The sequence below is a fragment of the Nematostella vectensis genome, chromosome 11 (assembly GCF_932526225.1).
Source record: "Nematostella vectensis chromosome 11, jaNemVect1.1, whole genome shotgun sequence".
NCBI lineage: Eukaryota > Metazoa > Cnidaria > Anthozoa > Actiniaria > Edwardsiidae > Nematostella > Nematostella vectensis.
This window is the reverse complement of record NC_064044.1, coordinates 7414187-7901773: the sequence shown is the minus strand read 5'-3', so window position 1 is coordinate 7901773 and position 487587 is coordinate 7414187. Positions and strand designations below refer to the sequence as shown.

The window sequence follows — 487587 nt, the reverse complement described above, 5'->3', positions numbered from 1 at the left end:
AACTACTCACAAGCTATCAATGTATAACTATATACCACGAGAACTCACTTTAACGGATGTAAGGGTAAAGAATTGGATAAAACGCCACTTTAACTCTATTCTATAGGCTAAAAGAGTGATCAATGTAAACATGCATCAATTAGAAACAAACAAATGCAGTTATTGTGGGTATGGTTTAATGGATGGCTGTATGCTCAGCAGAAACGCTGTTATAATAGCTGTCTCTCTGGGAGAAAAGATTTTTTAGAACTTTTGTTTATTGGAAATAACAAGAAAGGCGAACAGCGTAACCGTCGAGACTTGTTGAATATTTTCCATATTTTGAATAAGAGTGTCGCATGATTTATCAGAAGACGATGGTGAGTTCATCAGGGTTAATCAATTAGCCTGTATTTCGATCTATAAAATCCAGTTTATTTGTTTTTATTTTTGTTGTATTCATTAAGCCTACATACTGCGTACAGTAGTATCGTCGCCATCACCACATCTCATATTATATTTTGTCAAATTGACTTGAATTGTTTGTTGGAACGCTATCAATAAGGAAGCACAAAGTCTGACTTGGGAAAAGCAACCATTCACATATTTTCTTAGGCGTCATTTACCGTCCCACATGGGGGAGACTCTTAAATAGAGGTACGCGAATAAATAAAAAATGCAACTGAATAAGACTCACGTCGTACAACGCAAATACGCGAAAATTTATTGGCGTGTCATAAAATGTTAAAAAAGCTTGTTCCCACTAACGTTGAGTACCGTGCGTTTTGATTACTTTTCTTGCTACTTTTCTTATTTTCTACTTTTTTCTGATTCTGTTTACAGCTCTTCTACACCTCAGATGTAATACTCTTGACGCAGTTGACTTGTTTAGTCCTCACCGCGCATGCGCATGCCTGCGAGACCTCCTCTCAAGGCATTGCACTAACAGGTCACGCGTACAAGATAATGCGAACACGTGATCTATTCGCGTGCTATTACAAATGTACGGCGGAAGACAAGTGCCAAAGCTTGAATTATTACGACGATTCTAAGCTTTGTGAGCTGAACAACAGAACTTCCGCTGGGAAAGAGATAAAACTGCGGGCACAGAGGTCGGCATTTCACATGGCGAGTCCTAATAGAGGTATTGCAAATTAACCGAAAGGGCGGCCAAAGTTTATTATTCTTTACTGGTGGAGATCCCGTAAAAACAAACAAGCTGAGCCAGAAAATTCGAACTATTTTATAATTTCCTTGTAATTTCAATTTGTAAGAGTCAGCTGAACCCATTTAAAGGACATCATCATAGCCCAATAATGTATAACGCTTTTTCCCTGTGTTATTCTGGCGCGTTGGCAGGATTTACTGATAAGGGAGGGGAAGGGGGTTATCATCTGAAAAGCAGGGTGAATATGGATAGCAGGCGCGATAGTTTCTTACCAAGGCAAATTCTTTGTGTTGTTCTCATTCTTGAAAGCAATAACTTGGGTAAAAAGTCTAAGAACTGTCGATTTTTCTAATAAGAAATACCGTTTTTGCGGTCTAGGGGTGGGTGGGGGAGGCGGCCGACCCTTGTCTCGTCTTGGTATCTAAGATTCTAAATCATTTTGAAAACTACTCCTTTACCATCTGAAATACTTCCTCTTTTCCATTTCTGCCCGTCTTTGCTAAACGCTTTTGTTTTTACCTCATTTTTTTAGTTTTACTTGGAAGCTCGGCAACTGCGCCAGCAGTCTCATGTGAAGAGATTTTGGAAGTTTTTGGGAAAATGGTCAGCGGCATATACTGGGTGGTCTCAAAAGACACAGGGAACCCACAACAGACTCGTTGTGCAAATGGGAGAGAGCTGTGTGAGTATAAATCTACATAAGCTAATACTTCTATATTAACCGTTGCTACATAAAATGTGCTTGAAAAGTTGAATTGATTATATTGTCTAAACGTCTTCCTGAGAAATGGATGAATTTATTCTCATCTAACTGCATTATCTTCGCAAAATTTGCGTAACAAATAATAACACCGAATTAAAAATTTAAAACAGCAACAACAGAAAAAAAAGAAAAAGGTAAAACAAAATGACTGAAATATGACGAAGCGCTTAATAAATTAGATTGTGTACTATAGCAGTAAAGGAATTGCATATTTCACAATCAGTTCAGAAACCACTTCACTGTTCACAGACTGAAAATTTGATTGGCTTAAAAATTTAGATAAAGACAAACCTGAGATTTGGCTGAGCCGACGTAGAAAATTATTTCCAAAGACGGTTGTAAAAAAAAATAAAAATAAAAAATAAACAAAAAAACTTGTTATTGAAACTCTTAGGAGCATTAAGTGATACGAAAATATTTTTGGACTTTGTATAGTCCCTCTAAGACCAGGTTCACTTTATGGCGGTACTTCGCTACTCAAATAAGATCATGCCTGTGCTAATTTCAGCCCCTTCTTCGGCCTGTAAGAACAATCCGTGTCACAACGGGGCTACATGTCACCAAGAAAACGATGAATCATACAAGTGCGCCTGCGCTAGCGGTTTTACCGGAAAACACTGTGAAAGAGTTTTGAGTAAGTATATCGCTAGACTTTGTCTTTTCACTGGAGGTGAGGTCTTCTTTTTATTCTAATTGCCGAACATCAATTTTGGATCTGAAAATCCGAGTAAAAATGTGATGAAAAATGGCAAGCACTCTTTTAATCCCGTTTAAAACAAATACTTATTTCAGGTGCAGAGTGCAGCAGTTACATTATGATGAAGGACGCAACGCGGAATATCAATTTCAAGAATTCTGAAGAAAAGTGCGACAGTCGGCTAAGATTAAACTGGTACCGGTTCAGCGGTAGCATGGGCACGCGCATGCCTAATAGGTGCATAGCAAAGAATTATTGTGACACAGATGCGCCAGGTTGGCTAGCTGGCGGACACCCGACAATCCAACAGGGAGTTGTTTGGCGCAAAGTGTGTTTTCATTGGTTAAACGATTGCTGTTTGTGGAGCATATACATACGGGTCCGTAACTGCGGACCCTACTTCGTGTATCAGCTTCGCCCAACGTCTAAATGTGATCTGCGCTATTGTACTGAATAAAACATCATTTCTAAAAATATTTCTTATATAGACCAGCCAGGAAAAAAAAAACTCACATACATGCAAAAAAAAAACACATAAAAACAAGCACAAATGAATATAAAGCATTTAAAAAGTTCATCAATCTTATTTTTGATTACAAAATTTGAGAAGTAAGCCATTAAAGATGAGAGGAACGCTCTGTCTCATACGACGCGCGCTACCGTAGCCCCCTTAACAGTACTTTCTGATACGACGCGCGCTACCGTGGCCACCTTGGCAGTTTTGTGAAGTAAGCCAATAAGGATGCGAGAAACGTGCTACCTGATACGACGCGCGCTATCGTGGCCACCTTGACATTTTTGTGAAGTAAACCAATAAGGATGCAAGAAACGTGCTATTTGATACGACGCGCGCCACCGTGGCCACCTTGACAGTCTTGTGAAGTAAGCCAATAAGGATGCGAGAAACGTGCTATCTGATACGACGCGCACTACCGTGGCCACCTTGACAGTTTTGTGAAGTAAGCCAATAAGGATGCGAGAAACGTGCTATCTGATACGAACTTCCATAGCCAACCAGCGGGGCAAAATGTGTTCTTTAGTATATGAAAAAATCCTTAGTTCAAAAGTTTGTATTAATCAAATGTGATCTCCTGTGATTCCAGTATACATTTCTGCTACTGGTGGCCATGGTAGCCCATGTAGCAATCTAAGCAATTTTAAGTCTCTCCAGTCCTTCAGGAATAGCATTAGTGTCAAGTGTCGCGTACTCTTGAATCAACCATGACAAAGATTCCAACCCGTCATCAAACTGCCCCACTTCCAGCCCGTCCACATGCGTGTAGTGGTGAACATGGGCCTTGCGCTTGTACAGCTTCATAAATCGATCCTTCAGTTCAACAAATGTGTTCTTTATGCAAGAGTTATTAGCCAGGGTAAGAAGGGAATAAGGTTGCCCTACCGGCGGGACTGAACACAGACCCGTTTTCCAACCTTCCTGATTCCAGTGGATAAACTTCAAGGATGGTTTTAGCCTCTCTATGTTTCTTCTTATATCTGACACTTCAACATTTCCTCTCAGTATGAGGGCACAAGCTAGGTAAAGGTTGTGCTTGGGGTCTGCCTTGATTAACTGATGATCCTTGGAGAAGGCATCTGTGAACATTTGGTCCAGGCGTCGTGGTGGCAGCTTGACATCAGTCAGCGCATACAATGGTGTTTGACTGGACACCAGGTAGTGGAGTTTTGGAAATGGTACCAAATTCATGGTGATTTCATTCAGATCAACATTCAGCGAGCCTTCGAATCTAGCTGAGCTGGTCATGTTAAGTATGAGATTCGCAACTATGTTGTTCATGGCGTCAAATGGTTTATCGGCTCCCTTAGTGATACCACCCTCACCAGAAGTGATGGCGCTGTTGGATTTCACATGTGAGTGAGATGAGTCTGTTGCCATGACTCGCTTACCTGGTCTTGAAGGGGGTAGCGAGCTGGACACTTTGTTGCAAATATCAACCAGAGCCTAGGAAAGTTGAAAGACAGTCAAATATTTGTTTTAGGTAAGAAAAGACAAAGTCAATAAAACTTACTTGGTTCTCAATGGGTAAAACACAGTCAGCATGTTCAGTTAGCTGGTGCATTGCTAAAACACTAAATCAGAGACCAGAGTGAATAAAAAGACCCCTACACATAACTGATAACATGTTTTTAAGATCACCTTGAGGGTAGTGAACCATATAAAGGAATGGGTAGCCGTAGAATATTACAGGATTGGAATTTGGGGAGGTGAAAAAAGAGAATACAGGGCTTCTAGAGCATGGCGTGAGCACACGAAAAATCTTTGTTAATCTCTAGGGCAATATAAAAGCAGAAAAATAATTGCAGCCGGCTCCCAAATATGGTATGCAATGCCTTAAAAAGGAATTGACCAAACAAACTAGAAAACAACAGTTTTCAAAACGAGAGAGTTTGAAATGCTTTGGAGGAAGGAGGAGGAGATTGCTTGGAATATTTGGAAATGTGAGACTAATAATGTCTAATTACAGTAGGGAGCAGGATTACAGAGAATGTAAAAATCACCGCACTTTTGTCCAATAAGTGACTATCGAAAGATAAAATGAGACCATTCCTGGTGACCCCGAGTGACCAGGAGACCAGAGGTGGGAGTACACATGAAATCCTACCTCTGGTCTCCCTGTCACTCAGGGTAGCTAGGATAAATGATTTTTGCCCAATACATGACAGACCTGTTATACGGTGAAGTGATGACATCATCATCAGCTGAGGGGTAGACTGCTGTTGTGAACCGGTACACATCAGGGTAGTCAACATGGAGAAGGTTAAGGACATAAGTACCGACACCGGAACCAGTTCCTGGAATGAATCATACAACATCTTTTTGCCATATTGTTCATTTAACATCCGTTCCTTTGGCTTCAGAAATTTAACCAAATTCACAATTTAAAAAATGAAACTAATTGGACAGAACTGTAGCAGGTCTCGAAATATAGATGGACATGATACAGAAGCATTAAGAACATATTGAGAGGTTTGGCCACACCACTACTGGTAATTTGCTTTTATTTCTAGGAAAATATTGGAGGGGGGGGGGGGATATGTCCCCAGTGTCCCACCCCCTGCTAGGGCTCTTTTGAATGCTAGGAAAACAGGTAAGTCTGGTTTGGAGAGAGTATTTTCGGGTTGAGCCTTAAGCATACCTCCATATTGTTCATTTAACATCCGTTCCTTTGGCTTCAGAAATTTAACCAAATTCACAATTTAAAAAATGAAACTAATTGGACAGAACTGTAGCAGGCCTCGAAATATAGATGGACATGATACAGAAGCATTAAGAACATATTGAGAGGTTTGGCCACACCACTACTGGTAATTTGCTTTTAATTCTAGGAAAATATTAGAGGGGGGGGGATATGTCCCCAGTGTCCCACCCCCTGCTAGGGCTATTTTGAATGCTAGGAAAACAGGTAAGTCTGGTTTGGAGAGAGTATTTTCGGGTTGAGCCTTAAGCATACCTCCATATTGTTCATTTAACATCCGTTCCTTTGGCTTCAGAAATTTAACCAAATTCACAATTTAAAAAATGAAACTAATTGGACAGAACTGTAGCAGGCCTCGAAATATAGATGGACATGATACAGAAGCATTAAGAACATATTGAGAGGTTTGGCCACACCACTACTGGTAATTTGCTTTTAATTCTAGGAAAATATTGGAGGGGGGGATATGTCCCCAGTGTCCCACCCCCTGCTAGGGCTATTTTGAATGCTAGGAAAACAGGTAAGTCTGGTTTGGAGAGAGTATTTTCGGGTTGAGCCTTAAGCATACCTCCACCCATAGAGTGAATAAGGAAGAAGCATTGGAGGCAGTCACACAGTTCAGCAGCATGACGTATAGTCTCAGATATCTGCTCCTTATACTGGTGACCATACAGCATGTGTCCTGTCGCCCTGTCAACAAAACATTGACACAAATGAAAAAGACAATGAATGGCACTGCATATAGTTTCAGATATCTGCTCCTTACACTGGAGACCATAAAACATGTGTCCTGTTGCCCTGTCAACAAAACATTGATGCAAATGAAAAAAAAAATGAATGGCATTGCATATCGCCTCTGATATCTGCTCCCTATACCGGTGACCAATACAGCATGTGTCCCATTAAACAAGATTGATGACCCATATGCAAATGAAAAAACACCGAAAGGCACTGACACAGTTACTGACCCATCTTGTAGCTAAAATATTTTATTGAGGCTAAAGGTAAGGCTGCGGGGCCGTAGCCAGGGTTTGGTGTGTGGAATATTTTTTCTAATTAACACATTGACCCCTCAACCGGCCTGTACCGGCTTTGGAAAGTACCCACAACCCAAAAAATTCATAAATGCAAAATAAACACAACAAGATAGAGATACTCAGGCATCAGTCTAAGTGATAAATTGTCTTCAAGATATGCATCCAACCAAGGTGTTGGCATCTACTCTTAAGCCAAATAATAGCACAGGTTCTTCGACAAATCTCAAATCGAACAAGGAGAGAAAAGCAGAATCACCCCTCTCAATAAAACGCTCAAAATACCACACAAGGGAGAGAGATCAGCAAACACAGCTCAAGACACAAATAGATACCTTTATTCTGATCCTCCAGGTACATTTCCTTGGCCTCAAAACACAATGTCCATTCCTTGAAGGATTGTACAACCACGAAAATGTATTTACGTATTGCAAAGCATTCTAGGAGATCCAGAGAAAATTCACGAGGGGAGGGCCAGTCAACACTCCTCTCCCCAAAGTCAGATGGTTTTTATAAGTCTTTTCACACCGAAGCCAAACAAATCAATTCCAGGTCATACAGACCCAGAATAGCAGTGTAAACAATTTTGGAATCAATTTGGTTTCAGAAAAGACAGCATTCAGGAGAGCTGTAGTGATTCATTAGAAAATTATTTTCTCATCCAGGCAAAGCCAAACAAGAAAAAATCATCACGAATCCACCTTTGCTTGCAAATATTCATAAGCAAAGCACTCAATTATGCCCCAAAAGACTTCATGATGTCCTGAGACACTCTCCTAATATGCTCATAGCTGTATTTTTGATGAAAAATACAAGCAACCATCAACTTGTGCTAGCTTCAGCACAACGACGAAGGATTAAAAGTGGGGACCGCAAAGCACCGTTGGAAAGCTTGGATACCACTGACTAGGTGCAGCTGTGTTTGACTTTGACGGGCTGTATAAAACTCAGAATAGGGCGGGAGGTATCTGTTTTCAGTCTGTTTTTTGTCAATTCAGCTCCAAAAAAGCCAGGAGTCAATGGGTTAAATGAATTGTTTCTCATAAGAAATGTTATCATAGCTTGCAGTGGTTGTCTTCCAATCCAATGGGGTGGTTTATCTAAACCCCTTAGCCCCCTTCCCCTTTCCCCAATATGCAAGAAGGCATTCTTTATTAAAGGCAGATAAGAGTAGTAATTCCCTGGTCATGTCCACCATTTTACAGTACATGCTGAAGAGCCAATTGTCAGTACTTTAAAAGTGCATTAATAGGGCGGTACAAATAATTCCACTGACTATTAATGTGGCAGGTACCTAGTTGTCATGGTTACTTAAACTTGTATCAACCTTATCTACTGTAGCATTCATAACTTTCAGACTGAATTATTTCGCAAAATATGCTGTTGATTACTCATTTCCATGATGAACTCTTTCTTTTTCCACCCATTGATATCTCTCACCAGTGGGAAAATCCAGACACAAACATAGATTGGATGTTTGCAGACAAAGTACTCCTCCCCTACAATAAGTGCCCCTATCATTCACTAAAATGTAGGAATCACCTAATGCAGAACTTTTAAAGACCTGTAAAAGTAAACTGCTAGTAAATATTGATTGCCCTCACCACACCAAAGGACAGGAGATCAAAATAAATGTTTACTGCACAGTAGAGTATACCAGTTGTTTCCACAGCCGGACACATCTGTTATCAATTGCTGGCAGTCAAATACATCATGGAGGGGGCCTTTGAGGATGTTGTTAACCACCCCTTCTTCCATGTCAATCAAGACGGCCTAGATAAGGACAAAAACATCTTGCATCATGTGAGGCACAACAGAGTCAGTCAAAAAACTATGAAATCTGGCTGCAAAACAGTTAGTTTTAAAATAAATAAAAAAACAGATTCTCAAACTGTTAAGTATTCTATCTCTGAAGTTAACAATAAAAGATGCATTCACATACCCTAGCTTTCAGGGACTTTATTTTTCCTTTTGAGTTCCCAACAGGGATGTCTTTTAGCCTGTCATATCTGAAAATGAATTGAAGATCCATAGGTTTAATAAAAGAAGTTATAGCATTTTATGACAAAACTTAGCTGACTAAATTTAAGCTAGAAAAATGAGTCAGATTGATAGAGCAGGAACCAGGAATCAACCCTAGAACCCAGACGGGAGAGGCACAAGCACTGTACAGAACAATGCTCTGCCAACTCTACCACCTAGCCTCCTCTTCCCTGTGTCACAGTACAGTACGTAGCTCACCTAGTGTCCACATTTCTAAAGAAGCTGCTGAGAGACTCATCAAAGACTCCTGTCTTGTTAGTGCTAGCATGTTCTCTTAATGCCAGGTCCCAGAATCTACAGCCAATCTGACAAGAGAGTAGCAGAATGCTGCATTTTCAATCTAAATGGAAATATTGTATATTTTCCAATGATGTGTACCCTTTCCAGGCAAATAAGCTTTATACATCATATAATCTGTGGTTGAATTTTGAGGGCAAACATAAATATTTCTTAGGCATCATAGCAGCCAATTTATTAGGAGTCAATTTCTGTTGCTGAAGTTTTGTATAGATATGGCCCCAAAGTCACGTACGTCTCGCCCCCCCCCCCCTTATCTTTTATTCTCTGTTACCTTTATAAATAAAGTAAATGAATAATTAATCAAGCTTACCTGGTTCCCACATTGTCCAACTGTGGAACGTAAAATAAGATTAACAAAAACAAACAAGTTTACTTTAGGAGCAAGGGTCTTGTAAAAGTTGATTCGAATTATAGTTCCGATATAATAGAGTCAGAAGCATTTCCAAACACTACTAGCATAGCACTATCTACGGTTTACCTTGCACGACTATCGACTGAGTCATCGCGTTGAAAAAGACGAATATATAATTTGAAAATGAAAATTTGGACCAAAACACAAGTCTGCCGCCATTTTGAAAATTTCGCGGGACGTCTAAGCGCACGCGCATCACATTCCATCCGGGTATTTCTGCAATGCATGCCGGGAGGGGCTTCCTCTTTTCCATCGTGACTAAAAGTAAAGTCACAAATTTCTTCTGAGGCGAGCTTTAGAAGGTAAAATACTCGCAATTAAAAGAACCATTACTATTTTACTTAACCGTGGAAGATAGCTTAATTATTATCATATCATTTGACGCGCTTCTTTGTTTGTTCTAGGCTTCTAACTAGCGAAAATGGTGTCCTCAAAGAAACAGGTAAGAGCCCGCCGCCATTTTTTATCGAGGCTAGCCTAGCACGTGGAACAAAGAATCGTCGCTGTTATTCGATGACCTAAGCAATTTACCATTACACATCAATTTGGTGTAAAAAGAGTGCCTATAAAAGGCTTGTTGCTGACCTTATAAAGAAAAGATACCATACTTAGAGCGTGCACTTCTCATGCTGTAATCAGTCAGCATTAAGTTATTTACTGTATTTCTAATAGACGTTTGGTCCAGTGTCCCAGTAAATCATTCAATACTGCCAAATCGTCTGCCAAAGATGCTGAATATTGGTTCATGTTGCTGATATACAATTCATCAATCATATCTCAATCTATGAGTAAAAGAAGTTAACAATTTGATTTGGTTGGTGTTATAATTTTAATAAAACAACAACTTCAGTCCTAAGCTGTGTACTATTGGTAGTTATAAGTCTTAGGATTACTTCCTGTGTTTTTTGCTCAACCATGTTGCAACTGTGCCCCCTGTAATTAAGCATACAGTACTACTTGCAAGGCAGTTGATTAGTGTCCAGAATATTGCTATTAAATCTTTGTAATACCTTGACATCAAAACCATGTTTAGCCTGGGCATATAGCATTAGCTGTTTTGCAATTCTACAAATTAGTGCCAAGAATTAGCCTTAACAAGTTCAATCATGCCGCTATTTTACTCGCAAAGCATCATTTCCATCGTTTAATTGAAGCGAGTAACTGAGATACTTCTAATCAAATATTGAGTTCAACTGTGGATGGGTAGTTTGAAGTTTTCTTATAAATAACCTGTTTTATTTTCTAGAGTAAATATTGAAAAAAGGAATGGCTGGTCAACGTTCTTTAAGTCAAATTGTTGATATCTAATCATCTCTGTTTATAAGGCATATCTTAAAGAACTCTTGTACTATATTCAATCCAATTCAAAATTTTATACAGGCACTTACCTGTTACCAATGATGCCACCTCTCCACTGCCTTATCAAAGGCAGTCCCATTGCAATTCTGTTGTTTTGACTTGAGGAGGCCAGAGAACAGTTTAGCAGTTGGAAATTATTTTGCAGAATATTAAAGAAGGCCATCACACCGCCATTTATGCTCCCACTCAATGGCGAGTCACAAAATCCATTTCCATCTGCTAATTCAAGATATTTTCAATCAAATATCCTCAATAACATATCAGACTTCATTCATAGATTGTTATTTTGAAGTTTCCTTGCGAATAAATCGCTGTTTTTTTTCAATGATAAACAATAACAAGAAGTGGGTGATTGATATTCTTTAATAATTGCAGTAAATTTAGTCATGACTTTACTTAACCTGTAAGAGTTGATGAATTTTAATCATTTGTCACTCTAAAGTGTTGGTTTTTTGTTTGTTTGTTGTTTTTTACAGAAAAAGGCCATGGAGAGCATCAACTCTCGACTTGCTCTGGTCATGAAGAGTGGAAAGTTCACGTTGGGTCTCAAGTCCACATTGAAGACCCTCCGACAAGGCAAAGCCAAGCTGGTCATCATTGCCAATAACACTCCTCAGCTACGGTAAATATTTCATTACAATTTTGTGGAGTTTACCAAATAGTAGGTATTTAGAAAGACGTAATACAAGCTATATAGAGAAGTCCCAAAGCACTACCTTTAGGATAAAAAAGCAATCAAAATTAATTACAGCAAGTGATATTATTTGCATACAGTAGTAAACTATGTCCATAGCAAGGTTGTCCCTAGTTGTCTGTCCATTGGCTACATATGTAGATATAAATGGTGTGAAGAACAAAGAAGCCAATATCATTATCAATGTTAATATTTTCTTGAGTACCGTACTGTATTGTACGTAGATAAGAAGTCCTCGGGAAGCCCCCAAAAGGGGATGAATGGAGAGCCCAATCCCTTGAGGCTGTGGGCCAGTCTGTACTTTTGTGTCTGCAGTCTGTAATAAGCTTTCATCAGGTTTTGGTACTTTTGCTCTCACCCCATTGTTGCTCTTTTTAGACTTTCTGCCAAAGAAGAGACGGTTTTTCTATTGATGTGCATGTGATGGCAATTTGAGTAATGTGCAAACTCACCCTCATAAATTCCAAGTGACAAAATGTATTTTGGCATCTGTCATTCAAAAGTTAAACTGTTTTCATTGGCCTACAATTTGATGGCTTCCAACCCAGCCATCTCAATGCGATAACCAATCAAAGAAACCATGCTCCCTTAAGATTCAAAATTTAATTTACTGAAGTGATTACGGTTTAAGCATTTTGGGAATTCTCGGCGAAAGTTTTCATATACTCAAGATTGCAGTTACTCTTATGCTCTTCCATGCTTTTTTGTGCTCTTATTTAAACTACAAAGTAGGTAACTTATATCCATATAAAAAATGAATAGATACTGTATCTCAACCCCAGGATTTTGTTTTCAGAAAAAGTGAGATCGAATACTACGCTATGCTGGCCAAGACCGGTGTCCACCATTACACTGGCAACAACATTGAGCTGGGAACCGCCTGTGGAAAGTACTTCCGTGTGTCCGTCCTCAGTATTACAGACCCCGGCGACAGTGACATCATTAGGTCTATGCCGTCAGAGCAACAACCAGCAGGTGGCCAATAGAGGAAGGAATAAAATCAATTTATGAAACATGAGTTGTCTTGTTTAATTCTTAACCCCAATACTAGAACCAAAACATGACCAGAATTGGTCATGAATCATTTTTCTTATGTAAAGAAGAAATTTAAAGTTTGAGAAAATTCTGTGTGAGTTTTCAATTTTGTTACTCTTCAGTAAAACCCAAAAGAACATCGAAGGAGTGTCTATGGAAAGGGGAGTGTCTGCGCCATGCGTAGCACCAAACGTAGAACATAGCTTCCCCTTTTTTTGGCCATAACATCAACAATCTCGATCTTTCTTTTTCTGCTGAAACTCCACAGAAACTCAGGCTACGTAAAACACAAAATATCATGAATGTATCACTAGGTACTCCCACGGGCTCGTTTTAACTCGGGAATGCATATTCCCGAGTTATTGCGGTGTGTTGGTGGAGGTGCATCGTCGGATCACTCGCAAACTTTCGGTTAACTTTTTTTAAATAGTGATGGTGTTACCCAGGGTTTCGGTGCTTGTCTGATTATAGCCGTTTAGGACTACACCCCTACATATGTAATTGGGAGAGTATCCCTCTGGCACAAATCCTCAACCACAGGGATCCCACCTCATAAGAAGTAAGTGCTCCTATGGAGGTTATACATTCCTCCCCTCAAAATCGTACTGGTACAGAAGTAGCTAGAAATCGACGCTTTTTGCCAGTAAAAATTTGAAAGAGCAATGTCAACTAAATAATCCGTTATGAAGGGATAAGATATGATTTCCTTTAAATTTCAAACATATTCAAGGGCCATATTTCTAGAGCCAGACCCCTCCAACTACGCCCAAGGAATAATGACGTCTGTTCTTGTTAGTCAGTCTATTAAAAAAAAAAATAGGTGTAGAGATGTTCCAGTAACAAATGATCCTATTCTTTTTATAGGGGTGACAAATCGGTCTTTATTTGCACTAATATGCTTTCTTTTTACATAATTACATAGACCAGTTTCAATAAACGTTCAGTGCCAAATGGCCATTGTCAAATGGCAGTTCTTCCATATCAAAAAATACCCCGAAACTTGTCAAATTTCTACTGACTGTAGGAACATGAGGTTAATCTCTGCGATTATACTACTTTTCATCTTTATTCTTACATATAGTTATACCCATAAGGAGTGAATGGTCTTAGACAGCCATTCGCCATTTTCACTGACAACGTTTAATGAAATCAATAACAACTCACATTTTGAATACATTATATGCTGATTAATCAATATTTACACTACTTACAGATTACCAAATAAGCAATACAATTGTACTATGGCGGCAACGATTCGGCACATGACGAAAACTCCCGCCAAACGCCTGCAAGGCTTAGAGCAGGTTAATGCAAAATTCTATCAGGCCTGTAACCAGGGTGAATGAAGCAGAATGCAAGAACCACCCCCCCCCCCCCCCCCAACCGCGCGCTCGGCTGTAAGGTCTGAGTACCAATGCGAGCTTCTTAAGAAAAAATGGTCCGCTCAACAGGTAAACGAACCCTCATCCCCGCTCTCTCCATGCTCGTTCTTTCGAGCCTTTCTTTTTTTATTCGCGCGCCATAGGTCTACCTGTATCCCAGAATGCTTCAGTGCGTGACAGATTAATACCAATCAAGTCCGTGTCAATCAAAACTGTTTTTCGCATCCCGATTGGCTAGCCTCACAGCTTTGCATTGTTGGCGTCGTAAGCCCGGCGCACACGTTGAGGAAAATTTCTAGCGTGCGCTTTGCTCGCTGCCTCGCGAGGCTAAAAACTCGCGGACGTCGATCGAACGAAATTACGTTTCACGAGCAATATTGGACACCACCCTCTCCCAGACTTTCTCGTTTTTAGCTAAACAAGTATATGTGTATATATTTTCGTTGACGTCAGTGTACGAGTTTTTGACAAGAAGACTCCGTATCACCGCGAGGGCTCCTCCCACGATCCACGCAGCGATCACGAGCTTTTTCGCCACGTCGCGCTTGGGAGCTCGAAACGGGTAGAATACCGCCTGTAGAGCTCTATGCTGATGACAACTAGATTCGTGATAGTTATAAATGGGAAACAAAACAGTGGGAAATGATACACGACACAGTGCCAATTTTCTTTGAAAATATCCGTGTAGACATACATCATAATCAGCTGTGTGTTTGTGACAGGGCACAGAAGGTCTATGATTGCCAGGCTCTTTATCAAGTACACTGTTAATGAGCGCTCAAAGGCCCTTTTTCTCTTTCGTCTTCTCCTCTCGAAAATAAGGACCACTGCATTGCTCATGGCGCCAAGGACTCCAAAGAGCACGAACACAAACACAATTGCAGCTTGGCAGCGGGCTGTTTCTGTAGGTAGGCTTTTGACTTGTTTTCCATGACTTTCTTTTGCTTTGTCGATATTCTTTCTGTCAATTTAAAGAAAACGTGAAATACCACCAGAAAAGCAACGATATTTAGACATTTTACTAATAAGAGATACGCTTTTTTCTTTATCTGAGTCGACTAGTTCAAAAAAAGTTGTCCAGAGCGAATGTTACACGGTGGGGGGAGGGGGGACTCCGAGAAAAAAGACGGGGGTCATCGTCGGCAAAATCGATTTTAACTCTGATAGGGCATTTTTCGCGTGTTCAACAGAAATTCTTAACCCTAGCAAATTGGGTGTGGTAGAAGGAACCTTTAAACTTAAGAGATGGCAGAATCGCAAAAAAAAAAAAAACGTTGAACACTCCCTTAGTTTCTCATTGTGTTGAATTCTTACTAGCTAAATGATCACTTTAGTAACATTTACAGCACAGTCTATTCAGTTTTGTTATTGGTTCTGTCCGCTCTTGGAATATTGAGATTGATATCACTTTAATGAAACCACCTTTTAACTTGTTTAAGTGCTGGTGTGAATTCGGTATTAGACGCGGTAGTGGTGGCTAATATATGAAGCTAGGCGCTTTAGTGTTTTTTACCCATTCAAACGTGCGGGCTTGTCGAGTAGTCCCAAAGCCGGTTGACGACAACCTTTTCGAACCTTTTGTTAAACGACTGTATGTGTCAAACTGGCAAACCGTGGGCGCAGATTTCGTAACCAAATTTGATTAATAAACGAACATAGTGGTTCTTTTAAAAGAAAATTTAAAATCTGGGTCAAATCATGTTATGCTATGAATGCATTGACTTTCTGTTGCCCAAGGACCTTGAGTCTTTGGGCAACACAAACAATCTGGAATGGGCAACGGAGTGTTGGCGTAGAGATTCACTATCACTGGAGGTTTTGACTAAGTAGCCCTTGTACTTCTCTCGAAGTGAAGAAGACTATAAGTTTGCTGGGATAGTTATTCTTTTATAGCAAAATTAGACAATAGTAAATAACGAATGGTTTAAGTAATATTGTGCCTCAGAATGTACAGGCTTTCTGTAGGAAGCTCTGAACGGAAACTTAAAAAAGGGGAAAAAAAACTAGGAAATTTTGTAATTGTTGTATGTACTGAATGCCCAAATGCATTCAGCTTTAGCTTTAGCATTCAGCTAGCTGGCTAAAGTGCCTAGAATACAATACAAATACAATAGTCATTAAGTGTAGAGGATATAACAAGGGTACTTATAACCATTACAAAGTTTTTTTACTAATGGCCCTCTCTTCCTATACTCACCTCCCCAAAAAATACATACACATATATCAGATATACCAATGGGAATCAAGTAATCATCCTTTTTAAAACATATTTGGACAATTGACTATAATTTTAAAACCGGCAAGGCACACGCACTTCCGAACTTGGGACCAACAATGATAACGAACCTATAAAAAGGTAAATGAAATTGCTGCAAATGAAAATGCGTCAACAAGATGAGTGGACGGGCTTATTTCTTGAGCTTGATTTCAGTGGCGAAACCGGGATTTTTAACAGGAGGGGAGCCAAAAGGCCCTTTCAAGTCTTCAATTTTCTCCTGTATTTTAGATAATGCCTCATACATTTACTGTATTTTGGCTGCTAGAAGGGAGGGCCCGGGCCCCATGGGCCACCCATCTGCTTTTTTATGTAAAGAGAGGGCACTTTAAGAAGTTAAAAAGGATATGAAAATTAATTGCTTGATTGTGCTTGTATAAGTAGATTTATTTGCCATGATACAATACTGGATTTGGGAAAAAGGTGAAGTTTGTCGGTACTTAAATTAATTTTTCAAAATGAAAATTTCTTTATAAAAAGCACTTCCGCAAGATAAAAGATTGACCAGCCCTTATCCTCGCCTCCGCCTATATCTAAATGTTCAGGGGTTGTGTTTCAAACAAAACCATCATGTCATATCAAGAAAAGTTAGCCAAAATTTGTCGTTTTTCCCAGACGCGGTCACTTCCATATAAGTTAACTAATATATTCCTTATTTGGAAAACCTGCATGATTCTTGTCATTTTTAAAGCTGCCGTACCGCAGGTGGTTCGCAAACTTTATTAATTGTATTCAGAAGAGAAAAACAGTGACTGTGACCATTTTTAGTGAATGGATAAAGTAATTCACAAGATGAACTTTTGATGGCTAAAACTAAAGTTTAATGTTGTGTTCATGAGATCAATGCTTCTTGGATGGTGCATAATGGGCTAAAACTAAATCATGATAAATCAGAACTTATTCTTTTTTCCTCCAAGTTTGGTCCTGCCCCAAGTCTCGAACATGTAAAGGTGGTTGATGAAATCATCAAACCTGCCTCTGCTGCATGGAATCTGGGAGTAATTCCTGATAAGTGTCTTTCTTTTGAAGATAATCTCAAAACGGTATGTAAATCTGCAAGATTCCACCTCAGAAATATTGGCAAAATTAGGAAGTACCTTGACAAGAATTCCACAGAAATACTTATACATGCCTTTATCAGTTCAAAACTAGACTATTGCAATTCCCTCCTTTACGGATTACCTGACTACCAAATTCATAAATTACAACTTATTCAAAACACAGCTGCTCGCATTATCAGCTTAACAAAAAAGACTGAGCATGTAACACCTATCCTGCAAGATCTCCACTGGTTACCAGTAAAGTACCGGATATTTTTTTAAAGTTTTACTGACCGTTTTTAAATCTCTCAATGAGCGCTATATAAATGCTGATATTATTATTATTATTTAATTATTATTATTATTATTATTATTATTATTATTATTATTATTATTATTATTATTATTATTATTATTATTATTATTATTTTTATTATTATTATTATTATTATTATTATTATTATTATTATTATTATTATTATTATTATTATTATTATTTGTTTTTACATGATGTGCGCTAGTGTGACAAATACGCAAATGCACTTAGTAAAATTAGCCATATGAAGAAAACTTTGTCGTTTTGGGGGAATGGTACTGAGGACTCTTAGTTTCTGTTCAGATACTTTCTCCATTGACCAAAGATGGTCACAGTCACTGTTTTTCTCTTCTGATTACAAGTCATAATGTTTACAAAGCGCCTGCGGTACGACAACCTTAAAAATGACAAAAATCGTGCAGTTTTTCAAAATAAGGAATATATTGGTTTCCTTATATAGAAATGACCGCGTTTGGCAAAAAACGACAATTTCTGGCTAAATTTTCTTGATATGATATCAGCGTCAAGGTATTTCTCAACTCTGCTGCGGGCTCGATTTGATAGACATGGCGAATTTCTATCTGTCCTTTTTTTCGCCGTGGATTTAAAAGCTTTTGTTTCTCAGCTACCAGATTGGTCATTACAGAAAAAAAATGTTTAGTCATTGGAATATATCGAACCCTTCAACTGTTCAATGAGAAATGACGGCAAAGTTGGGAGGGGGAGGGTACGTGCGCACACTGCGCGCCTTGTAGATGCGCCTAATTTACAACTTATCACGCACACCGGTATATCAAAGGTGTTCCAAGCATCCCTCGTCTATCTTGCATCTACGCCATACAAAACAATGTATGAATTTCAAGAAGGATATTCCCGATAACCCCATTGAACCTACGCCAGAGGACACGCGAGTGAGATTATGGTATGACGACAAAACGTGTATTAGGGTAAGATAAACGAAAGCGACGATATATCGTGGGATTATTGGATTAGAATACTGATCGACTGACGGATGAGAAAAAAATTTGAAACTATAAGAGGCCCGAACATTTGATATCTTAAGAACCCCCCCCCCCCTCCCACGCTCCCTCCCCCCCCCCCCCCCCCCCCCCCACATCACACACAAAATGAATTAAAAGCAAGCCAAGATCTCTCGAAACAATTAACAGCAATCAACATCAAAACAACAATAGAAAACAATCCTTGACTAAACGCACAGCGACATTTCCTTCAGAGAAAATGCCCAACTGACCGAAATACTCACCTTTTAACATTCTTTTGCTATGATTATTAATCATTATGTGCATTTAATTTCTCGATATCATAGGAAATATCACAAGAAAACGCGAACATATCGTGATTATATTTAATATGCCTCAGACTGAATTAGTTAGTAGTCTAAGTGGAATGTTTTGTTGTATTTGAAATGGCGTCCCGAAAAATAGTAACATTTTCAAGCCCCCTCTCTTCTCTCCTCGCCTCCCTTGTAAAGTATACCCGTGTGCATATCATACGCCTGGGCTTTGCGTCTATCTTTCCTGCTACTTCCGGCCATCAGAATCGCACCTACTTCCTCTCCGTCGTACACCCGCTAATCATCCCCACAGTTCTTTGAGGGAGGGGTACGATGGTACGATCATGATATATGCGTGTTTATATCAAATCGCCAAATATGGTATGAAGCGGAAGTTGATTCTCAGTCCTAAAGGAAAAGGTGGACCATTAGAAAACTATTACTAATTAGTTTTAATAAACGACGGCAAACCCAGCGAGAAGATTTACTGAAATCGTCAGATAGCAACAAATTCAACATCGAAAATGGTATGCAAGATTACCGTGCCTTGAATACGACCGGAAGTGGGGACATTTTGTGTAACGTTATCGCCTTGAGGGCGCCTTGACTTCGACTGCTCAACTTCCTACTTTCATTCAACATAGCGCCTGGTTAGATATTTAAGACATCTGCGGCATCGCGTGGGAGAAATCTTTATATATTTACCTCTGTTACATCTGACATTATGGCTGACGGTGAGATGGCAAAAGGACGAAGCCTCCGAGAAGGAATCGTACAAAAGAGAGGGAACGTTTTCAAGAAATGGCGATTTCGCTACCTCGTCCTAACCAGGGATACTTTATGCATTTTTAAAAAGGAAGAAGACGAGAAGCGAGGTAGAACCGAGGGAAGAATCTTCGTGATGGATATTGCAGATATCGATAAGTATAATTCTAAGAAGAAAGACTTCAGTTTCTATTTGGTCGCCGAAGGACGGACGTATTATTTTTGTTGCGCGTCAGAAATTGATCGCGAGCTATGGATGCGTGCCATCAAATCTGCACGTTCAGCGGAGTATAAAGAAGAAGAAAACGACCCTATACGACGTAAAAGTATGAAACTAACTGGGGGCCTGAAAAGAATAACTATTCAGAAAGAAAAGGGCAGAGGTTTGGGATGTACAATTAAGTGTATTGGAGGTGTAATATTTGTCAATCGGATCCTAGAAGACGGTGCCGTCTCATCGAGTGGAGTCCTCCGACCAGGTGAGTTCAAGTGGTCTTATGTTATTAATGTTTGCAGTTTGCCTCTATGTTGCGACTAGTTATACATGCTATTATTTGCAGAGTTATTCGTTATCATGGTGTTGTGTTTGGTTAGACTAGAATGTCGCTATTTTTAATCTAACTTTTCTCGCCGTAATTTAAATCTTGCGTCCCCGATGTCAAATAAAATGCAAATCCAGTTCCTCGGCTACGACTTTAATCGATCCCTTTCTTTACGATTAAACAATTTTAACTCCAAAACTATCACACTGGTTTTAAATATGACATGTGTAAAATAAAGTTGTTTATTTTTATCGCCGTATGTTGCGATCTTTTATTCTTATAAGATTACATATTCGAACTAATTCGCATACAGGAGAAGCCATTCAACTGTAATTCCTTTTGTGTTTACATTCATGTCAATTTCACATTGTGCATTTATAGTTCACTTTCTGTTTATCGCACGTAATCAAACTCCATGTAATGCATACTACCATTTATCTTTTCATGAGAAATGCAATGCCATTTTGACGACATGTTTTCGTAGCTATTCCTGCTTGATTTTATCGTACTTTGTTAGTTGATGAATTCAAACTCCTTGACTGGCTGACTATTCTACTGTGCAATAAATTAAAGTGGATGTTTAATGTTAGTATAGTTATCAACGAATTTTTACTTCATTTTGACGAGTTATCTTAATGACTTTGAACTTGGCAAAAAAGCTGACCCTTTAAGATATCTTTAAATGCAATCCACATAGTCTATCGTGATATACAGGTTTAATCTATGATTGAGTTATAGACAATGGGCCTGTATTTGCCTTTTTCAAAACCTGCCTTGTTCACTAACCTAACAAGGGCGGATACAGGGAGGGTGGTTTGGGTGTAACAACCCCCCTTTTGAGTAAAAAAAATCGAAAAGTCACTTTGTTTGAAGAAAATGAATGTCTGAGGGACGGGAGGTACTGTCCATTCTTCTTTGCCAGCTTGACTTTGCTGACGCGACAAATCCAATTCAGCGCGAAGAATTGTAAGATCTATATAGCGACCTATTAAGAATGACTAGGTCAGTTATAGGCCGTCTAGCCGGCCATTATCCACGCCCATGCCTTATCAATTACGACAAAAGCAGCGTATTTCCTTATTAAATCAATAGGCGTTAATTCAATTTGTGGAATACCACAACAACAAGTGTGGTGTATATTGCCCAAAGTGACAGCATGCAAGGATCTGTCTCTACCCACTTTTTACTGTCTACCGTCATATCCTGAAAATAGAATAGCTTACGAGTGAGAGTAAAAACAGACTATCAGCTTGGAAGTAAAAATAGAAATACCCAGGGCCAACAGTGTCTAAGGAAATTATTCAGAGGGGTACCCCCCTTAGCCCCCGTTTAACCCCCCCACCCCTTCCCACCCACCCTTTTCAACCCCCTCCCCATCATCTAACCCCAACCATATACCCAGGTACTAAAGATTTTTCACGCTGTATGTACTAGCTGTATTTTCGATCCTCTTTCTTGCATTTAGCTGCTAGTTATGTCTCAGTGACCCCTGTTTGATTAGCTCAGCCCCCCCCCCCCCCCCCCTCCCCAGCGTAGAAGCGTATAAGCCTTGTTCCACTTCGTCCAATATATCTTATAAATTTTCCAATCTTCTTAGGTGACCAGTTACTGGACATAAATGGAATCGATCTCGCGGGGCGCACGATTGAAGAAGTCAGCGAAATTATCAAATCATGCACGGATCGCGTCATATGTACTGTCAAACCCTCGACAGACTTCCGGTACGTGGATACCCATAAAACACCGGACACCGACTATGCCGAGCTCGATCTATCGTCGCTTAAGGCCAGAACTGGGAGCGATAGCTCCGCTGAGACCCACAATGAAGAGAGGCTTAATAGACATGGGCATAAAAGAGGAAGTACATCTTCATCAGACACAGGCGGCACCCCTACAAATGATGCCTCCCAAAATTCACCCCCTCGGTATGAGGAGCCTGGTTATGATGATATAGTCCCCATTGATGAAAAGAGACTATCCCTACCTCTCCCCCCACGTGAGCCTATTTCCCCCAAGCAACAAGAAGACGCACTTAATTATCTGGAGTTGAATTTTCACCCTGATAGACAACGTGAACGTTCACGTGTACACAGTGAAGGTCCACCTAGACCAACCAGTAAGAAACCAGTTTTAAAACTAGTTTCACAGGAAAAGCAACCTGCTATTGAAGGACAAAATCCAGGTACAACGAAAGAGATACAAAATGACGAAGAAGGAAAAGCAACCAAGAAATACGAGATTCCTGCATATGCCTACATTGAACTCGACTTCAACGATGAAATGGGGTCTGGTAAAAAGCCGGCGACTCTTCCTAAGCCTTCCTCGAATTTACGAGAAACACAAGAAGCACAAAGAACTGGGACACTTCCTAAGTAATTAAATGATTAGAATGTGTCACTCAAGTAGTCATGGTAACGTTAATAACAGGCAAAGAAACGTTAATTTTACATTTGATGGAAATGCTAGCTGTTATCCCTCGAGACTTTGCTGCTTTTTCTTTCTTACTCCACGGTTTGCTTGTCCTACTTTCATCTGACATGTGGGCTTGCTCCAGGCCAGCTCCAGGCGTTTTTATTAATCCGGGTCTCTGATAGAGCTCCCTGTGGTCGGTGAGGTCTTGGGCTTGTCCCAGACTCCATGTTGCTTCACGGTTCATCTCTTAGGACAGGGAACCCGATAATAACGCCTAGGTCTAGGCCGGGTTTTCTTGATATCTTTGAGGGATAAAACTCTTTCCCTGAGATATCAAATGATCGGAACGTTTTTTTCTGGCAGAACAAAAAATAATAGAAACTATAGTGGTTTCCAAAAATCCCGTGAAATACTCAAATGTGACTACCTTTTGCTTAGTGTTGGTTTCTTTGTTCTCTTGTGAATGTCTTTACCTTGTTTTCACAGATTTTTGAAAACCACTTAGATATTCCATGAACCGTATTTCCTAAACTGCATTATCTCGCTTGCCTTTTACCTAAAGATTGATATTTTAAACTGATTACGACTATTTATATAGAGTGAAACCAATTATATGTAATATGATAACAGAAATAAAATAAATTATCAATGATCTACAAAAAAAAGACGCCTTCTGAAAAATCGAATTTATTGTTATAATAACTCAGCGTAGGTCCTTCATATATCGGGCCCGTAACCCCCCCCCCCCCCCCCCCCCCCTCCCCACACACACACACACACACACAACGGCCGAAAGTCGTGCTATTTGTAGACTGTAAACTGCAAAGGCAAAACAAATCCCTTTTTGTTCTTTCGGGGATGGTCAGATTGTTATCAGAAAAAGTAGGTACACTTTTTCGGATCTCGCACCCCCCTAAGAAAAATTCTGGGTACGGGTCTGTATATGGCTCACTATAGTTATAGTTATAGTTACTGGGTTAGGGTATGGGTAAGTGTTAGGGTTACGGACACTATAGAGAATCATATATGAATTATCTACCTCTTGTAGGTGAACAGAAATCCCTCTGAGCCGCGAATGCTGGAACTGATGAAGGTATCCATGCTCGAGGATCCAGCGTACTTAGCGGGCGCTCCTACCTTTGGGAACGTCCGCAAAGTACGCTGGATCCTCGAGCATGGAAGGTATCCAGCCTAGTTCCTGGCGTTTTTGGGTTACGGGTTTCCTGTGGTTGATGATGTTGGGACCTTGCCGAAGCTCTCTTCTTTTGCTATTCCATGTGCCCTATCGCGCGCATTTGGTTTATACGGCGCGAAGTAAAGTAGGGACGTGGTGGTGGTTTTGCATTTTGGCGTTCTATTCTCCCACCCTCCCCTTACCTGCGTATTGCTATACCGCATGCGACTATCTGTCCTCTAATAGCCTGCGGACTCGCGTTTACGTACCCATAACTCATAATGGATCCGGAGGGCAGGAGGGTGGTTTGGGATTGAATTGTATTTGCAGCCCTCTTCCCTCACGTAGGGGCGGATCCAGGACTCAGAATGGGGGGTGGATAATGGCCAAATAGACGGATTATTCCTGATCCAGTGGTTCTTGATAGGTCACATAGATCTAACAATTTGTCGGGTCAGCAAAGTCAAGCGGCGAAAGCAAATGGACAGTACCTCCCGCCCCTAAGACATTTGTTTCCTTCAAATAAAGTGACTTTCAATTTTTTCTACTTAAAATTGGGGTGGATATCCACCCAATCCACCCCCCCCCCCCCACCTATATCCGCCCCTGTTCACGGTCAACCGTAGGAATTCTGAGCACTCGTCAAGGTCTAGGCTTGTAGCAATGTATTTCAATGTTATAAGTTCCTTATGTGTGTTCTTTGTGTCTATAGATCCAAATTGATGTTGCACCTGTCAAAAGCAAGCTTTAAAATCCTGTAATGCAGCTCTTTGCTAAAGTGTATGATACTCCAAATAAAATGGCTAATATACTAACTAACGCAATAGATTGTCGAGAAAAAGATAAAAAAATATTTGGGGGGTTTGGGTTGCCACTAGACACAGAAGCACGACCCTCCTTCTATAAGGAAACGATCAATAGGGTTGTGACTATATCGTCCCTCCCCCCCCTTAATATTTCGACTGTTACAACTTTGTAAAAGATTTAATATTCTCACGTTTGTAGTTTATTTTATTTCCCATGGTATTATGCTTTAGCATATAAAACTAGGAAACCTCCCAAGAACAAGCGATTTGATTGGTTGAGAAACTAACTCGGGATAAAATGCAATATACACCTCCTAGGAGGTGGATATTTTCCTCCGCCCCGAAATCAAGCAAAATGGCGGGTGTAACAGCCGTTTTGCAAGTGTTTCCGAAAAGGTAATTGCTCGTTTTATATACTAAAACAATTATACCATTTCCATTTCGGCAGATAGTGGCCTTCGGCTCTCGGTAGATATTTCGCCACTATCCAACTCATGGAAATGGTATAATTGTTAATTACGGCTGTGAAACTATTTATCTTTCTAAAAGAAAAGCGCGTCACAAGTAGCAGCGTAAACATTCTACGTAACCAGGTAACAGATCCTAGGGCTGGCGCTTTAAAGGGTACCAAGATGTTCGTCAATTTTTGATTTTTGAATATGACCCTATTTGTTTTAAAATTAAATTCACTTGAAAGGTTGTATGGTATAACTAGAGAGACTACAGGCTAGCTGTAAAAGGTCTGCGTGGGCGTGATTTAGACAAGATATAAATCAACATGCTTTAACGTTTTAGAATTAAAATTACATTTAAAATTATTGCTCGGAGGGAGTCTAATCTTGGTATCGCATATGATTTTTCGTGTCCACACCACAGGCTTCCCAGTCTGTTGATTTGTATTTTTATTTCATGCAGATCAGCGGTCTTTTAAGCGCATCGCAAGTTTCATATAGTGGATGCGATTTTTCGTGTCCACACCACAGGTTTCCGAGTCGGCTGATATGTATTTTGATTTCATGCTGATCCGATTTTTCGTGTCCACACCACAGGTCTCCCAGTCGGCTGATTTGTATTTTGATTTTATGCTGATCTGTGGGTTTTTTTTTTTTTTAGCGCATTTGCGAGTTTCGTATAGTCCATTTTTTGTGTCCACACCATAGGCTTCCCAGTCGGCTGATTTGTATATTGATTTCATATTGATTAGGGGTTTATAGCGCATGCGCCAGTTTCATATAGTGGATGCAATTTTTCGTGCCCACTCCACAGGCTTCCCAGTCAGCTGATTTGTATTTTTATTTCATGCTGGTCAGTGGTCTTTTTCGAGAACCACTGTACTGAAACATGTTCTTCCCGTCCCCCGAGTATTCACTTTTTATTAGAAACTTCTAGTAATTAAAGTATTTTTTTTCTGCGACGTCAGCGCAACGTCAGCGCGACTTCCCTGTTTCATATAATTGGAAGGTTATTTTGAATGCTAAAAAATCATCGTTTAGAAAATATATTTCAAAAAATGAAAACAATATATAAATGCAATACAGCAACTACACAGTGAACTGTGTTTTTAACCTTTAAATACAATAATTGCCACTAGCAAGCTAATCCGGCAATGAGGGTGTAACCTCGGTTAGTAAGCACTGTCACTGGGGGTGGTCACTGCCAGAGGGTTTATTGCGTCCCCAGTGGTTCTTTTACGTCCCTTTGGTTCAGGTTTAGTGTAGTACAGCTTGAAGAGACGGGACCTCCGGTTTAGTGTCCTTATCCGAGAAGACTGGAAACACGGGAGAATAACTTCAACTCACTTGTGACAAATTCGATTCAAGGCAGGAACCCGGAAAAATCCCCAGTTTGAGCCAGGATTCGAACCTGGGCCACAGCGGTGAGAGGCCGACGCGCTAACACACTAGGCCACCCGTGCTTCAGCATAATTATTCACTATTTTTTTATTACTGTGGGTTTTCTGTGGTAAACCGCGTGCCCCTGGGCAGATGAGAAAGGTAGGAAGTTCGATCATCATATCATACCAGTTTTCTAGCTAGTTCGATAGTCACGTAGAATTTTAGCCATTATTACTCAAGATGTGGCCCTGATCCCTCTCAAACCCGACCTCTACCAACCCCAGGCGTCCCATGTGAGTAACGTATTTGTTTAGTTCCTGATCTTATGCTAACACCATGACGCTAGTCCGTACGAAGCCGGCCAGACGATCTTATAGGCTGTTTGTGACAACAACCCGTTGCACATGACCTCGCCGTAAACACCCCGTCAAAAACGGCATTAAAACAGCGATATATTGAAACAAACTGATATCAAACGATACAGAACTACAATTTATATTCAGTACTTTTGACGGTTTTTACAACATTGAATAGCATTTTAAATTGTATCTTATACATCAATTTTTGCTAAGTCACATTAGCGGGAGTTTGTGTGCGAAGTTCTGCCACATTATTTTTATTCCACGCTTTAGTTCACTATTTCAAGCCGTTAGAAACATGGGCTTGCTGTCCCTTGGGTCCCCACTCTCATGGAACGAGACGAAGAAATACGCTGATCATGTAAGAAAGCATGGAATTATCCAGTTTCTCCACATCTACAACAAACTCAAGACTCGGCAAAACGACGTTCTGAAGTGGGGAGATGAGGTAAAGAGTAAATAGGTGAAAAGTTGTATCTTTTTCAAACCGTTTTCCAATCCCATTATCGTGATATCCAATGCTTAAAAGCTGGAAAGGAGTTCTCATTTGATATTTATATCTGATGGTTTCATGTAGATCGTAATTGCGATCCTTAATCTTATAGAGATATCATTTTGTAACATACAGTAAGTAGGACAGTGTTCCTAACAATCAACAATTATTTAAACATCCTCTTAGTATCGAAGATAAGAGCAAACATTCTTGAAATGTGTCATAATAAGAAGCTTTAAACTAAAAAACAATTAACTGCAAGATTCTTATAAAATGTTATGCATTCTTTTGATAAATGTTTTCACTATTTTCTGCATGGTTGATTATACATATGGTATTTTAAATGTGTAAGTGTGAGATGGCGATGCCAGGCTGGACCCTTTCTTAGGCTATGGCAGATTCTATGCCCAAAAAGTCTGCAAAATTCAAGCATATATATACTATACTATATTAGTATAAAGTTCACTATACTTAGTGTATACCATTCAACCAATAGCATCCTAAAAAATGCAGTGTCACTTTGCTAATTAGCATATTTTCCTAAACTTTAGGTAGCCTTCATAGCTGGCAGTTTTGTTGGCTTTCAGATGGTGTCTCTATTACAATAATATTCCATAACATAGTTTGTTTTGGCTGTTTAATGGGTGTATGTGTGCTGGGTCAAGGTTTAGGGTGTATTGAAGTGGCAGTCACACCAGTTTATGTCTGATAAAACAAAAAAAAAAGGATCTATTTGAATCTGCACTATCTAAAAGGCCATCCGCTCTAAATTAAAAGTCACATGCTCAAAGAAACTTTCAAAAGACACACTGCTTTTACAATTTTAAAATATTTGTCCTGTTTCTGTAAAAAATAATCAAAATTGTTACAAAATTGACCAGATGTAAACTGGTTATATTACCGCTTTCAGTACACCCTTTTTTCACAAATGCTATAAATAAAATATATAATAGCATATTATATGTTTTTAAGCATATTATATGTTTAAGATGAATGAACAGACCAAGTAGATGATGGCATGTAATTTTATTTTAATTTTATTCTATTATTTTATAGATTGAGTATACACTAGTGAAATTTGATCATGAGAACAAAAAGGCATATCTCCATCTCAAAGCAATTGAATACTTGGACATTCTACAAGTTGAAGAGAATACCAATCCTGGGTAAGATGACCCTTCAAGATGTCTTTTAGCACTTCTTTTTTCACATATTAAAGAAACTACATCAAAAATATCTGTAGGCCACAGCATAAGAAAAAAAAACAAAGATTGGGATTTAAATGGAGAACCAAAACAAAGTTACACAATATGCCAGTGTTTCAGACTTTTATTCAGTCCTTCTTCAGGGCAACTTATAATCATACAGAAACGAGCGAGTATCTGCCGATCAAGGAATTATCTCATACCTACTGTCAACTCTCCTGCATTAAGCGGGAATCTCAAGATTTTGGATCTCTTCTCCGGCTTCCCTGCGTTGAGCACCAAATCTCCCACTTTTAAGTGATTTTTAGCCCTTCCAAAAAATTATTCACCCTCGTGAAGTGGATTTGTTTGCGAGATCTTTCGACGGCAAACGCCTCTGAGGTAATACCCACCCTCCCCCCTAAAAATGAATATACCCCATCCCTCCCCCAAAAAATTCTCAAGCCTTGAGATTTTCGGAGGTTGACAGGTATGTTATGATAGGATCCAAAAAGCATAGCTGTTTGTTCAAATCAATTTTTTTCAAAGAAATAGAATTCACACACACACACACTTCTTTCAAAATAGTATACAACTATTTCAAAGTACATTGTCAGTACAAATGGCAAATGGAGATTGCAAAATGACAGTGTTTCCATCCAAAGCTACCATGGGACTCCTCATATTTCAATGAAAGCAGGGGGTAATTATACCTACAAGCAGTGATTTGTTTTACAACTACCATTTGCCATTCGCCATTTGCACTGACAACATTTATTGAAATAGGTGTATACTGAATGTTAGTTTGTACTTATCTTTTTATCTTTAATTTCCAGTAAAAACCCTACTGCCTGGAGGCCTGAATATGCAGGTTATATGATAGAAGGTAATGCCTACTCAGAAGGAGTTGTGTTTGAGGTATATTCATCCATGTTCTAAGTGCTTCACTTTTGAAATCCTATACTAAGAATGGCCCATTCTGAAACTGGAGTACCACAAATTTCTAGTGTAAGTCCACATACATTCAAGCAATCAAATTCAAGGCTGAGAATTACTTTTCATCCATCTCTCGGCCAGGAATCAAACCTGTTCTAGCAGAGGTGAGTGGCCCTATAGGCTGACACTGGGTTGCCTGTGATTCTCAAAATTCATTAATGAAAATAGCATATAAGACACCTGCTTTCTCCTAGCTTGTATTAACAAAAACCTATCTAATGTATGGCATGATCGAGATAACTCAATTTGGACTTGTGTACTCAAAGCCACATTGTCACCAGTTTACCAGTTCACATCCTCAATGAAACTTCCAATAAACACACTGCTTTCAATATTTTGAAATATTTTTCTTGTTTTCCAAAAATCATCGGAGATTGTTACGTAATCGACCGGAAGTAAACTGGTGACAATGCGGCTTTAACCGGACCAACGTTTCTTGCATCAACTTCCTAATGTACTTGTTTTTCATTTTCAATAGGAACTCCAGGCAAGCCATTTGGAGGCTGCATGAGACACTTTAACATGATTGAAGCAAACATGAAATTAAGGTAGGTACAGTACCATATATGAAAAAAACAGTTGCATGACAGTGGTGGTCATGGGGTTGATTTGCCATCCTTCATTTGCACAAGTTTCTATAGTACCCCATTTTTTTGTATAGCTGACACTTTTAAAGCATCTACAATCCACAACAAAATGAATTGGGACACTTCACACATGAACAACCTCCAACCCTCTTTTCCAGAATAATATTGGTTAGAGGGGATTTTTTCAGTCAGAAATGCAAACAGCCGCTAGGTGATTATTCGCCCTCCAACACTGATTGAGGGGGAAGGGAGTTTGTCCCATTAATTTTGTTGCAGATTGTGGATCCATGAGTTGTTTGGCCTTCTTCAAGATTGTCTTACAAATGGTGTATGTGTATGTTTTAGGAGAGAGGAAGTCAAGAGGATTATGGGTGACACAGATGAAGCTGTCATGTCGATTGTTGGATTCCCAAGGTCAGAGGTTATCAGTGTCTGTCTGTGTATCTGTCTGGCTTGTTTGTCTGTCTGTCCGTCCATCCGTCTGTCCGTCTGTCTGTCTCTTTTTTGTCTGTTTGTACCCCCTAGATTTAATTCTTACTGTCAATTGCTACAGTAAAAGTCATGCCAAGTAATCCCTAGGATAAGGACAACTGAAATTTTGTCTTTGAATTTTACCTAGTAGTTGCATTGACTTGGTAGAAATTGTGCCATTCTAAATTTCGGGTAGACTTATTTACAGCAGAAAAAACCTGAGAATGTACAGACACTAATGTTGACAAAGCGATTTTGGAGTACACCAGTTTTATTCGCTCGAGAGGGTACTTCTTTATTGTAATCTCAAACTATCTATCAGTACTGTTGGCACTCTGAAGGCATTTCCCAGTACCTGTAGTATCTCCATGCTTTTTTGTTCCCTAACAGGCTTGGTTGTCCAAACTTTACGTTCCCCAACCACACCCCAACCCCTGGCCACGGTGTCACGACTTCTCTCTTCTACCCTGACATGGTGGTTCATCAAGGACACCCAAGATTTGCGTAAGTCTCCTTGGTTATTTTTAGGCACCTTCCAGACGTGACAGAAAAAACCTTGCATACTGTAAGGTTTTTCTTAGGAAGCTGGGGAAGCCATGATTTCATACAATGGCTGTTGTTTTCTTTGCATTTCAGACTGTTGTTGGCTAACCTACCTTACAGTCAAAATTGATAAAATGAAATGAAATAAAAATAAATTTCCCCCTGACCACTTTTATACCACAAGCGTCAAATGTACACAAGATTTTGGCCCTTCTTATTACCTTAGAAAAAAGGAGGATTACTTTTGTTATTTTATTCCTTGAGGTTCACAGTAAATGCACACCAACAAGATTCTGGCTTCTTATTACAAGAATGAATAGTTTTGTTTAATTACCTCTTTTATTTTTACTAAATTTGTTTTGCCTATTTTTGTACTATGTAGTACACTGACAAGAAACATCCGTGAGAGACGAGGTTCCAAGGTGGCAATAAATGTACCAAGTGAGTGCCAGTTCCTAGAATATAACACAAGAAATATGACATACACTTGAAAATATTCTCTCTTAACTCATCTTTGTCTGTGAGATGAATTTGCCCAAAGACCATATGTTTCTATTGCTATCAGCCACATTGTACTGTATGTCTAATTCCCAGATGAGAAATTTATTTCTCCACAATTGACCAAAACATCGTATGTTTTAATTGTCATAAGCAACGTTATACCGTATGACTATGCACTTCCTAGATGAGAACTTATTTGATTTCTCCGCATTGGTACAAAAAATCAAGCTATAATGTTTTGTTTGCTGCTCTTTTTTTTATGGAATGAATTTGGCAAATACTAGTTTTCTTTATGCTCAGTTTTTAAAGACACCAACACTCCATCACCTTTCATTGAGAAGTTTCCAGAAGTTGATGGCGAAGGTGGCGCGGCGGCCAAGCCTGATCACATCTACCTGGACGCCATGGGCTTTGGTATGGGGTGTTCCTGTCTGCAGGTTGGTATTGTCATCATCATCATCATCATCATAATGTTGTCATCATCATGTTGTCATCATCATAATCATAATGTTGTCATCATCATCATCATAATGTTGTCATCATCATCACCTTTTTTGTCATCATCATCATCACCTTTTTTGTCATCATCATCATCATAATGTTGTCATCATCATCATCATAATGTTGTCATCATCATCATCATAATGTTGTCATCATCATCATCTTTGTCATCATCATCATCATGATGTTGTCATCATCATCATAATGTTGTCATCATTATCATCTTGGTCATCATCATCATAATGTTGTCACCATTATCATCTTTGTCATCATTATCATCTTCATCATCATCATAATGTTGTCATCATTATCATCTTTGTCATCATTATCATCTTCATCATCATCATCATAATGTTGTCATCATTATCATCTTTGTCATCATTATCATCTTCATCATCATTATCATCATTGTTATTGTCATCATCATTATCATCATTGTCATCATTAACATCTTTATCATAATTTAAGTCACCATTGTCATCATCATCATCAGTATAAACATCATAATTATCATCTTCATCGTCAATTAAATCATCATTGTCATCATCATTGTTTTCACAGATCATATACATACATCATTGTCATCTTCATTGACTTATTTTATCTTATGCTCTCCTAATTCAGCATTCAATCTGCAAGGAGGGTTATTAGCTTCCCAAATTTATGTATTTTTATATATTTTATTTATTTTCACACCAGAAATGCTACAAGTTGTTTGAAAATTGAAACATATTTTCCAAAGGGAAATATCTTTTTTAAAGGTTTTTATTTGAAACAGTTGACATGTGCAGCTAACATTTTGTGCATTTGTCTGAACAAGTAAATATTTCATTTACACTTTGTATTGCTACTCTTTGATAAACCACCCATCTTGTTTTTTTCAGATGACATTCCAAGCTTGTAGCATTGAGGAAGGCAGACACCTCTATGACCAACTGGCTGCTGTCACACCGATTGTGGTAAGAGATATCACCCTTCTGTATAACATAGGCATTGTAATCCCTTGGAAATAAATCATCAAAAAGTTCAAATGGTATGTTTATGCCATTTTGAATACAGGGTAGTTTTGCTAAAGTTTCAAGCTTCAATGAAATATGATTGTGTTGACATATTTTCCTCATTCCGCCACACCTATGCAGACCTCCTAAGTTATTCTACAGCTTGTCTGTAGTTTTTTTCTAGTCATACCATTGTAATTCCCTTGTTCATTTGTCAATGATTGAAATACCTTATCTTTAGATGGCACTGTCTGCTGGAACACCTGTGTTCCGAGGTTACCTAGGGGACCTGGACTGCCGCTGGAGTGTGATTGCAGGTTCAGTAGATGACAGAACACCAGAGGAAAGAGGGTTAAAAGTAAGAAATAATTTAAATGCTTATCCTCTTTAACACACAGCAATGTCTGATAAACCTTTTTTGCCTAAGCTTTTAGTATAACTTAGTTTAGTATAGCAGTTACTGTAAAGGAGAACCATTTCATGATCCCCAAGTCATGCAACTGTATGCATAGTCATGCAACTGTATGCATAGTCATGCAACTGTATGCATAGTCATGCAACTTTATGCATAGTCATGCAACTGTATGCATAGTCATGCAACTTTATGCATAGTCATGCAACTGTATGCATAGTCATGCAACTGTATGCATCCACCAACTGCTACTGTGTGTGCCCCCCCCCTCAAACACACGTCAAACTATTCTCTCCATGTATAATGTTACAGTAACTACTTTTTTATTGAATTGGCAGTTTAAGCAATATAATATATATACTCGGAGAAGAACAAGCGATTTTTGCGAGTGAGTTTACAGAGCTGTACTGGGGCATTAAACAACACATTTTAGTTAATTTCTAGTGTTTTTTAGCCCAGATAGCCATTAAGAAAGAACCGTTTGGTTCTGCTAACTCTACCTACATAAGCCTTATTGTCTATATAATATCAACTGTTTCTTTATAGCCTTTAAGTAAGAAGTGTTTCGATATCCCCAAAATGTGATATCATTCTACATACAGAGCACCCCTCTAAATATTATTTTTGTTTCCATAGCCGTTAAACGAGAACCGTTTTGTGATCCCCAAGTCTCGCTATGACTCCATCAGCTGCTACCTGTCTCCAGAAGGCGCCAAGTACAACGACATCGAGTTAGTGATGGACCAGGAGATCTATCAACAGTTAGTAGAGAATGGTAAGTCCTCATTGTAGAAAAAGGTTTATAGAAACGTGTATAGCTCATTCTGTACAAAAGAGGTTAGAGAAACGTGTATAGCCCACACTGTACAAAAGAGGTTATAGAAAGGTGTATATCCCAACATTGTACAAAGGAGGTCATAGAAAGGTGTATAGCCCATGCTGTACAAAATAGGTTATAGAAAGGCGTATGTACAATAGTAAGCTCACACTTTACAAAATAGGCTATATAAAGGCGTATGTACAACGGTAAGCTCACACTGTACAAAATAGGTTATAGAACGGTGTATGTACAGTGGTATGCCCATCTTACTTTAGGGGCATTTGCTCAATTACCTACTCTTTCAGGTATCGATGATGCGCTTGCAAGGCACTACGCGCATCTTTTCATCCGGGACCCAATGACGCTGTTCAAGGAACATGTGGACGAGGATGACGAACAGTACTCGGACCACTTCGAGAACATCCAATCAACGAACTGGCAAACTATGCGCTTTAAGCCGCCCCCGCCGAACTCGCCTATTGGCTGGCGCGTAGAGTTCAGACCCACGGAGGTAGAGTCTTTCTACTATGGTATTTTGAAGGGAGTTTTTACGGTTTTAGGCGTTTCATAGCTTGTGGAAATTAAACATTGGCAAAGACCATGCACTATGCGATGCGCCCACCACTTGCTTTTAACAGCTTTCATATTTAGTACAGACCTTCCAATAGTCCAGTTTCGAATTGCACTGTGCCCAGTGGACAATAGGCACTAAGGACGCATAAATACAGTGCTCTGTTTCAGGCAAATTGTTCGAAAATACCAGCGAGATCATGGAAAGTGCTCAAGTTTTTCCATTGCTGTTGCTCCAGGGGATTATGTCTGATTACAAGTCATAGTGATTCATACACGAAAACAACTATTGACTCTATAGTAAAGACATTTTTAATATAATTTCTGCAGAGGGCTGCGTTTGCCTATTACTGCAATTAATGCATTATGATATTGACTAAAGAAAGTATTCAAACTTAAAAATACGAATATCGCATAAACCTTTTATGAAATAGTTTTGAACTTTTCCGGATTTCTTTCTATAGGTTCAGCTGACGGACTTCGAGAACGCGGCCTTTGTCACCTTCATTGTGCTGCTGTCGAGGGTGATACTGTCGTTCGACCTTAATCTTCTCATGCCTATCTCAAAGGTACGTGTTTTAACATAACGTGGAGCATCTACCAAACGGCCACTACAAAGCTAAAAACTCACTATAAAATACGGTGACATTTGATACAAAAGATACCAAGAAAAAGAATGCTTTTAATAGGCTTTCAAGTTAATGGCTCTAACAGTATAATCAAACGTCTTTTGAGAGAATTTTACTGTCAAAATGGCATTGCAAAACATGACATTTTTGGGTAAGATAACGTTTTTCGTAAGTGCTGATTTTGAAAAGTTGCCAAAACCTTGATGAGCATTCCCCTTCCCAAGACTCCGGAGATCCCCCCCTCCCCAAACAAATCTATGGCGTGGCCCACACTGCCGCACAATCCACGTGGGGTTTCATGTCCAGTTAGTTTTAAAGATATGATGAGCGTTCCCCTTCCCAAGACTCCGGAGATCCCCCCTCCCCAAACAAATCTATGGCGTGACCCACACTGCTGCACAATCCAAGTGGGGTTTCATGTCCAGTTACTTTTAAAGATATGATGAGCATTCCACTTCCCAAGACTCCGGAGATCCCCCCTCCCCAAACAAATCTATAGCGTGGCCTACACTGCCGCACAATCCACGTGGGGTTTCATGTCCAGTTACTTTTAAAGATATGATGAGCATTCCCCTTCCCAAGACTCCGGAGATCCCCCCTCCCCAAACAAATCTATGGTGTGGCCCACACTGCCGCACAATCCACGTGGGGTTTCATGTCCAGTTACTTTTAAAGATATGATGAGCGTTCCCCTTCCCAAGACTCCGGAGATCCCCCCTCCCCAAACAAATCTATGGCGTGGCCTACACTGCCGCACAATCCACGTGGGGTTTCATGTCCAGTGTGTCTTATGTGATCCTCTGATATGTCCGGCTGTAGGTGGACGCTAACATGCAGACCGGACAGATGAGGGATGCCGTGCGTCAGGGAAAGTTTTACTTCAGAAAGACCCTCAAGAACTGTGAGTGAATCAATAATAATTTGTTTTTCTTCTCAAGAACTAGAATAATTGATGTATTTATATATAACTAGAATGAGTGATGTATTTATATATAACTTTGTTATTATTGCTTTTCTAAAATTTGGTTTTAAAATCAACTGGACCCTTCTGAGCTGTTTGTCGGCGTTGTTTATTATTCTTGAATGAATGACCTATTCTCGAACGTTATTGTGCTGTTATTGGTTCTAAAATGGGCTGGTTGTCTCATTTTTCTATTGGTGTTGTTGTTTATACTAGAATGACTTATCTGTACCCGGGAGACTTCCCTTTATATAAAGCCACTTATGCTCAATGTGAAATATTATTTTAACCCTAAAAAAATTAGGCGTTGTTAACAGCAGCAATTTCGATACCAAGCCATAGATGTTTGCGAACATGAGGAAACCAGCCTTAAAGGGGCAGTGTCATGGTAAGAGCTTTGCAATAGCTCTCTGGCCCAGACACAATGAATTTCAGTCAAATTCTAATATTGACGTATGAGCCTTTGGTGCATGTGGGAGACTTAAATTCAAGTGAAATAACCACAAACTGTCAATAAACATAGTTTTCAATATTATTTTGCATATTATTTTAACAAGGTATTGACAGATTAAAGTTCAACTGTTTGTATACAATTAATGGCCTACAATAAACACTGACTCCAGACATGCGCAGAAACATGACGCTGCCCGTTTAAGGATAGCACTTAGCATATGTTAAAACTTTAGCAAGATTCTTGACTTTCCCGAGGTTGTATACGCTGTCTTGGTCGCCGTTGTTTATTCTAGAATCATTGATCAGTGATGTCGTTCGCTAGGTATTCGAGAATCATTGATCAGTGCTTTTGTTTGCTAGGTATTCGAGAATCATTGATCAGTGCTGTTGTTTGCTAGGTATTCGAGAATCATTTATCAGTGCTGTCGTTCGCTAGGTATTCGAGAATCATTGATCAGTGCTGTTGTTTGCTAGGTATTCGAGAATCATTGATCAGTGATGTCGTTCGCTAGGTATTCGAGAATCATTGATCAGTGCTGTCGTTCGCTAGGTATTCGAGAATCATTGCTCAGTGCTGTTGTTTGCTAGGTATTCGAGAATCATTGATCAGTGCTGTCGTTCGCTAGGTATTCGAGAATCATTGATCAGTGCTGTTGTTTGCTGGGTATTCGAGAATCATTGTTCAGTGCTGTCGTTCGCTAGGTATTCGAGAATCATTGATCAGTGCTGTTGTTTGCTAGGTATTCGAGAATCATTGATCAGTGCTGTTGTTTGCTAGGTATTCGAGAATCATTGATCAGTGCTGTTGTTTGCTAGGTAAGCCTATTTGCGCCGGAAAACCATGCCGCCCAGGGGGGTTTAACGGAATGGAGTGCATCCCTTGTGATGAGCTCAACCAGATGTCTATTGACGCCATAATCAACGGCAAGGTGCGTGACACTGAGAGGTTGACACGATAGCTTAAGGGTACGGGCTTCGTCTCTCAAGCAAGAGGTTGACCCGATAGCTTAAGGGTACGGGCTTCGTCTCTCAAGCAAGAGGTTGACACGATAGCTTAAGGGTACGGGCTTCGTCTCTCAAGCAAGAGGTTGACACGATAGCTTAAGGGTACGGGCTTGGTCTCTCAAGCAAGAGGTTGACACGATAGCTTAAGGGTACGGGCTTCGTCTCTCAAGCAAGAGGTTGACACGATAGCTTAAGGGTACGGGCTTCGTCTCTCAAGCAAGAGGTTGACACGATAGCTTAAGGGTACGGGCTTCGTCTCTCAAGCAAGAGGTTGACACGATAGCTTAAGGGTACGGGCTTGGTCTCTCAAGCAAGAGGTTGACCCGATAGCTTAAGGGTACGGGCTTGGTCTCTCAAGCAAGAGGTTGACACGATAGCTTAAGGGTACGGGCTTCGTCTCTCAAGTAAGAGGTTGACACGATAGCTTAAGGGTACGGGCTTCGTCTCTCAAGCAAGAGGTTGACACGATAGCTTAAGGGTACGGGCTTCGTCTCTCAAGCAAGAGGTTGACACGATAGCTTAAGGGTACGGGCTTCGTCTCTCAAGCAAGAGGTTGACACGATAGCTTAAGGGTACGGGCTTGGTCTCTCGAGAAAGAGGTTGACACGATAGCTTAAGGGTACGGGCTTGGTCTCTCGAGAAGGAGGTTGACACGATAGCTTAAGGGTACGGGCTTCATCTCTCGAGAAAGAGGTTGACACGATAGCTTAAGGGTACGGGCTTGGTCTCTCGAGAAAGAGGTTGACACGATAGCTTAAGGGTACGGGCTTGGTCTCTCGAGAAGGAGGTTGACACGATAGCTTAAGGGTACGGGCTTCGTCTCTCAAGCAAGAGGTTGACACGATAGCTTAAGGGTACGGGCTTCGTCTCTCAAGCAAGAGGTTGACACGATAGCTTAAGGGTACGGGCTTGGTCTCTCGAGAAAGAGGTTGACACGATAGCTTAAGGGTACGGGCTTGGTCTCTCGAGAAGGAGGTTGACACGATAGCTTAAGGGTACGGGCTTCGTCTCTCAAGCAAGAGGTTGACACGATAGCTTAAGGGTACGGGCTTCGTCTCTCAAGCAAGAGGTTGACACGATAGCTTAAGGGTACGGGCTTGGTCTCTCGAGAAAGAGGTTGACACGATAGCTTAAGGGTACGGGCTTCGTCTCTCGAGAAAGAGGTTGACACGATAGCTTAAGGGTACGGGCTTCGTCTCTCAAGCAAGAGGTTGACACGATAGCTTAAGGGTACGGGCTTCGTCTCTCAAGCAAGAGGTTGACACGATAGCTTAAGGGTACGGGCTTCGTCTCTCAAGCAAGAGGTTGACACGATAGCTTAAGGGTACGGGCTTCGTCTCTCAAGCAAGAGGTTGACACGATAGCTTAAGGGTACGGGCTTCGTCTCTCAAGCAAGAGGTTGACACGATAGCTTAAGGGTACGGGCTTCGTCTCTCAAGCAAGAGGTTGACACGATAGCTTAAGGGTACGGGCTTCGTCTCTCAAGCAAGAGGTTGACACGATAGCTTAAGGGTACGGGCTTCGTCTCTCAAGCAAGAGGTTGACACGATAGCTTAAGGGTACGGGCTTGGTCTCTCGAGAAAGAGGTTGACACGATAGCTTAAGGGTACGGGCTTCGTCTCTCAAGCAAGAGGTTGACACGATAGCTTAAGGTTTCGGGCTTCGTCTCTCAAGCAAGAGGTTGACACGATAGCTTAAGGGTACGGGCTTCGTCTCTCAAGCAAGACGTAGACACGATAGCTTAAGGGTACGGGCTTCGTCTCTCAAGCAAGAGGTTGACACGATAGCTTAAGGGTACGGACTTTGTCTCTCAAGCAAGAGGTTGACACGATAGCTTAAGGTTACGGGCTTCGTCTCTCAAGCAAGAGGTTGACACGATAGCTTAAGGGTACGGGCTTCGTCTCTCAAGCAAGAGGTTGACACGATAGCTTAAGGGTACGGGCTTGGTCTCAAGCAAGAGGCTGACACGATAGCTTAAGGGTACGGGCTTCGTCTCTCAAGAAAGAGGTTGACACGATAGCTTAAGGGTACGGGCTTCGTCTCTCAAGCAAGAGGTTGACACGATAGCTTAAGGGTACGGGCTTCGTCTCTCAAGCAAGAGGATCAGGGTTCAAACCCTGCTCAGGTCAATTTTTTTCTGAGGTTTAAAAACCTGGGGACCACATTGGCAACAGGGAAGGGACTTTGTTTCTCTTGTCTTCTCGGATATGGACGAGCGAAGGCCGAGGCCGTTCATTGGTACCGATTACAAGCCGATACTCGCACCTCGTCTTTGCTCGCCACAGGCTCCCCAATGTTGTCAAAGAAAACATTTCCGAATACTACTATACTGAAAAGACATGTTTATTTGATAGCCATACATAGAATAGCTCTTATAGAACGTCGGTGGTTATTTGTTTATCTCATTTTGCAGAATGACGAGGGCGAATTTCCTGGTCTAATTCCACTAATCAACAAGTACCTAAGCGACGTTGATGTTGATATCGACACAAGATGTACAATTTCGCAGTACCTTAAACTCATCTCTCGCAGAGCATCAGGTAAGTACCCAGGTGTATGGGCTCCCTGTGTGAAATGCATCTTGCTCGTCTTTAGCAGGGCATCAGGTAAGGACCCAGATACATTGGCTTCCTGTGTACAATAAAGCAATACCCAAGCTCATCTCTCGCAGAGGTTCAGCAAAAGGACTCAGATACATTGGCTCCCTGTACTTTTGTACAATATCGCAATACCTCAGGTTCACGTCTCGCATTGGATCAGGTACCGTAAGAACCCAGATGTATGGGCTGTGTGAAATACATCTTGCTCGTCTTTATCAGAGCCTTAGGTAAGGAGCCAGATGCAAGGGCTTCCTGTGTTGAAACATCAGGCACGTCTTCCGCACAGCACAGGGCTGTGCAAAGATCTTTTAACTGTCAGAACAGTATCATCGAGGCGATAATTTACTACTGATGAGGAATCTTAAGTAGAAACTCAAATAGAAACGTCAGCAGAACCTTTCTTGTTGACTCCTTTGTATTCACCTATTTCAAATAAGGTTGCACTCGATAATCCATGTGTCGTGGGTAGAGTTTTAACGGCTGAATTCTTGTATCTGAAAGCTATGTGAATGTTCATAAGAACATAAACAAGAATTCTACAGCTTTTGAAACCTGGATTTGTATTCTATTTACGCTTATTTGTTTATTTACTTGATACCCATGAATCACTGCGGGTTACGATACACACATTCTCCCAGTGCAACCTTATTTGAAATATGTGTATCATTTATTAAATATCGGTAAAGGTACTTCTCGCACAGCCATGCACTTTGCACGAGCGCAAAAGAAATGCTTTGGATAGTAAACCATTTTAAACGATGTGTTGTCTATGCGAAGGCGAGCTGATGACCACCGCGCGCTGGATGAGAGAATTTATCCAATCGCACCCGGACTACAAGCACGACTCCGTAGTCTCCGAACGGATCAACTACGATCTTCTCAATACCTGCAACAAGATCGCCAACGGCGAGCTCAAATGCCCCGAGCTGATAGGCTCGCCCGTTTCTAAGACAACCGCTTCACTAAGCAAAAAGTGCATGAATATTCAAGAGGAGATGGAGAAAATGGAGGCTTCAAAGTTAAAGGAAATGGGCCTGTGATCTGACGGTCAGCAGACATACGCACTACGCATGCGCCAGAGGAGCCATTCCGAGAAGAGCAAGGGCCCGATGTTGTTCGCAAGTACGTTGTAAAAAGTCCCAATGACTCAATACTATTTCATAACAATTAGATTTTCTAGGTAAAATATGCCTATTTATACAAGTAATGCATGTTCTCCTGTTTAAACACTGTGAAGGATGACTGGTCAACAATCAAACGTAAGATGTTTGGCATGGTATACTACCCATGCGTTTAAATTCGTTTAAAGCTTTTTTATTTTTTGTACTTTAGGTAGACCTAAATTCTGTACGTAAATGTTCAGTCTTAATGTAACCTGATTTTCTTTTTTCGTTTCTTGATTGTTCTTTAGAGTAGACATGACAGGAATAGTTTTTTTTCGCAGAAGTATACTGCTTCATGATACCTTGTTAACACAGCTTTTAATGAGACGACGGGATGCCCTTGGCTGTATCATAACTTGTTTTATCGGAAGACACTGACATCGAGGAATTGTAAAATAATTGAACTGAATTTAAAGTCTGGCAGTACAAGTACGGTTACTGGTGTTTTTTTTTTTTAATTTATCGTTAATAGAATGATTGGGCAACTGTGTTCGAATATTGTGGGAAGATTTGGAGTGACAACATGTATCCGATATATCCCATGATACATTAAGATCTCGGCGACAGTTTACCACTCGTTTGTTAAGAAAAAAATCCACCGATAATAGAATGGTTGGGCAACTGTCCTTGTTGGCAGAGAAGATCTTGAGAAGATCCCTTTAAAAATCTTGTAGAAAAAAAGGACTAGACACATGATTCTTTATTCGCCCTGTAGAGAATGACGTAGAAGTAACTAAGGCAGATTTACAAGCACGTCCACAGGGTACCCGCGGTAGGGCTGGGAGGGGGTATATGATGGTCGGGTAAAGACTATGAGTAACCCAATATCTGAACTGTACACATTGTTATACATTTCTAGCCGTCCATTCTTCCGTGTTGTTGTATACCCCCTCCCGCGTCTTGAGAATACCCCGTTGACCTTGACGTCTATAATTGTCCCAACAGGGTCTGAACCTTATATAATTTTTATCATGCTATTATACTATTTATTATGAAAACCTGTATCGCCTGTTAATCGACTGAATGTAATCATATATAATTAATTAAGATATTCAATAAACGCATTCACATTTGGCGTATTTAGTGTTCGATTTTTTGTGCATGCTCATGTGATGTTTCCGTCAGACTATCCGTCTGTCTGTGTATCCTTCCGTGTCTTTCTCTCTGTTTCCGTCAGACTATCCGTCTGTCGTGTATCCTTCCGTGTCTTTCTGTCTGTGTCCGTCAGACTATCCGTCTGTCTGTGTATCCTTCCGTGTCTTTCTCTCTGTATCCGTCAGACTATCCGTCTGTCTGTGTATCCTTCCGTGTCTTTCTCTCTGTATCCGTCAGACTATCCGTCTGTCTGTGTATCCTTCCGTGTCTTTCTCTCTGTTTCCGTCAGACTATCCGTCTGTCTGTGTATCCTTCTGTGTCTTTCTGTCTGTGTCCGTCAGACTATCCGTCTGTCTGTGTATCCTTCCGTGTCTTTCTCTCTGTATCAGTCAGACTATCCGTCTGTCTGTGTATCCTTCCGTGTCTTTCTGTCTGTGTCCGCCAGACTATCCGTCTGTCCGTCTGTCTGTGTATCCTTCCGTGTCTTTCTGTCTGTGTCCGTCAGACTATCCGTCTGTCTGTGTATCCTTCCGTGTCTTTCTGTCTGTGTCCGTCAGACTATCCGTCTGTCTGTTTCCTCCCGTGTCTTTCTGTCTGTGTCCGTCTCCCTCTTTGTTTCTAACTCTGTCTGTTTACGTACGTCTCTTTGTATGGAGCTTTACAGCGCTCTTACCTACAAACAGTAGCTTATGATACCTGCTTTCTACCCACTAAACTTGGACATAACTGCTGTAATTCCTCATAGTTAATTTCTGATGAGACGCAACGTATTCGCATCTCGATGATATACAATCAGCGAATTATATGTTAATATTTTTTTTTAAATGGAAAAAGCTTTTCATGTGTTCACGTCGTATTTCTTGTATAACACCTTTGTACCCAGCCCCTCTTTGCAAGGAACCCCCCACCCCCTTCAATGCTGTATTCTGACACCATAAACCCTTGTCACCGACATTGAATAGTGGGAGGTTATTGCGTTTTCATTAAAAAAAAATGGCATATTGAGTATGTATTTGATTTAGAAATCATGTTATCAATAGCCTGGGGTACTCGGTGTTATCATCGCGGAAAATCCTCTCCGTTAGGTGATCGGGCGCCATCTTGTATTTTAAGTCGCGTGGTTCCTGGAGCGCAAACGCGGCTTAAAATACAAGATGGCGCCCGATCACCGAACCGAGAGGGTTTTCGCAATAATAATACCGAGTACCGACTGCAAGCATTCTATTTTATCAACCATTATATTTGCCTATTGTAGATACGTTTTAGTTGATGTGAAGTGACCTTCAGATAGTATCTAGACTGTTTGCCATGAATGGCTCTACTGTCCATGAATGAATTTACATAATGCTATACTCTATAAAAAGTACTTATTTTAGAGAATACATCAGTAACAGGGCCGTGGCAGGGCAACGCGCCCCAATAATTTCATATTTTTTTAAGAACACGACCAGTTGGGGCGTGATGGTACCCCTAACAGTATTCGTTATGTCTCTGTATTAGCCTGCAGCGACTCTGGTCACTATCTCCCTCGAGAGTATTTTTGAAGCCGTGTAAGTGTTTAAAAGCACAATGATAAAATGCTACAGTTTCCAAATGAAAAGGAAACCAGGGGCATTTCTAGGGGGGGCTAGGGCCCCCCTTATTTTCAGACATTTGGCTTCAAAATAACCAGAAATATAAGGAAATATACGGAAGAAGAATAAGTCCGGCTCCCCCTTTCTTGAAACTTTTGCTTCGCCCCGCCCCCCCCTTTTTTAAACTTCTGGATCCGCCTCTGTGAACGTGCTGTTACACTGAAATATGTCTAATCGTTATACTAACAGCCTGTCGGAACTAAATGAAGAACCTTCAAAGTATAATGATTGATCCATTTCGAGGGTTTGGTCAAATATATTTCATGTTCACCTTTTTGTGCCACCGCGTGCGTACTTCCTCATTCGAAGGATGACAAAATACTCGTTTTTCTTGTTTCGACCTCGGTTCATGTTCTTCTTTTACTTGTTCCCTTTGTCAGTAGCCTCTCGTTCACGTGATAAGCCTATGCCATGTTGGATGCAAGCTGAGTTATAGTCACACAGTGGCTTCGGTTGTGAGCTATAGCGTAGTCGATGTGCTAACTTGTGTGGAATAGCGCCCCGACCGGAAGCTACTTTGGTAGTTGTTATTCGTCTCCTTTCGCCATTTGATAAGTTTGCTTAGGACATTTTTGAACCCTTCTTTATAATTTCTACTCTGAAACGCGTACAGGAATGGATTGATGGAAGAATGGATTGGAATGAGGTACGCCATGACCTTGGTGAGTTGCCGGATGTTCGCCAGCTGCTTGGCGTTGTGTACAGCGCTCAGATTGAACCTGTAGAAAACGTCGCAAGAGAGTCGGTAAAAAAAAAATGCAGTATAGAGTTTCTTTGTATGGAAAAGGACAATCCGTTGAGCTTGGTTATACCAGTCGTTTCTATGTGCCACAACACCAATAAAGGAGAGAAAAGGGTAAGGGATTGTAGAATAGAGGGATTCGAGATGGAAAGAAAACGATAGAAAAGGGGCTAAGAGGAGAAGAGGGGAAAAGATTGACTAAGAAACAGAAGAAAAGAGAAGATGCGGGTTAAGGGAGCACTGGGGTATGTCTTGCTCTTAAAGCCGCATTGTCACCAGTTTACTTCCGGTCGATTTCGTAACAGTCTCCGATGATTTTTAACGGAAAACGCGAAAAATACTCAAAATATTGGAAGTTTATTTGAGGATGTGATTGATAATTTACAGCGGATGGCCTGTTTAATATCTCGGATTCTAATATATTCTTTTAACGGTTAAGGTTCCCGTCGGACCTCCGGAAGTAAACTGGTGACAATGCGGCTTTAACTGACCTGAGTATTGTCGTGACTCCGTACGGTACAAACGCCACGAAGAACGCCACCGTGACAGTAATGAGCAGCTTGACAAGTTTTCTCTTCGCCAGGATGTCCTCCCTTTGTAACCCAGGCGCATGGGTGTTGCAGATGGTATTGTTGAAATACAGCCCGTAGATTATCTGGAAATACGAAAACGCGATGACCAGGAAAGGAGCAATGGTCATGAAGACCACAATCACGGTCAGCGAGATGTACAACTCCTGCATTTTTTCTCCCGGTGAGCATTGCCCGGTTACCGGATCTTTATCCAAGTACACAAGCATGGGCAATGCCATCACCATGGAAACCAACCAGATCCCAGCGATGACGTAATGAACGTTGGATCTTGTCAATCTGCGTGACAGTCGCATGGGTTTCACCAGAGCGTTGTAGCGCTCCACGCTTAGTACCATAAGAGTGAGACCTGTAGCGAGTAGCGCTACGTTAGCAAGGGTGTTGGGTTGAATAAGCTTGCACCACAGGGATCCTGAAGGCGTTTTCTTGGATGTAATGGCGGCGGCTGCTACTCCTACATGGAGAAGCGTTAGCAGAAGAGTCACTATATCTGACGCCGCTACGTTGAGCAGGAGGAAATTTGTCGTGGTTCGCATGTGCGATATGCACACGACGACGGCCACGACCAGAGAATTCCCGACCAGCCCAACAAGAATGATTAGAGACAACATGATAAGTGTGAACTCGACATTAGGCGCTCCTCTTCCTACTCCATATAAATCTCGGGAAGGGAAGCTGCCGTTCCACGTTGTATTGTTTGACAACATGATAACTTGGGGTACACACCAACGGCAATTAATATATAAAGAGGCGTGGTTTTCTAGATCGTGCGTGTTGTCACGAACCAGGTTTTATGTGTAGTCGCAAAGGACACTTTCACCCAGGAGCACTTCTGCAAACTCTGTAATTTATTGTCTGCTCTCGTTTGCTAATACTTCTAAGAATGTGTCTATTTTCCGCTCTTCTATCTTAAAATCTTAATGCGTGGAATTGTGCTCTACTTTCGTAAGCCGTAAGGACTTTGACAGCCTACTTGAGCTCGCTATTTTCGCCAATGGCTGATAAATCCTCTTAGATCGAAGAATGTCCGCTTTCCTATCTTGGGTTTATCGCGATTAGTAACCGTGAGTCCCTTCAAGGCGACGATTGGAAAAGCTGATGCCCAGGTCTTTCTGTCACCCTTTTCTCCGACGTTGCAAATGTTCCCACAGTCTCCGTGAGCAGTTTTATTCTCCTCAACAACACCTAAACCCAGCACTTCATAGAAACGATACTTTCAACAACGATTACTATTTTTACCTTGCAGCAGTCACGATTCCGTGAAATGATTAGGTTGTTTTGTGCCGGATAAGGCACTTTGAATAAAAAAAAACGACTTTCGTATTCAAAATTCGCGGTTTTTAACTCGTCCATCCGTCGAATGATTTCCTTTATCTTTTCATACGCTTGAAGATGGTAAATGATTTCCCCTTCCGCGTAAAGTATAAAATAGGTATTTTGCGTGAGTCTTGGCTTATGTGGGCTTGAGGACCTCAGACTTCAATGCACACAAGGTCGGCTTATCCGATGGAAGACCGTGTGTAAAGTCCAGTCTTTTTAAAACCGTGTCTTGATTCACCTGCTTCACTAATCACAGACGTCAGCGAACAATCTTGAGTCTTCCTCCGTAAATCACTACGGAACAAAACAGCTTAAAAGTCATTAAACCAAGAAATATGCTTCATCAATAGAACGCCATAAACTCGTCAATTCCCAGACGCGCCCAAGTGAGCGTTTGTTGGCACTAAGTGTGTTTTTTTCGCGCGTTTTTGTTCGTAGATTGATGCAAACCGAGGCCCACTGAAAGAGCGTCAAAATTTAACTATCTTTTTCTTCTTTAAATGGCCTCAATTAAAACAAGCCCGAGGAAAGAGTTTGACAGCTCTTTCTCTATTTTGGTATAATGCCCTAGTAACGAATCCATAAAAGCTAATTATTCATAGTTAACTCAGCCTTTTTCTGAGAAACCTTATTACTTCACTTTCTGGTTTGTCGTTTGTTTAGGTGAATCCGATTCGATCTTCTGTTTTAAAAGCCCTAGCGTTGCGTTTTTGCTTTTTCTCGTTTTTCAGCACGGAAATTTTGTGTTGTTGATAATGTGTTGAATCAAAATAACAGACGGACTAATTTCTCTATTTCCTCATAAAGCATGTTTTGCCCTCTCTACCTATTTTAACTTTCTTGAGAAAATAATCAATTTTAATTATGAAGTCTTGTGCTTTTAGTCACGTCATCCATGCACAGTAGCCTATCTCGCAGATGAGAGCAAAGCATTGGCCAACTTTGCCATTTTTTTTCTAATTTGAGGAGAATGCGTATGGTTTCTCACAAGGCAAAGTTTTTCACAAGCTAAAAATTGAGCGGTCAGCGGCATTTTTATTAAAACATGAATATTTCGCGCGCAAATGTTCGCAGACATCTTTCTCGCCTTTTCGTGCGCTTTATTGCACGCCTTTTAGTTAAGAAATCTCAGTGTATGTTTTTTTCACAATAACTTTACACGAAAAAAGCGAAAAAAGTACACATTGTGCTATTTACTGCATAGAGAGCGCACACTTTTTTCACAGAGAGTCTTATCATATGATTTTTTTTACCTAAAGTGGCGTCACAAACTCCACAACAAAATATACTTATAAAATATACATTCTTTTAAAAAATAAATTGAGACGCATGTGAGCTGGAAACGGCACAATGAGACTATTCGTATTTTTGCTTTTATTCCTGATCACCAAGATTGCTCGAAAACTAGTCTTCTTTTATTTTATAATGGTTCTATTGATTATTTTTGTATCTCACGTCAAAAAAGAACAAAAACTAAGTTCCATCTTGAAAGGTAATCCCCTAAACCACTGAATTAATTGAGGTGGCTTTGGCGTTATTTTGGCTATGGAGATAACTCAAACATGTACTTTAGGAATAGAGTTTTTGATAACAGCTTTTAGTTTGTGTAAACTTCGTCGATATGTCGATCTTTTAGCTCTCTTTGGATATAAGCGTTGGAATGAAAGATAAATATTTGATTTGAAGGAAAAAACATCCGTGTTTTTAATTGGTGCTAACGGGGTGTGGTCACCAAAATATTGTTTTTTTTCTGTCTTTCTTTAATAGCAAGGTTTACATCTAAAAGAATAATCATTAAGAATATAGATTTTTTTTCCGCGTCGAATCGCTTATCGCTTATTTTTGCACACGCGCCATTTCATTATCTTTTTACTTTCCCGACTTTTTGACATTTGTATCTTATTTACAGTAGCAGACTATTTGTTGAGTTCACAAAATCGATTCGTGTTTTTATTTTTCATGTTTGCGAAGCCCGGATAACGCTATTATATACCTTTTGAAGTTTATTTTACAAAGACAAATTTATGAATTGAATTAAAATCGTAAGTGAATGCCAAAAAAAAAAAAAAAGAAAAAAACAACTTTATTCTGTTAACGTTTCTGTCTTTTTCTTTTCTGTGTATTTTACACAGGCTTTAGAGCAGTTAGTACAGCACCCGCTTATTTCTACACACCCAAATTTCCTAGATGCATGCATACTCTTTTAGGCACCATAACCTTTTGGATTTTTGTTTCGTTTAATCTTGTTCGGCTATTCCGTATTTGGACTTGAATGTTTACTGCTTTTTAAGAAAGCAGCGCCTTCAATTTTCATCTCACCAAGCAGGGTTTTGTCGCGAAAATGTTTTTGAAAAAGTACAATGAAAACCTTATGGAAAGGCTTGCGAAAAGCTCTCAATGCTGGGTTGATGTCGACGTTACCTTAAGCGTGAATACTCTTGAAAGCTCGTCTGGAAGTCGTCATCGACACTCTTGATCGAACCAAAGAAAAAGTCTTTTGAGCATATCGCCAATTTATATCCGATCTTGCCGTAATGCGCTAAGCGACCGAGTTCAGCTTAGCTCGAGTCCTTCCATGTTATAAGTCAGGTTGTTATCGAGTTTTATGCAACTTCCTGTGCGCCTGCGGCTATTGAAGGAGAGAAAATCCACTTCTCGTATGAAAATCCTACAATTCTGGTACTCCAAAAATTATAGCCTTGTACTCTTCCTCAACTAAAATATACTTTTTCGTGATTTGAAATAAGTGACGTTTTGCTTATCTCAATGTGCTCTAAGTATTTTTTACCCTACTGCAGGCAAACCCATTTGAACAGTCTAGACAGGGTTTAATACGATAAGACTTCGCACTGTAAAAATTGTACTATTTTAGAAGGCCAAAAAGAGTGACAGGCCCGTTTGCCTTAGGCGGTATGACTGTGGAGAGGTGGACTGGAACTAGGAAATATGAACGAGCTGTTTTTGGACTTTTCATGGAAAACTTTCATGAATTTCGTTCTGTTATTTTAATTCGACACGGTCTCTCGAAATTTGTATTACTAATAAAAAAATACGTACGATATCATGTATAATTAAATTTGGAATTTTGTTGTTGTTGGAGTTTTTTACCTGGACTACAATAATATTTTTGCAAAGGCGAGGAGCTTATTAACGAAACGCCAAAGTCAAAGGAAATACAATACAATCTTAATCAGTTTACGGGAAAACAAAAGTCGGAAGGATAAAAAGAAACACCCGCTCGGCATTCACGTGTACCGGTAAAAGAACTCTTAATAGTACATACGTGAGAAAAACATCAATTGGTGGTTGGAGGAAAAATATTGATTAATGTTTGTAAACGCTTTTCTTATGTTAAACCCGCGCTATGAGATTTTTAAAGAAATAAATAAAAACTTGAGAATTAGCGATGTACTCATTATTGGTTATACACTGTGATTTCTTTTTTTTAGAAAATTTAAAATTTAGAACTCATTTCTCGTTTGTTTTGCGTTTGAATGAAATTTTACTTTTCGTAAAACATAATCAATCTAAAAAAATCATATTGTCAAGTACCGTGTAAATTACAAATTCTGTAAGTGTTTAAATTTCCTAAGTGGAAGAAAAATCTCCGAGTGCCTTTCAACTTCATTGAGTATTTCTCACAAGAAATGAATAATTATTACAAGGGTAAAATACACAGCCACCATATGGGTCTGACGCATTTTGATGAAATGATATCTAACGCAAAATTTATCACACTTCTAAAACCATTTTATCACTTTAAAGCATTTATTTTCACATGTCTTCGTGCCCTTAGGAAAACCAATCTTGAAGTATTGCATTTTCTGTTTTTAATGCTGATAATAACTCGTCAAGACTAGAAAATATTAGATTAGAAAAGAAATTCCCCTCCCTTAAAGCCCAAGGAAATAATTTTTAATAATAACTCTAACCTCAGACCTCTATGCTTACTTCTACGTTTATAATTTTCAAAAACACATAATAATTCCTAACGTCTCTACATCCATATGTATCTATAAATACTTTTGTGCCTGCAATTACTGCTACAAAAATGAAAAGTATCATTTCTTATTTATCTTTTTTTCTGTTTTCTCCAAAAGTCGTTCCTGTTGTATTTTTTTGTGTGTGCGGAATTACTGGCATTTCCACGTCCTTCATTAAAAAACACTTCATAAATCATAAAAAACATTGCTTACGGCGTATGAATTATTGTCCACACTCAACATTTTCTTTGCAAATATATCTCAAAATTAGCTTTTTTGTTTTTAAAATGATGAGCCTTCAAAACATTGAATAATTTCGTGAGTTTATACCTTTGTATTCTTGATCTTTCTGATGTGCGTGATGCATCTAGTATTTTTTTTTTCTAACGGGGGAGACGTTTTATACGAAATTTGCGCCCACTACTTTTAAGGGGTCTGGGGCTGCGTGCTAATACGCATGCTCATTGTCAATGCGATCTCTACAAGGCACCTCATTCCAACATTTTGCCCAAATAAGAAAAATAACAAATATTCACGTTTCTAACGACATCCGCATGTCTTCTCGTTTTCAGATACCCATCGCAAAAATAAACCAAATACTAATGATTATTATCTTTTTCATTTGGAAGTGATACTTTGCCGCCAAGGAAAACAAAGAATTCAAAAAAAAATCGTAGACCAAAATACTTTTTGTTATTGCAGGCTGATAAGATACAATCTGATGAGGCGCAAAAGCATTAAATCTGTTGTCACGTACCAGTAGTTCAGTTGATTTCTTTCAGCGATAAAAACTGATGTCGGAGAGTCGGATCCATTGGTAGACGCTTAGCTACTTTTTCAACAAAAAGAAAGAGCGCCTTATTGGGCTAGGAGGGGGGGAGGTACCCCCCCTCCTCCCCCCCCCCAAAAAAAAAAACACGCGCCTGCAATGAAAGACAGAGAGAGAAGAAAGGAGAGAGAGAGAGTGATAAATAGATATAGAAAGGCACACACATAAACAGACATAGAGTGACATGTAGACACGTTTGAGAGACATAGAGAGACACAGAGAGAGACAGAGACACACAGTGAAACGCATTGAGAGACACAGAGAAACAAGGAAACACATAGAGACACATAGAGATACATAGGGAGTCACAGAGAGAGACAGAGACACAATGTGAAACGCATTGAGAGACACAGAGAGACACATGGATATACACATAGAGAGACACAGGGAGACAGAGAGAAACAGAGATAGACACAGGGACATAGATAGACAGAGACACATGGATAGACACAGAGACATAGATAGACACATAGCGAAGAAACAACACATAGATAGACACGTAGCAAGACAGAGAGAGACACACATAGGCACAGAGTGAAACGGATTGAGAGACACATAAAGAAACACATAGAGACACAGATAGTCACATAGATATTCACACAAATAGACACAGAGACACATGTATAGACACAGAGACATAGATAGGCACAGAGAAGAAACAACACAGATAGACACGTAGCAAGACAGAGAGAGACACATAGGGAGACAGAGAGAAACCCAGATAGACACATGGATAGACACACAGAGAGACATGGATAGACAGAGAGAAACAACACATAGATAGACACGAAGCAAGACAGAGAGAGACACATAGGGAGACAGAGAGAAACACAGATAGACACAGAGACACATGGATAGACACACAAAGAGACATGGATAGACAGAGAGAAACAACACATAGATAGACACGTAGCAAGACAGAGAGAGACACATAGCGAGACAGAGAGAAACACAGATAGACACAGAGACACATGGATAGACACACAGAGAGACATGGATAGACAGAGAGAAACAACACATAGACACGTAGCAAGACAAAGAGAGACACATAGGGAGACAGAGAGAAACACAGATAGAAACAGAGACACATGGATAGACACACAGAGAGACATGGATAGACAGAGAGAAACAACACATAGATAGACACGTAGCAAGACAGAGAGAGACACATAGGGAGACAAAGAGAAACACAGATAGACACAGAGACACATGCATAGACACACAGGGAGGGAGACACGTATTATAAGGGAATCACAGAGTGACTACTAAAGAGAGACACAGAGAATTTAGAATTGAGTAGATTTTGACAAGACTATTTCAAAGCGCATTAGCTGGTTTGTATAACTGATTGTTTGTATCTTTAGGTTTTATTACTTTTGCTATCTATATTCGATTTGAAGCAGAAATCGAAAAGGACAAAATTCAAATGTCATGAAAAACTCCACAGGGAAATAAAATACCAAAGACTCATTTACGTCTCTTGTTATAATTGGGCACGGAACTATTAAGTGGAATGGCTTGTAAAATATAACTAGAATTATCTAAAAGATCATTAAAACTTTTAAAGCAAAAAAACAAAACTGAAGAAATTTGTTATTGATATCAAATAATTCGCCTGTTAGCCCTTAAAAGTTCCTGCTACTGCTTCCTTACCTTACAAGTCCAACTCATGACTCGACTCTGCAATAATAGTAAGAATAAAACAGAATCCCCCGTGTGACCCAAACGAATTCCCCTGTGCGTTTCTTAAGCGTCCTAAAAAGTACTGGAGAAGTAGTGTTTTGCGTCAGTGATGTCTTAGACTGTATGGCTCTGTTTTCAAATACGCACTCAAAGCCCTTTAAACCCAAAGCTCAATCTTCTCTGTCAAGAGTTTAGCCCCAAGCTCATTAGTGTTGACTCTCAAAATACTGCGATATAAACCACGTAAGTGATCAACTCATATTCACCAATCTTTGCATGACCCCTAGTGTTGCCGACGGTCTCAGAATGTTACACGAATGTGGGTGCTTTTCAATTTAGCTTCTGTATTTGAAGTGTTAAAATGAAGACGTGTTTTATCCGTTATCTGTGGGCGTTATCTGAGCGATTAATGTTTCCTCTTTAAGAATTCAACCGATCTTGGAGGAGGCTTTTAAAAAGCTGGTAGTTACGATACCTTGACGAGACCTTTTTTTCGTATTATCCTACACTCCAAGGGCCATGGGAAAGGCACTAGGACAGCTTAACCTTTTTTATATTTTCTGTTCTTGGTAAATTCCATTATACCTCTCTAGTTATTCTAATGACATATTTGTTAACCCTTCAATTAGCTGCGATCAGTTATGAACGAAAGAAATTCTCCTTGCCACGACCATAATGACTTACTTCCTTTTGTAAAAGCGAGGAGAGTCTTGAGTAAGATCAGTTCATTTATTAGCGCGGTCACTTTGTAGGTGATAAGAGTTAAAACGTAGATATTTCGTGATGGATATATTGTTGATACAATATCAAAACCATCTGTTTTGATAAATAGTACCATCGTCGTGTTGAGGACCGCGGTACTGTCATGAAACCAATATAATAGGAAAATCTGTTGAAAAATCCACTCAATCGAGCATGTAGGCATGAGTCCCTGCCATGTGTTGACGTCCTGTCGTGTTATTTTTCGGATCCGTTTCGTGCGTTCTGTGCGCGAAATACCACGCGAATATGATGGTTATAACGGATAATCTCAACTAACCAAATTACATTACCGGAGGCGGGCGTAATGACCAAAGAAAAGAGAAACTCTGATGACAAGATTTTCGTGTGATTTTAAAAATATAACAAGGTCTTTTAATTTGCCTCCCAGCGGGATTTTAATAGCCTGCGTAGAAAGACTCCCAGAGGCCGCTAGCTCCGTTTATTTTTCTCCCGCCCACATACCCCTTGCCCCTCCCCCCGCCCCCTCCCGTATAGCGCCGCTACACAGACTAGGATGACAACAACGTGCAAGACGTGAATGACGGAGCATGCACAAATAGTTTATCTCGAGCTATATCCCCAGTGTGAAAGAAGTAAATGATGCGAGTTTATCAAAGATGGTATATCTCAGACCACGTGCTATAGGACAATCTGACTCCAAAGTGAAGTCTATTGTCTTGTTAGTGTTGAATAAAGCACGTATTCCTACGTTGACTGGATGTATTCGCCTTGGTTTCGCTTCTCCAGCGAGCTCTGTCTCTACGCGCTTTTGATCTTTCCTTACGACGCTTTATGTAACCGCCGCCGCGTGGTAAATGAGTAACACGACCCCCAGCGGCGCGTGGGGAAGGAAAAAAAAACGCGCCGCTGAGGGTCGTGTTACTCATTTACCAGGCGGCGGTTGCAAAGCGCTTCGTTACGTGCTTTATTCAACACTAACAAGACATTAGACTTCATTTCGGAGTCAGATTATCCTATAGCCCGTGCGCCAGCTAAGGGCATCAATCATGTGATTGATCATGTGATCTTTGTTTTCTCACAGTCTAGGATTTTTTAAGTTTAAAATGAAAAAGCATGTTACAAAATAAATGTAAAAGCCTGGGCAATTTGAAAACAGCTTGTATTTCTGACAAACTCGAAAAATATACAGGCGAACCTTTATTTAACGATCCAAGGGTGACCGTTTAATAGAGGTTAGTTTAATAAAAACCATAATAGTTACATCACTGATGATGTTAGAAATATCTTTTTCTTGGCGAAAAGATAACTTTTTTTAGGTTCAGTCGACTGGTACTACCTGGGTTTCCGGTTTTGTTTTTCTACTATCTACTTTACCAAATATACATGTTAATGTCTTTCTGGAAATCTGAAAATGACTTTTACTTAAGATTTAACTTTAAAGTGTCAGTGTTCTGCATCCATGGAATCCTGGAAATCTATATCACTAACCTTTTTTGTCGTTTTTTTTTTCCTGTTTTCTGTTTCGCTACAGACTTTACCTCGTTTAGTGAAAAGAGCGTAGACGCAGCAGACGAGTGAAAGACCTGGCTTTTGGGCGTCTCTCGAAAATATCCATTCTTCGAGTGATTTGTTTTTTGTGTGGACTTTTTCCTGGTGTTTTCTTTTTCTGTTTCGCTACAGATTTCCTCATTTATAATGAGAGCTCAGACGTGGCAAAAGAGTGAAGGACCAAACATACACTTGTCATTTCTGTGACTGCTAAAGTTGTTTACTTTGTTTTAATAAAACTAGTCTTGGCTATCAAACATGGAATCCCTGATAGGTTGGCATCAAAGAAGCGTGCAAGTTTTTGAGAGCTTTCCAAGACTCTAGTAAACATAGAGGTTTTAGTTTCTTTAGCTGATGTTATGATATATGACACAACTAACTAGAAAAGGAGGATAAAGCATTTAATTATATGTAGCTTTTCTTTTTCCTTAAAAAGATAACGGTGCTTTTTATGTTGGGTATCCTTAGTTTCTTGCCATTGCACATTTACCATTTCTAAGTGAACTTGGTCTTTGAAAGAGAAAACCATTGCATATATTATAACTATACATTTCTATTACAAAATGGCCCTTCGAGCCCTTTGATAGCCATAATATATATAAATATACCTAACCCTAAACCTAACCTATGAACTAGGAAACATGGGAAACATGGTCCTTCGAGCTTAATCTCTGGCCTTCATGTATAATATTCTGTTCCTTAGCATGGTCCTTTGAACCGGATAGCCATTGTATACACCTATTTCAATTAAGGTTGCACCCGCGAATCAGTATATCGTAACCCGCAGTGGTCCATGGGTAACGTAAAAATGGTGAATCCAGGTATCTGAACGATGTGTGCTCGTTTAGAGGTACATAAACACGAATGCTAAAGCTTTCTAAACCTGTGTTTGAATTTATTTACGCTTATTTTGTTATTTATTTGATACCCATGAAGCACTGCGGGCTACGACGCATAGATTCTCCGAGTTCAACACCTTATTTGAAATAGTGTATACTAACGTCAAACCTATATTAAAAATATTTTTGATTCTGTGGTCCTTTGTGGCAGATAGCTATTGAGCACTTACACTTACCTACTTGCAATACTTATGGTCCTTCGAGCCGGATCTCTGGCCTTATATAAAATATCCTGTTTCGTAGCATCGGGTCAGTCTCTCATTACTCAATAGACCACTTGACAGTAGTTTCCTTTTCAGCCGCTCCTGTCAGAGCCCGACAAGAGCGCCTGCAAAGGAGACTAACTTGACAGCGGCATCAAAAGAATATTTCATTTATATTGCTCAATTCCTAACCAGTTTAAAGGAAGACGGAACCAATCATGGGTCGTCTCTGCCTTCGTGCCTTGGCGATTGAAAAGATAGCTGGGTATAAACAAAGGGATTGTTCCCATCCTTGTCAGACCGTAAACAAAATTCGTGTTTTACGGCAGCAATGTAACAAAGAGAAAATTCAGCTCTTGTACTTCTCCTAATTTTCCACTGTTTTGATGACGACTAAGGTAGGAAGGAATGGCCGAGAAAAACTTTCTTTTCGCGTTTGGAATTAAATTCAAACTCATTAGTATGCCTAGACTTTTTCTAGAGAAAAAAATTTAATCTGAAGATTTTTTCTTTAAGTATGGAACACAATATATGAACACAGACGTCCACGATCTATGGAATTTGGAAACTTTTGTCTGCCTCACATACTAGTATTAGAGACACGTATTTAGGCTGCTATGCTACACCTCGCTACAACTATTGAGGGGGTCGGAGGTATGACCCCCACCCCTCTGGAATTTCCAACCCCCTGGAAAAAATATAAGTACGGTAACTGTTAAGAAAAAAGGGCATTTTACACCCCCTCCCCTCTGGAAATTCCTGGGCGTATGAATATTTGGATATTTTCTGGAACTACACAATCTCAAAGACATCTTAAGTTTCTCGCACTCTCCCTCATTACCGAATTCAGAAAGTTCCGTGTCCAGTCAGTTTCAGACAACCTTTTATACTCAACAAACACCGGATGTATTTCTTCAGATGAGACACAGCACCTTTTTTAGACGGCTTTAAGAGTGCTTGATATCTCACCATTATGAAGCTCCTGAATGTGCTGAGCAATTCCGTCCTTTGCTATCTCTTGTGTAAAGTAATCATATACTTGAAATCGAGTACTTACAAAAATCAGCCCTTGATACATCCGGGCTTTTGAGCTAATGACCTCAAAAATGACGTCAGTCATGGCCCATTTTCATCTCTTTATCTAAAGTATTGGGTGCTAGATGCATTGGGTTCGGTCATCCTTACATCACATTTTTTAACACACTCCCCACAATTTTCTGTTATTAGTACCTCTCTGTTATTTAAAAATAATGGATATCTTATGCATGCGGTTTCCCCTCGCTTCGCTCGTTAATCTGTTATATTTTTCTGACGCCATCTCTTCTCATCAAAATATACTGTAATCTTTGTAATCTTTGTTTATCGAGGGTAGCATATTTAACCGAATATACAGTTTTCTAACATATGGCCCTCGGTTAGTAAGCACTGTCACTGGGGGTGGTCACTGCCAGAGGGTTTATTGCGTCCCGAGTGGTTCTTTTATGTCCCTTCGGTTCAGGTTAGTGAAGTGCAGCTTGAAGAGACGGGACCTCCGGTTTAGTGTCCTTATCCGAGAAGACTGGAAACACGGGAGAATAACTTCAACTCACTTGTGACAAAATCGATTCAAGGCAGGAACGCGGAAAAATCCCCAGTTTGAGCCAGGATTCGAACCTGGGCCACAGCGGTGAGCTAACGACGCGCTAACACACTAGGCCACCCGTGCTTCCACAGGCCACCCGTCATTCTTGTCTGTGCCAGTATCACTCAGGCTTTATTTCCAGAAACTCCCGCTTTGACCATACGAGAATTTCCCTGATTTTCTATGCTCAGTAGATATTAGAAGCGCGCGATAGTAAACATAAAGAATCAAGTAGATGGTTTCTCGCACACTGGTGCTGTCGATTTAACAACGGCAGCGCGAGTTGCACTGTTAATATAAAAACTAATTACGATGAACTTTCTCTGATTAAAAGAAAAGCGAAAAGTGAAAATATAGAGAATCAAGAAAATGATTTCTCGCTCACTTATCGTTCAAGGTGACCACGGCGGTAGAGCGCGTCGCAGTGTTATATTTGTCTGTGGACACTGTTTCCCGTCTTATCTTGAGCGCACTTCAAACTGTTTTGCTAAGCCAGTGCATTTTAGCGTTACTCTGTCAAACCTCTTCAAAGTAGTGGCGCAGATAAGAGACCCTGAGTATCTTTTTGGCAAACGTCTCCTCCAAACTTATCTGATAATTGCTAGAGCCCCTTGTTGTATCAATACAGTTCGTCTCTAAGAGTACCCCCGAATATATACGTGTCACTGTTGTTACTGCCCCAGCCGTTTTATACTTTTTTTTTCTTTATATTTTTAATTGTTTTTCACGTTACTGCTTTTCCGAGTTCTGATACCGTTCTATGCCTGTATGCATGGCCACGTGTGTTGCCAAAAAGGCCAGGGGGGACTACCAGACGGGATGATTGTCGGCAAAATCAATTTTAACCCTAAGTGATAGCATTTTGGGTGTGGTAATACCAAATTTTTTACTTATTTCATTTATTTACTTCCTTCCTTCCTTCCTTACTTACTTACTTACTTACTTACTTACTTACTTACTTACTTACTTACTTACTTACTTACTTACTTATTATTATTATTATTTATTTATTCATTTATTCATTTATTTTTATCACGCTAGGACTGTGTTAGTCGAGAATGAACACGAAAACTTGCAGTTATAATTTCTTCATTTAGTTTCTTCATTTTTGCTGGCCGCCATCTTGAAAAATATTACCAGATCTTGCCCAAAACTGGTTTCCATATGATCGCACTCGCAGACGATCGTGTAAGGTTATATAAGAGCTCACCCTATCATCACGTGCGACCATATCATTGAAACAACTTGCGAACGGTTGCGTAGTAAAATATCTGCAATCGTGTGGGATCGAGCGCGATTAAATGAAAACCAGACCATTCAGGAAAACTACAGTCATTCATTAATACGCATGATATATGATATAACGTTGGTACATGGTATCCTGGCGGAAAACTCACGTAAGCTAATTGCGAAAGTACTTTTTGGAAAATTAGTGATAAAAGTGATAAATCTCAAATTGCGCTCTGCGTGTGGTTTGACGAAAGCTTCGCCGCGCGCTTCAGTGTCTTCATGTGACTGACGCCGCAAGATATTATCGGCCGCACATTGAGGGAACTTCTTGCATTACATGGTGTTTCCTGACATGATTCCACGTACTTGGATATAAAGGATTACAAGTCTGAGTGCAATGGAAAATGAGTGTGACGTTACAAATTGCACATTTGTAAAGGGATTTTAAGAAGGCCAATCACGCCGCCATTTTATGCTCCCGCGCAAATGGCGAGTCACACAAAGCATCGGCCATTTCCATCGGCTAATTTAAGCAAGTAACCAAGATATTTTCGGTAAAAATGTTTAGTAAATTGATCAAAACAAAACCATATCGAGATGGCTTCTTGGAAAGGGTAAAAGAAGTTTTCCAAATAAGAAAAAACAATAGCATCCGAAAATCGTAAATTAGAGTTTCATTAAAAGAAATCCTTCCATATCCTTCCCTTTGTCAATTCTCTCTCTCTCATTCTAACGGTGTTTTTTGTCTTTTTTTTCTCTGTTTTAAACTTTTTTTTTCTTCGTTTTAGTTTGAGAGGTATGTTGTAAAGGGAAAAAGTGTCATATTTCTTGTATAATGTTAAAATGTTGATAATAAAAATTCATAAATAAAAAATAAGGAATAAAATATTTTCAATCAAACATCATCAATAACTTATCAGACTTCATTCGTAGATTGTTATTTTTGCGAATAAACCACCACTGTATTTTCAATAATAAACATTAGGAGTGTTTGATCGACATTCTTTAAAAGAGTTTCGCCGCGTGCCTCTTGTACTTGCCGGACGAGATTACCGCGCAATTAAAAAATATCGTTAAACTGTATACCCTAACAGAGAACCAGCGTATTTCATTGAGTAATCAATAGAGCAAGGTAAATACAAGCTACAACTAAAATTGCCCATTTTTTAAGAGCTTCGCAGAGCTTTTCGTGGTTGTCGCCACGAGTATATAGTCAGCCGCCAATAGAAATTACTTTCACCGGTACTTGGCATATCTCAACAGAGAATTAACGAAGTTATTACTTAAGTACACTCTTTTTTTTTATAAGAACGTCTAATTTTCAGTTGAGGCTGGGCCGTTCTTATTTTTGGAGCATTTTAAGGCTCAATATGTTCTTAACGATGTTCTTAAATTTTTGTGTATATAAAGATATAATATTAGAAAGAGAATTACACATATGATCAATAGCTAATATGTAAGGTTGTTATTATAAGTACAATTTGATTCTGCATTTTAGAACGCGTCACGACTAAAAAAAGATTTTTTTCTGCTATCTGAGCCTTGGCATGTTCTTAGCATGTTCTTAAAATTTGGTGAAATCTCAGGCTGGACGTTCTTTTAAAAAAGGTTTTTACAAAAAAAATTGTATACAAATATATGTGTGGTAAACAAGTACGGCGCTCCAATTTATTTCTACACGAGATTTAAAAGATAAATTCATGAACAAGTTATTGTAGAAGTGCAATATTAGTGTGGAGCATATGCTTGACGCCTCAAGTTGCACTGAATGTTAGGGCCCCTGAATGGTCTTTGGCGAGCACTTGCGAGCACCCCGTTTTTTTATGCGAGACCGAGTATTTTTAGTTCAATCGTGCAACGAGCACGTCGAAAATACAATGCGAGCACGGCGGAGAAAAATTGCGCGAGCATGCGAGCCGAAAACTGCGAGCACATCGAAATTTCGGGGGACCATTCGGGGGCCCTAATATTAAGATAAAGAACTGCGCCGAGCGCTTATGCCAGGAACTACTCACTAGAAATAACTTCGAGCGTTACATGGTGTATTCTAGCAGAGAATTTGCGAATATGCTATTGCAAAAGACCCACTAATAAAAAAAATAACGTATGCTCATCTCAAATAGCCCATTTATCAAAGAGTTATGCCGCGCATTTTTACCGCCACGGGATCAGTTGCGCGTTAAAGAATATTTTCTATCGTTACATAGTATATCCTAAGTTCTTATGTATATTATTTTTAAGGTATTATTTTTATTCATGTAACCAAAACCGTGGCTACCCATAGAGAACCCGTGCGATATTTCAAATTTGGATTATTAGCAACATGAGAGAGCTACGCCGCTCGCTTTGAAATGTCTTCCCTCTTTTTCTTTGCATAATATATCCTGAAAGAGAACTCACGTAAATTGCGGGAAAAAAGTGATACGTCTCGAATAACATTTTGGGATGTAAGTGATAAGGCAAAAAAGGGCACGTTTGTTTGACACCGCCGCTCACCGAAAGGCGCTGTTTTAACCTTTATTTAGTATGACAAGAATGATCCTATAGAAAAGTATTGTAAATATTTGAAGCATTTAGTTTTTTTGTATGGCGTCTCACTGATCGTTTATCTTTTGATAAAGGGCCCGCAAAATTCAGATTTGGTCGCAAAAGCGGCATCAGTGCATGTACACTAGCGCAATATTTTTCACGCGCGCATGCTCCACTTTCAGTTTGTTTTATTTGTCTATCATCCGGTGACACTTTACTTGTGAACATTTCTTAGCTTTCGTACTTACTCGTACGTACTTACTCACTAAAAACCTTAATAAATGATCTTAACTTAATTGAAAGTGTAGTCAGATATGAACTGTTGTAACCATCAGGTTACTATGTAGTTTTTTCACCTTGCTATATCATCATCTATCTTATCATTATTGATACAGTTGAGCATTGTTTTTTTTAGAAAATTTGTTCAAATTACATTGGTAGTAATTTTGTTAAAGCATAAAGAAAAACAGAAGACGCCAAACGTACGACAAAAAATCCAATTGTTTCAAGACGCTGTTCTGGTGACGCACTTATTAATTTAGTGTTCAATTTTTTTTTTCATTTGCCTTCCCCATAATCGCTGCACACCAAATAGAAAGGTATCTAAGCTCAATTGTGAATTTAATCTGATGTAGATTTTTTTGCGAAGATTCAGAGTGATGTGATTGTAGTATGAAATTTAAAAGTAAGGTAAACTTATTTTGTGTCAAAGGACTTCGTGAAGTTTTTCGGAAAAAAACTAATAACTAATAATATATTACAACACATTTCCAGCTCCCTGATATTTCATCAAATATTAAATACAAGTCTATATTCATTAGTCGTAAACAACATGCTATCAGTTGGCGATTCGCCGAAAATCCGCTTTCAATCACACCGCTAGGTCGCATGTCGCCGTATGTATCTCTCTGCGCATGCCCAAATTTACTTTTTCCGCCTTTTTGACCCTCTCGTGTGATTTGCTTTGTAGAGCCTTATATAAAAACAGATAATATATTCTATTTATTTTTCGTGTGTTTACTTAGATTTTCGTTAAGTCTATTATAAGCGACGAGGATACTTTATAAAAACACATTTTTTATGTTATCTTCAAAGTTTGCGTCCGATATTATTCAGTTTATTTACTTTCTCTTTTCAGAAAATTGCTAAAGCGTTTTTTATCAGACCGAATGTCGCTGATGAAGCAAGCTCGAACCTATGGATGGTTCCATGTTCCTTTATGTTTCCTTTCGATATTGGACGACAAATAATGTGAGAATCGAGTGGCGTTACATCTAGACCTAAAAATAAAATTAAATTTATTTGGCATAGCTCATCACAAGACCAAGCTTCTCCAACTCTGGTAAATCGACGAATACTTTTTCAAACGTTTCAAACCCTTCGCAGGGATGATGACTAAAGCGACTTTTTATATACTTACATACTTTACGCGAGCAAGCCGTAGGTGAATATTTCAAGTATAGATGGCTTTGCTTTTAATATTTAGGGCAACGTTATTTTGTTTAATACTCTTTCGATATTGAATCCTTAATAGATTCTTGCATCATCATCATATCCCAATAAACATCGTTTCCTGTCGTATTCCAATGTTCCTTTTTTTCAGTATAGATTCAGCTTTATTTTTCAATAATTTGACTAAAATCCTAATCTCTGCACTTTAGCGTTTTGTCAAGAAAGTTCAGCTTGAATTTTTACACTAGTGCTATTTTACTTGTTCATATTTTCCCCATACTTGCTCCTTTTAAATCGTGAAACTATATTATAAATATTTTATCAGTATATTTTAAATTTATATAAAATATTTTATCCGTATATTTTTATATTTGTATTTTATCCTTTATTCATTTTCTTCTTTATTTGCTACCCTCTGCCTTTATACCAAAAGCTTTTTTTTTTAATCATGTGTTTTTCAGTCTTCTCTACTTCTTTTCATTATCTTTATTCCGTTTTCATTTTTGTCCAAAAGCAAAAAAAAAAAAACATTTAAATCTCTCCCAAGGAACGGAGGATAAAGTGTTTGTAGTTCTTTTTATATCAAAACAAACGATAAATTGTCTAAGGCTTAAATGGGTGTGTATTTTTCCTAAAAGCGCCTGATTAAACATAAAGGATGCAGATAAAAGGCATTGTTTTTGTCTTAGTATTTTAGAATTACTTTAATGTTATATGTAATCTCTCTGTGTCGATAATGATCTTTCACTTCTTATAAGACTCTTAATTTATATTTTGGTCACAATATTTTTTCCTTTTGCCTTATAGTCATAACAGTTAAAACTGTTTAGTTTTGATAATTATAATGAGCATGAATAAGTAAGCAGCTTTTCTACACTGCAAACAAATATGATATTTGAAATTTACGAAGAATTGAAATTATAAATCAATTTCGATTAAAAAAACGTATAAAAAAGCCTTTTTTTAGGTTTTGAAATCCCGCATTTGTTCAAGTTTGTGACTTTCCTGTCAAGTACGCTTTATGCTTAAAAAGATTCCTAATACTAAGAATTCAATTCATGTTCTGGTCAAGAAAAGAATAAATGGTAGAAATGGAGTTGAAAAACCATTGTTCCAGGAATAAAACTGTACAAATTATATAGATTTATTTTGTTTTGTTTTAGATACACATTTTAAGTGTTTAAAACAATTTTAGGGGTACTTAAAAATCGTTAAATGAAGTTTCAGCTACCTCTCACTAAAACTTCACTAAATAAACATCGAAAACAGCTTTTAAAGTGTTTATTTTCTCTCTCTTATGTCCCTGTTATGTCTTGTATCGGCAAAATCTCTTCTTTTATAGAGCTCAACTATAACTTTTTTTTCTGAAAAAAATTCCCATAAAGGTAAAATTTCATAATACGTACTTACCGAGGTAGCTAGTGCTTGTCCGATATTGGGCGTTATTTTTTTTCGACTCCAGTCTCAGCCAGTCTGTCACAGTACAGTAATCTCCGCTTTGTATTTATACGTCTGATGAATGCTTGGACAACGGACCACTGGGAAGTTTTAAAGCATTTTAGGTTGTCAACTACATGTCAGCTAATAGTTATTCCTCATCAGATCTTTGTCATCAAAGTAGCGAATCCCAGAAAAGCAAATAAATTAATTCTGAAAGAACATCCGCTCAAGATTTACTTTTCGGTGTATTTGTTAATTAGTCGGAGCTCGCAGAGTTTGATATTCATAAGACAAAAATGGCATGATCCTTTTTGTATGGGATAATCTTTTGTAAGATCCGCGGGAAAGACGAAAGTGGAAAATAGGATAAAATGGTATCTAAAATCAGTAATATTATATTCAAGGTTTTAGTTATCCTGACAATATAGAATTTAACCGAAAAGTGGGAAATGTGGAAAACAAATACAATTAAAACTACTACAACACGGATATGAATGTTTTTCTTGTAGTATAACTGGGAGTTTTGTGCTATAGTATCTCTCCCCCTCGAAAGATTAATTCTATTGAAAGAAGTTGATGGAGATTTAAACTCATTTTATAGTGAATGTAAAGCATGTACATGCATATTATTTACAAGGTAAGTGTCGAATGGCATTGTAATCTCTCAAAAAAATAATTTCGCTCCAACATTTTTTAAGGGGACAGATAAAAACTTTTGTTTTGAGTTTATGTTAGGGGCATCAATATTTCAATATTTTTATGCAAAATGTACAGAAAAGTCTGCCACACTTAATTGACACGTTTTTGGGTGCTCTTTTCGGTTCAATGGAACATCGGAAACAATTTAAACTAAAAGTGTTATTACCACCAGTTATCAGAAAGCAACAACATTATTCCTATCCTAGCAAGAAGATTTCAAATTATTAGGAACAATTATCAGGTCAAAGTCATTTTAAATAAAAATGTGCCCACGCAGATATGAAGGACTCGCCCCGTTTCGGTCTCCTCAAATCCAAGCAAGCAGTAAAGGAGACCGATGTTAGCAGGGAACGTTTCAGTGAGTTGGAGGGGAGAACTGGGGACTTGAGCGCAATTACCATTATGAAATACTTACTCATTTGGGTTTTAAACGCAAATATAGAAATCTATGGACATTAAAATATCTTACCGTCAAAGTAACGTGCGTCATCGAACAAATTTAAAGCTATATACATTATTTTCTAGCAATTAATCACAAGGTTAAGTGACTAAAACTGGACAAATCTGAGAGACCTGGAAATGAATGTGTATCTTGACGTCTATTCATAGCGAGACACTTAGGACTTTTCCATTGTGAGAGAACTTCCTAAAAGGTATTATTTGTGAGAGAGCTTCCTAAAAGGTATAATTTCTGAGAGAGCTTCCTAAAAGCTATTACTATAATTTTACCAAAAAATACTTCCTCAGCAAACGCTGCTCGTGCTGATAAACAATATTAAAACAACGTGACTAGGGAGAGAAAAGTGGAAAAAGAGCACTGGTTGTCACGAGCAACTACAGCTCTGGAGTAATCCATCAATATTTGCAATTATTCACAAAACACACGTGCATTTCACGTGACCATATCAAAGCTTCTTGGTATGTACACGTGTTACATGGAGAGAGCACACTGGATGCCGCGTGCGTGTACGCAATTTGTCACGTGCATTTCACGTGACCATATCAAAGCTTCTTGGTATGTACACTTGAGAGCACACACGTGCATGTACGCAATTTGTCACGTGCATTTCACGTGACCATATCAAAGCTTCTTGGTATGTACACTTGAGAGCACACTGGATGCCACGTGCATGTACGCAATTTCACACGTGCATTTCACGTGACTATATAAAAGCTTCTAGCAAACTGGACAGGCCCGTACCCAGGGGGGGGGGGGGGGTGCGAACGCACACACACACAACGGCCGAAGGTCCACTTTCGGTTCCCAATGGACGTGCTAAAAAATTCCTTTTTGTTCTTTCGTGGATGGTCAGATGTTTGTCAGAGAACTCCTTCCATCACTCCCCCCCCCCCCCCCCCCCCCCAGCCCCCCGAAAAAAATTGGTCCACTTTTTCGGATTTTGCACACCCCAATATCTGGGAACGGGCCTGCTGGACGCCACGTGCATGTACGCAATTTGTCACGTGCAATTATTCAGAACAAACGTTCATTTCACGTGACCATATCAAAGCTTCTAGCACAATGGATGCCACGTGCATGTACGGAATTTGTCACGTGCATGTCATGTGACCATCAAAGCTTCTTGCTATGCTATGTAAACTTGTTACACGGAGAGGAAACACTGGATACGATGCAATTTGTCACGTGATCATCATAGCCTCCTCTGGTATGTACCGATAATGCTGAATAACGAATGCGCATGCGCGTGTTCTGGCGAAAACAAACAAAATCTCAGTGTTGACTCGTTCGAGTAAAGGTACGAAAGGATGACTTCAGTCGTTGTTTTGACTAACTGTACAGCATTAAAACCATACTGTACAAAAGATGACAGATTTGTTTGATAATGATGGAGTCATAACGAAAAATTATAGCCTTAGGTTTGGTCTAGTTTTCTAAGCATTCACCAAAATGTGACAGTTTGCCGGTAAAACGCCGCCATTTCAAAACAAAAAGGCTGGTTTAACCGCGCGGTACTGGAAGTAGTCTTGCGTTTTTCAGCACTGGCGTATGTACCCACATAGCTACCCTGGGTATCAAAGGCTCCAGCTTCACTCCGACAACACGAGCTGTTGTCAGGTTTGTTGCCTATAGTTTGCATCCTGGGCTGAATTGGCATTTGACTGCAGTTTTGTCCCGAGGCCTCTCGCTACGCTCCTCGTAGTCAGTAGTCAGCGCATAGTAAACGAACGAAGCTGTAGTAGGCCTTGAAATATTAAGGGAAGCACAATACAGAAACATTAAGAAACCATTGGTTTCTTAAACCATTGATTTCTTTATTTTAGAATATTGGAGGGCTACGGCCCTGACACAATTCTTTCACGAAAAAAATAAGGCGGTCACACTTGAATACGGCCCTTGCGTACTTGTTCTCGTGTCTCATGTACACCTATCACGTTAAATAGCAAGCACACACCACGTATGCCTCGCGGTAGTTTTGAGTCCCGTACGGGGTTTTAAAAGACATCAATTTAGCACCTCTGCTATTGTTTATAATTTGAAATTTCGACGTTTTGTTTACTTCCACAACTGTGAAGTTACTTGTTTGAATGGATGCATTGCGGCGGGACTTGTTTTTTAGTGGAAGTGTAAAATATATGGCGGCGTGACGTGACGTGACGTGTCCAATTATGTACACACGACGCAGGGAAAGGTCAAGGCTTCTCGACACACCCCACAAATTTTTTTTAACACATCGAAGCTGCACACAGCAACCTTGCACATGCTCGAAAATTTAGCGGTCATTGCGGATGCTTCCTTAGGTCTCTACCGCAGAGAACATTCGTAACAGAAGAAAACAGCGCTTGGCCCTCGAGCGCAGATGATAAGACCTTCTTGACAAATCATCTTTAGTTTTGCATTGCATTTCCCTTGCTACCACGCTCCGCAATATCTCAGGAAACCATTAAAAGGAATCTTTTCCAAATAATAGACAAAATACGACCCGCAATTGCGAATTTTGATGGTATTCTCAAGATTGCAGCAGTCACCACTGAAGTAAAAACACGCTCTGCGAGTAACCGCTCCCTCTTCCATCGCAGGCTCAGCTCCATTGAGCCATCCCGGCATCACAGCACCACAAAGATTGTTACTCGCTGGACACGTGGTTGGCATTCTATTGCCAGCCTCGTGAGTAAACCGATACCACGTGACTGGAAGAAGCTCGTCAGATTGGTCCACTGTTGTGGGAATGGTCACGTGTCTTTCTTTATCCGAAAGTACTTGATAGTTTCTACATTCTGGGGCTTTTAATAAAAAAAAAAAGCATTTTTAATACTAATTTGCCTTACATGCCGTTTTGCCGTTTCTGTGTGTGTCACCTCCAGCTATTATCGATCAACCACTACATTATTATTTACAATTTAGAATCCATCGGCTTTTGCAAAAAATAAACTTCAAAATAGCCACCAACGATTGGGCCGATGGAAATCTGTCTGACCGTCTATCCGTCTTTCTGACAGTCTATCCTGTGTGTCTGACCGTCTATCCGTCTGTCTGACCTTCTATCCGTTCTTAATCTTGTTTGTGACTCTCTTACCTGCATCGTTTTCGCAGTTGGTTCCGTTAAAGAATCTCTGGCACGAGCAGCTGTAATTTTGGTTTGTCGCGGAGCACGTCCCATTGTTAAGGCAGGGATTTGACAGGCACGGGTCCCCAGCTAAAGGTATAAAAAGCCAGTATAAGATAACAAAGTACTAGTAATAGTCATCTTGAAAAATAAAGCCAAATAAGGAAAGGTAGAATCACTCTCACTCTTACTCTTACACGTGTGATTACCTCTTTTAAGAATGTCAATTAACCACTAATTTGTTATTGTTTGTATTTGTAAATGCAACGGTCTTTTTACAAGAACTTTAAAAAAGCCAAGATTGTGTCTGATACTTTAGAAACGAAATTTGATCAGAAGTATTTTACTTGCTTGAATTAGCTGACGGATATATTTGTTTGGATACATATTTTGCGGGAAATGTTAAAAAATACTGTGATCAGCCATCTTTATTTAATTAAGGGTTTTTACTTTTCAGTAGTCAGGCGTTAAATACACACCTTTGTCGCAGCGTAGTCCTTGGAAATTTATTGCGCATGTGCAATGATAACCACCGCTGAGCACTTTGCATGTCCCGCCGTTTTCGCAAAAGGGATCTGGGCACGAGCTGGGATCTGGAGACGAAAGAAAAAGAAGTTCTCTGTGTCCTCACTCTCAGATAAACCATTCATGAAGATTCTCAACTAAACGAGCAAATCGAGCTTTTGTTACGCGAATTGAATTCGAATTTGTGTCAAAAATGAGTTGAAGTTATTCTCTTGTGTTTCCAGTCTTCTCGGATAAGGAAACTAAACCAGAGGCCTCGTCACGTCAAGCTTCATTGCACTAACCTAAATCAAAGAAACGTAAAAAAACCACTGGGAGCACAATAGACCCTCCTGCAGTGAGTGACTCCCCCCCCCCTCCCCCCAGTGAGAGTGTTAAAAATGCTTACTAACAATACACTCAAGGGGGTACTTGTTTTGGAGCCTAGCTCTGTCTTGTACCTTCCACACCAGTCTAACTGGCGGAAATTTGATAGATAAATAAACGCCCCCACGTCATTGAAACGTCGTTTTAAATGACTGTGAGAAAGTGTATATAAAAACAGTTATTTCTAAATGTGGTTGTTTTATATGGCTTACTTTGCTTGATATGCTTTCGCACGTCTTTTTTTTCTCATTTATTTCTCTAGTGAAAACCCGGCTTTACGCAGTACTTACTTGTGTTCTGCATGTCACAGTAGACCTGGTTACTCAATACCCAGAATACACCACTGGCAGGGCTGATTGACCCATCCTTGACATCCTGGCACGAGAAGGCCTGGAAACTAGCACTAGATCCTACCGTCACTAAATACAAAGACAAAGACCACAGGTTTAGCTTCTTTTTTTAACTTTATCGAGTCAAACTTTACTACTACTACAAAAAAAATACCAATACAAACAAAGACACGCAAAACGGATAAGCAGGGAAGTTAACTCAAACGTATCACTCAAACGTATTACTCGATCAACTCGCGGGAAGTACCACAAGCAATCCCTCTCTTAAACAGATTTCTTGAATATTCGGTGCCTGGTCTATCTATGGCATCATATTTTCCAGCGCCTTTAGGTATAACTGGGCAAGACGTTTTTTACATGCTGATAAGGGCTATTCAGAGCGCGCTTTTTTTATTAGCGTTGTTATCTAGCCAATCGCAGTGGTCCCAATATTTGGGACCCGAACATGAAAATTTAACAGTATTTGTATATCAGGCCCTCTTTTTATCGCTTCCCGGTATATACTTTATAGGGAGCAATAAAAGGGCCACACTCGGGCTAAGTTGCAACGGGACACGGAGTCCCATGCGGGCACCGCCATTAGCATATGAAGAAAACCTTGTCGTTTTGAGGGACTGGTACCGAGGACTCTTAGTTTCTTTTCAGATACTTTCTCCATTGACTAAATATGGTCACAGTCAGTGTTTTTCTCTTCTGATTACAAGTCATAAAGTTTGCAAAGTACCTGCGGTACGGTAACCTTAAAAATTACAAGAATCATACAGTCTTTCCAAATAAGGAATATATTAGTTTCCTTTTATGGAAGTGACCGCGTTTGGCAAAAACGACATTTTTTGGCTGAATTTTCTTGATATGGATAAAATAACTAACTAAATTATACAAAATTAGGATATTAAGATCAGTAAAATAAAAAATATATACTTGAAGAAAAAAAGGCTTTCTGATTTCTGTCATAAGCCAGAGGCAGTTTAACTCATTTCCGATCCCGCGCTTCTCCGCAATTCACCTACGAGCACACAGAGCACCTGACCCTAAACCAGACCCATTAAGATCGCCAAGGACAAGACTGGACGCATACGCTTTTAAAATATTGAATTTATAATTATTATTTTTTGTATAAACCAGGGGCGTAGCCAGGGCGTGGCCTAGGGGGGCCCGGACCCCTCCCCCCCCTTTTAGCAGCCAAAAATACAGTAAATGTATAAGACATTATCTAAAATTCGGGAGAAAATGCCTTGAAAGTCCCTTTTGGGTCCCCTCCTGTTAAAAATCCTGGCTACGCCGCTGTAAGTTGACAACTGGCCTTTGTCTTCCTCCCCCACAACCCGCCTCACCCTCCATCACCACAACCCATCCAGGGTCTTAGCATATCAACCAATGGCTGTCGTTTTCCTAAATGGTCTAAAAGAGCCTGGGGCAACAGCGCGGGAGATCTGGGATATTCTAAAATGTTAGGGACTAGGCTCCATTTCCAAGATTGCTGCCAGCAAAATCGTAGTAAACACGAATTCCTGCAAGTTCACGTGGAAGTTCTCGACTTACAAAGTTCTAGAGCGATAAAAAAGCGAAAAAAATGATTGAAACGAGACTCCCAAATATGGTATGTAATGCCTAATAAGGAAATGACCGAGCGAGCTAGAAAAACGACAGTTTTTAAAACAAAATTGACTGATATGGGACGGACCATTAGAAACGTGAAGGGGGGGGGGGATGGGTACGGACCAAAAAATGATATACTCTATGAAAAGCTTAAAAAATGGATGCAGCCCAAACTGGACAAGAAAAAAGCATACAACGATGAAAAAATTATGCACATCTTGGAGACATGAAAAAAAAAACATGCACGACTGAAACCTCCCCACCCTTCCCCCCCCCCCCCACCCCCCTTCACTTTTCTGATGGTTTGTCCCTTACCTCTATTTGGATTTTCAAAGTAGACACCGTCGTCCTTGGCTCGTAGATAGCTGTCCCTCCCGGAGGCCGTACGGTTATTGATCTCGCAAAGTTTAGTAGAGACGTGATAGTTCAAACTCTGACAGAACGCGTGACCGAGGCAATGATAGTAGCAGTCTAGAGCAGTCTTCTGATTGGTCACATTAATCACATGACTTGTAAGGACCGATCCCTGTGTTGATGTAGCACAAGTAGCGGAGAGAAGACTCGGCCGGGTAACGAGCGTACTCGTGAAGAGCGTGATAGTCATTATGGAAATCATGACGTCACACTGAAAATATAACATTTGAAATTTGAATCACGAATAGAATTACAATATATCAAAATAATGACGCACCAGCGCTAAAGTTTCTGCGCCGCTCTATTTATACGTATACGTTATAATTCATATGCCCATCAAATCCCCGGATAATATTTCATTGCCTTCATAAACGAGCATTAATTGTCTACGACCATTTTCTAAATCGGCTGGTTGGCGTGGCAATAATAAGGCAATCCCCGTAAAGTAAAGCGCATGACATTAGAAAAGCAAGTTGTGTACGGGTTCTCCACCGTGTAAGAAATAAAATACTCAAGAGAGTAAAGTAAAGCGCATGGCATTAGAAAAGCAAGTTGTGTACGGGTTCTCTACACCGTGTAAGAAATAAAATACTCAAGAGAGTAAAGTAAAGCGCATGGCATTAGAAAAACAAGTTGTGTACGGGTTCTCTACACCGTGTAAGAAATAAAATACTCAAGAGAGTAAAGTAAAGCGCATGGCATTAGAAGAGCAAGTTGTGTACGGGTTCTCTACACCGTGTAAGAAATAAAATACTCAAGAGAGTAAAGTAAAGCGCATGGCATTAGAAAAGCAAGTTGTGTACGGGTTCTCTACACCGTGTAAGAAATAAAATACTCAAGAGATCTTTGAGAAAACGATTTTGGTATTTAAAAAAGGAGATGGGATTGAGGCTTCTAACCCTCCGAGGCCCCGTTAGCATATAGTGAATGGTTGCGTGGGTTTACACTTCTGACATTTGAATATTTTGTATCTGTTAATTTCTTCCGTATTTATTGAATATCTTTTATACAGACTGAGAAAGCTTGGGCATAAACTAGCCCACTCTGTGAATATTTTATTAGTAGCCGTCTTAGCAGATACAGAAATCGCGTTCAGTGTAAATAAATAAAGACAATCTCCGTTCAACTGTACTATTTACAAAGGGCATGATATTTTGTATGCGATGATAATGAAAACGATACACTTTTATCACAGTAATGGAAATGCGCACAATAAGAAGTGTCAATGAGGTTCTTAATCGCAATCAGTAGAGGGAGTAGATTTAACTGCGCTAATTTTGACCGCTATCGGTTCAAAAACTGACAAATTCAAATTCAGCTCGACTTTATCTCTGTTTGATAATTTTGAAAGTTTTAGAAGCGAATTGGAAATAACAATGCTGTTTTTTAGTAAGTCCTATTGTGGTTATCCCCCTGCGATTCATAGTTTCGCTAATCCAGTTATATTGGTTAATAAAGCCTACAATACACAAAAACTGGAAATCGACTATATTTCCAGTTTTTATGTATTGTATTCATTGTTCTGGTACGAGATCGCGACAGTTTGGGTTAATAAAGCCTCATACATAACCAACTTTGCGAGCAACAAACGGTGACTTACTTAAGTATATCTCTTATCGTATCGATTTGTCTTCGTCTGATGATTTCCTTGTATTTTCCCTTACTTTGTTACTTGGGCATCCGCCGTGTGTCCCATCTTAAGAAATCTTTTGCGATACGCTTTTTCCCGTTCTCGTGTTGATCTTCGTCGCTTTGCGCCTTTTCCTAGTGGATGCAATAAACACAATCTGACAAGACGAAAGGCCGAAGTTTACACAAGAAATTAGACTGACAAAACACCTGTCTTTTTGTTCAGCGGTTTACTTCAAGTGCCGCCACATCATTATGACAGTCCGAAAAGACAAGGAGAGAAGGCATATTATGGCACTGTGCAATTAAATACGTCTGCGGAGTTCTTAGAAAACGGACAACGAATCGCATCCTAGCGATGCTGTAAGTATTAAGCGTTACAGACAGGAAAGTGCCAGCCCATTTTTTGAAAAAGGCAAAAAATTGCTAGGCAAAACAAATGCTGAGACCTATCAATACTAATTTCTAAACAAACGAGTAAATAATAAATATAGTTACAACAAGGAAAAGAATACAGTCTATATCTCCGTATTTCTGACTATGATACCAGTTAATCGCGGAATGTTATATGCTTTGGTCACATCGCAGTTTTGTTTTTCTTTATAAAACGTAACCCGATAAATAGGGGCATGCCTTTGACTAAGAAATTAAGTCAAATGTCTTGTTACTGTTGAATAAGCACGTATTCCTACCTTAACTGGATGTATTTGCCTTGGTTTCGCTCCTACAGCGAGCTCTATCCCAACGCGCTTGCGACCTTTCAAACGACGCGCTGTGTAATCGCCGTCCCTATAGTCCGTAAGTAAACGAATCGTTGCTACGATATTTTTAAAACTCCACAATGCTTTATGTTTGCCGTATCCCTTATTTTGCTTGAATTTCCCGCGTAGTTAAAGTCGCGTTTTTTGCGATTTAAAAAAAGTCGCAAACTAAAGAATCGCGAAGTTTTAATCACGCGAAATTTAATGAATATTGGTCTTGTTTCATTAGTCGGTTACGCCATTAAAAAACGAATCCAATCGCGAAATTATATCCCCTGCAACCACATTTTTTACCGCGTTCGCGAAAGTAAAGTCTCGCGAAATGTGCCGAGAAATTTTCGCAAAATTTAAGATGTGCAAAAATAAAGAAGAATAAGTTAATGTCGACATTGCTATCGATAAAGCTTTACAATGTATAGTATTTAGCCCTGCTCGGCTCTTGCACAAAATATGCATGATTTTTTAAACCTCATTTTCAGCAATTTGCGTTTTTAAGAATTTGACTCTGTTATAAAGCCTTCAAATAATCGATAACATGTCTTGCGGGGCTAGAGCTTAAATTAAAAGTTTCATTTTATTTTCTTACTTTTACTACGGTTTTCAATGGTCTGAGAACTGTGAGCGGCTGGAAAGGGCTTTTGGTTTCGTCCTTTTGATTGGCAAGCACTTGATTGGCTTTCTAAGAAAACTTCGAGGCACCTAAAACCTCCGTCGAAAATTCGTAACTTGAATGGTGTAAGCTAGAAAAAACAATTTTCTTTTGCAAACAGTTTGAGATAAGTTTCTAAATACACAGGTAAGCCAATCATGGTAAGCTGATTGGGTTGCTTTTCGTGAAAACCTCGCAACCTAGGGTTATTATTGCAAAGATTGCGGCCATATGATGGACATCTGTAAATGCACTTTATATATGAGATTTTTTAAGGCAGTCTTTTAGTTTAGCTAAGCCGCTAAAATCAATTTTGAAGTAAAGCAATTATCCAAAACTGTCTTGCAAGATTTTAACATTTGAGTAAGATGTCATAAATTTGCCAAAACTAATCTTAAAACATAAAGTATTCTAATTTCGGATGGAATCCTGCAGTTTCTTGCCCATTTAATGGCTAATGAGCTTCGTGTGTAATACGCAAATAAAAACGTTTCCATCAGATTTTCTTAGAGCAATTGAGCGCTAAGGTCGGGTGTACATAGCCGTACTTCTCAAAACTTTTTGAAATCCTGAAGGCGGTCATGGGCAAAGTATATGGAATTATTTCGAGACTTCTTTGCTGTTTTTTGATCATAAGGATGATGCATCGAGTCAAGGGTACGTAAAAATAGTTTTAGTATTTACTAAGTATACGGAATCATTTCGAGACTTCTTTGCTGATTGTTGATCATAAGGTTAATGCATCGAGTCGTGAAAAGACCTTTAGTGTTTATAAGTTTGCAATAAATATTTGCCTTTCAAAAAAGAATAACTTGCATAGTGTCTCAAGGGTTGGGGAAAGACATTAATCCCTAAAAATGATCTTTTAAAATGGGAAATTTGTTGAAAATTATTTTGTCTGAAGTTCTAAATTGTTTTTATTATTTTATAGAAATGCTTATGTTATCCATAAAAATATAATTATACCCTTTCTTATAGTGACTATTCTCCGCGCTTTTTAATATAAATTCTGTATCTATTCTATTTGCCGCACACAATTTTCGAAAATATCGCATATCGCAAAGAAGACAAGGTTTTGAAGAGCATGCGCGTCATTCCGTTTTTTTTTTATTTTTTTTTAACGCAAAACCGCCGTTTACAAAGCAAAATCGAGCATCTCAAAGTGTTTTGAAATACCGCATCACCGCATGTTTTTTGCTCTTTTACCGCACTCTCGTACAAACAAAGGGCCAATACCGAAAAAGCAAACGTCCCACTATAATCATTTTGAGACTAAATAAAGCAGTAAAGTGATTGTAGGGTAAAACGGATATCTGGATATCTTGTCTTGATACGAGTGAAAAATTCGCATCCTAAACCACTCAGTTATTTTTGCCATATGTGATACATCTGTCAAGCAATTTTAACTATATTTCTTTTACTATGCAATTTTAAGGGGATCTAAGCCGCTAAATGTACTTTTTATCAGTTGCTCAAAATTGTGTTGCAAAGATTCTTGGGGCAAGGTATTCCAAATCTAAAGTATTTCAATTTTGGATAGAATCATGCAGTTTTGTTTAGCATGGTTAATATGGCTAATGTATTTCGTATGCAATGAGCAAATGGGAACCGTAAAACGTTTTCATTAGATATTTTGACGCAGTAATCCCCGGGGGGTTCTTTGGGGTAAAAGGGGATAGGGGTGACCGTCGGAGACCCCAAAAAAATACGGTACGAAAAAATCACAACCCCCAAAAATACCTCTTACAAAAAAATAACCCTAAAAATACCATTAAAAAATTCTTTTTTAAACATCCTTTTAATGCCATTCATCAAATACACATCTTTGAAGTTTGAAAATGTATTGTCAACCTTGCAGTTTCATGGAAAATTGTTTGTTTTACAGAAACTGAGGGAAAAATGACATAACAGTATATAACAAAACTGTACCTATTTATTCTATATAGTCTATACATGTATACATTATCATATAATCTAAAGCCTTTTGTAGACTTTTATACCAAAAAGTTGATTTAGAAGACCTAAAATCCTGGCTCGGATGCTGACTTGGCATTTACGCGAATGCATGGCTTGTGTGCATGCCAGAAAATAATATTATCACAGTTTTTAAATCGAAAACGTGGCGAATCTGTAGGGTCGCTACTTTAGAAAAAAGTACCTCGCGTTCGTATACCCTAAAAATACCAGGGTTTTTATCTCGAAAGGCTTTGGTTCGAAGACCCTAAAAAATACCAAACCTCTGATTTCAAACCCTAAAAAATACGATGGTCTCCCCTACCCCCAATTTATAGGGATTCCCCCCCCCCCCCCCCCCCCGGACAGTGATCGGTTCAAGCCCTTCTTCGCAGAACTTTTCGAAACTCTGAAAACTCGGCGCCATATCAAGGAAAGTTAGCCAAAAATTGATGTTTTTGTTAAACGATCCTACCAGGACACCATAATGACAGAATACATAGCATCAAATTCCAGTAACTTGTTTTTAATATTTACTTATCCTGAGACGAAGAATAGATAAAAAAAACGTTTTTAAATGATATCAGAAAAAATCTCGAAATTTGACCACGGGCAAAGATACAAGCGTTTGAAAACAGCTGTTCTTTTTCACAAGTTGACCCCATAAAACGAGCCCGCGCGCAGTGAGAATAGCGGGTGCTTGCATGAAGCTAAAATGTGCAAAAAATTTTTTTCTAAATTAACGCTTTTTAGGGAGTGTTAGCAATTAAAAATTATTCGAATAACCCTTCGTTGTGAAAGAAAAGGACTAGAAAAGGAAAAGAAAAAAGAAAATAAAGAAAACGAAAAACAAAAAAATTGTAAAACATGCGGGTAAGCCGCGGATCGGGGGTATTCGAATTCAGTCGCGCTACCCGTTGGGCCATTGAGGCAAACGGGAAATTTCAAGCAAATAAATAAGATATTTATCTGATACCTGTTGTAATCAAAGCATAGCGACGAAAATTTGTGAAAAGACGGAACTTGAAAAATTAGAGATCTTAGAATGATTCAATGAATTTACAATTTTGACACAGTATTTTAAAAGTTCTAAATAAGCTTTTTCTCAAATAACTATAAAAAATTATGTCGACAAATTTTTCCTCTAGCGATAAAAGTATTTGATTCGACAAGGACAAAATAGATTGCTCACTTTTGGAAGGGGGTCATTTTTTATAGCGTTTAGCATAGGAACTCTAAATTTCAAATTATATAGATTAATGTTTGCGGTTGACTACAGTTAAGAAAACTTAAGAGATTTAGAATTTTCAGGCTTCTTTCGATCATACGATAATTGATACCCCAACTTGAAGGAATTGATTCGAGGCCTTATAATGATTCAATCCAATTAAAACTGCGTCCCTAATTTTGTTAACTCAAAAACTGACAAAAACTAATGTTTAAAAAATTCTATCGACAATTGTTTTTTAGACTGCGATATTATTTACATTTAAAAGCCGGCAAAACACCACGAAAACCCGTCGTATGTCAATAAAACTTGGTATGGTTTGTTTTCAAGTCCTAAACTACTGATATATTGGTATAAACCCGGAAATTAAGAGTTTGATGCTACGGGCACTTTAAACTTCATTGGCCCTTTTTTGATGGCTTCTATTAGAAATTAAGCCATCTCACCGCAAAGGTTGACCAATCGGCGAGTACAACATAAATGTACGTGTTCCGTTAAAATTCATTGATAGGAAGCAGTTCTAGCATTTGGGGAAGTAATATTTTAATGAAAAAAGTTATTTAAGAGGGTCTTGTGACAGTGTGATACGACCCTAGTATTGTTTGATTAAAATTGAACTGCGAACTTTGAATTGCACCAGACCCGTAGCCTGGGGTTTTCGGAAGAATTACTCCCCCCCCCCCCCCCCCCCCCCCCTCTGCAAAGCTCTTGGTAACGGGCCTGTGCACTTTTTCGTTTTGCAGGTGGATGTAAAAAGCTGCGTTTAAATGACATCGTTCGCAGCATGTACCTCTGGTCTGATTTAGAGGCTACCTTCAAAGACATCACGGAGGATTCATGCAGTATCAAGTGCTACATGAGTGACACGTGTCAATCATACAATTATAATTACAAGACGGAAACCTGCTGGACAAGCAAGTCAAACCGGTTCCAGTACCCTAAGCGCTTGATGGAATGTAAAGATTGTGTCTATGTTGGGACAAAGGTACCATTTGTCATCCTAGAGAAAGAGTGTGAGAAAGTATACGATTCCATCTGTTTTCTATTTGAAGTATAAACCTTTCGGGATTACATAAATAATTCTGCCAATATTGAATTAAAACGAGGGGTGTGGCTGAATAGGGGCCTCCAGGAGAGAACCTAGAATTAAGGGTGGATATCAGTCAATCTTGTTTTTAAAACTGTCGTTTTCCTTGCTCGCTCGGTCCGCTTCAATCATCTTTTTTCGCTTTTTTATCGCTTAGAGACTTTCAAGTCTAGAATTTTCACGTAAACTTGCAGGAATTTGTGTTTACTACGTATTTGCTGGCAGTCATCTTGGAAATGGAGCCTAGTCCCTAACGTTTTAGAATATCACAGGTCTCCCGCGCGTTCGCCCCAGACTCTTTCAAACCATTTAGAAAAACGACAGCCATTGATTGATATGGATAGAGAGGGAAGAGGTCGGGGGCGGATCCAGGAGGACTAAGGGGGAGGGGGGGGGGGGGGCAAGAAAAGGGGCCCAGATTCATTGTTCTTCCGTTTATTTCCTTATATTTCTTTTTTTTTCTAAGCCAAATATCTGAGAATTAGGGGGGCAAGGCCCGCTCATTAGCCATGTGTAGATTGTGCAGTAAATTTGGGAAAAGCTGCTTGAAAATATAACCAAACGTTGCTCGAAAGTTGCTAAAACACCCAAAAGTTGCCACCAGAAATTAAAAAAAGTTGCTCGCTATCTAGAGTAGAATGCTCAAGACATTCATTTTCATTGTTTGTTTTCATTTCATTAATTTCATTAAATATTTTTTCCAATCATTCAAATATGTTCAATGAAAATGTTTCTGTACACTTCGCGTAGCATATGTTTAAGTATCTACCCCGATAGATATAGCCGCTGTCCAGATTTCGTGGGAACACGTAAAACTATTGAGGACTGTTCAGGACAATTTGGGAGCCGTTTTGCTTATCATCAATTTTATACCAATTTGTTGCTCAAAAGTTGCCCTAGGCTGCTGGTCCTTCGAAAAGTTGCTCAGAACGCTCATCCCACCCCTAGATCCGCCCCTGAAGAGGGTACGTACATCATTTATCTATTTCTGATACTTTATTTCTTATATACAAAACAAGGTGACATTATTTTTACTTTTTTAACTTATAATCATTCAAAAAATTCTAAAAAAGGGCCTAATTCGGATTCCAAATACAACAATCAAACTTAAAGTTGGCTTTTTCCTTCACTCAATTCGTTACCTGTAAATAATTAAATTTCTGGTACTTGAAACTTTTTGAAATCTATGACAGCTAGCTGAGAGGTGTAATTTCGCTCACAATAAGGTATTAGAACAATATTCTCTATATACGTCGCCACAGGGTGCCCAAACTTTCACACAGCCTTAGCCTTTATCAAACTCGCAAAGCATATGATATTTGAAAGCACATGTAATATGGAATTTAAAGGTTTTTACTCTTACTTACTTAAGTCAAAACTTTGTGGCCAATTAGTTTTCGGATCAATTATGAATCATTGTGTATCAATTTTTTTTTATAAAAATCAGAGAATTCTGTGTCTCCAAGAGTTGTATAAGGATTTATTATCCATTTTAGAAAAAATGTACAAGTGGAGCTTGTCCAAGCGGAATGAATTGTAAACATGACGCTGTTACCAACAGTTTCCTCTGCATTGCGGAAGGTAAGATATTTTAATTGAATGTTTTGATATTGATTTTAATATCTTGATACTGATTTGATTCAGTTCACGCACTGCACTCACGAAGAGCCTTGAAGTAGCCTTGAAGAACAAGGCTAAGTAGCCTTGAAGAACAAGGCTACTTTTATATATCATCAGGAGATTTGATATATACATAGTCGAGGGCTTTGTTTAGGAGTTCTTGGCTGATGGATGGGTAGAATTCCACTATGTCGAAACATATAAAGTTGAATGCTGTCTTGTTCTTTGTTGATGTGAACCAGTCGATTACGGCTTAAGTGCTTTTCCATTGGTAAAAGTTACGTTTTGTTGCGATATATATATATATATATATATATATATATATATATATATATATATATATATATATATATATATATATATATATATATATATATAATGATGGTTGAAGGCTTTCATAGAAAGTGCTCAATACTCGAAAGTAGAGCGGTGTATAGTGTTGGTTTGAGAAAAATACAAACTACATAGGTTTCCCTACAGGTCTGTTTCGTGGTTGCCCACTCATCAGGGGATTTGTAGCTATATATATATATATATATATATATATATATATATATATATATATATACGCTGGAATATATATAATATATATAATCGACTGGTTCACATCAACAAAGAACAAGACAGCATTCAACTTTATATGTTTCGACATGAGTGGAATTCTACCCATCCATCAGCCAAGAACTCCTAAACAAAGCCCTCGACTATGTATATATCAAATCTCCTGATGATATATATATATATATATATATATATATATATATATATATATAAAATGATGGTTGAAGGCTTTCATAGAAAGTGCTCAATACTCGAAAGTAGAGCGGTGTATAGTGTTGGTTTGAGAAAAATACAAACTACATAGATTTCCCTACAGGTCTGTTTCGTGGTTGCCCACTCATCAGGGGATTTAATGAGAATATTCCTACCATCGTATATATACTATTAACATTGAAATTTACATAATAATAGACTGATAGTTTTAGCTAAGGCGGCAAGAGGAACAATAGCGAGTTACATAAATATGCAGGGCGGAACGTGTGAAAAATTGATAGCGCGAAAATTTAACGGTGACGGGATTAACAGTTCTAATTGTTTCGTAGCAGGGTGAGGAATCTGTGGCCGATGTTGGTGCTGGTGTTCTTGCTGAAGGGCGGGTTGTACCATAGGATGTTGTTGCGTTTGCGGGTTTTACGGTTGGTTACGGTGTTGGGTTCGTAGCGTAGCTTGTAGTTGTATCCGCTATCGTCGAGTGCTTTCTGGTAAGGCGGCGCGGTCTGGTCATCGGCCACAGATTCCTCACCCTGATAGACAAGCACTTCCCGACACTATATATATATATATATATATATATATATATATATATATATATATATTCCAACTTTTTTGTTAAGCAACGAAATAATAAATTCATTTTTTTCAGATTTTGAGGGAACCGGCCCTTCTAAAACTGAAAATGCGCCAAGAACAATGTCTAAGCCCATTAATCCGACAGCAACTTTAAAGACACCAACCATTAAAGATCTGAAGCCAGCCACAAAAGCGATGGCAACAACACTGCAACCATCACCATTATCTTCTTCAGCTACGGAAACACCCAAGGAACACTCACCAGACAAAACGCCCTCTTCAGCTGTGACGGCCGTCACAATCCATCAATTGCCATCTCTATCACTATCTTCATCTTCCGTTACGGAAACACCAAACGAAATCCCTACTGTTATAACGCCACCTTTATTACAATCGTCATCGCCATCGCCATCACCATCACCATCACCATCCCCACCATCGCCGCCATTGCCATCGCCATCGGCGTCTCCACCGCCATCGCCATTGTCATCTTCAGTTACGGAAAGACCAAACGAAATCCATACAGCCATAACGCCCACTTTAGCAACGACGGCTGCTACAGTCCATCCATTGCCATCTCTATCACCATCACCACTGTCATCTTTATTTACGGAAGCACCAAAAGAAATCCCTACAGCAATAACGCCACCTTTATTACCATCGCCATCGCCATCGCCACCGCCATCGCCATCGCCATCGCCATCGCCATCGCCATCGCCATCGCCATCGCCATCGCCATCGCCATCGCCATCGCCATCGCCTTCGCCATCGCCATCGCCATCGCCATCGCCATCACCATCGCCATCGCCATCGCCATCGCCATCGCCATCGCCATCGCCATCGCTATCGCCTTCGCCATCGCCATCGCCATCGCCATCGCCATCAACAGGTTACAGGCTTCGTATTATTTTTGTGTGTGTGTTATTACCAACCAACCGCTTTCACTTTTTTGACTGTCCGTCTTTTAGTGCTCTTAGCTTCCTTTGAATGACTACTTACTGTATTATTTAACATTTTTTAAGGTAATGACTACTTACTGTATTATTAAACATTTAAAATGAAACAATATTTAATATGATAATATCAAAATAGGATCAAAAACAGTATATCCCCAAACGTTACATTTATCCGGATATAATTTTAGGTATGGTCAATTTCATTTCTAAAACATAATACAAAAAATGTATATAGTCATTAAGCAATAAATAAGATAAAAAATTTTAAATGTTCAAGACTGCATGTACCTACTTCGTATTCAATGCCCGAATGAATTCCTGTCAGAATCAATTGTCAAGGACCAGCTCATAGACAAGTTTAATATTCTAATGGATAGGACATTTAGGGGGTATCCTAACGGGAGAGGGGTGTTACTTTAGTTACCTTTTAACAGCTTGTTTGCACTTGCAATTATAGGGGTACATAGGAGTTTTTCCGGATAGACTCGACCATCCGCGCTATGTCGAAGTACATGCTGCTTTACTTTCGAATTTTATCTTATATTGCAATTGATTATAAAGTACATGAGGTTGTATAGTTTACAAGTAAAAAGGATAAGTAAAAGATCGGAAATTCCAAGAAGTACACACAATAACATCATAACAAATATCTCTTCTGTTTTTCAGTTCTACCGTGCGACGCCAGTCCATGTCAAAATAATGGCACCTGCATAAACTCTGAGGACGTAAGCTTTACATGCACCTGCCTCCTAGGCTACACTGGCAGCACTTGTAAGAAAATTGGTAAGGATTCGGCAAATTTAATATCTCCAAAAAAAACCTGCTTCCCTTACCACCCCCATTACCATCATCATTACCGTCACAATGACCATTATTTCCATCAGGATCACCTTTACCGTCACTACTTATCCACATCAGCATTATATGAGTATTATTATAAGGGGAGAAAAAATGTTTTCGGACGATACAGCGACCGGAAGCAGAGGGTTTTTATTTTAATTAATACTATCGCAACGCTAGCAGATTTTCCATGTAAGACTGCTTGGTTGATACGTCTACTTAGATCGGGTTTAAGAAAAGTTTTGAGAGAAGAAAAAATTGAAACTTCCGCTTGACCTTGGTAGTTCAGAAACGTGTGTGTGCGTGTGTGTTTTTTTCTTGTACACATCAAAGATACCTGGATGCCCACGTGCAAGGAGAAACGCACTTGCAAATAAACTTGTTTCGCTCATGCCTCTATGTCAGACATTTTTTTGGGGGAAAGTTAGAACATAGTGGCAAAATGAAAGGAACGAACTGGAAATTGTTTCGATTTTATATGGGCAATTCGAAAAAAACCAGTGCCATGAACTTAAATGTAGCCATTGCAGTTGCAAAGTATCATATATTTCGAAAATATCATACACTGCAGTGCATGTCTCAAAATAGTAGTGCAATTTTCCTGATTTTCTTTGAAAGATTAAGAAAAACGCACTCCTGTGAATGGCAGTAGTCATAATCCTTTACAATCAAGAAAAGGAGCTAACTAAGTTATCTGTTTTTAGTGATTGTCTAATAGTCAATTTTAATTTTTAATTTTCGTTTTAAGATCAAATCTAATAATATATTGCAGCTACAACACTATAAAGTGTTGTAAAGAGCGATAAAAATGGATAATAGAAAAATAAACAAATCAAAGGATTTGTGAGCACACAAAATGTAAATAAAAATGTCCTTTTTTTCTGCGTGATGACATACCAAGTACAGTAGCTAAGAAAGGAAGATAAAAAAATCGTGGAAACATTGGGGATCGAATAACCGAGTGGCCTTGCGGAAACAAATGACCAAACCACTGAACTACCGCGCATTTGCTGAATTGACAAGTAACTAAAATTTATTTTGATACTATTTGTACCGTATCGGTCGAAAAGTTTTTTGCTAGCATGTCAACTAATTTCACTCATTTCTTTCTGGACTCAAAAGTGATACCCACCACAATTAATCACGCTACATACTGTCAATTATCGACATAATGCTATGATCATCAGCATCAGTATCAAAACCCAACACGTATCGACATGACGGAAAAACATGACTTGACGTTTCCAATAAACTTTTCCATCAAATAAGGCGGAAAATTCTCCTAATTACTTGAGTGAGTGATATCAAACAAAACAACAAATCAGTCCGGAATGCAAGGAACTGATGGCCATTGTAAGAAATTGTATCTTCTTTCTCCATCTCTTCGAAGTGCGCATGTTCAGGTTTTTTCCGTCGTGTCACACATATCACCACTGTTGTCATCACAACAACAATCACAGTTTGATTTATTTTCTAGAGATTTCTTTGGGGGTAAGAGGGGTAATTTTTTCACCTACCCGTCAAATATCAAATAGTCTTAAATTAAAATTTGATCGTTTGAATTTGCTTTTTCCTCGTAGACATATCCTTCTGCAGGAACACCCCTGTCGGCCTCGAGAAAAACGATATCATTCCGGACAGCAGATTCACCGCATCATCTTATTACAGAGACCGCCGTCCTGAACACGGACGGCTGAACAATAGGAACCACTGGGCGGCAGCATCAGAATCGGGTTACAAGTACCTTCAAATCGATATGATTTTCTTGTACACTGTCTGTGCGGTAGCGACTCAGGGTACCACTAGTAGTGATTATAATAGTTGGACTACCAGATACAAGCTTTCATTCGCGGTTTTGAATGAAATGTTTAGCGTCTACCGGGAGGATGTTTTTGAGAAGGTAAGTGTATCATTTAATTATACTTCCTAATGTTATTAAATATTTCCTCTAGCCACTATTTCTATGTTGTTATTGCCAGCTATTATTGTAGTCTTGATGTGGAAGGTGTAATTTTAATTTATATTTATTATTTCCAATTGATTTAGCACATTCAAGCTATAAATTACTTATCGATTCATACCAATTTCAATTGATTACTTATCAATTTTTATTAATTAGTATTTTGATAATCAAATGTTCTTTAATTCTATCAATTTTTATTAATTTCTTATGAATTAGACTCAATTTCTGATATCAATTGATAATCATTTAGTAAGTTGGTATCAATTATTACCATTGCTGCTAATTATCAACGAGTGCCGCTTGCGCTCTAGTATATAATATACTTTGATAGAATAGTATTATCCGAGGCTGTGCAAGCCCAAGCACCGGGAGAGAGTTGAAAGCAGTATGGCAAGGCTGATCAAATAACTAAGAGAGAATTGATAAGACAGTGATATCTGAAATAAGAAGGAAGACCAATAATTTTTCTTCTCTCAGATGTTCGAAGGAAACAAGGACAAGCATACTGTGCAAAAGAACGACCTCAAAATCCCGACCAAAGCAAGGTTTATCGAGTTCATTCCGAAAGAATGGATTTATTGGCCGGTATTGAGGGTTGAGGTCTACGGGATCAGACTGAATTACTAATTGTTAGTGTATGTATTTAGAGTAGTGTCCCTTGTTGTTATGCTGAAACCGGTTAGCGGAGTTCGCCAGTTTACGTTTGCATGATTGCACATGTATCTACTATTCACTGATTAGAAGAAGTGTAGCTGAATCGAATTGGCAAAATGAAACAGTAAAACTATTTTAACACTGACAAGTTTTAAGTTGAAAACATAGTTTGTCTGTCACGCATCATCTACATTAAAACCTTGTTTCCGGTGAGCCGGCAATGCTCCGATTTCATCGGGTACATCCAGCTAGAGGAATTTCTTCTCATACACCTAAACTTTGGGATCTTTCCGAAGAAAAGGACTTTTGACTAGTTAAAGAGTTCAGAAATGGTGTTACTCTCGACCGTTTGATGATCCTTCCAATCCTGGCACAAGTTCAATAGTAGAAAAAAAAATGTTGAAACTGTTCACGGTGGCAAGAAGAGTGCAGCAGACAGATATTGCAACTTGATGTGTAACAACAGATGCGCATGGACTAAGATAGTTGAGAGAGAACAGGCAGCAAATAACGGCACTATAGAATACACATTCTAATAACAACCGTACTGTGAATAAAAACACGCAACTTGTTACATTAGCAATTTTTAACAAAATACAAGATATGAGTTCTCTTTCCAAGTTACTCAAAGTTCGAAATTGAGGAAGTGATACCAGCCCCCCCCCCCCCCCCCCCTTCCACTCCCGCTACTCTTTTTTCAGCCCCCTCCCCCGTCAAAAAAATGGTCTGCGGGCTCTGTGGATGGGGGTAGCGGATGTGCGGTAAAGAGATGACAAGTAGATTGGTACGAGACAAAAGGAAAGAGTAACATAACACAAGGAGTTTTAAAGGTGGGAGAATATAGTTTTTTTTTAAATAGAGCTCTTTGGAATGTTTAGCAACCACACGGGTAGTGCTTTCACAAGGTATATATTCAAAAAGTATGATGCTACCCTATGCTTTTCTCAAAATGCATTGGGTCTTGCTGCAGTAATAGTTCAGACTGAACCAGAGACATAGCTAATATGGGTGAATAGGACGCTCCACCTCTCCCATACCCCCTTCCACCCATCCCCACCCCCCCCCCCCCCCCCCCCCCTCTCACCACACACACACCTTCTCTTTCTCGGATGTCCGATAAGATCGATCGTCTGTTCGTATTGGAATCCAGATATAACGACAATCTCGGTTTAATCAATACATTTAGTAAAAATAAACAAAACGAAACAGTTTTCCTAGAGTAATGTTAACATTACTCTAGGAAAACTGTTTCGTTTTGTTTGTCGTCAACTTGATAAATCACAGATACAAAGAATTCTTTGTATCTGTGATTTATCAAGTTGACGACAGCATTCAAATAAGTAATAAGCTAACGTCGTACGGTTCTGGAAGCTGGTTTCGAGTTTTCAATCGCTATTGGTTCAACTGTGAAAGCCAATAAAGGACTGGGAACGAGATTTATTTGAGACTTGCTGTGAAATGCTAATATCTAGAGAATTGCGCGGACTGGATGTGTAGAATGTTCATGCTACAGTCAGCGCCGGAACACGGCAGGGAAATCAGCAAAGATTCGGCCAAACGTAGTGCGTCAAAGAGAACAAATATGCATTTTTGGTTAGTTTTCGCTATTTTCAAATGCCTTCTCAGTGGTGTTTTACAAGGTGAGTCTTATACGCTTCCTTATGATATTTTTATGTGAATTTATCCTGCTAATAAACTTATCCAGTTAAGTGTTTATTTATATGATATTATAATTGTCACTGCACAATTTTCACTGCACATTTGGTTGCTGCATTTGGTTTAGCGAATTAAACAGATTTGGGAGAAAATAAAGCCACTCCCATAACTACCAACTTCGCATTAAAAGCGGCAATCCGGTCGATTACGTAAGAATCTCCAATGATTTCTAAACAATTACGTAAGAATTTCCGATGATTTTTAACGCGAAAAAATTGCAAAAATAGTGTGCCTATCAGAAGTTTCTTCTAGGATCTGACTGATAATTTAGAGTGGATGGTCTGTTAAATAGCACGGATTCTAATAGATTACTTGTTCTATGGTCGGTTTGGATTCTTCGTCGGCCTTCCGGAAGTAAACTGGTGACAAAGCCGATTTAACTTCTAGCATGATTGAGCAAAAAAAAGACTGTTGACAAAGTCACCAGCGTTCGTCTAGCATGTGTTAGCAGTTTAGTCTACGCCAGTAAACGGTTTTTGAGAGATTTCTCTAAAACCTCATGGACGTTTATGGCGTAAATCCATCTGAACAATTCAATCTTACTCGACATGACGGAAAAACATGACGTGGCACTTCAAATAAGCCCATTTCACATCGAATAAGGTGGAGAATTCCTCTGAGCACTTAGTAACTTATAGCAAACAAAATATCAAGTGCGACCTTTTTTTAAATTGATGCGACTTTTTGTGAAGTGTCATTGAAATTTGAGCTTTTCGTCCCTGGGCTGATACAAAGGGCAATGATGATCAAGGAAAAATTATCTTAAAAAGCCAAAATCTGGATATATGCACTTCGGCCTCACGTTATTTGTGTTTTGAAAATCAGTCCGTAATACAAGGAACGTATAGCCACTGAAAAAAATTGTGTCTTCTCTCTCTATCTGGAATGCGCGTTTTCCAGGTTTTTCTGTCATGTCATCTTACTCAAATTACCCATACCCTATAGGCAAACCCGTTTCGGTAGAGAGAGTGTTTCGAATTGACTAAGGTTCAGAAAAAGAAAAACAAACAAGACAAAAACATAACAATAACAACATGGAAATGGAGATGCTTGTATCTAAAACATTGGTTCATAAGTCCATCTCGCGCATAAAGATAGCTAAAACTTGCTAACAAACCTTTGCCTTAAAGGGGAGTGGCTCCCATGGAAAGACTATGGATCAGTAAAAAGCAAAAAAAAAAACATGGAAATATATTGGTAGAGCTACAGAGTCTGCAAATTTCATTTTAGTTTTACTTTAAGTGCAAAAATTATTTTGTTGTCGACTTTCCTTTGACTTGATTGTTAAACCCAAGTTTACCCAAGATTACAGCATTATCGCCAGTTTACTTCATTTCGATCACGTAACAATCTCCGATGCTTATTAACGCAAAACGCGAAAAATATTTCTAAATCATAAAAGCAGTGTGTCTATTGGAAGTTTCTTTAAGGATGTTACTAATAATTTAGAGCGGAATAATTAAATAGCGTGGACTCTCATAGATTCTTTTGTCTCATGTCGGTTGAGGTTTCCGTCTGACCTCCGGAAGTGAAGAGGTGACAATGCCGCTTTAAATTGAACATGATCCAGATAATCAAGACCACTGTTTCGGGGATATTATTATTTTACTAACACAGTCGAGAAAACAAAATTGCATGGCCTAGAACTGATAAAGTGATCGGAAATTTGAAAAACAAAACTGATAGGACACATTTTTAAATTCTTATTACTACAAAGAGATCTTAAATACGTGATTATCATTTCCTAAACTTGAAAAGGTGAAGACGTTTTTATTGGTGAGTATAAAAAGATGAATTTTAGGTAGGGGGTGCAGACTCCGACAAGACAAGAGACAAAATAATATATTAGAATCCACGCTTTTTAACAGGCCATCCGCTCTAAATTATTACCAATCACATCTCCAAAGAAACTTTCAAAAGACACACCGGAACTAAACAGGTGAAAGTGTGCCGCTTTAAGCGAATGAAAAAAGTGATAAAACGCAGTTAGTTTTCAAAGTTATTATTATCAATTTCTATTTTCGGCGTTCGACGACTCGTTTTGATAATTGCGAAAGGCAAAAATAAGACAATAAGCATTATTCTATTTAGCGTTGATTTTGCATTCGTATTTAAGGAGTAGCTCAAGACAGTAGGTGATAAACTAATTTTATTTTATTTGTAATATCCTACAAATCAAAAAAACTTTACCGTGAAAGCTTTATTAAGCCCCTAGTCTTATTAAGCCCTCTCGATTAACCCCCCCTTTAGAGTCGATTTTTTCATAAGCCTTTTCTACCAATGTTCAACTTCTCTCTCACCAACGTTCAGTTTTCTCTCACCAACGTTCAGCTTTCTCTCACCAACTTTGAGACAAGTGCGCTTCTCCTGACTAAGGTGAAAATTATTATAATATCTTATATGTAATATAAATTAATATAAATTAATCAAACCATTTGTAATCAAGATCTTTATTCATGAGTGACCCTGCACCAAACTTTTGTTGTTTATTTTTCAATCATGCTACCTTATCATTTCTTGATCACGCTTATTAGTAGTTTTTCCCTGAATTTTATCGAACGTTCTGGAGCAAGAGATTAAGTACTAGAAACTCCAAGCTTCCTCTAGCTTAGCGATATGCCGCACTCTTAAGCAAATCTGATACAGTGTTAAACAAAACGACTCACAAAGTACTCAGTAAAGATACCGTAATATATAGATTTAGCATTGTCTAAAAGCAGAGCTCCAAACGACCAAATCTTTGCTTATTTTCTCTTAATAATTTAAGAAAGATTAAATATTATTTTTCTAATTCTGATTTTGACGGCGTCAGCGATTTCACAGATCACGCGACCAATTTTTTAAATCCCCTTCCCCCACCCTTGACATCTACATGACACATAACAAGTTTAGTTGTCATACGGTGCCTTCGGCGTCTGCGATTGCCTTTAGTGACGTCATCGATGATGTCACGTGACCATCTCATTGCACACCACTTGAAACATACATGACACCTTCCAAATTTGGTTGTCGTACTATGTTTCTCTTATGAAATAGACATTTTTATTTTGTTGACACCGGCATATTTTGCTTACATACAACAATACAATAATTTATTTTCCGTCGATGACGTGAGGAGTGGTCACCCAAACTCCCGAGCTCGGGGAGCTCATGGTTCAAACGCTCGACAAAACTACTGAAACACTTACAAAGGGAGGATTTACATACAGTTGCTGCATTACCAGCCATGTGGAATGATGTTGGGTAGGTTCTTGCGGAAGTCAGTGACGGAATTAGCAGTTTTAGCAGAGTGGGGTAGTTGGTTCCAGAAATGTGATATTAGGTAGTTAAAAGAGTTATGCATGTACAACGATTGATGGGATGGCTGCGTAAGATTATGAACAGAAGAGCGCAAATTGCACTGAGGAGACCGGGTTACAAAGAAGTTGGAGATATACGTAGCCTGTTTCATCCTATATGATTTAAAAAATAATAGAAGAGCCTGAACTTGCCGCCTATGCTCAAGAGTACGCATATTGGATATAGATAAGCAGTTTTCATAGGATGACGATTTATCTAGATTAAAAAGTGTCCTTAAATTAAAATAGTTAGACTTCTCTAGCCTGTCCTTCTGTGTCTTCGGAGCCTCGAGGAGCAGTTGGGAGCCATATTCCAGATGAGGGAGTACATTTGTCTTATATAGCGCAACCATGGTTTGAATTGGTACAAAACGCTTGATTCGGCGCAACGCAGCAACTTTAGCATTAACTTTTTTAAGAGCCGTAGTTATATGTTCCTTGTAGGTGAGGGGCGTCATTGATGACGTCACAATCACGTGACCATATTGGAGCACCCCCTTGACAGCAACATGACACCTACCGAGTTTGGTTGTCATACGATGTTTCCTTTAATGAAATATAAATATTTTTAATTTGATCACGCCAGCATATTTTTACTTTATAGTTACGTCATTGATGACGTTACAATCACGTGACAATATTGGTGTACCCCCCTTGACACCTTCATGACACATACCAAGATCGGTTGTCATATGGTCGTTCATGAGATATGGATATTTTAGTTTTGTCATCGATGCCGTCACATAACATGTGACCACAGTTTTGCACCTCCCTTGACACAAACATGACACCTGCCAATTTGGTTGTCATACGATGCTTTTTTGGGACGGACGGACGGACATCGCGTCACGAAAACTCGAGTCGATGGGTTTATTAATATTTGTCTTATATACCACTTTTTCCTAGGTATGGGGCTCCGCGAGTGGGAGCTCCACCGCTATTTGCTCGGAGTGAGCGAAGCGAACGGAGAGCAACTCTAATTAAGAAGAGAGGGAGTTTATTTCGAGTTTTTTGCATCGGGGATTGATTTTTGGGGTTTGTCGGACGTCATATTCCCGGTGATGACTCATTTCCGGCAATTGTTTTTTGCGCAGCGGTAATTAGTATCGCACATGCGCGAAATGTATATATTGGGGACGGATTTTGGGGTTTGATGGAATGTTGTTGTTGGAATGCAGCTAAGCACCTCTGGAATGCAGGACATTTCCGGTTATGACTCATTTCTATCTATTACGAACAATTTTCGAGTGATAAAACACCCTGGAAATCTGGAGGGTTCCCGTTCTCTCCTTCGATAGAAGTAGACTCAGATGACTTGAAGGCCTCAAATTCTGGCTTTTCACTTGAAACTTCCAGTTGTGTCGAATTGTTAATTACAATGTTATTGTATCTTGTATTATACTCAAATCTGTTCATTTTTATTGGGCTTTTGTTCGTGGCAGCACCCCTTAAGGCTTTTACATTTGAAGGGGAAAAACATATTGCCTTTACTGTTCCCATTAATCCGTGAAACACTAACTTATAGTTGGTGTGTACTAACTCTACAGAGCAAGAAAAAAAGCAAACAAGAGATCATTCGGAATTTTATTTTGTGTCAAAACCTACTGTACCACTAACTATTTCACGGATTGATGGGAACACCTCTATTATATCTCCAAATTTATCTCCGAGCATTCACTATCAACAAATATTTCTAGTATACAAACATATTCCTCTCTGAATTGAATTATAAAAATTATGCCTCGATTTTTAGTGATAAGGAACTTGATATCTGACGCGAGTCAGTAACAAAAACCCCTTCCCCTCCCCCATACAAACGGACTAACTATACAGCTAAAAGGCGCGGCAAGCAAACAATCTAACAAGCCAAATGATCGCTTACAAATATTGATCAGGGAAAAATATGTCGGATGCGTTTAATACGACTTTTGATATAAAGCACAGCGGCCTAGCTAGGATTTTTAACAAGAGGGGGGCCAAAAGGGACTTTCAAGCCATTTTGTCCTGTATTTTAGATAATGTCTCATACATTTACTGTAGTTTTGGCTGCTAGAAGGGGGGCCCGGGCCCCCTAGACCAACCCCCTGGCCACGTCCCTGAAGTGTAAGAGGAGTTATTTTGGTTGAACACAATGACAAAGTTGGCAGCAATCGAGCAAGTTTACTTCCGGTAGATTATGTAACATCCACCGAGAACCTGCAATAAGCTCTATGACTACAATTCGTAGCCTCAAAGTCGCTCTACTGAAAATCGTCAAAATTTAAATAAACTCAATATTACATGGTCTCTAGTTTTATTATTCACGATAAGTATTTTTTCGCTAACATATTAATTTTCCCATACATACGGTACCTTTGTATAAATTACTGACAGTAGCCTTGGGCTGCCTTTGGTTTTACGCGTTTACATTTATTTCGAAAAGACTTGAAATATGCGTCTTACATTATTACAAATCTAACCGATTCCTAATAATAATGCCAATTTACAGAATGATAGATATGTAAAATATTGTCTTTTTTGCTTTCTTTTTTCCATGAAGTTGACTCTTGTAAAATAGTAAAACTGACAGACCCTATAACCGGGAAGTATCTGAGAAATCACAACGAGTCCAGTTTCACTGGGATCTTAGAGACGACGTGCAACGTGAAATGCTTCATGAGTGACACATGTCAATCATTCAGCTATTTCCCTGCGACACAAGTTTGTGTGACAAGTACTTCAACTCATCTTCAACACCCCGAGGACTTAATTGATGAACCAGGCAGCGTCTACACTGAAATAATGGTGAGACTTGCAAATGCATAAATTTTCACTCAATTTATCTCTAAAAATGTATGCAATTAAGGAATGCAGAAAAAGGGATGGATTTCAATGTAAACTCCAAATCGCCCGTTAACTGATAATATTTATTTGTTTATTCGTTTTAACGAATGAAGTTTAAACGACTTGCCGGTTAATTGTAGAGGATCAGGTTTTGGTCTTCTTTGACACATTACCTACCTACATTACGTACTACATATCAGATTGAACAGATCTGCAACAGGCCTGAAAAGATTGGGGGCACGATACAGAAACACTAAGAAAATATGGGGACCACAGCCACGCCCCTACTGGCCATTTCGCTTTATTGAAAAATATTTTGGCGCTCAATTTTCAACAAATATAAACCCTTATAGGTGTGCGCGAGATAAAGCAAAAACCATTGAAATACGTAATTTTAAACATTTCGATCAACAAAAGTTTGTAAAGGACCTCCTTACTCAGTCGTGGGAACAGATTGTTTTGTGTCATGACACTAATAAGATGTGGGCACATTGGAAAGACCTGTTTCTAAACGTGTTAGACAGGCATGCCCCTGTACAATCTAAAAGAAAAAAAGCATTTAATGTCCCATGGCTGACCAGAGAGATCAAAGATTTAATTAATAACAGAGATAATTTAAAGCGCAAAGCAATGGTGAGTAAATTACGTAATGACTGGGATGATTTTAAGGCATCCCGAAATAAAGTAAACATTGCCTTGCGCCAAGCCAAATCCAACTATTATCGTAATAAGATTGCAAATCAAAAGAATAATCCCAAAGAGGCTTGGAAAACGATAAATAGTCTACTTGGTCGCACCAAAGAAAATACAACTGTAAATGAACTTAAATTTGACGACCAAAGCCTTTTTTCACAAGAACATATTGCCGAAGCATTTAATGATTATTTTTCTAATGTTGGTCCAAAATTGGCAAGTTCAATGGCAAACCCTAGTAAATCATTTGAGCATTTTATTAAGCCATGTAGTGCTCAAATGTCACGTTTTAAGTTAGTATCCAATACAAAAGTACTAAAGCTTTTGGGTTGCCTTTCTAATGCCAAAGCGACTGGTATTGACAAAATCTCTGGAAAAATACTCAAGTGTGCAGCCCATGCCATTTCTCCATCTCTCACTTACATTTTTAACAACTCTATAATTTCCAACTGTTTTCCAGATGAGTGGAAAATGGCTAGGGTTTTGCCCCTCTTTAAAAAAGGCTCTAAGACTATTCCCGACAACTATAGACCAATAAGTATATTACCAGTGATTAGCAAACTAATGGAAAAAATAATGTATGAACAGTTATACGATCATTTTACAGCAAACCAAATTTTATCCGAACAACAATTTGGCTTTCGAAGACTACACTCTACTGTTTCTGCTCTCCTTGATAGCACTAATAGCTGGTATATTAACATGGACAGACAAAAGTTTAATTTAGTTGTATTTTTGGATCTAAAAAAGGCATTTGATACCGTTAATCATGACATTTTGCTTCGAAAACTAGAATTGAATGGTATCACTGGAAATGCCCTTTTATTAATTCAATCTTATTTGTCCAACCGTAAACAGAAATGCCAGCTAAACAGTACAGTGTCCTCTGAAAGTAAAATCACATGTGGCATTCCTCAGGGTTCAATTCTTGGCCCACTTTTCTTTCTCTTATATATTAATGATCTACCAGAGTGTCTATTGCACACTACTCCTAGATTATTTGCTGACGATACAAACTTGACAGCGTCTGGTAGTACTGTAGGGGAAGTTGAGTTGGCCATGAATTCGGACCTTGAGCAAGTGAAAGAATGGCTCTTGGCTAATAAATTAAGTCTCAATGTAGCAAAAACAGAATTCTTATTAATAGGATCCCACCACAAGCTAAGAACCCTTCCTTGCAAACCTTCTATTTCTATTGATAACAAGGAACTAAAACAAGTTCAGCAAAGTAGGGTTCTTGGTGTGGAAATTGACGAACACCTAAATTGGGATCAGCACATTGATTCTCTTGCTAAAAAAGTCAGTTCTGGTATAGGAGCCATGAAACGAATTTCTGAATTTGCTAATCAAAATACATTAGTCTCTATTTATAATGCAATCATCCAACCACACCTTAACTACTGTAGCGAGGTGTGGGATACTCTTGGGCAATGTAACACAATCCGTCTTCAAAAATTGCAAAATAGGGCGGCAAGGGTGATCACAAACAGGTCAAATAACACCCCTGCCACAGAGGCTCTAGCTGAATTGGGCTGGCAAAATTTAGAGACCCAGCGAGCAAAGACAAAAGCCAAACAAATGTTTAAAGTTTTGCATGATATGGCTCCAAACTGTCTCACGGACCTTTTCAGCTTAAAGAAAAATATTATTGTAATACAAATTACAATCTCAGAGGCTCCTCCACCTCGCTACAGCTGCCACTCCCAAAAACTGAATTTATGAAAAAAAGTTTCAGCTATGATGGAGCTAAATTATGGAATTCCCTCCCAGAGGCTAGTCGAGATTGTACAAGTTTATCATCATTTGTCAGAGAATTAGAGGCTCACACTTTTATCTAAACAAATAATTAGTTTAGCGTATTTATAGTATTATATATCCACATAGATCAAGTTTTTTTTTTTCTTTCGTTATTTATTTAAATACTTTTACTTATAGTTATATTTCTAATTATTATAGATATATATATATTTTTTTTTTCCACACGCCCCTTGTGGAAATCAGCTGTTGTTGACGGGGCAAGCGTGTCTTAAATAAAGTCTATCTCTCTCTCTCTCTCTCAGCATTTTCACTTTTGTCTTCCGTGCTGTCATCTTTCTTAGAATGACTGCGTTGCTGGCTCATGTCCGAGTCAGAAGATGTGCAAAGCCGACTTTGCAAATGGCGGATTCACGTGCGTCTGTCCTATCGGAATATCATCCTGTGGTACGTAATGAATTTCCAACATAATCATGCAATACACGGAAACCTAGCCTGCTCAACAGGCGCTAGTTGCTTGAAAGACGGAAAAAAGCCTAGTTTAGTTAGACGAGCTGGGATAGACGAGTTTAGTTAGACGAGCTGGGATAGCCGAGTTTAGTTAGACGAGCTGGGATAGCCGAGTTTAGTTAGACGAGCTGGGATAGCCGAGCTTAGTTAGACGAGCTGGGATAGCCGAGTTTAGTTAGACGAGCTGGGATAGCCGAGTTTAGTTAGACGAGCTGGGATAGCCGAGTTTAGTTAGACGAGCTGGGATAGCCGAGCTTAGTTAGACGAGCTGGGATAGCCGAGTTTAGTTAGCCGAGCTGGGATAGCCGAGTTAAGTTAGACGAGCTGGGATAGCCGAGTTTAGTTAGCCGAGCTGGGGATAGCCGAGTTTAGTTAGACGAGCTGGGATAGCCGAGCTTAGTTAGACGAGCTGGGATAGCCGAGTTTAGTTAGCCGAGCTAGGATAGCCGAGCTTAGTTAGCCGAGCTGGGATAGCCGAGCTTAATTAGACGAGCTGGGATAGCCGAGTTTAGTTAGCCGAGCTAGGATAGCCGAGCTTAGTTAGCCGAGCTGGGATAGCCGAGTTTAGTTAGACGAGCTGGGATAGCCGAGTTTAGTTAGCCGAGCTGAGTTGCATGAAAAACGGAGAAGCCGATCTCCCTATTCTTAGACGAGTGCTACGTCAGATCGGCTTTTCCGAGAGCTTTTATGGGGCTTTTTGAGAGACTGATTGATTCGCCAGTAAAATTAAACAAATACTGCTCAACTATTGTATAGCTCAATATAAAACGGGTATAAGGAGTCATTGCTTAAAGAACCTTACCGGCATTCCTTACGCTAGAACAACTGACCAGTCCAATAAAAATCAAGTTCGTACAAGGAAAGTCACACACAGTATATCAAACTTAAAAACGTATGATCTTAAAGGTGGTTTTGGTAATTTGTCTAGAGCCGTGTGACTATAACCCCTGCAGTAATGGTGGTATTTGTAACAATACACAAGACGGCCGGAACTACACTTGCACCTGTTCCTCTGGATTCACAGGAAGAAGCTGTGAAAGGGGTATGTACTTGATGAAATACAGAATTTGTCTGCATTAAATTTGGTCTAACATACTGACCTCGTCCACTGGATTGTGCAAAGCTCTCCCAATGATGTCAACGGCGCTTGTTTATTTTCATCAGTAGTAATAGTTTGAATGTGAGATCGATCACAAATATCAAATTCTTAAATCTATCATTTTCAACAGTCGTTTCACTTGGCATGCAAAATCGATCACAAGTATTGGATAGTCAAATAACTGCAAGTTCTACAAAGAGCGCCGGCTGGATGGCCAAAGATGGTCGACTGTACAATCAGCACGATTTGGGGGTGACCTGGGGCTGCTGGCGGCCAATGACGTCACGAGCTGACGAATATCTCCAAGTCGACCTGCTGAATGCGAAAACCATCTTGAAAGTGGCAACACAGGGGCTGCCTTACCATAGTACTCAACCTGATGTCAACTTCTGGGTGACGCGCTATGGTCTTCACTACAGCTTAGACAATGTCACCTGGACTTCTTACCCACACGTAAGTCATATATTTACTCGTTTTAAGCTTCCATAAGTTCATATAGTCGTAACAGTCGTCTGCCAAAAAATCCTCACGACCCTTACGAAAAAATAGAAACACTCGAAGGGACGACCCTTAGAACCAGTTCTATCTCTGACGACCGTGAAACGACCCGTCGCTTCGGTTGTCGTAAGGGTCGTCCCATCGAGTGTTTCCATATAGTCGTAACTTACCAAAACTCTTCAATCATGCAGGGCTATTTTCAAAGCTCGGAAAACTGCAAAAAACTATTGACTTGTCAGAACCGTGACAAGCCCCGTAAGATTGAGGGGGGGGGGGGGGGGGGGGCACAATACAGAAACATTAAAAAAATATTGGGGGCACGGCCATGCTCCTTACTGGTCATTTCCTTATAATTTTTTGAAAATACTGGGGGGAGCACGTGCCGCCAGTGCCCCACCCCCTGCTACGGCCCTGCTTGTTTCATCTGCTTCGTTGTTTATATTGAAAAAATAGACAATAAAAAAGAAATCTCAAAGGAACAACCTATAAATAAAATCGAATGCTTTATCTAACGAATCCAATCGAACATACCGCAAAAGTTTTTTCAAAGCAGCCTATGGAGATATCTGACCCTCCATAGGAAAACCCACACTATGGATGCTTTCTTACACCTTGGAACTTTGCTAAGATGACAATAAAATGGCGGCTGGACGTAGCCTGTTTAGCAGATTTTCAAGTATTTTCATCTTTTTAGGAATTCACAGGCAACTCTGATAGGGACACTGTGGTGTTGCACGACCTTCCAGTCGTCATACAGGCAAGACTTGTACGGTTCGTGATTAAGGAATGGCATGGGGAGATCGCCTTGAGGGCTGACTTGTACGGTCTTCCTGCCCGTAAGAACTGTGCAGATGTTCCTTCGCGCCTTGGGAATATGAGCGGTGTATACGCAGTGGACCCAGACGGACAAAGCGCATTCCAGGTTCCATAGAGTCCATATTAAATAGGGGTTGGCAAGTTTAAAGCTAAAGATGGCTTAAGTGGCTTGCGTGCAATCACCCACATCTAACTCTATCTAAGGGGGGGGGAGGGACGTTGGGGTTTGCAGTATTGGCTTTTTTTGTACGCGATTTAGGTAAAAGAGCAAAAAACATGTGGTGATGCGGTATTTCAAAACACTGCAAGATGCGAGATTTTGCTTTTAAACGGCGGTATATTGGGCGGTATGCAATATTTCTGATTTTATTCTGCGGAATTGATACAAAAGAGTTGAAGTTTGGAATAGGCACCCTCTTCGGTTTGCGCCCTTACTTACATTGGGCACAAAGGCTATTGGCATAGTCGTCCTGGATTCAGAAAACCAACGTCTTTAATCAGACCACCAAATATCAGGAATATTGCTTAGATTAGTTGTAGTAATCTTAAGACCGCAATTTCTAGGTCTTTTGTGACCAGAAAACCCTCGGGGGTGGCTGGACCGTGTTTCAGAGACGCCAAGATGGCTCCGTGGACTTCTATCGAAACTGGACCGAGTATAAAAACGGGTTTGGTGATCTCCAGGGAGAGCATTGGCTAGGACTGGACCGAATCCACAGGCTGACCAATGCAATTCCTAACGAGATGAGAGTGGACATGGAGGCCGATGCTGGGGAGACGAGATACGCTTAGTACCATTCCTTCTCGATCGCAGGGGAGACCGACATGTACCGGATTGAGTTGGGAGGCTTCACTGGTAAGCTAAGGTTAGATTAGTTTACCTTTTATTTGAACATTTCTTTCACTCTTACTTTTCTTGTCGAATGACAGTCCCCCGAGTTAATGTTGCATTCACCAATCCCCATCCCCCACCCCCACCCCTTAAAAAAGTCCTCGATCCGCCATTGTCACCGCTAACCTTTTTATGTTGTCCTGAAATAAACTTTCAAGTACCATAATTCGTAGACGATTGAGTGTTATTGATATTCGATAAAGAATAAAAACAATTATTTGTTCTCCAGTTTAAAGACGCATTGTCGCCAGTTTACTTCCGGTCGATTACGAAAATCTCCGATGATTTTCATATCAAGAAAATTTAGCAAAAAATTGTCGTTTTTGCCAAACGACAATTCCATATAAGCAAACTTTATGACTTGTAATTTGAAGAGAAAAACAGTGACTGTGACCATCTTTAGTCAATGGAGAAAGCCTCTGGAAAGAAAGCCTCTGGAAAGAAAGCCTCTGGAAAGATTCCTAGGTACCAGACCCCCAAAATGACAACGTTTTCTTCATATGTAACGGACACAAAAAAATATATTTCAAAATTGTGAAAGCAGTGTGCCTTTTGAAAGTTTCTATGAGGGTGTGATTTAGAACGGATGGCCTGTTACTAATAGATTAAATTGTCTTTTAACGGTTGAGGTTTCCGGACCTCCGGAAGTAAACTGGTGACAATGGACAGGGGCGAAAAATGTCAACATTAAAATTATAAGGTTGTGTTAGCTTATATTTTGTTAATACTTTGTCTAGAGGTTCCTTGCATAATATAAAACAAAATAAGCTTTAGTATTTTTTGGTAGATGATCCGTTCTTGAGATGTGATTGAGCAAAGTTGCCATAAATCATGAAAAAAGTAGCAATTTCGACCAAATTGAGCAAATTCGGACAAATCAAGAGCCTTACAATTTGCAATATCTCAAGAACGGATTATTCACCAAAAAATACTCAAGCTTATTTTGTTTTATATTACACAAGAAACATCTATGTAAAAAATCAAGCGAATATAAGCTAACACGACCTTACAATTTGAACTTTGCCATCTTTTGCTCCTGTCGTGACTATGCGGCTTTAACCTGCTATGTTCTGGTTGATTGTTATCTAGCTAATCTCGAGTAGGTAACGTTTCTAAAAACGAACATTTTTGGTAAACCATTTATTTATACTTTGGTTAACAAACTCAACCATTTGGGTGTTTGATTTATGGTAAATATCTGCCAGCTTTTCAAATATTGTATGTATGAACAATTGCCCGTATGGGACCAATGTATGATAGTTTTAAAGCCTCCTCTGACTTTGTCTCTAAACCAAAGATTGGGACCACCTTTTGTTCGTAGTAGCAGATTACCATGTTGGAAAATGTATGATAGTTTCAAAGCCTCCTCTGAACAAGACGGTCTCTCTAAACCATTTGCTAAATGTAATGCTTACACCACCGTTCATGTAAACAAAAATATATTATTTTTCAAATAAGGCAAGTAAGACTATCCTTGTATGGGCATGAGGAAATGTTGTAACAAGTAATCTTGAATTTCAAAAGTTTACAACTTGAACAAGCTATAAATACGTCTAAAAGAGAGCAGGAAACCTACGATATTAGTAAAGGGGCCTCTTTTTCAAGATGGCTGTCAGAAGAATCATAGTAAAGACGAATATTGCTGCAAGTTTAAGTGAAAATTGTTATCCTTGCCGCATATAATAAATCAAAACATATAAAATATAATAATTTTCCTTGTTATTTACGAAATGTGGGAGAGTCTCTCATAGGTTGGCACAACAATTAACAATTCTCAGCTATGTACCCTTGTCTAGGGAAAAATTGTTATCCTTGGTGCAGATAAAGTAAATTAAAACATGAGGATAAAATAGGACTTTTCTTTTTATTCAGGAAATGTGAGAGACTCTCTGACAGGTTGGCACAACAATCAACAATTCTCGACAATGGACAAGGACAACGACGAAAAATACAGCGAGAACTGCGCAGCTAGATTTAGGGGCGCATGGTGGTACTCAAGCTGCCATGCCTCAAACCTGAACGGGGAATATTTAGATGGCGCCCACAGCTACTATGCCAGGGGAATGGTCTGGTCCGACTGGATGGGGCATAGATACTCTCTTAAACGCACTGAAATGAAGATGAGGGCAAAGGGATTCACACCATGACTTCATACACCGGGGGAGGGGCTAAGTTTGAATGTATGAGCCGTGGGGGGGGGGGGGGGGGGGGGGGGAGAGGTTAAACGTCGTACGAGCCGTAGGGGGAGGGGAAGTTTAAACGTCGTACGAGCCGTAGGGGTGGGGGGGGGGAGTGTAAACGTCTTACGAGCCGTAGGGGGGAGGGGAAGTTTAAACTTCATATAGGCCGTAGTGGTAGGGGAAGTTTGAACGTCGTACGAGCCGTAGGGGGGAGGGGAAGTTTAAACTTCATATAGGCCGTAGGGGGAGGGGAAGTTTAAACGTCGTACGAGCCGTAGGGGGGAGGGGAGGTGTAAACATCGTATGAGCCGCGGGGGAGGGGAAGTTTAAACGTCATATAGGCCGAAGGGGGAGGGGAAGTTTAAACATCGTACGAGTCGTAGGGGGGGAGGGAGGTGTAAACATCGTATGAGCCGTAAGGGGAAGGGGAAGTTTAAACATTAAACATCGTACTGATATTACATTAGTATGTTCTATATTTCGTGTGACATTATTTAAATTTACAGTAATAATTAAAGCAATTTAAAAATCTAAATTTTATTTTAAAGTATTAAAGTTGCTATAAGTTTGAATACGTAGTGACCTTTTTTTCTACTTATCGTACCTTGGTATAAATACATTGAAATAGAATTAGGTTGATTCCAACATATCCTCTCAAGAAGAATTTATCTGAGACACGATAATGATGCTGATGCTGATGATTATGCCATGGTAATGATAGTGTTGGTGATGGTTGTGGTGATGGCGCTGATGATGATGATGATGATAATGATGATGATCATGATGGTTAATTTTTTGTGATGGCTCTAGTTATGGTATTAATGATGATGGTGGTGGTAGTAGTGATTATAATGGTGGCGGCAATCATTACTATTGGTGATAATGGTGGTGATGAAAGAAGTGCCGAAGCAGGACTCGAAATATTAGGGGTGCATTAAGATATATATACAGGGGACAGACCCACTACCTTACTGGTCATTTCCTTATACATTTTTAAAATATTCATATCAAACATATTCCCCAAGGATAGTGTCCTTCGTTTGCATTGCCTTATATGGTCATTGATACCCATATTTAGAAGAGCTAAAGTTTTCCCGCTCCCTGATCTCCAGAAAATATGGTGAAAAATGCTGATTCCTGTCAATTTGAGACTCGTGGCAAGAATTTGTCCAAAAAAACCTGACAGATTGGTCAAATTTTTATCTCACTAATCTTGAAAAGCCCTTAGACCCAGGCCTCACAGAGATTGACCGAGAGGGTTTGAAGGTCACCCAAATATTGATATGGAGGGGACATGTGCCCTCAGTGCCCCCCACCCCCCACCCCCCCCTGGATGGTGATATTGGTAGCTGAGTGATAGTAATTTTGGTGATTGGAGTGATGATGATTAGGCGATGATAAGGGGTTGCCTGCGTAGCAAGCGTTTCTGTGGAGTTTCAACGAGTTTCAATCAAACTAAGAATTCCAAAGTTTGCAAATGCGACTTTCGACATCACATTGAGCGCATGTTGGGTTGTCATGTTTTGTATATAAAAGCTAATTTCGATGCGAACACACACATGCAGAGCTTAAAGCAATCTCAACATCACATTTTTCATGCACACGGCTCGGAAACCTACCGTAAATTTACATAGACAAGGAAAGAGCCAAACTGCAAGCTGCAAAAAAGTTCCAATCCAACTCAAACGTCACGATTCCACCTTGACGGTGCGAACGGTTAACAAGCGGGCATATGTTGTCTTTCTTTGAATTCTCCTCAAGTTGGAATATATCCTAGCTAAGACCAAGAGACAAAACTGATAACGAATTTCCTCTACACAATAGCTGTTTGTATAACGCATCCCTGTTCCAGTTAAACACTCTTTCAGTGGATCCTTGTGCGATGCTATTTTGAGAAATTGTGAGTGTGAATCTGCGAAATGTCACTCAGCGTTAGCCGCGCCTCGCTAATAGGGAGCCTCGAATTCCGCGATCAGAAAATGATCGCAGACCCTTCGCTGTCAAAAAGACAATGAGTGCTTGCAAGCGTTTCCTTCTTCCCCCTCTCCCTCTCCCTTCTCTTTTTTTTGCGCTCGCCCCATTCTTCGCGAAACGCTTGCTACGATGGGGGTGATGTTGATAACTGCGATAGTGATGACGGCGACGATAATTGTGGTGACGAATGTAGTGATGGTGATGGTTATGATAGTGTTTAAAATTATGGTGGTCATAAAGTTATGATAACAGTATCAGTAATGATGGTGTTTGGTCCGTACCAGGCTCCGCGCCCTTATCTAATTACACTGAACTGACGCATCCTCGCCGTGACTACAATTATGCTTGTTGCTAAATCTGCAGGAGAACAGGGTAGCCTCATTGCCAGAGCAATGAACATCATCAAGCCATATCGGCCCACTTCCTTGCCCATGATGAGCTCCTGTATGAACAGAGACTACGGATCCATATCCAAGCCATCTACACACGACACGCCCTTCGTTGATGGTCCAATTGTCGTCACACACCGTTCCCCACTGACCATTGTGGAACACCTCAACACGACCATACGATCCGTGGGACAGCTTAATTTGAACACCTGTGGGTTGGGGTGAGGGTTAGAAATAGGGTACGGAATCTAATGGAAAGCGGGCAATATATTTTGAAGTCTTTGCAAAGGTGGGTACATTTATAAGGATTTTTTTTCTTTTCTTACTTTGACTGGACAAGATTTTCTAATGACGCACTTGTTAATGCTGACAGTCTTTTCTGAATCCAAATTTATTCTATAATTGTTTACTTTGCTGTTCTGGCTCCATTCGGCCTGTTCAAAACCTGTCTAGATGAGATTTCTCATCTTTCAGTGCGTATCCCATAATAAGTTTTACAATTTAAATTCCAGTATCCTCCTGGATTTGACATTATGTTTCAGGCCATTGATGTAAAATGTATGTATATCTAATTTTGTTTTGTGGCATTTTGAGATGTATTTTCATTTGCCTGAGAACCAGAGCTATTATTTGCCCCTATCACATTGTTTGGGTGCATATGTTCAAGGCCATTATCCTTTAAATGCCTCAATATCTTTTATTTTATTGTGTTTATTTTTAATTAATGAGTGGTACGAAAGGAAAGACAACTTGCCTTTAAATTTTAACAGTCGATTGCATATACAGGGGCGTGGCCAGGGGGTGGCCCAGGGGGGGCGCCCCCCCCCCCCTTTCTAGCAGCCAAAAATACAGTAAATGTATGAGACATTATCTAAAACACAAGAGACAATGCCTTGAACAGGCCTTTTGGGCCCCTCCTGTTAAAAATACTGGCTACGCCGCTGATATAAGATTAATATGAAGTCGTGAAAATTTGAGCGTCTTTGTGCTTCTCATTTTCGAGATATTCTATATCAAAGTTGCGTTGCGAAGGAAAGTTTCGTGCCAATTCTTTATACTCAAGCTTGAAAACAATGGCCATCAAAGTAGTGGACCCATGCAGCTAGTTTGACGCATATTGACCAAATTCCCTATCCAAATTCACGATTCCCAGGAAATGATTGAAGTTTTATCACAAGAAGTTCTCCACATATTACTGCTGGGGAAGCAATTTCCCACGGACGTAGATTGTGGTCGAGTCCGCGGACTCCCAGCGGTCATACCTAACCTCACAGTCACAGTATCACTCGCCGCTCGCGCAAAACAATAGTGCGTTCGATCCTCTCGATCCTTCCCTGTTCTCTTAGAACTTTACTATGTCTGGGCAGTATAAATTAATTTTCAAGATGTTGAATATAAACAACAAATTTTGTTCCACATTATGCTAGCAGAAACTGCATTGGAACAAATCTGCGAGGCGATAAACTCTCCGGGTCATTGTCCTCTGTGACAGTTGCTATGCGGCGTCTCCAGAACGGCATATGATTGGTTTCGCGGGAAAAATTGAGCTTCATATATGATCATTTTAGCCTTATAAAATGTGTATTTTGAATGTTTTTCCGCTGTTTTCGATACAGCAGGCTCAGGTTTGACAAGATGTAAACACCACGAGCGTCTGAGTAAGTTCCCGTGAAATGTGGCGAAGCATTGCGCTTAATTGCCTGGATTCAACTCGGGACTAAGACACATAGACTCACAAAATACGCTCTATCTGTATCAGGATTTATCCGATCGAACTGAAACTTGGTAATCAAAAACTGCACACAATTTAGAAACTTTTCATTAGAGTGAGCCTTCGATTTATATTTCAACGCGGAATAATCTCGGGCGAAACTTTAATTTTGATTTTCCGCAACTAATTTCTCGCATTTCAATTTTTTTTCGCGCACTCTGATGAAAAGTTTTATTTTATCCTTAGGTATTTTATATTGAATTTATATTGGGTTACATTGAAACGCGTTTGCTCTAGAGCAAAAAAAAGGCACTTTCGGCTTAATTGACAGCCTGCGCTAATTAGCCGAATTCCTCGAGTTTCTTTTAGACTAAAATGACAATTTTGTCATAAAATTGGATAATTTATCTGTTTGTTGTGAAAGTTTCGATCCTTTTTATGAAAAAGCGGCCTCATAAATGTAATTTGTAATTTAGGGTTATTTGATACAGGCCAGCTAAAGATATGTTGCCCTAACAACGAGGGGCGTCTCATTGAGATATTTTTAAGCTCTTATTTTAGAGTTATAGGTTGGTAGGGACCTTTTGTTGCTATTGGTGCAAGGTTGAACTTTATCAGAGTGTAAGTGGATTATAAAAGTTCATTTGTACCTTTCACTATGACGGTAACGTTACCATTGACTTGTCCCGCTACGTTTGTGGCAGAACAGACATAAGTTCCGACGTCCGATGGCCGAACGTCCTTGATGGTTAACGCTCTGGAGTCGTACGACATACGAGAAGGATCCATAGAGTTTTCAATCTTTGTCCAAGTGATTACCGGGGCTGGGAACCCTGTGCTGATACAAGGCACGACGGCGGTGCTTTTTGCATCTATGGTCAGCGGGGTAGTCGGAAATGACATCAAGAGAGGTGCAACTAGAAGCAAGGGAAACATTCCCCATGAGTGACGTACAAGTTGTTGTTCAAGGTCAATTATAAAAACTTTGAAAAAGTCTGAGAAAGAATTGAAAGGATATTCTGCATTTCACAAGCTTTAATTTGATTCTCACAAGCGCGGGCTCATTTTTATAATCTATATTATGACCGTGTTATTATTCATAGCGACTTGATGTTGATTGGAGTTCTGATATAAAAGTGCACTATCAAACAATGTCGTCGTCGTTTTTAATGTGTCCTTGTCGATGTTATTTCTTATTTTGCGCAATCCATATGTCCTATAGCAAAATAAGTTTTTTTGATAAAATACTTGTAGTTATATATTTACCACCTTGATTGACCACCAAGAATGTCCGTATCACAGCCTGCCCAACAACATTTTTCACTATAGCCTGATATTCGCCGGAATCTCTGAACTCAGTACGCATGATCATCAATGAGCCATCTGATTGGTTTACTCGTGACTTTGAGTGACGTAACGCAGGGCCTGACCACGTGATGTTAGGAGTAGGAAAGCCAAACACACGAAGCTGAAGCTCTTTGGATGCAGGGCGATAGCCGAATTCTATGGCTTTTGGCTGTTGGTGAACTCGTGGCGCAACTGTGATGCGAAAAAAAAGAGTTTCGATGAATTGACAACGAAATTCGAATGCATCAATTTTGTTAACTAGTCGAAAAATTTTCAAATAATCTTCCCTTTCACCAGGTACCTTGTACTATGACGGTTACGGTTCCATTAACTCGTCCCTCTTCGTTTGTAGCAGAGCAGACATAAGTCCCCCTGTCTGAGTACCGAACATCCTGGATAATCAACGCTTGGGAGTCGTAAGACGTACGAGAAACATCCATTGAGTTACCAATCTTTGACCAAGATATTTCCGGAGTTGGGAACCCTGTGCTGGTACAGGGCACGACGGCGGTGCTATTCTCAACGATGGTCAGCGGGGTTTTAGGTAGTAAGGTCAGACGAGGTGCAACTAGGATTAAGTGAAGCACTGTAAGCATTAGCATTTATGGCCCCGCCTGCGATTCAGTCGATTATGCAAGTGCAAAAGATGTGAATAAACATTATCTCATCATCATCATCATCATCATCATCGTCATCATCATCATCATCATCATATCATCTTTATTATTATTATTATCACTATCACTATCACTATCACTATCACTATCACTATCACTATCACTATCACTATCACTATTACTAAAACACAAAAAAATAACCTACTGTTAACCAACACGGTCGCCCTTTTTGGTCCTTGCTCCTAAGACGTTTTTTGCTTCGCACACATAAGTCCCTTCCAGAGACTTTGTGATGTTAGAGATAATAAGGTCTCCATTGACAACGCGATGATTGACAGGCATGTAGCCACCATCTTGTCTATACCACGTGATGCTTGGGGCTGGTATCCCGGATGCATTGCAGTTTAATGAGACTTCATTTCCCTCTAACTCCGTTTGGTTTTCGGGTCGAACTACAATCGCTACCGGGACTGCGGACAGCAAGAAATTCTTGATAGAAGATAACATTTCTCACAGAAAATCGTGTTGTTATGACTATTCTTTAACAAATATATCTCATTTTTGCGTGCGTTTGTCCTCTTATAGATGCACAGATGACGTCACGGCGTGTCATGAACAAACGCGTACGCAACGAGACAAAGAGTTGTATACAACATAGAAAATGTTATCTTACGTTACAATCTAAATTTGGGGAGCGCCAAGTGCGTGTGTCCTCAAATAACACATGGACCCTTGACCAATCAGAGCACGCGAATTGTCGTCGTATGACGTATGTTCAAGACCTCGGTCACGGTATTTCACTATACGGGCTCTCTCATACTCATGTGCACCCTCGGTCCGTGACTTATCATACACTAGTGATCTCTAGTGACCTCAGATATCGTTACGTATGGTCCCTTGTGTACCTCGATCCGTGTCTTGTTGTATTCTATTCTAAAGCCTATGTTCGGTATCATAAACTCCCGTCACATGACATGCTGTTCTGTACATTTTTTGTCGTTTTACACGCGGTCCGTGTCGAGCCGTGTCGTGTATCGTGCGGTCCTTTTCGAGCCGTGTCGTGTATCGAGCGGTCCGTCTCGAGCCGTGGCGTGTATTGTGCGGTCCGTTTTGAGCCGTGTCGTGTATCGAGCGGTCCGTCTCGAGCCGTGTCGTGTATTGTCGGTACGTTTTAAGCCGTGTCGTGGGTCGTGTGGCCCATGTCGAGCCGTGTCATGTATCGAGCGGTCCGTGTCGAGCCTTGCCGTGTATTGTGCGGTCCGTATCGAGCCGTGTCGTGTATCGAGCGGTCCGTGTCGAGCCTTGTCGTGTATTGTGCGGTCCGTATCGAGCCGTGTCGTGTATAGAGCGGTCCGTGTCGAGCCGTGTCGTGTATTGTGCGGTCCGTATCGAGCCGTGTCGTGTATCGAGCGGTCCGTGTCGTGTCGTGTATCGCGCGGTCCTTGTCGAGCCGTGTCGCGTATTGTGCGGTTCGTATCGTGTATCGCGCGGTCCGTGTCGAGCCGTGTCGTGTATCCCGCGGTCCGCGTCGAGCCGTGTCGTGTATCACGCGGTCCGTGTCGGGCCGTGCCGTGTATTGTGCGGTCCGTGTCGAGCCGTATCGAACCGTGTCATGTATCGTTCGGTCCGTGCCGAGCCGTGTCGTGGGTCGTGTGGCCCTTGTCGAGCCGTGTCGTGTATCCCTACGAAACCCTTACTGTGCGTTCTATGTTTTTGCGACTTGCTTTGATTACCCTGCACTATCAGATCCACATGGTAGTCCCGAGCTCCCATCATATTACGTGCCCTACAGGTGTATGTCCCTGTATCCGATCTACGTGTCTCCTTTATAACCAGAGTGCTTTGCGTGATAGGATGAGGGACCTTGCTTGGGCATAGCATCTGAATCCTGCGGGGGACTGGGACAAAGGCCATTGGATAAGAACTGAGCATATTATTACTTTTTTTAGTGTTTTTGAGATTGCTACTGCTTGTGAAGAAGCCTCCTTAAAATTAATTTAATTAATTAATTATTTTATTTCGAGGCTTCCTCCACACTTTTATTTAACAATTAGTCAATTAGTCAATAGATAGTCAACGAGGCGCGTAGCGCCGACTCATAGAAAACGAGAACGAGTAGTCTAATTGTTTTAGTATAAATCCACTTACATACTACCTTCGAATAGCTGACGATTTTAATAATAATTCATGTGGTTTTTGTGAAAAACGCCGTTTTTTTTGCTACTCGCTATCTATTGCTCAATAGATAGTGAGTACGGAAGCCAATCAAATTGCAGGATTCGTGATAGTATGTGAGTAGATTTATACTAAATAAAGATTAACAAAATACATAAAAACAGACAAGAATAAGTGCAGTCGTCTACAGGAATAAGTTACGAGATTGCCAAGTTGTTCTGTCCTAGGGACGGGAGGTTCACTCCTAGTAGCATTAGAGCGTGGCCCATACCCGTGGTCAACCCTCGAGGGCCGAGCCAACCCTTGAGGGCCGAGCCAACCCTCGAGGGCCGAGCCAACCCTCGAGGGCCGAGCCAACCCTCGAGGGCCGAGCCAACCCTCGAGGGCCGGGCCAACCCTTGAGGGCCGAGCCAACCCTCGAGGGCCGAGCCAACCCTCGAGGGCCGAGCCAATGCTAGAACAGATTTCTGTACACTTTCTACAAGTTGGCAAAGATAATCTAGCAGTTTAGCCCAGACGGGAGACGCATAAGAAGGATACGCCTCACAAAACTACAATAAACTAAAACAATATCAGACTTAGGGGCGCCTGCCTTCTCTAGGATGCGTTACACCTTTTGACAATAAATTCAATATGGTGACTCCAGGAAAGATTCCTCGATAGGATCTTATAAGTTGTTTACTTGTTTTATAACTTGATTACTTACACGGCAAACAACAAGGGAGCTAGGTTTCGTACCTTGTGGAATGCCACATCTAGGATACACGGGTTCAGATAATGACCTTCCTATCTTTACCTGTTGGTTAGGAAGGCCCCTAATTCCATCTAATTGAGATCTCATTTACTCCAAGGTTGTGCAATTCTTGAATTAAAATAGTATGGTATACCAGATCAAATCTCTTCCGGGGAACTAAAAAGTCCTGGGTTTTACGCTTACTTTGAGACTCCATGACACTCTGTGAAATTTGATATCGCCTGCCAGTCAGTATGACGTCATTGCGAAACCACTTTATATTAGCTGACGGATTAGCTGTGGTATTGCACGTCATTTTTTTGGAGATGCCCTCACGTGATATGTACGTGGGTTGAGTTTCTAGGAAAAGTGGAGGGGCTGCAAAAGATTCACAGCAAAATGTTATAGAGACATAATAATAGGAGCCTTTTGAGGTCTATAACAGAGACACATGCAGGGGGTCCAAGGCCTTGTACTTGCACTCTTATTTTATATGGAGGCCGTGCTCCAATGTTATTATGAATTCCGTTTAAGTTGACTCTTATCCAATGTCATTCCGAATTTTGAGTAATCAATGGTAACATACACCTATTTCAATAAAGGTTGTCAGTGCAAATGGCAAATGGCGATTGGCAAATGGCAGTTCTATGACCGAAAGCAACCATGCGTCTCGAAGAATAAGGATAAATCAAAACAATTATCCATTAAAGGTTACCAATGCTTGGCTCTGACATGGCTGGACTTTTTTTAACACCTTTGATTTTACGAATAAATAGTACCCATAAGCCATTTACCATTTGCCATTCGCCATCTGCACTGACAACCTTTTGTGAATTAGGCGTATACAGATTTCTATCCCCTTTACCAAGCATGGTCCCAGAACATCCTTCGCCTTGCTGGCCACCAACTGCATGTGAGCCACCTGCAATAAATATAGTTTGTATTTGAGCACGTAATTCATGCGAGATGTAAGCGGTAAAAGAAGGATCTCTCACCGGGTTTGCCTTGCTCTCCTGGTGTCCCCGTGAACCCTCGCGGCCCGCGACTTCCCGGTGGACCTCGCGGCCCTGTATATTTAAAAATGCAGCACATCACGTTTCTTCGAGGATGCGCTGGCCTGAAGGATTAAAACACTTACTGCGGGCTCACAAAAAACGAGCTGGAAATCGAGCCTAGAAATGTCTACGCTAGAATCACATAGAGTCTGCGAGGAGGCTCTAGTTTACAAATAGTCCTCATTTTTGCGTGCGTCTGTCTTTTAATAGATGCACAGCGTGTCATGATTAAAAAAGCACACCACGAGACGCAGTCGTGACTGTTGTTCATGTGACGTCATGTTGTTCATGCTGTGACTTTTGTTGCATCTATTAGAGGACAGACGCTCAAAAAATTAGATCTATTTGTTTTATAGAAAATGTAACATGGTTTCTTGCGTTACATTCTTGTTTTTGAGAGCGCGCGCGAATGCTGACGCCAAGCGTGCATTTGTCCTCTAATAACATATGTACTCTCCGTGACTAATCAGAGCGCGCGATTTACGAGTGTCGTTGTATGATTGTTGATTCTGTGTACTGTTAGGTGTCAATTTTAAGGTCACGCTAAACTCAATTCTTGTTAAACTTATCTTCTGTGTTTACCTCGTAAATCTGTGCAGATTTTTTGGCTCTCGTTACCTACACACAAAAATATTGTGGATCAAGGACACTCAAGAATTAATAACACAGATAACTAATCAATCAATAAATCAGGGAATTTCGTGGTTTATTAAAAGAATATAGCCTAACAAACTCTGTTTCTACCGCCCTTGAAGGAGGTGTAGATTTGTTTGGAATTATCGGATTAACTTTAAAATTTCCTGATAAAATGCACACCCATGCCTTGTACCGAGGCTGCTTTATCTAAAGTTCAAAATCTCTTACCCTTTCCGGGAGGTGATTTGCTTTAAATCGTCTCATTTTACTACTTGCAAGGACGTTGCTACTACCCCGTGGGGCGCGAGACCCCGACGCGTAAGGTCGCATTTCAGCGAGAAAAGGGAATTTTGCTGTTTAGAATTTAGTCTAACAAACTCTGTTCCTACTGCCCTTGTGATAATAAACCAACATGAATACTCCAAAGAGTACCGTATCCAGACGTAAAAAGAGTACCGTATCTAGACGTAAAAATACTCATCAAGACTTGTCATACCTGTATATCAAACAGGCAACCCGAGAAGAGTACCGTGTATCTAGACCTTAACATACTCACCAGGATCGACTTGAGCAGCTCTAAACAGGACCTTGGATCAACCTCGCTTCCTTTGTACCATCCTCGTGACAAATTTCCATCTGATCCTTTGAAATGTTTCTCAGGAGAACTCTCGTTCACTGCAGTAATGTTATTTTGCATGTGATTTGCCTGAATTCCAGGACCAGTTTCAGGAAGAAAGCCCTCGTGTCCGACCTCTGTTGCGTTTTCCTTCCGAGCCTCAATAAAGCCCGCTTTGATTTTTGTTTTGGTGGTAGTTCTGCTAATCTCACTCGTTTCGTTCTCTTGGGGACTTCTTCTTAACATCGCGCTGAGACCCTGGACTACCCTTGGCGTTGACGTTGAGACAGACACCGTCATTTCTGAGGCTAAATCCCTGATAGTTTCGCACCGCTCGAGCTTTTCCCCGAGCTCCTTGAATCTGGATTCGTTCTTGACATAGTGATGTATCACAAGTGCGGCTAGTACGATGGAGAATACGATGTGGCATACGATTAAAATGTTCCACTTGGAGCGATTTGTCTTGCGCGGTTTGTCTGCGTCTCCCGCCATAGTTGGGATCTGTTTCGTTCCTTATAAAAGCATCCTGCATAATACGATAATAGAGGGTTTTGATAGGCTTACTCAGAGTTCTACTCTCGGAAATATTATTTTCATCGCGCGTGGGGTGCGCGACCTGATATGCCGTTGAGGTGACGCAACGATCTGAGACTGATAACTTGGTGACCCAACGGCATTTGGTTGTGGTTCCCAAGGTACCCGCTTGTCTTTATTTTTTTTCTGCCGACGACACCACTGACGAATAAGTTCACGCATCTTGTGGTAGATTTTACATTATCGTCATTAGAAACGAAAGTGCACGGCATAAAATCGCGGTTACCCCTTGTAGCTTTTTGAAAAGCGAATAAACTGCTATGGATATCAAGCGTTTTGAGAAGCCCAAAGAAATTTAATCGGGTGACAAAATGATCCGTCCCTCCGGTCACGAAGGAAGTTTCCTATTCAGTGATTTTTATCTGCTTAACCACTTGGGAAACCTTGGCGGCCAAAGCAAACCTGGAGAAGAGAGGCAGAGTCACGTAATATGGGGCCTGGGGCGAGGCTACACAGGTTGCGAAAGACTGCATAGAATTTCCCACTAGGGAAGATGGGGATAAGTTAGTAGTAAGTAAAACCACTTGTTGGCTTCCGTAATTCAGACAATAATGGAACTACATCGGGTGTGTTTATTATTATTATTTATTTTATTATTATTATTATTATTATTATTATTATTATTATTATTATTATTATTATTATTATTATTATTATTATTATTATTATTATTATTATTATTATTATTATTATTATTATTATTATTATTGTTATTGTTATTATTCCTGTCACTACGATGGTTTATGGCCGCATGACCAGCCTAATTTCCTGGCACTACGATGGTTTATGGCCGCATGACCAGCCTAATTTCCTGGCACTACGATGGTTTATGGTCGCATGACCAGCCTAATTTCCTGGCACTACGATGGTTTATGGCCGCATGACCAACGTAATTTCCTGTCACTACGATGGTTTATGGCCGCATGACCAGCCTAATTTCCTGGCACTACGATGGTTTATGGTCGCATGACCAGCCTAATTTCCTGGCACTACGATGGTTTATGGCCGCATGACCAACGTAATTTCCTGGCACTAGGGTAGCTCTGCGTGCGGGAATGAGCCCGCAATAAACTAGTACCAACCGGTGCAAGATCAGTGCACACTGTATTCACAGAAAACCGTCTGCTCCCCACACTACGACTCCGTGTTTCTCGCCTTGGCGTTCGTGTCGTGCTACCAGCTTGAGACTCGTTATGAGCGCGCATGAGAGCTGTTGTATCTATACTGATTCTCGTTTCACTAGAATTCAGCGTTCGTATCCCTAAACTAGAGTGACTCCACCGTTGACCAGACTTCGCGCATGCGTGCTAATTGCCTAGGCAACCAACAAAACACTCAGCACCTGCACGATACGATGTCTACGCATGCGCAAGACTAGTTCGTCGGCTGAGCATCTTTCCGTCATTACTTACTCGCCGGCTTTTCTGACAAGCGGTATCACCGTTTTGGCTGTTTCCATGGGTTCCGTTACCATGGCAAGCAGCCTTCTCCTCTCCAAGCCCCTCCAGCACGCCCCACTTGTTTATTCAAAAGTGTGATCATGTGACGCGGAACCTCTCCCTCGCGTAATGACGTGATATCTGTGACGTCTGTGGAGGAGCGAGGACGCCTTGTGATTGGTCGAACACACCCTTCTGACGCTGCTCGAGTCTTTCTTTCCTGCGGGCCCATACTCGATGACTTATTTCCCCTAGTAACATGTCCTTCATATCTGATCTCCCTCCTGCTAGGTCCCAAGAATACGCCGTGGTCATCGGAATCTCCCGCATCTCTTGTTTGTTGTCCAGGATTCCTGTTCTTGGTGCAGCTGCTGTCGCCGATATGCAAGTTAACTTCGCATTGGTTGTTTAGAAACGCGATGACATCACTTTGGTTGTTGTCCGATTTTTCCGCGACAGCTTCCCCATTTAGTCTTGATGCTCTGACGTTTTTGTTGCTAGGTAACAAAGTGACGTCACATCGATTGGTGTCAAATTTCGTCGAGTCTTCTTCGCTACAAAGACTGAATTCATCTCTATTAGATACTTCTTTTGTCGACATGGTTTTGTTTGGGTTTTTATTTAACATGTCACAAAGAAAACAAGATTAACCAGAAACATATTTATGATCTCCCGATAACTCAAAAAAGGTGTCGTCGACAGCAATATGTTGCCTGTTCTCGCCAGCATTGTTGCTCGTCAGCAATGTTGCCTGTTTTCGCCAGTAATGTTTCCTGTTTTCGCCAGCAATGTTGCCTGTTGTCGTCAGCAATGTTTCCTGTTTTCGCCAGAAATATATTGCCTGTTTTCGCCAGCTATGTTGCCTGCTTTAGACAACAGTGTTGCCTGTTTACACCAGCAATGTTACCTGTTTTCGCTTGCAATGTTGCCTGTATTTGCTACTGTTTACGCCAGAAATGTGACCTATTTTCGCCAGCAATGTTGACTGTTTTGACCATTATCGAGCGCTGTTTGCATAAGGCTAAAATTGTGATCAGCCACTTAACTATAGCGAAAAGATTGAATTATTTTAAAATTTTAATGTACTCAACACAGTTGTATAGGATTACCGCCGTTTCTTATTCGTTACTAAGCAACGAGAGAAAGACGCCTTTGTCTAACTGGTACCCACCATGGGAATAGAAAATGAAAGATGTCGGAGCGTGATTATAATATTGTTTCTATTTCAATTCTGTCTCTATTTCTTACAGCAAGAAAGTAAAACTTAGTAGTACATAAAAAGAATAATGCTTATCCGGTCAATTTAAATTTTAAACAATTGGTTCTGTAATTTGCAAGGCATAATGTTTAAACAATATTTTAAACATTTATAAACAATTCATTTCTAAAATAAGGGTATCAAATTAACAAACTTAAAGGTTTTAAGTGGACACAAAAAATGTACTTGGAATTTAAAAAGAGTGAACCTTAAAACTGGAATATTTTGTTTTTTTGGGAGGCACCATTAATTAAGAACTAGTAAAGCAAAACAAAGATGAATAATTAAGTATAACAGAGTCACTTCCACCATAAATAATCGGCTTATTGAAAATCTATTTTGATGGAAAATCAAATTGGTTGAAAACAAAAATAAGTTGAAGTCGTGTTGCGTTTCGGAATTTAGGATAAAGTAGACCATCAGTGGCTTCAGACGATCTTCAATGATTTCATTAAATAGAATTCCATAACCACCTTTTGCACGAGAGACTTGTAATGAATTAATGTTGTCTACAACGGCGATGCCCCCTTCACATTAGGATTCAAGAAAGTCCAACTTGGAATTTCAGAGCTGAAAATCCACGGACCGTTACGAGTTATTCTCAAGCCTCTGTTATGTGATTATAAGTGATTATAATCCAGTAGGTGGCGTCGCCATCGCCATCGCCATCGCCATCGCCATCGCCATCGCCATCGCCATCGCCATCGCCATCGCCATCGCCATCGCCATCGCCATCGCCATCGCCAACTCCATCACCATCTCCATCTCCATCGCCATCGCCATCACCATCGCAATCAACAGCGCCAGTGCCATCACTCACAGGTGATTCGTCTACAGACGGTAAATCTCTTTTAATCGCTTCCATTTGTGAAATCTTTACTTTTTCTTATAAAATGTGAACCTTGAAAAATTTTTGTATGGTCATTCGACGATATAAGCACAACGTTTTGCCTCTTCTGCCGATCAGAACCCCTATCCCACTCAAAGAGACCCCCACCCCGGCGCTGGAAAGCGCCCCTGCAGCGATGCCGGATGCCACGGACACAGCATGGGTAACGGCAAAGGCGCGCTTATACTTCTTCCGCACCTGTCGATGATGCGTTATCTCGTTGTATAGAACCGCCTGAGTGTCACATATTTTCTGAAGTCGGAAGCTTTGCACGTCGCAGCCGATGCTTGCCGGAGCGGTAGGCGTCATGTGCGTACCCTTCGGGGGGCAGACGCTGGGAAGCGAGGGGTATATGGCACTGCTGCTAACGTCGCTGTTTGCCATGCTTGCTATGTCGGACCTAGGTTAGCTCTAATACGAGGCGAACAGGCTTGCCCTTAAAGTCCACCCGTCTACCGTGGTCATCCATGATCCATATTTGGATACTCGAGACAAACTCAGAGGAAGATGCTGCGACACAAACGGGGATGTCGGGCCCATAGACGACTTTCTCGTGCGGCCTTCCGCGGGTTTCTAGGCAAGCGAGAACGTTTGAAGGCTCGTCTAAGGCGAGGCATTGCGTGCGGTCTACGATATCGCAGAAGATGTAGAGGGCCTCTATTTTCGGCAAAGTCACCTCAAGTGGCCCCAAGGGCAGTGCAAGGCCCCGCCCCCCCAACTGACGTCTTTAGCCTCTAGGCCAAATAGTGCGCAAAGCTCGGCATTCAGGAACGCAACGCCTTTGGACATGAGCGCGATCTTCCCGGTGAGGGGATCCAGCTTCGCGGTCAGAATCTTGCTTTCAGCGCGGTTGATCGTTCCCACAATAGACTCGGCCGTGTGGTGCACGGCTGGCAGAGTAGCGATGGGCGGGAGGGAGGCTATGGTCGTTATCTGATGCTCCCGCCCGAGATTATAACAGCTGTTAAACAGCGAGCACTGCCGGAGCGCCACGAAGCGTGGGCGCCTTATCGGCTGTTCGAAGAAAAGCGTCAGTTCGCCTTCGGTGAACACAGCATGTAGGACCACCATTGTGTTGAACATAGCCCGCCTTCGTGTTTAATAGGGCTAAGCATGGATTAGGAAGGCTGGCAGATGCTGAACGAGGAGGCGATTCCCCGAAGGGAGGAGGAGGAGACGAAGAAGGCGGCAGTTGCGGCGGGAGCCTCTATAGCCGAACATATCAAACACGCTATAGTCGAACAAGTCAAACGCGCAAAAATCGGTTTCCCTAGGTCTCCGACCCTCGCACAAAAGCTGCTCTACGCCGTGCCCGCGACCCCCGTGGAGAGCACGGCCTCAGACATCACCCCACTACTCACGCAGCTAGAGATACACATGGCTGAGGACAAATCATTCACGACTAGGGTCCGAGACATATTCAAAGAGACAGTAGTCACGCACAAGTCCGCCAAGGAGTCTCGCCGGTGGCTATCGGAGCCTTCCTATGGGTACTGGCCACAGCAACTCAACTTTGCGGTCTGATGCGCAACCGCTGGATGCGGGGTGTCCCTAACCGACCCCGCTTTCGCCACGCTCCCCTCTGTCATCAGGGGATTTCTAAGGTTTCACGTCTACTTTACTACACGGAGGATACTCTACGACCTCGGCGTCCCCCTGCCTGGCAACAGCCCGTTCCCGCAAAAAGGTAACCCCTACAAGAAGGCCGCTTTCGAGCGTCTATGTATAGAGTTCGGTTTGCCGCGTAAGCCGGACTTCCGATGGAAAGGTAGGCGGAACCACGGGCTAGGCGATGTGTTTGTGTTCTACCCGGGGGAGGGGTATCGCAACGTGCACTTGATCCGCGGCTACGACACGGCGGCGGACGAGTACCCAAGCCACCTCAATCTGTTTAGAGACGAAGGTGGGACGTACAATAGTGGGAAGCAGGTGGGTTACATACGCAACGACTACCACGGGGGCGTGCAATATAGCTGGTTTGCGCCTCCCAAAGGTGAGGGGCTGACAAAAGCAGGGCTAGGAAGACTCGATCGCTCGGTCGAGGCGTTCGTCTACACAGTGCTTGGCGTGCAGGTAAACGTCCGTTCCTCTATCGCGGTGGCCGGTGGGCCGGCCATGGAGGCGCAGGCGGAGGTCACGAAGCTGCTTGAAGACGCGATCATAGAAAACGACATCGCTCAAAGCGTGCAAAGGTACCAGTTAGCCGTGCAGGAGGCCAAGGTGAGACTGAATCTTGCGGTCGCACCAGGAGTGTGGCTGATGCCGAGCGATCTGGTGATAAACACGCAAAGCGTCGTGGGCTACAACAATAAGCTGCAGAAAGCCACAGACTCCATGACGCTCGGCGCAAACGCGATCAACACTGAGACAAAGCCAGTCGATGCTCATAACATGGCTGGTGGGCATCCTAGGGTGCAACACGTGACTGACCCTGGGATCGACCGCGTGCCGTCCCGACGGCGAAGCAAGGCTTCCGCCCCTGCAAAAGTGCACGCAGAGGGCGCGGCCTCTGTCCCCTCTTCACGTACGCACGCTGCGCATAGCATGACTGCCGCCGGGGCGGCAAGCGCACCCGGACCGGGCGAAAAAAGTGACCACACCGCCCTCAAGGCGGGGTTGTCGGCACTCGCGGTGGCCGCGGCGTATTACTTGTTCCGATGATTGCTTTGCATTCGACGGACCAAGAACGCGGCTACGGCTAGAATAAGCAGCCACGCATTTTCGCCAAGGAATTTCACCGCTTATCCTGCAGCCTTAAGCACGAAGTTCGTTACGCTGCCTACTAGCCCAGGGAGAAGCTCGCCTAGCTTTTTCCCGATAGCCTTAAGCCCGTTACCGACCCCTCTGGCCACGGAGGAGAGCGACTTGCCGAGCGACGTCACAATGGCCGCGATCGTCGTCGCTACGGCCAACCCGATAGCGGTGACGGTAAAGCCGTACTTTTTTAAGATGGCTTTGATGCGCTCTTTTAGAGGCTTTTGTTTCTCGAGCTCTCGGTTTTCGCGTTGTAGTTCGTCAATCTGGGACAGCCTCTCCTCGTTGCGCTCACGAGCCTCTTGGCGGCGACTCTCTGACGTGTTAGGGTCGTCGATGGTCTCCCTGTCTGTAGCTACCACCCCTTGTAGCTCTTGGACTCGTTCTGTGTTCTCCTGGGTGCGTCTATCTCTGCCACGGACCCCATCGCCAGCTTGAAGCCTTTCAGCTTTGCAACGTCCTGTCGAACGCCCCTGTCCTCATTGAACAGCTGTCTTGGTATAGACCAACCTCCTTTGTCGAGGTTGCGAACCTGTATTAGCGTCTTTCCCCTCCGGTCTGACTGGAACCGTATCATTCTAGTTAAGGTCTGGGTATTCCTCCCTGATGGACTGGCGACCGAGTCTTGCCGCTGCACCCTCTGTGATGAACGAGGTTTCAGCGGTCGTTTGCGTTGCGCTTCGCGTAGCCATGCTATGCGCAGCATACATACGCGACGACGTGCTCGTCATTGGGATCGACTCCCCATCGTCGGGGTCAAACGGGATAAGGGGCGTCGTCTCGTCGTCCCCCGCCCCGCGATCGGCGGACGCATCCGGCAAGGTATTGTCAATGTCAACGTCAACGTCACCCATGATGCGTGCGCATAACTCGTGCTATGCTATATTAGACATGTCTAACAGTCCGCATCATAGCCACGCGGCTTCGTACTTTATGTATACATACGTATACGATATATGATATACGTAATGTCAGTCAGCGATAAACTTGACCCCCAACGAACACCCAGAACTCCTCTGGGGTTGAAAGCCGAGAGAACTGTTCACCGGGTCACTCTCAACCCGTCGACGGCCTCCCCAGGCGAGACGCTATATGTGGCGGTCCCAAAGCAATCGGAAGGCGTCACGCTCGTGCCTGGCCCCTCGAGGGTCGGTCTCGATCTCTCAATCTCAGGCCGTGCACCCCGACATCAAGAGCGTTCGCGTTACAATCGACGGCATGCCAAACAAGGTCTTCAGCCAGGGGCTGCGCCCCACGGATTTCTGGAGGGAGGCGAAAAGGCGGTCCGTCCGCCCCTCCCCGGGGGGGCACAGCGGAGCACCTGCCGCCCCGGCGGTCGGCCCCGAGTCGTTCTATGGCGATAACAAGTTTGCTCTGTGAATCGACCTTTGAACGACGGACGACAGTGCTATCCATGGGGGTGGTCTACGAATGGTCAACACCCGCGACGGTGTGCACCTCGAGATAAAACGCACGGCGAGCGGCACGGGTACGGTAAACTGTCGAGTTTTTGTGGTGGCCGACGCCCAAATGAACCTTATGAACGGACAGCTAGAATCCATACAATACTGAGCACAGACGCCGAAACTTGTTTCTGCGCGAAGCGCAGCGGCAGCGCGGTATGGACCCGAAAAACATCCCATTGAACGCTCTCATCGTGGGCCCGACGTCATGCGGGAAGACCCAATTCATAGTGGACCGGCTGCGCGGCCTTTTCCGGGGCAAGTTTGACTACATCATACTCATATGCCCTACCTTTGTCTACAACAAAACATACGATGGCTTCGGCGAGGGCGACAATCGTCTGTTTGTCATCGCACCTGAGGCGGGTCAGATCGACATACTGCTGAGGTTTGTCTCCGCTCTCTTCGAAGGCAGTAATACCCTAATCATACTCGACGACTGTGCGGCCTCGAAAGACGTAAAGAGGCGCTCTGACCAGCTCGTCAACTTGGCGTTCAGCGCGCGCCACGTGGGTATTAGCGTGTGGGTGATCACGCAGCAGCTCACCAGCATCACGAAGCCGTTCCGCGAGAACATCGCGGCCTTGGTGGTCTTCTATACCCCGAGCAAGGCGGACATGAAAGCTATCCTGCATGACTACGGCGCGGAGCTCTCAGAAGAGAAGATGAAAGAGTACATGAAGGCCTTCAAGACGAAAAAGTTCTCGAAGTTAGAGTTTTGCTTGCGTCACCCTTATACCATCGCCCTAGTTGAACGGTAAGCGCAGTAAACCACCGCCCACGTACGCCCTAGGGCATAACGCATTGATCACACGTGTTGCACCTTTGCCACGACGCGGGGAGGGGTCGCATGATGAACGACGAATACTTTAAGAGTCGTGGGGGCGCCGCAGGCCTCCCGGCCGTCGAGTCGTTGGACTGCTCGACGCATCCTGCCGGAGAGGCAACCGGAGGTCAGCAAACTGAGGTAGCAGACGCGAGGGAAAAACTCGCGATTCTCGTAGCCTCGGGGAAGTCGAGAGAAATGGTAGGCAAGGCCCTGAAGAATGAGCGCCGAGGAGGTGAGGAAGTACGAGAGGCGATACGAGACCGCTCTAGCCAGCCGGACTACAGACGCCCTGGCAGACAGCTTTCTGAAGCTTACGACCAAGCTAGTAGGCTTGGCGCTGCCGATAGACAGTGTGGTCGATCTTCACAGTGACCTAGTGTCCGACTACATCATCAACAACGAGCTCCGCACATTGTGCGGAAGCCTGTCTCTACGCTGCGGTCGTTTGATGGCTTTAGCCGTCGGGGCGTTACACATAGCACGTCATGTGAACACCGCCGGGACGGCAAGCGCTGACACGCGGTGTCAACACGAGGTAGCAGCCGCGGACTCACCAGTGGTTTGCTCGCAAACGCACAGTGGCGAGTCTGCCATCCCAGAGCAGACGTTCATTTGAAAGCTTGCCACTTCTTCAGCAACCAAGTAGTTGACACCGCGTGTCAACACAAATGGAGGAACCTCAAGGAAGTACTAGTGCCCAGCCTGCCGGAACGGCAAACGGGTCAGCGGAACCTGACAAACAAGCTGCTCATGAACCTGCACGTACGCCTTCGGCGTTGGCGGAGAGAATCACGAGCCCCGAACCACCCGCGACCCGGCCTAAACACCCTGGACAAGTCGAAGCCGGAAGGCGCTTGGCAAAGTGGAACCGAATTAACAGAACGAAGAAAGAGACACTTCGTGTCGTGCAACACGTTGAGTCGCCGGTCGCTAGCGAGCCGCAGGGACGCGAGGGCTTGCGCGCCGAAGGCATACACACACCAGTCCCGGAAAGCAACTCTGCTTGGTCGGCTAGCTCGGTTATCGGGGTGGCTGGTCTTCTTGTGTCATTTATCGGCCTCTACACACGTAGGCGGGAGCTAGCTGCTGCGTTCACTCGTACACTAGCTGTTAACCAGCGAGCTACCGATCCACTTGCTACTGAAGGTGACGACGGCGTGACTCCGCCCGCAAGGCCGCTGCTGGCGGCCGCACAGCAGACCAAGGATCGACCGCTTGCAGTTTCGGCGGCAGCGCTTCGCGCTCCCGGACAATGCAAATCTCGGCTGTTATCCATGGAGTAAGCAGACAGTTAGACACGAGGGCCCCACCCATATCCGCACGTCCGTGCACCGCAATGTCGACGACGCAGCAGAGCAAGATTAAAAGACCATCACCGACGCCGCAGTCATAACCGGCCTCGTCGCCGGTATCGGCTGGGTTGGGCGCAAGGTCTTTCGCGAGGACTTCACCAAAGACCCCTCCGCGAACGCCATGAACTACGCAAAAATGACTGCCGTCGTTGCAGGTGCTGTCGCTTTGAAGAGTTACCTTGAGGACCAGAAGATACTGCCCATGTAGTAGTGTAATGTGGCACACTACTACATGTGTATGCCATGTATTAGACTCGTGTACGTTTCACTTGCGTACACACAGCACGTGAAGTGTGCGCACGTGAAACGTACACACACTACCCGATGTCCTCCATCGCGATTTTGGTTGGCGGCGCCGTCCTAAACGCGACTGCATTCGTTGGTGGCAACTACCCCGCAAAGTTTCTGTCGAACGATGAGAGCCCTGCCTTAGCTGAGAAGGAGAGGCACGACAAGGCCCTAGTGAAATACCAACAAGACTATGGACGCTACCAACAGCGGCGACAAAAAATCCTCGATTGGCAAGCTCAAAGTCGCGAGAGAGGGTCCCCCGCAAAGCAAAACTTCACCGACACTGACTACTCGCTCAAACTCTACAACCAGACCCGGCCAGAACAATCCCTGGAGTCGATGCGGGCCCCTGAGCTGTCCGACTACTACATCCCCAGCAAAACGTATAAGATGATTGCAGATGATTGCAGAACGGCCTCAGAAAGACCACCTCGGCACTGCCCGAGCAGACGGCAACCGCCAGTTGGAGACTGATACACCTGTTGCAATGTATCGCGATACATTATTGCCGACACGTAATGGCGGCGAAGCGCATGTCCGACGAAGAACTCGATGCGTTCCTTCGTCCTATATATTACGCCAGAGGTGGCTACCAGGGAGTGACCGCTCTGCATGCCAAACTTCCCAAGGGCTCAGCCTCCATAGATCGAGTGCGCAAGTGGTAAGCTCGCAGCCCGTCGGGGGCTACACACAGACACCCCCTCCTCCGACTACCTACGCCCACTTCTCGGAGCAGATACCAAACCGTATCCACCAGTCGGACCTGCTATTCTTGCCAACCGACCGCGGGTACAAGTATGCCCTGACTGTCGTTGACGTTGCTTCTCGATATAAAGCCGCCCGCCCACTGAGGACTAAGAGCGCGGCCGTCGTCTCCCGCGAACTCGCTGACATCTATGCAGAGCGTACTCTCACATGACCTAAAGTCCTCATGGTTGATGACAGCACGGAGTCCAAGGGTGCTATTACAAAGCTCCTAACAGACCAAGGGGTGAAGGTCCGACGGGCTGAGCCAGGGAACCACAGGAGCCAAGCTTTCGCCGAGTCTTTCCATCTCTGGATGGCACAGCGCCTGTTTCGTGCGCAGTAATCATAGGAGCTTGCATCCGGCGAGACGAACCGCGAGTGGGTTACTGCTTTGCCAATCGTCATCTCGGACATAAACGCAACGAAGATTTGCATGACTGGCTTTGCGCCTAAAGACGCCATAAAGCTGAGGCGCGTGCCTCTCAAAGACGAAAAGCCCCCTTAGAGGTCGGAACGGAGGTGTACATCGTTGTAAACGAGGAAGACCTTCAGGACAAGGGCCGACGGCGAGCGACGGACCCGTGGTGGACGAGCAAGGCATACCAAATACAAAAGAGGGTCATGGAGCCCGGACAGCCAGTGTTGTATTACACGGCGTACGCTAAGCACGGCTTCACGCGTTCGCAGTTGGGTAGCGTGACGCTAGCGCCGCGCTGGCGTGATCAGCGCTTGTGCCTTCTATTGCAGCTGAGGCACGTGAGTCTGACATTCCACTTGTAGTGACCCTGACTGTCGTCCAGCCGGTCGATACTGAAGCATTGGGGATGACTCTTGGTGTACCCCTGAAGCAGAAGCTGAGTGCCACAGAGCGTGCACTTCTTTTCCGCGTCAGCAATCATGCTGAGTACGTGGTCTACCGTCAGAACGTGGTGCGGTCCCGCGTACTTTGTGCGACCCTTTTGCTTGCCTGTCGTCTATAGCGTATCGCTTGATTCGCGCTTTAATGAGCTCTTCACTGGGCGTAGCCTGCAGTCCTGTGGGAACCAAGGCACCGGGAGTGTTATCGGGGGGGATCACGCGGACTATCTGGTCGGCGCGCCGCACGCGGAAGATGCCGGTGTATACAGCATTCGTGATCCAGCCCTCTAAGCTGTGGTCTATGATAAACAGACGCCTTGGGGTCTGGATAGTCTAGCCCTGCACCCGGTGGACTGTCACCCAGCCCGCGTATTTCCACTCGAGGGGGAACCCGTTAAGGACCGCGTCGAGAGGAACCTCGACTACCGTGCCTTTGTACGCGTCGACCTTCTCACCCCTTTTGCCTGGCACGGGCACCGGCCGCCCTTGCTTGCGATAACGATGCGCGACGCTAGGATCGGGGTCAAAGCGGATGGTTGCTGGCAATCGGGGGTAGTTTTTCTGTTATTCTCTACCAATTGCTGCTGAACAAGAGCCCCCATCTTGTTGGTCGAGCACACCCACACATCGCTTGGGTGGGCCTGCTCGATCGCCGCGTCGAACGCCACCCCAACCCACTCCTCCCGAAACACCTCAAGCTTGGGAATCTGGCTGACACCAAATCGGCCCTTTATGTCGTGGAGCCTAGAGGAGGGCGCGGCAGAGCCGCAGTCGCATGTACTGTACGCCTTTCCGCAGTCTTCACACAGGCAGCGGTAGTCGGACTCAAACCAGCGGATGTTCCCTTGTGCCCACTCCTTGAGCATATCGTGAGGCCCCTTTTTATCTCCCCAGGGCGGGACCTGTCCATAGTCGCCACAACACACTACTTGACACGGCCGCGTGGCGAGATACCCTAGGATGGCGCGTAGCACTTTAGTCTGTACCTTACAGCACTCGTCAATGATGATTACTTCTGCGAGACGGTCGAGTTTGTGCCCCAGCTCGGAAGGTCTCCACTCTTCTATCGGCTTCTCCGCTGGTATGCAGAGGTAGTGGTGGTAGGTTTGAGCCTTCACCGCGAGGCGCGGGTTGTTGCGATGATCGTGGGTGAGGTCGTTCTCGGGGGTGAGCACCACAACGTTGCGGCCGCGGAACATGCTCACCGCCCACTCAGTCTTCCCCGATCCTCCTTGGCCGGCTAGATACATCTTTGCAGAGGTCGCGGCCACTAGATCGCACGGCAGACTCGGCGCAGTGCTTGGCTGCCTAGCCAAGCTCCCCGACCTCTTCGGACCCCAAGCCGCTTCGGGTCGCCACTCTTACCCAGGCTTCTTGTGGCGCCACTCTCCATACTTCGGATTTCGCTCCACGAGTTTTACACCACTGGGCACCGCCCTTGCGTATATGGCATCTGTGCACACTCGGAGGACGTCTTCGCGAGGGATCCGCCTCAACATGCTTCGCAACGCTATGTTTGTGTACGCCAAGACGAAGGCCCTGATATGGTACCTTTGTGGGCGCCGGACACCGTCTTTGTATTGGATCAGATGAGCCCCGTCGGCATGCTCGAAGTTGAGTAAGTGGTCGTTGCCCGCAAGGAGGTTTGTCAGATACGCGGCTTCTTCACGGTCGCGGACTACGATCGAGGACTCGTCGCCGTGGCGAGCGCACTTGCCTACGAAACGGACAGCGAGATCTCGACCCTCAGGGTACTGCGAGTCTTCGCCGCCGGGGCGGCACGCGATGGAGTAGGGGAACTTGATGGAGTCCTTTTTTCCGACGCTATACAACACCTCCCTCGCCGTGGCCATGACAAGGTCACCCGAGTCTAACAGGTCCTTGAGCTCTGGCGTGGTGATCCAGCCCTCGTTTTGTTCCAAGTGCTGCCCTACCCTCCCGGAAGTGTAGGGGTGGCAGGCCTCAGAGAACTCCCACTCGGTCAGCTGAATGGCCCCGGTTAGTTGAAGAACCTCGCTCAATGGCCGTCCCACAACATCCGCGATACGAAACACGTTCGTAGGGAAGCCGCATTTAAGTACCAAATCAATGGCGTCCGAGGCGCCGCCGGAGAGACTATCCTCACATCCTAGGTACGCCGCACGCATGTCGATGTGCGCATGAGGCTGCGCCCCTAAGTTTTCCTCGCTATTCCACACTTTGGACTCAACCTGCGCCGCTCGCCAGACGTCCCTGTATTTAAGGGGCGTTGGCCTGATGTTCTCTCTTTGGGTCCACTTCTTGAAGCGATACCCTATTGCACCGCCCATCGAGTGCGTAGCTTCGGTGTACTCTTGGTAGGCTGGGTGATCATCAGGGAGCCATTGAGGATCACATCCTGTCTCGTCCGTAAACGCCCTGTCGATAGCCGCTCCGTCCTGTCCCGATCGGTACAGTTTGCCTTCGTGCGTGACTATAACACGCCCACACAGCCAGATCCTCGTGCTTCTGGGGACCGCCCTGTTTATAAAGCGAATGAGCACCTCTCGCACTTTTGCCTCGCGCGTTTTTGTGGCGGCACTGGTAGCGCGAGGCGCTGCCTCCCCCTGACATAACGAACGAAGCTCCCCCTCAGCCTCGAAGTCTAGGCCGTGGACGCTCGCGATCGCAGATGGTTCAGTCGGAAGCTCCGCCCAGGCGTGGTTATTGTGGCAAGGGATATTGATCCTCGTCTTAGTCTTGTACTTCCCCGAGTCCCACAGGACGTTACCCAGGGCGTCCACGGCTATTAGCTTTACCTCGAGCTTCTTTTCCATCTCAAAGAGGTCTTCTTTGGTGCATCCCGTAGTGGCCAGCTTCTTGTCAAATCGCTCGAGAATCTTGCCTCGTGTCTTGGTTAGACCAAGGGAGCGCGAGGTGCCGCGATTCCTCAAGAAGTCGGCAACATAGCTCACGACACAGTTAGCGAAGGCATCACTCCCCTCTTGCTCAAACATTGGCCCAAGCTCACCATTTTGCTCAGGTAGAGGGCGAAGCACGTATCTCACGTAGACGAGGTACTCTCGTCCTTTCTCCCAAATACCCGCATCGATGCCTTCCAGGGCACCGACTGCCATTTTGCCCCCTCTTATGACTAACGACCCACCGATCTTGTGCTCCGAGCGCCCTTCCTCCTCTGTGATTGGCGCCAATGGCTCTGCGGGGGCATTACCAACGACCGTAAAAAGTCTGTAGCGCCGGTCGGGGTCCACCATCTCAAGCACCGGTGACAACACCGCGTTTGCCCGCAGAGACTCCCGCTCGTGCGAGACCCACTACACCGAGCCATCGTCATTAATATCAGGCCCCCGCACAACCGGCTTTAGAGCAATAACACCTGCTCCACCAAGATCACGTATCTCCTGGTAAACACCGGCGCTTATGTCTCGGCCCCGAAGAGTGGCATCCACGCTTGGGAACCTAAGATGGGCGCCCCCGACGAAGAGAGAATAGTACTTCTCGGGGTCTAAGCTCTTTGGGCCCTTAAGCCGCCGTCCCGGCAGCAAAGGGTCGAACTCGCGCCGGACTTCCTCTGTCCACACTTTCGCTGGTACGAGCGGCTTAAGCAGCTTGTGTTTGACATCGTCGGGGATGTCCTCGTCCAGGATGTTCTGGACCAGCCCTGCCAGTACGGCGGGCGCCTCTTTGTCACGCATGCTATTAAGAACCTCCTCTATGTAAGCGTCCATGTTTGGGCACACCCTGTGCCACCCAGTCTCTGACTGCCCGTATCACAACCGGCGGGACGAGTGTTTGGGTGCGCCTTGTGCCACCAAGTCTCTAACTGCCCGTGTCACAGCCGGCGGGACGAGTGTTTGGGTATGCCTGTGCCGCCCAGTCTCTGATTGCCCATATCGCGGGCCGCGGTGTCAGACAGGATCAGCGTTTGGGTATGCCTTGTGCCACCCAATCTCTAACTGCCCGTAACACAGCCGGCGGGACGAGTGTTTGGGTATGCCTGTGCCACCCAATCTCTAATCGCCCATATCGCGGGCCGCGGTGTCGGACAGGACGAGCGTTTGGGTGTGCCTTGTGCCACCCAGTCTCTAACTGCCCGTGCTGCGGGCTGCGATGTCGGACAGGACGAGTGCGAACCATCCCCGAGCGCGCCTCTCGACTCCACGCATCCTCTGCCCTTCACGATTTGCTCCGCAGGGGCGGCACAACCGCGTCTCCGACTGAGTCCCTATGCCGCAGATCTTGCACGGCACGGGGAGGGGGCTGCCCTTACGGAGCCTTTGAAGGTGCACCTTGCAGTAGGTATCCATGCACCTCTGACCGCACGTGTTTGCGTGGCCGACTTTTAGCCACCCGCAATAATCTTTTCCGCACTTCATCCTTCGAACGCTCGGTATACCACAGGACAGACGGAGGTCTTATTGCAAGTCCTTGGGGGTTCGAACTGCATTATTGGAAAAACATAGTAACTTTAGTTACCTTTTAACAGCTTGTTTGCACTTGCAATTATAGGGGTACATAGGAGTTTTTCCGGATAGACTCGACCATCCGCGCTAAGTCGAAGTACATGCTGCTTTACTTTCGAATTTTATCTTATATTGCAATTGATTATGAAGTACATGAGGTTGTATAAAAAATCGTGGAAACATTGGGGATCGAATAACCGAGTGGCCAAACAGACCAAACCACTGAACTACCGCGCATTTGCTGAATTTACAAGTAACTAAAATTAATTTTGATACTATTTGTACCGTATCAGTCGAAAAGCTTTTTGCTAGCATGTCAACTAATTTCACTCATTTCTTTCTGGACTCAAAAGTGATACCCACCACAATTAATCACGCTACATACTGTCAATTATCGACATAATGTTATGATCATCAGCATCAGTATCAAAACCCAACACGTATCGACATGACGGAAAAACATGACTTGACGTTTCCAATAAACTTTTCCATCAAATAAGGCGGAAAATTCCCCTAATTACTTGAGTGAGTGATATCAAACAAAACAACAAATCAGTCCGGAATGCAAGAAACTGATGGCCATTGCTGCTAATTATCAACGAGTGCCGCTTGCGATCTAGTATATAATATACCTTGATAGAATAGTATTATCCGAGGCTGTGCAAGCCCAAGCACCGGGAGAGAGCTGAAAGCAGTATGGCAAGGCTGATCAAATAACTAAGAGAGAATTGATAAGACAGTGATATCTGAAATAAGAAGGAAGACCAATAATTTTTCTTCTCTCAGATGTTCGAAGGAAACTGGGACAAGCATACTGTGCAAAAGAACGACCTCAAAATACCGACCAAAGCAAGGTTTATCATGTTCATTCCAAAATATATCTCTGGTTGGCCAGTATTGAGGGTTGAGGTCTACGGGATCAGACTGAATTACTAATTGTTAGTGTATGTATTTAGAGTAGTGTCCCTGATGGTTATGCTAAAACCGGGTAGTGGAGCCGCCAGTTTACGTTTGCATGATTGCACATGTACGTACTATTCACTGATTAGAAGTAGTGTAGCTGAATTTAATTGGCAAAATGAAACAGTAAAACTATTTTAACACTGACAAGTAATCGAAGAATCGATTAATAGCTGCGACGGGGGCGATGAATCTTATTCATTTGGTAATTTATTATCAGCGGGAAAAGAAAAAACCTCTGAAAAAACTTCGTAATTTTTCATTTTTTGTATTTCTTTGGATTTGTGCGGTGAATATAAAACTTTAATATAGAATAAGAAACATGTCAAGCAACTCTTTACCATCTTACAAGTAAGAGCGCAAGATTTTGCAAATAATTGTACTATATTGCAAAAACTGTACACCTAAAAATGTATTGTAAAACGCACGCCTCGTACCTAGGCGTCTCTGGCGAAGGACGAAAAAGTCAGTCGGCAACAATCGTTAACCGCTTTAAGCAGATTAGGACCGAAAAAGGCGAGAGTACAAGGCCCCAAAATGGTCCCAACCGTTTGTGTGTATTCGTTAGGCAGTTCTTGTTGGCTCGCGCAAACATTTTTTGGAGCTCTCATATGTATTTGTCTACAGATCTAATTCTCTTTCCGGCCCTTTCCAGATATGCTTAAAAAATTTTTTGATTGCTTCCAACAAGTTGCCGGTGCTTGCGTAGCTGAGACAATTCGGTGGCTCTCTAATACTCGGCGCCTTCGGTATTTAATCTAGCTTTTTGGAAAGAAAAACTATACTGCAGTTAAAACAATTTAGTTTAGTTTTATAGTTCCTTATTCATTACAATTTAATTTTATAAGTTATATTAGATAGTAAAGCAGCCTTCTTCTCGTCCGGGATACGTCCGGGAAAACAGAAGGAAAAAAAACAAGAATACTTAGAAATTATATTTCATTATTGCTTATCTGTTTTATGTATAGAAGTTTTTTTTCCTGAAGTATCACACTGCATGGAACAAACAAAATTTGTAACGCTCTGGGTATTCTACAGGCCTACTACAGGCTATACGCTGCTAAATAGCGAGATACCCAGAGCGTTGATTCACTATGCATTTTGTAGATATTTAATATAATCCAAAATAAAAAAAACTACTCATTTTTGGTTATTCTTTAATGAAATCCTTTTGAAGTCATAGCCATTACCATACATGGGAAACTTCATAAGAACACCCACTCTGATCGCTATCTCTGAACAATGCCAGTATTTACTTCTATGACAATTATAAAATGGCTACCTTTATTTGCCCAAGCTCAAGCTACTCGAGCATTCTTACCTATGATCTTATCTTGATTATTGCAGTATGGCTAAGACCTAACATTACTGTAAAATCAGATCAGCTTCCAGCCGATTGTTTCAATAGCTGGATCAAGTCGACCCTATTCTTTCCTTTTTCCCCCGAGAAGCCAGAAGACGTTTATAGATGAATATACTCTGAGGCCCTGGACTTGATTATCTGTGCTATGCAGGATGGAGCAGCCTGGTTTCATCGGATACATCCAGCTAGAGGAACTTCTTCTCATACACCTAAAAGCGACGGTCCGCCAACATCGAGTACATCAAATATGAATACGCTGAGGATGTAGACGTAGGTGTACTCGTTCCCCAACTCAGCGTCTTCAAACTACTCGTCAATGATCGGCAGCTAAGTTATTTTGAGGATATCCTTAACGCGGTTAATAATAATAAGTGAAGTACTTATTATCTGCAGAATCCCTCTTGTCAATCTTGCTAAAAGCGCCACTGGCGAGACGATGTTCTCAATGGCAAGAAGAGTGAAGACCCGGCTGCGATCAAGTATGCAACAACAGAGATTCAACAACATCGCTCTCCTTTACAGCCACAAAGACCGAACAGACAGGTTACGGCTGCTCGATGTAGCAAACGAGTTTGTTGAGAGGAAAGAAAACCGAAAACAAAACTTTGGGATCTTTCCGAAGAAAAGGACTTTTGACTAGTTGAAGAGTTCAGAAATGGTGTCACTCTCGACCGTTTGATGATCCTTCCAATCCTGGCACAAGTTCAATAGTAGAAAAAAATGTTGAAACTGTTCACGGTGGCAAGAAGAGTGCAGCAGACAGATATTGCAACTTGATGTGTAACAACAGATGCGCATGGACTAAGATAGTTGAGAGAGAACAGGCAGCAAATAACGGCACTATAGAATACACATTCTAATAACAACCGTACTGTGAATAAAAACACGCAACTTGTTACATTAGCAATTGTTAACAAAATACAAGATATGAGTTCTCTTTTCAAGTTACTCAAAGTTCGAAATTGAGGAAGTGATACCAGCCCTCCCCCCCCCCCCTTTCCACTCCCGCTACTCTTTTTTCAGCCCCCTCCCCCCGTAAAAAAAAATGGTCTGCAGGCTCTGTGGATGGGGGTAGCGGATGTGCGGTAAAGAGATGGCAGGTAGATTGGTACGAGACAAAAGGAAAGAATAGCATAATACAAGGAGTTTTAAAGGTAGGAGAATATAGTTTTTTTTAAATAGAGCTCTTTGAAATGTTTAGCAACCACACGGGTAGTGCTTTCACAAGGTATATATTCAAAAATTATGATTCTACCCTATGCTTATCTCAAAATGCATTGGGTCTTGCTGCAGTAATAGTTCAGACTGAACCAGAGACAGAGCTAATATGGGTGAATAGGACGCTCCTCCTCTCCCATACGCCCTCCCCCCCCCCCCCCCCCCCCCCTCCCACCATACACACACCTTCTCTTTCTTGGATGTCCGATAAGATCGATCGTCTGTTCGCATTGGAATCCCGATATAACGACAATCTCGGTTTGGTGGATACATTTAGTAAAAATAAACAAAACGAAACAGTTTTCCTAGAGTAATGTTCTTTATATCTGTGATTTATCAAGTTGACGACAGCATTCAAATAAGTAATAAGCTAACGTCGTACGGTTCTGGAAGCTGGTTTCGAGTTTTCAATCGCTATTTGTTCAACTGTGATAGCCAATAAAGGACTGGGAACGAGATTTATTTGAGACTTGCTGTGAAATGCTAATATCTAGAGAATTGCGCGGACTGGATGTGTAGAATGTTCATGCTACAGTCAGCGCCGGAACACGGCAGGGAAATCAGCAAAGATTCGGCCAAACGTAGTGCGTCAAAGAGAACAAATATGCATTTTGGGTTAGTTTTCGCTATTTTCAAATGCCTTCTCAGTGGTGTTTTACAAGGTGAGTCTTATACGCTTCCTTATGATATTTTTATGTGAATTTATCCTGCTAATAAACATATCCAGTTAAGTGTTTATTTATATGATATTATAATTGTCACTGCACAATTTTCACTGCACATTTGGTTGCTGCATTTGGTTTAGCGAATTAAACAGATTTGGGAGAAAATAAAGCCACTCCCTTAACTACCAACTTCGCATCAAAAGCGGCAGTCACCAGTTTACTTCCGGTCGATTACGTAACAATCTCCGATGATTTTTTAACGCGAAAAAATTGCAAAAGTAGTGTGCCTATTAGAAGTTTCTTCGAGGATGTGACTGATAATTTAGAGTGGATGGTCTGTTAAATAGCACGGATTCTAATAGATTACTTGTTCTATGGTCGGTTTGGATTCTTCGTCGGCCTTCCGGAAGTAAACTGGTGACAAAGCCGATTTAACTTCTAGCATGATTGAGCAAAAAAGAGACTGTTGACAAAGTCACCAGCGTTCGTCTAGCATGTGTTAGCAGTTTAGTCTACGCCAGTAAACGGTTTTTGAGAGATTTCTCTAAAACCTCATGGACGTTTATGGCGTAAATCCATCTGAACAATTCAATCTTACTCGACATGACGGAAAAACATGACGTGGCACTTCAAATAAGCCCATTTCACATCGAATAAGGTGGAGAATTCCTCTGAGCACTTAGTAACTTATAGCAAACAAAATATCAAGTGCGACCTTTTTTTAAATTGATGCGACTTTTTGTGAAGTGTCATTGAAATTTGAGCTTTTCGTCCCTGGGCTGATACAAAGGGCAATGATGATCAAGGAAAAATTATCTTAAAAAGCCAAAATCTGGATATATGCACTTCGGCCTCACGTTATTTGTGTTTTGAAAATCAGTCCGTAATACAAGGAACGTATAGCCACTGAAAAAAATTGTGTCTTCTCTCTCTATCTGGAATTCGCGTTTTCCAGGTTTTTCTGTCATGTCATCTTACTCAAATTACCCATACCCTATAGGCAAACCCGTTTCGGTAGAGAGAGTGTTTCGAATTGACTAAGGTTCAGAAAAAGAAAAACAAACAAGACAAAAACATAACAATAACAACATGGAAATGGAGATGCTTGTATCTAAAACATTGGTTCATAAGTCCATCTCGCGCAGTTTAAGCTTACTAAAGATAGCTAAAACTTGCTAACAAACCTTTGCCTTAAAGGGGAGTGGCTCCCATGGAAAGACTATGGTTCAGTAAAAAGCAAAAAAAAAAAAACATGGAAATATATTGGTAGAGCTACAAAGTCTGCAAATTTCATTTTAGTTTTACTTTAAGTGCAAAAATTATTTTGTTGTCGACTTTCCTTTGACTTGATTGTTAAACCCAAGTTTACCCAAGATTACAGCATTATCGCCAGTTTACTTCATTTCGATCACGTAACAATCTCCGATGCTTATTAACGCAAAACGCGAAAAATATTTCTAAATCATAAAAGCAGTGTGTCTATTGGAAATTTCTTTAAGGATGTTACTAATAATTTAGAGCGGAATAATTAAATAGCGTGGACTCTCATAGATTCTTTTGTCTCATGTCGGTTGAGGTTTCAGTCTGACCTCCGGAAGTGAAGTGGTGAAAATGCCGCTTTAAATTGAACATGATCCAGATAATCAAGACCACTGTTTCGGGGATATTATTATTTTACTAACACAGTCGAGAAAACAAAATTGCATGGCCTAGAACTGATAAAGTGATCGGAAATTTGAAAAACAAAACTGATAGGACATATTTTAAAATTCTTATTACTACAAAGAGATCTTAAATACGTGATTATCATTTCCTAAACTTGAAAAGGTGAAGACGTTTTTATTGGTGAGTATAAAAAGATGAATTTTAGGTAGGGGGTGCAGACTCCGACAAGACAAGAGACAAAATAATATATTAGAATCCACGCTTTTTAACAGGCCATCCGCTATAAATTATTATCAATCACATCTCCAAAGAAACTTTCAAAAGACACACCGGAACTAAACAGGTGAAAGTGTGCCGCTTTAAGCGAATGAAAAAAGTGATAAAACGCAGTTAGTTTTCAAAGTTATTATTATCAATTTCTATTTTCGGCGTTCGACGACTCGTTTTGATAATTGCGAAAGGCCAGAATAAGACAATACGCATTATTCTATTTAGCGTTGATTTTGCATTCGTATTTAAGGAGTAGCTCAAGACAGTAGGTGATAAACTAATTTTATTTGATTTGTAATATCCTACAAATCAAAAAAACTTTACCGTGAAAGCTTTATTAAGCCCCCGGTGTTATTAAGCCCTCTCGATTAACCCCCCCTTTAGAGTCGATTTTTTCATAAGCCTTTTCTACCAATGTTCAACTTCTCTCTCACCATTGTTCAGTTTACTCTCACCAACGTTCAGTTTTCTCTCACCAACGTTCAGCTTTCTCTCACCAACTTTGAGACAAGTGCGCTACTCCTGACTAAGGTGAAAATATTATAATATCTTATATGTAATTTCCTAATATAAATTAATCAAACCATTATGTAATCAAGATCTTTATTCATGAGTGACCCTGCCCCAAACTTTTGTTGTTTATTTTTCAATCATGCTATCATTTCTTGATCACGCTTATTAGTAGTTTTTCCCTGAATTTTATCGAACGTTCTGGAGCAAGAGATTAAGTACTAGAAACTCCAAGCTTCCTCTAGCTTAGCGATATGCCGCACTCTTAAGCAAATCTGATACAGTGTTAAACAAAACGACTCACAAAGTACTCAGTAAAGATACCGTAATATATAGATTTAGCATTGTCTAAAAGCAGAGCTCCAAACGACCAAATCTTTGCTTATTTTCTCTTAATAATTTAAGAAAGATTAAATATTATTTTTCTAATTCTGATTTTGACGACGTCAGCGATTTCACAGATCACGCGACCAATTTCTTAAATCCCCTTCCCCCACCCTTGACCATCTACATGACACATAACAAGTTTAGTTGTCATACGGTGCCTTCGGCGTCTGCGATTGCCTTTAGTGACGTCATCGATGATGTCACGTGACCATCTCATTGCACACCACTTGAAACATACATGACACCTTCCAAGTTTGGTTGTCGTACTATGTTTCTCTTATGAAATAGATATTTTTATTTTGTTGACACCGGCATATTTTGCTTACATACAACAATACAATAATTTATTTACCGTCGATGACGTGAGGAGTCACCCAAACTCCCGAGCTCGGGGAGCTCATGGTTCAAACGCTCGACAAAACTACTGAAACACTTACAAAGGGAGGATTTACATACAGTTGCTGCATTACCAGCCATGTGGAATGATGTTGGGTAGGTTCTTGCGGAAGTCAGTGACGGAATTAGCAGTTTTAGCAGAGTGGGGTAGTTGGTTCCAAAAATGTGATATTAGGTAGTTAAAAGAGTTATGCATGTACAACGATTGATAGGATGGCTGCGTAAGATTATGAACAGAAGAGCGCAAATTGCACTGAGGAGACCGGGTTATAAAGAAGTTGGAGATATACGTAGCCTGTTTCATCCTATATGATTTAAAAAATAATAGAAGAGCCTGAACTTGCCGCCTATGCTCAAGAGTATGCATATTGGATATAGATAAGCAGTTTTCATATGCTGACGATCTACCTAGGTTAAAAAGTGTCCTTAAATTATAATAGTTAGACTTCTCTAGTCTGTCCTTCTGTGTCTTCGAAGCCCCGAGAAGCAGTGGGAACAATATTCCAGATGAGGGTGTACATATGTCTTATATAGCGCAACCATGGTTTGAATTGGTACAAGACGCTTGATTCGGCGCAACGCAGCAACTTTAGCATTAACTTTTTTAAGAGCCGTAGTTATATGTTCCTTGTAGGTGAGGGGCGTCATTGATGACGTCACAATCACGTGACCATATTGGAGCACCTTCCTTGACAGCAACATGACACCTACCGAGTTTGGTTGTCATACGATGTTTCCTTTAATGAAATATAAATATTTTTTTTTATTTTGATCACGCCAGCATATTTTTACTTTATAGTTTTGTCATTGATGACGTCACAATCACGTGACAATATTGGTGTACCCCCCTTGACACCTTCATGACACATACCAAGATCGGTTGTCATATGGTCGTTCATGAGATATGGATATTTTAGTTTTGTCATCGATGCCGTCACATAACATGTGACCACAGTTTTGCACCTCCCTTGACACATACATGACACCTGCCAATTTGGTTGTCATACGATGCTTTGTTGGGACGGACGGACGGACATCGCGTCACGAAAACTCGAGTCGATGGGTTTATCAATATTTGTCTTATATACCACTTTTTCTTAGGTATGGGGCTCCGCGAGTGGGAGCTCCACCGCTATTTGCTCGGAGTGAGCGAAGCGAACGGAGAGCAACTCTAATTAAGCAGAGAGGGAGTTTATTTCGAGTTTTTTGCATCGGGGATTGATTTTTGGGGTTTGTCGGACGTCATATTTCCGGTGATGACTCATTTCCGGCAATTGTTTTTTGCGCAGCGGTAATTAGTATCGCACATGCGCGAACTGTATATATTGGGGACGGATTTTGGGGTTTGATGGAATGTTGTTGTTGTAATGCAGCTAAGCACCTCTGGAATGCGGGACATTTCCGGTTATGACTCATTTCTACCTATTACGAACAATTCTCGAGTGATAAAACACCCTGGAAATCTGGAGGGTTCCCGTTCTCTCCTTCGATAGAAGTAGACTCAGATGACTTGAAGGCCTCAAATTCTGGCTTTTTACTTGAAACTACCAGTTGTGTCGAATTGTTAATTACAATGTTATTGTATCTTGTATTATACTCAAATCTGTTCATTTTTATTGGGCTTTTGTTCGTGGCAGCATCCCTTAATGCTTTTCCCTTTGAAGGGGAAAAACATATTGCCTTTACTGTTTCCATTAATCCGTGAAACACTAACTAATAGTTGGTGTGTACTAACTCTACAGAGCAAGAAAAAAAGCAAACAAGAGATCATTTGGAATTTTATTTTGTGTCAAAACCTACTGTACCACTAACTATTTCACGGATTGATGGGAACACCTCTATTATATCTCCAAATTTATCTCCGAGCATTCACTATCAACAAATATTCCTAGTATACAAACATATTCCTCTGAATTCAATTATAAAAATTATGCCTCGATTTTTAGTGATAAGGAACTTGATATCTGACGCGAGTCAGTAACAAAAACCCCCTCCTCTCCCCCATACAAACGGACTAACTATACAGCTAAAAGGCGCGGCAAGCAAACAATCTAGCAAGCCAAATGATCGCTTACAAATATTGATCAGGGAAAAATATGTCGGATGCGTTTGATACGACTTTTGATATAAAGCACAGCGGCCTAGCTAGGATTTTTAACAAGAGGGGGTCCAAAAGGGACTTTCAAGTCATTTTGTCCTGTATTTTAGATAATGTCTCATACATATACTGTATTTTTGGCTGCTAGAAGGGGGGCCCGGGCCCCCTAGGCCAACCCCCTGAAGCCCAACGTCCCTGAAGCGTAAGAGGAGTTATTTTGGTTGAACACAATGACAAAGTTGGCAGCAATCGAGCAAGTTTACTTCCGGTAGATTACGTAACATCCACCGAGAACCTGCAATAAGCTCTATGACTACAATTCGTAGCCTCAAAGTCGCTCTACTGAAAATCGTCAAAATTTAAATAAACTCAATATTACATGGTCTCTAGTTTTATTATTCACGATAAGTATTTTTTCGCTAACATATTAATTTTCCCATACATACGGTACCTTTGTATAAATTACTGACAGTAGCCTTGGGCTGCCTTTGGTTTTACGCGTTTACATTTATTTCGAAAAGACTGGAAATATGCGTCTTACATTATTACAAATCTAACCGATTCCTAATAATAATGCCAATTTACAGAATGATAGATATGTAAAATATTGTCTTTTTTGCTTTCTTTTTTCCATGAAGTTGACTCTTGTAAAATAGTAAAACTGACAGACCCTATAACCGGGAAGTATCTGAGAAATCACAACGAGTCCAGTTTCACTGGGATCTTAGAGACGACGTGCAACGTGAAATGCTTCATGAGTGACACATGTCAATCATTCAGCTATTTCCCTGCGACACAAGTTTGTGTGACAAGTACTTCAACTCATCTTCAACACCCCGAGGACTTAATTGATGAACCAGGCAGCGTCTACACTGAAATAATGGTGAGACTTGCAAATGCATAAATTTTCACTCAATTTATCTCTAAAAATGTATGTAATTAAGGAATGCAGAAAAAGGGATGGATTTCAATGTAAACTCCAAATCGCCCGTTAACTGATAATATTTATTTGTTTATTCGTTTTAACAAATGAAGTTTAAACGACTTGCCGGTTAATTGTAGAGGATCAGGTTTTGGTCTTCTTTGACACATTACCTACCTACATTACGTACTACATATCAGATTGAACAGATCTGCAACAGGCCTGAAAAGATTGGGGGCACGATACAGAAACACTAAGAAAATATGGGGACCACAGCCACGCCCCTACTGGCCATTTCGCTTTATTGAAAAATATTTTGGCGCTCAATTTTCAACAAATATAAGAGCATTTTCACTTTTGTCTTCCGTGCTGTCATCTTTCTTAGAATGACTGCGTTGCTGGCTCATGTCCGAGTCAGAAGATGTGCAAAGCCGACTTTGCAAATGGCGGATTCACGTGCGTCTGTCCTATCGGAATATCATCCTGTGGTACGTAATGAATTTCCAACATAATCATGCAATACACGGAAACCTAGCCTGCTCAACAGGCGCTAGTTGCTTGAAAGACGGAAAAAAGCCGAGTTTAGTTAGACGAGCTGGGATAGCCGAGTTTAGTTAGACGAGCTGGGATAGCCGAGTTTAGTTAGACGAGCTGGGATAGCCGAGTTTAGTTAGACGAGCTGGGATAGCCGAGCTTAGTTAGACGAGCTGGGATAGCCGAGTTTAGTTAGACGAGCTGGGATAGCCGAGTTTAGTTAGACGAGCTGGGATAGCCGAGTTTAGTTAGACGAGCTGGGATAGCCGAGCTTAGTTAGACGAGCTGGGATAGCCGAGTTTAGTTAGCCGAGCTGGGATAGCCGAGTTAAGTTAGACGAGCTGGGATAGCCGAGTTTAGTTAGCCGAGCTGGGGATAGCCGAGTTTAGTTAGACGAGCTGGGATAGCCGAGCTTAGTTAGACGAGCTGGGATAGCCGAGTTTAGTTAGCCGAGCTAGGATAGCCGAGCTTAGTTAGCCGAGCTGGGATAGCCGAGCTTAATTAGACGAGCTGGGATAGCCGAGTTTAGTTAGCCGAGCTAGGATAGCCGAGCTTAGTTAGCCGAGCTGGGATAGCCGAGTTTAGTTAGACGAGCTGGGATAGCCGAGTTTAGTTAGCCGAGCTGAGTTGCATGAAAAACGGAGAAGCCGATCTCCCTATTCTTAGACGAGTGCTACGTCAGATAGAACGGCTTTTCCGAGAGCTTTTATGGGGCTTTTTGAGAGACTGATTGATTCGCCAGTAAAATTAAACAAATACTGCTCAACTATTGTATAGCTCAATATAAAACGGGTATAAGGAGTCATTGCTTAAAGAACCTTACCGGCATTCCTTACGCTAGAACAACTGACCAGTCCAATAAAATGAAGTTCGTACAAGGAAAGTCACACACAGTATATCAAACTTAAAAACGTATGATCTTAAAGGTGGTTTTGGTAATTTGTCTAGAGCCGTGTGACTATAACCCCTGCAGTAATGGTGGTATTTGTAACAATACACAAGACGGCCGGAACTACACTTGCACCTGTTCCTCTGGATTCACAGGAAGAAGCTGTGAAAGGGGTATGTACTTGATGAAATACAGAATTTGTCTGCATTAAATTTGGTCTAACATAGATACCTCGTCCACTGGATTGTGCAAACTCTCACAATGATGTCAACGGCGCTTGTTTATTTTCATCATTAGTAATAGTTTGAATGTGAGATCGATCACAAATATCAAATTCTTAAATCTATCATTTTCAACAGTCGTTTCACTTGGCATGCAAAATCGATCACAAGTATTGGATAGTCAAATAACTGCAAGTTCTACAAAGAGCGCCGGCTGGATGGCCAACGATGGTCGACTGTACAATCAGCACGATGTGGGGGTGACCTGGGGCTGCTGGCGGCCAATGACGTCACGAGCTGACGAATATCTCCAAGTCGACCTGCTGAATGCGAAAACCATCTTGAAAGTGGCAACACAGGGGCTGCCTTACCATAGTACTCAACCTGATGTCAACTTCTGGGTGACGCGCTATGGTCTTCACTACAGCTTAGACAATGTCACCTGGACTTCTTACCCACACGTAAGTCATATATTTACTCGTTTTAAGCTTCCATAAGTTCATATAGTCGTAACAGTCGTCTGCCAAAAAATCCTCACGACCCTTACGAAAAAATAGAAAAAGGGACCACCCTTAGAACCAGTTCTATCTCTGACGACGGTGAAACGACCCGTCGCTTCGGTTGTCGTAAGGGTCGTCCCATCGAGTGTTACTTACCAAAACTCTTCAATCATGCAGGGCTATTTTCAAAGCTCGGAAAACTGCAAAAAACTATTGACTTGTCAGAACCGTGACAAGCCCCGTAAGATTGAGGGGGGGGGCACAATACAGAAACATTAAAAAAATATTGGGGGGCACGGCCATGCCCCTTACTGGTCATTTCCTTATAATGTTTTGAAAATATTTGGGGGAGCACGTGCCTCCAGTGCCCCACCCCCTGCTACGGCCCTGCTTGTTTCATCTGCTTCGTTGTTTATATTGAAAAAATAGACAATAAAAAAGAAATCTCAAAGGAACAACCTATAAATAAAATCAAATGCTTTATCTAACGAATCCAATCGAACATACCGCAAAAGTTTTTTCAAAGCAGCCTATGGAGATATCTGACCCTCCATAGGAAAACGCACACTATGGATGCTTTCTTACACCTTGGAACTTTGCTAAGATGACAATAAAGTGGCGGCTGGACGTAGCCTCTTTAGCAGATTTTCAAGTATTTTCATCTTTTTAGGAATTCACAGGCAACTCTGATAGGGACACTGTGGTGTTGCACGACCTTCCAGTCGTCATACAGGCAAGACTTGTACGGTTCGTGATTAAGGAATGGCATGGGGAGATCGCCTTGAGGGCTGACTTGTACGGTCTTCCTGCCCCTAAGAACTGTGCAGATGTTCCTTCGCGCCTTGGGAATATGAGCGGTGTATACGCAGTGGACCCAGACGGACAAGGCGCATTCCAGGTTCCATAGAGTCCATATTAAATAGGGGTTGGCAAGTTTAAAGCTTAAGATGGCTTAAGTGGCTTGCGTGCAATCACCCACATCTAACTCTATCTAAGGGGGGAGGGACGTTGGGGTTTGCGGTATTGGCTTTTTTTGTACGCGATTTAGGTAAAAGAGCAAAAAACATGTGGTGATGCGGTATTTCAAAACACTGCAAGATGCGAGATTTTGCTTTTAAACGGCGGTATATTGGGCGGTATGCAATATTTCTGATTTTATTCTGCGGAATTGTGGTATTTTCGAAAACTTTGTGCGGTATTTAGTTAATCAGACCCCCCCCCCAAACGTCTCCGCTATCTAACAATGAAAGACACGTACTGAGACCTAATTGTTTTCTTTGTTTAATTTTTTATTGTTCAATGATTAATTAGGTTTTCTAATTTGATAGTTTAAATAAAGACAACAAGTATACAAAAGACTTGAAGTTTGGAATAGGCACCCTCTTCGGTTTGCGCCCTTACTTACATTGGGCACAATGGCTATTGGCATAGTCGTCCTGGATTCAGAAAACAAACTTCTTTAATCAGACCACCAAATATCAGTAATATTGCTTAGATTAGTTGTAGTAATCTTAAGACCGCAATTTCTAGGTCTTTTGTGACCAGAAAACCCTCGGGGGTGGCTGGACCGTGTTTCAGAGACGCCAAGATGGCTCCGTGGACTTCTATCGAAACTGGACCGAGTACAAAAACGGGTTTGGTGATCTCCAGGGAGAGCATTGGCTAGGACTGGACCGAATCCACAGGCTGACCAATGCAATTCCTAACGAGATGAGAGTGGACATGGAGGCCGATGCTGGGGAGACGAGATACGCTTAGTACCATTCCTTCTCGATCGCAGGGGAGACCGACATGTACCGGATTAAGTTGGGAGGCTTCACTGGTAAGCTAAGGTTAGATTAGTTTACCTTTTATTTGAACATTTCTTTCACTCTTACTTTTCTTGTCGAATGACAGCCCCCCGAGTTAATGTTGCATTCACCAATCCCCATCCCCCACCCCCACCCCTTAAAAAAGTCCTCGATCCGCCATTGTCACCGCTAACCTTTTTACAGTTTTATGTTGTCCTGAAATACACTTTCAAGTACCATAATTCGTAGACGATTGAATTTTATTGATATTCGATAAAGAATAAAAACAATTATTTGTTCTCCAGTTTAAAGCCGCATTGTCGCCAGTTTACTTCCGGTCGATTACGAAAATCTCCGATGATTTTCATATCAAGAAAATTTAGCAAAAAATTGTCGTTTTTGCCAAACGACAATTCCATATAAGCAAACTTTATGACTTGTAATTTGAAGAGAAAAACAGTGACTGTGACCATCTTTAGTCAATAGAGAAAGCCTCTGGAAAGAAAGCCTCTGGAAAGATTCCTAGGTACCAGACCCCCAAAATGACAACGTTTTCTTCATATGTAACGGACACAAAAAAAATATTTCAAAATTGTGAAAGCAGTGTGCCTTTTGAAAGTTTCTATGAGGGTGTGATTTAGAACGGATGGCCTGTTACTAATAGATTATATTGTCTTTTAACGGTTGAGGTTTCCGGACCTCCGGAAGTAAACTGGTGACAATGGACAGGGGCGAAAAATGGCAACATTAAAATTATAAGGTTGTGTTAGCTTATATTTTGTTAATGCTTTGTCTAGAGGTTCCTTGCATAATATAAAACAAAATAAGCTTTAGTATTTTTTGGTAGATGATCCGTTCTTGAGATGTGATTGAGCAAAGTTGCCATAAATCATGAAAAAAGTAGCAATTTCGACCAAATTGAGCAAATTCGGACAAATCAAGAGGCTTACAATTTGCAATATCTCAAGAACGGATTATTCACCAAAAAATACTCAAGCTTATTTTGTTTTATATTACACAAGAAACATCTATGTAAAAAATCAAGCGAATATAAGCTAACACGACCTTACAATTTGAACTTTGCCATCTTTTGCTCCTGTCGTGACTATGCGGCTTTAACCTGCTATGTTCTGGTTGATTGTTATCTAGCTAATCTCGAGTAGGTAACGTTTCTAAAAACGAACATTTTTGGTAAACCATTTATTTATACTTTGGTTAACAAACTCAACCATTTGGGTGTTTGATTTATGGTTAATATCTGCCAGCTTTTCAAATATTGTATGTATGAACAATTGCCCGTATGGGACCAATGTATGATAGTTTTAAAGCCTCCTCTGACTTTGTCTCTAAACCAAAGATTGGGACCACCTTTTGTTCGTAGTAGCAGATTACCATGTTGGAAAATGTATGATAGTTTCAAAGCCTCTTCTGAACAAGACGGTCTCTCTAAACCATTTGCTAAATGTAATGCTTACACCACCGTTCATGTAAACAAAAATATATTATTTTTCAAATAAGGCAAGTAAGACTATCCTTGTATGGGCATGAGGAAATGTTGTAACAAGTAATCTTGAATTTCAAAAGTTTACAACTTGGACAAGCTATAAATACGTCTAAAAGAGAGCAGGAAACCTACGATATTAGTAAAGGGGCCTCTTTTTCAAGATGGCTGTCAGAAGAATCATAGTAAAGACGAATATTGCTGCAAGTTTAAGTGAAAATTGTTATCCTTGCCGCATATAATAAATCAAAACATATAAAATATAATAATTTTCCTTGTTATTTACGAAATGTGGGAGAGTCTCTCATGGGTTGGCACAACAATTAACAATTCTCAGCTATGTACCCTTGTCTAGAGAAAAATTGTTATCCTTGCTGCAGATAAAGTAAATTAAAACATGAGGATAAAATAGGACTTTTCTTTTTATTCAGGAAATGTGAGAGACTCTCTGACAGGTTGGCACAACAATCAACAATTCTCGACAATGGACAAGGACAACGACGAAAAATACGGCGAGAACTGCGCAGCTAGATATAGGGGCGCGTGGTGGTTCTCAAGCTGTCATGCCTCAAACCTGAACGGGGAATATTTAGATGGCGCCCACAGCTACTATGCCAGGGGAATGGTCTGGTCCGACTGGATGGGGCATAGATACTCTCTTAAACGCACTGAAATGAAGATGAGGCCAAAGGGATTCACACCATGACTTCATACACCGGGGGAGGGGCTAAGTTTGAATGTATGAGCCGTAGGGGGAGGGGGGAGGTTAAACGTCGTACGAGCCGTAGGGGGAGGGGAAGTTTAAACGTCGTACGAGCCGTAGGGGGGGGGGGAGTATAAACGTCGTACGAGCCGTAGGGGGGAGGGGAAGTTTAAATTTCATATAGGCCGTAGGGGTAGGGGAAGTTTAAACGTCGTACGAGCCGTAGGGGGGAGGGGAAGTTTAAACTTCATATAGGCCGTAGGGGGAGGGGAAGTTTAAACGTCGTACGAGCCGTAGGGGGGAGGGGAGGTGTAAACATCGTATGAGCCGCGGGGGAGGGGAAGTTTAAACGTCATATAGGCCGTAGGGGGAGGGGAAGTTTAAACATCGTACGAGTCGTAGGGGGGGAGGGGAGGTGTAAACATCGTATGAGCCGTAGGGGGGGGGAGGGGAATTTTAAACATCGTACTGATGCTACATTAGTATGTTCTATATTTCGTGTGACATTATTTAAATTTACAGTAATAATTAAAGCAATTTAAAAATCTAAATTTTATTTTAAAGTATTAAAGTTGCTATAAGTTTGAATACGTAGTGACCTTTTTTCTACTTATCGTACCTTGGTATAAATACATTGAAATAGAATTAGGTTGATTCCAACATATCCTCTCAAGAAGAATTTCTCTGAGAGACGCTAATGATGCTGATGCTGATGATTATGCCATGGTAATGATAGTGTTGGTGATGGTTGTGGTGATAGCGCTGATGATGATGATGATGATGATAATGATGATGATCATGATGGTTAATTTTTTTGTGATGGCTCTAATTATGGTATTAATGATGATGGTGGTGGTAGTAGTGATTATAATGGTGGCGGCAATCATTACTATTGGTGATAATGGTGGCGGCAATCATCACTATTGGTGATAATGGTGGCGGCAATCATTACTATTGGTGATAATGGTGGTGATGAAAGAAGTGCCGAAGCAGGCCTCGAAATATTAGGGGTGCATTAAGATATATATACAGGGGACAGACCCACTACCTTACTGGTCATTTCCTTATACATTTTTAAAATATTTGAGGGGACATGTGCCTTCAGTGCCCAACCCCCCCCCCCCCCCTTGGATGGTGATATTGGTAGCTGAGTGATAGTAATTTTGGTGATGGGGGTGGTGATGATTAGGCGATGATGGGGGTAGCCTGCGTAGCAAGCGTTTCTGTGGAGTTTCAATGAGTTTCAATCAAACTAAGAATTCCAAAGTTTGCAAATGCGACTTTCGACATCACATTGAGCGCAAGTTGGGTTGTCATGTTTTGTATATAAAAGCTAATTTCGATGCGAACACACACATGCAGAGCTTAAAGCAATCTCAACATCACATTTTTCATGCACACGGCTCGGAAACCTACCGTAAATTTACATAGACAAGGAAAGAGCCAAACTGCAAGCTGCAAAAAAGTTCCAAACCAACTCAAACGTCACGATTCCACCTTGACGGTGCGAACGGTTAACAAGCGAGCATATGTTGTCTTTCTTTGAATTCTCCTCAAGTTGGAATATATTCTAGCTAAGACCAAGAGACAAAACTGATAACGAATTTCCTCTACACAATAGCTGTTTGTATAACGCATCCCTGTTCCAGTTAAACACTCTTTCAGTGGATCCTTGTGCGATGCTATTTTGAGAAATTGTGAGTGTGAATCTGCGAAATGTCACTCAGCGTTAGCCGCGCCTCGCTAATAGGAAGCCTCGAATTCCGCGATCAGAAAATGATCGCAGACTCTTCGCTGTCAAAAAGACAATGAGTGCTTGCAAGCGTTTCCTTCTTCCCCCTCTCCCTCTCCCTTCTCTTTTTTTGCGCTCGCCCCATTCTTCGCGAAACGCTTGCTACGATGGGGGTGATGTTGATAACTGCGATAGTGATGACGGCGACGATAATTGTGGTGACGAATGTAGTGATGGTGATGGTTATGATAGTGTTTAAAATTATGGTGGTCATAAAGTTATGATAACAGTATCAGTAATGATGGTGTTTGGTCCGTACCAGGCTCCGCGCCCTTATCTAATTACACTGAACTGACGCATCCTCGCCGTGACTACAATTATGCTTGTTGCTAAATCTGCAGGAGAACAGGGTAGCCTCATTGCCAGAGCAATGAACATCATCAAGCCATATCGGCCCACTTCCTTGCCCATGATGAGCTCCTGTATGAACAGAGACTACGGACCGATACCCAAGCCATCTACATACGACACGCCCTTCTTTGATGGTCCAATTGTCGTCACACACCGTTCCCCACTGACCATTGTGGAACACCTCAACACGACCATACGATCCGTGGGACAGCTTAATTTGAACACCTGTGGGTTGGGGTGAGGGTTAGAAATAGGGTACGGAATCTAATGGAAAGCGGGCAATATATTTTGAAGTCTTTGCAAAGGTGGGTACATTTATAAGGATTTTTTTTCTTTTCTTACTTTGACTGGACAAGATTTTCTAATGACCCACTTGCTAATGCTGACAGTCTTTTCTGAATCCAAATTTATTCTATAATTGTTTACTTTGCTGTTCTGGCTCCATTCGGCCTGTTCAAAACCTGTCTAGATGGGATTTCTCATCTTTCAGTGCGTATCCCATAATAAGTTTTACAATTTAAATTCCAGTATCCTCCTGGATTTGACATTATGTTTCAGGCCATTGATGTAAAATGTATGTATATCTAATTTTGTTTTGTGGCATTTTGAGATGTATTTTCATTTGCCTGAGAACCAGAGCTATTATTTGCCCCTATCACATTGTTTGGGTGCATATGTTCAAGACCATTATCCTTTAAATGCCTCAATATCTTTTATTTTATTGTGTTTATTTTTAATTAATGAGTGGTACGAAAGGAAAGACAACTTGCCTTTAAATGTTAACAGTCGATTGCATATACAGGGGCGTGGCCAGGGGGTGGCCCAGGGGGGCCGCCCCCCCCCTTTCTAGCAGCCAAAAATACAGTAAATGTATGAGACATTATCTAAAACACAAGAGACAATGCCTTGAACAGGCCTTTTGGGCCCCTCCTGTTAAAAATACTGGCTACGCCGCTGATATAAGATTAATATGAAGTCGTGAAAATTTGAGCGTCTTTGTACTTCTCATTTTCGAGATATTCTATATCAAAGTTGCGTTGCGAAGGAAAGTTTCGTGCCAATTCTTTATACTCAAGCTTGAAAACAATGGCCATCAAAGTAGTGGACCCATGCAGCTAGTTTGACGCATATTGACCAAATTCCCTATCCAAATTCACGATTCCCAGGAAATGATTGAAGTTTTATCACAAGAAGTTCTCCACATATTACTGCTGGGGAAGCAATTTCCCACGGACGTAGATTGTGGTCGAGTCCGCGGACTCCCAGCGGTCATACCTAACCTCACAGTCGGAATTTTCCGATCACCATCTCCGGAAAGTGCGAGATTGTCGGAGAAATCCAAGATGGCGATCCGACTTTTGTTGGTGGTGACAGACCATATAAATATCTAGTCTTAGTCTACTCAATTTAGCTAGTGTTTATTAATTTATATGTCGTCAGGCAGATTAAAAAATTAAATGAGCAAGCACGGAAGAGTGAGTCAGCCAATTAGTTTCCTAATCTCGACTTAGGAACGCGCGGGTTCTTTGTTTTGTGTTTTATCTCTGATAATCATAACATACAAGAACGTAAACGTTTAAAGCAGGCGCGTATTCAGAATTAGCTGAGGGGGAAGTGGAGGGGTTGCGCAACCATAGGTATCATCAAGAGAGCATAAGATAAGAGAGGGACACTTTGGTATTACCCTCGCGCCATGTCGATTGTCATTCCTATCGAGTTAGCAAAACAACAACACGCAACCCGCGGGGGTGTAGGACAAAATAAAAGGAGCAAATCCTTACGCAAGATGGGGTGGTGGGGTGGAGTGGTGGGGTGGTGGTTACTAAAAATAGCCAGATTCGGAATCGACATGGCGCGCGGGTAATACCAAAGTGTCCCTCTCTTATCTTATACTCTCTTGGTATCATACAATACCTATCTGAAAAAATGCCAATTCATGATGTAACTTCTGTAGCCTCTTCTGTGATTTTTAATTGAACATTTTAAAGTACTTATGTATATCCATGTAAACCCTCAAAATTAATTGATATAGAAAAGCAGGTATCAAAGACATCTTGCATTGTGAATACAACTTCATATGCTAAGAGGTACCCATTAAAGTAAGTAAAATAAGTACCCAATTAAGCTTACGCTAATAACTTTAGTAAAATAGAACAAAGGAAAAAAAAAATAAAAGCACCCGCCAGCTGTCATGGTTCAAAGTTATATAAGATACATTATCAGAAAACTTAAATGAAAATGGTTGGGAAATTTCATTCAGCATACAACAAAGGCAGGAATTGTCTCTCTTACTCGTATGGGTACATAATAGAAAGACGTAACTCTTTCGTCATATGGCCGCCATTTTCTTTTATGATGCTCGATTACGAAGATGTTTATTCGGACGTTTCCGATTGAGGGGTTGGGTATGACCGCTGCAAGGCCGCGGACTCGACCACAATCTACGTCCGTGGGAAATTGCTTCCCTTACTGCTGTGTCACTCGCCGCTCGCGCAAAACAATAGTGCGTTCGATCCTCTCGATCCTTCCCTGTTCTCTTAGAACTTTACTATGTCTGGGCAGTATAAATTAATTTTCAAGATGTTGAATATAAACAACAAATTTTGTTCCACATTTTGCTAGCAGAAACTGCATTCGAACAAATCTGCGAGGCAATAAAGCTCTCCGGGTCATTGTCCTCTGTGACAGTTGCTATGCGGCGTCTCCAGAACGGCATATGATTGGTTTCGCGGGAAAAATTGAGCTTCATATATGATCATTTTAGCCTTATAAAATGTGTATTTTGAATGTTTTTCCGCTGTTTTCGATACAGCAGGCTCAGGTTTGACAAGATGTAAGCACCACGAGCGTCTGAGTAAGTCCCCGTGAAATGTGGCAAAGCATTGCGCTTAATTGCCTGGATTCAACTCGAGACTAAGACACATAGACTCACAAAATACGCTCTATCTGTATCAGGATTTATCCGATCGAACTGAAACTTGGCAATCAAAAACTGCACACAATTTAGAAACTTCTCATTAGAGTGCGCCCTCGATTTATATTTCAACGCGGAATAATCTTGGGCGAAACTTTAATTTTGATTTTCCGCAACTAATTTCTCGCATTTCAATTTTTTTTGGCGCACTCTGATGAAAAGTTTTATTTTATCCTTAGGTATTTTATATTGAATTTATATTGGGTTACATTGAAACGCGTTTGCTCTAGAGCAAAAAAAGGCATTTTCGGCTTAATTGACAGCCTGCGCTAATTAGCCGAATTCCTCGAATTTCTTTTAGACTAAAATGACAATTTTGTCATAAAATTGGATAATTTATCTGTTTGTTGTGAAAGTTTCGATCCTTTTTATGAAAAAGCGGCCTCATAAATGTAATTTGTAATTTAGGGTAATTTGATACAGGCCAGCTAAAGATATGTTGCCCTAACAACGTGGGGCGTCTCATTGAGATATTTTTAAGCTCTTATTTTAAAGTTATAGGTTGGTAGGGACCTTTTGTTGCTATTGGTGCAAGGTTGAACTTTATCAGAGTGTAAGTGGATTATAAAAGTTCATTTGTACCTTTCACTATGACGGTAACGTTACCATTGACTTGTCCCGCTACGTTTGTGGCAGAACAGACATAAGTTCCGACGTCCGATAGCCGAACGTCCTTGATGGTTAACGCTCTGGAGTCGTACGACATACGAGAAGGATCCATAGAGTTTTCAATCTTTGTCCAATTGATTACTGGGGCTGGGAACCCTGTGCTGATACAAGGCACGACGGCGGTGCTATTCTCAACGATGGTCAGCGGGGTAGTCGGAAATGACATCAAGAGAGGTGCAACTAGAAGCAAGGGAAACATTCCCCATGAGTGACGTACAAGTTGTTGTCCAAGGTCAATTATAAAAACTTTGAAAAAGTCTGAGAAAGAATTGAAAGGATATTCTGCATTTCACAAGCTTTAATTTGATTCTCACAAGCGCGGGCTCATTTTTATAATCTATATTATGACCGTGTTATTATTCATAGCGACTTGATGTCGATTGGAGTTCTGATATAAAAGTGCACTATCAAACAATGTCGTCGTCGTTTTTAATGTGTCCTTGTCGATGTTATTTCTTATTTTGCGCAATCCATATGTCCTATAGCAAAATAAGTTTTTTTGATAAAATACTTGTAGTTATATATTTACCCCCTTGATTGACCACCAAGAATGTCCGTATCACAGCCTGCCCAACAACATTTTTTACTATAGCCTGATATTCGCCGGAATCTCTGAACTCAGTACGCATGATCATCAATGAGCCATCTGATTGGTTTACTCGTGACTTTGAGTGACGTAACGCAGGGCCTGACCACGTGATGTTAGGAGGAGGAAAGCCAAACACACGAAGCTGAAGCTCTTTGGATGCAGGGCGATAGCCGAATTCTATGGCTTTTGGCTGTTGGTGAACTCGTGGCGCAACTGTGATGCGAAAAAAAAGAGTTTCGATGAATTGGCATGGGGTCTTGTCTACAAAAGTGTTGAGTCTTGTATACAAGAAATGAATTGACAACGAAATTCGAATGCATCAATTTTGTTAACTAGTCGAAAAATTTTCAAATAATCTTCCCTTTCACCAGGTACCTTGTACTATGACGGTTACGGTTCCATTAACTCGTCCCTCTTCGTTTGTAGCAGAGCAGACATAAGTCCCCCTGTCGGAGTACCGAACATCCTTTATAATCAACGCTTGGGAGTCGTAAGACATACGAGAAACATCCATTGAGTTACCAATCTTTGACCAAGATATTTCCGGAGTTGGGAACCCTGTGCTGGTACAGGGCACGACGGCGGTGCTATTCTCAACGATGGTCAGCGGGGTTTTATGTAGTGAGGTCAGACGAGGTGCAACTAGGATTAAGTGAAGCACTGTAAGCATTAGCATTTCTGGCCCCACCTGCGATTCAGTCGATTATGCAAGTGCAAAAGATGTGAATAAACATTATCTCATCATCATCATCATCATATCATCTTTATTATTATTATTATCACTATCACTATCACTATCACTATCACTATCACTATCACTATCACTATCACTATTACTAAAACACACAAAAATAACCTACTGTTAACCAACACGGTCGCCTCTTTGGTCCTTGCTCCTAAGACGTTTTTTGCTTCGCACACATAAGTCCCTTCCAGAGACTTTGTGATGTTAGAGATAATAAGGTCTCCATTGACAACGCGATGATTGACAGGCATGTAGCCACCATCTTGTCTATACCACGTGATGCTTGGGGCTGGTATCCCGGATGCATTGCAGTTTAATGAGACTTCATTTCCCTCTAACTCCGTTTGGTTTTCGGGTCGAACTACAATCGCTACCGGGACTGCGGACAGCAAGAAATTCTTGATAGAAGATAACATTTCTCACAGAAAATCGTGTTGTTATGACTATTCTTTAACAAATATATCTCATTTTTGCGTGCGTTTGTCCTCTTATAGATGCACAGATGACGTCACGGCGTGTCATGAACAAACACGTACGCAACGAGACAAAGAGTTGTATACAACATAGAAAATGTTATCTTACGTTACAATCTAAATTTGGGGAGCGCCAAGTGCGTGTGTCCTCAAATAACACATGGACCCTTGACCAATCAGAGCACGCGAATTGTCGTCGTATCACGTATGTTCAAGACCTCGGTCACGGTATTTCACGATACGGGATCTCTCATACCCATGTGCACCCTCGGTCCGTGACTTATCATACACTAGTGATCTCTAGTGACCTCAGATATCGTTACGTATGGTCCCTTGTGTACCTCGATCCGTGTCTTGTTGTATTCTATTCTAAAGCCTATGTTCGGTATCATAAACTCCCGTCACATGACATGCTGTTCTGTACATTTTTTGTCGTTTTACACGCGGTCCGTGTCGAGCCGTGTCGTGTATCGTGCGGTCCTTTTCGAGCCGTGTCGTGTATCGAGCGGTCCGTCTCGAGCCGTGTCGTGTATTGTGCGGTCCGTTACGAGCCGTGTCGTGTATCGAGCGGTCCGTCTCGAGCCGTGTCGTGTATTGTCGGTCCGTTTTAAGCCGTGTCGTGGGTCGTGTGGCCCATGTCGAGCCGTGTCGTGTATCGAGCGGTCCGTGTCGAGCCTTGTCGTGTATTGTGCGGTCCGTATCGAGCCGTGTCGTGTACCGAGCGGTCCGTGTCGAGCCTTGTCGTGTATTGTGCGGTCCGTATCGAGCCGTGTCGTGTATAGAGCGGTCCGTGTCGAGCCGTGTCGTGTATTGTGCGGTCCGTATCGAGCCGTGTCGTGTATCAAGCGGTCCGTGTCGTGTCGTGTATCGCGCGGTCCTTGTCGAGCCGTGTCGTGTATTGTGCTGTTCGTGTCGTGTATCGCGCGGTCCGTGTCGTGTATCCCGCGGTCCGTGTCGAGCCGTGTCGTGTATCGCGCGGTCCGTGTCGAGCCGTGCCGTGTATTGTGCGGTCCGTGTCGAGCCGTATCGAACCGTGTCATGTATCGTTCGGTCCGTGCCGAGCCGTGTCGTGGGTCGTGTGGCCCTTGTCGAGCCGTGTCGTGTATCCCTACGAAACCCTTACTGTGCGTTCTATGTTTTTGCGACTTGCTTTGATTACCCTGCACTATCAGATCCACATGGTAGTCCCGAGCTCCCATCATATTACGTGCCCTACAGGTGTATGTCCCTGTATCCGATCCACGTGTCTCCTTTATAACCAGAGTGCTTTGCGTGATAGGATGAGGGACCTTGCTTGGGCATAGCATCTGAATCCTGCGGGGGACTGGGACAAAGGCCATTGGATAAGAACTAAGCAAATTATTACTTTTTTTAGTGTTTTTGAGATTGCTACTGCTTGTGAAGAAGCCTCCTTAAAATTAATTTAATTAATTAATTATTTTATTTCGAGGCTTCCTCCACACTTTTATTTAACAATTAGTCAATAGATAGTCAACGAGGCGCGTAGCGCTGACTCATAGAAAACGAGAACGAGTAGTCTAATCGTTTTAGTATAAATCCACTTACATACTACCTTCGAATAACTGACGATTTTAATAATAATTCATGTGGTTTTTGTGAAAAACGCCGGTTTTTTCGCTACTCGCTATCTATCGCTCAATAGATAGTGAGTACGGGAGCCAATCAAATTGCAGGATTCGTGATAGTATGTGAGTAGATTTATACTAAATAAAGATCAACAAAATACATAAAAACAGACAAGAATAAGTGCAGTAGTCTACAGGAATAAGTTACGAGATTGCCAAGCTGTTCTGTCCTAGGGACGGGAGGTTCACTCCTAGTAGCATTAGAGCGTGGCCCATACCCGTGGTCAACCCTCGAGGGCCGAGCCAACCCTTGAGGGCCGAGCCAACCCTCGAGGGCCGGGCCAACCCTCGAGGGCCGGGCCAACCCTCGAGGGCCGAGCCAACCCTTAAGGGCCGAGCCAACCCTTGAGGGCCGAGCCAACCCTCGAGGGCCGAGCCAACCCTCGAGGGCCGAGCCAACCCTCGAGGGCCGAGCCAACCCTCGAGGGCCGAGCCAACCCTCGAGGGCCGAGCCAACCCTCGAGGGCCGAGCCAACCCTTGAGGGCCGAGCCAACCCTCGAGGGCCGAGCCAACAGGTGCGCAAGAAAACCTGACGACTTGATACTTGAGATATTACGGCACCCTGTAACGCGGAGACATCATATGACCTCGGGGCAGATAATATATGCTAGAACAGATTTCTGTACACTTTCTACAAGTTGGCAAAGATAATCTAGCAGTTTAGCCCAGACGGGAGACGCATAAGAAGGATACGCCTCACAAAACTAAAATAAACTAAAACAATATCAGACTTAGGGGCGCCTGCCTTCTCTAGGATGCGTTACACCTTTTGACAATAAATTCAATATGGTGACACCAGGAAAGATTCCTCGATAGGATCTTATAAGTTGTTTACTTATTTTATAACTTGATTACTTACACGGCAAACAACAAGGTAGCTAGTTTCGTACCTTGTGGAATGCCACATCTAGGATACACGGGTTCAGATAATGACCTTCCTATCTTTACCTGTTGGAAGGCCCCTAATTCCATCTAATTGAGATCTCATTTACTCCAAGGTTGTGCAATTCTTGAATTAAAATAGTATGGTATACCAGATCAAATCTCTTCCGGGGAACTAAAAAGTCCTGGGTTTTACGCTTACTTTGAGACTCCATGACACTCTGTGAAATTTGATATCGCCTGCCAGTCAGTATGACGTCATTTCGAAACCACATTATATTAGCTGACGGATTAGCTGTGGTATTGCACGTCATTTTTATGGAGATGCCCTCACGTGATATGTACGTGGGTTGAGTTTCTAGGAAAAGTGGAGGGGCTGCAAAAGATTCACAGCAAAATGTTATAGAGACATAATAATAGGAGCCTTTTGAGGTCTATAACAGAGACACATGCAGGGGGTCGAAGGCCTTGTACTTGCACTCTTATTTTATATGGAGGCCGTGCTCCAATGTTATTATGAATTCCGTTTAAGTTGACTCTTATCCAATATCATTCCGAATTTTTAGTAATCAATGGTAACATACACCTATTTCAATAAAGGTTGTCAGTGCAAATGACAAATGGCGATTGGCAAATGGCAGTTCTATGACCGAAAGCAACCATGCGTCTCGAAGAATAAGGATAAATCAAAACAATTATCCATTAAAGGTTACCAATGCTTGGCTCTGACATTGCTGGACTTTTTTTAACACCTTTGATTTTACGAATAAATAGTACCCATAAGCCATTTACCATTTGCCATTCGCCATCTGCACTGACAACCTTTTGTGAATTAGGCGTATACAGACTTCTATCCCCTTTACCAAGCATGGTCCCAGAACATCCTTCGCCTTGCTGGCCACCAACTGCATGTGAGCCACCTGCAATAAAGATAGTTTGTATTTTAGCACGTAATTCATGCGAGATGTAAGCGGTAAAAGAAGGATCTCTCACCGGGTTTGCCTTGCTCTCCTGGTGTCCCCGTGAACCCTCGCGGCCCGCGACTTCCCGGTGGACCTCGCGGCCCTGTATATTTAAAAATGCAGCACATCACGTTTCTTCGAGGATACGCTGGCCTGAAGGATTAAAACACTTACTGCGGGCTCACAAAAAACGAGCTGGAAATCGACCCTAGAAATGTCTACGCTAGAATCACATAGAGTCTGCGAGGAGAGTCCTCATTTTTGCGTGCGTCTGTCTTTTAATAGATGCACATCGTGTCATGAGCAAAAAAGCACACCACGAGACACAGTCGTGACTGTTGTTCATGTGACGTCATGTTGTTCATGCTGTGACTTTTGTTGCATCTATTAGAGGACAGACGCTCCAAAAATTAGATCTATTTGTTTTATAGAAAATATAACATGGTTTCTTGCGTTACATTCTTGTTTTTGAGAGCGCGCGCGAATGCTGACGCCAAGCGTGCATTTGTCCTCTAATAACACATGTACTCTCCGTGACTAATCAGAGCGCACGATTTACGAGTGTCGTTGTATGATTGTTGATTCTTTGTACTGTTTTGTCAATTTTAAGGTCACGCTAAACTCAATTCTTGTTAAACTTATCTTCTGTGTTTACCTCGTAAATCTGTGCAGATTTTTTGGCTCTCGTTCACCTACAAACAAAAATATTGTGGATCAAGGACACTCAAGAATTAATAACACAGATAACTAATTAATCAATAAATCAATCAATCAATCAGGGAATTTCGTGGTTTATTAAAAGAATATAGCCTAACAAACTCTGTTTCTACCGCCCTTGAAGGAGGTGTAGATTTGTTTGGAATTATCGGATTAACTTTAAAATTCCCTGTTAAAATGCACACCCATGCCTTGTACCGAGGCTGCTTTATCTAAAGTTCAAAATCTCTTACCCTTTCCGGGAGGTGATTTGCTTTAAATCGTCTCATTTTACTACTTGCAAGGACGTTGCTACTACCCCGTGGGGCGCGAGACCCCGACGCGTAAGGTCGCATTTCAGCGAGAAAAGGGAATTTTGCTGTTTAGAATTTAGTGTAACAAACTCTGTTCCTACTGCCCTTGTGATAATAAACCAACATGAATACTCCAAAGAGTACCGTATCTAGACGTAAAAATACTCATCAAGACTTGTCATACCTGTATATCAAACAGGCAACCCGAGAAGAGTACCGTATATCTAGACGTAAACATACTCACCAGGATCGACTTGAGCAGCTCTAAACAGGACCTTGGATCAACCTCACTTCCTTTGTACCAACCTCGTGACAAATTTCCATCTGATCCTTTGAAATGTTTCTCAGGAGAACTCTCGTTCACTGCAGTAATGTTATTTTGCATGTGATTTGCCTGAATTCCAGGACCAGTTTCAGGAAGAAAGCCCTCGTGTCCGACCTCTGTTGTGTTTTCCTCCTGAGCCTCAATAAAGCCCGCTTTGATTTTTGTTTTGATGGTAGTTCTGCTAATCTCACTCGTTTCGTTCTCTTGGGGACTTCTTCTTAACATCGCGCTGAGATCCTGGACTACCCTTGGCGTTGACGTTGAGACAGACACCGTCATTTCTGAGGCTAAATCCCTGATAGTTTCGCACCGCTCGAGCTTTTCCCCGAGCTCCTTGAATCTGGATTCGTTCTTGACATAGTTATGTATCACAAGTGCGGCTAGTACGATGGAGAATACGATGTGGCATACGATTAAAATGTTCCACTTGGAGCGATTTGTCTTGCGCGGTTTGTCTGCGTCTCCCGCCATAGTTGGGATCTGTTTCGTTCCTTATAAAAGCATATAGGCTTACTCAGAGTTCTACTCTCGAAAATATTATTTTCATCGCGTTGGGGTGCGCGACCTGATATGCCGTTGAGGTGACGCAACGATCTGAGACTGATAACTTGTTGACCCAACGGCATTTGGTTGTGGTTCCCAAGGTACCCGCTTGTCTTTATTTTTTTCTGCCGACGACACCACCGACGAATAAGTTCACGCATCTTGTGGTAGATTTTACATTATCGTCATTAGAAACGAAAGTGCACGGCATAAAATCGCGGTTACCCCTTGTAGCTCTTTGAAAAGGGAATGAACTGCTATGGATATCAAGCGTTTTGAGAAGCCCAAAGAAATTTAATCGGGTGACAAAATGATCCGTCCCTCCGGTCACGAAGGAAGTTTCTTATTCAGACCTCCCTTCCCCCTCCGTAATATTTGTATGTTGGGGTGGGGGGGGGGGGGGTCTGGATTGATTGTTTTACTACCCCTATATTAAATTCCGACATTTTACATTGCGCACTAGAACTTACAGTTCATTGATCGAGTGGACAACAAAGTTTTCAATAGTCCGTTAATAATTTTTTATTTGCTTAACCACTTGGGAAACCTTGGCGGCCAAAGCAAACCTGGAGAAGAGAGGCAGAGTCACGTAATATGGGGCCTGGGGCAAGGCTACACAGGTTGCGAAAGACTGCATAGAATTTCCCACTAGGGAAGATGGGGATAAGTAAGTAGTAAAACCACTTGTTGGCTTCCGTAATTCAGACAATAAAGGAACTACATCGGGTGTGTTTATTATTATTATTTATTTTATTATTTTTATTATCATCATCATCATCATCATCATCATCATCATCATCATCATCATCATTATTATTATTATTGTTATTGTTTTTGTTATTGTTATTGTTATTATTCCTGTCACTACGATGGTTTATGGCCGCATGACCAGCCTAATTTCCTGGCACTACGATGGTTTATGGTCGCATGACCAGCCTAATTTCCTGGCACTACGATGGTTTATGGTCGCATGACCAGCCTAATTTCCTGGCACTACGATGGTTTATGGCCGCATGACCAACGTAATTTCCTGGCACTAGGGTAGCTCTGCGTGCGGGAATGAGCCCGCAATAAACTAGTACCAACCGGTGCAAGATCAGTGCACACTGTATTCACAGAAAACCGTCTGCTCCCCACACTACGACTCCGTGTTTCTCGCCTTGGCGTTCGTGTCGTGCTACCAGCGTGAGACTCGTTATGAGCGCGCATGAGAGCTGTTGTATCTATACTGATTCTCGTTTCACTAGAATTTAGCGTTCGTATCCCTAAACTAGAGTGACTCCACCGTTGACCAGACTTCGCGCATGCGTGCTGGTTGCCTAGGCGACCAACAAAACAATCAGCACCTGCACGATACGATGTCTACGCATGCGCAAGACTAGTTCGTCGGCTGAGCATCTTTCCGTAATTACTTACTCCCCGGCTTTTCTGACAAGCGGTATCACCGTTTTGGCTGTTTCCATGGGTTCCGTTACCATGGCAAGCAGCCTTCTTCTCTTCAAGCCCCTCCAGCATGCGCCCCACTTGTTTATTCAAAAGTGTGATCATGTGACGCGGAACCTCTCCCTCGCGTAATGACGTCATATCTATGACGTCTGTGGAGGAGCGAGGACGCCTTGTGATTGGTCGAACACACCCTTCTGACGCTGCTCGAGTCTTTCTTTCCTGCGGGCCCATACTCGATGACTTATTTCTCCCTATGTCTCTGCTCCCTCAGTGTTGATGTCCGTAATAAATTCTCGTGAAATGTTTGCATCTCTTTTAAGTCCAAGTCCATCTTTTGCAGGCTTCCTCTCTCCTCCATCTCGTAGCCTCGCACTGCCTTCTTTAGCTTAGTACTCTCGCGGTGATTCTTTAGCATCACTTGGCAACTGAACAACGATCCGTTCGATGAGTTCTTCCTTGTCCTGTCACCTGTCATCTTCCCCTTCGCCTCCATATTAAACTCCATATTAAACTAAAAAAGAGAAGCAATCAAAGTATATAACATTCTATAACTACCTATTTTCGCTTGGTGTTTATACTTTTTCAAGTCGCTAAAAGGGTATGTGAGGAAATTAATTCCTGTCGCCCTCACCATATATGTAATCATCGCCTGACCAGGTTGGGTGGTAAATTTTGCAACGACAGGTTTGCTTATATGTTATTGCTATCCGGGCGATTAGGTGGAAACATTAGATATATATAAATAATCATTTAATATTTTTTAGTAAACCTCACTAGCATACTAGCTAGTCTTATATGTAGACGGTCTACCCACATGGCTATTAAACACGTACCTGACGACCAGGTCATTTTCCTTCTATTTAGTTACCATTTACTCTCAGTGTACGCTCGATCATTTGTTGACTTAGAAAGTGAACGATGTTATGCTGGAGCACATTAGTGTAATTGATGACAATACTGGTGGCCCCATTAGTGGATTAGTAAACAAAGCAACAATAAAATGTTTACGAATGTTTATGAAGAGGGGTGCAATCAAGAACAAAATTATCTGCCTTTTGAATGTACACGCAAAAGATGTCGTACTTAAGTTAATCCTGTTTTATTTTCGCTTAACCTAACTGGTTGCTTTACTGTAAAATCCGTTGTATCGCTACACGCCGCATTTTAAAACATCGATTTGTTTTTGCCTTTTGGGATTTTCTGTTTCGCCAGTCAAATTATTTTAAGCCAATCAGATTTTTGCCATCTCTCGCCTTGTACAGTTGCCTCGCTTTTTGTCGCGACACTGTCTGGTTTTCGTCCAAAGGATAGCCAGGGAAGTGCACACAGCGAGACTCTGATTGGCTCAGAAAGGGTTTTACTGACGGAATAGAAAACCAGAACAAATCGTGTTTTGAAAACGCGGGTCGCGATACAACGGATTCGACAGTAAACTCTTCTTTTTATTTATCTAAAAAAGTTGAAATCTGGGATAAATTGGTTGGTTATAAGAGTAGCTAACAAAATCAAGGCCATTTGTGAACTGCTAGCATCACAACGCGTCTTCCAAGATTTGTGCAGTCAGATACTGTCTAACCGTACGCCCAGCTGGCTGCAATCTTTCCATCAACTCACTAAGGGCCTTTGATCCTTCAACTTCCCCTCCCCCCCTGAAATGTTCTCGGATTTTTGGATTCTTCAACTACAAGAACCCTCACTGCATCAAATAAATGAGCAAATAATTGTTATATAAAGAAGTTTCAGTCTGAAAATATTTTTTAAATAGTCATTTTATATGGTCTTCTTTTTTTGTCGACATGGTTTTGTTTGGGTTTTTATTTAACATTTCACAAAGAAAACAAGAATAACCAGAAACATATTTATGATCTCCCGATAACTCAAAAAAGGTGTCGTCGACAGCAATATGTTGCCTGTTTTCGCCAGCATTGTTGCTCGCCAGCAATGTTGCCTGTTTTCGCCAGTAATGTTTCCTGTTTTCGCCAGCAATGTTGCCTGTTGTCGTCAGCAATGTTTCCTGTTTTCGTCAGAAATATATTGCCTGTTTTCGCCAGCTATGTTGCCTGCTTTTGACAACAATGTTGCCTGTTTACACCAGCAATGTTACCTGTTTTCGCTTGCAATGTTGCCTGTATTTGCTACTGTTTACGCCAGAAATGTGACCTATTTTCGCCAGCAATGTTGCCTGTATTCGCCATCAATGTTGCCTGTTTTGACCATTATCGAGCGCTGTTTGCATAAGGCTAAAATTGTGATCAGCCACTTAACTATAGCGAAAAGATTGAATTATTTAAAAAGTTTACTGTACTCAACACAGTTGTATAGGATTTCCCGCCGTTTCTTATTCGTTACTAAGCAACGCGAGAAAGACGCCTTTGTCTAACTGGTACCTGCCATGGGAATAGAAAATGAAAGATGTCGGAGCGTGATTATAATATTGTTTCTATTTCAATTCTGTCTCTATTTCTTACAGCAAGAAAGTAAAACTTAGTAGTACATAAAAAGAATAATGCTTATCCGGTCAATTGAAATTTTAAACAATTGGTTCTGTAATTTGCAAGGCATAATGTTTAAACAATATTTTAAACATTTATAAACAATTCATTTCTAAAATAAGGGTATCAAATTAACAAACTTAAAGGTTTTAAGTGGGCACAAAAAAATGTACTTGGAATCTAAAAAGAGTGAACCTTAAAACTGGAATATTTTGTTTTCTTAGGAGGCACCATTAATTAAGAACTAGTAAAGCAAAACAAAGATGAATAATTAAGTATAACAGAGTCACTTCCACCATAAATAATCTGCTTATTGATAATCTATTTAGATGGAAAATCAAATTGGTTGAAAACAAAAGTAAGTTGAAGTCGTGTTGCGTTTCGGAATTTAGGATAAAGTAGACCGTCAGTGGATTCAGACGATCTTCAATGATTTCATTTAATAGAATTCCATAACCACCTTTTGCACGAAAGACTTGTAAGGAATTAATTTACAGTGGTAGTTGTGTTGTAGCTGCGATAACTGTGGTATTTACCTTTGCGTGGTTAGACGAAGTGTGAGAGAAATCACACCACCTGTTTGAAGCGAGACAACCGTACACAGATGACAAGCTTTCCAACATCCGGCGACCTGAAACCTTCCCCACCATGAGCGAGCTGGGAGAGAAGATCTCCCTTTTTAGAAAAGAGTTCTTTTCGCATTTCTTCACGTTCCTTGGCTGGTTTGTTTTAGCGTGGATTGCATGGGCTTTCGGCGCGCTTCACCTTAGCTTTGCGTGGCTTGTACTGTTTTTGTTTATCGGTGCCTTTCTCCAATCTGGCCATCTCTTGAAATCGAACAAGCGTAAAATTCACCGAGTAATAAAACAAGAAAATGATGTCAAGAAAGTATGGCCTAATATGCCTTCGTGGATTTATTTCTCCGAGGAAGAGCATGCCTTATGGCTGAATAGAATCTTGGACCAAATGTGGCCTTACGTTGAAGACATGGTACAAGGTATATTGAAGCACAGCGTTGAGCCTGCAATTCAAAGCTACCTTCCAGCTCCCTTGCAAAGCTTGTGTTTCGAGAAAATGGCGTTGGGACAAACTCCTCTATACATAACAAACATCAAGACATATAAAGCTAAAAAGCGAGATAAAGAATTCATTATGGATTTGGATGTTGTCTACAACGGCGATGCTCACTTCACATTAGGAATCAAGAAAGTCCAACTTGGAATTTCAGACCTGAAAATCCACGGACCGTTACGAGTTATTCTCAAGCCTCTGTTATCTGATTATAATCCAGTAGGTGGCGTGACAGTATTTTTCCTAAACAGACCGAAAATCTCTTTCGATTTGACGAATTTATTAAGTGTTTTAGACATACCCGGGTTGAAAGGAACTTTGTTGGACATCGTCGAAGATGTCGTCGCGTCGTTTGTCGTGCTACCAAATCGAATAGCTGTCCCCTTGTCGGCAAGTGTCGACGCAGGCGACTTGCAATACCCGATTCCCGATGGTGTACTCCGAGTCGAAGTCATAGAAGCGAAGGATCTTATTGCCGCAGATATGGCGCTGTTAAGCAAACCCACATCCGATCCGTACTGTATCGTCGAAGTTGGCGCTCAAAAATACCGAACGAAAACCAAGAAGTCTAACTGTGATCCTGTATGGAAAGAGACGTTTGAAGCTTTCATAGACAATACCGAAGGCCAGGAGTTATTCTGCAAAGTTTACGACGAAGATATTGCAGGAAAGGACACAGAAATAGGTGAAGTTGATGTCCAAGTGGCGTCGGCCTTCGAGAACGGGAAGACAGATCTCTGGCTTCATTTGGAAGGAGTTGAAGAAGGACGAATCCATCTTGGCTTGAAATGGTTCTCTCTGAGTCCAAACCCTTCTGATTTAAGACAAGCAACTCCACGTAACCCCACAGTAGCGGCCCTATTCGTCAAGATAATCAACGCTATAGATCTCCCTAAAGATATGACGTCAATAGAGACCCCAACATGGTTGCTATGTAAGGTGAACGTTGGTAAAACGTCGAAGGATACATTCCAGGTCAGCAGTGCGGCTCCCACATGGAGCCAAGGCTTACGATTCCTTATAAGTGACCCGCGCACGCAAAATGTCAAGATCAGTATCTTGGAAGGTGGTGATAAGAAGGTCTTGGGCTACTGCAATTTCGATCTGAAAAGAATCGCTAATGTGCCAGGGATGTCACACGAGGGGGCATTTCCTCTACAAGGGCCAGGACTAGAGCGAACAGCGCTCAAGTGTCGCGTTGTCATGCGCGCCTTGAGAGCGCACGAACCAAAACCAGTAGAACCGGTAACACCGGCTACGAAAAACTCCGTGCTGGAAAGTCATCACGACCTAGGGGGGTCAAGCTCAACGTCAAATTTGACTGGGGGGGAGACGGACGGGGGAAGTGCAAGTTTTCCACGTGGTGCGTACTCTACTACATCTTTAACTAGTAGTACTGCCGGGTTCAGCTCTGAGTTGTCCGTAGGACCTTCGATAGGACCATCAACCGAAGAGTTATCGACAAGGGGAGAGGTCAAACTCACTCTAAAATACGACCATGGCAAAAATAGACTACTGATCAACATCATTCGCGCGGAAAGACTTAGATCTAGGTACCCAGAGAACAAAACAAACCCGTTTGTCAGGTTGTACCTGCTACCGGACCGAACAAAGAAAACCCGACGGCGGACAGGAGCCGTACGTGGGAGTCTGGCACCTAGTTTTAATGAAACAATAGAGTATTGTGTTGGGTTGGACCAACTGAAGGACAGAGATTTAGATATAGAGGTAAAGAATGCGAGACCAGGGCTGAGCATGCGTAGGGGGTGGAATTCGATTGGACGAACAACGATACAGTTGTCAGAGTTGAGTCTATCCGCGGGTATAACTATGACATGCGAGCTCAAAAAATAGATAAACTCTACAAGGGCACAAAACGGATAGCCCCTCCGCAAGCATCACAAAGAGCAGAAAAAGAAAAAAAAAGGATTGGGTTTCCTGTGGCAAAAAAACGCAAGTGACAAACCGGAAGCGCTACTTCTAGTCTCCCTCCTCCGCAATTTCGCCACAGGTAACCCATTCTTTCCGTCCATTTCTTAACGAGTTGCCCGCAGAGAAGGCTACAAAACGGATCTGTTCCGCAAAAAAAATGTTCCGCAGCCCGTTTTTTTTTGCTGGCTGGGAAGATGTTATATCCCTCGGTTGCTGGGGAAAAAAATCGTCCCGAATGGTTCTGCTCGCAAATTTGTGGAGTCGAACAAGTTGTGCTGGGAATATTTTTGGGGCGCTGGAGCGGATGCTTGGGAAAAAATCGTCCCGATCGGTTATACGGGCAATTATTCATGTGCTAAAATGCCTAACCACTGCTGGCTGGGGAAAAAAGGAATGGTCCCTTCTGAGAAAAAGGAACATATATTTGTTTCCCAGCAACTTTTAAAATGGATATTTTCGGCATCAGAACGTATTCAAACGACGAAATATGTCATTTTAACGTGTTTCGGGGAGGGGGCTCGTTGTATTCCCTTGCTTCTAGCAGGTAATTAAGTAAGAAAAATTTGCTTAATAGAACCTTTCCTTTCAAAAGGTTTCAAGAGTCGTACGTGAAACAGCCACCTTTAGCACGTCTCAATCACGCGAAAAAAAACTGGAAATTTTATCGAAGATAACTTGGTATGAATTTTCATAAAAGTTGCCGACTTTGCGCCATCTATACGAGCAAATATAAATTGTTAGGATTTTCTACACGGCAAACTATACTTTCGCTCGTGTAGATGGGCTTACGACTGTAAAACAGAGTGTGGTGACTTCGTCGTCATCATTTACATGTCGCTTGCAATTCATTCCTTCAGTTTCGTGGCTGCTGTTATTGATACACAAACGGAGTAAGTTCCAAAAAGTATTATTTTATTATAAATATTTTTGTTTAAATTGCCTTCAACAATTGCCCCAACTTTAAAAAAAATTATGGACATTTTTTAAATTCTTAAGCTTTAAAAGAAATAAAGTTATTACAATTACTAACGTCTATTGTTTTTGTTGTGACCGTCGATTCATTATTGATTTATTTTTATTGCGTAGCCGTTGGTATCCAAGTATCTTGCTAGTTTGGTTTTCTAGGCTAACGGGTCGTTTGTCATCAATGTTTTAGGTCTCTTCCCCCTTTATAATGAAATTTTTAATAATTTTTTTATAATTTTTCTTTTTAAGTGCATTCTAGTTCTAGACTCGTTCTTTGAGAAATTCTCGTGAACGAAGGAATTCTCGTAATTTCACGATTAGCAATCTTCAGAACCTTAAATGAACCATGATTCTACTGTTGCGTGACAGATTCAATGCATTTTAATGAGGTCACGGTGGAGTGTCACGCCATCGGTCAGCTCCAGTTCCCCCAAATCCACGGTCGTCTCACCGATCAGCCTATTTCTGAGACCACGATCACTCTTGACAGCGCACGCCAGCTGCCGATCACCCAGTAGATCTAGGCCAATAGCGTACTCGAACACTTCGTTAAACATCCCCGAGTACGCCCCTCTGACCGTCTTCGTGACTCGACGTGTCTTCTTCGACCTGTCTGGTAACAGGTATAACCGGACAAACGGGTTTGTCTTGTTCTCGGCATCGCCACTGCGCAGGTTTCGTGCGCTGATGACCTTGACAACTAGGGTATTTCTCACGTGATCGTATTTCAAGTTAAGCTCCAGCTCCCCTCGGCTTTTTAGGTCGAAGTCCTGGGTACGAAGCTCGAGCGTGCTGTCGTCATAGACGCTGCCCTGGTCTGACCCAGTCTCCGCGTGGTGCGTTTCATCCACAGGCTGAACGCCGTTGACGACTAATATTGGGACGGGAACATGTGTTTTTTCGATGGCTTGTACTGCTGTGTCTTCTTGCTTCTGGTGGAATGATCTTTTTGAGCTTTTACGACTGCAAGGAAAGACGGAGGGAAACAGGGTTACAATATAGTTTAGCTTATTGGTATTTTAGCGAAAATATACTTACGAAAAACTATCTTGTCCTTTTTCCAGACCAGCAAAACCATCTTAGTCAGTTTTCGCATTTTTTATACCATTTAATTACTCCAAAGTTACAACCAAAATTGTTTACTTCGAATACAACTTTTAAGAAAAAATATTGCAAAGTAAAATGGGCGAATTGCAAACAGAAAACAGAAGTTCTTCTTAGAAAATAAATGCTTTAGATCTCATCAATTTCTACATAATGCACGAAAATGTGGAAAAATCATTCGATCGTTTATTATCAGCAGTCAGTTTTAGAACGGCCATATATATTTTGCACTGAAATTCATTACCACTGAAAACATGTTTCAGGTGTAAAATGTGATACACTCTTTTTATAAGAACATCTAATTTTCAGTTAAGGCTGGGCCGTTCAAGGCTGAATATGTTCTTAACGATGCTCTTAAATTTTAGTGAATATAAGAATATAATACCCAATGAATTAATAGGAAGAGAATTACACTAATGATCAATAGCAATAATAAGGTTGTTACTATGAGCACAAATTGATTCTGCATTTTAGAACGCATCAGGAATCGAAAAGAATATTTTTCCCTGTTATCTGAGCCTCGGCATGTTCTTATCATGTTCTTAAAATTGGGTGAAATCTCAGACTGGACGTTCTTATAAAAAAGGTTCTAAAAAAAGAGTGTACCGTATTCGCCTTGTCAGGCTACAAAAGCTACTGCTGTCTTCAAAAAAGTAAAAACTATGCCAAAAATAAATTCAATAATTCACGCACAAAATGGGTAAAAAGGCGCAGAGAAAGAAAAGACGCTGCACAATAAGTTTTTGATTTAAGGAAGTAACCCTTACATCAACATTTTCTATTTTTTTTTTACGGTTTTCATGAATAAACTAAAATGGAAGCGTTTTCCAGCAATTACCCGTTTCTTATCCAATTCTCTTTCTTAAATGCAAACAGACAAATCGCGAAAATTGAGTGGGTTGAAAATCGCAATGGGGGCAAATTTTCACTAGGCAAGAAAACGGAGACGTCAGATACCTATAAACGTATGAGAAAATCGGGGGAGACACAAGCTGAGAAGGAACTGAACGGTTCCTTTTTTTCTTCTCCGCTTGTGTCTCTTTTGGACTGTTTTTCACAGGTGTAAGGGTTTATTTCTCCGTCTCCCTCCCCTAGTGAAAAGCCGGCATTAGATATTTGATATTTTTCGAGCGTTCGGGTAACACTCATGTGAGTGGTTGGACTATTTACGGTATTCTAATTCATCGATGCCAACAAAAGGAAGATTTTGCAAAAATGTATCTCTGAAATTAATCACATGAACGCTAGTTACCGAAAAGTGTTTAATAAACCCTTGTTTAATACACCATTATCAAAGTACAGGCTTTGCTTTACTTACACGTGCATGTGCAGTGACATGAATGAGTGAATAACTTACAAAAATATTGTACTGCTGACATGCAATTTTCAGTATTTGTTTTTCACAATAAAAACTACTTCGTGTCTATAAATATCCAATCCTTATCTTTAAATATCAAATTCCGCAAATTCTAACCAGAAAAAAGATTGCTTTAAGTATTAATGAATATACAAATATGGTGTATAGAAATATAAATTTCGAGTCCTTACAAAAAATTTTAAGGGTTTTGCATATTAAAATATAAATACCAAATTACACATTATTTGCGAGAAAATACTTACTCTCTATAAAAAGGTAACAGCTTCTCTGATTTTTAAAGAACATGTCACTTATATACGACAATTGTCTATTCATTAATATTGAAACTATTACCAAAATTGTACTGAAATGTGTGATTATTAAAATACCTTAATTGACTAAATAATCATTGACGAAAGAATTCACTGCGCATGCTCAACTAATTACCTCGCTTTCCTGTCGCGTGGACCGGCATCCTTTGCGTCAACATCCGGGACCTTCAGCATACGGAGAGTAAAACGACACGTCAGGGTGCTCTTCTCGCCCGAGTCCTCCAGCTTGAAGGTCTCGCGCACTGTCATATGCGGTTTCTGGATCAGCGACCTCAGGTTAAAGCGCACGCGCCCTAGAGAGCGGTTTCCCTTGGATTCAATCACCTTTACTTCCACCTCATCATTCGCTGGGTCGCGGACGAAAAACCGGAGTCCCTGGTTCCATTCCGATTTTTCGCCGTACACGATAAAGGTCTTGTTGGTCTGCTCGGCGATGCTGACTTCACAGAACACGCTTTTCAAGTGCGCTTTCTTGTGAGGCTGGGGCAAACTTTCAGCGCTGACCACCTTCACAAATAATGCCGCCACAGACGCGTGGGGCTCCTGTGGTGCCTTCAGATCGCTGGCCTGGTCACTCAGCGGGAACCATGACAAGTGGAGGTGCGCTCTGCCCGTCTTGGCCCCCTGGAGGGGTAGCCACACGTCGCGTTGTCCCTGTTCGACCGCGGACGCGATTTGGGTGGAGAGGAAGCCGAGTTTGGAGTCCTTCCCTGCCTTGTCTTCATCCCACAGAAACATATCAATGTCTTGTCCCTCGCTGTTATCGACGAATGCCTCAAAAGTCTCATTCCATGTTGGGTTCAGATCATTCTTCTTGACTTTGGTCCTGAACTTCTGCGCGCCGATTTCCAGGATAGCGTAAGGATCCGACTTTCCTTTTTTCACGACCCCGAAGTCCTTAGCGACGAGGTCCCGAGCCTCTACGACTTTCACCCGAAGCACTCCTTGGGGGATTGGATACTGGAGATCACTGGCGTCGACGCCTTCGGCTAACGGAATGGCGACGCGGTTCGGAAGCACGACGAAAGAAGCAATCGTGTCGTCGACGATTCGTCGTAGAGTGCTATTCAATCCCGGAAAATCCAGAACATTCAGGAGATTGGTTAGGTCGAATTTTGTCTTTGGTCGGTTTAGAAAGAAGACGGTGACCCCACCGATCGGATTATAGAGGGAGACAAGAGGCTTGAAAATGACTCGTAGAATACCATTCAGCTTAAATTTCGTCAGCCCGAGCTTGACATTTTTCACGGATAACTTCACCTGGGCATCGCCTTCATATTTGAGATCCAAATCCAAAATGAACTCGCCTTTTTTCTCGTCTCCGTCGTAAGAGACCACGTTCTGAATGATAGGCGGCTGGTTGCCAAGGGTGATCTTGTCAAAGTACAGAGTGTTCAGTGATTTGGGGAGGTTTTTCTGCATTTCTGGCTCGACAGTATTCTTGAGTATATCCACGGCCATGTCTCCAACGTAGGGCCACATTTGCAGAAGCATCTTGTTGATCCATTCGGCGTGTTCTTTGTCGGAGAAGTAAACCCACGAAGGCGGATTCTGGATCTTGTCGATGTACGAAGACATATGAGCCTGGACCATATTTTCCCGGTGTTTAGTTTTCTTCTCGATCTCAAATTGCCAACTTACGAATATCATTAGTATCATGACAATCCACGCAAAGCTAAAGTGCATATAGCCGACAAGCCATAGAGCCAGAGTTACCGCAAAATACCGTCCCAGCTCCATAACCTCGTCTCGACTCATGTTGCGAATGTTGATGGCAATTCGCTTGTAGAACGGCAGCGGTTGTACATCTTCGATTCCCTCAGACATTTTGGTCTTGTACAACAAAAGAGGTCGATTTGAATCTATCTAAATCACGATTAATAACCAGAAACTTCGAATGTTTCAATCTGTGTGGTTCGTTACTTGACCTCACTTGTCAAATCAATGCTAAGTAAAACAGCACATGGAATAAAGCTTTGAGAATGCTCTAAAATATGGAGTATACACGTCGATTTCTGGCTAAGGCTCGAAGTACCGAGATTAGACCACTTCTGCATAATTTACGCAGATAAATCGTGTCACGACAGAACTGCATGATTGATTCTTTTGTGTTGGGAATGATAAATATTATTCTACCCAATCAGTAGCTAGAATCTTGGGATACTAATATAGGACAGGGATGATTGTATGTAAAAATATAGTCATGGTTGAGAAGGGAAAGGTTGGGAATGTTATATTTATAATGTTTAGAAAGATACTTGACGTAGTCTAAACAGAAGAGTGATTTGTAAAGCGATTTGCCATTCGTGATCAGGTTATTTCGAGTTTAAAAAAAATTAGAATCAATAGGTTTCAAGAAGGCGGGCAAATATTCCTAAATATCGAAAGATATAAATTTAAGTTACCATCCGTGCAAATTCTAGGCAAAGTCTAATTGCCCTGATGCAAAAAGATTTGCCATAGTTTTCCCACATATACACATATATATTTATTTAAACTAAAAATGCATATAGAACATCACTGGAAGAGTGAACTAGTAAGATTTTGAAGAAATTGCGTGAAAATTGCCTTCCCTATAACATGGGGATACATTTTCAGAGATGCCAACCCCTAGACTTTGAAAAGCTGTTTTTTTTTTTTTTTTGGGGGGGGGGGGGGGGAGGGGGTACTGGGGGGGAGGGGGTACTGGGGGAAGGGGGGTACTGGGCGGGGATGGGGTACTGGGGGTGCACATTTACATCAAGGTGAGGTAATTGCTGCGTTTGTATCGCCTTAGTTAGTATGCGTGGACTAACATTGTCTAAAAATAAATAAAAAATCCAAGACAGTTTTAACAATTTTTTTTTCAAATTGTTTATTCACTCAAAAATTCTGGAGATTTTTTAGTAAAAGCGGGAGGACGGGAGAAGGGTCCAAAAAGCGGGAGACTCCAGCCGAAAGCTGGAGGGTTGGCATCTCTGGATTTTCATATATATCAATAAAGGTTGTCAGTGCAAATGGCAAATGGCGATTGGCAAATAACAGTTCTACGCCCGAAAATCGTCTCGAAGAATATGGATAAATTAAAGCGATTATCCATTAAAGGTTAACAATGCATGCTTGGCTTTGACATTGCAGGACTTTATTTAACACTTTTAATATTACGAATTATTAGTACCCATAAGCCATTTACCATTCGCTATTTGCACTGACAACCTTTTGTGAAATAGGTGTATATTATATCTTATTTGCGATTGTCTGTAGAGAACCAGTGAGAAAAAGGCGATTAACAAACTCTTCAAAAATATTATGAATCATGCCGTGTGATGTCTATCATATGCTATTTTTTTTTTGTCTTGGCAATCAAATTTCTATAATCAACAAAAGGCATTTTGATATGCCAGCTGCACTTGCCGTTCGCAGGTTAGGTTGCCTAGTTCTTACACGGAGCATAATTTAAATTAAAAATTTGAAAGTACCCCCCCCCCCCCCCCAAGGATGATTCATTCACAGAATAGGAATGACAGTAGAACACACACAAAAAATCACACAGTGTTTGACAAAAAGAAAAGACAGAAAGACGAAACTAGAAAAAAATGCACCAAAATCACACAAAAATATCAACAAATACAATTCTTTTTCAATAGCTAGAATAATATATTTATCAAAATACACTCGCAAGCTCACAAGGTGCACCAGCAATAACAATGATTTGAGATAAGTGGACTTATACCGGACATTTGCCGGACACGATCCATAATCATTCAAGGCAATTCATAGCAACGGCATTGTGCCCTATATAATAACCAATATAATAATCATATAATCAATAATCATGCTTTTGTTATTTACATGAAATAATACAGTTGAGATGGGGATAAAAGTTTCATAAATCCCTCGTTAACCGAGCTTTCCTCTGATAGTTTTAACTAATAAATATTATTATGGTGCGATGAGTGCTACATTGGCCACCAAGACAAAGTTTTAAGGAAGTTTACCAATTAAAGAATGTCGATCAACCACTCCTTTATTATTGTTTACAGCTGAAAATACATCCGTTTATTTGCAAGAAAACTGCGAAATAACAGCCCACGATTGAAGTTTTTAAAATCTTATTAACGATGTTTTATTTAAAGTATTTCAGTAACCTGCTTGAATTAGCCGATGGAAATGGATGCTTTGTGTGACTCCATATTGAGCGGGAGCATAAAATGGCGGCGTAATTGGACTTCTTTAATAGGTGATTTTCAACTACGAAGTTGCTCATGCTCTGTTTTTTCGTCACGCTGATTGGCTAGTGACGTTAATATCAACGATAGCACGTTTCTCACATCCTTATTGGGCTACTTCAAAATATGTCAAGGTGGCCACGGTAGCGCGCGTCGTACTGTAAAATACACTAGAGCGAAAACGCTTTTTCTTACTATTCCTTAGTAAGGAATGCGTGCACATGCTTCTTTTAATAAGAAATATACAGTTCTGATACTGATAGATTTGTGGTCACGAGTGCTCGTCGCAATAAGGACAATCACTTCCTCGAGACGTTTTTGCAGTCGATTGGCAGTGGGTTTCAAATAAACCACGGCGCAATTATAAGAAATTATAGTAAATGATTCTCGACTTCTTAGGTTACTTTCGGAGCAAGCTTCGTCTTCAGGTACTAGAGAACTATTGGCATTAAAGAACCATTGTCAGCCACACCTTTCTAATTGTTATCAGCCAAGAGGCAAATTATGAGAAAAACATCCCAAAACAACTAAAAAGCAAAACTTTATACTGCATTAACCAAATTCATTAACCAATGTCGCAACAGCCTCCCGAATTGAGCCGATGAAAATGGATGATTTTTCACTTTTCTGGGATGACAACAATGGTGGCTGACAGATGTTCTTTAAAGTCTAAAAAAACGAGACGACTAAAAGCATATTGGAGTAATTAACAGAAAAACGCAAGAACGTGTCGTTAAACAAAAACAAACAAAATAACCATCTTATACAAAAAAAAAAAGAAAAAGAAAACTAAAACGGGTGGGATGCCTGTGGTTTCACAACCCCTTTTTCGGCCGTGTATATAAATTACTATAAATTAATCTGTATACTGTACAATAAATAATGACATAACAAAATAAACTCTTTTTAAAACCTAATCTGCTAAGAATCGTGCCTTCAAAACAAAACTATATTTGTAGTGGAATCCCTGTGGCAATCAAGCATGCGTGGGGGGCTGGTTAATAACACAACAGGGTGACCGCTAACATGATCTGTCTAACCTCCAATAGAACGTTTACTTTCTGTTAGGTCAGTGCGGCGGCGAAAGGATGGTTAGGCCTTGATTTTCCAAATCTGAAATTTTACGGAAAACAAAAACAAAGCGATCTCAACTAAAATGAAGACAAGACGACAAGAGAAGACAGAAGAATATATAAATAGCAACAAGGCGCTAGACTACCTTGCACAACCTTTAGTATGAGCCCAACGATACCCGACATGACAACGAATAAAGCGACAGAAACAAAACGGTAATGTTGTTCAGCATAACATTCAACGAAGATTGAGTCGGAATCCGAGCAGATCCGACATGATGCCGAATAAAAGCGACAGCACCAGGACACGAGTAATGTTGTACGGCGCAACATTTACCGTACCTTGAGTCGGATTCCGAGCAGATCCGACTAAGCGCTAAAAAAAAGCGACAGCACCACGACACGAGTGATGCTGTACAGCGCAACATTTATCGTACCTTGAGTCGGAATCCGAGCAGATCCGACATGACGCCGGAGAAAAGCGACAGCACCACGACACGAGTGATGTTGTACAAGAGTGGGTTCATGGACAGACCGGATAACTTGAATGGACTTTCAATTTCCTGTCAGGGAAACACACAGCACGTTTTAAAACAGAATTTACAATAAGCCATACAAATAAGTGATATTAGAGCAGGGTATAACCATAAAAACCTCATTAGAATGATAGTCGAAAAGAGTCCCACTTTTCCTAGCTCCCACAGGATTGCGATCAAAACGTCTTCCAGAGTTGATTAGAGTTTTTTTTATTAATCCTCATTCATGCAATCAAACGGTGTCAACTCTCGTCAAGCGTCATGCTGAATTTGAACATGTTCAAAGTGAACGAGAAGGTCACAGTCAAACGGCCATGAGAATCTGAACACTCATCGGCTCTCATCAACTCTCGTCTTCGTTTGATCGGGGCGTAACGGTACAACAAGTCACCTTGAGTAGTTTAGCGGCAAGCTTGAGCACGTTATGCGCGATCATGAGCTCGTCTTTCTTGTGCGGGGATTTTTCCATCTGCAGGTACAGGTTGATCTATCGAGGAAAGGATAAATCAGTGAAGGTTGTCTTCATTACGTCTCAAGAGCTTCATTCTAAAAAAAGTATTATTCGTTACATAGACAATTAAAAACAGTCCCAGGGTCCCAGGACAAATCCCCGTGAGATTTACCCTGGAAAGGCTCGAGGTCCGTATGCTAATCGAAAGAGGGTTCCAGCGTTGCGTGAGAATGATAAATATGTAAAAAGTTCTTTAAGAAACGTTTCAAGAGAAATTTGCCAAAAAAAAATTGGTAGTCCCAGATCCTTGTGGAATCCCATGAAATGAGGAAACCAGTAAAGCCTGTTTTAAGAAAAGTTTCAAGAACGCCCTTGATCAGGCAAAAATTAAATTCGCGAAAAAAAGGTTAACAGTTCCAGAATAGATCCTTCTGGAATCCCACGGAATGAGTAAGCCGGTAAAGGTTGTTTTCTCAGAAAAGATTCAAGAGGGTTGTCCAACACTCTCTCACATTGGCCATTGGCCATTTCGAAATGGCCATTTGTCAAGCACTAGTGGCAATGGCCAAATGGTAATATAACACTGAAGCGTAGGACTGAAGGGGAGGGATGGTCCTATAGACCCATACTTAGCATATATAGGCTATTCAGAATTAGAAGAACCAAGGCTTCAGAAATAAGGCTAATACAATTGTGGATATGGTGAGGGTGGTCCACCATACATATAGCAGACAGTCAACACTGCAAGTACCATGGCCAAGGCATAGGGCTGTGGCAAATGGTGGATATGGTGGAAATAGTGGATATGGTGAAAAGTAAGGGGAAGGGGTGGTCCACCATACATAGCAGACAGTTTACACTGCAAGTATCATGGCCAAGGAATAGGGATATGTGGCAAATGGTGGATATGGTGGAAATAGTGGATATGGTGAAAAGTAAGGGGGAGGGGTGGTCCACCATACATAGCAGACAGTTTACACTGCAAGTACCAAGGCCAAGGCATAGGGCTACGTGGCAAATGGTGGATATGGTGGAAATAGTGGATATGGTGAAAAGTAAGGGGAAGGGGTGGTCCACCATACATAGCAGACAGTTTACACTGCAAGAATACCATGGCCAAGGCATAGGGATATGTGGCAAATGGTGGATATGGTGGAAATGGTGGATATGGTGAAAAGCAAGGGAGAGGGATGGTCCACCATACATAGCAGACAGTTTACACTGCAAGTACCATGGCCAAGGCATAGGGCTATGTGGTAAATGGCGGATATGGTGGAAAGTAAGGGAGAAATGTGGTCCCCCTTACTTTGCAGATACTCGGCACTCTAAGTACCTATGACAAATGGTGGATTATGGTGGATTTCGTTAGAAGTTCTCACCTTAGAATGTCAACCGAAGCTGGCTTTTCAATTAATATCCTGTTTATTTTCTAAAATATCAATATGGAATTTTATGATATCGCCTTCAAGACAAACTGTGTTATATCTTCCCACTCAAATGATCTATCTTATAAATAAAGCACCCCATACCCCACGTAGAGAGAGAGGACCAAGCACCTGTGACACAAAGAGTGTAAGCGCACAGAACCAAATATACCCCATATCCCACGTAGAGAAAGAGAACCAAGCACCTGTGACACAAAGAGTGTAAGCGTACAGAACCAAATATACCCCATATCCCACGTAAACAGAGAGAACCAAGCACCTGTGACACAAAGAATGTAAGCGTACAGTAGCAAATATACCCCATACCCCACATAGAGAGAACCAAGCACCTGTGACACAAAGAGTGTAAGCGTACAGTACCAAATATACCCCATATCCCACGTAAACAGAGAGAACCAAGCACCTGTGACACAAAGAGTGTAAGCGTACAGTACCAAATATAACTTAAGGGGAGGGATGGTCCTATAGACCCATACTTAGCATATATAGGAGCTATTCAGAATTACAAGTACCAAGGCTTTAGGAATAAGGCTAATACAATTGTGGATATGGTGAGGGTGGTCCACCATACATATAGCAGACAGTCAACACTGCAAGTACCATGGCCAAGGCATAGGGCTATGTGGCAAATGGTGGATATGGTGAAAAGTAAGGGGGAGGGGTGGTCCACCATACATAGCAGACAGTTTACACTGCAAGTACCATGGCCAAGGCATAGGGCTATGTGGCAAATGGTGGATATGGTGGAAATGGTGAAAAGCAAGGGGGAGGGGTGGTCCACCATACATAGCAGACAGTTTACACTGCAAGTATCATGGCCAAGGGATAGGGCTATGTGGCAAATGGTGGATTTGGTGGAAATGGTGGATATGGTGAAAAGCAAGGGGGAGGGGTGGTCCACCATACATAGCAGACAGTTTACACTGCAAGTATCATGGCCAAGGCATAGGGCTTTGTGGCAAATGGTGGATATGGTGAAAAGCAAGGGGGTGGGGTGGTCCACCATACATAGCAGACACATAGCACTGCAAGTACCATGGCCAAGGCATAGGGCTTTGTGGCAAATAGATGCCCAATGATACCAATCAAAATGCTTCGTTTTACTTACTTAAAAATTTTTTGTTTTGGCAAGTATGGCATCGCACACTGGTTCCGTCTTTCAGGCCTTCGGCCTACTCGACTGCTGCGCAGACTGCTTTTTATTTTCTTATTATTGAAATAATAATAATGCCACAATGTCATATTTGTAAGAAAATTGGACATTTCAAGGGATAGTTATTCTTTATATATAAACTTTTTATTTACCATGAGCATTTTACAGTATTGAGTTAATGCTCGTAGCTAATTATAATTTTAATTTACTACAGCATGCTCAATATTACCAATCAAAAGGCTTCATTTTGGCAAGTACGGCATCGCCCACTGGTTCCGTCTCATAGGCCTTCTTCCTACTAGACTGCTGCGCAGACTGCTTTTTATAGTCTCAAATGGAAATGATAATAATGACACAAGGTAACATTTATAAGAAAATTAAACATTTGACAGGGATAAGATATTTCCTTTATATTTACCATGAGGTTGTACAGTATTGAGTAAATGTTCTCAGCTAATAATTCTATCCAATGTCTCTAATAGACAATAACGACTGACTTTTTATGTTTAACCACACTGACCACTGCTACAGGTTTTTGGGCTTACATTAGTCATGGCCATGTCCTGATAACAATGGAGCTATAACTTTTATTGCATTTGCACTATTAGTCATAGTCCAATTTCTTGCTTGGAGTGCTAGACACAGTAATCTGTAGGTCTGTAGAATAATGATACATACTTATACTTATATTTTCTAAACTCAACTGGAATAGACACAGTCATTTTGGAGTCATCTGTTACAGCCAGCAATTGTCAATTAAATACGGCACACCAACTTATACCGATCAAAAGGCTTCGTTTTTGCAAGTATGGCATCGCCACTGGTTTCATCTTTCCAAAAGACTTGAATTTCTATCCCCCGAGGCAAGAGATGCTGTAGGTATTTTTAAGTATCCTAAGCCGCATCCCAGGAACTCCCAACACTCCATTACTTAAAACTAGCAAAAAATGGAAGAGGCCTATGCTAGCCAGGAAGAGAACATGCAAACAAGATGAAAATGTAGCTTAATTATGCTATTATTGCATATAAAAACTTTCCCCCTAGATCTATTGCCACTGTTTCAACGAGAACTTTATTTTACCTGGTGCTCTTCCGATGTCGTCAACTTCTGATTTTAGAAATTATCCAATTGTTTCAGTAAACTGTCAGGCGTAACTTTCTTCTGGTCGATTTTCTCAGCCTGGTCGTACGACGATTTGGGGACCCGGCGGTCTTTGCGGCCGCTCCCAAAGTTTCTTACCGCTGATTAATTATTCGCGGCCGAAGTCTTCAAACCTAGGATTCATCTCCTACGTATACATTCTGGCCTCTGCCACACATAATGTGTTTGGGCTAAGAAACTGCTATGTAGAAGTAGGTGGCCCTGGGGTAAATTAAAGCAACATTTAAAAATTTAAAATCAAAATTACTTTTTCACACGAAAAAAGCCTCTATAAGGATTTACGTATTTCTAGCTGGTGTATGCAAGTTTCAATGTAAATAAAAATACAAAAGCCCTTGCCGAAAACATTATTTTCGGTCTCCGTCATTTCGGCTATTTCCGCCTCTTTGTTCCCCTTGACCTATCAGTATTTTCCAGTTTACTGTTCCACGCACGAGCACCTATACAGGGACAGGGAAATGCTCGGCGTGTTTTGCCGGCCGAAGGAAGAATCTGAGTAACTGAGTAACCGTAGGAGCTGAGGTGGCCAGTTGTCTCCTGGAATATAGTTAGCAACATTAACGAACTTGTTTGACACTTTTTAATCCGAATAAGTCTAATAGAATTGACGGATTTCTCGCTGATAAGCTTATACACCATGAATGTGAAAAATACTAGAATACTTGCGAACAAAAATGTTTTTAAAAAGTATTTGAATACTTAGGACTGTGGTTTCCGGCATTTAGGTATTTTCCGTCGTTTTGTTGCCCGCGACGTATTAGTATTTCCTAGTTATTGTTCTAGGCACGTTTACGAGCAGTCACACCTATACCGGGAAATATTTATGATCCAAACTATCGTGTTACCATTATTGCCTTATTAGAAGGGCATTCTTTTTCTTTTTTTCTACCAAACTACGATTCCCATTAGTACATAAGGACGGTTTGAAAAAAAAAAATAAAAACTAAGCAGCGCATAAATATGTTATATGTTATGTCGTTTGAATCGGGAAACAGCATGGTTCAAAAAGACATTCTTAAAAAAACGAGGCAACACAACAATATCATTTTCACTTGTCATTTCAAAAATTTTCACATAGAAGGTTTGAACAAAATGACATTCTTAAAAACGAGGTAAAACATCAATATTATTTGTTGTTGTTTTGTTCGCACGTCGAAATAGCACGATTGAAATAGGTTGCTCCCGCCTTTTTGTTCGCCGTGGCTTTTTAGTATTACCTTTTAAACCTTTATACTGTTCCAGGAACTTTTACAAGCTATCGCACCTAGACAACTGACAAAGAAGTGACTGCTTGGGTTATCATTAACTTTACGATTTTCCTAGTGCATATAGACAGTGTATAGACGGTTTGAAGAAAAAGGCATTCTTAGAAAAACGAGGCAACACATGCATCAATAATATTTGTGGTTGTGAATTTCGCATCTCGAAACAGCACGGTTGAAAAGGGCATCCGTTAAAAAAACGAGGCACACAGCAATATCATAATCCTCTCGGAGACCTAGCGATGCTTCCAAAGGAATTTACCATTTTAGTAAGTTGCATGGCACTCAATGGGCTTAATTTATAAGATAGATCATTTGAGTGGGAAGATATAACACAGTTTGTCTTGAAGGCGATATCATAAAATTCCATATTGATATTTTAGAAAATAAACAGGATATTAATTGAAAAGCCAGCTTCGGTTGACATTCTAAGGTGAGAACTTCTAACGAAATCCACCATAATCCACCATTTGTCATAGGTACTTAGAGTGCCGAGTATCTGCAAAGTAAGGGGGACCACATTTCTCCCTTACTTTCCACCATATCGGCCATTTACCACATAGCCCTATGCCTTGGTCATGGTACTTGCAGTGCTAAGTTTTTGCTATGTATGGTGGACCACCCCTCCCCCTTACTTTTCACCATATCCACCATATCCGCCATTTGCCACATAGCCCTATGCCTTGACCGTGGTACTTGCAGTGTTGACTGTCTGCTATATGTATGGTGGACCACCCCTCCCTCTTACTTTTCATAACTGTTGCCATAGCTTTGTCCCTTAGCCCAGATACTTGCAGTGCTAAATGACTTTATGATCTCCGTGCTATCAGATACTTGCAGTGCTAGAAAAACTGTAATGTTATTGATTTATAGGACCATCCCTCCCCCTGAAAGCCACATCCTACTGCATTATATTACCATTTGGCCATTTGCCACTAGTGCTTGACAAATGGCCATTCCAAATGACAAATGGCCAATGTGAGACAGTGTTGGACAGTATTGGGATTCAAGAGCGCACTTGAAAAGGCAAGAGCAATTGTCATGAAAATGATGGACAGAAACGGCCCCAATAAAGATCTGGATCTGGAATCCAATGGAAAAGACCGTTTCACAAAATTTTCAAGCTTGAATAACTGAAAACATGGCAATCGTGAAGATTATTAACAGAAACAAATCTATTATAGTCCCTTTTGATATCCCCCGTGGTTAAGCATATGTTTATAGACCATATCAGGTTTAACCAAAGATCCTGTTATTGTTTATCATTGAAAATACAGCGTTTATTTGCAAGGGAACTTCAAAATAACAGTCTACGAATGAATTCTGGTATGTTATTAACGATATTTGATAGAAAATATATTGGTTACTCGTTTGAATTAGCCGATGGAAATGGATTCTCTGAGTCACTCTGCGTTGAGCGGGAGCATAAAATGGCGGCGTGGTTAGCCTTCTTTAACTAGCTTAGTATTGTGACTTACCTGTTCCGTGAGTACAACAGACGTGTTTCGATACTTCCGGTTGATTTTGGAGCCGAGTGTCATGAAGCGCAGCACGTAAACAGAGAGAACCAAGAACCTGTGGCACAAAGAATGTAAGCGTACAGAACCAAATTTACCCCATACCCCACGTAGAGAGAACCAAGCACCTGTGGCACAAAGAGTGTAAGCGTACAGAACCAAATATATCCCATACCCCACGTAAACAGAGAGAACCAAGCACATGTGGCACAAAGAGTGTAAGCGTACAGAACTAAATATACCCCATACCCCACGTAAACAGAGAGAACCAAGCACATGTGGCACAAAGAGTGTAAGCGTACAGAACCAAATATGCCCCATACCCCACGTAGAGAGAGAGGACCAAGCACCTGTGACACAAAGAGTGTAAGCGTGCAGTACCAAATATACCCCATACCCCACGTAGAGAGAACCAAGAACCTGTGACACAAAGAGTGTAAGCGTACAGAACCAAATATACCCCATACCCCACGTAGAGAGAACCAAGAACCTGTGACACAAAGAGTGCAAGCGTACAGAACCCAATATACCCCATACCCCACGTAGAGAGAGAGGACCAAGCACCTGTGACACAAAGAGTGTAAGCGTACAGAACCAAATATACCCCATATCCCACGTAAACAGAGAGAACCAAGCACCTGTGACACAAAGAATGTAAGCGTACAGTACCAAATATACCCCATACCCCACGTAGAGAGAACCAAGCACCTGTGACACAAAGAGTGTAAGCGTACAGTACCAAATATAACTCCATCCCCCACGTAAACAGAGGGAACCAAGCACATGTGGCACAAAGAGTGTAAGCGTACAGAACCAAATATACCCCATACCCCACGTAAACAGAGAGAACCAAGCACCTGTGACACAAAGAGTGTAAGCGTACAGTACCAAATATAACTCCATCCCCCACGTAAACAGAGAGAACCAAGCACCTGTGACACAAAGAGTGTAAGCGTACAGTACCAAATATACCCCATACCCCACGTAGAGAGAACCAAGAACCTGTGACACAAAGAGTGTAAGCGTACAGAACCAAATATACCCCATACCCCACGTAGAGAGAACCAAGAACCTGTGACACAAAGAGTGTAAGCGTACAGAACCAAATATACCCCATATCCCACGTAAACAGAGAGAACCAAGCACCTGTGACACAAAGAGTGTAAGCGTACAGTACCAAATATAACTCCATCCCCCACGTAAACAGAGGGAACCAAGCACATGTGGCACAAAGAGTGTAAGCGTACAGAACCAAATATACCCCATACCTCACGTAAACAGAGAGAACCAAGCACCTGTGACACAAAGAGTGTAAGCGTACAGTACCAAATATAACTCCATCACCCACGTAAACAGAGAGAACCAAGCACATGTGGCACAAAGAGTGTAAGCGTACAGAACCAAATATACCCCATACCCCACGTAGAGAGAACCAAGAACCTGTGACACAAAGAGTGTAAGCGTACAGAACCAAATATACCCCATACCCCACGTAAACAGAGAAAACCAATCACCTGTGACACAAAGAGTGTAAGCGTACAGAACCAAATATAGCTCCATCCCCCACGTAAACAGAGAGAACCAAGCACCTGTGACACAAAGAGTGTAAGCGTACAGAACCAAATATACCCCATACCCCACGTAAACAGAGAGAACCAAGCACCTGTGACACAAAGAGTGTAAGCGTACAGAACCAAATATACCCCATACCCCACGTAAACAGAGAGAACCAAGCACCTGTGACATAAAGAGTGTAAGCGTACAGTACCAAATATACCCCATACCCCACGTAAACAGAGAGAACCAAGCACATGTGGCACAAAGAGTGTAAGCGTACAGAACCAAATATACCCCATACCCCACGTGGACAGAAAGAACCAAGCACCTGTTACACAAAGAGTGTATGCGTACAGTACCAAATATACCCCATACCCCACGTAGAAAGAAAGAACCAAGCACATGTGGCACAAAGAGTGTAAGCGTACAGAACCAAATATACCCCATACCCCACGTAGAGAGAGAGAACCAAGCACCTGTGACACAGAGAGTGTAAGCGTACAGTACCAAATATAACTCCATCCCCATAACCAGCAAAAACTAGCAACCCAAAAGAGCCATAGGGAGCTGCACACATTCAGCGAGGTAATAACGACCGCAAAGAGCCATAGGTAACTGGCAAGCAAAGTAAGGTAATAACGACCCCAAAGAGCCATGGGTAACTGCGCAAGCTAAGTAAGGTATAAGCGACCCCAAAGAGCCATGGGTAGCTGCGCAATAGCAACCGCAAAGAGCCATGGGTAGCAACGCATGCTAAGTAAGGTATTAGCGGCCGCAAAAAGCCATGGGTGACTGCGCATGCTAAGTAAGGTATTAATGACATCAAAGAGCCACGGGTAACTGCATTTTCAAGGAGGTATTATTAAGCCCTTACCAGACTGAGACCTCCCAGTTGAAAAGCAGCGACAGGAATCGCTCTTTCTCGGACCCTTTGACAAGCTGCAATAGGTAAAACTTGTTTAACTGAGCAATTCAGCAGGGATGCATTAGTCACACAAGCAAATGATTTAAAGAAAAAGAACGGGCCAAGTATAGATCACTGTTGAATTACTTTGGATTGTGGAAGATACAGAATACGAATACAACGCATGAACATTATGACCCGTTTCTGAAATTCAGATAAGCTGTTAGGTTCAAGATTAGAAATGTTGAAATAAATTGAATTGAATTGAAAAAAAAAAAGGTACAGTGAAGCTCAAATACGCTATAAAAACACAGAAGTTCCTGAATTTCCAGTTACACAGATTTTGGATTACACGGGTTACCTGGACACACATGATGATGACAAGTGAAATCCCAAGAACAAAGGACGACGAGACAATCATGTCTACTGACCGCTGAGGCCCACGGCGCTTAAAAGAAAAAAAAATCCATTAATGAGCCATAACACATATACATACGATGTTCCAGATGTCTAAAAAGTCTCCGTCAGTCATATAGTTATCCTAGCAAAACACTGAATGCAAAAAAGCATCCATTTCCATCGTCGGCTGAGGAAGCTACTGGAATATTTTCGATAGTAAATGAAGTATTAAAATAATATGTTTTTAGATGTGTATTTTGAAATTCCTTGAAATAGTTTTTTGTCTAGCCATATTTCATGAAAACAATAACAAGGTGTGGGTAACAAAACCCCCAATATGTTGGTAATAGTGAGGTGGCTAGTATCCCCACAGTGTTACAGCCACCCAGGGTGTCCGTAATAGTGAGGGGGCTAGTTTCCCCAGTGTTACAGCCACCCAGGGTGTCCGTAATAGTGAGGGGGTTAGTATCCCCACAGTGTTACAGCCACCCAGGGTGTCCGTAATAGTGAGGTGGTTAGTATCCCCACAGTGTTACAGCCACCCAGGGTGTCCGTAATAGTGAGGTGGCTAGTATCCCCACAGTGTTACAGCCACCCAGGGTGTCCGTAATAGTGAGGGGGCTAGTATCCCCACAGTGTTACAGCCACCCAGGGTGTCCGTAATAGTGAGGTGGTTAGTATCCCCACAGTGTTACAGCCACCCAGGGTGTCCGTAATAGTGAGGGGGCTAGTATCCCCACAGTGTTACAGCCACCCAGGGTGTCCGTAATAGTGAGGTGGTTAGTATCCACACAGTGTTACAGCCACCCAGGGTGTCCGTAATAGTGAGGTGGCTAGTATCCCCACAGTGTTACAGCCACCCAGGGTGTCCGTAATAGTGAGGTGGTTAGTATCCCCACAGTGTTACAGCCACCCAGGGTGTCCGTAATAGTGAGGTGGTTAGTATCACCAGAGTGTTACAGCCACCCAGGGTGTCCGTAATAGTGAGGTGGCTAGTATTCCCACAGTGTTACAGCCACCCAGGGTGTCCATAATAGTGAGGGGGCTAGTATCCCCACAGTGTTACAGCCACCCAGGGTGTCCGTAATAGTGAGGTGGCTAGTATCCCCACAGTGTTACAGCCACCCAGGGTGTCTGTAATAGTGAGGTGGTTAGTATCACCAGAGTGTTACAGCCACCCAGGGTGTCCGTAATAGTGAGGTGGTTAGTATCACCACAGTGTTACAGCCACCCAGGGTGTCTGTAATAGTGAGGTGGTTAGTATCACCAGAGTGTTACAGCCACCCAGGGTGTCCGTAATAGTGAGGTGGCTAGTATCCCCACAGTGTTACAGCCACCCAGGGTGTCCGTAATAGAGAGGTGGTTAGTATCCCCACAGTGTTACAGCCACCCAGGGTGTCTGTAATAGTGAGGTGGTTAGTATCACCAGAGTGTTACAGCCACCCAGGGTGTCCGTAATAGTGAGGTGGCTAGTATCCCCACAGTGTTACAGCCACCCAGGGTGTCTGTAATAGTGAGGTGGTTAGTATCACCAGAGTGTTACAGCCACCCAGGGTGTCCGTAATAGTGAGGTGGTTAGTATCCCCATAGTGTTACAGCCACCCAGGGTGTCCGTAATAGTGAGGTGATTAGTGTCCCCACAGTGTTACAGCCACCCAGGGTGTCCATAATAGTGAGGTGGTTAGTATCACCAGAGTGTTACAGCCACCCAGGGTGTCCGTAATAGTGAGGTGGTTAGTATCCCCACAGTGTTACAGCCACCCAGGGTGTCCGTAATAGTGAGGTGGTTAGTATCCCCACAGTGTTACAGCCACCCAGGGTGTCCGTAATAGTGAGGTGGTTAGTATCCCCACAGTGTTACAGCCACCCAGGGTGTCCATAATAGAGAGGGGGCTAGTATCTCCACAGTGTTACAGCCACCCAGGGTGTCCGTAATAGTGAGGTGGTTAGTATCCCCACAGTGTTACAGCCACCCAGGGTGTCCGTAATAGTGAGGTGGCTAGTATCCCCACAGTGTTACAGCCACCCAGGGTGTCTGTAATAGTGAGGGGGCTAGTATCCCCACAGTGTTACAGCCACCCAGGGTGTCCGTAATAGTGAGGGGGCTAGTATCCCCACAGTGTTACAGCCACCCAGGGTGTCCGTAATAGTGAGGTGGTTAGTATCCCCACAGTGTTACAGCCACCCAGGGTGTCCGTAATAGTGAGGTGGTTAGTATCCCCACAGTGTTACAGCCACCCAGGGTGTCCGTAATAGTGAGGTGGTTAGTATCCCCACAGTGTTACAGCCACCCAGGGTGTCCATAATAGAGAGGGGGCTAGTATCTCCACAGTGTTACAGCCACCCAGGGTGTCCGTAATAGTGAGGTGGTTAGTATCCCCACAGTGTTACAGCCACCCAGGGTGTCCGTAATAGTGAGGTGGTTAGTATCACCAGAGTGTTACAGCCACCCAGGGTGTCCGTAATAGTGAGGGGGCTAGTATCCCCACAGTGTTACAGCCACCCAGGGTGTCCGTAATAGTGAGGTGGTTAGTATCCCCACAGTGTTACAGCCACCCAGGGTGTCCGTAATAGTGAGGGGGCTAGTATCCCCACAGTGTTACAGCCACCCAGGGTGTCCGTAATAGTGAGGTGGTTAGTATCCACACAGTGTTACAGCCACCCAGGGTGTCCGTAATAGTGAGGTGGCTAGTATCCCCACAGTGTTACAGCCACCCAGGGTGTCTGTAATAGTGAGGGGGCTAGTATCCCCACAGTGTTACAGCCACCCAGGGTGTCCGTAATAGTGAGGGGGCTAGTATCCCCACAGTGTTACAGCCACCCAGGGTGTCCGTAATAGTGAGGTGGTTAGTATCCCCACAGTGTTACAGCCACCCAGGGTGTCCATAATAGTGAGGGGGCTAGTATCCCCACAGTGTTACAGCCACCCAGGGTGTCCGTAATAGTGAGGGGGCTAGTATCCCCACAGTGTTACAGCCACCCAGGGTGTCCGTAATAGTGAGGTGGTTAGTATCCCCACAGTGTTACAGCCACCCAGGGTGTCCGTAATAGAGAGGTGGTTAGTATCCCCACAGTGTTACAGCCACCCAGGGTGTCCGTAATAGAGAGGTGGTTAGTATCCCCACAGTGTTACAGCCACCCAGGGTGTCCGTAATAGCATAGGGGGGTGGTCATCCCTGTAGTACCTTGAGAAGTGAGCGCAGCGAGAGCCAGGTCTTGATGTTACGGACTTTGTGGAGCCTAAAGTGGGGCAGGCCCGCCCTTCGCGCCTTACGTGACGAGGTCAACCAGCCAAACAGCTTGGCATATAGACACCGCTGTAGGGAGTGTTTAAGATCAAGTAAATATTGCGAGAAAACAGGTTTTCATATTTTACTTAAGCAATTTTTTTGTATGCATATACTTTATAGTAGGATGAAGATAAATTGTTCCAGGCAGCTTTCGAAGTTTTAGAACCGCCTAGCCTAACAACAACTTTAAAGAACAATTTTTCAATCCAGTTTTCTTTCCCCTAGGTGTAAGACGGTTATACCACAAACTGGTAACATCTAAAAGTTCAACGTTCAGAGAGAAGTTTCACAAGCCTGGATAATGGTGTTTTAGTTGTATAGCGTATCTTACCTCTCGATATGACCTTTCGGCCACACAAAGCAGAAAGAAGAAAGAAAAACTTAGGATGATACGCTCGAAGATACTGGCCGCTACGATGAAACGCGACCTTAAACACAGACAAAAAGAAACCATCAAATGGGTGTGTTGACAGAAGACGATGGTCTGAGATTCAGTCTAGGGACAAATCGATTCACGGTCATCTTGAGCTAAGTAGTATAGTCACAAAGGAACTGATAATCTGATGTTTTACAAAAGCTCTCATTTTCCTCTTTTGGAGTACAGGGGCCAGTTGCTAGAAAGTAGGTTAGCGCTAAATCAGGTAAAATACGGCTATTTTAACATTTGATTGGATCAAAAGGACATTTACCCAGTTGGTTAGCAATAACTTAATTTCTAGTAACCCAGCTCAGGTACCTAGCTTCGCACCAGCACCGTTGCTTTGTAAGCGACCATTTTCCAAAAAAAAACATTTGTCTGTCGGTTTTTGGCGCAATGGTAGCAAACAGGAGCAAATTTTGGTGTGGTGTTGTGTTTTCTCACATACCAAAAAGTGGAGAAAGCCTAAGGAGAAACCAAGGGCTTATTTCTTATTAGAGGAGGGAAGGGTAGAGGGGAGGGGGGTAGTAAAGAAGGATTTCTCTTTTTACTCACCAAGCTGAGTAACCGAACATGACACACAAAATCTCCCCCAACGAGTCGTCCAGCACGTCCTGAAACAGCAAATAATGGGAGAAAGAAATCACAAATTAGTCATAAGGTAGGTCTCGGCCATTCTTTACGTGCGACACGCACTAGCATAGCCACTAGACAGTCTCACAAAGTAAAATAGCAGCCAAACGGCCAAGATCGCTAATACCAAGAGCATCACAAGCATTGTATTGGTGACCATGGTGGCGCGCCTCATTAAATTTGTATTGTATTAGTGGCCGTGGTAGCGTGCGTCACAAGCTTTGTTTTGTATTGGTGGCCATGGTATCGCATGTTACAAAATTTGCATTGTATTTGTCACCCTGGCAAATACCTGGTGTCAGAAAGTGTTCATTCCCATCAGCAGATTTGGTAAAGTCAATGCCAGATTTAAGATAAATTTTGTAACAAGTATCAAATGTTGTAATAATAATATTATTTGTCTTCAAAAATGGGATTTAAACAACAACAACAACAAAAGAACCACAGGAAAAATTGCATTGTACACACCTTTGTGTTGTTGAGTCTGAAGAGCAGAGGCACTAGAGCAAGCACCACAGAAACAAAACAGCTGAAGTGGATATAGCCATTACTGCCCTTATGTGCCTCCTGAGAAAAGCAAGGTAAACAACACACAGCTTGGTGTTAGGGTGAGAGATGAGCTGGCTAAATGGCAAAACATGTAATATGTGTTTTATTGGTAAAATATTGTACATATAAAAACATAAACTAATAAAAAATAATACCACTTTGGCCGCTATGACAGCGCTGATCTCCATAAGGGTCATCTGAGCTTTCTTCAGTTGCTTCACCTCCCATACTGATACCATCACTACAAACAGCAAATCAACAATTCAGTACAGCTTCCACCAGTTATCAAACTGTGAACAAACAAAATATCTTAAATTGACCATTTGGCTTGTGTGGTTGGCTTGGATCATGACATAGGTAATTTGTTAAGCAAATCTAATGCTAATGCGAATTGCTTATGTCATTTTTATAATCACCAAAATTTCGAGCTTGGTTATCACTACCCTCTGATAAAATGGGCACCTTTTAGATTGTTAAGTTGGAGCACTTAAAATCAAGGTTCTGTTTAGAACAGCCCCATTGAATGAAATTCGGTACCATTTAGCCTTGCAGGTTTTTTTTTTTGGGGGGGGGGAGGGGGGTTCCCTTAAGCGCAGAAGTATTGTGTGAGTGCACTCTGTACCTCTCTCTGCGATGGGTGGGGGTGGAATACTGACATCGCTGTCACCACTCTAGAGAAATCAACAGTAGGCACACTGATTAGACCCAGTAGTAAAATTAATGATCTTATCTAAAACTATTTTGAGTAATTTAAACATTTAGATACTGTATGATAAAATAGCAAAATCACTCCCAAAATCAGCCAATGGAAATGGATGCTTTCATAGGTACTTTGCTAGGATGCCAATATGGCAGATGACTAAGACCCCCTGACAAAGACCCCTAAAACGGGTGGCTCTAATGGGTCAAGCAATTCACTGAAAAATATTTTGGGTTTTATTGTGAAAGCAGCATGTCTATTGGAAGTTTATTTGAGGTCTTGATTTATAATACAGTGCTGATTTTCTGTTTAATAGGGCCCAGTGACAGTGCTTAATAACTGAGGTTAGAATATTCGGTTAAATATGTTACCCTCGATAAACAAACAAGGGTTACAAAGACAAAGATTAAATATCAAAATCTGCCGGCCATCCAGAAGTAAACTCATGGTGACAATGCCAGTCTTAAAAGAAAAGTTTTTACCTTTTTTATCCCGTGCTATCCCAATAGGGATCCAGCCTTAGAATGATCAATGACTAGGGAAAAGTTTTACCTTCTCGTTCCATGCTATTGGGTCCAGGGAACCAACCTTAGGTTGATCAATGACTTCAGGAAAAAGTACTGCCTTGTTATTCCATGCAAATGGGTCCAGGGAGCCAACCTTAGGTTGATCAATGACTTTAGGGAAACGTATTACCTTCTTATCCCATGCAAATGGGTCCTCCTCGTTAGTACTCTCCATAACCATCTCACTAACGTCACTCTCAGAGGTGGAGTCTGTGGAGTCGCTACTCTCTGAATCCTCATCCTCTGAGCGGTAACCATCATGCTCCTGGTCTTGCTGTGTGGGGACTGAGCCGTTCATCTCCGCTGATCTGCTGTCATGTAAGGCATCCATATCTGTGAAGAGGATGGCATTATTAATCACCATCGTCATCATTGTCATCACCATCGTGATAACAATAATATCCATTTATCAATCATGATCCATCATCATCATTATCAATAATGCAATGTAAGGTGTTCACATCTGTAAAAGGATGGGCAATAATCACGAGGTTCCGCTCTAAAAGGGAAAGCTATTAAAGAAGGCTAATCAGGCCAACATTTTACATTCCCCCTACAGAGTCACTGAAAACAAGCAAATTCAAGCATTGTCAAATATTGTCACATGAGTATCAGACTTCAATTGTGGATGGTTATTCTGTAGTTCTCTTGCAAATAGACTTGTATTTATTATGTAAACAATGACAAAGGAATGGCTGATCAACTCCCTCTATCCAAGTACTGTAGAGCAAACAGTACTATACCTTGATCACTGAGACTTCAATTGTGGATGGTTATTTTGAAGTTCTCTTGCAAATAGACTTGTATTTATTAATGTAAACAATGAAAAAGGAATGGCTGATCAACTCCCTCTATCCAAGTACTGTAGAGCAAACAGTACTATACCTTGATCACTGAGGCTTCAATTGTGGATGGTTATTTTGAAGTTCTCTTGCAAATAGACTTGTATGACATAAACAATAACAAAGGACTGGCTGATCAACATTCTTTAACTAGTCTAAGAAGGCCATTTTCTAGTACCTTGGTCACTGAGGTTACTGTTGCCATTTCTCCTTCTCACTGTGGTGCAATTCACACCTAATGAAGCCACATTTTCAATCAAACCATTCTTTGCTTTGTCGCGCTCACAGCTCGATTGACGCTTTGTTCTGCTGCTACGTCGCCTGTCAATAATTATTAACAATACAGTAGGTTATTTAACAGTCAAGTTTGTCGCACATTGTGATAGCCAAAATAGCTGGACTCTGTGATTTGTTTGGCTATTCTGCATTGTTAATGTAATTGTCTTCTGGCTTAGTCATTTAATACTATTTATTTTTTTCTTCCTTCAACATAATATTGGTTTCATTATCGATTGCTCAAACTGTCTGACAGAAAACTGAACCCAGTTCTGCATTAACACAGGGCTGTGTGAACTGTGTGCAAAGGCAGTGTTAAAATTTTCAACTGGTAAAGTGTAATAAAATTGCTTTTCTAGTAACAATACTGAGTGCTCTATCAAACTCACTTTTTAATGTGTTTAGTTTTTCTTCTCCTTCGGATATTCTCGGAATGGTCTGTAGATACCAAGTGGAAGTGGAGCATGCCAAGCAATATCATCATCTGTAGAAAAGGAAAAGGAAAACTTAAGATTTTTGGTTGTGTACAGTACATGCCGGAATATGAATGAATAAATGTGGCAGCATCTGAGCAAAATATTGATAATGGTAAACTTACCAGTCCAGGTCCATATGCCTCTGTCCATGAGACAACCTGAGATCAAATAATGTACTTTAACAGGCAACAGGAGTATACAATAGAGTAGTTCTTTTGGGGAGCATATCCCCAATTTTTTCTTTCCTAGTGAATAGGGCAGAGACCCGTGTATCCCCCACATTGCATTTACTGAAAAGCCTGGAGCAGCACATTTTTTGAGTTGGGGGAAAACCTGAAATCTAAAAACGCCTTCACAGCATTGGGTCATGCTCATCAGGGAATATTCTGAGAATTCTCAGGCTGTTTACTTACCCTGATGTGTTCAAATTTATTCAAGGTGGCGTGCCGAGGTTGTTTTGGCTAAACAGCTAGTTCCCTATATTAGACTCATTTTCGGCTCGATTTTCGTGAATTTTTCAGATTTTATTAATACATCTATGCTTTGTCAGATCCCGCAAGATTCACACTTGTTTGAAATCAAATTATTATTTTTTTCATTCAAGGTAAATGGAAGCATTTTTTTGTATTAAAATAAAATATCGAAATCTGCGCGATGAGCTTGAAGCTCCAGCATGTGTGACACTAGCGTGGGCTTCGTTTGAAGCGCGTTCAAATAATCAACTTTTGATTATAATTTCTCATAAATGCAGGTTCGACATACAACTACATCAAGCAAGTACTTTCGGTAAGGCCTATTTTACCAATAGAGTCGGGTAATAGTTTGGGAGATGAGCGGGTTGCGCTAAAATGTTGAAAAGGAAAAATTCTTTAGTTTTCAAATTATCTTAACAAAAATACTCTCGAATTGACTATCTGAAATTTATTCTTGGGCAACACTGGTCCTCTTGCCCCTCTCACACAAGTTGCCTTAGGGTTTGGACTTAGCAGGGGGCGTAAATTCGGGGATGGATCTTTGTAGGCAAGAGTGCATTTATTTTTTCAAATATTGCGAGGACAATTTTGGCGTGAAATAAAGATTCATCAATCGCGAAGTTTGACAGGTCAGTTTTAAGCCAAAAATTTGTGTGCTTCAAGTTGGAGTATTGTAAGGTGTTACTGTAGATTTAGAATAAAATTCATCGCACAGATTTCGAGATTTTTATTTTAATATAAAAATATTGCTTCCTTTTAACTTGCATGACAAAAAATAATTTATTTCCAAGAAGAGTGAATCTAGCGGAAACTGATAAAGCATAGATGTATTAATAAAATCTGAAAAATTTACGAAAATGGCGCTGAAAATGAGTCTTCTGTAGGGAACATAGTATATAAGCTGTTTAGCCAAAACAACCTCGGCGCGCCACCTTAATTGCAACATTTCTCAATTTCCATAAATGTACTTAACTTAATGCATACTGTATAATCTTTATTATTTTTTTTTTTTAGGGAGGGGGGAGGGAGAGGCACAATTTACAATACAAAAATTAAGCAAGGTGGGGAATTCTCACATTTTTGATATGGAGGCAAGTGGTCCTGTCTATTGCTACTGCAATCCTGGTTAAACATCCAAGGCCTGGCTAAACATTCAAACATGTTTGTCAAACATTGCGTTTGACGCAAATGTTTGTACTTTTAGCCACCCACAAAACATGGCACTCAATTGGCTTCCACAACACATACAGATGTTTGAACGAGATCAAAACATTTCATCAAACATTTGCGTTAAACGCAAATGTTTTATCGTTTAGCCACTCATCACTCCAAACACTTCGCGCACTTCGTGATTTTATCCAATCACTGCTTGAAATTCCCATGGCGCAACTTTGATCTCTCGCGTAATCATAACAGAAAAAGTGTGCGCGCCCATGTTTTATGAAAATGTTTTTGTGTAGACTAAACATGCTGGCGTGAGCATTTGATTTCAATGTTTAGCCAGGCCTTAACTGCACTGCCTGTATCTGTACCTTCATACGACTCTCATAGTCGGTCAGATACACAATGAGGACAAGAATCTCACAAAAATACAGAAAGAGAAAAACGAAGAAGAGCTTTGTAGAGGTCTGCTGTTTCCACCTAAAAAGTGGTAAAGATAAAAGATAAATAAATACTTTGTATCAAAACCTTAAATCAAAGTGTATTTTTAAATTGAAGACACAGAAAGCGGACCATGCTTAACAACTTTGACCAATCAGATTCGGCTTGAACGCCATAAACATTTTGAAAAAAAGTTCAGCCAATGACAGATGACGAACATTGTTTATCACTCGTATTTTTACAAGTGATCGAGCCACTTTCCAACTGCGACTACATATACAAGATCAAATTACACACGTCTGGCGTTTCTTATTGGCTGAACTTTTTTTCAAAATGTTTACCGTGTTCAAGCCGAATATGATTGGTCAAAGTTGCTCAGCATGGCCCACTTTCTGTGTCCTCACTGTAAAATGTTTAAAAAAAATTGAATGTTTAATAAACTGTTGAAGCAATACAAGTGCCTGATGTATAGCACTAGCACTGGATATTTAACAGAGTAAATCTTACCATTGATGATAAAATGGATACAGGATGACCCGGATGATTCCTTTCCTGGCAACTGCGAGCCATGTGTGAACTGGTTTGGCTTTGTGGAATGTTGATCCTAAAGAAAAAGACCAATATTTATTAACCATTGAAATAGGCTACTAAAAGAAAGGAAACAGGAAACTCCAGAGCCAAAGCAGGTCACTTAAGATTGGAAGGGGGGGGGGGGAGGGAGGGCACAATACAGAAGAAATATTGAAAAAATATTGGGGACCCAGTCATGCCCCTTCTGGACTTTGTCTTATAATTTTTAAAAATATTGGGGGGGGGGGGCACATTCAATCACTGTCCTACCCCCTGCTACAATCCTGCATTCCTTCCATATCCAGTTTTCCAGCAGGTTATTTTATAAGGAACTGTATGGTAATTCTCAACTTGACCTCTCTATTTCTTCTCAAACATATTCAAATACACACAAATACTTACCCACAACAAGATCGACATCTATCAGCTCAGGTTTTAAACTTCCAGGTTTCTTTGTGATTTGTAGGGAGCTCTGTTATATTTAAGGAAAAGAGGATATTGAGTGATTCCAAACTTCTAGATCTATGTTCTAGGTACAATCGTTTGATGCTGTAAACTTTCTGGTAACACAGAGGCCATGCCAAGAGGGGAACCTACAACCTTTTCTGGTCTGGTTCTGGTCGTCTTACCGAAATGCGTTGACTAACATAAAAACATGCCTTTTTGTTATGCAAGGTAGTGCAGTATAACTAAAAAAATAGGCAGGAGCTGACTATTATCAAGGTGCAAACACGAGGGAAAAGGCTTTTGGTTTTGAGTTATAAGCTTCCTTGATGAGGCACAAGAGTTTTGTGAAGCTGTCATGGAGTTGACCAAAAAATGGTCATGTTCATTATGTGTGATTTTGTGAGACTGATAAACCAACCTGTTCTTGTTCTTGTTCCTCAAAGGTTCTTTCCCAAGAAGCTTTGTCATACCTTCCAAGCTGGCAAGACAAATCACATATCGCATATATTGCATTATTTCATAAATGAATTTGTAGTCACCAAACAGAATTCAAAATCCATTGTCTGGGAATAGCACTAAAGTCAATCACGGCACCTTCAACCAATAAATTTTCTTGCTTTGAGCAGTCGAATGGATCAAGCCAAGACAGTACATAAGAGCCATTAATAATGAAAACAGCTAATTTATGAGGATGATTTAAGGGGAATAAGGTAATGACACTAAGGTTTTAACATTTTTTTAGTGTTTTAAAAGTTCAAAATCGTCCAAATTTCCCTGGAGAGCTTTCCTCTGGCCCCACTGTAAACCCATCATCTCCAATCCAAAAAATGTGTCTCTGGATTTTGTTTTGAGCAACCCCCCCTGACTTTTAGGTACCCTGGAATGGGGGGGGTTTAGCATTGCTAGGTAATGTCAGACCTGTGTGCCTGCTAAGAAGTGGCCAGAGTGCATAAACATATAGTGTGAGTGAGAAGCATGGTATTGTTGAAAACTGTGACTGAATTCAATATTTTCCTTCTGATATATTTGTACACACTCCTAATTTATCAAATTCAATTTCTTTATGGATCAAAATCAAATCAGAAATTATACCGTAATATTCCTTCTCAAAACCGGCTGGCTGCCAGCTCAACAAAGCACCCCCTCTGGATGTTTGACTATCTCCATCAAGACGGAGTATATATATTTTTTTTTTGTTATTGGGAATCTTTGTCAACCATACTGCCATACAACTCGCCTCACAATAACCTTCTCCTTGAGAAGGCTGCATCCATCACAATGCTTATCCAATAAAATATGCTTCACATATATTTACAGTCGTTGTTTGGAAGTGGAATGATTTCTTTAAGAAATTATTTCCAATTTTTGCCATAATAACCAGATCTTATTCTCAAACCCTTGTGTGAAAGTGTTTTTCAAAAAGTCTGCTGATCATTGACATAAAAAAACATTTTTTTATCTTGGGGGCAAATGGAGTAACAGCTGTCCATGGTAAATAATGTCAAGATCAAACCGACTGATAAATTCAGAGATGAGTAAAAGCATACTTTAAATCTTTAAATGAATCTAGTGTCCTTTGCTTGGTACATGAAATACATGGGAGTGTCTTACAAAATATTTTGTTGGACACGTAGGGCAGTTGAGTTTTGGCCATTTTCAGATAGATTTCACATAGATAGGATCTTTATGCCCAAGAAAATGTGATGGAAATCTGATGTTGTCTCATAATCAATTTTGTGTAATAGGGCACATAACAAGGCTTTTTACGAATAGTTATAGAGGGAAGCACAACATGCTGTATAAAAAAAATCAAGGGATTTCTTATTTTCAAGGCCAGAGCTAAAAACAAGAAATAGAATGAGACAAAATATGCTTTAAATCTTTGCAGTCTGATTCACGAAGATGTTTCGGTGTGGAATTACTGAAGTGAGATAGCGTGAATTAGTTTTCTCAAGAGCCATTTTGACAGTAAGAGCCGTGCTAAATTGGTTATAAATTGAAGAACTCTACAAGCGCAAAAAGCAAAAAGGTCTATTTTTACGGATACTTTGAAACAGTAGAAGGAAGAGAAAAAACATATATAATATTGGAAAACCACAATAAACGGCTTCGCTACATGTCACACGTAAAAAGAGCTTACATAACAACAGGCAACAATGACAGAATTTGCCGGCAACTATGATTTTTTTTTATCAAGCGCAAAACAACCAACCGGATTTAAATTTGTCTAAATAAAACGACCTCAAAATTTACACTTGCTGTTTCAAGGTTACAAGAATAACAGATGAACTAGTAACAGAACTGTCTTAAACATTCAGCACCCGACCTCTGCTAATGTTTTAACCAAGGAAGACATGCAGAGATATGTAAACATTTGACTTTGTGGCTGAGTCGAGCGCTGAGCGCGGCAACTAGTGGAATGCAAATAAAAATCGAATACAAAATTACCAATCAATAAGTGTGCAATTTAAACGATTCTAGGCGTAGAAACGCGAACAAATTAACGAACAAACAGGGTGAATTTTTACCTTTCTATGAAACCAGGAAAGATTTCTATCCAAGTCCATACAAAAGACCTCGATGTCCTTTCACGCTGTCGCGAGGAAGCGCTGGCTTGTGTTGTGGCCGTTTTTTTACAAATCACACTTAAACTTTCAGCTAAATTCGACGCCTATACCATCCCAGGGCTCACGCACAACTCCTTCGGATCCTTCATTTAATCCTCAATAATTTTTGAGAAAGAATTAGTTATGATTTTGAAGAGAATTTGCTCCGTCGGGTTTAAAATGTGAACTAAGACGCGAGGTTATGACAAGTGAACGATACGCGGGCTCAAGTTGTGCCCAGTCTCCCGCAAAAGTAACAGTACAAGGGCAGGAAGAACAAAGTTCGTTAGGCTAAATCAAGCTCTCTTGGCTAAATTGATAACAAAAATAAGAAAATTCACCACTTTGCGAATGCAATGCTACTACCCTGTGGCACGATAACAGACTCCGACGCGGGGAGAAGGGAAACTTAAACCCCAGCCCTGTTTACAAGTACGTTTTTTCTCTTGCGACCTGTCTCGCAAAAAAAATGTTGCAGGTCGCACGCGTATTTTTTTTGCGTGTGACACCCCCATCGCAACTTATTTTGCATTTATCAAAGAAAGTATTTGTATATGAAAGGAGGGTTGACATTGTGTATGTGTGTGCGGAGTACCAGGCCACGATAGCGCGCGTCGTACCAGATAGCACATTGTATTCACGCATCCTTATTGGCATACTTCACAAAACCGTCAAGGTGGCCACGGTAGCGCGCGTCGTACCAGATAACACATTGTATTCTCGAATCTTGTTGGCTTACCTCACAAAACTGGCAAGGTGGCCACGGTAGCGCGCGTCGTACCAGATATCACATTGTATTCACGCATCCTTATTGGCATAGTTCACAAAACCGTCAAGGTGGCCACGGTAGCGCGCGTCGTACCAGATAACACATTGTATTCTCGCATCCTTATTTGCTTACTTCACAAAACCGTCAAAGTGGCCAGGTAGCGCGCGTCGTACCAGATAGCACATTGTATTCTCGCATCCTTATTGGCATACTTCACAAAACCGTCAAGGTGGCCACGGTAGCGCGCGTCGTACCAGATAGCACATTGTATTCTCGCATTTTGTTGACTTACCTCACAAAACTGGCAAGGTGCCCACGGTAGCGCGCGTCGTACCAGATAGCACATTGTATTCTCGCATCCTTATTGGCATACTTCGTAAAAACGTTAAGGTGGCAAGGTAGCACGCGTCGTACCAGATAGCACATTGTATTCTCGCATCCTTATTGGCATACTTCACAAAACCGTCAAGGTGGCCACGGTAGCGCGCGTCGTACCAGATAGCACATTGTATTCTCGCATTTTGTTGACTTACCTCACAAAACTGTCAAGGTGCCCACGATAGCGCGCGTCGTACCAGATAGCACATTGTATTCTCGCATCCTTATTTGCTTACTTCACAAAACCGTCAAGGTGGCCAGGTAGCGCGCGTCGTACCAGATTGTATTCTCGCATCCTTATTGACATACTTCGTAAAAACGTCAAGGTGGCCACGGTAGCGCGCGTCGTACCAGATAGCACATTGTATTCTCGCATCTTGTTGGCTTACCTAACAAAACTGTCAAGGTGCCCACGGTAACGCGCGTCACACAATATATTCATGACAAGCAACTTTCTTGTGACGGAAAATTTATGTTAAAACAAAAAAAAAGTGGACAAAAAAGTAGCATAAAACTTTAATTATGCAGTCACACTAAGAAAGTTTTCAAATACAGTGAAACATATGCCTCAGGATAAAGAAAATGTATCCAGGGGGTGGGGGGGTACAGGGGGTGCGCACCATTTTCGGTTCTAAATAGACGTGCTAGTTGTAGACAAAACTATAAAGCAAAAACTAGATCCCTTTGGTATGTTGCCAAATCCGACAAAATAAACGTCCGGTGGAGATGCTGCAAAGGCATAAAAAATCCCTCTTTGTTTTTTCGGGGTTGGTCAGATTCTTATCTGAGAAATGACCTCTCCCCCATGAAAAATTAGGTCCACTTTTTTCGGATTCCGCACCCCCCCCCCCCCCCCCCCCCCCCCCCACGAAAAATCCTGGGTACGGGCCTGGTATCGTAAAATCGAGGTATAGTTGCAGAGGTAATCGATTTTACGATATAAAGGAAAATCGATTGAAAATATTGTTGTAGCGAGGTCGGGTTAAGTATCAACTTTTACAAAATAATAATATTGTAACTGTACTCTGTAAAAGACTGTTCAGTTACTCTCTTTAATACTGTAATCTGTATTTAACAAGATCTGTCAAGTCAAAAAATAGATAAATTGTACTGTACGTGTCTCAGTGTCTGGGTATCTTGAGTTTTTCTTTTTATGTTGATAGACAGAATCAGTAATATCGTTGTATCGAGGTCAAAATTACATTCGGGAAAACAGATTTTTATCGTTGTATCCAATACCGTTAGATCGAGGTAATTTCTTATACATTTCACCGTATTTGCGCCGCGAGAAAGGAACGCCTTCTTAAAATCGAAGTTATCGTTAAATCCAGGTTTTACTATACACAGACAATTTACAAAAGCTGCTACCGCCTGGGTGTTTCGCTAGACGCTGGTCGCACCGTGGCGATCGGCATTCGTTTGTCTTTCCTCTGAATCTTATGCTGTATTCACACCAAAACCATGTTTAGTTAAACAAGGTTTTTCTTTGCCTAATAACTGCCAATTGTCTCATTGTGTTGAATTCTTACTATCTAAATGATCACTTAGTTACATGTACAGCACAGTCTGTTCAGTTTTGTTCTTGGTTCTGTCCACTTTTGGGAGATTTAGATTTAAACCAGTTCAATTCAACGACCTTTAAACTGGTTTAAGTGCTTGTGTGAATGCGCTATTAGGCAGCGCAATAGACTGTCATGGCACGATGAGCAACCTGGTCTCTCTTTGGTTTACAGACAGTCATAACTTTAGTTTACGCCCTTTTGCACGTTTGTATATAGTATAAAACAAACGAACGCAACAACAACGAACAGATAAAATATTGTACAGCGGCGCGTGACGAATCGAATGATACATACGAATATTTTAAATGAAAACTAGACTTCATATCAACATTAATTTCCTATGGACGATGACGTAAAAAGCTTAAAGCGTAAAAAGTGTCTATAATTTCTACATTCCTATATATTATATTGAATTTCGCTAAAACTGCCTTCTTTTAAACCCTCACACATTTCAAACTTGTGGTTTTACTGATCATCTCCGTTGCTATGATTTTTCACTTCTCGGTGTTGTCGCGGGAACTCAGTGCAATAGTAGGGGAGAGACGTGGAGACGAGGCTATCCGCTCTTGTCTCGCCCCATGCCCTATATCCCAGGTCTCATGGCGCTGTTAAGGACACAGTGCGCAGTGCAAGGGAGGAGAGACGTGGAAACGAGGCTATCCGCTCCTCGCCCCATGCCCTATATCCCAGGTCTCATTGTGCCGTCGAGGACACAGTGCGCAGTACAACAAAGGAGAGTAGTGGAAACGAGGGTGCGATCTTGTCTCGCCCCATGCCCTATGTCCAAGGTCTCATGGCGCTGTCGAGGGCACAGTGAGCGGGGCAAGAGGGGAGATACGTGGAAACGAGGGTACGATCTTGTCTCACTCCATGCCCTATGTCCAAGGTCTCATGGCGCTGTCGAGGGCACAGTGCGCGGGGCAAGAGGGGAGATACGTGGAAACGAGGGTGCGATCTTGTCTCACTCCATGCCCTATGTCCAAGGTCTCATGGCGCTGTCGAGGACACAGTGCGCGGGGCAAGAGGGGGGATACGTGTAAACGATGGTGCGATCTTGTCTCACTCCATGCCTTATGTCCAAGGTCTCATGGCGCTGTCGAGGACACAGTGCGCGGGGCAAGAGGGAAGATACGTGTAAACGTTCCAAATGGCATTTTCGTGAGCAAAGATACTAATGCACGCCATAATGTTTCTCGCATCACCATAAGGCGATGTTATGGTACAGTATTGATCTTAAAAACATAGTACAGACCATTGGTTTAATCATGTGCTCCTCTTCTTATGGATTCTTCCATTTTTGACATCCACCTAGAATAACAGAAAAGTTAGTTACTTACAGTAGTGCACTTTTTCGAGCGATAAACTCTATATCAGGTGATGTTCTAATTGGATGGTATTGGAATTGTATTAAATGTTGAGGCGAGTAGTGCCTTTCTTATCTTTTAACGTACAGTCTGCACTCGTCGTTGGAGTCTTTAAAGTGCAGCACGCTTAGGCGAGAGGTTTACGCTTATTCATTCTTTTCCTGCGGGCGCTTTTTCGGAGCAATTACGGTACGTGTCTTTAGAACAGGGCTCCACCGCACAATAGTAACATTCCGAGACTCCATCGGCATTGTTTAGCGTCCGTAATAACGAGGTGGCGGTAACAGCAAGAGTCTATATTAACGGGATTTACCATCGCAATTTCCTTGTATCAGTTTTGTCGGGGATTGAATTTCTGTTCGCAATAACAAGGTTTCCGAAACGGCGAGAGCCTTTATTAACAGGATTCACTTTCAGTCATTCCTTTGTAACTCAGTTTTGTAGGGGAATGTATTTCTATCCCTAATAACGAGCTATCCGTAAGGCGGGAGCTTACTATTGGAAGCTTACCTCTCTCTGTCGGCATCAGTCTCTGCAGCGAAGCAATAGCTCCTCATTCCCGCTTCCGGTGCGTTGGCATGGTAACAAAAGTGTTTTCCCTTGTTCTCACCCTTCTCTAGAGTAAACCCTAGAAGCTTAGCCACGCCCAGCGCGGTGTTGTTTGCCATGTCGGAGTAGTAGTAAAGATAACCATTCTTCAGCACGCAGTATCGGCGCTTCCAGGATTTCACTTTGTGACCTGTGATGTAATAAAAGGGTCTCTGACAGCCGCCATTTTGTCATCCTATCAAAATACCGAGTGTGTGAAAGCATCCGTTTCCATCGGCTGATTTGGAAAAGCTATTTATCGAAATACTTTAGTAATGTACAAAACTTTGTTTTTAGATGGTAATTTCGAGAATTTTTTTAATAACTTTACTTCCAATTTCGAATAAAGGCAATAACAACAATGTCTGAAAAGGGTCTACATTCATGCTGAATAGGAGCAGATGTGTAAGCAATGTGACTGAATAATACAATGGGCCAGCGTCCTTAGCGTTTGTTTATTTAGCTCTGTTTCTGATTCTAAAGACAGCGCTCATTAAAAAAAATTGACAGCACTCTTAAGAATGAAGACCAAAGGTATACCCTTAAAGGACTACATAACTGTTACCTTGCTTAGAGAGGTAACCATGGCAATCCGGATGTCTGATTGACAGGGCAGGAATGCTGACGTTGTGGACATTGCCCTCAAGAAGCTGAAATCCAGCCTGGGAATGTAAACAATTTCAGGATCATTGTCAGCGAGTAAGTCATTAAATATTTTCCCTCCTGCATAACATTTTCTTTAGAACGCGCGCGATTCACAATAAATTCTACCTCATGTGGCAAAGTCCTCTGCGCAGTGACGTCCTTAGTGTCAGTTATCCCTGGAGTCTTTGGATTACGAAACGACTAGCAATCACGCCCAACCTTTCTTTCTTTGACAAAAAGCGTAAACGAGGGGTTTGAGACTGACACTAAGGACGGCTGGGCATGAGACTACGTGCGACACGGCTTTTGATTAAGTTTAAAAGCTGAGGAACACTTATTTTTAGTAAGCACACAAACGTTCAACAAGTCAAATTTAGGGCCGAAAAACATCTGAAAGATACTCTCCACTTTGGAAACTTTCCTCAAATAGGTAATGTCCGCTTAATGGAGGCTTAGTTTACAGAGCCTGACTGGGAGGAGAATCGGGACTGTGGAAAATGTCAGTTACTAGGGGGTGTAAGTCTGCCGTAACCCGCGGTGCTTCATGGATACCAAATAAATAAGCAAAAGGCGTAAACTAAATTCCGGTTTTAGAAAGCTGTTTTCTTGTTTATGTGCCAGTAAACTTTAACATGGCTGTCAAAAGTCAGGATTCAGCATTATACGTTACCCATGAACCACTGTGGGTAACGACACATGGTTTATCGGGTCACCACAGGGCACCCAATCTCATAGTATTGAGCGTAGTCTCATTACACGGCGTTACCCTGTGTTCCGTCACGGCGCCACTTCCGATGCGAAAACTCGATAAAATGGTCGAAATATGCTTCAAATCTTGGAGTTTTAAAATAAATCATGCCTACCTTAATAATATGAGCTTGGGCGCCCTGTGATCGGGTACAACCTTATTTGAAATATGTGTACATGCTCACCCCTGGTTTTGATACAGTGGACGCCGCTTGCATGAGGGCAACCATCCATGCCTTCATGTCAGCCTCACTTGCAGCACTAAAATGGTAGCAGCGAGCGCCGCCCTTGTTCAGCTTGAAGCAATGCTTTTTGTTAGATTCTGGGGCTTTCGACACGGAGTAGTTTTGAAGAACTATCACCCCACACGGTGACGTGTCCTTGGAGTGTTTGTAATAATACAAATTGTTGTCTTCTTTCAGCACAAACCTAACGTTAAAAAAAGGTTACCTGTGCCTGTGTGATTGCGATAGAGGAAGTGTAGTTAGAGATGGGTAGAGCGTCCCCAGTGGTTCTTCACCGTATATATGTGTACACCAAATCGTAGGCAAAATTGAAAGAATACAGTAACCCAAGAAAATTGAAAGTCTTAGTCATTTCCTGTATTTGCTAAGGGGGGGGGGGGGGCGGGGGGGGGGGGGAGGGAAAGTTAGTCAACATTTTCTTTCATATGTCTCTTGTAAAATATCGGCTACTCTTGCTAGCTACGGTCCTGCTATAGCCCGATTCATGGGTCGCGCTCCTGCCGTGCCAAATCTTAATCTATTTGTATCGATACAAATACATTTGGTACGCCGATTCAGACGCCGCTTTACATGAGTCGCAATTTAATTCGGCACGAAGTTTGAATCGGTGTAGTGCTTCTGCCGTTTAGCAGAACTTAATTTAACTTAAATTGATTCAGAAGTAGAACTGTTCATTTGCCCAATCCAAACAATTAGATTCTGCACGACAGGAGCACGATGATTGGTTTGTAACAAAAACACTTTAGAGTGCCTTTGGTAGACCTTACCATCGCTTTCTCCAGTTCCTTGGGGTTAAACCGGTCCCTCCAAGCTTCAATAGATGGCCGCTGAGTATTGCCATAGCTGTTAAGGAAAGATGCCACATGGTTGAAAGATGGACAATTTAATCTGTAAGAGCAGGGGTGTGCGTTGGATGATGTAAGGAGGTACACGGCTATCATTGTATCACCACCTGTATATAGGCCACATACTGAGTCATCTAGTCAGGTAGACTTAGACACTAAAACGAAAGAGGGATGTTTTTATCACGCCCCATTTAAAGCATACCGAGTTTGACTACAAGAATAATGGAGGGTATTGGAAATTCTAAGGGGTGTGGGGACTTTCAGTGGCATGTCGTTAAGTATTAAATTTAAAGTAACTTTGACCCCCCCCCCCCTTTGACAAAGACTTGCCATACCACCCCTCTAGACTGGTATGCCAATGTTTATGGATTCTGGTGTATAGAGCGAAAGCTCACCTGTATTTCCATCAACAGGTGCAGACTGCTTGAACTCCCTTTCTGATACTGTAGATGAATCGGACCCAAAGCGATCCCGTTCAATATCCAGAAACTTGTTCTTAACAGCCTCATCGTTGTCCCCAAATGCGCTATCATCGTCTCCAAAATCTGACTTGGAGTCCGAGTCAACATCAGACATATCAGAGTGTCGATCATCAAGCACATCCAGCGAATCTAAACTTTTAGAATCTACTCCACTACTCTCATCAGTAACTAAGATGCCATTCTCATCAGAGGTTACGATCTCAATATCTGGCACTGGGGGAACAGCTTGTGACGTCTCACTAGGGCTTTCATCTTCTTTTGTGTTATCGCTTGTGGAGTCGTTTTCAGCCTTTTCTTTGATAAGTTCACCATTGGACTGTTCTTGGTCAACTACGACAGCTAGTCCACTTGTTCCTTGGTTCAAATTTTCTTTATTCTCAGACAAAGCATTCTCTAAAGTCATGGCCTCGTTTTGCCCTTTACTTCCAACCTGTTCAACAACATTTTCTCGTTCTTTCTCATCGATCTTATCTTCTTCAACCTGTTTATTTTCTGCATCACTAGTATCTAACCTGTCTTCCTTGTCATCATCTGCAAGCTGGTGTTGCTGTGGTTCTTCTGAGCCTCCTTTGTCATCATCAGATGATACATTCACCTTGATATTCTCTGATGAGCTTTCTGACAGGCTATACAGCTTTTCAATTGACCCTTCCCTTTCATCAAAACCACTTCCATTACAAGGAGAAGCATAGACTGATGCTCCTGATTCTTCTGATATTTCCTGCCCAGATTTGACCTCTCCATTTTCATCAATATGCTTATTCGCTAATGTTTTTTCAACACTACTTTCCTTTGGTGCAACACCATCTGGAAACTGATCAATGGAAACTGATGATTTCTTTTTAGGCTTAGTGTTGCTATTACCATTTACAGGCACAGTTTCTACAGCTTCAGCATTAAAAACTTCCCCGGCACCATCACCTTGTGATGCTTTGCTCTCAGTATCTGCTATTGCATCTTGACTGGCATTAGCATCAGAGGCAGTTGGTTCCCAATCATTTGTTTCACTGGTACCATCTTGTGGTGTATCAAAATTAAACACCTCTATTTCAGTACCACTTGAATTTTTTCTTAAAATGGAAGACAACTGCTCCTCAAGATCAGACAGGTCGGTTACAGCAGCTGAGAGTCTGCTCTGGCTTGGATGCCCTTCCATTTCTTTTGCTTCTTCTGTTTCACATTTACCAGTAAGATTGGCACGCTCAACACCGCTATCTAAAACCTCAATTTCACCTTCATTTGGTTCATCACAAGCACCACTAGCACTGGTTTTCTGACTTTCTTTGCAATTACTACTGACAATCTCCATAAGTGATTCAAACACTTCTTTGCCATCATCACCACTAGCCTCTGGGGCAATTGGCAATGACACTGGTAGCCCAGACTTACAATCTTTATCATTTTGGTCACTTACCACAGGAACCTCAGATTCTGTTTCTTGTTCCTGTTTCCTAGACTCAGAAACCACAGCAATCCCATTAGGCTCATTAGAATTTTCAACAGGGTCCCCATCCCTGGACACAGATATGGGGTCTTTAAGACTTGCTTCTTCTGTACTTCTCACCACAGGATTCTCACTCTCTTTGGCATCCTCCTTTGTAGCATTTGACATTGCAATGGGTTCTTTAGTTATTTCTTCTGCCATTCTAGATGGGTTTTAGATATAGGCCATCATTATAAAGAAAAGCTAAAAGTCAAAGGAAAACACAAATAATTTTGTATCAAGAAATATGAGGGTGCCGAGCTAGCCTGGTTTAGCGGGTGCATTTGAGGGGAGTGGGGTAGGGGTGGAGGGGGTTGGGTGGGTAAGGGTCTTGCTGGGTCTTGTAACCTCCTTCCTCACACCTTCTACTAGCATTATTTGTATGTGGATTTAATTGAAAAAATGGGATCTAATCATGGAAGAAAAATCATTATTTTAACATAACCATACTTTCTGAATTCGTCTTTTAAATTGGCCTTAGGGTGCAATATTTTACCCCATCCATGTGCCACACCCACCTTCTTATTAATTAAGGTTTGGGTATAAAATATACCATTTCATTCTTACTCAGAAAATCATCTAGTTAAGGGGTGCTAAAATCTGTTCAAGATCAATGATACTGAGTTCTAACCAACAGAATTGTTTTGAAATAGCAATCCTACAAGTACAGTGATCATTAGACAAATGCAGTGATTTGAATATTTTCAGCTGAATTGTATTAGCAGTTTATTAAACATCAACGTGCGAACAATATATATCTCATCAACGACAAATGTTGACTTCTAAATCAAAGAATATAAGATGTAATGCCTGAATACGTCTTTATTATTGTTTTGCCTATTTAAGATGAAAGAACGCGTTCGGAATGATTGAATAAAAAACTAGCTGATTCCAAAGACAATATCGCGAGCATGCCGTTTTGTGAATCTTTGATGCGATAAGTTATCGGCAGGATGTTGAAATTTTTTATTCTCTAACATTTAGACTATAGGGTTATGACTTGTTGGATATGAACTAGATGAACTGTTTATCGCGATAAATGAGCAAGTAATGTTTGTATTTGACCACCAAAGGGCATGCCTTGAGTGAAAATCAGAAATTATTTATATGTAACTCCTTCTTCAGGATTCTCACAAAACATTTCAAACCGAAAACGTTTACCAGTAGGCATTATAACAATTGAGTAAGTAATAATTGTCTCTTTACGGTTTACAAAAGGGCTTGAGTTTCGCAAGAGATCGCGGTTTTCACTTACCAATGTAGTTTACTCCCGAATGCGGTCCGCAGTTCTTGAATTAATTGATGTCCTCAATATTTCAAGTCAAAATAACCAATTCAGACAAGAAGCCCTTCTTCTCAGATATAGTGAGACTTTTCAACACATAAATCAACTCCAAGAATGAAGAAATATCGATCGTGAATTTGCAGAGTTAACTCAAAGACGGAACTCAACTTACTCTCCTGTTTCATGTTTACGGATATCTTTCCCGGCTGTCAATCACGTTCAATTGCCATGGGAATAGAAAAGAAAGGTGGCGCGAAGCTTCCGGAAACGGAAATACGTAAAACGAAGCAGCTAAAAAATGTTCCCGCACGAAAAATTTTGCACTAAACACACTCTAATCCGGTAGAATAAGATTCCGAGTTCTCTCTGTCTCGTTAGGAAATGGCCAAATTGTAACATTTTCAAGATAGGCTAGTTGATAAGGTGGTTTCAGTGCTAATGTTTGTGACACAGGGATTATCTTGCCATCAGCAGATACGGGGCGACTGCACGAGTGTGATGGGTTGCCCCTCTGCTTTATCTGACGGAAGATATGAGCAGTGTGTTGGGAGGGGAAGGGGAGGATGGGCGATTCCATGCAGATTCAGGCGAGGAAATTGGTAGAAAGAAGCCAAGTTGACACATGAAATTCATCCTACGTCAATTTTCTTGCGAATCACGAAAAGGAAGAAACAAAGAGAAGAAACATAGGTGAGAGCCGGGGGAAGCTGCTATATCATTCCCGTATAGGGCCGAAGTAAGCCACTCCCCAATAACCGCACCGCACTTTTAAAAATGACCACAATTTTCATTTAAAGCTACAGCAGTAAAAAGGCTTTTTTTTGGTAAAAAAAAGTAAAAAATTAAATAAAATAGATTTGTATTTTCACACAACACAAAGGATTTTGAACGCTCTAAAACTCGAAAAGGGTCGCTATAGCAACACGGCTCACTGACCAGCGGTCGCCATTTCTGTGGTAACAGGACGCCATCTTTGTTGTCACATTTTCCAACATGTCGACTTTCGGGAGGCCGAAGGGAACCCGCTCCGGTAAATGCATCTTCATTATCACCTCCGGTCGATCTTTTTATCGCTGTTTTACTAATTTCCGCTTATGACTTTTTCTCTAGCCTCGCCTGTGCGAAGCAGCACGGCAGGCAATTTGAGGCGCTCTGGCAGTTTTGGGAAATCTGGGCGATCGCTTGCCGCATCACTAGATGCAACGGCTGCTAGGTAAAGTAATTCAAATTAGTCATAATTTTATCATGTCTGAATAAAACTAGTTGCCTATCGTATGCGTAAAGGATTTCACAATTTCTAATCTATTGTTTAAAGGAAGCAGCCCTCTTGTGAGAAATTAATTCCAATGTATCTAGCGACGCCGGGTTGAAATTATTTAAGCTTATCATAAACTCATGACCTTCCAGAATCCTTTAAACACAACTGTTAAATCTAAGAACAATCTAATGAATCTAGAAAAAAAGATTTTATTGAACATTTCAACACTAAAATCGGAGCATTTTTCTTTATGTATCTAATGGGTTAAAGTTACTGTGAAATTTAGCTTCCTAGAGTTATGTTTACCTTGTTTTGTTTTGTCTATTTATTTAAAGGCTGTATGATGGAACAACAATTCTTTGTAAACACACTGTTACTTCTATCATTAATACAATAAATTTTAGTATGTGTCAGTCTATTCCCCCAAATATAGCTAAGGATGATTTTTATAAACTTTTTTAGGTTATTAAACTTTTTTTGCAAGTAGAAAAAAATGGAATTAGGAAGCTATTCCTCTAACATAATTCATTTTATTTGCGTTAATAAAATAGGTATGGGTCAAATCACAATTCTATGTATTGAAACAATTAGGAATTATTTTCATACCATATTATTCAGGATCTACTGTATTTTCTTTGTAGGAAGGCAGTCGGGTGATATGGAAAAGGAAAATGATATATAACTGTTTTGCACCTATTTTCTCCAGTGGAGGAAACAGATACGTAAAATGCTTACTTCATGTGTAAAAATTGGCGCAAAATGGAGAAGGAACAAACCAAGTGGTTGCTTGTGTCCTCTTCATGCTGATTTTCACACAAACGAAAGCACAAACCATATCCTTCCCTTGTGCGAATCCTCGGGGGGGGGGGGGGGTCTTCAAGGTAAAAGTGATAGGGGTGCTCGTCGGAAATTAAAAAAATACCCCCTAGAAAATACCTGCATGACCAAAAATTGCTACCCCAAACAATACCTCAGGAGCCTTAAAAATACAATTTCTTAGAGAAAAGCCTATTTTTTTATGGATACCCCTTAAAAAATACCTGATCCCCGATTTTGAGACCTAAAAATTACGACAAGCATCCCTATCAAGTCGACATGGAAAGAAACACCCCATCCCCCCAAGTGCAAATCATGTTTTAAACAAAGTCTATGATTCCCCTGCAGGAACCATACTCGCTCATCTACTGCCGACATGGGAAATATTGAGAATGAGTACATCAGGAACCTTCAGCAACAGGTGTACTTCCTAGAGCTTGAAGCTAATTATCTGTATCCTTTAACCATGTTATTTTCTTCTCTATATCTTTTTTTGTGGCATGCAAAGAATAAGATTGATTGACCCTCTGATCTTTATGCCGATTCTCAACCTAAAGATACAAACTGATTAATTATTTATAATATTTGATCCATGCTCTGTGAGCTGCTCTTGCTGATGATTTTCAACACCTAAATCATCTTCTGGCTTAGATACACATGACAAAGAGTCAAATCTTAGAAACCCCCTGGAAGTCCAAACTGCAGTAAATGGACAACCACTAGAAGGAAAGTTAGGCTTGGGCCACAGAAATAATATTAAGGAGACTGACTGTTTGTTTTTTAGAAGAATTTTTAATTGTTCTGTTCCTTGACCACCTTAAAGTCGTGACCAAGCTAAAAAAGCCACTGGTAAGTGCTATGATGTGAAAAAAATCATGTGAAATCATCCTCATTGATAAGAAATTATTATTATTGGTCGAAAAAAATCAATATTCGCATGACTTTTCTTGCAATCCTTCAAATGTTTGTTCATTATGTAAAGGAATTTTTGGATACTTATTTGGCTTACCTTGTTTATTAGTAATCCCCCCACGTGTGACAGAAGAAGCGGATCGCATGATGCGCAAGCTACGGGATCTTCAGGCTCAGCTTGAGGAGAGAGGAAGTGAACTAAGTCGTAGAGAGTCAAAGATCCTTATGTTGGAGGCTGAAAAGGACACAGCAATAAAGAGGATGCGTGATTCTGAAGGTAGGATAAATGTACTGTAACCAACCAAGGACATGTGTCCCCTAAGCAACAGTTGGTGGGCAAATTCGCCAGCTTGGGATGATGTAATCTCCTGGATAATGTGGGATGAAAACTTGTTTCAAAATTGGACGAAGTTGTATATTTGCAGAGGATTCATGCATTATGTAAGAGATTACAATTATTAAATTACTAAAAGCTGTATTATCAATTGTAATTGTTAATATTAGCAGTTCTATGTTTTAGCTCCATTTTACTTGTTAATTATATAGGCAGACAATTTTTTTCAGAGCAACTTTGCCATCCTGTAACTTTTCACTTGTGCGACATCATTGACCATGTTGCTATGTAGTTCAAGCGAGTAACTTAGGCTCTTGCAATTAGTTGTAGTAAATAAAGAATCAATCAAACTTAGTTGGGAATGGGAATCATAGACTGAATTGTAAATAGTAAAATATAACAAGGGTTGATCTACATTCTTTAAGATTTTAAAAATCTCTATCTAGACATCCTCGGGGACCCAGGGCAAAGCAGAGATCGGAAGCTGGAGACTCGCACGTACACCTCGTTTCCAGTCCCCGGGTCACCCTGGGTCCCAGAGGATGCTATCGTGACCCAATTATTTTTCTGATCCAGTGATTTTCTTTGTTAGAGGAGCACGCAGCAGAGAAGAGACAGCTTGTAAATGAGATTGTGTCACTGAAAAAGCTTAGAGATATGAGTGAGCGTGATAGCACTCGCAAAGTTCTTCAGGCTCAACAGTTCAAGGCAGAAGCAGAAAAAGGACTCACTTCACTACAGGATGCAGAACGAAGAATACAGAACTATAGGGCTGAGGTGAACATGATCTTTAATTGTTCTAGCTTGCTTGATTGTTTTGAGCATCCAGTTTACTTGACACCAGTTTACTTCCAGAGGGCTACTGGAAATGGACAAGAGACAAAAGAATCAGTTAGAATATACACTATTTAACAGGCCATTAGCTCTTAATTGTCATCCTCAAAAAAACTGCCAATAGACGCACTGCTTTTACAATTTTGAAAATTTTGAAAATTCGCGTTTTCAATAAAATATCTTCAGAGATTGTTGCGTAATTGACCGGAAGTAAATACTGTGATTTTTGCGGTGTTTAAGCATTATTTTTTTTTCAAGGACTACAGCCTCGTCAGGCCCCCTATCGCCACCAATCCCCCGCCATAAAAAGGAACAGAGGCTATTTTGATATTGTGATAATGCTTTTGTTATGCTGAAGTATGTGTTATATGAAGTTATGTTATTGGGAAATGATTAAAAGAGTTACTGTGATGCAGCAGTGATGTTGATTGTGACCACAGACAGAAATGGAAACTAAAATCCCCAATAATTTGCCTTCTGCCTCCTATACCAGCATATGATTTTTGTATTCCGATACCCAACTGCCTGGATTGTATCATTTGGGCTCTGGGTGTAGTGGGGGTGGTGATGATTATGATGGTGAATGGTGATGGTACTGGTAAATAAATGCGAATTTAACTTATTTCTCTAATATTCTAGAGAATTATTTCTTAAATAATTCAATTCTAACAAGAAAATAACTCATGACCTTTGCACTAAATAGCTTGACCGGAAGTCCGAAGACTTCAACTCCCTACGAATTGAACTCGAGGAGAAAAGAGCAGAGTGCCTTAGACTGAAAACCCAGCTACAAGAAATGGATGATCGCTATTTTGATTCCCAAGCCAAGACCAAAGAGCAGCTTAGTAGGGAGTTACGGGTAAGGACAAAACAAATGGGGACCTGTGCTAAGAGATCACTTGCTAAGAGATCACGTGACTTTTTAGGTGGCAAACTAGCGCGCTCAGGCTTTTAGCGCAAAATAATAGCAACAAAAAGCAACTTATTTAGCGCTTATGAAAAGAGCTAGAATTCTTTTTTAGAAAGGGTTAAGTTCATTTAAAGATTTTATTTTTTTTCATCGTTCTCTGGTGTGACAGGCGCAGTCATTTCTATTTCTAAATTTTTTGGTTTGAACCCAGAAATGTCACGTGATCCCTGGACCCCACCCTGCTCATATGACAAATGAGTTTGACTCCATTTGACCACTTTGTTGGTAGTTTAAAAGACGGTTATTTCTATGTGTGTATTTGTATAGAAAATAATTTTCTAGATTGATCTAGTGACCTTTTACCAGAGCTAATGATACCAATTGAACTTATTTAACCCGTGGTCAGTGGCTACTACTTTGGCCCCACCCTGCGTTTTTCTCTAGACGCCCCTGAACGCTATCCAACCTTATTTATGGGGCTGATCTTTGATTAAATCAATTGTCAATTGTTATTTTGTTTTAGGAAGAAATCCGTCAACTTCGATTACAATTGAAAGAAAAAGAGCTCAATTCAGAACGAGACCGTAGCCTCAGAAACAAGGTAAGACAAAGAAATCCGCGTGAATTACTGAGAAATTGGACAGAAAAGTAAAATATTCTTCAATAGCGACGTTTCTTGATCCGATGGAATGCAATGTCTGGAGAATATCCAAGGAAAAACGGACAAAACAGAAATCGAAGGATTCCAACTTTTCGAGAAAATCAAACCATCCTACAATAGAAACGGTGCAATTACTTTTTTTTTACAATTACTTCTAAGATATCAAAGAATATAAGGGAAGTTATGTTTTCCAAAATGACTGTTGGATTGACGACGTTTAGGGTGAGGATTACACAGGCATTATAACAAGAATGTCTAAGATCTGGCATTTCTTCAATGAGCTAAAAGCACATTTTGACGTGTCCACTGCTTATTACATTTTGTGACTAACTAACTCCATTTTGTGACTTTTTCTTTTAAGGTGCAAGATGACTGCACAGCTTTGATAAAAGAGAATGCGGCGCTTGCGGCACAAGTCGTGGAGCTACAGAAACACATAGATATGGTGAGCTTATCCCTTACACTCGATAAGGTTGTATCGGTTACAGGAGTCAATGGGTACAACAGGGGATTGTGCACTAGGAGCAAAACCACGTTCTGATACTTTTTTTATGACTGCTAGTCAAGCCGCACAAAGCTCGCTATTAACATCATACTAATTTCGGACTAACACCGCTCTTATGTCGTGGTCACGTGGTCAACGTCGTAATTGCACGTGCGTATCACGTGATACAGTGCGATGCGCGCTATAAAATTGGCCAATGTGAAAAAACATGCTATTTGAATGGCATGGACAGACAATTCTCAGTGTGTCCAGAGAAATGCTTAATGCCTAGTGCACACTAGCGCAACATAACGACATGGGCGCGCTTACTTTGTTTAGCATAATGACATGGACTAATGACATAGAAAAAAAAAAATGTTTTTTCTTTTATGTCGTTACGTCCATGTCGTTATGTCGAAGATAAGAGTGCGCGCACCCATGTCGTTATGTCGATATGTCGTAAGTGTGCTCTAGGCATAACAGCGCCAATCAGATTATAACCAAAACCTCCTGAAATTAATAAACTTACCCAACGAAGATGCTGAATGCAAGGACAACGCTCGTTTCATCGGAGTTCTTAAACTGCAGAAAAAAAAAACATGCCATTTCAAACTTGTGTCGATTTGTTCATTTTATTGAACTTGATCTAATCTGTTTTTGTTCTCCAGGACCGCGCTCATCGAGACGAGAAAGACGTGCGTAGGCACGCGAACATCCAGGAACTTATCTCCACAAAAGAGAATGAAAAACAGTTGAAAACAGAACTCGAAAAGACTCGTGAACTTCTACGACTTGAGCAGTCAGCGCTGAGAGACGCGTTAGATAAGGTAAGAATCCAACCAGGTAGCACTCTAGGAGTCACTAAACTTGTGCGTCTAACATGTACTCAGTTCTTATACGTTGAAAGGTGCATGAGATGCGCAAAGTGTTCTCGTAGGTTTCAGCGGAATGTTTGACCGCGCAAAAATGAGATGCTCGCTTTTCGCCGAGAACACATCGAAAATGTTTCTACGTAGGATAAATTACTTTGGGTAACTTTGTTCTTCCCAGAAGGCATAATACATCTTATGTATACATTCCCGAACCCTTTAGGGGGATGGAAGGGATGAAAAGAAGAGAAGAAAGGGGAGAGATTCGACCATTTTGTCTAATGAGCCTTTCTGTAATTGTCATAATCCCAAATCACAAATATTAAAAAAAAAAACATGATGATGACTGTCTGAATTTTAGCTTAGTGTGCATTTTTTTCTTCAGCTTTCCAGAGAGGAACAAGCCTCGTTAGAAGGTACGTTGCTTCTTAAATTTCATCGGAATGGAAAGATCAAGGATCTCGCCATATTTTTACTGTAGGAAACAGGTCTAAGGATTGACATTTGCATTCGCCGTTTGCGCTAACACCGTTTGTTTTTTGAAGGATTTTACAAACTATAACTGATAATTTTTTTTCGCAGCGAATCTCCGCCGTACACAGCTTCGAAATGAGCTGAGTGAAGTTGAACTCTTGCAAGACTCGACCGCCAACGAAAACGTTTCGCTAAATCGCGATAAGCTGCTGCTTTCAGACGAAGTGACTAGTTTACGAGCAAGGGTGAGCGACTGAAATAACGTACCATTTCAATTCACTTGTGTCTAGCAGACCACCAAAATGCCTGTAGTTTTTTTTCCAATCATCCAAGATTTGCGGGGAATTTGGCTTCTGAGCCAGTAGCCTGCAAGCCGGCTCTCCTTTGTGTTTTTGTTGTTCAGAATCCCTGTGGCGCTAAATTTCGAGATTGGGGGGGGGGGGGGGGGTGGGAGAAGAGAAGAAAGGAGATCTCCATTCTTCCTCTCCCCCTCCCCTTCTCTCCTATTTTTGCTGGCCACATTAATCCCGAAACCCCAGCAGGCTAAGTTAACCAGGTTCTACTAGTATTCTAACGTCCTTGTCCTATCTGTAGCTCGACGAGAAAGACGACGAACTCGACAGCATGCGTTTGAGACTGGAGGAAGCCGAGGCGCGCAATGCGCAATTGGAAGGCAAAGTCCGCATGCAAAGAAACCTCGAGTCCATCAAATGGGAAGAGTTCGAAAAGCTGGCCACCACCATGAAGGCTTTCTCGCGAAACATGAGCCCGGCAAAGGCTGACTTGGACTACAACTAGGGCAGGATTACATGCAGACTAAGCATGATAATATCCCGTGACATTTAAAACGTGATAAATTCATGACTTGGAGTACTAGGGCGGGATTGCGTGACAGACTTATATCAGACCGATTTCGCATGACAATTATAGTGTGGTAATTGTTTAGCGAAATTCTCGGGTGACATCCGTTGCACGACGAGGATTATTTCGTAATGTGTAACTGAAGGAGTTCGTGCTCGCCATGGTGACGTCATGGTTACCATAGTTTCGTGGCGAAATTGCGCAGTGAACGTGTCTATGTAAAACAGTTATTCGACACAGAAAGCTGATTCCTGTATAATGATTAGATTGCGTGACAGTAAGAATGTGTTATCATAGTTACGCTGATACGCTTCTTCTAAAAGCGATACAGGAACCAAATTTACTGTGTTGCAAAGAAATCTGATTCCTGTATCTTGATTAGATTGCGTGACAACAATTGTGAATTATCAGAATTACGCTGTATCTTGATTAGATTGCGTGACAACAATTGTGAATTATCAGAATTACGCTGTATCTTGATTAGATTGCGTGACCACAATTGTGACTTATCAGAATTACGCTGTATCTTGATTAGATTGCGTGACCACAATTGTGACTTATCAGAATTACGCTGTATCTTGATTAGATTGCGTGACCACAATTGTGAATTATCAGAATTAAGCTATTAGCTTTCTTCAAAAATCGATACAGGGACCAAGTTTACTGTATTGCATCATCGATTTATACTTTTACAAGAACTGTGTGGTAAACAGGCCAGACTTGCAAAGAGTGGCGGTGTATGTGTCAGTAGAGCAAAATATATGTCTATTTTATTCCAATTTGCAAACTAGTTTCTTATTTTAATGAAGCAACTTTAACAGTCTTCTACCTTAAATAAATACATCCTGATATATAATATATCGATTTTAATGTTCTGGATTATACAAACTACTTTTAATTAAAAAAATTCTTACGTGTACCTCATTTGTTATTGTTATATGTACTACTGTTGCCATAGTAATCATCACTGTTGCTATAGTGATCATTGTTGCTATAGTAATCATCACTGTTGCTATAGTGATCATTGTTGCTATTGTGACCGTCAAAGTTTCTAGCGTGGTTATTAATATTGCTATTGAAACTGTTATTTTTGGCTCTAACCCTGACTTCCTAGAAAATCACAAAGTATGATGTTCAAAATCATGGCTACGCCGCTGACTTCATTTACTCCTATTCTTTCTCGCGCGCCCTGGGTCCCCGAGGATGCCATTTGTCTGCATGAGCTAAAAGGTAACGTTAACACCCCGCGTTACACTACTTCCAAAAAGTTACATCTACATCAATTCCTAAGCGGTGTACTTCAACTTACAATATTCTAAAACTATTGTCAATAATTCCCGAAAATGCTTAACCACTCCTGGCTTCATTCAAATCACTGTACGTAATTACATTTAATCCTTTCAGCGCCTTGTGTAGAGGCGGCGTAATTTTACCATTTCGATGCTAGACAATGAAAACGCTTCGAGGATTCTTGGAAACTTCAGCAACAGCTTTGTTGCGTCGCACCATGTGATTGACATTATGCGGGGAATATCATAGCCTCGTCCTTAGGCGTATCTAGGCTGCGCGGCCATCTTTTTTATGACGTCACTCCAAGAAGGCCCGCCATTTTAATTGAGCTGACCGTGAGTAGCTTACAGTCTACGGAGCAGATGCTGTTAGGGACGAGGCTTCGGGTATCACATGATCTCATATCGTGATTTGCACGTGGTGTTCATGAAGACTCTTGCACTATGACCCCCATGTGGTCTACGCCACAGCTCACATCTTTTACAGCTCCATGTAGTTCGACCTGAAACAAAAATACAGCTCTAGAGACAACACTTGAACAATATACTATCATCAAGATTTGAAAATTAGGCCCCTGTGCATCCTCGACCCAGGGCGACGGGGAGACCGGAAGCGGAGTACGATCGAAGACAATAGAAAAAGGGGAGAAAGACGTCCGGTTTCCGAGTCGCCCTGGGTCCCCGAAAATGGCCCCTTGTGCAATGACAACAACTTATCCTACGCAGGCTACATAAATGGCTTATCATGATAGAATGTTCACTTTAGGCCGAATGACTTCCATTAACCCGCTTAGCGTATTACACTTCTTTCAAGGGTTAATGAAAACCAATTTTTTTATGGTCAGAACACCTATTTTCCTACGCAGGCATCCATGCATCTTCACACGCTTTGCCTTCTTCATTATGAAATCAACAAGAGGGTAGCGCAATAGCTCAGTTGTACGGGCCTTCTCTCATGAACAAGAGGACACGTGTTTGTACACGGCTAAGGGCAACATGGGACTTTGATCATATCTCGCGCTTCAAATACTAAACATATTTCTTATCAAGCGCGATACTTCCCATGTAGGCCCACTTGGCCCTTTGAGGCTAACTTAGGTAGACAGGCACTGTGATTATGCGTCTGTATGCCCAAGAAGAAAGGATGGAAGAAGTAGGAGCTTGTAGTGTTATCTAGTCAGTACCGCACCTGCTTTGGGCTCCACTGATCTTCGTCGCTTCCAAGTCCCAGTCTCCCAAATCCTCCACGGCCCCAAACAAACAGCTTTCCACTCTCTGTCAAGTAAGTGCATTCATGTCAGCTATCAATAAATACAAAAAGGTTACCAATGCTTGGCTCTGGCATTGCTGGACTTTATTTAACACCTTTCATTTTACGAAAAATTAGTACCAATTAGCCATTTACCATTCGCCATTTGCACTGACAACCTATTGTGAAATAAATGTATGCAATTACCGTGACTGAGAGAATAATGCACCAGTCAATTGACAGCCCGGCCCCCCGACCCCCGGGACATACCGGGGAAGTAACGCGGTCATGCAGGGGATTTAACACCCATTTAACACCTGTAGTCCACCGGGGGGCCGGGGATTTAACAAAAGCCCTCAACAGGCCGGGAAAGGGGGCGGGGAATTAACGCTGAACTGGAAAATGTTCCCCGGTTTTTTCCCGGCGTATTCAAATTATAATTCTTCAACAAAGATACTTGCTTGCAAATCTAAATCTCTGATAGTATTGACTGAAAAAATATAAGTAGTTTGATCTCTATCTATCGATGTCTGTTGATTTTTAAATTTGGGATAGCCTGTGCTGAAAATACTAGAGAGGGCCCGAAAGTGGGTGTAGTATGCATACGCTTTTTCACGCCGAAGTTTAGTTCACTGAACATGGCAGCTCAAAGAAAGGTATGGCTTTCTATGGTGGGACGTTATCGGAAAACACCGGGGCCATGTATCGCCACAGGCCCCGGTAGCCGGGAAAGTAACGCACATTTCACACCACATGAATGTTAATTTCCCCGCTATGTCTCGGGGGTCGGGGTGCCGTGGTTTCAATTGACTGGTGCATAAGTGCTGACCTCAAATAAGCGCCAAGTAAAAAAAAAAAAAGACTGACAGGATTCGTTTTATCTCTCTAGATGAAAAAGCACTTTTTTCGAGAGAATGAATTTTAAAATAACCGCCTGTCCTGAATAAGCACCTCCCAGGAATATAAAATAAAAATATTATGGTATGATATAATATTAACAACATTATTTTATTAGAAAGAATGATGAAATAACAGACCTGTTGTAAAGGCCGCATGGTCTAGACCACAGTATAACTCAGTAATCCTTTCACTGACATCATCCACAGCCTGGATTCTGATTGGCTCTTTAGAGAATGTGACGTCACTGCCGTGACCAAGCACACCATACCCCCAACTGTACATCGAGCCATCCTCTAAAACAACAAACAATCAGTTATACTTGAGAGCCCCTTTGAGAGAACCAAAGGCAAGAGATTCATATAGAAATGACATGGAACCCATCATTTTAGGGTAACCTTCAGGGGTAGTGGAGGAGGATCCTAGGATGATCACTAGGGGAAGATCGTGGGATCATTTCTCAAGGGGAACCAGCCCACAAAGCCACGAAAGGGATGGGGGATGGGGTAACAATATACAAAGTATACAGTATAGTGGGAGATAAATGTGTGGGTCTTAGCTCCCATGCAGTTCTTTTGTCATTTCAGTCTGTGTTGGAGGGGAGGAGGTCACTGTCCCCTGAATCTACTAACTCAACAATCACTGATAACAGATTAAGCTTTGATGTACCAAGTAGCATAACTGAAAATGATCCTGCTGCTGCCACTTTAGAGACTTTCCCAAGGCCCTCCAACAATGGTGCTCTCCGTGGGGTGGCAATCTGAGGAAAAGAGCCAACACTTAACTCTGGAGACTGACAAAATAATGACTGAACTGAGGAAGAACCAATTGCCATAAAGGACATAAGGAGAGAATGGGGGATGAATTTACTCACCTGTGGTTCACATGCAACTGACAGCCTGTCAGTAGAGACGCAGACTGCTCAATGCAGTTTGCAATTCATGAGTGTAGGTTAATGTGTAAGCACTGTTACTCAAGATGGTACTACAGGTCAGTGCCCTGCTAGTGGTTCTTTTCAGTCCCCACCCCCCACCCCCCTTTAAAGGGTAATGCAGTGTGTTAGGGGAGATATAGGAACTCAGGCAAAACATCCTTATCTCAGAAAACAAGGGATTCACAATCCCCAATGTAGAGAGCCAAGTTTTTATATCATATTTTAAGGAAAATCCCAAGCAGATCTGACCTGAGATTGAACCCCGGTCCACCAGCTTGACAAGGAATAGCTGTGTCTGTGAGCTACCATGGCCCTCTTGTATATTTATAAATACACAAGATATACCTGTTTCTCATCTGACATCAGTCCAATTTGAGCATACTCAGAATTCCCCCATGAGAAAACATCTCCATCCTCTGTGAATTTAAATCATATACCATTAAAAAATAATAAACTAAAGAGAATATTTTGACACATATACGAACTTAAATCGTTATGAGAAATAACATCATCAACCCCTTTCCCCCTGGCTGAGATTCCTAACAAAGACAAAATGGTCAGCTCAATGGATAAACCATCCCCCTCGAAGTTCTGGCAAGGTTTTTTTTACAAGATAGCAAGCTGAGGGGGATTATATTACCTTGTGTAGATTGTGCCACTGATGATAATTGATTATTTGAAAGACTGTATTATTTGTGATGCACATGTATAGCAGCTACCTGAGACAGCAAGACAGCAATCCACTGCAGAGGAAATATCCTTTATTTTGACTCCTGACAGCTCACCCTCTAGCTGTGATACCTTAACAGCATCATCAAAAAAGCCAAGACCTACAAAAAAGTAGTTCACTAAGTATATCGTTATTCATTTGGAACACACTGACCTAAATCAAAGTTGATTCATCCAGCTTTTCATGCAAAATCTAATCAGGAGTTAGAACAAACTTAGATGCCAAATAGAGGATTTACTTACACCCACTCAGCAGAGGAAAGTTATGGATTTGGGCATGGTACACTTAATTATTTTTTTCAGAATTGTAAAAAAATAACAATATGTAGCCTCTGCAGGGCTTCTGGAATTACGTGGAAAAAAACTCAAAATTACGCGGGATTCTTGGCTAAATTAAATTAAAATCAATCATTACGCGCTAAATTACGCGGAATATCAATAGGCGAGTTTTTTTTCATTCGCTCCTAGCCATTTGAAATATCGCACTCTTACGAAGAAGATCTCTTTTTTTCACGAGAAATAGAGGTAACAACCCTAAAAGAACACATCAGCTGTGCAATTAAATGTTTTGTCTTTCAAAATTTAGCCAAATTACGCGGGATTACGCGGAAATTTGTGGATTATGCGGATTACACGGAAAAAGCCAAATTACGTGCTTCCGCACAAGTGCGTAATTCCAGAAGCCCTGCCTCTGTGCAGCGGTTTATGTGACACACCCAAGAATGGCTTCAGAGGGCAGCTCAGGCATGTGATGCTTGAGTTTACAGGGAATATATTAGCACAATTTAATGATTATATGTATATAATAATTCTATTTTTAAAGCGTAAGGGAAGGGGGCACTGATTCCAAAATTTGAGGTCCAGGAGGGGCCCTGATTGGAGAGGGAGGATTTATTTAAAGGAGGGTGCTTATTGGAATCATTACGGTAACTAAAAAAGGTAGCCTGACCTGTCTGACCATCAGCACCCCATCCGCATGAGAAAACCTTGCCATCACAAGACAGCAGCAGGCTATGGTCCATGCCGCAAACTACTTTTACAATAGCACCAGTCGCATCTGGCAAAGGGAGGTGCTGAAAGGACTTGACTTTGTCTGTAACTCCACCAAAACCACACTGACCTTGACTGTTACCTCCTATTACAAACACTGAAAACAAGAAGCTAAAAAGCATTAAATGGTTTACTATCCACTGTAGTACCAAGAAAGCAGACTCCTTCCCCCTAAAAAAAAGCCAGCCTTTATCGCTCTCTAAAAATTCTTAGAAGAAATATGCCCATAGCAAAGATCCTGCATTATTGCCAAGTACTAGAAGTCATTGAAAAAGTACAAGGAAACTATCAAGAGTAAATAGAAGACACATTACTTGCACCTAAATTTTGTCTGTAAAAACTGTAACAAATTAATTACTGAGTTAAGTATTGCATGTGGACATCACTATGCACTCTAATATCCCTCTCTTTGCTATATATATTCTTGCATATTTTAAATACCTCCTTCACTGTCTGTTAGGACTAGTGCATGAGATCTGCCACAAGCAATCTGAGTTATTCTTGTCTTTTCGCAAAACACTGGCAAGTCAATTGATCGTGGTATGCTAGCAGCATCTAAAAACAATTGGCAGGTTATCAGACATAGAGCAAATGTCTCTCTTTAGACACTTAACATTTTACAACCATCAAATAAAACAAGTATAAAAAAATCAATAATAATTGCTTCATTGATAATAACCTTGACTCCAGGGCAACTCTCCACCAAATAACGAGAACACATTCAGACCACTGACCCATAGCTTACAATTAGAAGCCTCCGAAACAGCAGTAAAACCATGACCACAGCCGATGTTAGAAACCTGTAATGTCAGCAACAAAGGGGAAAAAATCTCCTTATATCTAATAAATGGGAATAAGCTGTTGGGTTTGGAATGTATCCAGAAAAAGCTGTATACTGACTATAGCATTTGTAAACACAACTGTTTATTACATGTGTCGACCATTTGCTTTACAACGAACGAACATCCTATAATATACTCCTTACACAGGTAGCCCGGTCATAGCACAGGTAGCCCGGACACTACACTGACATTCGATTCGTCAGATCCTAATGAAGATTGCTCTCTGGGTATCGGCTAATGGAAAGAAGACAGTGTACTCAGGCTGGTTCCCAGGATTTGCTGAGGGGGTTTCATAGGTATCATACGGAAAAAAAGGATAGTATCCTTAAAGGGAAAATGATCCGCTTTCTGGCGCATGGTACTGCACCTTTGTATGGACGGGAAAGTGTTGTGGAGTAGTGTTTACAGCATCTGTGCTTGTCCCTAATTGTCCACCATCTCCAGCACCCCACACGTATGCTGACAACTTAGAAGAGTTTTCAGCTAAAACAGAAGTAGGAAATGAAAGGTCTTTAATATTGGAATGCATATCATTAGCATTTTTTGCACCCATAAGACATAGTCAAGGGAAATATTTTTTCATGTATTTTGAATAATATATCTACCATACATTTACAGGGGCTCATAAGTAGGGGAAATCATCTTCCCCACATTCTGGTTTTATAACACACATTTACTTTACTCTCCCCCAAAAGTTTCCTATGATCAGGCTATTTTTAGACGCAGATGAGCCAATTAGATTTGACCTTTGTGTTGACATTTTGGCTGAGCTCAACTGCACGCGCAGTCTCAGACAAAAAGCTATGTTCCTCTCTTTGGTACTTTGACTTTGGTTGCTCTCTTCTTTAATATGAATCCAACCCTACCTACGACTTTGAATTCTAGCTTGCAATTTTTTTTTTTGGTAAACAAACAAAACCGACGAATGATGGATACAAAAATATTCTTCCTAACTGCAATTTGCGCGTGCAGCCTCACGTCACTCGCGCGCGCGACCAACGTCAACGTAGCTGATTGGCCTGTTCGTGCGTGCACGTCAGAAAATAGCCTGACCCTAGGAAACGCTATGACACTTATATAACAAAGATGATTGCCCCTACTTATGAGCCCCTGACATTTACCATATTTTTGGCTGCACCCTTATATCCCTGAATTTGCTTTTAATTTAGATAACAGGCATAGCTGTCAACCTCGTTTTAGGAAAGATCTTGAGAAAATGTATTGAATGTATCAGAAGTACCAAGATAGCTTATGCGAGAGAGTACAGTAAATGTGTGGATATTTTCCAGAAAATTAGAGTTGAGAAAAGGGGGGAATAGGTTCGCAGATCGGCGAATTCAGCCCCGAAAATGCTCACAGGGATTTTAAATGTTTTTTTTTAGCGGATTGGCAGATTTTGGAAATGCAGCAAATCACAGTTCTGTTGACAATTTGGGCGCGGATTTCAGATTTTGACTGCTTTGACGGTCTAATTTCGGATTTTTCTTAAAATGAATATCAACCAATGCTATCGTTTTTCTGTCAAACCATGCAGATCTAAAATTATCTGAAGATCCGCGGATTTGCCCCGAAAATGCACCGGATTGGCGGATTTACATACTTGTATTCACCCCCCTCCCCCCCACCCCCCAGAAAAGGTTCAAAATCTTGAGACTCCCGCCTAATGCGTGAGAGTGGTCAGCTATGTTAATCAGGGGAGAGTCGTTTGGATAAATTCAGAGGCAAATACAGGAGGGGTTGGAGGTCATGTCTATATAGATTTGAGTAAAATAACCAATAAAGACTAAACTGCTCGCCAATCCCAGATCCACTACTGAAGATAGAATAAATACCTCGAAGGTTATGCGCACTTTGCGAGTGAAGCCATCTAGCCAATAGCCCTCGGCCCCTAAAGACATTCGTCGGCCTAAATTTAGCCGCCATTTAAACGCAGCTTTAACAATTCTCTGTTATTTCACCATCCCGAAACTCTAACAGAACTTCAGAGATCCGAAATGACGAGGCGTTCTAAACTAGTGGGAGCGACACTGGGAACTACAGGATGTTATCGCAAAGGATATTGGGTATCTCGAGTTCACGTTTTTCGAAAGTTCGATCTAAGAGACTGAGAGAGGAGTTATTTATCAATATTTTGCTGGTATGTACCCGTCTATGCACCAAAACAAGCCATACAAACAGTATATAGAGTACAGGCAAGAAAAGATTTTGTTGTATAGCAATCGGTTGTTGTTTGAAATGCTTTTATGTACTGTGAATGCAAAATGTTCTTCCATCCAAGATTTGAATTTGTCTGCGTGTTCAAATTCAAATATTCGAAGCCAACTTTCTTATATTCTATTTTATTTATATTTTATTTGCAAGAAAAAGACTATGTAATAGTCCACATTAAATTTAACAGAGTATAGGTATTTCCCTACAGTATAATGAGATTTCATCTTGGGTATTTATTAAATGGAATTGAAATCTGTTGCGATTGTTTAGAGTAAATTTTTAACCTTTTATTTATTTGGTAGTGAAGGACGAATCCAAATAGGTTATCCAGCTGTTACAGATGTTGGTTTTTCAATGCTATCCGAAGTTCTAAAATATTTGTTAAGATTGGTCATGGCAGTGAATTAAGATACGTATATATTTTATTATATTAGATATTTTTATAGCTTCGTAGTGAATACACAAAACTTTAAAATAGCATTATAAAGTTAAATATACTTATAAAAGCAGAGTCACTGCAACAACAAGAGAAAAATAACTATGAACTCAAGTCATGCCTATCTAATTTCTAAAAAAAAAAATACTAATATTACTGTGATTTCGAGTAATCTGCAATTTCATGCTTCTGTCATTGAAAACCCTAAACCATTTTCATTAGCCTTTGATGTCTTTCAATCACATCATCTCACTGCGATGCATTGACCAATCAGAGGGTACTAAACTAAATTCTATCAGATCTTGGAAATTTAGGCAATTGTTCTTCGAATACCCAAAATTGCTGTCAAATAATGATGTAAAATCTCTTAAAATTTAAGAGCTTGGTAAATCAGTTCTCCATTGAATATTCCAAATGCAAGTCAAATGCAATAAAAGAAATATATTGAAATGCAATAAGGGAAAACCCTGGAATTCTGTGAATTACCCTCTCTTCGCCTTTGTTTTGGATAGTTTCAATTTCGAGAATCTGCTTTTGTCCTAGAAGTTACAATGGCTCGTGGTCACCAAAAGATCCAGTCCCAACAGAAGAATGCAGAAAAGAAAAAGAAAATGGAGAAAGCTCAAGGACATGATCAGAAAAAAGCTGCCTCCAAAGCATTAATCTACACTTGTACAGTCTGCAAGGTAAAGAGGAAAAGCATAGGAATTTTATTTGTTTTTCCTCACACAAATCGTAAAACTTTAATAATATCAAAATTTTTTAAATAATGCTTGTTTTTAAAGAATTTTTAAGCCATTGTAGAACCAAAACTGGTTTGTTTCACTCAAAATGCCCTAGGTGCTAAGAAATTAGTATATGCTCTGCATATGAACATAAGAAAAAATTTAGTCCAAACTTTAGGTCCCAAGTTGAAGAGAGTTTTTAATTTTTGAAATTTTCCTGCTGTAAGCCAACTTAAAACACAGAGGAGTAGTTGAAATTTCAAGATTGATTCTTCTCTGTCTGGCAATAATTGGTAATCAGGGTATAGCCTACAGAACATTTCCCCTGGCATTTCAGTCCTACAACAATTAGATGTTTTATAGTTGCGCCTATGATACTATCAGATAATTGTAATTTAAATAATCCAAATACTATACCATTTCATTTTGAGTAACAGATTGCTGTTTTATTATTTTTTTTTTCAATAGTCCCAAATGCCTGACCCCAAAACCTATAAACAGCACTTTGAAAGCAAACACCCAAAAGCTGAACTCCCCGCTGAGCTCCAGTCAGTATGATGTCATAGAAGCTACCTTAGTTACTGGTAGGTTTCACTATGGAAACTCCATATAACTTGACATTTCTTTCCCCCACAATGCTATAAAAAGTGTTATGCTTACTAATATATTTGTTTATGCTAGAGCTGCATGATCAACCAAATAATTTTATTTACAGAAAAAAATTACCATTTCAGATTAACAAAATATCCTCCATTTTCTCCATAATTCCTCTTTGGGACATAACACTGGACAAGTGAAGGGGGTAAAAAAATATTTTCACTCTCGGAAAAGAAAAAAGTCATTCTGTTTTGCAGGCAAGAAAAAAAAGGAATGATTAAAACAAGCTCCCTTTCCTCCAATAACCAAACATACATACCCCATTTTGTAATAATCTGTCCTTAGGTCATTGTGGACATTGTTTATCCATTTTCGATTGTCATATGACTTGTTGGTAATTTTAATGTTTTTTTTTTTCAGGATTGTTGTTGTGGAATTATTTCCTTGTACATAAATCACCATGGCTGACCATCATAGCAACAACACCTAGACAGTTTATTGTTATTTTGTTTTATTAAGATCAAGAAAAAAAGCATCAGTGTACATTTCTTTGTCTAATATGCAGTGATGCCTTTACAGTGAAACAATTCCAAGCTTTTTTTTTTAGCATTTTTGCAATTGTTTCTCATTTTTGTATATATTGACAAACATCTGAATTGTCCAATTAATTTAGTTCCTCTAGTCAATGTGCATGGTCATTTTTTTTTTGTGTTCAGAAGATAAAAAACTAGCTAATAAGGTTGCCTTTTACACCTAAATAATACCTCTAACATGCTGTCAAAATATATGAGTAGTCAATCAACCACTTATGGTTGTGCACAAAGAAATCTAAATTTATCAAGTTAACGTTTATCAACAAGCAATGTTTTATGGTATTTTTTTTCTGTAGCAGCCTTATTGAGTGGCTTTCCTCTTGCTAATGAAAAATGACATTATATTGACAGATGACGCAGAAAATAAGCAATTGTGAAATCCCCTATTCTAATCTTGGTTCAACTTCCAGCATGGTCTGGATTTTGGACCAAGACTGGCTACAAAAGATTCAATAAATGATTAAGTTTGAAAACAACTTCCTCGTTCTGTAATTATTCTTATTTCGTTCTGATATTTGCGTGAAATCGTATGCTCATAAGGCACATTTATTTTCATTCTGTTAGAAATTACTTTTCCTTATTGTGCAAACACTTTTAATGTGCGTGTTAAAAACATGATTGCATTGATCTTTCACTTTCGTGATATTTGGTGGCTCCTAAAAGAGCCTTTGTTTGTGCGTCTTATGTTCACTTGTGTTTTTTCTCGGACTTCTTGGGCAAAAGCACGGCCTGGATGTTTGGAAGCACACCACCCTGAGAGATGGTGACACCGTGGAGCAGCCTGTTCAACTCCTCGTCGTTCCTGACGGCCAACTGCAAATGACGAGGGATGATCCTGGTCTTTTTGTTGTCGCGGGCAGCGTTGCCGGCCAACTCGAGGATCTCAGCGCTCAGGTACTCGAGCACGGCGGCCATGTAGACCGGAGCGCCTGCACCAACACGCTTGGCGTAGTTGCCTTTGCGCAGAAAACGATGGACTCTGCCAACGGGAAACTGTAGGCCGGCTTTTGCAGAACGAGACTTGCCTTTAGCTCGCGATTTACCGCCCTTACCACGTCCTGACATTTTATCAATCTGATTTCAAACAATTGTGTTTCCAAAGTATAGAGTGATATGGGGGGAAAATTGAAAAAAAGCGCGATTTTATACACCGAGTCGGATTGAAATGCACCAATCAGAAAATATCGTGCACTTTTATGGGTTTTACATCCTGGTTCCCTTTACGAGAGATAAGAAATGAGCCAATAGACAATATTTTTTTTTAATCCAGAAACCATTTCGAATTTTTCCCGCTTTTTTCTTCTCCCGCCTTTTTCTCCGCTTACGACAGCCAATCAAAGCCCTGGGATTTCGATCCTCAAGCCATTCCACTGCTGACATATAGCTAACCAATAGAAATTCTGGAACTTCGATTCCAATGTGTTCTACTAGTTTTCGTTGAGGTAGGACTTGATTTAGGCCAATCATAACATGGGATTTTCGATCCGAAAGCCAGTAAAGTGAGAAAGTGTAATTTCGATCCGCCATACTCTCATATAAATAGTGGTCGGTAATAACTGCTCATCAGTTTGATTCCAAAACTACTTGCGTTTGATATTCTATGCGATAAAATGCCGCCAAAAGTCAAAGCAGCAAAGAAAGGAGGGAAGAAGCAGGCCGGAGACAAGAAAAAGAGGAATCGTAGACGCAAGGAGAGCTATGCTATCTACATCTATAAAGTCCTTCGTCAAGTCCACCCCGACACCGGTATCTCGAGCAAGGCCATGGGCATCATGAACTCGTTCGTGAACGACATCTTCGAGCGCATCGCTGGTGAGGCTTCCCGCCTAGCACACTACAACAAGAAGCACACCATCTCTTCCCGAGAAGTCCAAACGGCCGTTCGTTTGCTTCTCCCCGGGGAGCTGGCCAAACACGCCGTGAGCGAGGGAACCAAGGCCGTCACCAAGTACACCAGCAGCAAGTGAACGGCACAGTCCGTGCTGCACCAAACAACGGCTCTTTTAGGAGCCACCACTTCTTAGAAAGTGAATGATTGTGATTGCTCTCCGATATGTGTGGAAATAAATAAATGCTTACCAACCTCTGAAGCGTTATATGTGATATCCCGCCATTGCCTGCTCATCACTCTCTGGGAATCAAAAATTGTTTTACAAAGTCAAATTTTGCCGTTTTGCGTATAAACGATAAACGTGCGTAAGAACTCGAGGATCCATTTCATTATTTTTTTACCCTTCGTCAATTTCTTGAAAGGAAAATTAACCCATAGATACAGTGGTTTTCTTTTTCACCTTCTTACCTTTGGACTACCTGTGTCAGAGCCCGCGATTCGGGCTCGTAGCGACACATTTGAGCATGCGTAAAATCAATTAAGCCGCCATTTTGAAAATTGCTGTGTCATTCGCGAAAAGTGATTGTGCCGGTTTTCCTTTTCTCTGTACTTCTTTAACTAACATAAAGCAATGGATAGGATTTTACGGCTTGGCTCTGGTGGTATCCCGGGGGTTGGACAGGTAAGGGAGACTACCGGACGTAAAATATGAGAACAAAATGTAACCTTGACAATGTGCTTTTTATCATTTCATTTTGTTGCAACTTGTCTTAAATTGTTCCATGATAGATATTATGGTAGAAATGTTTTACTTACTAGACCTTTAAATTAAGAAAATCATCTTGGTGTTAAATTTAGTTTTAATGTCGTCGGATGAATGAGAAAATATAGGGCTGACAATTTTTGTCTCATTGTTTTTGTGTTTTGTTTTGTTTTTTTTTGTCATTATAGGCGCCGCCGAGTGATGCCCCCGTTGTGGACACAGCAGAACAAGTGTATATATCCTCCTTAGCTTTACTTAAGGTAATGCTTAATTTCTAACTTTTCTCATAGAAGCATCAATAGTAATGTAGAGCCTCACTGACTCAGATAACTCAATTCCTCTGCTAACTCATATAATTCAAATTCCCTAATAAGCTTAGATAACTCAAATTACCCCACTAACTCGAACTTAGAACACTCAAATTCCCCTGCTAATTCAAACTCATGTAACTCAAATTCCCTGCAAACTCAAATTTAGATACAGTTGAAGCTCTCAAAGACCACCTTGGGAACTGAAAATTGTGGTCATTAACGGAGCTGGTCTTTTACGAGAGCTTGCTCTCATAAGCGACCACTGGGCGCTGTAACGATATCCGGTTTATACAACTTCCGGTGACGTCACACACCACGTGCGTAGACACGCTTGTACGAGTTTCGTAGACTTGTAGTTGTTGTTCTTTGAGATAAAGACTAAAATCGTCTCATATGTCTCGGTGTTCTTCTTCGTTCTTCATCGTTCCTTCAGCTAAGAAACGATACATGGTGTCAGAAATAGAGGATTCACAGTCTCTGTAAAAGAATACAGTGAGAAGAGAACCCAAAATGCCAGACGAAAGCGGAGAGTCGACGAGTGTGCCTGGGTTTGTACAAACCAACCTCCAACTACCGCAAAAGTTAGAGACGAGAGGCAACTTAGCTAACAATTGGAAGACCTTTAAAAGGCTCTGGATAAACTACGAAATAGCCTCGCAACTGGATAAACAGAGAATGGAGCTGAGAACGGCTACTTTGATTTCATGCATTGGTCCCGAAGCACTTGAGATCTACGACGGTTTGCCCTTTGCAAACGAAGAGGACAAAACAAATATCAATCGCATTATGGAGCTCATGGAAGCGCACTGCGTTGGAGAAACGAATGAGATCTATGAAAGGTATTTGTTTAACCGAAGAAACCAGGAAAATGGTGAGTCAGTAGAAAGCTTTATCGCTGCACTTAGATCACTTGCTAAAACTTGTAATTACGGCGAATTGCAAGATGGAATGATTAGGGACAGAATCGTAGTCGGAATAGCCGACAACAGTATTAGGAAGAAATTGCTGACGGAAGCTAAACTCACCTTAGCAAAGTGTGTTGACATATGCCGTGCAAATGAAGCTACTGCTAAAAGGCTAAAGGAAATGTCCCAGCAATCCGGCGAAATAAGCGCTATTACCACAGGCCCCCCGCGCAGAAAAACAGGGTCAAAAGGGGGTAGAAGGCAGGAATCTAGAAAACCGCCACATACGGATAGCAGCAAATCAAATCCCCACCCCAAATGTAAATTCTGCCATAGATTACACCCTAGAGCTAAAGAAAAATGCCCTGCTTGGCAGAAAACATGTGATACATGTGGAGAACTTAATCACTTCTCAGTAGCATGTAAGGCTCTAAAAGCAAGCAAGAAGGGTAAGAAACCAATACACAATCTTGATTATGAAAGTTACAGTGACTATGGTGCATTATTTACTGTGGAGTCTGTGGGCACTCTGAACACAAATCCACTCAGCCCTAAGAAAATTTATGCACACATGCGCCTTCGTGATGAGCTAATCAAGTTCCAATTAGATTGTGGAGCCACAGTCAATATCTTGCCAGAAGATTTGTATAAGAAAGTTTTCAATGACCCAAAATTGAAACGCTTACAGAAAAGCAGCGCAACACTAGTCATGTTTAACAAGTCAGAGCTAAAACCGCTAGGGGTGGTCAACATAGAAACCCTCAACCCAAGGAATAATGATCTACTGCTGACGAAGTTTGCAATAGTCCCTAGAGGCTACACCCCACTGCTAGGTGCACAGTCCGTGCAGAATTTCAAGCTAATGACAGTGAACAGTGAGAACATTATGTCTTTGTCAGACTCAAGCCCAACCTTAGACCCAGTTAGTGAATTTCCAGATGTGTTTAAAGGGGAGGGTAAACTAGATCAAAAGCTACACCTAGAGCTCGATGCAACTGTCCCCCCTGTGATCCTCCCAGTCAGGAAGGTGCCCCTGGCAGTACGAGAACCACTCAAGAACGAAATTGATCGGTTAGTGGGGTTAGGAGTCCTTCAGTCGGTAGATGTTCCCACAGAATGGGTATCCTCAATGGTTGTTGTCAAGAAGCCTAACGGAAAGATAAGACTCTGCATAGATCCGAAGCCCCTTAACAAAGCGTTAAAGAGGAATAGATACCCTCTACCAGTGATTGATGACTTACTTCCGCAGCTTACTAATGCCAAGGTGTTCAGTGTTGTAGATGCGAAGAACGGATTCTGGCATATACAACTGGATGACAAGAGTAGTTTCCTGACTACATTTGGCACCCCATGGGGAAGGTACAGGTGGACGAGGATGCCGTTCGGTATCGCCCCAGCCCCCGAAGAGTTCCAGAGGAGATTGGTACAAGCACTAGAAGGCCTGGAGGGTGTCAAACCAATCTTCGATGACATCCTTATCTTCGGAAAAGGTGACTCCAAAGAAGAAGCCATCAGAGATCATGATGCTAAGTTGAGATCCCTCCTCGAGCGCTGTCGCCAAAAGGGTATCAAACTCAACAAGGAGAAGCTGCAGCTGCGTTGTGCTGAAGTCAAGTTCATGGGTCACGTGGTATCGACAGACGGGTTGAAGCCAGACCCCGACAAGTTACAGGGTATTGAAGAAATGCCTACACCAACAAACAAGCAAGATATCAAGAGGTTGCTTGGTATGGCAAATTACCTCCAGAAGTTTGCACCGAATCTCTCAGAAGCAGCTGCACCGATGCGCGAAGTGCTCAGAGAAGAGAACCAGTTCCACTGGGACGAGCAAGTACAAGGACAAAGCTTCAAGAATGTGAAGAAGATTGTTTCACAAGCACCAGTTCTGAAGTTCTTCGACCCACACGAAGAAGTCGAGCTGCAGTGTGATGCATCAGAGAAAGGGATGGGAGCCTGTCTAATGCAGAAGGGACAGCCCGTCGCATATGCGTCACGTTCTCTGACAGAAACCGAGAAGAACTATGCTCAGATTGAGAAAGAAATGCTGTCCATTGTATTTGGAGTAGAGCGCTTCGAGCATTATCTGTATGGACGGCCAATAAAAGTTGAAACGGATCACAAACCTCTTGAAAGCATTTTCAAGAAAAGCCTCATTAGTGCCCCCAAGCGCCTACAAAGAATGATGTTGCGACTACAGAAGTTTGACCTGCAAGTCAACTATAAGAGAGGAGCTGAAATGTACCTTGCAGACACCCTAAGCAGAGCCTTCCGAGGGCAGAAGAGGAGTGCTAGTCGAGATGATGTAGGAGATGTGATGCTACTAGGAGAGATGAGAGGTACGACTGAACGAGAAGTAGAAAGTATTGACATGATACAGTTTCTACCTGTCTCCGAAGCTACTCAAGCATCACTACGACAAGCTACAGAGCAGGACACAGCTATGAGAGAGCTGAAGTCTATAATCCGACAAGGCTGGCCAGAGGTGAAGGATGACGTTCCTGTGAGCATCAGAGATTACTACTCTTTTAGAGATGAGTTATCACTACAAAACGGCCTGGTCTTCAAAGGAGAGAGGTTAGTGATTCCAAACAGTTCCAGAGTAGAAATGTTGGCTAAGATACATGCCAGTCACATAGGGATCCAGGGATGTCTCCGTAGGGCTAGAGAAGTCCTATACTGGCCGGGAATGAATAAAGAAGTAGAAGAGTATGTTGCCAAATGTGAGATTTGCAACAGTCACTTATCAGAGCAAGGCAAAGAGCCAATCATATGCCATGAAATCCCCAACCGCCCATGGGAGAAAGTAGGCATAGACCTGTTTGAACTGAATGGGAAAGACTTTGTACTAACAGTTGATTACTATTCAGGCTTCTTTGAGGTTGACAGGTTGGAAGGCAAGACTGCGAAAGAAGTGATGAGGAAGATCAAACCACATGTGGCCAGACATGGTATTCCAGACCAGATTATGAGTGACAATGGCCCGCCATTCGACTCGCATGAGTTTAGACAGTTTACAAACAGCTATGGAATTGAACATGTGACCAGCTCCCCAGGCTATGCCCAATCCAATGGAAAAGTAGAGAATGCAATCAAGACGGCAAAGAATCTGATGAAAAAAGCCACAGAATCAAACAAAGACCCGTACTTGGCTCTACTGGATTGGCGGAATACACCAAGCGAAACAGTTGGTTATTCACCAGTTCAAAGATTGTTCAATAGGAGAACCAAGACACTCCTACCAACTTCCAGCAGACTCTTGAAACCATCAGTGCCCAGAGATGTACGCCAGAAGCTCACGCTACAGAAGGCTAGGCAAAGCTTGAATTACAACTGTGGAGCAAAGGAGTTAGAAGAGCTGAAACAAGGAGATGTTGTGCGTCTACAACCTACAAAGACAGTGGGAAGGGCCAAGCAATGGAAGCAAGCAAGAGTTGAAGGAAAAGTTGATATTCGATCATATCAGGTACGTACTGAAGACGGACGGGTTTACCGACGAAACAGACGACACCTGCGGAAAACCAGAGAGCAGATGCAGCCACCGCAGCAAGAAGACATAGAAATGCACTTCCATTTCCCAAGCAGACCTGCTAAACCGGTGATGCCTACGACACACAAACAGCAGCAGCAGGAGAAACAACCTTCAGAGAAAGCCCCGGAGAATGCTGCCCAGGATGTCCCCGATGTCCCAGCGGAGCAACGCACGCGTTCAGGAAGGGTTGTGAAACCGCCTGTACGTTTTCAATAGTTTTATTATCCAGGACAGTGACATTTTGTTAGTGTATTTTTTTTTAAATTTTGGAAGGGGAGATGTAACGATATCCGGTTTATACAACTTCCGGTGACGTCACACACCACGTGCGTAGACACGCTTGTACGAGTTTCGTAGACTTGTAGTTGTTGTTCTTTGAGATAAAGACTAAAATCGTCTCATATGTCTCGGTGTTCTTCTTCGTTCTTCATCGTTCCTTCAGCTAAGAAACGATACAGGCGCCAAAAACTTGAACAATAGGTGTTGGTCGCTTACAGGGGCTTAATTAAAATGCTGGAATCTAAAAGTTAACGTGATAATATTTTTGTTAATTGCTTGATTTTAAAACTAGGCATTTGACTTATTCTGAGAGTGAGTTGTTTTATTTAATAGCAATTAATTCTATGCAAAGTAGCTCGTTGTGCTCGTTTATATCGACGACTTTAGCTCTTTGACATGAGAATATCTTCTGCGTCTACGACTATCGCATGGCGTCTTTTGTTAGCCGATTTCTAAAGCGTGCATGGCAATTGTAACTGGAAAAAGGATAAATCGTGGAGCTGGCAATGGACTAGAGATTCCTTGCATTTATACATTTTCTTGAGACAAAGAAATGTCAATCCCATGGTTGAAATTGAAGTTAGAAAATTGTAATTATGAAATTCTTTAATGCTTGCCTACTGGAAAGGCAGCTTTTGTGAAACATTACCACTTTATATTTGATTTCAGGATGCATTGGATATGATGTTTATCAGGTGTTGACTGATGTTGTAAAGCCAAAAATCATTGTGGTCGCTTATGAGAGCTTAAAAATATAAGAAAATTTCAGTTGGTGGTTTGAGTTGTGGTCGTTAACGGAACTGGTCGCACCGATAAGTTGGTCACCTACGAGAGCTTAGAATTACAGAGTTTGTTTGATAATTCAATCGGTGATTCTGGATCGTGGTCGTAATCCGAGCTGGTCGCTTACGAGAGCGGTCGCTCAGAGAGCTTCGACTGTCATTCAAATGAACCCCCCTAACACTCAAACTTCAAATTCCCTGCTAACTCAGACTTAGATTCCCACATAACTAGAACTGAATCTGATTTCCCTTGGATTTGATCCTAAGTTTCGTTCACTTTTTCTTGGATAAATTGAACTAAAATCCTGGCTAGAGCCAGGGTCTCATAGAAAGACAGTCCTAAATCACTATGATGTAAGCAACACTGAATACAGTATTAAAAAAATACCTTGAAACCATTTGCTTGCATTTGAATTGTCTCATTCTCATATGAGTTTTTTATCTTTCATGTCTTTGCTGAATTTCTAGATGTTAAAACATGGTAAGTGATGGAACAGTATAAAGTTGTATACAAACAGTGCCAAATAAATATTAGCAACATATGCAACATTAAGCACTTAATAAACGTTTTTTTGTATGTTCTTGATGGTTGCAACTGTTGACACCATAAAATCACTTCCTATCTTTTCTTCATATTCTGTTTTCGCTGTTTTTTTTTTGTCTATGATAACAAAAAACAACAGATTTGGCTGTTCATGGAATCACAAAGTGTATATTCCAATTTGTTGATTGTTTTCCATTTTTATCCGTGATTACCAGGCCGTGCTGGTGTGCCCATGGAAGTTATGGGCCTGATGTTGGGAGAGTTTGTTGATGATTATACTGTGAGAGTCATTGATGTCTTTGCTATGCCACAGAGTGGAACTGTAAGTTAACTAGTTGCTAAATTGGCAAGAGTTGAATAATGATCAGGCAGTAGGAACAGACCTTGTAAGGCTATATTCTGATAATAATTCTTAAAATTCCCCTCTAATTTTGCACTGAAATTTTGTTGCATAGTCTCAGCACAATGAGCTCACCTCTACGGTTTAAATAAAGTTAGAGTTGTTTTTTTAAAAAAGAGATACCAACGCACTAACTCAACAACAATGCAAAGCTAATAGCTTTGCATTGTTGTTGAGTTAGTGCGTTGGTATCTCTTGTCTACTTTTTCGGCACCCGGTGCCCTTGTCTCTTTTTACTAGGTATGTCGTGACATGGAAGCCATGGAGACAGCCGTTAGACCTCTAACCAATAAGAGAGCGCCGGAAAGCACCGAGCGCCAAAAAAGTAGACAAGAGATACAAACGCACACACGCACTAAATCAACAACATTGCAAAGCTTTTAAAAAAAAAGCTCTAACTTTATTCAAACCGTAGGTGAGCTCCCTGTGGTCTGAGCGACTACCTCAAAGCGTGGGGGCCGTCCCCGACTCACTAGCCGAATGGTGCCAGACTAATGAAAATATTGGGGCATGCAGATAACTCAGAATCCATTGTTCTTAAGCCCTATGGTTGGTATGGTTCAATAAGTGACAGATGTGTCTTTAGGATGCATCTGTTTTTTATAAGCTGCTCAAGATAAAAAAGAAAATGAATTCTGTTAGAGTGTGAATGTAGCACAGGCTGCAGGACTTCCATGTGCTTGTTTCTGACAAGGTTACAGTACAAAGGGCTGAGTTTGTTATTATTATCTTTACATGGTCTGAAATCTGTTTGTTTTCCATAGGGTGTTAGTGTAGAAGCAGTGGATCCTGTCTTCCAAGCTAAAATGTTAGACATGCTTAAACAGACTGGAAGGTATGAAGGGAACACAGGTGGCTCAAATCCAATTATCACATTCCAAATCAGTGCCTTTTCATCATGTAATATGAAAAACAAAGGATTCTGGTACATGCAGTCATGGTATTGGGAAATGTGAAATGACTTTGGAACTTCATATTAACAAGGTTTTCAAAAAAAATAGACGCAGTCAATTAAGTTTTAATAAAAGATTAGTTATCCCCTTTTTGAGTCTGTGTTTCTTTATCCAGGCCAGAGATGGTGGTCGGCTGGTATCATTCTCACCCAGGGTTTGGATGCTGGCTTTCAGGAGTGGATATAAACACTCAACAGGTAAGCACCCCCTTCCCCCCTCCCCTACCACAACCAAAACTAATGACACAAAACACCCCCTCCTCCCCCCACCACAACCAAAACTAATCACCCAACCCTCCCACCCCCACCACAACCAAAGCTAATGACACAACCCTCCCACCCCTCCTATCCCCCCTACAACCAAAACTAATCACACAACCCTCCCACCCCTCCTATCCCCACCACAACCAAAACTAATGACAACCCTCCCACCCCTCCTATCCCCACCACAACCAAAACTAATGACACAACCCTCCCACCCCTCCTATCCCCACCACAACCAAAACTAATCACACAACCCTCCCACCCCTCCTATCCCCACCACAACCAAAACTAAATACACAACCCTCCCACCCCTCCTATCCCATACCACAACCAAAACTAATCACACAACCCCCCCCCCCCCTCCTCCCCTCACCACAACCAAAACTAATCCCACCCCTCCTATCCCCCACCACAACCATAACTAATCACACCCCCTCCCCCCCCCCCACCAGAACCATAACTAATCACGAAACAAACATTCAATTTAATCACCTTCTCTTCCTGGTGTATGTTATTGTGGACAAAGTCCTCTATGAAATAATACACTATTTATAAATCCTCATTCAAAGTGGTATTTTATCTAATACCATATGCTTTCTTTACAGAGTTTTGAGGCTCTTTCAGAAAGGGCCGTTGCAGTTGTAGTAGACCCAATACAGAGTGTAAAAGGAAAGGTGAGGAGTCTATTGTAACCCAATGCTTTATTTTTAACGGTGCGCAGCATTCTTGCATTCTTGATCATGTGTTCTGGAACTCTAGAATTGCTGTTGTTGAGCTAACAAATGTTTGTTTCATTTACTCTGTCTGAAGGTTGTAATTGATGCTTTCCGACTTATCAACCCTAATATGATGGTGTTAGGCCAAGAGCCCAGACAAACTACTTCAAACCTTGGACATCTACAAAAGCCATCGATACAGGTGCACATGTGAAGACTCATGTGGAAACATGCCCTTGAATTTTCCATTGTATCTTTCCCACTTGCAGAAGTGATGGATAGTTTGCGAAACAATAACAGAAAGCTTCCATTCCTTTGGTGCAACAAAAACACAAAAAATTGATTAAGTGAAGCTTGTATCCTAGTTTTCACCTGAGCCATGAAAAATGGCCATTTTGCTCCGGTTTTTTCAGGGAAACACAGCACTAGTGTTAAACTTGCTTTCCCTCAAGCTAAAAGCCTTTTTATGCTATCCACTTATTCCTAGGAAAATATCAAACCACCAAAGGATCCCTATTCCTGATGTTATTAGAGCCATTAATACTTTGTATGCAAGTGTTGACCTTTTTTTTTACTCTAGGCTATGATCCATGGTCTCAATAGACACTACTATTCGATCTCTATCAACTACAGGAAGAATGAACTGGAACAAAAGGTCTGCAATATCTCATTGTTATTTTATCTAGATCTTATTGGCCTTGGCATCATAAAAATTTGTCTTGTATGGCCCATGCAAAAAAGGTCCTTTCAAGGCCTTTTGTCTTGTATTTTAGATAATGTCTCATACATTTACTGTATTTTTGGCTGCTAGAAAGGGGGCCCGGGCCCCCTGGGCCACCCCCTGGCTAGGCCCCTCTGCAGACAGGTCATGATGATTAGCTATTGCCATCCAGTATAGTTTTTGCGTTTTTGATGCTGCCTAAATGCACAATGCACTCAAGCGTGTTTATTTATGCTGGGGTGGGAAGACTGGGAAGGTAATACCATGCACACACCTTTGATCTTGCCCCTGATCCCTTTTCCAAAATATTTTTTCTGGTTCCACCTGTTTGAGGTCTCGGTTTGTGTATTTTAGGCAAACTTATGGTCGAAGCTATTTTCTAAAGCACTATCAATCTATATTCCTTAGATGTTACTCAATTTACACAAGAAGACATGGATGGATGGTTTGACATTACATGACTATAGTGACCACTGCTCTGTGAATGAGAACAAAGTCAAGGTAAGATGACCTTAATGACCTCTTTTTATATTGTGAAAGGCATGAACCAGCCCTTATTGCCATATATTCATTCAAGCCTATCCCAAAGTATTTGTTTGAAACTGCGACTTTTTTGTTTCGAAAAGATCCACATCCACATGAATTGTTTGCATTTTGAAATGGCCTGTCCACACAATATGTAGACAAGATACGAAACCAATTCAAGCTCTACACTACATACGTATGCCCACCATTTCACTTGTTTACATCTCACACTCTACAGTACATACGTATGACCACCATTTCACTTGTTTACATCTCACACTCTACAGTACATACGTATGCCCACCATTTCACTTGTTTACATCTCACACTCTACAGTACATACGTATGCCCACCATTTCACTTGTTTACATCTCACACTCTACAGTACATACGTATGCCCACCATTTCACTTGTTTACATCTCACACTCTACAGTACATACGTATGACCACCATTTCACTTGTTTACATCTCACACTCTACGGTACATACGTATGCCCACCATTTCACTTGTTTACATCTCACACTCTACAGTACATACGTATGCCCACCATTTCACTTGTTTACATCTCACACTCTACAGTACATACGTATGCCCACCATTTCGCTTGTTTACATGTCACACTCTACAGTACATACGTATGCCCACCATTTCACTTGTTTACATCTCACACTCTACAGTACATACGTATGCCCACCATTTCACTTGTTTACATCTCACACTCTACGGTACATACGTATGCCCACCATTTCACTTGTTTACATCTCACACTCTACGGTACATACGTATGCCCACCATTTCACTTGTTTACATCTCACACTCTACAGTACATACGTACGCCCACCATTTCACTTGTTTACATCTCACACTCTACAGTACATACGTATGACCACCATTTCACTTGTTTACATCTCACACTCTACGGTACATACGTATGCCCACCATTTCACTTGTTTACATCTCACACTCTACGGTACATACGTATGCCCACCATTTCACTTGTTTACATCTCACACTCTACGGTACATACGTATGCCCACCATTTCACTTGTTTACATCTCACACTCTACGGTACATACGTATGACCACCATTTCACTTGTTTACATCTCACACTCTACGGTACATACGTATAACCACCATTTCACTTGTTTACATCTCACACTCTACGGTACATACGTATGACCACCATTTCACTTGTTTACATCTCACACTCTACAGTACATACGTATGCCCACCATTTCACTTGTTTACATCTCACTCTCTACAGTACATACGTATGCCCACCATTTCACTTGTTTACATCTCACACTCTACAGTACATAGGTATGCCCACCATTTCACTTGTTTACATCTCACACTCTACAGTACATACGTATGCCCACCATTTCGCTTGTTTACATGTCACACTCTACAGTACATACGTATGCCCACCATTTCACTTGTTTACATCTCACACTCTACAGTACATACGTATGCCCACCATTTCACTTGTTTACATCTCACACTCTACGGTACATACGTATGCCCACCATTTCACTTGTTTACATCTCACACTCTACGGTACATACGTATGCCCACCATTTCACTTGTTTACATCTCACACTCTACAGTACATACGTACGCCCACCATTTCACTTGTTTACATCTCACACTCTACAGTACATACGTATGACCACCATTTCACTTGTTTACATCTCACACTCTACGGTACATACGTATGCCCACCATTTCACTTGTTTACATCTCACACTCTACGGTACATACGTATGCCCACCATTTCACTTGTTTACATCTCACACTCTACGGTACATACGTATGCCCACCATTTCACTTGTTTACATCTCACACTCTACGGTACATACGTATGACCACCATTTCACTTGTTTACATCTCACACTCTACGGTACATACGTATGACCACCATTTCACTTGTTTACATCTCACACTCTACGGTACATACGTATGACCACCATTTCACTTGTTTACATCTCACACTCTACAGTACATACGTATGCCCACCATTTCACTTGTTTACATCTCACTCTCTACAGTACATACGTATGCCCACCATTTCACTTGTTTACATCTCACACTCTACACTACATACGTATGCCCACCATTTCACTTGTTTACATCTCACTCTCTACAGTAAGTGCATCATATCATTTTCGAAAAGTTTCTTTTGTTTTGTCTGTCACGGTACCAAAAGGGTATTGATTTTAAATTATTCTATTGCTCCATTTTCAATCATTGTTTTAGTGTGTAGTATGTGTGGACGATATTCATATCAATAACAAAAACATGTTTTCTAACTATAAAATGAGTAAAGGGTCTTAAATACACATTATTCCAAGCTTGTACAAACCGTTCCTTCTAAGACAACAAAATTAAACCTACAATTTTATTCCAGGAAATGCTAGACTTGGTTAAAAATTATAAAAAGGTAAGATTCGGTATTTGTATAACAAAAATGATTGCAAGTGTTTGCAATAATCTGTAATCTGAGTCCTATCTGTTCATGTCAAATGCCTGTCCTATCCCTTGAAGTGTAATTTGCGCAAGTGCTATCTCCTAGGGCAGGCATGGCACTCATATATTATTGTGTGCATCAAAATGTTATGATAATCCCAATGTAAAAAAAAACTAAAATAATATCTGATTTATGGCATAAATAAGGTCATCATCAGGGTTAAATTCTCTGTGACCACACATTTTTTGCTTTCTGAGGCTAAGTTCAAACGTCACATTATCCATGAGCCGTATTTAATACAAATGCATGCAAATGAACCAAGTTGATTGTTTCATCTTCATTTGCATGCTTTTGCATTGAATACGGCTCATGGATCTCATGGATAATATGACGTTTGAACTTAGCCTGATGGGTTAGAATTGCTGTTGACCACACCCTCTTTGATATCCCTTAGGATTTTTTTGATAAGCATGTGACTTTTTGTCACCACTGATGGTTTTGTTTTAAGGAGTTATACAAATCACAAAACGTTTTTTTTTTTTTGGAGAGTTTTTTTTTTTTGCAGTAGAAAGAGTGATGTTTCTTGTATTTGTTGCAGGCCCTTGAGGATGAAGAGACCATGACAGCAGAGCAGCTTGCCATCAAGAATGTGGGCAAGCAAGACCCCAAGCGGCATCTGGAGGAGAACGTTGACGTCCTCATGACATCTAATATTGTACAGTGTCTCTCTGCCATGCTGAATTCTGTCGTGTTTTAGCCTTAACTGGTCACCTGAAGACAGTATACTTAGGTCTGGATTATAGTTGATGCTATTTTTATTTGCTGTTCTTAAATCCGTTTCAACTGGTTGGTCTTCACTTTAGTTATTTCATATGGAATGTAACACTGGTTGTGACATCCATCCTTCTAATAATCTACACACACAAAGTGCACTAAAGGTGTAGTTTCATGTGATGTTTCTAAATGCAAGTGAGCCACTTAAACTTACTACTCCTTATTCACATTAAGGAATGGCACATGAAAAGTATAATATGTTGCTATTTCCAAGTGCTGTTCACAATGGAAATAAAAGATAAACTGGGATCATTTGCATTTATGAATGGCACATGAACTCCAACCAGGGCCTAATTTATTCTACAACAGTTATGTATTACTTGGTGCCTTTAGAAACAAGAGAATAAATATAATTATTTTATCTGGTGATAACAAGAAAAGGCTTGTTTTATCCTAGGATAAAGGCAATTTGATTGGTGACCTTTGCTTCTCTGTTTGGCGTCAGATATTATTGCATTATTGTGGTGAATAATGTCAATAAAATACACTTTGTAGATATCTTGCACCAAGTTTTTTTTTGCTGGGAGGGGGGGGGGGGGGGGGGGGGGGGCAACTGACCAAGACTCCAACAGTTAAACCCAATTTTTTTTCAAATTATGAGGAAATCACCAGTGTGCCCCCCACCAAAGTTTTCTTAGTGTCCCATGTATCATGCTCCTATTCAACCACAGTCTTTAGATGTCCAATTACAGTACTTTGAGGGGCAGAGGGTCTTCAGGGTAAAAGTGATAGGGATGCTCGTCAGGAAATTCGACAAATACCCTTAAAAAATACCTACACACCAAAAATTGCTACACTAAAAAAATACCTCAAAAGCATTAAAAAATACTATTTCTGAGGGAAAAGCCTATTTTTTCTCGAATACCCCCTAAAAATACCCAAGGCCCAATTTTGACCCCTAAAAAATACGACGAGCATCCCTATAGGTTCGACATGAGAGCCATGCTGTACATCCCTATATCAATGGGCCAGTACATGGTTAGTGTGACTTGTCACTGAAGCTGGTTACTAAAGGGTTAAATGTATCCCTATTTCATGCTTCTTCGATTCAGGTTAGTTTATCAAAACTTGAAAAATATTGTGATGTGTCTACCGATATGAAAAATATTAATTTATCGCATCCACATGACGGCCAGGATATAAGCCAGGGTTAAAGCCAAGTATACTAGGTGTTATTGATTGTATGTCTGATTATAATATAATGCAATTGAGTTTTTCTATTGGTGTGGGATAGGGGAAGCAAAAAAGTCATCACATAGCAATGCATTATTCAACTATTATCAGTTTATTTACAATGTCAATCACTAATTACTCCTAAGTATATACCTAAAGATCGTTGTGCTTTGGTGCATAATTTCATTTGCCACAATGTTTACTTGTCCTAGCTTGGCTAAGCCACGATCCTTGTTAACGCCTGAATTTGACTAAAGACTGCAAATCCAACAAATCAATAATTTTTAAAAAGGTAGCATAATTTACAGGTGTTACCCAAAGACTACTTTTTTTTAAATCATGACGAGTCTATAACAAATGATGGCTCCCATTCAAACCACAAGAACCTGTATTCTCACAGGCTTGCAACTTTTTTGTGATAAGTAGCTCCAGATTTAGCAGAATTCAGTTTGATTCCATTCTATAAAAAAGCTGCATCAAAAATCTAGCAAAGCAATGGCATATTATTCAGGGCTCCAGATGGCACCAGTGCCCCCCCCCTTTAATCCAGGGGACTGGTTGGGGCCAGTGTACCTCAATCCCCACCCACAAATCTGGGTGTTCAAATGGGCAAATATTTTTATGTCTTTCAAGCTGGAGAACATATTTCTGTACATCCATTCTTATAATGCACCATTTAGCCATATATATTTTGTAGTATTAAAATTCATTGTACCAGTTCAAACCACAGTGTTATCATAACAGTGGCTGCTGGCTGTAAACCATTTGGGGCTGAGGGACGTTTGAACCCATTGACGAGTACCCGGATGTAGCTTGCGGCGGGTACTGTTGACCTGATGGTGGAGGTAACCCTTGAGTGTAAGACGCATGCTGTGCTTGATGCTGTGGGTAGTACTGCTGTGGTGCAGACATGGGCTGCTGGGGTGCCTGTGGTAGGTGTTGCTGGGATGGGGGCTGGTAACCATTGGGCGTGGCACCTTGAGATGCTGCCATGTGATTGGGATAGGCAGGCTGGCCGGGTCCTAGACTGGAGTACCCAGCACTCTGAATGACAAAGGTAAATAATTTAAGTGCCATAAATACCCCCCAATGTACTTCACTGAAACAGTATCAGCTCACCATTGCAGCTTGTGAAGGTTCACTGTATGGTAGTTGGGATGCCTGTGGATATGCTGGAGGTGGTGGACCATAAATCTGCACAAGTGAGAAAAACAAATTTGCTTTGTTAAACAGTCAAATCAGCATTTTGCGTCAGCGTCATCAAGAAAAATTCTGCACTTGTTATGACTCCATAGAGAAAAGCACTGCAAAGAATGTTGACCTAAAATTGTGATCACAATAGCACTTTGATTCATGGACAACTACTTAATCTTTTTTGATGGCACAAGAGCTCACTTAAGTAACTCTTGAAATTTTTATACTTTAGGGCCTATTTGCAATGGGATTGTTAGTTTTGCAAACGTATCTATCAATACAAACTTTTTAAATGCCAACGTTTAAACCAAAAATTGTCAGACTTGCCAAACTTTAACGAAGCCAGTGTTTTACCTCAGGGGCCACTAAAATGTTGGTAGTGTGGACGCCTTTTGTTTCTTCACACCAATTGCTCAACAAAAGTCAACTTCATGTCATAACTCATAAAAGCGCACATTGCATCCATTTGCAATAGATAGGAGTGCTTTTTTGCTTCCATTTGCAATAGATAGGAGTGCTTTTTTGCTTCCATTTGCAATAGATAGGAGTGCTTTTTTGCTTCCATTTGCAATAGATAGGAGTGCTTTTTATTGAAATTATCAAAACTTTTGTTCTAGTATATACAGACCCTTATTGATCAGAATAAATTGCACACCTGTTGGTACTGCGGTGGAGCTACTGAAGTTGGCTGATAGCCATATGCCTGAGGCCTTGTGCTGTAGTTATATGTAGGTGTTGGTGGAATAGGGAGTGGCTCCTTCATTAATCTGGAAAAGGAGCAAGCATTAATGGAAATCAGGTGGGCTGGAGTTGTCTCAAAAGTGGGGAGGCGGAAATTGGGAGAAGGGGTGGTGGAGGGATGGTAGTTCCAGGAGGAGGGTTAGGGGTGGTGGAGGGATGGTAGTTCCAGGAAGAGGGTTAGGGGTGGTGGAGGGATGGTAGTTCCAGGAAGAGGGTTAGGGGTGGTGGAGGGATGGTAGTTCCAGGGAGAGGGTTAGGGGTGGTGGAGGGATGGTAGTTCCAGGGAGAGGGTTTGACATAGAGTTCTGCTTAAAATGAATGCAAACGATGTCTGTGTACAGTCTAATTTAGGCTGTAGATTATATTCAGTTGTAGAACATAGTCTCGATTTCTACAACGTAACCCTCTATACATTTCAAATCGCACGTTCAACCTTTGAAAAATAACCCGATATCCACTCAGAAAAGTGGGGGGTACTCCACACTGAATTTTTAAAGTGGGGGGGAAGTACCCCCATCTATTGTAATAATGATGATGATGATCATAATAGTGATGGATTGGGTTGATGATGCTTTTGCAGTATTTATAGAGACAGACTATTTTGCTTACTTTTGGTATAGGGCTAGAGCCTGTAAATACTGCTCATTCAGAGATGACAAATCTTGATGCTTCCTGCAACCAATAAGTGGTACATTACTACACACATGTTACTACAAACAGCTTTAAAATACATTAGTCATTTAAATACAGCAATGCTACTACTAGCCTCCCTTGCAGGAGTTTTTAGGCAGGCGTCGCTCGCTCCCCCTCCACAAACGCCTGCTTCACCAAGCAGGGTTTTGTGTTCCAAGCGATTGACCAATCAAGAGTAGCCTTCCAATTTCTGGAAGGCTGGTTTTTGTACCCTGACTTACTTACAAAATTGGATCTCTTCCAGGCCGAATCAATATTGCAGTTTGGAAGGAAGAAGTGCGATGTATTCTTCAACCTTCGCATAGACTATATAGCCAAGTAGTGAACGCTAAACGTGGAGGGGGAGGGAGCGACGCCTGCCTAAAACACCTGCGAGCGAGGCTATGCTACTACAGCTTAGGTAAGATAAACAGTGGCCCCGGGTTCCTCCACCCTCCATCTTCACAAAGCAGATGCAGCAGAGTTTACCACCCATGAATTTAAAGAACACTCTCATCTTACGCTTTGCTCTTTTCAATCTTTTTGTTGACAATTTCTTCCATACTGTGGCAAGCATCTGCAACACAAAGACATCACAAGATTGGCCATAAGACCCCCATAAAATGAAAGGGAATATAATATGTGAAACAACTATTGAACACTAACGTTCCCTTATACCTCACTTGAATTGTACACTACCCTTCCCTTCCCTTTACCCCTGCAACCCAGCCTTGTCCACCCTTTTAAGCCTTTCATGGACATTACCTACCCCCCCCCCCCCCCCCACACACACACACACACACACACACAAACACACACCATAGCCCCTGCACTACCTTCCCCTCCCCTTGGACCATTTTGCACCTTTTTTATTTAAACACCAGAATTCTTTGGACACTACAGCAGCCTTTTCAAAACCCGCCGGCTGCTGGCTTGACAAGCCACCTTCTCTGGAGATTTGACTGTCTCCATATAGACAAAAGATAACTATTTTTGTTTTGTTATTGCCAAGGAAATTGGAACCTTCAGCTTCCTAAACAGCCTCCCAACACAGAATGACCTGCTCCTAAAAATCTTTTTGAGAAGGCTGCTACAGTACTAATATTCTCACATGCTTCACTTATCATCCCTTACATCATCCCTTAGACCATCTTAACTTACATTCAAGATCAATTATTGCATCTTCCTGCTCATCGTCCCCTTCCACACTGGCTGCCTTTAACATTGACAGACACTCCTCAATCTTGTCCTGCAAGACAAGACAACTTTTAGATGATACATCATTTTATCTATAGGCCCACTTTGAGCTAAAGGGCACTTTTTTTGAATTGTGAATAAAAGGGAATAAAAAAAGGCAAGAACAACAATATTTTTACACATACTAACCTCATCAATTTTTGGCTTTACAACTTGCTCTTCTAAGATAAAAATAGAAATTAGTTGAGAACTACAAACATCAAGTGCAATTTCATACATTATTATTTTATGAGCCAGTTTTAAGCAACAACTGAAAGCAAAGACTTACTAGGGAGATTTTCTTGCCTAGCCGCTGCATCGGCCCACCGGACCTTCTTTTTCTTTTCTACCTTTTCTGCTCGAACAGCTGTAAACAAAATACAGTTGGTAGGCCTTCATATTAACCAATGACTGAAAAATTCCCTTTGCTGCATTCACACCATAAAAAAATGCTGTTTATAAAAGTACTGGAGTTACATTGCTATCTGGAGATCTTCAACATAATCAATGAACAGATAAACAGAAGAAAGGGCATAGTGAACATGGGGCAACGTCTAAAATTTATGTAGCCACATAAAAGGGCGTGGACTGTGTACAGTGGGATACTGCCATGGGTATGCTAGGGCAGGGGCGTGTCTAGGGGTGGGCCAAGCAGGCCACTCTGTGCCCCCCTATTTTATTTTCCGATATTTGGCTTAAAAATAACAAGAAATATAAAGAAATCGACAGCAGAACAATTAGTCAAGGCCCCCTTTCTTGAAACCCTTGCTTTGCTCCCCCCTCCCCCTTTGGGATCCTGATACTGGATCCACCTCTGTGTTAAGGGTGTAGGGTACTTACTGGGGGATTGAGGTTCTGAAAGATCAGAGGTGACAAAGTTTGATGGGAATAATCCTGTGCCATTTGGGGTCTCTCCCTTCCACCAACTAGCATCACTGAAGAAAGAAGATCATTATTAAGTAAATAAATGGGAAAATGACTTGTTTTACTTTCCCAACCCAGCCTCTTTTCCTTGGAACCACAGGAATCCCAATACCCTGAAATCCCTATTTCTGGAAAACCAACTGGAAAGCCTTTAATTCCACCAATTTTGCCACTGCAGAAATTGGTCTTTATTAGAATTTTAGAAAATCTGAAAATTCTCAGCAATTGTTTCATTGCTCAGATTTAAAAAAAAGGTTTAAAATAAAGACATGATTTGAAAGTACTGGAATCTCACCTGTCATCTAAGATAGATATTATATCTCCAGTTTTAAAGGTCAGTTCATTATCCTCAGCTGCCTCAAAATCATACAGAGCTCGAACCTTTTTTCTCTCCTGCATCTAAAAAGTTCATCATTAACAAGTAACCATTAGTTAGTAGTTGACTTGGTATAACTACAAGACTACTAATAAAACTAGATAGTCTGTGAAGGTGGTGTGAAATCAAGATAAACAATGTAAGGTTGAGCCACTATAAAAACAGAGTACAGTAGCTTCACTGATGTTACAAGCATTGATCCATAGAGCAGAAGAGAAGGCTGATGCTCTAAATGTCACTGAAACTACTCTGCTTTCTCAGTGATATAGCATACAACTTAAACCCTGATTTATTTCCCTGATCAGATTTTGATTTATGACCAAATTCTTGTTTCCTGACTGCCAGTACTTCAATCCTTTTCTCAACAGGTAATAACTTATAGTCAATCATACACCATGGCCGATCAATTCCCTTGCTGTGTGCAGTCAAATGGTTTATAAAATGACAGTGAAAACATGGAAGCCGTGGATGGGGTAGAAATATGCACTATTTCAAAACACTGAGGTAGCACAATAACTAATTTGCTATTAGTTAATGTTTTACAGTTTCTTTTTTTTTTTTTTTTTCATAGTTGACATTTAGTATGTCCAAATAAGTGTTTCAAGGATCTGAGGACTGGAGTCTTATTACATTTTTTTACCAGTTCTGTGTATGGAAGAGTGCTTACATAGCAGAGTCATTTATTTATTGTACTGGAAAAAGGTAACATCAAAAACACAAAGAAAACAAATATCAAACAAATTACCTTCACCCTTCTAATAGGTGTTGGCGATGGTACTTTTGCTGATGGGTACAAACTTGATACTTTAGGCTGCAACAGTTATAACAATGAGAGTGTTCAGAAGATGGTAATTTGTTTTGCAATAAGACGGATTCTTTTAGAATTCAGCAACTTGAAAGGTACCTTCCTCATATGGCTTTGGTTTATAATTAATAGTACTGTACGAATATGAGTAATCTGTTTTTAGACAGATTTTTTTTTTTTAGAATTTAAGCAATTTGAGTAAGAAGTTGTTTAAATGGGGGACGAGTAAAGCAAAAAAACCTCTGGAACAAAGGGAAATACTGCTGATTTTTTTATAAAAAAAAAAAAAAAATTAAAAGCCATACTGTAGGTGTTCTATTTTTTAGTAAGAGTATTTTCGGATTTGTATTAAAAATGGAAATTTTGGATTATGCTCCCCCTACAATTGAAGATACACTACCATATTGAACTCTACAAAGACATTTTGATTAAAATTTCACAAGAGAAAAAATAACTTGAGGTAAAAAATAAGGATAATAGGACTTGAGGATAAAAAAACAGTGAATAAACATTGGTACCCTGCTTTTTAAACTGCCCAGATTCCCATTTCCCTGAAAAAGATTACGAAACAAAATACCTACCTTTGACCCTTCAGAGTCTTGTAAAGACAACTGAATTGCTGAAAACAAGAAAAACATTGAATGAAACTCACCATAAATCAACAGAAATACACAATACACATACGCAAAACACATTGTTATTGTCATTGACACTTCACCAATCATATCAAGGCCAGGTTTTAAAGAGGATTTTTTTTTCAAAAGTTTATGATCTTGTTCAAGATAACAACAAAGCATTCCCATTTTCTTTATGAAAAAAAACAATACCTTCATAATCAATGAGAGGGTAGGTGATTTCTTTATTATAAAAGGATTTGTCAAATATCCTGCTTTCCTATAACTGTGTACCCTTTTCAGCAATACCTAGCTACACGCCTGTGTAGCCCATAAGGTTTCCATACCTCTAGCTAAATCCTCCTCTTCCTGGGATAGTGAGGATGCGGCCGAGGAACTTGCTGGTGAGGATTTCATACTACTACTGCTGCTACTACTAGTTTTGGAGGTTGTCTGTAACACAGGACCAAAACATCAACAATTGCATCATCCTGCCCATTTCAGTAGCAGGAGACATAACGACCATTATCAATATGAACTATCAGTGACGCTCTAAATAGAACACACAAAAATGGGTAACGCTATTTTGGTTGGATTACAGTTGGTTGCTATGTGGATATTTATCAGTGAGTATCCAGTTTTCTCTGTGTTATCTTTAAGGTCCTGTCTAACAAATATCCAAATAATCAAATTCATTATAATCAACACCAGTATCATCAACGTCACCAATCATCAACACCTGTTTATGGTCCTCACCAAGGTCATCATTATCATCATTCCTTACATAGTATCTTCACAACCACCACATTATAACAATTGCTGTCCTGACATAATCATTATCATCTTCATCATCATCATTATCATCACCAATCATCAACACCTGTTTAATGGTCTTCAATGTCAACCATCATCATCACCACCAATGTCATCATTTTTATCATTCCTTACATAGTATCTTCACAACCACATTATAATCATTGCTGTCCTTGTCATCACTGACATCATAATCATTATCATCTTCATCATCATCATAATCATCACCAATCATCAACACCTGTAAATTGTCTTCAATGTCAACCATAATCATTATCATCAGGGTCATCATTATTATCATCATTTCTTACATAGTATGTCCATAACCACCACACTATAATCATCGCTGTCTTCGTCATCACTGTCATCACCAGTCATCATTATCATAATCACCATTATCATCATAATTACATCTACCTGTACTACACCAAGGTCCACCCCCTCAGTCTTAAGTTGTTCACACATCACAGAAATCAAACTGAAAATACAAACAGGAAACAAACACTATTAAAAATAATTGATGTATGCATTCAAACTGAGGTAAGTATGAATAAGTCTTTGGTTGGGGTAAGAAACCTTGCCATCCAAAAAAGAGAAAGCTTATATTTAATATGGTTGATGGACTACACACTATTTCCAAATAACACACGGATTTTGGACGTTGTCAAGGTCACAAAACAACATATTTCACTATAAAAAGGTTAATTTTTTTATTACAAATGCTGCCTATTGTATACCTGTTTTTAGACACAAAATCAGACAAGACATGTGCATATACAAATACACTCTAAATCTGGAAAGCTCATAAACAATTCAAACTTTATTCAATTGCTTGCTTTGTCTTGTTTTTAGTATATTTAAGGTAGTTAGGAAAGCAATTCACTGGACAGAGGCGCATACACAAGGGGTGCGCAGAGTGCGAGAACACCCCCCTTGGCGGCCAAAAAGTGGGTTATCTCTTATTAAGGAATCTTTCAATACTATGGTTTTTCCAAGTGATATCTATGACTGCACACCCCCCTCAGCCAATCTTTGGAACACGCCTGCAAGTTAAATTGGTTGCTTGGTATAAAGCTCAAGAGATGCATATTAATAAGAAGAATTTGAAAGTCTGATTGACAATCTACCAAAAATCAGTTATGACTCGTAATGTAGGAACAAGGTGCATGTGTGTCTGAAATGGTATAGCGTCCAGAGTCTCAAAAGTCCAAAATGCATTACCTCAGCTGGGGATCCTCTTTGAACATGTTGACCCACTCCTTGATCAACTCCTTAAACTTGTCCATAACTTTAGGGTGGGTCTGCATAAACAAATGGGATGACAATAAACAATCACTCTCTACTTTGTATACAATTTCCACTCAACAATAAAAAAGACATTACTGTACAGAATAATTTTAGATATTTCTCTATAAGTGACTTCAAGAAATGCTCTCTTATTTTTATCTGTTTTTGAAAACTTCTTACAATACTGATATGCATTTTGTTATATGCTAGAAAAGTGTAAAGATGTGTGATTTAAAAGAAAACCAATAATAAAAACTCTCCGCCTGAACAACAAATAAAAATGAAAATTCAATTTACAGCTTTTACAACACCCTTTTTCCCAAATAACGACCTTAAATTATCAGTGCACCAAATAGGTTCTTACAGTATTTTCGGCATTTAGTGAATCTTGGTTTCTATTTTGAGAGATACAGGGGAACAGTCTTACCCTTGAGAGTAGAATACTCTTAGCTTCACTGACAAAGTCTCTCGAACAAATCTCAAGATGGAAGACTTTCCCACAGTTATTGACACAAGCAGACAACAGCTACAAAAAAAAAACAATGTTTTATTGGGACAAACTGTGGATGAACAGGAATCCCCTTGGCTTTGTAAAGACGGAGGGGAAGTAGATGTGAGAATTTGACATTGTTTCACTTTTTTTTTTCAGGAAATTCCCGACCTCTGGATTGAGAATGAGTTCTAATGACAGGGAAATTCCTTACCTATGGATAAAAAGAATCATGCGATATCTGATCAAAATCAAATTTGTTCAAATCAATGATCTTTATTTATATATATAAAAAACCCAATCCCTGGCCCATAAGAGATAGAAGCTCAATTCTGAATGATCTTCAATTTGAGATTTTTCTAAGAACCTGAGCTATTATTTGGCTAAAAAGTAGTTGCTATCATCTTGGTTGGATGCATGTCTTCAATACCATTAATCCCTTAGACCAATGCCTGAGTATCTTGATCTCATTGTGTTTATTTTTCATGTATATTTTTGGGTTTGTGGTACCAGGTGGAGACGAAAGGTGTTCAAATGCCCCACCCCCATGAGTAATTTGTTTTGCATTTTTATTTCTAATTGCTTTTTTTTTTTCGATTTCTAGTCACCATAAAGTTTTCAATGATGACCAAAGCTACTTGTGCTTATATTATCAGGCATCACCTGTATATTACTTACTGTCAGAGCCTGCATGGCAATGTGGGGGTTCCGGTGAATCACTCTCTTCATAATTGACCTCAAAGCATCTTTAGGCCTGAGAAAATAAAAAGATGTTAAACATTAAAAAAAGGAAGTAAAAGAGAATATAATTGTATGTAAGCTGGCTTTTCACTAGCAAAGAGAATTGAAATGGGAAAGGAAGTAGAGACGTCAAAGTTTGAGCATGCGTGAAACAAATGAGACAAAAGTGGACAAGGAAGTAAAGGAACTGTGTTTTTTTTCCTTTCTCGCTCCATTGCTTCCGTTGATTTTCATGTATGCTTTAAGCATGTTGTCTCACCTTTCTTCTCCCTTTCCTTCCCTAGTGAAAATAAGCCTTAAGGAATATAACAGTAAATAGTAAATGCAAGCTTTTTTTTCAAGCATGTCATCAGAGACAACAAGTGTCTCTAGTTGAATAAAGGTAACTAATATGTACATCAGTATGTAGTCTGTAGAATATTTTCTTAGTTTTACTTGGATATTTTATGCTGAAGGAGTAATTGCCTAATCAAAAATATATATAGAAATCATGTAATAACGAATTTTACTGTTGAAACTAAACAAAGCGACACAAAATTTATCAACGACATGGAAAAATTGCGTAGATGATCAACAACACATTTTAACACAATTTGCACTTATATTTTAGGAAAACACAGGAGAATTGTACTAATAGAATGTCAAGTACCTTGATATGAGACCTACCCGTTAGGAGATCGAGGAATTTTATCGCAAATTTCCATGATAATTTGCCAGTCTTCGGTGGTATTTAGTTCGCTTGTAGCTTTTTCTACCAAGAGAAAATAATATTTCACGTAGTTTAATCCCTACTTCTATAGTATAAATCATTGAATTAAGCTTATTTCTCACCAACTTCCTGGTCGTAAGGAGAGGAGCTTGAAAAAAGCGGCATGTTGGTGTATTTTTTGTGCTATATCTCGGCACAATTTGAGATTCTAGGTCGGTGTTTCTTCTTGTGATGAGCAATAATAATACCCATGATGTCACGCGCGCCCCCGCTCTAATGGTTACACCGCTGACCGGAATTACTTTACCACTTCCGGTTTGTTTTGTTTTTGACCGACCCACAACCTCGTTCCCAGGGCCCGCGTACCTTAATGCCAAGGTACGTCTGGGAACGAGATTGATTCCACAAGCAAAACGATTAGTAAAATCCTTTACATAAGCCTTGGCAAAAAGAAAAGGAAATAAAAAAATATATTTCAAATGGGCTGCTTTGGCTATTTTATATGACAACCCTTCACAGGCTGGGATATGAGCCTGTGAGTAGTAAACAAATTCGAAATAGCCAAGTACATTTTGCAAGGCATGGGGGACTGTTCACGTACCGCAAGGTAGTATCTAAGATTATCCAATGTTACTTAACTGGGTTTCACGGTAAACATAAGGAGAGAATGTCACAAAACAAAGACACATTTCAAGAAAGTAAAAGGGAATTTCAATGTTTATAAGAATTACCTAACAAACACTGCTATCCTACTGCCTTTGGCGAAGCCGCCCTGAAAGGAGGGTGGGGTAGGATAAGGTCACAGAGATCACAAGAAACCTGCAACACCACAGTAAACCCACAAGGAACATCAGAGTCTTCAACATGGGTTGAATGTATATACCAAGGACCGCTTAATTATTTTGTTTCTGTTGTGGTCTTCTTTGGTGAGTTGATATCCTGCTTGTTAATGGCTTGGTTTACCACATGCTCAGATGTAGTTTCCTTCACTTCCTATTCCCACAAAGGCAACCAGATATGTGGGAAAAGGTGAAGTTAAAGAACTCAAAGTACCTGATAAATCAGGCTTTGAATCACACTCTTCAATTTTTCTAAGATTTATTCAGGTATCCCTATATACAATTTATAAAAAAAAAAGATATATACATTACATAATTGAACAAAATATTTCTTGATTATTTTACACACATCTTTTTTACAATATTTAATACCACATCCCTGATAATAACATTTATAGATGCTTTTTTCCACATTTTGACTACACTTTTGTTTGTGCATGTGGAATTTTCATAGCCAACATATCATCCATGTGTGTTTCATTTTGTGATTTCTTGTTGTGGCACAAGATTTTATCCTGGTCAAACCAGGGTAACAAGGACCTCCTAACTGTTAGGGGATTGTCTCATGCCACTCCTTGGTCCAACACTGTTTCCTCTTCCTCAGGGGGGATTTACAGGTGCTGCTCCCAATTGTATTCATCTTTTTCTCATTCTCGGACCTATAAACAATTTAAAATGATAGACAATTACATACATGCACTGATATAAGAACATCAGCATTTTACAAACACTGCAATTCTGGACAACATGCCTTCGGCTGCAGACGTATGTTAATATAGCTATTTTAAATGTAAGGCTGTACATACATCGTAACCTGCAATGCTTTATGGGTATCAAATACATGTGCAACATTTAATTTTTCAATGCTAAAAGTTAAGCAAAAACTATAAAAGAATAACTTTCGGGAAGACGGTGACGCCAAAATTTCTTGATGTTTAGCAACGACGATGGAAAGGCTAAGCCAACCACTATCTCATAACAATAGACGAAAGCACGGTAATGGCATGTGATCACAGCGTGTTCCGGGTCATTTTGGTGTTGTTGTTTCCGAAGAAGAAAGAATACAATACGATTATAAAAAGAATATGTATGCATATATAAGAACTCTAAATACAATCAATAATATGATTAACTTCTATACCCTATCAAACATTTTACCTAAAAGTTTATTCTTCTGGAAAGTTGACTTCAACATACAACGGGGGCTGCGGAAGGTTTGAAGTTTTCGCCATTAAAACACCAAGATGGCCTCTAGGCAATAACCATTTATTCAAGTCCCAAACACTCCTGGGTCTTGGAGAAGTCGTTCTTGTTAGATATTCATGTTCATTGATTTTGTTTTCCTGTGTAGTTTCTGAGACCATGACACTTTCTAGATTTTCTTTGCGCATTCGTCTCGATATTAGCCGAGCATAATGTTGGCTGACTGTTGGGATAGAACCCATTCTATGCTTTTGAACTGCAAAAAATAATAATAAAATAACATCATTGTTGGAACCCTTTTATAATATTTTGAACAAGTTATAAAAAAGAGTCCTATGGTATAATAAAAACAACAACGGAAAGGATAACCTCTAGTACTCAAAATTGATAGGCGCGCAATCGCTCAAAAATAAACAACACAGAAAATAACAAAAATCTGTTAAAGCAAATGAAAGTCTAAGAGAAACAAGCATGTAATAAAATCTAGAATATACTTTCGAGTTATGGAAACATTTAAGATGATAAAAACAGCAAAAAAAAGCAACTTGTTATGTAATCCTCTAGGTTGCCTTCTTTGTTTTGTTGTACCAGTACAGGAGTACAAAGTAATTTGAACAACAGAAACACAGCCTGTTGAAATGTCTTATTTACCTTATATTAACGATGAAATGACCGTTCTTGCTAGTGACTTGTTATCAATAGGCAAGTGCACTTTTTACAAGCTGAAATTTAGTTAAAAATGCGGGATGGTAGAGTTTGTATTGTTTACTGCAGATAAATCGTGCTCGAATACACGATCCCTGGCTTACGGAAAAACAATGCGGTCATGTGACTTGTCAGTCCGTCTGACAACCTGCCGTGGAAAACGTGACGTGACACATCAGCTGACCAGTAGTAACCGTTCCGCGCGTGAATATGGTGGTTGGGTGGGGGGGGGGGGGGGGGGGGGGAAGGGGTATTCAAATCCGCCCATCCGCTCAATTTTTTCCGCCGATACGCACAAAGTCTTGCTTCAACCTGAATCCCCTACGCATAAAGGAAGTAAAATAATTTGAAAATCAAATTTGTGATTAGTTTTAGCCGGCTCTCGGGAGATCTCGCCACAGGAATCCGGAAACTCTGGAGAGCCGGCTAGCAGGCTATTTTTTACTAAGTAATAAAGACGGCAAAATCCGCTCAGTCACGATTATTAGAATCTGAAATCCGACGTTAAATCCTCAATAGATCCGTGATCCGGTACGTTTATGGATCCCACAATCCGTTCCATTTTTTTTTTCTTAAATAGCTATTTTTTTCTAAAATTTTCTTGATCCAATCCGAAAACCTATTTACCCCCCCCCCCCCCCCCCTTTTCAAGGCGATGCAATGGCACCAGAAACGAAACGGAAACATAGCAGGGCACAGATAGACGGCAAAGGCAGAAAGCACGCACTTGTGTAAGCAGGAGGGAAAGGCTGGTGTCTTTATTTCCAAAAACGCAAAGCTTTGCTGCATTTCCTTTTTTTAACTCAGCTGTTTCCATACATACAACAGTAACGACACAATCTTTGATCGCCAGCAATTATCCCCCTACCCCCCCCCCCCCTAAAAAATTAATGAATAAAGACGGGCAGACAAAAAGCAAACCCAGACTGTAGATTTGGGTTACCTGTGTTTTGGAGCCCGCGGCTCTCGGGCTCAGCGTTTCCTTGGCACTAAACAACAAGATGGCGCCTTCAACAGAAATGTCACCTACGTGAATATACGAGAATGGACGACGATTATTTGGAGGGTAGGTCAGCTTTTCGCTTATCCATAGCTAACTGATTCTTCTATATCCCTATTTTTGTTTTTGCTCCAGCTTTTAGCGATATAGGACCGCCCGTTCGACTGGAACCTTGCGGAAACTGTGGACGAACTTTTAATACAGATACTCTGGTTAGTATAGTTACATTTCCATTCGCTTAGATTTTTTTTCCGAAGTTTACTTTATAATTTGCACGTGCCATGATAACTTTCTTTTATTTGATCTTGTATTGGGCGAGAAGCTTTACCAAAGGTATGTATATGGCGCAGGTTATATGGCAGAGTTTCTTTATTGTTTTATTGCTACTGCAGCTGTTATATATTGTACTTATTTATTTCATAACTCTTAAATGGCTTTTTCCTACTTCTTAAAAGTAAGAATTGCCTTTTTCCTATAAATTATAAGCCAATAGAATTAAATATTAAAACTATTTATAACAAACAAAATACTAAAAAATACCCTTGAACTGCATAATGCTGTAGTTTGGCATAATTAAATCTTTGGCTGGAATTGAAAGTGTTTTCCCAGCCCTGCTAAGAGAACCTTTTTCCTTGTATTTTTAGTGTTTTATTTTTGGACAAGTGATTTGGGCTAATAATGTTGTTTTGGATAAACAAAAACAGATCATTTATTTCACATGATATAAAAAAAAAGATTATACTGTAGATTGATAATGTTACTATAAATATATCCATAAATTACAATGTGTTATTTGTCTTGAAATTCCAGGCTCGTCACCAAAAGATATGCACCAAATTGAAAAAACGTAAACAGTTTGACTCAAGTAAGAAAAGAACAGAGGGGATTGTGGATATTTCTTTATTGAAATCTAAACCCAGTAACACAGCTCTTGAGCTAAAACCTAAGAGGGTAAGTATGGGAATGAGATAATGTGTTATGTTTGCTTATTAATGTGTGATGTTTGCTGTTTATAAGATAATCTCTAATTATAATGATTTGAGCAAAATTTTGTAGACTTCTAATTTTCAGCCAAATCTCCTAGTCTAGGACCAAAAAACACCACACATTTGTGTATCCCCCCCCCCCCCCCCACTCCACTTTCATTAGAATGCATCAGGTAAAAAGGAATCCATCTCACAGGAGGAGCGTCAAGCCTTCTCTAGCCTTCCGAAATGGATTGCCTGGATCGATCTCTGAGAACGGAAAAAGTGCCATTGATAAATCTTCATAATTCTCTCTGTTTTACTACCCATCCAAAAACTAAATCCAAGTTTTTGTTTCGAACAATGTTTTTTCTTATTAGCTAGCATTTTATTTTCAAGGATACTCATTTTCTGATTAAAAAATCAGTGACATGAAATTTGAAGTCGTGCATGAGGTTTAGAAAGTGAGCAGAGGTCAAGCAATCACTATTGCAAGTCAAATTAGGCATTAATTTGGATCCAAGCAAGTACACAGTATCTTTATTAGAAGGGTAATTGAATATTCAATGCTGACAAGAATAATATCATTGGTAAGGCTTTTAGTCCAAGGTTTATTTATTGCATTTGTTTAAACAACTTGACGTATATGTATGTCATTTTCTCCGTTCGAGTATTGCTTTTTCTTTCTCTCCCTTGTCTTTCCTTTATCTCTCTCTTCCTTTAGATATTTTTGCTACTGGTGGTCTCTGCTAATATTTCTAGTCACAGTCACAGTCATCACCTTGGAATGATAACCGGCAAAGTTAGACATGTTTTGTTAGTAGAGAGAAGTGTTATTTATTTGTTCAGCAACGCAAAGCTCCGGAGCATTTAACTCTGGAATTTACAACGAAATAAACATCTAATACAAACCGTGACATTGCCTTAGAGTCTTCGATATGGCCTCCAGGGACCTCTCCAAGCGCTGAAAACATATAGAAGCTTATTTCATCAAGAAATAAGAGATTTCTCAGGGTGTTTGAGTGATAACAAACAGTAAGGATAAACTGGCGCGATTCTTTTGCAATATTTGTTACCCGATGTGTGACCGGGTGGTATTTTGCGTTATTTTAGATTTTGCTAAGATTTTATAGAAGCGATTTTTGGATTGCGATTATAATTGTTTTACGTATTTTACAGATTGTTTCTCAAACGTGATTCTAATTTGATCCGTACACGTTTAGGAATTTACTTTCAACGTGCTCAAATTAATCATATCCTGTTTTCTTATCGTGATAAAATGATGTTTGTTTGTCCTGTTAGTAAGCACAGAAAGGCAGGGGTGGATGTGACCCCATGAAAGAACAATCAAAGTACAGAAAGAACATTGATTTAATGAACATGTTTACAAATTCCTTTAGATTAGTATCAATAGCTTGATAGTGCTAATTGAATCAAGTAAGTGTCCTTTTACCATTTCCCAGGAAGATTAGTTTCTAAATTTGACAGGACAATGGACGCTGAATAATCTGAGCTGTAGTAAATGTTAGCGTCCCTAGAAGAATGCGCGTCCCCAAGCGAGTATAAAAAGCGGCTGTTTTTACAGTATCTGTTAGTTTTTTTAGTACCGTCGAGCAAAGGAGACGCATTGCTTGCGAGGCGTGATGCGGGAGCGAGAAATGCAGTTGCTCAGGGAGGACAGTCAGCAGAGATAAGCTACAAGCTTAGAGCGCTGTCCGTACGGGCCTGTCATGCCAGTTGTGTTCAGTTTGATTTACCGTTTGTAAGTACTTTGTTTTTAAAACTAGCCTTTGGTTTAGGTTACCTTTTCTCAGGATTTGACTATGTTTGTTATCACTTAAAATTTATTATTTAATTTGTTTATAAATCCTTATAAGTCCATGCCTTGCATCATGTATTTGTTCTCACATTGCTATCGCTCGATCGTTTTCGTTTCATTCCATTTATTTTTGCCTACTTTTTGGCTATTGTCAGAACCTGATAGTTTTGCCTTTGCATTTGTTTCTACATTTTTTGTAACCGCACGGTAAATGTCAAGTTCCGACGGTTACAGATACTCTCGTATAATGGACGTCTGTGATTGGCTTTTTTGAAAAATAGTACACAGGCTTCCCGTCTTGCAAGTTTGACGCTCGTCCTTTAAAACAAAGAGTTCATTGTCTATGAATACTGTCATTATTATAAAGTGGTACCCCCCATTCTAGAGAATACTACTCACAATATTATTAATTATAGAGGAAAAGTAAGAGTTGAGCTCTTATGTCAAGCATAATGTGTTTCTGTACTGTAGTTCCTAATGGAATACACCAAAAACTGGAATTCGACTCTGACAAATTTTTGTCTTTAATAAGACTTCTTCAGGGCAGACTGAAAAAAAATGAGCTTGTAGAAACCTTCCTCCATCAGTCCTCGGGAAAATTAATATGAATAAATACAAATAACCCAAATAGTTGTGTTCGTGAACCAGAAGAATGAATACAAAACACCAAAAACTGGAATTTGACTCTGCCAAATTTTCGTCTTTAATAAGACTTCTTCAGGGCAGACTAAATTCAGGTTTTTTTTTTTATTTATTCGAAGTTCCTAATAGTTTATATCACACTTTGTAATCCTGTTCTTTGAAAGTTCTTTCAAGGCTTTTATTTGTTGACATGCTCGCTTTAAGAATGGCAAAACAATTTCCCAAGAGATTTACAAGAAGAGCAAAGCATTCTTTGCCTGTTTGTTTACCTAACATTGAACCTTGATTAAGTTGTAACCCTCTTTTCAAAGGTCAATCACTAGGATTCTTAAAGTTTTACTGTCAACAGTATTTACTGTTAACTTGACCCCCTTTAGCTGTTGTCTCTTTTAAGTGTACATGGTCAACCTATTGACTCTAGTTTATTAAAATCTTTTTTTTGGCAACCACTTAAAAATGTAGCAAATTTGAAGTTTAATTTTGCTGTATTTTCCTTATAGCCAAATTCATTGTTGCATGACAGCAACAAATCCCAAAATCTTGTATGGTTTGGGAATAGCCCATAGTCAATCAACCATCTAAACCAATCCATCATGTATATCATGTTTTGGGTTTAAAAATCCTCTGTTTAGCAGCTACTGTATAAAAACTTGCATTTTAAGCTTGAAATGACTCAGACAAGTTTCAGTTTCATTACTTTATTTTCAGAGCAACTGGAAGCAAAAGCATGAAGAATTTTTGGCAACTGTGCGTTCGGCGAGACAAGTCACTACAGCTGTAAAGAGAGGGGAACCATTACCCCCACCCCCTCCACCCACAATAAACCCTGATTATGTCCAATGCCCACACTGCAGCCGAAGGTTTAATGAGCATGCGGCCGAAAGACACATCTCCTTCTGCAAGGAACAGAAGAGTCGCATTGGCAAATCTCCTGGATGTACAGCTGCAAGCAGGATGGCTGCTAGAACCCAGGTACTGTTGACTGTTTCGAAAGAATATTTGGGCGGGTCACGAGAAGATTTCCAATGTCCAGGGCCGTAACAAGCCTCGAAGTATTGGGGGAAGCAAAATACAGAAACATTAAGAAAATAATGGGGGGCACGGCCACGCTCCTACTGGTCATTTCTTATAATTTTTTTTTAAATATTGGGGGGGGGGCACATGCCCCCAATGCCCCACCCCCTGCTAGGGCCCTGATGTCTGTGAATTTTTGTCAACAATTTGTTATCAGGGAACTTATGGTCAATCCTCTCTAGCTTATAGAGTACTTGCCTATTCAATTTTTTCCCAGACATGGAACTGTGGATGAAACCAATTATTATTTTATTTTGCAATGATACATTTTTTTGCTGTTTAAAGCTAAAACTAGCCTCTGTTGGAAGCCATAAAACACAGTATGTCAGTTGTAAATCACAGTCTCAAAAAATGAACACAAAAAAAAGAGGAATCATGCTTCTTATTTAGTCTCTGAAATAACAGTGTTCTTACCTTGCAGAGTCAGTATCTTTAATACTACGATACAAAACTCTATGTTTTATGTAAAAGCATATATACTGTAAATAGTAACAAGTACAGCAGTTAATCAGGTATTTTACATGGTTATATTTTCCAGTATAAGCCTCCTCTTCCTGGAAAAAGGTTGTCATCTGGGTCATCACCTGCCTCTGCAAGCAAGACAAGGCAAATTTCTGGTAAACCACAACCAGGCACAGCTGAATACAAACCTTCCAACTATGATGATGATATGCCGTTACCAACCAGCGACAAAAAGAGTGAGTAGGAGACAGCAATTGGAGGGGGGGGGGGGGATTTGAAGGCAGACACAGATACTTTATTTTTTGTACTGTTATTGCCTAGTCAGGATTTGGAGGGAGGTCGGGGAGAGTTGGGCAGGCTGGAGCCAAACACAGGTGTTTTAAAGTTTTAGACACAGGTGTTTTAAAGACAAATTGCATCCCTTTGAAAACCACAAAAATAACCATCCCCCAATCCCCATAAGATTTAATTTGTATGCTTCATGCTTCTGTGAAAAGTGAGTAGCTTCACCTTCCATGCATCAGCCCATTCTTGGAGCAAAAGGAGTGAACAAAAGAGACTAAAAGTTAGATTGGGTTGTATTATAGACAAGTATGCATGTTCTGTGTGTAAGCAAAAAATGTCGAAAAGAGATCATAGGCAATTAGTGGGGCACACTAAGGCAAGCATAATTCTATTCAAAGGACATTTTATTTCTTTTTCTGTATGTGCAAGTCATTTAAGCTGATTTGAGCCCTAGCCCTTCTTTACACTGACTAGATAAGTATCCTCTTTTTTTACTGAGAAAAAAATGTTGTGGTTCCCCAGCAAATACCATGAGCCCAGCTGCCTTGCCCGGGCATTCACGTAAAGCAGCATCAGCAACTAAAGCATCTGAGCTGAGCAGGACTACAGGCAGCAGATCTAGACCAGCTGGGCATGCATCATCAGCAGGGGCGAGCCGAACAAGATACGCAACTGATGAGTCGAATGGCCTTGTTGGTGAGCAGAAAACTCTTGAGGGAAGCACGGGTGGCCTAGTGTATTAGCGCGTTTGCCTTTCATGGCTGTAGCCCAGGTTCGAATCCTGGCTCAAACTTGGGATTTTTTCTGGGTTCCTGCGTTGATTCGAATTTGTGTCACAAGTGAGTTGATTTTATTTTCCCGTGTTCCAGTCTTCTCGGATAAGGACACTAAACCGAGGTTCCGTCTTTTTAATCTTTTTAATCCTGAACTGAAGGGACATAAAAGAACCACTGGAGACCCAATAAACCCTCTGGCAGTGACCACCCCCAGTGACAGTTCTTATAATGCTTACTAACAATATACTCAATTTGGAGCCTAGCTCTGTTGTACCTCCCGCACCAGTATAACTAGTGGAAATTGAATGATTTAATAAATTAATAAAAATAATAATTATCCTGCTAGCTCTAACAACCATTACTAATTTTGATAATTTAGTGTGGGTATTTTATCAGAAATCCAGAAAGGTGCTAAACAGGCGCGTACCCAGGATTGGCTGGGGGGGGGGGGGGTGCTCAGTCATAGGTATAGGTATGGAAAAAACATCATGTAGTATTAGAAGATTCCTTAGTTAATAAGGAATACCCCTTTGTGTATTCATGTAGTATTAGAAGATTCCTTAGTAAGGAATACCCCTCTGTGTATTTATGTAGTATTAGAAGATTCCTTAGTAAGGAATACCCCTCTGTGTACGCTATGCACCTGCTGATAGTAGTCTTGTCGGCACATCATAAGGCAGTCCCCCGTGTGTCTGTTCTCAGCTCATCACTCTAGGCGAAACTTGAGCTGGCTCAAGTGCATACTAGCATGACCATTCCAGCTGCTCGGCTGCGAGGGCAGGCGCGTACCCAGGATTGGCCGAGGGGGGGTGCGCAGTTATAGGTACCATATGTGATAAGCATAGTATTTGAAGATTCCCTAAAAAGAAATGACCCATTGTACCCTGCGCACCCCCCTGTGTACGCGCCTGGAGGGAGACTACATACTCATAGGGAGGATAAGGCTTCTACAGATTTTTATCAATTGAACCGTATTTGCAGCTGCCATGTGATCATCACACTTTGTCACGTTTCTCTCTTGTGACTGTTCTCCTGAATGCTTTCTCTTCTTGTATCAACACTAAGCCACACCCTATATCTCACAGGTCAGTATTTGACCAAGCACAAGAGTAAGGAAAACTACCTGGATTCCCTGGACTCGGACGAGGAGCCGCCGCAGAGGACAAGGGATGTTAGACACAGTCGGCGGCCACGTGTGGACTCGGAAGAAGATCTTTCATCCCGGAATAGAGAAGTCAAGCATGGACGGCGCGCGGGCAGCGGCAAGTCACGTGACAGTCCTAATGATCTTATTGCCGACACTGCTGACCAGTTACCCTCAGGCTCAACTAGAAATGGACGGCGGTAAGTGGAATGAGTGAGGTTAAGGAATCTACCTACAGTTTCCAAACTTTTCCACGAGGGCAATTTTTTTACTAAGGGTTTCAAAAGTAAGTCCATTGCACAAGTAAGAATTGAATGGAAAATACATGAGCTGTGGTTGAGATACTACAGTGGTACATGTGTTAGGCTTCCACCATAGGTACTGAGACAAGTGGTCGCTTTATGGATGCTGGTCCCTTGATAAAGGTATCTACTATAGATACAGTGGTACCTCTATTAAGCTGCCAACCCAGGCACTGAGACAAGTGGTCGCTTTATGGAGGTTGGACTAATTTGATAGAGGTACCACTTAGAAGGTACCACTTTATAAGGACGAAATCATTAAGTGTCTGTATAGACTTTCTATTATGTGCTAGTCTCCTGTGCACCTATCTCAGTTTGGTTGCAAGTGCATTCTGTTTGTTGAACAATGGACGATTCTCACTCGTCGCTTTGTTTGCAGTCATATTGCTGTCAAAGATCCAAGTCCGACTCTTTTTGACGACTTCGGACTCAACGACAATGGTCAAGCTAAAAGCCCTTTCACTTCCCGGGCAACCGTCCATCGCCCGGGCTCTAAAGAACAGAGACCGACGGCGAACGAACAGAGACCGACGGCTAACGACTGCAGTACGAAGAAGCTGCCAAAGTTTTGCCACGAGTGCGGGACTAAATATCCGGTTGCGAACGCGAAGTTTTGTTGCGAATGCGGGATGAAACGGTTGCAGATTGGGTTCTGAAATAATGCTTTACCTGTAATTATGACTTAAAGCCGCATTGTCACCAGTTTACTGGTCGATTACCTAACAATATCCGATGATTTTAAACGGAAAACGCGAAAAATGTTTCAAAATATTGAAAGCAGTGTGTTTATTGGAAGTTTCTTTGAGGATGTGATTGATAATTTAGAGCGGATGGCCTGTTTAATATCTCGGATTTTAATAGATTCTTTTGTCTTTTAACGGTTGAGGTTTCCGTCGGACCTCCGGAAGTAAACTGGTGATAATGCGGCTTTAAGACAGTAAGGCTAAGTTCAAACGTCGTATTATCTATGAGCCGTATACAATACAAATGCGTGCAAATTAAGATGAAACAATCGACATTATTCATTTGCATGCATTTACATTGAATACGGCTGATGATAATACGACGTTTGAACATAGGCTTATAGAAACGTTGTATAAAATATTTAAATCTGATTCGTTGAATACCAGCAAATATTAGACAATAAAACTACTTCGTAAACATGGATTTTATACTTTCGTATACACATATGACTTAACCCTGAAAAGGGTAGCCAAAAAAACTGTAGCAAACAACACTGATGTATACAGACTACATAAAACATCCAAAAGCGTCCAGATTGAAAAATTTTAGCGGCGTAGCCAGGATTGTTAACAGGATGGGGCCCAAAAGGCCCTTTCAAACTTTTCAAGGCATTTTCTCCTGTATTTTAGTTAATGTCTCATAAGTTTACCATATTTTTGGCTGCTAAAAGGGGGGCCTGGGCCACCCCCCTGGCTACGCCCCTGTAAATATGATTGTTAAAAGAAAGAATAATGCGCATGAGCAAGTAAACGATTGCAAACGGTGTACGTAAACAATTGTGATTGACAAAGAATGATGCACGAAAACAATTGTGATTGACAAAGAACGATGCACGTAAACAATTGTAATTGACAGAACGATGCGCGTAAACAATTGTGATTGACAAAGAATGATGCACGTAAACAATTGTAATTGTCAAAAAACTATGCACGTAAAACAATTGTAATTGACAAAGAACAATTCACGCGAAAAATTGTAATTGACAAAGAACGATGCACGTGAACAATTGTAATTGACAAAGGACGATTCACGTAAACAATTGTAGTTGACAAAGAACGATGCACGTGAACAATTGTAATTGACAAAGAACGATGCACGTGAACAATTGTAATTGACAAAGAACGATGCACGTGAACAATTGTAATTGACAAAGAACGATGCACGTGAACAATTGTAATTGACAAAGAACGATGCACGTGAACAATTGTAATTGACAAAGAACGATGCACGTGAACAATTGTAATTGACAAAGGACGATTCACGTGAACAATTGTAATTGACAAAGAACGATGCACGTGAACAATTGTAATTGACAAGGAACGATGCACGTGAACAATTGTAATTGACAAAGAACGATGCACGTGAACAATTGTAATTGACAAGGAACGATGCGCGTGAACAATTGTAATTGACAAAGAACGATGCACGTGAACAATTGTAATTGACAAAGAACGATGCACGTGAACAATTGTAATTAACAAAGAACGGTGCGCGTGAGCAATTGTTATTGACAAAAAAAGGACACGCGTGAACAATTGTTGACAAAGAACGATGCACGTGAACAATTGTAATTGACAAAGAACGATGGGCGTGAACAATTGTAATTGACAAAGAACGATGCACGTGACCAGTTGTAATTGACAAAGAACGATGCGCGTGAACAATTGTGATTGACAAGGAACGATGCACGTGAACAGTTGTAATTGACAAAGAACGATGGGCGTGAACAATTGTAATTGACAAAGAACGATGCACGTGAACAGTTGTAATTGACAAAGAACGATGCACGTGAACAATTGTAATTGACAAAGAACGATGCACGTGAACAGTTGTAATTGACAAAGAACGATGCGCGTGAACAATTGTGATTGACAAGGAACGGTGCGCGTGCGAACAATTGTAATTGACAAAGAACGATGCACTCCACTGCAGAATTGTGTTGTTCCAAGAGTGTCTCTTGGTTGTTCTGTTTATTGAGAGTTTTACGATTTTATTTCATAGCAAAGTGAACGGCTTATTTCAATCCCATATGTTCACAGTAAAGTATGAGACACACAACGTAACGTGAACCACTATAATTTATTCATACACACAGTGAGCTTGGGTTACCTGTGGATCAACTGCTATCCCTTACGGGGTGTTGAAAGATTTTGTTCGATCTGCTATCTTTTAGGGTTAAAAATTTGTTACCTCTTAGGGGTAATAATTTCTGTTGACCACACCCAAATTGCTATCCCTTATGGTTAAAATTGATTTACCAACGATCTCCTCTAATTGGTTTTTATCAAAGCGCCTATCCGCGAGGGTCAGGCTTTGATTAGATAAAGTTAACGGAAACAACACTCTTCTCCCCTCTTGACCAAATGATAAATTTTTCTCCTCTATCATACTGTTCATAAGCCCGTTAAATAAAGTGTAATAGTCAAATTGGAGTAGTCCATCCAACGAGAAATACTTGGAATGTATTTATACTTATAAGTGCTAAATAAGCATAAAAACCTTGCCCAAAAAAAGCATGTTATTTTTTGGTTGTTATTTTGAGATTTCCCGTAATTTGTCGTCAATTGTTGTTTGGAAACAATATCAAAAGTATGGAAGGCTCTTGGTGGATTATTCATAGGGTTTGGAAAAACCACTGTTCATTTAAAACAGTACAAACTTAAGTCCTTCTATGTCCACAGGCTATCAATATTTGGCGGCACAGAAAAAGCAAGGGGAGAGCAAACATGCGGCCAGACAGCAGATGTTTAGGGCAAATTTGCTGAGACGGTATCTTTATATCACGTCGCTGTGTTTATTGTTTATGAATTCTAATTCCATTGAAGAGTATTGCAGGCCCTTATCTGTGTTTATTCATTCCCATATACAAAATTGGATATAGTATTGTTTTTTTCTTAACACTTGAGAGTGATTTTTGTACGTTTATACAAGTGAATCCCGATAATTGTGATTGTTATCAAATGCAATTCAAGGACTGTTTAATAATAATGTGGAAAGGTACCGACGCTTTGACGTCTCCGAAAATAAATGAAATTATGAAATAGAAATAACCTTCTAGCATCCATGCTGAAAATGAATACCCGTCAATATGGTTTCCTTGAGGCTGACAACTTGCTAGGGGAAATATACAAAATGTCAATAGCTACTGGGGAAACACCATCTCAATATTTAACAGCACAAATATAAGAAGCATAAGAGAGGATGGTAGAAATAATAACATTTCAGGACTTTTTTTGCGTGGGCGAAGTAAGAAAAGGGAATATGCCTTTAGCAACTAAGAAATGTCTTTAGTTGTAGCCTGCCTTCCCCTGGAATACCTCCGCCCCCTTATATTTTCCTGTGATACTTCGCCCTTTTCGAATCTACCTAGTTAATGCTCCCATGTTTTCATTTTTTTTTTTTTTGCAAAACTGTTTACAATTGTAAACAATTGTAATTAACATAGAACGATGTACGTAAACAATTGCAATTGTCAAAAAACTATGCACGTAAAACAATTGTAATTGACAAAGAAAGGTGCACGTGAACAATTGTAATTGACAAACAACGATGCACGCGAACAATTGTAATTGACAAAGGACGATGCACGCGAACAATTAGGGTGATTTAGATCCGCGACGCCGGCAAGAGGACGCCGCCTCGCGCACGTTCGATTGCGCGCGCACGCTAATTTTTGCCGGCGTCCCGTCCTGAAGAGGACGTGAAAAATCATGAAATACCGTCCTTAACAGGACGCGACGCCGGCAAGAAAAGCGTGCGCGCAATCGAACGTGCGCGAGGCGGTGTCTTCTCGCCGGCGTCGTGGATCTAAATCAACCTATTGTAATTGACAACGAACGATGCACGTGAACAATTGTAATTGACAAAGGACGATTCACGTGAACAATTGTGATTGACAAAGAATAATGCATGTAACAATTGTAATTGACAAAGAACGATGCACGTGAACAATTGTAATTGACAAAGAACGATGCACGTGAACAATTGTAATTGACAAAGGACGATTCACGTAAACAATTGTGATTGACAAAGAATGATGCATGTAACAATTGTAATTGACAAAGAACGATGCGCGTGAACAGTTGTAATTGACAAAGAACGATGCGCGTGAACAATTGTGACTGACAAAAAACGATGCGCGCGAACAATTGTAATTGACAGAACGATGCGCATGAACAATTGTAATTGACAAAGAACGGTGCATGTCAACAATTGTAATTGACAAAGAACGGTGCACGTGAACAATTGTGATTGACAAACAAAGATGCATGTGAACAATTGAAATTGACAAAGAACGATGCGCGTGAACAATTGTAATTGACAAAGGACGATGCGCGTGAACAATTGTAATTGACAAAAAACGACACGCGTGAACAATTGTAATTGACAAAGAACTATGTGCGTGAACAATTTTGATTGACAAAGAACGGTGCGCGTGCGATTAATTGTATTTGACAAGAACGATGCACTCACACTGCAGAATTACGTTGTTCCACGAGTGTCTCTTGGTTGTTCTGTTTATTGAGAGTTTTCGATTTTAATTTCATAGTAAAGTGAACAGCGTAGTTCAATCCCATATGTTCACAGTAAAGTATGAGACACACAACGTAACGTGAACCACTATAATTTATTCATACACACATTGAGCTTGGGTTACCTGTGGACCAACTGCTATCCCTTACGGGGTATTGAAAGATTTTTTTCGATCTGCTATCTCTTAGGGTTAAAAATTCCTTCGACCACACCCAATTTATTACCTCTTAGAGGTAATAATTTCTGTTACCACACCCAAATTGATATTCCTTAGGGTTAAAATTGATTTACCAGCGATCTCCTCTAATTGTTTTTATCAAAGCCCTTCTCCCCCGAGTGTCAGGCTTTGATTAGATAAAGTTAACGGAAACAACACTCTTCTCCCCTCTTGACCAAATGATAAATTTCTCCTCTCTTTCATACTGTTCATGAGCCCGTCAAATAAAGTGTAATTGTCAAATTGGAGTAGTCCTGCCAACGGGAAATACTTGGAATGTATTTATACTTATAAGTGCTAAATAAGCATAAAAACCTTGTCCAACGCTTCCAACGTTTTTTTTATATATATATTTTCGATCGAGTTTGTAAAAAAAGCATGTTATTTTTTGGTTATGTTATTTTCAGATTTCCCGTAATTTGTCGTCAATTATTGGTTGGAAACAATATCAAAAGTGTGGAAGGTTCTTAGGGTTTGGGAAAACCCCTGTTCATTTAAAACAGTACAAACTTAAGTCCTTCTATTACCACAGGCTATCAATATTTGGCGGCACAGAAAAAGCAAGGGGAGAGCAAACATGCGGCCAGACAGCAGGTGTTTAGGGCAAATTTGCTGAGACGGTATCTTTATATCACGTCGCTGTGTTTATTGTTTATGAAGTCTAATTCCATTGAAGAGTATTGCAGGCCCTTATCTGTGTTTATTCATTCCCATATACAAAATTGGATATAGTATTGTTTTTTTTCTTAACACTTGAGAGTGATTTTTGTACGTTTATACAAGTGAATCCCGATATTTGTGATTGTTATCAAATGCAATTCAAGGACTGTTTGATAATAATGTGGAAAGGTACAGACGCTTTGACGTCTCCGAAAATAAATGAAATTATGAAATAGAAATAACCTTCTAGCATCCATGCTGAAAATGAATACCCGACAATATGCTTTCCTTGAGGCTGACAACTTGCTAGGGGAAATATACAAAATGCCAATAGCTACTGGGGAAAAACCATCTCAATATTTAACAGCACAAATATAAGAAGCATAAGAGAGAACGGTAGAAATAATAACATTTCAGGACTTTTTTTGCGTGGGCGAAGTAAGAGAAGGGAATATGCCTTTAGCAACTAAGAAATGTCTTTAGTTGTAGCCTGCCTCCCCCTGGAATACCTCCGCCCCCTTATATTTTCCTGTGATACTTCGCCCTTTTCGAATCTACCTAGTTAATGCTCCCATGTTTTCTTTTTTTTTTTTGCAAAACCGTTTAAAATATATGTCTCTTAACTGAAATATTCACTACCGTTACTGTAAAGTGGCATTTTAAAAAAGCCTGAGTAAGCAGTACTTTGGCTTCCCAAGTAGGGTACTTCATGTAAGGACCACGGATTTGGTAAACCATGTTAACATTGTGTCCAAACCACTTTATCATCCTCATCCTTTGCTATAACTTTTCGGAGTGAACATTTGGATAGTTTCGTAGTCCCATCCGGTCTTATTCCAGTCTTCGTTTGTCTTGCCTTTGCTGTTTTACTTCTACCTCTCATGTCTATGCATTCCCTGGCTTACTAATGTCTGTAGGATATTTACACATCGCTAGCCTTCCCTGACTTGCTGAGGTGCATCAGATATGTACACACAGTGCCGTAGAGACCTTGACATATTAAGGATCTTAGGCAAGGATGACAAGGGTAAGGTAACATGACATGGTAAGGGTAATGAGATCGGAAACAATGCTTTCACGCGTCCTCAATCGACCGTGAAAGTTGGAGTTTTCACGTCATGGTTTGACAGAACGCATTTTCACGTGCTGCTATTGAACTCTGGATTCAAATTCCATTGTTTTTTGTCGTCGTCTACGTTTCCATCGTCGTTGCTTAAGGTCTCTATTGGAGGGGGGACAATACCGGAACATTAAGAAAATATTTGGGGACACAAACACGCCCCGACTAGTCATTTCCTTATAATTTTTTAAGAATATTGAAGGGCACATGCCTCCATTGTCCCATCCCCCTGCTACGGCCCTGCTTAAAGCCGCATTGTCACCAGCTTACTTCCGGTCGATTACGTAACAATCTCCGATGATTTTTAACGGAAAACGCGAAATATATTAAAAGCAGTGTGTCTATTGGAAGTTTCTTTGAGGATGTGATCGATAATTTAGAGCGGATGGCCAGTTAAATATATCGGATTCTAATAGATCCTTTTGTCTTTTAACGGTTGAGGTTTCCGTCGGACCTCCGGAAGTAAACTTGTGACAATGCGGCTTTAATGTGTGTTCGATGTACATATCTTTCATTTCACTTCTTTTTCTTGGTCGTTACTCGCTCCGTTGTCTCCGACTGAGAATTGACTTGGCATTGTTCGTAAATCCGCAGAATTGTCAAATTCCGATGTCTCTTTGATCCTGAACGCCTTCTTGAACAGTTTTCGACATGCTGCCCGATAATTAGAGCTCTGAAAGCAGTAAATCACTGGGTTGAAACTCGAGGAGCTGTAACAGAGAAACTTGAAGATTTCCCTGAGGCTTTGAACGTGGTTGTAACGTTTGTGATCGTTTGGATCGGCTGAAGCGACCACGATTCGGAATGTCGCGTATGGTAGAAAACACAGCACGAATGCTGATGTAACGATCAAAAGCATCTTGACGATTTTTCGTTTTTCGCGGAGATCTGACTCCTGGGTGTAGCCTGCCGGCCCTGCTGCGATGGTATTATTAAAGTACAAGCCTTTGATAATTCTCACATAACAAACCACAGTCACCATAAGCGGGACAAAGATACTGAAGACCATGATACACAAGCTGTATAAATCTTCTTGCTTCTTGTTTCCCCATTCGACCCTACAAGACTTCGCCAACTCGTTATAGCCTGTCACTACGAATAGCGGTACCATGAAAGCGATTGCGGATATCCAGATAGCGGCAATGGCGTACCAGACATTTTCCTGGTCAAGTCGGAACTTGTGGTGCATGGGGTTGAGAAGCACACGGTAGCGTTCAACTGATAACAGCGTGAGTGTGAAGATGGAAACCGTGAGTGTGATTACCGTGACGTTATAAGACGTGAAGAATTTACAGATGTAGTCGCCCGCAGTGCCTGTTGGGTGGTCAAAGTAGAAAACGAGCACCTGAAGAAAAAGAATCTCATTAAGACTGATTTAGACAGCATGAATTAGTCGTATGCAACTTGCCCGCGACACTTATACAACTCGAGTCGTGGAGTGTCAATCAGTTTATGACTCCGCTACGATGCTCGACTACCAAAGTCGTAGTGTGTAATTCATGGCTAAGGCATGTCGTAGACAGGTAGCATACGACTAAATCGTCCTAAATCAGCCCGAAAGACCCACGTGATCGAAATACCTTGCCATATAAGGAGTTTACCATATAAGGAAACACATTATTACCTTATACGGAATGCACCAGAGTAGCGTCAGCATATCTCCAATGGCGAGGTTCACCAGCAAGTAGTTAGTTGTACTGTGCATAGCACGTGTGACTCGGATCACGTGAATAACAACGGCGTTCCCCAAGGTTCCAAACAGGACCACTATGATATAGACAGGGAGCAAGGCGAGATCCACCTCTCTCGTGCTGTAGGACTGGGTAGGGGATGTAATGTTGCTCATTTCGTTTCCCTTTCCCCCGATATTGCGGCTGAAAAAGCAATTAACACATAACATTTAATAATTATAACACAAATTATCGTTTTTTTTTTTTTTTTTTTGTTCCCTTGTTCCCAAATTTAACAAAGTCGGTTAGAAAAAGTATTTTTAAAGAATAACTTTTCAGTGCACAAATGCATCCCCGCCAGTCCGAATAGTAACACCGTTAATGTAATAGTATCTTCCTTTTTTTTAATTTTCTTCCATTTCTTCTAATACAACTGTATGCTTGATATCTATATCTGAAGAGCGATAAATGGCAGACATGTTATAGCTTCACATCAATATGAAAATAGGAAAAGATAGCTGATATGTGCGGTAAGCGAAGATTATAATGTTTACAGTTTTCGATTAAGTTTCAAATTTTAATCCCTTTATCACTTTTTCTTTTTTGTTTTCAGTTTTCCCATTATCCTTTTTCGGATTCATCATTCAATTTATGTCTTTAAATTCGTCATCCTTTAAACAACGCACACCAACCGATAATAAACAAAGATAAAAGAAATAACGTAAAAATTTGATGGTACGAGTTGAATTGGAGCTGAAATTGAGCCAGCGCCTTTGGATTTCATGAACCGACATCACAACATCATTTCAATTGTTTTTGTTTTTTATTACGTTCAAAAAAAATTCCAAATATAACCATTTGAACCTAGTTCCTCTAGACTTTTAAATTGAGATCAACATCTTCACTCCAGTTCTCTCCATTTGAATCGAATAAGAAATCATAACTTCTATTCTATTTATCGATGGGGGTGATATTTTTGACATTCAGGTTGAAAACGGATTAAACATCCAGAGTGTTTTCCTACTTTTTGTCTACACAGAGGACGCCTTTGTACCAATAGAACTTAATGATGACACCAAAAAACGCGGTGCGTGTTTCTTTGGAAACCACTCGCAAATTAAAAAATCTTGTCAGCTGAATATGTTTAAATCAATAGAGGGAAAATGGAAATTAACTTGGGTAGGATTTGATGCGCAATAGTAAAATGATTGCGGGAGCCAAAAATGCGTTATTTACAATAAAAGTTGAGTGTCGCCCCACGCAGCACCGCGGATGTAATAAATCCCAGCTCTATATCTGTAGACTTGACTAGAGTGTTCTAGTATAGAAAATGATATATTATTAAGCATTTACTTACAGGGACCTGCGGAGAAGTCCGAGATTGCCAGTAAACTTATGCTTCGGTAGGATAGGGCGGCAGTTGATAAAGACTGGAGGCTGCAAACCGTGGAAAGGTGTCTATGAGTAGAGATTGGGCGGTTGCCATTGGTTGTTTCATCTGATTTACATAAACGTTATCCATAACCGAATATTTGTCCAAAGTTAGGGGGGAGGGGAAGGGGGATACAAAAATAAAAATGGGAGAATGCAAAAGTCGAAAAAACTTTTGTTGTGTTTCTCGCCGTTACAAACAATACAAGAAAGGGAAATGAAAGGATATTCGTCAAACTTGTAGTTTTGTCAACTGAGAAAAAAGTAAATATCACCAAGAAATTACCATCTGCTTTAAACCATGCCATCAATCGATTTGTATATGTCATTTTGTCTAAATATGTGGAAACTTTTACTAGCGTTATGATGAAACTATCTTTTATTAAAAGCAAGCGAACTGATGATTTTGTTAGGAAATTAGTCTATATTTGCGAATACAGCGACGCTCTAAGACGGTGATGAATAAACAAGGCACTCGATTCCAATAACTTGATAACAATTAAAATTTATATTGAAATTCGAATTTTCGATATTCAAAGATGCCTGCGCCAAAAAGTTTTCTTCTTCGATGATTCTGAGTAAAGGCACTGTTATTAAAACTTTTTTTGCGTTTAACTTTGGCTACATTTCTAATGCTTGCATTTTAAGGTAATTCCCTTGAATTGCACTGCGCACCCCTTCTGCGCATAGTGGCGCGCGCTGTTCGTTCGAATTTTCCGGTATTAAGTGCGCGCGCGCGCCACAGTTGTACAAGAAAACACAGCAAAAGGCGCGCGTTTTTTACTTAATTAAAAAATGGTTACCCCCATTTTTTAATTGCTAAAATAGTTAAATATATACGGAAGAATGATATACTGAAAGAAGAAAAAAAGTTGGGTTGTAGAAGTTTTGTTATTTCTCTTATTAAAAGCCGTAAAAATACTTCAAAATAGCGCTTTTTACCGTATGAATAGTGGCGAAAACAATGTCTTTTAGTGCGATCTCTTAAAATGTGATTTGTTTTGAACATTAGCTACTACGGGTTATTGTTTAGAAGATCGGATTTTGGCAGCTCGACAAACAGAACTTAATTTTCTAAAGACTATAGGCAATCTTTTTGAAAACTAAGAGTTGGGATTTTTCCTTGCGCGATCAGTAAAAACGCGTCATTTCTACGCCCCTCTGTTGTGAAAACGAGAACGGTACCCCCATTTTTTTATTACATTTTTTGAAAGCCCTTAACTTCAATATTGTTAATGCCAAGTTTTAAAAATTCTGGGTTGTAGAACTATTTCAAGGGAATTACCTTAAGTGCGCAGTTGCAGGGATATTTTTAACACCATATGTTCTTGGGTTAAATAACACTAGGAAAGTACCCTGATGCTAGCAGAGCTTTCTTCCTGTTTGTTTCTATCAGTTATCTTATCCGTGTGACGTCTCTGTTCTTTCGCGTACAGAGACACGACACAGAGAAGTCGGGAGCGTAGCCAGGGGGTGGTGGCCCAGGGATCCAGCCCTCCCCCTCCCCCGCAAATTTTGGCTCAAATACTTTATTTACCGAGTAGATATACACCGAAGAATATAGTTGGAATCCCCATAATTCAATTATTTTGCCGAATAAGCATGCATTTTGCACAAAATTCCACTAAAACTTCAGTAAAACTGCGTGCTAGCATCACCTACCATGGTATTCTCTTTGAAATACCGCTGACTTTTGTTCCAAAAGTTGCTCCTAGCCCATCCCAGAAGGGAAATTCTGTGTGCAATCATATTCAAATCAGGGATGCGTGATATATGAGCCCTAATTATTTTGACCTTTTGAACAGCATGTTACCAATAATTTTAGTGCAAAATTTTAAAAAATACAATATCCTTCCAAGTTTTTTTTTACGTTCTTCTTGTCCTTTTTGAGTAATTGAATGTATAACTCGGTCCACATTCGACTTTTTTCGCTCCAATACTTTAAACTTACATTTTGATGTTGCACGGAGCTTTACCTTATCCGGCCGCTTTCCGGCTAAGTGTTGACAGATGTGCAAAGCTATTTTAATAGCTATTAAAATAGCTATTAAAATAGCTATTATAATTATTAAAATAATTCACATCCACAGTTTTGACTCGCTTCTACCGAGAGAACTTTTTCATGGAAAGAAAAAAAAAATAGATGGTTCATGTTTGTGTGTTTCGGATAAAAGAATAAGCTATGCAAAGATGCCGACAGAATCTTATGTTTGTGCAAACTATTTAATGAGATGGATGTTTTGGTTAGAAACAAGTTCTTGCTTGTATTGAGTGAGTTCTTCCATAAAAAAGTTATTTTTTTTTCACTTTGTTTTGTTCGTCAAGGTCTCAAAACTTGTGTGACTTATCGAAACAAAATTTTCAAAATCCAAAATCACAGCTTCGTTATGTATAGTATAAAAATAAAAGAAAAACAGAGAAATAGAGAGAAAACATTTAAAGTCTACTGTATCTTAGATCTTATCAATCACTAGTCGTAAAATAATCCACAATTATCACAAATTTTCAAAATCAAAATCACAGCTTCGTTATGTATAGTATAAAAATAAAAGAAAAACAGAGAAATAGAGAGAAAACATTTAAAGTCTACTGTATCTTAGATCTTATTAATCACTAGTCGTAAAATAATCCACAATTATCACAAATTTTCAAAATCCAAAATCACAGCTTCGTTATGTATAGTATAAAAATAAAAGAAAAACAGAGAAATAGAGAGAAAACATTTAAAGTCTACTGTATCTTAGATCTTATTAATCACTAGTCGTAAAATAATCCACAATTATCACAAATTTTCAAAATCCAAAATCACAGCTTCGTTATGTATAGTATAAAAATAAAAGAAAAACAGAGAAATAGAGAGAAAACATTTAAAGTCTACTGTATCTTAGATCTTATTAATCACTAGTCGCAAAATAATCCACAATTAAATTAAGTGAAAAAACTAGAACTTTAGCGTATATCCCTTTACAATTGCAATACATACATGGTGTTGGGCAATAACGTTTTGCGCAAACTTAAAATGTTTTATGTGCTATATTTTCTTAGTAAATAACAGGAGAATTTACTTCTGAAAAGTATTTTTCACTAAAGGTACTCATTAAGCTTTTGTTTGAACAACATAAGTGACCGCTGCCTTTGGTTAGAACAAAAAAAAATTCAAAATCCTTCCGAACCTGATTTCAGAGAGTACGAAATTTTCTTGGCAGTATGCCAGGAAGGTTTTTTTTTAGACGGGTAAATGACTTAGAGAAAACGAGACCATGGCTCAAATTCATTAATAAATTCGTTGGGAAATTGAGAACAATTATACAATTCATGATACTGGGATTTTGTTATTTACTCGAAAGAGAAATCTAGTATAGAAGGAAAATGATGACAAAAATGTCTTTCAAAACAACCCTTACCAGATTTTAACATTAGTTACGGGTAAGTGATTTTTGTGGTAAAGTTACCTTGGTAGCTATAAATACGGATACATATACCTTGAGTCGTGTCTTCAACTTTCGGGTAGTGTTTTTCTTGAAATTGCATGCGCGAAGATATCGCGAAATTTAAAAAAGAAATACCAGGTGAAAAATAAGAAATCTGTTGTTCTTGCCCTTCGAGATTCAAGCACTGTTGTGATAAAACCTCCCACCGTTAGAAACAATATATTTTATTTACCATTACAAATTAAAATATACCAGACTTGTTCAAATAACAGTTCCTAACCATAGATGAATTCAAGGGCTTTACTAATTAAAGAAAGGCTTCAGGAAATTGCCTTTTACTCTGGTTACCATAATAAGAAATGACAAGAGGATGAAAGTCGTCCTCACAAACAGAAACACCGCGCCATGAATAACCAGAGTTTAAATGCTGCAGTTGTTAAGGGGATAACATAGTAGAAAACATCCATAAGCCGGATTTTCTAAAAGCAAACGCTACAAAGTACGTTGTGTATTCAGTTGGCACCCGTAAACAGCTTATATTACACACAATTTTACAAAATCCCATCAACGTCTAGTCATTATCTAAAAAATGTATCTGTCAGCCATTGTAACCTTCGTACAAATACGTGGGGAACCAATCATGCACCACTAAATAAAAATGAAGTGAAGTCATTTTGTTGTTTTTAAAAGTCTTATATGAAGATCAGAGTCATTAGCTCGTTTTTTTTTCCTCAAATTTGATTTTGGTAATTTCCCAATAAAACATAATTACAGTTGAAGCTCTCGTAAGCGACCACCTTGGGAACTGAAAATTGTGGTCGTTAACGGAGCTGGTCTCTTACGAGAGATTGCTCTCATAAGCGACCACTGGGCGTCAAAAACTTGAACAATAAGTGTTGGCCGCTTACGGGAGCTTAATTAAAATGCTGGAATCTAAAAGTTATCGTGATAATAACAACGCTGTAATATTTTGGTTTATTGCTTGATTTTAAAACAAGGTATTTGACTTATCATAAGAGTGAGTTGTTTTATTTAATAGCAATTAATTCTACGCAAAGTAGCTCGTTATGCTCGTTATTTATATCGACGACTTAAGTTTTTCATCATGAGAATATCTTATGCGTCTACGACGATCGCATGGCGTCTTTTGTTAGCCGATTTCTAAAGCGTGCAACAAACAAGTGGATGGCTATTGTAACTGGAAAAAGGATAAATCGTGGAGCTGGCAATGGACTAGAGATTCCTTGCATTTATAAATTTTCTGGAGACAAAGAAATGTCAATCCATGGTTGAGATTGAAGTTAAGAAAATTGTAATTATGAAATTCTTTACTGGTTGCCCACATGGTTGCCTACTACGCTTTATATGTGATTTCAGCATGCATTGGATATGATGTTTATCAGCTGATCAGGTGTTGACTGATGTTGTAAAGCCAAAAATAATTGTGGTCGCTTACGAGAGCTTAAAAATAAAAGAAAATCTCAGCTGGTGGTTTGAAATTGTGGTCGTCAACGGAGCTGGTCGCACCGATAAGTTGGTCGCTTACGAGAGCTTAGAATTACAGAGTTTGTTTGACAATTCAATCGGTGATTCGTGGTCGTTATCGGAGCTGGTCGCTTACGAGAGCGGTCGCTCAGAGAGCTTCGACTGTATGTAGAATGAGGCAGAGGTAGCTGATATCTACGAAACTTCACAAAGGGGGATTAAAATGATCAAAACCATTTTTATCCCAAAAACTGTGAGCTTGGGCTCCCTGCGGCGCTCGCGACCCCCCCCCCCCCCCCCCCTCCCCGGGTCGTTGTTGCTTGAAATGCACACAGATTTTTGCTGAGTTTATTTTTTTTTTTTTATATGCGCACAGCCACCTTACCCGAAAATTACACGCGCGCGTATAGTATGTGTCAATTCCCCTTGTCCGTCGCTATAATAGAAATTTCACAATAGGATATTTATTTTGCTGTCGAATCTAAATGTGACACTTGGCGAAACGCACGGAAATGAAGTAATTATTTATTTTGCAAATAAATACTTTTTTCACAAACTTGCAAATCGACACAAATAATTATTTCCTCCGTAGGATAATTAGAATTGATATAAATCCCTGACATACTTTCACGAATCTCGCAATTTAATTGGCTCCCGCTATTAAGCCATAGAAGTGAGTAGCGAAAAAGCCGGCCTTTTCGCGACAAAAGCGGTTATTTATTACTGAGAATTATTTAAATCGTCATTTATTTGAGGGTAGTATGTGAGTGGATTGATACTAAAAAAATTAGAAAAACGCGTCTCGTTGACTATCTAGAAAACTCTAAAAAAAACTCGGACTCGTAGTCTAATTGTTAAATAGTAATAAAAGCAATAAAAAAATCAAAATACTACAGCTAGTGAAACGCTGTGTACGTTATTTTATGACTTTTGTTCATTGGGCGTAAGAAATCCGATTTCTTCTGTGTTATCTGGTTTAGTATACCCTATGCTATGGTGTGAAAAACAGTTCACTCACTTCTCTTTCGTCCTCCGTTCAGCCGAAAAATATGGCGGTGGGAATGTTCTCTGATGTTGGCTTTTCTTACGGGTTTTAGAAAGTTTTCGATTTGAATTCTGCGAACTCAATAATTTTCAAAGCGCTTTCTGGTTTCCGGCATTCAAGCCAACAGAATTAATTTTTTTGTGCTTTTTCATATGCCACTGCATTGCTTACAGGGAACCATTAAAGTGATGGCCAATAAATTAAAACATATGACTGGAGCCTAAACGTGTACCCGTGGAAAAAAGTTGTATTATTTGTTGTGCTAAGAGAGGCAACATTGCATATGGATTTAAAGTGAAAATACAAGGATGTTTATATCTTTTATTTTGTAATCGTCAGAATAAATAAATCATTAATATAACTATTTTAGCCATTGGCTACTATAGTTTTAAACCATTCTGGCGGCATGGCTAAGATTTTAAATTTGAACAAATATTTTAGATAAATAATTTATTGAATAGCATGGTTAGCTAGCTTAATAAGCAAACATTTAATTATGAAAACGATCCCTAAAAGGATTTGATAACATTGTAGAATACATTGTATTCTGCATTTGGCTGCATATAGCTAGGCTATATTTACAGACGTTCCTAGGCCACACAGAAACAAGCTGGAAATTGATCCTAGCATACAGCAAAAAATAACAAAAATAATAATTATTTATAACATAAACTGTCAATGCGATCTAAAGAGGCAGAATTGCCAAATATTTTTTTACAAAATAATACACCAATACCAAATGTTTGTAGGAATTGTACAAAAATTGCACAGAAGAACTAGTCTCCTATTATGGTGTTCGCGTCTTTAAAACGAGGCAAGGATCGTCAATAGACCCTTTATTGAAAACAGAACCTCTATTTGAATAATAGCAAAATTATATGATAATTTAGGCTTTCATATATAGAACACAGCCACTCATATAAAGAAGCAGCCACTTAACAGCTTTAGACAACTAGGCATATTTTTCTGTATAACAGTTTAAATAAACATTTTATATACTATAAAATCTACTTTGGCAAAACATTCTATTTCTGGCAAAATAGATTTTTTTGTGCTTATCACTACATTTTAAGAGATTAATCAAGATTGCAATAAATCATAATTTTAAACTACCTATACAGATTTATTAATTCAACCTAAGTTTAGATTATGCAGGACTGTTATATTTCAAATATAAACTGCAATCGATTTAACACTTATACTCAGCCATCCACTCAAATTCTTTCGATGATCCAAGATGCAGAAATATGACACTGATTACTGAAAGAACATGCATTATTTGATGGCTGTTTCCAATAATGTCAAACTGCCCAGGGAACCACTTCTCTGGAACTCTAGCAATGTTAATCACCCCTCCGACACATGCAAATAAATCCATCAGAACACAGTAGGGCAAAGCTCCATCACTACCACAGCCATAGCCGAGGTAGCGAAGAAATAATCGCACACCTATGAAGAGATAACGCATAACTCCAAAAACAGTCAAGGGAACGAATCTCTCTTTAGGGGTCCTTGCACCAAGAATGAAGTACAAGGAAATAAAGGAAATTAAGATATAAGTGATTAATGCTGTCATCCTCCAGATTGGAAAGCAGAACAATGTTGCACGTATACCACACAAGGCACCAAAGGTATTAACTGCCCATATGCCACACATATCAAAGGTTAATAAGCCATTATATGCTGTGGACCCTTGTTTATGGCACATGAAGAGGTGGTAGATTGGACTTGAGAAGAATGGGGCAAAGCAGGCAAAGTAATGGAGGGAAAACCAGAAGGAGCTCTCTAGGCACGCTTGGCTTGCAGTTAGTGGGATTAGGATCATCATCAACACACAAGGGATACCTGTGGCAACAAAAAGCACAGGGTTACTATATATTAATAATCATTCGGTGCAAATTAACCAAAAGTCATTTACATTAGCCTTAGAACATTTTCAATCATTTAACTCTTTCCTGGTGTTTCTGTCGTTAAAGATTACAATAATTATTTTACAAATTTAAATTAACACATTTTTACATTTCAAAGTATAATAGCAGCCTGTAAATCCCCCTTTCAATTTTAGGTTAAGGTATGTTTACTAGGGTAAAAGTTATTGAAAAATAACTATATAAAAATGTTTTATTTGGAAAACCTGTTCTAGAGTAGTTAGTATTGCAAACTAATTATCCAATTGGTAAGTAGAGATTGGCAGATATACAAAAACAAAGAAGCTAGGCAGCAAAGGACCTGTATTGAATTAATTTAGTTTACAAAGAACAAACTTGGTAGAAACAGTATGAAGCATAAACCAATAAAACCAATTCTAATATTAGCCTTACGAATCTGGCTGGGGAATTTTTACTATGATAGTTTAGCTTCTCATATCTTTTCAGTCCATTTTTAGCATCATACATAAATATACAATGAGGTTAAAGAAAATTAAATGTCTTTTGAGAAATGAAATTACAATTAAAATATTACAAAATCAGTTTTGTTTAGACATGCTGATATAATGCTGTTGCCCCACTTTGAACAAAAATTAAGTTGTCTGATTCCCAGGTAAATTATAACAATATAACTTATAGGTGACGGAAAATTCTTTAAAAAAACCAATTCATAATTTATCATTTGCGGTGGAGGACTTATCAGGAATGGTTTATTCCCGCTAAAAATAACCCAAATCTTGCCTTCGATGTCATGAGCCTATGAAATGACAAAAAGAGCGAGTGAAAAAAAAATATGACACTCACGAAACGATGAAGAGCACTTTAATTTTTTTTTTTTTTTTTTTTTTTTTTTTTTTGCTAGCGGCATTCGACTTAAAAGGCCGACTACCTTTTACCACTCACCGTATGAAATTATCTTCCAAAGTCCAACCGGAACTAAATAATAAGCCGACATTTTCTCACGGCGAACTAAAACTTATAAGGTCTTACGCCGACTACCTACCGTGTGAGTATATATTCACCGACTCGTTGTGAACGTATAATAGACTATCAAGGCATTCTGAAACAGTATAGTCGCATCTGTAGCCGGTTAACACAAATTTGTTGAACTGCAGCCATGAAGGGCAACACTGCAAGGAGCATAATTTCGGCGGAAGATCGCATGTATTTTCCTTGGTCTCTTCGTCTTTTTCTAACGCATGTAACACTTTTAGCTCATTCTCATTATTGTTATCTGGAATTTCTACCGGAACAAGCCTTCTATAGACCATTTTCCCGTGCCCTTTGCCGTCGCGTCCGCTCTCTTTCTGTACAAGACCTAAATGTTCAGAAGCACCAGGCGTTCTTTGCTGATTTCTTGCCAAACCGCCAAGCCTCCAATGGTATAAATATTTCATCTCCGGCGATAGCCGCAATTGTGAATTGCATTTGCGGTCCGCTTATTAAAGTTTCAAGAGCATTTTTACAAGCGTTAGTTTGGCTCAATTAGAATGAAACAAACGTTGACCGAACAATCGAAGCACGAGTCCCGTGCCGCGAACTGCACGTGTTATTTCCGCTTCCGGTACATCCCCCAGGAGGGGACCCATGTAGGTCAAAGCAAAGGCGGGGGAAAAACTGTGCGTTATACGCTTAGTTTTTTTAAAGGCTGAGTCGTTCTTTAGTCTTTACCAATTTTTTTGCTTTTGTTTATATTGTGGGGAGGGAGGGGGGTCTAATTTTCTCGTTCCTTATATCTTCGGCGGGATCGCTGTGGGCAAGTTTCCTTCTTCTGTCGACTACGTTGCATGCCGGGTATAAACCAAAATGGCGGACCAAAACCAAGAAGGTCCCAAGGAAGAGCCAACTATTCCACCGTGGGCGAGTGGCGAGAGCTTAAGACACGTAGAGAAAGATGTCCTCATACCCAAACTAGTCCGAGAGAAGGCAAGAGAGAGATGCAAGGACCTTGTGGACGGTAAATTCAATATTCTCAAAAGTTATTGGTTTATTAATTACGCAATTCTTCGATGTCTCAGGGATTTTTCTCTCTCGAAAAGCTAGCTTATGAGCTGCTTTGCAATTCAGGATTATTGTTTTACGTGGTATTTTTAAGTGTATATTGAGGATAGTGTGCCGTATGTCAATCCCTCTGCCGATAATAATAAACCGATTGCTTCTCCAGATTTTTTGAGGTCCAGAGATTGACAGCCAATTATGTTATGATAAAAACAGGGGACAGTCGATGTTGGTGATTATGATGTTTATAGTGATGCAACTAGTAATATTGTTACTTTTGTTGGTATGTTTGGATAGTGATGGTAAGGGGTGATAAAATACTTTGTACTGATATTAGCTACTATTTCTCACCTATTTTTTGGCAGAGTTTGAGAAATGCTGCAAAGGAAGGAGTATTTCTATGGTCTGGCATTGCCGCAAGCAAAACACAGCAATGAAGGACTGCCTTACTAAAAAGTAAGCATTACAAGGGACCACATCACCCTACCAACAATGTAAAACCATATTCAATTCCCCCTCCCTATGAATAAACACTTCAGCCCTATAATAAAACAACTCAATAGGTTTATGATTTAGTTAACATCCTCCAAACTGCAGTCATAATTAGAAGCAATGCATTTATAATGCAGAACTGTTAAAGAGGGGTAATGCTTGTATGCCTAGTACTGTATAAGTTTGGAGCTATTTTGCAATTATTTCTCCTTCATAATAATTCGGTACCTTTGTTTCCATTGCCTACACTTTGCCCTTCCAGACAAGGCATAACAGGGGCGCGTGCCCGCTCCCTGATACATCTCTGCCAGAGAACAACATTTGGGAATTCATAGTGTATCACCATTTAATGTAATAACTGCTGATTAGCAGCTTGGTGTAAGGCTTAGTGTAATAAGAAGTTAATGTAATGTAACAACAAATTTTAAAACAAATTTTGATTGGGTTGGGAAAAAAAGATATCCAAACTGATGGTACAAAGTCCAGACTAAAACAAGAGGTCATTTGACATTACGTAATCAATGATTTCATCATTAAGCATTAGTATTTTATTAACAACAGTATAATGAGCTATTGGATAATCTAAAATGGTCATGATTGCAGTTCCTTATACTGTATTTGTAACCAAGTTATCAACACAATTTATGTTTTGCCAAGCATTAAAATGTTTAGTGCTCTATTTTCAGCTATCAAGACAAAGAGTTGTTTGAGGCGTGCCGGGTGGAGTATTTACAAAAACGGCGACAGTATCAATCTGATTATGCTGGGGGCGGAGAAAAAGCAGCTATGAAAAAGAAAGAATCAGTTCTGATGTCATAATGAAAAATAGCAATTTACTATGGAGAGCTTAGTTCTTAAGTTTTAACTCTTTAGGATGGTTAAAACTGATTCTTGGGTTATTAGAGAATCACATTTGTTAAGTTTCGCCTTAAGTTTTATGAGGCTTGTTATTGACTCTTACTGGATGTTAGTACATTATCAAAAAGTATCAAAGATACATGGATAGTTAAGAGAAAAAAAACATACATGGGCATAAACTGTGTGTTGAAACAAAAATAAAATGGGCCCTGTATAAAGTAAAAAATAAGATAAAATAAAAAAATACAGTACTTCAATCTGGCCTAAGATTCTCACATTTAAATGACAATGATTAAATAATTTAATATGTACCATGTCTATTCAAAAGGACTATGCAAACTGAATTTGTCTAGTAATAGACAAATTTCTCTGGGGGTTGACTATTATAGCGTGATACATATCAACCATACATTACTTCTCTCGAGTTCGCTGAACATAACGTGGGTGACTTACCCGGCGAGAAGTACCCAATACACTTTGCCTGGCCTTAAGCTTGGTCTAGGCCAGAGCAATTTTCCATTCCATATTACCATCACATTAATAATACTATACGGTTTTTCAAAAATATTTTCATAGCATTAATTCCATCCATCTTTGCACTCCAATCCTCTACTAAAAAATCTATTTCAAATCTAACTACTGTATGATAACCAAGCTTTTTCTGCATTGTGTGCATGCCTAAACATTGAAATGTTTTTTTTAAGTTAAGATTTTCAATTTGTTGATGGCAATGTTTAAGGTCCTTTTGGTGTTTATTTTGTAAATATTCATTTATTATAATTATTTTTTAGGTAAATATATGTTTAAATGTACACTATTATAAAGGGACAGAGCTATCTATTTTATACTTCCATTGGTGTTTAACAAATTTCCATGTTTGGTGGTACTGTATGTACTCTTTTACAGCATACAATATTCGTATGCTAATGATCAAAATATTTTGATGATGTTTTAAGGGATTTGTTTATGTTTTGAGTGATTTCTTAATGAAGGATTGTTGAATGACGAATCCTGTGGAATGTCCTCTGACTACTATGAGCTAACAACCAATCAGATAGCAAGATTATTTGCAATTGTTGTAGGTTTTTGTCTCTACACTTTTTTTTTTGCTATGCAAAATCATAGTTTGAGATGGGGTACTTGATAATCGAACAAAAGCTGATAAGTTGAATCCACCAAGGACTTGTCCACACAAAGTCTCAAGATTTTGCACCCCTTCTCCCAAGTTAAGCACTGGATATCCCTCTTTTAAGCGATCGCTTCCAAAAAATTATTCAATAGAAAATCAAAATTTTGCCTATTTTCTATGAAAATAATTAAAACAACAATAATTCCTTGTGTAGCACAATTTATAAGCTGATTTGTGCGTGGTAGCTTTCTATATGACAAATGCCTGCGAGGGTCTAACCAACCCTTCACCCCAAAAATTAATATCCTCCCACCCAAAAAATTATCAAGCCTTTAGATTTTCCAGTGTTGACAAAGGGCAGAGTGATAATAATCAGCAAAGTAGACTACATGTTTACAAGAGACATACAGTAAGAACAGTTGTTATCCTGCCTATTTACACCTTGAGAAAGCAGTCTCTAGCAGCCATTAAAAGCCCTGGTAAAGGCAGCCAAACATGATAGACTTTTAATGTGAGTCCATGTGTCTTTATGCGTCTCATTTTGGAGTTTGTGGATAATGCTGCCCCTACAAAACACATAAATTACAACAAATGAAAACTACTTTTAGTCTAAAGGGGCTCTAATCAAATCAAACATGATAAATTAATAAAATGTGACTATGACACAAGGAGGGATAGGTTACATTCAAAGTACTGTAAGGGTAAAATATACCACGTCTGCAGTGGAGGAACACTGTCTTCCAAGTCCATACCATATCAGAGTGAAAGGTGTTTGATGAAAGGCTAAGGTACAGATTATTTAGTCCCAGGAGGAAGTACATTAGGAGCTTTAACATTAGAGACCTTAAAGCCGCATTGTCACCAGTTCACTCCTGCAGGTCCGACAGAAACCTCAACCGTTAAAAGATGGTTACCTAACAATATCTGACGATTTTTAATGGAAACGTGAAAAATATTTCAAAACATTGGAAGCAGTGTGTCTATTGGAAGTTTCCTTGAGGGTGTGATTGGTAATTTAGATTCTTTTGTCTTTTAACAGTTGGGAATTCCGTCGGACCTCCGGAAGTAAACTGGTGACAATGCGGCTTTAAAGTTGTTACTGTACCTTGTTTGTTTGAGCAGTTAGTACACTGCGGGTAGAATCTCTGAGTTTTTCCTGGTTTTAATAACTTATTTGGTGGAATATGATCACCAACAAATGTCTGCCATCTCTTTCTTCCACAAGTATGGCATCCATACCTTTTACCTGAAAGATAAAAATTGCCATGTCATAAAGGGAACTAACTTTTTTCCACCAATTTTCCCAAGTTTTAATTTTCTTTTTTTACAATGATTTGGAGTAATCTTCAAGTTCTCAGTCATAAATTTAAAGAGACAAAATACATAACCACATAACCGTCAATCAAGAGCATTTAACTGGTTTCACTGGCCAGCAGATGGCTTCCAATCACACTAGCTCACAGCAGTGATTATTGCCCTGTTAGCTTTTGAACAACCATATTTGTCACTTAAAAACTGTTCCCTTTGTGCTATATATATATATATATATATATATATATATATATATATATATATATATATATATATATATATATATATATATATATATATATATATATATAAGAGACTAAAAATTGTAAACTTGCTGGCTTATTTACAAGGCTATGATGTCTTGCATCGCACTAAAATGCAGTACTATCTCTCACCAAGTTTGACAAGTTTTCTCTTGGTTGTATCTGAAGCGTGCAGTTTACTGACAGCTGGAAGAGACACTTTTGCAAAAGCTCCAGCATGTAACAAACTGCTAGGGAGAACAGAGCGAAATCGGCCGCCAAGAGTCTTGAAAACAAACAAACTCCCTACAACACACACTGCAATATCCATCGGACTGTAGCTATACCGAATGGTACGAAAATACGAATCAAACTGACTTTTATGAGACTCAAAGTATCTATCCTTCGCATCTTTGGATTTCTCAGTGTATGTTATGAATACTAAAGAAGATATAGCGCCTGAAACGGCAACGGAGATAGCTCCACAAGCCGGTGCGAGTATTCGTATATGACTAGTCAATCGAAGAGGGCGGAAAACAGTATTTTGAATAACACCCAGGCATAGCGGGAAACTCGCTGCGCTCAACACAGATGCCTCCACGATATCACTTGCTCGCACTCTTTTGGCCTTTTTGTTTCCCTTTGCCTTAAGTTTGGCCCATATTTGTTGAGAATGATTCTGAAAACGACGTAAAAACTTCTCTAGTTCGTCCGCCATTTTTATTTTAGCGTGGATACCGCTGCCTTTTTGCCGTAGGCTCTTATTCCAGGCATTCTGGGTAACAAAGGATACCCAATCGTATAACAACACCATCAATTTGGGTCAAGAAGCTATAAGCACAGGCGGACCAGGATTAGAATCAGTCCCTCGTGATCCTTCGGGAAAATAAAATATAATTTGAAGTTGTGTCTTGACTGTTTTCTCAATAAAGCTAGTTACATTACTATATTAGCCTCGTTTGTTAACAGAGCATAACGATGGAACACTTATTCTACAATAACGAGCATAGATTATAAGGTTTACATCGCATCACTAGCTTTCGTGGTTGATAGAATTAAAAATTTAGATTTGAAGAAATATTGGTCCCTTGTCTGTCCGTTTTATAGAGGTATCACTGTATAGCACGGTCCCTTGTCTGTCCGTTTTACACTGTATAGCATGGTCCCTTTTCTGTCCGTTTTATAGAGGTATCACTGTATAGCATGGTCCCTTGTCTGTCCGTTTTATAGAGGTATCACTGTATAGCATGGTCCCTTTTCTGTCCGTTTTATAGAGGTATCACTGTATAGCATGGTCCCTTTTCTGTCCGTTTTATAGAGGTATCACTGTATAGCATGGTCCCTTGTCTGTCCGTTTTATAGAGGTATCACTGTATAGCATGGTCCCTAGTGTATCCGTTTAAAGAGGTAACACTTAAGCATTATATCTAGTGTGTCCGTTTTGTAGAGGTATCACTGTAGCACGATGCTTGGGTGGTCGTTAATTAGAGTTGACTCTATAGCACGGTCCCCAGGATATCTGTTTTATAGGATAACACCATAGCATTGTCCCTAGAGTGTCCGTTTTATAGAGGTGGCACTGAATAGCAGTCCCTATAGCACAGTCCCCAGTCCGTTTTACAGAGGTTTTACGGAGCTATAGCCTGCCTAGTGTTGCGTTGCCGTTTTACAGAGGTGGCACTGTTATGCCGCAAAATTGTAATAGCTTTCAATGCAAAATGTAAAACGCACCAGACTAACAAAGAAATATTTTTCTACTATCTGAGCCTCGGGATGTTATGAGCACATCTTAAAATTCGGTGAAATCTCAGGCTGGACGTTCTTATAAAAAAGTCTTTATACAAACTATTTAAAAAACGTTGCACTCGAAGAATCTGTGTATCTTTATTGATCTGCTTTATGGTTATCAAGTAAAAGCAAATAAGCGTGAATAAAATACAAATCCAAGGCTTCAAAGCTGTTAAATTCTTGTTCATTTTCTTATGACCATTCACATGGCTTTCAGATACAATGATTCAGCACTACACTACCCATGAACCACTGCGTGTTACGACACAGATTCTCGAGTGCAATCGTTTTTGGAATATGTGTATAAAAAAGAATGTGTCGGTAGCCTAATACGACAAGGAGGGTGGCAGAGGCTTGGTAAGGGCGCGTCCTTCCTCACTCAGGAAATCGTGGTTAACTCCCAGAGCAAATATCAACAGGCAAAAGAGTGAAAAGTACAAACATTTATTTATCACAATCGCTTGATTATATATGTCAAAACCATTAACTTGGAATTTAATGGAAGTTTAAAGTTTAAAGTTTATAATAACAAGAATTGGTAGAAGTAGGGGTCTGTCATCTTCCATCGATAATACCTCGAGGGTTGTTCTCCCTTGTCAATCCCATATTGCAAAAGGTTGTCGTCACAATTTTGCCAGGGCACGTGCCCCCTCCCCCCCCCCCCCCGATATTTTAAAAATTATCTGTATTGTGCCCCCCTCACCCCCCCCCCCCCCCCCCCCACACACACACACACACACACACACACTCCCCAATCTTACGTGGCCTGCTACGGCTCTCTGTGTTATTGAATTTACACAGCGCCACTCGCGACAACCGTCGTGTAGAGGTTGTCGATAATATCTCGGAAGAACGTCGACATCTGCGGTCTTTTGATCTTCAAAGTCGGAGTCAAAAGGCCGTTATCTATTGAAAAGGCCTCTGAACACAAATGTATTCCGCGTACCTGAGAGAAAAAAAATAAACCTAATTAAAAAAAACGTTATCAATGCAAACGGCTAACTGCAAATGGAGAATGGCAGTTAAAAGACACTGAAACAATGGCTCTAAAAAGAATTAGACTTTAAAAGACTTCTTTTTAGGGGCATCAAGTAACGCCGAATCCCTCAACTGCTCAAACGTTAGAAATACCGCTTATTCTGAATAAATACACATCACAAAGCAATAAGAGTTTATTGTGACCTTTATTTTAAGATATAAGACAATATAGGACAATTACAGGAGGTGATCAATCGTGAAAATATTCGAGCTAGTTACTGGGATTTACTGGAGACTGACTGAGAGGTTGGTAAGCCTGTGTATCGACTCGACACAAACCCTCCGCAACGTATGGCTATGCACGACTATGAACTATGCACGACTATGAACTATGAACGACTATGAACGACTATGAATGACTATGCATAGACCTTAATACTACGGGTTTCAATATTCTGCGAAATCTCATCGACGATTTCCAAAAGCTAAATCGCCTTTTGGCTGTTATAATTGGCCAGCATTGAAGTGATCTTCAATAGCGCCACCTCGGTGCAAGGTGCTGACAAATAAAAAACGAACCAAATGCCATTAGTTAGAATGACAGCCAGAAAGCGGTTCTATCAGCGATTGAAAAAAATTCGCAGAATATTGGAAATTGCTGTAAGGTATTACCTTCTCTAACGAATTCAGTTGACTTTCTTCCCCGACCTTGACCATACTCTCAAATATCCTCTGGTGAACAGTCTGCAGAAGAACATAGCCTGACATGAAAAAAGGACCTACCATTCTTAGCCGCATTGTCACCAGTTTACTTCCTGAGGTCCGACGGAATCAACCGTTAAAAGACAAAATAATCTATTAGAAATCGATATATTTAACAGGCCATCCGCTCTAAATTATCAATCACTTCTCAAAGAAACTTCCAATAGACATACTGCTTTCAATATTTTGAAATATTTTTCGAGTTTTCCGTTATATTTCATCGGAGATTGTTATGTAATCTACCGGAAGTAAACTGGTGACAATGCTACAACCCTCGTCGATAAAATACAAAAAAAAAGGATAGGCATCTTTAGCATTTAAGTCGTACATATATTCACAAATTTTGATCTTAATCAATAGCTCACATCACACTTCTTAAAAAGAGCAAAATCTCCTTTAAACAATTTTAAAGTAAAAAAGAAACATCACCCCCTAACCCCACTAAAAAACCTGGCAACGGGACAGAAAAATGTATTGTATAACTGAATTGTATTATTTTATTGGTCTGTTTCCTAGCGCAATCAACCGTTTTGTCGTTACCTTATTTTGACAGAGCTTCTTCAGGTCTCCAGGGATCCCTTTCTTCTCGGCCCAGGCCTCGAGCACCTCCGCGTCTGGTACCACAACAGCTACCAAAAATGACTGAACCAGACATTGTTATAAACAATCAGTATTACCACGGCTACAAAAAAATGCTTATAGAAGTCATTTAAAGGCTGTGAGGGCTTTAAAAAAACTGCAAAAATGCTGACCCGTTTTACTCTATGCCCCAAAAAAATATAATAATTCTTTTTTCAGACTCTTGTCAATAATTTTTTTCCCATGTTTGTTTACCCGAATGCTATCTCCGTGGACATATATCTGTGCAACAAACGGGCTCCTCAGGTAAATATTTTCGATCTTCTGTGGCGCAATATACTCTCCCTAAAAGAGAAAAAACATTGTTGCTAATTAGACCGACCATTATACAGCATTAGCATGGGTAAACCAGACTTAGTGGGACACCCGTAAGAGACTAGATGTAGAGGTTTTATTATTGCTACCATATAACTTTTGTTACATAGGTTGTTCCAGCCAATAAATTTCTATTTCCTCTCCTTTCCTTATTATATTTCCTTAATTCCGGTGGATCTCTTGGCTCGTGCATCGATGAAGAACGCAGCCAGGTGAGATAAAGTAGTGTGAATTGCAGAATTCAGTGAATCATCGAATCTTATACACATAAACAGAGCGTGGTTTCGGAGGGTAGCCCCCCCCCCGCCCCCCCCAAACACCCCCCCAAGGGACGGACCATTAAACTTTTGAGAGGGGAGGGGCTGGATGATTTCATGTGAGCATGATTTTTTCTCTATTGGCTATTGTGCAGGACTTTCCCCCTCTATTGGTGGTGTGCATGATTTTCCCCTCTTGGCTATTGTGCAGGGCTTTCCCCCTCTATTGGTGGTGAGCATGATTCTCCCCTATTGGCTATTGTGCAGGACTTTCCCCCTCTATTGGTGATGTGCATGATTTTCCCCTATTGGCTATTGTGCAGGACTTTCCCCCTCTATTGGTGGTGTGCATGATTCTCCCCTATTGGCTATTGTGCAGGACTTCCCCCCTCTATTGGTGGTGTGCATGATTTTCCCCTATTGGCTATTGTGCAGGACTTTCCCCCTCTATTGGTGGTGTGCATGATTCTCCCCTCTTGGCTATTGTGCAGGACTTCCCCCCTCTATTGGTGGTGTGCATGATTCTCCCCTCTTGGCTATTGTGCAGGACTTTCCCCCTCTATTGGTGGTGTGCATGATTTTCCCCTCTTGGCTATTATGCAGGACTTTCCCCCTCTATTGGTGGTGTGCATGATTTTCCCCTATTGGCTATTGTGCAGGACTTTCCCCCTCTATTGGTGGTGTGCATGATTTTCCCCTATTGGCTATTGTGTAGGACTTTCCCCCTCTATTGGTGGTGTGCATGATTTTCCCCTCTTGGCTATTGTGCAGGACTTTCCCCCTCTATTGGTGGTGAGCATGATTCTCCCCTATTGGCTATTATGCAGGACTTTCCCCCTCTATTGGTGGTGTGCATGATTTTCCCCTCTTGGCTATTGTGCAGGACTTTCCCCCTCTATTGGTGGTGTGCATGATTTTCCCCTATTGGCTATTGTGCAGGACTTTCCCCCTCTATTGGTGGTGTGCATGATGTTTCACCTCTTGGCTATTGTGCAGGACTTTCCCCTTCTATTGGTGGTGTGCATGATTTTCCCCTCTTGGCTATTATGCAGGACTTTCCCCTTCTATTGGTGGTGTGCATGATTTTCCCCTATTGGCTATTGTGCAGGACTTTCCCCCTCTATTGGTGGTGTGCATGATTCTCCCCTATTGGCTATTATGCAGGACTTTCCCCTTCTATTGGTGGTGTGCATGATTCTCCCCTATTGGCTATTATGCAGGACTTTCCCCCTCTATTGGTGGTGTGCATGATGTTTCACCTCTTGGCTATTGTGCAGGACTTTCCCCTTCTATTTGTGGTGAGCATGATTCTCCCCTATTGGCTATTGTGTAGGACTTTCCCCCTCTATTGGTGGTGTGCATGATTCTCCCCTCTTGGCTATTGTGCAGGACTTTCCCCCTCTATTGGTAGTGAGCATGATTCTCCCCTATTGGCTATTGTGCAGGACTTTCCCCCTCTATTGGTGGTGAGCATGATTCTCCCCTCTTGGCTATTGTGCAGGACTTTCCCCCTCTATTGGTGGTGAGCATGATTCTCCCCTCTTGGCTATTGTGCAGGACTTTCCCCCTCTATTGGTGGTGAGCATGATTCTCCCCTCTTGGCTATTGTGCAGGACTTTCCCCCTCTATTGGTGGTGTGCATGATTTTCCCCTCTTGGCTATTGTGCAGGACTTTCCCCCTCTATTGGTGGTGAGCATGATTCTCCCCTCTTGGCTATTGTGCAGGACTTTCCCCCTCTATTGGTGGTGAGCATGATTCTCCCCTCTTGGCTATTGTGCAGGACTTTCCCCCTCTATTGGTGGTGAGCATGATTCTCCCCTCTTGGCTATTGTGCAGGACTTTCCCCCTCTATTGGTGGTGAGCATGATTCTCCCCTCTTGGCTATTGTGCAGGACTTTCCCCCTCTATTGGTGGTGTGCATGATTTTCCCCTCTTGGCTATTGTGCAGGACTTTCCCCCTCTATTGGTGGTGTGCATGATTCTCCCCTCTTGGCTATTGTGCAGGACTTTCCCCCTCTATTGGTGGTGTGCATGATTCTCCCCTATTGGCTATTGTGCAGGACTTTCCCTCTCTATTGGTGGTGTGCATGATTCTCCCCTCTTGGCTATTGTGCAGGACTTTCCCCCTCTATTGGTGGTGAGCATGATTCTCCCCTCTTGGCTATTGTGCAGGACTTTCCCCCTCTATTGGTGGTGAGCATGATTCTCCCCTCTTGGCTATTGTGCAGGACTTTCCCCCTCTATTGGTGGTGAGCATGATTCTCCCCTCTTGGCTATTGTGCAGGACTTTCCCCCTCTATTGGTGGTGAGCATGATTCTCCCCTCTTGGCTATTGTGCAGGACTTTCCCCCTCTATTGGTGGTGAGCATGATTCTCCCCTCTTGGCTATTGTGCAGGACTTTCCCCCTCTATTGGTGGTGTGCATGATTTTCCCCTCTTGGCTATTGTGCAGGACTTTCCCCCTCAATTGGTGGTGTGCATGATTCTCCCCTCTTGGCTATTGTGCAGGACTTTCCCCCTCTATTGGTGGTGTGCATGATTCTCCCCTATTGGCTATTGTGCAGGACTTTCCCTCTCTATTGGTGGTGTGCATGATTCTCCCCTCTTGGCTATTGTGCAGGACTTTCCCCCTCTATTGGTGGTGAGCATGATTCTCCCCTCTTGGCTATTGTGCAGGACTTTCCCCCTCTATTGGTGGTGTGCATGATTTTCCCCTATTGGCTATTGTGTAGGACTTTCCCCCTCTATTGGTGGTGTGCATGATTCTCCCCTCTTGGCTATTGTGCAGGACTTTCCCCCTCTATTGGTGGTGAGCATGATTCTCCCCTATTGGCTATTGTGCAGGACTTTCCCCCTCTATTGGTGGTGAGCATGATTCTCCCCTCTTGGCTATTGTGCAGGACTTTCCCCCTCTATTGGTGGTGTGCATGATTCTCCCCTCTTGGCTATTGTGCAGGACTTTCCCCCTCTATTGGTGGTGAGCATGATTCTCCCCTCTTGGCTATTGTGCAGGACTTTCCCCCTCTATTGGTGGTGAGCATGATTCTCCCCTCTTGGCTATTGTGCAGGACTTTCCCCCTCTATTGGTGGTGTGCATGATTTTCCCCTCTTGGCTATTGTGCAGGACTTTCCCTCTCTATTGGTGGTGTGCATGATTCTCCCCTCTTGGCTATTGTGCAGGACTTTCCCCCTCTATTGGTGGTGAGCATGATTCTCCCCTATTGGCTATTGTGCAGGACTTTCCCCCTCTATTGGTGGTGAGCATGATTCTCCCCTATTGGCTATTGTGTAGGACTTTCCCCCTCTATTGGTGGTGTGCATGATTCTCCCCTCTTGGCTATTGTGCAGGACTTTCCCCCTCTATTGGTGGTGAGCATGATTCTCCCCTATTGGCTATTGTGCAGGACTTTCCCCCTCTATTGGTGGTGTGCATGATTCTCCCCTATTGGCTATTGTGCAGGACCTTCCCCCTCTATTGGTGGTGTGCATGATTCTCCCCTCTTGGCTATTATGCAGGACTTTCCCCCTCTATTGGTGGTGTGCATGATTCTCCCCTATTGGCTATTGTGCAGGACTTTCCCCCTCTATTGGTGGTGTGCATGATTCTCCCCTCTTGGCTATTGTGCAGGACTTTCCCCCTCTATTGGTGGTGTGCATGATTCTCCCCTATTGGCTATTGTGCAGGACTTTCCCCCTCTATTGATGGTGTGCATGATTCTCCCCTATTGGCTATTGTGCAGGACTTTCCCCCTCTATTGATGGTGTGCATGATTCTCCCCTATTGGCTATTGTGCAGGACTTTCCCCCTCTATTGGTGGTGAGCATGATTCTCCCCTATTGGCTATTGTGTAGGACTTTCCCCCTCTATTGGTGGTGTGCATGATTCTCCCCTCTTGGCTATTGTGCAGGACTTTCCCCCTCTATTGGTGGTGTGCATGATTCTCCCCTATTGGCTATTGTGCAGGACTTTCCCCCTCTATTGGTGGTGTGCATGATTCTCCCCTATTGGCTATTGTGCAGGACTTTCCCCCTCTATTGGTGGTGAGCATGATTCTCCCCTCTTGGCTTTTGTGCAGGACTTTCCCCCTCTATTGGTGGTGAGCATGATTCTAGCCTATTGGCTATTGTGCAGGACTTTCCCCCTCTATTGGTGGTGTGCATGATTCTCCCCTCTTGGCTATTGTGCAGGACTTTCCCCCTCTATTGGTGGTGTGCATGATTCTCCCCTATTGGCTATTGTGCAGGACTTTCCCCCTCTATTGATGGTGTGCATGATTCTCCCCTATTGGCTATTGTGCAGGACTTTCCCCCTCTATTGATGGTGTGCATGATTCTCCCCTATTGGCTATTGTGCAGGACTTTCCCCCTCTATTGGTGGTGTGCATGATTTTTTCCCTCTTGGCTATTGTGCAGGACTTTCCCCCTCTATTGGTGGTGAGCATGATTCTCCCCTCTTGGCTATTGTGCAGGACTTTCCCCCTCTATTGGTGGTGTGCATGATTCTCCCCTATTGGCTATTGTGCAGGACTTTCCCCCTCTATTGGTGGTGTGCATGATTCTCCCCTATTGGCTATTGTGCAGGACTTTCCCCCTCTATTGATGGTGTGCATGATTCTCCCCTATTGGCTATTGTGCAGGACTTTCCCCCTCTATTGGTGGTGAGCATGATTTTCCCCTATTGGCTATTGTGCAGGACTTTCCCCCTCTATTGATGGTGTGCATGATTCTCCCCTATTGGCTATTGTGCAAGACTTTCCCCCTCTATTGGTGGTGTGCATGATTTTCCCCTATTGGCTATTGTGCAGGACTTTCCCCCTCTATTGATGGTGTGCATGATTCTCCCCTCTTGGCTATTGTGCAGGACTTTCCCCCTCTATTGGTGGTGTGCATGATTTTCCCCTATTGGCTATTGTGCAGGACTTTCCCCCTCTATTGGTGGTGTGCATGATTCTCCCCTATTGGCTATTGTGCAGGACTTTCCCCCTCTATTGGTGGTGTGTTTTCTTTAAAAAGGCTTGCAGGAAATTTTATTTGCATTTTGCTTCATTTTCTTGCTGACGGCCGAGGGGCATAATAAGGTTGATCGGAATGCTTCTATATAACGACTCAACACGGGGGTTGACTTTAACATTTCCGGTCAACAAAATGCAAACTATTCTGATGACTATTGCTTTTCTGCGAAAAGTCTAAAAACTTATGCTAGTTTCGAGCGATAATGCCAGAAATTATGCTAGCATAATCTTCATGTCCCAAGGAGGGGGGGGGGGGGGGGGTGGGGGTGGGCTCTTCCGCCCCTGGCTACGGGCCTGCCCCACCTCCCCCCCCCCCCCCCCCCCCCTCAGCCTTGGTTCTGCTCTCTCTTTTCAAAGCACGTGAGACATTGTAAAACTGTCGGGACTATGCAAATCGCAGACACACAAGGAATCCCTCAGGTATCCCTGTCAATCTAGTTGTAATTGCCATCAAACCTACCTGAGAAAGCTTAAAGATGTTCTTTTTACGGTCAATGATCTTAAGGGTACCGTTCTAGAAACAAAAATAGGTATATAACGTCAGCTATTACGCCCAACCACACTGTATTGCAGGCTAACACTGTATTGATGTTAATGGTGGCTAAGTACCTTGGTGACCCCGCCAACTACTTTTTACTGCAAATATTTTTTTTCTCATTGGATTGAAAACCCCGGGTGGGGAGGGGGAGTTTGAGGTGAAAGTGATAGGGATGCTCGTCGGGAAATAACCCTAAAAAAATAGCGGTACATCAAAAGTCTCTACCCTAAAAAATACTCCAGAAGCCTTTAAAAATACCAATTCTTTGGTATTTTGACCCCTTAAAAATACGACGAGCATCCCTATCAGGTCGACATGGGAAGCCCCCAAGGGATTGAAACATCTCTCATAACAATATAAAATACTGATTTGAACAGGTCATACTCGATACGTTTAATTAATTATTTTGTTGTTTCGCTGTGCTGACAAAATTTATTCTAAGCTACTTTACCGCTTGAATAACATAATGCCCTCTTCAGTGACCCAGCCCTGGCAACATACCGTTGTCCATTCCCCTATATCGCCTGTGTAGAGCCAGCGATCTTTGTCAAGAACTTCAGCGGTCATTGCAGGATTGTGTAGATAGCCCTTGAACACATTTCTCCCTTTTACACAAATCTAAAGATAGAGAATTATGAATCTCAATTATTTGTATTCATTTGACAGCGCCCTTTTTTTTTCTTTTTGAGTTTTGCTCGTTCGCACGTTCGCTCGCTCGTTCGTTCGTTCCTTCGTTTGTTCGTTCGATAACTCGTTCGCTCGAGCACTTTGAAAATCAATGCGCCCTCCGTTACCTCTCCTTGTTTATTTTTAGCCCAATAATCCATTTCTGGGACATCTACCAATTTTACGACGTTCACAGGTGTCGGGGGACCCACGTGACCTGTCACGAAAACAAAAAAACTTCAAAGAAGGCCAATCACGCCACCATCTTATGATCCCGCTCGTGGCGAGTCGCACAAAGCATCCATTTTCATCGGCTTTTTCAAGCAAGTTATCTAGATATTTTCAATCAAATATCGTCAATAACATATCAGACTCTATTCGTAAATTGTTATATTGTAGTTTCCTTAAAAAACTGCTGTATTTTTCATGACAAACAATAACAAATGAGAGGGTGATCGACATTTTTAAGGAAATAAGTTTACCATACGAAGGTAGGGTGGGGGTGGGGGGGGGGGGGGTGCTATCTGGCCTATATTTTTGCTTTCCGCCCCTAAATCTTGCTCATATGGAAACAGTATAATATTTAGCGATGATCCTTTAAAGTGCCCGTATCATCAAACTCTCAATTTCCGGGTTTATACCATAATATCAGTAGTGAAAACTAGCCATACCAATTTGTATGGCCATACGACAGGTTTTCGAGGGGATTTACCGGCTTTTTGCAGGTCAAGGGGTGCGTGTGTACCCCCCTGTGAACGGGCCTGTGTACCTCCTGTGAACATGCCTGTTTACCCCCCCCCCTGTAAACGGGCCTGTGTACCCCCCTGTGAACGGGCCTGTGTACCCCCCCTGTGAACGGGCCTGTGTACCCCCCCTGTGAACGGGCCTGTGTACCCCCCCTGTGAACGGGCCTGTGTACCCCCCTGTGAACGGGCCTGTGTACCCCCCTATGAACGGGCCTGTGTACCCCCCTGTGAACGGGCCTGTGTACCTCCTGTGAACATGCCTGTTTACCCCCCCCCCCCCCCCTGTGAACGGGCCTGTGTACCCCTCTGTGAACGGGCCTGTGTACATCCCTGTGAACAAGCCTGTTCACCCCCCAGTGCCTAAGAGTTTAGAGCGTGCAATGTGATTGGTTGCCTTACGCGGCTCTATTTGCTCTTCGTCTGTCATTACTGTCACGCAGCCTCTAATGTTTACTTTAGAAGCACACTAGCATACACACATTGGCACCAGTCGGGCCAAGACGGGACGCTAGCACAGTCTATTACCCGTGCAGTTCGGCAACCATGGACAGCTGTTTCGTCCTTATTAATACAGCTAAAAAATAGTTATCATTTTATTGAAAAGCGAAGATGGGATCACCTCGATAATAAAAAGCTATGGCTAGTTATAGATACTTAAAATACTACAAATAATGGATCAATTGAGCTTTAGGGCCACCAGGTATAACTAATAGAAAAAATAGGTATCTGGTAAAGGTTATTAATAATATTATTATTAATATCGGGGGGCGAAAATAAACTGTTTTCGAAAAGTACTGCGAACGGAAATTTACCTAGTCTGTGTTTAAAAAAAATGGTTTTTATTTTTTGTCAACGAAAAGTTAGATTGCATTTAGTTCTGGTATAACTTTCGAATACAGCTGTTCAAGAAAAGGATATTTAATAGGTTAAGGAAAAAAATGATAGAGATCGAGTTTGAATAAAATTACAAGCCAGCACAGACATAGGGGCAGAATCAAAAGGAAAATAAGAATAATCGTTAATCTTTATAAAGGATATATTTTATCATTTCGCCTGGTCGAAAATCCATGTAATAAAACACGGAACAAATTAGGTCTCGTTTCATCTTAGCAAATAGAATCCTAATTAGACAGTCCGCGAATTGGATATTTATAAGGACGCAGTTGTTGTTTTTCAACTGTTCAAATTGCTCATTGTTATTGAGGCTTTACAAACGTCTCGCGAAAGTGAGCAGGCAAAAGTCGGCGAGCTTCGGTCATCATGGTTGTGTTCACTGAGTCTTGTTTACCTTTTTCAGAATGGCTACAGTGTGGCCAGATTTCCTACACAGAGTTCATCGGTATCACGTTAATAAATGGACTCACATTCGTCCCTGCGATACTTCTGAACGCTTTGGTTCTCGCCGCAATATGGAAAACTTCGACATTACACACCCCAGCAATGATTTTGCTCTCAAATCTCGCTTTGTCGGATCTTTGTGTGGGCTTACTAGCTCAACCTCTGCTATTCAGTTCGATTACGCTAGAACTTAACGCATATCACCTGCCAGACATATACTGTACAGTTTCTATTGCCTTTGGGGTTATTTCCTCGTTTGTTGGGGTTGTATCGTTGGTGAGCATTACCGCAGTCGCTGTCGATAGATTCCTCGCCATCTATCTTCATTTAAGGTACCCTAGTGTTGTAACTATGAAGAGAGCTTTCGTCGTGTGTGTCGCATTCTGGGTATTTTCTTCACTTCTTTCTGTCGTCTGGATTGTCTTAGGTATGGACACGTATAACGTCAGTTTTTGTGTTGTGATGGGCATCTGCAAATGCGCTATATTTACAAGTTATATTCAAGTCTATGGAGTCATTAAGAAACATAAGTTACAGATACGCGCTATGGCGCCAACTGTTTCGACAGAACTGGAGATCATCACCTCACCGCGAAACATCAAGCGATACGCAAAGTCGGTTACAAGCTCTCTGTATGTGTACTTTGCGTTTGTTGTCTGTTATGCACCGTGCTTCTGCGCGTTCGCCTACTTTGGAATAACAGCAGACAATTGTCACTCGCCGTCCTTTATCAAAGTCTCTATGACACTTATGTTTGCCAACTCTGCGATTAATCCGGTGATTTATTACTGGAGAATGACCGAACTCAGAGTAGCAGTGCGGCGAACAATGCTAAGATCAGGAAGAGCTACTGATTTATCAGGAACGGGGAATGGAAGGTGCAGGCGAGAAGCTGAGCACGAGGTGAATTGATAGGGAGAATGATAAATGAAAAGTGGGCCTATTGCATATTTGCAACTGTTCACATAAACAGATCAAACTTTCTCGAGTTAGAACGTTAAGTATAAGCCTGTCTCCATCCTGTTGATTGAGGCGACAGTATTCAGCGTTCTCTTTTTCTCGTAAAGAGGTCAGAGTTCTTCCTGGATCCGTGCATGAATCAATATGCATGCGCAGCAAGTTAGGGTAGAACAAAAAATGTTTAAAGGTTAGCTCAAATAAGGCAAACTGAGGCGAAGTGTTTATGAAATTAGGTTAGGCAAAGAAAGCGAGAGTGATGAGATGAGATTGTTTTCGTTGTTTAGTAAAGGTTGTTTGGTAAGATGAGGTGAAGTAAGGTAAGGAAAGGGGAGATGGCATTAGAGGTACTGTAAAGTAAGGTGTGGTTTAATTTAAGGCGAGGCTAGGCGAGGTGAGGTGGCATTTAAGTTAGGTGATGCGGGGTGAGGGGTGATAACAGAATAGGAAAGATAAAATCAACCTGTATTGGTGACACTACCCAGCTAGCTTGATCGCACGACACAAAGGAAACGTTGGCGCCTTTCTTCTCAGCATCTCCCAACACAGTGTACAAACAGCGCCAACATTTCTCGTCCTGCTAGGTGATTAAGCAAGCAATACTGGAGCTGTTGCTGCTGGATTTAGTAGGTCTTCGTTAAAGTTGAGTATGAAATGATCTTGAAAAATACTTACCAGCAGTAAAGTCGTCAAGTAACTGAAGCGTTACAGATGCAACAGTCTCTGTCTGTCCATATCCTTCTTGTACCTAAATGTAACACTTGAATTAATACAATGCGTTCGCATAGCGGAATGGGAACCTATAAGAAGATTAAAACACTTGAATATTTATAAAACATATTTGGCGTGGTGCTACGCTTTCTTGCAAGATAGCAATAATTTGGCGGGAAACCCTTCAATGAACGAATAGTTGCCGACCTTTTTTACCGATAGAGAGAAGGCTTCATATAAGAGACCAGTACTGTAGCCGTTATATGATAAGAATGCAAGAAGGTAATACTATCAAGATTTCAATAACAGTCTGATTATTTTGCTGTTACGAGTTAAAAAGGAGCATTCAATGATTATTTGTTGTTGTTGCTTTCTTTTCTTTCTTTCTTTTTTTTTTTTTTTTTTTGGGGGGGGAGGGGGGTGGAGATGGGGGGATGGCATTTGTGCCGGAGCATTCGAGCAACGACTTCATTTTAGAGAAACATGGTGAATTCCAGGCAATGCCGAAGCAGTCGTCGAAATATTAGGGGGGGGGGGGGCACAATAGAGAAACATTAAATAAATATTGGGGGCACAGCCTCGTCCCTTCTGGTCATTTCTTTATATATTTTTTTAAATATTGGGGGGCACGTGCCCTCAGTGCCCCACCCCCTGCTACGGCGAAGATGGTTACGAAACATATGACAGGCGCGTACACAAAAAGTGGGTCATTTCTTTAATAAGGAATCTTTGAATAATATGCACCTTTGAATAATATGCACCCCCCCCCCCCCCCCGCCCCTCCTTCAGCCAGTTCTGGGTACGCGCCAGTACGACGGGTGCAAACATACCCGTCATATCAATATTTGGGTGACCTTCAAACCCGCTCGGTCAATCTCTGGGAGGCCTGGGTCTAAGGGCTTTTCAAGATTAGTGAGATAAAAATTTGACCAAGCTGTCAGTTTTTTTCGGACAAATTCTTGCCACGAGTCTCAAATTGACAGGAATCAGCATTTTTCACCATATTTTCTGGAGATCATCAGGGAGCGGGAAAACTTTAGCTCTTCTAAATATGGGCATCAATGACCATATAAGGCAATGCAAACGAAGGACACTATCCGTGGGGAATATGTTTGATATGCACCCGACTTCTACCGTCTGCCCTCACCTGACATCCCATGACACATCTTATAAAGGTTGCGACTTTGGGTGAGAGAGGAGCGGATCCGCTGATGATAAACCAGACTCGTCCTCCGAGTAAGGCCTGTGAAATAAACGGTTAAAGAATGTCACTCACCCACTCCTTTGTTATTGTTTATCATTGAAAATACAGAGGTTTATTCGAGAAGGAACTTCAAAATAACAATCTGCGAGATATGGCGAGGGTCATTATCAAGATTTTGAACTATTAACCACCCCCCTCCCCCTCGGACCGTTAGTAGGGTACCCTGACAAAAAACTGGTTTTGACCCTATTATATTTATTTATTATTACGAGTGGCGCGCGCATACATAGGCAAAATTGCAAGTAAGGAAGTGTCATACGATTTTCGAGAAAAGCGGAAAAGTAGAAAAGGTTTAAATTCAAGGCTGCGACACGTTGTAGACATATCGCATACGACATCGTAGGAGAAAATTGTGAGATGAGTAGACTTGTACCTAGTCGCAATAATGACAAAAAGCTAATGAGGTACAAGGCTCATTGGAGGACGCACTTTTGAGATAGCTCTCAATGCATTCTGGGAAGGACAGCTTGCCTCTTTCAGCTTTATAGCCACTGGGGATATGACGTGTAATGTTAAACACCATCCACGATCTAAAACTATTATATATACCAATTATAGGGAAAAGAGTTTCAAACCTGTATTTTGTTGAATATCAGATAGTCCCATATCGTATCTCTCCTGACTATTTTCCTAAAAAAAGAACACACACACACATGCACTTAATCAATTTATATAGAATATAAAGTAAACGTTTTTCCCTACCTGGCTAGATCTCTTTTCTTGGCATTTAAAGCGATTTGGAAGATCCACCTTTTTATCCAACTCTTATTTATTTCATTTGTGACCTAAAAGAATGTTTCTTACATTAGTAAGTACAAATAAATGTTTGTCTTTTCAGACTATTTTCAGTCGCTGTCCTTTGCACATCTACTTCTCAAAAAGGTTGCATCCCATTATAAATGCTTTTTAGCTCGAAGTGGTTCATGGGATACAAATGGTTAAATTTGGTCTCTGAAAGCCATGTGAATGTTTAACAGCTGAATATAAGCAACAATTGCGCAGCTTTCAAAGTATGTATTTCTTTTGAAATCCTTTGAGTTGTTTTTCATTTTGCTTACTCAATTTCTTATTATGATATTATTACCACATTTTAACGTCCGCTCCAATCTTTCGCTTTTCCGTGTCTACTGCATTTTTGCTCGTTCCAGGCTTTTTTTAAACAATTGGAAAAAACGCAAGCCATTGATTGATAATGATACGCACGAATCAGTGTGGGCTTTTACGTTACCTGAATTCTCAGAGTGTCCTTTTTTTAAATAGGTGTATTTAATAAGAGACTATACAATTAAAATCAAGGGAGTTGCGCATATCTTTTATCACACCCATAGACGTTACGACTGATGGATTTAAGACTTATAGACACCGAAACAGGTTGCATTTAACAACATGGCATTATTTTTTTATAAACAATATTGCGGCTTTAGGTACAGCTCACTATCAACGTTGTAAATCCACCAACCTTGTCGTGTATTCTGTTAAGTAGACGAGGTACCGCCCCAAATACGGTAGGCCTGTGTAAAGCATGATACGGTCAGCTCCTTCCAATCCAATGAAAATGTGTGCAAATGATTATTACAACGAGTACCCTTGACATCAGTTCGAAGCGAATGGGGTGCTTTTCATATGTTATATTAACAAAACTAGCGAACACAATCTTTTTTGTTATCAAAGGCATGAATTAAGCAATATATGCAATACAAAATTGACCTGGTTCACAAGCAAGCAAGCGTTGAATAGCGTCGAATACTCCCCGGCGCTTATTTAATGCTTCTACTTTCAGACGGAGCGCTTATTTGATGGAGGCGCTTAATTAAAAGGACGAATTCACACAAAGGGGTCGAAGTGTTACTTTAAGGTTTAAAATGTTTTGGACCAAATTAGGAATGTTAAAATTGACACAAAAAGCCGACCTCTTTTCATTTGGAAGAAGTTTGTGCTACTAAAACAGCTTCTTTGTCTCTATTCTAAGTAAAACAAAGTGTTAACCACGTGTTCAAAAAGACGAACCTCAGTGTCTTGAAGTCATCTAGGAGTTTCTTAATGTCGCCGTTAAAAAATCCAATTTTCCCACCATTCATGAAGATAACAATCTGTTAAAAGAGGACGTTATGGAAGAAAGGACAACAACCAGAAAAGTTTTTACGTTCGAGTCAAAGAAAGAACTTCCTTTGTCAGCAAGATTTAGCTCGCAAACGTCAGTCAATTTAAGTCGACTCTAGGGGTCAACCGGACTCAAACCCATCTCGTCACATGAGCAGAATGGGATCCGTTCCCCCCACCCCCCCCCCCCCCCAGATTATCTCCTCTCCTCCCCCTCTGGAAATGCCCCTGCCTGACCCTAACCTCAACCCTACATAAAGTACATACCAACCCTACATAAAGTACATACCAACGGATGGTACAAGACGAACTCACCTGGTTCACCCTCTCGTACATGTGCGAGAGAGGAAGAAATGATAAGTGGACGTCGTCTACTCCAAAACTTCGCCCGTGCTGCAAAAAAAAGACGTGATAGAATGCTTTGTACTTAGCGTAGAAATCAAGTGTGAAGGACGACCGAACATTTGTCATTTGATGATGAAGATAGTGGTGGTTATGATATTTTATTTTTCAATTATTAATTGATAGATCTATTCATCCTAAACAATTTCTTCCTAGTGAGTTGTATCTGTTTCGTATGGATTACAAAGGATGGCGTTCGCGTTCGCTGTTTTTGGTCAACAATGAGAATAAACCGAGAAGTAGAAGTCCAAGCCGAGTCTTGTGACGTCGTGCGAGATGTCAATCAAAGTACATGAGTGCCCACGTGCACTAACAACGTGCACACTGTATACTACTTATCCGTAACTTTAGATCTTTGACACAAAAGTAGGGTATATTCGAGAAGACGTCGAGGGACTCAAGGAATAATGTGTTGATGGTGGTGGTGATGGTGACAATTATGATGATGGTGGTGGTGGTGGTGATGATGATGGTGATGGTGGTGGTGATGGTGACAATTATGATGATGATGGTGGTGGTGGTGATGATGATGGTGATGGTGGTGATGATGATGACAATGATTATGATGATGGTGGTGATGGTAGTGGTGATAATGACAGTAATGTGATGATAGTGGTCATGATGACAATAATAATGATGATGTCTTGTTTCTTTTAAAAGAAACGTCTCAAAATTATTACCTGTTTTAAAACGTATAAAAATGCAGATAAATCTGATATGACATTATCGTGAGTCAGCATCGCTCCTTTTGGAGTACCTGAAATATATGGTTCACAGAATCAGAAAATTAGGAAACCTATCAAATAGTTGTCAGTTAGTTTGTCGTACGCATAGAATCACTTGCTTTTAAATAACAACGGCTGAAGAAAAAGTATTCCAGGGACAATCCAGCGGGGGTTTTAGGGGTTCTAGGACCCCTCACTGTTAGCTAATCTGAGAAAAGAGCTCCTCTGCTTTTAACCAACATAAATAAGAAAGAAAAAAACCGCCCCTCTCAAAATATCCCATGGCAACGTGTATCCGCATTCGAACAGCCAGTGGTTTTACTACCGAAGGACTCCCGAAGTAGATTTGACACAAAAAGCGCGAGAATTAAATTTGTTGTTGTTTTTTATCTTTTGTACAGACCTGTTGTTCCACTTGTATAGCACACCGTGTACAAATCGTCTGATTTTGGAGGCTGTGTAAGTAAAGACGAGACCGTAAGAAACACCAGAGACAAGCGGACTGCAGGGAACGTACGGACAAAAGAGCTCAAATACAATTCTAATAAAACGATTCTAAAAAAATCAATACAAATCAAAAACAGCAAAAAAGACATATGTTACCTTCTTTTGTATCGGGTTCGTCTCACCAAGTTTCTAACATGATATAAGAAAAAGAGCATTTATTCAAAGTAACGACTTCTAAATATGAGGAGGTTCTTGCCACGGACCGCTCCTGGTCTCTTAGAACACAAACAATGTTCAGCGGACACCGATAGCTTAGAACCTTCGACCTTGATGACTTGAACGTCAGAACCCTTGATAACCCAGACCCTCGGCACAGGGTCTGGATGGGGGGTCTGCATGTCGTTAGCCAGTTTAAATTTCCATAATTTGTCGGTAGTCGGTAGGAATAATCGGTCTGTGTCGGTAGTCGGTGAATCTAGGCTAGTACGTCGCTTTGTTATAGATTTCATGCATAAACAAGATTAAACATTATTTAGGATTGACTAGTAATTAATAACTTATTTATAATAAATTAATTATGGATTAATAATTGACTGAAAAGTTGATGCAACAGAAAATACACAGTGTTGATTCTGAAATGGCCGAATTTAATAGATTGACGATGGAAGTAAATAGTAAAAAAAACGAAAATAATAAAATGTCGGTAGTCGGCAAATATTTTTTGTCGCTAGTCACAAGTTTTTTTCATGTTTTGTCGGTAATCAGTTACTTTTTAAGCCGTTTGTCGCTAGTCGGTTAACCCCATCCACGACCCTTTCGACAGTTTGAGCCTCCCGCTAACAAACGTTTCTATGTCTTGATACCCTCGATAATTCGAATTTCCTGTCATTTGAACTCAACAGTACTGATAAAGTGAACACGAGTGAGCAATAAAAGACATCATTCATTGACTACAAGATCAGATGATAAATGCACCTATTGTGAATTGAGTTGCTACAAATATTGCCAATGGCGTAGCCAAGCTAAGAGGGTGCGCAGACTTGATTATACACGATAATGCATAAATCCCGGCGCTTCTTTAAATAAAGAAAAAAGAGAAACGACAGAGCTCATTGGGGGGGGGGGGGGGTGGGGGGGGATTTTTTTTTTAACAGTCGCACAACGATACTAGCCGGTAAATATTACCTCTAAATCCTCAAAGCTGATAACTTTGATTCTTAATCTTGCGGCGGCTGATCGATCGCTTGAAGAAATCGGTACGCCTACCGTCACCAGACTTCGGATAATTCCGACGTCGTATTGATTGAGTGCTGACAATAGGAAGCTAACCTTTGAGGAATGGCAAACGATGGACTGTAAACCAGCTAGAAAAACAAAACCGAGTCGGTAGGTTAACACACACAGAAACGAGACTCTTCGAGATAAAGAGAGGCCCCGCTCTAACGCAATACGAATAACTATCAATAGGCTATCCCAGCTATAAGCATGCGCGCGCACTCACCATGGGAACCTACCCCAACTACCGGCATGCAGCGCGCGCTTTGTTTGATGTAGATTTAAAAAAGCGCGCGCTACATTCTGGTAGTTAAGGTAATTCCCTTGAAATAGTTCTACAACCCAGATTTTTTTTAAAACTTGGCATAAACAATATTGAAGTTAAGGGCTTTCAAAAAATGTTATCAAAAATGGGGGTATAATCGTCCTCGTTTTCACAGCAGAGGGGCGTACTTTTGACGCGTTTTTACTGATCATGCGAGGAAAAAACAGAACTCTAAATTTTCAAAAGTAGTGCCTATAGTCTATAGAAAATTAAGTTCTCTTTGTCGAGCTGCCAAAATCCGATCTCCTAAACAATAACCCGTAGTAGCTAATGTTCAAAACAAATCACATTTCAGAGATCGCACTAAAAGACACTGTTTTCGCCACTATTCATACGGTAAAAAGCGCCATTTTGAAGTATTTTTATGGCTTTTAAGAGAAAATATACAAACTTCTACAAGCCACCTTTTTTTCTTCTTTCAGTATGTCATTTTTCCGTTTATATTTAACTATTTGAGCAAATAAAAAATGGGGATAACCGACTTCGTTTTTCTGTCAAAGCAATTTTAAGTAAAAAAACGCGCGCCTTTTGCTTTGTTTTCTTGCACAACTGTGGCGCGCGCGCACACTTAATACCGGAAAATTCGAACAAACAGCGCGCGCCACTATGCGCAGAAGGGGTGCGCAGTGCAATTTAAGGGAATTACCTTAAGGTAGGTTTCTATTGTTATGCGCGCGCAAGCTTATAGCTGGAATGGCCTATTCGTACTGGCAAAAACTCAAGCGCAAGAAAACGGACCTGCTTTATTTTCTGTTGATCGTTCTAACCTCTTGTGTGGCTCTTGCGTTCCGGTAAGGTTCAAAAGTCCTAGCGAAGCAGGGGCGGATCTAACTTTTAGCTAAAGGGGGGGTTTGGCGTTGTGACAAAGGGGTGAGGGGAAATTTTTATTGTTACATATGGCTTTCTGGCAGCACAAGGGGGGGGGGGGGGGGGGCTTTAAACCCCCTAAACCCTGCACCTAGATCCGCTACTGCTATTTCAAGCGCTACATAAATTCCCCACATATGCCAGCTCTATAAGTCACGAAAATAAAGATTACGATTAGAGAGTGCCTTTATGTGTAACTTGATTTAAAGCACAAGGCGAGCCCAAAGACAATTTTATCGTGTGTGAATGATAAATCTTATGTGCGAGTCATATATGTACCATGTATGATAATATGTGTACACAGAGCGTGACAGTGCGAGTCATATATGGGGAATATAATCACGTGATCATACCTTGTTTGATGATATGGGGAATATAATCACGTGATCATACCTTGTTTGATGATATGGGGAATATAATCACGTGATCATACCTTGTTTGATGATATGTGAAATATAATCACGTGATCATACCTTGTTTGATGATATGGGGAATATAATCACGTGATCATATCTTGTTTAATGATATGGGGAATATAATCACGTGATCATACCTTGTTTGATGATATGGGGAATATAATCACGTGATCATACCTTGTTTGATGATATGAGGAATACAATCACGTGATCATACCTTGTTTGATGATATGGGGAATATAATCACGTGATCATACCTTGTTTGGTAATGTGTGTACACGGAGCGCAACCGTGCGAGTCATATATGGAGAATATAATCACGTGATCGTACCTTGTTTGATGATGTGTGTACACGGAGCGTATCCGTGCAAGTCATATGGGAAATATAATCACGTGATCATACCTTATTTGGTGATATGTGTGCACGGAGTGTACCCTTGTGAGGCATATATGGGAATATAATCACGTGATCATACCTTGTTTGACGATGTGTGTGCACGCGGCGTACCCGTGCGAGTCATATATGGGGAATATAATCACGTGATCATACCTTGTTTGATGATGTGTGTACAAGCGGCGTACCCGTGCGAGTCATATATGGGGACTGTTATCATTGAAAACATCTGACACCCGAGGTCTGTCAGGAACCACTGAAAACAGGGACACACAGATTGCATTAGCTAAGGGAAGACCGAAAGAAATACACCATGTTCAAGGATGTCAGTATACCTGTGTCCTATGAACATATCAGGGCCGTAGCAGGGTGTGGGGCACTGGGGGCATGTGACCCCCCCCCACCCCCCCCCCCCCCCCCCCCCCACACACACACACAATAATTTCGAAAATTAGAAGGAAATGACCAGATGTTGTGTCCATCAATATTTTCTTAATGTGTCTGTTTTGTGACCATCCTCCCTCCCTTAATATAACGTGGCCTGCTGGCTCTCAATTTAGTGATAACTCTGGGACATGATAGCTTACAAGTACAATTGCTTGATGGCGCGATAACTCAGCTGCATAGGCTCGGCTTTTCAAGCCTGAGGAACCGAGTTCCCTGGCAACAGGAGCGAGTTATAATATTATGTTGCACGTTTAGTGTGAAACGATGCAGCTCGCAATATTTTTTTCTCCTTTGTTTGCAGGCCATTATCCCACACACACACACCATCGGCCGAAAGTTCGTTTTCGGTTCTCAATAGACGTGTTATTTTTAGACAAATCTATAAAGCATAAGTTAGATCACTCTGGTATGTCATCAATTCATTAGCCAGACTTTTTGGTAGCCAAATCCTACAATAAACGTTCCTTGGAGATACTGTCATAAAAAAATTCCTTTTTGTTCTTTCGGGGTGGTCAGATTTTTGTCAGAAAACTCCCTCCCTCCCTACCTCCCACCCACCCACCCACCCACCTCCCCCACCCCCGAAAAAGTAGGTACCCTAATTTTTGGTGCTTTACCATTTCCCTCTGAAGACAGATGAGCAGAGGCGAATCAAGAGGATGGGTTGTGGGGGCTCCAATCCCCTCTATGAAAACTAAGGAGAATCAACTTGTTCTCTTTTTTCTTCGTACAATTCTCCTACTTTATAATGCAACCCTTCTTTCTTTATCCACCCTTTCCTCGAAAATGGATGATTGTTACAATTAATGGCCTACCTCAACTGAGTTTGGCGCAAGAATGCCCAAGTGAGTGGCTTGCGACGGTTGGCAACCGAGACAGACCAGCCCACATCCTACACTGTACGCTCGTCCATGAACCTAAAAACGGCAAAGGCTGATTTAGACAGCACGATTTAGTCGTATGCGAACTGCCTACGACATGTCTTAGCCCTGTTGCGTTAAGGCTGATTCAGACAGCACGATTTAGTCGTATGCGAACTGCCTACGACATGTCTTAGCCCTGAATTACACACTACGACTTTCGTAGCCGAGCACCGTAGCGGAGTCGTAGGCTGATTTACACTCCACGACTCGAGTTGTAGAGGTGTTGCGGGCGAGTTGCATACGACTAAATCATGCTGTCTAAATCAGCCTAAAAGCATGCTACCTTCAATTGAATTAGGGAAAGCCATAAAGCAAAATGCAAGTCATGATATGCATAAGACGCACTCTGACTTAACGATACAAGCGTTCTTCGTTTCCCCCATAGTCTATACCTTACACTTGTTCTAAGAACCTTTTTTATAAGAGCATCCAGCCTGTGATTTCACCAAATTGCAAGAACATGAGAACATGTCGCGCCTCGGATAGCAAGGCGAGGCCCCTCCCTACCCCCCCTAAGAGACCGCCTTAATTCCATACCTCATGATATGTGATCCATGTGTATTCCCCGTTGCCAGGTAACCTCCACTCTAAGCAAGGCGATTCCCCCCCCCCCCTCTCCATAGCCTCCCCTTACTCAAGGGGGCCTTGAGAGACCTCCCTTATTCCGTATCTCATTAATATATGTGTTCCATGCATATTCCCCATTGCTAGGCAACCTCCACCCTACCTCATTATATGTGATCCATGCATATTCCCCGTTGCTAGGCAACCTCCACCCTAAGCAAGGCGAGTCCTTTGAAATTTTCAAGCCGTGAAGAAAGGCATCGTAAACAGAGTTCACTTCGCTGAAGATACGGGATACGGGCCCCGAGGCGACCCTGCTGCGGCGTGCTCCTGAATTATCCTGGAAATCAATTCATTTCCAGTAAGAAATGAGACGCAGGAGTTTACCGTTTGATTGCGCGAGGAGCTTTATAAAAATCCCGCACTTTTGTCGGTGAGCAATGAGTTGTTTATCAAACATATTATTGCTCTTCGTCTAAATGATAAAAGCGTCACGCTATTCTAAAAAAAGTTAAGCGCCCTCATACTGCAACGTAAATACGTATACTCACTAGGGAAATAATGTTAAATATGTGCGCCTGCGATCATTGGTCAATTGAGAATGTGTTAGTTCCAGAAAATATCCATACCCCCCAACCCCCCCCCCCCCCCCATTGAGGGGATTGTAAATTCCGGGGGGGAGGTCCAAATGTAGGAATTTCCAGAGGGGAGGGGAGTATGACCCCCTCAATGGGGGGGGGATGTATATTTTCTGGAACTACACAATGCGCGCAATAAACACTTTTTCGCGCGTTTTGATTTGTGGCCAATTTTGAAATCTATCTTTTGTCATTTCTTACTGAAGACGGCGAAATTTGAAACTTGAATGGTTTCTAACTTTACAGAGAAAGAAAGAAAAAAAAATGGATACTTTTATATGTCCTTATGGCTCCGAATACACGATATTTATGCTAAGTACGTCAAAAATGGTAGCATCTTTATAACACAATTCTTTTATCTATGTAATAACGGGGGTTTCTCCGGGGTCGTTTACCAGGTAGCTTCTGTTTCCTCACCAACAACTTTATTGTAAAAGCAACCACGCTTAGCGAGCAGGGAGGTATTCGAGCTCGTTCTAGGAGACAGCGATCAAACGATTCTCAGAAGGCGAGGCTGATAGAAGGGAATCCTTACTAGACCTCTTCCTTGACTAGGGATTGTCTTCACGAAGCCAACAGAACTTACTCGATAGCCTCCGCAGCAAGCTGTCGTTGTTACAAGTAGTATGTTTTACAGTGAACTCCTATTTATACTGACTAATTAATATTTCGGTACTAACTGGTTTGACTGCTCTTAAGAAGGTAATGCAAGAATTGCAAATGAATGTTGATCTAAGGGAACAGAACAATTTCAAAATTGAGGATAACTATAGTAAGAATCCGTCGATGTTAGAATAACAGTTAATGGACTACAAACAATAATCATATAAAATACTATAGAAACATGAGGCTGAGGAATACGTTTGGCTTGTTTGACATATCTGGAAATTAGAAGTTTATCTTGAGTAAACGCTAAGCTAGTTTTGGAATAAGTAACACTGCGCATGACTAACAGGTGCATACTTTCTAGAACACATATTTATGAGAGATTGGCAAATAGTCTAATAACATCTATGTCAGAATGGCCGAGTGGTCTAAGGCGCCAGACTCAAGGTTCCATTCCTTCTCATGGTGCATGGGAGAGTGTTCTGGTCTCCGAATGGAGGCGTGGGTTCGAATCCCACTTCTGACATTAGATTTTTTTAAACTAAAAACTTTTTTTTTGCATTTTATGTGATTATCCTTCTATTTCTTTATTAATTAAGTTTCTTTTTTCTTCTAAGCTGTAAAAGCTCTAATCTTTAGCTTAATTATTTGTCTTTCTGCATATGATTAATTAAATGCGTATGCTCGTGTAGCGTTTAGAAGCTAAAAAATATTTTTTTAAAAAATTTTTTAAAACAGTTAGTTCGATGAGTTACTTGGATGTGTCTTTCAATTTTAACAAACAAGGCAAAATACCTCGTCTGTCCTACGCTCTAATTGTGATTACTTACTTTGGTGAAGTAACCAGTAATGACAACATCACATTTTGCTAAGCTGAAAATATCCAGTTCCGTCAAAATACATTGGTTTTACAACCGGCAATCAATGAATGACACTTCCAAAGAACGGAGACAAATCTCTTTGCATTTGACCATTAGTACGTAATGGAGCTCTTTCAGACAAGGGGTCCAATTCTCAGATAAATACGACTACGGAAAATTAATCGCCCATGCTAAACAGACTTCTAAGTATCAACTTCCGCCTAGAAAAAGGAAATAAACAATAACATGTCGAAATCTGGCAGTGCTATTTTCTGGAGCAAAGTGAACTATTGTCGGCGCTGTTATTACGTTTTTAAACAATAGATTTGCTTATATTTATTGGGTTTTGTTTATATTGGCCATATAGAGTACCAATCAATATATCTGATAAATCATTCCGTTACCTTGATGACAATTTTGAAACGAAACTCATTTCATTATATTGTTTTTTCGAAGTAATGATATTCTGTAAATTTTATTTGTGTCTATTTTTGCGGTTTGGAGGTACTTCTATGTGGTTTATTACACATTAAACGGATTCATTGTAGAATAACCGTATTTCCTCTCTTACTTTAGTCATTATTTATAAACATTCGAGATAAAGATCAAGAAAAATATCTAAATTCAAAGAAGTAGGATGTTTGTAATGCGTCGTTAAAAATAAGTTTTACCTACCTCAGTGTCGATCGACTGTTGTTTGTTTTTTATGCATTCGTCGGTGCTTTGAAAGAAGTCAAATAAACTATACAGAAATAGTGAAATTAAGGTGAATACACAAAACCGGGCCAGAGTCTGGATGCCATAATCTTCCATAGAAATCATGATACGAGTTCGAAATATCTACACTATACACTGTTGTAACAGAAAGCGAACGAACAAACCGAAAGCTGTTTGTTATGCATAAAGCCTTGGAAATTTGCATGGACTGAGTGTTTGGACAATCAAGGCCCTTCTTTGTTACGGTCGTTTGTACAGGGCCAATAATACATTGTAAAAATGATAATTTGCACAGGAGCTCCGTGTCTATCAATGCCGTCCCACCTAGTGCGATACCAATCAGTCCTTGCTACAAAATGCACGTTTTTCTAATCCTTCTTCCATCTGAGCAGTCGTAACCTTGCCAACAGTGATTTTATCTCAAGGTCGATCTGAATAGGCCACAGAATGGTTCTGTGAGCACCATATATTCTAAGGGGATTGGGTTGAGTATTTTGGTCTCGAAAAATTCGAGTTTTGAGCTTGCTATACGTCTACAGGCTATAATGTAGTACAAGTAAATTATAGTATCTGCTTGTTTTCTTTCGTGCATCAAATGTTAGGATGTCTTTATCTTTCGGCTTCGAGCAGTTTTCAAACATCAATAAATAAAAAAAAACGCCAAAAAATATAAGTTACATGCGAGCATTGCCCTTGTATTTAAGCACCTCGTTCCCTTGTATACAAGCACCTCGTTCCCTTGTATACAAGCACCTCGTTCCCTTGTATGCAAGCACCTCGTTCCCTTGTATACAAGCACCTCGTTCCCTGTATACAAGCATCTCGTTCCCTTGTATGGAAGCACCTCGTTCCCTTGTATACAAGCACCTCGTTCCCTTGTATACAGGCACCTTGTTCCCCTGTATACAAGCGCCTCGTTCCCTTGTATGGAAGCACCTCGTTCCCTTGTATGCAAGCACCTCGTTCCCTTGTATGCAAGCACCTCGTTCCCTTGTATACAAGAACCTCGTTCCCTTGTATGCAAGCACCTCGTTCCCTTGTATACAAGCACCTCGTTCCCTTGTATGCAAGCACCTCGTTCCCTTGTATACAAGCACCTCGTTCCCTTGTATACAAGCACCTCGTTCCCTTGTATACAAGCACCTCGTTCCCTTGTATACAAGCACCTCATTCCCTTGTATGCAAGCACCTCGTTCCCTTGTATGCAAGCACCTCGTTCCCTTGTATGCAAGCACCTCGTTCCCTTGTATACAAGCACCTCGTTCCCTGTATACAAGCACCTCGTTCCCTTGTATGGAAGCACCTCGTTCCCTTGTATGCAAGCACCTCGTTCCCTTGTATACAAGCACCTCGTTCCCTGTATACAAGCATCTCGTTCCCTTGTATGGAAGCACCTCGTTCCCTTGTATACAAGCACCTCGTTCCTTTGTATACAGGCACCTTGTTCCCCTGTATACAAGCGCCTCGTTCCCTTGTATGGAAGCACCTCGTTCCCTTGTATGCAAGCACCTCGTTCCCTTGTATGCAAGCACCTCGTTCCCTTGTATACAAGAACCTCGTTCCCATGTATGCAAGCACCTCGTTCCCTTGTATACAAGCACCTCGTTCCCTTGTATGCAAGCACCTCGTTCCCTTGTATACAAGCACCTCGTTCCCTTGTATACAAGCACCTCGTTCCCTTGTATACAAGCACCTCGTTCCCTTGTATACAAGCACCTCGTTCCCTTGTATGCAAGCACCTCGTTCCCTTGTATGCAAGCACCTCGTTCCCTTGTATGCAAGCACCTCGTTCCCTTGTATACAAGCACCTCGTTCCCTGTATACAAGCACCTCGTTCCCTTGTATGGAAGCACCTCGTTCACTTGTATGGAAGCACCTCGTTCCCTTGTATACAAGCACCTCGTTCCCTGTATACAAGCACCACGTTCCCTTGTATGGAAGCACCTCGTTCCCTTGTATACAAGCACCACGTTCCCTTGTATGCAAGCACCTCGTTCCCTTGTATCCAAGCACCTCGTTCCCTTGTATGCAAGCACCTCGTTCCCTGTATACAAGCACCTCGTTCCCTTGTATGCAAGCACCTCGTTCCCTTGTATGCAAGCACCTCGTTCCCTTGTATGGAAGCACCTCGTTCCCTTGTATACAAGCACCTCGTTCCCTTGTATACAAGCACCTCGTTCCCTTGTATACAAGCACCTCGTTCTCTTGTATACAAGCACCTCGTTCCCTTGTATACAAGCACCTCGTTCCCTTGTAAGCAAGCACCTCGTTCCCTGTATACAAGCACCTCGTTCCCTTGTATGCAAGCACCTCGTTCCCTTGTATGGAAGCACCACGTTTCCTTGTATACAAGCACCTTGTTCCCTTGTTAGAAAGCACCTCGTTCCGTTGTATACAAGCACCTCGTTCCCTTGTATACAAGCACCTCGTTCCCTTGTATGGAAGCACCTCGTTCCCTGTATGCAAGCACCTCGTTCCCATGTATACAAGCACCTCGTTCCCTTGTATACAAGCACCTCGTTCCCTTGTATGCAAGCACCTCGTTCCCTTGTATGCAAGCACCTCGTTCCCTTGTATACAAGCACCTCGTTCCCTTGTATGCAAGCACCTCGTTCCCTTGTATACAAGCACCTCGTTCCCTTGTATGGAAGCACCTCGTTCACTTGTATGGAAGCACCTCGTTCCCTTGTATACAAGCACCTTGTTCCTTTGTATACAAGCATTTCGTTCCCTGTATACAAGCACCTCGTTCCCTTGTATGCAAGCACCTCGTTCCCTTGTATGCAAGCACCTCGTTCCCTGTATACAAGCACCTCGTTCCCTTGTATGCAAGCATCTCGTTCCCTTGTATACAAGCACCTCGTTCCCTTGTATGCAAGCACCTCGTTCCCTGTATACAAGCACCTCGTTCCCTTGTATGCAAGCACCTCGTTCCCTGTATACAAGCACCTCGTTCCCTTGTATACAAGCACCTCGTTCCCTTGTATACAAGCACCTCGTTCCCTGTATACAAGCACCTCGTTCCCTTGTATACAAGCACCTCGTTCCCTTGTATACAAGCACCTCGTTCCCTTGTATACAAGCACCTCGTTTCCTTGTATACAAGCACCTCGTTTCCTTGTATGCAAGCACCTCGTTCCCTTGTATACAAGCACCTCGTTCCCTTGTATACAAGCACCTCGTTCCCTTGTATACAAGCACCTCGTTCCCTTGTATACAAGCACCTCGTTCCCTTGTATGCAAGCACCTCGTTCCCTTGTATGCAAGCACCTCGTTCCCTGTATACAAGCACCTTGTTCCCTTGTATGCAAGCACCTTGTTCCCTGTATACAAGCACCTCGTTTTCTTGTATACAAGCACCTAGTTCCCTTGCATGCGAGCACCTCGTTTCCTTGTATACAAGCATCTTGTTCCCTTGTATACAAGCACCTCGTTCCCTTGTATACAAGCACCTTGTTCCCATGTATACAAGCACCTCGTTCCCTTGTATACAAGCACCTCGTTCCCTGTATACAAGCACCTCGTTCTCTTGTATACAAGCACCTCGTTCCCTTGTATACAAGCACCTCGTTCCCTTGTATACAAGCACCTCGTTCCCTTGTATGCAAGCACCTCGTTCCCTGTATACAAGCACCTGGTTCACTTGTATGGAAGCACCTCGTTCCCCTGTATACAAGCACCTCGTTCCCTTGTATGCAAGCACCTCGTTCCCTGTATACAAGCACCTCGTTCCCTTGTATGCAAGCACCTCGTTCCCTTGTATGCAAGCACCTCGTTCCCTTGTATGGAAGCACCTCGTTCCCTTGTATGCAAGCACCTCGTTCCCTTGTATACAAGCACCTCGTTCCCTTGTATACAAGCACCTCGTTCCCTTGTATGGAAGCACCTCGTTCCCTTGTATACAAGCACCACGTTCCCTTGTATGCAAGCACCTCGTTCCCTTGTATACAAGCACCTCGTTCCCTTGTATGCAAGCACCTCGTTCCCTGTATACAAGCACCTCGTTCCCTTGTATGCAAGCACCTCGTTCCCTTGTATGCAAGCACCTCGTTCCCTTGTATGGAAGCACCTCGTTCCCTTGTATACAAGCACCTCGTTCCCTTGTATACAAGCACCTCGTTCCCTTGTATACAAGCACCTCGTTCTCTTGTATACAAGCACCTGGTTCCCTTGTATACAAGCACCTCGTTCCCTTGTAAGCAAGCACCTCGTTCCCTGTATACAAGCACCTCGTTCCCTTGTATGCAAGCACCTCGTTCCCTTGTATGGAAGCACCACGTTCCCTTGTATACAAGCACCTCGTTCCCTTGTTAGAAAGCACCTCGTTCCGTTGTATACAAGCACCTCGTTCCCTTGTATACAAGCACCTCGTTCCCTTGTATGGAAGCACCTCGTTCCCTGTATGCAAGCACCTCGTTCCCATGTATACAAGCACCTCGTTCCCTTGTATACAAGCACCTCGTTCCCTTGTATACAAGCACCTCGTTCCCTTGTATGGAAGCACCTCGTTCCCTTGTATACAAGCACCTCGTTCCCTTGTATACAAGCACCTCGTTCCCTTGTATACAAGCACCTCGTTCTCTTGTATACAAGCACCTGGTTCCCTTGTATACAAGCACCTCGTTCCCTTGTAAGCAAGCACCTCGTTCCCTGTATACAAGCACCTCGTTCCCTTGTATGCAAGCACCTCGTTCCCTTGTATGGAAGCACCACGTTCCCTTGTATACAAGCACCTCGTTCCCTTGTTAGAAAGCACCTCGTTCCGTTGTATACAAGCACCTCGTTCCCTTGTATACAAGCACCTCGTTCCCTTGTATGGAAGCACCTCGTTCCCTGTATGCAAGCACCTCGTTCCCATGTATACAAGCACCTCGTTCCCTTGTATACAAGCACCTCGTTCCCTTGTATGCAAGCACCTCGTTCCCTTGTATGCAAGCACCTCGTTCCCTTGTATACAAGCACCTCGTTCCCTTGTATGCAAGCACCTCGTTCCTTTGTATGGAAGCACCTCGTTCCCTTGTATGGAAGCACCTCGTTCACTTGTATGGAAGCACCTCGTTCCCTTGTATACAAGCACCTTGTTCCTTTGTATACAAGCATTTCGTTCCCTGTATACAAGCACCTCGTTCCCTTGTATGCAAGCACCTCGTTCCCTTGTATGCAAGCACCTCGTTCCCTGTATACAAGCACCTCGTTCCCTTGTATGCAAGCATCTCGTTCCCTTGTATACAAGCACCTCGTTCCCTTGTATGCAAGCACCTCGTTCCCTGTATACAAGCACTTTGTTCCCTTGTATGCAAGCACCTCGTTCCCTGTATACAAGCACCTCGTTCCCTTGTATACAAGCACCTCGTTCCCTTGTATACAAGCACCTCGTTCCCTGTATACAAGCACCTCGTTCCCTTGTATACAAGCACCTCGTTCCCCTGTATACAAGCACCTCGTTCCCTTGAATACAAGCACCTCGTTTCCTTGTATGCAAGCACCTCGTTCCCTTGTATACAAGCACCTCGTTCCCTTGTATACAAGCACCTCGTTCCCTTGTATACAAGCACCTCGTTCCCTTGTATACAAGCACCTCGTTCCCTTGTATGCAAGCACCTCGTTCCCTTGTATGCAAGCACCTCGTTCCCTGTATACAAGCACCTTGTTCCCTTGTATGCAAGCACCTCGTTCCCTTGTATGCAAGCACCTCGTTCCCTTGTATACAAGCACCTCGTTCCCTTGTATACAAGCACCTCGTTCACTGTATACAAGCACCTCGTTCCCTTGTATACAAGCACCTCGTTCCCTTGTATACAAGCACCTCGTTCCCTTGTATACAAGCACCTCGTTCCCTTGTATACAAGCACCTCGTTCCCTGTATACAAGCACCTCGTTCCCTTGTATACAAGCACCTCGTTCCTTTGTATACAAGCACCTCGTTCCCTTGTATACAAGCATCTCGTTCCCTGTATACAAGCACCTCGTTCCCTTGTATACAAGCACCTCGTTCCTTTGTATACAAGCGTCTCGTTCCCATGTATAGTTGTATGCAAGCACCTCGTTCCCTTGTATGGAAGCATCTCGTTCCCTTGTATGCAAGCCAAGCAACTACTAATGAGTATGAGTGCCTTGTTGAGTGTCAACTAAGGGAAGGGTCGTTATTTAACGTGGGAGGAGGGCTGCTATGTTTAGGGGGGAGGGCTTCTATGTTTGGGGGGGAGGAGGGCTGCTATGTTTGGGGGGAGGGGAGGGCTGCTATGTTTGGGGGGGAAGGAAGGCTGCTATATTTGGGGGAGAAGGAGGGCTGCTATGTTTGGGGGGGAAGGAGGGCTGTTATGTTTGGGGGGAGGGGAGGGCTGCTATGTTTGGGGGGAAGGAGGGCTGCTATATTTGGGGGGGATGGAGGGCTGCTATGTTTGGGGGGGAAGGAGGGCTGCTATGTTTAGGGGGGGAGAGCTGCTATGTTTGGGGGGGAGGAAGGCTGCTATATTTGGGGGGGAAGGAGGGCTGCTATGTTTTGGGGGGGGGAGGAGGGCTGCTATGTTTGGGGGGGGAGGAGGGCTGCTATGTTTGGGGGGTGAGGAGGGCTTCTATGTTTGGGGGGGATGGAGGGCTGCTATGTTTGGGGGGGGAGGAGGGCTGCTATGTTTTGGGGGGGAGAAGGGCTGCTATGTTTGGGGGGAGAAGGGCTGCTCGGTTTAGGGGAGGGCCTCAAATTTGGATCCATGGTTCAGGGGAGGGCCTCATTTTTGAACAGGTATTCTGATCAATTTTCAAGTCTCATAAAAGTCTGGAATTTCAAAAATTATGATCATTATGATGCTGTTTTCTATCTAAGTTTTAATAATAATGAGAATTTAATATATTTGAAAACGGCAAAATTATTACGGGGGAGCATGCCCCCAAACCCCCTATACAAAATTATTTACACCCCTGAAAAATGGGCCCCAAATAGGCCACACAATAAGCGGTCACATTCAGATCATATTCTAGTTAACAAAGTGCCCAATCGATCCCCTAAAGCCTTATAAAGTGCTTGTTTTTTTTTACATATTTTTATTACATATTTTAAAATTATATGGTTAGTGTTGTTTTCAAATTCATGTGAAATTCCATTTAGTTTATTTAGTACTAAAACACTGTAACGTCTTTGTTCTCTTTTGTTCCGGCTTGACTATTACACTTTAACAACATATTGTTGCTGGCGCCCCTGGAAGTACGAGCCGTACGTGTACACTCAAGACTACAATAAAGTTAATAAACTAACCAATACGCTGTTGTGTTCTGGGGGACGCCTTCTTGGGGGAGGGTCCTCATTTATGTGCTTTAGATTGTGGGAGGGTCCAAATTTTGGAACCTGAAAAAAAATCAACTTAGCAGCCCCACCCCCCCCCCCCCCCCGATAAATAATGACCTTTCCCTAGCATGTGAAAATTAATGTTATTTATAAAAGTTTACAATACAAGTTAACAAGTATTTTTTTAACTAATGGCTCTCTACGACTGAATCTATACTTACAAGTGTCTACTGACGAGTGTCTACTGACGAGTGTCTACTGACGAGTGTCTACTGAAGAGTGTCTACTGACGAGTGTCTACTGACAAGTGTCTACTGACAAGTGTCTACTGACGAATGTCTACTGACGAGTGTCTACTGACGAATGTCTACTGACGAGTGTCTAACAAATGTGTACTGACAAGTGTCTACTGACGAGTGTCTACTGACGAGTGTCTACTGACGAGTGTCTACTGACGAATGTCTACTGACGAGTGTCTAACAAATGTGTACTGACGAATGTCTACTGACTAGTGTCTACTGACAAGTGTCTACTGACGAATGTCTACTGACGAATGTCTACTGACGAGTGTCTACTGACGAATGTCTACTGACAAGTGTCTACTGACGAATGTCTACTGACGAGTGTCTAACAAATGTGTACTGACGAGTGTCTACTGACGAATGTCTACTGACGAGTGTCAACTGACTAGTGTCTAACAAATGTGTACTGACGAGTGTCTAACAAATGTGTACTGACTAGTGTCTAACAAGTGTCTACTGACGAGTGTCTACTGACGAATGTCTACTGACTAGTGTCTAACAAATGTGTACTGACTAGTGTCTAACAAGTGTCTACTGACGAGTGTCTACTGACGAGTGTCTACTGACTAGTGTCTAACAAATGTGTACTGACAAGTGTCTACTGACAAGTGTCTACTGACAAGTGTCTACTGACAAGTGTCTACTGACAAGTGTCTACTGACTAGTGTCTAACAAATGTGTACTGACAAGTGTCTACTGACAAGTGTCTACTGACAAGTGTCTACTGACGAATGTCTACTGACGAGTGTCTACTGACGAATGTCTACTGACTAGTGTCTACTGACGAATGTCTACTGACTAGTGTCTACTGACGAATGTCTACTGACGAGTGTCTACTGAAGAATGTCTACTGACGAATGTCTACTGACGAGTGTCTACTGACGAATGTCTACTGACGAGTGTCTAACAAATGTGTACTGACAAGTGTCTACTGACGAATGTCTACTGACGAGTGTCTACTGACGAATGTCTACTGACGAGTGTCTACTGACGAATGTCTACTGACGAGTGTCTAACAAATGTGTACTGACGAGTGTCTACTGACAAGTGTCTACTGACAAGTGTCTACTGACGAATGTCTACTGACTAGTGTCTACTGACTAGTGTCTAACAAATGTGTACTGACGAGTGTCTAACAAATGTGTACTGACTAGTGTCTAACAAGTGTCTACTGACGAGTGTCTACTGACGAATGTCTACTGACTAGTGTCTAACAAATGTGTACTGACTAGTGTCTAACAAGTGTCTACTGACGAGTGTCTACTGACGAATGTCTACTGACTAGTGTCTAACAAATGTGTACTGACAAGTGTCTACTGACAAGTGTCTACTGACAAGTGTCTACTGACGAATGTCTACTGACGAGTGTCTACTGACGAATGTCTACTGACTAGTGTCTACTGACGAATGTCTACTGACTAGTGTCTACTGACGAATGTCTACTGACGAGTGTCTACTGAAGAATGTCTACTGACGAGTGTCTAACAAATGTGTACTGACAAGTGTCTACTGACTAGTGTCTACTGACAAGTGTCTACTGACGAATGTCTACTGACGAATGTCTACTGACGAGTGTCTACTGACGAATGTCTACTGACGAGTGTCTAACAAATGTGTACTGACAAGTGTCTACTGACTAGTGTCTACTGACTAGTGTCTAACAAATGTGTACTGACTAGTGTCTAACAAGTGTCTACTGACGAGTGTCTACTGACGAATGTCTACTGACTAGTGTCTAACAAATGTGTACTGACAAGTGTCTACTGACAAGTGTCTACTGACAAGTGTCTACTGACGAATGTCTACTGACGAATGTCTACTGACGAGTGTCTACTGACGAGTGTCTACTGACTAGTGTCTAACAAATGTGTACTGACAAGTGTCTACTGACAAGTGTCTACTGACAAGTGTCTACTGACGAATGTCTACTGACTAGTGTCTAACAAATGTGTACTGACAAGTGTCTACTGACGAGTGTCTACTGACGAATGTCTACTGACTAGTGTCTAACAAATGTGTACTGACGAGTGTCTACTGACAAGTGTCTACTGACAAGTGTCTACTGACGAATGTCTACTGACTAGTGTCTAACAAATGTGTACTGACAAGTGTCTACTGACGAGTGTCTACTGACGAATGTCTACTGACTAGTGTCTAACAAATGTGTACTGACGAGTGTCTACTGACAAGTGTCTACTGACAAGTGTCTACTGACGAATGTCTACTGACGAGTGTCTACTGACGAATGTCTACTGACGAGTGTCTAACAAATGTGTACTGACAAGTGTCTACTGACGAGTGTCTACTGACGAATGTCTACTGACTAGTGTCTAACAAATGTGTACTGACAAGTGTCTACTGACAAGTGTCTACTGACGAGTGTCTACTGACGAATGTCTACTGACGAGTGTCTACTGACAAGTGTCTACTGACTAGTGTCTAACAAATGTGTACTGACGAGTGTCTACTGACTAGTGTCTAACAAATGTGTACTGACAAGTGTCTACTGACTAGTGTCTAACAAATGTGTACTGAAAAGTGTCTACTGACGAGTGTCTACTGATGAATGTCTACTGACTAGTGTCTAACAAATGTGTACTGAAAAGTGTCTACTTACGAGTGTCTACTGATGAATGTCTACTGGCTAGTGTCTAACAAATGTGTACTGACAAGTGTCTACTGTTCAAGGTGTCTACTGACGAATGTCTACTGACTAGTGTCTATTGACGAGTTTTCACTGACGAGTGTCTTTTGCTGAGTGTCTGCGGACGAGTGTCTATTGGCGATCGGCAACGTATAAATCACTGGAGAGTTCCGTATACTTCAAGCCGGAGGGCAGGGCGATCATTCCATGAGGTCGGAAGAAACTTGATATACCGTGCAGACGGTTTGTTTGTCAATTCATTTTTCACCACCGTGCTCGTGTCGTTATTTCCGTTAAACACCTGTGTCCAGTAAGTGAAAAAGACAAATTATGATAATGTGAAGAGGGAAGGACGGGGGCGTCAAGGAAGGCCAACCACGCAGCCATTTTACGCTCCCGCACAATACCGAGTCGATCAAAGATTCATTTTTATCGGCTCATTCAAGCAAGTAACTGAGAAACGTTCAATCAAAGATCGTTAATAAACTATCAGACTTTCATCGTGGATGTTTATTTTGTTGTTCTGATGGTTATTTTTCTTTCAAAAGAACCGTTGTATTTTCGACATTCTTTAAACCCCTCAAATTATAATAAGAGGTACAGCAGGTTATAGACAAAATATCTAGGCCTACTCAGTTCCGCCTTCATTCATTCTATCATTCCGTCTCTCTAACGCTTACCTTATCGGCGCCGTTTTCTTGGTAGATGTTCCAGGTGGACCCAGTGGCTGATAATGATAGTTTATAATGTGTAACCCTTCTATTCGAAGCGCCTCCTTGCGTTGCCACGGCACAAATTGTGTACTGAAAGATCAAATGGACCTGTATGTACGAATTAGATAGGGTGCCAGGAGCCCAATAGTTGTCTCCATGCAGACGCGCGTCTTTGGCAGGGTAAACAAATGGCCAAGAAAAAGAATAATACTGCGATGATGCGGAAAAGCTATTGTCCGGGATGATACTCCTGTCTTGCAGTCCAACTGCTGTCGATGATGCACAGTCTGCACAGAATAAAATAATAATCTTGATAAGAATTAACAAAATTAAAATGGCACATATAATAGTTTGCCTCAGACATAATGCAGGCCCGAGACTGAAGGGGGAGGGGAGGGGGGAGGGCTCAAAAGATCCACCCCACTCGACTAGAACGCCAGCTCTATGGATAAAATAAAACTGAATAACACTACAAAACAAAGTCCCACCCTCCCCACCCGTTCTAAAATTCCTGGGTACGGCGGCCTAAATGCAAACCATAATATTAAAGTACAACTTTGTGTAAGCGGGTAATAAAAAAATAATCTATCTATACTAATACACATGGATCATAAAGCATGGGTACAAGCTTTAATTTTTCGAATACGTGAATGTTAGGACTTCGGTGTAACGAGACTGGATGCAGACTCGTACCCAGTCGCTAATTAATATGAGGGCGCGCGACCTCATCTTCCTTCCCAGACATCCTTGCGCGCCCTCTTTTTTCCTCTCAAGCTCTCTTCTCTTTCTGTTCTTTTATAAATAAGCGACTGGCTACGAGTCTGGACCGGATGTAAGATGAAAGAGTAACATCATAGCCCTAATAGGAGTGGCTGCAAAGGCTGTCATTTGATAAAAGAGACCGCCATTTTGTTTTCGAGTTTGACAGAGCAACGCAGAAATCAGAAGACGAGAATCATCAGCAGTTCTATATCTTCCCCAGCAAGGCACCCGAAAAGACATTTGATTTGATGAGTTACCTGGTGTCGTAGGAATTGCTTCTGTTGTTGTTACCGCTGTCGTAGATTGAGATGAAGTTCCTGTTGTTGACTCGGATTTAGTCGTCATTGATGGAGATGAAGGTGTTGTTGTTGTTGTTGTTGACTCGGATACCGCTGTCGTAGAAGGGGATGAAGTTGTTGTTGTTGACTCGGATACCGCTGTTGTAGAAGGGGATGAAGTTGTTGTTGTTGACTCGGATGCCGCTGTTGTAGAAGGGGATGAAGTTGTTGTTGTTGACTCGGATGCCGCTGTCGTAGCAGGGGATAAAGTTGTTGTTGTTGACTCGGATGCCGCTGTCGTAGAAGGGGATAAAGTTGTTGTTGTTGACTCGGATGCCGCTGTCGTAGCAGGGGATAAAGTTGTTGTTGTTGACTCGGATGCCGCTGTTGTAGAAAGGGATAAAGTTGTTGTTAATGACTCGGATGCCGCTGTCGTAGATGGAGATGAAGTTGCTGTCGTTGCATGGAGGTAGGTAACTTTATATTATTAGAAATACATAAAACATAGGGCGGCGTAAATTTGTGGATCTTAGCTACCTAAAAAAATCACTCTAAAAGGAGGGTAACGCCATCCACCCATCCCACACACCTTCCCTAAAATCTGTTACTAGAGCTGAAGCGAGTTAGCCTGTCTGGAAAAGGTATGTAGTATGATATCGTAAAGATCGTTTCTTTCATACCACATGGTGCTGAGCCAGCCGGGCACTCGCAGGAAAATCCCCCATTCACGAAATCTGCCCTGCACACCTTTCCACTGGGACACGCTCCCGGCACACATGCATTCTAGAGACATAAACAATATATATTCATTCTAAAAAACGGCATATGTAGACTAAATATCAATAAATGGATGTGGTTTTAGCAAATGGTCTAAAAGAGCTTGGGACAAGCGCGTGGGAAACCTGTGCTAAAACGTTGCAGCCTGGGCCGGTTTTTCAAGGTGGCGGCCTTAAAACCGCAGAAAACACGGATTTCTGCAAGTTTACGTGAATTTTTTTATTATCCCTAATATATCCTTTAATACAAACCGTAGACTCGCACACTGAACTATTGACGGTAAAACGTAGCCTACCTGTAGGCTTTGATTATTTTTCCGGCACGAAAACCCCGAAAACACGGAGTTCGCATAACCCGGCCGTCATCTTGGGTGCTTCGCGTATTTTTCCTCCCCCTCCCCTACGGAGCGCATTATCCAAGATGGCGGCCGCGTTACGCGAACTCCGTGTTTTCGGAGTTTTCGTGCCGGAAAAACTATCAGAGCCTACAGGTAGGCTAAATAAAACGCAGGCATCGTCTTTGATCAGAAAGCACAAGAATAGCACCGCTCGGGAGGCCTGTGGCGATGCCCGCCGCACGAAGAACTGAGAACAATCTCTCCTTGTCCCTCCCCCAGAAAGAATTTTACTAACCACAGAAAGCCCGCGGAGCTATTCCGATTCATCCCGGTTTTCTAAAGTATAGAAAAACCTGTGTAGGAGGCAAGATACTTCGTTATTAAAAATAAAATAAGAGAGTTCCGCAAAGTCGTATGATTCCAGAAGAGGTAATTTAAAGTATACAGAAATTGGAGTAGCTAATCACTCTCAGCTAGATGCTGAATTACGAGAGCGCAGATTCAGAAGTGGTCGAGTTGAAGGCATGGGAAGGCGCCTCAGGCAGCCGTCATACAACTCATGTCTCACCACGGATCACAGCTAAGATCAAAATTGTTCTTGGTTTGTGGATGAAAAACCGGAGAACCCGGAGAAAGACCCTCGGAGTAAAGGCGAGACCAAATAACTCAACTCACGTCGGAACCGGAAATTGAACCCAGACCCCAGTGGTGAGAGGCACAGGCATTACAGAGCGGCCGGGAAACCTGTGGTGAGAGGCAATGGCACTACAGAGCGACCGGGAAACCTGTGGTGAGAGGCACAGGCACTACAGAGCGACCGGGAAACCTGTGGTGAGAGGCACAGGCACTACAGAGCGACCGGGAAACCTGTGGTGAAAGGCACAGGCACTACAGAGCGACCGGGAAACCTGTGGTGAGAGGCACAGGCACTACAGAGCGACCGGGAAACCTGTGGTGAGAGGCACAGGCACTACAGAGCGACGCTATGACAACTGCGCCACCTGGGCTTCGGCTTCCATGTTTTTTATTTACTATGTACCTTCGTTCCAACGTATATTACGTCCTCGGATTTATCGACACAATCCTCAGGGTGCTGATGGCGAGTGGACGTACTCGTCTGACAGGTTTCTGACGAGCGATTATAGTTGAATGATTGGCATGTGTCACTCAGGAAGCACTTGACACTGCAGTTGTCTTCTGTTATCCCGGTAAAGTTTGATTCTGGATGATTCTTCAGCCATTTTCCAGTTTGACGATCGTCAAGCGGTAACATTTTACAACCACCAACTACAGCTGAAATAAAAAGGAACAAGTCCTTATGTCGGTGCGACTTCCATTTGTATGGTCTAAGGGGCACGACATAATTACCAAAGTTTTTTTCTACTACGGCCGTAGTAGCGTAGTGTCGTAGTAGAGCGTCAATAGTCAAACTCTCTGCAACAAGAGATGCTGCCTGATCTAATACTACATCCAATACGGGGTTTTATTTTACTGAACAATCCCGCCATATATAATTTCCATCTAACCCCAACCGTACCTTAGTAAAGAAGGAAAAAAATACATATCCCATCAAATTCCTACCATAGTACCGTCGTATTGTAGTACAATAGAAAAATGGATGCGGATTCGATGTATTGTTCGTTACAGTACGATGACCAGTGCCGTATCACTTCATATTAAAATTGCTCTATCTTTTTTGCGGAGGGCCCAATGCTCATGATTTTTTTTCTAAGACGACTACAAATTTACTTATGCATATAATATGCACAGAAAAGACTACACATTTTCACATTTTATTGATTTATATGGTATTTTCTGTTTGCACTTAGTGGGAGTAGTTCCGTAGCAGCGGGTATAGTTCCGTATCACTCAAAAATTTCCGTCGTCTGGTACGAGTTTTTTTCATTTGAGAATCAATAAAAAACATATTGACTGAATAACATCTGACATCCCTTTCTTTTTGCTTAAAATTAATGTATAAAAATGATTTTAACTTCGCAATACAGCAGGTTAACAAACCACAATTGTCAATGTGCATTTGCTCGCGTGTCGCTAACAAATCCATATTGCAAGAAACAAAACGTTCTGATAAAATTTTTCAAAAATAAATGCCACAACACACAAAAATATTGAAACGGCAAAATAGACAAAATGCAAAAATGTAGAGGATAAGGTGAGCCTAGAATTGGGTGAGTTGTTGTCGTTCTTTTAAGACTGCAATAAAAATCCCATATCCCTTTGTAAGTAAGCCAGCTAATGATTTAACTATGGTTAATCTTGGCCGTTTTATTTAATCATCCTAGCATATTGATATATCAACCACAGTTCCAGTAATTATTTTAATAATAATATTTTATCGAGCGCTAACAATTTCAAGGAGGTTGTCTTTAAAATGAAGTTCTTTATTCAGCCGAATGACTGAAATAAAAGGCCCACATAATAAAAATTAACCGTTTAGAATTAACATTACTGGGATTTAAATGATTAATCGAGAACGTGATAATCAAATCAATCCTTTTCGCGGCTTTTATCTGCAGTCAAACCAAAAACACACTATGAGCGCACGGAACTATTCCCACGTCCTTCGGGAAGCCCGAAAAACTAAAAGCAATGTAAATTCGAAAAATCGCATCAAGTCATAAAGCATTCGTATAAAAATGAGGACATTTTTGTTAAAGGAGGTATTGTTTTCATCTGACTTTCGTGACGCGGGTCAGTTCACTGTGCAGTAAACGCCGCTCATTTTAGCAACAATTATGAAAATCGCTTCGAAGTAATAATACTTTCTGAACAAACCATTGGATGAAATAAGCTGGATTTATATCTCAGGGAAGTTTAATAGTTTTGCATCATTAAGGTAGTTTTGGATTGTCTACAATATTCGAGACAAAAATATAAAAACAAATGCTGAGTGATACGGTACTAGGACTGCTACGGAACTGTTTATCGAACTGTACTACAAAGGTTCTGCCGAAATTCGTTTGTTTGTATTTAAAAAAACTTGTATGTTTACGGGGTATTTGACTTTTCATAAAAGCCAAAAGTTTTTTTTTTCGTTATGTAATATAGTTATCTGCGACAGTCACTCACTTTCTTGCAACGTATTTGGAAGAAGTTTATCATGAAAAGTCAAACCATACCTTTTTAAAACCAATTAAATCTAACAATCTAACAAATCTAAAAATCTAAAGCTTACTTTTTGCAAATCTTGCGACACACAAAAGGAGAGCGATCAGAAATTTTTCACTCCTCATTTTCGAGTCTTAGCTTTCACAATACTTCCTCACTCTGTGCGGACTTGTTTACTGAAAGGTAGAGGCACCCGTTGGGACCAATGTGACCTGCCACAGAAAGTCCCCCTTTTATTGAATCAATAAAAGAATATTATCAACCCCAATTCGGGAAAAAAAAACAATAGAGTATCTAAATTGCCCAATCAGCAATGCTCAAACTTAAAGAATGTTTGTCACTTTTGACAAACTATTAAATTAGTTATTTGCTTGTTTTGGAACACACAGCGCCAATAATTACTCATAGCTGCATTCCCATGACGATCAGTAGAAAGAGTCATACCGCACATGCAAAATAGCTTGACTAATTAACTCATCTTGTAAATGGTGATTAGTTTAATTGTCACTTTTACTGATGTTCTAAGAAAATGTGAGAAATCATGACAAAATGTGTAACAAAGCGTTTTCAAAGCTGATCTTTTTTTAATATGCAACACTTCATAACCCACATAGATGAAAGGACGTATTGATCTAGTATCGCTGTAATGAAATCCTGTGATAATCAGTTATGCGTCCCGTCTGCCCGTGGGGCACATATAAACTACAGGATAAGTAAACTATAGGACTGTGTGGTATCAAAACAGGTGGGTAATCGACAGATGCAGATGGAATATTAAAGAAGGTTGCATGCTAGCCCTGGCAATTTATTGACTAATTATTAGGAGGCTGGTCCGACATTTGAGTACGAAATTCATTTTTGAAGATTTGCAAAGTTCTCTGGCTTCGACCTTATTTATTCTCGGCACAGTTTCTTTTAATTATTTCAAATATGTAAAACATTGAAGATTGAAACAGCTTGATATGGAGAAGATTGAAAGAGTATTTCCCACTAGGACGCAAACACAACCCGAGAAACAATCTATTCTCTTTGGCTAAGCTAGCGCAAGAGAAAACAACTGCTTTAGTGGAAGAAAATGGTGCAGCATCGTTCAAATTTGTGGAACATTTTTTAAATTTGGCACAGTGATAGAGAATCTCGCACTGAGCAATTCTGGATATGGACCCAACCCCAAAAATGTATACTTACAGTTTTATAGAGGCGGAATTAATTACCCTAAAAACCTGAATAAAACCAATACTTTTCATGTTACGGTCACAAAACTTAACCCAGTGATGGATATTAACATAAACTACAGTTTAACGAAAAAATAAACCACGCCTCCTTGATACTTACAGTTTTAGGGGTGGAATATTTTTTCCCTCTAATCAGCATTAAAACCAATACTACTTATTGTACAACTTTCAAACTCCACATAATTGTAGTACTCTTTACAAAACTTCATTCGAGATATAGACCCACGCCCAGATGCGAGTACTTACAGTTATACTAGAGATGATACAAACGAGGCATATTGCTTAGAGTGCCTTTCAATACAAACTGAAAGCTAAGAATTCATATACTAACTTATAATGGTATATTGCAAGATATTCCCAACCGTATAGCCACGCCCCTATTGTACTTACAATTATACTAAGATGGCACGAAGAAGGTAATCGCATATTGCCTTTCAATACGAGCTATGAGCTACAAATCCACATATTTAATTATATTGGTATATTGCAGGATATAGTCGAGCGTATAACCACGCCCATATAGACAGCATAAGCGTAATATATACTATACATATAGCACGCTAATAATGATCAATAAAAACACAGAATTGTTGTCGACAGGAGTGATCTTGTTGCGTATATAATACCACGAGTTGACAAGTGTACTTACAGTGCTATCAGAAATGAGATAATTGTTATCATTAGCTGTGAATTGGACTTCTCCGGGTGCAAGTGAATAATTGCGACGTTGAAGAAATGGCGAGGGAGGTGTTGAGAGAGTAATCGGAGCACTGCATATTTAAAATGGAGCACTATCAACCTGCCAGTCAAAACGGTAGGAAGAGCCACTCCCAGTACAAATCAAATGCAGAAAAAAGGCATAACTTCATTGTAAAAAGTTGAAATACCAAGCATTCATGCTGTATGTGCTAGTTGTTTAAAAGACACAGACCTTTTTCGAAATCAAAAACGTCTTTTTTTTTGTACGTTATGCAATATCAAACCTGTTAATATCACTTTTTAGTATTTTTGCAAAGTACTAGCTATTATGAAGCTCTAGGGCCTAGGACGTATTTGTTTCAAGACTATTGAGTAGGAACGTGCATCATCGATTATTTTTTTATTTGACTTGTTCCATGAGGCGTCCCCAGAGGCCTCATCGGCTTTGAGTGCCTTATCGGACATTCCGAACAAGAAAACAGTTCTGGCAAGCATCGGCACCCTTGAACGCTTTGTTGTCCTCCTCTACTCCAAGATGAGCCAGCTCTCCTCGGTGAACGACGCCCGGAAGGAGATGGTTGCGAGGAGATCCCGCTTATCCCGCGGGAGGAAAACCCACCTACATCCGCCGCCCTTCTACAGCACTGCAAGAGAGCGGCATACCAGGCTGGCTATTGCCGTGCGCATTCTCTCTTGGTGCAGCCTGTTATGCCCTTCCAACCGATTGGGGCTCGGAATGCTCACTGAAACGTTATATATATATATATATCAACAGTGCTTCTCCGGTGGACACGGGGATGTTGAGCATGTGGGTTGTTCAACCCCACCCCAGTAAAGTATTCTTCAGTATATTGCCTATTTTTCGTTTATTATTGGTGTCGCGGTGAACTTAATGATTGTCTTAAATTAAACAGTCTCTATTAATTTCAGCTTCCCAGCTTTAAAAAAAAAAACGGTTTAATTTGTTTCATCTTATCTAGAACTGTTAATGTCATATGGGCGATGCCCTACACGTTTTTCGAGTTTTGATAGACCAAACATTTGTGAACTGTGTTAGTATGTACAATTGTCACGTCACTGGTAGAAGGTTCTTTCTATAAACTCATGTAAGTATTATAAGGGCATGGTTATACATTTAACTATATCCTGCAATATACCAATATCGGCGAGTATATTGATTTTTAGCTTGAAATGCGTATTGAAAGCGACAATATACCTCCATTTCCGTCATCTCTATTATAACTGTAAATACCATAGGGGCGTAGTTAGGAATATCTTGCAATATACCATTATGAGTTAGTATATGAAATCTTAGATCTCAGTTTGTATTGAAAAGGCACTTTATATAAGCAATTTGCCTCTCATCTCTAGTATAACTGTAAGTACTCACATCTGGGCGTGAGTACATATCTCGAATGAAGTTTTGTAAAGAGTATAACAATTATGTGGAGTTTGAAAGTTGTAAAATAAATGGTAATGGGTTTAAAGCTGATTAAAGGAAATAACTTGTTCCACCCCTAAAACTGTAAGTATCAAGTGGGCGTGGTTTATTTTTCGTTAAACTGTAGTTCATGTTAATATCCATCACTGGGTTAAGTTTTGTGACCGTAACATGAAAAGTATTGGTTTTATTCAGGTTTAAGGGAAATTAATTCCACCTCTTTAAAACTGTAAGTATGAATTTTTTTGGGGTGGGTCCATATCCAGAATTGCTCAGTGTGAGTTCCTCTATCACTGTGCCAAATTTCATAAATGTTCCATAAATTTGAGCGATCCGCCACTTTTTATGCACCATTTTCTTGCACTACTTGGGTATTTCATGTGCTCGCGCATCTGACTCGTCCCTAGTCGTCTCACATGGTTTTCGGAGACGTCGCAAAGCATTAAGGGAAGGGTTAAAGAGGGGACGGATCAGCTGGCACATGTGTCTGGCCGATTCACACTTGTGTTACGTTTGCGTTTGCATCCATAAGTGAGAACCAAGCTTAACGATTTCTATCTAAATGACTGGGGCTGGTTTTTAGGGGTCAGTAAAGCCTTCGACACACTTTAGGCGATTTTGTACGCTCGTATGAGCAAATTAAATCGCCGATCCTTAGCGGATTTGATCGCCAGTATCGGACGAATCTGACGTCTATAGATGTCGGCGAATCCTCCTCCGCGGCAGCAGCCAGACCTGGCGATGTTCAGCCGGACTGTGTCGGATTGTGCTTAATAATATACCTCCCAAAATGCATACGGCTTTGCATATGAAAAAAAGAAAACATTTCAGGGACGTGATCATGCGACGTTGTTGCTATAGAAAAATGCATTTCCTCTTAAAGTATTTTTTAAATACCCTATTTTGTTGGTGAGGCCAAAATCCCGTTTCCCGCCCTGAAAGCAAGGCGCATCCCAGTTTCCACTCCTCAGCGCACCATTCCTGTTTCATGTTTTCAAGGAAAAAAGTCGAACTCATAATATTCAGGCCCGTACTTAGGGGAATGAAGGACCCCCCCCCCCCCCCCCCCCCAACCTCACCACAAAGGCCGAAAGTCCACTTCCGGTTCTCAATAGACGTGGTATTTGTAGAAAAAACTATAAAGCATAAGCTAGGTCACTCCGGTATGTCGTCACTCCATAAGTCAGACTTTTTTGTAGCTAAATCCGACAATAAACGTCCCGTGGAGATAATAAAAAGGCAGAAAAAAAAAATCACTATTACTTCTCGGCGGTGGCCAGAATTTTATCAGAAAACTCACTCCCCCCAGAAAAATTAGGTTCACATTATCGGATCCCCCCCCCCCCCCACACACACACACACACCCAAGAATAATCCTGGGTACGGGCCTGATAATATTATTGCTCGATTGATAACTATACCATCACCCGGTTCTACCTTTCTCTGTTTACCAGAGTACTTAAAAAAGTTAATCAATATTGTTATTATTTACAATTGAAAAAAAAAAGGAAATAAAACTTCAAAATACCCACGGCTGAAGTCTAAAAACTCATTAAAGATATTTGATTGAATGCATCTCAGGAATTAGCCGATAGAAAAGAATTCTTTTTTGACTCGATATTTTTCGGGAGCCTAAAATAGACGCATGGTTGCGATTTTTAAAAGACGCAGTTAATTCAGCTGAGACGTCCGGATCTTCCACAAAGCATCTAATTTTTTAAGCTGCAATTTTTTAATTGAATGGTTGGTGTCACGCGCGCAACGAGAGCATTGGATAGAGTAGAAATCCCTATGATTGGTGCAATTTTGATCGTTGCCATAGTAACATGTTAAGCGCGCTGTAACAGCCAATCAGAATGAAGGCATTTGATCCGTAATCACGTGCTGAATTGAACGAGTGAGTGTCCTAACTTCTTTTATCCCTGATCTTCATGAGTATGATGCGCTTCCAATAGAAACAGTTGCGCTGTGTACACTTGATAGATTAGTGTGCTTTCTCGAGATCTTGGCGGTTTCGTAGAGGTTGGCCTCGTCAAATCAAATGACTGCTTGATAGAGGTAGCCCAAATACAGTAGTACTTGAGCAAACAGGTTAATATTTTGGGACTTGATGAAGTGGTTGCTCACTTGAGACTGTTCGCTTGATAGGTGATTTATTCTAAAGATGCAATCAAAATTTAGCGCTTGCTGACCATTTTTTAGCAAAAGGAAAAGAAAGTTTCCTTTATTGTCTTCAGTATCTATCAATTAGATGAACAGTATATAATCAAGCATAACAAAGAGTTTCAAGTGACCCAACTCCAAGGTAAGTCGCCTTTATTTCTATCAAAATATTAACATTCAAGGATATTAGTAAGACAGAAAAGGGTCATGAGAAATGGTTGATCATACCGCTTTTTGTAAACAACGCAGTTTTCTATTGAAAATGAATGGTGATTGCTCATTTGTATTCATTGTGCCTTTAAAAATCTTTGATTAAGAACAAACTTATACAATAAAAACAATAAAATTGTGAAAACACGACTGGAACCATTAAACAAAGTCATAAAACTCAGTGAATAAATTACGGAGAGAATAGAAATAAAGACTAAAACTCTTCTTGGTCGCATCTCAATGAGATTATATCATAATTTAAGTTTGAATTTGAACTGTTGCAGATTGTATTTTGAAAGTGTGGGCTAATTGGTGCACTCATACATGACAATTTCCGCTGCTCCATCAATTTAGATAGCCAAGCGCGTCGCGAAGCCTAATCGCGTGTCGTGATCGTTTACCGCGAAAAAAAACTCCGTGATCGCGAAAAACTACATGATCGCGATAACGTGATGTATGCCTATACCTCAAGGTGCGGTCTTGTATAGCGTGATCATATAGTCAACGTTTAACACCGTTTTCTGTGGTGAACTGTGAATCGTGATTTAGTTTAAGATGAACATGTATGTGATCGTTTACCGTGAAAAACTCCGTGATCGCGATAGCGCGATCGATGCCTAGACCTCAAGGTCATATCAATATTTGGGTGACCTTAAAACCCGCTCGGTGAATCTCTTGGAGGCCTGGGTCTAAGGAGGTTATAAGATTAGTAAGATAAAGATTTGGCCAAGCGAGCAAGTTTTGCTTAATAATTTTTGCCGCGAGTCTCAAATTGACAGGAATCAGTATTTTTCACCATGTTTTTTGGAGATCTTGGAGCGGGAAAACTTTAGCTCTTCTAAATATGGGCATCTATGCCCATATAAGACAATACGAAGGACACTATCCGTGGGGAATTTATTTGATATGTGGTCATCCAGCGTAATCCTATCAACGTTTACCGCCCGTTTACTATGATAAAATGTGAATCGTGTATCGTGATAGTTTAGCGTGTACGTGGTTCGTTCACCGTGAAAAACTCCGTGATCGCGATAACTCGATCTATGCCTAGACCTCAAGGTGTGGTCATCCAGCGTAAGTATAGTTTAGCGTGAACGTGTATGTGATCGTTTACCGTTGCCCACCCTGTGAAGCGTTCAGCTTTTTCCGTGGCCATACCGTGCCCCCCTACCCCCTCAATAATTAAAAAATATAAGGAAATGACTAGTAGGTTGTTGTATGGTCATCAATGAACGTTATTTTTCATTTTAAGTAAAATGATCACAGTAAACCAGTAAACTATTGTTCACAAAATGGCTATCAATCGGTAGCCATTTTTCGTTACATTTAACTTTCTTCATTACAGAATGGGTATGAATTGTAAGCCATACATTTTTAGATAAGGTGAAAAAGCCTTTCTTAATCTCATAATTAGAGGGAACCTAATACACAGTGGGGGGCATGTAATAGAGAATTCCATTTGGAAATAAAAAAAACCCTGGTGAGGAGAAATTTTTAAAAAAATAGACAAAATGAAACAGTGGGGAACATGTAATACTTTTTTTTGGATCCGAGAAAATGGTTGCCTAAAGCAAAACAAATTAAAATATAAAAAAGGGTGAAAGGTGAATGTAATAGACAACTATAAAATAGTATTATTGAAACGGGAGAACAAATGGGAAAAAAATAACAAAGCTTTTGCCAAAGGCATATTAATACCCAAATGTTATCTTCTCTGAGACTCTGCTTGTCATCATAAAAAGAAAGGAAAGAGAAAAAGATAAGAACAAACCAACTGTGACAGGAAATCCTATGAAGCATGACATCTACAAGATACTGTCTTCCCTACTAATTGAGTATTTAAAAAAATTAGATAGAAAAAAGCACGAGGGAGCCATCTGCAAGTGCTGTGTATCGCCGCCAATTAAGGCTGTTTGAACAGCTCTTTTCTTTTAAGAGATAATGGGAAAAGTGAGTGAGGGTTGTTATCTTTGCCTGTCATACGGAGGTTTCGGGTTTTTCATTCGCTCTATCTGTAAAGCATTAGTTATGGCTATGACGCGCAGAATCGCATATTTCATTGACACATAATCTTAATTTGCTCGATGCTGCTGGATTTGTGACGTAGTGGGCACGCGACACATCACGGACAGAAAGATGGACAAGTGCGAGAGCGGAGAGCACGAGTGACGAAAATACATGAGTCCTTGTCTTAACTTGAGTCGGCAACAAAGTCGTCGGTAAGGCCTCCCCCCCCCCCCCCCCCTCCTCAAAGATTCCGCCATGTCCCAGCTTGGAAACTGAGGAGTGTTTTTTTTTCTTACCGTTCCACTCACGAAATAAAAACTCCTGTTTTTTAGGATGGTTTTATTCTGTGAAAAAAAAGCATTTCTGATTTACGAAGTGCACTTCCTACTAATCAAATTGAACTTTTCTATATCATTGGCTAAATTTTCCAAAGGAAATCTCTTGTTCATTAACGACTTGAGACCCTTTGCCAGGCGAGGTTCTCATAATATGAGTTTCCCCCCCCCCCCCCCCCCCCCCACTATGCTTCCTTTTAAACGTGGAGAGCTAGCAATTTGTACGTGCCATGATACTAATGGGGCCATATCTGTGGCCACCGTGAGGTCTATTTGACTTAAAGAGCATTAGTTAGCCCCACCTTTGTTATTGTTCTCAACCAACATTGGGTGACAAAATATAAAAAGAAATAATAATAAAATAATAGAAGCCGATAGAAATGGATGCTTTCTCATACTTGGTATTTTGCCAGAATGACAATATGGCGGCTGACAGGTGCTGTGGTAATTGCGAGTCAGTAAAACCCCATATGGTAAAGGGGCGCTGAAAAAAATGGGGGGGGGGGGGATGAAGGAGGGTCACAGCCTCCTAAGTTATGGGCCTAGCTCAGCTAAAAAATGTGGATACTCAAAGTATTTACTTGTTTAGATAATCATTCGACAAGGCTAGTACTTCGTGGATGTCATAACCTTTCTCAAATCAATCTCGGATCTAGGGAGGGGGGTTGGCTCAGTGACGAAGTGGGGAGGGGTCAGGCATTTTTTTATGACATGGCTTTCTGTCAGCCTAAACGGGGGGGGGGGGGGGGGTAAACCCCCTAAACCCCCCCTAGATCTGGTACTGAGGTGTAACCGGTTATACGTGCTTATCCGCCCAACACTGTTAATCCCATTTTCGTTTTAGTGGGGACCAACATTTTGATACCTGTCGGTAACGATAAGAATCAATCACACCATGCCACTAAAGAAATTAAGACTTTTTAGTTTGCGGTAATAAGCGTAGTATATAACGAATCAAGTTTGCTGGCATATCTTCGTATGCTTTTCAGCATTAATGTCGCCATTCACAGCAAGAGATTTTTTTCTTTTTTGCTATTAAAAAGGTAATCATACGACTTCTCCTTTAATGTTATACTTCTTTACACTTATGAGATTTAAAAAGCTTTTATCCCAGCGAGTGTTCGCAGACATCTTGGGAACCTTAGATACCAAAGCCTCTAACCATCAAGAGTTGAGTATAATTTGTATTGTTAATCAAATTGAAATGAAAATTTAATGAAAACTAGGCGACAGATTGGCGGGAGGAGCTTGAGTTCTAAATGACGCATAAATTTTTAAATAAGTAAAGATAGAAAAAGTGTCACATTTGAGCCACAAGCTGATAAGATGATGCTGTTTAATTTAAAGCTGCTATTTAAAAAAGAAGCTCTATGTGACAGGGACATTCCAGATGAAAAATCGAGTAAATTAAATGTCTGAGTGAAAAAAAAATAAGCAGGAATTCATCAAATTCTAAAAACATGCTGAGAACATATTCAGCCTGAAAATGCTCCAAAAATAAGAACGGTCCAGCCTCAACTGAAAATTAGACGTTCTAATAAAAAAATTAGCGTATCAGATATCAAATGCTCGACCTTTTCCCAATGATGTGAAACCCACACTTAAGATGTTGTATTTAGACACGACAAAACATTATCTTCAAGACGCATTTCCTTTGCTATTAGTATAACAAATCATTGTTAAATACTTATAACTCATAACTAATTAATATATAATTCATTTTGTTTCATAACCATTATCATTTCAGGTAGTAAACAGTTTAAGGTTTTAGAAATTTTGGGTTGAGGTTTTACACATTTTGGTTTAAGATTTTCGAAATTTTGTTCTAGCGCACTTTCCAGTTGGGGTTTGTATTATACACAAAATTGATGACACAGTAATAGTGTATTCTTGGTTGATCGAAAACGAATTTAATATAAGAAGAAAAAAATACGTGATATCTTTATGTAATGTGACAATGAAATCTACATATTATCCAGGGAATTATCTTAAGAGAATAAAAAGAAAAGTTTTTTGGGCTAGGAACATAAAAGATTAAGATTATAGAAACCGAATTGTTTACGAATTGGACGCAGTGATTCTGTGTTTTTACGACGCGCATAGCGCCTTCTCCCGCCAAAACCACAGCTTTCCCATGGAAATAATCTAAATAATGGCTAGTAGTTAAAAGCTTGAACTTGAACAGCGTTACATCCTCCTTAATTCAAGTAAAATCACGAAATCCACTCTCTAATCGCATAATATGAATTAAAATAATAGAGACACTGTAATTAGATAGTCGCACAGATTGAATACAATAATTCACGTTTGATTTATTCTCTATAAGATTCCCGCAAGAGACATTCCCAATGTTAAACGCGGCAACTGGTATTTAAGTTTCAAATGGGGCAGCGTAGTCTTACCTTTATTTCACTGATCAAAAGACAGCCGAAAGTTGTCATTTTGCTTCGAGATGACTTTTATTCCTTTAATTACATGAACGGAAACTGTTTCGTATTTTGTCGTATCTCGAAAACGTGTGACCTGAAGTGGAAAGGTGAAAAAAAATATCAATTAAACCAAAAAGGCAAACAGTTTTTGTATTGCGACATCTAATAGAAGAAATAAAGATTCATTTGAGAGAAATATATAAACGCCGTTTATTATCCTTATTTTCTTATTAGCGTGGGATATTAAATACAACATTTATACAAGGCGAACGAAACTTTATAAGCCTTTCAATATGTTTTAAAAAGCTTGTTTATTCTAGGATAGCTTGTATACTGAATGTATTTTGTAATTAAGGCGGCGTGGACTAATTTCTGCCGATATAATGACAACCAAAATTGGCATCTTTAGCTTTTTCGGGGATCGAACTGACTGAAAGATGAATACTTCACATGAATAGTCGAGACGTTCGCACCTGTTTCGGAAAAAAAGAGCAAACGAAAAACTTAAGAGTTGAGCGCGCGCGTGATCCTTGCCGGGCTCTGATTGGTTAGCTCCAGCACCTATGTAACATAGCTAACAGCGGCCTCCCCCAAAATTAACATACACTTACAAATATAAGACTTTTCTTACAACGGGTTGGCTTGCCATAAAAGCAGTGTCATCACTTCAAGAGGACAGTAGTGCAGTCTTACTTCATAGATTTAAGAGCCGTGTTGACCATAAACTCAAATCTGCAAGCTTTGCCCGGCTTCGCACAACCATCCTAAATAGTTATAATTTTTTCCTCAAAACAGGTGAAACTTGGACCAGGCTGAGGACACGAACATGGCAAGTCCAACTATCCCCGGTTCCACAAGCAATGATTGGTTTCACAATCTAACGGTGACAAATAATACAGCGACTGGCTCGCCGCCATTTAATCACTTTGAGCTACCTCTCAGTCTGATGGCAAGCTTCGTAGTGGTGGGGAATTCACTCGTCTGTACGCTCTACTGTCACTATCGCAAACTCCGTACAATAACTAACACATTTGTGGTGAGTTTGGCGGTATCGGACGTTCTCGTTGCTATCGTGTTCGTTCCATGTTTTCTCATGATGAGTTACGTGCCTGAAATTGGTTTAATCGTTCCATATGTTATTGGGTATATTCTGTTCGCGTATATGTTCAACTTCTGTGGAGTTACGTACGACCGTTACCAGGCCATAGTACACCCTCTCAGCTATCACGCGAAAATGACCCGTCGAACAGTGAATAAGATCCTGATTCTGGTGTGGACGATCCCTATGGTTATAACACTCGTACCTGCATTCTGGTACTCACAGCCTCCAAATATTAAGAAACTCGCGAACCAAATCAACCAAGGACTTTTGGTTTTTTCCATCACTGCTATTTCTGTAATTATTTGCATGGCTTATTGTAAAATGTTTCGCGAGACAAGACATCAAATCCAAAAAATGGCCGAGCTAAGATTGGAAAGCCTTAGCAGACAGTCTTCACTTGGAGCAGGAAAACACAGAAGAAAACGACAGTTAAACATCTCCGTCGAAGTCAAAGCTGCCAAAGTATTTGCTGTTTTAATAACGACATTCGCAATTTGCTGGTTCCCACTTATTTTCATCAACATTATTGAAGCGATAGGATATGTGCAAAAAGTTCCACAGGCGCTTAAAGATATCTCACTTTTTACCCTAGTGGGGAATTCATTTCTTGACCCTCTTATTTATTCACTGTACAAAACGGATTTCCGTAATGCCGTGAGAAAGTTCTGCTGCTGTTGGAAACCACCGAATCAACAATACAGTACAAATGGCGTGGAATCTAGTTACATTACTCGCGTAGATTCAAGTCTCGAGCTCACTCCTCCCCAGGAGCAATGTTGTTCTGGTCGGCGAATTGAAGAACAAAATGTTTGATAGATGCGTGGTGTTCTTTTTAAAGGCCTTTCATAATGGACGTAAGCGAAGACAGAGGCGAATCGAAGACATGATGCCAACCGCGCGTGGGAAAAACGGTGGCAAGTTTAGAGGCAAGCGGAGAGGGAAGTGGAGAAGGAACCCTTCCTTTTCAACTTAATCGCTTCTTACATGCGTCTACTTCGCGCTAATTCTAACACGCGTGTACAGGTGTAAGCTCTACTACCTACCTACCTACCCTTCCTAGTCCGTGTCCGTTTTCTTCGCTAAAGCCGCTCTAAAAACTGTCAACTCAGTGTTTTTCAAGTATTTCAAGCAAACTAAATTTCGAGTACTTCCAGCAAACAAGAGTTCAAGAAGTAATCGACTGACACACGTGATGAATGAAAACCATTTATTCTCGGAAAAAGAACTGCTAAATGAAAGTCATCACCTTTCAGATCGCAAATAAGTCGTTAGACATACGGGGAAACGACTAACTTGAAATTTAGCACCTCTTGAAAAAGCAAGACGATTACGAAGCTAAAAAATCATTCATCGTCGGCTTTTCAAGAAGCTGCAAACAATTCCGTGAAGCGTCACAGACAAAGCACTGAATTTTCTTTGAGCTTTCAGTGAATAAAATTAGAAAATGATAATAAACCCGCAGATAAAAAAATTACTGAGCTTCTAATATTGTTGCGGCTAATCCTAAGACGGCCTTATCTCGGTTCAATGCGGATGAGTTTGCAAGCAAGTGGCGCGGTGAGCAGAGTGTAAAGTAGCTGTCTTTTTTCGTTTTACGCACGTGATTCTGTTTTTCGCATTAGGCTAACCTAGTTACATATAGATAGCGCAGAATTGAGCCTTCAAGTCGAAGAAATTGACGAGTTAGTAAGATAAGACGTTTTAATTGGATTTAACTGAGAATCTCTTTGTTTTCATGCGCCTTTGAAATATTCTCTTTAAAATCGTAAAGACGTAAAAAACACTCACATGCAAGTTTCAAATAATATTTCATCTCGAGTCTGCTGGAGTTTCTAGCATTGCGCCTTATATTTCCATATAATAACAGCGTAAAAAAGTTTTTTGTCAATATGGCAATTTGAAAATGGTGTATAGCTCTTCTTTTAGTATACACACATTAGCTTAAGGTTTCAATTAAAGACGACATTTAAAGTACAACGGTTTGAGTATCTTAGACGATCTTAAACGACGGATGACAAACGAAAGCAAACACCTTGACACAGAAATAGCGTAATCCTCTCCGGTAGCAAACAATATGAAAGCCTCGCTGTCTCCTAGATTGCCAAGTCTTTATTTCAACATCATTTCACTAATCCAATACGTATGTTTCTTCATGGGAGAAATGTTTGGCTTTCGTTTTGCTGCGGTACTTATACACAAACGCGTTGTCATGGGCCGAAATCTTCATAGCACTTAGGCTCTTCCATGAAATGCCTTTTCCATTAGACATCAATGGTTTGTTCGCGGTTTTCTGAAAGACATTGTTTTTGTGCACGTAATAAGGGCCCTGTCGGGTTAAGATAAGAATAGGAAAAACTCTCTGTCACGTTTTTAACAGGCTCTTGAAATTATTCAATTTTCATGAACAATCTATTTAGTCTTATCCCGATGAGTCTTAAAATATATTTCAGTGGAATTATTAGAAGGAATTTGGGAGTGTTTCTCCCAAATAACCAACAGAAATAATTGGTGCCATATTTCGGCGCTCATTGTAGATAGCCAAATTCGCCGGATGTGAATGCTGTTGATTTTATTTTTTCGACAAACTTCGGAAATTTGTTGGAACATCTCATGTCGCTTGTGTCTACTTCGGTTGGGAGAATCAAATTAAAAGGAATCTCCTCAATTTTATGCCTTGCGGAAGTTCCATCAAAACTGTCTAGCTTACATAGGACGTTTCATACAGCAATATTAGCAACCCAATATTTCGAAAATTTTATATTTTCATTAATTCGTTTTAACTTACGAAATCACTAAAAAGATGATAGCTAAGATAGCTTTCAAATGGAAAAAGAGAAAAAAGATGGTTTAGTGATAAAATAATTAGTGGTAATTATTAGCCATTTATTGGAGTTTACCTAGCTAAATACTGCGTTAATTTATTCTGACATAAACGACAAAAACATTTGTCTTCCAGTATTAAAAAAATTTACGACTTCTTCCCGACTCAATTTTCACTGTTTATCGAAGATAAATTTAAATGACATTCAAACTAACATTTCCAGTAGTAATAAATTAGCAAATACAATAAATCTTAGGCCTGCTATAAATAGATGGACACAAAATGAAATACTTATTATCGTTTCGATGTGTTTTTCTTTTTAACAAACCCAATGTTGGCACAAGAGGGGTTGATCAATATAACTAAGATAAACTGGTAGCCGCAGCAAGACCTTGATAAAAATCTAAAAACTAATTTTCTAATGCGTGAACTTTAGTTTCTAAAAACCTAGTATTTTTTTGTGTATAGAAAATAGTTGGAGAAGTCTGGCAGATTTTGAATTACTATAAAATCGCGATTTCATAGAACATTTTTAGTACAAAATCTATCAAGTACCTGATATAAATATGATGTCGGGGTTACACTTGAGATAAAATTTAAGTGAAATTACGTTCCCACTCTTTACTGTTCAAACAACAAACAAAACCTCCGACATCAGCCAAGCGAAAAACAGAGAATAAATAGGCCTTACTAGTAGGGAGACACATATAAATAAATAAATCAATTAGATGAATAACTATTTAAAACCATTTTCAAAAAATTTGTTATGTGAAGGTTTTGTTGTGAGACGATATTAGTCAAAATAGGGATATTAGGCTTTCATATACTGGTGTTTGTTGCTTCTCATGCTTTTGAAAGGTAATGTAAAAGAAAAATACAGACCCAAATACACTTCATCGGGTCTGGCTTTTGAAAATTTTCAAGTGTGGGGCTACTTGAAGAATCGGCATAATAATGATCGATCTGACAGAAGTTCCTGATAGAAAACAATAGACCATTACAAATTTAGACCTTTAGAGCATTATTTCTTAAAAACCGAAACAATTTTTGGCAACAGATGCAGAAAAGAAATCGCAAGAGTACAATAAATACTATAAACCAATGCAATGTGGACAGCCTTGTGAAAGCTAATAAAAGGTAATTCACCTAATAAGGGATAAAATAGAATGGGAAAATTGAAAGGGATAAATAAGTGGAATGTTTGGAATTAAGACAGCTGATTTATGATTTGAACAATGCGTAGATTTTAGTGCACCCAAAGTAAACGATAATATTACCAACACAAAAAAAATGAAATAGAAGAAGATAAAAACTATATATATTCATACATGTGTACATAACAAAATTCTTGATCCTTTTCTCTGATAGCCTAGAGGAAAATGCAGGAAAAGCAAAAAAAATGTAGACATTTAAGGAGGGATAAATTACGAGAATGAACGTTTATCCTTCTATTGCCTATTGGGCTTGTTTGCAGTAATACAAACTTGATAATGATTCACTGTGTACATCACAACACCCAAAACCGATAACTCTAACACACAAAAAGTAATAGCGGTTAGTTAATGACTATGAAAAGGTTTTACATGAATATTCCCTAACTGCGTTCCCATGCATTTTCTGATTATTTCATAGGTCCTCCATAGCCATTTTTCAGTTGCACGACAGCTGTATATCTTTTTCCAAAAAGCCGGGAAAGGCAGAATGTTTAAAAAGCTCATCGTTCACCACAAGCAAATCAAATATGCAGCAACTTAATATTACACAAAACTTAGGAATATTTCACTGATTCAAACCCTTTGCTCTGTCTCTAGAAAATTCGGTTAATTTCCGAAATGTCACACGGTGAAGCCACCATAGAAAAGAAACATAAAAGATAAACATACACAAAATATTATTTAACGCTTACGGTTCTAAAGGACAGAGGGAAAAAATGGCAAAAACACTTTTTGATATGTTGGTTTACATAACATAAGAAACCTCTATGCAAAAATTCAAGCTTACTGAAGTTAACCAGACTCTATTTGGGAAAACTTGCCATTTTTTTGCTCTGTCGTTGTAAAGATATGAAAACTAAAACATAAATCAATACGCTGGTAGCCGATTCATTAACTTTTACCGTGGCAAAATTAATGGGGAACTCAAGATATGGCTAGAAAATGCAATCTTCTTTTTATTCTATATTGATTTCTTAATATAGTTAAAAGGACCGTGAAGCTTGGAAATAAGAAACATAAGAAACCTCTATGCAAAAATTCAAGCTTACCGAAGTTAACCAGACTCTATTTGGGAAAACTTGCCATTTTTTTTTGCTCTGTCGTTGTAAAGATATGAAAACTAAAACATAAATCAATACGTTGGTAGCCGATTCATTAACTTTTACTGTGGCAAAATTACTGGGGAACTCAAGATATGGCTAGAAAATGCAATCTTCTTTTTATTCTATATTGATTTCTTAATATAGTTAAAAGGGCCGTGAAGCTTGGAAATTTTGAGTCGAAGTTTTTGGGAAAACGGCTGTTAATGTATTTCACGTTTGGCTTTTGGAATTTCCATTGTTTTAAGTTCACTATGGCTGAAACAACAGAATTTAATTGGTTCTTCTAACCTAGGACAGCCTAAGTATATTAAAAACTTTTGGTTTTAGAAATATTTTCATTTAACTAGCTTTGCTTCGTAGATATCCCTTTTGAATTTATTAACTTTATCTTGCTCTGACTTTGTCATCATCTTATTTAGTGAAAGTCTATTTACAACTATTTCCCGTTCAGACCTACTTAATCAGATCAGCTTCTCTATGCATTTTATTTATATTAAACTACTAATTGTTTCGGATTCGCCAGGTTTTTGTTAACAGAACGCCTTCGAAATTTAAATGTTTTAGCTTGGCGGTTAATCTGGTAAGAAGGGCCATGGCCGTAGCAGGGGGTGGGGCACTAGGGGCACGTGACCCCCTCATATTTTGAAAAATTATAAGGAAAGTACCAGTAGGGGCGTGGCTGTGCCCCCCCAATATTTTTTAAATGTTTCTGTATTGTGCCCCCCCCCCCAAATATTTCGAGGCTACGGCCCTGATGGCGGTATGTTGAACTGTTTGTGGCGATTACCAAATTCGATTAAAAGTCATACAACGTGACGCACGGGGCGAACATCAAATCGTTTCCTTATCGTATGACAACGGAAGTCGACGCCGCGCGCACGTAAACACGGCGGACTTACTGATTGTCGTATTTACGGGAAATATTGTTTTCCAGAGCTGCGGAACCGTTCTAGCCAGGCGCGTAGATACGGGCACTCGCAGTACCCCTCTCCCCCTATCCATTAATCGCCACAATACGGTCTTTTCCTATAAAGAAAAATCGCCAAACCGTATTTGCGTCATGATATCTAATGTCTGCATACCCCCCCTCCCTTGTCAAGTCCTGGCTAGCTAGGGGTTGACACAGAAGGCTCTCCCGCCCCCTCTCCTCTCGAAAACTCAAAGAGTGGTCTTTTCTTATTGAAGTAACACCATTCTTAGATCCTTTGTATTTGATATCTATGGCGTCCGCAACCCCCTCGGCAAATCCTGGCTTGGCGCCTGATAGCCGCTCTCTTTTGGGTTTTACAAGCACCGATATGTCAGGCCGGATTTACAGAGCTGCAAGTCCCTACTCCGGTCTTTGAGGGAAGAAAAATCGGCCTTAAAAAATGCATAAAAAAGCCCAATCACGCCGCCATTTTATGCTCCCGCGCGATACTGAATCACTCAAAGAATCCATTTCCATCGGCTAATTCAAGTAAGGGACTTGCTTGAACTACTTTCAATGGTAATGGTGAGGTATGTCCCCTCACCCCTGTGGAATTCCAACCCCCTAAAAAAATAAATACAGTAGCTGTTAAGGAAAAATGGCATCCCCCTTTCCTTCTTGAAATTCCTGGGCGTTTCAACCCTTTCTCCCCCCCCCCAAGGAATCCAATCCCCTCCATGGGGGGTATGGATATTTTCTGGAACTACACAATTGTATCTTCGATGTATTTCAGTTGTAAATAATAATAAAGGAGTGGTCGATCGGCATTCTCTTAGTAGCATCAGGTTTTGAAAAATCGGTTTAGCACCGCGTGAATAGAACCCTATTTTGTTGTCGTGCATCGTGCATGGTATAAAACCTTACCTCCTCCGTTGACCCCCTCCTAGTCTGCGTAGTGGTTTCCCCCCCCCCCCCCCCCTTCCCTTCAGCCGCTACGCAGGCTAACCCCCTCCCTTTAGTTTTTGGTTGAAAGCGGGTATTCGTACCAAGGCACCTGGGGTGGGTGGGTGGGTGGTGGTGGTGGTGGTGGGGGGGGGGGGGGGGGTGTTAGGTGGATAGTTTTCGGTTGAAAGCGGGTATTCGTACCAAGGCACCTGGGGTGGGTGGGTGGTGGTGGTGGTGGTGGTGGGGGGGGGGGGGGGGGTGTTAGGTGGATAGATTTCTGTTAAAAGCGGGTATTCGTACCAAGGCACCTGGGGGGGGGGGGGGGGGGGGGGGGTGGGAGGGGGGGTTTGTAGGTGGAGAGATAATATATAGGGGAGGATAATGTGGAACATATATTATGGCGTGGAAAGGCAAGAATAGGGATGACAAAAAATATATAAAGCAACAAAATGGAAAGGTAGGATATTTCGTAGAGCTCTTCGAAATGTTAAACAACCTTACGTTTATTCTAAGACAAGGTTTATCATCAGGAGGTAAGACCAGGTACTAGTCAAATGCGAAAGGGAGAAATAAAACTGGGAGCCGAGGGATGCTAGGTGGGTAGGAGAAAAGATGGAGAAGGTCTAGTGAGAAGAGGGTTCGCATTTGAGACGTGTTTCAAAGTGAATGAGTGGCTAGCCAATTCACCTTACCCCTACAAGCACTGCGCTCACACTGGATAGGAATACTCGAGCATATTTTAAAACTTTTGCCAAATGTTGCAAATTTCAAACGAAGAAGCAATGTTGACCTATATTTTTTTTCTCAAAAACGACATCCGCGTTCTAGATGCTAATCCGGTATAACTAATTGAGTACTCGTATGTGTTTCAGTAGACGTTTCGAGAGCTTCTCGAAACTATTTGGGATTGACTCGGTTTATGTCGCGAAGTACTCGGTTTACGCCGCAAACTACTCGGTTTCTGTCGCGAGGAACTCGGTGCTATTCGGTGGTGACTCGGTCTATGTCGCAAGCAACTCGGTTTATTCGTAATTAGCAGTTGTCACATTAATTAGCAACTGTCACAGTAACTAATTAGTCACCTCAATTTTTTTAACAATCTTTTTTATTAGATAAAAATCTATTCCCCTTTTCCTTTTTCCAAAAACAAATACAAAATTATAACATCTTGAATTTAATTGATTGTGTTCACCGAATTCAGTGATTTGCGCACTCAATAATTGTAGATTTCATTATTTAGAGAGGAACTTTTTTTCAAAGAACAAGTCTTCCCTACCCATAATGCATTGCTTCGATGGCATTTCCGACATTATTGCTGTTTATCATTCTAGTTTTTTTTTTTCTAGACTTGTCACTTTTTTAAATTATTATTTCATTATTTACCTGAACCTGCCGGCAACAGTGAAAGTCTCTAATAACCACGCCCCGACACAACTGATTACGCATTGATGACCAGACTGCCATCACGATCATCGAAGCTCTTTTCTTGGGAAGTCTTGTAAACACGTGTTTTCCGTCGCAAGCCCACATGATCACGTGGTCCGTGAAGGTCACGTGATCCGTGTGAGTCACGTATCTCGTGGGGGAGGTCCACGGGGACAAGGTTCTCTTCAGGTGGCGTGTTCCAGGGCTGCTCTTTACTTGTCCCTAGAGCGGCGAATGCGACCGCGCCAAACACATAAATCCCAGCTCCTATATAGTACACTTTCTGCCACTGGTCACGTGTTGGCTGCAGGAAAGGAAAAATGGAGAAAGCATTTTTGAGTTTTAAAAACAAAGTAGCGAAATAAGTGGGTCTTTGAGCCCCGTCACCTCAAGTCCATTACCCCTCCCCCCCCCCCCCCCCCCCCTCCCCCCAGGAACACATTAAAACTCTTTGTTTTCTAAGTTGTTTGAGAGTCAGGTGCGACCGCGAAAACCAGCGCAAATAATTAGTGCTCAAAACTTCCAAGATGGCGGCGGCGAAAAGGGAATACTTTAGATAAGTTACAAGGATTATACACCTATTTCAAAAAATGTTGTCAGTGCAAATGGCAAATGCCAATGATCAAATGGCAGTTCTGCTATCAAAACATTTCCATGGAACTCGTCAAATTTCTACTGAATGTAGGAAATGTAGGATTTATTTATTTATTTATTTATTTATTTATTTATTTATTTATTCATTCATTTATTTATTTATTTATTTATTTATTTATTTATTTATTTATTTATTTATTTGTTAGTTTGTTCGTTTGTTATTTATTCGCTCATTTGTTATTAATTAATTAATTTATTTATTTATTTTTATTTATTTGCAATATTTAAACAGGCCACCCAATTCAACATAGCTGGTTTAAATGGAGACATATTGGAAAATTTGTATTTTATAGTATTTTAAAACTTTCAATAAGAAATTACCCTTCTTTTGGCGACCATTGGATACCCCCCGCCTGTGAACGCAACCATCCTGTGTACGCAACCACCCTGTGTACGCAACCACCCTATGTACGGAACCACCCTGTGTACTCAACCACCCTGTGTACGCAACCACCCTGTGTACTCAACCACCCTGTGTACCCAACCACCCTGTGTATGCATTCCCCTGTGTACGCAACAACCCGGTGTACGCAACCACCCTGTGAACGCAACCACCCTGTGAGCGCAACCACCCTGTGTACGCAACCACCCTGTGTACGCAACCACCCTGTGTACGCAACCACCCTGTGTACGCAACCACCCTGTGAACGCAACCACCCTGTGTACGCAACCACCCTGTGTACGCAACCACCCTGTGTACGCAACCATCCTGTGTACGCAACCACCCTGTGTACGCAACCACCCTGTGAACGCAACCACCCTGTGTACGCAACCACCCTGTGTACGCAACCACCCTGTGTACGCAACCACCCTGTGTACGCAACCACCCTGTGTACGCAACCACCCTGTGTACGCAACCACCCTGTGTACGCAACCACCCTGTGTACGCAACCACCCTGTGTATGCAACCACCCTGTGTACGCAACCACCCTGTGTACGCAACCACCCTGTGTACGCAACCACCCTGTGTACGCAACCACCCTGTGTACGCACCTGGTTATAGAACTATAGACAGAGGGGGAAAATGGCATTAAATTTTCCAATTCTTAATATATAACTCACGATTCCGCATACAAGGAGTTCCTCTGACCAAAAGCTTAATTCCAAATATTAAAGAAATTTAGAAGATATGAAATTTAGATATTAGCGAGCAAAGTTGGCTTAATTTCTGATCAGAGCCCGACTTCTCCCTAAAAACGAGGAGAATTCATACTTTGAACATTTGAAAATTGCACTTATCATACTGTAGCATCATATCTCGAAAATGAATCCATTAGAAAAAACACTTTTGGAAAAACTTGCCATTTTTTTGCTCTGTCAGAACTATATATTTTATAAGGAGGGGGTGGGGAGGAGGATGGGGGAAAGGATGTAAAATAATAAATAAATGAAACATGGTTCCGTACCTGATTATTAGTCAGGTATCCAACAACAAACGGCGCAACAATACCAGTGCTTGTCGCAAAAGAGTTAGCGATGGCGAACAGTAGACCGCAATACCGCGGCGCGAACTCCATAGGGCTTATCCAGTGACCGCAGGTATCAATAGATTGGAACATGAAGAGTACGCACAAGAGAGTCACGGCAACGACGGGATGATTCGTGAAGCTCAGAGCGACCATTATGCACGCTGTACACAGGAATGCTGAAACAAAACCTCTTATCACACAACATAACAGAGCAACCATCACACAGGAATGCTGAAACAAAACCTCTTATCACACAACATAACAGAGCAACCATTACACAGGAATGCTGAAACAGAACCCTCATGTCAGATAACAACCGAGATACACAGAGATACACACCCTGCGATTGGTCGGTAGGTCGTGTGTTATTATAGTACAGATTAACGATTAGTCAGCCAGTCACACATTCCCGTTGTGTTCTCGTTTTAAGCTATTAGTCACATACTCCCATACATTGCTTATAAAAATCTAGAATTTAAGAACCTGTTGGCTTAAAATTACCAATTTAGACCCCCATTAAATAAGAACCTATTTAGCCTAAGATTTGAAACAGGTTCAAAATCTTAAAAACTTGAAATTTTAAGATCTCCAAGCAATGATGAATGATATATATATATATACATATTATTAAATCAATATTTTTAGGATGATAATGAGAGTTTTTAAAAATATATTTCAGAGGTTTTGACCACATATTGTACAAAGGCCAGGCCGGTATTGACCTTTCATCAATCTAGATACCCCCCCCCCCCCTTCTACCAGCACAGTACATTAACTTTTCTTTTAAATTAAGAACCTATTTAAGAACCTAAGTAGCCTAAAATTTTAAGTGGTACCTAAAAATAAGAACCTATTTAGGATGACCTAGAAAAGTCTAGGTTCTTATAAACGGGTAAGTGCTGTGGTATCAGAGTAGTAACGGGTTCCCTACCCAGTCAAGCAACTAACGCAGTCACGTAATCCTAGAAACGTCTGTTACGCCGTGTGCGTGCGTGCTATAGAGCCCATCAAATACTATAATTGCTCAAATAACAACCCCCTAAGCCCCCCCCCTGAATAAGCACATCGCCTAAGAGAAAAAATGAAAAAAAGCGCCTTCCCCGAATAAACGCCTCGCCTAAACGTGTTGCTCCTATAATAGACATCGATGACAAGCATGACTATAGGTTAGAAGGGAAGTAAAGATAATTGAGTTGTTTTGCTATGGTTCTGAGATTTACATCCATGGACGTTGTAAAAAACACATTTATGTAGAGATAAAACGCCCCGTTCCCCGACGCTTATTTGAGCAATTACGGTATTCATTATTCGCTGTCTTTGTTATTTCTCTACCCTACAAGTACTTACACGCTAGAGTAAATATCTTTCGGACTTCTGTGACGGTTATTATATGGCTGTGGATTAGCCAATCAGCGAGAAACCCCGCAGGAAGTGACGTAAAAAACTGGCAGAAGTACGGAAGCGCCGATAGAAATCCATTCTTCGAACAAAAACAGAAACTTTAGAGTAAATACATACCCGTCTCTTCTATTTTCTTTTTACACGTTTTGTAATAAACTCGGCGCACTTAAAGCATTGTTACCAGTTTACTTCCGGAGGTCCGACAGAAACCTCAACCGTTAAAAGATAATAAAATATATTAGAATCCGCGCTATTTAACAGGCCATCCGCTCTAAAAAAATATCAATCACATCCTCAAAGATTTTACGTAATCAACCGGAATTAAACTGGTAACAATGCGGCTTTAAGTACTAAGGCGTAAGGGAACTATTACGGTCAATTAAGAACGCGAACGTTTGCCCTATAAACTCCCTTTACTACGTCTGTATGTGCAATGTCCTTAGATTACTTTCATCTGTTTCTAGTCCTAATGTTTTGCCTATTCCATTGCAACTTGTTTGGAATAGGGGTCTTGCGCTAAGAGCTCACGTGACTTTTTGGTTAGAAAATTCAAGCCAAAATAATCACAGGAATAATTGCGCCTGTCACGCCTGAGAAGGAAAAAAATCTTAAGATATCAAAAAACCTTCCTGAAACCCCCACCCCCATGGTCCCGGGGAAGTGTGGGGTTGAGGTGGGGGTTTAGAGCACTTTTGAACGAGAATCTGTCCCGAGGGGGTGGGGGAATTGACAATTTTTTACTCTAAGACTTATCCCCACCGTGGGGGTTTGGGACAAGTTAATAGTGTCACAAATATCATGTAAGTTTCTGGCTTGAGACTCTTCTGTAACAAGCAATTCCATGTATCAGCGTGTGGCATGCTGCACGGCGACATGTGCAAAAACGAATATTAAAAAAAAAATGCCAGATGAAGATGATTTTTTTTTGTAACTGTTATCTTCATAGTAATTGGTACAAATGTACTCACTGAAGTGTACTGGCTTTGAAAGATAAAAAAAGCTTATTTCAGATGACTTGTTGTCGGGTAGTTGCCTATAGCTTGCATCCCAGGGGTAGGGGCATATAACTGCTGTTTTGTCCCGATTGGGTGGGGGCTTTTCTCGGTTTTGTACAGGGTCAAAGTCTAACCCCCCACCCTTCCCCGGGACCATGGGGGTGGGGGTTTCAATTGACTAGTACATTAAAGACGCGCTGCCCACTCATGTCTGGTTTACCTACCTCTTCTATGTTAAAGTGAAGAACCTCCTGGAAATAAGTGGGTAAGGAGGTCAAAAAGGTATTGAAGCCCCAATTGCTACAAAAGAAAGATAAACTGATAGCCAGCACTGTCCGTGAAGTGAGGATTTGACGCCAGGGGGTCGGATGTTTCTGCAAAACAAATACACGTGCCTGTTAAGTTGTAAAGCCCGGCGATAACAACTGCTTTTTAAACTTTTGGGTTTTTTTATTGATTAGCGTCTTGCGGATAGGTGACGTGAATAGAAAACATTTCGGTGTTGGCCAATAAAAGTAGTTTCAGAATAAACAAAGCCAGAAGGCGATTAAGCTGTTGGAAATCATCTGCAAGAATTCTCCACCTCCTAAACTATTATCCTTGCATGTTTAAGGGCCGATTTAGACAGCCCGATTTAGTCGTATGCGACCTGCCTACGCGACATGTCTTAGACCTGAATTACACATTACGACTTTCTCAGTCGAGCACCGTAGCGGATCCGTATTCTGATTTACTCTCTACGACTCGAGTTGTAGTGGAGTTCAGAGCCGTAGAAGGCCACGGAAAAAGTGGACCTAATTTTTCCGGGGGTGCGGGGAGGGGGGGGGGGACTAGTTCTCTGATAAAAATCTGATCAACCCCGAAAAAATAAAAAGGGATTTTTTTTTTTATGCCTTTGCCTTTATGCCTTTTAAGTATCTCTAGGGGACGTTTATTGTCGGATTTGACTACATACCAGAGTAATCTAGCTTATGCTTTATAGTTTTGTCTACAAATAGCACGTCTATTGAGAACCGAAAGTGGATCTTCGGCCGTTGTGTGAGGGGGGGGGGGGGGGGTGTGCTGTCAAAATCAGCCTTAATGGCTAACTTTCTTTTATGGTAAGTTCACAAAACTTTGCTTGGCAAACACATGGTAGCGCACGCCGTGCTGTAAGTTCACATACTTTCACAACCTTGTCTTGTGATGCACCTATAGCTGTTACTATAAACTCCTTTTCCTCAAGCGAAATGCGTGGGTGAACAGATGGGCTATCATAGACTAAGAAACACCAAAACAGGTACCAAACAATACCACTTGCACCTGGGGATAAAAGGAAAGTTTATGAGACTGAAAAGTAGTGAAGCATTATATGTGTATGATGTGTTATGGGTACAATACACCAAATACTAGTATTCGACCAGTATTTGTTGTATGTATTTATTCTTCTGGTTCAGAAACACAACTATTTCGGCCTTTTGAATTAATTCATGTGTTGGAGGTAGATCCGGTTGGGATCAATCGTCTTAGGGTTAAAATATTACCAGACCACACCCACTTTAGTATCTTTTAGGGTTATTTTAAAAAAATCCTGACAATGATCCCTGCCCGTTTGATATCAGAGAACGCCCCCCCCCCAGGGGAGTATATACAGACATGAGATGATTGGATGGATGTCCAACCCCCTTTTTGAGTAAAAAAAAAGTAAATGTCATGCCTCTGTTTTTTTGTATAAAATTGTCGTTATCAAGTAAAAGAAAATCATCATATGACACTGAATCTCAATCTATACACAATATTACCAAATGAACTCTAATACATATAAACAAGAGTGATACTCACCAAATAGATAAAACACAGATGGCCACTGGAATCTGGAAGCACAGAGAAGTCCAGAAACCACCAAACCAATGATATTCCCAGCTTGGCAACCTATATGTTACATCAGATACACCAGTCCAGACAAAGTGGCAGGGTAAGAATTCTTCAGGGGGGGGGGGGGGGGGGTGGGGGCCAAGCCATCCTGAAGGGTGTTAGAGCACCAAATGTTTAAATATTACTTCCTATAAATTTATTTGAAAAATTGCAGGGGCGATTATAGCTTCTCCACAATTCGTTAAGAAAATTGGGGCAATGGGTAAAGAGACACTAACACATTGATGAACCCAAGGGTATAACAAGGGTAGCAAAAAGCCAGGTCCAGATACCACCAAACCATATTTCAAGGCGAAGTATATCATACACATAGCTATGCATATTAAGCTGAAGTCTGAATTTCGAAATTAGAGTCCCCTTTCAATAGACACCTTGCTTTGAATTGTTCCCCCTCCCTGGGAACACACACATTCTAATTTACTGTGTTTCTGTGTTTTTGTACAATATAATATATAGTATAGACCCTATCCATTCAGAGGCGGAGCCAGGAGTTCAAAAAAGGGGGGCCGAAGCAAGGGGTTCAAGAAAAGGGGCAGGGGAGGCCAATGGATTTCCTTACATTTCTTGCCAAAATCTGATTTGCCCCTGCCATTTCCCTACCTGGAATTTCCTCAGACGGGCAGCTAAAGGTACAGTAATACTCTATAAACATTGTTTAATTGCTGGTCATAATGCAAGTAGATAGAAGGATATCACCCTACCTGTCCATGTGATGACCAGCATTTTACTTCTTTCCTCAGGTGGAGCCCAACAACTCAACAGAACATTTAGAGATGGGTATATCACACCCTGGCAGTGAATGTACATAAAGATAATGTTCATTGTGTTCATTCATTCATTCTCGCAAAAGTACACAAATTTAAACGGGAAAGTACATTTTTAAATGGGAAAGTGTTATCTAAATTACACGATGTTGATAAAAGGACTAAGGATAATGTTGATGATGTTCTTGCTGATGAGGCAATGGGTTGTCCAGAGACGGCATCCTCTGCCACCCCCCTCCCCCCTCCCCCAGACACATACACACAATGGATTTGAGTAGGTGCATATTTAGAAAGACAAAATGAAAAATCATGTCTGACCACATCTTAAATCCAGATGTATGTACCCCGAAATGAAGGTGATGATGATGTAATGTTGTTTAATACATGAAGTCTTTACTACTCATCAACCAACCTGTGCAAGTCCCTCCAGTATTCTCAGCACTATCAGCATTTTGTAGCTATAGCGAGCAGCCAGGGGGGTCAGCAGTGATAGTACCGATGAGATCAGTACACCAAGTCCCACAAAGTGCTTCCCTCCATTCCTTTCGGCAAGCCATCCTCCAGGAATAAGCATTACTATGTAGCCATAGAAGAATGACCCGAGAATAATACCTGTTTATAAAAGCGTTTTGTGATTCTAAAGTTTCCTTTGTTGTGATGATGGTTTCAAATGTTTTGTGATTTTGAGACTTTTGCCTGTGCCTGATGGTGCTAGGTAGATGCAGACGTTTATTAACAGATTTGGCAACAAAAATGTTTGAATTATAGACATATCTATCGCACATCTATCGCGAACCAGAAATTGATTTTCCGCCGTTGTGGGCGGCACCCCTTGGTATTGGCCTGATACACCTATAAATAGTGATACCAAGAATCATAGCAACATTATAGCTGATTATAGCAGATGCACATATTGTATACCTCTTGTTTCCTGGTCCCAGGAAAAGTCATCTTCCTATAAAATCATAACCATTTTTATTAATGAGACAAATCATGAATTCCATCTCAGGGTTCTGTACTCCAGCACAGAACTAAAATCCCTGGACAGTGAACATAGAGGGTCAAGTGCAACCAATTATATAACCTCACAATATAAGAGTCAAAAACTGCCAATTCCAAAACCTGCTCATGACAGATTCTTGCTCTAAACCTCCATGTTAACTCCACTCTTCCCTAGAACCATAGAGTTGGGGGATTCGAATGACCACAGGTAACCGAATGCTTGGGTTACCTGTGAAATGACTAGTGAATAAACTTTGTTGCCTCCATACCACAGGGTTCCCAAGCAAAAACAAAGCGAAATATTGTCATATGCAGTTATTCTTCTTTCTGAGTTCTCAAAGTGGCGCTTACCTTAGAACGGCCAGTCTGTGTCGCATTCACCATCGCCACTAGCGCCACGCTTAAGTTGACTCTTAAACTGAACGCCACAGTCAGTCCAAAGCAGCCGAGAACAGCAAGAATATATCGACAAGGAAGACTGCATTTTGACTGCGGCATCTAGGTTCTCGCAAAATAAAGCAATGAATCTTTTACGATTTTACAGTATTCAGTAAGTTGATTTCCTTTTCAGTATTCAGTAAGCTTTATAGTGAACGCTAAACGGGTTGGAATGACTGAGAACTTGATTGTAACTCGTTCGAAGTTCGGGTAACTTCCGTTGTCTTCCTTCACGTGACTGGTTAAGTGCCCAAACCACAGGTAGCTCAATTTAGGATCACACGAAATTCATCCCTGGTCGCCTGATTTTTTCGTTTTAAAATTTAGACGGCTAAAGAGTGATAGAACACATGCTTATTTTGCCTCGTAAGGGCAAAGACCGGCTGCGGAACAGTGGTCCATACATTCTTTTGTAAATAAAAAAGAGTTACAGCGTTTACAAAGGCCGGTTAGGCCAAGTAAAAAAAAAAGACATGCTTATCGTCCCCGCCCGCATCCTTTTACGGGGCCGCATCAATATCTTTTTTTTTATTTAGTTATTTCTGCTGTTTCTTGATGGTTTGTTCCTCAGGTGTGTGCGTTAGCGGTGCCTGGGCACTGAAATAAAGGCAGACGTTCCCGTTACAAGGCTTTTCTTACGATTTTTTTCACCGGTTCGCAACATCGCGAAAATCTCCTTTGTTAATCGAACAAATCTTTGATAAACCAAGGAGAAAAATGAATAAAAAATAATGCTTCCTATTTTTATCTTATCAGGACAATAAGCATGTTTTCATTTTTACTTGGCCTTAACACTTGCGAGAGATACACCATGGTGTATTTTTTTCTCGTATCTTAAATTCACAGGTAAAGGGGCACAATATCGGAAGTGAAAATTTCCGTTGACTCCGTCAACTGAAAATCTCCTCGACTCCGAGCATGCGCAGCTGCGGGGTGAGGAGATTCGCGTGACTTATCAACGTGCGCGCATGGATACGTTCGGTGCTCAATGTCACTTTAGATGACGTCACACTTTTCTTGAAGCTGTACCGTGGGGTATCATCAGTTATTTCATGGGTGTTTTCCATAGCGTGTGACGAGCTCCACTTGCGTAGCCGTTCAGCGAAGCAAGGTTCAGACTTTTGCGTCTAGTAAGTAATCTTTTCTCTTTTATTTTCAATGTACAATAGCATGTAAAGAAGGTATAAATCAGCGCAAGATTGAAAAGTTATGTTAAACGCCTCTGTGAAACAGAGACGCTCCATGTTGCCATGGCAACCTTATTTTCACTCATAAATTTCCAAAAAAACTAACACAGGCCCGTACCCAGGGGGTGCAGGGGGGAAAATCATAAGAATCAAAGATGCCGGATCCAAGATGGCGGACCCAAGATGGCCGAAATTCTTTAAAAAATTGATTTTAAAGGTTTTTATGGCTTTTTTGGATCGTAAAGCCGTTGAAAGGTTGATTTTGACATATCTGAATGATGCAAGATGATCTTAACCTGATATCATCTGATAATTTAGGCAATATTTGATGAAAGAATAGCTACAAACCGTATTTATAACGTCATTGTGGGCCGTGGGCCGCGCGCGGAGCTCAATAGGTATAGACGTCATGTCACACGCTGCTAGCAGCTACACATAGCTGTCTAGGTGAGTGTCACAAAAATTTGGACCTCATCACAAGCCTAATTTTTTGTGATAATGTTTAAACTCGGTTTATGTCGCGAACTACTCGTTATGTCGCGAGTAACTCGGTGCTGAAGACTCGGCTTAGGTCGTGAGCAACTTCGTCTTCTTCGTGAGTAATTAGCAGTTGTCACAGTAAGTAATTAACAGTCGTGTCTTAAATTTTCTATACAATGTTTCTATTGGATCAAAATCCATTCCCCTTTCTCTTTTTCCATAAACAAATACAGAATAGAAAAATAAGCTCTAGCATTTTTAGTTTTACATAAGTTATTAAATAATAGTTTTTTTAACTAGAAATACCAAAACAATTATATTATTTTTTTCTTGTTGTGTGTACCAAATTCAGTGATTGGCGCACTGTTTTTAAATGTTATAATTGTAAACATTTAGAGAGGGACTTGTAAACAGAGATGACAATCTCGCCGCTTACAAATACTATCATTGGTCGGGAGTCCCCCCTCAGTGATTCTACTTTTTCCCGTTCCGAAATATTTCCGCCGACGCCTTTGCCCGTCCAGCGTTTAGACAAAACGCTTTAAATTAATTTATCAGTATTTTAGGTCCTGCACAAGCGAAATGCGAGGGTCAAAAATATACTCGATTTGACAATCTGTAGTTACTGGGTAGACACTTTGTTCTATTATTGCCATTGAAGGTAAAAAAGGTCAAGTTTATATGAGACTATATAACACAAGAGTAATGTTTATATAATCATTTCAGAGCATAATCTAGATAGACAGCAATGTACTTGTTTATGAGAACTCCATTATTATCTGAACCTGTCAGTAATAGTTTACACGTCTCTATAACCACGCCCGAACACAACTGATTACGCATTGATGACCAGACTGCCATTACGCTCATTGAAGCTCGTTTCTTGTAAAGACTTATAACCGTGTGGTTTCCGTAGCAGGCTCATAGTCTCACGTGATCCCTGTGAGACAAGTTTCTCGTGGGGGAGGTCCACGGGGACAAGGTTGTCTTCAGGTGGCGTGTTCCAGGGCTGCTCTTTACTCGTCCCTAGAGCGGCGAATGCGACTGCGCCAAACACATAAATCCCAGCTCCTATATAGTACACTTTCTGCCACTGGTCACGTGTTGGCTACAGGAAAGGAAAAATGGAGAGCATCTTTGAGTTTTTAAAATAAAGTAGCGAAGTTAGTGATTCCCTATCACCTCCAGTCCCTTGCCCCCTAAAGAACAAATAAATCAAAATTCAATTATTTTCTTCTTTTCAAAAGAGTCAGGTGCGACCGCGCAGTCATATGAAGCGTATCGAAAAAAGAAAAGTATTTGAAAATCTTTTAATAAGAAATTGCTCATTTTTTGCGGCTATCGTGTGCGGGTGCGCCCTGCGCTCCTTTGTACACCCTCCTGTGTATAACCCCCTGTGTACACACCCACCTGTGTACACACCCACCTGTGTACGCACCCACCTGTGTACGCACCCACCTGTGTACGCACCCACCTGTGTACGCACCCACCTGTGTACGCACCCACCTGTGTACGCACCCTCCTGTGTACGCACCCTCCTGTGTACGCACCCCCCCCCCTTGTATGCACCCTCCTGTGTACACACTCACCTGTGTACGCACCCACCTGTGTACACACCCACCTGTGTACGCACCCTCCTGTGTACGCACCAACCTGTGTACGCACCCACCTGTGTACGCACCCACCTGTGTACGCACCCACCTGTGTACGCACCCACCTGTGTACGCACCCACCTGTGTACGCACCCACCTGTGTACGCACCCACCTGTGTACGCACCCACCTGTGTACGCACCCACCTGTGTACGCACCCACCTGTGTACGCACCCACCTGTGTACGCACCCACCTGTGTACGCACCCTCCTGTGTACGCACCCTCCTGTGTACGCACCCTCCTGTGTACGCACCCTCCTGTGTACGCACCCTCCTGTGTACGCACCCTCCTGTGTACGCACCCTCCTGTGTACGCACCCTCCTGTGTACGCACCCTCCTGTGTACGCACCCTCCTGTGTACGCACCCTCCTGTGTACGCACCCACCTGTGTACGCACCCCCCTGTGTACGCACCCCCCTGTGTACGCACCCCCCTGTGTACGCACCCCCCTGTGTACGCACTCACCTGTGTACGCACTCACCTGTGTACGCACTCACCTGTGTACGCACTCACCTGTGTACGCACTCACCTGTGTACGCACTCACCTGTGTACGCACTCACCTGTGTACGCACCCTCCTGTGTACACACCCACCTGTGTAAGCACCCTCCTGTGTACAACCCCCTGTGTACGCACCCACCTGTATAAGCACTCACCTGTGTACACACCCTCCTGTGTATGCACCCCCCCCCCCCCCATGTATGCACCAACCTGTGTACGCACCCTCCTGTGTACACACCCACCTGTGTACGCACCTGGTTATAGAACTATATATTTAATAAAGAGGGGGTGGGGAGGAGGATGGGGAAAAGGATGTGAATAAATTAATGAAAAATGGTTCCGTACCTGACCATTAGTCAGGTAACCAACAACAAACGGCGCGGCAATACCAGTGCTAGTCCCAATAGAGTTAGCGATAGCGAACAGTAGACCACAATACCGCGGCGCGAACTCCATGGGGCTTATCCAGTGTCCGCAGGTATCGATAGTTTGAAACATGAAGAGTACGCACAAGAGGGTCACAGCAACGACAGGTTGATTCGTGAAGCCCAGAGCGACCATTATGCAGGCTGTACACAGGAATGCTGAAACAAAATCTCATGTCACACAACATAACAGAGCAACCATCACACAGGGATGCTGTGAAAAAACCCTCATGTCATATAACAAACGTTATAGAAGAGCAAACATTATGCAAGCTGGAATGCTGAAACAAACCCTCATGTCATATAACTAATATAACATAGCAACCATTATACACACTGTACCCAGGAATGGCCGAAACAAAACCTCATGTCATATAACAACCGTTACAACATAGCAACCATTATACAGGCTGTATACAGGAATGCTGAAACAAACCCTCATGTCATATAACTGATATAACATACAGCAACCATTATACACACTGTACCCAGGAATGCCGAAACAAAACCTCATGTCATATAACTGATATAACATAGCAATTATTATACACACTGTACCCAGGAATGCCGAAACAAAACCTCATGTCATACAACACTGATCGGTAGGTCGTGTGTTATTATAGAACAAACCAACAATTATTCACACCAGTCACACATTCCCACACTATCTGACACTCGTCCCCTACCCAGACACACAATATCCAATGTGTTATTAATCACATACCCCCATACCAGAATAGTAACGGGTCTCTACCCAGTCAAGGAACAAACGCAGTCACGCAATCTTAGAAACGTCTGTTTCGCCGTGCACGTTTGTGCTATTCCAGAGCCCATCAAATACTATCATTGCTCGAATAACAACACTCTCCAACCCCCCCCCCCCCCCCCACGAATAAGCGCCTCGCCTAAACGTGTTGCTCTTAAAAAAGACCATCGATGACGAAGGGTAGTGTATGTTAGGGAAGTAAAGAAAAATGACAGTTGTTTTGCTATGGTTCTGAGATTATTTTTCACCTCCATGCACGTTGTAAAAAACATCTACTAAGAATAAAACCAATTTTAAAAGAAGGCCCGACGCTTATTTAAGCAATTCCGGGATTCCTTATTCGCTTTTTTTGTTATTTATGTAACCTACAAGTACTTACACGCTAGAGTGAATATCTTTCTGACTTCTGTGACGGTTATTATATGGCTGTGAATAAGCCAGTCAGCGAGAAACCCCGCAGGAAGTGACGTAAAATACTGGCAGAAGTAGGGTAGCGCCGATAGTAATCCATTCTTTAAACAAAAACAGAAAGCTTAAGACTAAAAACATAAATAGTAAATGCATACCATTCCTCTCTTCTATTTTTTTTACACGTTTTGTAATAATTGTCACCTTTTGTAATAAACTTGACGCGTCTAAGGAACTTTTACGGTCAATTGAGAACACAAATGTTTGGCCACAGGCTATAGGATAATCTGATTCCGAAATGAAGTCTAATGTCTTGTTAGTGTTAAATAAAGCATGTATTCCTCCTCAACTGGCCATATCACCTTGGTTTCGCTCCTCCAGCGAGCTCTGTCCCTACGCGCTTTTGACCTTTCAAACGACGCGCTATGTAACAATGACAAGACATTAGACTTCATTTCGGAGTCAGATTATCCTATAGTCCGTGGTCGGCGTACATCTTAATATGGTTAATCATAGTACATATATTAGACACGATGCCTGCTTATGCCAGCTGGACCTACCGTTGTTATGTTAAAGTGAAGAACCTCTTGGAAATAAGTGGGTAAGGAGGTCAAAAAAGTACAGAAGCCCCAATTGCTACAAAAAAATGAAATGCTGATAGCAAGCACTGCTCGGGAAGTGAGGATTTGACGCCAGGGGGTCGGATGTTTCTGCAAAAAAAAATACACGTGCCTGTTAGCATATCACATAGAATTCAACTTGATTAATACCCTTATTACCAGAGGCTCTAAGCCAAATCTCACGCGTCTGAGAGACAACGCTAGGCTCAGAACCCTATTACTTAGCAAATCGTTGTTCAGTTTGCTGCACAGGCTCACCAACCTCTCAGTCAGTCTCCAGTCAATCTCAGTACCTAGCTCGAATATTTTCACGATTGATCACCTCCTGTAACAGGGGCGGGTACAGGGGGGGGGGGGGGGGGGGTGGATATCCACCTCCCTTTTAGTAAAAAAAAAACAAAACTGAAAAGTCACTTTGTTTGAACAAAATAAATGTCTGAGGGACGGGAGATACTGTCCATGTGTCTTCACCTGCATGACTTTGCTGACGTGGCAAATCCAATTTCGCGTGAAGTATTGTTAGATCTATGTGACAAACCAAGAACCACTAAGGCTCAGTTATAAGCCGGCCATTATCAATTCCCCATTTTGAAATCCTAGATCCGCCCCTGTGTAATTGCCCTGTAATTGTCTTGTATCCTTATATCCTTTCCAATGGGATGGGAAAGAACAGGGAAAGTGAAGCAGCTTACTGCGAATTGAAATATTGTGCGAATTTTTGTCAATAGCTTCCAACTGCTAAACCACTTATTCTGGATTGTCTTTTAAACTAACCGAATAAGTTTTGGCTCTTTTTGATTGATCAGCGTCTTGAATAGAGGTGGCGTGATTGGAAACCATTTGGAGCTGGGCAATAAAAGAGGTTTTAGAATGACCAAAGCCAAAAGGCAATTTACTGTAGCTGTTGAAAACAGTCAGCAAGAGTTCTCTTCCTCCTAAACTATGATCCTTACATACTAAATGGTTAACTTTCTTTTAGGGAAAGAAAGTTCACAAAACATTGCTTGGCAAACACATGGTAGCGCACGCCGTGCTGTAAGTTCACATACTTTCACAACCTTGTCTTGTGATGCACCTATAGCTGTTACTATGTACTCCTTCTCCTCAAGCGAAATGCGTGGGTGAACAGATGGGCTATCATAGACTAAGAAACACCAAAACAGGTACCAAACAATACCACTTGCACCTGGGGATAAAATGAAGGTTTAAGTGACTGAAAAGTAGTGAAGCATTAAATGTTTATGGTGTGTTGGAGTTAGATAGACATGAAATGTTGGGTGGATGTCCAACCCCCTTTTAAGTAAAAAAAAAAAAGGAAATTTCATGCCTCTGCTTTTTTGTATAAAATAACCAAAGTAACCAACTTATGCCAGGTCCCTCTTATTCATCCCTTTTATAAAATGTGAAGATGTCAGCAGCATCGTAATCAAAATCATCCCAATCGTCATCATAGTCGTCATCATCATCATCATCATCAACAACGACGACAACAATGTAATCATCATCATTTTATCAGGCATTCTCAACAACATATTGTCATTATTATCGACTATCATCCGTAGTCGTCATCAAGAAAAACAAAATCATATGGCACTGTGGGGAATCCCGAATCTCAGGAGAGCTGGCTATCAGACTACACTTAATCTCAATCTATGCACAGTATTACCAAATGGACACTTATACATATAGTGTATACACCAGTGATACTCACCAAATAGATAAAACACAGATGGCCACTGGAATCTGGAAGCGCAGAGAAGTCCAGACACCACCAAACCAATGATATTCCCAGCCTGGCAACCTATATGTTAGATCAGATACAGTAGTCCAGACATAGTGACAGGTTAGGAATTCCTCAGAGGGAGGAGGATATGGGAACCATCCTGAGGGTGTAACAATAGTGTAAATTTTACTTGCCATAATTTAAGCCTCACAATTCTTAAAAAAAAAAAATAAGGAAATGGCAGTAGCGGATCTCAGGGGAGGGTTTAGCGGCTTTAAACCCCCCCTTTGGGTGGCCAGAAAGCCACTTGTAACAAAAAACTACCTCCCCCGCTTTGTCACTGAGCCAAACCCCCCCTTTTATCAAAAAGCTAGATCTGCCCCTGAACTGAACAAAAAGACACTTACAGATAACACAGCGGGACCAAAGGGTAAAAAGCCAGGTCCAGATATATATATATAACATATACTTAATTAAACAGTTATGTATGTATAGCTGAAGTAAGTGTTCCCTTTCAAAAGACATTTTGCTTTCAATTGTGCCCCACTCCCCCCCCCTCTGGGGACACACAAAATTTATATTGTTAATGTGATTTTTACAATATATAGTACAGTCCCTTATCTATTCAGGGGCAGATTCAGGAGTTTCAAAAAGGGGGGCCAGGCTCATAGTTCTTTCCTCAGATGGACAGCTAAAGGTACAGTACAGACTGAATGTATTTTAACATTTACCAACGTGGATTTGGCGTGGATTCTGAGTGGGTTCTGCATGCAATCCATGCACTTTTACTGCATGGAAAACTATTGAGTGGAGTCCACTCACTGCGTGGAATTTTCCTTTGTTATGCAGTTTATTGTGTGGATAGTAATTGAAGTGTACAGTGGTGTGACCAGAACGCATAATAACGAAACTCAACCCAACGCTTGATTACTCGGATAAGTAACAGCTCGCTAACAACAAAATCGAGATTTCAAAGATATTTACGGAAAACTAGCATCGGACGAAAGCTCTAAAAAGATCAGAAATGAAGTACTAAACAAATTCTACTTTTTCGTTAAACTTTAATATATAGAGATCGTCTTACTCGCCGCCCATAAAAGCAGGTATCATTATAGAAGAGCATAACCCTTGTTCAAACTAAAACAACAACATTTTGCCGAGAACCCAGTCAAGTGCTCGAATGATCAGAACATTGCCGAATCTATACACTCCGTTTAATTATTGTTGGTAATAATGCAAGTAGATAGAAGAATATCAGACCCTACCTGTCCATGTGATGACTAACATTTTACTTCTTTCCTCAGGTGGCGCCCAACAACTTAACAGAACATTTACGGATGGGTATATCACACCCTGGCATTTATTGTGCAAAAAGATCCATTGTCAGTAATAGGATACTGTAATAGGGTAGGGATGCTAGGGATGCCTTCACTCTTGCTGATAAGGCAATGGAGAAGGCATCCTTCGCCACACCCCTTACCACCACCACCCCACACCCCCGGACACACACACATACACAATGAATTTGAATAGGTGCATATTTAGAAAGACAATAAAAAAAATCATGTTCTGACCACACCTTACATTTAGATGTACCCCCATATAAAGATGATGATGATGTTGAGGGGAATGATTATAAAAATGATGATCATAATAAAGAAGGACAACAATAAAATATTGTATGATACTATGGACTATGACTCTTAATTGACTCTCAAAATGGCAATAAATGTTACTGAAGAACATCACTATCACACACAACACTTTTTGTCCAGTTTTATACATGAAGTCTGAACTAGGAGGCTATTCCCGTGAACCCAAAATATTTACTAGGTTAAAATACATATTTGAAATTCTTAGAAGCAGTACAAAAATGATATCGATGTTCCCAATTTAAAATTGTGCACCATGCCCACGAAATCGGGAGCTAGAGAGCGAAAATCACAGGGTTTTCGAGTAAGATTTTTGAAAAAAAATAGCCAACCTGTACTTAAATGATGTATAAACTAAATATGATCAGAATATTTTGCAATCATTTTGCTTCAAAATTCAAAATACATTTTCCTATGGTAAAAACATAAAAACAGATGAATAAAAAAATACTTTTATTGTAAATCTATAATAAAAGTATCTATTCCAGTATCTATTCTGGAAAGTTTTGACTAGTTTATATTAAAAAAACAGACTCTTGTACCCTGTGGTTGATATGAACTCAGTTGATTTTGCAATTATTTTGTTGCTACAAAATGCATATTTCCTATCACAACAAAGTAGAAGACAGATGAATAAAAATATATACTTTGAGAATCTATAGTTTATACAAGCATAATTTTGGACAATCCCTGTTGTTTTGCTGGAATCTTTAGCTTCTCATTACGAGGTGATGGTGCATGATTTTGAATTGGGAACATCAATATCCATTTTTATACCCCTTATACAGAATACAAAATGTCATCATCAACCAACCTGTGCAAGTCCCTCCAGTATTCTCAGCACTATCAGCATTTTGTAGCTATAGCGAGCAGCCAGGGGGGTCAGCAGTGATAGTACCGATGAGATCAGTACACCAAGTCCCACAAAGTGCTTCCCTCCATTCCTCTCGGCAAGCCATCCTCCAGGAATAAGCATTACTATGTAGCCATAGAAGAATGACCCGAGAATAATACCTGTTTATAAAAGCGTTTTGTGATCAAGTGTTCCCTTTATTGTGATGATGCTTTCACAACACTTTTTGTTATTTTAAGACTACAGCCTGTGCCTGCCCTGCTGCCTTGTATTGCCCTAAAATTATGAAATATGATATCATCTTTTTTTATTATCTTGCTGGTGTTTGTAAATGATAAGCACTGTATATTTGCAGTATCCATAGTGCCCTCTTTCTAGCAGACATTGTGCAATTCAAGTGGATTATTTGGTAATAACAGGCCCATTCCCAGGATTTTTCTTGTGGGAGGTGCGAAATCTGAAAAAGTGGACAAGATTTCTGATAAAGGTCTGACCACCTCCAACATCTCCACGGGACATTTATTAACATTTATTGACATAACAGAGTGATCTAGAATGCCTTTTTTATCTCATTCGCTTATGCATCCTATGCTGTTGTAGGGGTTGCGAAGCACCCCCTGCACCCCCCTGGGTACGGGCCTGATATACATATAAATAGTCATACTGAGAATCATAGCAACATTTCTATAGCTGATTAAAAGCAGATGCACATATTGTGTACCTCTTGTTTGCTGGTCCCAGGAAAAGTAATCTTCCTATAAAACCAACACCATTTTCATTAATGAGACAAGTCATTAATTTCATCTCAGGGTTTTGTACCCCAGCACGGGGCAAAAGCCCTTGGACTGTGAATATAGATAGGGTATCAGTCATATGCACCCATATGGTACAGCTACACATGACATTTTAGACAAGCCATTTAAAATAAGTCAGTGCCCTCGAGTTATTTTCTGATTTTTCCCCTAACTTTTCATCCCACCATGCCCCCTCGGGACAGCTTCTTCTTCGAAAGTGCTCTAAACCTTTATGTTAAATCCACTCTTTCCTGAGACCATAGGGATATAGGGAATTTTTTGTAGTGAAAAACTCTGTTGCAGTCATACCACAGGGTTCCCAAGTGAAATATTGTCAAATCAAAGCTTACCTTAGGTTGGCCAGTCTGTGTCGAATTCACCATCGCCACTAGCGCTACGCTTAAGTTGACTCTTAAACTGAACGTCACAGTCAGCCCAAAGCAGCCGAGGACAGCAAGAATATATCGACAAGGAAGAATGCATGTTGACTGCGGCATCTAAAGGATTTCTCGCTAAATAAAGCAATGAATCCTTTACAATTTTACAGTATTCGGGACATACGTTGATTATCTTTTCAGTAATCAGTTCTATACGCATTGTCTTGCTTTATAGTGAACGCTGAACGGGTTGAAAAGGTTCAGAACTTGATTTTAACCCGTTCCAACTTCTTGTTTAGCAAGTTCGGGTAGGAAACTTCGTCGCTGACCTGCTGACATCACGTGACTGAGTTTCAGGGCCCCGAACCACAGGTACCCCATGTGCAGAATGAGGAATTTAGGACCGCACTGAATTCTTCTCCCTGGTCGCTTGGGTCGCCTGTCGCCGTATTGATTATGACCGCCAAATTCGATTTGTCTAACGAATCGACCACGACCGATCGTTTCAAAATCTAGATTTTCACGGCTAAATAAAACCCCGTAGAGTGCTATAATAGGCCACATTTATTTTGCCTCGACATCATATGGTCAAAGACTGCTGCGTAAAAATGGTCCATTAATTCTTTTCGTGGTGTATTTTTTTTCTCTCGTGTCACAGCTTCTTATTGTCACAGAGGACTACTGTAAATTCTCGTTTTAGCAACGAGAGCGCTTTTTGATTTTGTGGGCTAATTCAAGCGTTTCTAATAAATCGATCAGTAAGGAATATTTAAATTTTAATTGTAAAAGCACGAACAACAACACGAGGCGCGTACCCTGGATTGGCTAAAAAAGGGGGAATGGGGTGCGCAGTCATAGGAATCTTATAGAAAAAGCATGAAGATTCCTTGATAAGAAAATGACGCACTTTTTGGCCGCCAAGGGGGGGAGGGTGTATGCGCCTGCAGAAGTAAAACGCATTCATTTACTTTCCGAAATTGCATTAACAATTGTCACACCGTAGCATGCCCGCATAGTCTATTTTCAACTCCGAGTCTAATCACTCTACAAAACTCTTTTTGTCTTAGCTCCAAAAATACCATACCCCTAATACACAGTAAAAACGCAAAAAATATAACACTGACACATTTGAGGTATATTATCTTTCATTTCTTTTCACTCTACATTCCCATTTAGCCTGCGAGCCGGGTTTTCTGTGTGTTTTCGTTGTTCAGGCTCCCCGTGGCATCCCAAAACAGGAATCCCGACACCCTCAAAACAGGAATTTCCGAATTAACCCACTGGAGAGCCGGCTAGTAGGCTTATTCCCATTCAAAATATCGATTTTCTCATGTATCCTTTGCTCCACTTGATAAAGGCTACACTGCAGTATTCATCCCTTAAAATCGCTCAACCCTTAGCCTTATTGCCTTGCCACAGAACAACGAAAAACAGGGGTGAGCAAGGGAGCACAAGGGCCGTGAGCAAGGGATATGGACTTGACCTAAAAACTGAGAACGGGCAAAGGACAGCGAGGTTAAGCAAGGAATTTTGTAACTGGTAAACAAAGAAAAAAAAGAATTCGAAAACATGACCGTGAATCGACCCTTGTCCTATCAGGTAAAATGAGGAAAAATAGACCATACTTCCAGACATGCGCAGAAACACCGTATGGCAGCATAAAGCTTTACGGCTAAGCTGGAGATTTCGGCACTTACACCGCTTTCTAGCGAACTGTAAAACACAAAGGAACCTGAGGTACCCTTCGCATTATTGGGGAGGCAATAACTAGGATCCCAGCCATGTCTTAGTCGGTTAAGCCACGCACAGCTCGCTGAGATGTACACTGAAAAATATCGGGGTCTTTTTCACGCTTGTTTCTTTTGGGAATAGGTGTGTTGCTATAGTAACAGGCCCGTAGCCAGGGGGGGTTCGAGGGGTTCGGACGAACCCCCCACCCGGCTTGAGGTCCACTCAGAGTTAACAAAAAAAAACGTTGGCTGGATATACCGTGCACATTAAATGACTATAAAAATCTTTTAAAAATAATTATCTTTATTATAATCGCTATATATTGAAAGGCATCCTATTAATAACATTTTAAATACAAGATTGAATTTATTTGAAGTGTTGATTGCCTAATGTAATAAGGCGAGGAGAGGGGTATACCGGAAATTTGGTCCGCTCAAATGGAAAAACGAACCTCCCCGCTCAAAATCCTGGCTACGGGCCTGAGTAATGTATAGATGTCGTCATCATGTGCAGCAACTACGTCCTAGGTCTAAAATACTACCTTTAGCCTTTGTACTTCTTTGTGTCTAGTCAAGCAAGTGCATATGACTTTTTTTGTACCCAGAACAACAAAAGCGAGCTACAATGAGATGCACGTATGTTTAGAGAATACTGTGAATAAACCTCTCGTAAGCTACGACACTCCTCGAATTTCTTAGGAGCATTTCAGATTCTAGAGCTCATGTTTTCCTGGCATAGGCATATGCTATACGTTATAGAGGAAGAAAACTTTTTTAGTTTGCATATGGTATATATTTTCTCTGCGAATTTAATCAAACGCCTGGCTCCAGTATGTCAACAGCGAAAAGACCACCCCTTTTACACATTTTTTTCAGCAAGCGCCCTTTGCTTCTGGGGGGGGGGGGGGGACCTTACAATTAATTTCCATCACTCTTAGGCTGTGATCTACGCTAAAGCCTGGTTTCCATACAGTCGTAACAGTCGCGAGGGTCGTAACAGTCGCTTAGGGTTTGCCCCCCCCCCCCCCCGTTGTTGACACAAGGTCACCTTGAGTCGTGGCAAGTCGCGTTATATGAACTTTTGTTTACGGGCAGCGGAATTCTGAGGGAGTAGCCCCTATACCGCCACAACTGTTATGACCCTTTCATCTGTTAAGACTTAAATTTGATTTCAGGAGATGGAAGCCCTAGGCTAATGATTGACGCCTAACTCTCCTAGAAAGTGGTCTATTCTGAGTTAACGACCTGGAATTTTCCTTCAAAAGCATCGTCCCCAAAGGGGCAATATCGGAGCACACAAGTCCAACCGAAAATCGCCGTCGACTCCGAGCATGCGCAGCTGCAGGGTGAGGAGATTCACGTCACTTATCAACGTGCGCGCGCATGATACGTTCGGTGCTCAGTGTCACTTTAGTTGACGTCACACCTTGCTTGAAGCTATACCGTGGGGTATCATCAGTTATTTCATGGGCGTTTTCCAAATATTTTTGTGTGTGGCGAGTTCCACTTGCGTAGCTGTTCAGCGAAGAAGGGTCCAGACTTTTGCGTCGAGTTAGCAATCTCTTCTCTTTTATTTTTTCATGTACGATAGCATGTAGCCCCGAACTCGTTCTGCTTTCGCCTTCCCTCAGTGCACTATCAGTAGAGCTACAGCCATGGTCTATATTTCCCATCACTTTCTGCACCACAGATTGAAATTTCAACAATGACGGGTTATTTCGATGATCTGTGTCGCACCTATTTGACGTTGCCAAGGAGGAATCAACTTCCTTAGCATATTTTTCTGTGAACCTAGAGGTTGTTGATCGCGCTCATTTCCCTGAACGTCGCTGATGACGTCAAGCTCCGTTATTGTCACCATGGAAATGTCAGTCTTTTCACTTTCTCTTGCCGTGATTGGCTGGACGTGATGCACTAGCTCGTCACCCATAGACGATGACCTTAGAGTCGACATTCGCTTCAGTATTCTTAAATGCTCCTGCATATTCTTCACAATCTTTGGACATGAGGAATACTTAACTTTATTCGTCACTTTATCAGTATTCTTAGAAATCTCTCTGATCCCAAGAGACTTAAGCTTATCAATAGGCAGTGCGTTTGTTTCGTAGACAATCTTATCGGCTGCTAAAACAGAACTCTCCATCTCTCTTCGCTACTACTGATGGAGCCATTTTCCAGCCCTTTTCCAGAGGATTCCAGATCTTCACAAGATCTGTATGCACTTCGTTTATTTCCCGTTGTCGCGCAACGCCTTCGCCTGTCTCCTCTCGGCATTCACACTTGCTACTTGTTCGTACGTCTGGACCAGGTTTTTGTGGAAGTCTTGCACGTCTTTTATATCGTCGTCAAGACGTCTCAGCCGAACTTGATTCAGAAAGGCGAATAAAAATGTATAACAGGATAGTATTGTAATAGTATAATATTGGGTGACTTCAAGAGAGCATAAGATAAGAGAGGGACACTTTTGTATTACCCGCGCTCCATGTCGATTCCAAATCTTGCTATTTTTAGTAACCACCCCACCACTGCGCGTGAGCATTTTTACTCACCCTATCCCCGCGCTTTGGCATTAACATCTTGTTGTTTGCCGCTGTTTTGTGACTTGAATCCGGAAAAAAAACACCCTATTTGCATTAAAAACATCGACAATTTCATTCTAACATCAAGGATACAGGCAGTTGCGGTTTATTAAGGGGATGTTGTTCTTCGAAAATTGCAAGATTTCAGAGAAATCGATTCAAAATCAAGAGCGGAAAACCTCGTGCTTCAAACACCGCTTCCGCTCTACTTGCTGCTTTGAGGGACCCTCTCGCCCCAGACAATTTGACTCTTTCGTACCACAGGATTCCTGAATTCAAATCAAAGAAAAGAAAAACACAGATAGATCATATTTATGTATAAATTATTTATACTTATGTGTGATCGAAAGGTCACTGAGCACGAAAAATATGGACAAACGTAATGTGATAACAAATCTGTGTAAACAAATAAGGAAAACTACTCGAGAGAATGCTCTGACATTTTACATTTACTTTTTTTGTGAGGGGGATGGAGGGGGGCGGAGGAGGAAAAATTGAAACAACAAAACAAGTTAAGTGCACAAAAAATTCTGAGCGCGTGAAATAGCAAAAAAATGCACAAAGATGCGCTAAATCCAATCTTGCATGCAGAATGATGGCTTGCTAATTTACAAATTCAGCTGCCAATCAACATGAAATTTATGTCAATATTTGGGGAAACAATCTGTGTGTAAATGTATTTTTTGGATTTTTGATCTAAATAACGCATATTGAAAAAGAAAACATCCGATTGATAGGCTAAGCTCCAGATGATAAATGAGCAAAAAAACTGTTGAAAATAGAATATGATTTTCAAGCATGATAAAAAGCCTTAACAGCACAAGTTGAACAAGTAGATCTTTAAACAAAATACAGTCTGCAGCTTTACTTTTTTTAAAACTACGTATCATTTCAGCGCAATGGAGTTAAAACTTTAGGCTCATATTAACTGCTTTTTCTAAATTTTTCAAATAAATAATAAACCAAAATGTCTTTATACAAAGCCAGGCAACAATAGACAGTTCAAATATTTACAAAAAGGACTCCTTTCACTTGTTTCTGCATGAGCAAGAAAGAAAAGGTCAATTTCCTGGTGACGTCAATACTAACTATAGGGGCTTGATCTGGGCAGCGAAAACTGACAAATTGTGTTCATAAACTGAACGATTTTGACCCCATAAGGACAGAAAGATCGGAGTTTTATGGAGAAGAAATCTGATGGAACATTATTTTGTGGTTGTAAACAACAACAATTTAGAGTCCTTCAAAGACTGGGACTAAAAGATACGTGGATACTAGGGAAACCGAAGGTGTGTATGCTTCAAAACTCAAGTACAGCACCAGAAAATCTGTGCAGTTTTGTGCGTTTTTAAGGACGCAAAATACAAAGCTTGGTTTCCCTAGGGCGGCTTGGACTGGATTGTGCTAAAACAAATCCGCGAAAAAAGAAACTAATGATTTGAAACTGATTTGCTACATTGAGATAAGCACACGAAAAAAATGGAGAAGAAAAGAGATTGGGAATTTAATAGAAGAATAAGAGATGCGCTTTCACGAGACCAGGTAAAATTGAGAAACACGTTCGACCAGTATGACAGGCAATGCGCCACTCGTGTCGCGCGAATTCAAAGAATGCAGGAACGAGTGAGACATACAATACGAAGCCTCGCACTGGAGAAGAGACAGATCCAGGAAAAACAGCGGAGAGGTAGCGTTAGCATGCAAGGAAGGGAAATTTTAGAAAACGACGAAAAACGCTGCCCTATTGAAGACAAAAAGAAAGTAAAAAAGGCGACATTTTGCCAGACGAAAACTACAAGCAGTAACATAGACATTCCAGCGACGCGTTCCCCAGGGTACTTGTCTCTAAGTGCTTTTGGTAGTCCACAGGTTTCCCGCTCTACAACAACGGGTATCACGTATGAAATGTATGGAGTCAAAGAAAGGGGTAACTCGCTAGCAGCAAGGCCTGCTACGTCCCGGCATGCCACGCTGGCGGCTAGTTTGCACCCACACTCAGCCCCAGACTTCCCCAGCTCTCTAGGTTTGTCCAATAATAGAGCATTCTTGAGGCAGCACCAGGACTTTCGTTCTCACTCTTCCGCATCGCCCACGGAATCCTTGTCCGTTAACGACCTGGGTCCGCTAAAGCCGCCGGAGTTGAACATTCGTAGACGATCGGCCGAGGACTGCGTGTCGTTTAATAGGAACGGAAGAATAAGAAGTGCGCAAATCCGAAGAGTTTCCGACAATTTTCCGAGAGCCAACCGAAGATCCACCGAAGATTTACGAAAAATAACGGGAAAGCCAACGAGACAAGAACATAGGGTGAGCGATGTAAATCAGATGACTTCATCACACGTGATTACCTCCAATTCTACGAAACCGCATCGGAAGTATTCCGACACTCGTCCCAGGCCTAAGCTTGTCCGCACGCGTAGCAGCTCTTTGCCGGATTTGCAGCATGAGCCTGCTGTTACTGAACAGCGGAGTAAAATCTCTGTTAAGCATGTTTCGCTGATATGACGCTGGTATTAAGTAGTCCCAAGGACCTGAGTAAATGTAGATGGAAGAAGGAGTGAAATATGATCAAGGAAAGGTATAAACAAACGCTTTGAGTGACTAAATGTAAAAAAAAATCCACCACCATATCAAGATAATTGAGCCAAAACATATCAAGAAAATTGAGCCCGAAATTGTTTTTTTGGCAAACGCGGTCACTTCCATATAAGAAAACTAATATATTCCTGCATGATTCTTGTCATTTTTAGGTGAGCTTACCCCAGGGGCTTCGTAAACTTTATGACTTGTAACCAGAAGAGAAAAACAGTTACTGTGACCATCTTTAGTTAGTTGAGAAGGTCCCTGAAAAGAAACTAAGTTTCCTCGGTACCAGACCCCCAAAACGACAACGTTTTCTTTATATGATTGTCGTTTTTGCGAAACGCGGTCACTTCCATATAAGGAAACTAAGTTTCTTGTAATTTTTAAGGTGAGCGTACCCCAGGGGCTTCGTTAACTTTGTGACTTGTCACCAGAAGAGAAAAACAGTTACTGTGACCATTTTTAGTTAGTTGAGAAGGTCCCTTGTGCCCGGGGCAGGGGGGGGGGGGGGGGGGGGGGGCGGGGGGAGAGTCCTAGGAAACGCCGTGACACCTATATAGTACCAGAATGTGGGGAAGTTGATTGCCCCTACTTATGAGCCCATGTCTGTATTATATAAGTGTCACGGCGTTTCCTAGGATCAGGCTATTTTTAGACGCACGGATTAGCCAATCAGATGACAGGGCGGAAAAAATTGACTTTGCCTCAAGGAATCCAAAATGGCGGCCGAGAAGGGGGAAAACGACGCTTGCTTTTCAACGTCTACCTACGTCGTCAAATGCCTACTTGCATGGATTTGGTATACTTGCATGTTTTTTTTTATATTTGCATGGTTTTTTTATACTTGCATGGTTTTTTTATACTTGCATGTTTTTTTTATACTTGCATGTTTTTTTTTTTATACTTGCATGGATTTTGTATACTTGCATGGATTTTTTTATACTTGCATGTTTTTTTTATACTTGCATGGTTTTTGTATACTTACTTGCATTGATTTTTTTTATACTTGCATGGATTTTGTATACTTGCATGGATTTTTTTATACTTGCATGGTTTTTTTTATACTTGCGTGGTTTTTGTATACTTACTTGCATGGATTTTTTATACTTGCATGGATTTTTTATACTTGCATTGTTTTTTATACTTGCACGGATTTTTTTATACTTGCATGGATTTTTTTATACTTGCATGGATTTTGTATACTTGCATGGTTTTTTTTTATACTTGCATGTTTTTTTTATACTTGCATGGTTTTTTTATACTTGCATGGATTTTGTATATGCTTGCCTGGATTTTTGTATACTTGTATGGATTTTTTTATACTTTATGGATTTTGTATACTTGCATGGATTTATTACATACCTGTCAACTCTCCCGCATTAGGCGGGAGTCTCAAGATTTTGGACCCCTTCTCCCGCTTTCCCGCGTTGAGCACCAAATCTCCCGCTTTTTAGCGACTTTTATCGCTTCCGAAAAATTATTCTATAGAAAATCGTCATTTTGACTATTTTGTATTAAAATATTTGAAACAATAATTCACTTGCGTAGCGCAATTTATCTAACACCCTCGTGCGATCCTTAAGTGAATTTGTTCGTGAAAGCTTTCTATACGGCAAACGCCTGCATGGTTAAACCCACCCCTCCCCCCAAAAAAATGAATATACCCCGCCCCTCCCCCCTAAAAGTTCTCAAGCCTTGAGATTTTCGGAGGTTGACAGGTATGTTTTTATACTTGCATGGAACTTGTAAACTCACGGATTCTTTACTTACTAGCAAAGTTTTTTGCATACTCTTGTGAATTTAAGCTGGAATCCGGATTACAAGAATCCTGGAAAACAAAAATGGAATCCAGAATCCACGGGAAAAACCCCCACATGGAGTCCGGAATCAACAAACTAGGATCCGGAATCCAGAACCTTATTAGAGAACCTATCATGGGGCGAACGGATAGTTTGGCATAACTTGATTTGCAAATTGATACTATAGTGCGAAAATGAATTTTGAAACGTTATTCTGAGACAGATATGCATTTCTCGCTGCCAAGAAAGGCTTGAAGTACAAATCAAACATATCTTTTCTTTCATTTGGGAAATGATTTATTCGTTTGATATCAAATCATTAGATTTGGGGGCATTCTTTCTTGACTGGGCTCGTAACGGTAATGGCCGCCATGTTGGACTTTCTCTCTATTTGGAAAATGGGGGCGGGGCTTAGGCCCTTTTATACCGCGCCTTCGTGTTTAAGAACATCATCGGTAAGAACATATTCAGCCTTAAACTGTTAAATTGTCCCAAAAATAAGATCGGCCCAGCCTCAACTGAAAATTAGACGTTCTAATAAAGCTTGGAGCGCTTTTCCAAATATTCAAAACTCGAGCAAACGAACTTCTTCTATTTTCGAGAGCGATCAGTTGAGCCCTGCCAAATGAAAGCAAGGCTGGACATTACTCTAGCATATGGGAACACTCTAGCTTGAGGGGGGCAAGAAGCAATAACACCCCATAAAGAACACGCACAGAGAGAGCTCATATGAAAAATTAGACTCTAATTTGTGCTAGATTTAGGTCCAGCGTCGTCCCATCTCGCGCAATGGCAGCTGCACGTCAACAGATTTCGCCGCCGCCCAATCGCGGTACACCGTACGCCAGAAACGAACTTTTTTCCAAGCTGGGTCTACATTACAAACTTTGCAACCTTATCCTTTAGTAACATTGGTCAAGCATTGATTTTTAACGTCAATACGGGATATTTAAAGCAGTAAAGTCTGTTTTATTTGCGCGGGAACTCAGGAAAAATGTGTCTTCGCGCTCTTCGGTAAGGGTTTGTTGTTGTATTTTTTTTTTTCTAAACTTCTATTTTTTTTCGTCATAAGCAACCCACATAAATGAGAACTTCTAGATGATGCCTTGGTACTTATCTTTTTAAATTCTATTAACTAAAATATTCAATGCATGGCTCCATGCCTCTTTTAGGAATTATTTTTTATCCAGCCACCAGCGTGGCAACGCGTATTGACTAATCGATAATTGCTCGTTTGGGTCGATAAACAATAGATTATACGTAGCATGTTCAAAGGAGATGGTCACGGGTCTTAGCGCCGCGCCAAAGTCCAAAGCATAAAATGCCTTTTGGCAGTTACTTACAAAGATAACGAATGGAATGTATAGTCTACTAAAGGGCTATGTGTCAAGGTACGATAGCCCGTGAATATTTACGCTCATATTTACATTTTAGTATTCTTTGTCTGTGTTAGACCTATCAGTTTAAACCTCAAAAGTCAAGATGGCAGTCTCGCCTCTAACTTCCTAAAACTCACTCAACTGGAGATACAAATCCATACTATGCTTTTTATTCCAAGAACCCAGCGGTCTCACATTGCTTCTTTACATTCTAGGAAGCCTAAGGAACTCCAAGATGAGGACGATTTAGATGCGAGATCGGAAAAACAAGATCATTCAGTTGTGGAGTTTCGCTCGAACTCCAGTGATCCGACCTCCTCGACCTCCAGTGGTGGAAATGGCACTGGATATCTCACATGGGGATGGTCTGCTATGTCATATGTAGGCGGTCAGCTTAAAAAGGGGATAACCAAAACACTTTATTGGGATCCTACGGCAGGACTTCCTCGTAAGTTGGATTGTTTACAATGTATTTAAATTAATTGTATTTTTAGAGCTCAGATTTGACGGGTCTCGACTTAAAATGTCAGATTTGATTCATGACACCCTTTAAGGTACCATAAAAATATAATCAAAACTATAATTAAAACTAGAAATTAGATCACTAACATGCATTTAATTCGCTGTTTGTTTTACAATTGTCTTCCTTTTGAATCAAGATTTGTAAAATGTAACGTTCTTTTGTCTTTCCAAATTCTTAAAATCGTTTCCTTGACTTCGGTTGATTTTTACTTGTTTATTTTGATATGATAAGCCTAAATTCACCATTATTTGTAAACTAGATTAATGTTTGGAGGTTATCTATCAATTAGTGCATCTCCGAACCGAAAAGATAAGAAGTTTAAATTTTAGCATTTGTTTTGCATTCTGTGTATTTTTTTACGTGTTTTAACAAACTTTGCATGCATATCGCCATATTATCGAAACCAGCTACATTTTTCTCGAGTTATAGTGGTCTCTAAGGAATTAATACTTTTGCAATCGATCATCTCAAGCTCGATTTCTTTTTTTGTTTTGCTTTGTGTTTTTGTCCGGGCACCGATCGATAATGATTCGTTGGCTTGTCGTTTGACAACTCCAATATGGCCGCCGCAAGCCCGTCTGTAATGAAGTCTCAAAACATCCTTTCTTACCTGTTTGCTAACTCAAAATAGCAGCCCTGATTACTGCCATATGGAAAACAACCAACACACACAATAGTCCCGACTCCGTAGCTCTACGGTAAGAAAAAATAACCCTCATTTCAAGAGAAATCTGAAATCATGCAAGTCGTATTCGATCCATTCATTAAAACGATTGTGTGAACCTTCAAAAGGCTTTCGAAGCCCCTTTAGTTTATTTAACTTTGTAATCAAGTAGGTCACGGGTAACGATCCTTCGCCAGGCTATTGGATTTTAAATTTCGGTTGAATGTACATTATTTGATCTCCACAGAATTAGAGTCGGTCGCTATGGCTTCGAAGACGAAGGGAAAACCTAAAATACCAGAGGGAACGTCCGAATATACGGTGAGCTACACAATATTGCTTGTTCCTAATAATGCCTCCTTATAAACGATTTCCCCATTTATGTATTTCATTTATTTTCTAAAGGTTTTCGTGAGCTAATCATAATCAGTATAATACCTATTAACGTTTTTATCAATGTTATAAAATGCCCTTTCGACAGCTATTTGAACCTGCTATTTCCCACACCCAAGCCAGCAGGTTGTAACTCATGTACCTGCATTTATATCATGTTTTTTTATGTATTGGAAATTAGAAAAATAAGGTTATTTTAAGCAGCTTATTTTATTCAAAGACCTCTCACCATGTTTATTTACTTTGTACATTTACCAGTTGTTTTTCTCCATTTCTTTTCATATAAGATGAATTTAAGCTTTCTAGACTTCAAATAAGAGTTTTCAGAAAAATATAGCATTCCGTTGCTGAATAGAAACATTGAAGAAAGTGTTATTTGTTTCCTGCCATGTTATCAATACTGATTTTAAGATGTCTAGGTTGACTTACTTTTGTGACCAAATGCACTGTATAATGTAAACACGTTTATCTTATGCATAGGAAGACTATGCCCCTTTTGCATTTCTTTACTTTTTTAGTAATGCTGAATAAAAATATATTTTTGTCATATAAATGATAAAAAGCTGTCTTGTTTGTTTGGACATGCATCTCTGGCTATCCCAAGTGCAATTCAGATCCTTGTTTAGACGTGGTTGTTTTTACTGTCCATAATATCCATGATAAACTGCCCATGTTAGCATCACCAGAGTTGACTAGGCACTTTACATACTGTAAATAGCTTCAAACCTCTTTGTTTTTTTATATTTAGAATTATCAGCATATTTTTAAATTAATTTTGTATGATTCTGTGTAATTTTCCTAGCCATAATTATTGATCTGTAATCTTTATAAAGTATATTTTACAGAAGCAATTTTAATTTAGCTGATCGCTACGTATATATAGAATACTATTTAAACTGGTTTCCTATTAGTGAAGTAAACAGAGAGAAGGAAGTAAGTGGAGCGGAGAAAAAAGAAGATACATAATGGCGTGCAAACATGTAAAAATCAGAGTGCAAAGGTGTCACAAGCATACAAGGAAGAAAAGGAAACTGTTCCATTTCTTATCCACTTCATTTTTTAAATGCCTCTGTTTTGCACTGATTTCATTCTCCATCTCTGTTATCTTGCCAAGTGAAAATAGGTCTTAATAATTTGAAATATCTAACCTCTGGTAAATCTATTTTCAATGTTGATTCAGTTTCTGAACTATAACATACAAACCTTTCTTAAATCAATACACGAGTAATGTAAAAATTTAATGCATAAAAAAATTATGTAATATTAAATGATTGTCAATATGGCGTGTTAAAATGAAATATTTTTCCAAATGCCATTGTTAGATTATATTATAGTGAAACTCTTGAATTCAATCTTATGTACACCTGCCCTCCTGGGGAAAAGTGAGATGACATATTTTGGAATAGTTTGGGTTTCCCTGGTGATTCCCTCTTTGGAGTGCTCATACTTTTTATTTTCTACCTTTGACACAATTAAAGATATATTCCTAGATTAGATATTGGAAATAAATTTCTAGATAAAACATAAAAAAGGGAAAAAAGGGGATTTAATTGTTTGTATTTTTAAATATTATTCCTTTTCTATAATACATCAGGTTACTTGCTCCCTATTGCAGTTAATTGTTATAATGGTTGTTATGTGAAAAGTAAAAATACAGTAGTGGTTATGTGAAAAAAAAATCTCTTTTTTTCTTGTTGTGAATGTTTCAATGTCTTGAGCCAAAGAGCAATGATTTCTCCTGACTCACGGCCTACTGTATACATCACAATTACAGAACTTTCTTGTATCTTGAATTTTACTTAATCCAAAATAAAATTTCAAGTGATTGTTTAAGATAAGTTAAATATTTCACAAAAAATATAACCTACATAAAATATGCTTCTGTTCATGTATTTTCCATATTATTCGACCTTACAAATTGAAAAAAAAACATACAGTTCAGTTACTGTGAAATTGTACCCCCAAATATCCCAAATTCAATAAAAAGAAAAAGCATCAAATATTTGCACACACAAAAAAACATAACTGTTACATTACTGTATGTAAATGTAGTTTGGTTTGTATGTAAATGTAGTTTCCATATTAATTTTTTGACCTTGTAAATTAATGTTTTATGAAGTATTAAAATGTGTGTAAGTTTCTTTGACTTTAATATACTAACTTATACTAATTTTTTTTTTCCAGGTCACTAATAGTGACACCCTCCCCAAGATAGCATTAAGGTTTGACACCACACCCTCCGAGCTGACGCGACTCAATAGATTGACATCTCGTATGCTCTTTCCGGGACAGGTGAGCAATTGATTTATGCATGGCCATTGATTGTGGTGAAGCAATGAGGACATTACTTCTCCACCCACCCCTCCCTGATGTTTTGAAAGCCATAAATATTTTTTAGGGTTTCTCAACTATTATTTTTCTGACACCCATATTCAAGAATATGCTAATGGATTAATGATATTTATATTTAATGACAACTTTTGTTAAAACTAGATTTTAATAAAGCCACAAAATTTTCTTCAAATTTCCTCAAAGTTCTTAATTTTGTCATGCTATCATATTTTGCAGAGTGCTCTGAATTTGTTTTGAAAACCCATTTGAGCTGCTCATATTAACTAGTCTATGGGTACAAACCAATGTTGACACTCTCGGCTGACTAAAAATATTAATGGGGCATGCAAATAACTCGAGATTCATTCAGGTTCAAACATTAGCATTTTATTGACAGAAGGAGTTTAGGACTTAATAACTGTTGGCAAGAGTTCACTGAATTTTCAAACTCTAAATAAGCTAAAATCCATTCATCCATCCAATGTACAAAACTGAGGTATTCATAATGGACATAAAAACTCTGAACTTCAAAAAATGTGACTAAAATTTATTTAACTCCCTTTTTATTATTTTTGTTTAACTTCATGGTTCTGCCAAACTTACATAGGAAATTAGGGAGTAACATGATATTATTTCACTGCAACCATAAAACTTCTGTTATATATATATTTTCTTTTAGATTTTCAAAGGATTTGAAACCCTTTTATTTTCTTTAGTTCATAATAGATTTTTTTTTTCTAGAACCACAGTATTGTTTTCAGATCCTTATAGCAACTTTCAGGTCACGTAGGGTGGCAAGCATGAATAATTGATTAGTAGTCTATCACTGTTAGACCAGGATCACAGGGCCATGAAAAATCTACATACAAACAACAGTATATCTATAAACAGTCAAGACAATTCCTCTATCTGCCATGGAAAAAGCAAGGTTATTGACTCCAGACCAATTGTTATGAGGATGTTTTTGGAATGTTTTGGTTTGGATGTGTGGCCTCTAAAGTCTTGTTTGAAGGTGAAAGTTCTTTGTGCCTTAGACAAAGCTGCTTCAATCTTTATCTTTACAGTCTTTCTTTTGATATATAGCTTTGTTATTCATTTCTATTTTTGAACTTGCATATTTTTTAGCTTTCTTATGTTTCTTAGCTGTTTACAATGATTTTAATTTATCTATAAAGGCTATGGCTATTGGAGTTACAAAGTGTAGACTTGTAGTCAGATATTGTCACCTATTAGACACTGTATCTATTTTTCAGATTATGCCAATTTTACTATCACAAAGTCAACTATTATTTACATAGTAAATATATGTAGTTTTACTTCTGTATTTATTTTGGGCAAATACTATGTCTTAGGGTTTAACTGGTTTAGTTCACCATTAAGCCCTTAAAATGCAAAATGCCACAGTATACACTAAAAACTTTAATTGCCCAGGTTTTCTACAATTTTTTACAAATTTCACATTTTACAACTTATAATTTCGAATTCAAAGGATCCAATGCATTTGTTTTCTAATATTTATATATGAGATTAATATGTCATGGCCAGATAGTTTTCTTGATGTTTGCAATATAGTAACTTTTTTGGACAGACAGTGAAAACAAACATCAGTTGTTATTGTCTGGTCTTAGTGCACTCATATGAAAATACCCAAGATGAGAAAAATGTTGTGCATTATGAGGAGTTGTAAAACTATAACCTCTTCTTATTGTATTTAGGTCATTTTTGTTCCCAATAAGAGTGCACTCCCAGAGCCGCAAGCAATCCTGTCCTCAGCACCACACGATGCCCCGCCCCTTGCACCCCTATCTCCGTCGCTAGTGAATGGGTCACAGGCCCGGGCTAATGCCTGTAAGCATGGTAAAGTTCACCTGACAAAGACAGTGTCCCTGACAGATGATGAGGAGGAGATATCCGAGCATTTCCTAAAGATTTCTGCCAAGTACATCACCGACGGCCAGGTTTGTAACGTTCACTGCAATGCCTTTGACGGAAATGTATGGGAGCTGTATTCCAGAGATTTACTGTATGTTGTTTGGATATATTTTGTGTAACTCACACCCCTTGGAATTGTGGTCTCCCCTCCCTTCCAACAGCATATGTAATATTGATTGATACCTGAAAAAAGAGTGTTTTTGCTAAATGTTTTGGTTAAGGGTAAAATGACCTTTTTTTCCTCTGATGCACAAAATGCAGCAAAACCAATTTGTTAAAGCTTATGTATAAAAACTTTTCTTGCTAATTCTTGCATGTTTTCAAGCTGTGTTTGTATTCCTTTTTTAAACATGAGTAATTTAGTACAGATTTTTCCAACCGATTGAAACTTTCTAGACTTCAGGTTTTTTGTGATCAGCAATCATTTGCTTCAGAGGAGTCAGACCAGTTAATGTGTTTTTTGGTAGTAAAACAGATTGCTGGCTCATAGAAACGAGCTGGAAGTCAAACCTATACTACTACAGTATCAGAGGTTTTCAAATTTATCTTTATTAATGAATCTGTGTTATTTCAGGGTGTGGTTAGTGGGGTACTCCTGGTAACGCCCCATTCTGTGATGTTCAATCCCAACGTTTCTGACCCCTTGGTGTTGGAGAGGGGACGGGATACCTACTGCATCACCACGCCCATGTCAGCCATTACAAGTGCTGCTATGTACAAGGATATTGCTGCAATGGCCGTGCATGACCCTCTTAAGCACGGCAGGTAAGCCTTGCCCAGGGAAGGTACTAAGCTATAAGTATGAAGGCTTAAAGCAGTCAAAATACTTTTCAACTCTTGAATGCTTGCAAAGCATTTACAAGTTAAATGGGGGACATTCAGTGTCACTCGATTGTGGGATCGTCGGATGGTTGGATGGATCATCCGTAAACCTTTTTCTGTTTTGTATGGGTTTACTTATACATAACATGCAGTTTTGGAATGTACAGAAATTGTTCAGCACTTAATTTGCCATGTGAATAATGATCAATAAACTCACTGTGGCTTTTTAGGCCTTTCTATAGAAAAAACTAAATCTCTTGTTAATATTACTAATAACATTCTCAATCCCCCCCCTCCTCCACACACACACTTGGTACAATTTACCCCTTTCTCTCCATCTCTCCCCCCCCCCCCCCCCCCCCCACCCCCAAGTGTCAAATGCAGTCCTTATAATTCTGCATGTGTGTGTTTTCCTTTTTTTACTTTCTTAGATTTTACCTAGATTCTGGTACAGCTGAATCCATCAGCCGGCAAAACAGCATTGAAGGCGACAAATTGTCTCCGCCTTGTAGCCCTCCCTCAACCAGTCACAGGTCAGAACTTGGTGGCATCCAGGAGGTGACCCATTCAGAAAGCCCTTCTAAGAGTAAAAGAGTCAGACAAATCTCTGAAACAGAACCCGTGCCAATAGCCATCGACAGAGGCGCAGGACAGACGACTGGAGAAACAGAATCCAACTCACTAAGTCAAGACATGGATTCAGAATCTCTAGGAACAAAGAATGATAACAGTATGAAAATTATCGATGGACTTCTAAATGAGGTTATTACTGAAGTTGTGAATTCGGAATTTTCAAAAACCACAAACTCTGACAATACATTACCTGGGAGAGCAACTTCAAACAGAGATCCTCTTTGTGCATCACCTGGATCAGTAGACTCTGGTATTATTTGCTCCAAAGATATCAAGAGATACATATTACAAGATGATGATGTTGAATCATCTGTTGATTCACCACTGCATAAGGGAAAACGTTTGTCAGAGGGTACTGATCATGGCATGGGCACGGAGAGTGTTAGTGATAGTGCAAGTGTTGTTTCTTCTACAAGCAACGTCGATGATACTAGCACAGTGTTGTCTAGTGGAAAATCATCTGTTCTGGCTGGCTTCAGTGGTGAAGTTAAGTACTGGCTTGGATTTGGGTCCAGGAGTATAGGTGAGTGGTACCATATATTGCAGTTATAATTAGCTTTTACTTTTTACGTTAGCATTGCGTTTCCTTATGTATGTATCTTCTATACGTGCCTGTTTAAATGATATGGGCCAAAAACAAAGCTGTGTGTCTAGTAGCACATAGCACAAACCTCCATAGAATGGCTGTTTTTTCTGTTGGCCACCTCAGCTTAATGAGTAATATTTTTTTTTCAGATAAGGAAGAAATTATTCCTCGCCCTGCTGCAGTTTCTGATGTTCAACCGTTATACCTGTGCATTCGGATCAGCAAGAAACATTGGTGCATCTGTCTTTCTGGCATCAAAAATAAGGAAAAAACAGAAGTGCTGTGTGACAGGGACCGGCGAAGAAGAGAGTACTGGTTTGCCATTCCTCCATCAAGGTAAATTAAAATAGATTTTTTTATTCTTTAGCTGTCAAATGTCTGCTGCAGGAGTGCACCAGTGAGCAAAGTCTACTTTGAGACACCTGTTTTGGCGTTCTCCCACACTGTACATTGTATTTGACACGATTCACAACTCCCTTGCTAGCTTTAATTGATAACATAATTCCTATGTTGAAGTAAAAGAACCAAGAACTGTAGTTAGCTGGCTGACAACTGAATACAACCTTCTCCCCCATCCACCCTTCATTTCCAGTAAAAACAGAAATTTTGGCAAAGTACAAAGCAGGTGTCAGCCCTATACAAGAAATGACTAGACCCCTTTCCCAAAAATTTAATTCATACAGTACAGTGCACATGGCTAGTAGAAGTTAAAATAGTCAATGAGAACCAGGAATGTTTGCACCTCTAAAAATGAGGAAAATTTCCAGATCGAATAATCCATGGTAGGGTCCTATACAGTAATCTCTTACCTCAGGTAATGGAGGATATGCATTTTATCCCCAGGGTGGAGCATGTGTATGGTTTCTTCAAGCAGTGGTGTCCACATATTCATAATGCCACAAGCGAGAGTGAGGACGAGGCTGAAGGAGCTCAGGATATCTCAGATCTTAATGACGATGAGGTATGGGGAAAATATTTTAATAATAGTGGGCATCTGGTATCTGGAAAGGGGGGAAACAAAGGGCTCCAAAGGTACATTATACATGTAAACCAGTTGGTCATTTCTCATTGAAACCCTATGACACCTCCATATGCACCCCTTCCCCCTTTGCAATTTCAATTCCTGTGGTTGTGCCCTTCTTTTTGTTAAAGAATAACCTAATCTTAAGGTTTTTGCATATGGTTTCTAGGCCTGCATAACCCTGTTATTTTAAATGACATGATTCATAGGTTTACTAAGGGCGCATTTTTTCCCCTATCATTCTGGCATGGGAATGGTTGGTAGAGAATGCATTAGTAAAAAATGCGCCCCAAGGTTAACATAAAACTGTGCATTTGTATAGGTGTCTTCCTTGAGCTGTTAACAGTACCGTCTGTTCTTTAAAGTGTGTATAGTATTTGTCTTTTAATCAATAACACCAAATTTCTAGCATATATGTACTTGTTGCCCTCTTCAACCATGGTCTTTCAAAGTTTCAATCTTTATCATATTCTTTATATTATGATGTGGCAATAAGTTTTGATAAAGTTAATGTGATGATAATAATATTTGATATAATAGTAATAATGAAGATAATAATATGATGATGGTGATGGCGATGACTAGTAATGATCAATGATAATTTTGATAATGATAATTTAACACTGATGTTGATGATTCTAAAAGTTAAAATGAAAAAGAAAAATAATATATATCTAAGATAAAAGATGGTTAATTATGATAAAAGTATGTAAGAGAGTAACAAATGGTAAAGAGATACCCATGAAAACAAATCTTTGCTAAAGCATATCATGGAAAATAAAAAAATACATTTTCTCAGTTAATAAAGTATATATTTGTTTAAATTGTTTTTTGACGCTAAACCATCTTATAAATGATGATGAAATAAAGGATATTGAACTTCAAGAGATTAAAACCTAAGGAATCAATATCTTGCCAATCTTAATGTCTTGCTGTATTCTGTAGCTTTTATTGAAATGTAAAATCCCTTCAGACTGACAGATAATTGCGAAGTGTCTTTTGTTTGTTTTTCTGTTTTGTCTTTTCTTCTTTTATCTTTTCTTTTTTTTTTTCTTTTCACGCCTTCTTTTTCATGTCTCGGTGACAACACAAACTAATTGTTTCCTGTTTCAGTTCTTTTTATGTTTTATGTTGCATCTTAGTTAACACATTTATCGCATCTGCATGAATTCTTATGGACGCTACTTAAATCCTGAAGATTTCCTTTCTAATACTTGCGAAATTTCTCGATATTAAGCATGCCAGTCGTTTGTGCAAGAAAAAATGTTTTAATACAATGTGCCTAATTATTTTGCATTTCCATGATATGCTTACATCTTAGGGAATTCAGTTTGTGGATGTGTTTTTCGGTTGCACCCCACCCAAGCCTAAGGTAGGATTCTGGTAGACTGGGATAACAATTGTGATTTTAAAAAAAAGTTCTCAAAAAAGCTTTTAGTTTTGTTGTTGTTGTTGAGATGAGCCCCAAGCATAGCCATATACCTAGTAGAATTTTCATATTTTTTATTTAGATTTTGAGTTACTGATAATATAAGCACATGTCATTCAGTTGGCTTGGTTTCAAGCTGGAAATAGACAAGAAGTGGAAAAAAATCTTAATGGAAATAAGCCCTTTCTAACATAAAGACTTTCTGGCTGATTTATAAGTGCTGAATAAAGCGCTTTTTGCCATTATTATTTTGCCATCAATAGCTGTGACAAGTCGCCTAATGAGTTTACCATCCAAAAAGTCACATGATTTCTTAGTTCAAGGCGCCACTTGCTTATAGAGTGCTGGTGGGATGTTGTGGTAGTGGTACTATGCAAGTGTGCAAACAACCCTTTCAACTGCTAGTAATGTTTGACAAATAGTGCTGGAGTAGAGTTCCTGATGCCTAACAGAGCCTGAATCAGATAAGGTTCCACGGAACCCAGCATTGCTATGTGTGTGTGTAAACAGACCCAACACAGCCTTGCTTCAGTCGAATCGCCACCAAACAAAGAAAATGTATGTTGGGCGTACAGTATGCCTGATCTTCTGTGGAAACAGCATCAACATCCCCATTGCTGTCATAGCTTTGGTATAAATCAACACTAGGTTGGAAAGGTATGTTGAACACCTATGTGAAACAGAGTGGTTGCGCTGACGGTTCGAGCGTTAGCCCTTCGTTGGAGCAAAAGTAAGGGTTAACGCTTGAAACGTCAGCAAAACTACTCTGTTTCACAGAGGCGTTCAACATACCTTTTCAACCATGTGTTGATTTATACCTTGTTTACACCACTCCCACACAGACCATGCAGTTTTTCTACAGCTTGTCTGTAGTCTTTCTAGTTATTCCATGTCATAGCTTGGTTGGTCAAGAAGAAAGTACATAGTTCACAAACTACCCTGCAGTGCATCCTGCATGGTATACTGGATAGTAGAGTATTATATAGGACTCCGTATTGAGTGCTGCCTACATAAGTTAAAGTAAATTCTTTCTGGATAATCTTATTGTCTTTTTGATAATGTTTTAGGTGGAGCCTCCCTTCCACGAGGGTATCCATACATCTGAAAAGTAAGTACCCTAAACAACAGCGCTAGTCAAGCGCGAGCCCTGATGGGTCTAAAAGGGTTTGATTAGAATACACATACACGTCTGACGTCCTTGTTCGCACGCCGTACAATAGAAATGTATGTGCAATAAACAATAACAAAAATGATGGTTATTATTTAAGTGAATTACACAAAAAACTCCTCCCCCTCCTAGTCCGAGTCTTGACATGGAAGATATTCTATTGGCGCATTGTAGTACAGAAAGCTGCACTGGATGGGCACTTACATATTAAATTCTCTCCCAATATTGCTCCATAATTTCATATAGCTGTCACCTTCCTGTGTCTAGGTCTTGCACCCCAGACCGCTTGTCTGATGAGGTGCTATTCCTGCCTGAGATGTCACACCAGTCTGAGATCATCACCGAAAAGCAAATAAAGCAGGTTTGTACCATTTTCTGCTGAAGAGCTGTTACAGCCTTATCCAACTTTGTAAAACCTCTTTCCAGGCTGAGTTCGTCACTGGAATAGGGCTTGTACGGCACCTTTTTTTATGACTTGGGTGTCCTACATCACATAGATTGTGACATTCATTACTCAATTTTCTCAGCTGAACAAGTTGTTACCCTCCCGCACCGTCGGCCACACCTGGATGTTAGTGTACAGTACTTTTCTGCACGGTTTTAGTCTGAAGACCCTGTACAGAAACATGGAGTGCTATGACTCGCCCATGCTGATAATCATCAGGGATGACGAACATCAGGTATGTTATGATACTACTGAATTACATGGACATTTCACAATATTGAAACAATATAAAGCATGTCTAACTAGGTTTTTACAGACACGTGGGGATGTTGTGAGAATTGAATGAGCCGGTGGCGAGTGACTTTTAATTTTTTATCAATTCGACAAGATCCAGTCTCGCAAACCACAAATCCAATGTTGTGTTTAAAACACGAAGGATCACACCTTCAGTCTGTACTTTGTCACCCAATCAGAGGCATTCACGCCAATTTTAGACCTTATGGATTTTTCCTGACATGTAAATGCTTGTTGTTCAGATTTTCGGGGTACTGTCCTCGTTACCTCTACGTATCAGTGATGGCTTTTACGGTACCGGGGAGTCTTTCCTTTTCAAGTTCATGGAAGATGGAACGATAAAGGTAAGGTGGCTTGTGTATGGCTCACTTTGATCATTATCACCACCACCACAACCACCACCATCATCATCATCATCATCATCATCCACCGTCATCATCATCATCATCATCATCATCCACCGTCATCATCATCATCATCATCATCCACCGTCATCATCAGTATCGTTGTTACTACCATAATCACTAACCTGATAGTATTCCTCATCCCCAACACAGTCATCATTATTATGACCAGCTTTCTCATATAATCACCAGACGTCAACATCAGTTTCATGTTGTCATCATCCTCATCATGATCCACCATCGTTATCATCCACCGGCATAATCAGTGTCACCTTCCGGGTCATCATTATCATTATCCACCGGCGTTATCATCACCATCATCATCCAATGGACCGGAAGCATCCTTATCATCACTAACATCATTACCACTCAGCAGCGTCAACATACCAGTAGTATTGAAATATGTATTCATACCCTAAACAAATAGTTCTAAGATCGCTTTTCTTCTCACCACAGGATTACAAATGGACCGGTGAAAATAATTTCTTCATGAAGGGCTCAAGAGATTCCGTCGCGTTTGGGAGTGGTCGGTACGTATAATTGCTTTGGATGCATTCATTTGCAGAGATCCTGTGCCGGAAAGCGGTTTAGCATTAAGACATTGTTGACGAGAGCCTACAGATTATTAAAAATGGCAGTGAACCGGATGAATTTCTTTCCACCGTTTTTCGTATCCCCGCCGCCATTTTATGCTCCCCCGCTCAATGCGGAGTCACACAAAGAATCCATTTCCATCGGCTAATTCATGCAAGGAACTGAGAAAATTCAATCAAATATCATTAATTAAGTACCAGACTTCAATCGACTATGGTTATTTTGAAGTTCTCTCCCAAATAAACCATTGTTTTTCGTCATTCTTTAAAAGCCGCATTGTCACCAGTTTACTTCCGGAGGTCCGACGGAAACCTCAACCGTTAAAAGACAAAAGAATATATTAAAATCGGAGGTATTAAACAGGCCATCCGCTCTAAATTATCAATCACATCCTTAAAGAAAGTATTTTTCGCGTTTTCCGTTAAAAATCATCGGAGATTGTTACGTAATCGACCGGAAGTAAACTGGTGACAATGCGGCTTTAACAGGATCCACTATTCAGGATTTACAAAGAAAGTAACCCAAATTGTGTCGTTGGGGTTCCGCTGTATTTGCCGCAAAGCTTTGTTGCAGTGATTGGCGAGTAATCAGTGCATATAATGCACACCACATGTATCGCATTCAAATTTACACTGAATTCCTTCGCCTTTCTGTGTTGGTAGGGGTCACTTTGGTCTTTGGCTTGATGAGGATTTTTACCACGGCAGCAGCAACAAATGTGAGACGTACGGAAATGACACCTTGTCCAGACACAAGGACTTCTTGTGTAGTGCCCTAGAGGCATGGACCTTTGTGTGACACCCTGTCATGGGTCCTGTATGAACACACCTAGACATTGGGCCTTTCTAGGCGTGGGCCTTTCGCACGGAAACCCTGTCCAAACAGAGAGACATTAGAACTTTATACCAAAACCTTGTCTCGACATGGGGCTCCTCTCGAGGCGCTGACCCTTCGCACGAACACCCTGTCTAATCAGGAGACATGAGAACCTTAAAACCAAAACCTTGCCCAGACATGCGGGCATCCCTCCAGTCGTGTGCCTTTCGCATGAACACCCTGTCCTAACACTGAGACATGATACTTTAATACCAACACCTTGCCCAGACGTGCGGGCATCCCTCAAGTCGTATGCCTTTCACATGAACACCCTGTCCTAACAGTGAGACATGATACTTTAATACCAACACCTTGCCCAGACATGCGGGCATCCCTCCAGTCGTATGCCTTTCACATGAACACCCTGTCCTAACAGTGAGACATGATACTTTAATACCAACACCTTGCCCAGACATGCGGGCATCGCCCCAGTCGTATGCCTTTCACATAAACACCCTGTCCTAACAGTGAGACATGATACTTTAATACCAACACCTTGCCCAGACATGCGGGCATCCCTCCAGTCGTATGCCTTTCACATGAACACCCTGTCCTAACAGTGAGACATGATACTTTAATACCAACACCTTGCCCAGACATGCGGGCATCCCTCCAGTCGTATGCCTTTCACATGAACACCCTGTCCTAACAGTGAGACATGATACTTTAATACCAACACCTTGCCCAGACATGCGGGCATCGCCCCAGTCGTATGCCTTTCACATAAACACCCTGTCCTAACAGTGAGACATGATACTTTAATACCAACACCTTGCCCAGACATGCGGGCATCCCTCCAGTCGTATGCCTTTCACATGAACACCCTGTCCTAACAGTGAGACATGATACTTTAATACCAACACCTTGCCCAGACATGCGGGCATCCCTCCAGTCGTGTGCCTTTCGCATGAACACCCTGTCCTAACACTGAGACATGATACTTTAATACCAACACCTTGCCCAGACGTGCGGGCATCCCTCAAGTCGTATGCCTTTCACATGAACACCCTGTCCTAACAGTGAGACATGATACTTTAATACCAACACCTTGCCCAGACATGCGGGCATCCCTCCAGTCGTATGCCTTTCACATGAACACCCTGTCCTAACAGTGAGACATGATACTTTAATACCAACACCTTGCCCAGACATGCGGGCATCGCCCCAGTCGTATGCCTTTCACATAAACACCCTGTCCTAACAGTGAGACATGATACTTTAATACCAACACCTTGCCCAGACATGCGGGCATCCCTCCAGTCGTATGCCTTTCACATGAACACCCTGTCCTAACAGTGAGACATGATACTTTAATACCAACACCTTGCCCAGACATGCGGGCATCCCTCCAGTCGTATGCCTTTCACATGAACACCCTGTCCTAACAGTGAGACATGATACTTTAATACCAACACCTTGCCCAGACATGCGGGCATCGCTCCAGTCGTATGCCTTTCACATGAACACCCTGTCCTAACAGTGAGACATGATACTTTAATACCAACACCTTGACTAGCCTGCGTAGCAAGCGTTCCCGTGTGTTTTGAGCGAAAGGAAACCCAGAAAAACAGGAAACTGGCGAGAAATTCGATGTGCCTTCTTTGCGCTCGAAGCACACAAGAACACTTGCTACGCAGGCTATGCCCAGACGTGGAGACTCGAGGCGTGGGCCTTTCACACGAACACGCTGTAATACAGAGAGACATGATACCTTTATACCAACACCTTGTCCAAACATGGGCCTTTCCAAACACCCTGTCCAAACAGAGAGACATGAAGGGGGTACATCTGAGGCCCTTCAGCCCTTATCAGTTTCGGGCCTTCTAAGATGGTAAGACATGTGTACCCAATGGAAATATATTTGTAATTTTTTTTTTTTGCTTTAGCAATAGAATGATGTCGTATTCATTGTAGGGTGGATCTAATTTCAGTGCGGTTCAAGAAAATTTATTTCCCTATTGTTATGTACATTTCATTTACTTTTGTTGTAGCCGCACCAACACGTTCGGGATTTATGGCGATAAAGCGAAAAGAACGGCACCCTCCCCCCCTAAAATAATATTTTATCTCTAAAAAAATGTCTTGTGCCCGACTTGATATTGTCACCTTTTTTTTTTCTTTCATTGCACCGATTTATCCAATCCGTGCGCGGTCCGCGTCAGGTTGTCATCGTCAATCGGTCCATATAGGATTCGTTTGCTTTGCTATTTTGTTTGTTTTCATTTGATTTATTTTGTTATTTGTATATAGGTGTTTTGTACTTAAAAGCGTCGTGGGCATGCCTGGCTACTAATGACTTCGTCATCTTTAGTTGCAACGCCCATTGTAAAAAGATAGTTGAATAAGGTTAAAATTAAGGAAAATACATATATATATATATATTGATATGTGATATGTGATATCGAAAATGAGATGTTTACACAGAATTAGATATACTTTTGAAATAAAGTTAATAGTTAATTATGAGTGTTGTTAAGTTATGACTTGTAGTCACAGTTTGAATAAATTATGTGCCCCAGTATACAGTAAAAACCCACATGTAAGAACCTATAGGCAGATTTTAAAACCCCAAAATATAACAACCTACTAAACCAAAAATTGGGTTACTCCATGAAAAATAAATTATGGGCATTTGAAATATCAACAATAAAGCTAAGATAAACAAAGATAAGATAACAGATATAACATGCATACAGTAGGATGTTTCTATAGAAAGGTGGCTATGCATTCTGTAACACTTCTGTGATTATGAATTTTACTGTTGATTAAACAACTTGTAAAAAATAAGAACCTAATAAGAACCTATTTTGCCTTATTTGTTCATGAGTACCCCAAAATATAAAAACCTGTTTTACCAGACTTGAAAAAATCTATCTTCTTTCACGCGGGTTTTTACTATATCTGGAAGGTTAGCCCCATTCTTTGCAAGTTTGCGTTTCCCTATAAAGGGTAACAATTAAGGTAATCTTCTGTTCGTGTAATAACACTGTGCGACCTTTAAACCAATTATCCGACACGGATCCAACAAAATCATAATTGATCTTTGGTCTTGGGTCTGCATCTGAACGTGATAATTGCATTGTTAATTAAACCGCAGGCTTCTGAATGTTGTCAGCGGACATAAACCGCCATGACGTCAGCTGTTTCATAACCCCCTGCAAAGATCATTATTTGTCATCTATTAATAATTAGCATCGGTACAATCGTGTCTGACATTACTATACTTTGACTTGGCATTGATCGGTGCGTTGCAGATCGCATGTCTGGTTAGCCATTAGCTAGCTCAGGCGGAAGTGTCTAACCGGAGAGTTTAACCGTGCTTCTCACCTGAGCGGAAGTGTATAACCGTGCTGCTGACCTAGCGGAAGTATATAACCGTGCTGCTCACCTGAGGGGAAGTGTATAGCCGTGCTTCTAACCTGAGCGGAATTGTGTATAACCGTGCTTCTTACCTGAGCGGAAGTGTATAACCATGCTACTCACTTGAGCGGAAGTGTATAACCGTGCCTCTCACTTGAGCGGAAGTGTAGAACCGTGCTTCTCACCTAAGCGGAAGTGTATAACCGTGCTTCTTACCTGAGCGGAAGTGAATAACCGTGCTTCTCACCTGAGCGGAAGTGTATAACCGTGCTTCTCACCTAAGCGGAAGTGTATAACCATGCTACTCACTTGAGCGAAAGTGTATAACCGTGCTTGTCACCTGAGCGGAAGTGTATAACCGTGCATGTCACCTAAGCGGAAGTGTATAACCGTGCTTGTCACCTGAGCGGAAGTGTATAACCGTGCATGTCACCTAAGCGGAAGTGTATAACCGTGCTTGTCACCTGAGCGGAAGTGTATAACCGTGTTTCTCACCTAAGCGGAAGTGTATAACCGTGCTTGTCACCTGAGCGGAAGTGTATAACCGTGTTTCTCACCTAAGCGGAAGTGTATAACCGTGTTTCTCACCTAAGCGGAAGTGTATAACCGTGCTTCTTACCTAAGCGGAAGTGTATAACCGTGCTTGTCACCTGAGCGGAAGTGTATAACCGTGTTTCTCACCTAAGCGGAAGTGTATAACCGTGTTTCTCACCTAAGCGGAAGTGTATAACCGTGCTTCTTACCTAAGCGGAAGTGTATAACCGTGCTTGTCACCTGAGCAGAAGTGTATAACCGTGCTTGTCACCTGAGCGGAAGTGTATAACCGTGCTTGTCACCTGAGCGGAAGTGTATAACCGTGCTTGTCACCTGAGCGGAAGTGTATAACCGTGCTTGTCACCTGAGCGGAAGTGTATAACCGTGCTTGTCACCTGAGCGGAAGTGTATGACCGTGCTTGTCACCTGAGCGGAAGTGTATAACCGTGCTTGTCACCTGAGCGGGAGTGTATAACCGTGCTTGTCACCTGAGCGGAAGTGTATAACCATGCTACTCACTTGAGCGGAAGTGTATAACCGTGCCTCTCACTTGAGCGGAAGTGTAGAACCGTGCTTCTCACCTAAGCGGAAGTGTATAACCGTGCTTCTCACCTGAGCGGAAGTGTATAACCGTGTTTCTCACCTAAGCGGAAGTGTATAACCGTGCTTCTTACCTAAGCGGAAGTGTATAACCGTGCTTGTCACCTGAGCAGAAGTGTATAACCGTGCTTGTCACCTGAGCGGGAGTGTATAACCGTGCTTGTCACCTGAGCGGAAGTGTATGACCGTGCTTGTCACCTGAGCGGAAGTGTATAACCGTGCTTGTCACCTGAGCGGAAGTGTATAACCGTGCTTGTCACCTGAGCGGAAGTGTATAACCGTGCTTGTCACCTGAGCGGAAGTGTATAACCGTGCTTGTCACCTGAGCGGAAGTGTATGACCGTGCTTGTCACCTGAGCGGAAGTGTATAACCGTGCTTGTCACCTGAGCGGAAGTGTATAACCGTGCTTGTCACCTGAGCGGAAGTGTATAACCATGCTACTCACTTGAGCGGAAGTGTATAACCGTGCCTCTCACTTGAGCGGAAGTGTAGAACCGTGCTTCTCACCTAAGCGGAAGTGTATAACCGTGCTTGTCACCTGAGCGGAAGTGTATAACCGTGCTTGTCACCTGAGCGGAAGTGTATAACCGTGCTTCTTACCTAAGCGGAAGTGTATGGTCGTACTCTTGCTGTAGATGATCGTGTTAAGCTTGTGATTGAGTTCATAGTGACATGCCGTTGCTGCTACCATAAGCCACCCCATGTCGTTGTCGCATCCACCCTCCCCACTCATGGTATAAAACATCCGGGAGCAGCAGCCAATGAGGACGAACTTGGTCGGTACCAACAAACCAGACACGAGATCTGTCCAGGGAGATTCCAACAAGCGTGACTTTTGGTACCAGTTTGTATTATCGCTGCCAGTTGCGTTGAATTTGAGTTGCAAATCTGCTACGCCATTCTTGTAAACCAGTATTAGCACCTGGAAAATGTAAGTTTTGTAAACCCCAGTAATATCAGACTTGACTTCCAGCCTGGTTCTATAAGCCTGCAATCAGGTTTAAGGGGTGAGGGGGGGGGGGGGGGGGGGGGGGGGGGTTGATGAATAGATTTTCGGATCGGCGGATCCGGCCTAAAATGATTAAAGAAAAATAGAACTGATTGTCGGATTCTTAAAACGTACCGGTACACTGATCTATTGAACATTTAAATACGGATTTCGGGCTTAAAAAACACATTTATGATTTTCTTATTTTCGATTGTTTTCTTCTATCATGCGTTTGCGGATTCGGCTTGAAGCAAAACTTTGTGAGGATTAATAAGAAGGTACATTTTAGCACTCCTAAAAATGTTCTTGTGGAAGATTGTCGCCGTCAACCGGACACAAAGCAACTAAAGGCAGTGGCATCAGTGCATTGACATTTGGTCTGATGCGCCAACCGGCGACCCCTGAGGAGAAATCTGTTTTGCTCTCATTGCTTACCTCTTTTGGATTAAACTTCTGCCAGTTTTGTACGAGCCGATTTTTATACATCTGCGTCGAGTTGGTGAAGTTTGAGAGAGACTCGGTTGAGTCCTCGTCACTAGTCAAGTTGTCATTTATCCACAGGTTGACCGCGCCTTGTTTTAGCACCCCTGATACCGTCTTAAATATCATGGTCCACCCTGAAAAGCAAAACATATGAGTTGTAGTTTTTCTATATTGTTCGCCCTTCCTAGCACTCCTTTCGGACACTAGCCTGTCCGACCTTTTGGACACTAGTCTTCCGGACATAAGTCTGTTTGCTTGGCCGGCAAGTAGTACATGGCGTTGCAGGCCCGTAGCCAGGATTTTAAAAGAGGGGTTCGTTTACCCATTTAGCGGACTAATTAGCTCGTCCTAGCTTGCAGTGGTACTCAATTTTTCTTCATCAGGGCGGACCTTCAAGTCGTTAGGGGTGGTTATTCCGAACCCCCCCTGGCTACGGGCCTGACATTGAAATGTAATCTGGACTTCTTCTAACTAAATTTTGATCATGCAAAAATGGCTGGAACAGAAAAAGGCTCTCATAAGAATAAGGTCGATCTCCTAATTGTTTTTTCATTTATTTATTCCTTTGTCCATTTAAACATTCCCCGTTAACAATGACCGAGGTTTACAATGACAAGCATATTGTTATTGTAAATTAATATTAATATTTGACTGTATAGGAGTAAGCAAAAAACAGAAAGTTCCAGCAAAGTCCTTCAGATCAATACTGCAGAGATAAGTACAATGTCTGGAACCGCTTTTACTAAAAAAAATTATGAGAAAATCCATCCAATATTCTTTTTCAAGATATCGAAAAAGCTTTTTTATATATTGTATCGGAAACACATTTTGTCACGCTGCACTGGGTTACGTTACATTGCGTTACACTCACCCCCAGCTGCCGTAGACATGTCACAGTACACTATGATGCTCTCCATGCCTTCTGGGTATATTTTGTGCACTCCGCTTGCCGTGACACCGGCGGCTCGCAAAGTTTCACAGTCAGGTGGCCCTAGAAAATGATACACAAATTATTTATTTTATGAGATATAAATACACTAATATTAGTATACAAGTCTCATAAGTCGGGATTCGTTTTATATAAGCGATTTTATTGTTTATTGATTTTTATTGTTAAAGGGGTTGTGTCTCTTTTTCGATCCCTTACGTTCTTTACCCAGTCTATTTCAATTAGAACATTTTACCATTTTCGCATTCTTTTCCGTTGTATCCCTTTGGGCAGATGCACTTGCTGGCATGATTCTCGACATAACACGTCCCTCCATTCTTACAGGGGCTTGTCCATGGGCAAGTAGGCTGGAAAAGAAAAACATTCGCTCAAGAGTTTAAATTATTTGCACTAGCCGATGATTTAAATGAAAGGGCTTAGGGGATTCTTACTACCCTTGGGCTTCAAGGGGGGGGGGGGTTCCTAGGAGCAAAAAAGTATCATACAGAATATTCATTTTATTATATGTGCAAAATGGCTATCGGTATGGCCTGCTCAACAATATTAACATTAATGAGTGTGATTCAGTGTCAATACAGGCCCGTACCCAGAATGTTTCTTGGGGGGAGGGGGGAAGTCTTCTGATAAAAATCGTGACCACCCCCCGAAAGAACAAAAATAATTTTTTAAACGGGGCGTTTTTTATCGGATTTGGCTACAAAAAGGTTTGACTTATAGACTCATGGCATACCAGCAGAGTGATCTAGAATGCCTTTTTGTATCTAATTCGCTTAAACTTTATAGTTTTGTCTACGAATAGCACGTCTATTGCGAACTAGAAGTGGACTTCCCGCCGTTGTGGGGGGGGGGGGGGGGGTGCGAACGCGGTCTCAGGTGTGTTAAGGCTCGACTTGAAGACGTGGTGGGGCTTATACGCGGACAAAATCTGTTTTTGCTAGCTAATATCTCCCAAACAGAATGATCACCAAACTTGGCAGCTACAACATTGCTGTCGGTCCAAAGATTATTTCATAGTATGTTGCCATGGCAACCAATTTAAGGAGACTTCAGGCTCAATTTATATTTTTTTGCGTTCAAGTAAAAATGGGGAATACACAACGACAATAGAGAAAGCCTTAAATGGTATATTTATAATCGTCATGAAATTCCCCACATCATGCTGTCTTTTAATCGTGTCCAGCGTAACGTGACAGTGAGAACCGTTGCCATGGAAACAAAGTTTCGTTTGTATTTTAGCTAATAATGTAGGTGGACAGCCTTAAAAGACAGTACGATAAGAAGACTACTGTAAGGATTTCAAATATGCATTTTACATTTGAAATCCACTATGCTTCTGTATTTTCCAATTTTCCATTGAAAGTAGAAATCGAAAAATTACGCTCGAGCCACCTTAAATCGGTTGCCATAATTACAAAATTTGTGAATAAAGTTCTTGCCAAGTTTGGTTTCATTGTGTCCCTGAGATATTGATGAAAACGGTTTTTCAAGTTATAAGCCTGTAAGTCAGGCCTTACCTGAGGTGGGCCTGCAGAACTGAAGATGATACGAGTCAGCTTCAATAATGGCTTTTTTACCTCCCGGGACTCCCGGTTTTACATTTTTTTATTTAGTTAGCCAGGGTTATACACCTATAAAGCCATCCTTGCTTTTAATTGAATCTGGGTCCTTTGCCTCGATGCCCGGGCACCACTGAGCTTTATTGGCTCTTTAATGAAGAGAGCCAGGTTTTTACCCAGCTGAGCTGTAGACTGACCTTAGAATTCGGGATATCCTCCATATAAATCGTGTGCTCCGAAACTTTCAATTCCGCCTCAGGTGTGTTCCGATTTGCGTTTTGTAATTTGCATAATCCGTCTACCATTTGGTAATTAACGCTGAGGCAGTTGTACTCTTTTCTGCACTTTTGTATGCACATCATCATGTCATCAGCCCTCTGAGTGCCGATCGCGCGGCTGCTAAGGCCGTATCCATATATGGAGTTGGAAGTCTCACATTGTGTGCCGCTGACCACTTGTAAAGACGCCAGTACCAAGAGCACCCTCATCTTAGTTTACTTTTTAAAGATAAAATGATGCCAAATAATTGCCTTATAAGAAGATTGCATACCATGTATGGAAGTCTGTTTCAATAATTTATTTTTGGCCATTCAGGGCGAGTGCAGAAGATCTATACGAGAGTTGATATAGGCTATCCTGGTTCCAGAGCCCCGAACGTCTCTCTATTTAGTGGCCAGCGGCCAGTGGTCAGCGGCTAGCGAGGTATGCGCTGGCCACTAAATAGAGAGACGTCCGAGGCTCTGGAACCAGGGTAGATATAGGCGAGCATGAATTTATTGTAAACCCTTACTTTAAAGAAAATAGTAGCTGGACTTGTGTGCTTTTAAGCTACTTTAAAATAGCTATAATACGATCCCGTTGTCTATTGATTCTGATTTGAATTGCGAAGTGGAAAGTTCAGAAGGGACGAACCATTATAAAAGTGCAAATCAGTATATAGCGATTTTCGCGCTCTAAGAAAAGGGTATTTCGGATTTAGCTTCGCGGGCGGGTTTCGATGTCGGGATCGGAGTCGATGTCGGACGCTTTTCGGTAATATTTTAAATATATTATTTTAAAACAATGATTTCTGATTTTATCCAACTGGACCTCAGACTCAATGAACAGCGGCAGGATATATTTAACGCAGTGGCTATGCTCGACAGTCGGGAAAGGTCCTCAATGGACTAAAAGCCCGACAGTTTTCAATTTATTCAAATATCCAAGTAAAATTGTCGACCTATTGTTCGAATTATTCTCACTTGTTAAGAAAAGGCAAGCCAATCTGAGTTAAGCCTTATTGTCGGTATTCTGTTATCTCTGTACACTATAAAATCGTAATTTTAGTGCCACATTTAATCTGAAAACACAACAAAACTACATAAAAGTGGATCTGTAATAGGATACCCCTGAAATCTTCGTTCGCGAAGCGCCAAGCCAAAAGAATACGAAGTCTTCCTCAAACATTAAAAGATCGTTGTCAATATATAAGCATGAACGATACCATAAAATTATATCGAAATTACTTGAAGAGAAACAAGAAAAATTCAAAACTCGGACTGTAGATGTCCTGTTAGTAGACACTAGTGTACTTTTACTGTGGATGCAAAAATGACGATTGTGATGTTGATTGTTCCCTGTCGCCGAGATCGTTGAGGGCCATATGTTAGAAAACTGTAAATTCAGTTAATATGTTACCCTCGATAGATAAAGATTGTATCGTTGATGAGTAATTTTCTGTCCGTCGCAATCGAGATCTAGGCGACAGCCCAGTCACACAGAAACCATTTCCTTGATTTGTTGACAAGTCATGAGGGCAAAGTTCGGGTTATCGGGGTTGAATAAGGCAAAAAAAGGGAACGAAGAAACTGTCTAGTTAGCAGGGAATGCGAGTTGGCCAAGCTCTAGGAGACGCGTAAAAATGACTGAAAACAAGGTCCAAATCCGAGAAAAAATCGAACTTTGTTAAGTTAGCGGGAATTTCGAGTTATCCGGGTTCGAGTTAGCGGGGATTTCGAGTTATCCGAGTTCGAGTTAGCGGGGATTTCGAGTTATCCGAGTTCGAGTTAGCGGGGATTTCGAGTTATCCGAGTTCGAGTTAGCAAGGATTTCGAGTTATCCGAGTTCGAGTTAGAGGGGTTCTGCAGATAATCCCACTGTTACCACCAAAGAAACAGGAAAAACAGTGTGTGGGGGAGAGGGGTGGCCAAGAAAGGTGAATCGTTGTATGCATTTTTTTCTGTCTCGTTTGTGTGGCATTTTTTTTTTCAGATTTTTTATCGTGTCTGAATTTTCCCCCACCCCTTCCCCCCTTCACTTTTCTAATGGTCCGTCCCTAAGACTAAAAAAGGCTGCTAGAGATGAACATGCTCGGCAAATAAAATACTCCCGCCTCTTGTGTCTTCTTAACCCCTCCTACAGCTTCTCGGCGCGCCGAGGTTGTTTTGGCTAAACAGCTAAGTTCCCTAAAGAAGACTCATTTTCGGCACGATTTGTGTACATTTTCAGATTTTACGAATACATCTATGCTTTATCAGATATCCTAGATTTACTATTCTTGGAAATCAAAGTATTATTTTTTATGCAAATTCGCCCTATTCAGGGGCTATTTTAAGCTGTCTGTGACTGGGGGCTTAAAGCCCCCCCTTCCCCCCTCCGTATTTCATGAACCGCTTAGGCTATGACCATCAAACTTACAGATAATGATCACCAGCATGTAAAGAATCGTCAGGCTTTATTTTGAGTGTGGTCGAATCAATTATGACGTCACAATGACGTCATTAATACGGTGTCTAGCTATTCTTTTCAGATATTGCCTAAATTATCAGATATCGGGTTGGAATCATTTTGCATCATTCAGATATGTCAAAATCAACCTTTTAACGGCTTTACAATGCAAAAAGGCCATAACAACGTTTGTAATCACTTTTTTTTTAATTTCCGCCATCTTGGGTTCTTATGATTTTTGCAAAATAAAAAAACTCTGGAATTATTACAGAAAAAAGTATTTGCATGCGTGTATTACTGATAATAGTAATGATAAATGCTTAATATTAGCTTATAAAGTGCCATAGTAAATCTAGTGACAACGGCTTTGAGAGAGCTAAATTTACTTACCCCTCCCCCCAATTATCCGAGGTAAAAAATTCTAGCGCTGTGAAAGAGGCATTTTAATCTGAGAAACAGGACCAAAATATGAAAAATTCACTCCTTTTTGAGTTTTTGGGAAACATATGTGTGAAAAAAAACGGTTGCCATGGTAACATGGAGCAGAGAGTTTTTTAGGAAAAGTTTTTTAGTTGCTATGGTTCAGAAGTTATAGCAATTTTCCCTCCCAGTCTGAATAAGGTTAAGTGGAAGCAATATATTTTGAAATTAATACAAATCTCGAAATCTGCGCGATTATTTTGTTTAAATTCACAGTAACAACTAAAAAGCGAGTGATTTTTGGCGCGATTTAAGTATTTTTTTTAGAATTTATTACCGTAATACATTTTTGCTTTATCTGATTCCGCTAGATTTACTCTTCTTGGAAACCAAATTTTATTTTTTTTCATGCAAGTTTAGTGGTAGCAATATTAAGATAAAAATTTCGAGGTAGTTATAAACCACTCCATTTCATTTTGCGTATATGAGGTCAGTCCAACTTGATGTCTTTTAGGCAGACGGACCACCGAAATACTGAAAAACATCGAGTGTCAATCGCGAAAGATGAACCAAACATCGAAAACGGCTATTGTAGGTTTTCTATGGACATGTGTTGACGTAAAAATTCATTATATTGGGTCGAAAATGCTAAAAATCTGCCTTTTAGTATTAAGAGTATTATTATTTTTTTTGCTCACACTAAACCAATAACATTTAGATGCAGAAGAATTACATTCTGTTATGTGAGTATTTTTAAAATTACAATCTCCATCTCAGGTGAGTCCCTAAAAAAATGGAACGCTTTGTATATAGAAATATTATTTGTTTAAATTTCTCTTTGAAAGTGAAGTTTAAGTTCAATACTTACCCCTTTTAGGCTTTCAGCGTGTCTGCATCGAACTGGTTTAAAAGACAAACTCCTCTCTCGCACTAATTCATTGAAATCCCATAACGGAATATGCCATGTTTATTTAGCAGGAATTTAATTATTTAGTGTGTTTACTTGGATAAAACACATTCGATTCCTTAACTGCGTTTTTAGATAACAGTAATATATCAAAGATAATTTTGCGTTTAAGTGAAATTATTACAGAAGGAAAAGGAGCAGGGTTTTTTCGAGTAGTAAAGAGAATATAATTAATCGAGCTGATACATATTAAGTTAATACATCATAACTTTATTCACCAGAACCTTGATTAGAATATCAATATTTTTTCATACATCTTTTTTTCAAGATAGTGTCCTTACGGGTCAAACCTTCCATGCTTCAACTTCTAGATTCTAGTTGGTTTAGAATAACCTAAATATTTCATATTTAAACCCTTTCAGCCTGGCCTTTTTAAGCTATCTGTGATTGTGGGGGGGGGGGGGGGGGTAAAAGGGCCCTCCTCGTATTTCATGAACCGCTTAGGTTTATAAAGTCAAAACAGGTATTTAAATATGAGAAACAGGACCAAATTATAAAAAACTTACTACTTTTTAGCGGAGCCAGCGCGGTTTTTTTTGGTCGTTGCGCGGGTACCCTGTGGTGTCGCCCGCCTGCCAACTTAGCAAAACGCCACCTCAGTGAAATGATTATACGAGAATATATTTTAGCACTATCCGAGAATGCTACATCCTAATAAAACCCCGAAAGTTGCATAACAAACTTACAATAATTTAGTTTTTAGTATTTTTGTATTTACCTTCACGGGGACCCTGCGTCTAATTTTCCCGCGTTTCGCTCTTCTAACTCCCGGCCGATACCGTAAATTGATAAAGTTTTTGCATTATTTTCGCCGTGGCTTAATCCTTTGACTCCTGGCTATTTTAGAGCTGAATTTACAAAAAAACAGACTGAAAACAGATGCCTCCCCCCTATTCTGAGTTTTATACAGCCCGTCAAAGTCAAACACAGCTGCACCTATTCAGCAGTATCCAAGCTTTCTAACAGTGCTTTGCGGTCATCACTTTTAATCCCTCGTCGTTGTGCTGAAGCCAGCACAAGTTGATGGTTGCTTGTATTTTTCATCAAAAACACAGCTATGAGCATATTAGGAGAGTGTCTCAGGACATCATGAAGTCTTTTGGGGCATAATTGAGTGCTTTGCTTATGGATATTTGCAAGCAAAGGTGGATTCATGATGATTTTTTCTTGTTTGGCTTTGCCTGGATGAGAAAATAATTTTCTAATGAATCACCACAGCTCTCCTAAATGCTGTCTTTTCTGAAACCAAATTGATTCCAAAATTGTTTACACTGCTATTCTGGGTCTGTATGACCTGGAATTGATTTGTTTGGCTTTGGGGTGAAAAGACTTCTAAAAAACCATCTGACTTTGATTGGGGAGAGGAGTGTTGACTGGCCCTCCCCTGGTGAATTTTTCCCTGGATCTCCCAGAATGCTTTTCAATCCGTCAAGGCATCTTCATGGTTTTACAAGCCTTCAAGGAGTGGACATTGTGTTTCGAGGCCATGGAAATGAACCTGGAGGATCAAAATAAAGGTATCTATTTGTGTCTTGAGCTGTGTTTGCTGATCTCTCTCCCTTGTGTTGTATTTTGAGCGTTTTATTGAGAGGGTGGCTATTCCCCACGGCTCTGGCCACCTAAATCCTGTGTAACTACCTTCACGTGGTGCACCTGTCCTTGACAAAAAGTTACACTAGGGACCGAGTAAGGGACGGTATATTCCCTTTCTGGGTAGGTGGAGCTCGTTAGCCTTGGTTGGCAATCCACCTAGGGGAAGGAAAACCCTGATTCCAAACCTCCGCTGCCTTGCGGCTATACCCGGTCTGGGAAAGGCTTCAGGAGTCAACCTCGAGGAAAAATCTGGGAGTAAACCTTTGTTACTTCTTTGGGCGGATGAGCTTCGAATAGGTCAACGGCCAGCACCGGCGGATCTGATGGTCAACCCGGCTTCAGTTTCCGGCAACAAGTTGCAACGAGTTGTTTCTGCGGCCATCCCAGCTATGCTGGGTTGTCGATAAACAGAACCTCTCGCCAAGGGACACTACCCTCGCGCCAGGTAGTGTCGTCATCAGTGGTGCAGCCTCACAGTTTTTATGGAAAGTCAATCTAGTAGTATTGGAGCTATGGCTACCGCATTCGGGGGAACCGATGCGCCACCCAGTGCGGCAGTGGCGAAAAATGGACGAAGACCGCACTCGGCTATAACTTCCAGAGCAATCGACAATCGTCAGTTTCTATCTTCTAGAAAGCAAGCTCTAACCCTTGGAGCTTGGAATGTCCGTACTACCAATGACGGCGATGGTTCTCTAAGACCAGAGCGAGCCACAGCACTCATTTGTCGTGAGCTGGAGCATGCTAATATCGATATCTGTGCTTTAAGCGAAGTCCGACGTCCCAACACTGGTAACATTGTAGAAAGGAGTCACACTATCTTCTGGAGTGGGGGAAGTGAGAGAACAGCCGGTGTCGGATTTGCTATCTCCAACAGACTTGTATCGCAAGGGATTTGTCCAACACCTATCAACGACAGACTTATGCAAATGCGTGTTCCATTGGAAAGTGGTAACTACCTCACCCTTGTTAGCGTATACGCTCCTACCATGCAAAGAACATCTGAGGAAAAAGAGGTATTTTACGAAAAGCTCCGTTGTTGCCTTCCTTCAGCTCAGAACAACCCTCTTATTGTGTTGGGCGATTTCAATGCTCGTGTGGGTCAAGACTACAAATCCTGGCCTGATGTTATCGGTAAGCACGGTGTTGGAAAGATGAACTCGAATGGCCTCATGCTCCTTGAGTTTTGCACTCGGTTGCAGCTAAGTGTCATGGGTACAATGTTTCAATTAAAGGATAGCTTGAAGAACACGTGGCAACACCTCCGCTCTAAGCACTGGCACCAACTCGATCATGTGCTAGCCAATCAAGCTGCTAAGCCTTTTATTAAAGTAACCAAAGTCAATCAAGCTGCCGACTGTTTCACGGACCACAAGCTTTTAGTGTCTAATTGTGCTTTTCCTTTGAAGCGCAAGAAGAATATCTCAAGACCCCCGAAAAAGCTAGACACTCGTCTCAATGACGATAAGAAAGTGAAGCTCGTTCAGTTTTTAGATGAGAAAATTCCTGCTTGTAATAACGATTTCGAAGATCTGCAAGATATTCTTCAACAAGCTGCAAACCATGTTTTCGAAAGGAAAAAGAGGATCCAAAATGACTGGTTTGATGACCAAGATGAGGAAATTCGAAACTTACTTCAAGACAAAACCCTAGACAGGCACTCGTTAAGAACACGTATTAGACAAATCAAGGATGCATGGTTTCAAAAGAAAGCTGAAGAAGCTGAGCATTTTTCTCAAACAAAAAATCCAAGAGAGTTCTATGCCACCTTGAATGCAGTCTATGGCCCAAGATCAAGAAATTCTCATCCTGTTCGCTCTAAAGAAGGCACTCTTTTGGCCGATCCCATAGAAGTCAAAGGTAGATGGGTGGAGCACTTTAGTGATTTGCTAAATCTCCCGAGTGATGTTGACTTAAAAATCGTGGACGAATTTGACCAATTACCAATCATGCAGTCTATGGATGATCCTGTTACAGACCAGGAGCTGGAAAAAGCCATTTCAAACACCAAACTTGGGAAGAGCCCTGGTTTTGATGGTGTCCTTCCAGAAGTCATTGTTTATGGTGGTCGCTGCCTGAGAGCTTTTCTTCTCATCCTCTTTAATATCATCTGGGCGTCTGAAATCATTCCTCAAGTGTGGAAAGATGCAATTATCACCATTTTATTTAAGAAGGGCGACAGAACCGAATGTGGAAACTACAGGGGGATATCACTACTAAGCGTCGTGGGGAAAATATTCGCAGATATCATCTTGCAAAGACTACAGCTGCTTGCGGAATTTATATATCCCCAGTCCCAGTCAGGGTACCGAGCTGGTAGGGGCACTATTGATGGCATATTCACTCTTCGTCAGCTTATGGAAAAGACCAGAGAGCAACGTAACAACATGTATATAGTCTTTATAGACTTTGTGAAAGCCTTCGACACTGTCAATCGTGAACTTCTCTTTTCGATCCTTGGCAAACTAGGATGCCCACCAAAGTTCATAAGTATAATAAAGAAGCTATATTCTGATGTTCATGCTAGGCTAATCGTAGACGGAGAGCTAACTCGTGCATTTGAATACAACTGTGGTGTCAAGCAAGGATGTAAGTTAGCACCAACTCTATTCGGCATCTATGCTGCTGTCCTGCTCTGGTTGGCCTTTAATAAAATTGAACACACCTGCAGCATCAAGATAAGATTCCGATTTGATGGTAATCTCTTCGATCTTCGCAGGCTCAAAGCAAAAACAAAAGTCCTTACGGAATTCATCAGGGAGGCACAGTACGCTGACGATATCGCCTTATTTAGCGATACCCCAGAGGGTCTGCAGTCTTTACTTACATCGTACAATGAACTTGCTAAGAGAATGGGGATGCGCATTAACACTAAAAAGACGGAGACTATGTGTATTGGTAATACTGCCGACTTTTATGTTGATGGCATTAAGCTGGTCAATGTTACTCACTTTAAATACCTTGGTAGTATCCTGTCAAGTGACTGCTCAATGAGAGCGGAGCTCACATCTCGTATACAAGCTGTATCATGTGCTTACGGTCGCCTTCGAAAGAGAGTTTTCGACTCACGTGATCTCACTGTACCAACCAAGATCGCTGTTTATAATCAATGTCTAATGCCTCTCTTATTGTACGGTAGTGAGACATGGACTGTATATCAGCATGAAGTTAGAGAACTTCGTACTCTGCAACAACGCCATTTACGCCTAATCCTCAAGATCAAGTGGGATGACTATATAAGCAATGAAGACGTCCTACGTCGTGCAAACGTAGATGATATTGAAACAAAATTAGCTAGAAATCGTCTCCGCTGGCTTGGTCACCTCTGCCGAATGGACGATGACAGAGTGCCTAAGCAGCTGTTATTTTCGGAGCTAGAACACGGGTCTCGCCCAGTTGGTCGTCCTAAACTAAGATTCAAGGACATTTTGAAAAAAGACCTCAAAATTGGATGCGTCCTTGAAGCGTGGAACTATCATGTACATAATAGAAAGGAATGGAGGGCGATCACAAATAACATCTGCACGTCATACGACAAAAGAAGATATGAAACCTATTTAAAACAAAGGGAAGCTCGCCGTAAAAGGGCGGAGAACAGTTAAATACAAACTGTGCTATACCCGTTCGCGGGTGCAGGCGCTTATATTATTGAGAGGGGTGATTCTGCTTTTCTTTCCTTGTTCAATTTGAAATTTGTCAAAGAACCTGTGCTATTATTTGGCTTAAGAGTAGGTGCCAACACCTTGGTTGGATGCATATCTTCAAGACAATTTATACCTTAGACTGATGCCTGAGTATCTTCATCTTGTTGTGTTTAGTTTGCATTTATTAATTTTTTGGGTTGTGGGTACTTCCCAAAGCCGGAACAGGCCGATTGAGGGGTCAATGTGTTAAGGTAAATAAGGGATAGAATATTTCATAGAGCTCTTTGAAAGGTTAAGCAGCCTCACGTGTGTTCTAGTACAGGGTTTATCATCAGGGGGTAAGACCAAGTACTAGTCAAATGCGAAGGGGAGAATGGAAAAAGGTAAGTAAGACTTCAATTTTATAAACTTTGTCGGAGCTATGAAAAACTCTTGTGTTAATATATTTCTAGCACTCAAACAGTTAAAGCCATGAGAGGATGTTGATGTTTTATTATACCTAGTTCCTAACTAGTAATTCAGCTACTTTGTTCATACTTTATCCCATAAAAAGGATAGAAAATTGTGAGATTGATTGTTTGTAAACAAACGTCGCGTTTGTTTTAGAAAATGTTATTTCTTTGCTTTTAATTCATTCAAGAAGTGAACTAATCTTAAGCTTGTCAAGGGATACTTTTTAACTGTAATAAAGAACGATTTCTTATCTGGAGAGGCAGAGCAAAAAAATGGCATAAAATTTTCCAATTCTCAATATAAAAGCTCAAGATTCCGCATATAAGGAGTTCCTCTGACCAGAAGCTTAATTGTGTTGTCTTTAAAATTTGGAAGATATGAAATTTAGATGTAAGCGAGCAAAGTTGGCTTAATTTCTGATCAGAGTCCGACTTCTCCCTAAAAACGAGAAGAATTCATACTTTGAACATTTAAAAATTGCACTTCAAGCCTAATATCTTGACGACGAATACATTAGAAAAAAAAACTTTTTGATATGTTGGTTTACATAACATAAGGAAGTTGACCAGACCTTATTTTGTGAAAACTTGCCATTTTTTTTTTTGCTCTGTCATCTGGAGATTCTTCATCACATTTTAAGTTCTGTCAGCTCTTTTGTTAAAGATATCGAGCGAGGAACAGTTTTAGTTTATATTTTGTGAGTTCGAAGAACATTTAAAATTTAAAATGAATTCTTTTTTCTAGAAAAAAAAAGGTTCATGGGGGTTAATAGGTTCTAAAAAGATCTGAATATTTCTATACATTAGCATATCGTTTTTGCCAGTGAATGTGCTCCATACTTGCCTACACTGTCCAAATTCCCTTTCTTCTTTTCACATTGCACTACTACTAGATTTTCTTGATTTTTATAATTTTCTTTCAGTTGAAGGGTAATAAAAGATATTTGGTAGAAATTACAAATATTGGATAAACAGTTTTATCTGTTTTTTTGTTTTTGTTTTTTTTTGGCTAAAACCCTTTGAATTGACACTTTGTCTTGGGTGGATCGTACAAAACACTGACGAGACCCTCAATGAGGAGGTCCATGGACCCACTAGACCCCATATTAAAGCATCATGGTTTCGGCACTCGCTGCCATATCATACCATTAAACGACTCATTCTAATTTTGAGTTTTGCCATGTAAACACTCTTCCAGAAGCTCTGGGTCAGACAACCTCTGGTATGTCGGTTTTATAGCATGTATGAAAGCAACTGGCAGTCCAGGGCCATTTTTATAGCTGCTAAGCTCCTGAGTGGCCTTCTTGACTTGGTACTTGCACTGGCTTGATTCACTGGGTTGGCAATGGTTATGTAAAACATGGTCCTTGTTTTATGCGCAGTGAAAGAGACAGGCCAAAATGGCAGACTTCATGCCTTGGAGATCTCCAACATTGCTTCTAATGGCGATTCCATAATAATTTTGAAGTTTGTCTATCATTGCATCTGTCAACTTCCCTTTCCCTCACAGATTTTTATTTTCTTTCTTTAGTTTTCTTAGAGAAGTGTCCACTCTCTTCTGAACGTGACCCACACACTCCTCCTTCTCGACTTCTATGCCATCATAGACATCTTTTACTTTTGTAAATGTTTTGCTATCTCCATCACCATATAAATGTTTATATCTTAAATTGTGGTCAGCAATTGAGCGACGAAATATTCACCCTACCCCTTCTGGCTCCATGTTTGGGGCTGATCCCTTGTAGTTGCTTTTGCAACTGTTGTGATCTGCTCTCCATTGAGTGTATTCCTCACTGTCTGGGTCCAAATGAGTGCCTCTCACATTGCTTACAAATTTGGCTAAGTGCCTCAACATCTAGCACTTTACCTGTGTCCATAGATATTGCTAACAAACAGCCATTGTGTGAAGAGAAACCCCGTTTCTGCCACGTGCCATCGTATGAGACAGCACAATCACGGGCTAAGCGCTAGTGTTAGCACCCTTCAGCTCCTTCACTTCCTCTGCAGCATTAGCCATACTTTTTATTGCAATATATATGCTGAGTAATTACTCGAGCATTGTTAGATTAGTTCTTTGCCCTTGGAGGCGCTGGCATGTTCATATGTTCATCAGAGCACAGAATTTCTGTGCGCCTTTGTGTCCCTTGCCAAGCGATCTCATTGAGTAAACAAGGCGAAGGTTAACTTCAAAGCTTTTACTTTGAACTGTAGAATTCGTGCTTCCATCCACAGTTCTGGCACACAATACATAAAAAGGAAGCACAGCCCTTTCTTGCAATGGAATTCTCCATAAGTTGGATTTGTAAAATTAGCACATTCGGCGCACCGTACATTCGAAAGCACATTGGCAAGAATCTCCATGTCACACATTCGGTATCCCGAAATCTTTGTCTTGTTTGATTCACTTTTGTGATCAAAAGGCTTGTTTATGGTGCTTGGATCACCTTGTAGTCTCCTAAACGACTGTGATTTCATGCCAGTAGCCGAACCATTCTCCGCTGTAGTGTTTCTTTCGTCCTCTATATTGGTTGCCGACTGAGAGCTTGTCGATGAGGCCGAAGCTTCTTCCTGTCTCGCGCACAGGCGACGAACAAATTGATTGCCCGAGAATCGCCTCTTACTTCGTCTAATCGTACGACTTTCACCCATTGTAATGAAAATAGTGATTGGTTAACCGACTGCGACTGAGATTCTACTGAAAAAGAGTTTGAAAGCGAGAAATTTTGACGATATTGTTCGATGTAGTGATTTCGTAAGAGTTGAGATTTCTAATCTGAGGTAAAATAACTCCCCAACCCTCCCCTAGTACTGCATTTTGCTTCTCTCCCTAGTCTATCTCGACAACAAAACGCAGGGAACCAAATAAAGAAAACTGGGAATTTTTTTGTCAAATAGAACAAAAGATATTAGCAATGAAAGACACGTAAACAGACGCGTTGCCCCTAGTAACCGATCAGAGAGACTAAAAAAAAATAGCAAATTACCTTAGTAATCAGAGAAATGAAGTGAGGGATTCAATTCCCAGATGAAGTCTGCCTCTAAATCAATGGAAACCTCAAAACTGGACTTTGTTCCAATTTCACCCGGACTTTGAGGGATTTACCCCCTTAATATGGCTTAAATTGATTGCATGCTGGCTACGCTTTAAGGCAGTACCTAAATCTATGTATTAGTTTTTTTTTTGGAAACTTATGTGTGAAAACTCGGTTTTTAATGGCATCAAAACGTCCACAGATAGATTTTAGGAAAAGTTATAGCCTCTTAGCTGCTATGGTTCAGAAGTTATAGTAACTTTTTCCCGGGGGGGGGCTTAAAGAGCCTCCCCCCAGTCTGAATAGGGTTAAACCAGTATTATATGGGGATATGTAAAATGGTTTAGGAATTGAGGGTGAGGTTTTAGAATTGGAAGTGAGGCTTTGGAATTGATAGTAAGCTTTTGGAATTGGAAGTGAGGCTTTGTAATTGAGAGTGAGGCTTTGGAATTCGGATGTATTTGGATTCGGATTGCCCTTATGGGCCACCGTATTCTCACCATTCTTCGCGCGGCCAACCTCTTCGCTCGGTTTATACACCTTTTTCACAAAAGGTTGTCAGTGCAAATGGTGAATGGCAAATGGTAAATGTCTTATAGGTACTAATTATTCTTAAAATTAATGGTGTTAAATAAAGTCCAGCAATGTCAGAGCCAAGCATAGGTAAACGGTTAATGGATAATTGTTTTGATTTATCCATATTCTTCAAGAGTGGTTGTAGAACTGCCATTTGCCAATCGCCAATTGCCATTTGCACTAACAACCTTTATTGAAATAGGTGTATTCCCGTCGCTGTTGTTGCTGAAACTCCATAGAAACGCTTGCTACGCAGGCTACACCCGACACTATAAAATGCGCTTCACATAACTTTACTCGTCAGTGTGTGTAAAGTTTCTTTATATGAAAAGTTTACCTTTTGAATTTGGTACGATTTTGTTTTACCGAGTCAAGTACTACATCGGCCTGATCATACATTACATAAAAAAACTCGGCATTTCTAACCTTTTTTTTGTAAACAAATGAAGTTTTCTAATTCTCTAATAAAACACTTTTCTGGTTAAATATCTTATCATACGTTTTCCCCTTAGGGTTATTAGGGGAGAATGGGGGATATAATGCGTGTAGCCCGATTATTTTCAAAATAGCTGAATTGTCGGGCTAATTCCTTTCATGATTCGCAACATAAAATAAGTTTTAATACTGACATCTATTTGAGTTTGAAGTCTTAATAAAGTACACATTTGTTTTGCAAGTGATAATCCGTATCTTGAATATCTTTTATACCGTATCTTTTTTAAGCCTACCTTCTTTAAGCCTACCGTCTTTCCTGCGTGGGTTGTGGGCTGATGGTATAAATAAATCTCGCCAAAGCCGGTTTTCCAAACTTGATAACTAGACAGATTGACTAAAACAAGATAAAAGCTTTTCACTCATATAACAAATGGGAAATTTTACCCTCCTTTGGCGGAGATAAGTATAAATTATTTTTTAGTATAATTGGGATTCATGACTCAGAAAGATGGTATGAAGACTGTATTTTTTATTTTTATCTATTGGCCACGACATATTTTTGTTTTAGAACTAATAATAGAAATATCAAACTCAGCTATACTTTTTTCGTTATGTTTTTCAGGGGCGTAGCCAGGGGGGTGGCCCAGTGGGCCCGGCCCCCCCTTCTAGCAGCCAAAAATACAGTAAATGTATGAGACATCATCTAAATTACAGGAAAAAATGCCTTTTTGGGCCCCCTCCTGTTAAAAATCCTGGCTACGCCGCTGTTTTTAGAGTAACATCGATGGCACAATCAGGATTTGTTTAAGTATTAGAATGACGAATAAAATTGAATGCACCCATATGTTTAGGTAGTCCAGCAACAATTACGTACATATAAAATTCCCTTTTTATTAACACATGATTCAAACATGATTCAATGTTATTTTTAACAATATCGATCTATAAAAATGTTGAAAAAGTTGTTTTATAGCAGCTGTAACCTATATATTTTTTCTCCCTCTTTTGCATATGTATAAAATTGCTAAAACTTAGTTCCCGGTTATTAGTATTATTAGCGTAATTCGTAGCTATGATTATCCGCTCCACCTGCCTTCCCCATTTTCTTTGAAAAGCAATTTTACTTAACATTGTCCTTTGCCATTCTTGTTTACAAAATTTCGCACGTGGGTCACTGTGTAACCATGGTGACGTCAAACCGATTCTCTGCTACTCTAAAACATTAACGTATCAGCAATTTGCGACTTGCTTAAGGGTTTAGACGATCCCTAGATTGTTAATCAATGTTGAGGGTGTAAAACCTTACTCATTTTGGGGTTTCAGTGGATCAATACATCGATTTAAAACGAGTTGAATTATTTATGATGTAACACTGAATTCTCATAAGTAGCCCCGACTGCGGGGAGATTGATTCATTTGCATAAGTTGTGAGCGCTGGCGAAAACGTAAAGACTGACCGTGAGTCAAACTTCTGTTCGGCATTTTAGCTCCATGACCGGGACTCAAACCCGGCCATAAATATGAAAGTCTGTAACAAGTCCACCTATCTCACAACACCTTGTGACAAAAATTGCCTAATTCCCGATGACGACCGAAAATGGTGGTATTTTCTGTGTACTAGCCTCGCGATATTTCTTGTAGGACTCGCTGTTATTTATAGTACTAGAGTTTTAATACGGTCGTGTAACCTTAGAAAAAGAAAGCTAGGCCCTTCTAGTAAGGCAAAGGCGAAGGATAAAAATGGCTCAAGGGAAGATCCACAACCTGGACTTTATCTTCGCATCAAAGAGCAGGCTGGAACCCTGCTAACAGCACAAACCTTCAAAGGACGTTGTTTTGTAAGTAAAAACTTTAGATTAAATTTACTTATTCTGTGTGCGACCGATAATATTATATTTTGCACCATCTGGTTTGAATAGTACTTATGGAATAAAGGAAAGTTTTTTTTTGTAATTTGAAACATAGGAGTCCCCCCTACCAGAATACCATAGAATTTCTGCTGTCAATTTTTAAGTATTCTGTGGCACTCGCAATTTAAAAATATCCTCTTTAAGTTTGTTTTCCTGTTTTGTTAAGCATAAGCTCCAGTTACGAAGAATCTGCGCAATTCTCATCCGACTTTGGTCTCCAGATTTTTTATTTGCTTCAAAACAAAACCTTTTACACCACAAAAGATTAGAAGTATCCGATAGACGGTGTTAAAATTATCCTTCACAGGCGTCTTTCACTTGTCAAAAACCAGGAACTTGTTTCCTATAACGTGATTTTAAAACAGATCACTCCATTTTTTCCTTAGCGAGAATGAACTGTGGTAGTCCTGTTATGAATTTACCTTCGATTCAATTTTATCGACGATTGTTAGTTTACTCATCGTGTTTTCTGTGCGCTACAGTGACTCTTTCGTAACAGTTGAAGCGGTTTATTTATAATAAACAAACAAAAAACATTTTGTTAAAGTAGCAAAAACATAAAAATACTAATAATGATTTGTGCAATAATTTACAAAATTATGTCTGATGGCTACTAAAAAGCTTATTTTTAAATCAAGTGTCCTCCGTTGAAAAAAATAGAACCCCACCGATGTTAAACTTTCCTGTCAACAAATGAGTCCGTTGTATGCTTAATTGCTTAAATTTTTGAAGATGTAAACACAAATCAACAAACAAGTCATGGCATCTCGAAAACCCCTTTTAGGTTTTATTTCTTTTAACGGGACCGTTCTGTTAGAAATTGGAGATAATCTTTAATGGCCAAAGATCTTAGATTTTAGCTAAATATTCACCTCTTGAAAGACTTATAAACTTAAAAGTGTAAAAGGAGAGTTATTTTAATTATTTATCATATGCAAAAACTGTCTGCAAACTATCAATTTCATGGTGTACCGTAATTCATTTATGATTTAAATGAATTTATTTTATTTATGATTTAAATTTTGTTTTCTTTTTATCCACGTAGGATATGCATGGTAGGAAAACCTCGACTAGAAAAACGGGCATTTTTTAGAGTTAGCCAATTAGACAATGTCGTGGTTTATTGCACAAAACGTTTTTAATGAGTTCTGGAAAACCATCCCGTATATAGAACAAAAACGTGTTTGATACCGTATACGAGCATTTAGTATTTATGGTCAATTTTTAATTAAAAATTTAAACATGCAGTATAAAGACTTAGTTATAATGGGTTTGGATGTATTTTAATTTGTCAGGGCTTTGGTCGATGAGATGTGAAGATATTATTGATGGGCAATTTCCAATCAAGTGAAACCTGAAGAATTTAGTTTAATGGGTTTAGAGAGTTACAATTTGCGGTGAGATTAGGAGCGTTGCGACACTTAGTTTGTTAGCAATGATAACAATCTTTGTGGTATATGATCAGTCATATAAATCATATTGTAATTAGTTTTTGCTCGCAGAACCACGTCTCGAGAACCGCAGAGAAAAATAGATGACAATGTCAAATTGTTCTTCCTTTGTTATTTTATTTTATTCTAGAAAACAATAATCGATTGCTGAAGTCTTAGTGGGAAACTTTTTGCATGTCCGTAGGGCTTAACCACAAACCTTTTTCGTAATAATAAACTCTTTCGATACTGTTTATAATAGGTCATTGTTCGTCAATACTCTTATCTCTAATTCAAAACAAATCACTAGACCACGTCTGTTTTATTCTTTTTGGTCATGGTTTCGCTTCGAGTTAAACATGCCTTTGTTTTGTAGGCAGGCTCTTCGTAGTCTCTCGCCCAAAACATAAGAGTGACACGGGGAGGTTGGGTTGCTACAGAAGCAAAATCAACGCCAAGAAACGAGAGTTGTTACTGAGAGAGCAATTAATCTGAGACTCTCGAACTTTCAAATTAAACCAAAAAAGGAATATGGTCAGATGTATTGATATAGAGATAATAATCACAGTAAATCAAAGCAGGTGTATGCTCAATTTGGCGTTGTTGTTATCTTTCTATTTCCAGCTCTTAATATCACGGCCGTGCGTCTTACCCCAGGGCTAAAGTGATAGTCTGCACGATGTTTATTTTCCGCAGAAGGTAGCGACAGAGCTACAGAAATACTTAAAATGTCATCTTATCAATATTGGACATGCAGTGGTAATATTTCCATTAATTTTCACAGGGATATGCTTGCGGCAAGAAGCCATCTATTATTCTTTCGAGGAGATGATAAGAATACAATCCAAATTTGTCACAACAGCGCATGTATCAAGCTTTTTAAAGCTGATACAATCTGTTCATTGGAAGATAGATATTCCTCGTCTCACCGCAGGTTATAGAAATGTAATGTCCAAGAGTTATCGATAGTGGATCTGATAACTTTCTATTGTTACCGGGGGAAAAGTGATAAATTTGACAAATTATCATATTGTAATAACCCTTGGCGCTGATTCTAGACCTGATTGGAATGGGTCTGCTGGCGCCTTTCGTGCAAAAAACTGTTCTTTTTCTGTACCTTTTCATAGAAGAAATCATGTAAATCCAAGTTGATACCTGCAGACATTTCTTCTGCTGAGAAAATCAAACCAAAGATTTCTTTGATTTTGTTTTTAATTGCAGGGCGTTGTTTGACACCGTTTCAACAAGAATATTATGTTTGCGTGTTTTTCGTGTTCAGTAAAATATAATTTTTGATTTTGATTTATAAAACACATAAATGGATTCTTGTTTGCGTAAGCGGGCGGATTTATATTGGACTTGGCGGGCGTGTTTGATAAGTTGCGTCTAAGGGTTTCAAGAAGCTCGGTATAAGAGCCTGAAGCAAACTAACAGAGAGGGTATAGCTTTACGTATTGAGGATAAAAGGCGCCCGTTGCCGCCAAAGAGTATATAATTTCTTATTGAATGATCGTCAAATGCTATCCTTTTCCTTATGATACCTATAACCTATAACTTTCAGACTAGCCGACCTTATCCCTCACCCCGAGTTTCGAAATGCGCGCGAAGTTTGAAAAGTTATACTAAACACTACTTGTCCTTTGTATTGCGAGTGAACAAGAAATCCGCAGATGTTAGGTTGAACTTAAACATTTTGTTACGGGTCTTTGAGTTTATTCTGGTCAAAACGCCAAACATATCGTATATAGATTAGTAGATTGACAGCTTGTTCGTGAAACGTATTTTAACGCGAATAACTGTAATGCGTGTCTCGAAATGCGCGCGAAGTTTGAAAAGTTATAATAAATACTACTGTCCTTTGTAATGTTAGTGTGAATTTAAACATATTTTTATGGTTCTAAGGGAACAGAACAATTTCACAATTGAGGATAACTATAGTAAGAATCCGTCGATGATAGAATAACAATCAATTGACTAGAAATAATTATTATATAAAATACTACAGAATAATGAGGCTGAGGGATTCGTTTGGCTTGTTCGAAATGTCTGCAAAGTAAATGTTTATTTTAGGTAAACGCTAAACTGGTTTTGGCATAGGTCACACTGCGCATGACCTGTATGACTAGCAGGTGCATACTTAGTATTCAGAATGGAAGGTGAAAAGGTGATAAAAGGTCAATATTGAGATCAATATTGAGATCAATATTGAGATCAATATTGAGTGAGCAAACTAGGATTTCTAGAATATTTATTTATAAGAATGTTGTAGAATAGTCACACAACATGTGTGACATAAAAATTCTTATTCTGGTCAAATCATTTCAAACAAAGATGAAAGCTCAACACTTCACTGTCCTTTTGGACCTCTGATTCTATAGACATCGGGTAATGTTTCAGCCCCATTAAACCACAGGTAGCCCAAGCAATGGTTGCTTGTTCGTAGCTCGGAATTCGGCTGTTCTGAGAGGGGACCAGTAAAGCGTTTTTTGTGTGAAATGTTGTCAATAAAATTGCCTTAAAACTAAGAAGATACCTTGTTGTTGTCAAATTCACGTGTAATACACGATTTGGGGGGGTTTCTTAACGGGATTTATGACTTCTCTCCCCCTACTAAGGAAAGAAACAAGGTTGGAGGCGCCATTTTTCGGTAGCACTCAAATACCGTCGAAATTCAAGAGGAAAAAACATCAAACAAAATATTTTTATCTCGCAGACCTATGCCAGGGTACACTTACATTCGATATGTGGCAAAACATCCGAGCTAAACTATTTTCCCTGGCCGCTAGCTGTATTTTAAATGTGGACTTTAAAAGCACACTAGCATACACACATTGGCACCAGTCGGGCCAAGACGGGACGCTAGCACAGTCTATTACCCGTGCAGTTCGGCAACCATGGACAGCTGTTTTGTCCTTATTAGGACTCGTCAGCATGGCATAGCCGGTTTGCCTCAGTTAAACTTCAACGGCAAAAAAACTGCAGGGCGACTTTGACTCGAACGAAGTGCTTTAAACCACAGCTTAGATCCATGTGGGATCTAGAGCTGCGACCGGACTAGCGTGATGCCAATTGTGCGGATCACGCATGCGACCTTTGCTAGTCTAAAACTCCGTCGGATAGCCAAACTATCCTTGCGAGTATATATACATAAATGTGGACTTTAAAAGCACATTAGCATACACACATTGGCACCAGTCGGGCTAAGACGGGACCCTAGCACAGTCTATTACCCGTGCAGTTCGGCAACCATGGACAGCTGTTTCGTCCTTATTAGGACTCGTCAGCATGGCATAGCCGATTTGCCTCAGTTAAACTCCATCGGCAAAAAAACTGCAGGGCGGCTTTGACTCGAACGAAGTGCTTTAAACCACAGCTTAGATCCATGTGGGATCTAGAGCTGCGACCGGGCTAGCGTGATGCCAATTGTGCGGATCACGCATGCGACCTTTGCTAGTCTAAAACTCCGTCGGATAGCCAAACTATCCTTGCGAGTATGTATACATAAATTTGGACTTTAAAAGCACACTAGCATACACACATTGGCACCAGTCAGGCCAAGACGGGACGATAGCACAGTCTATTACCCGTGCAGTTCGGCAACCATGGACAGCTGTTTCGTCCTTATTAGGACTCGTCAGCATGGCATAGCCGGTTTGCCTCAGTTAAACTTCATCGGCAAAAAAACTGCAGGGCGACTTCGACTCGAACGAAGTGCTTTAAACCACAGCTTAGATCCATGTGGGATCTAGAGCTGCGACCGGACTAGCGTGATGCCAATTGTGCGGATCACGCATGCGACCTTTGCTAGTCTAAAACTCCGTCGGATAGCCAAACTATCCTTGCGAGTATGTATACATAAATGTTGACTTTAAAAGCACACTAGCATACACACATTGGCACCAATCGGGCCAAGACGGGACGGGACGCTAAGCTGAGGTTTAAAGCACTTCGTTCGAGTCGAAGCAATAAGCCAGCTCTCCTCGGTGAACGACGCCCGGAAGGAGATGGTTGCGAGGAGATCCCGCTTATCCCGCGGGAGGAAAACCCACCTACATTCGCTGCCCTGCTACAGCACTACAAGAGAGCGGCATGCCAGGCTGGCTATTGCCGGGCGCAGTCTCTCGTGGTGCAGCCTGTTATGCCCTCTCCAACCGATTGGGGCTGGGAATCCTCCGACAATGGCACATGGCGTCCTCTTTAGAGCCTGCTCCCTCAAATGTCAACCTGTATCAAGCCGGTAGAGTGCGGCTGCCAGCCCGATAAAGGCTGCAAAAGGAGATGCAGGTGCATCAAGACGGGGCTAAAATGCACTGCTCTGTGCAGTAGCGGTGGTGACTGTGAGTGGCAATGAAACAGAGACAGGTAAGAATTGAATTGGGTTCTTGAAACTAAAAAACTAAATGCTCACTGAAACGTTTTTTTTTTTTATATCAACAGTGCTTCTCCGGTGGACACGGGGATGTTGAGCATGTGGGTTGAACAACCCACATGCTTATGGGACCCCACCCCAGTAAAGTATTCTTCAGTATATTGCCTATTCTTAGTTTATTATTGGTGTCGCGGTGAACTTAATGATTGTCTTAATTTCAACAGTCTCTATTAATTTTAGCTTCCCAGCTTTTTTTTAAAAGGTTTAATTTGTTTCATCTTATCTAGAATTGTTAATGTCATATGGGCGATGCCCTACACGTTTTTTTTGAGTTAGTATGTACAATTTTCACGTGCAGTTCGAATGGAAGGACGTTCTTTCTATAAACTCCTGTAAGTTTTATAAGGGCATGGTTATACATTTAACTATATCCTGCAATACCAATATCGGCGAGTATATTGATTTTTTGCTTGAAATGCGTATTTAAAGCGACAATATACCTCCATTCCCGTCATCTCTAGTATAACTGTAAATACCATAGGGGCGTAGTAATGCAATTGATTATATCCGGTAATATACCAATATAAGTAAGCATGTGGATTTGTAGCTCATAGCTCGTATTGAAAGGCAAACTATATGCGATTACCTCCTTCGTGCCATCTTAGTATAATTGTAAGTACAATAGGGGCGTGGCTATACGGTTGGGAATATCTTGCAATATACCATTATAAGTTAGTATATGAATTCTTAGCTCTCAGTTTGTATTGAAAGGCTTTCTAAGCAATATGCCTCTTTTGTATAATCTCTAGTATAACTGTAAGTACTCGCATCTGGGCGTGGGTCCATATCTCGAATGAAGTTTTGTAAAGAGTACTATAATCATGTGGAGTTTGATAGTTGTACAATAAATAGTATTGGTTTTAATGCTGATAAAAGGAAAAAAAATATTCCACCCCAAAAACTGTAAGTATCAAGGGGGCGTGGTTTATTTTAATATCCATCACTGGGTTAAGTTTTGTGACCGTAACACGAAAAGTATTGGTTTTATTCAGGTTTTTAGGGAAATTAATTCCACCTCTACAAAACTGTAGGTATACATTTTTAGGGGTGGATCCATATCCAGAATTGCTCAGTGCGAGATTCTCTATCACTCTATCACGATGCTGCACCATTTTCTTTCACTATGGACGATTAGTTACGCTTGACCGCGCTGGGAAGGAGCACAGGTAGCCCCGGCAATGGTTGCTTGTTCGTAGCTCGGAATTCGGCTGATCTGAAAGGGGACGAGTAAAGCGTTTTTGTGAAATGTTGTCAATAAAGTTAAGGCATGTTCTAAGTTTAGTAGGCAGTCTTCGGACAGTCAGTGTCCATGACATCAGCGCGATGAGCGCTAGCCTGGGCATAAAATATGGAGAGACTGGTTTGCCCAACTCCCAGAATCCCCCTCTCGGTCTTGCTGATAGGGTCCAAAGGAAAGACATAGCCAATACGTTTGGTATCAGGTCGACTGCAGGAGTTGCCAGCGACTGAGGAGACAGGCTGCCTAACGGGGCTCCACTCCGGGTTTTCTGTAGGGATTTGCTCCCTTAGCCTTTCCCAGAACGGGTATAGCCGCAAGGCAGCGGAGGTTTGGAATCAGGGTTTTCCTTCCCCTAGGTGGACTGCCAACCAAGGCTAACGAGCTCCACCTACCCAGAAGGGAATATACCGTCCCTTACTCGGTCCCAAGTATAACATTTTGTCTAAAACAGGTGCACCACGAGTAGGTAGTTATACTGGATTTAGGTGACCAGCGCCGTTAGGATTAGTCACCCTATACACCCTTCTGTTCTAAGTTTAAGGGCAATTTTATTGACAACATTCCACAAAAAAACGCTTTACTCGTCCCCTCTCAGATCAGCCGGGTTCCGAGCTACGAACAAGCAACCATTGCCGGGGCTACCTGTGCTCCTTCCCAGCGCGGTCAAGCGTAACTAATCGTACAACGGCGTCGGTCAAGGATGCTTGTGGCTACTTTCTCGTTTTAAATTACGGCTAGCGGCAAGAGAAAATAGTTTAGCTCGGATGTTTTGCCACATATCGAATGTAAGTGTACCCTGACATAGGTCTGCGAGATAAAAATATTTTGTTTGTTGTTTTTTCCTCCCGAATTTCGACGGTATTTGAGTGCTACCGAAAATGGCGCCTCCAACCTTGTTTCTTTCCTTAGTAGGGGGAGAGAAGTCATATATTCCGTTACGAAAACCCCCCAAAATCGTACATTACACATAAATATGACAACAACAAGGCATGTTTTAAGTTCTAAGGCAATTTTATTGACAACATTTCACAAAAAAAACGCTTTACTCGTCCCCTCTCAGAACAACTTTATTTAGTTGATTGACATGAAGAATAGCCAATCAGACACGTTCTCGTTGAAGTGCAACCAAGCATGTGATACGCATCTCGTTATTCCCGAGAAAGCTAGATGACACTAAAGACAATAGGTTTCTTTGCGATGGTTTGATACGTTGTGTCTAAGTGTTTCAAGAAGCTCTGTATAAGAGCCTGAAGCAAACTAACAGAGGGTATAGCTTTACGTATTGAGGATAAAAGGCCCCCGTTGCCGCCAAAGAGTTTGTCATTTCTTATTGAATGATCGTCAAATAATATCCTTTTCCTTATGATACCTATAACCTTTAACTCTCAGACTAGCCGACCTCACCACAGTATTTCCCCGTGCTCGTATTTGATAACACCTTCCTTAGACCGGCCCCTTTCCTTCAAGCTCGCTCGCCCAACCCTCCCCCCCCCCCCCCCCCCCCCCCCCACGCACACACACACGTATTTTTTTACCTGTACTTGTATTTGAGAACACCCTCCTTTGCCCCTTTCTTTTAACTACACTCGCTGACCCCATCCCCCACCCCCGTATTTCCCCCTGTATTTGAGCGCACGCTTTCATCTCATTTTAGAGTCACCAAGCTCTTGGCTACTCCGTTAGCTATTCTGTTCCCTAAGTTTAGCCCTAGCGGCCTTTTCTTGAAACTCCAACTTTGGTTTTGTTTCAGGTCATCGTTTCATTTTTATTTAATATTTCATATGTGGCTCTGTACATCGTCGAGTCTGGATAGTAAGTGATTATCAATAAACAATTTGATGTGCTTATATATGTTAAAAATATATAGAATTAAAACATGACTTGATCTTGCTTTTTCTTCTTTTTTAGCCCTGTTGAACATTGTCTGGATTTGAATGCACAAGTTTTATGGCTATTCGAAATAGCTTTAAATGCATTTTTCGTTTTGCACTTTATATTACGGGTACGTATTTTCTATCAGAAAAGTGATGATGATGACGATGATAATAGTGATGACGATGTTCATGCTGGTGCTCTATGGTTTTATGGATGACATATAATGTAAAGATGATGATGATGGTATTAGGCGTGTGAGCAGTGTCGTTGAAGATGGAACGGAACCATAGAAATATTGTGTGTGTATGTGGGGGGGGGGGGGGGGGGAGTCACGATACAGAAACATTATTAAAATAATGGGGGCACAACCACGCCCCTATTGGTCATTTCAGTATAATAGAAATATTGAGGGTGCCCTCAGTGCCCCACCCTCTGCTTAGGCCCTGCCTCAGTATAGGTTAATAAAATGTGTCAAGAGGTGGGACCTACTTAGACTTAACTACTTGGGCTAAACGCCCATATCCAATGTAGAGAGCCAAGGTTTTTACATCTTTTACATCAAGCTGACTTGACACAGACACAATATAAGCAATATAATCTTATATGATGGTTCATTTCACCCCAGTTTCTTGCCGCGAATGACAAGATGCTGTTCTGGTGTGATCCTCTCAGCCTTGTCGATTTCTTTACTGTCCCTCAAGTCTTCGTTTCCATAGTGATCAAGCAAAACTGGATCGGTAAGAAAACACAGCGATGTTTCAGCTACATTTAAGGTTCTCTATTTAAAAAAAAATCCGCGGGTTCTCCCGACTATACATTGATCACAAGAGAAGTTGAGAAATCGAAACGAAAGGGGTTCAAAATTGCTTTTTCGCTATAGTGTATTTTCAAAAAATGGGGGTAAGGATGATCAGATCCCAAAGACCCATGGCCTACCCCACTCCTATATGATCTAAATCGTTCTCGGCCTTAATGATCTAAATTACTCCATGAATTCCATTCTTAAAAAAATAACTCGCTGTTTCAGGGCTGCGTTTTCTAAGAGCCATGATTTTCATCAAACTGTCTGACATCTTACAGATATTGGGGCTTGTATCTTCAAGGTAAGTTTCTTTAGAGATACTGGTGATTTCGTTTCCTTAATTTATTACTTGATTGAATCTCTTGTGTTCTTTTAGCTCTGGCAGCACCCTTGCAAAGATGCTTGGGAATTTATTAGCACTTCTATTCGCATTTGGAGGCTTGGTCCATTTGGTGGGTACCCTGTTGAATTAGTTGAACGAGACAGCTAAGACAAGTGCCATTGCCGTTTGTGTTTGCTTTTGCCAGAGCACGCGCATGCGCATATGTTCTTTCTCTTTGTCGTTGAGAACTGTTCCTTTGATTAACAACAGGTTTCAAATATTTTAGTTAAAGCCAAACGTTGTATAGTAGATTATGTGTTTTATTTGACAACGTAGAATAGACCGTTTTCTCGATGTTGCGCGCGCACCCAAAATGCCACAGATTGGCGGGCCACAGCTGATCAAAAATGCGGACGAAGGGGAATATGACCCCTAAACTCCGCAAAAGAAGCACTCTGGCAGCATTTTTTTAACTTCATCTGTAAACTTCACTTCGTACGTCAATTTTAGATCAGCGGAAAACAGAACGGAACGGAAGACTTGGACTGACATGGATTAATGCACCTTTCCCAAATAAGACCTACACAGGAGAATCCACAGGAACCCAAAATCCACATGTACAGGAGAATCTATTAGTCGTTAGCCATACATTAAGTTAACAGTGAATCATTGCGGATTGTACGGATCATGGATTCTCGAGTGCAGTCTTCTTTGAAATAGGTGTATTCAATTCTTTCACGGAGGCGAACTCAAGGGGAAGTTTCCATACATACTACTCGTTCATTCATCCATCTGATCCAACTCTTTCCAACTTGTTGTCGTAGCTTGAAAACACAGGGGACCCATGGGATTTCTCGGTGCGCCAGGATTGGAACTACTACGAGTGCATCTACCTACTTGTGGTAAGCAGGAAATGTGTGGACATACAGCTAAATCTAGTATGACGGACATCTTTGGGAACATAATATGGTCCTTTCTTTGCAATTCGTTCTCGTGGAAGTTTGTATTTCTAATCTGTCCGTATTAACGAGGTATCCGTAATAGCGTGAAGCCCGTAAGGCAAGAATTGGCTGTGTCTTGGTAATCTCTAGGAGGAGGTCTGGTCATTTGGGCACACAACGTGGTCCGTCTCTGTCACAGAAATAGTTGTTTTAAAAATGTTTAACAAAACAAGTGGCAAAAACAAACAGCCATATGCATCATGTGGGGAAATAATAGCCCACGATCCTTTAAAAAGAAATTACACACTTTTTGGCGGCCAAGGGGGGTGCACCATATGGCTATCAGTAACCAGGCCTGCATAACACAATATAGAGACTCCCTAACCAGCCACCCTTACCCCCCCCTTCTTTCATCCCCCCCTCCCCGGGGCCCGCCGTTGACTCCATAAACACTCAAACTATACCCACCCCGGACAAGCCCCTGACTGCATTGTACGCACAGGCTACGAAGTCAACAGTTGGTTACGGTGACTACTCTCACCTCCCCCCCCCCCCCCTCTTCTTTCATCCCTCCCTCCCCCTCCCTCCACGGGGCCCGCCGTTGACTCCATAAACACCCCATGCCCCGGACAAGCCATTGACTGCATTGTACGCACAGGTAACGATGTCAACAGTTGGTTATGGTGACTACTCGCCTAATACCTACGTTGGAAGATTTATCATGATGATATTCATCTGCATAGGCCTGGTAAGTGGCGCGCGCGTCGCTATTTCCCGCCAAAAACACAGGCTCCCCACAAAATTATTTAAATCTGAAACGACGAGAAGGGCTGTTTACTTCAATTATGTTTAATGTTTTGGCAGAGTTGTTATCCAGGGGCTTCTTATTTTGGGAGTAAAATAGCAATTCAATGTAAATGCCTTGTGTCCGAGGCTGCTGCTTGATCGCCCCCGCGTGACATTTCCCGCCAAAATCACAGGTAACCTGACATTTTTACCCGTGTGTTTCAGGGTATTTTTGCAACGCACATTCCGTACTTCATGGAGTATTTCGCCTCTCACACACCCTACCACGCGACGTACAAAATAGCCGAGGGAAGAAAGTAAGTTTGTTGTTATGTTTGCATTTAAAGCTCAAACCCATTTCGAGTTTTGCCCTTAACTCCTTTTTATATTGATATTTTTGCAGGCAGCCAAATAATATAGTACAGAGTAACATTTCATATAAGAACCCTTAATCGTCGTTTTTGACAAACGCGGTCACTTCATATAAGGAAACTAATATATTCCTTATTTTGAAGAACTGCATGATTTTAAGGTTGCCGTACCGCAGGTGCCCCGTAAACTTTATGACTTCTAAACAGAAGAGAAAAACACTAACTGTGACCATCTTTAGTCAACGGAGAAAGTATTTGAAAAGAAACTAAAATTCCCCGGTACCAGACCCCCAACACGACAACGTTTTTTTTTCATATGTATCAACATCCAAAATCTCTTCCCATAGGATCTTATCACTAGATTCTTACATGCGGGTTTTCACTGTATATGTCTCTGCGCAGTTAACCTTTTTATGCAACCTGGACCTCATTTGTATTTTTTTTTTTTTTTTTTTTGCAGACATATCGTGATCTGCGGGCACATCACACAAGATACTGTTGATAATTTCTTAAGAGATTTTCTCCACGAGGACCGGTCAAATATTAACACTAATGTGGTCATCTTGGGAAGGTAAGACGCCTATGGACTCGGAGAACTCGGAGGAGGCGGGGGGGGGGGGGGGGTGTCAGGGAGAAATAGAAGTCGAGGAATGGGGAGGCAAGTCATGGCGAATAGGACCGGTAAAACATTTTAATGTTTTACCATTTTAATGTTTGGGAGGTAAAACGCGGAGAACTAGAAATCGAAGTATAGATTAAACACTACAGGTCACAATACTTTCAAACTCGCGATCCGTCTTCCAACACACACACTTTTGGGTTCAAGTATAAGGAATTCCGAAATATCAAGGAAGTATCTGTGCGCAGCATGTTTTCAGTTATAACACCCTTGGAATTTCTTTTGTAGAACTTTCCCTGATCCGGAGCTGGAACGAATAATCAAGAAAAATTTTGTCCACGTGTCGTACTTCATCGGGACGGTTTTGTCCGCCGAGGACTGTAGGCGAGTTAAGGTAAAACTATTAGATCGTCATATCGATATACATCATGTGTGTGACGTCTGTAGGGTAGAAGTGTTATTTTGGCCCATTTTGGTACCGTAGTTGCTGGAATAAATAAAGGCCTCCCCGGAATAAGCACATCGCCTGAACGTGTTGCACTTTGTGGAATCCGAGAAGAGGGGAACTGTACGTTAGGGAAACAACGAAAACTGTCTACTCCCAGCTATAACATTATCATTGAAAACTTGATTTGTTATGGTTCAGTGACGATAGATTTAAATTAAGCGCCTCGCCGGGAAATGAAAAACAAAAACAGCGCCGTGTAGCTTATTCGAGCAATTACGGCATGCGGCCAATAAAGACAATTGAGATGGACTCCACCTTTTACAGTGTTGCTTTAAAAAATCCCTGTTTAAAAAGCTTGGTATCGTTAGCGAGATGACACCTCTATCTAGCGCAGTCATCCGAGCCGTTTTCCTGAACCTGGTTTGAAATTCCTCTCTTCTCTTGCTCGAGAAGCGAAGCTTTCACCACTGAGCAATAGCGCCATTCTCTTGGTTCTTGGTGTAACGAAGGATCGAAGCTGGGACCACTTAGAGATTGCATGGGTTAAACATCCAGCTTGCTACTAATGCCGAACTTGTTTGGGTTATTTCAAGATGCTGAGGGCAGATGCGTGTCTTGTTCTTTGTAACAAAAGCTGTGCCTCACCTGACAAAGAGGACGAAGAAAACATCATGAGGTAACCATGACTACCGTCAATCATTATACAATGATAAGATAGACAGATAATCTATAAACCAACACAAGGTGGAAACTGTGAAACAGAGTATTTGCGGTGACGTTTCAAGCGTTACCCTTTGTCCGAGCAGGTGGTCCTTTTGCTCAGACAAATAGCTAACGCTCGAAACGTCACCGCAAATACTCTGTTTTACAGAGGCGTTCAACACACTTTTTCAACCATGTGTTGATTTATAGCTTGTCTACACCACGCCTACACAGACCATCTAGTTTTTCTAGTTATACAATAAAATACAGATAAACTGCGATGCAAAGAAGCATCATGCATCATTATAACGGTCAATTTGGTTCTAGTGGTTCATAATATTTTTGGCATTTCTCAGAGTTGTTGCCGTCAAGAATTATCACCCCGAGATCCGGGTTATCATCCAGTTATTGCAGTTTCACAACAAGGTAAGTCAGGGCCATAGCAGGGTGTGGGCAGTGGGGGCACGTGCCCTCCCCCCCTTAAATATTTATAGTAATTATAAGGAAATGACCAGTAGGAGCGTGACTGTGCCTCCCCCCCCCTAAAATGTTTTCTAAGTGTTTCTATGCCGTGCTCCCTCCTTCTAATTTGAGGCTTGTTGCGGCTATGTAAATAAATATCGAAGCCGATAAAAAACTGATCCGATAGCTCCTGGTGATGATGTCTCAGTCACAAGCGAGTAGCTATGGTTGGCACTAAGAACACTTAAAGAAGCCCAAAACCAGACAGCTAAAAATCGTCAACTACTGGCCATCTTCTATATGATTGCTATGCGTCACTCCCTCTATTCCTGCGTCTAGCTTTGCTGTGTTATTCTACGACGCTGGACTTATGCAGACAGCAGTATAAATCCTATATTTAATTTCTAATGTACCATGCCTTTTCGTGCCTCGTGGCGTATGGATCCTCTAATACCCGTCTCCGCTCTCCCCTTTGGACCTTTTTACCAACATTCCTTGCTAAATAGTTGATATGCGTCTCGTTTTCTCAGTCGTATCTACTCAACATCCCATCTTGGGACCCGAAGCTCGGTGACGATGTGGTTTGTGTTGGAGAGGTGAGTCTTGGGAAGGTTTTTGCTAGGTTAGCCAAGTGTGCTTTGTTTAGCTAGAAGGTTAAGCTATGATAGCTAGAAGCTGAGTGAAGATGTGGTCTGTGATGGAGAGGTGAGTGTAGGGAAGGTTTTTGCTAGGTTAGCCAAGTGTGCATTGTTAGCTAGAAGGTTAAGCTATGATAGCTAGAAGCTGGGTGACGATGTGGTCTGTGATGGAGAGGTGAGTGTAGGGAAGGTTTTTGCGTCCAACCTGTTCCATACACCTTACCCCATCATCATGTGATACTCACTTAATTTTATTCTCTTTTTTATATTTTTAGCTTAAGCTTGGGTTTATCGCACAGAGCTGTTTGTCTCCTGGCTTCTCCACCTTGCTCGCAAACGTCTTCTCGATGAGATCAAATGAATCGGTATGTTCTCTAGGTCCTAAAATTAGGGAATTTAAGCAACGACCACGGCAACGCGAACGGCGACGGCAGAAAGTTTCACGGTCTAGCGAGGACGGGAACGTGTGCGCTGAAAACTATACTACCGTGTTTGCTATGTTAGAAATAAGGTTCTAGATTTGTCTATAATTTTGGGGTACTCCAAAAACGAGTGAAATTTATCAAAACTAGTTTTGAATTGTGCGCTAAGCATGAAAGCTTTTTTGGTTTTTACGTTCTCTCTGCCGTCGCCGTCGTAGTTGCTTAAATTCCCTATTACCTGACTCTAGGAGAGCCAAGGCTCGGGTTATCCAAGTTAGAGTCATCGGGGTCCTGATGGAAATTATATATCCAACTTCTGATATCTTCGATAATGGTTTAAGTTGAACTTTTCGTAGAAAATTTTAGACAAGTTCAAAGGAGACTTGTGCTGGTCCGCACTACCTTAGTAGTGGCGTTAGTATGTGGCGTTTCTTGCCTTAACAAACTTTGTCGAGTTACAAAATTTTCTCAGGTTCAATTCTACTTGTCTTATTTGGAAATCCAATATTTGTTTTCACTCTCAAAAAATTATTGACATCAGATCTTCGAAATACTTCGGAGAAACAGTCTCCGTCGGACAATCCACTTTGTACTCAGGGAAACCTGGACTTCACATAAGTCCGTTACCATATAAAGACTATAAACGAATATATTAATATAGCGATGGTAAGCTTCTCCCTACCCTCCCTCCCCCCAGAGCACGGAACAAGAAGATACCTGGCGCACATGGTACATCCGGGGTACTAACTGTGAGATGTACACGGAGACGCTTGCGTCAACGTTCAAAGGCATGAAATTCAAGCAAGTCGCCGAGTAAGTGACGAACGGTTTACGGACATTAGAGTTAGTTAATCGTTACATTATGATTGGGGGCTTGGTTTTACGAACGCATGCCGAGTTTTTGTCGGGATCCAAGAGTGCTTTGATAGAGTAAAACCGTTAGTTTACATTGTAACACCAGGATTTATTTGAGTTAATGAGGGAGTATCTTGGTATGGTTTTTAGATTGCGAAAAGTTTTAAAAGTTGTCGGCAACGCAGCACTATATGCTCGCACTATTTAGGGATGTTAACCCGTCTATCGTTGTAAAGAAAGAAGGTCCTGTATGACTGGGTAGTTCCTAACAAAGGAACGGAACTATAGACATTCTAGGGTGGCCAAGAATTAATCAAAGTACCCAAATAGTCGTGTTCGTTTACCAGAGTCTAAATATGGTTTACCAAAAACCAGTAGTAGACTCAGAAACGAGATCAAAGACGAAAATTTCGCAGGGTCGACTACCAGTTTTAAGTGAACTAGGGTAGCCAATAGGTCGAATCTTGAATCGCATTTTAAAAAGTGTGTTTTTGCTTCTGTAGAATCTGTTTCGAAAAATTAAATCTGCTGTTGATTGCCGTGGAAATAACCAAATCCGACGGAGAAAAGACGTAAGTAAGAATAGCTTATTAAAGATTCCCTGTCACTCCTGGCATGGGAAAGAAATAATTTCTATCGGCTGATATGGGAGGCTATTAATGATATTTTCGACTATTTATATTCTTATCGCATATTTATTGGAAAATTTTATGAGCGTCCGCAAAGACAACTGGGTCCCTTAAAGTGAAAATATTGATATACCGTATTTTCTCTTTATTGTTTGTGTTTAATTAGGTTTGCGGTAAACCCTTCAGAGAAGTCTATGACAATTGCCAGCAATACAAGGGGATATTTTCTCGCGGGATCTTCACACGAAGTCAAAAGGTATATCTAGTAAACTATTTGATATAAATTTATTTCCGAAACAAAATTTTCTCTCACTGTGCGAGGCGTGCTAAGCGTGGCCACAGTAGTTTGGTGAAGTAAGCCAATAAGGATGCGAGAAACGTGCTTTCTGATACGACGCGCGCTACCGTGGCCACCTTGACAGTCTTGTGAAGTAAGCCAATAAGGATGCGAGAAACGTGCTATCTGATACGACGCGCGCTACCGTGGCCACCTGGACAGTTTTGTGAAGTAACCCAATAAGAATGCGAGAAACGTGCTATCTGATACGACGCGCGCTACCGTGGCCACCTTGACAGTCTTGTGAAGTAAACCAATAAAGATGCAAGAAACGTGCTATCTGATACGACACGCCCTACCGTGGCCACCTGGACAGTTTTGTGAAGTAACCCAATAAGGATGTGAGAAACGTGCTATCTGATACGACGCGCGCTACCGTGGCCACCTGGACAGTTTTGTGAAGTAACCCAATAAGGATGCGAGAAACGTGCTATCTGATACGACGCGCGCTACCGTGATAACTGGACCGTTTTCTGGAGTAAGCCAATAAGGATGCGTGAAACGTGCTATCTGATACGACGCGCGCTACCGTGATCACTTGACAGCTTTCTGAAGTAAACCAATAAGGATGCGAGAAACGTGCTATCTCATACGACGCGTGCTACCGTGATCACTTGATTAAAAAAGATGATTTCGCGCGTGGCGATCAATAATAATTTAATTGCAATGGTATAAGCAAAACATTATAGTCAGAGACAGACAAAAGTTAACTAAGGACATTATTTCTACAGCAGCGAACATAGTTAGTGTAGTTTACGGTGCAAACGTCCGCGTTCTCAATTGAATTTGAATTTTCACGTCGTGGTTCCACGGAAAACGGCTGAAATGTATCAGACAGAACGCATTTCCACGTGCTGCTAATAAATTCTGCATCAAATTCCATTGTTTTCTGCCATCGGCGTCCGCGTTGCCGTCATGGTTGCTTAAGGTCCCTTCTTTGTATTGGTGGCCACGGTAGCGCTATTTGCGCAATAACACATTCGTTATTTTAATCCATTCTATTTTTGGTTTTAGGGCGTTGTATTACTGTCAGTCATGCCATAGCACCATCACAGATCCAGAAATGATTCGTGAATGCGACTGCTCCAGACGTAAGTGCTCCCAATACATTTTGTCTCCCCTAAAACCTCGAGCAATCAAAATGGCAATCACTTCCAGACGTATCCTAGCCGATGAATACGACTCATCGGCCTTAGCTCAGAGCTGTAGCAGGCTTAAAATATTGGCAGGGGGGGCACAATACAGGAACATTAAGAAAATATTTGGGGCACAGCCACGCCCCCACTGGTCATATTTGCAATTTCTTAAAATACTGGGTCACGTGCCACTAGTTAAATTATTTATGTAGGGGCTTTTAATGTTCTGTGTAATTTTATTGTATAATTTTGTCTTTCCCTTTATCAGTATTGAGGTTTTTACTTTGATGATTCCTTGTGCTGTTTTTATAACTTTGCTGTTCTTTTGTCCCTTTTAATGTCTTGCTACACTGAAGATTCTTCTCTATTGCATTGCTATGTTCATCGTTCGTACCATCCTCGGGAACCCAGTTTTTTTTTTCTGTCTTACGGTATCACTCACACTAGAAAAAGTCTCCTGGGAACAACTTTGTCAGAACTTTCGGCCAGGCTTTCCGAGACTGGAAATCGCTGTATAAACGGTCACAATACCGAGCGCTTTGATTGGCCGCACTATTCAGTGCAGCCAATCAGATGCGTAGCTTTTTATTCAAAGTTGCTAGAAGTTCCTAAAAGAGTCGTTTCCCAGGGACAATTTTTTTTGTAAGGGAAATGCACATAAAGAAAAACCCTGGGTTCCCGGGACACCTTCGTACGTGTGTTAAAGCGCGCTTTTCCCCCATATATATCTTCTTTTGGCTGAACTAGCAATCTTTCATTCTTTTCACGACGCTTCTTTCCATACTCACATACTCTGACTTTACTCAACTGAACATTTCGTTAAAAATACGTAAATTTCAGTAACCTAAAACTAACAATTCCTGATAAAGAATATAATACAAAGTGTCCGATATTCCGAAAATCCATATCAATCGTAAAGTCTTATCGTCAATTAATATCTCAAAAATAAAAAAATTTAAAGCTAGATCTAAAAACCTTATATATGAGATGTGATGTTTAAGTTATTCGACTTATCCGGCCTACGAAAACTGATAACGCAATTGATTATATATATCAAGAAAAAACAATACCCGCGACGATTTGTAAAACTTATAATACAGTGATATATGCAACACTCCTGTTTTATCAAAAAGGGAGAAGATATCGTGAAAATTTAGTATTTGTTTAGCGCAAATTTGCACGAGATACGAAGGACTCCGTACAGTTAAGAAGAAGGAGTGCGAGTAAGTGTGTGAGCCCTATCACGAAAGTGGTAACACGGGCATGCTTACCTAGCGAGTCCTTTATATAATGCAAGTAAATGAAGTGCGGTAAGAGACGGGACCATACAATTAAAGAGCCATTGTCTTCCTCTGAACGATTTGTTATTAATTGCATTTAATATTCGAGGGCACATAATGTGCTCGAAATCTCGAAATGAAAACAAAACACAATGCCTTATCGACCAAAATCGGACATATCGCATTGTCTTCCGCGAATCAGCCAATGGAAATGATGCTTTTTCACACTGATACTTTGACAAAATGGCGGTAACAAGGAATTCACAGTCCCCAATACAAAAAAGCCAGTATGCTCTCAAGCTAATATGACTTGATTGAACGCAGGACGTCTGTAAGAGGCGAAGCCTGTGCATAAAGCCTGTAGTTCTGTGAAGTGTTTAACCTTCGAAAGGGGTACTTGTGTCGTTGTGATTTTATTGTTTATTGAATAACCAAAATGCCCATCCAGGTTTATTCAATGATCTTTGGCCTTTCAGATAAATACAAGAATGTGGTATAAACGTCCAACATTAACCGGATGGAAATGGATTGAAAATAGTACTTTTAGGTTTCGCATAAAAATGGAAACAGTAAAGCAATTAGATTCTCCGCATGCCATTCTTTTTGGAGATTTTTCTAGGAAGATTTTGAATTGCTTTGTTTCATTCCTTTTTTTTCATTATTTCTAGTACAAGCGCGCAAGTGCCCTTTGACCATCACGTCACGTGTCGGAGTTTTGTCATCATGTGATGTGCTTTGTTTTAGGTCGGATCAAAGCTTTCCGTAAAGTGGCCCATACTATGATGGCCGGAAACAGTTACGTATATATCATGCTCTTGTCAAATGTAACCCTGTGCAGCTCCCAAAATCTACCTTTACGCTTATCGGTTGGTCTTCCTGTGGTTTTCTCTTTGCAAAATACCACAGGCAGACCAATTTAACAGGAGGGTGTGAGCGGGAAGCACAGGGATATTTTTTTACAAATTTCATTTGCACGAAGTGTTCATTCATGGTTCCCTAATATGTTATAGAAGCTTAGCACTCGTCATAAGCTGCTGTTAAACGATTTTTCGTCATCTTGGATCTAAGCTACGCCGTTTTTCTTAAGGCTGGTTCTCACGACGACGTAAGCGTAAGCGGAGATGGAAGCGTAAGAGTCTTATGTCGCGTGAGAACCGGCTCGAAGTAAGCGCAAGGTTTTACGCATGCTCCGTTCGTAGGCTAGTGCCCAAACCTCCTCGCCGAGTTTAATTAATTTATGCTTATGTCTCACTTATGCTTACGTCGATCTGGTTTTCACGTGACGTAAAGGTAGCATGTAGACGTAAGATTATCAAAACTTCCCATTCTTCTCTTTCGCTTACGTCAAGCCAGTTCTCACGCGACATTAGACTCTTGCGCTTCCGTCTCCGCTTACGCTTCCGTCTCTCGTAAGAACCAGCATTTATGTGAGGGGCGGATCCAGGGGCCCCAAAAAGGGGGGGCCGAAGCAAGGGATCCAGGAAAGGGGGGCGTATTTATTGTTCATTCGTGGATTTCCTTATATTTTTTGTTGTGTTTAAGCCAAATATCCAAAAACAGTAGCGGATCTAGGGGGAGGGTTAAGGGGGTTTAACCCCCCCCCCCCCCCCCCCCCTTTTGGAATGCCAGAAAGTAATATGTAACAAAAAAATCTCCTTTGTCACTGTGCCGAACCCCTTTAGCGAAAAGCTAGATCCTCCCCTGAAAAATAGGGGGTAGCGCCTTGCTCGGCCCACCCCTAGATCCGCACGTGGATTGGCTGACAGAACGCTTCCCGCTACAAAACACAAAAAGAAGTTTTTGTGTTTTTTGACGCTCATTCTCTTAGAGTAAAAGAACTTTCTCGGAAGAAGCTCTGTATTGAATCTTTCTTTCCAGTACAATTTGCGGTCTAACCGGTAGTCAAATACGCACAAGAGTAGAGACTAGGTACTAGGGAGCCATGAGTGAAGTGATCGTGTTTGCACGCCATTAACCTTCCCCACATCTTCCCACAACTCTTTGCGGCGCGCGTGAAAACGAAGATAAAAACAAACTTTGCCAATTTGTTAACAATTTTGACGCCTGACCCCGGTTTCACACGCGTGTCGCAGAGAGTTGTGGGAAGTTATCGGAAGGTGAATATTTGGCGAACACGCATGTTTCTCTCAGTCTTTGCATGATTTTTTGCGTTCTTGCATTCGCGCATGCTCAATACTTGGATATAGTACAGCTTTTTCGTCGTTTCTCTCGTCCAAGGAAAAATATTTTTGATGTCTCGCTTATCTTAGTGAGCTAAGCTCTTCCATTTTGTTATTTTAGATTATTATAAAGATCTCAATAGTCAAAAGATGATTGGATAACCTGAAATGAATCTTTAGGTTAATAACTCGGAAATAATAGAGTTTGATCTTATTATTATACTAATTCTTCTAATACTAATACTTCTACAGCTAAGACTAACAAAACTTTGTAATCTGGGATGATCTTCGTTTTAATAAACAATAACAAATTTCTCTCAAGAACCATCATCAGGATTTTCAAGCTTTTTTCTCATTATCTGCACTTTCTCTCTGCAATTTCGACTATTTTCTGATTTTCATTATTTCATTTTCTATTTTTTATCGTGTTTGAACGTTTTGCGTTTTAATGTCCACGTTTACATATTATTCAATTATCATTTCTTCTCAGAACATTGCGATTTCCCAAAAAAATGTAACATCAATGTAATATTTTTTTAATTCTCTAGCAATCGTTCCTTAGTCAAATGGGTAAACTTCTAGAACGGGCCCGCATGTCGAAGGCTTTGGGGGCTGAGCTCTCTAATTCGCTATAATAGTGGTTCTAATTTTAAAAATCCCTCTTGATAACACTAATGGTTATAGAGTCGCCTGCTAAGGATGATGATGATGAGGAATTTGGGTTTCTTCTCACAACTCAGAGTAAGTTATAACGGATAAATAAAAGACTGCGTCACTATTTTATTAGCTGCCTCCGCAGCTATTTGACTCAACGGTCGAAATATTGATACGCCAACGTATTTGTATTTTATTTAACAAAGCCGTAGCAGGCCTCTAATTATTGGGGTGGCACAATATAGAAACATTAAGAAAACAATGGGGGGCACAGTAACGCCCCTACTGGTCGTTTCCTTATAATTTTTGAAAATATTGAGGGGGCACGTGCCCCCAGTGCCCCACCCCCTGCTACGGCCCTGTTTGAAGATAGTGTCATAGTGTCATTGAACATCGTATGACTCGTTTCTTTCGATCCAGTACAGAAGAAATTAGATTTACCATTTTAATTTTCTGATTAAAGGTATTTTAACATTATGCGTGTCAAGAAGCTAATCTATAAAAGACATTTTCCATTTTTTAGGGACTGTTTTCACATATCTTGTTATATTTGAAAGTTCAGATGAAGTTTTCGAGCTTTTCCCTTCGATAGTGTGTTTGAAAATTTGTCTACAATTCCAATATAACTGCTTTCGTTTACCATTTATAATGTTAGCAACTTGCCTATCGAAACCTTACGAATTTTCCCTTTAAAAAACGTGGTGGGGCTTTCAAATTCTTAATCTCTGAATGAGCTTTGTGATTTCTGAAAAATCAAAACATATTTTAGTGACGCAGTCTTTTGAATAACATTTAGTTTAAATCATAATGGCTAAATAATATAATACAATAGTCTTTATTTATAGAGGGTCGCATCATAACCGTAACTAGTTTTCTAACCAATGGCTCCCTTTCGCTTTTAAATGAGTTGTTTCTATTAACTAACAAAATAATCTAATAAATCCATTAGTCAAGTATGAGTCGTAAACATATGTCTCAAACAATATATATTTAAAGCCGCATTGTCACCAGTTTACTTCCGGTCGATTACGTAACAATCTCCGATGATTTTTAACGGAAAACGCGAAAAATATTTCGCGTATGGCCTGTTTAATATCTCGGATTTTAATAGATTCTTTCGTCTTTTAACGGTTGAGGTTTCCGTCGGACCTCCGGAAGAAAACTGGTGACAATGCGGCTTTAAACACCTTGCACGAAAATAAACGTGATCTGCTAAAATATGACTGAAACCTAAAATCTATGCTATTATCCCTTAAATCATTAAATAATCTTAAAGATTTAAATACAGGAAATGTAAAAAAATGTGTTCTTTTATAAAGTGCAACGCAAACAGCGTAGAGACCCTTCGGTTGCCGCAAGCAACAAGACTTTTCAGCCAGAAGACGACAACCCTAACGAGAACACAGGCAAGTGATGAACTTAGCAACGAGAAACAACTTACCTTAGCAACGAGCACGATGGCAACTCGAGAAATCGCCTTGTAACTCTAGTAATCGCCTTGGCAACGGCTGAAATTGGGATTAACTTATTGCATTTTGTTGAAGCTTGCTATAGCGATAAAATTTGCAATAAGAAAAAGGTTGCTATGAGAAAGAAGTGTATTGCATGCCTGAGAAACGCGAGTTGAAGGTTTCAGGACTGTGGCTGCTTCATTGCGAAATACAGATCGCTGAATTTTGCTCCTACTAGCCCGGTGTCTAATCCCCTTCTAAGATTCATTGTAGTACGCTGATACGTGTAACTGTGTAACAGCTTATTGCGAAGATGCTAGCTAATGGTAACAGCGTTGGAATATTTCATCGTGACCTGTAACACCTAGAGTGCGGCCTATGTTTTGAGTTAGTAGATAGGTTTCAGCAAAGGCGAGGGATTGTTTCTTTCACTTACTTGTAACACTGGTACATTTTTGTTTGACCTTTAACTGTAAACAAAAAACCTTGCCCACCTAACCTAATATAAATCTAAAAGGTAAAGAGTTAAAATCTGAACGTTTAAAATGTATAGTCTCACCACTTGCCGATAGACTTTTCTATAAAAAACGCATTAAGTTATTTAATTGAAAAAAAGTTGTAGAATCGTTGTGAAAAAAAAATGGTACAATCAATGTGTCGTAGCCCGCATTGTTTCATGGGTATCAAATTAGTGGACAAATAAGCGTAAATATAAGCTAATCTTGGTTTGGAAAGTTGTATCACTCTTGTTTGTGTTCCTTGTAAAGCCTTCAGGGAACCAATGCGGGTTACGACACGTGGTTCCGTGTTCAGCCCTCTTTGAAATAGGTGTATACTACATATTTGTGACGAATCCCATTCCTTTCATATCTCCCATCATGCTTTGAGCCTGGTTACCACAGGCCTTCCACACATGCACACGTAGAGTATCATCATTTGTGGATACTGACCTAAGATATCTCCGAACACTTTGTGACATCCAAGACGCCAACATTCATCGCCAGCACACATCGGAGTCATGCTTTGGCTTATTCTTTGTTTTGTTTTTTTTCATCTTCGGCTGCGGATCGCTTCTAACTGTTGCGTGTATTTTTCTTGCAATCTTTTGCCTGCTCAGGCGAGGGGTCTCGTAGAATGATGTGGAAAGGTACTGTATATTTTCTCTGAGTTTCCTAACGACCCTTCACACGGACATTTCATTCTATTCCGCGATTTGTTCTTTCTTACACTATTCTTTGCGTCATAGATCAAAAACACATCGCACTCCATTCTACATGCTTGATCGGGTTGGTCTTCCCATATTTTCTTATGACAACCACTGGCAACCACTTTTGTCAAGACAACCTATTTACTCTTCAAACCTCCTTGCGCAGTTGCTGAAAACGACCCTGGTACAACCAGCTCTCTGCCATTAGAATATGCGCGCGCATTCCTGACCCTGGTCGAAACGCGGGGCTCCTAACCGTCAGTAACTTGCGTGCGCATTTTGTACTAGCCTCAAACCGCTGGATGAAATCCGTTAAGAGCTTCCGGTTAAAAGGAGACGAAGAAAACGCGGATGTCGATGTCAGGCGAATGGTGTGGAATGGCGCGATGATGATCAAGGACGGCGGGGTCGTTGTGAATGAGAATCGTAAGGGTTCAGAATGTCGAGCGGTGGTTGGGCCAGGGTGTTTTCTAAAATGATGATCACGATCTAAATTAACTGCTTTATTGTTTCTGCTAGGTAAACTTCAAATCAGCTAACAGATAATCCTTCCCCCCACCCCCTCCCTTTTGTCACTTGCGCATTTGTAAGGATGCAAAGCTTATAAGGCTTTACCTGATTGGTCGAGTAATATATGCGTCACTGTTCAGGTTATGTTTTAAAGCTTTCTTTCGCCCTTTCTGCAGGCGAGATTAGCATTGAGTCCGAATCAAAGCTTTCCGATGTTACCTGTAAGTCCCAACTGCCCTCCTCCATCGACAACCATTTGAAAGCATTATTCATTACAAAATCCTTTTAAAATACGACAGTATTTCAAAGATTCTACGTAACGAATAAAAAGCGTTGGTGAAATGACAAGAAAAAGTACGCTAAGAGTCCCTTTTTTAGCTGACGAGTGTGATTTGGTCTGGTCTAACCACCGCTCAACTTCCTATTTCTGCATGACGAAGCTGCATGGGGCGCGCACTGGGCAACACAAGAGCGCCACCACTACGTCATCATGACGCCACCACTACGTCATCATGACGCCGCCACTACCTTGCATGACGTCATGACGCAATTATTATGACGTTACTAACTACTGCCTTTCCTATGACGTCACTGATTTTTGTACCATTCCCATGACTTTCGACGTTCGATCGTGAATTGCACTCATGGAAGAACCCTGAATGACGCATTACCGAACCTAGATGACGTCACAGCACGTCATTTTGTGAGACGCCAGTATGACTGGCAAGTATGATGCCAGTATGATGTCGCTATGACGACGCCGCCAACATCGCTGTTGCGGGAACTATGAATTCTTCACTGCGAAAAATTACCCACCATGCGCTGTACCTGTCATATCTTGCCGACATCATATTTGTACTTTACTTATACTCGTACGCATTCTCCACTCCGCTACTGCATGTTGCATGTTGCGTCATTCGTGTCTCGTGCATGAATTTGCATGTTGTTATTTGCTAAATTTATATGAATTTTTTAAAATACGAAAATGGAAGTCCGCCTCGGGCACGGAGCTAGGGAGTGTTCATCAATTACCCATAGGGGGGGGGGGGGGGGAGATTTTGACTAATTTCATAGCGCCCTCCTCCCTTCAAGGGTAAGAATATTTTTCCCCTTTTCCCCTTTTTAGTAGGACTCAGGTGAGCCCATGTTTTTCGGAGCCCTTTTTGGGTAGTTAAAAATGTCCGGAGCACGATTTCCATAGCTTGCCTCCCTCCCCCTCAAGTTATTTAATGGACACCCCCCCTTGCTTAGGGTTGGCGAAGACAAAAGTGCCTTCCCATAGAAGTAGCCAAGAATCACCGCGGTTTGGGATTTTCATATTTCGCGTCAGCCTTTCAAGCACCACGCACTTATTAGATCACTCACACTTCACGACAACTCGTAATCATGATAATAAACACCACATGAGAAACTTACGACAAGGTCACGCCCGCCATCTGGTGTCACGCACAACTAGATCACACATCACTCGTGTCACGCAAATGGTGTTGGTTCTGTTTTAGTGGCGCTCAAGGCTACGGATGACGATAACGCCACCCGACTGTCAGCACTTAACCGGATCCCGAACAAGAACAAAGGCAGCTACAAAGTGCTGAGCAAGCTCAAAGCGTGAGTACTCGATGTGTCTGACGTAATGGTCAGCGGTCATAACCTAATATGAAGAAACAAAACAAGTTTTGCTCAGTGGTCTGCCGATTTAGCAGCGAAGCTGGTGCGAATCTGCACATAGCTTTGTTTAAAAGCCTGCTGTATTGCTTTGAAGGCTAAAAATCTGCTCCTGCAGTATAGCGCAGTGGAGTTGCTAGATGCGCACAATATTACCCTGCGGAGCTATTGATCTACCAATCTGCCAATAGACAGCTCGAGATAAGACATCAGTCAAACTTCTATATAACTCAAAGACACTTTGTAACACTAACTTTTCTGACTAACCACTTCCGTCGATACTAACCTTTCTTAACAACTATAAAAAACCTTTAGAAGCGACGATCAGTTCTGTTTTTTTTTTAAGAATAAGCATCGCATATTTTGTACGGATATGTTGTCCTTCGTGTAAATGGTCCGTCCGTTACTGAAATCAATGTTTCTCGGACCTATCCGAAATGGCTCAATGACGAAAGGAAACAAAATTTCCTTTATTTGAACTTGTATAGCTGCTCGAAAATGATTGAAGCGGAATTACATAGTATGATATGAAATCTCCTTATAAGGCGATGACCTGGAAAAACGAAGGACAACTTTTTTAAACATATGTTTGCAGTATGCATTGTTACCGGAACTGGAGGTCGGGTTTAAAGGTCTCTAATATTTACGTTTCGATCTGCTCTCGTGTTGTTCCGTCTTCCTCGAATCTTCTCGTCTATTGTCAGTGCGGTCGAAGAAGCGAAAGACACTCGCGCCACACTGCTGACACCTCTACCAGGCTCCGCTGCGCAAAGGTAGGTTACCATGGAAACCACACAATGCAAGACGGGATTACGTCATACGTGGCACGGCTCACCACGTTCGTGGACACGCCCTCAAAGTGGCGATTCTTTCTCTCACGTTTCTCTCTTCTTTGCTCTTCTCTATACTTATTACACAAATTAACAAGCTTCTATGTGTCTATCGTCCAATAGCATTATTCTCTTATCCGATCTTTAAAATGAAATTGATAAATATTTTCTTGTTCTTGTTCTTGGGTCTTTTCTGGATTTGCTGTATAGAAAGGTCGTTACTTGCAATAATAGCGTAATATTTGGTACGGGGACGGTTGAAACGTACTTGGCATCATTCTGCATGGCACCACGTGGTAATCACGTGACACGTACTTGACATCATTCTGCATGGCACCACGTGGTTATCACGTAACACGTACTTGACATCATTCTGCATGGCACCACGTGGTTATCACGTGACACGTACTTGGCATCATTCTGCATGGCACCACGTGGTTATCACGTGACACGTACTTGGCATCATTCTGCATGGCACCACGTGGTAATCCGTTGCACAACACGCCATCGACATGTGATTTACATCCGCCAACATGTCATCACGTGGACAACACGCCTTCGACATGTGATTTACATCCGCCAACATGTCATCACGTGGGCAACACGCCTTCGACATGTGATTTACATCCGCCAACATGTCATCACGTGGACAACACGCCTTCGACACGTGTCTTTTATTTATTCGCTACAAGGCGTCGCGTTGACATTCCGCGGCTCAACAAACCTTCGCTACACTTGACATCACTGGAAAAGATCGGTCATTCTTGATCACACAACGTATAAAGAGTGCCCACCATATCGCATTCAAAATGTCCACAATCACGTGATGTGACGTCACAAGTGCTTCTCAGTGACTATAATCTCGACACCATTATCTGTCACATTATGATACATTCTTAACTATCACATATCGATGGGATTTATGCTGACTGGTTGCATGAGCTGTCCACGTGATCTACATGAGGTCGCATGCATGATCATTCATTCTATTTGCTTCTAAATCACCGCCATCTCTGCTCTTGTATTCTATGTTATCTTCCTCTTCTTTTATCTGAATCTCTTGTGATTCCTTTCCCAGTGATCAGCAACAGGAAGAAAGGTGAGTTCACGCGATTTCCACGTGATACCAATCACGTGACATTTCTATATGCCTATTGGATGGTTGAGCTTCATATTACATCGCCATCCCTGGAAACACCATGGAATCAAGTAAAACATGAAGAGTGGTCTACTTATTAATAATTGTATAGTCTCGTGTAATGTTACATATAAGTGTATGTCTATCACCTTTCTCTTCTTTCTTAGCTATAAGGGTTTATTTTTTCTTTATTCTAAATATCTTTACAACTTGTAGGATCGTTGTCATGTAGCAAAGCAGTTATGTACAAAATGCGTTATGACAAAGGATATTTAAACGGTCCCTGAATTTCGAAACATTTATCCCAATGGGTAGAAATATTTAACAGCTATACAGTAGAAGTTCCATATAAAGAGAACCAGTGAAAGAGAGTAATCTACGCATCTTCCTGCGATAGCCCTCAGCCTACCTCTATTATTGTTTTCTCACAAAATTGAAAGATAAATTATGGAAAAAAAGTCTAAATATCCATTTTAAAAACAAAGCTTTATATGTTATTTACCAAATTTCGATCGGAATCACAAATAATTTCCCAAATAAGCCCAGCTTTCCCAAATAAGCCGCACACAATGCTTTTTGTGTGCGTTTTTGCTACCTTGTAGCATCACAATAATTCTGCAGCTGTTCTACCACGGCTAAATGCGCTGTGTTTTGTTATGCAGCCTGCGAGAACAGCAACCCGTAGTCGGTGGCGATCCCGCCCAAATCAGGTTTGACGTGACTGGGACATTCTACTGGGTCGCGGCCAAGCCCTTTGACGAGGCTATATTGGTAAGGTTACAAGGTTATACATTTCGCCGGTGAGTGAGAGAGTTAGGTCAGTTAAAGGTAAAAGGTAAAATGTGCAAATGATTGTTGAAGTTTCGGAAAAATACGAAAAAATGGTTTGTAAGATGGAAAAAAGTATGACACCCTTAAAAGGAGTGCCACGCGCAAGTTCCGAGAGTGTGAGTGTACGCGTGACAGTCGAGCCTACTTGCGTGACGCGTGGTTTCGTAGGCTATAAAACCCTATGCAAATAAGATCTCATCTTACTAGTGTGACAAATCCGCTTGAATCACGGTGAATTTCAATCCATCCTACAACTAAATCAAATTCTATTTTTAAAGGATTAAATAATAGAGGGAACGTTGTAAAAATTTAAATTTTGAGAGCTTTGAAATTCAAAACAAAAACATTGCCATGAAAGTCGGATCTACACATTTCAATAAATAAACCTCCTTTCTGTGTATTGCAGACCCGTGAGATGGCATCCAACGTTATCTTCACTCATCACATACTGGTTTGCGTGTTCAATAAGAAGGAAGACCCTCTTGTCGGCCTCCGCAAAATGGTAAGAAATATACGCCACGAGTTAAAGATCAATATTGTGGAGAGAAAGGCACAAGGAAGACGTGTTTAAAATGTTCGCCAACTTCAAACACAAAACGTGCGTCTCTTTCCTGTTTTTCATCATCTCTATTTGTCTAACACGCGTAAATCCTCGAGCGTCTGGTACCCAGGGTACAAATAAGCTAAATAAAAATTAAATAGATTTGAGAGCGAGTCACCGCGGTAGGTACGTTATATATGATACGTAGGTACGGACGGAATAAAGAACGTCTAAAGAACAAAAGAATTGTGGACAAAAGAACGTCCAAAGAACAATAGAATTACTTTTCAGGACACTATATAATATCATATATAACGCACCCACCCGATTCACCCTCGTTGCAGCCTGAATACTGAACAACAAGGAGTTCAGGCGCCTCAGGCAGCCGCCATACGACTCATGTCTGACCACGTAACCAGCCTTAGCTCGAAGTTTTGTGCTTGTTTTGTTTTCGGAAGGAAGAGAACCCGGGAACCTAGGGAAAACTCCTCCGAGCAAAGCCGAGAACCAACTCACTTGTAGCTCTCGTTGTAACCGGGAATCATACCCGGAGCCCGGTAGTGAGAGGCACAGGAACTACAGAGCCATGGAGCCACGCTATGACAACTGCCTCGCTTATACTTCCAACAGGATTAGACCCCGTCCCCACGTATCCGTTTTTATTTGAAAACGCAACCTTTTTGTTACGGATACGGGTATCGTCCACACTTAAACGCGAAAACGATGACAGACAACGGAACAATTTGAAAACGATCTCCAGAGTGGAACTATTTGAAAACGATAACCTATCGGTGCCGTGGGGACGGACGAAAACGGAACCTTTCGAAAACGATGGCGTGATAACTCAGGTCCAGTCAACTTGGCGCGCGAGTACGCATGCGCTGTAGAACTTGTTATCTTTTTCGTATCGTTTCTGCGTTTTCGTGGGGACGGGTCGTATCAAAATGAAAACGCTTCGTGTGGTCGTGGATCTCTTTGAAAACGGAACAAAAAGGTTGCGTTTTCAAACAAAAACGGATACGTGGGGACAGGGTCGCGCGCACTCTCCCCCCCCCCCCCCCCCCTTGACGGCCAATAAGTGGGTCATTATTTATTAAGGAATCTTCAAATACTATGCTTTTTCCATATGATAGCTATGACTGCGCATCCCCTCCCCCCTCGGCCAACCCTGGGAACGCGCCTTGAGTTGTTTTTTATTGTATGAAAGGCTAAATGTTTACTTTATTTTAGGTTATGCCACTGAGAGCAAGCAACTTACATCGATCAGACCTTAAAAAGATAGTGTTCCTTGGAGATAAAGATTACATGAAACTTGAGGTAACAACAGCGCCCTTCAAATGTGGGATGGCTCACCTCCTACACCAGCCCCTCCCCTCCCATAACCCCTGGCTTCTTTCCTCTCTGTTGCACCCCTGTCAGTAGACAAGCTAAGAGTATTTCAGAACGATAGCGCCCCTTGCTTTCCCCAAGAGCTACATTCTCCAGTCCCACCACTTTTTCCCTTCTTCTAAACCTCAACCAATAGGCTGAACATACACGTTTAACCATTTCTTTGCCCCTAGACAACAGAGCGTTTTCCAACACCTCAAGCAACTGACCGAATACCCACGTACACGCATTTCTCTGCCACTAGCGAACAATGCGTTCTCCAACACCTCAAACAATTGACCGAACATACTTATACTCATAAATATGCTCTAAGAGCACAGAGCGTCCCCATCTAAGCCATCTAAGGCTTTCCGCTAATACATTCACATTTACTACTTCTGGTGAGGGTTTCATGAGTGAGTTTTTGCTCGGGCCTATTAAAACAAGCGCAGACCTGAAGGAAGAAACGGAATGGTCCCTTCCTTCTCCACTTACATAACCTGCTTCTTTTACTAGTCAAATGCCGGCTTCAAGGATATGGAAAACCTATAATACCCTTCAAAGAGAATGGGCGAGTTAGACGTGATACTGTAAATTTATCTGATTTTTTATTTTATATTTTAGTGGGAAGAAATATGCAACTTCCACGAGGTGTATATCCTGCCGGTAAGTCAAGTGTAACATCAGGATGTTCTAATATAGAACGACGCTCTACCAACTGCGTCATCCCCATGGCTACCCACAGTCTACCTCCCCCCTCTGTCTTCGTCTTGTTATCGCCGGCATTCTCTAGCACTCTAACATTCTGACTTTGGTATTCAGGGGTCGCCATTCTGTCGAGCTGACTTGCGAGCAGTGAACGCGAATTTGGCAGACATGGTCGTTTTTCTGTCGGGAACGGCTGTGGATCAAGCGGGTGACCCGAGGCTTGCCGACAAGCAATCGATTCTGGCGTCGCTCAACTTGAAGGTTCGTTCATTCTAGCTTGCATAAATCATTTCACATTGTAGTATTGCCATAACTAAAATGACACTGACCTTGGTTGCTTCGACAGGCAATGTCGTTTGACGACGCAAATCATTTCACATTGTAGTATGGCCATAACTAAAATGACACTGACCTCGGTCTGTATCGGTTGCTTCGACAGGCAATGTCGTTTGACGACGCAAATCATTTCACATTGTAGTATGGCCATAACTAAAATGACACTGACCTCGGTCTGTATCGGTTGCTTCGACAGGCAATGTCGTTTGACGACGCAAATCATTTCACATTGTAGTATGGCCATAACTAAAATGACACTGACCTCGGTCTGTATCGGTTGCTTTGACAGGCAATGTCGTTTGACGACGCAAATCATTTCACATTGTAGTATGGCCATAACTAAAATGACACTGACCTCGTTCTGTATCGGTTGCTCCGACAGGTTATGTCGTTTGACGACGCAAATCATTTCACATTGTAGTATGGCCATAACTAAAATGACACTGACCTCGTTCTGTATCGGTTGCTTTGACAGGCAATGTCGTTTGACGACGCAAATCATTTCACATTGTAGTATGGCCATAACTAAAATGACACTGACCTCGTTCTGTATCGGTTGCTTCGACAGGTTATGTCGTTTGACGACGCAAATCATTTCACATTGTAGTATGGCCATAACTAAAATGACACTGACCTCGTTCTGTATCGGTTGCTTCGACAGGTTATGTCGTTTGACGACGCAAATCATTTCACATTGTAGTATGGCCATAACTAAAATGACACTGACCTCGTTCTGTATCGGTTGCTTCGACAGGTTATGTCGTTTGACGACGCAAATCATTTCACATTGTAGTATGGCCATAACTAAAATGACACTGACCTCGTTCTGTATCGGTTGCTTCGACAGGTTATGTCGTTTGACGACGCAAATCATTTCACATTGTAGTATGGCCATAACTAAAATGACACTGACCTCGTTCTGTATCGGTTGCTTCGACAGGTTATGTCGTTTGACGACGCAAATCATTTCACATTGTAGTATGGCCATAACTAAAATGACACTGACCTCGTTCTGTATCGGTTGCTTCGACAGGTTATGTCGTTTGACGACGCAAATCATTTCACATTGTAGTATGGCCATAACTAAAATGACACTGACCTCGTTCTGTATCGGTTGCTTCGACAGGTTATGTCGTTTGACGACGCAAATCATTTCACATTGTAGTATGGCCATAACTAAAATGACACTGACCTCGTTCTGTATCGGTTGCTTCGACAGGTTATGTCGTTTGACGACGCAAATCATTTCACATTGTAGTATGGCCATAACTAAAATGACACTGACCTCGTTCTGTATCGGTTGCTTCGACAGGTTATGTCGTTTGACGACGCAAATCATTTCACATTGTAGTATGGCCATAACTAAAATGACATTGACCTCGGTCTGTATCGGTTGCTTCGACAGGCAATGTCGTTTGACGACGCAATCGGACTCACCAGGTCAGACACTCGAGATGCATTTATCGGCCTTCCCGACGCAAACTTCGAAAAGGCGAAGGTTGAACGGAGGGGATCGGCTTTCGGGTGCAACATACCGATGATCACCGAGATCGGTAAGTCAATGTCATAAAATAACAAATAAAGGACAGACTTTAACAGCGTCTGGTAACAGCTAAAGTGCACTTAAATACAAACAAAACGCTTATATGAATATAATATTTCAGTCTACGATCGCAATGTTCAGTATCTCGACATCGATGATGATGACGATGATGACATGGAACTTTACCTTAGCCAGCCTTTTGCTTGCGGTACAACATTCACTGCCTCTGTGTTGGACTCGCTTATGAGCTCGGTGAGTAACTCATGATAAGTAGTATAGTGCGTCATGAACTGACCCTGAAACTGAGAGGAATGAGTAATCTAAAGGCCTGGCTAAACATCCAAACGTGTTTGTCAAACATTGAAATCTAACTTTCGTGCGAGGATGTTTGGCGAGGTGGCTAAACACAAAAACATTTTCATAAAGCATGAGTGCGCACACTTTTACCGTTATGAATACGCGAGAGATCCATGGGAATTTTGAGCTGCGATTGGGTAAAAGCATGAAGCGCGCAATGTTTTGTGTGATAAGGGGTTAGAGAATAAGACATTTACGTTCAACATTGTTTAATGAAAATGCTTTGATCTTGTTCAAACATCTGTTGTGGAAGCCTAAACGGCTAAACGTAAAAAAATTGCATCAAACGCAATGTTTTACAAACATGTTTGACGTTTAGTTAGGCCTTAAAGCTGCTATTTCACTTTATGGTACCACGTTCAAGGGCGTCCACGGCCTCTGGTGTTGGACTCACTTATGATCTCGGTGATTATTCATGATAAGTAGTAAAGTATGTCATGATTTGGCCCAAAAATGGGGGGTGTATATGATGGGTAATCGAGCGCTTCGTTCTATAGAAATCGAGGTGTGAACCCCCATTGTGAACTCTTTGTAGACGGCTATTCTGAAAGTTGCTCGATGCTTATGAGTGCGACCTCTCGTGTACAGACTTACTTCAATGGAGACATTCTGACACTGGTGCGTAACCTGGTGACTGGTGGAGTGAACCCGATCCTGGAGGAGCAGCTTGCCGAGGGTGATGGACTCAAGGGAGGCTACGATTTCCCCGAGACGGCGGAGATACGCGGTAGATGCAAGATCACGCAGGTCTCACTCTACGATGGACCTCTCGCGCAGTTTGGGGTAAGGGAAAAGTAGTGGTTTAATTATCTGTTGGGGCCAATTTTAAGTAGGGAAGTTAGCGGAGAAGTAGACGGAAGCGGAGAGACGAAATGTGCTTGTATCAGTGCAAAGTATACGCACGCGGATTAAAAAAAGAGCGGCAAGCTCCCTCTTTTCCCTTTCTCTCTTCCTCTCCCCTTTTGTTACCGTCTCCGGTCTCTTAAGCCTGAGAGAGATGAAAGCGATGTATGATTGCCGGTACGTAGCAAAGGCTTGCTCGTTCATTTGCGAACATTCGCATTTGGAACTGTACATAAATGGACGACGTCTAAACTATGCGTATTACGGCTTTAGCCCCCATCAGAGAACAGAGCACGACGGAATTTTCGAAGTCATGAATTACTTGTCAAACAAAAGTGTGATTATCGTATGCTAATTGGCTATATATATTTTCACTTTTGCCTTGGTGGCCACGGTTTCGCGCGCGGCAGTGTTCGAAATAACCTAGACACTTGTAGTGTTCGTTTGTCGTACTGACAACAATTGCGATCTCTTTCAGGACGGTGGTCTGTATGGAAGCATGTTTCTTCACGCGCTCAAGTTCTTCTCTATGATTTGCCTTGGTGTCTACAGATTCCGCGACAGTAACAGGTATAAGGGTTTATTTTGAGGCACCGAGGGGCTATAGAGTATAATCACAAAGCGCTTATAGCCATTTTGCGGGCAAGAATTTCCTTTATGTAGAGATGTCAGCTTTGTCATGACCATCGTAATAACCATTGTCTTCAACACTGTGATCATTCTCATTATCAGAATCCTCGAGGTCATCACCGTCACATAATTGCTATTGCAACAGGTTACTTTTTGTACTCAACAGTCTTCCATTGCATGTCATTATATTTCAATTTCCCAAAAGCTGGCACTAGACCCAGCCAATCTGAGTCGACTATTAGTTTCTGATGAACCATATTCAATACTCTGGTTAACGAACACGGCTATTTGGATATTTTGATTGATTCATTAAATAGGGTTAAATTTAAAGGATTAAACGAAAAGGAATAACTAAACTCGTATATTTTCGTCTATTCCAGAAGCATGATGACCGCACCTTCATCCAAGCGTTACGTCATAGCAACCCCTCCGTACAGCTTCGTCCTACAGCCCACCGATCTGGTCTTCGTGCTAGCGCATTCCAACGAAGAACTGGACCGAGTCTTCGCTAAGGAGTGAGTGACCAGCGTGCACATGGATCTCGCGCATGCGCCGACTGGCAAGACGCCAGGGACTGGATCAACGTCCACGTCACTCTCGTCTCATGTTACGTCACTTCCAGTCACGTCACTTCCGGCAAGGCATTCGCGTTCGCGGTGAAATGGCATCGGGGAAATAAGTGGAGATGGAGAAATTTAACAAATAATTTATTTTCGAAAATTTTGCGGCCACTTGATGTTATTGTCAAGTGGAACGTTTTGTATACTTTTGGCAGTAAGGTTTAGTAGGATGATATTACCTTGCCTTACCCGTGTTCAGCTGTAGTGCAAGTAGAAAGTGACTGTATTGCTGAGGGTATCGTTGATATAGACGCTTTGATATGCGAAACCTGTGGTGATATTCAGGTCCCTGAGGATATAGATAGAACAGGAGCTGGGATTTGCTGTGAGAAAACGTTTAGCTCCTTTAATTGGAAATGTTTTCACTAAACAACGGTCCCTAAAAGACTAGATTGGGGGACAAACACGGGAGTCTAAACCCCATTCAGGTCCCGGGGGCGGATCTAGCTTTTCGCTAAAGGGAGGGGGGATTTCGCTGAGTGACAAAGGGGGAGGGGGTATTTTTTTTGTTACATGTGGCCCTCTGGACGCCCAAAGGGGGGGTTAAATCCCCTAAACCCTCCCCCTAGATCCGCTACTGGGTCCGGTGGTAATGCTTTTACAAAAGGCTTAAAGTGCCTGTGGGTTCTATAACGACTGAGGTATATCGTGTTGGGTTAGGGGGGAAGCCGAGATATTTATTAGGAGGGGGGATAAAATATATCTCTTATGCGCACATACACACATGTGCTTATACTGTAGTATTATGCAAAATGTGTTTCAAAGACGTGTACAGGTGTCGCATGACCATGCTTCTATGTGACATTGTTGTAAGACTTTTTTATACGTCTGGTACATGTTTTACGTGTGTGTGAGCAATGTTATAGTGTATAGTATATATAGTACAATGTGTTTCAAGTACGTGTAGCATGGATGTGCTTTTATGAGACATTGTAAAACTGTGTTATAAATGTGATAGTTGTATATATACTGTATAGCATTTAGTACTGTGTCAAAAAGACATGTAGCCTGAGCGTGTTTATGGACTTTGCCATAAATGTGATACATGTGTATAGTATAAAGTACATTATGTGTTAAAAAGACGGGTAGCATTAATGTATATTCATGTGACATTGTTGTAAGACTTTGTGATGTGTGGTAAATGCTGTACAAGTATGCGTATAGTGTTATATAGTACATGTTTTACAAACACGGATAGCATGAATGTGTCTATATGTGATGTGGTTACAAGTCATAAATGTGAGTCTGTTGTTAGTGTAACTTCTGTGTTTGTCAAAAAGCTCTGCAAACCTGATATACCCCTATCCATGAAATTTAACTTTTGAGATGTGTGACTTCCTTCTGATAATTTGGACTTCCTTTTTGAATTAACGTCTGACCCCTGTGTATTGTGCTTTGTCTCGACACTGCCCCACTCTTGCTCCACTTCTGTAGAACACAAGACGCCCCTAACTGTATGACATGTGATGTAGCCTGATTATCGGGCACGTACGAGAGTCCGCCTTTGTTCCCCTCTCTCCCTCCACCACAGCGTTATCTAGAGAGAGGGAGAGAGAAAGAGGGTGGAAGGGGTGGAAAAATGGGGAAAAAGATTGGAGGGTGGAGAAAGGGGAAGAATGGTGGAGAGGGGTAAGATTTGACATCTCCACTGACTCATATTACAATTGAAGAAGAACAGCTGAATATGACGAATACATTGCGGGGTCGTAGCTTACAGGTATAACAATTAGAGTGGAAATCCCCCCTCCAGCTAGCAGTGGAAGCTTGGATCCTCTTACAAAAATAAATCGTATTTTCGTGTTGTCTTCTTAGGGGTTTGTGTTGTATTACAGGAATAACAGTTAAACGTATTTATATGAAACACTTATGCTACGAGGCTACTTTTTTGTTAAAACTTTGTGTGGACGAATTGACTCTATTTTTGTGGACGAGTTGACACTATTTGTGGACGAGTTGACTCAACTTGTGGACGAATTCGTTGTGGACGAATCGGTTTGTGGACGAATTGACTGGATACCATATCAATGTAGTAATGGAAACATCAAATCAAAATGTCTATATCACAGAACCCTCACTAATACGGGCACGTAGATAAGCGTTATCCGTATAGGTCGTGCTCCAAAACGTCTAAATCAATGCCTTTAACCTCATTAATACGGTCACGCCTATTATAATATCATCCATGTTTTAATATTTAACTTACTTTTCATAAGCGGTCAGGCCTGCCAAGCCTGGGATTGGTGGAAAACAGTTTCATAAGTTACCTCTGCCTTATGGGTGTCACGCTCAGTAATGCTTGCCGAGTGTCACGCATATTCGAGGCTGAGGGTCACGTAATATGGTTGAATACTCAGTCAAGCAGAGCCAACCATTTGCTCATACAAACTACCAATTTTCACGTTTTCATTGACAATCATATTTAACTCACCGGCATTCAATTTTACGTCTCGGAAACTTTATTTCACAAAATTATTAATGAATTGCTTTCAATTTAAGGAAACAATTCTCTGAGTATGCGCACAATGGACTGTAACAAGAAGTCCCAAAATAGAGTTATGAAAGCATGTCGAATGCATGGAAAATTCCAAGAAACAAATCCACATGTTCGACGATACAATGATACTTTATATAAAACGCTTAAAGCGTATGCAAGTGTATTGATATAAGGATGTTAAAGTATGAATCAAGTGTTTTTAAATTCAAAAGCGTTCGACCTATCTCTGCATACATTAGTTTTTAATGCAATCTTATAAGTCTGCCTTAAAATAAAAGTTTCATTTTGATTTTTACCAATCAATTCGTAGATGGTATTAGAAAAAGTTTAGATAGCTCAATTAAGAGATACTAGGGCTTGGTATGTTTTAAAGACAGTGTCACAAATTTCCATTAGGGTTTGAATGGCAAAAATATATACGATGTAAATTAAAAAGATGTTGAAAAACTTGATAAGCTATTTAAAAATAATGTTTTGACGACAAGGATAAGTAAAACATTGGCTGATTTAGACATGTCTTTGCCCTGAATTACACACTACAACTTTCGAAGTCGAGGATCGTAAGCGGAGTCGTAGGCTGATTTCCACTCTACGACTCGCGAGTTGTTGAGGTGTCTCGGGCAAACTGTTTTATTGTCGACATCGTTCTATACTATATTCAGATTACTTTAAATATATTTATTAATTTACTGATGACCGACTTCATCCGACTGGCTTGACGGTAATAGAAAATCTGATGACAGGGCTTGATGGTTGAATCGCATGTCATAGTGAATCAACCGTCTTTAATTGATATTTTCTTCTTCTAAAGATCCGTCACACAAGTCGGAATCGTTTATTTATAACGTTTCATCTCTGTAAAATTTTTAAATTTGTATAAAGATTATGTAAAGCCTATTGTTGTAAATAATATGGTGCAATAAATAAGCCCTTGTCACATGATTCATTGTGAAGCTTTGTTTCCAACAAAAAAAGGAAGAAAATGAGATACGCCAATATCGTTCCATAAGCCTACTGTCGTTTGGTCACCTAATCCCAAACAAAATTGGGGGCTGTATAGTTACGGCATACTTTGCGGGTTACGTTACGACATACGTTGGGACTCTCACTGCTTATGGGAGGGGAGGGGGTGTGGGGGACGTGAGGGGGATCAGGGGCGTGGTAGAAGGGGTGAGGGACGTGGGAGGGGTGTGGGGGACGTGAGGGGGATCAGGGGCGTGGTAGAAGGGGTGAGGGGGACGTGAGGGGGATCAGGGGCGTGGTAGAAGGGTTGAGGGACGTGGGAGGGGTGTGGGAGACGTGAGGGGGATCAGGGGCGTGGGAGGGGTGTGGGGGACGTGAGGGGGATCAGGGGCGTGGTAGAAGGGGTGAGGGACGTGGGAGGGGTGAGGGGGATCAGGGGCGTGGTAGAAGGGGTGAGGGACGTGGGAGGGGTGTGGGGGACGTGAGGGGGATCAGGGGCGTGGGAGGGGTGTGGGGGACGTGCGGGGGATCAGGGGCGTGGTAGAAGGGGTGAGGGACGTGGGAGGGGTGTGGGGGACGTGAGGGGGATCAGGGGCGTGGTAGAAGGGGTGAGGGACGTGGGAGGGGTGTAGGGGCGTTGGAAGATTGATGGGTGGGCAAAATGTGGAAGGGAAGAAAAGTTCGACTCAATCATGCACAATTAGCTTTATTTATCAACTTCTATCATCTCTGTGCAAAAAACGTCTTTGCATTTAAAAATACAGGATACTTTTTATCCCAGTACGAAAATAGCTTCCATGGCAAATACTATTTAACGGATAAGGAATTTAACTGACGCGGAAAGTGATCCAATTTGATTAACCAAGATTAATCTGCCATTTCTACCCATTCGCTTCCTCTCTTCCCACAACACACTTCGCGCTTTCCTTCTAGCGGAGGCATAAAAACTGGGTAGATAATTGATGCTAGACTACTGTTATTTCTACTTTTCACCAACAGCCCTAAAAATTGCGCTCGCGCCAATCAGGAAGAGGCAAGAGTCCTTCTACCGTTTTTTGCTAACAATCTTTTTTTTCCAAAAACCTCTCCCTTGAAACCCGTGCAAGATAAAGCAAGCTTGACATAAACATAAAAGTAACGCTATTCTAAGAACTACGAAAGTTGATTTACGATCCGCTCTTGAGTTTATCTAGAGACAGTAAGGTGGTCACAATTCCGCTTCGGACATTATTCCTTTTCTAGGTTTGTGGGAATTAATTCAGGGACTACGCGTTCGCTAGATTCTAAGTGTTCTGGTAAAGGTCTGTGAAGAAAGTCTATCCGTGTGATGCTACGGGGGTCGTGACGAAGGCTTTGCCATCCCATACTGACTTGTACTGCTCAGGGAGCGGGTTCTCCACCTAAATAGAAAGAACAAGATCATGTACTCGCATTCCCTGGGGGCTAAACTACCAAGGAAAACTTGAAACCCAATATTTCGAAACCCAGTTACTCGAATCGTGATAACTCGAAATCCGGTAACTCGAATCCCAATAATTCGGAACCAGGTAACTTGAGTCCAGATAATGCGAGAACAAGATCATGTTATGATCCGATAACTTGAATATTCTCATAGGGTGCATGTGAAACCCTCGAGAGATGTCACATTTATCATGTTTGTTAAGTCAAACAGAGTTTGACTATCCAATAAAGGAAATTACTTAAAAAGCTGCACCTCCGTCTTCAAGTATTCTATTCTTCGGTTCGACACAACACAATGCGATCAATACGACAAGAGCGGCCATTGACCGGCACTGAAAAATAACCACCTGTATACAAACCACTTTCAATCGTCCCTTTTTTCTAAGCTCGACCATCTAGTTGGTGAATTCTAAAACAATTAGACCTCTCGGCCTCTTGGACTATTTTGAATGAATCATAGTTTAATCGGCCTCGAGGTCTAATTGTTAAATATTTTCAATTATAAACAATAACAAAGGAGTGGCCGATCGACATTCTTTAAAGGTACGTCTATACTCACATAATCCCCATCCGCCTGTTGCACCAGTATGTTCATCTCTGAAGACTTGGCCGTGACGATCTCAGACTGAAGGGAGTCTTTACTCAGGTACACTTGGCAGCCGTCTGTCTTGTCGATGGAGACAGTTGGTACCTTGCCATTAACCTTAAAACATCAAAAAAGATCAATAAAAATAAATATAGGGAAGTAGGGAAAAATAATACTGGCGTGCCTATCGCAGTTGTGATATGAACATAATAACTTTTTTAATGGTAATTGGTTAAGTTGTCTCCATAAGCACACTTGGGTCGGATAGGGGCGAGTGCATTGGAGTAAACATAAATATTTGTTCTCGCAGCTTAAAAAAAAATAACTTCTTCCCTTCAGTACCTTAATTGGTACCAAAATGAAAACCACCTTTTAGTAGGGAAAAAGACTTTAAAATTTCTTTTACCTGGCATTGCACACTTTGGCAGTTGACGAATTCTACAGTAGCAATGGCATCATCGAACACAACAGCACACTTCTTGCAGTTATCTTGACAAAGAATAAAAAGAGGGGTTACACGCGTCGTTTGCAACACCGTTTTTTCGCGCAACAAATGACGCCACCATTTTCGCGGTACTTGTTACACGGATCGTTTTACAACATGCAACAGAAGTCTACAGGCCAAGAACCGCGCACCCACACTTTTGTAAACGACCTCGTTTGTGTGCCCAAAATAAGATGGACTGTGCGATTTGTTTCACATACAAAACGACGACGTGACGTTACACGGATCGATTTTTTTCATAATTCGTTATTTTTTGTTGCAAGATTTAGATCCTGATTCAAAATCCTGCAATATGTTGCAAAACAAAATGTTGCGTAAAAAAAAAAACGAGACGGGAGACCATGTTATACGGCAATCGTTTTTTCGTGCAGCGTGTTGAGCGAAAAAACGATGTTGCAGAACGACGCGTGTAACATCACGCTAAGGTAATATATACTGGAGACTTGTTATTATGAAAAAAAATACTCCATGAAAATAAGTTGTGAGTCCATGTCAGAAATCTATAGCAAGCCTCTTTAAACTTGTGATGTGCTGATTCAGGTGTAGTATGACCTGTATAAAAAATGTGGTTTCAAACTTGTGAGGTAGGTGGGGTGGGGAGATCATTTTGTGCCTTGTATTTGCTGAGGTGCTTATTCAAGGTGGGGCACTTAGAGCAACGTACCAAGGGTAATTGAGTTGATTTTTCCCTTGATGATGACCACACTGTCTTTGCAGGAGTAGATGTAGACCACCTGTGACATGGAGCCCTCAATGGTGAGATTCTTGTTTCCCTCTTGATGTTCCTGTTAATAAGAGACACAACCCTCACTATATGACACAGACTGTTGTCATCAGAGGGCTTTAGAAGGTGCAACGGCAGCAACAAGCAAGATAAAAAAACAAAGGTGATGAAAAAATGCTTTCATAATAATAACGACGACGATGTCAACGACGACGACGGCGACGACAACAATAATAATAATCAGTTTATTGCCCATTATCATATTCTACGACTAAATGTGACAAATTGTGCAAGACATACAGTCCTAGGAATCGGATGTTCACACCTAGATGATAGTCCAAACTACCAAAGAAACAAGACTAGAACCTTCTTTCTACTGAAGTGAACTCAGATACTTGAGAGACTTACCACCATCCACTTCTTGCCCTGGAGCTCAAAAACAGGAGGTTTCTTGGTGACAGCAACAGGTTTCTTAGCAATGGTTGGCTTGGGTTTGTCCTTCACCACACTTGAGGCTCTCAGGTTAGGGTTCTTGTGGGTCTTCTGGTCATCCGTCACCTTACGCAACCCTGACGCAATAATAATGGTGATGATTATGATTATGATTGAAGAAAGGCCTGTAACCAAGAGGATGGGGAGTTCGGAAGAACGTCTCACTTGACTAGAATGTTCGTTCAAATGAAGGGAAATTGAGAAACACAGTAAGCTCACAGAAAACATGCTACGAAAACTTTTCTGCTAAATAGCAGAATGATCCACTCTGGTCAAAGACCTTGGAGTATGCCTGAGACTTTATCAATGGTTCAGTACCAAGAACGATGTTAGTGGAGTGATGGCTTCCATTAGTATGAGATGGTAAAAACTATTGGGACAACGGCAATAATGATGCAAAAATGACCATGATGATTTTGGTGTGATAAAGGTAATGACAATGGTTGTGATGACAAAAATGATTAAGACAATTATAATGGTGATAACAGAGGAAGCAGGGCCTTGCAGTCCATCAGTCCACAATAGGAATGAGGTAGGAGGAGGCAGTGGAAGTTTATTAACAAATAAATACTGGACAGATAGATGCAAGGATGGATCGCGATGGACACCTAAGACAGATGGAGGGACACAGAAAACTTTATACACACCTGAGGCAATGTTGGTGCCAGCCATATTGATTTCACTGAAGAGGGCAGCAGTTGCAGGTTTGCTGTCAGTTGTCACAGCTGAGGGGGGTACAACAGCAGGGGGTGGGGGTGGTGGAGGTGCGCCTGGGCCACCAGGGGGGGCACGTGGACCTGAGGGTACAGAAGTCGGTGCTGGCGGACCCTGACAAACAGGAAAGGAAAATTAATTAGCAGTCCTTGAAGGTTCCATAGTCACTTTCCGCCAACTATGGATGTTTGCCAATATTGTGGAGGGGAAAACAGACTTTTTCATCCTCAGCACAGAAAGATGCCATAACCCATATACATTTCCAAGGGTACTGTGCATTTTAACCATACACCATAAACTGGAATTCAACTCTGCAGAGATCAACATATGTTGTACTCAGCAGTTTAGAATGATCAGGACCATAGCTAGGCTATGCTTTGCTACCTAAACTCAGTTACTTCCTGTATTTGCTAGGAGAGAAGCGGGTGGTGGTGGTGGGGGGGGGGGGGGGGGTGGCAATGGAAAGGTGTTGATATTCTTAACAACAATGACCATATTTACTGGCAATAATACAATAAAGACTTACACTTTGGTTCCAAGTTAACCCAGACTTGTGGAACTCATTGATGTACTCTTTCAGTGCAACAAAGATGGCCTTGACTGACTTGACCCACTCCACATGCTTTGCATCCCTTCAATCAAACACTCATTAGAACAATTATATTATACCCTTATCCCACATTATACAAAGACATCATTAGGAAAAAACATACACTACTCTGACATACAAAAATATGTCTTACTTCTCTTTGAAGTCCTTTAGAACACGGTTGAGGTAGAACTCAGCCGAACCATTCATCTCGTTCACAAAGTTAGCTCCTTTGACCTGCCACAAAAACCATTAGTTCACTTAATGTGCTTGGAATCTTCTGGACATTTAGTATCTCTGCAATATTATAATCTGAGTTTATCAGACAAATCTTTCTGTGTCTAACTTTAGCTATCCAGAGATATGTAAGGGAGGTTACCTCCCTGTTATACCAAAACACTCCTCCTTGCTTACCACTGTTACCCAACCAAGAGCTGGAATACCCTCACTCCAGGAGCTCAAATGGTTGAAATAGTTGCTACGCCGATTCTTCTCACGGAACTCCTATAACCCAAATAACAATCATCCAAGTGTGAACATTACCATTGTAAGTAGTAAACTAAAAAGTGTAAGATCGCAGAGCCAAAAGAACAACAAAAATTGCATGAAAAATGTAAAGTAGACATTTGTTTATTGGAGCATGTGGTACTCTTCACAATGCTGATCATTTTTGCATTGTTTGCAACAGCTTAACGTCGTTCCAAACAATGCAGAAAAGGAAAGTATGCAATCATTCACATGAACAACAAGTCTACTACAGGAAAGCTGTGCCCCGAACAAGTTGGGTACAATATGCCACCATTTCTGTAATGCTCATCACCAACCTGAACAGCTAAAATGGCCTGTGACGTCTTAGTGAGAAGTGTCTGAAGCACATTCTGAAACAGAAGATAAACATAAGTGATTTATTTTTGCAGTGTGGCCAACTTGACAGTTTTCTTTTAAGTAAACCACTTAAAACCAATAAGGATGCGAGAGAAGTACTGATTAAATGAACAAATAGGAAACAGCAGAGATATGCTTTATTTCATATCAGAGTACAACATGAGACATCTATTTATTAATTTTGTTTAAATTACTGCAAAACTGTGTTGCATGCTAACTGGCTAACTTTTTTTCTAGGTGATAAGTGAGCATGATGCATCTATGATGTCTTTGCTAGTAGTGTGACCACATAGTGTCACAAGCCTTGGTATTAGACAAATTTTATGCACATACTATTAAGCATCACTAATGGCTTAATGGTCGGCGGTAAACCTTAGTGCATATGTCCAGCAAGCTCAGACCCTACTATGTAGGTCACAGCATCATGATAAAATTATCTGTAATTACTGTTACTCACAGCACTTGGGCACTGGTGTTTAGACACCAAAACCAGAAAGTCCCTCTGGGCCTTGAATGCCTGGTCTACCAGCTTGGCCTGTAAATGACAATCCATTGTTAAGAGATTTTATACAAGAGCTTAACCATACTTAATGAATAGTTCACTTCACAAGTACATGTGTCCCATTGAAACATCCCTAAGCAGCCCCACCCAAATATGTAAAAAATATTTTTTCTATACTATAGCCTCAAATTTTGAGGTACTGCTGTCTAAAAACATAATTGGTTTAAAAAATGTCATGAATTTTGGCGAGAACATTGAGGCAAGGCTGTCAGATCAATGGTTAACAAGTAATTGGTTTTGTGCTGAAAAGTTTAGCTTTTCTGCTCTTTGAGATGTGGACGCTTTTAGCAAGTGAGTCTTTTTTCAGTAATTTTTTTTTAGTATTATGATACAGTCTAACTGTTGTTTGACACTCTTTGAAATGTCGGCAAAACTTCTTTGCTTTCCCGGATTGGTAAAACATACAAATTCAACATCATATTGTTTTATTTTCAAGGAGAGTGATGAGACCCTTAAATTTATTATCCTTTACATGTTATTTTATTATGATAGTTATTACTGATAATATCAGTTATATCAAAATGAAATGCATTATTAATAAAATAAAACCAGCGCTGTAAACACAGGACTGCTATTAACACAGACATTAATAGTGTTGCTATTAATAGGCCATTCCAGCTATAAGTTTGCATATTAATAACAACAACAATAATAATAATACTTGTTTATTAGTGCTCTTGTAGCTAAGCTAAATTACAGGATTCCAATAACAAATAATATAACAAATAAGGATTAATTGATACAATATAATAAATATAAAACGTAGTATGGGCTATCGAATTGTGAGAGCCAGCGTGTGTTTGTTTGGGACAAATTCACCAAACCTATTGGTCACAAAGGTGTGCGCATAACTATAGAAACCTACCTCAACTACCAGTATGCAGCGCACACTATTTAAAGCTTATATCAAACGAAGCGCGCGCTGCATGCTGGTAGTTGAGGTAGGTTCCCATGGTGAGTGCGTGCGCCTGCTTATAGCTGGATAGCCTATTAAATATAAGACAGAGATAATTATGAGTCAAACTTCCGCTAGTTACTAATTCGACATAATAAACCTACCTGAGAACCTACATCGCCTCCTATTTCAGATGAAATCTTTAGACATTTGGCGACATTCTCACTGAGAAACTGAACACAGAGAACACATAAATCGATTATTAAATTCCAATCGTGGAATGCAAAAAATACGTTATCGATTATCATACATTAAAGAAATGAAAGGAAATGACTTCAAGGGCAACACCAAGACCATCAGTAAGACCGACTCTCTGGTAAAATTAATACCGATTGGTTTATTCTTACCTTGTCATAAAAAGATACAATTTCCTCGTTGGCTGGGAATGAAAGAACATCGTATATTTTATTAAATGAATGAATTTACAAACATAAACTATAAGAGACACAGGAAAATGCCGAAATTTAAAAGCGAAATGTCAGATTCTTACCTTCCGTCCCCCCGGAGCCAGATTTAGAAGCCATGGCTTCCAGCCTGGAAGTCACAGCTTCTAGTCTAACTACCAGAGGGTCTAGATTTCCAGCCATATTGAATCTGAGGTGATTTTTGAGTGAATTCTCGGGTGTTTTTGGCCGGCGAATGTCGCGAAGCTGTGTTTAGAGGGAGGAGTGCAAAGAAAAGACTTAACACCTTATTTGGGCATGAAATCTGACCTTCGTCCTAGCCTCTCACAAACTTAAAGACACAGGAAACCCATAAAAAAGGGAGTACCAGAAAAAAAAAATTAAGAATTGGGATTTCTTGGAAGAATATCAAACATAGTGTGAGGGTGAATAAAAAAGTGGATAAAAAAATTAAATATTAGGAGTAATTCAAAACTGTCATCGATATTCCTTCACTTAACTGTCTCATTTACATCGTCTCTTTTTCAATTAAGGGCATTCTTTCCTTTGTTGGTTTCTTTTAATCGACTTTGAGGTTAGAAATGAAAATAAGGTATTTTTTTTTTTTACAAATTAAGAATCAATATGCTAAAAAACTAAAAAAAGGTTTTTTGATGGTCAGCGTACAGTACAGGAACCCATGCGCAAATGCACGGTTTCGTAATTTCGCGGGAAACCAAGCGCGTGAAAATGGCGACGCTTTTCTCTTATTTCACGAAAGTTCCCGCAAACAAGTCTCCAAATGCTGGGGATCGCCCCGAAACAAACGACAAAACATCGCCAAAGGGGAAAGCAAAGACGCCGGAGACAAAGAAAGAGGTTAAAACCTCAACCAAGGCAAACGACAGCCATGTATTTGTACAAAAGATATGTGATGTTGTTTGGGCTAAGATGGAAGGACATCCAATATGGCCTGCGATTGTTTGCAATCATCCTAAGCTGAATATTCACGCCAGGAGTAATGAGTACCATGTGCAGTTCTTTGGGGAGCCTCCGAGTAGAGGATGGGTTAAAAAGACGTGAGTTATAGGAAGTAATAAAATTGATAATAAATTCGTAATAAATTCCATCCATGTTATCTTTTATTCTCAACACAGGAAGCCCAAGTAGATGGTCGTTGGGGAGGGGGAGGCGGGGTGTTTTAATTAATGAATTTGGACTCTTGTTTCAGAATACCAACATTTTTGTTACTGTAGATTCTTTATCCTTTCAGGCTGTTCTTTCTATTTTCAGGCTCTTCTTTCTATTCTTTGGTATAAACATGTGGTATTTTGCAGTTTCTCCTATGCACCATATGCCTTTTTTTGCATCATACAACTAAGTGTGCAGTGTCTTCATTTATAACTAAATGTATGAAACGTTATGTAGGGCTGATATGTAGGGCTGATAGCTAATTGTTCAAGATTGGAAATGAGTTGGTTTTATGGCCCTAATCACCCTATATTAGGCTATCTTATATTCATATGCGAGGCTGGCTAAAGTAATCAATCCTCTACAGAGGGGTGGCTGGATTTGGAAATAAAAAGTAGAAGAAAAGAAACTTTATCTGAAGGCGGTAATCGTTTAATGTTTTAGACATGAGATAGGAGGGGTGCATTTTTTAGAAGGGGGACTTACAGGTTTTGCTTCAAAATGACATGAATAGTATTTACTTATTGTTATCATGTCCTTTTTGACTTTTCCCTGTATCCATAGTTATGACTGAATACAGAGGCTCATTATGTTTTCTTCCACAGTCTTATACAACCCTTTGTCAAGGGGGAGAATAAGGGGGGTCACAGCCTGGCTATCAGGGCAGCTGTGGAGCAAGCTGAGAAGGCGTTAGCTCTATCGTCAACAGAGAGGGAGGGGCTTATATGCTGCATACCATCAGATGAGGAGAGTGAGGCTGAGATGGAAAGGAATGGGAGTGCTTCTCAAGAGAACGATTCTGGTGATGGCAGTACTGATGATGAAGTTAATACTGCCATGGTAAATAAACTGCATCATCAGAATTACTGTTAGACAGCTTCTAACATAGTATCAAGTAATTACTAGAGTCACAGTACTGTAGGGGGCTTGCATTAGCAGATCACATGACTTTTTGGGTGTCAAACTTGCGAGCAGGCTTTTAGTGGCAAAATGACAACAACATAAAGCTTATTAACAAAAGAAACTTATTAAGCACCTTTATGTATTAACTAGAAAATTTCTTTGTCATAAAGAGCTTACAGTATTTTTGTTGTTTTTATTCTCTGGCATGAGAGTCACATTCGTTTCTGGGTTCATTTTGGCTTGAATTTGCCACCTAAAAACTCACATAATCAGTTAATGCAAGTCGCCTATTGCCTCAAAAGCCTTGTATCAAAACCAGCTTTGTTTTTGGTGTATATGAATATCCTATATGACACTTGCCATTGCCATGAAATAAGTTGAAGCTGGATGGTTGTTTTATGTTGATCTGTCACAAAGCAAAAAAACAAGAGGCCCAGACGTAAAGCAGCTGTTGGAGGAATGAAGAAGAGAAAAAGAGTGATGATTGAGTCAGACTCTGATGGATCAGACGACTTTAAGCCTGAGAGTGAAGAGTCTGATGACAGTGTTAGCAGTGGTGCGGAGGAGGAAGAGCCCTCTTCTGATAATAACAGTGAAGAAGACGAAGAAGAAGAGGTAAAGGGCGGGGCTTATAGAGGGGGACAGGGTCGGATCCAGAGTTTCAAAAAAGAGGGGGAGGGGGTGGAAAGCAATGTGGGTTTGAGACTTTATTTTTTATACAGAACAATGAATGAGATTGGTTAATAGAGCTGCAGATTTGAGGTAGTATTCTTAAGATGGAATAGAAGGGGAAAGGGTGGAGCTAATGAGAGGTAGTAGAAATGACTGCTCGGATGCCGACAGATGTCGACAGACGTCAGTGGTGTTGGCTCCTAAAGGGCAAGGCCATCAGCATGGGGAATTATTTTAAAAGGAAAATAGCCTGGCTGTCTAACTGTTACATTAAGGACTGTAAATCCTTTGTCTTCTCGTTGGGTATTGTTGTTTCATTAGGATTGCTTGAAAGGAAATTGACAGAAGCTTGTAGAAGGGGTGCATTTTTACACTATTAACAAAAGTGGTTACAAAAAATTTACAGAGGAGTGTGAGGTATGTTAAAAAAGAAGAAGTACAGTATATTGCTATGCAGAAAATATAAAATACCTAAGGATAAAGAGTGTTAAGAGTGTACTTTGACCTTGGACAGGAGACTAAAAACACCAAGAAGAGAAAGCGTGGCTCAACCTCAACGCCAAGTTCAAAGAAGGGCAAGCTAGCACCAAACATGACCTCAAATCCTACAAGCAACACACCAAAGCCTGCCAAACTATCATCCTCACTTGCTACCAAGATCACCAACTCTGCAAGCAAAGCCGCAACCTCATTGGCTCGCTTTCAGATGACATCATCTCCTGCTCCGGTGACTGAACCTGATGAGAATGGAAACACTGGGGTCTACCTCCATGAGAAATTGGATTGGCTCAAGGAAGGGAAACGGAAGTATGGAATGAAACACTCTTCCTTATGATGTAGTTACTCTTTAAGGAAGTTCTAATTTCAATGCCTCTGCAGGAAGCACCAGCATTGTTGGTGATGTAAAAATATGAAAAAAACCTGAAAAATATTTGCACTGATTACACACCATGTCAGGGGTGCTGTGAAGTAAAGTTTTTCAACATTTCCTTAATGTTTGTGAAGAACAGCGATGCCAACAATGCTTGCTGGCGTTGGCACTGTTTGCACTGTCAAGCTGGCCTCAGTTACATGTACAGTATTTTAGTGTGCAATGTCAAAGCCAATCCTGTTTTTTTTTCTTTTGATAACTTTTATGTGAAATTTAGAGACAAACATGGAAGGCCAATGTTACACCCAGACTATGATCCCAAAACACTTTTGGTAAGTTAATTATACTCATGGAAAAATACATCTTGTTGTTGGTGTCGAAGATTAAAACACCCATGCTGGAGTACATGGTTTATTATTGTGTGCTGTATATACATGTATGTTGGCAAAAATACTGTCCAAGCAAATTCATATAAAGTATTTTTTGTTGCTGTTTATAGGTACCTCAATCCTATCTTACCTCAAAAGATGTCACTCCAGTGAGTTGTTTCATTTGAATAAAAATTTATTAACATAAAACTCGTTCCTAATTGCAGTATCCTTAGTTTGTTATCCTTCAACACAACATTCTTGATATTTCTTGCAGGCAATGAGACAGTGGTGGCAACTAAAAAGTGAACACTTCGACACGGTCTTGTTCTTTAAGGTACATATAATCATATTCCCTGTGTATAACAATTTTTTCATTTTATTTTGTGAAAACAGCCCCTTTTTTACGGAAGACATTACTAAATAAATCTTTGACACTAAGCAATCGATTGTAAATAGGTCAAGATAACTAATAGAAATCCTATGCTTCAAAGAGACAAAAGGAAGCCTGGAACATTTTTACTACTTTAGCAACATAGTTGGATTAACAGTGCAAAACATTCATATCCTTGATACATAGAAAAAGAAACTCAGAACAGTATTTTTGGTCATTGTTTGGTGAAAAACAGCTGAAATGTATTCAAACAATGCATTTCCATATATATGAAGTTTTCCATTGTTTTTGTCTTTACTGTCACTATCCTTGTTGCTGTGACCATTATATCTACAACCAGGCATGTGTCCAGAGGGAGGGTCCGAGGGGTCTTGACCCCAACCATGCTCATGTGACAAGATTGGTTTGACCCTGTCTTCAACAATAATGAAAACCAGATTTTGTTCAGATTTTAATGGCAGTCTGTTTATAAGAATGAGCCTTTCCCTGCCCCTTTTGACCTCACCTTTTGTTTGCCTCCGCCCCTTGTGGGTTTCCTCAGGTTGGCAAGTTCTACGAGTTATACCATATGGATGCCACAACAGGGGTGAAGGAGCTCAACTTGATCTACATGAAGGTTAGCTTACCAGCAAGTCATTCCATAGGTCCATTATTGGTCTTCGGATGCATACAAATGTTACTTATAATTTGATATGTTGGCAAAATTGTGTGTGGCTGTATGTATGACCAGGGCCCTGGAAATGGGAAACTTTTAGTTTTTGTAATCTTACACAGGTTTGTTTGGGTAATTTGGTGGGCAGAGATTTATTTCTAATAGTTCGTATTCCTTTTTAAATTTTTTCAGTTTGAAAATAAATCTCTATTCCGCCAACTGTCAGTCAGTAGCAGTAAGGCTGGGGCGTAGTGGATGCTCCTCACCCTCCCCTCCCCCTCTCACTCCATGACTGCCAAGTTTTTCTTATATTAAACATGTTGAAGATGATACCATGCCCCTGTACTGCCACTTTCTAGGGCTGTCTGTTTGTTATGTATATCTGTACTTGGATTATTTTTCAGGGTAACTTTGCACATGCTGGATTTCCAGAGATTGCATTTGGACGCTACTCAGACACTCTTATCCAGAAAGGATATAAGTAAGTATTATCATGCCAAAGAAACATTCTCTTGCCACAAATAAGCTTCTTATTTTTCCATTATGTTCTTTAGGATTGCCAGAGTAGAGCAGACTGAGACACCTGAAATGATGAAAGAGCGATGCAAAAAGAGTAAGTTGTCACTTCAATGTTTTCCCTTAGATGTACAACATGTCCTTCTGTCATAAGATTAAAATATGGAGGAAGCCAAAAATATTGATTTTTATCAATAAATCTGGGGGCTCTTCATTCTCTGTACTCTGAAATATGGTTTGAAGATTCTGTTATGGGTGTGCCTCCAAACCAAATTATTGGTTCCTGTCATTGATGCAAAACCAATACTCTGTTCTCTCATAAAAATGTTTGCAAACCCCTATACTTACAGATGCATACTCCTCAAATGATAAAGTAAAACTACTAAGCTCTCATGAAGCCTGACGAACTGTACTTTTATTCTAATCATCCTTATCTTTATTGTTTAGATAGAACAAACTCTAAGTTTGACCAAGTGGTGAAAAGAGAGATTTGCGCAGTTACAACAAAAGGTGAGTGATGGATCACTTACATACTGTAGTCTCCTGTATGTCAGGAAAAAAAATTAGAGATATTACAATGTGCCAATCTGCTTATAGAAACACCTGGTACTGTATATATAGTGTTAGGTGACTAAGGGCTTATTTGATGCCCTTTTTTCATGTGCTGTTTCAAATTGAAGGTCTTTTATTATACTGTAAAAGGCAAATGAAAAGTGTGGTGTCTAGACTACTAGGCCTTAGAATGTTCAAACTGTATTCTGCCAACAAATCTAGCACTCTAGAACTGCTCATTGGTCTTTGACCAAGTGTTTCATGTTCTAATTCAGCCTGCAATTAATTCTCCTTGCGTTTCGTGTCAACCTTGTTATTAGCTATGGTATGTACAGTACCATCATCATCTTGTACTGTATGTGGGGGATTTCTCTAAAAAAATAAAATCATTTGCATCTTTGTGGAATCAATGTATGTAGGTACACATTGTGTAAGTTTGTTGTGGTTTTTCTCCTGCAGGAACTAAAATGTATAGCTTTCGTGATGGTGACTGTACAGAGTCAGAGGCTGCATATTTACTGGCTGTTGCAGAAAAGGTACTAAGCAGTTATCATGATGGTTCATGCAAAAACCAAACTAACGAGTTTGATTGGGTATAGGTTTGGATTTTTTTTCATGTTCTTAGGTTTTTTTGAATTTTTTACCTAGGAACTGAGTGATTGCGGCGGTGAAAGCATGTATGGTGTGTGCTTTCTGGATACTTCTATTGGCAAGTTTCATGTAAGTTTTCTAACCATCCGGGCTGTAGGTTGAAGATCTAATGACTGGTTGTTAAATGAGAAAATCATAAACTATTTTTTTTTTCAATATTTTTTTCATACATAGAGTAGAAAAATTCTTTAAAACAATAGCCTATCTGTAGGCATTGGACTTTTTTATTCGGCAAAAAAGCCCAGTTCGCTTTCTTAGCCTTATCTAGCATCCTGCATCTAGCATCTCATTTGATATGGCTTGCTTAGACTAGACTGATTGTTATTTACTGCACCCACCTACAGGTGCACATAGCCTACAGTACGTTTTCGGCATTCTATGTGTGTTGTGGGTTCTTAAGTTTTGTATTATCCTGCTGTACACGACTGCCTTATATGTTAACAAGACAAATCGACTCTGTGATTGTGGTTGTGGATGACACTGGTGGGTAACCTGAATGACTAGATTTTCTTCTATTTTTATTTATTTATTTATTTATATGTGAACAAGACAAATCGACTCTGTGATTGTGGTTGTGGACGAAACTGGTGGGTAACCTGAATGACTAGATTTTCTTCTATTTATTCATTTAGATTGGTCAATTCAAGGATGACAGACAGGCATCACGTCTTCGCACTCTCATTGCTCACCACCCCCCTGTGCAGGTTTGTACCTTCAAAGGTATTTTCCATCATGTTTCGCTTTCATTTTTATGCAAAATTCAAACTACATTACAAGACTTATTGCATGAAGTGCAAGTTTGAATGAGAATGTGGCCACACACACACAAGACTTGATCAGTAAAAGCTGTTTTTATTTTTGTCTCCATGGCCTTGGGGTTTTATTCCTTTCTTTGTTTCTAGCTACAAAGTTATTTCTTCATAAAGACTGCTTAGAAGTCGTTTGAACGCCGTAAAAAGTCCGTTTTGATCATTAACTAAAATAAATATCGACTTCCAAAAGCACCCTTGGAAACACTGGTCTCGACTATGTTATGGTCTCTACCATCTCTACACTTGTGGTATTATCAGAAACATGCCGAGCACATGGCTCCGTCTGAGTGGGGCGATCGTTCTCAGTGTGATCTGGGTGACAGTACCTTGGGGTGATCGTTCTCAGTGTGATCGGGGGGACTATACCTTGGGGCGATCATCTTTAATACCCCTATTTTTCTGCCTTACTTTAAGTTTTTTGTATGTGTCATTGTGTTTTCCTTGTCAGGTTTTAACATGCCGCGGTAGTTACACTTCCAAGACCCAGCACATTTTAAGTCATGAGTTGATGTCGTCCCTTACAGAGCATCTTGCACCAGGTGGGAAAATTTGTTCATACTCAAGAAAATGGTGCTGTACAGTGTTTTTATAGGTATTCTTGCTGATAAAAATTATGACAATGGCTTTTTGGTTATGAGTTGTCTGTGGCGCAATCATGCAGTCTCAGCATGCAGGGAAAAGCAAATTTATTCAGAGAGGCGGAGCAATGTCCCAAAATCATTTTTGACCATGCACCTCTATATTTGAAAGTTATTAACCTTAATTTATTATTTCCATGTCCTTCTTACTGACCTGTGTATCTACAGGTAGCGAATTTTGGGATGCGAGCAAGACTTTGAAATTCCTTGCTGAAGGAAACTATTTCAAGAATGATAAGGATGGCGCCGATGAATCCGTTGTGAGCATTCTTTATTATTCCTTGATTTGATTTTAAAATGTGTTGAATGGTTGCAATAAAAATTTGTAAACATTCACCCTGTCTTATTTTTATTTCAGAACTGGCCAGCGATGCTAAAAATGATGACAGATGGAGGTATGTGTAATGGGTGATGATAACAAAGTTTCTTAGTGGCGGTAAAGATAATAACAATTGTGATAATGTTGATAATAATGATGACAGATGGAGGTATGTTTAATGGGTGATGATAACAAAGTTTCTTAGTGGCGGTAAAGATAATAACAATTGTGATAATGTTGATAATAATGATGTCGGTAAGGATGGTGATGACAAGTATGGTAATGATAAAAGGATGATGGTGGTACTGATGACAATCATGATAGGGATGCTGAAAATGATAGTGATTTCGATCAAGATAATGGTGGTAATGATGATGGTATTAGTGTCTAAAAGGGCTTGCTTATTTGATGCCATCTGGCATTGAGTTGCTCCAAGCTTCACCAGATAGAGCGAAATAAACAGTACCTTTCATCCTCAGACCCTCTTGGGCTCACCCCAACAGATGGACATGAGCTTGCTCTGAGTGCATTAGGAGCTGTCGCATGGTTAGTAATGCTCACTTACATTAAGGAGTAGCAGCGCTTAACTTATTACAACCGTGATAGCTTAGGCCTGATATGTCCTACTCCTACTGTACCATGCTGAATCTATTTGTATTGACACAAAAACACTGGGCTCAACGTTGCTTTAGATGGACCACTAAATAAATCATGCCCAATACATTGAAAGCAGTCAAATTGACTTGATGATGCACTTTAAAATCATAATAGATTTGGTATTTGTTTGGCATCAAAAGCTGAACGTTTGAGCCAGTGCCGTGCTAAGAGCAGTGCCAAACAGTACTCTGCAGTGCTGACATTGAACTGTTCATGTGCTCAATCCAATGAAATAGGTTTAGCACAACAGGTGTGGGGCATGAGTTAGGCCTTTAATGACATATGTTCTCAATCCAGGGTGAGATCATGGATTTAATTTATCTAATATCATATCTGACATAAGTATTGTTGATTCACTAGGTATCTTAAGAAATGCCTCATAGAAGAAGAGTTGCTTTCAATGGGTAAATTCGAGGTATGAGCTCTTAAAATTATATATGTGATACTTACAAGTCACAGTTAATCAAGCAGATTCAATTTTTAGGCAGTATTAATTTTTATCTTTTTTATTTTTGAAGAACCATGTCTCTTTTAGGGAACAGACCAATCCTTATTATTGATTCCTTTATTTTACTTGAATTTATCTTCCAGGAACCATGTCTCTTTTAGGGAACAGACCAATCCTTTTTATTGATTCCTTTATTTTACTTGAATTTATCTTCTAGGAACCATGTCTCTTTTAGGGAACAGACCAATCCTTTTTATTGATTCCTTTATTTTACTTGAATTTATCTTCCAGGAACCATGTCTCTTTTAGGGAACAGACCAATCATTTTTATTGATCCCTTTATTTTACTTAAATTTATCTTCCAGGAACCATGTCTCTTTTAGGGAACAGACCAATCCTTTTTATTGATTCCTTTATTTTACTTGAATTTATCTTCCAGGAACCATGTCTCTTTTAGGGAACAGACCAATCATTTTTATTGGTTCCTTTATTTTACTTGAATTCATCTTCCAGGAACCATGTCTCTTTTAGGGAACAGACCAATCATTTTTATTGATTCCTTTATTTTACTTGAATTTATCTTCCAGGAATACAAGCCACTTGACTGTCTAGATGCACCTCGGAGCAGCACTTTGTCATTCACACAGGGGCGCCAGCACTTGGTAAGGCGTGGATGTTCTTGGAAAACGTTTTATGATAACCGACTGTTGAGGAGGTCTTAAATGTCACTGGGAAGCCTAGTTGATGCATTTGGCAAATCTTTGTTTTAGTTGCTACCTCTCGCCACCGCCTTCCAGGTTTGATTGTCGGCTCTGTCTGAATTGAGTTTGTTGGTTCTCACCTTTTCTATGAGGGCTTTCCCCCAGATTCTGCAGTTTTCTTCTGTCCACAAATAAATTATGTTTTGTGTGTGTAGTCTGTTTTACCTGTCTGTTTGTCTGTGTAGTAAGACATAGTTATATAACAGCTGCCTAAGGTGCCTAACAGCCACTATTTCTTGACATTTCCAGATCCTTGATGACGTCACTTTGACAAATCTGGACGTAGTGCCATGTGGTCCTGATGGTTCTCTTCAAGGAACTCTTCTCGAGCAACTTGACCACTGCAGCACACCTTTTGGTTAGTTTGTTTACCATGTCCTTATTACCAGGTCCATATTGCGCTAATAGGGACTTACTTACGTTAATAGCAACCGTGACACACAACAAATTCAGAAAAAGTTTGCAATGGATAAAGAACCAAATTCAAATGAAAATGAAATGAAAAATGAATGAAAATACCATCTGTCTAATACGTTTCAGCCGTCTACTACCAAATCCTAGCACGGTAGTTACTGTGTGTTTCGGCGATTTTAGCACTACTTTAAAATGAGCATGGAACATGAAGCAGTAACGCAGTTGTTTCCGTTACACTGTCCTATCCATTGTTCATCGCCCGGGCCCTAATAACACAGTACAGCATTTTCTGTGTGGTTTTTTTTTGTCACAAGATTGAATATGTTCTAATTTCTTTCCAGGAAAACGGCTCTTCAAACAGTGGTTATGTGCTCCTTTGTGTAATCCAATGGCCATTAACGATAGGTATGTATGAGCTTATTCTAACTGGTACCCTTCTGCACATTAGCCTTCTTGGGATAGGATAGCAAAAAGATGGTAAGGATGGACGAAATACCCGATGCTGACCATATCAGAAAGTAAAACTTCCCGAGTAAAACATTTCGGGTTTGATTTTTTTTTTACTGTTTTCTAATTTATTCGAGTTTGAACAGAAATGACAAATTAAGAAGAATCAATTAGAGCCTGTCTTTGAGAACAAGGCAAGTAAGTGGTGTTTGACAGCATTTACTTGGCAGCATTTGAGGTATGAATGCCTAGTGGTAAGTGTAAAACCAGTGTAAAACCGAATGCTGCATGCTATGATAGATACTATGACTTAACTCTATTTTCTAGCAATTGAAATATATATATTTTCTATACCTGTTTACTACTTCCTTGTTTTTAACACAGACTAGATGCAATCGAGGACTTGATGACAGTGCCTGCTGTTGTTTGTGATGTCAAGGAAATTCTGAAAACTCTTCCAGACTTGGAAAGATTGCTTAGAAAGTGAGTCTCGAGTCATTGCGGCTCATTTTTGCCGCAAATATCCGAGGTAAACAAATTCTAGCGCTGTTGTAAAACTTGTCAAACAAACTTATAAAGTCAAAACAAGCATTTAAATCTGGGAAACAGGACTAAAATATAAA

At 40.9% G+C, this 487587-nt stretch overlaps 35 protein-coding genes, 2 long non-coding RNA genes, 1 other non-coding gene and 2 pseudogenes across 72 annotated transcripts in view; 19 read left to right on the top strand and 21 right to left on the bottom strand.

The window, feature by feature from the left end:
- The first annotated feature begins 221 nt into the window (after window positions 1–221).
- Window positions 222–3081, top strand: LOC116602043 (uromodulin). Its single transcript, XM_032363098.2, has 5 exons — window positions 222–359; window positions 823–1123; window positions 1680–1829; window positions 2419–2544; window positions 2703–3081. Exons 1-5 carry the CDS (start codon window positions 339–341, stop codon window positions 3062–3064), a joined length of 960 nt encoding a protein of 319 aa, XP_032218989.1. The 5' UTR covers window positions 222–338; the 3' UTR covers window positions 3065–3081.
- Window positions 3082–3623: 542 nt separating this feature from the next.
- Window positions 3624–9811, bottom strand: LOC5518451 (tubulin epsilon chain). Its single transcript, XM_032363087.2, has 9 exons — window positions 9678–9811; window positions 9510–9529; window positions 9098–9204; window positions 8799–8865; window positions 8514–8629; window positions 6391–6512; window positions 5292–5418; window positions 4635–4695; window positions 3624–4567 (listed from the first exon to the last, which is right to left on the bottom strand). Exons 1-9 carry the CDS (start codon window positions 9805–9807, stop codon window positions 3755–3757), a joined length of 1563 nt encoding a protein of 520 aa, XP_032218978.2. The 5' UTR covers window positions 9808–9811; the 3' UTR covers window positions 3624–3754.
- Window positions 9802–12677, top strand: LOC5518452 (60S ribosomal protein L30). The gene is made up of 4 exons (XM_001638285.3): window positions 9802–9913; window positions 10016–10053; window positions 11447–11592; window positions 12461–12677. The coding sequence occupies exons 2-4, from the start codon at window positions 10033–10035 to the stop codon at window positions 12648–12650; spliced, it is 357 nt and encodes a 118-aa protein (XP_001638335.1). The 5' UTR covers window positions 9802–9913; window positions 10016–10032; the 3' UTR covers window positions 12651–12677.
- A 6732-nt stretch (window positions 12678–19409) lies between these two features.
- On the top strand, window positions 19410–23390 carry LOC5518453. The gene is made up of 2 exons (XM_032363089.2): window positions 19410–20250; window positions 21911–23390. Exons 1-2 carry the CDS (start codon window positions 19731–19733, stop codon window positions 22687–22689), a joined length of 1299 nt encoding a protein of 432 aa, XP_032218980.2. The 5' UTR covers window positions 19410–19730; the 3' UTR covers window positions 22690–23390.
- Window positions 23391–26687: 3297 nt separating this feature from the next.
- On the top strand, window positions 26688–42372 carry LOC5518386 (glutamate--cysteine ligase catalytic subunit). Of its 2 annotated transcripts, XM_048734183.1 has the most exons (18): window positions 26688–26833; window positions 27173–27347; window positions 28449–28558; window positions 29413–29462; window positions 30051–30120; window positions 30505–30573; window positions 31021–31134; window positions 31556–31614; window positions 31975–32111; window positions 33060–33134; window positions 33415–33531; window positions 34222–34360; window positions 34711–34916; window positions 35440–35544; window positions 36424–36505; window positions 37835–37947; window positions 40437–40563; window positions 41401–42372. In XM_048734183.1, exons 2-18 carry the CDS (start codon window positions 27198–27200, stop codon window positions 41661–41663), a joined length of 1986 nt encoding a protein of 661 aa, XP_048590140.1. In that variant the 5' UTR covers window positions 26688–26833; window positions 27173–27197; the 3' UTR covers window positions 41664–42372. The 2 variants fall into 2 exon arrangements, with proteins under 2 accessions (XP_048590140.1, XP_048590141.1); XM_048734184.1 differs by lacking the exon at window positions 26688–26833 and having other exon boundaries at window positions 26954–27347.
- Window positions 42373–42471: 99 nt separating this feature from the next.
- Window positions 42472–65495, bottom strand: LOC5518454 (galanin receptor 2b). Of its 4 annotated transcripts, none has more exons than XM_001638360.3 (3): window positions 65278–65495; window positions 45749–47461; window positions 42472–45234 (listed from the first exon to the last, which is right to left on the bottom strand). In XM_001638360.3, exons 2-3 carry the CDS (start codon window positions 46552–46554, stop codon window positions 44976–44978), a joined length of 1065 nt encoding a protein of 354 aa, XP_001638410.2. In that variant the 5' UTR covers window positions 46555–47461; window positions 65278–65495; the 3' UTR covers window positions 42472–44975. The 4 variants fall into 4 exon arrangements, with proteins under 4 accessions (XP_001638410.2, XP_032218985.2, XP_032218986.2 ...); XM_032363094.2 differs by lacking the exon at window positions 65278–65495 and adding an exon at window positions 53633–54666; XM_032363095.2 differs by lacking the exon at window positions 65278–65495 and adding an exon at window positions 51481–52023.
- A 2764-nt stretch (window positions 65496–68259) lies between these two features.
- On the bottom strand, window positions 68260–74739 carry LOC5518387 (delta-like protein 1). Of its 2 annotated transcripts, none has more exons than XM_032363096.2 (6): window positions 74427–74739; window positions 72728–73037; window positions 70754–70882; window positions 70052–70165; window positions 69543–69662; window positions 68260–69249 (listed from the first exon to the last, which is right to left on the bottom strand). In XM_032363096.2, exons 2-6 carry the CDS (start codon window positions 73026–73028, stop codon window positions 68879–68881), a joined length of 1035 nt encoding a protein of 344 aa, XP_032218987.1. In that variant the 5' UTR covers window positions 73029–73037; window positions 74427–74739; the 3' UTR covers window positions 68260–68878. The 2 variants fall into 2 exon arrangements, with proteins under 2 accessions (XP_032218987.1, XP_048590139.1); XM_048734182.1 differs by having other exon boundaries at window positions 74491–74739.
- Window positions 74740–84697: 9958 nt separating this feature from the next.
- LOC5518455 (lactadherin) lies at window positions 84698–88136 on the top strand (the record flags this gene model as incomplete). Its single annotated transcript, XM_032363053.2, has 3 exons — window positions 84698–84842; window positions 86480–86799; window positions 87340–88136. Coding segments are annotated over 3 exons (615 nt in total), but the record flags the coding sequence as incomplete, so codon positions are not given.
- A 6706-nt stretch (window positions 88137–94842) lies between these two features.
- On the top strand, window positions 94843–103803 carry LOC5518456 (annotated as a pseudogene).
- Window positions 103804–105580: 1777 nt separating this feature from the next.
- Window positions 105581–161804, bottom strand: LOC5518457 (hemicentin-1). 3 transcript variants are annotated; one of them, XM_048734060.1, is made up of 11 exons: window positions 160936–161804; window positions 160337–160373; window positions 159713–159784; window positions 159583–159639; window positions 158922–159095; window positions 157350–157514; window positions 155833–156096; window positions 155348–155614; window positions 154913–155185; window positions 108561–108827; window positions 105581–106408 (listed from the first exon to the last, which is right to left on the bottom strand). In XM_048734060.1, the coding sequence occupies exons 1-11, from the start codon at window positions 161485–161487 to the stop codon at window positions 106110–106112; spliced, it is 2427 nt and encodes an 808-aa protein (XP_048590017.1). In that variant the 5' UTR covers window positions 161488–161804; the 3' UTR covers window positions 105581–106109. The 3 variants fall into 3 exon arrangements, with proteins under 3 accessions (XP_048590017.1, XP_048590016.1, XP_048590018.1); XM_048734059.1 differs by lacking the exons at window positions 105581–106408; window positions 108561–108827 and adding exons at window positions 149135–150965; window positions 154297–154563 and having other exon boundaries at window positions 160936–161793; XM_048734061.1 differs by lacking the exons at window positions 105581–106408; window positions 108561–108827; window positions 155833–156096 and adding exons at window positions 149135–150965; window positions 154297–154563 and having other exon boundaries at window positions 160936–161796.
- Window positions 111826–115690, bottom strand: LOC5500599. Its single transcript, XM_048734062.1, has 5 exons — window positions 115030–115690; window positions 114420–114455; window positions 113778–113849; window positions 113648–113704; window positions 111826–113160 (listed from the first exon to the last, which is right to left on the bottom strand). The coding sequence occupies exons 1-5, from the start codon at window positions 115579–115581 to the stop codon at window positions 113143–113145; spliced, it is 735 nt and encodes a 244-aa protein (XP_048590019.1). The 5' UTR covers window positions 115582–115690; the 3' UTR covers window positions 111826–113142.
- On the top strand, window positions 141909–148644 carry LOC5500600 (annotated as a pseudogene).
- Window positions 161805–165821: 4017 nt separating the features above from the next.
- On the top strand, window positions 165822–168878 carry LOC5518389 (extended synaptotagmin-3). Its single transcript, XM_001638290.3, has one exon. It carries the CDS (start codon window positions 166146–166148, stop codon window positions 168420–168422), a length of 2277 nt encoding a protein of 758 aa, XP_001638340.1. The 5' UTR covers window positions 165822–166145; the 3' UTR covers window positions 168423–168878.
- An 835-nt stretch (window positions 168879–169713) lies between these two features.
- LOC5518390 (extended synaptotagmin-3) lies at window positions 169714–174381 on the bottom strand. Its single transcript, XM_001638364.3, has 2 exons — window positions 172375–174381; window positions 169714–170429 (listed from the first exon to the last, which is right to left on the bottom strand). Exons 1-2 carry the CDS (start codon window positions 174084–174086, stop codon window positions 169838–169840), a joined length of 2304 nt encoding a protein of 767 aa, XP_001638414.2. The 5' UTR covers window positions 174087–174381; the 3' UTR covers window positions 169714–169837.
- A 1493-nt stretch (window positions 174382–175874) lies between these two features.
- On the bottom strand, window positions 175875–201597 carry LOC5518460 (protein PHTF2). Of its 2 annotated transcripts, XM_048734057.1 has the most exons (21): window positions 201297–201596; window positions 199187–199246; window positions 198724–198793; window positions 198259–198355; window positions 197682–197790; window positions 195799–195834; window positions 195590–195684; window positions 195103–195245; window positions 194213–194415; window positions 193439–193487; window positions 192972–193057; window positions 192736–192834; window positions 192190–192248; window positions 191548–191644; window positions 191112–191243; window positions 187889–187975; window positions 187498–187562; window positions 185028–185124; window positions 178468–178563; window positions 177978–178103; window positions 175875–177580 (listed from the first exon to the last, which is right to left on the bottom strand). In XM_048734057.1, exons 1-21 carry the CDS (start codon window positions 201333–201335, stop codon window positions 177560–177562), a joined length of 1866 nt encoding a protein of 621 aa, XP_048590014.1. In that variant the 5' UTR covers window positions 201336–201596; the 3' UTR covers window positions 175875–177559. The 2 variants fall into 2 exon arrangements, with proteins under 2 accessions (XP_048590014.1, XP_048590015.1); XM_048734058.1 differs by lacking the exons at window positions 175875–177580; window positions 177978–178103; window positions 178468–178563; window positions 185028–185124 and adding an exon at window positions 186940–187099 and having other exon boundaries at window positions 201297–201597.
- Window positions 181186–184136, bottom strand: LOC116602060. Its single transcript, XR_004290264.2, has 2 exons — window positions 182207–184136; window positions 181186–181782 (listed from the first exon to the last, which is right to left on the bottom strand). It is a non-coding gene; the product is annotated as an uncharacterized LOC116602060 (long non-coding RNA).
- A 1962-nt stretch (window positions 201598–203559) lies between the features above and the next one.
- Window positions 203560–211979, bottom strand: LOC5518461 (FK506-binding protein 5). Of its 3 annotated transcripts, none has more exons than XM_032363160.2 (7): window positions 211738–211978; window positions 208913–210686; window positions 208440–208515; window positions 207613–207856; window positions 206601–206697; window positions 205958–206186; window positions 203560–205391 (listed from the first exon to the last, which is right to left on the bottom strand). In XM_032363160.2, the coding sequence occupies exons 2-7, from the start codon at window positions 210642–210644 to the stop codon at window positions 205343–205345; spliced, it is 2427 nt and encodes an 808-aa protein (XP_032219051.1). In that variant the 5' UTR covers window positions 210645–210686; window positions 211738–211978; the 3' UTR covers window positions 203560–205342. The 3 variants fall into 3 exon arrangements, with proteins under 3 accessions (XP_032219051.1, XP_032219052.1, XP_048590319.1); XM_032363161.2 differs by having other exon boundaries at window positions 208913–210645; XM_048734362.1 differs by lacking the exons at window positions 203560–205391; window positions 205958–206186; window positions 206601–206697 and adding an exon at window positions 206740–207552 and having other exon boundaries at window positions 207589–207856; window positions 211738–211979.
- Window positions 211980–212674: 695 nt separating this feature from the next.
- LOC5518462 (ELKS/Rab6-interacting/CAST family member 1) lies at window positions 212675–221099 on the top strand. The gene is made up of 13 exons (XM_032363187.2): window positions 212675–212797; window positions 212878–212980; window positions 214190–214294; window positions 214665–214690; window positions 214863–215030; window positions 215680–215864; window positions 216625–216780; window positions 217355–217432; window positions 217854–217937; window positions 218645–218803; window positions 219231–219261; window positions 219428–219564; window positions 219914–221099. Exons 1-13 carry the CDS (start codon window positions 212761–212763, stop codon window positions 220115–220117), a joined length of 1473 nt encoding a protein of 490 aa, XP_032219078.1. The 5' UTR covers window positions 212675–212760; the 3' UTR covers window positions 220118–221099.
- LOC5518391 (RCC1-like G exchanging factor-like protein) lies at window positions 220954–229191 on the bottom strand. 2 transcript variants are annotated; one of them, XM_032363189.2, is made up of 11 exons: window positions 229003–229191; window positions 227538–227653; window positions 227008–227128; window positions 226770–226883; window positions 226228–226425; window positions 225269–225379; window positions 224895–224965; window positions 224285–224375; window positions 223756–223911; window positions 222659–222744; window positions 220954–221972 (listed from the first exon to the last, which is right to left on the bottom strand). In XM_032363189.2, exons 1-11 carry the CDS (start codon window positions 229091–229093, stop codon window positions 221895–221897), a joined length of 1233 nt encoding a protein of 410 aa, XP_032219080.1. In that variant the 5' UTR covers window positions 229094–229191; the 3' UTR covers window positions 220954–221894. The 2 variants fall into 2 exon arrangements, with proteins under 2 accessions (XP_032219080.1, XP_048590690.1); XM_048734733.1 differs by having other exon boundaries at window positions 227074–227128.
- A 2442-nt stretch (window positions 229192–231633) lies between these two features.
- Window positions 231634–232943, bottom strand: LOC5518392 (late histone H2A.2.2). The gene has a single exon (XM_001638369.3). The coding sequence runs from the start codon at window positions 232795–232797 to the stop codon at window positions 232420–232422; it is 378 nt and encodes a 125-aa protein (XP_001638419.1). The 5' UTR covers window positions 232798–232943; the 3' UTR covers window positions 231634–232419.
- Window positions 232944–232980: 37 nt separating this feature from the next.
- Window positions 232981–233819, top strand: LOC5518464 (late histone H2B.L4). Its single transcript, XM_001638293.3, has one exon. The coding sequence runs from the start codon at window positions 233343–233345 to the stop codon at window positions 233697–233699; it is 357 nt and encodes a 118-aa protein (XP_001638343.1). The 5' UTR covers window positions 232981–233342; the 3' UTR covers window positions 233700–233819.
- A 268-nt stretch (window positions 233820–234087) lies between these two features.
- On the top strand, window positions 234088–248054 carry LOC5518465 (26S proteasome non-ATPase regulatory subunit 14). Its single transcript, XM_001638294.3, has 12 exons — window positions 234088–234245; window positions 234515–234586; window positions 240601–240613; window positions 240892–240998; window positions 241841–241911; window positions 242145–242226; window positions 242898–242966; window positions 243103–243210; window positions 243589–243663; window positions 244138–244230; window positions 246665–246697; window positions 247323–248054. Exons 1-12 carry the CDS (start codon window positions 234195–234197, stop codon window positions 247479–247481), a joined length of 933 nt encoding a protein of 310 aa, XP_001638344.1. The 5' UTR covers window positions 234088–234194; the 3' UTR covers window positions 247482–248054.
- Window positions 248055–248827: 773 nt separating this feature from the next.
- On the bottom strand, window positions 248828–259614 carry LOC5518393 (signal transducing adapter molecule 2). The gene is made up of 19 exons (XM_032363186.2): window positions 259456–259614; window positions 259291–259375; window positions 258562–258637; window positions 257821–257919; window positions 257328–257407; window positions 256524–256584; window positions 255641–255746; window positions 255261–255298; window positions 254620–254685; window positions 253794–253897; window positions 253415–253509; window positions 252864–252941; window positions 252725–252756; window positions 252500–252587; window positions 251861–251915; window positions 251276–251338; window positions 250581–250692; window positions 249851–249925; window positions 248828–249775 (listed from the first exon to the last, which is right to left on the bottom strand). Exons 1-19 carry the CDS (start codon window positions 259496–259498, stop codon window positions 249467–249469), a joined length of 1665 nt encoding a protein of 554 aa, XP_032219077.2. The 5' UTR covers window positions 259499–259614; the 3' UTR covers window positions 248828–249466.
- An 800-nt stretch (window positions 259615–260414) lies between these two features.
- Window positions 260415–262196, bottom strand: LOC116602075. Its single transcript, XR_004290275.2, has 3 exons — window positions 262027–262196; window positions 261331–261631; window positions 260415–260831 (listed from the first exon to the last, which is right to left on the bottom strand). It is a non-coding gene; the product is annotated as an uncharacterized LOC116602075 (long non-coding RNA).
- Window positions 262197–263037: 841 nt separating this feature from the next.
- On the top strand, window positions 263038–271357 carry LOC5518394 (zinc finger C2HC domain-containing protein 1A). The gene is made up of 8 exons (XM_001638295.3): window positions 263038–263146; window positions 263216–263292; window positions 263891–264031; window positions 267215–267478; window positions 268119–268278; window positions 268850–269023; window positions 270189–270447; window positions 270929–271357. Exons 1-8 carry the CDS (start codon window positions 263125–263127, stop codon window positions 271203–271205), a joined length of 1374 nt encoding a protein of 457 aa, XP_001638345.3. The 5' UTR covers window positions 263038–263124; the 3' UTR covers window positions 271206–271357.
- Window positions 271358–278186: 6829 nt separating this feature from the next.
- Window positions 278187–285840, bottom strand: LOC5518395 (prolactin-releasing peptide receptor). 3 transcript variants are annotated; one of them, XM_032363109.2, is made up of 4 exons: window positions 284377–285840; window positions 280851–280930; window positions 279448–279697; window positions 278187–279168 (listed from the first exon to the last, which is right to left on the bottom strand). In XM_032363109.2, the coding sequence occupies exons 3-4, from the start codon at window positions 279667–279669 to the stop codon at window positions 278335–278337; spliced, it is 1056 nt and encodes a 351-aa protein (XP_032219000.2). In that variant the 5' UTR covers window positions 279670–279697; window positions 280851–280930; window positions 284377–285840; the 3' UTR covers window positions 278187–278334. The 3 variants fall into 3 exon arrangements, with proteins under 3 accessions (XP_032219000.2, XP_001638421.2, XP_048590130.1); XM_001638371.3 differs by having other exon boundaries at window positions 284407–285840; XM_048734173.1 differs by lacking the exon at window positions 284377–285840 and adding an exon at window positions 282587–284364.
- Window positions 285841–287192: 1352 nt separating this feature from the next.
- Window positions 287193–290348, bottom strand: LOC5518466 (progestin and adipoQ receptor family member 4). The gene is made up of 2 exons (XM_001638372.3): window positions 289817–290348; window positions 287193–288730 (listed from the first exon to the last, which is right to left on the bottom strand). The coding sequence occupies exons 1-2, from the start codon at window positions 290208–290210 to the stop codon at window positions 288075–288077; spliced, it is 1050 nt and encodes a 349-aa protein (XP_001638422.2). The 5' UTR covers window positions 290211–290348; the 3' UTR covers window positions 287193–288074.
- Window positions 290349–290556: 208 nt separating this feature from the next.
- Window positions 290557–292472, top strand: LOC5518467 (COX assembly mitochondrial protein homolog). The gene is made up of 3 exons (XM_001638296.3): window positions 290557–290770; window positions 291177–291267; window positions 291990–292472. The coding sequence occupies exons 1-3, from the start codon at window positions 290620–290622 to the stop codon at window positions 292120–292122; spliced, it is 375 nt and encodes a 124-aa protein (XP_001638346.2). The 5' UTR covers window positions 290557–290619; the 3' UTR covers window positions 292123–292472.
- Window positions 292473–294455: 1983 nt separating this feature from the next.
- Window positions 294456–322946, bottom strand: LOC5518468 (long-chain-fatty-acid--CoA ligase 1). Of its 3 annotated transcripts, XM_048734170.1 has the most exons (23): window positions 322480–322944; window positions 319864–320040; window positions 319029–319130; window positions 317923–318022; window positions 315675–315853; window positions 314646–314678; window positions 314446–314497; window positions 313998–314074; window positions 313231–313308; window positions 312823–312905; window positions 312275–312326; window positions 311518–311600; window positions 311391–311445; window positions 310699–310794; window positions 309516–309588; window positions 305928–306016; window positions 305635–305751; window positions 305056–305109; window positions 299206–299295; window positions 298912–299013; window positions 298282–298353; window positions 297393–297577; window positions 294456–294536 (listed from the first exon to the last, which is right to left on the bottom strand). In XM_048734170.1, the coding sequence occupies exons 1-22, from the start codon at window positions 322624–322626 to the stop codon at window positions 297425–297427; spliced, it is 2064 nt and encodes a 687-aa protein (XP_048590127.1). In that variant the 5' UTR covers window positions 322627–322944; the 3' UTR covers window positions 294456–294536; window positions 297393–297424. The 3 variants fall into 3 exon arrangements, with proteins under 3 accessions (XP_048590127.1, XP_048590128.1, XP_048590129.1); XM_048734171.1 differs by lacking the exons at window positions 294456–294536; window positions 297393–297577; window positions 298282–298353 and having other exon boundaries at window positions 305585–305751; window positions 322480–322945; XM_048734172.1 differs by lacking the exons at window positions 294456–294536; window positions 297393–297577; window positions 298282–298353; window positions 298912–299013 and having other exon boundaries at window positions 299201–299295; window positions 305585–305751; window positions 322480–322946.
- LOC116602051 (melanocyte-stimulating hormone receptor) lies at window positions 307574–309907 on the top strand. The gene has a single exon (XM_032363112.2). The coding sequence runs from the start codon at window positions 307806–307808 to the stop codon at window positions 308793–308795; it is 990 nt and encodes a 329-aa protein (XP_032219003.2). The 5' UTR covers window positions 307574–307805; the 3' UTR covers window positions 308796–309907.
- On the top strand, window positions 321354–321470 carry Trnal-caa. The gene is made up of 2 exons: window positions 321354–321391; window positions 321425–321470. It is a non-coding gene; the product is annotated as a tRNA-Leu (tRNA).
- A 9960-nt stretch (window positions 322947–332906) lies between the features above and the next one.
- Window positions 332907–339063, bottom strand: LOC5518469 (mucin-21). The gene is made up of 6 exons (XM_048734560.1): window positions 338813–339063; window positions 336656–336909; window positions 335183–335285; window positions 334482–334931; window positions 333430–333749; window positions 332907–333050 (listed from the first exon to the last, which is right to left on the bottom strand). Exons 1-6 carry the CDS (start codon window positions 338868–338870, stop codon window positions 332907–332909), a joined length of 1329 nt encoding a protein of 442 aa, XP_048590517.1. The 5' UTR covers window positions 338871–339063.
- A 4955-nt stretch (window positions 339064–344018) lies between these two features.
- LOC5518471 (D(2) dopamine receptor A) lies at window positions 344019–355043 on the top strand. 4 transcript variants are annotated; one of them, XM_032363169.2, is made up of 3 exons: window positions 344019–344178; window positions 344358–344425; window positions 350060–355043. In XM_032363169.2, the coding sequence occupies exon 3, from the start codon at window positions 350091–350093 to the stop codon at window positions 351177–351179; it is 1089 nt and encodes a 362-aa protein (XP_032219060.2). In that variant the 5' UTR covers window positions 344019–344178; window positions 344358–344425; window positions 350060–350090; the 3' UTR covers window positions 351180–355043. The 4 variants fall into 4 exon arrangements, with proteins under 4 accessions (XP_032219060.2, XP_048590452.1, XP_032219062.2 ...); XM_048734495.1 differs by having other exon boundaries at window positions 344019–344425; XM_032363171.2 differs by lacking the exons at window positions 344019–344178; window positions 344358–344425 and adding an exon at window positions 345175–345567.
- Window positions 355044–358494: 3451 nt separating this feature from the next.
- On the bottom strand, window positions 358495–367676 carry LOC116602062 (sialin). 2 transcript variants are annotated; one of them, XM_048734377.1, is made up of 10 exons: window positions 367335–367676; window positions 366903–366936; window positions 366394–366593; window positions 365919–366006; window positions 365125–365214; window positions 364469–364605; window positions 363528–363677; window positions 362255–362387; window positions 360845–361083; window positions 358495–359088 (listed from the first exon to the last, which is right to left on the bottom strand). In XM_048734377.1, exons 1-10 carry the CDS (start codon window positions 367479–367481, stop codon window positions 358798–358800), a joined length of 1509 nt encoding a protein of 502 aa, XP_048590334.1. In that variant the 5' UTR covers window positions 367482–367676; the 3' UTR covers window positions 358495–358797. The 2 variants fall into 2 exon arrangements, with proteins under 2 accessions (XP_048590334.1, XP_048590335.1); XM_048734378.1 differs by having other exon boundaries at window positions 367365–367675.
- A 1572-nt stretch (window positions 367677–369248) lies between these two features.
- On the bottom strand, window positions 369249–379155 carry LOC5518473 (vesicular glutamate transporter 1). Its single transcript, XM_032363153.2, has 10 exons — window positions 378832–379155; window positions 378409–378442; window positions 377649–377848; window positions 376448–376535; window positions 375171–375260; window positions 374509–374645; window positions 373400–373549; window positions 372811–372943; window positions 371586–371824; window positions 369249–370196 (listed from the first exon to the last, which is right to left on the bottom strand). The coding sequence occupies exons 1-10, from the start codon at window positions 378976–378978 to the stop codon at window positions 369924–369926; spliced, it is 1491 nt and encodes a 496-aa protein (XP_032219044.2). The 5' UTR covers window positions 378979–379155; the 3' UTR covers window positions 369249–369923.
- Window positions 379156–388791: 9636 nt separating this feature from the next.
- Window positions 388792–405509, top strand: LOC5518475 (nuclear receptor coactivator 7). Of its 4 annotated transcripts, XM_032363157.2 has the most exons (16): window positions 388792–388940; window positions 389144–389376; window positions 390363–390436; window positions 392693–392800; window positions 394555–394797; window positions 395346–395536; window positions 396025–396749; window positions 396962–397148; window positions 397656–397773; window positions 399155–399205; window positions 400330–400370; window positions 400698–400791; window positions 400958–401110; window positions 401412–401513; window positions 402030–402103; window positions 402830–405509. In XM_032363157.2, the coding sequence occupies exons 1-16, from the start codon at window positions 388909–388911 to the stop codon at window positions 402963–402965; spliced, it is 2562 nt and encodes an 853-aa protein (XP_032219048.2). In that variant the 5' UTR covers window positions 388792–388908; the 3' UTR covers window positions 402966–405509. The 4 variants fall into 4 exon arrangements, with proteins under 4 accessions (XP_032219048.2, XP_032219049.2, XP_032219050.2 ...); XM_032363158.2 differs by lacking the exon at window positions 399155–399205; XM_032363159.2 differs by lacking the exons at window positions 388792–388940; window positions 389144–389376 and adding an exon at window positions 389983–390149.
- On the bottom strand, window positions 405249–415588 carry LOC5518400. Its single transcript, XM_001638380.3, has 7 exons — window positions 415509–415588; window positions 411712–412011; window positions 410194–410305; window positions 409881–410000; window positions 408962–409143; window positions 408139–408460; window positions 405249–406198 (listed from the first exon to the last, which is right to left on the bottom strand). The coding sequence occupies exons 2-7, from the start codon at window positions 412000–412002 to the stop codon at window positions 406155–406157; spliced, it is 1071 nt and encodes a 356-aa protein (XP_001638430.1). The 5' UTR covers window positions 412003–412011; window positions 415509–415588; the 3' UTR covers window positions 405249–406154.
- An 11119-nt stretch (window positions 415589–426707) lies between these two features.
- LOC116602053 (calcium-activated potassium channel slowpoke) lies at window positions 426708–467821 on the top strand. Of its 13 annotated transcripts, XM_048734284.1 has the most exons (35): window positions 426730–427177; window positions 436099–436160; window positions 436257–436350; window positions 436849–436960; window positions 437251–437326; window positions 437402–437477; window positions 438172–438249; window positions 438947–439036; window positions 439300–439391; window positions 439906–440016; window positions 440353–440458; window positions 441106–441188; window positions 441571–441640; window positions 442207–442272; window positions 442590–442679; window positions 443434–443549; window positions 444095–444163; window positions 444387–444476; window positions 445572–445648; window positions 449838–449894; window positions 451127–451213; window positions 454478–454583; window positions 455345–455413; window positions 456549–456569; window positions 457271–457379; window positions 457846–457941; window positions 459211–459297; window positions 459973–460014; window positions 460171–460317; window positions 461798–461945; window positions 462057–462187; window positions 462881–463075; window positions 463614–463705; window positions 464146–464284; window positions 466882–467821. In XM_048734284.1, the coding sequence occupies exons 1-34, from the start codon at window positions 426860–426862 to the stop codon at window positions 464282–464284; spliced, it is 3402 nt and encodes a 1133-aa protein (XP_048590241.1). In that variant the 5' UTR covers window positions 426730–426859; the 3' UTR covers window positions 466882–467821. The 13 variants fall into 13 exon arrangements, with proteins under 13 accessions (XP_048590253.1, XP_048590241.1, XP_048590242.1 ...); XM_048734285.1 differs by having other exon boundaries at window positions 464149–467821; XM_048734286.1 differs by lacking the exons at window positions 449838–449894; window positions 451127–451213 and adding an exon at window positions 452754–452891 and having other exon boundaries at window positions 464146–467821.
- Window positions 467822–468532: 711 nt separating this feature from the next.
- On the bottom strand, window positions 468533–476005 carry LOC5518401 (adenylyl cyclase-associated protein 1). The gene is made up of 14 exons (XM_001638381.3): window positions 475806–476005; window positions 475663–475694; window positions 475420–475488; window positions 474256–474333; window positions 473738–473791; window positions 473328–473417; window positions 473068–473150; window positions 472851–472956; window positions 472258–472438; window positions 471527–471687; window positions 471059–471179; window positions 470296–470378; window positions 469863–470006; window positions 468533–469242 (listed from the first exon to the last, which is right to left on the bottom strand). Exons 1-14 carry the CDS (start codon window positions 475900–475902, stop codon window positions 469159–469161), a joined length of 1383 nt encoding a protein of 460 aa, XP_001638431.2. The 5' UTR covers window positions 475903–476005; the 3' UTR covers window positions 468533–469158.
- A 407-nt stretch (window positions 476006–476412) lies between these two features.
- Window positions 476413–487587, top strand: part of LOC5518402 (DNA mismatch repair protein Msh6-like) — a 21327-nt gene continuing 10152 nt past the window's right edge. Inside the window, exons 1-23 of the mRNA XM_048734363.1 lie at window positions 476413–476777; window positions 477495–477729; window positions 478210–478407; window positions 478979–479271; window positions 479613–479667; window positions 479835–479873; window positions 479981–480040; window positions 480639–480713; window positions 481154–481230; window positions 481304–481362; window positions 481713–481775; window positions 482277–482353; window positions 482466–482537; window positions 483101–483172; window positions 483729–483819; window positions 484087–484178; window positions 484277–484313; window positions 484717–484783; window positions 485255–485309; window positions 485930–486004; window positions 486353–486461; window positions 486859–486922; window positions 487349–487447. Of these exons, the coding sequence (XP_048590320.1) occupies window positions 476449–476777; window positions 477495–477729; window positions 478210–478407; window positions 478979–479271; window positions 479613–479667; window positions 479835–479873; window positions 479981–480040; window positions 480639–480713; window positions 481154–481230; window positions 481304–481362; window positions 481713–481775; window positions 482277–482353; window positions 482466–482537; window positions 483101–483172; window positions 483729–483819; window positions 484087–484178; window positions 484277–484313; window positions 484717–484783; window positions 485255–485309; window positions 485930–486004; window positions 486353–486461; window positions 486859–486922; window positions 487349–487447 (2393 nt within the window). The 5' untranslated portion in view covers window positions 476413–476448. The remainder of the gene's footprint in view (window positions 476778–477494; window positions 477730–478209; window positions 478408–478978; window positions 479272–479612; window positions 479668–479834; window positions 479874–479980; window positions 480041–480638; window positions 480714–481153; window positions 481231–481303; window positions 481363–481712; window positions 481776–482276; window positions 482354–482465; window positions 482538–483100; window positions 483173–483728; window positions 483820–484086; window positions 484179–484276; window positions 484314–484716; window positions 484784–485254; window positions 485310–485929; window positions 486005–486352; window positions 486462–486858; window positions 486923–487348; window positions 487448–487587) is intronic.

Coding starts and splice junctions, on each gene's coding strand:
- LOC5518389 (XM_001638290.3), top strand. CDS start 166,146: ATGAGCGAGCTGGGAGAGAAGATCTCCCTTTTTAGAAAAGAGTTCTTT.
- LOC5518391 (XM_032363189.2), bottom strand. CDS start 229,093: ATGGCGGCTAAATTTAGGCCGACGAATGTCTTTAGGGGCCGAGGGCTA. Junction 224,376..224,894: donor TGATGTCAGATGAGAAACAG/GTATATCTTGTG, acceptor TCTTTTCCTCAG/ATTGCCACCCCACGGAGAGC. Junction 222,745..223,755: donor CCATGCGGCCTTTACAACAG/GTCTGTTATTTC, acceptor CTTACTTGACAG/AGAGTGGAAAGCTGTTTGTT.
- LOC5518387 (XM_032363096.2), bottom strand. CDS start 73,028: ATGATTTCCATAATGACTATCACGCTCTTCACGAGTACGCTCGTTACC. Junction 70,883..72,727: donor CTTTGAAAATCCAAATAGAG/GTAAGGGACAAA, acceptor CTTTGTATTTAG/TGACGGTAGGATCTAGTGCT. Junction 69,250..69,542: donor CAACTGCGAAAACGATGCAG/GTAAGAGAGTCA, acceptor TTTTATTAAAAG/CCCCAGAATGTAGAAACTAT.
- LOC5518454 (XM_001638360.3), bottom strand. CDS start 46,554: ATGTTGTCAAACAATACAACGTGGAACGGCAGCTTCCCTTCCCGAGAT. Junction 45,235..45,748: donor GGAGTCACGACAATACTCAG/GTCAGTTAAAGC, acceptor CGTTTTCTACAG/GTTCAATCTGAGCGCTGTAC.
- LOC5518392 (XM_001638369.3), bottom strand. CDS start 232,797: ATGTCAGGACGTGGTAAGGGCGGTAAATCGCGAGCTAAAGGCAAGTCT.
- LOC5518451 (XM_032363087.2), bottom strand. CDS start 9,807: ATGCGCGTGCGCTTAGACGTCCCGCGAAATTTTCAAAATGGCGGCAGA. Junction 8,866..9,097: donor TTTAGAAATGTGGACACTAG/GTGAGCTACGTA, acceptor ATTCATTTTCAG/ATATGACAGGCTAAAAGACA. Junction 4,568..4,634: donor TTTTACCCATTGAGAACCAA/GTAAGTTTTATT, acceptor CAACTTTCCTAG/GCTCTGGTTGATATTTGCAA.
- LOC5518462 (XM_032363187.2), top strand. CDS start 212,761: ATGTCGACTTTCGGGAGGCCGAAGGGAACCCGCTCCG. Junction 215,865..216,624: donor TACAGAACTATAGGGCTGAG/GTGAACATGATC, acceptor TGCACTAAATAG/CTTGACCGGAAGTCCGAAGA. Junction 219,262..219,427: donor GGAACAAGCCTCGTTAGAAG/GTACGTTGCTTC, acceptor TTTTTTTCGCAG/CGAATCTCCGCCGTACACAG.
- LOC5518453 (XM_032363089.2), top strand. CDS start 19,731: ATGGCTGACGGTGAGATGGCAAAAGGACGAAGCCTCCGAGAAGGAATC. Junction 20,251..21,910: donor GAGTGGAGTCCTCCGACCAG/GTGAGTTCAAGT, acceptor CAATCTTCTTAG/GTGACCAGTTACTGGACATA.
- LOC116602053 (XM_048734284.1), top strand. CDS start 426,860: ATGAAAGTCTGTAACAAGTCCACCTATCTCACAACACCTTGTGACAAA. Junction 443,550..444,094: donor AAATTCAAGCAAGTCGCCGA/GTAAGTGACGAA, acceptor TTGCTTCTGTAG/AATCTGTTTCGAAAAATTAA. Junction 449,895..451,126: donor GTTTCTTCTCACAACTCAGA/GTAAGTTATAAC, acceptor TCTTTTATAAAG/TGCAACGCAAACAGCGTAGA.
- LOC116602062 (XM_048734377.1), bottom strand. CDS start 367,481: ATGCCGCAGTCAAAATGCAGTCTTCCTTGTCGATATATTCTTGCTGTT. Junction 366,937..367,334: donor CACAGACTGGCCGTTCTAAG/GTAAGCGCCACT, acceptor ATGATTTTATAG/GAAGATGACTTTTCCTGGGA. Junction 363,678..364,468: donor CACAAGACAAGGTTGTGAAA/GTATGTGAACTT, acceptor TTTGTTTTGCAG/AAACATCCGACCCCCTGGCG.
- LOC5518464 (XM_001638293.3), top strand. CDS start 233,343: ATGCCGCCAAAAGTCAAAGCAGCAAAGAAAGGAGGGAAGAAGCAGGCC.
- LOC5518460 (XM_048734057.1), bottom strand. CDS start 201,335: ATGGACTTGGATAGAAATCTTTCCTGGTTTCATAGAAAG. Junction 195,246..195,589: donor AAAACTAAACACATTAAAAA/GTGAGTTTGATA, acceptor AATTATTGACAG/GCGACGTAGCAGCAGAACAA. Junction 193,488..194,212: donor CATTTGCATGGGATAAGAAG/GTAATACGTTTC, acceptor TGATTTCTCTAG/AGTGGTGACAGCGATGTCAG.
- LOC5518468 (XM_048734170.1), bottom strand. CDS start 322,626: ATGATTTCTATGGAAGATTATGGCATCCAGACTCTGGCCCGGTTTTGT. Junction 318,023..319,028: donor TTGCGCCAAACTCAGTTGAG/GTAGGCCATTAA, acceptor CCCTGTTTTCAG/TGGTTCCTGACAGACCTCGG. Junction 299,296..305,055: donor ACATCTTTAAGCTTTCTCAG/GTAGGTTTGATG, acceptor TTTCTCTTTTAG/GGAGAGTATATTGCGCCACA.
- LOC5500599 (XM_048734062.1), bottom strand. CDS start 115,581: ATGGCGGGAGACGCAGACAAACCGCGCAAGACAAATCGCTCCAAGTGG. Junction 114,456..115,029: donor AGCTGCTCAAGTCGATCCTG/GTGAGTATGTTA, acceptor TTTTGTGTGTAG/GTAACGAGAGCCAAAAAATC. Junction 113,705..113,777: donor AGGAGAGCAAGGCAAACCCG/GTGAGAGATCCT, acceptor TATTTATTGCAG/GTGGCTCACATGCAGTTGGT.
- LOC5518457 (XM_048734060.1), bottom strand. CDS start 161,487: ATGGCGGGAGACGCAGACAAACCGCGCAAGACAAATCGCTCCAAGTGG. Junction 160,374..160,935: donor AGCTGCTCAAGTCGATCCTG/GTGAGTATGTTT, acceptor TTTTGTTTGTAG/GTGAACGAGAGCCAAAAAAT. Junction 159,640..159,712: donor AGGAGAGCAAGGCAAACCCG/GTGAGAGATCCT, acceptor TCTTTATTGCAG/GTGGCTCACATGCAGTTGGT.
- LOC5518475 (XM_032363157.2), top strand. CDS start 388,909: ATGTATAGTCTACTAAAGGGCTATGTGTCAAG. Junction 394,798..395,345: donor AGTACATCACCGACGGCCAG/GTTTGTAACGTT, acceptor GTGTTATTTCAG/GGTGTGGTTAGTGGGGTACT. Junction 401,111..401,411: donor TCAGGGATGACGAACATCAG/GTATGTTATGAT, acceptor CTTGTTGTTCAG/ATTTTCGGGGTACTGTCCTC.
- LOC5518461 (XM_032363160.2), bottom strand. CDS start 210,644: ATGGCAGAAGAAATAACTAAAGAACCCATTGCAATGTCAAATGCTACA. Junction 208,516..208,912: donor ACCTGTTGATGGAAATACAG/GTGAGCTTTCGC, acceptor TTTCCTTAACAG/CTATGGCAATACTCAGCGGC. Junction 206,698..207,612: donor CCACTGTATCAAAACCAGGG/GTGAGCATGTAC, acceptor TTACATTCCCAG/GCTGGATTTCAGCTTCTTGA.
- LOC5518471 (XM_032363169.2), top strand. CDS start 350,091: ATGGCAAGTCCAACTATCCCCGGTTCCACAAGCAATGATTGGTTTCAC.
- LOC5518394 (XM_001638295.3), top strand. CDS start 263,125: ATGGACGACGATTATTTGGAGG. Junction 263,147..263,215: donor GGACGACGATTATTTGGAGG/GTAGGTCAGCTT, acceptor TTTTTGCTCCAG/CTTTTAGCGATATAGGACCG. Junction 264,032..267,214: donor TTGAGCTAAAACCTAAGAGG/GTAAGTATGGGA, acceptor CTTTATTTTCAG/AGCAACTGGAAGCAAAAGCA.
- LOC5518390 (XM_001638364.3), bottom strand. CDS start 174,086: ATGTCTGAGGGAATCGAAGATGTACAACCGCTGCCGTTCTACAAGCGA. Junction 170,430..172,374: donor CCACGCGACAGGAAAGCGAG/GTAATTAGTTGA, acceptor CTTTCCTTGCAG/TCGTAAAAGCTCAAAAAGAT.
- LOC5518466 (XM_001638372.3), bottom strand. CDS start 290,210: ATGAAATATTTATACCATTGGAGGCTTGGCGGTTTGGCAAGAAATCAG. Junction 288,731..289,816: donor GGTGAATATATACTCACACG/GTAGGTAGTCGG, acceptor TTGTTGCCACAG/GTATCCCTTGTGTGTTGATG.
- LOC5518465 (XM_001638294.3), top strand. CDS start 234,195: ATGGATAGGATTTTACGGCTTGGCTCTGGTGGTATCCCGGGGGTTGGA. Junction 240,999..241,840: donor CTATGCCACAGAGTGGAACT/GTAAGTTAACTA, acceptor TGTTTTCCATAG/GGTGTTAGTGTAGAAGCAGT. Junction 243,211..243,588: donor TACAAAAGCCATCGATACAG/GTGCACATGTGA, acceptor TTTTTACTCTAG/GCTATGATCCATGGTCTCAA.
- LOC116602043 (XM_032363098.2), top strand. CDS start 339: ATGATTTATCAGAAGACGATG. Junction 360..822: donor TGATTTATCAGAAGACGATG/GTGAGTTCATCA, acceptor TTCTGTTTACAG/CTCTTCTACACCTCAGATGT. Junction 1,830..2,418: donor TGCAAATGGGAGAGAGCTGT/GTGAGTATAAAT, acceptor TGCTAATTTCAG/CCCCTTCTTCGGCCTGTAAG.
- LOC5518386 (XM_048734183.1), top strand. CDS start 27,198: ATGGGCTTGCTGTCCCTTGGGTCCCCACTCTCATGGAACGAGACGAAG. Junction 30,574..31,020: donor TCGATTGTTGGATTCCCAAG/GTCAGAGGTTAT, acceptor GTTCCCTAACAG/GCTTGGTTGTCCAAACTTTA. Junction 31,615..31,974: donor GGTGGCAATAAATGTACCAA/GTGAGTGCCAGT, acceptor CTTTATGCTCAG/TTTTTAAAGACACCAACACT.
- LOC5518393 (XM_032363186.2), bottom strand. CDS start 259,498: ATGCCGCTTTTTTCAAGCTCCTCTCCTTACGACCAGGAAGTTG. Junction 256,585..257,327: donor AAAGAGGATCCCCAGCTGAG/GTAATGCATTTT, acceptor TTGTATTTTCAG/TTTGATTTCTGTGATGTGTG. Junction 251,339..251,860: donor AAGATTGAAAAGAGCAAAGC/GTAAGATGAGAG, acceptor TATTGGTTGCAG/GAAGCATCAAGATTTGTCAT.
- LOC5518473 (XM_032363153.2), bottom strand. CDS start 378,978: ATGCCGCAGTCAACATGCATTCTTCCTTGTCGATATATTCTTGCTGTC. Junction 372,944..373,399: donor TTCACTTTAACATAACAACG/GTAGGTCCAGCT, acceptor TTTTGTTTAAAG/AATGGATTACTATCGGCGCT. Junction 370,197..371,585: donor GTTACCTGACTAATGGTCAG/GTACGGAACCAT, acceptor CCTTTCCTGTAG/CCAACACGTGACCAGTGGCA.
- LOC5518395 (XM_048734173.1), bottom strand. CDS start 282,673: ATGATTGCACACAGAATTTCCCTTCTGGGATGGGCTAGGAGCAACTTT. Junction 280,931..282,586: donor ATTTCAAAGAGAATACCATG/GTAGGTGATGCT, acceptor CACGGTTTGCAG/CCTCCAGTCTTTATCAACTG. Junction 279,169..279,447: donor TCTGGTGCATTCCGTATAAG/GTAATAATGTGT, acceptor CTTTTTCTTCAG/GTGCTCGTTTTCTACTTTGA.
- LOC5518401 (XM_001638381.3), bottom strand. CDS start 475,902: ATGGCTGGAAATCTAGACCCTCTGGTAGTTAGACTAGAAGCTGTGACT. Junction 475,489..475,662: donor TTGTATCTTTTTATGACAAG/GTAAGAATAAAC, acceptor CTCTGTGTTCAG/TTTCTCAGTGAGAATGTCGC. Junction 470,379..471,058: donor AATCAACTCAATTACCCTTG/GTACGTTGCTCT, acceptor TTCTTTGTCAAG/ATAACTGCAAGAAGTGTGCT.
- LOC5518469 (XM_048734560.1), bottom strand. CDS start 338,870: ATGAGGAGTGAAAAATTTCTGATCGCTCTCCTTTTGTGTGTCGCAAGA. Junction 335,286..336,655: donor TAATATACGTTGGAACGAAG/GTACATAGTAAA, acceptor TTATGTCTCTAG/AATGCATGTGTGCCGGGAGC. Junction 333,750..334,481: donor AGCAATTCCTACGACACCAG/GTAACTCATCAA, acceptor TATTCTGTGCAG/ACTGTGCATCATCGACAGCA.
- LOC5518400 (XM_001638380.3), bottom strand. CDS start 412,002: ATGAGGGTGCTCTTGGTACTGGCGTCTTTACAAGTGGTCAGCGGCACA. Junction 410,306..411,711: donor AGGATATCCCGAATTCTAAG/GTCAGTCTACAG, acceptor TTTCTTTTCCAG/CCTACTTGCCCATGGACAAG. Junction 410,001..410,193: donor CGGAAAAGAATGCGAAAATG/GTAAAATGTTCT, acceptor ATCATTTTCTAG/GGCCACCTGACTGTGAAACT.
- LOC116602051 (XM_032363112.2), top strand. CDS start 307,806: ATGGTTGTGTTCACTGAGTCTTGTTTACCTTTTTCAGAATGGCTACAG.
- LOC5518467 (XM_001638296.3), top strand. CDS start 290,620: ATGGCGGACCAAAACCAAGAAGGTCCCAAGGAAGAGCCAACTATTCCA. Junction 290,771..291,176: donor ATGCAAGGACCTTGTGGACG/GTAAATTCAATA, acceptor ATTTTTTGGCAG/AGTTTGAGAAATGCTGCAAA. Junction 291,268..291,989: donor AAGGACTGCCTTACTAAAAA/GTAAGCATTACA, acceptor CTCTATTTTCAG/CTATCAAGACAAAGAGTTGT.
- LOC5518452 (XM_001638285.3), top strand. CDS start 10,033: ATGGTGTCCTCAAAGAAACAG. Junction 10,054..11,446: donor TGGTGTCCTCAAAGAAACAG/GTAAGAGCCCGC, acceptor TGTTTTTTACAG/AAAAAGGCCATGGAGAGCAT. Junction 11,593..12,460: donor AATAACACTCCTCAGCTACG/GTAAATATTTCA, acceptor TTTTGTTTTCAG/AAAAAGTGAGATCGAATACT.